General features: G+C 44.8%; 4 protein-coding genes and 2 long non-coding RNA genes across 18 annotated transcripts; all 6 read right to left on the minus strand.

Moving 5' to 3' along the window:
* Positions 1-9980: 9980 nt before the first annotated feature.
* Positions 9981-16429, minus strand: LOC117040234. The gene is made up of 3 exons (XR_004425832.1): positions 16385-16429; positions 14595-14648; positions 9981-10084 (listed from the first exon to the last, which is right to left on the minus strand). It is a non-coding gene; the product is annotated as an uncharacterized LOC117040234 (long non-coding RNA).
* A 19125-nt stretch (positions 16430-35554) lies between these two features.
* Positions 35555-39528, minus strand: LOC117039812. Its single transcript, XR_004425800.1, has 3 exons — positions 39416-39528; positions 37468-37506; positions 35555-35642 (listed from the first exon to the last, which is right to left on the minus strand). It is a non-coding gene; the product is annotated as an uncharacterized LOC117039812 (long non-coding RNA).
* Positions 39529-41650: 2122 nt separating this feature from the next.
* Positions 41651-44621, minus strand: LOC117040433. Its single transcript, XM_033138212.1, has 3 exons — positions 43800-44621; positions 41969-42013; positions 41651-41701 (listed from the first exon to the last, which is right to left on the minus strand). The coding sequence occupies exons 1-3, from the start codon at positions 44565-44567 to the stop codon at positions 41651-41653; spliced, it is 864 nt and encodes a 287-aa protein (XP_032994103.1). The 5' UTR covers positions 44568-44621.
* Positions 44622-62812: 18191 nt separating this feature from the next.
* LOC117040435 (collagen alpha-2(XI) chain-like) lies at positions 62813-69665 on the minus strand. Its single transcript, XM_033138213.1, has 4 exons — positions 69623-69665; positions 69176-69334; positions 65791-65986; positions 62813-63043 (listed from the first exon to the last, which is right to left on the minus strand). The coding sequence occupies exons 1-4, from the start codon at positions 69631-69633 to the stop codon at positions 62813-62815; spliced, it is 597 nt and encodes a 198-aa protein (XP_032994104.1). The 5' UTR covers positions 69634-69665.
* Positions 69666-116615: 46950 nt separating this feature from the next.
* On the minus strand, positions 116616-424327 carry CACNA1B (calcium voltage-gated channel subunit alpha1 B). 11 transcript variants are annotated; one of them, XM_033137256.1, is made up of 47 exons: positions 423332-424327; positions 419835-419940; positions 406970-407109; positions 317924-318015; positions 313312-313464; positions 310598-310785; positions 296424-296527; positions 274319-274434; positions 268137-268193; positions 260119-260208; positions 257515-257724; positions 246960-247072; positions 242583-242695; positions 242307-242438; positions 239896-239968; positions 233973-234090; positions 231209-231276; positions 223344-223450; positions 208217-209044; positions 200851-201068; positions 199915-200044; positions 197899-198028; positions 196882-196941; positions 195317-195423; positions 184965-185061; positions 183812-183972; positions 174533-174670; positions 174168-174369; positions 173334-173498; positions 172505-172615; positions 171162-171245; positions 163516-163521; positions 158964-159080; positions 156231-156296; positions 154727-154818; positions 150155-150305; positions 148341-148468; positions 140389-140485; positions 131243-131351; positions 129833-129937; positions 128468-128580; positions 127512-127633; positions 125765-125906; positions 124534-124644; positions 119927-120128; positions 118318-118517; positions 116616-117159 (listed from the first exon to the last, which is right to left on the minus strand). In XM_033137256.1, exons 1-47 carry the CDS (start codon positions 423631-423633, stop codon positions 116620-116622), a joined length of 7014 nt encoding a protein of 2337 aa, XP_032993147.1. In that variant the 5' UTR covers positions 423634-424327; the 3' UTR covers positions 116616-116619. The 11 variants fall into 11 exon arrangements, with proteins under 11 accessions (XP_032993147.1, XP_032993146.1, XP_032993143.1 ...); XM_033137255.1 differs by lacking the exons at positions 268137-268193; positions 274319-274434; positions 296424-296527; ... (4 more) ...; positions 419835-419940; positions 423332-424327 and adding exons at positions 188969-188980; positions 217874-217936; positions 266733-266825 and having other exon boundaries at positions 124495-124644; XM_033137252.1 differs by lacking the exons at positions 268137-268193; positions 274319-274434; positions 296424-296527; ... (4 more) ...; positions 419835-419940; positions 423332-424327 and adding exons at positions 188969-188980; positions 217874-217936; positions 266733-266824.
* A 37694-nt stretch (positions 424328-462021) lies between these two features.
* On the minus strand, positions 462022-532873 carry EHMT1 (euchromatic histone lysine methyltransferase 1). 3 transcript variants are annotated; one of them, XM_033138125.1, is made up of 27 exons: positions 532786-532873; positions 529232-529773; positions 521690-521843; positions 519082-519218; positions 517732-517914; positions 513541-513621; positions 513156-513302; positions 508103-508223; positions 505933-506064; positions 502299-502444; positions 498772-498915; positions 496616-496842; positions 494582-494749; positions 493303-493385; positions 492122-492228; positions 491069-491191; positions 486650-486751; positions 485837-485941; positions 483281-483435; positions 479756-479923; positions 478805-478949; positions 477528-477605; positions 476176-476291; positions 471769-471855; positions 467480-467558; positions 465981-466156; positions 462022-462307 (listed from the first exon to the last, which is right to left on the minus strand). In XM_033138125.1, exons 1-27 carry the CDS (start codon positions 532862-532864, stop codon positions 462115-462117), a joined length of 3978 nt encoding a protein of 1325 aa, XP_032994016.1. In that variant the 5' UTR covers positions 532865-532873; the 3' UTR covers positions 462022-462114. The 3 variants fall into 3 exon arrangements, with proteins under 3 accessions (XP_032994016.1, XP_032994019.1, XP_032994017.1); XM_033138128.1 differs by lacking the exon at positions 513156-513302; XM_033138126.1 differs by lacking the exon at positions 485837-485941.
* Positions 532874-576716: the final 43843 nt, after the last annotated feature.

A 576716-nucleotide genomic window follows, 5' to 3' on the forward strand; every position in this document is an offset into this window, starting at 1 on the left:
TCCTATCTGGATACCTGGGACTTTCTGTATGCAAAGAGATGCTCTGCTACTAAGACGGCATGAAGACTTCGATTCCACATTCCGACCTACCACCCAAGGGCAGAAGCTATGCAGGGATGCTTAAGAACAGCAACAGCATTTTATATTTCATTTATTAATGGTTTCTCATGTGGCACCCCAAAGCAATTTAAAATGTACTGTAACTAGATGCAAGTTCCAAAATTACTTGGGGAAATGCACTGCTGCTACAGGTGTGAGCAGGAGGTAGGGAATCTTTTTCAGCCTGAAGGCTGCATTCCCTTATGGACAACCTTCCAAGGGTCATATGTTGGTGGCAGACAGGGCCAGAGGCAAAAAGTGGGTGGAGCTACTCTTACCATACAAAAATGCATATTTTGTGGGGGAAATGCTTTCTTAAAGCATTTGGTTACATTTGGTACTAGTCATAGTCAGAGTAGACCCACTGAAGTTAATGGGCACGACCAACTTAGGTGCATTAATTCAAATGGATTTACTACTTTGAGTAGACCTTGGTTGGGAAAAAAAACCCCAATGTAACTTTCTTTACTTTTTTTTTAAAAAAGTGCAGATTGATGCAGAAATAGAACAGAATGGACTTACGAATGAATACACATGGAATTGACTTGGGATGGATACAGACCATCCACCCTTATTCAAGCCAATGAACCCCAGATCCTGCCTAGCACAGCAAGGGCCAGATCAAGTCAAAAGGATAGCAAAGTAGGTAGTATAGAATGGGAACCTGTGTACCAGGCTTTCCTTCTGGACCATCAATCCCAGGAACGCCTCGTAAGCCCTGGAAGAAATGTATGGAAGGGAGCAGAGTATGCATAACAATATTACTTAAGTTTTGCAGAGTGCTTAAAGCAAATCAATCAATCAAATATTTATTTACAGCCAACCAACCAACCATTAAAGGGAAGTACAAAACACACACACACACACACACACACACACACACACAACAGACATATCAAATTGAGTAGCTAGAGGAATTGCTAAGAAAGGTAAACTTGATGTAATATGTTAGCCATTTGCATCATATGTTAACAAAGATGCACATTTACTACAACCTCCATCAAGCCATATAATGTTGGGGAGGAGTTATATACATACTAGTTAAAGATAACTGTTTATAATTTTACTCCACCCTGAAGTGTACCTGTGTTTTGTGATAGCTTGCATATTGCACATGCTGTCACTATAAGTACTATGTTATGTTACCAAATCAGTTCTGTTCCTTTTTTTTGTTTTACTTTACAAAATTTCAATTAAAAAAAAGTACTAAGAACAGACAAATAATCACTGTCTTAGATTAACAAAGGTGACAAGAGCTAACTGTTAGAAAAACACTGGGGCCTAATTTGAATAGTACAATGTCTGGCATCTGGTGGGTGGAGCTTGTGTATTATGCTCTGGAATTGGCCCCTCCCTTCGGGTGTTCAGTTAGAGAGATCAACTGTCACTCTTGCTTCATTCTTGCCTCATGATGCTGTTTTAGTTTCTCTCAGACAGTATGTGTTACAGTTTTCTTTTTTATTAAAGCTTTGTTTGACATATACCGGTACATGAATGAAAAGAACTCTGCTGAAGAATAGAGGAATATCCTAAACTATGTGAGTGAGGGGATATTGCCAGTCTGGCTGGAGGATTGATTTTTTTTTTAAATCACCCCACCCTTCACAACACTTCCAAACACTGCAAGTCTAAGAGATATTATGACAAACGAAGGTGCCAAAAGAAGGATAAATGATGGCACAAGGCAGTCCTCTATGGGGAGAGCATTCCACAAATGGGGAGCCACCACTGAAAAGGCTTTCTCTCTTGTCACTCACTGTTCTCTGAACCTCAGTAGCAAAGTTGGCATGATTGAGGCTAGTCACAATAGGAATCCTATTACTTACTGGGGGTCCTGGCATTCCAACAAGCCCATGCTGGCCCATCCGGCCCTGGAGAGAAACCAAAAGTGGTCTGAAGAAAGTCTTTTTCCTCATTAATCAGTCAACATACCCAGGGAGCTTCCGATTCCATGTGCTCTTGAGCCACCAATGCATTGCTGTTTGGGTATTAGTCAACACAAAATGTGCAACCAAACACAAGAATGCTGGTGTTGGTATTTGAATGTTATCTCAGTTTCTTTCTTTAGTGGGAACATCACATATCTGGAGTACTTTGTCGAGACATGGGCACCACATTTTTAAGAAGGACATTAACCATTGAGAGCATGTCAAGAGGAGGACAACCAGGATGGTGAAGGGTCTTGAAACTATGTCTAAAGAGGAATGGTTGAAAGAGCTGGCTATGTTTAGTCTGGGGAAGATTAAGGGGAGATGTCAATGGAGATGGGCTACATTTGACTCAATGGGACGCTGCCCCACCCATCTAATTCTGCCCAGAGTGCCTGCCTTAAAACCAGTCCTAGGGGTGGCATATCCTGTCAGCTCCCTCCTCTTCCATAGTCTCAGTGTTGACCCTCGTATTACACAGCAGGGGAGAGGATGAGGACCAAGCAGGCCTGCCTCTGGTTTTACCTAATGTTGCCTTAAAGCCTAATGGGCATTCTCTTTAAACGTCCAAAAGGGCTATCATGCAGGTAATGGAGCAGACTTATCTTTTGTTGCTCCAAAGGGCATGATAAGCACTAGCAAGTGGAAATGACACAAAAGTAAAAATTTGGCTGAGCATTAGGAGGAGTTTCTGTGCAATAGTGGAACAGATTGCCTCTGGAAGTGGTGGTCTCATCCTTCTTTGGAACGAGTTTAAAGTGATACCGGGACAGAGCTGTGCAAAATATGTCCTCCTATTTTTCAAATTTTCTTTCTCTGCAAAATAAGAGGCTTCCTTTTTTTCCCTACTGGGGATGGATTCTCCCAAGAAACCAAAGTTTGTTCTTGGTTTATCCAAGAACTGCAACATGTCACCCTTTCTCTAATAAGCCCTGGCATAGTTTTTGCGCTTTTCACAACTCAGTTTAAAACAGCCTTTTAAACAAAACAGATTGAGTAAGGACAGAGACTTGAGTTAGCGTTGGATCTTTCTCCTTGAAGATTCTTTGCTATCCCACTGAAACAATGAAGCACCAAAAGGATTTATATCCATAATATATTGGAAAGCAAAACACATAAGGTGTGGGGAACCTTTTTCTCAGCTTGAGGGCCATATTCCCTTCCGGGCAGCCTTCCAGGGGCCACATGCCAGGAGTATTTGTGGAAGAGGCAAAGTTGGGCAGGGGAAACGACTGTACAGTTTGTCTTTGTACAGTTGTCTATGTACCATCACACACCCCTCTCTGTCCTCCATCCAGGGAAGCAAGTGGCATGATGAGAGTAGTCCAAGAGCATATTCTAGTCAGAAATATAAACACTAAAGGAGGGTTCAAAGTAGGGCCGGTGTGGGGTGTTAACTAGGGAGAATCCTGAAAGCTACAAAGAGGCCTGGAGGACTGCAGTCAATCCCCTCCCACTGCCTGCACCAGGGCCAGTGGTGGAGCTTCATGCTCTAGCACCGGGGGCGGAGAGCAGGGGGGACGGGGCGCGCTGCCTGTGGGGGCGGGGTGCCTAGCGGGGGTGGGGGGAGCCGTGACGGAACCCCACCGGGATTGTGCTGCCAGGGGTGGGGCGCTCCCACTGCCCCCCTCTTCCTCTGCCACTGACCAGGGCCTCTGGGCCCCTCACCACTGCCATAAATTCTCAAGGTGGGAGAAAGCTTCTGTCCTATGTAGGGCACATTGCTTGTAAAACCAGAGTGAAAGCAATACCTGAAATCCCTTACATATTTCCAACATTTCCACTAGCCCTTTGTGTGAAACACTCCCCCACCCTGAGGAAAAATTAGGTGCTTCAGGCATGAGACCGAAAGAGTCCTTACATACCCGCTTTCCTCGTTGCCCTGGCCTTCCTTTTGCACCATCTGGACCCCGATTGCCCTGCAGATTGGAGAGAAAATTCCATTGTTTCATGCAAAGTTGAATTCCTTACAGCCACCCCCCCCCCCCGTTTTATTAAGTCAGGGCTAAATCACAGGTTGAGGGACCCAGGTGGCGCTGTGGGTTAAACCACAGAGTCTAGGGATTGCTGATCAGAAGGTCGGCGGTTCGAATCCCTGCCACGGGGTGAGCTCCCATTGCTCGGTCCCAGCTCCTGCCCACCTAGCAGTTCGAAAGCATGTCAAAGTGCAAGTAGATAAATAGGGACCACTCCAGCGGGAAGGTAAACGGCGTTTCTGTGCGCTGCTCTGGTTCGCCCAGAAGCGGCTTTGTCATGCTGGCCACATGACCCAGAAGCTGTCTGCGGACAAACGCTGGCTCCCTCGGCCTATAGAGCGAGATGAGCGCCGCAACCCCAGAGTCGGACCCGACTGGACCTGATGGTCAGGGGTCCCTTTACCTTTACCTTTTAAAGCACAGGTTAGAGCAGAAGATCAACACTCAGATCTCTCAATTTAAAAGATATATATTATTAGTATTAAAAAGGTGGTGGTGGGGTAGAAGAAATGGTGTTTAACACTTTCCTCCCCTGCTCCATTTCCTTTATACAAATCCAGCTGATACCACCTCCTTTGGGGATACAGCTACAGAATCTGTTACTGAATCATTTCCCTCATGGGGCCAATTACACCTGTGGGAGGAGTGTTAGGTTGAAAATATGGAACCGGGAGAGGGAAGGGTTAAAAAGAGGAGTTGGGGGGTGGGGCTTTTTCACATAAGCATGGGGCAACCTATTGTGTCCTAAGCTACATTTCAGCCATGTAAATGTCAGAGGTTCCTACACACATCTCTTTCCTTTCAAGCAAGCAAGAAGGACGATTGCAGTTCAAGGACAATTCGAGCTAAACAGAAGGACCCAAGGAAGGGATGGAGCAGGACCTGTAAATGCTGTGGCCTAGCAAGAAGGGGTATGGCCTGGGAGAGATTGGGGGGGGCTGCATTTTGCCCCTGGGCCTGAGGTTCCCTATTCCTGGGTTAAAACTAGCTCCTGCAGTACTATGGAATTAAAAACAAAATTAAACCCTTGTAGCTGATCCAAAGCCAAAAGAAACATTAGAAGGTCCAATCTCCCCACTCTCCCCTTCCAAGATGGACATTTCTCAGTATAACTCCCAATATATACCATGGATAGAGGGTGTAGCAACCATGGGGAAGCCTTCCTTTACCTGAAAATTACTGCAATGTGTTAAATGGGTGGAGGCTTCCTCTGAAGATGGTTCAGAAACTTCAGCTGTTGCAGAATTCAGTGGCCAGGTTTGAGCATATAGTGCCAACCTTGCCCCAAATAACACTAGCTGCCAACTAGTTTCTGGGTCCAATTCAAAGGGCTGACCTATATATAGTCCTATGTTGCTCAGGACTGCGATATTTCAAGGACCACCTCTCCCCATATGAACCAGCCTGGTGGTCCCTGAAATCACACCATCTGAGAACCTCCTTTGTGCAATGTCAGGACAGTGGCAACATAAGAATGGGCCTTTTCTGCCATGGATCCCAGTTTCTGGAATGCTTTCCCTGGGGTGGCTCATCTGACGTCACAGCAACCCTGTGGGGTACATTACCTCTATCCTCCTTTTGCTAATGGAAAACAGATCAAGGGTCAAACCTGCTCAAGACCACACACTTGAGTCCATGGCAAGGGTCCAATTCCAGCAAGCAGTCTCAGGAACCTGCTAAGGAATATAACTATTAAGCAAGGGCAAAGATAACAACAGAGACTTAGACTAACCTTTGCACCTTCTGTGCCATTTTGACCAGGGGGACCAAGTTGCCCTTCCTCTCCCTGGAATGGCAAAAAGATTCAGTCAACACTCATCACCGCAAACCATGTTGGAACAGCTTATTTGGACTGAATGGAAAGTAGCTCAGACTAAGGATGGGCAAACCTGCCCATTTTCATTTCTCCCCCTCCCCCCCCCCATCTTCAGTTGATTTGCATTAGGGAAAAAATGTCCCTAGGAAATTTCACCAGCCTTTGAGTGGAAAATTTCTCTCAAACATATTTTGGTATGAATTTTTACTAATAGACACATATACTAACTATAACACATTTTAATGCATGCTTTACACCAGGCACAGGCAAACTCGGCCCTTTTGTTGCAGGACACTCTTGTTCTTCCGGTTATGAATTTGTGAATATATTAATTTTGCAAATTGGGGACCAAACATTAGCTCAGGTATGTGGAAGCAGTAAGGCTGTGTGTGCGTGTGTGTGTGTGTGTGTGTGTGTGTGTGTGTCTATCTTGATTTCTTGAATCCCTTGAAAGTCACCAGTAGGGGGACCTCTTATGTCATTGTTATTCTCTGTGAAAATATGGGAGATGCATGGGAGAAAGCAGAGGATTGAACACCAGGTAGCAACTAAAACTGTTATCCTGACTCCACTTACCTGGAAGTAAGCACCACTTAAGTCCACTAGGACTTACCCTTGAGTTAAGATTGAGTTAGGATTATGCTGAAAGTAGGGATGAGTGAATCTGTCAATTTCAGTTTCTATCACTTTCTCATTTTTTCGAGTCTTAACTTTAGTTCTTCGTGTTTCTCCCTCAACCCTAGATGTAAGTTCGCATTAATAAACACTGATATTGCCACTCTGGCTAAATGGTCTCTAGTTCACGCAAGCTTCTGTGGCAAATAAATCCCTGGGAATCTTAAGCAGGTGTGGAGGAACCTATGGCGCTCCAGATGTTGCTGAACTACAACTCCCACCAGCACCAATCAGCATGGCTAATGGCTAGGGATCATGGGAGCTATAGTATAGCAGCGTCTGAAGGGCAAAAAAAGAAAAAAAAACCTTTAATGGTTCCACAATACTCTTGTCTGGTTTTGCTGCAAGCAGATGAGTATGGCTCCCCTTCCAGAACTTCTTAAATAGGTTTGGCTGTTACTGAATTGTTCCTTGCAATCTTGATTAGCTGTGGAGATATATTAGATTGCTTTTAAGCATGTTCAGTGTTTTTTAAATGCTTTTCTTGAAAAATAAAAATAAAATTATGTTGCTGCTTTGTTGTTCGCTGCCCTGGGAGGATTAAAAACTTAATAAAACAAAACAAAAAACCCTTCCTTACTTCAGGTCCCTGAGGTCCAGCTACTCCTTTGGGCCCTGGAAACCCTGGAAACCCTAAAGCACCTCGAACCCCTGGAAATCCCCTGGTCCCTTGGAGGCCAAACGTACCCTGAAAAAGAGGAAAATGGGATACCTAAATCATTTGTGGAGGTTTAGGAACAACAGACATCAGGATTATATCTAACTTATACAGTGCCAGATTTAGGGCAGTGTACCCACAGGGTGCTGAGCCGAGAGAATGCAAAATAATAGCAGCTGTACCAAAAGGAATTGTGGAAATAACAAATAGGGGAGGGAGGCAATTCTGTCCTTGCTCACGGTGCCATATTACCAAAGTCCACCTCTGAACTATACCAGTCCTTTGCTTCATCATACATGTATGGCTCATGTGCAAAACATCCATGCTGTATTCATAGAATCATAGAGTTGGAAGAGACCACAAGGGCCATCCAGTCCAACCAGCAGCAGCAGCAGCAGCAGCAGCAGCAATCATAATGCTGCCTTTGGAGGCATACCTAGGCTTCCTTGCACCCTTGGCAACAAACTGTATCAACACCAGTGAAGCCAGGAGAGACCATAGACCAGAAACTCAGAAAGTTAGCCTTTGTTGCCTTTTGCACTCCCACCAGTGACTTCCTCTGTGACCATCAGGGTTGGGTCTGCTCTGCTCCGTCTTCCTCTGGAGAGCCAGTGTGGTGTAGTGGTTAAGAGCGGTAGACTCGTAATCTGGGGAACCACGTTCGCTTCCCTGCTCCTCCACATGCAGCTGCTGGGTGACCTTGGGCTAGTCAAACTTCTCTGAAGTCTCTCAGCCCCACTCACAGAGTGTTTGTTGTGGGGGAGGAAGGGAAAGGAGAATGTTAGCCGCTTTGAGACTCCCTAGGGTAGTGATAAAGCGGGATATCAAATCCAAACTCCTCTTCCATATCCTCCAGCTCCTCCTCCTCTGTTGGTCCATCTGCCTGCCTATCTTCCTGCCTCCCTCACTCCACTCGCTGCTTTCCCTTCTGCCTCCCCGTTCCCTGCCTCCCCCCCTTTTCCCTCTTTCTGCAACTCTCAGCCACTCTCTCTGTCATTATTCCCTCTGAGCCCTGCTGGGCACTCTGCTTACACTTCTAATAGCACTGCCGGCCAACTAGGGAGGGCCTCTTGTTGTTGCAACAGCCCATGGCAGTAACCAGATTCCTCTGCTGAGGCACCCAGAGGATTCTGTGTGCCTTGACTGGCCACCCAGAGCAACAGAAGAGTGGCCTGGGGAGCACACATAGGGGTGGGTGGGCTACTAGCCACTCTGAACAAGGGGGAGAGATGTAATTTTTCTCTCCCCCCCCCCCCGGGCCTGCATCCTTGGGGGGGGGGGGCAAACTTACACAACCCCTAGGTATGTCCCTGCCTGCCTTACATCAGGTCATAAAAAATTTGTCTACCTAGCCCAGGATTGGAGACTCTTCAGTAGAGGCTGGCACAGCCCTACCACCCTCAGTCTGCTCTCACCTGCCTGCCATCTTACTTACAACTAGTGAAGCGGTGGTTCTGCCAATCATTGGCTCTGGCACCACCTACTGTTGGTCTCCCTGCCTTCCATGCTACCAGTCCCAATGGGCACCGGGGACCCAAAGAGAGGACTTTCTTCAGCTGGCTGAGGACAGGAATTGGATACTTTCTGCATACAATGCATTTGTTTCTTGCTCAGGGGAGTAGGCAGCATGCAACAATATCAAAAAGGGAACCTTGCACTGGAATAACTGCTACAAATCCCCAGGCATGAGATGTTACCATACCTGGCCACCTTTGGGTCCCGGGTCCCCTTTTAATCCCTTTGGTCCTTTGGTCCCCTGGAAGAGTAGAGGTTAAAATGAGAGGGTCATTGAGAACAGGCAATAGCATGACCTGGTCATCCCTTAGTGCAGGAGTGGGGAGCCCTTTTCCAACCCAAGGGCTCCGGCCCCTTGGGGGTAAACCTTCCAGCCAGTGGTGGAAGGAGCAAGAGTAAAAAAAAAATGGGCGGAATAACAAACGCAACTCATACTTTTGTACATCCCAGTCACAGAAAAGTCAGTATCATCTATGTGTGCGCACACCTGTCTCCAGGCTCCATCCAGGCAAGCAAGCAAGAGGCATCACCATAGTTCAAGAAAGCATTCCAGCTGACAGAGTGAAGCATCATGAAGGGTGTTGGGCAGATCTCATGGGGAGATGGGTGTGAAACATAGGGAGAGGCCTGAGGGCCAAGCTGAGAGGCCCCATTAATGCCTCGGCAAATCCAACTTTTGAATTGCACTCTCTTCTTTGTTTATTCCAGGCATGGGCAAACTCGGGCCTCTAGACATTTTGGGACTACAACTCCCATCACCCCTCACTAACAGGACCAGTGGTCAGGGATGATGGGAGTTGTAGTCCCAACATCTGGAGGGCCGAGTTTGCCTATGCCTGGTCTATTCCTCAGTGGGGCTGAATTTTCAACCAAGCCATTTCTTTGGGGTTGAGATGGAACTTCTCAAATACTGACAAAATTTAGTGTGTGTGTGTGTGGGGGGGGAACCACCAAATTACATACTGATGCTGAAATGTAGGAAGTTGAACTGAAGATTTGAAAAAGGGGGATCTGAGAAAAAATGTAATTGACATATTCCTGCATCCCTATCCCAGACGAATCAGAATGATACCATTGCTCCTTGGTTTCAAGAAAATGCATATTTTTGGATAAAATAATGTGTGTATAAATGCATATTTTAGGGACAATGTATACAAAAATTCATATCTTGTGATGGGTGGGGAAGTTGATAAAAGCTGATGCCGATTTTCATGCGTTTAAAAAAGAAGACTGAGGTGAAAACAGGACAGAGTGGATTTTGCATTGAACACATGTGACACTGACATCAACCAGAAACAGAGTGCTCTGTTCATTGCTATTACTTTCATCTCACTGAACATTTATTTCAGGTGGGGAAAGCAAAGCCACTTACATGGTCCCCAGGGGGTCCTTGAGGGCCCAGGCTCCCGGTCAACCCCTTAAATAGAGACAAAAGGTATTTTTTTATTTAAAAAAAGCCAAAGAAACTTTAAGACACATGGAATCTTGCCCTCACTTTCCCTCTACCCCCCTCTAGAACCCTACCCTTTCCACAATAAAACACACAAAAGCTCTAAGGCTGAGCTGGAAATTATTCAAGAAGTTTTCAATGCTCTGAAATTTGGGGAAAACCCCTCATCCTGTGACCATATATTTTGTTGGACACTGTGTTCTCTGGGGGTGGCAGCTTCCATTCCCCCTCCCCAAAGACACCTGAGAATGACCAATATCAGCTGCAAGCTGTGGAGAGAACAGTCTTGCCTCCCCATGAATAGTTCAGCAGGACCACAAAAATTGCTGAAATGATTACCCTCAGGAACGTTGCTACCTGCTAATGCATTGGTTCTCAAAAGGTGTGGTGTGCCATATTGTTGTGGCAGGAGAGGGTGGCAATCAAAGAAACATTTAAACATTTCAGAATAGTATAGTATAGTATAGTATAGTATAGTATAGTATAGTATAGTATAGTATAGTATAGTATAGTTTATTTTTTTGCAGAATATAGATAGATATCTTTTCAAAACCAAGCACTTCTAGGAGTTGCTTCTTTTTGCTTTCCAATGTATTTCTTATCAATAAAAAACTGGTGTGGCGTGAGTAAATTATTATTCTGAAAACATGGCCCAGAGAAAGAAGTTTGAGAGCTACTGCACTAATGGTACAGGAAAATTAATAGTATCTTAGAGTTAGAAGGGACCCCAAAGGTCTTCTACTCCAACCCCCTGCAGTACAGGAATCTCAGCTAAAGCATCCATGACAGATGGCCATGTGACCTCTACTTAAAAATCTCCAAGGAAGCAGAGTCCACCACCTCTCATGGGAGTCTGTTCCACTGCTGAACAGTTTTACTGTCAGAATCTCTCCCCCCCCCCCAATGTTTATTTGGAATCTCCTTTCTTGCAACTTGAAGCCATTGGTTCAAGTCCAACCATCCAGAGCATGTTCCCTCTTTCATGTGACAGCCATTAAGGTATTTAACTGGGGAAACATTTCGGCTCACCACTAGAAATCAGCACATACAAAATAGGCAGATCATCACCATCTCTCCATCTGCAGGAAAACTGGTGGGGTGTGTGACATGGGCATCGCCAGGATTTTTGCAAGGGGTGCAGGCTTTTGTTAGAGGGGGCAGAACCTCCGATTAGTATTGATTTGTATCAGCATCAGACTTTATTTTGGAATTTCAAGGTTGGTTATATATGGCTTCTGGGAGGTGAGGTATCTTTTGGTTTCACTGATTAAAAATTTCAGGGAACTGGCTAAATCTGCTTGGTGTTCTGTATCTTCCACGTGCTGTTTGGTGGTTTGTTTGTTTTTTGGCTTGTTAATACCCCATGTTGAGTAGAATCTGCAGGGTGAAGCCTAGAGTAGTTATTACGTTTATCACCGCACGTTTCCACGTCATTTGGAATCTGTCCTTAATAGTTAAGGGAGCAAGGCCACGCAGGAGGAACAATGGTCTCAGCCAGTAATTTAGTCTGGCGAACCATACTCTAGCCTCGATTCTTACGAATCCAGTTTCGAGACGTACGGTAACACTGGAGATGTGTTTAGGCACTTGTTCAGCTGATCTTAACAGTTTAGATTGTACCAGTTCTAATGGTGCGCAATTGGCAAAGGGGCCTAATCGGGCACCGTATGCAAGCTGCACAATGGATTTGGCCTCAAACAGTTTGAGGACTGCTAATATATATTGTCCAGCTTTAGTCCCGAGGTACCTGAGTATTGCATTTACGCTTCTCTGGACATTCCCTGCGACATAATCCCTGTGGGCTTTTCTGCTTCCCAAGGAGTGATGGGTTATACCCAAATATTTGAAGCAGGTGACCTGATCGATCTTATGGCCATCGATGAAACATGAGCGAGGTTTGGGACTTTTGGCAAAGACCATGATTTTGGTTTTCTGATAATTTAATTCTGGTTTGATCTCCTTGCAGTATGCTGCCAGTGTTTTCATAGCTCTTTTAAGGCCTATAGGAGTTATTGAGAAGGTGGCTGCATCATCTGCATAAAGCAGCACAGGAATATGCTTTCCTGATAGTTTTGGAGGGTGGAAGTTCATATTATGGAAGAGTTGTACCATATCATTTATATAGAAATTGAATAAAAATGGGGCCAATATACACCCTTCCTTGATGGCCTTTCTTGGCTTCGATTGTGTTAGATAGATGGCCCTGAGGGGTACATCGTACTTTTAGTGAGGTCCCATTATGTAGCGTGCATATTAAGTATAGCAGGCATCTGTCTAGTGTGGAGGTCTCCAATTTTTCCCATAGCTTAATTCTGGATATAGAGTTGAAGGCTGCTCTGAAGTCAATGAAGGTCACATAGAGGGAGGCAGTGTTACTAGATGAGTACTTGTCTATTAGGGGTTGAAGAACTAAACATTGGTCGATGGTTGAGTGGCCTTCTCTGAATCCTGCTTGCTCCTCTGCAAGTATACTTGCAGAGACTGATTGGTCTATAGTTGGTAGGATCCCCTTTCTTGCCTTTGTATATATATATATATTGGATGATAATTGAAAGTCCCCAGTCTTTGGGAATATAGGTGAAAATTAATGCTAGGGTAGGGGCACGGGAATCTAGGTTGTTTTTCATGACCTCTGTGGGTATTAAGTCTGCTCCTGGGGCTTTCCCCTGTTTCAGTTGAGCTACCAGGCTCTCCTGGTGCTACTTGAAGATGATGGGGACTGAACCTGTGGCCTTATGCACGCAGAGCAGATGCTAAACCACTGAGCTGCTGAACCACTGAGCTCCACGGCCCCTTCCCTGCAGGAGGAAATGCCTGGAGGGGATGTGAAGATGAATCGCCAGAAGGTCAGGAAAATTGTTACCACATTCAAGCTACCAGCTTGTGCAAGTGAGATGGGGCAGCCTCATTTCTCATTGTCAAGCATCTGTCACCTTGGGGCTTTGATCAGCTGATGGACAAGAGAAGAAGCAGAAACAGAAGAAGAAAGGGTGCAGAAACAGGGAACATTCCTGAGGAAACTGATCTGAGTTAGAACATCATCAGACCCAAGCTGGAAGGAAGGGTGGGTGAGGAATAACCCCCAAAATCTACACCTAATCAATCACACTTAAGTCTCCTGATGGTGATGCAAAACTCCCAAGGGAACTCATTTGTAGCCCGGGGGAGGGAGTCTAGCTAGAGGCAGAAAAAGGTCCCCCCCCCCCCAAAGTATATGCTCATAGCATACACACTCACAGGTAGGGCCAGATTTAGGTTTGATGAGGCCCTAAGCTACTGAAGGTAATGGGGCCTTTTATATGTCCAGCTGTCCTTTGTCAACAACAAATTGTCACTGTTTTTTGTGTTGAATATATGCTATATGGTAATTTATGGACCTAATGGGTACCTAAAGCCATTTGCACATAGCGAAATATGTATTTTATCATAAAATACGTATTTTATGTAGGCACCCTATATATAGAAATGAGCAAACCAGTGATATTTTAAGGAGCAGGCTAGCAGGCGGGGCCCATTACATCAAAGGAGCCTACACAACACAAAACACTGTTGGTGTATGCAGGTTTTAATTTATTTGTTTTTTATCTTATATTTCGTTTTTTTCTTTAATTTTTTTGGGGGGCCCCCAAGAGAGTGAGGCCCTAAGCTATAACTTGTTTAGCTTATACGTAAATCTGGCACTGCTCACAGGGACATAGGATGCTGTAAGACCACTGGCCCATCTGGCTCAGTAATGTCTGCATTGACTGCAGCAGCTCTCCAGGTTGTCAGATGTACCTAGGGATGGAGGGAATTGAACCCAGGATCCTCTGAAGGCAAAACATGTTGTGACAGATCCCCGATGGAACACTGCACTCAGCCACTTAGCAGAAGTTACAGCCACACCATACATGGCTTCCATGTAATGCACATGGCTCCCACCAAAGAATCCTGGGAACTGTAGTTTGTTAAGGGGTACAGGGAATTGTAGCTCTGTGACAGGCAAGCTGCAGCTTTCAGTATCCTTTCGCAGTGGCGGAGCTATGCTTCCTGGACATCACAGTCCAGGGGTAGAGGGGTAGGGAAGCTGCCGCCCACTCCCTTACTGCTATCCGCCCCTGGGTCAGGCCTGACCCAGTGGTGTAGCTGCTGTGGCTGGGTGCAAGGTGCACCACAGCCAAGGAGGGTGGGTGGCATCATTGCTACCCACTCTCCTGCTTTCCTCCCCTGGGTCAGCCCTGACCCAGGGGCACAGCCGTGGGAAGGCACGAGCACAGAAGTGCACTGCTCTGGTTTGCCAGAAGTGGCTTATTCATGTTGGCCACATGACCCGGAAGCTGAACGCCGGCTCCCTCGGCCAGTAAAGTGAGATGAGCACCACAACCCCAGAGTCATCCGCGACTGGACCTAAAGGTCAGGGGTCCCTTTACCTTTAAAAGGAGAACAGCTAGTACACTTGGAGAACACCATTTCCCTCTATGCAGATTTCAACACATACCATTAGGCCATCTCGTCCATGCACCCCTCTTAGGCCAGAAAGACCACCTTCTCCCTGAAACATGACAAAGGAAGCAAAATGTTAGGGATTGCAAGCATGGAGAAAACAGCACACACAAACACAAGAAGCTATCTTACGATGTCAGACCACTGACCTAAATAGTTCAGTTTTGTCTACACTGGAAGTTCCCCCGGTCTTTTCCATGCCTACACAAAGATGCCAGGGATTGAACCCAAGACCTCCTGCATGCAAAGCCCTCTGCATCAGCTGCACATCTGTTTTATTTCTCATTCCTTTGGCACTGGGATTTAATTATTTATACCAGGAGTGGAGAATCTGTGGCCTTCCAGATGTTGCTGGACTTCACCTCCCACCATCCCTGACTACTCACCATGCTTGGCAGGAGCTGGTGGGAATTATAGTCCAACCACATCTGGATGGCTACAGGTTCCCTACTGCTGATACATGCCTCTGGGTACCAGTTTCTGGGAATCGTGAGTGTGCTCTTGCATTTACACATGCCTTGCAGGCTTCTGGCAGGCACCTGGTAGGCCACTAGGAGATGTGGATACTGGACCAAATCTAGATGCAGTTACAGGTGGGTAGCCGTGTTGGTCCGCCATAGTCAAAACAAAACAAAAAATTCTCTCCAGTAGCACCTTAGAGACCAACTGAAGAAGTGTGCATGCACACGAAAGCTCATACCAAGAACAAACTTAGTTGGTCTCTAAGCTGCTACTGGAAAGAATTTTTTGTTTTGTCAAATCTAGATGGACTCTTACATTTTGGGCTTTAAGAAAACAACCATCCAAACTTGTTTTAAACACTTCTTTGAATCCTTGCGGGCTAATTAAGCTATGCAATTTACTCCCACAAGATGTAGTGACTGTGACTGATGTGGACCATCTTTAAAAGAGGATTAGACAAATTCATGGATAATATGGCTATCAAAGGGCTACTAGTTATGATAGCTATTGTTCTACCTCCACTGTCAGATGTGATATGCCTCCCAAAACCAGTTGCTGGAAATCAGGGGTGGGAGGGGGAGAGGACTGCTGTCACACTGAATCCAGCTTGTGGGCTTCCTATGGGGCGTCTGGTTGATCACTGTGAGAACAGAATGCTGTAATAGATGGGCTTTTCACCTGATCCAGCAGTGCCCTTTTTATGTGCTTAGGTTCTTATAAATTTAGCAAAAATAATAAAGGAACAGAAGGAGAGTCAGGCCATTGGTGAATCTAGTCCAATATCCTATTCTCACAGTAAAAAGGTAAAGGGACCCCTGACCATTAAGTCCAGTCACGGACGACTCTGGGGTTGCGGCGCTTATCTCGCTCTATAGGCTGAGGGAGCTGGCCTACAGCTTCCGGGTCATGTGGCCAGCATGACAAAGCCACTTCTGGCGAACCAGAGCAGCGCAGGGAAACACCGTTTACCTTCCCACCGGAGCAGTACCTATTTATGTACTTGCACTTTGATGTGCTTTCAAACTGCTAGGTTGGCAGGAGCTGGGACCGAGCAATGGGAGTTCACCCCGTTGCAGGGATTCGAACTGCCAACCTTCTCTTCAACATAAAGAAAAGTGGACAAAAAAGGTTCCAATAACATCTTTGTTAGGCAGAAGATACTGTGCCTCAGGGCAGTGGGGATGGACTATATTAAGAAAATTCTTTTCTTTCCTCACTGATGATTTTTGTGAAGATGGGAAAAACTGCCAATCAGTTATTGGGACAAAGAGCAACTCTTTGGTTGTTTAAAAGGAGAGGGGGTGGGGAAGATATTGTGCTTACTGGGTGTCCTTTGACTCCAGGGGGTCCATCTCTCCCAAAGGGACCCTAAAAAGAAAATTATTATATTACAGGATGAACAGATGGACAGTAAAAGTGGATCCTGCAAGCTGTTACAAAACCACATACTACCTGGCTGGAAGGATAAACACAGACCATACACTTTTCAGTGAAGTGCTTTCTACACTTGAACATGTAGCTTGTTATCATCGATCTGGTTTGCACGTCTGTTTGGATATAAGGACTGTTTATATTAATATATATGATTGAATTAGGCTGGATGGATTATCCTTATTGTTAATGTGAGCTGATGCTGCTTTAAAATTTCTATTATATTTGCAATAAAGAAAAAAAAGGGTTGTTTCAAAGGATCACCATTCAGCAAGACATCTGGAGGATTGTGTCCCACGTCTCTAAGGAAGGTATGGACCACTCACCTGTAATCCCCTGAGTCCTTTGGGCCCATGCCTCCCTTCCAAGCCTTGCGGGCCCTAAAGAGAGTGAAAGGAAGTCCCAGATGTGGTACAAGACCAGGTGAAGGGTATGCAAAAGGGTATGCCTGTAACTTTAGTGTTTTCTACCCAAATAACATTTTTTAAAAAATCAAATATTTAACTACTCCATCAGAGCCGCCAATTTCAGGCAGATTAGAAAGAGCAGTGCATAGGATTTGGAAGGAAAGCACACCTGTATCAGCAAAGAAAGAAAGTGTGCTGCACAAGGAGGATGAGGCTTCAGGAAGCAGGTTTTGGGAGGCCATTAAGTGAAAAGCAAATCATCAATGATTTAGTTCATGATTAAGTATTTTCTTTCTGAAGAAACAGAACAGAACACAAGGGGGCAGGGTGTATTTTGCTTTTTTCTGCCTCAGGAAACCCAACACCCCTTGGGCATCTCAGCTCTGTTGCCATAGCAACTCCAGAAATGAGTACATACCTGAGGGCCTGGCGGGCCTGGCAGGCCTGAAGGCCCTGTTTCTCCCTGAAGGGGACAAAAATAAAAATAAAATAAAATAATCAACAACAACTTTCTCTCACACACAGTCACATTATAATACATAGATACATATACTTTTAGGGTGAGTAACCTTCTCTTGGTGGGAGTGGTGTGTTCATCCTTTTTAAGAAAAATCTAAACCTTTAAAACTAGGGATGGGGATCCTGTGCCCCCTCCCCTATTGTTGATGGACTACCAAGTCACCCCTGGCCATCAGCCATGCTGACTGAGACTACTGGGTGTTGGGAGTCCAACCACAACTGAAGGGGCCACAGTTTCTGCACCCCACCCCTCTTCTTACATGGAAATATTTCAGAGCCCATTCCCTTTTTCAGAGGACAGCACAAGTTGTGTTGATGTTTTTCAACATTTGCAGAGTGCTGGTTGCTACTTTAGAACTGGTAAGCAGAGCTGAAAATATGTTTTGGTTTCATTGCTTTTAACAAAGAAATCTAGTCGTGGGTATTCAACATGTACAGAGGAACAGAGAAAGGGAGAGGAGTTGTGAATGTTTTTGCAATGCGTCAAAGGGCAGGCGAACTTAGGCAACTTAGGTTGCAGATCAGGAGTGGAGAACCTTAATGGTTTGTCAACACTTGTCAAAATGTGGAATTTTTAATTGGACGCAGTAATGCTTCTCAATACCAGTTTCTGCAAAGCACAGGAGGGGAGAGTGCTCTTGTGCTCAGGTCCTGTCTGCAAGTCTACCACTGAGGAATATGGTTGTGGTCTATGAGAACAGGATGTTGAACTAGACGACCCATTGGCCTGATCCGGCATGTTGTTCTTCTCTTAATCTTACATCAACTTATCCCTCCCCTGCCGACCTCCCGCCTGACTTCTGTTCAGATAATTTCTCTGAGGATGAAATTTTGCATTTGCACCCCTCAATATCCCCAGATAACTTACCTGGGAGCCATTAACTCCTTGCACTCCAGTCAGTCCCGGTTGCCCCAGCTCACCCTATAAACACCAACACAGATAAGGTGACTGAATTTGTTTTTGTGCAATTAAAAAAAATATTTATCGACAGGTGATATTTAACTGTAAATATCTCCTGAAGCAGAATCTGAGGCAAATTTGGAGGACTCTGCTAAAGGGAAACTTTGTGAGGAGCATTTTTTTTTTACATGCATGAAATGAAACAAAAAACAAAAAGCATTAACATACAGCTGTGATGAGCATTATTGTCATGTTCTGAAACAATGCTGGACCCCAGGATGAAAGTAGTGAAAGGCCTGAGGCAAGACTGGGCAAAGGTTAGTTTGACTGCAGCTAGCTCTGAGTGAGCAACTTGCTCCAACAAAGTTTAGGAGGAAACGGAACCTTTTGTGCCTCTGTCTCCATACTTCCTACCTGCTGCCTTGAGGGACATTTTTGGGAGAAGAGAAGGCTAAGGAGTAAATCCTATGCAAATCTAGAGTGCAGTCCCTAAGAGTCAAGGACTGGGCAGAGAAGAAATGGTGGAAACAGCTTCCCCATCCTGAGCCTTCCAGCGATGAGGAAGAGGAAGACAGCGTAGATTTACAACAGGGGTCTGAGGGAGGTAGCAGCTCAGAGGCAGATGAGGAGAAAAGTTAGGAAATCCTGGGAGAGCCAGAACAACACCCAGCTAACACATTGTCATTAGAAAGCATACCAGACCCTCCATCTCCCAGAACCCAGTGAGCCTTAAAAGTAGGAGAGCAAAGAGCTCAAAGACAGAAACTTTTCCTTGTTTCTATATTTTCCTGGGCAACCAGCTGGGAGCTGCTGACAGCATCCTGACACTAAGATGGTTGGTTGGCACCTTGTATGCCTCCTTTCGACACCTCCAGCAGCCGAGCTAATGCCAAATGTATTGCTCTGCTTTCCATTAGACCACATCAGTGAGACCAAGAGGGGGTCTTCTCATCTGGGCAGCCCAGGACCTCCATACACACTGCCCAGGCGTGCCACTTCGGTGCTGCGGAAGGCAGCAGTTATGAGTTACCGATGTCTGCCGCCACAGCATGCACTATGATTCTCTAATAGTTTGACATCATTGCTGGAGGCGCACTCCATTGTTTCTTGTGACAGAATGATGCCAGCAACTCCATACTCCCTTCTCCAAGCTCCACCCCCTTGAGAGATCTTCAGAGCCTTCAAGGGCACAACCCTCTGGCCTAAATATAGACATTCTTCCTGTATTCCACTGATTCTCAAAAGTGCTGGATTGGTGATGTGCAGTGGGAACTTTCCTCATAAGGGATCTTCTCTGTCCTCTTGATCATATGGGCCATCTTTTTATGGATCTTTTCCAATTCTACAGTATCCTTTTTGAAGTGAGGTGATTAGAACTATACACAGTGTAGTCCAACCATAGATTTGTATAAAGTATATCAGCAGTTTTATTTTCAATTCCTTTCCTAATGATCTCTAGCATGGGATTTGCTTATTTTACAGCTGCCCAAAGCTCTTAAGTTCTTTCCACACTTGCCCTATATAAACTGATGGGCAAGGAGAGTCATAGAATCATAGAATCATGGGGTTGGAAGAGACCACAAGGGCCATCCAGTCCAACCCCCTGCCAAACAGGAAACACCATCAAAGCATTCCTGACAGATGGCTGTCAAGCCTCCGCTTAAAGACCTCCAAAGAAGGAGACTCCACCACACTCCTTGGCAGCAAATTCCACTGTCAAACAGCTCTTACTGTCAGGAAGTTATTCCTAATGTTTAGGTGGAATCTTCTTTCTTGTAGTTTGAATCCATTGCTCCGTGTCCGCTTCTCTGGAGCAGCAGAAAACAACCTTTCTCCCTCCTCTATACGACATCCTTTTATATATTTGAACATGGCTATCATATCACCCCTTAGCCTTCTCTTCTCCATGCTAAACATACCCAGCTCCCTAAGCTGACCCTCATAAGGCATCGTTTCCAGGCCTTTGACCATTTTGGTTGCCCTCCTCTGGACACGTTCCAGCTTGTCAGTATCCTTCTTGAACTGTGGTGCCCAGAACTGGACACAGTACTCCAGGTGAGGTCTGACCAGAGCAGAATACAGTGGTACTATTACTTCCCTTGATCTAGATGCTATACTCCTATTGATGCAGTCCTAATGGAAGATCTGAACTACAGACTGATTACTATCATGGCTTCTCCCAAAGAATCCTAGAAACTGCTAGACAATATTTGTATCCTTCAAAAAATTACAGTTCCGAGAATTCCTCAAGGAGAGTAATATATTATCCAAACAGTACTTAAATCTGTATTATATACATTCCCGGAGTCTGGAAATTGGGTTAGATAATTTTTTCAACCCCCCCCTCATGACTCAACAGTCCCATCATCATTTTAATCACAAGAAACTTAAACTCATGCCAAACAAGGTACAAACTGATGTGGCCATCCTGAAGTCATGAGATTAACAAAGGAAGCTCTAACACTAATTGAACTAGAGAAGAAAGAGGAAGGATGTAGAACCTGAGAGAAAAACAACTAACAAGTAATTAGTCAAGAAGGAATCAGTGAGGGGGGAAAGCTTGCTGTTTTATCTATCACCCCCCACATGTTTGGGTAACTTATTGCAAGCATTGTTGCTTTATTTTGACATTTTACAGGTTAATGAAAAAGACTGGGGCCAGCTGGGGGCAGGATGAGCACAAGAGGCAATTTACAATTGACTAAAGAAAACGTGAAATTATTACCACAGGTCCTGCAGGTCCTGAACTGCCCATGGAGCCCGCATCTCCCTACAGCAGGATAAAATGTTTAAATTAGACACTACCTTCCTAAACAACAAACTTCCCTCTGAGCTTTGACTTCTTCGGTCTTATGAAGAACGTAGAAAGCTGCCTTATACAGAGTCAGAACATTGGTCCCTCAAGCTGAGTATTGTCTACACTGACTGGCAGAGGCTCTCTAGGATTCCAGGCAGGGAATATTTCCCAGCCCTACCCGGAGGCGCCAGGGATTGAACCTCGGACCGTCTGCGTGCAATGCAGATGTTCTGCTACTGAGTTACAGGCCTTCCCTCTGTAGCTTGAGCCAGCACAACCAATAGTGGGAGTTATAGTCCAGCAACATCTGGAGGGTCACAGCATTCTGTAGAGGGTGGACCCTTAGCCTGATATTTTTATAGTTAGCAAAAGCAAAACACATCATGCAGAATAAGAGTGACTATGCCTATACACATAAATCAATTTTTGCTAGTGCATAGTTTTGATTCCTTTAATATAGATTGTCTCTGATACATTATAAATTAAGTTGCATTTTGATGCAGGTTGATACATTTCTATGTTTTGTACATGTTTGGTTTTTGCTTTTCTCATGAGTGAAAAAAATATTAATGCACATTGTTTAGAGATATTTATTTACTCATTATCTTACTTAAGATGTGGAATGGTGATGATTAGTAGTTACTGGACTGTGAATAGGGAGTTTATTTGCTTATGTTGCCTTTTGCTGGGATTCAAAAACTAGCTAGAGATTTCTGTTGAGTTATGAAGGGGTACATAGATAAAATTAAAATAATACAATATGTTTAGAGTAAACACATCTCTAATCCCTATTAAGTATCTTGGCAGAAAGGCAGGTTAGAAAGCTTGAAAACAAATTAAAAACAAAAGAAATCCAAACTTCATCAAGCCATTGCAAGAGCAAACTCAGTCAGGGCTGCAGACTGCTGCGAAATTAAGCAATGTTCTTGTCAATGGAAAACCACTAACACTAAGGCCTGTACAACAGAAAGCCATGGTTGTGTAGTGGTTAGAGTGCTGGACTAGGACCTGGAAAAGCATGGTTCTAATCCCCACTCAGTCATGAAGCACACTGGGTGACTTTGGGCCAGCCCCAAACTCTGAGTCTAACCTACCTCACACACCAAAGGATAAATGGACATAAATCTGATATCAGGAATCACAAGACAGAGAAACCAGTAGGAGAACACTTCAGTCTCCCAGGACATTCTATACAAGATCTCAAAGTAGCTGTCTTACTACAAAGGAATTTCAGAAATAGACTAGAAAGAGATGTTGCTGAATTGCAACTCATTACCAAACTTAAAACCACGGAGAGACCTGGTCTGAACAAAGACATTAGATTCTTATCTCATTATACATGACAAAGCTATCTTCAGCCATCTCACGCCTTGCTTTTTCCTGTAAGACCAACTACATTCGTTAACAGTCGCCAACAGGTTTTCCACACCTATCAGCTGATCACCCCTTCCCACCACCCTTCTGAGTAATACCCCTCCCCACTCTCTCACTATATATAAGGGTCTGGTGACTTCTGTTCCAGTGTATCTGAAGAAGTGTGCATGCACACGAAAGCTCATACCAAGAACAAACTTAGTTGGTCTCTAAGGTGCTACTGGAAGGAATTTTTATTTTTATTTTTATTTTGTTTTGACTATGGCAGACCAACACGGCTACCTACCTGTAACTACCTCACAGGGTTGTTGTGAGAATAAAATAGAGAGGGGGGGAAGCATGGATACCACCTTGAGTTCCTTGAAGGCAAGGTGTGATATAAATCAAATCAAATAAAAAAAAATAAACCAGGAAAATGAGGGACAGTGATATCAGTACGTATTGCTTGGAATTAATAAGGACTGCAAAAAAGTATCATGCCTAGAACAGAGGAATAAAGGAACAGAACAGGAACTACTCACCTTTGGCCCAGGGAGACCTTGAAAACCATGAAGACCTTTAGGGCCCATCAAACCCTGTAAGACAAACCTCTATAATGTCATTTAATAATATTTGGAGGTGATGTTACTTATTGATGATAATGACACCGAAGGGAACCTTTTCGAACCTGAGAGTCACACTATCATCTGGACAAAAGCCCAGATCACTATCAGATTCAGGGATCTTGACAAAATGCATTTGCTTTGCTAAAGATTTAGGGAACCATGAGAAGTTGCCCATCCCTGCTGTGAAGATACCGGTAGATTAAATAGCCAAAGTGATATAGCCAAATTGCTTACCTGGAGCCCAACAGGTCCAGAAGGTCCGCATTCTCCTTTGACCCCCTGAAAAATGACATAAAATGAAGGTGCACAAATAACCCAGAGATGCATTTTAAATAAAAGCACACATTCTACCCATGTAAAAACACCAGGCAGGCCCCACAAATAACCCAGACATGCATTTTAAATAAAAAGACACATCCTACTAGTGTAAAAACATGCTGATTCCCTGACCATCTGCAGGCCAAATTTAGAAGGCAATTGGGCTGGATCCGGCCCCTGGGCCTTAGTTTGCCTACCCATGCGCTACACTCACCTTTGCCCCCTTTTCTCCTTTTTCGCCAGGAGGGCCGGGATCTCCCGGAAAACCCTGAAAGAGGCACATATATCTGATATTATTTGCCCTGCCCAACTTCAAAGTCTCCATAGCGATACATATACAAAAATGATAAAATTATTAAGACACCCTCCGTTATCTCTCTGGATACTGGATGCCGGAGTTCATTCACACACATGGGATGCACATTGCTCGGTATCTCAACAGTTAGGTCTGATCTACCACATGCAGAAGGATGAGGCAGTGGGGATTGGAAGTGGCTGTACAACTTCAGCCTTCTTGTAATATTGGGATCCCATCCTGTGATTCCCAGCAGCTGATATTCAGAAGTATTACTGCCTCTGACCATCAAGGAAGAGCATAGTCTTCATGACTAATAGTCATGAAGTCCAGAAATTTGTCCAATCCTCTTTTTAAGACATCCAAGTTGGTGGCCATCACTGCCTCATGGGGAAGTGAGTTCCATGGTTTAACTATGTACTGTTTGGAGGACTTCCGGTGGAGCTGCGGCCATCGTCGGATCGCGGAATAGCCCCTCTGGGTGTTCCGAGCGTACCTGGGGGAAAAGGGGCCACGCGAAGGCTAAGCGGGACCCGGGCACTTCAAGGGGGGTTACCTTGAAACTCAGTACACCCGGCGGCGTCATTTGCTGCACCCCAAAGCCCGAGGTTTGAATGCAAAATCCGGGAGAAAGGGTGAGAAGCGGACGCAAGACGGGGACATCGCACCCCCCCAGTAGCGCAAAGCCTCAAGATCCGGATAAAAGCAGCCCGCTTCCAAAACAGAAGGGGAGAAAACAAATAGAGGCTAGGACAACGAGAAAGACCAAGTTGTCCAGAAATTAGGAATTGGCAACGACAGAAATTCGGACGGGAGTAAGAGACGCAAAAAGGGAGTCCGTCTCTGCTCTGGTGAAAATGGCGCTGGGCATGACTGTACAAGACGACCTGGGCACAGCGTTCCTGTAAGTGAGTTAACTTTTCTTTGACTGGTCGCCCGGGGGTTGCTGATGGTGGAAGGGGCAGATCAGTGGAACATAAAAATAATAACACAGGATAAGAACTAAGCTGTATTAAAAACCAAGAAGATCCGGCGGGGGGGAAGAGAGAAGGGAAGAAAGACTCCTAGTTCGGCTGAGTATCGTGCTGGCAAACCAAAGAAAGAAATTGGAAAGGGGTTTTGCGTGGCGATACAGGAAAAGGTTACTTTGCTGATGAGAGACGCTTAAAAGACCTTATATAGCTGCAGATTGTGGGTGGCCGAAGTGACTGAGAGGGAGTCTTGTCCCCCTGCCCCCCCCCCCAGCGGGAGAAGACTAAGCCGGCGGGTGGCGAAAGGAAATAAAGGCGCTGATTATATGGACAAAACTTTAGAGGTATCGACCTCTTGGATTACAATCATCGATTGAACGGAGAAAGAGGAAGCTAGTAGGGGTCGACTGGAAGCGCTGCGGGAGAAAATGAAGATTGATGCAAACGTCGGACTGGGTTTTTGAGTACTGGGTGTGGGGGAGGGAAGAGGGGCTTGCTTTTTAGGTGGGACCTTCGTCGCTGCAGCAGACTTCGTGGATCTCCGGACTTTGTGGTCTTTTCTACGGACACGGACGGATACGGACTGAACAACACCTAGGTGATTTACTGTTTTCCTGAGTTAGAAAGTAACAGAAACGGAGAGGAGCTTGTAACAAAGAAATCGAAAGTAACTTTGGGACTCTGGTGAACAAAGAAATCGAAAGTAAGAGAAGGGACTAAGCAAAAGATAGACACTCTCCAACGCCACCTAAAGGCGAAAAATAGAATACAGGAAAAATTGTATAGAAATCATAACTGTAAAGGGTAGACTGGGCAACGCGCCCTCTGGTGGTTGGAAAAATAATAGCAGAAATTAGATTTAGGGTTAAAATGAAGGGGAACAAAGGGAGTGCAACGCCAGGAGATAGAAGGCCCTCAAAACAGGAGGAGGGAAAGGAATGGGAAGGTTTATTAGCAGAAATAAAAAAAGAAATAAGGCAGAGTGAACAGAATATAGAGAAGAAAATTGTAGATCTGAAAGAATCAATGGATGAGAAATTTGAAAAGGTGGTGGGAGAGTTGACAGAACAGTTGAAAGATCTATCTACTAAGTCTAAGACATTAGAAAGCTCAGTAAAGAAAGTCCAGAAGGAAGTGAGACAATCAAAGAAAGATACAGAAAAAGTGAAAGAGGAAATAGGGGATCTGAATAGGATCCAAGAAGAGATGTTGGACAATTTAGCCATGTTGGAACTAAGGAAAAAACAGCTGAACCTCAAATTCCGCGGGATACCAGTGGAAGCAAATGAGAACATAAGACAGAAACTGGTGTCTGAATTGGCTAGGTGGCTAAATACAAAACAAGAAATCGTGGAGTATTCCATTCTAAATGCTTTTAGAATAGGAGTAAAATCAGCGAAAGCGAGAGCCAAAAAATTGCCAGGCGATTGCCTGGTAATGTTTAATTCAATGGATATTCGGAACGAAATTTTGAAATTAGGCCATTCACAGAAATTGATAATTGGAGGTAGGGAAATTATCATACATAAAGAAATCCCAGCAAGATTTTTAAAAAAGAGAGAGCCATACCAGACACTGACAGGAATTTTGAGGAGAAAAGGAATAAGTTTTCGATGGGAATTTCCAGAAGGACTAACTTTCTATTTCAAAAACAAGAGATACAAGATCACAAATGTGCAAGAACTAAAGAAGTTCATCAGAAGATACCCGAAGGAGTTGGGATTGGAAGGAGATAAGAAGGAAAAGAATGTGAAAGAATTAGTAGAAGGAAAGACGGAGGAGGGAGCAGTAGGAGGAGTGGAAGAGGAGGAAGAGGAAGAAGAAGAGGGAGAAGGAGAAAGAAGTGAACAGGAAAGTGAAGAAGGAGAAGAGGAAGAGGAACAGGAAAAGGAAGACAGAGAAAACACTAAGTTGTAGAAAGACTCAACAAAGAAACCGGAGTTATGATTTTAAAACTTCAATCATGGAACATAAATGGTTTGAATAATAAATGTAAAAGGAATAAAGTTGAACATGTTTTAAATAAACAAAAATTAGACGTCGTATGTTTGCAAGAAACCCACATTGCCAAAAAACACAAAAGAATATTAATAAATAAAAGATTGGGCCTGGATTTTGTGTCGGCGGATAAAAAGAAAAAACGTGGGGTGGTTCTTTATGTAAAACAGAAGTTGGAACCCAAATTGATTTATAAAGATGAAGATGGGAGAATAGTAATCGTACAAATATTATGGCAAGGAGAGAAAATACAATTGGTAGGAATATATGCCCCGAATAATAAAAAAGCCAAGTTTTATAAAAAGCTTGAGGAAATCTTGCTGGAGTTTGCTGACGAAAAACAAATATTAATGGGTGACATGAATGGGGTGGTGAATCCCACAATAGATAGAACATCAAGAAGTTGGGGCTCCGAAGGTAAATTGCCAAAGGCCTTTTTTACATTGACAGAAAATTTGAGTTTAACAGATGCATGGAGGGCAAAACATCCGGAAATAAAACAATACACATACTTTTCGGAACCTAATAAAAGCTCAGGAAGAATAGATCACATTTGGGTTTCAAAAGGAATATTATTAAAAGTAAATAAAGTAGAGATTCAGCCAAGGACCTTATCGGACCACAATGCCGTATATATGGAACTAAAAGGAGAAGGTGTCAAAACCAGGTGGAGAATGAACGAAAGCTTATTTAATGATGAGAAAATAACAGAAAAGGCAAAAAAGGTTTTAAGTGATTATTTTGAACTGAACTTAAATAAAGAAACAGATATAAACGTGGTCTGGGACGCCAGTAAAGCGGTGTTAAGAGGGTTTTTGATATCGCAAGATATTGGAAAAAGGAAAGAAAGAGAGAAGAAGAAAGAAGAAATTTTAAAAGCGTTAGAAGAAAAAGAAAGGCAATTGATCTTAAATCCAAAAAACCAAGATTTAAAGCAGAGCATTAAGGGGCTAAAAAACCAATTTGAAATATTAACCAATCAGGAAATAGAATGGAAGCTAAAATGGTTAAAACAAAAGAATTTTGAGTATGCTAATAAATCGGGGAAGCTTCTTGCGTGGCAGCTGAAGAAGAGAAAGGAACAGAGTATAATAAATAAAATTAGAAAAAATGAAGTATTAATAGAAAACCCAAAGGATATTAAAAATGTTTTCCAGGAATTCTATAAGAACTTGTATCAGAAAGATCAAGAGAAAGAAGAAGAAATGGATATATACTTGGATAAGAACAAACCAAAAGGAATACTAAAAGAAGATCAAGAACAATTGAATATTCCAATATCAGAGGAAGAACTTAAGAATGCAATACAAAGGTTGAAAGGAGGGAAGGCACCAGGCCCCGATGGCTTATCAGCAAAATATTATAAGGAATTGGCACCGCAGTTAGTACCGAGAATGTTAGAGGTGATGAACAGAATTTTGATAAATGGGAAAGCTCCGGATTCATGGAAAGAGGCCTTTATTACCTTAATTCCAAAAGAGGGTACTGATTTACTAAATGTAAAAAATTACCGGCCGATCTCATTATTGAACTTGGATTATAAGTTATTTACGGATATTTTGGCAAGAAGATTGAAAAAGGCTTTAAATAAAATAATCCATAGGGATCAGGCTGGGTTTCTCCCAGGACGCCAGATGAAGAACAATATTAGAACAATTGTAGATTTAATTGAATATTTAGACCTGAAAATAGATAAGAAAGCGGCTTTAATTTTTATCGATGCCGAAAAGGCTTTCGACAATGTGTCGTGGTCATTTATGATGAAGATCCTAAAAAAGATGGAGGTGGGGGAACATTTTTTAAATGGGATTAAGGCAGTTTATAAAGAACAATCAGCCAAATTAGTGATCAATAGTATGTTAACAGATAAATTTGAAATCACAAAGGGCACAAGACAAGGTTGCCCGATATCACCATTGTTGTTTATCGCTGTATTGGAAGTTTTAGCGGATAAATTAAGAGCCACAAAGGATATTAAAGGAATTAAGATGGGGAAGAGAGAGTTCAAATTGAAGGCCTTTGCGGACGACATTGTAATGACATTAGAAGAACCAATGCAAAGTGTAGAAAAGATGCTGATAGTAATAGAAGAATTCGGAAAGTTAGCAGGGTTAAAGATAAATAAGGAAAAAACGAAAATGCTGGTTAAAAACTTAGACAAAAAAGAAATGGAAGAATTAGAAAATAAATACGGTATTGTGGTGGTAAAAAAGGTAAAATATCTAGGAATTTGGCTGTCACCCAAAAATATAAATTTGTTTAATGATAATTATGAACCTATATGGAAACAAATCAAAAGAGATTTAGAAATTTGGAGCAAATTAAATTTGTCGTTGTGGGGGAGGATCGCAAGTGTAAAAATGAGTGTACTACCAAAGATCTTGTTTCTTTTCCAAATGTTACCAGTAATCAAGGGAATAAGCCAGTTTAAAGAATGGCAGAAGAATCTGTCAAAATACATCTGGCAAGGCAAACGCCCAAGAATTAAACATAAGTTATTAATAGATAAAAAAGAGAGGGGAGGCTTTGGATTGCCAGATCTAAAAATTTATTATGAAGCATCATGTATGCTCTGGCTTAAAGAGTGGATGGTGCTGAAGGATAAGGAGTTGCTAGATTTGGAAGGTTTCAATAATAGGTACGGCTGGCACTCCTACCTTTGGCAAGAAAAAGTGAAGGTGCATAGGGAATTCCTAACACACGTATTCAGAAAACCTTTATATGAGGTGTGGTTAAGATACAAGGATTTGGTGGAGAGAAGAACACCTAGATGGCTCTCTCCCACAGAGATATTAACAATAAAGAAAATTAATACAGAAGAAGAAAATTGGATAACATATGAGGAATTGTTAATTGAGTCAGACAAAGGTTGGAAAATTAAAGCATATGATCAGGTAGCAGGGAAATTGACAGGATGGATTCAATACCATCAGATTTATAATTTATTTAACGAAGATAAAAGAAAGGGTAATTTCGACAGTAAAAAATCAAAATTCCAAATAGAAATTTTAGAAGGTAAAGAGAAATTGTTATCAAAAATGTACGATTATCTATTGGAGTGGCATACCAAAGACGAAGAAGTTAAAGAGGTAATGATAAAATGGGCAGTAGACGTCGGTCACAATATACAATTAGAAATGTGGGAAAACCTCTGGAAGAAACATATGAAATTTACAGCATGTATACTCCTAAAAGAAAACATCATGAAAATGATGTATCGATGGTACCTCACACCAGTAAGATTGGCAAAGATGTATAGAAAGTATGATAAGAAATGCTGGAAGTGTGAGAGAAAGGATGGTGAGTTCCACCACATGTGGTGGACATGTGAAAAAGTTAAGCCTTTTTGGGAAGCAATTTATAATGAATTAAAGAAAATTTTCAGGTATACATTCCCAAAAAAACAGGAAGCGTTTTTGATTGGATTGGTAGGGGAAGAGATTGAAAGGAAAGATCAAAACTTTTTCTTATATGCCACCACGGCAGCAAGAATATTATTGGCGCAAAAATGGAAAGTCAAAGAGGTACCAACGGTAAATGATTGGAGAAGAAAGGTATTGGAATTTTCAGAATTGGCGAAATTATCTGGGAAAATAAGAGAACAAAAGGATCGAAGGTTTCAAACGGAGTGGGGTAAATTTTTGGAATATATAAAAGATTACAAAGAGGTGTAAGCGCTTACGGGGTATAAAGAAATCTTGTAACAGGGAAAATTAGTAATGAAAATATTAAGATATCAAAACATGCGAAAGAAGAAAAAGAACAGAAGAGAAAGCGTAGGAGTGATGTAAAAATTAGAAAGCCAGAGATGAGAGGGAAGGAAGTCAATAAAAACTCGGCGGAGTTTGGTGATATTGTAAAACTTTATTTGATGTATACATTTGTGTTCTGTATAAAATTGGAAAATAAAAAAATACTTGCAAAAAAAAAAAAAGTCTCCATAGCGATACATATACAAAAATGATAAAATTATTAAGACACCCTCCGTTATCTCTCTGGATACTGGATGCCGGAGTTCATTCACACACATGGGATGCACATTGCTCGGTATCTCAACAGTTAGGTCTGATCTACCACATGCAGAAGGATGAGGCAGTGGGGATTGGAAGTGGCTGTACAACTTCAGCCTTCTTGTAATATTGGGATCCCATCCTGTGATTCCCAGCAGCTGATATTCAGAAGTATTACTGCCTCTGACCATCAAGGAAGAGCATAGTCTTCATGACTAATAGTCATGAAGTCCAGAAATTTGTCCAATCCTCTTTTTAAGACATCCAAGTTGGTGGCCATCACTGCCTCATGGGGAAGTGAGTTCCATGGTTTAACTATGTACTGTTTGGAGGACTTTCTTTTGTCTGCCCTGAATCCTCCAGCATTCAGTTTCATTGGATGTTAATGAATTCTAGCATTATGAGAGAGGGAGAAAAACTCTTCTCTGTCCACTTTCTTCATGTCATACATACTTTTATAAACTTATCATTTCACATTTTACACACATTTTCTGCAAATAAAAAAGCCCCAAATCCTGCTGCAACCTTTCCTCATAGGGGAGTTACTTCACCCCCTTGGTCATTTTCCAGCTCTACAATTTCCTTTTGGAGATGAGGTGGACAGAACTGTACATAGAGTATTTTTATTTTTATTTTTGGGACACATTGCAAAGTTAAAACTATGGAATTTGCGTCTAAAAGAGGTAGTGTTGGTCACCAACTTGGGATGGCTTCAAAAGAGGGTTAGACATACATACACACCGGAGGACAAGGCTTTTGGTGGTTCTGTTTTTCCTCTAGCGTTTGAGGCAGTCTGCCTTTGAATTCCAATGATTGGGAGAGAGCTGTTGCAGTCTGGTCCTCCTAGCAGGCTTCCTACTGAAGCATCTGGTTGGCCCCTGTGAGAACAGAATACTGGGCTACATGGGCCTTTGGCCTGAACCAGCAAGGCTCTTCTTAGACTACAGGTGAGTTGGGTTGGGAAACTCTGTTATTGAATGCTCCCCTTACACAAATTACCAGTCTATAAACCAGCTGCCCTGACTGCACTGAGCATCATCTGGATGGCTTGTCTACTGCTTGAATGACTTGCACTTGGCATGGTTCATAATCGCCTGCCACTGGTGAACCTGATCTCCACAAGTGTTTGCAGCACTGTGTTGAAAAATATGAATCTTAGATCACAAGATGGCTGTTGCACATGGTTAATTAGCTAATCAGCAAACAGGAGAGGGAAACAAGCAGTCCCCACCCCCCAGATTCTTGCAGAAACAACAAACTGGAGCTCAGTCAGTACATTAGGAATGCTCCAATGATGAAATCTCAGCTTAATGAACTGAAATAGTGATCAGCGTCAGTTCTCCACTAGTAGCCTCTCCAGTCCCCCACTTTGCATGAGCCAGGAAGCTGTTGCAAAATGTACCTTCCCGTTACATTTGTGGGACAGGAGCCACCCTGTCTTCCTGGGCTAGACCATGTCCAGTGCTCTGCTTTGTGATTTGTTCTGTGACGGAAGGATGCTTCAGGGGCGGGTTGTTCTTTATCAACTGCAAGGCAGTCAGAACAACCACTGATATCAACTGTAATTTTAAGAACCTGTAGTTGAGCTTGCTTTTTTTCCTCCTCCCTCCCATTCCCTTTTTTATTGTGTGTCATGCCTTATTGGATTTGTGAGCCCAAGGTGAGTCCACCACCATCCATGTCTCTTGGTCCTACATACACAGACCCTCTTAGTGTCCCTATTTTCCAGGGGCAGTCCCTGATTTAGAGAAGCCACCCCGGCTTCTGATTTGATACCAGAATGCCCCACTTTTCCTTAGGATGTCTCTATTTTCATTTTCATTGGAGAAATGTTGGAGGGTATGCATATAGTGTGAGGCAGAACTTTGGGCCTCCCTCTTAAGAGTCCTCCCCTGGTCACAAACTCCCAGCATCTGTAAGCAGCTAAGTAGAACTGCTGTTACCTGCTAACTCTGGGAGGCAGCTCTCCTGGCTTTACCAAACCCTTTCTTGTACCACAGTTTAAATCATGATTTGGTTGCCCAGATGCAGCTGATGGGACTGGCAGCTCCCGAACAAATTAATAGCAAGTGACTTTGGTAGTAAAACAAGATATCTTATTGGGTTCTTCAAGCCTGTGGTTCCAACTCACCTCATCTCCTCTGTCTCCAGCAGGCCCCCAGTCTCCCCTAAATCCTTGTGGACCCTGCAGGGTAAGGGGAAAGGCAGAGACATATAACTAAGCACAGAAAGTTTGGGAACTAGGCTTGGTTCCTGGAGGTACCCTTGACAGGGCTGGTTCTTTTTTTCCCCTGGGGGCCTGAGCATGATGATCTCAGTACACCCATCTCCTTCTTGCTGCTGCTGCTTGCTCATTTAACCTCTTCTTCTGGGTAAAGTGCACACAGCAGGAGAGTCCAAGACAAGAGATGGTAAAGATAAAGGGACCCCTGACCATTAGGTCCAGTCGTGTCCGACTCATCTCACTTTACTGGCCGAGGGAGCCGGCGTACAGCTTCCGGGTCATGTGGCCAGCATGACAAAGCCGCTTCTGGCGAACCAGAGCAGCGCACGGAAACGCCGTTTACCTTCCCACTGGAGCGGTACCTATTTATCTACTTGCACTTTGATGTGCTTTCGAACTGCTAGGTTGGCAGGAGCTGGGACTGAGCAATGGGAGCTCACCCAGTCACGGGGATTCGAACCGCCGACCTTCTGATCGGCAAGCCCTAGGCTCTGTGGTTTAACCCACAGTGCCACCAGCTGGAGGTAATGTCAAATTTCCACACTGATCATTACATGCACACTGGAGGGGTGGGGGGTAAATAAGTGGAGGTTGCAAGCCAGGAACGCAGAGGCTCTGAGAATCATCAGTAGCCCTAGTGCAAAGTGGTAGATCTTGCTCCCAGATAACACCAAACTCCGATGGCAGCCCAGGCTGCTGAAAAATGACCCAGTTGCAGCTTTTATGTCAGGATGTTAGCGCCAGGGTAAACAAGGTACTAACTTATCTCCAACCTTCCTTTCAGTGTCAGCACTAAGCAAAGCCATTTTTTTTAGTGCAAGGGTGGGGAAGGTTGACAGTGATTTGTTAAATCTGGGCTCCTACCTGTTCACCTTGGACACCAGGTTGTCCAGACTTTTGATCTGTGCCGGGAAGTCCATCTGAACCAGGAAACCCAGCATGACCTGGAAGGCCTGGTGGCCCTGGTTCACCCTTGAGAAAGAGGCAGCTTATCATTAAAACCATAATGAAGGACGATACGAGAAAGAAATAGGGAAAACTGCACTCTTTCCCACTTCCTATTTCAGCTCCATGTGCTTTTTTTCAGACTCAGGTTAACTCTACTGGATACAATTTTCCTTGAAAAAGCAGTGTTCATGTGTGTGGGTGTGCATACATCTTCAGCCTTTCTCTGTGTGGGCTGATCCAGGGAAAGCAGGAGAGTAACTGACTAGACAGGTGGGTGGGTGCACTGCACTATACTAGGAGATGGGAAACAGGTGTGGGTCTTACCGGGTATCCAATCCATCCTTTTACACCTGACTCCCCTGGGTGTCCAGGAGGTCCCTGCAGATAAAAGCTCAACATAAATACAGCCATCACAAAGGTAGAACCCTCTCCCCTCACCCACTGCCCCCCCCCCCAAAGCAAGGGTCACAATTCTGCATTGGGGGAAGAATATATCCCAAAGATATGGATTTTCTAACTGCCATGATCCTGGTGTCAAAATCCCCTTCTTCAGGGCATGAGGTTGGGTAAAGAGGGGAACTGCAGAGATGATCAGCCCCAGACACACTTCTGCAAGACGAGTCTCCAACGCCAGTGCCTCTCTGACCTGACAACAGGGCCGTCTTACCCATAGGCACAAGGGGTGTGGGGCACCGGGCTCTCAGGGGCGCCAGGCTGAGAGTCCAGGGACGAGATTTGGAGTCCGGGGATTGGGAAGAGCCGACAGCCATTGCTGAGTGGAAAAGAGGCCGTCGGAGCGCCACAGCTCTTCTGGTGCTGGCGAGTGAGGCGCTGCGGCAGCTGGCTGGCTCCGCCCTCCTGCATGCCTGGGATTGATGGGCCATTGAAAGGCCCACCCAGTGCATGCTGCTCACACAAGGTGCCCAGCTTTGCTCAGTCACAGCTGCCACCACCTCAGGCTCGACTGTTGTTGTGCTGGGCTCTGCTTGCCCACCCCCCTCCCAGGTGCCTGGCCCCAGCCTTGTACTGCGGCCACCACCACCTCGGGCTCCTCTGATGCTGATGAGGTGGCCGTCCAGGTCAGCTCTGCCCATGTGCGCCTTGCCGGCCCACCCTAAAAAGGGTCAACAACTGAACAACCGGGGGGGTGGGGGTGCTGGGTGGACCTTTGCACCCCGGCACTGCATATGCTTAAGGCGGCCCTGCCTGACAATTTTGAACTGCTGACCTTCAAGTCAGAGGACTACATCAGGGAAGCCCCAGAGAATCCCTGCTCCGTCGGAGTAAATGACCTATGGAGCAGGACTGGGCTTTTTTTATTTGAAGAGACATTTTCCAATGAACGAGGAGCTAGCAGTTCAGACGCACTTCCTGCTCCAATAAAGGGCTAAGTCTCAGGCTGATTGCTGCTGAAGCAATATCTGTCCTGGCTCCCACATATAGACTCAGTAGATCCTTGGCTCAATTGTTATGAAGGTTTTATTCTAGAATTCACTGCTTGGACATTTAGTTTTAAATAAATTTTTTTCTTGGGGGGGGGGGGTGTTTAACATTGTTTCCACCAGTGGATTTTTATGCACATTTCCCCCTACTATATACATGTTTACACACATTGTTTGGTTGGAGAAGTGCAAATTTCTAAGTGTCGTTGCATTTCAGTTCACATATAATTTTGAAATGTGTGGATTTAATATGAACCAAACATAATTTCTCTCCCACTGCTACTTACAGGGAATCCTGGCTTTCCTGGGTGTCCAGGTAGTCCAGGAGGTCCAGGCTGGCTCTAGATGGTATTCAATAAATAAAAAGCAACACATGAACCTGGCGAAACTTGGGGCCCATTCACACACACACTAAAATCAGACATTTATTTTCTCTCTCCTCTTCCTCCCCCACCCACCACAACTCCACTTCAGGCAAGCGTGTGAACAAGAAACACACAAAATCCCAAGTAAGCATGTTGTGATCTGGGGTCAGATGCTTCAGGGCATTTCCCTGTGGGTCAGGTAAAAAGGTAAAGGGGTTGCGGAGCTCATCTCACTCTATAGGCCGAGGGAGCCGGCGTTTGTCCGCAGACAGCTTCCAGATCATGTGGCCAGCATGACAAAGCCACTTCTGGTGAACCAGAACAGCACATGGAAACGCTGTTTACCTTCCCGCTGGAGTGGTCTCTATTTATCTACTTGCACTTTGATGTGCTTTCGAACTATTAGGTGGGCAGGAGCTGGGATCGAGCAACGGGAGCTCACCCCGTCGCAGGGATTCGAACCGCCGACCTGATCGGCAAGCCCTAGACTCTGTGGTTTAACCCACAGTGCCACCTGGGTCCTTGGGTTAGGTAGTGACACCCAATTCCACATGCCTCCTGGTGGTAAGAAGAGGGATTTACAGGCCAGCTTACTAGAATCCTATTGACCAGGGGTCAGCAAACTTTTTTCGCAGGGGTACGGTCCACAGTCCCTCAGACCCTATATATTTTGAAAAAATATACAGGGTTTGAAACTATATTTTTGGGGAGGGGAATCCCCCCCACTGACTCTCCCCTCCCTTCTCCACAGCACCAGACAAGCCCTGGTTCCTGCTTGACCACCTAATCCAACACCCTGTAATGCAGGAATATGCAGCTGTCCCCTATGGGGATCAAACCTGTGACCTTAGTGTTATCAGCACCATGCTTTAAAACTCCAAGATCTGCTGGGTTCCCTTATTCTGAACAGCTCATTGATGAGGGAGGTCATCTTTGTAATTCCAAACTGGAGTAAGAAGGTACTCAGGTAAGTAAGAAGGTAGGCAGGTGGGGGCAGACTGAGAGCAAACTGAACTTGGTGGAGCACCACCCCATCTGACCTAACAGAGCAGCAGTTGACACTTCTTGAACAGTTTGGGACCAGGTTATCTGAAGGACTATCTGTACATGTATGAGTCAGTCCAGATTTTAAGATCTGCACTGGAGGTCCCACTCTCTGGATGCACCTAAGTAATGTCCATCAAATTCAGTTGGTCTCCTCTGAGTAGAACTAAGATTGGATACAGCCCTGTGTCTGCTGACTTTTAATTTGCTTTGTAGATATGTGAGGTCTGGAGCTTTTAGGGTTAATAAGCTCAACAGTCTGTTCCACCCACAGGGAAGAATGTGTCATACATCCGGTATCTGCTGTATGCGAAGCCTGTGTGATTTGTGACGCACTGTTGTTTTTCTGTTCTGTTCTGGTTTCACTTTTGACCAGGCGAGATGTGTCCCGTAAGCCCTGGAAAGAATGTCCGTGATTTATGCTTGTAAATAAAGCTTGCTTGCTTAAAACAAGCTGGACTCTGTGGAATTTATATGCTGGCAAGAAAGGCACACACACCGTTGTGCAGGAGAAGTTTGAAAAACTCTGCAAAAGCACTGGAGAAGCAGAGGAAAAGGCAGCAATAAGCATTGCTGGATGCCATTGGTGTTTTCCAAGTGCTAAAATGTTTTTGAGGCTTTTCCAGTTAAAATTGCTGCTGCTGCTGCTAAAACATTAGAGGGGTTAGTGGGGTATTGTGTCTTCACGTTGTGTATCTTAAACCTTTGCAAACTTTATAACACTTTATAACAACCACCGGGGGGGGGGAATACTTACTGGCCAGCCTGCACGAAGAAGCTGATAAAATGAGGTTTGCTTTAAAAAAAGAAAAGAAAAAGGGAGGGAGGGTGAGGGACAAGGTAACAGAAATACATCGCTAATTTTGTTTTCCAAGAAAAACAAGCTAATAAGGTTTTTACAAGGTTAGCATCCTCTGGAACTTTTAAACCAGAAAAGACAGATTTCTTTTGAAAGGGAAAGGAGCAAAAATGTTTGCTATTTTACTGAATTTCTGAGATCAGAGAAATCGGAAACTTGATATGATTGCTCATTGTTCTAAATAGGGGAAGGGGGAAGTGGTTGAAGGGAGAATTGAGGGAAACTGAGCTCAGAAATCTCTTCTAGGAAAATAACCAAAGATCTTTCAACATATGGAAATATTTCTAATAAAAAAAAACCACACACACACACAGTGCCGCTCTTGGACAGTTGACAGATGGGCAAATTCAACTCAGGATCAAGAAGCAGCAGACCCCTTTGGCTCCTTTAAAGTTTATCCCAAATTGATTAATGTGAACAGAAACAGCAAAAAATAAAATAAAAAAACCCTGGCAATCTGTCAGGAGGGCTGAGAGACTGTTGAACCATATCCTACCCTTTTCCCCTGCCGTCTTCTCCCAGGCCACTTAAATATCTTTTTTCTCTCTCTGAAAACACTCATGTACATCAGGAGGAACTATAGATCTGGGAAATGTTTTATTCTAAAGCCATGATGGTAGAACTATGGGGGTGGCAGCATATTTTCAACAACAAACAAACAAACAAACAACAGAGGCAGGAGAAAAGGGCTGAGGGATCTTCACTTTAAAGCAGAATTTTTGCATCAAAAGGCAATATGGAAAAATAAGGGGAGTGGCAGATTGCTTTCTTCATTTTAAGCAGAAAAGAATGCAAGGATGTTAGAGAACTTAAGAAGAGCCCAAATGGATCAGGCCCATCTTGTCCAACATTCTGTTCTCACAGTGTCCAGTCCAGGGAAATCTGCAAACAAGACCGGAATGCAATAGCACTTCTTCCTACCTGAGACTCCTAGCAACTGGTATCCAGAATCATTGCTAGCTCCATCAGTGGGGGTAGAACACAGACATCTGGTTGAGTAGTCAATGAGAGCCTTCTCCAGGTGTTTGCCCAACCCCTTTCCAAGCCACCCAAATTAGTGGCCACTGTTGCCTCTTGGGGTGAATTCCATAGTTTACAGGGCTGATCCCATCATGAGCTAGGCAGCCCAGGTGGTAGATGGAGGGAGTGGGTTGCACTTCCCATCCATTGCCTGCAGTGCCAGCCAGGACTGATTGGCTAGACAGTCACTGTTCCTGTCTATCAGCCCACCCATTGCTGTCGCCGCCACTCCCTTTCTATACTTTTAAAGCTAATTTTAATTGCAATTATAGCAGCAGCACAGGCATTCCCTGGGTGAGTCTTCACTCAGACACACACTGCACCCACTTCCTCATTTTTACCCCAGAGTTCTAATTCAAGGCAGCCATGATAAAAGCTGAAACAGGGCAACCTCTTAATTCTGGGCCCTTTGCACTACACATTTAAAGAAGTACCATACTGCTTTGAAAGAGTCATGGATGCCCTCTCCCCAAATCTTGGGAGCTGTAGTTTGTTGAGGGTGCTGCGAAAGAGACTTCTATTCCCTTCATAGAGCTGTGACCCAGAGTGGGTTTAACAATCAATGCCTCTTCCTATGGAGCACTGGGAAATGTAGCTCTGTGAGGAAAATAGGGGTCTTCTAACAGATCTCTGCTCCCTCAACAAACTACACTTCCTGGTGTCCTTTGAGGGAAGCCATGACTCGTTTAATGATACTACTTTAAATGTATAGTGCAGCTGGGGGGCCAGGACTAGTTAATGGTGCACACTTTTGCTTCTGGCTATGCCCATTGCTGACCCTTGGCAGCCCCCCCCCCAAAGAAATGATCACCAATTCTTAACTTACAGTAAATGACAGCCAATCCTCCTTTGAGTTCCTCCAGAGAACAACCACTGGGACCCCAGGGACTCCGGGATGCCCTGGGTCGCCAGTAGGACCCGTTTGTCCAATTCCACCAGGGTATCCCTAAAGAAAGAAAAAATTGTGCCATCTTATTTCGGTTTTGGTAGAACAGCAGAGTTTTTGTTTGTTTCAATCTGCCACAAGTGAACATAAGAGCAGCCCTGCTGGATCAGGCCAAAGGCCCATCTAGTACAGCATCTTGTTCTCAGGATGCCCACAAACAGGACCTGAGCACAGTAGTGGCACTCTCCCTTCCTGGGACCCCCAGCAACTGGTATTCAGAGGCAAACTGCCTCCGACAATGGAGTTAGAACATAGCCATCATGGCTACAAGTCACCCATCAACACAATGTTGCAACACAGTATAGAACTGTTTGTTTACCATGTATCCTTATGTGGATTCACAGTGGTGTCAGAAGTAAGCAGGTGTTGTGGGTGGGTAAGGATCAGGCCTGATGTCAGCACCCAGCATCTGTCAGGGCTTTGGTCCCAAAGCCATAAGAGTCTATGAGTAGTAGCAGTTCATCTTGGCCCATCCTGAATCGAGCATCAGATTCCATACCTAGCTCCCCATTCCAAACCCCAATGATATATCTTTGCTTATGGAGTCTGAGGAATTGACTTCTGACTCCCTGGAGGACTGAGAAAATCCTGAAGAGCACCTGCAGACTAAGGGTTGTAACCAACTAAGTCATGTCCATATATTTCAACGGGGCTACTCTGAGTAGAACGAATATTGTATGCAGCCCGAAACATTATTGCTCAGGGGTCAATGGCTACCTCAAAGGACATTGTGGTCCTGAAACCCTTGCTTTTGAACTCTGATCTAGCACCCTTGGTGCTGTCCAGGGTCCTGACCTTATCACACCGCAAAGCTGGCTTAGGGAACCCATTTGTGCTGTCACTTCGTTGCGGTAACAGAGATGCCTCTGGATCAGGTCAGCAGCATTGGGGGTTAATGGGGGCTTGGCAGAGTTCGGTGACATTTGCCATAGGTCTTTGGTTTTGAGTTTATGAGCAGCAGGCAGCAATTTCTCGCAATGTCCCCAATGTAGCATCACTCTGGGCTGCTATGAGCAATTAGATTGTAGCAAAGCAACAAAGCCTACCAGAGAAATCTCTTTAAGACGTTTCAAGCCTTGACCCCACAGTTTCATAACATGAGGAATTTCAGTTACTGTGCAAGCTTTCCTTCCTTCCTTCCTAGAGCTGTTTCATGGGGAGGCCTTGTGCCTTCTTCAGGTGTGGCTAAGAAACAGCTTAGAGCAGAAGTGCACAACCTAGCTCACGTCCCATGCTGGTGTGCTCTGCCCCTAAGGGTCCCACTGACTCTTCATGGCCCACACAAAAATGAGCTACTGAGCCACAGGGTGTGCACCCTTGCCCTAAAATTGTAGTTATGTTAAACACCAATAAGGGAGCTTTTCCTTCTCCATGCCTGGAATAAAAATTATGCCTGGCTTAGAAGAAGGAAGGGAGAAACATTATAAGAAAAAATAAACAAAGTAAAGCTCTGATGGTTCAAATCAAAGGCCCAGCTAATCTTACATCCTGTTCTAACGGTGGCCAACCAGATGCCCCAATGGGAAGCCTGCAAGTACAACTGCACTCTTCTGCTGCTTGCGATTCCCAGCAACTGGTATTCCGGGGCATACAGTCATACCTAGGAAGTCGAACGGAATCTGTTATGGAAGTCTGTTCGACTTCCAAAACGTTCGAAAACCAAAGCCCCGTCAGACGACCGGGTTCCAAAAGAACATTCGCAAACTGGAACAATCCAAGTTCCAGGGCGTTCAGGATCCAAGGTATGACTGTACTGCCTTTGAAAGTAGAGGGAGACATTAGCACCATGGCTAGCAGCCATTGATAGTCTTACCCTTCATTAATTTGCTGAAGATGCAGGTCTTTACTCTGGCTTTTGACTTGAGTTCTATTTTTATTTTTATTTTTGTATCCAACTTATTTCTGGGGTTCTCAGTTGTTTTGGACTGATTTTAATACTGTATTAAAAACTTTCCCAGGGCTCTTAGGGTGAAGGACAGACAATTATGGAAGAGGAGGAGGAGAGCTTAATTAATTAAGTGGTCCATTGGAAAAAGTTCTTATTGTGCCCAAGTTTCAGATTAGGACATTGGACTGAACAATCTTCTTCAGGAGAGGTTGCCAGCATATGTGGATTTATGGAAGCACGACCAGTTTGGGCACACTGGGCACAGAGCCTTGAGGGCACTGCAAGTATGATGCAGAAAGTAAGGCAAGAGGCAGTGTGGCTCTCAACAGGATTAAGGAAAAAATGCCTGGTGTATGACATAGAAAACTATGCATTTTCCAATTCTCTATAAAATGACTTTGTCTCCAGCCTCAACTTATGAGCTCATAAGTTTTAATGGAGACAGCACACATGGTTGTAAATGAGAATTTAAAACAATAACTCATCTTTTTAATCTATACATTGACAGTGTTCACCTATTTTCAAGCACTTCCCAGTCATCTTACCTTCTCTCCCTTTGGTCCCATTGCTCCGCGTCTCCCTGGACAGCCCTGCAAAGCAACGTAGACACCACCAAGTTATTCAATGCTGGGATTCAACATTAAATGAGGAGATCAAACAGCTGAGTTGGCAATCTACAGTCTTAAATGCCTTCTGGATTACTTCTTATTCACAAAGCACACCAGGGGAGCTCCATTCACATCAATGGCCTTGAATGAGGGTGCATTGCAGGGTTGTTTGTTGAGTCCCCTGCTCTATACCCTCTATACGTATGACTGCACAGCCATCTATTCCATTAACAAAATCATCAAGTTTGCTGATGACACTACTGTGGTGGGGCTCATTTCAGGGGGGGATGAGTCCGCCTATCAGGACGAGGTGGAGTGGCCCTGTGTTTGGTGTGGAGAAAATAATCTGGCTCTTAATACTGCCAAGACCAAGGAACTGGTGGTGGATTACAGGGGAAAAGGCGGATATTCAGCCCCTGTATATCGGCGGGGACCGGGTAGAGAGGGTGGCTGTATTCAAGTTTTTGGGAGTGACTATCGAGCAGGGTATGACTTGGAGTGCAAATACTACCGCTCTGGTAAAGAAGGCCCAGCAGAGAATTTACTTCCTCAGACTTTTAAAGAAGAACAATCTGAGTGAGAGGCTGCTGGTGTCCTCCTACCGAGGCTCCATAGACAGCATTCTTACATATTGTATTTGTGCGTGGTTTTCCAGTTGCACAGCCATGGAGAGGAAGGTATCCCAGAAGGTCATAACCACAGCCTGAAAGATTATTGGTCACCCTCTCCTATCTTTGGAAGAACTCTACAGTTCCCACAGCCTTAAAAAAGTAAACAATATTTTACAGGATCCACCTCATCCGGGATACAGTCTTTTTGCACCACTGCCTTCAGGCAAGATATAGAACCATTAAAGCAAGAACAAATAGATTAAAAAAATAGTTTCTACCCCAGAGCTTAAATCTTAAATGCTGTAACCAGATAATATGACCTTGTAGAGTTGTGGTGGGTGTGTACGTATGTGCATGTGTGGCTGAAAATGTGTTTTTTGCTTTTTGTCTTGTTTTTATGGGATGGCATTCAATTTCATTGCACTTGTACAACGTTGTACTTGTATTTGTACAATGACAATAAAGAAATCTTATCTTATCTTATGCTGATCTGTGGGAAGGGAGCACTCAGTGGTAGATGCTTTTCCAAAGCAGAGGCAAAAATGTAGTTCCAGTAAACAGCAGGGGAAAGCTCCAGTAATATGCTAGAAATGGCTGGTCTTTTTTCAGTGGTGAAGGGAACCCAGCAGTGAAGGCTGATCCATTAGGGAAAACAGCACACTGCCCCACTGATGTCAATTCACCCTTGACCAGTCCCCACTCCCCAGGCCACCTACTTGCCTTCCTACCTGTTCAAGTGGTGCCCCTGGCTTGCTTCCTCTTAGGGTTGCTCTTGCAGAACTCAGCAGGGAGAGGGGGAAACTAGAATTAGTTGACTCACTGACTCTGGTTCTACCTCCTGTTGGGCTCCCTGCCTTCCATTTTATCAGACTCAATGAGCAACAACTCAGGGGCCATGGAAACAGAAAACACAATGTACATGTTCAGACTTTGATAAAACTACTCTACGGTCAGACTGACACATTGACCAAGTATTCCTCCTTCACTTCTCCCAAGGCACTGTGCTTGGCACCAAACAAAGAGCCGATAGCTCAACTTGACTGAGAAAGAAGAGCAACACCAGTTATTTTTTCCATGATACACCAGGATTCCCAGAAGCTGAACATGACTTCATGTGCCAATATCCACATAGATCCCAATCTGCACCTACTACTTACCGGCAAACCTGGCGGCCCAGGCAGCCCACGGGGTCCTGGTCTAAGGAGGATTTTTTGCTGCTCTATCAACTGCAAAGAGTGGGTGGGACCAAAGTTCTGAGTGGAAACCCCTTTCAACAGAGTCAAAGTCCTTTGTCTATGGACATGTCCCTTGACAATGCCAGAGGGAGTCTTCAGTGATTTTGTGACACCACCAGGTGCTGCAGAAACTCTGGAAGGGTGAAGTACAACTCCCCTATCCACAAAGATTGCACCCTTCACACTGGAGCTAGGAAGGAAGACTCTAGGTTTGTTTTCAGGCAATTCATTCCCATCCTCAGGGATTTTCAAGAGGGTGAGAGGGCTGTCAAGGTCTATGGTGGTGGTTGGGATCTGCTCCCAAGACCCAATATCCCCCTTCGGCTTTCCTTTAGTGTTCTTATCCAGTGCTCTTGTGATATCCACTTTCTTGATACCCAGTTGACTTTCTTTGGAAGGGCTTTGAAAAGGGATACCATTGTCACTAATCACATGAAGATCCTGGAGCTTAAAAGAGGGCCATGAGTTACTGTTGGCAATGGAGCCATCAGTATTTCCTTTCTTCTCTGAGCCAAGCATTCTAGATCTGGTCATTTTCTTGTAAGTGGTGCTTGGGGGCTCTTCTCTGGAAGTGAGAATCCCCTCCTGTTCTCCATCCTCCTTTGGTCTTTTGGAAGCCATGCCTGATGCTGTAGGGCTTCTACTGGGGAATGTACTGGGGTTCTTCTGAAGATCCCTTTGTTCAACCATAGGAGACTTTAAAGCCACATCAGAATCAGCAAGCTCTGAGCCCTATAAATAAGAGAGAAAACAAAGGTGTCTTTGTTGTCACTTGGCCGTAGATCAATAATAGAGCATGTACTTTGTATGCAGATAGACTGAGACTCATTCACTGGTCTACCCTGATAGGGCTGGAAAAACAACAACTATTGTATTAAACTCTGTGGAGCAGTTGCAAGTCAGGGTCTGAACTGGAGGTGATGGACCAGGAGTGAGACTTTGAGGTCAAAGTAGGTAGCCCCATGGGTATGTCAATCAAGTGTGCAGTGGCTGTGAAAAAGGCAAATTCTATAGTGGGGATTATTAGGAAAGGAATTGAAAATGAAACTGCCAATATCAGAATACCGTTATACAAATCTATGGTGCATATGCATTTGGACTACTGCGTACAGTTCTGGTTGCCACATCTCCAAAAAGATATTGCAGAGCTGAAAAAGGTTCAGAAAAGGGCCACCAAAATGATTGAGGGGAATAGAGTGACTCCCATATAAAGAAAGGTTGCAGCATTTGGGACTTTTTAGTTTAGAGAAAAGGTAAGTAAGAGGCAGCTTGATAGAAGTTTATAAAATTATGCACTGTATGGTGAAATTGGATCAGCAACCTGCCTAACTTTTCAACAGGCACCAATACCACATTGGTCTAAATAGGAGAGGAGAAAGGCATTGGGGGAGATCAAAACTGATAAATTTATGATGATTTGGTGTACTTTTATTCAATTTGTTAACAAAGGTGACTCAGTCTTCTCTTTCGATACCAGGTTCTGCCTTCCCTTACCCTCTCCTCTGATGAACCAGCCACACTAGAGGCAACCTAAACTTTTTTTCTTTTATTTATTCTGCTATTGTAAAGAACTGCACTGTTGATCTAAATTGATTGTTCTGATTTTTTTTTATTTTAAATGACAATCACCAGCATTTTTTTAGCAAGTTTCTCCGAATACACACATTTTTTTGTTCGCAGTTTTGACTAATACACACATTCTTGTAAAGCAATTCCCCCTAATATAAACAACATTACTGTACTCAAAAAAAATTTTTTTTCCTTCCAGTAGCACCTTAGAGACCAACTAAGTTTGTTCTTGGTATGAGCTTTTGTGTGCATGCACACTTCTTCAGACACGAAAGCTCATACCAAGAACAAACTTAGTTGGTCTCTAAGGTGCTACTGGAAGGATTTTTTAATTATTATTTTATTTTGTTTTGACTATGGCAGACCAACACGGCTACCTACCTGTAACTGGAACATTACTGTATGATATTTTCAGGGCTATATACATTCTGATGCACACTTTTACCCTAATATATGCATTTTGTACACATCTCTTGACTGGAAAAGCACACTGCTAAATGTGAAGTGCAAATCTGAAGGGGATAGCTGAGTTTTGTTTCATGTACTGTTTTTAAAAGCACAAATTAGGTTGCTTCACCTTTATATGTGGCCTGAATCAAATTTCTCCCCACCTGTAGCTATGTATAACAAATCTCCTGCAGAAATTTATCCACACTTTGCATTTCTAGGGTAAAGAATTACAGTCAAAGGCTGCAATCCAGTGCACGCTTAACTTGGAGTCAATTGTTACTAAGTGGGTTTTACTTCAGAGTAAAACATGCACAGAATAGGGTTGCAAATATTTTCAACTGCTACTGAGAAAAGATATCATACCAAGCCAAATCCCCAAAAAGCCGTTTTTCTAATTTTAGAAACTGGCTCACAAAGTAATTGGAGTGGGTGATCGCTCAAGCTGACTTAACCGTATCAAGTTTGCAAGAGGGAGACTGATGGCAGGATGATTTTCTCTAAGTAATGTGAATATGTGTACAACTAAAAGAGCCTAAATAGACACACACACACCCCACCCCAAAATTTAAAAAAGTTCAGGAGGAGTTAATTATCCTCTCAGTAACAAAATTTGTCATTATTTTCTTATAACAATGAGCGTATGATGATCACTGTTTAAAGATAATGGGAGATAATGGGCTCATTCTAAGTGTTACTCAGAGTAGACTCACTGGAATATTAGTCATGCCCATTCATTTCAGTGGGTTGAATCCAGTGCTAGTACTATTCATAGCAGATCCACTGAAATGAATGGTGATTTCAATGGGTCTACTGTGAGTGGAACTTAGTTGGCAACATCACAATGGCTCTACCAACTAACAAAAAGTCAGTTATGGGCAATATGAAGAACAACAAAATAGTAGTACTAAAACAGCAACAGCAACAATAATTCAGGGGATATACTAAGATTCACACCTACCTTGAAAGTGCTGGTGGCTGGTCCAAAACCCCACAAACCCATCCACAGAAAGCCCATGCAGAAGAGGTCCATGGTGCTCTGATCAAGCGCAGGGTGCTCAATGCAATGGACTAGCTCAGCATGGGCATTCAGGGTTTGGGGGGTGATGGACGGCCCTGCCCATTTGGCCACAGTTTAGAGTCCATTCCCCTTGTGGGATTTTGTCATACCATCAGGAGAAGAAACCACAAGGATGGCCTAGGTCCCAAGATGCCACAACTGCTGATTTGTATCAACATTCCAAGGGAAAAGGGAGAGTGGCAAGGATATTTCCTTCCCCTCTCCTCCTCCTCCTCCTCCTCCTCCTCCTCCTCCTCCTCCTCCTCCTCCTCCTCGCACCAGGACTCCCTGGCATCACTTTGTCCTTCCTGGCAATTTAGTGACTATGTTAGGAGTTTCCAAAAGCCAAGATCTCAGGATGTGTATGCATGCCATTTTAACTGAATTCATGGCACTCACCAAAACTTTGGTCAAACAAGTTGCTGCTGGAGGAGAAGTTCTTAAATAGACTCATAGAATCATAGAATCTTAGAACTGGAAGGTACCCAAGGATCATCTAGTCCAACCCACTGCAATGCAGGGATCTCAGCTAAAGAATCCATGACAGATGGTCATCCAACCTCTGTTTAAAAACCTCCAAGGAAAGCGAGTCCAACACCTCTTGTGGGAGTCTGTTCCACTGCTGAACAGTTTTTACTGTCAGAATTTCTCCCCGAATGTTTAGTTGGAATCTCCTTTATTGCAACTTGAAGCCATTGGTTCAAGTCCTACCCTCCAGAGCAGGAAAAAACAAGCATGCTCCCTCCTCCATGTGACAGCCCTTATAATATTTGAAGATGGCTATCATATCTCCTCTCACTCTCCTCTTTCCCAGGCTAAACACACTCAGCTCCTTCAAGCGCCCCTCATAAGGCTGTTTCCAAACCCTTGTTCATCTTGGTTGCCCTCCTCTGCACACTTTCTAGCTTGTCAACATCCTTCTTAAATTGTGGTGCCCAGAATTGGACACAGTATTGCAACTGTGGTCTAAGGCAGAATAGAGTGGGACTGTTACTTCCCTTGATCTGGATACTATACTTCTGTTGATGCCGCATAGAATAGCATTAGCTTTTTTTGCTGCTGCATCACACTGTTGACTCATGTTAAGCTTGTAGTCCACCAAGACCCCTAGATCCTTTTTCTCATGTACTGCTAGTAAGCCAGGTGTCCCCCATCCTATATTTATACATCTGGTGCTTCATGCCTAAGTGCAGAACCTTACATTTGTCCTTATTTTAATTCAGTTTGTTCGCTTGTGCCCAGTTCTCCAATCTGTTAAGGTCAATTTGAATTCTGATTCTGCCTTCTGCGGCATTAGCTACCCCTCCCAGTTTGGTGTCATCTGCAAATTTGATGAGCTTCCCCTCAATTCCTTCATCCAAATCATTTATAAAGATGTTGAACAACAACAGGCCCAGGACAGAACCCTGTGGCACCTCACTTGTCACTTTTTTTCCAGGATGATGAGGAACTATTAATGAGTAGTCTTTGGGTTTGGTCAGTCAACTAGCTACAAATCCACCTAACAGTTACCTTGTTCAACCTACATTTCACCAGCTTCCTTGCAAGAATATAATGGGAGACTTTGTCAAAAGCCTTACTGAAATCAAGATACACTATGCCCACAGCATTTCCATGACCCACCAAGTTTGTAATTCCATCCAAAAAAGAAATGAGATTGGTCTAGCATGACTTACTGGTATTTTTTTAGGAAACCTATGCTGTGTCTTAGTAATCACAGCATCTTTATCTAAATGCTGCCAGACTGACTGTTGAATTATCTGTTCTACGACCTTCCCTAGTATCAATGTCAAGCTCACCGGTCAGTAGTTACCTGGGTCCTTCCTCCCCACACCCTTTTGAAGATGGGGACGTTTGCCTGCCTCCAGTCTGTAGGGGCCTCACATGTTCTCCGAGAATTCTCAAAGATCATAGACAAAGGCTCTGAAATTACATCCGCAAGCTCCTTTGGTACCCTTGGATGCAGCTCATCATATCCTGGAGATCTGGATTCATTTTAAGTAGCTAGGTGTTCCCTTACTAACTCTTTTCCTATCTTGGGCTGCAGCTCCCTCCTTACATCATCTATTCTGTATCACCAGGTTGGGCATCGCTTTTCTTTTGGGTGAAGACAGAAATATAGTGACAATGGGGGAGAAAGGTGTATACATGGCAGGATCAGAGGACGCTGCTGCATTAGAGCAAAAGGTTGGGGAACAGGAGTTTCTTAACAATTCCCTTTTACAAATTGTAGGAATAAGGAGATCATAGAAAAATAGTTTGTGCTGAGTCAGACCGCTGGACCATCTAGTTCAGTACTGTCTACACTGACTGGCAGCAGCTCTCCAGGATTTCAGACAAAAAATAGTTTGTGCTGAGTCAGACTGCTGGACCATCTAGTTCAGTACTGTCTACACTGACTGGCAGCAGCTCTCCAGGATTTCAGACAGTCCTACCTGGAGATGCTGGGGATTTAACCTGGGACGTTTTGCATGCAAGGCAGATACTCTGCCACTGAGTCATGGCCCTCCCCACTTCCCAGGATTCTTCAGGGCGAGCCATGATATAAGAGTGCTTTAAATGTATGGTGCAAATGTTGCTTAAATTCTGCTCATTGCAATGGATGACATTAACCTTTATGTTGTTGTTGTTGTTAACATTTACTTCCCACCTTTGTCAAGGAGCTCTAAGAGCTGTAAACAGGTCTCCTCCCTGTGTTATCCTGACAACAATCCTGTGAGGTAATTTAGACTAAGAGTGAGTGACTGGCCCAAGGCCACCCAGTGAGCTTGATGGCTGAGTGGGGACTCAGACCTTGATCTCCCAGGTTCTGGTCCAACACTCTTAACTACTCTGCACGTCATCACCATCAATTTAATGGGCCAAGCGGGTCTTACACTGGATTCTACCCCCAGGTTTTGACACCAAACCTGTCACTACTGTGACATCTGTGCTACCAACAAATGGAGGTGTGTGTGAACATGCACACATGTGTTGAACAAGCACACACTACCCCTGGAATGAATTTCCTCAAGTTTTGCTGTGGTGACCCACCTCAGACAGTCAGTTGCGTCCTGGGGTGCGCAACGTGTGTCCGGGGACATGGTGTGCCACCCGTGGGGGTGTGGCGCCCAGTGCGGTGTGTGTGTGTGTGCAGTGTGTGCCGGGGGGCGGCCACGATGGTAACCCCCTCCTCAATGGTGCCGGGGTGATGCACTCCCCCCACCCCCTGTTCCTCCGCCAGTACAGAGGGTGCCCTTTATCTCACAGCTCTCAGCACAGATGCTTCCATTCTGCAGCAAGTGTGTTGCTCTCCCCAAGAGCTCCTTGTGAGGTAATTAGAGAGGAGCCTTCTCTACAGAACCACAGACAAAGGTCCACTTGCCAAGGCAACACCCAGAGGCATATAAATAGCCCCAAGGAAAGTTGAAGCTGGCCAGTTTTCTGGAAGATTCTATATAAAGAGCTTGCAGGCAAAACCACCCCCAAAATACTCCAAGCCACAAAAGGGGAAAGTGAGGTTGCCAGAGGTACAATAGAAAACAAGGCAACAGACTTGCAGGAGAGGAAATTTCACCAAGTGAATCGTAATTGGTGACCACTGATCGCCATACCACCACCACCACACACCTGAATTTGTCTAACCTTTGCTGGCTTCTGATTTCTGGGCACAATTCAAAGTGCTGGTTATGACCCATAAAGCCCTATATGGCTTGGACCAGTCTACCTGCAAGATCATCTCTCCCTTTATGAACCTACCTACAGTAGGTGTTAAGATCCTTGGATGAGCACCGTCCCTCAGTCCTTTCAATGTTAGAGGCTCAGCTGCTGCTGATTTAAGAGAATTTTCTGTGGCTGACCAGATTGTGGGATTCCCTCCCAAGAGAGGTTAGACTGGCTTCCTCTTTGTTATCCTTCCTCCAGCACGCCAAGGTCTTTCTTGGCCTTTGAAAACTAAGTACAGGCAATGCTGACCACTGGGCTGCTGTCAGAGTAAACTGGATTTTAATGCTCATTTTAAATACGTTTTGGTGTGTTTTTACTACTTTGTATAGTTAAAGCTATGGTTTTCCCAGTAGTGATGGATGGAAGTGAGAGCTGGACCATAAAGAAGACTGATCGCCGAAGAATTGATGCTTTTGAATTATGGTGCTGGAGGAGACTCTTGAGAGTCCCATGGACTGCAAGAAGATCAAACCTATCCATTCTTAAAGAAATCAGCCCTGAGTGCTCACTGGAAGGGCAGATCCTGAAGTTGAGGCTCCAGTACTTTGGCCACCTCATGAGAAGAGAAGACTCCCTAGAAAAGATCCTGATGTTGGGAAAGACGGAGGGCACAAGGAGAAGGGGACGACAGAGGATGAGATGGTTGGACAGTGTTCTTGAAGCGACTAGCATGAGTTTGGCCAAACTGCGGGAGGCAGAGGATAGGGGTGCCTGGCGTGCTCTGGTCCATGGGGTCACGAAGAGTCGAACACGACTGAACGACTGAACAACAACAACAAAATTATAATGATGTCTTTAAAAGGTTGTAAGCCACTTTGAATCCCAACTTGGAAGGAAGGTGGTATATAAAAACACAGTAGTAGAAGAAGAAAAAGAAGAACCATCTTTTAAAGCCATCTGTGTTGGCAGCCATCACCACATCTTGTGGCAGAGAGTTCCATAGTTTCTCTATGCACTGGGTGAAGAAGCCCTGTCTTCTGCCTGTCCTGAATCTTCCAACATTATGAGAGAGGGAAGAAAAAGCTGCTTGTAATCGGCCAGCATGTTGGTGGCAGCGGTAGAGGAGAACTATGTCACATCCGAGAGATGGGTCCCAAGTGCCATAATTAGCATCCACTGACTCATTCCTCCCCACTCTTTTCAAAAAACCACCCATCAGGAGCAAACAGGACAGCCAAACCACAGCAAGGAAGGCCTGCAAAGCTTCCACAGGCCTCTCTGCCATCTGTGTCCTACTTTCTGCTTCTTTATGCCACAGAGGGAAAATGCATTTATTCATTTATTTTATAGCCATTTCTCTTCCTCCCCACTCCTCCAAACACACACCTTGCACTGAAAAAACTTTCTATGAATTGCTGCATGCCCTCCAACATTTGTCCAATGAAAATGGGAGAAATGAATGCAACAACAGATGCAATGATAGTATATGCAAGGGACTAAAGAGAGACCCCTGGGAAAGGACAATGGCTAAACAAATTAATTGAATATGCAGAACTTGCCAGTATGACATCTCAAATAAGAAATCAAGATGACAAACAGACATGGAGTGAATGGGAGTATCTAGGGAAACATTTACAAAAAAACGACCACAAATAAAAATTCCAGGAAGGGATTACTTTGTGACCAACAATTGACAACATAAAAGATAAGAGAGTGTGGAAAATAAATTAAAGGGATTAATGTATATGCAGCTAAACAAGATGTAAAAAGAACTCCTGCATAAGAGCAGGAAATGGTGTAATTGTAAAACTGAAAATAAAAATAAAAATAATAGAAAATAGGGACATCATCATAGTAATCATAGTAATGTCCGGACGTACGGCAGCCCTACCTTTGCACAGTGGATTAGTTGGTATATGTTTAAACTATATGTTTAAAGTATGACAATACTACTTTAAACTATATGTTTAAAGTATGACAATACTACTTTAAACAGTGAGGCTTCCCCTGTCAGAAGAATCGTGGGAACTGTAGTTTTTTTTTTTTTAAAGGGTGCTAAGAGTTGTTAGGTGAATGTTGCTGCCTTCACAGAGCTAAAATTCCTAGAGTTCCCTAGGAAGAGGGATTGATCATTAACCACTGTGAGAATTGTAGCTCTGTGTCTTGGCTCCCACGGAAGGAAAAGCTTGAAGTTCAGTTTCTGCCAAAATCTTTAATGCTGAAATCAGTTTTGGTACAGGGTTGTCAATGGACAACACCTGCAGCTTCTCCCCCCCCCCCCCGCCCTGCTCCAACCAGCGCCATTACAATGTCTCCTCAGGCCTCATGATTTTCTCCTAACAACTCTCAGCACTCCCCTATCCTCTGCCCAGGAGCCATTCTTTTGATTTTTTTTTTATCTTTAAAGTGAATTTTAAAATAACCACTGAACCAAGTGATTGGTCAAGATCAACTACATTTAGTTCCTCCTCACCCTCAACTCTTTTGATGTGCAATGTTCATTATAAGAACTTGTAACTTTTAAGAACAAAAGATGAGATCAACTCTTCCAAGGCTTGTATTTCCACCGGGAGTTTAGAAACCATTCATTCTTGCTTTAAAAGACACATTTTAGCATGGCAGAAATACTCGTGGAAGGTGTGGCCTGTGGAGAGTCCTGAGGGCCAGTCAGAAAAGGCCTGGGGGGGGGTCCATATTCAATTATCCCAGCCTCATGTGTCCCATCCATGCTACAGATGAAGGAGACCTATGCCCACATAAAGCAAAGACTACACGACCATGTGAATGGTCTATCCCATCATGTCTCACTGGTCCTAAGGTGTGAGGAGGAAATGTAGACACTTTCAGAGAGCCTAAAACAATATACTGGTAAGCTGTACAGTGGTACCTCAGGTTACAGACGCTTCAGGTTACATCCGCTTCAGGTTACAGACTCCGCTAACCGAGAAATAACACTTCAGGTTAAGAACTTTGCTTCAGGATAAGAACAGAAATTGTGCTCTGGCGGCGCAGCAGCAGCGGGAGCTCCCATTAGCTAAAGTGGTGCTTTAGGTTAAGAACAGTTTCAGGTTAAGAATGGACCTCCGGAACGAATTAAGTTCTTAACCCGAGGTACCACTGTATAAGCAATTTTTTTAAAAAAAGAAGATGGTGCCAGGCCACATGGAGGATAAAAAAGCAACTGCACCAGTAAGGGAAACATGAATAAAACCTATTTTTGCAATTGGTGTACAAGAATAGAATTGGGAGCCTTTTCTTTAGAAGCAAAGCTAGGAGACAGAGGGAGAGCAAAAAGAGAAAATTTGGTGAGCAAACACATTAGGAACCCAACTCATTTTGCTATTCATTTTTGCAAGCCAATACAAAACCTTTGATTTGGAAAAAGCTATTTTTACTGCCACCGCTAAAATAAAATAGAAAAACACAGTATAATTTTAAAATACCACCAATAAAATAAAAATAAAAAGGAGGAAAGCAAGAATGAATGAATGTGTAGTTTAAGAGCTGCAAGGTGATACGGGGGGGGGGGGAGGTACAAATATAATGGAAAGCAGAAGCAGCTATAGCTCAGAATCTATTTAAACATAAACTCCAAATAGCATAATAAAATACAATTTTTAAAATAGAAAAAAATACGGGTAATCTCCAGACCAGGGGTCAAATGTGGCCCTCGAGGCACCTCGATTTGGTCCTTGGAACTTTCTCCCAACCAGAACCTTCACTGGGCCCAGTTATACTTTTGATATGCTTGTGTATTTTCTGCTGTGGCATAGTATTTTAATCTGGTCCTTTATTCTGAGACTCTCTGCTGTAGGAAGCAACTCACACATTCCATACACTAACCAAACTAAACAAGAACCTAGGGGTAAAATCTGTGCCAGTTCTCAATGTCTTGATAGGCGACTTGTGAAACATTTTTGTTGCTGTTGCTGAAGACAAGTGTAAGAACAGACTCCACAGCCATGTAGTGAGACAGCATCATCGGCAAACAGATTTCTCAATATTTTCCTGAATCCTAACTCTATGCAAGTATAATAATAATAATAATAATAAATTTTTATTTATAGCCCGCCCTTCCCCGCCAAACCAGGCTCAGGGCGGCTAACACCAATAAAATCACAACAAAAACATAAAACAGTTCATTAAAATACAGATTAAAATACAATTTAAAACTAAATCTAAACTGCAGCCTCATTTTTAAGTAGCCCACCAATCACCCCAAAAGAACGAAACATCAGGGTTAAACTGAAACCAACCCAAAGGCCAGGTGGAACAGCTCCGTCTTGCAGGCCCTGCGGAAAGATGCCAAATCCCGCAGGGCCCTGGTCTCTTGTGCCAGACTGTTCCACCAAGTTGGGGCCAGTACTGAGAAGGCCCTGGCCCTAGTTGAAGCCAACCTAGCATTCTTGTGGCTCGGGACCTCCAACAAATTATTATTTGAGGACTTTAAGGTCCTACCTGGGACATACCAGGAGAGGCGGTCCCTTAGGTATGAGGGTCCTAAGCCGCATAGGGCTTTAAAGGTCAAAACCAGCACCTTAAACCTGACCCTGTACTCCACCGGGAGCCAGTGCAGCTGGTAAAGCACTGGATGAATGTGGTCCTGTGGCAAAGACCCTGTGAGGAGCCTCGCCACGGCATTCTGCACCCGCTGGAGTTTCTGGGTCAGCTTCAGGGGCAGCCCCACGTAGAACGAGTTACAATAATCAAGTCTGGAGGTGACCGTCGCATGGATCACTGTGGCCAGATCAGGGCGAGAGAGGTAGGGGGCCAACTGCCTAATATGGCGGAGATGGAAAAATGCCACCTTTGCTGTAGCTGTAACCTGCGCCTCCATAGAAAGTGAGGCATCAAAGGTTACACCCAAACTCCTGACAGAAGGCACTGGCACTAATTGCACCCCTGCAAGAGATGGGAGTTGGCCTCCCAACCCCATGTCGTCTCGATCCAGCCAGAGGACCTCTGTCTTCGAGGGGTTTAACTTCAACCGGCTCCCACGCATCCATCCAGCCACAGCCTCCAAGCACCTGGTCAGTGTGTCCGGGACCGAGTCAGGGCGGCCTTCCATCAGTAGATAAAGCTGGGTGTCATCCGCATATTGCCCATTAGAGCATTAGTCCTGTTGGTCAGGCAAAGGGTCCATCTACTCCAGCCTCCTGTTCTCGCAATAGCCAGCTGGATGTCCCAATGGGAAGCCTGCAAACAGGACCTGAGGGCAACAGCAAATTTCCCACTTGCGACTTCTGGTAACTGGTATTCAGAGGCTTAACGGTAGAGGTAGCACATAAGAAGAGCCCTGCTGGATCAGGCCGAAGATCTGCCTACTCTAGCATCCTGTTGTTGCAGTGGCCAACTGGATGCTTGATTGGGAAGCCTGCAAGCAGGAGCTGAGCACAAGTGCTCTCCTCACTTCTGATTCCTAGCAACTAGTGCTCAGCGGAGGGAGAAAACAGCCATTGCAGTTAGTATCCACCAACAGCGTTATCCTCTATGAATTTGTCTAATCCTCTTTTAAAGCTATCCAAATTGGTCGCTATCACTACCATGAAGAAGGTGAGTGGGGAGTTGGCATGTGTGGTGGAAGGCCACATGTTGCCACAGGGTGGACAAATGCCCACTCCTTCCACAGCCACAGGCACTTCTGCATAGGCTAGGGCTTGCTAGAGGCTTCACAACAATTTGGATAGGACAAATGGTGCAGGGCCAGATTTAGGGTGGTGTGAGTTCCCCCGCACAGAGTTTAGAGTCTGAGGAGCGGGGTTTGCCTCAGGGGAACTGGGGCCCCCTAACAACTCTCAGAACACTTAAACTACAGCTCCAAGAATTCTTTGGGGGAAGCCATGACATTTTAAAGTGTCATCATAATGCTTTAAATGTATGGCGTGAATGTGGCTAAATAAAATGGCAGTGTCCTCTTTGAGGGTTGTCTGAATACCTCACACCTCAGGTGTGGGGAACCTTTTGCGCCCCGCCCCCATATTGCTGAACTACAACATTCGTCTTGCGAGGTACCACTGTACAGTAAATGGTTTAACTGTCCTGATTTGTTTCTTTGAGCAAAATAGAGAGGTGTGTGGATAATGGCATTCTGCAGCTCAGACACCAGGTGGCGCTTAACTTCATGCTACTGTATCTGGGTGGAGTCTTCTGCCTCAGTTCCTTTTCTTAAACTTTTCTGTTCCTGTTCCTGTTCCTTTTCTTAAAACTTTTTTTTTTTTACAGAGAACAACATACGTGGCCAAACATGCAACTTGTAGTACATTCATCATATCTGAAAACCCAACCATAAACGTGTTGTCCAACTTTAAATAAATATTTAAATCATTTTGCAAAATCTAGACAGGTGCAATTGATTAAAAAAAAAAAATTCATACACGAGTCCAGTAATTCCAAATTACACCTTTGTACCATATAACTGGCCAAAGAAGCCCATGTCTTTTCAAATTGCTCCCCACACTGTCTCTCAATATCACAGATTCTATACATTTTGATATCTTAGCAACATGCAGCACCTTGCTAAAAACCACTCCCCTTTCCAGTGGGAATTTGAGCAGAACACTATTTAATGGCAAGCAACATTTCTGGCTGCTCTTAAATAAATTTCCAACTACAGGAATATGAGTTGGACCTCCTTTCTCAAATATCTAAGCCATACTTGTATGGGATTTAATGGCATAACATAACCCACTTGTTCTGGTCTTTTATTTTATTTTTCAAAAAATAAAGGGAGACAATAAACTTATTGTCTAAGTTTCTGAGTGATGTGTCATCTAAGCCTCTCATGACAACTAGAAAGAAAAGAAGTGTGGGTGGGGAAATGAGTGTTTGTGGGTCAAGAGAGCTTGTGACCCTCCTGCTCACGCTTCATCCAGTAACCATATTTAAGAATCTCTCGTGTATTAAACTCCAGTAGCTAATGAAAACAATTGCTTACATAAATGGACTTTTCCACGATATTCTAATTTTTCGAGCTTCACCTGTAGTTCTTGAATGTTTTGGCTCCCGAATGCTGCAAACCCAGATGTGACTGTTCCGATTTGCGAACTATTTTTGGAAGCTGAACGTCCGACGGGGCTTCTGCGGCTTCCGATTCGCTGCAGGAGCTTCCTGCAGCCAATCGGAAGCTGTGCTTTGGTTTCCGAATGTTTTGGAAATCGAACAGACTTCCGGAACGGATTCCGTTCGACTTCCAAGGTACAACTGTGCAATGTAACCGCAAAGAAAAACCATGGAGCCGTTCTCTATCTACCTCTCTAGGTGCAAAAGGAGGAGAAGCTGCAGGAAAAAAGTTAATGTGCAGGGGAGTACCTCAGCTGTGTCTCATTATTTCTTAACCCATAACTCCAAAGCAGTGAATTCTTCCCCCCTATTTTTACAAGTCCAATTGAACCTCTAAAACACCCCAGGAGTTTTCTGTTTCTGATTAGGAGCTTGGGAGGGAGGGTGTGGGGAGTGACTTGTCCCAGTTCCAGAGTCTCATTACATTTCTCTCCAGGCCCATGAAACTCACAAGCACTCTTACTATGGCAGAAATGTAACTGAAACATAAATCAACTCTCAGAGGCAGAGGTGGTGGCAGCAGCCAACATTAGTAGGCAATGGAAACAAACAACAGCTTAAGGAAGAGGGGAGTCCAAAATTAGACTGGGATATTCTCAGGGTGCCCCCAAGCTCTCAGTATTTTGCAGAAGGGATTCAAGCACAGAAGAGCCAAAACTCAGAGGCAGAGCAACTGCTTTGCATGCAGAAGATCCCAGGTTCAACCCCCAGCATCTCTAGGTAGGGCTGTTGTAGAGGGGTGGGGTGATTAAAAAAAAAATCTAATCAATTCTCCAGCCAGACTGGCAATATCCCGTCATTCACACAGTTTAGGATATTCCTGCATTCTTCAGCAGAGGTTCTTTTCAATCAGCAAAGTAAGTGGCTCATGTATATGTCAAACAAAGCTTTAATAATAAAGAAAACTGTAGCAATATAACATACTCTCTGAGACAAACTAAAACAGCATCATGAGCAATAATGAAGCAAAAGTGACAGTTGGTCTCTCTAACTGAACACTCGAAGGGAGGGGCCGATTCCAGAGCACAGCACACAAGCCCCGTCCACCAGATGCCAGACATTCTACTAATCAAATTAGGCCCCAGTGTTTTTCTTACAAGGGCTGGGGGTGTTCCCTGCCTGAAACCTTGGACAACCACTGTTGATCATAGGTCAGTGGTTACCAAACAACTAAGAACTGTGGACCCTCTTTTTTTCAAAAGCCAATCTATGGACCCTCTGGGTGAGTTGGGGGTCTGTGGACCACCAATTGGGAACCATTGGTATAGACAATACAGTGTTCAATGGACCACTGATGTGACTTGGTGTAAGGCATTGTCAGTTACTCAGAATCATAAAATGTAAAAGATTAGGGAGTGAAGCAAATTAAAATTATGATGCAGGAGGAGAAATGCCCAAAAAAGATAGAAAATTCTTTTTGTATGCCACAACAGCTGTGAGAATACTGCTTGCCAAAAATTGGAAAACACAGGACATACCAAAGATAGAAGAATGGAAAATGAAGATGATGGAATATATGGAACTGGCCGAAATGACTGGACGAATCCGTGACCAGAAGGAGGAGAAGATAGAGCAAGATTGGAGCAATTTTAAAGTGTATTTTTTTAAAAAAAATATTGTAATATTTGTTAAAGAGGAAAGTTTTTGGAAGAAATTGAGGCTTAGGTGTGAATTTAGAATAGGAATTAATCAGAAGTTAGATTGCAAAGTTAGATAATGATAGAGAAAGAATGTAAATTAGAGGATTATAAATAAGAATGTTTAAAATGACTTGGAAGACTGCTAAAGATGTATTATAATGAAATCAGTAAAGAGGGATTTGAGGAAGTCATGAAACAAAGTGAGAAAGGAAAAGAAAGCTTTTGTACATGTTTTTTAGAAATAAGATGTATTTCTCTTGTTATAGAAAATAAGTTTTGTTTCAATATGTGAACATCAATAAAAATTTATTGAAAAAGTAATAATAATAATAATAATAATAATAATAATAATAATAATAATGCCATACCACTTTGTACATGACCCAGGTCCTTCATTACTGAGGATCACTAATTAAACTTTTTGTACTATACCTCTCTCCCCACCCAGACCCTTTTCTTCACACTTTTTGCCCTTGCAACTTTGTTCACTCACTGCACATTCCCATCAATTCCAGGGTGGTCAATATAAACCACTTAGGGAAAGACTGAATCCACTTTATTTTGGGAAGCTAACAAGTAAGGAGAGATAGAAAAAAATCTGTCTTCATGGAATGTTTCCAGAGGCCTTTTGACAGAGGTGATCATACAGTGTGACCAAAGCAGTTTCTGTGCCAAAACAGTCATTCCAGAAGGATTCCATGGTTGGTGGTATGAAAGACACTGAAGAGGTCAGGGAGAATGAACAAGGACACATTTCCCCTTACTTTTTTTTTAAGAAATGGCTTCAGGTTCATGGGTGTACCCGGGGGGGGGGCAGGGGGCAGCTGCCCCCCCTAGAAGCAAAAAAATTAATAAAAATTAAATGGTTATCGGCAGCCTAAAAAGAAAAAAAGCTCTCCTAAAAAAGCTCAACTACTGGTCTTTCTCCCCCTCCCAAAATCTCAATAACAATTGAGGTCTTGGCCGACACTATGTGTATGTGTGTGTGTTGCGCCGGCTGATCGTTGCAAGGGAGCTTTGGAAACCGAGTTCCCTTGCATGGTGAGTAGTTCCTTTGCGAGGGCTGAGGATCCCGGGAAACTGAGGTTTTCAGCCATTTGGGGCTTTGTGTTTGAGGGGGAAAGTTTTCCTGTTTTGTGAAGCTGTTTTTGTTTGCTGTTTACATAGTGTGGTCAGTAATCTAAAAACGAACCGAACCCCTAAAAAACGGGGCATTCCTCATCCCCCAAAAAGGTCAACTACTTTGAGCTGAACCCCCAAAAACGGGGGTAGATCACTGCTGAAAGTAAATCACTGTCTCTTGGGAGTTGGCCACCCCTGGTATAAGACATGTAACTAGAATAATTTTTTTAAAAAAATTCAAGCAAATAATTGTAATAACTACCGTAATAAAGCACTGCTATAATTATATATAATTTTCCTAAAAATTTGCTTTCATTCGCCTTTCCGTGCTGAAATGTCACAACCTGAATGACCATGGCTTGCCCCCCCCCCTAGTTTTGATCCTGGGTACGCCCCTGTTCAGGTTGTTGTTGTTTTTTAAATCAACAAAAAGGAAAGGAAGGAGAAAAGCAAAATGGGAATTTTTTTGGGGGGGGGAGTTGTAGCCCAAACAGCAAGTGTTCTGCAATTACTTCACACAGCTGAACATCCTCCAAATCTTGATTCCACGCTGTTAAAGTTTCTAGTCCTCATGGACGAACGCAGAAGTATAATCTCAGGGGCTGAAGGGTCTAAGGATTTTATTATTTTAGCAGAATGTGGGGAAGGGAGGGAAATGGGCAAAGAAGCAAATATATGGAAATTATCAAATTTACTTAATCCACACTGCCACATAAATTATACACTTGCAAAATTCAGCTGTTCACAACACATGCACACACTAGCACACTTCACAGCATCCACAACTTTGCTCGCTTCTCTGAAGTTGCTATTTTTATTCTTATTATCCAGAGCATCCAGAATAACCTCACCCATTATCAGATAAGAAATGCTGCCGTGTCTGGGTCTCCTGTTTTAATAAGGCAAACCAAAGAGTAGAGTCTGGACCCTGTGCAGTTTAGAAAAAGTTGTACCTTTGTGTTGGATTGGTGAACCTCATTGGTTACATTTGGCACCTAATGCAAACAGAGCAGATGCCAGATGAGAAAGAAGCCAATATTTTCATAGCTGGCAAATGTTTTACAGTCACCAGCTGATGACTCGAGCATCACTAAGCAGAAATATATATGGTTTTGGCATGGTTACAATCAACTGCATGCAAAGCATTGCTTACTGTTGCGTTGTGATTCATGAATTATCCCTGCATCAGGAGCATAAGTAGCTGCCTTCTTCTGTATCAGACCGTTGCTCCATCTAGCTCAGTACTGTCTACACTGACTGGCAGTAACACTCCAGGGTTTCCCAATCCTCCCTGGAGATGCTAGGAACTGAACCTGAGATCTTCTGCATGCCAAGCAGATGCTCTGACACTGAGCCACAGCAGCTTTCTAAACTCATTCCAACACAACTCTCTCTCTCTCTTTTTGGTTAAAGGGCGTTTTTTGGCTTTAAATTGGAGGTTTTGTGAATGCTAGTTTTTTGGGAGGTGGGGGTGGGGAACATTCCCACCTTACTTTTTTGCTGCTGCCACAATCAATTTCACTCTCCTCCTATAGCAGCGATCATTGGTTGGCACCATTTCTTTTTCTTCTTCACCTGAGGCTCAAGCATAAGGGCCATTGGTTTCACCGTAACAGGCCAGCTGCATCAGGCCCCCTCAGCCTTCAGCTATCCTTTGGGGGCAGCCGTTCCATCAGACTGCCCCAGAGGGAGAGATATGGAAGCTGAGCTCATTTCGCTAGTTTTGCTGGAGGTCCAGCGCCATCAGGAAACTCCTGTCTCTGAACTGGTAAGCCTCTAGGTAGGGGCTGTCAAATTTTGATTGTATGTTAGCCACTCCGGCTACCTTTTCAGAAGTAAAGTGGGTACAAATGCTCTAAGTAAATAAATAAAGGTGGTTTTAAAACTACCAGAACTCAAAATCAGAAGCTTTTGGGCTTGTGTGCAGCTGTGCCATATGGTGGCCTAGGTGATTTAACATGCTCATGGCATGGACTGACTCCACCCACTCAGAATAGCCTTTTGGATCTAATGGGACATGACAGAGCATTACACTGGCACCAACTCTAGCTGGGTGCCTGGGCCCCCACAATGTGTGTGTGTGTGTGTGTGTGTGTGTGTGTGTGTGTGTGTGTGTGGCTCAGCACCCACACTGCGGGGCTCCGATACGAATTCTAGTTTCTACCAGAAGTCGTGTCGGAGACCTGATGTCTGAGACCCTGCTAAGCCTCTGGTGTGACTTCCAGCAGAAAACCAGAAGTCGCGTCAGAGGTCTTGCGACCTCCAAGGCCCCTCATGGCCTTAGAAGTGATGTCTGAGGCCCTGTCAAGCCTCTGGCACAACCTCCGGTTGGAGAAAACATTTCAACTTGGTGCTAATTGCAACTACACTTGGTGGGAGTTCTTAGGCAGTAATCAAATCATCATTTGCTTTCCTCTTTCCAGCTTCCCACTTCGACCTTTCTTTTCCAACCCTTTACAAAGTTCCACCTGAGTCCAAGCTTGGGGAAACTTCTTCCAGAAGTGGGATCTGCCATGGTGAGCTCTTTTGTCCAGGAGGCTGCCACAGCTGATGTAAGAGGCTTGACACGAACGATCTGCAACTCTAGCATCTCCCATCCAGAAGCTCAGCTGTCCCAGCGCACCCTGGAAAGCAAGGTGGAGTTTGGGAAGGGTTAAAATATAATGAGCACCAAAAGTTTTTGGAATGCAAGTTTTATTACTGTATTATGTACTCATGCTTTGGGTTATAAAACAGTGAATAATAAAAAAGTAACAAGATGGTAGGGGAGTAAAGTTCCAAGACACATGAACTTAAGTCATTGCCTGTTGTTCACCCTTCTAGGTTTCTGAAATGTGGGTGTTAGGAAACTCATCTCAAGAAGGGTACTGCAAAGTGGGGAAAGATTCAAAAAGGACAACCAAAATGATCAAGAGGTTGGGGCAACTTTCTTATGAGGAAGGGTCACAACCAGTGCTTTTTATCTGGGGACACTCAAGGGTACCCAGTACCAGCACTGGTTTTTTCCTAGAAGAAAAGCACTGGTTACAACATTTCGGAGATGTTAAATTAAGAGATAAGGGAAGAAGGGATAAGATAGAGGTGTATACAAATATAGTTGTACCTCGGCTCCCTTGGGAGTCGAATGGTCTGGCTCCCGGACAATCGAAAACCGGAAGTGAGTGTTCCAGTTTTCGAATGTTCTTTTGGAAGCCGAACGTCCAACAGGGCTTCTGTGTTTTCCAATTGGATGCAGGAGCTTCTTGTAGCCAATCAGAAGCTGTGCTTTGGAAGTTGAAGTTGAACAGACTTCTGGAATGGATTCTGTTCGACCTCCGTGGTACCACTGAATGCATGGAGTGGTAAATGTGGATAACACTCTCTCATAGCACTCTCTCATAACACTATTATCACACAGCACAGAGTTAAAACTATGGAGTTCGCTCCAGCAAGAAGCAGTGATGGCCACCAACTTGGATGGATTTAAAAGGAAATTGGACAAATTCACAGGGGTTCAAGCTATCAATGGCTACTGTGTGATAATAGTGTTATGAGAGAGTGTTATCCACATTTACCACTCCATGCATACAGTGGTACCACAGATGTGGATAACACTCTCTCATAACACTATTATCACGCAGCACAGAGTTAAAACTATGGAGGTAGTTAAGAAAGCCCAACAGAGACTCCACTTCCTCAGAGTATTTTGAAAGAACAATGTCAACCAACATTTTAGATGCTGGTAAGAATATATGGGACCCAGGTGGCGCTGTGGGTTAAACCACAGAGCCTAGGGCTTGCTGATCAGAAGGTCGCTGGTTCGAATCCCTGCGACAGGGTGAGCTCCCGTTGCTTGGTCCCTGCTCCTGCCAATCTAGCAGTTCGAAAGCACATCAAAGTGCAAGTAGATAAATAGGTACCGCTCTGGCGGGAAGGTAAATGGCATTTCCGTGTGCTGCTCTGGTTCGCCAGAAGTGGCTTGTCATGCTGGCCACATGATCCGGAAGCTGTACGCCGGCTCCCTCGGCCAGTAATGCAAGATGAACGCTGCAACCCCAGAGTCGGAGACGACTGGAGCTGATGGTCAGGGGCCCCTTTACCTTTACCCTTTTAAAGAATATATATGTGCTTTAAGGGCATAAGAAGTGCCCTGCTAGAATCTACTCTCCCCTCCCTACCTCTCACTCAGGGGGAGTCTCTTCCTTTAAATTCCTAGGAAGGTGGGGAAGGGAGGGAAAACAGGTATTCATTGTATACATATGATTGTGTATCATCTGACTTAGCACAATATATTTGAAATGCACAGAGTTAAGGGACCTCACCAAAGGTAGTTGCATTTTAGCTTCAACATGGTGCTAAAATGCAACGATAGTGGACGCTCGGGTTGCGTTTGCAACCTGCAGAGTTCACAACCCGCAGCACCGTGTCTGTGCACGTGCAGGTCGTGATTTGGCTTTCTGCGCATGCGCGAGCGCCAAAACCCGGAAGTAACCCATCCAGGTACTTCCAGGTTCGGCGCGGTGTGCAACCCTAAAACGCGCAACCTGAAGCATCTGTAACCTGAGGTATGGCTGTACACTTGGAATGCAAGTTTTATTACTGTATTATGTACTCATGTTTTGGGTTATAAAACACAGGGTAAAGAACAGCTTCTATCTGTGGGCTGTTAGGCTACTGAATGGAATGATAACAACAGGGCAATTGACTTTCGGGTTAGGTGGGTGTGCATGAGTAAACGAGGGGAATTAAGACTAAGCGAGCTGAGTAAGGGGTGCTCGTGTAATCTCACTGTATACAAGTTGTACAAGTGACAATGAAGTATTTCAAATTTCAAATCTGGTTGGCCACTTTGAGAACAGGAGTCTGGGCTAGACAAGCACCCATTCCAGCAGCACATATACATTCTTACCAGCATCTGGATAAAAATGGACAGTATGTGTTAGGAAGAACTCATTATGGGCTGAGCTGTAGCTAGGGGGTGGTGAGGTGGGCCCCCACCAGGGCGCAGATGGGGGCCACAAAATCGGCTAAAATACGTCCATAAATATGTCTATAAATAAAAATATTGATTATTGTCTCATAAGGAAAGGTTTCTAATAGAGGGTGAATTGAATGGGTGGAGGGGGGGCTGGAGGAGAGGCGGAAAGAAGAATTAATTTGTCTGTGGCTATGGGGCGCAACCTGGACGGTTCTACCAGGGGCGCAAGATCACCTAGCTCCAGCTCTGATTATGGGAACCGTGGTTGCTAAACAGTTTCCTTGTGCGTTGTAATAGACAGCTTTTCTATTTGGGAACAGAGAAAGCTGCCTTATTCCCTATGAATTTTCATGCATGATAGTAGGCAGTGTCCTGAGAAGAATAATGCAGCTGCAAACCTATGCTGTTCCTCACCTCGAAAGGGACCTCAAAGGGCTCGATGAGACCTCCAATAACCACCAGGCCCTCCGTGGCAACCCCCATGCCAAAGTAACCAGACCAGCCAACGCTCTCCAGCAGGCAGCAGTCCACATACAGAGCCAACCTGTTCAAGGAGATGCTAAGGGCCACTCTGTGCCAGTGTCCATCTGCCAGGGAGGAAACTGGGAACCTGCAAGTGACAGGGCCAGAAAGAGCAATACATGAGTTAGGCAACACACAGCAACAGGGAGTCTGCTGGTAGAGGTGTGACAGATGGCAATGGATGGAAGATGCCCCACTCTGCCTAACACTAGAGCCAGCCCTCAAGACTCTTACCTTCAAAACCCAGCTGCCTCTGAACACAAGGTTGCCTTATAACAAGTCATGTTACTAAGGTATGCTAGAGATTGAAACCGGGACCTTCTGCATGCCAAGCAGAGGCTTGTCACTGAGCTATGGCCCTACCATTGTAGAAAACTCACCCCTAGGAGGCCATGCCCAGCACCCACTCTGATGAAATTTCAGCACTGGAGGATGATCTTTTAAATCTCCCATGCAAGCATATGCTGTGAGTTTCTGAGACCGGGCAATGCATTTTTAGCATTACATATTGTGACTATATATGGACATTAACTCTAAACCACTAGTGGCCAACATGATGCCCCCACAGATGTTGCTGTTCAGCTGCCACCACCCCTGACTATTAGCAGTGCTGGTTGGAGCTGATAGGAGCTGTAATCCAAGATTACCTGGTGGGCACCATGCCAGCTACCCCAGCTCTAAGCACAGGGTTGAGGAACCAGGGGCCACATTTCCTTCTGGGCAACTTACTAGGAGCCACATGCCAGTGGTGGGTGGGACCAGAGGCAAAAGTGGGCAGAGCAGCAATTGTAAATGTTTACCTTCATACAGTAGGCAAGTTTCAGCATGCCCTCACACAACACCCTCTCTGTCCTCCATCAAGGCAACCAAGGGGCATCATCAGAATTCATTGATAAATTCTGGACAGGCAAGAACACTCAGAGAGTGCAAAGCAGGGCTGGTGAGAGGCATGGACTGGACAGACTCCTGAGGTCAGATAGGATGTTCTTGCCTCTGGGTCTGAGGTTCCTTAACTCTGTGCGTTACAAGAACACGGTTGTGCAAGCCTCAGGTTCACGCATGACATATTCCCTTCCAATCTGGACCTCTGACCCCCCCCCCAATTCTTTTGATGCTGGCAATCCAATATATCTCCACTTTCATTGACATCTCCAGATATCTCTACCAATGGTCCAGGAAGGGGCTGGGGAAGCTTGTTCAGTTCAAGGGATGCATTCCCTTGTGAACAATCTTGCAAGGGCCAGGGGGGCATTGGTGAGTAGGGCCAGAGGCAAAAGTGGGTGGAGCAATGGACGTGTACACTAGGATATATTGCAACCACATAAAGTCAGAGGTTTCCAAACAGACATGCAGCATGCCTCTTATACACATATATCTCCAACCCCTATCCATCCATCCAAGCAAGCAAGCAAGCAAGCAAGCAAGCAAGATGCATTGTTAGAGGTCAAGGGCACATTCCAGCCAGGCAAAAGCACTCAAGCAGTTTGTAAGAGTCCCTAATTGTTGGGGTTTCCTTCGGAGGAAAGTTGCCCATGGGGTTGTAGGGTGGATGTCTTTCATGGATATGCCTCTCATATTCAGATTGAGGTGACCTCCCAGGATTGCTTCCCCTTTGGAGAAGGAGAGGAACTTGTTTAGTGTTTTCTGGATGAACTCTAGTTGTTTCAAGTTTGGGGCATATAGAGAGCTAATTGTCAGCTTCATTTTGCCATCTAGTATCCCTTTAGCGGGTGGCACTGTGGGTTAAACCACAGAGCCTAGGGCTTGCCGATCAGACGGTCGGCAGATCGAATCCCCGCAACGGGGTGAGCTCCCGTTGATCAGTCCCTGCTCCTGCGCACCTAGCAGTTCAAAAGCATGTCAAAGTGGAAGTAGATAAATAGGTACCGCTCTGGCGGGAAGGTAAACTGTGTTTCCATGCGCTGCTCTGGTTCACCAGAAGTGGCTTAGTCATGCTGGCCACATGACCCGGAAGCTGTACGCCGGCTCCCTCAGCCAATAAAGCGAGATGAGCGCCACAATCCCAGAATCGTCCGTGACTGGACCTAATGGTCAGGGGTCACTTTACTTTACTTTATCCCTTTAGCAAAAATGAATTTCTCTCTCTTGTCTGTTAGCACTGTTGTGGCTTTGAAGTTCAGGTCTCTACTGAGTATTATGGCTACTCCATGGGCCTTCCCATCTGGGTTGTCCTGACCCTCTCACCTTATATTGTCTATCAAACCTACTAAGTTTTGTTGACATAAAGTGTGATGGGTGGGGGAAGAGGGGGGTTAGAATTAGATTTGGGTTAAAAAGCGGGGGGGGGGGGGGTAGATTACAGAAAATAGCCTATATGTAGTTATATAGGTGTTTATTTGGGGTAACTTGGATCATCTGGCAAGGAAGGCCTTGTTTAAGAACAGGACATCTTCCCTGTCATTTGTGACAGGGAATGGTCAGTGAGATGGTGTTCAGACCTTTTGTGATGCCTGTGTTGGATATGAGGTTTATAAGCAATGTTCTCAATGTTATTAACAGCATTATTGGTTAGTTGGGGTGGGGATATGGGTATTGGAACGATCTGGTGCCAAAATTTTGCTGGTTGTTTGTCTGACTTAAGCCTGTTTGTTGATTATTTTATTGAGGTTGTGGGTATTGTTTTAGTTGGTATGGGTTTCTTCCTTTCTTTGTTTTTCTTTTATTTTACCAGCTTATTTTGTTTGTTTCCTTTTGTGCTGAAGGAAGAGGTGGAGAGGTTGGTGGGGGAGGGATCTATTTTTGTATGTGTGGTTCCTTTTGTGCTATGGGTAGAGTCCTTGGAGCAGGGATTGAGAGTGTGGGTTGTGGGTGGTTGTGGGTGGTTAGGAAGTGGGGAGGGTGATTTTGTGTTGTTTGGGTTGGTTTTGGGGTGGGGGTGGGACTGGGAGATCTCTATGGAGGGGTGGGTGGGGGGATAGTGGTGGTGCTGGCAATATTAATGGCATGGAGGAGGGGGGAATGGGAGGGATCGGGGCTTTTTTCCAGCTGGAACTCACCAGAACTCAGCTCCAGTATCTCTCAGGTGAGTGCCATTGCCATTATAAGAGAACAAGGGAAATGCTCATGGTGAGTTCTGGCACATCTTTTTTCTAGAAAAATAACACTAGGCAAAATTTTAATAGCCCAGAGGTTAGTCTGGAGGAGAACTGCCCCACTGATTCTGCTCCCTGGTCGAAGTTTAGCACAGGTAGGTTTGGCTTTCTGTTTGGGCAACAATGTGACGCAATAATGAAGAAAAATATGGCACTGAACTCACTCATAATGGTGCCCCTTTCTGGCGACAAATACCAAGGTGTGAGGGGTAATCCTGATCTGAAAGAGGATGTTGCTGTGAAGACCAATGATAGTCAAGAGACTGGTGTTCTCCTGCAAAGAGTACCTGAGCATCAGCAACAGACTCAGCTCATCTGCAAAGCTAAGAGAGAAGCACAGCATGAATAACAGAATAGCAGTGTTGAATAGTGGCTAGAGCTTTGTATTTTGACTAGAAAGATTGAATCCCTTACTCAGCTATGAAGCTTACTGGGTAACCTTGGGCTAGTAACTTTCTCTCTCTCTCTTAGCCTAGACTTTCTCGCAGAGTTGTTGTGAGGACAAATTGGGGTGGCCCTTATCCATGTACAGCAGTAGAGTGGTACAGAAATAAGGACGAGTGAATCTGTCAATTTGGTTTCTTATTTTTCCAGTCTTAAGAACTGCTCACCACATTTCCATATCAGTTTGGGGAGTAGGCCTACAGAAGGCTAACTAGAAAGAGGGTGGTACCTTACTATTATGATAATAGGCCCTGCCGTGGTCAGTAGGGTCCACTGCAAAGGGGTTGACACCAAAGGGGTTTTACACTTTGGGGAGCCACAGGGCATGGGTGTCCACTGCTGTCAGCCAGGATACAGAATTGTAGGCCAGATGCTGTGGAAGACAGGCCTGTGAACCTCAGTCATGGTGAGAAACTTCTGGTTGAGCAGCAGTTTAGTTTGGTGGGGTTCCCCCTGAGTGAGAGGCAGGGAGAGGAGAGTAGTTGTGGACTTAAGCATCTTTCTCCTGGTGGTGGGGGATGTGCATGCTATTGGGTCTTAATCTGGCCCTAATCTTCCAGTTGTATGTGGTGGTGGTGTTCAAATATGCCTAGGTGGGCATATAGCAGGGATTGTAAAAATGCTACCCCAATTCCAGTAATTGTGGGATGGGGAAGGTGCAGATAGAATGGAGGCGCTGACTACCATATGGAGCAGAGGCCTAGATGTTTGGTCTCTGTTCCTCATCCCAGTCCTCTCACTCCTCTAGAAGATACTGGTGGTCTATCCACTGATCTCTCTGGTTTGTTGGTGCTGTTACTGAATGCCAGATTAGTTCATAATAAAAACATGCTCATCCATGATCAAATCATGGATGAGAAGGCTGGTCTGGTGTGCGTTATTGAGACCTGGGTGAGTGAGTTGGATGGGCCTAGCCTTACCCAGCTGTGCCCACCAGGGTATGTGGTACAGCACCAGGCTAGATTGGGGAGTCAAGGGGGGGGGTTGTTGCTATTGTCCACAAAAGCATTATCTCCTTGACCAGAAAACCTCTTGATCTTTGGAAAGACTTTGAGTGCCTGCACCTGGTGCTGGGCCACAGAGATGGACTGGAGATGCTGCTGGTTTACTGACCACCCTGTTGCCCAACAGCATTCCTGATTAAGTTGCCTGAGGTAGTCTCTGGAGTATTGCTGGAGGACCACAGGACCACAGACCTGGGTGACTTCAATATTCATGTGGAGGCGGAGACAAAGGTGAAGATGCTGGGCACCTGACACTCACTTCTCCCCAAAGGCTTCTACAGAAGGGATGCTCAGCGTTGCATACTGTCCAACTTCCAAGATCCTGCAGTTAGCATCATCATAGCCATGTGAAAAATTGCCAAAGTCTGTGTTGTGGGAGGCCAGTATGTCCAGCAAGTTCACTTCAACTGTATTGAATGAGAGATGGTGGGAGGGAGAGAGAAAAGAAAATAGGTATTCATTAACATATTCTTTGACTGACTAGAGAAAACCCACTGCAGAAGGAATCAACCATCTAGAACAGGAGAGCAAAGCCTGAGACCCTCTAGATGCTGATGAACTACATCTCCCATCATCTCCCGCAAGCCAGGAGGATGGGCGTTGTAGTACAGCAGCATCTGGAGGGTCCCAGCTTCACCACACCTGTTCCAAAGGGAGTGTATGTATGTGTGCGGGGGAGGGCAGCTAAGCTCTCAATATGAAAGGTGGTGGTGGGGAGGAAAGGTCAGTGCACGACGGCATCAGGTTCAGTTCCTGGCATTTCCAGTTGAAGCAGGCCCCCAGACTGCATGCGGCGCTCGGTGCAATCTGATGTGGTTGTCAGATGCCCTGCAAACCATCAGTTCAGACCTCTGATTTTTTTAATTGATTATATTTCTATGCCACTTTTCATTCAAATGTGGCTTACAAACAGGAAATAACAATAACATAATAGAAAAAAAATACAGTACAAACAATATAGAACAAGTAAAAAACAACAACAAAAGCAATCCATGAAACGCCACCAACAAAACAACTAAAAAATAAGCTAAACAGCGCAATTAGAGCAAAAGTCACATTATAGGAATCACAAAGTACTAGAGCATCCATCATCTATAAAACAACACCATTAACAAGATAGCAACCAAAGAATAATCTCAGCACTGCCGAATGCATACACCCACTCTCCATACCCCCATGACTCATAATCTTCCACTCCATTCAGTTCATTAAAAGACAAATCAGTGGCAGCAACTCCTTTCTGAAGGTTCCTTGGGCTGAAAGTGAGACAGCACAGGTGAAACCAGCCATCCCATGATGACAAATTATCTGTCACATACCCTTCTGGGCAACCACAAGCCAGTAGCGGGTGGGACCAGAGGCAAAAGTGGGAGGAGCAAGGACTGAATTTTACCTCTATGGCAGGCTAGTTTCAACAGATACTCTCACACATCTCTCTCTGCCCAACATCGAGGCAAGCAAGAGGTGTTTTGGAGCTCCAGTACCTACCCAGGGGGGAAAAAACACTCAGGGAGGGGAAGAAGCTGGGATTGTGAGGTGTGTGACCAGGGGAGAGTCTCTAGGGACAGACAGAGAGGCCTGGAGGGCCTCATCCAGTCTTTGGGTCTGACATTCCCTATCCCTGGGCTAGAGCTTCATATGATCTCCCAAGTCAATTGTCTTCAGTCACATTAAGGCTACGTCTCACCTGACTTCTGCAGCAGCTATTGGCAGGTCCATCTGTCTATAGACCAGAATGGCTGGTGCAGACCTACCTTGTCTCCCTGTCACTCTCTGTTTTGGGCCGGAAATTGGACATTCAAGAAGGATCCAAAGCATAGCCAATTTTGCCCCCCCCCCGAGACAAGGCTTCCAACCCCAGAACAGACTGTATGTGGTCTGGTAGTGTACCACCCTAGTTTAAAGCAGTTTTTAGTGTTTTCTCCTGCCACTTACCTTTGCTTGCCCTTCCCATAAACTCCGCCAAGGCCCACATGCTCCCAATGATATGGAAATACCTCCTTCTAGCCAGAGGACTGGGATGACAATGAGCGCACACACTGCTCTGCTGCATCCAAGTCAGCATGAAGATGCTGGATCGTACAGAGCCAAACACACAGTTGGTAGTGTTGGAGGTGGTGCTGGGGACAGACTCTTACACCCTTGCTTGCCTCCAGCACCATCTGCCATCACTTGGGAAGTGTCCAGATCCTGCTTCTCTTAACTCCCACCAAAGATGAGACAAGGAAGTTGTTTCAGGGCAGATGAACAACCCCAGAGCACATTGGGAGCTGTCAGTACGCATCAGTGCACAGCAGGCAGGGTTTTGCCATTCAGTCGGATAATGAGTCAATTGAGCAGAAAGTGGCTCTAATCCAATGCACACAGGGTAGAGTAACTGTTCTGCCTTTGGCCTTCAAGGCAAGCAATGGTTGCTTGGACAGTTAAGATCTCCATGACAGAGACACGGCTTCTACTACTTAGCGCCTCAAGGGTCTTTATACAGCACCATGAGTATAGCTACTGTTGTTGCCAAGGAAGATCATTTCCCCAGGTGATAAATATATGACTCTTTACAGCTCATAATGCTCATCTCAAGGATGTGGAGAGTATAGTGTCCCCAGCAATTTTCTCCAGTGTGGTTTTTATTCTGAGTGGAGGGAATTCCACTCTCCTACATACTACCCAGTCCACAAAATCCTAGTCTTAATGCCAGTATCCCTTGAAAAACTGTTTTCCAGGGTCACATTGCACCCAGTGCAACAGAGCAGTAAACTCCCTACTCCCTAATGTTGAAGCGGCATTAGCAACCTCAGGCCTGGGGGGGGGGCAAATTTGGCCCCCAAGTCTCTCTACCCAGCCCCCAGGACTCTCCCCAAACCAAACCCCCTTCTGCGCCTTCTTTCCCTTGAGTGGTTTTGTCCAGCTGGGATGCATGCTTGAACTCCGATAGTGCCTCTTGCTCGACTGAATGCTCTGCCCATGTTTGTCTCTGCCCCCAATCACCACTGGGATGTGTCCTTCAGAAGCTTGTCCAGAATGGGATGCAGTCTCCAGGCAGAAAAAAGGTTCCCACCCGCCCACTTTATATGGCCAGGTAGAAACTAGCTGGCATCTTGCATCTCCCTACAGCTAGTGCTAGTACTTTGGCCACCTCATGAGAAGCTAGTACTTTGGCCACCTTATGAGAAGAGAAGACTCCCTGGAAAAGACCCTGGTGTTGGGAAAGATGGAGGGCACAAGGAGAAGGGGACAACAGAGGGTGAGATGGTTGGACAGTGTTCTCGAAGCAACTAGCATGAGTTTGGCCAAACTGTGGGAGGCAGTGGAGGACAGGGGTGCCTGGCGTGCTCTGGTCCATGGGGTCACGAAGAGTCGGACACGACTGAACGACTGAACAACAACACAGCTTGTGCATCACCAGGATGCAGTGACTCACTCTATCCAGCTACAGTGAGCAGTGGTTTGTTCTACTGAAATTGGATCTGATGTCCAGAAGTTCCCCTCTCTTCAGTTCAAGCTCCCTAGCCTACTGTACAAATGTAAAATTGCCATTCACTGCTCCACCCACTCTGGCTCCATCTGCCACTAGCACCTGCCCCTTGACATGTTGCCAAGAAGGGAATGTGGCCCTCAGACCATAAATTATTTCCACAAAATAGAAATTCCATCTGAGAAACATGTTCCTTTCAAACTTTTGATCCTTCTGGAAACAGCCCAGATAGACATCCACAGCCCTGATGTTTTGATTATTTTCCTATTGCCAAGTCTCTCTCTCGCTCCACCTTTCCAAATTTACAAACGACACAAAAATTTGGCAGTGCAATCAGTCAAGACTGATTTATGTTGTCTCCAGGGAAGCCTTACCATGTATGGTGGGAATATGCAATGGAGCACAGGAAAGAGGAATTATTCATTATTATTATTTATTGAATTTATATACTGCCCTATACCTGCAGGTCTCAGGATGGTTCACAGCATAAAATCACAATATACAGGTAAAACCACAAAACACATAATCAAAATAAAAACAGCAACAAGCCAATAACCCTCTCCAACACATTTTAAAAGGGCATAGGATGTCAATCAAATCAACCAAAGGCCTAGTTCAGGGGTCGACAAACTTACCAGGCCTCGGGCCGGTTCCTCCAGCGCCGGGGTGGGAGAGCACGCACCCATACGCATGCGTACACACTATTTCCAGCGCACTTCCGGGTCGGTGGAGCACCGGAAATAACTTGTGCGCATGCACAAGCGTAATTTCCGGTGCATTTCTGGGTTGTCAGAGTACCGGAAATAGCTTGTGCATGTGCGCACGGGCATCCTCAGACCTGGAAGTGCACCGGAAATGACGCTTGCGCATGCGCTCAAGCTATTTCCGGTGCTCCGCCAACCTGAAAGTGGGCAGCCGAGCCGGTAAGAACGGGTGGCAGCGGGGGGTGCAGCGGGCTGGATAACTGAGTCCCTCGGGCTGTATCCAGCCCACAGGCCTTAGTTTGGGGAGTCCTGGCCTAGTTAGAAAGGAAAATTTTTGCCTGGTGCCTAAATGTATATAATGAAGGCATCAGGCAAATTTCCCTGGGGGAGAGCATTACAGACCTACTGCAGAGAAGGCCGATTCTCGTGTTCTCACCCTCTGGACCTCTCCAGGAGTTGGAACATGAAGAAGGGCCTCAGAAGATGATCTCATGGAAAGAGGCGGTCCTTGAGGTATTGCGATCCTGAGCCATTTAAGGCTTTATAGGTCAAACCCAGCACTTTGAATTGGATCTGGAAACTAAATGGTAGCCAGTGCAGTCCCACAAGGAACGGTGTAATATGCTCAAACCGTCTTGCTCCAGTGAGCAACCTGGCTGCTGAATTCTGCACTAGCTAAAGTTTCCAAACCATCTGTGTATAACACATTGCAGTAATCCAACCTTGAGGTTACCAGAACACAGACAACAGTAGTTAGGCTATCCCTGTCCAGATAGGGGTGTAGCTGGGCCACCAGCCGAAGCTGATGGAAGGCACTCCGGGCCACTGAGGCCACCTGAGCCTCGAATGACAGCAAAAGATCCAGGAGTACCCCCAAGCTACAAACCTGCTCCTTCAGAGGAAGTGTAACCCCATCAAGAGCTGGAAACCTCCCATCCGTCTGGTCTAGGGAACCACCCACTAACAGTGCCTCAGTCTTATCTGGATTGAGTTTCAGTTTGTTGGCTCTCATCCAGTCCATTACCAAGGCAAGACACCAGTCTAGCACTTCCACTGCCTCACCTGCAGATAATAAGGAGAAATAGAGTTGAGTGTCATCATCATATTGGTGACAATGTACTCCAAACCTCCAGATAACTCTACCCAGTGGTTTCATGTAGATGTTAAACAACACAGGGGATAGGATTGAGTCCTGCAGAACCCCACAGTGCCACCCACCACCTAGCTTGGAGAGTCGCTCCAGAAGGATACCAAGGTCAGTGGTATTAAAAGTCGCTGAGAGATCAAGGAGAATAAACAGGGACATGTTTCCCTTGTCTCTCTCTCGACACAGGTCATCATACAGGGCAACCAAAGCAGTTTCTGTGCCCAAACCAGGCTGAAACTCCGACTGCAATGGATCCAGAAAATGAGTTTCTTCCAAAGGTGCCTGGATTTGGTCTGCAACCACTCACTCCAGAACCTTGCTCAGGAAAGGGAGATTAGCAATTGGCCGGAATGAAATGTCAGGGGGAGAGTAGGTAGGAGGAGGAGGAGGAAGAAGGGGATCCTCAAAAAAGCAAAAGTCACCACAGTCTTGCAGGATGGTTGGAAGCATTGCTGCTCGGGCTGCACACCAAAGCATCTGGTGAAGGAAATGATCCATTACTTGGCTTGGCAGGACTTAACAGATATTTCCCAACTGCAATTACTCCAGATCATCCTCTGGATGAAACAATGTGGTCCTAGTATGCATAGAGGTGTGAATGTAGAAACTGAGTAGCATTAAACAACAGACACTTGCACACTGCCATGAGGCTTCCCAATGTCGCTGAAACTAAATCAAGCCCGGGAGGAAAGGAGCCAGAAGACTGGCTTTGGTTTTGACGCTGACTGAAAACAGAGTTTAGAACAGGGCATATGTGCATTTTCTGTCACCATACAAAATGCAACTGCCAGGAGCAAATATTATGGTGTAAAAGCAAAATAAATTGGGTGGGAAATGGCTGAACAGAACCCCATGCCTTGGGATAGGGAAGAAATCAAATTCAGTTGCCAATTGAAGGAGAACCCACCTAATACACACTGGCTGAAACAATACGCAGAACAAAGCATGGCCATCCTTCAAAATTTGCACATCTCCAAGATTAGAGTTGGAATTTGAAGCCAAACCCACCGAAGTCTGACATCATATGTTGTGACATCATGTTTGGGGCATGGAAAGAGTCACCTGATTGGTGGTGCCTGTAAACCTCTGTTCGAAATTAATGAACTGAGCCCTACCAGAGCTCTTTGGTATGCAGAAAGTGCAGCATACAGCTTGTGAATCTGGTTAGAGAGTAGCATTCAGCTGTCGCAATCACTCAGAGAGAGATGTTGGTGGAGCAGTAGTATGTCACTTGCACAGAAAAGGGGTAATTCGTATATCCCCTCTGCGCTCAAGGTTTTTAATGCCAAAATTATCGCACAATTGCTCTATGGCATTCCAGTCTGGATCCCAGGGTTCACTCAGACAGTAGAACGAGTGCAATCAATCTTCCTCTACAAGATTTTTTCAGTCCCACGATGTGTACCATATGCAGTTTTATGCCTAGAGGGAGCACAACATAAGGTGGAGTCTGTTGCCTGGGTAAGATTTCTCTCATTCTGGCTAAATATCTGCCTTGACTCTGATAGAGACCCCCTCCTCCAGGCAATGTTATTGGACACCTTCCTCCCCTCGGGGTTACAACTCTTCAAAAGGAAGGTTCAACAACTGGGGCTATCAGTTGAATTTCTGCGCTCAATGCCCTTACTATCTGCTAAGGCCACAATAAAAACTAGGTTGTGGGACATTGAGCGCCAAGAACTCATAGAGGCAGCAGACAAAACATGTTCCCCTCTCTATTTTCATCTTCCGTGGGCACACGAAACAAATTGTAATTATCTTGTTTTTCTTCTGTACCCCCCAGAAAGAAGGGCTTTTTCGTTGGCCAGGTTCAACGCAAATCCATCGAACCTCCTATGGGGAAGGTTTTCAGGCAGGGTGGAGGACGAGAGGATTTGTCCATGCGGTGACCATCAGGTGGAAAGCCTCGTTCACATGGTTTTCCACTGCAAACTTTACGTCGATCTCCGCCACCAATTCCTGGACCAGCTCTGTATCCCTAAAAGGAGACCAGAGCGGGAAGTATTGCATTTCCTACTAAAGGGAACTGACCAGGAGCTTACCAAACTGGTAGCTAAATACCTACATCTGCTCTTTTTTCGTCGTAATGCTCTGCAGTCGTCTGAGTTATCAGGAGTCCCAGAGATGTGATCGTGGACAGTGGAGTCTTGTCTCTTTCCTCTTCTAATACAGTTTGCCCCACTGTGAATGTATTATTTCGCTACTGTTCTATATGTATGTATGTTTCTTTGCTTGATGCCAATAAAAGGTTGATGATGATGATGATGATGATTTTAGTTCTAAGCTACCTAACTAATCTGGAGAAAGCTGCCATGTCTGCTCCTTTGTTCTCAGAGGATAGATCCAAAGTGATCTCTCATCTTGAGGTTCAAGAGAGAAGTGTGAGGAGGAAGCTGCAAACAGGTTACAACCTAATACATATCAGTCTAAATTTAAAAGAGACCAGGAGGTCAGCAAAGAGATCAAAGGTACAGGGACAGTCTGGGAATCTGGAGGTTCCTTACTCTATCTGTTTTATCCCCATGTAATCCCTTCTCAGGTACATAGTTGAGCTGTACCCAAACTTCCAAAAAACAAACAAACCCAATGTGCACCTGAATTCACAAGCTCTGACAATCAGCTGATCATCAGCATTTACAGACTGCAGGGCACAAGGCTTCACAAGCCCTGATCACCAGCAGATTGTCGGAGCTTGCTAAGTGCTCCACACAGTTTGATCTCAAACCACACAGACAAAATCAGGCCTTCTGGTGTCACTGTGATATCAGGTAATTGACAGGTTGGTGGACTTTCTTACCCATCAAAATTGCCCAGTGGGAGATCAGAAAGCTAACCATTTGGCCTGCCAGTCACGTCCAATTCCCTGCCTCCCCCCAATAGTCACAACCTCCCTTTCAAAGCCACCCTAGACCAGTTTTGGCAGGGAGAAAACAATTCCTACTTTCCTGCCTGCAGCTCTGCAAAGTTAAAAATCATTCAGCAGAATTTCCCAGGCTTCAGACCCTCAGAGGGGAGGAAAAGCCAGGGTGGGGGGTGGGGTGAATGAAGGCGTATAAAGTTTTATAGTGTTTATATTACCTAATGTTCCAAAGCCTGCAGGAAAATCTGTTAAGCATCATGATCTATCCCAAACTGCGGCAAGGTTATGTGTGTGTGTCTGTTCCCTTTTGCTAGACATTAACCATCCCTAAAGCATGCAAGTCAATACAAGGCAGCTGGTCTTACATGAGACGGAAGGAAATGGGGAGGAGGTTGCTTATAGCCATTTGCTTCAGAGGCAGGACTCCCCCCCCTGCCCCCCCAGCTCCACAAAATTGATGTCTAAAGCATATGGAGTTGGTAAGTTATCAGAGAATGGAACTGCTACAGACAGATCAGGTTTTTACGAAGGGGCCCAAAGAATGTTTTATGGCTTTGGGGTGGTAAGCTAGATCTGATCTCCTCTCTCTCTCTCTCATTCTCCTGATTTATTTTTCCCAGCACTGTACTGTCTCTACATTTGGGAGACTGAGCTGAATATTTCTACATTTCAGTTTCAATGGCAGACTCTAAACCTAAGATTAAAGAAAACAGCCAATTCCCTCACTGCAGACACCAGAAACAGCCCAGAATTGTTTAAGGGGAGAGGAGTTATGAGTGCCTGCCTAGAATGTTTCTGATTGTTCCTGGATTTTGTTTTACTTTTTTAAACTAGGGGCTGCTGCCTCTGCTCATGGTTCCCTGTCAGCCCCGTCTACCCACACCTGCCAAGCCCCTCTCCCTTTACATCTTACCCAAACCTCTGTGTCCCTCCTCCCTGCTTTATTTGAATGTTTGTTGTTGTTTGAAACCACCTTCCAAAACCTCCCTTTTCTTTTGCTCCCCTCCTGACATCATGCAAATTCAGGATTGTGATGCAGCACTACAAATCCTCCAATGGGGAATGCATGATGGCAGCCTTACATGTTTATGTATATAGGGGGTGTGTGGGGTGGAATGCATGATTTGTCTGCATGTGCATTTCACACACCCCCCCCGCTGTGGTTATTCCTGCCCTCCTGAGGTGGCTACCCAGTAGCCTTCCAGACTTTGTGGGATTCCAATGCCAATCACCCCCCATCAGCATGGGCTAAAGTCAGGGTTGCTGGGTTCTGGAGTTAAAAAACAAAACCTGGAGGGCCATTCCTGTCCTAGAAGAACCATACAGAAATTACATGGCTGACCTCTTGTAAACACTGGGGGCAACTATGCTTTGATGATAAAATACCTTTTTTGCTTCTCCACCCTTTCCAACACCACCGGCTAAGAAAGCTCACCAGGGCCAACTAGAAGGAGACCACGAAAGGGCACATTTTGCTCAGGGTGCCCTTAAGCCTGGCATTGGCCCTGGCTCCAAGTATTGGGTCTAACTGGAAAGGCAGTAGAAAAGATCAGATTTCTCCAGTGCTACTCTCCTACTGTTCCTCTGCCTCACCCTGTCTCAAGATCATTGCTCTCCAATTCTAGTTTAAATTAGGAAAATTCTTTTTCTACTCCTGCAATCCTTTGGGCTCCCTCAAGCATGCCAAGTGCCTTCTTCTTGTGTGTGGTTAGGGCTGTTTTAGCTGCACAGTGATCCAACTGGGAGGCGGAGCTCCCTACAAGTATGAAGAGAAGGGACTGAGAACCTGCGGCCCTGCAGAAGATGTGAGATTCCAAGTCCCATCAGCCTCAGCCAGGCTGGCACAGGATATATTAAAATGATCAATACCCCACATTTTAAAAAGCTACAATTTTTAAAAAAATCAAAAAATCAACAGTTTAAAAAAGATTAAAATATGTCAACATCTATGTCTCTGCATAAAGGTAAAGGTAAAGGGACCCCTGACCGTTAGGTCCAGTCGCGGACGACTCTGGGGTTGCAGCACTCATCTCGCTTTATTGGCCGAAGGAGCTGGTGTACTGCTTCCAGGTCATGTGGCCAGCATGACTAAGCTGCTTCTGGCGAACCAGAGCAGTGCACAGAAACGCCGTTTACCTTCCCGCCAGAGCAGTACCTATTTATCTACTTGTACTTTGACGTGCTTTCGAACTGCTAGGTTGGCAGGAGCAGGGACCGAGCAACGGGAGCTCACCCCGTTGCGGGGATTTGAACCGCCGACCTTCTGATCGACAAGCCCTAGGCTCTGTGGTTTAACCCACAGCGCCACCCGCATCCATGTCTCTGCATAGGCTTGCCTAAACAAAAATGTTTTAAGCAGGTACTGCAAAGACTATGCTAAAGGTGCCTGCCTGGTGTCAATAGGTAGGGAGTTCTGAAATGTGGGGGCTGCCATGCTAAAAAATTGGTTTCTTCCAACTGCAGGGTATGTATTATGTGGCACCTATAACAGTGCCAATTCTGCAGCGAAGTGGCCACAAACTGCCATTTGTTAAGGGTGCTGAAAGTTCTGCAATACCATTTTAAAGGGCTATGAAACCACTTTGAACAGTCAGGCTCCCCCACAAATAGACCTGGAAACTGTAGTATCTTAAGCGTGCTGAGAGTGGTTAGGAGACCCTTATTCCCCTCATGGAGCAACAATTTCCGCAGTGGTTTTAACTATACTTCCAGGAAATTCTTGCTCTGTGGGGGTGGGGGGTGGGGGGGAGAGGGATCTCCTAGCAACTGTCAGCACCCATAACATGCTATGTTTCCTGGGATTCTTTGAGGGAACCCATGACAGGCTAAAAATATTTCTGCATTGCAGATTACATGATCCTTGTGGTCTCTTCCAACTCTACAACTGAATCATGGGATTCAATGATTCTATTATAGTCCTTTAAATGTATGGTGCAGATTTGGCCTTCAACAACCTAAGGAGCTTCATTCTTAGCAAAGGCTTTGAACAAGTGATTTACAAGTTTGATAGTGACAAGTTGGAGATGGGAGGTTGATGGAACTGGTGGCTCTGCAAATGATCAGTTCAGGCATAGGACTTAGTTAGACTAAGTCACAGAAGATGAAAGGGATGTCAAGTGCTATTGACAGCACTTAAAATTAAGGGGAAGTGGGGGAGGTGGGGGAGATGAAGAGTGAAAGCTGACCTTTGACCCTTGTGGTCTTTTTCATTTCCCTCCTAAAGTCAGCGCATAAGACTTTAGGATCTAGCAGATTTATTGCCAATAGTTATTTCAACCACTCATTCTAGGTCATTCTACTATTTTATTTATTTACCATAAGGCTGGTTATTACTTCTCTTATCTAAAAGTTGATTCAACGCAGAGGTCAGTCTATTTCCGGTCTGTAAGTTTTGCTTCCATACTATCACATGTCTGTCTTGCTTTCTGTGGCTGTGTTCTTTTTAATTGCATGAAAGTTTGCTTTTAAATAGTACACATTTCCCTCTAAAAGATTCAAACACACACACACACACACACACACACACACGAGAACTGCACAATCCAAAGGATAGCTGTGTTCTAAGCCATGCATTAGTTTGGGGAATGGAAATAAGGTTGGCTCGCTTACAAATGCAGATGAAACAAAATTTGCAAGCACATCCCTTATTCAAGGTTGTGTGCAATAGCATTAAAGCAAACAGCATTACAACTTCTATTTCCAGCAGGTTGTTGTTGTTGCTGTTGTTGTTGTTAAAACCAATAGTAATCATGAACATGGAACAAAGGGAACAACCTCTTTTAAAAAGTCATAAAATGCTGCTTTAAAGTATGTTGCCTAAATGGGGTGGCCAACTCCCAAGAGACTGCGATCTACTCACAGTTAAAAACTGGCAGTGATGTACCCCCTTTTTGGCGGGGTTCAGGTCAAAGTTGGTGAACTTTTTTTAGGAAGGAAAGCCCTGTTTTTAGAGGTCCAGGTCAATGTTGTTGAGCATTTTTAAAGGAGGCAGACAGCCACGTTTTTGGGTGGTGCGGGGCAGAAATGTTGAGCTTCCTTTAGGGGAGCCATACTTGTTGAGCTTCTTTGGGGGGAACCAGTGATCTACCGGTGATCTACCACAGACATCCAGTGATCTACCGGTAGATCACGATCTACCTGTTGGACTAAATGACTAAACAACAACAACAATAATCTGTTAAAGGTGCTGAGATTTATTAGGAGACTGCTACTGCCCTCACAGGACTATAATTCTCAGAGTGCCCCGGGAAGAGGGATTGATTATTATGATATTCTGCTCTGTGTGCTCACTCTTTCTAGTTCAGCGATGAGGACCAGCAGCTTTTTCAGATGTTTCTGGCCTCCAACTCCCATCAGCCCCAACTAGCTTAGCCATTGGGTCAGGGATGATGGAGTCCAACAGCTGGAGAGCCACAGTTTCCCCTTACACAGAGACTATATAGGCCCTCGCAGGACAATTGTAAATGCTACCTGAGTGGTGTATATGTCCAGTGATACTAATGCTCAACAGCGATGAATGCCAATTATTGTTTTCTTTTTAAAAATAATAATAATATTTTTATTAAGATTTTGTAACTGCAAATTCCAAATATCACATACCATTTTCCAGTGCTACCTTACCATTACATTTATAATCCTCTCCCTCTCCACCTGACTTCCCTCAACTCCCCCTTCTAGTTTGTTACATTATGTGTTGTAGTCTGCATGTATATATACTATTAAACGTTGTTACATTGTCATCTTCTACATTTAAATTCAATAAAGTTCTGAAAGTTTATTCAAATCCTGCCAGTAAATCCATCTCTTTTTGTTGTTTCTGCAAGTACCGGTAAGTTGTAAATGGTTCCCATTCCTTTTTAAAGTCACTGTTATCTTTTTCATGTAGTTTGTCTGTTAACTTTGCTAAGTCTGCATAGTCTATCAGTTTTTCTTGTCATTGTTCTTTTGTTGGTGTTTCTCCAGATTTCCAGTTTTGAGCTATTAAAGTTCTTGCCTCGGTTGCTGCATACATAAATAACTTGCATTTCCCCTTTGGTAATTCTTGACCTATAATACCTATAAAAAAGGCTTCTGGCTTTTTTACAAATGTCATTTAAAACATTTTTTTCAGTCATTGTATATCATTTCCCAATTTTTTAAAATAATTCTACAGCCAATTATTGTTTTCAACAGCCCTTGCATGATCATAATTACATGAAGGTGTGAATCCATCAATTTTGTATTCTATGCTCTTTTCATTTTTCTAGTGTGAAGTTCAGTTCTCTGCTGTTCCACACATATCAGCTTGTGAACTCTATTTTAAAAAGTCCGTCTGAACATTCACCAGGTTTTTTTTTTAGTGAGGATTCCCTTTAATACAGTGCTACTGTGAGCCATCAGCTGCCAGTTTGTGGTGAGTCCACCACAGTGCCAGGTGAGTTGGGATGCTTCAGGGACCAAATATGGTACCAGTCCTTGACATATTGGCGGGGGGGGGGGTTGCCTGCCCACCATATCTGAGAAGCACTGCTTCAATACACACTTTTATTGCAATTTACCCTAATAGAAAACATTTTGTATGTTATTTTCACTAATATTAGCACACTGGTGCACACTTTGCACAAATTTATGAATTACTGTACATGCTACATTGCTGAAGAACTGCACTGCAAAATTCAGAAAACGTGAATGTCAAAGGCTGATTGTGCTGCAGTTTGCTTATTGTTTCAGAAAGTGTGAAGTAGGCACCCGGACCTTTAAAAGTGAATCGAATTTCTCCTCCAAGTCTAGCAAACAGACACATTGCCACCCATCTGTGCAACTCCCAAGTGTTCTGCTCATGAGATACATATTGTGTTGGATACAACTCGAGGCATTAGCGGTTGGTGGAAAAAAACCCAAGTTAAACCAATATCTGCCAAGTGCAAGCCAGAGCTGTGGGATGAAAGACAGGGCCTATTACATGGCATCATGAGATTGCATTGGTGTCTGCTCATTTACAGAATTAAGGCTACGAAAATATCAACAGGCTAACAAGGTTGTACAGGCGACCTATCAAGGGTGGGCCTGTAATCTGCTTATTAAAAATAAGACCCACCAAAGATGCCCATTCAGTGTGACTTTGGCAGCTTAAAGGCTTAGTCTGCTAAGGGGGACAAAACACTAAGGACTCTAGGTTGGCCTCTTGTTTTGACAAATCCAGCTAATTGGCAGAGGATAACTTTCACTTCAGATAAATCTGAGAAGGACTGGGAGACAATGGCAGAGTCCAGCTTGCCTATGGTGTGGGGACACCTGGGTTCAAATCTTTACTCAAACATGAAGCTTGCAGGATTATCTTTAACATGCTAGTGTTAAACTAGTGAAGCCCCAAACAAAATGCTGCAGGACGGATCTCCTCTTCAGGAGCTAAGCCAACCACAGTGCCCAGTTCCTGAATACTCCATCCCAAGGGTCAGCAAACTTTTTTCAGGAGGGGGCTGGTCCACTGTCCCTCAGACCTTGTGGCAGGCTGGACTATATTTTGGAGGGGGGGAAATGAATTCCTATGTCCCACAAATAACCCAGAGATGCATTTTAAATAAAAGCACACATTCTACTCATGTAAAAACACGCTGATTCCCGGACCATCCACGGGCTGGATTTAGAAGGCAACTGGGCCGGATCCGGTATCTTGATACTCTTCAACTCAGAAAAGAAATCTGAACGCTTAACCATTAAAAATAAAAAGTTATGCTTTTAATGGTATCAGCACAGAATTTCTCAGTAGAATTTTTATTAGCAATGAAGACAGTTTGGTCCACCGCAAAAGGGAAATCAGCTTCTTGTATTAACTAAGCACAATCTTTGCTATCTAGAGTTCCTTCATCTAAATCAGTCCCAGGCCACCAGAACTGGACATTCTGGGGTAATGCATAAGAATTCCACTCACTCACTCACCTGCTTCCTTGGTATTTCCATCCTGAATAGATTAAATGGAAAGGAGGCATTCTAATTGATGTCAGATGCCTCAGCCCCCTTTCGTTCCCCTCTCCTTTCCACCCACACACCATAGGAGGAGGAGGAGGAGGAAGAACCACTCCAAGCAATGTGGTTTCACTGATCTAGAGACCAGTTCAGGCCACTAAGACTCAATTACACAGGTTCACAAGAGAGGTCAAAGTAAGGAGTGGCTTAAAAATGTCCCAGAGGTCAAGAACCCAAATGATGCTGCTTTAAAACTCCCCAGCGCAGAACCCATCAGCCCATCACCCTGCTTACTGCATCTGTAAAACCAATTACAGCACAAGCTTCATCTGTTTGCAATCAGATCCTCATTTACAGCAGTTTTGAGGACCTCTAGGTTCATCTCCACGGCTTTACAGGTTTTTCTGCTTGTGGGTGAGGTGTCTGCTGTTTTCCCACTCTGAGTCCTTTCATAAAGTAAAAGGACAGTACTCAAACTGACCATTAACCTAATTCTCATAGAAACTAATAAATCATTATGCTGCTTCTGTAGTAATTCAACCAGTTCTGGGTAAAGCTGGGAGAAACCGTCAATTTAGGCTTCTTTCAGTTTTTCAACCTTAAAAAATTACAGTCCTCCTTAAAATTCATCAGACATAAACATTTTTCTATGCAATTTCCCCCAATTGCAGATTTTTTTTTTTTGCAAGCAGATTCCCTAATATAAATGCATTTTTTACAACTGTAGGAATGGTTTTAGAATCTATTTTTATATATATGTTATCTTATTTTTATCTTCTTGCACACAACATTGAATTTTAAAGCCTCAAACTGTAAAGTGGTTTATAAGTTGGATTTGTTCGTTGTTCAGTAGTTCAGTCATGTCCGACTCTTCATGACCCCATGGACCAGAGCACGCCAGGCCCCCTATCCTCCACTGCCTCCCGCAGTTTGGCCAAACTCATGCTAGTCGCTTTGAGAACACTGTCCAAACATCTCATCCTCTGTCGTCCCCTTCTCCTTGTGCCCTCTATCTTTCCCAACATCAGGGTCTTTTCCAGGGAGTCTTCTCTTCTCATGAGGTGGCCAAAGTTGGATACAAAACCCCAATTTGTACTCAACCACTATTTTGTGTCTCAATCTTAATGAACCTCAGGATTCTAGGGAGAAAGAGAAAAGGGTCCCACAAATGCCATGTCTGTCCACTCTTGAGCTACAATACCGGAGCCAGTAATTCGTCACAAGATGAATAGAGGGAGCATACCTAAAGAGGACAAACCCGACCTCTACTTGACTTCAATTTAATAAATAGGCTGGCTCTTCCCCTGGGCTAAATTGATTTGACCTGTGCCCACAAACATATAAATTTTACTCGCTGCATATTTACCATAAGGACAAAAAATAATAACGACGCGCATCTGTTCAATAAGGCCATTAAACATGTCATGTCATTTCAGGTATGGGGTGATCAGCATTCCTGGCATGGTCCAAGTGAATGCTACCACTTACAAGTTTTAAAAAGCAATGGAAATATGTAACTCCAAAAAGTGAGGCGAGGCGGAGCCCTCAAAAGCCTTCACTAATATACAGTGGTACCTCGGTCTAAGAACAGTTCGGTTTAAGAACAATTTGGTTTACAAACTCCGCAAAACCGGAAATAGTGTCTTGGCTTGAGAACTTTACCTTGGTCTAAGAACGGAAGCCGAATGGTGGAAGGGCACTGGCGGCGGGAGGGAGGCCTCATTAGGGAAAGCGTGCCTCGGTTTAAGAATGGTTTTGGTTTAACAATGGACTTCCGGAACAGATTAAGTTCGAAAACCGAGGTACCACTGTATTTGCTTTCAAGACTGGTATCAGGTTTGAGGGGGCACTGAGGAAGTGTTCCCTGCTGAAACACCTCCTCAGTTAGTGAACGCTGCTTGAGACAGCTGTCAAAAGCACAGCTGTGCTGTGGGTGGCTAGATGTACCTGCCATTTTAATTTCCCACAGTGCCTTTATATCATAGATTATGGCCCTCATGATGCCATTGGGCCATACGAGGAATGGAGGAAGCCACTTGGGCGCCTGCGGCAGCATGCCCAGAGGCGGGGCAAGTCACCCATAGGGGCGGGGCACACTGTGGGGCCTCTGACGTCTGCCTGCCTCCTCCCACTCAACTGCCCTACAGCTGGGGGGGAGGCAGCGGGAGGAACATTTGGGCAGCATGGAGCCTGCGCATGCCCAAGCCACCGTGTCTCTCCTGGCTCAGGCATGCTGCAGGCCCCGCAGTGAGTGCTGCCTGGCATTTTGTCACCCCCCTCAGTAGTGACACCTGGGGAGGACCACACCCACCGCACCCCCCTTCCTCTGCCTCTGGGATGAAGCTCTGCCCTGCCACCAGCGGAGATGCTGGCTTTTGCCAAAATCTCACAAGATCTCATGGTGCATGCAATATTTTGCTGGAAGCTGCTGCTTCTGCTTCTTTGCAGGCTATGTCACACAACCCAGGTAAGGGAGGTGTCAGTGGGTGGAGAACACGGCAGCACATCCCCCCAAATGGGACATGTCAGCCCCTACTTCTTAGACTTGTCTTTAAACAAGATTTAGACCAGAGAGCCCTTCAAAGAGAGGACACCTTCAAAGAGGGGGCTGTCCTCTGTAAAGTAGGCCAGATGGCCACCCTATCTGTGAAGCTCTGAAGGATCTGCAGAACCTCAGGAGATACCATAGGAACAAAGACCAACAGATACAAAAAGGCAAATTAACAGCTGCAGAGGAGAATTTTGCTTCAGCTTCTGACCCTGCTCTGACGGTGACCCAGATATAATCACCTACTCGCTCATTTATTCATCCTACTTGAAAATGGCCAGCTAAAATATCCCCCAGGGAAGTGGCTCTCAACCCCTGCTGCCTAGGCACAAGAACTTCATGACCTCTAGCTTTGCAGAAATTCAGCTGCCTGCAGGCATTTAAAAAAGATGTAGCCAAAGTTCAATTCAAATAATTAGGCTTCTCTGTCATGAATCCAAGAGACATAGACAAGGCTGAGGCCTCAGCACCAATTTAGCATGAATGCCCATCTTCTGGCAGCAGGAAAACATAACAGTTGTGGTGTAGTGGTTAGAGTGCTCAACTAGGACCTGGGAGACCAGGGTTCAAATCCCCACTCTGCCATGAACTCACTTTCAGCATAACCACCCTCACATGGTTATTGTAAGGATAAAATAGAGTGGAGGGGAATTAATGTATGCCACCTTGAGCTCATTGAATAATAGAACTGAAAGGGACTCAAGGGTCATCTAGTGAAGTCCACACCCTGCAATGCAAGAATCTCAACTAAAGAATCCATGACAGATGGCCATCCAACATCTGCTTAAAAACCTCCAAGGAAGGACAGCCTACAACCTACCAAGGGAGACTATTCCACTGTCAAACAGCTCTTACTGTCAGAAGGTTTTCCCATATGTTTATTTGGAATCTCCTTTCTTGTAACTTGACATGCTTATTCTGTCTTCCATGTGACAGCACTTGAGATATTTGAAGATGGCGACCAACCATAGGTGGCACCAGAGCCAATGATACAGCCAGAGCCAATGATATGCTAAGCCAACTGTTACAAGGTTTGTCCCCATCCTTCTCCTCCCAGCTGAATTCTTTAAGGGGAACACTGATACTAAGGAGGAGGAGAAAGCTGACAGGTAGGATGACCTTCTGGGTTGTAAGTAGGAAGGCAGAAAGGTGGGGTCTGGGTGAAGGCAGATTGAGGTTGGTTTGCCTGGGCCCCATTCACCCTCATGGACCAGCCTCCACTGGAGGTATGCTCATAACAATTTTGCCATGTAAATTAGGTTGAGGGAGGCTGGCTGGCTGATGACCAGTGAGCTTCATTTTGTGTGTGTGTGTGTGAGAGAGAGAGAGAGAGAGAGGGAGGGAGTAGTTGAACTTTGATCTCCAATCTACCACACTGACTATGAGCTATGCATCCCTGCCCTGAGCTACACTTTCCTGGGGCAGAGGAACCAGCATTACAATCCTGCAAGTGCCACCACCAAAGCAATTTCCTTTTTAAGACAAAAAGAACCCGAAAGATTGGCACATGGCCAAGAGTGGACACAGCTGGCTCTGCAGGCTCTCACACACTTGTACAGAGAGATCTACTGGGAAGGACACTAGAACTGGGAAGGACACTAGAACAGCTCTAACACAGATTTCCTTGCACCCTTGGCAATGATAAATCTAAGCCACCAGCAGCCCCCCTCACCCTTTGTGACCTACCCATGCCATGAATCAAACAAGACCAGACATGAAAGTAAAAGGCGAAAAATTTATACGATCTGAAGAGAAACCAGAGAGGATTGCTTCCAGAAATGGCAAAAATATATTTCTAAATCTATTTGGCAAGGGGAAAAACCAAGGGGAAAAAATATAAAATATTGATAGATGCTAAAGAGAGAGGAGGTTTTTGCCTGCTGGATATGAGATTATATTATGAAGCTTCCTGTCTGTGATGGTTGAAGGAGTGGTTGTCATTGAAGAATCCACATATCGTAGACCTAGAAGATCATGATAATATACCTGGTTGGCATGCATATTTGTGCTATGAAAAGTTGAAAGTACATAAAGAATTTACATAAAGTAAATGTACATAAAGTACATAAATAAACCATATAATTAGGAAAAATTTGTATAGAGCATGGGATAAATATAAAAATTTATTGGAAAGAAAAACACCACTTTGGCTTTCACTAGTAGAAGCTATAGGGTTAAAACAAAATCGAAAATTCTTTCTAGTAGCACCTTAGAGACCAACTGAGTTTGTTCCTGGTATGAGCTTTCGTGTGCATGCACACTTCTTCAGATACACTGAAACAGAAGTCACCAGATCCTTAAATATAGTGGGGGAGTGGGGAGGGGTATTACTCAGAAGGGTGGTGGGAATGGGTGATAGGCTGATAAGTGTGGAAAACCTGTTGACGACTCTAAACGGCTGCAATTAGTCTTGCAGGGAAGGGGTGAGATGGCTAAAGATGGCTTTGTTATGTATAATGAGATAAGAATCCAATGTCTTTGTTCAAACCAGGTTTCTCCATGGTTTTAAGTTTGGTGATTAGTTGCAATTCAGCCACTTCTCTTTCCAGTCTATTTCTGAAATTTCTTTGTATTAAGACAGCTACTTTGAGATCTTTTATAGAATGTCCTGGGAGATTGAAGTGTTCTCCTACTGGTTTCTCTGTCTTGTGATTCCTGATATCAGATTTATGTCCATTTATCCTTTGGCGTAGGGTTTGGCCTGTTTGTCCAATATAGAGAGCTGAAGGGCACTGTTGGCATTTGATTGCATACACAATGTTGGAAGATGAGCAATTAAATAGTCCTGAGATGGTGTGTTTGATGTTGTTGGGACCAGTAATGGTGTTATCCGGGTTTATGTGGCAGCAAAGTTGGCATCTGGGTTTATTGCAGGCTCTGGTACCAGTGTCCATGTTGAGTCCTGTTTTTGTATTATTGTGGGTGAGGAGCTGTTTGAGATTGGGTGGCTGTTTGTATGCGATGAAGGGTCTTCCTCCCAGAGCTTGAGAAAGAGAACTGTCATTGTCTAGGAGAGGTTGTAGATCTCTGATGATGCGTTGTACTGTTTTGACTTGGGAGCTGTATGTGATGACTAGTGGTGTTCTGTTATTTTCTTTTTTGGGTCTGTCTTGCAGCAAGTTCTCTCTGGGTATCAGTCTGGCTCTGTCGATCTGTTGTTTAACTTCATCAGGTGGATATTTTAGTTCTAAAAAGGTTTGCTGTAGATCTCTTAGGTGAGAGTCTCTGTCTGTAGAGTTGGAACAGATGCGGCTGTAACGTAGGGCCTGGCTATATACAATGGATTGTTTGGTATGTTTGGGATGGTAGCTAGAAGCATGTAGATATGTTTGTCGGTCAGTTGGTTTGCGGTATAAGGTGGTGTCTATGTGTCCATCCTGTATTTTTATAGTAGTGTCCAAAAAGTGTATTTCTTGCATAGATTGGTTCATAGTTAGGTTGATGGTGGGGTGAAAGTCATTGAATGTCTTGTGGAAGGTGTCCAGGGTCTGTTGACCATGTGTCCAGATAATAAAAATATCATCAATGTAACGCAGGTACAAGAGAGGTTTGAGTGGGTAGGAGTTTAGGAAACGTTGTTCTAAATCTGCCATGAAGATGTTGGCATACTGTGGGGCCATGCGGGTGCCCATTGCTGTGCCGTTGATCTGAAGGAACAGGTCCTCACCAAATTTGAAGTTGTTGTGGGTAAGGACAAAATGACAGAGTTTCGTAGCAAAGTCTGCTGTGGTTTTATCTGAAATGGTGTTCCTTATAGCTTGTAAACCATCGTTGTGTGGGATGTTGGTATACAGAGATTCCACATCCATAGTGACTAGAATAGTATTGTTAGGAAGGTTATTCAAAGATTGTATTTTTCTCAGAAAATCTGTGGTGTCACGTACGTAGCTGGGAGCACTGATGGCATATGGTTTCAGAACAGAGTCCATATAACCGGAAACCCCCACTGTAATGGTGCCAATACCTGAGATGATGGGGCGTCCTGGATTTCCTGGTTTGTGTATTTTGGGTAGAAGATAGAAAGTTCCTGGTCGAGGTTCTGCTGGTGTGTTCATGAGGATCTGTTCTTGGATGTGTGGGGGTAGCTCCTTAACAATCTTGTTCAGTTCTTTTTTGTATTCTTCCGTGGGGTCTGAGTCCAATTTTATGTTAAAGGTGGTATTGGAAAGTTGTCTGTGAGCCTCCTGGATGTAATCAGTTTTGTTCATGATGACAACAGCTCCACCCTTGTCCGCCTCTTTTATTATAATGTCTGGGTTGTTCCTGAGATTATCTATGGCTCTCCTTTCAGCATGGTTTAGATTTTGTTGTAAGCGATGGTGTTTTCTGGTCACATCTGTTTGGATTCTGCGGCGGAAGCAATCGATGTACAGATCTAGTGTGGTATTGCGTCCATCAGGAGGGGTCCATGCGGAGTCCCTTTTAGTGTAACATTTTTTCGGTGGTGGTTGGTGGTCAATGTTCTGTTCATTAATGTGTTTGGAGGGTGGTGGATGTTCCCCAGTAGGTTGAGAGATGTTGTGTTGTGAAGATGTTGTTTGTTCTTTGTCTTGTTCTTGTGTGTGTTGGAAGTACTCCTTCAGGCGTAAACGGCGGAAAAATGCTTCCAAGTCCCCATAGAACTGAATCATCTGTGGGGATTTGGCAGGGCAGAATGATAGTCCACGTGAAAGGATAGATTCCTCAGCTGGGCTGAGAGTTTGCTGTGAGAGATTGACGATATTGTTGATCTTCTTGTTTTGATTGGTAGCCTGTAGGTTGGAAAGGTTAGAAAGTTTTTTGTTTTTCTGTTTTTTCAGTAACTCCAGTTGAGAATGATAAATGGTTTGCTTTTCCTTGTGGAACTCCTGCCAAGCTGGGTGGATCCTAATAGAGTTGTCCAGTACAGAGAGTTCCTCCTTTATTTTCTTCTGTTTGGAGTACAGAACGCTGATCAGATGTTTGAGCAGCTTCTTGGAGAGAGTGTGGCACAGTTTCTTGGAATGTTCAGTGGGATAAGTTGATTGCAGGGGGTTCTTAATTCTAAGACCCTTGGGTAGGATGTCCAGGTTTTTGCATTTGGTTAGAAAGGAGATGTCTGTCTGTATCTGTGCCAGTTTCTTTGTGAGATTTATGGACTTCCATTTCATGCGGCTCAATGTGGTGCCTTCCATAGTTCCAGTTACAGGTGGGTAGCCGTGTTGGTCTGCCATAGTCAAAACAAAATCGAAAATTCTTTCTAGTAGCACCTTAGAGACCAACTGAGTTTGTTCCTGGTATGAGCTTTCGTGTGCATGCACACTTCTTCAGATACACTGAAACAGAAGTCACCAGATCCTTAAATATAGTGGGGGAGTGGGGAGGGGTATTACTCAGAAGGGTGGTGGGAATGGGTGATAGGCTGATAAGTGTGGAAAACCTGTTGACGACTCTAAACGGCTGCAATTAGTCTTGCAGGGAAGGGGTGAGATGGCTAAAGATGGCTTTGTTATGTATAATGAGATAAGAATCCAATGTCTTTGTTCAAACCAGGTTTCTCCATGGTTTTAAGTTTGGTGATTAGTTGCAATTCAGCCACTTCTCTTTCCAGTCTATTTCTGAAATTTCTTTGTATTAAGACAGCTACTTTGAGATCTTTTATAGAATGTCCTGGGAGATTGAAGTGTTCTCCTACTGGTTTCTCTGTCTTGTGATTCCTGATATCAGATTTATGTCCATTTATCCTTTGGCGTAGGGTTTGGCCTGTTTGTCCAATATAGAGAGCTGAAGGGCACTGTTGGCATTTGATTGCATACACAATGTTGGAAGATGAGCAATTAAATAGTCCTGAGATGGTGTGTTTGATGTTGTTGGGACCAGTAATGGTGTTATCCGGGTTTATGTGGCAGCAAAGTTGGCATCTGGGTTTATTGCAGGCTCTGGTACCAGTGTCCATGTTGAGTCCTGTTTTTGTATTATTGTGGGTGAGGAGCTGTTTGAGATTGGGTGGCTGTTTGTATGCGATGAAGGGTCTTCCTCCCAGAGCTTGAGAAAGAGAACTGTCATTGTCTAGGAGAGGTTGTAGATCTCTGATGATGCGTTGTACTGTTTTGACTTGGGAGCTGTATGTGATGACTAGTGGTGTTCTGTTATTTTCTTTTTTGGGTCTGTCTTGCAGCAAGTTCTCTCTGGGTATCAGTCTGGCTCTGTCGATCTGTTGTTTAACTTCATCAGGTGGATATTTTAGTTCTAAAAAGGTTTGCTGTAGATCTCTTAGGTGAGAGTCTCTGTCTGTAGAGTTGGAACAGATGCGGCTGTAACGTAGGGCCTGGCTATATACAATGGATTGTTTGGTATGTTTGGGATGGTAGCTAGAAGCATGTAGATATGTTTGTCGGTCAGTTGGTTTGCGGTATAAGGTGGTGTCTATGTGTCCATCCTGTATTTTTATAGTAGTGTCCAAAAAGTGTATTTCTTGCATAGATTGGTTCATAGTTAGGTTGATGGTGGGGTGAAAGTCATTGAATGTCTTGTGGAAGGTGTCCAGGAACTATTGTGGAAGGTGTCTGGAACTATAGGGTTAAGAAGAAGAATATGACGGAAAACTGGGTAACACAGGAATTTGTTAATGGAGGAAGGTGGATAATTTAAATTAAAAGAGTTTAAGGACTTATCAAGAATGCTAACATGGATGCAATATCATCATTTAAAATAAGTATTTATAAAGAAATGGGGGTTTGTGGGACAAGTATCTCAATTAGAGAGATCTCTTAGACTGTAATGTTAAAGTGATGTCTAAAATGTATAAGTTACTACTAGAATGGGAGACAAAAGATGAACAAGTGAAATCATCAATGATACACTGGGCAATAGATATTGGTCACAATATAGAACTGGAGGCATGAGAACGATTGTGGAATATAGATATAAAATTTACAGCATGTTATGGTTTAAGAGAAAATTATATGAAAATGCTATATAGATGGTATCTAACACCTACCAGATTGGCAAAAATGTATAAACTGAAATCGAACGAGTGTTCGAAATGCAAAAAGAAGGAAGGTACCTTTTTCACATGTGGTGGTCTTGCAATAAAGCTAAAGCCTACAGGGAAATGATATATAATGAATTGAAAAAGATGTTTAAGATAACATTTGTTAAAAAACACACACCATAAAAACAACAACCAGAAGCTTTTCTTTTGGGGATTATGGGATCAAAGGTACCAATACAGTATGGAATTTTATTTATGTATGCAACCATGGCTGCAAGAATGATATTTGCCCAATGATGGAAAGAAGAAGTCCCAACAAGACAAGAATGGCTACAGAAATTAATGGACTATGCAGAAATGGTGAAATTTACTGGAAGAATTAGAAACCAAGACAACATACTCTTTAATAGAGAATGGAAATCTTTTATCAAATATTTACAAACAAATTGTAAACAAATTAAGAAGTTAGCAGAATTATTTTAAAAATGTGCAGTTGCTAAAACTTATATGAAATAGATGAGGAAAAAGTATAAATAAATTTAGTTGGGAAATTCTGGGGGAAAGAGAGTAAATTTAAGGAACCACAGAAAGAGGTGGATGGGAGGGGAGTCAAGGTTCAGCATGTAACTTTTTTTTTTTTTTACTCTATGATTATTATTATTTTTTGTTATAATTTAAGATAATAAATCATAATTTTATATATAAAAAGACCAGACAGGAAAGGCAAATCTTGGACTGACCTCAGCCATGGGTAATGGAAATCAAGCGGATGCCAGGGGCACTTTGACCCACCCTACACCCATCATCAAGATCTTTCAAAGAGAGAAAAGGCAACTCTTAACATCGTCCTGGGGAGAGAGGCAGAAATAAATATTACAGCTTCCAATTGCTGGGTGTTTCCCAAACTCTTGCTGAAGGCACTACAGCAGGGGTGGGCCAACTAGGGCATCCCAGGTGCTGGCCAAGACTGGTGGGAGCTGTAGTCCAACAACATCTGGGTGGCCAAAAGTTCCCCATTCCTGATTTACTGTGTTAAACAGCAGTGTGGAGCCTGCAATCCTCCAAATGCTGCTGGACTCCAGCTCGCATCATCCTATGCCATGTGCTGGATCAAATCAAGGGTTCCTCTCTTCCACCTTATGGGGAGGGGCAGCCCTTGAGGTATTACAGGTCTGACCTGGGCCTTTTAAAGCTTTATAGGTCAAACCCTGCACTTTGAACTGGGCCCAGAAACTAACTGGCAGCTCTATGTATAACTTGTTTCAGTAAACCACGGAAAATGGGTGGGTGAGTGGGCGGGCATCTTTTTGTATTAAGAACTGATTCAATGAAGTTGTGAAATAATTCTAAATTCTAAACTTGTTTGTAGATTAATTGCATGTTTGAAATGGATACTGTTTTGTGTTTGACTGACAATCCATGCAAGTTGGTCTGGGTTCTGGCTACTGCTTCTCCATATTCCACCTCCCCTCCCACTGTGCAAATCACTATTGTTGCTGTTCTTGCCTAACTTTTCTGTGTATTTTCTATTCTTTATTAACTAATAGTTTTTCATTACACAAATGATTTCCCCCTTTTGTGCAACAGGCTTGGGCTGATGAAACAATCTACGGCTTTTAAAATGTGTCAGGGTGTGTGTGTTGTTATGCTATATATTTTATGTTTTTCTTGTTGTGTGTTTTATGTTGCAGTTTTTGGCTGAAGGGAGGTATGTAAATTTAAATAGTAATAAAATAATAAGTTTTAAGGATTCAATGAGTAAGCCTCTGTCACTAGAGGCATGGGTGATTCTGTCAAGTTTCTCATCCTTCCAGTCTTGAATTCGATTCCCCGCACCTCTGCAGTAATTTGCAATTTCATTAGAATTCACCAGCACTTTAGTTGGAATTTCTTCTGACCAATTTTGGCCAGTTCTGACCAATTCTACTGCAAACAATGTCCCCTAATATAATACATTGTGCATCTTCTGCACTAATATATGCAGTTTTAAGTGCATTTCCCCACTAAGAGATGCATTTTTGGTACATTTTGTTTGGTAGAACAGCATTGCTAAATATGGAGTACTGCAAATGTCAAAGGACAGCTCTGTTTCACAGAATCGTAGAACTGTAGAGTTGGAAGGGGACCCCACGGGTCATCTAGTCCAACCCCCTGCAATGCAGGAATCACAGCTAAAGCATCCACGGCAGATAGCCATCCAACCTCCAGTGAAGGAGAGACCACCACCTTCCAAGCGAGTCCATTCCACTACTGTCAGAAAGTTTTCCCATATGTTTAGTTGGAATCTCCTTTCCTGTAACTTGAAGCCATTGGTTTCAGTCCATGTGGTTTCATTCCATGTGTTGATTCAAGAAGGGCAAATTAGATAGTTTCTCATTCAAACACAAAGTCTAATTTCCCCACCAGCCATATCTGTCACACACGGCCTAGTGCAGATGACATCAGTACCATGAGCTTTGTCCCAAGAGAGACTACAGGGCACACCTATATACAGAAATCAGTTTCTATGCCTTAGCATATTATGGAACAACATGACATCATTTGGCTCAGGTTTACAGTCATTCAGCTGCACCAGCAAGTGGGAAATCCACCAGCATTAGACCATCAACCAAAGTACCCCAGCTTCTGCAAGCTGGTTAAGAGAAGGAGGGAAACACCATGACCCAACACCACCCAGCACTATGCCCAATCCATCGAAATTGTCTGACTCACACAGTACTGTAATAGGAATGGTCTCCACTGAACCAGCCAAACCAGCAGAAGAACCCAGCACCTGACCTCAACTGCAGGAGAGTCAAGCTTTCTCCTAGCAAGCTTTGTGAGTTCTGCAAATAGCAGAAATGATGTAACAGCCCCCATCCAGGGAAAAGAAAAGACTTTGTCCCTCCTTCCAGCTGTGGTGACCTCTTATTTGTATGACCGCAGACACTGAACATAAAACCCATGTTAAATCTTATTAGCCTGCCAAATCCAGCACCCAATCACTAACATGATGTGCTAGAATGACAATACTCTTCACAGCTACCTACGGACAGGGAAAGGAAGGTTCCTTGTCCGAAACCCTTGAAACCTGCTGCCAGATGGTAGGCAGTGCTGTGTCACTGAGTAGCTCAATCCCTGGCTGCAACTCTGCACGTGCTTTTGAACTGTATGTGTGTGATGGGGAACCTGTTGTAGCCCAAAAGCCATGTACCTTTGGGGCAACATTCCCGGGGTCGGGGAACATGCAAACGTGGGGAGAGCAACACGGCCAATTTAACCTTTGTATAGCAGTCTACCGGTACTTTCTACACACTCCTCTTTGTCCTCCATCCAGGCAACAAAGAGTTCTATGGACACATTCTAGCCAGGCAAAAACACTGAGGTTCCAAAGGAGGGGGGGTGGGGGGGGGGTCAGTGAGGGGCATGGCCTGGGGACAATCCCAAGGGAGGTTCTAAAAGGTTGAGATCTTGCACACTGCTATGCAGAATGGTCCTGCATCAAAAACACAATTTGCCACCTCCACTTTAGACCAGGACAGCAGCTGCATAGCCTAAGGTACTGAATAATTTCCAGGATCACTTTAGACAACAGAGCTCTCAGGCCTTGGAGAGTAGACCCATGAGATTGGAAAAGGTATGTGGATCTTTCCTTGAACAAAGACATTTTGGGCAGCAAGTCAAGCCCAGCCCACGAAAAAAGAAAGAAAAGAAAGACAGACCCATCTCTCCCCTCCCCTGCAAAATACCATAACATAGCGTAGCCAGCAATTTGCAACAGAAGGTTAGCTGTCTGATGTCTGTCATTCATTAAGCACCCTAGCTTGACAGATGCTCTTTTTAAAAAAGAAAAAAGGAAAACAAAGAATTCTCCTGCAGGTTTCCCATTCACAAAAGAAAGACTTGTTTATGGTAATCTCTTTTTGTTGTTCAGAGCTGATCCTCAGTGACAGGCTGCAGGCATCCAACCAGTTGCATATAATTTAGGAAGGATGGTCCAGGCAGAGGCACAGAGTCATTTTTAGCCCAAGGGCCACATTTCCTTCTGGGCAGTCCTCTGGGGGCCACATGCCAGTAGTGGGCAGGGGCAGAAGTAGGTGGAACAATGAAGCAAATTTCATCCTCCTTCAGTTTCTACACGCGCACACCTCTTCAGCCTCCATCCAGGCAAGTAAGAAGAAAAATTTGGAGTTCAAAGGTGTATGCCAGACAGGCACAAACACTCGAGGAGGGTGTGAAGCAGAGACAGGAATTTGATTTGGGGAGAGTCCCAAGGACCAGAGAGGTCTGTAGGGCTGCATGTGGCCCCTGGGACTGAGGTTCCCCATCCCAGGGTTAAGATAATCAGGGTAAATGGATCCCAGGCTGGAATCTAAACGGATCAGCAAGGAAGCAACCATGCAACAATCCTCTGGGATAGCATGGTTGTTCTGTTGGGATTTTTAATATACTTCAACAGAGAAAATGAATGCTAGCTGAGCATGAGACTCTTAAAATCAGATCTGACAATACAACCAGACTTTGCAATTGGAAAGAGTAGGACAATTTCCCCCAAAACATAAATAAAGTGGAAGTATACAAAAACAAATATTGTTTTCCACCTTACTGTAGGTTTTGTTTCATTAAAAAAAATAACATTTTGTTTTACAGTTTATGGTTGTTTATATTCTGAATTAGATATATATGGGGACACCAAAATCTTTTAAGGGCTTAGGGCCTCTAAAGGTCTTGATCTGACCCTGGATGCAGTGAGAGGTTACTGGGCCAGATGGATACCTTGATCCCAGAATCGCCTGCTCTTAACAAAGAGTTGCAATCAGTGCTAGTCCTACTCAAGGTAGACCCACTGAAATTAACAGGCATGAGTTAGGTTTATTACTTTAAGTGGGTCTACTCTGAGTAGAACTTCGTGGGATGCTGAATCCTGCAGCACAGTTCTTGACAGGAGTGACACCCTGACAGCATGTAGCAGCCCTATGTTACATGCTTTCCTAGGAGTAAGTCCCGCTGAGGTCAATGGAGCGTGCTTCTGAAGACATGTGCAACAGGTTGCACCAATAGGGACAATGACTTTGAGGGCGCCTACCTGGGTGTAAGCAGACATCAGACACATGGGTCAGTCCTACTCAGAACAGACCCACTGCAATTAATGGGCACGATTAACAATGACAGGTCACTTCCTATCCAGGGAACTCCAGGGGATTAAATACTGTATAACCCAGGGGAATTTAGTCTCAAGTAACACTACCATCGTTAACCTCACTTTCCTGCGAGTAAGCCTCAGTGAATTCAAACTGGACTTACTTCTGAGTAGACACGGTGCGCAGTGTCAGGGCCACCACCATTCCACAAATGTTTCCGCGTCAATTCCCCCTCCCCCAAGAGCCACCTGCTCGTCTTCCGCTGACCAGGGGCGCCTCCCTCACCTGCAGGCAGCCCCGAGCCGCCGACGGCTACGGAGTCCCCTCCATTCCGCTCCAGGTGGCTTTGCCCGGCAGTCGCAGATCCCAAACTCCGGGGCCAGAGCAGAAGCAGCGGAAGGAGAAACATCACCGACGGCTCCTCTCGGACAAAGGGCGCTGCCAGAGAGCCTGAGGAGCACCGTTTCCCACCGGGCGAAGGAAAACGCTTGCGAGAGGCTGAGTGTCGGACGAGCCCGTGGACCCGGCTTAGAAAGGCTTCAGGGAAACTTCCCCACTCCCCTCACGGGGCGTGGCGCCGCCCCGCGCAGCCAAAGCCGCTAAGATACGCGGGCGGAGGGGGTGGGAGGAAGAGAGAGTGGCAGTTAAGGTGAAAGTAACTTTCTCTCAAAGTCTCAAACCTATCCATTCTGAAGCTGAGGCTCCAGTACTTTGGCCACCTCATGAGAAGAGAAGACTCCCTGGAAAAGACCCTGATGTTGGGAAAGATGGAGGGCACAAGGAGAAGGGGACGACAGAGGATGAGATGGTTGGACAGTGTTCTCGAAGCTACTAACATGAGTTTGGCCAAACTGCGGGAGGCAGTGGAAGACAGGAGTGCCTGGTGTGCTCTGGTCCACGGGGTCACGAAGAGTCGGGCACGACTAAACAACAACAAAATAACTTTCTTGAGAGTAACTCCTATTACATTGGAATAGGAATGAACGCTGGAGGGCGTTCGGAATAGACAGAAATCCAGGTAGATAAGAGGCGCGTGTTTCAAACAGCAAGATGAATTTTCCCACTTTTAAATAAATAAATAAAAATAGATACAAGATGTGTATCTTGTATAAAAGAATGGATTAAAAAACTTGAGAAGCCCAAAACAGTGAAAAGGTTAGGGTGCCCCCACCCGCTGTGCAATTCAAAATAACAATAGTAATAAACCGTAGAAGAAAATTTTATTTTTGGAAATGTATGCGAAACCTAAATGTATGCTAAAATTAAAAGAGCTTGTGTTTCCATATTTTCTGGTTGCGAAATTATTTCAAAAATAATTTTAACATTGGGTGAGGGGTCATGGGCATAGCCAGGATTTATGTTCGGGGGCAGGCTTCCTGTTGGGGGGGCAGAACCTCAGTTAAGCATTTTTATGGATTTGCTTGATTTCGGGAGGGGGGCAGCTGCCTCTCCCTGCCCCTCTTGGGTATGCCCTTGTGAGGGGTGCCCCTACTCTGCTGGTTACCTATGCATGTCCTTAGTTGGCTACTGGATAATCCAACACATGAATATTCATAATTTCAATGTATATTTGTACCCAATGTTAGATTTACTCAGAGCAGACCCACTGAAATTCATCAACTTGACACTATGTAAACTACACAGAGGTTTTCACTATTCAGTAATACACATGTTCTGTCAACTTTTTTTTTTTAAATAAACACTTGCTTACTGACAGGAACATAGGAAACTGTCTCCTATTGAGTCCATCAAACTTAGCATTGTCTGCACTGATTGGCAGCAGCTCTCTAGAGTTTCAGATTAGGAACATTCCAAACCCTACCTGGAAATGCCAGGGATTGAACCTGGCACCTTCTGCATGCAAAGCAGGTGGGAGGAATGTAAGAAGAGCTTGCTGGATCAGGCCACCTAGACTAGTCCGACATTCTGTTCTCTAAGTGGTTGACTTGAGCACAACAGCACTCTCCCCTCCTGTGGTTTCTGGCAACTGGTATTCAGAAGCATTACTGCCTGTGACAAGTGGAGGCAGGTCATAGCCATCATGATGAATAGCCACCAATAGCCTTATCCTCTGCTAACGTCTCTTAACCTTCTTTCTCTCCTTTAAAGCATCCTATGGGAGTGACTCCATGAGAGTCGCATGGACTGCAAAAAGATCAAACTTAAATAGCCATCCTTAAAGAAATTGGTCCTGAGTGCTCAGTGGAAGGGCAGATCCTGAAGTTGAGGCTCCAGTACTTTGGCCACCTCATGAGAAGAGAAGACTCCCTGGAAAAGACCCTGATGTTGGGAAAGATGGAGGGCACGAGGAGAAGGGGACGACAGATGGTTGGACAGTGTTCTCGAAGCGACTGGCATGAGTTTGGCCAAACTGCAGGAGGCAGTGGGGGATAGGGGTACCTGGCGTGCTCTGGTCCATGGGGTCACGAAGAGTCGGACACGACTGAACGACTGAACAACAACATGGGAGTGAGTTCCTTTTCTTAACTATGCTCTTCTACAATAGTGTGTGTACAACTTCAATTTATAAATAAAACAACTACTTTATTATTTTATTATTATTTATTATGCATATTAATTGCCTCATAGTGATGACTTTAGGTGAATTTAAAAACAGCAGCAGCAGCAGCAGCAACAACAACAACAAAAGCAACAACAGAAATGCAAATGTATAAAACTGCAGCTCCTGAAAACACAACAGAACAATTTTATTCTGGTAACATATCAGCAAAACATACTTCCATATTCTCTCTCTCTCTCTCTCTCTCTCTCTCTCTCTCACACACACACACACACACACACAATCCATTCCATCACCTCTGAGATGCTTGCTGTAAAAATGTGAAAAGCAGACTCTCCCCATTCCAAGAAGTAGCAGCAATTCATCATTCCAAAGCCTGGTGGGTGGGTGGCTGGGGTGGGCGGACACACACACACACACACACACACACATTGCCTGGCACCTGCATGCATTCAGGGTTGGTGCCAGATAGACCTGCCCTAGGGAAAGCATTCCATAGGCAAGGAGCCGCCACTGAAAAGGCCCCTCCTCTTGTCCAATCTTTCTTTGGCGGGGTCACCCAGAGTACAGTCCCTGATAATCTAAAATGAGAGTGGGAAACCTCAGGCATGAGGCTTGTCAGTCTGGTCTTGAGGACCCTCCTCACACCCTCTCTTCAGCTACACCCTCTCATCATGCTATTTTGGGTCGTCCCCATTAAAAAAACACCCTGCAATCCCTGTGACTCTTCCAAGCCCGCTGACATTCCCCTCTTTTACTACCTGCAATGATTAGGTTCACTGTTGAAGAAAGTATACCAGTTGCTTAATACCAGTTGCTTGGAACTGCAGGTTGGAAGAGGTGATGTTGCACTCAGGTAATTCTTGCCAGCTTCCCATTAGGAAATGTGGTTGGCCACTGTGAGAACAGGATGCTGGACTTGATGAGTTTTTGGCTTGATCCAGCAGGGCTCTCCTTGCATGCCACTTCAGATTGCAATTGGACAACACCATGTTTGTATGCTTTCTTGGTTCCTGTCTCCCTTAAATCTCCCAGCAAGCATCAGGAGAAAAACCTAAAAAACTTGTTTGCTTAGGCCTCCCTTGAGATGGTGGTTTCCCCTCCCATTGTGGGTGTCAATGAACACAGGAAAGCTAAGGTGAGTGTGTTATCAACATATACAGTATTATGAATGGTCATAGGCTTCTGCCCTGGACCCATTGTTGTTCAGAATCTTTAGGAAGGTATTGAGGAGACGCTAATCAAATTTGCAGATGACACCAAACTGTGAGGGATAGCTAATGCGGCTGAAGACATTAACAGGATTCAGTATGAACTTAGTAGACTGGAAAACTAGGTAAGGTTCTGCACTTCGGCAGGAAGAACCATGTGCACAAATATAAGATGGGGGACACCTGGCTAAGTAGCAGTACATGTGAGGTCTTAGTGAGCCACAAACTTAACATGAGTCAACAGCATGATGCAGCAGCAGAAAAAGCTAACACTAGTCTATGCTGCATCAACAGAAGTATAGGGAAGTAAAAGTACTGCTCTATTCTGTCAATGCAGGTGGCGCTGTGGGTTGAACCACAGAGCCTAGGGCTTGCTGATCAATAGGTCGGCGGTTCGAATCCCCGTGATGGGGTGAGCTCCCATTGCTTGGTCCCAGCTCCTGCCCACCTAGCAGTTTGAAAGCACGTCAAAGTGCAAGTAGATAAATAGGTACCACTCCGGCGGGAAGGTAAACGGCATTTCTGTGCGCTGCTCTGGTTCTCCAGAAGTGGCTTTGTCATGCTGGCCACATGACCCGGAAGCTGTACGCTGGCTCCTTCGGCCAATAAAGTGAGATGAGCGCTGCAACCCCAGAGTCAGACACGATTGGACCTAATGATCAGGGGTCCCTTTACCTTTTTATTTTGTCTTAGTCAAACCATACCTGGAGTCCTGTGCCCAGTTCTGGGCACCACAGTTTAAAGATAGTGACAAGCTGGAACATGTGCAGAGGAGGGTGACCAAGACTGATCAAGGATCAGGAAACCAAGCCTTGTGAGGAGTGGCTGAAGGAGCTGGGTATGTTTAGCCTGGAAAAGAGACTGAGAGGAGATACAATAGCCATCTTCAAATATCTGAAGGGCTGCCTCATGAAAGATGGAGCAAGCTTGTTTTCTCCTGCTCTGGAGGACCTGAGCCAATGACTTCAAGCTACAAGAAAGGAGATTCAGACTAAAGATAAGGAAGAACTTTCTGACAGTAAGAGCTGTTCAACAGTGGAAGGTCTCCCTTGGGAGGTGGTGGCCTGTCCTACCTTGGAGGTTTTAACTGAGGTTGGATGGCCATCTTCTTCCTTGGAAGTTTCTAAGCAGAGTTTAGGTGCATCTATCAGGGATGCTTTAGTAGAGATTTCGGCATTACAAGGGGTTGGACTAGATGACCCTTGGGGTTCCTTCCAGCTATACAATTTGATGATTCTAACCTTGTAAATATTTAAGCATTACACTAAATCATTAACAAACTGTCTCTTATATTTCACAGCAATTTTGCCACCCTTACGTTTTTATTTAGTCCATCATATCTATAAATGTATATACACTAGGGGTGAGGGGCCTTTTCAGCCTCAGGCCGCATTCCTTTGTGGGGAATCTTCCAGGGGCCACGTGGCATTTGTGGATGTGGCCAGAAGTAGGTATAGCAATGGATGTGACTTTTACCTTTGTGTAGTATAAATCAGATGCTGATAACACACATACACATGCACCCCTCTCCAGGCAAGCAAGAGGCACCATCCAAATTCAAGGACACATTTGAGCCAAAGAGTTCAAGGAATGTATGAGGGACATGGCCTAGGGAGTATCCCAAGGGCCAGAAAAAGAGGCCTGCAGGGCGCACTTGGCCCCTAGACCTGATGCTCCCTACCAGGCCTGGGCACAGCATGTTTGAAGCCCAGAGGCAGGAGTCATGTTAGAATAAAATTATAAACTCAAACAAAAAAGCAGCGGTCCCTGGCTGGCTTAGTCCTCTGAGGCCTGGGGCAAATGTACCCGGCTGCTTGCCCCTCGCCACCTGATGCACAGGCTTGCTCCCTGCTCCTGGTAGATACAGTCCACATAGAGAGGATGAGGAGGTGCTGGAATCTGTGTGGGTGGGTGACTGCCCCAAGTAGCAAACCACTGAATTGAAGACGATATCTTCTTAGGGGGAAAAGGTCAGAGGCAGGAAGGAGTATTATGGGGCTTCTTGTACCTACTGAGCTCTGCTTTAGCGACTTGTTCTTCCAGATCTCTGACATGTTCCTATACTTAGTTGTCCTTTGTGCCCACTTCATACCCCTCAATTCTACTTCCTGGTTTATCCGTTGGTTCTGACTTTAATCCTTCAGCCTGATGGCTGCATACCTCTCAACCATCCTGATTTGAATAGGACATCCTAGAATTACAGAAACCATGCTAGTTTCTGATCGGATCCCAGAATGTCCCAGGTTTTCTTTTGGTCCAGCACTCTTTCACAAGTCAGCTGGCTTGCTCCAGAGTACTGGTCCAAAATACATTTTTTTGGGGGGGTCTTGTGCTCTCACACAAATCAGCTGGCTTCCACAACAGCTCAGAACCAAAACACCGAGAATCCTGATTTTTATTAGCAGGATTCTGGTGGTTATGTGACTGGTTTGCTGCATGGTTCCTGGCCCATCTCTGGCTCTCTCTCTCTCTCCCTCTCTCTCTCTCTCTCTCTCTCTCTCTCTCTCTCTCTGTCTCTGAACTGATGAGAGATAGTGCACAAAATCTTAGACTGTAGTAAATATGTTGGTGTGTAGCCCTATATCAATTGAATTTGGTGTGACTTACCTCTGAGGAGCCTTCAGATTATTTCATCCTTCATTCCAACTCTCAAGTCCCTGCTGCCACATAACTCTGCCATCTCATTTAGTATTATTGGGCTTTAAAAAACAAGCAATTTCTAGCCCCCCTGCCCCCCGTAAAAATAAATAAATAGCATTTTCCTTTTCACAAGCCCAAACACAATTTTTTTTTAACCCCAAATCTCTGATGCAGTTGGAATGGTGCTTAGCAGGCAGGGGGCCTTGTGAAACACATTAAGAGCTCATGCATCCTGGGGAAATTACAGTGACACTCCTCCAGATTGTACAGCACAGTTCTGCAGCCAAGAAACATACTCAAAAGTGCATGTTACTACAGTAAAGTGTGCACTAAAATGCATATGTTAGTGGAAATATCATACAAAATGTATTATGGGGAAATGATTTGCAAAAATGTGTGAACTGGGCAAAACGGTATACAAAAATTTGTACTTGGAGAAATTTCCACTAAAATGCTGATGAATTTTCAAGAGGATCTTTTTTTCTTTTTAAATTACACTGATTTGTAAATGCGGAGAACTGAATTTACGATTGGAAAAATGAGATGAACCAAAATGGAAAGTTTTGTGTGTGTTTTTTTTTTTTTTAAATATAACACACTAAGTCGCCAGTTGCTGTCCCTCCTTAATAGAAAGTGGCAACTATAGCTTGCCAAGTCTCTTGTAAACTTAAGAAATCTAAGAATAGTTAATTGTGTCAATTATCTGAGATCCTCCTAGCTAATTATAGATCTATATTGCCCAATAATGTGGCCAGCAGCAGTTTCAGATGTTGTTTGGCCCAGAACATCGAAGCCTCTATTGAGAAGCAGTCTCCTATAAGGATGAAATTTAACTACAGTGGGCCTATCACATACTTTTAATACTAGAGTCTAGACTATTCACTTGGCTGGGACTGCTCACTGCTTTGGTTTAGGTTGAATCACAGCAGGGTATTGGATCACTCCTTTGTGTTTCCTGTAGTTCAGTGTTGATAAATAACTGGTCACAATGATGTCCTATGGCTAAACAGTTTTCTCAGTAAAATGTTATCAGGACTTTCTGCTCTGGATTCCACCAGCATTATTTAAGTGACATTGCTAATGGTTACAGCCCCTCTTCTAGATGTGGTGGGTCAAAGCAATGGGATTGTGAACTTGGCATACCCATACTTACCTTGGGTTGACCTCCCCACCACACACACACACACACACACACACAAAATCGTCCCAGTTTAGCTTGCTAGCTATTTTGTAATATAGTCATGACAGTGTCCAAGTTGCCAGGGAGGTATCTGCTGCAAGTGCCTAATCATCAGGGTTTTGTTTTTGTCTTTTCAGCCAAAACCCACCTCAGGTGGGTGCCATTGCCACTATAAGAGAACATGGTGAGTTGTGGCACCTCTTTTTGTAGAAAAATAGCACTGCTAGTCGCCAATCCAAGCCAGATAACTTTTCAAGGAAGTGCTATTTTTATCTGCAGTGGTGCTGGGCATGGTGGGCCAAACAAATTCAAACTCCATGCCAGTCAAAGAAGGAGAAGGAGAAGGAGAAGGAGAAGGAGAAGGAGAAGGAGAAGGAGAAGGAGAAGGAGAAGAAGTAGAGTTTGGATTTGATATCCCGCCTTATCACTACCCGAAGGAGTCTCAAAGCGGCTAACATTCTCCTTTCCCTTCCTCCCCCACAACAAACACTCTGTGAGATGAGTGAGGCTGAGAGACTTCAAAGTAGTGTGACTAGCCCAAGGTCACGCAGCAGCTGCATGTGGAGGAGCGGAGACGCGAACCTGGTTCACCAGATTACGAGTCTACCGCTCTTAACCACTACACCACACTGGCTCTCGTCAACATCACTAGTTCCAGGTGGCTACCTCCTTTAGACTTTCCTCATACAAAAAACAAAACAAACAAAAAACAAACAACCCCCCCACACATTTCAGCTACCATATGTTTCTCACTCCCATGGCTGTTTTTATTTTACTTGTAATCCACACGCCCTACTTTATATAAATGTGATTTCTGGATTCCTGGGTGGGGGAGAGGGATTAGCACAAAACAGCATAGAATGACCTCTTTGTGATTTGGCACACACCACATTCAGTTAGAACTCTTTTCCTAAGGTTTTATTATTTTAATTCAAGGACTTTGCTTCATACAAAATGTAATTGTAGAAACAACTGCAGAATCCAAAGTTTGGCTGATAAATATTACTCAGGCAGCAAACTATTCAATCACAGAATTCCCAGCCCTCCCCATCAAATCCCCAAGCAAAGTTCCAGTTGTGTTGCATGTTTGGAACTTTCCTTCAGTTTTTTTTTTAAACACTGTTTTTTTTAAAATATAAATTTTGCAACAAACCCCCCAATTCATATCAAATATAATTAAAAATTAACAACTGATGAATACATCGTATCAAAAAGTACGAAGATAAACATTTTTACCATGCACATACTTTATATATATATAGATTTATATATATGTATGTATATATTTATATAATATGTATATATTTTACATGCAAATGTTACTTATTCAAAGTACAGCCACCACTAGACTTATTCTGGATGCAGAAAATGGGTTGTTGCATTTCAAGTTTTGGCAATGCACAAAGGGGATTCTGGGAAATCCCTGACCTCTGCTCTAGCAAAAGTTAGCCCTGGCTACGTCCCATTGAAACCGACAGAATAAACCTGTTGCGGCTAACTTGGGTCTCATTGCTGATTTCTTCTTTTTTAAAAGCAGTGGGGGAATTGGGTACTTTTAAGTTTCTGGACTTAATGGGACCTTCTCCTCCTAGACAGTGATGTGTCTTCCTTCAAAAATGTGATATTCTCAGCCCCGAGCATTCTGCTGAAGACTCTAGACCTCTGCTCCCCAAACTCCAATGGCACCTCTTTTGTTTAGATGAGGCTTAGCCATGGCTAACTTCAACTGTATTGGAACCTTCATGTGCATTGAAAGCGAGACAACATTTAGGGCTGTTTGCAAATTGAAGGTTGGATATGTCAGCCACTGAGATAGGTATTTGCAGTGGCAACAATATATTCAAAAACCCACCATGCTCCTTTCTCCCAATACCCCACCCACCCACACTTCCTTCCCCCGAGGATTCCCAGCCTTAACCTTCTTCTAATGCAAGAATTTAATTATTCACATTTCACATGTAAGTTGCAGCTGTGAAGCGCCTCCGTTTTATTTGTGTGGGGCTCTCACTTCCAATTGATTCATATGGGGTTGGTGTGGGGGGTGCGTGGGAGAGAAAGAAAGAATAGAGGGGGGAGGATAACCCAAAATAAAAGTTAAAGCCGTTTATCTTCAGCTCTCAATATTTTGCATGCATGCTCAGAGAGGGCTATTCTCCTCCCATTTTATTTATTGGAGTATTCCCCCCCCCTTTAAAATTTCCAAGAAAGTTTTGTGCCTTTTCTATATGTAAAATGTAGAAAAATGTTTGGTCACGGTCATGCTGTAGCTTGAGACAAGGGAAGGTGTGTGGGTTGGGGGTGGGGGTTGTGGAACCCAACATATAAAAGCTGTGGAATGGATTATGTTTGGGTTTTTTATTTTTATTTTTTTTTAAAAAAAAAGTTTGCTCACCTCTTTTCCCATTTTTGATTTGATTTGTGAAAAGTGTCATCTTGTTGCATAGCCCTACAGTGTTTTTGTTTGTTTGCTTTAAAAAAAATCACATCTATGATCAATATTAACCATTCCTTTCTGTTCTGTTTTTTCTTTTCTTTTGGCTTATGAAGTTTCCGTATGCATAATTACATGTGGATTAATAAGAGAGAGAGAAAGAAAGTGAAAATGAGAGAGAAGAGTGTGTTGGAATATAATCCAGGGATGAGATTGGTCAAAAACCAGAAAACGAAACAAAGGTCAGAATTCTCTAGAAGTAAAGCCTTGAGGTGGCATTGGTGTGTGTGTGCGTGTGTGCGTCATGTTGAACTGCCTCTGGTCATTTCACTATTCCTCCATTTTCCCCTTTGGTCTTTTTTTGTCATCATCAGTAGGATGCCATGTTCTGTTTAACAATCCCAGCACGTTAAGCAAGCTGTCTTACAGAATCAGTCCTTTTCTTAAAATAAAACAGCCTGTCAAATAAGCAATCCTACCCAAATCCGGGCTTGCCCATGCTGTTGCTCATTCTGCATGGAGTTGGGACATTAAGGTGAAGTTAATCAATATCTGCAGTTACCTCTTTTTGTGGTTGGAATATATTGGGATATGATGCGGACTCTTGTTCTCAGTAGTCTCACCTCCTGTTTTGGCTGGTGTTTTAAAATATACTGCATCATAATGTTTGCTATACTTTTGATCTGTCACTAGATGTCACTTTGGTGAAATCTGCAGAAATATTGATACAGGAGGAAAATCTCTAACAATGCTACAGAAAGTTACAGGTGGGTAGCCGTGTTTGTCTGCCATAGTCGAAACAAAATAGGAAATTCTTTCCAGTAGCACCTTAGAGACCAACTGAGTTTGTTCTTGGTATGAGCTTTCGTGTGCATTTGGTATCTGAAGAAGTGTGCATGCACACGAAAGCTCATACCAAGAACAAACTCAGTTGGTCTCTAAGGTGCTACAGAAAGTTATCCCAAGTGTCTTGAGAGAACAAATTATCATTAGGAAAAAATAGGACAAAGGTACAGTGAAGTATTTATTTTTCCTTGGCCAATTGGTTTATCAGTGTTTATTTTTCTTTTTAGAAAATGTACAGGTGAAACTCGAAAAATTAGAATATCGTGGAAAAGTCCATTTATGTAAGCAATTGTTTTCATTAGCTACCGGAGTTTAATATATGAGATAGACTCATGACATGCAAAGCAAGATATGTCAGGCCTTTATTTGTTATAATTGTGATGATTATGGCGTACAGCTGATGAGAACCCCAAAGTTGAGATTGTGAATTTGGGGTTCTCATCAGCTGTACGCCATAATCATCACAATTATAACAAATAAAGGCTTGACATACCTCGCTTTGCATGTCATGAGTGTATCTCATATATTAGTTTCACCTTTTAAGTTGAATTACTGAAAGAAATTAACCTTTCCACAATATTCTAATTTTTTGAGTTTCACCTGTAGTGGTTGTGAGTAGAAACACTGTTGCAGTACAACGGTACCTCGTGTTAAGAACTTAATTTGTTCTGGAGGTCCGTTCTTAACCTGAAACTGTTCTTAACCTGAGGTACCACTTTAGCTAATGGGGCCTCCCGCTGCTGCCGCGCGATTTCTGTTCTCATCCTGAAGCAAGGTCCTTAACCCGAGGTACTATTTCTGGGTTACTGGAGTCTGTAACCTGAAGCGTCTGTAACCCGAGGTACCATGGTAATGGTTTGGGATAATTGCCTCCTATTTAAATGGTGGCGGCTTCCTCTTTTATAAAATGGTTGAGAATAGCTTTGAATTTGGAAGATGCTCTTTTTAAAGGGAAGAATGTTGTAGATAGCACTGTCATCACTCGTGACTGCATGTTAAGAAACACCTTTGACTCAATTTATAATTAGATTCCCCCCCCAAAGGCTATGGTGTTAGCGGTGCTCACCACCTGTGTGATATTAAAAATCTAATTATAAATTGAGCCAAATGGGTTTCTTAACATGCAGGCATGAGTAGATAGCAGCAGGATGCTGAAATAAGGTTGGGGCAATTTAAAAACAAACAAAACCAGCTTTCTCTAGCAAAATTTGGTATTTCCCTCTGGTTTCCCTTGCAGTTTTCCTGCTTCTGAATAACTCCACTTAACTGCACTTGTAGCAGCACCTAGTGACAATATAATGCATTAGTTCATAGAGATTAAAAGGGGGAATGCCTTCAAAAACAGCTCATATTTTACTTGCTCTTTCTGACAAGAAAAACCTCTCTAGCACAGTGGAATGGGAGGCACTGTGGTTAAGATCCGAAGATTCCCCTATGTGAGATCCTTGTAATGGAGGGGGCTGATTGTATGAGAGGAAGATTCATTTCCATTAACATATGGGTCCCTTTTGATCCAGTCCATTATTTTTAACACAAACCAGAAAGTAGAGGGGAGAGCTGAGCAACCATACAAGGTAGTCTCCTAAGGAACTTTCCAGGGAAGAGGCAAAACTGTGGAAAGACTCATTTGCAACCATGTGGATCTGAACACATTGGCTTCAAAAACAGACATTGGTTACAGATGAAGGAAACAAACCCATTTGAGGGAGGAAGGCAGCCTCTTCCCACATTTCTTTTCAACTTCCTCCCCCAAACCAGCCTTCCCAGCTGTCTCAAGGTACAGAAATCATAGAGAAATGTATCCCATGCAGAGTCCACAGTGACATTTCACTCCAAGGGTGGACTCCTGGGTCACCCTTCAGACGTTGTTGAGTGCTGGTCCCACTCACAAGTAGACCCACTGAAATGGATGGGCACAGCTTAGGCTCATTAACTTCAATGGGCTTACAATGAGTAGAGCTTGGTTGGAGCTCATCGTCCTAGCCAGAATGAGCAATTTCCTTGGATGATGGGCGTTTGGGATTCAACATCAGTAAGGCATATTGGCCTACTTTTATTTTAGTCCATGATACTGAATGAAGCAAAGATGCACGGATTCTTCTGCAGCTTTCATGACCGCATTGCTCACTTTCCTGGAGCTGCCCAATATCATGAAAATTGCAGTAACAAGTTTTATCCACAGGTTGTCCATCCCTTTGTCACATGACTGATCATATACCCTAGGACAGTGTTTCCCAACCTTGTGCCTCCAGATGTTTTCCGACTACAATTCCCACCATCCCTGACCACTGGTCTTGCTAGCTAGGGATGATGGGAGTTGTAGTCCAAAAACAGCTGGAGGCACAAGGTTGGGAAACACTGCCCTAGGACAGTGAGAGGAAAGTGACATTCACCCTACTTGAAAAATGCCATTTGTTTAAACCCAGGGCTTAGCCACACTTCCTCTTGCTCTGCTGCTTTCCCTTGGGGAAAGCACTTTTTAGCCCAATCTGAGAAAGCAGGGTTGTTGTTTTTATTAAGATTGCCCTTTGTCCTGGTCTATCTTTAAAAGCAGGTTTTCCCTGGGAAAGAAGTGGGACAATGGGAAACCGGCTCGGAAAGTGTGGGTAAAGCAGAAATTCACTCAGACCCATCCTTTCTAGGCATGGCACAAGCAGAAGTGTGAATGAGCCCTTGCCCTAAGGACAGGGAAACCACACATTCTATGCTAACCTGGATAAGAAAGCCCTGACAACAGTTTTTAAGTAGCGGGGAGATTTAGAGCAGAAATGTGGCAAGACGGGAGAAATAGGGAGGGACCCAGTTCAAACTCCCCTTTCCTTCGAGTTGTAACATTTCAGGGAACACAGAGAAAGAGTTAAATATCCACTTTCTCCAGCTGCTTCTCTGTTTGAAATACAGCCCCACCCTGCAGAAGTGGCTTTGCTCTTTACAGGTATGCAACAATGTCAATGGGGGGCAGCCATCACATCTTAAAGGAAAACAACTCCTGTCAGTCCTGACCACTGGCCATGCTGGCTGGGGCTGATGGGAGTCTGCAACATATCTAGGCCATCATGTTGACTACTACTCCCCTGTGCTCAATAACATGTGATGTGCAGCTTAGCATATGTATTTAAATGTGCATTTGCATTTAACATTTAACTCCTGCGAGTGTTTTTTTTTAAAAAATGCAAATAATGTCAAGGTTTGGTTTGAAAATCCACCAGGATCACAGCAGAAAGAAATTCCACTCCTGCTGTGGTCCTGCTGATAGCCCCTTCTCCAAAGGTGCTAATGGCAGGGCAAGTGGAGTCTCCTCCCAGTAAGGAGGCTGTAGCAAGGGAGGCAAGGGGTTAAACAAAGGCACATTTTAATGTCCTATGTAGTTCAGCCCTGAGAGGATTTTGCCCCCATTTTCCTCCCCCCCAGAGTTATTTCAGACATTAAGGGGGACAAAACCTGGATTTGCTCCCAAAGTGTTAAACCCTGGCAAGGAGACACAGGCAATGCCAGCTGCACAATTGTGCCTGTATGATGCAATGAAGCACATGATATTTTTAAGGTGCGGAAAGAGCATGTTGCCTCATTCGGTCCTGGTTCAGTCCCTGCCATCTCCAGGTAGGACTGGGAGAGAAACTTCCCTGCCGCCTGAAACACCAGAGAGCTGCTTCTAGTCAGTGTCACAATGCTGGTCTAAATGTACTTGTATATGACAGCTTCTTGTCTTGCTTGTAATGGGGGTCACTTTTTCCCTGCAAGTCTCTTTCCTTATCACTGTCTCTCTCCTCTGCTCACTCTCAAAGCATAGAATGGCGCCTTCTTCAGGTTGGGCTGGGTCTTTCAGCTTTGTTATGTGCAGGGTGTTTTATTTGTGTGTGTTTTTTTGAGTAACAATGTTTTAGCTTTTCATGAAAGTGCTCAAGCACACACACACACACACACACACACACACGCACAAGCACCTGATGCACAGAAACACATACACACAGACAGACAAAAAGAGCAGAAATCTCATCCCTGAGAATCAGAATTAGGGTTTTCCCTTGGGGCTTTCTTGTTTTATCCCCACAACCACCACAAAAAAGGACAATAATCACAAGTCTCTTCAATTGTCTTCAACACCCAACAATGTGCCACGAAGAGCAACCAGAGCTTCTGTAACCAAGTTAAGACTTAGATGTGTAGAGCAGTAGGGTCCTGCTTTTGGCAGAAGAACATTTGCCCCTGTTGCTAGATGCTTGTTGAAATCTCTCTAGTATCCCTGCACCCCCCCCACCCCACCCCACAAGATTTGTAAAAAGCACACACAGAATTTTGTACTTGACCACCTTCCAATCTATGTGGAAATATTGACTCAGCACTGGTCAAATGCTTGAAGCCTTCCAAACCCTCCTTGTGGGTCACCCTGCTCCACCACATGCATCCTTCCTGATGCATCGGGAGCAAGAGATTGCATCTTCACCATGAGAGATTCCTAAGATCAGGCACTTAGTAGTGAAGAATTGGCGCCTTCGATATGAAACAACAGTGGAGCTGGAATGACAATAGGACTAGTTCTCTACAGTGGAGGACTCTTGGTTTTGTTTGTTTGTTTGTTTGTTTGTTTGTTTCTTCTTCTTTTACTGTACAATTTACAAAAAAAAATGCACACAATGAAAAGTTAGTTTATCTAACAGCTCAATATAAAACCAAATGACACATTTTCATTTGCCAGACCCCACCCTTCTCTCTCTCTCTCTCTCTCTCTCTCTCTCTCTCTCTCTCTCTCTCGTGCTTTGATTGTAAACAAGACAAAATTATGAAAAGGGGCATATCACATCCAAAACAGAGGAACTGATTTTTAAGTTGCCAGCAGCACAGGAGCAGCAGCAGCAGCAGGCTAGGAGCCACTCTTGCCTGCCAAGCAGCTCTCCTCTCCCAAGTGAAGGGGATGCTTTCCAAAAAGTCAATGGGAAGTCAAACCAATCAAAGTAGTCGCAGACGGCAGCATGGCGGCTTCTGTCAGCTGAAAGGCCCCATTACTGGCTCCCTCGAAAAGGTTTCGCCTTGCCAAATGTCGGGTCCAATGCCGTCATGGGTGATTTTTGCCTCTTAAAGTGTGGACAAGAGAAATGATAGGTTCTTTTTGTAACTGTGACTGTCCATTCCTTCCCCTCTTACTATCCAAAACTGCACAATGCTCCAGTCCCAGAAAGTTCAACAGTTTTTGGTTTTCTCTCCGGGTCTTTTGCTCATCTTAACAGTTTTATTGTTGAGAAAGGAGAGGGTGATGTTAACTGCAATGCAGCAAGAGAGGAGCAAGATCTCCCTTGCCCTGTCCTTCCAAAGAACAGCAGTTCCTACTGATCCAGGGCCTTCTAAAGGACAGACAGGTTTCAGAATGAGAGAGAGGCGTCGTCTCTTGACAGCATTGTGCGCATGCACAGAGACAAGTCTTCATTGGGGGGGGGGATCCCATGAGGAGGCACTTCTTCCCTCCTCTTTATCCCTCCAGCCATGAAGCTGTGGGGCTGAACATATGTGTGCACACATAAACACAGAGCTTTATGGATAATATTAATCAGTTTTGTGTGCAAGAACAACTCCGGCTTTCCCCCCCTGCTAGCACCAGTCATCTTCATCTCGTTCATGGTAATAGCTACGTGCTCTGGTGCTGGTCCCAGGGCCGGCACTGAGGCCCAATGTATAATGGTATCCATTGGGGACTCTACGGATTTGGTGGGACTGGGATGTCAGGGAGGAGACGTAAGAAGTCCGGGATGACCGTCCTGAATTGGTGGCCACAGCCTCCTCAAAAGTGAGTGTGTCCTCAGGCACAGCATGGTATGGGCTGTCACTGTCTTCCCGGTGCCCCAGGTAAGGGTCTGAGCCAATCCGGGCCATTAGGGGCTGCGAGGGGCCCTGGGAGTCACCATGCAGCAAAGCGTTGTGCTCAGAGAGACCCCGGCTCAAGCGTCCCGGGGAGAAAGTTGGCAGGCCAGTCTGGAAACTGGAGAAGTGCACAGGCGACGAGTTGGCAGTCTTGTACGTGATGCTGGGGCGCGGGGTCAGTGGGGTCTGTGGCAGTTGCCTCCGGCCACGGGACGGGGTGCTTGCACCCGAAGTTGACAGCAAGGGGCTCTCATTAACTGAACCACTGCCCTACATGAAAATTGGAACAAAGCAAATGAACAAAAAAGGAAAGGAAAAAAAAGAACAACGAAGGGGAGGGGGGACGCAAGACAAACGCAGAGGTGTATGGCAGGGTAGGTGATATTAGGGGACCAAGAAACAGAAGATCAAGTGACATGGTAGGAAGGGTGGGGGGGAATATGTTACAAGATGAAAGAAAATGGAAAGAGAGAGTTTAGACGTGCAGTCGGGGAACGACTGTGTTAAGGAGCAATCTGGAACAGAGGTATAGACCCAGGAAATCAAAAGGGCTGGAGAAGGAAAGGATTCCAAATGGGGGGGGGGAACATCCAGTGGGTTAGTGTGACAACGTAGGAGAGCAGACAGTTCTGGGGCAAATGGGAATGGCAAGGTGACCAACAAAATCCTCCCACATGCCTCAAAAGCCCAGTAGATTTGCTTCACGACCAAAAGCATCACTGAACATTATGGGGCTTGTTTGCTCAGCCTTCTCAAATTTAACTCATGAACCACCTTTCAGATAAATTTCAATGTGATTCACAATACAAGGCACAATACAAGGAAACACTCAAGACATAAACGCAATTCCATGCCTCTCCACAATCCAGCTGGAAAAAAACTTGTCAAAACTAAAACACCTTCCTGCAATCAGCAGGGCTGAACTACTGATGGGCAGAGCCATAGCTTTAAATGGGCAGAGCCACCTTTCTTTCTGCCACCCTTTCTCCCTCTTTCTCCCTGCCCAGTCGGCTGCTGGTTGGGGGCAGATTGCTCTTGCTAGAGGTTTTAATTGCTCACTTGCAAGGACCTCAACCACGCCCTTTTATTGCTCCATCATTTTTTGCTTCCCCCACATTTTTTATTTTAATTTTTTTTTGTGGGGAGGGGGTAAATTACAACCCTCTTTCTTCCACCACAAAGGAGTTGCTTAAACTGAACCATAAATGTACAAGCAAACACGAGAGCAACAGTGATTCAACCATTACCTGCTGCCCAACCAGCCTTCTCCTCTCCCTTCAGGATGACTCCAACTACGTGAAGTTAAGACAAATGCCCAAAATTTGTACATGAGCTTCTGAAGCTCTGACAAAGGCCAAGGCATCTGTTGCTCAGCCATCTGTAGAAGTCACCCACCACCTTCTTCCCACCCTCCTCCTGGCTCCTCACCTGTTTCTGTGTTCCATGCTCTTGCCCTCCATTGGGCGATGTTGGCTGACTGCGCTCTGATAATTTGGGCTGTGAGTGGTCTCTGCTCCCATATCGGTCGCAGGAGTAAAAGCGCTGCTTTTCAGAGGATGAAGAGGAGTGAAGTTTCCGCTCCTGGGACCGGCCCCTCTCCTGCTTTTTGGTTTTGGATGTTGCCTCACCTACTCATCAAACAAAAAGGAACCCCAGTGGTGTCAGAGGCCCATCTGATAACATCTTGCTTTCCATAGAAACATGGGAACATACCTTAAATGTGGGCCTGACTGAGTACTGTCTGCCCTGACTGGCAGCAGTTCTCCAGCAGGGTTTTATAGTGGGGTCTCTGTAAACCCTGCCTGGAGATGCCATGGTTTGTACCTTCTGCAAAGCAGATGCCCTAACATTGAGCTTTCCCTAAATAAAAAGTGGCTGTCAGGCAGCTTTCTTAAGGGAATTCCATAAATGGGGCACCACCACCAAGAAAGCCCTGGCCATGACCCGAACTAAACTGAGATGACACAGAAATAACCAGGATGCCCAGTGTGTATGGTATATCCCTTGCTTACATAATTTTGCAGGAGGTGGAGTAGGTACAGAATCTGGGCTCTTGTACGTGTGACAGTGTACTAGCCCTGACAATAATCATAAGAACATCACCTGACAGCAGCCATCCTATCAGAGTATAGCAGAGGGAGGGAGAGAAGGGAAGGGAAGCAGAGCTACTCCATTGGCTCAGCTGAGAGATCAGGAATTGCATCCAATGTTAGTTCTACTCAGAGGAGACCCACTGAAAATAATGCAATTGACTAACAGGTGTACTAATTTCAATGGATCTATGCTGAGGAGGACAAACATTGGATTCAACACCAGCAACTTTTCACTCCTTCTCCACTTCAACTATTTCATACCAGCTGGCCACTGGAAGAACTTGCAACCTATCATTGGCGGAGGAAGATGAGTGAGGGGAAAGCGCACCACCCCCGGCAGCACGATCCTGGTGGGGTGCCATCGTGGCTGTCCCCCGCCCGCACTGGGCGCCATGCCCCCGCAGGTGGTGTGCCATGCCTCCGGGACATGCGCCATCCTCGCCACTGCAGCCTATAAACCTGTACCTGAGTTGTCTTATTTCCTCCTCCCTCCCAGTCCATTTTCTTTTTATATCCCGCCTTTATAAAATATGGTTGCTGTTGTTGTACTTGTAGTCATTGTTGTTATATTATTATTATTATTATTATTATTATTATTATTATTACTTCATCTGAAAACCCTGGGGAAGTTCACAACAGAAAAAATGTGAAATGAGGATGCAAAATACAAAAACAAACCATTAACCATCCCCTCACAAACACAGTTAAAAAGCCATAGAATGTTAATCACGCAAACACCTGGTTGAAGAGAAACATTTTCCCCTGGTGCCTAAAGATAGGTAACAAAGGCCGTGTGTTCAGTCTGTCTTGTTTTGTAGTGAAATGTAAGCAACCCCCCCCCCCATTTTTTTAGGTACTGAAAAGTGGGCGAAAAGAAACCACACTTCAAACAGATAGATAAACAAAGCTTAGAACTCCCCGTCCCCTCTGTGTACGACACTCACCTGCAGCCTCACCATCAGCCAGGTGGTTGGGTGGTTTGTCGATAGACTTCTGTTTCCTCTCTTTCCGCCTGTGGCAGCGGTGGTGGTGATGGTGGTGGGTGTGCTCCACTGGCCGGGAATGTTCGTAGAGGTGTGTGGCATGGGGACGCTGTGGGTTCAGTGTGGAGATGGAACGCTTCATGGGGCTTGTGTCTGGGATGGGCTGTGGACAAAGGCAAGGTGAGGAAGGGGGAAAAAGAGAGCGCAATGTAGCTGTTGGTTCAGTGTGTAGCCTCCCTCCTCCACAGTGCAGCACTCTCTTTCCATCCCTTAAAGGCAACAGCAGGGCAGCACATCGTTACCCTATCAAATTCACTTTTCACAAGATACGGCAGCTGCCACCAGCTTAAATGTCTTTTTAAAAGTACTGCGCAGATTCATGGAGGACAAGAAGGCTATGTTCGACCTCCACTGTTGGAGTCAGTATGCCTCTGAATATCACTTGCTGAAAAATCACATGTGGGGAGAAAGTGCTGTTGCACTTAGGCTCCACTTGTGGGCTTCCCACAATGGACATCTGGTCGGCTGCTGAAAGAAGAGAATGCTGGACTACAGGTAAATGGGCCATTGACCTCATCAAGAGAGGCTTTTCTTCTCATTTACTAGCTCTTTCAGGGAAGGGATGGAGAGACTCCCCCCCCCCCCGTATCACAGTGAGGAAGAGATCTGTGGCCCTCCATATGTTGCTGGACTAGATGAATTACAAATAATTTGGTCTGATTTGAGTTGGAGCCCAACAACATATGGAAGGCCACAGGTGTTCACCATCCTTTTTCAAAGCCAGCACTCCATGGGTATACTCTCATTCTGAGTCTCTCACAGCAGCTGTGTAAGGAGGGTCTGCCCAGGCCAAGACAAGAGCACCAAGCTGCAGTCTAATGTATTTTTACTTGCAAAGGAAACCCACCACATTCAATTCTTAATGTCAAAGGGGTGGGGGCATGGGATGGTGGGGAGGTCTTGCTCCCTTATTCCTGATGTGTGGGGGTTTTCTCTGCAGTTATTCAGTGGGACAGAGAATGCACTCTACTTCTCAGGGGCAACTTAATCTGCTCCTAGGGCCCTTCCAGGTATACTCTTTATGAAACTAGAACTCTGGTGTTTTTTTCTGCCCCCCCCCCCGCACTCTTCCACATGCCATCATTATAATTCCTTTGCTATTCCAGAATATTGCAGTGATCAAACCACTTTTTCTTCTATCACAAAAATAAATAATGAATGAATGAATGAATGAAATATTTTGTGAAAGAACTGAAATGTTTCTGTAAATGATACCACCTCCCACCACACAAACTTTTCTTTTTGACAACCATCGCTCTGAGGAATTGTGGGAAATTTAAACAGCAGCTAGATGCAACCTAGCTTGGAGCATGATCAGCACAATCAGGGGGCCCTTTAAATCTGGAGCTGGCTCTGCATGTGCATGCAGAACACACTTCATTATGATGGAAGATTGCCATCCCAAGGGGGGGGGAGCTAAAAGTAAGGGTTAACAGCCTGGGGTGCAAATGCAGACCTCTAAGCCTTTCTATCTGGCCCCTGTGATGCTCCCCAGGCCACACACCCTCACTCCTCCTGCTTCATACTCTCCTTGAGTGTGTTTTCCTGGCTGGAATGTGTATTTTAACTCCCACAATACTGCTTGCTTGGGGACAGAGGATGGAAAGAGCTGTGTGTAAAAACTCACCTATTGTATAAAGGAAGAATTCCCATTTATTGCTTGCCCTGAATTTTGCCTCTGGTCCCACACACCACTTGCATGTGGCCCCTGGGAGGTTGCCCCAAAGGAAAAAAAAACCTTCCCCACCCTTCATTGAACAGACTTTAGAGAGGATACGACTTTTAAGTTCAAGCAAGCTACATACTGCCAGGTAACGCCCCGGTGACCGCACTTTGCCTCTCTGCAAGAAATTCGGACAGAAAATATATTGGAAGCAGCCCCCACCAGCACAGCCATTGTCAGACATCACAGCAGGTGCGTGTAGCAGACGAGATGATGGAGAGGTGGGGGAGAAAGGGCGGGGACGAGGGGGCAACCAGAGAGGGGAGACAAACAGGTAAAGGGAAGGGGGGAATGAATAAGAGACAAGAGACAGAAATGGGTGTTAGTCAAGCGTTATCCATGGAACTTGGTGAGGAGTCAAGATTGGTGACTGGTTATTCAAATGGAACTTCCAATGGAAGAAAGTGAGGTTAGATCTCCTCAGACTTCTCTGATGCAGGGTTGTGGATACCCATGGCCATTCTAAGTGTTGATGGAACTACAGTTTACACACTCCAACTCAACCAGCACGGGACATGGTCTATAAATTGACATCCAACAGAGTGGCCCTTCTAGATGTTGGAGGGCTACACAGTATTTCCCATCACCCTACCTTTTCAAGCATGGAGCTGATGGGGGGCTGGAGTCCAGCAATGTCTGGAGAGCCATAGATTCCCATCCCTTCCCACCCAACTCGTGCAGAATATTAACAGAAGAAAAGTTTCTGAAACTCAGGTCTTAGGGCCAGGGGACAGCAATGTTGGTCACTTGCTAAGGTGCACCACAATGCACTGGGACGCACTGCTTAGTAAAGTCCCAGGAAAATGCTCAGTTGCAGAAGCTCCCCCTGCTCCTTCACATCACTGGTTTCCTATTTGGCTCAATCTGGGGGTGGTGGTGGGAAGGAGGTGGAGTACCAGCAGCTGCTCTTTAATCCCTTTTCTGCTCACTCTCTCCCATTATACATACAGCCCTCCAAACCTTACAGAGCTACAACTGGTCCTTCTTGCTGGGGTTGATGAGAGCTGGAGTCCACCAACACGGGACAGACTATAAGCTCCTCACCCATGCTCTAGCAACATGTAGGAAGGGAGAACAAGAATAAGGAAATCATGGCTTTGAGCATGAGATGGAGACCTCTTAAAATTTCTACCCTATGCACGGACACACAACCCGGGGGATGAGAAACAGCATAATGTTGTCTTGTTCCTTTGGAGAACACATGCATATGAGGTCAGAATGATGAGCTTTCCTCATTTTTAAGTGAGGAAATGCAAGTTTCAACGACATGTCTAATTCTAGCTGAAGGAACCCAGGGCAGTGACATCCTGTTGTCTAGGCTGGGAAGTGAAGTGGTACAAGAGCAGCTGGAGAATGATCACCAGCCATGTGTCAATGATGGAATGGTGTGTGAAATGAAAGACTAGACAATGCTCAGTCACACAGGTGATGATTGAGGCTGCATTATCTAAGCACAAGAGAAGGATTTAAAAAAAAAAATCTCCTGCAGATGAAATGTTTCTGGTGCTCTTGTTAAGGCAGATGATCCTTAGTAAGTAATTCAATTTGGGAAATGCAACTGAAATCAGGAGGGGGGAAAAAATCCTTCCAGCAGCACCTTAGAGACCAACTAAGTTTGTTCTTGGTATGAGATTCCGTGTGCATGCACACTTCTTCAGATTCGTGTCATGCCTCGCATTACCACTTAACCAATACTGAGAGCTCATCCATATTTCAGTCTGAGCATGCTTTCTAGGAACAGGTCTGTGACTTCTAGGTCCGTGTTTGAGCAGGAGGGTTTTGTTTTTTGTCCCATTGCTGAATTGGAAAATACAGCAACTAGGTTTACATGAATTGGTGTTTGTTATGATTCAGCAGTAACCTGTGAGTTTTCCTGGGGAAAGTTGGTGGGACAAAAACAAAGCCCTGCTTAGTCACGGACTTAGATAATGTGGCACAGATGAAGGTGTGGATGAGCCCTGAGTTACTGTAAGGGGATCCAACATGCAGTGGACTATGTACCCACCACTTCTAGCTAGCTGGAAAACTCTACCTTACTTACTGAACCTAATTATGCCACAGGATTCATGTGAATTCCATATGTATAGTTTTATATTGGGGTTGGGAGCATGTCTGCATTGCAATTTCAAAACAGTTTGAGGATGCCTTCAGCCATTGAATCTTCTTCTACAAAAACCATGAGAATGTGTAGTTCCAGGAAGTTACTGGGAATTCATGTTGGAAGAATGTCCCAGCCCCTTCCTGGAACTCATTGGCGGGGTGACTAAACAGGTTTGGAAACTGGTTTAGGTTTGTAAGTGTAGCTATATCTTAACTGTGGAAAAAGAGAAACTTGGCAAAAGAGGAGTGCTCTGTAGGCAGGCAGGCTCAGGGAAAATGTTGTGGTATGATTCCGTTTCTACTGAACAAAGCTGAGTCTGTAGAATGCCAGGGTTTTTGGTGATAGATATATGAAAATTTATGGATCCCTATATTAGATGCATACTTACATACACAAAACCAGCAAACAAAGTTGCCTAGTAAGTAGGATCTGGAGCCTGTTGCTTTTCTCTTGACTGCGGATGGATCTCAAAGAAGCTCTCTGTTATGGGGAAATGCTTGCTCCATATCACACCACAATTATTTATGTGATCGGTAAATGCACAATCAAATTGCCCACTGCAGCACTCACATTGTTAAACCTCCCAAAGGTCTTCCAGGTGACAAGACAAACAGACAGAAAGAAGGCGTTAAATCGCTGACTTACTGTAAGTCTTCCATTGCCAGTTAAGCCTCCTGCGCTCACCTGAGTTTCTGCTGCCAGGCGGGGCATGGAGGCAGCTCGCCCCTGGCTCTCCAGGCCAGGCTGGTGGTCACCATTGGCCATTGTTGAACTGATCTCTCGCATTTCTACTACCTGAGAGAAATAGGGGCAGAAGCACAGAAGTTAGCAGGGAGCTGGCAAACAAAGAAACAAATGTTCTCAGTAATCATGGTAAATGACTTGCTGTATCCTCAGAGGGAGAGGTGAGATATCAAGGGCCCCTCTGCTTGCTCAGCTGAGCTCAGTGGTGTTTGGTTCCTTGCCTACCTCCAAATATATTGGATATATCATCCAATGATGAAAGGTTGCTTCTTCTTTTTATACTCAAGACAATTCAATGGAGCTGTGGCTGGCGCCGTTGGGCTGTTGTGTGAGGAAGCTGTCTCCACAGCTCCCTTGCATGCCCCCCTCAAAACACGCACCCGGTGACACCCCCCCCACACACACACCCCATGCTACACCACTGATTCAGCAATGTAGTCCCAAGTGTAATGATACCAACTCCATTATACTGGCACACAGATAAAGCACAGGAGTGCTCCAGCCCCTCTGCCAGTTAATTTTTAATCTTCTTATGCAATGATATTGCATTATGTAATTTGGCAGTTCAATTTTCCTGTAAATCACTTTGGGGCACCTTTCACTTGTATAAAGCAATATAGCGCAATAAATTAAATTGCAATGGGGTGTTCCATGGAGTGTAATCAATGGAAAGTTGTTTTAGCATCTATATGGAATGTTTCTTTAGATTTCAAACTGAGATTGATTCAACAAAAATAAAATAAAATAAAATAAAATAATAAAATAAAATAAAATAAAATAAAATAAATAATGGAAGTTTCAGGCACACTGGATTCCACAGCTTCTTTGTAAGGAGGAACTGGCTAGTTTGGCTAGGGGCTGGTGATGTAATCAGGATAACGCATCAAGGCACATGCTGTGGGCATGTGTTGGAGTATCTTCCCTTTGGTCAGAAATTGTTTGCATTTTTTAAATTGCCTTTCCAAGCACTGGCTTCAGTACACAAGAATATGGGAAGGGGGAGAGGTCTTGTCCTTTGTCTTAGGGAGCAACGTTTCTTGGACCAGGCCTGCTGTTCTGTTCTGCCAGATGACAGCAGACTGGAAAGTACATTTCATTGGAGTAGCAGGGCTTTTGGGGATTAGCCCAGTGAAGGCCGCCTCCTGTACCAAACAGTACATTTAACCTTCACCTGTTTGCTTGTCTGCTCAATGGGAATTTCTTCTGAATGGCCACGCTCAAATGCTGGTGTCCTCGTTTCATAAAACACATCCTGTGTCCGCTGAGTTCCCCATGAAACAGACTCCTTGATTCCTCCTCCCTCTGGCGTTGGTCTGTCATGCAAGGGAGGGAGGGAGGGAAAGAGAGAGAGAGAGAGAGAGAGAGAGAGAGAGAGAGAGAGAGAGAGAGAGAGAGGAATTGCAAAGAATGCAATGCTGTATACCAAAATCTTGGTACATTGCCCCATCTCTGGTGGGACTTGTCCAAAAGCACAGAAATGGACCCAGGATTAGCTTTGCTCTCCTAACTCATAAGGTTGTAACAATGATCTGTCTTGTAAGAACCTTATAAACCACCTCCTTCTGGCAGCATGCATGAAGCTAGGGTAACATTGGAAAGATGCATAGGGCTTTTCTTGGCTAGAACTCCCTGGAACTTAGTTCTGGCACCTCTAAGGTGGGCGCCATTGCCATTCTAAGAGAATGAGGGACTTGTTCATGGCGAGTTCCAGTACCCCTGTAGATAAAGCAGGCTGGGGAAACCCTTCCTCGCAGGCAACAAACAAACTACAAAGTCAAGTAGTTAGCAGCCGCAGGTTAAGAAGGACCGCAGGTTAAGAAGGACCTAGTTATCACTGAGGTGGCAAACCTGTGCTCAAGCCATGCAACTTCAGACTGCAAGTGGGGACATACATGATGGAACGCTGCTTCATCTTGAAAAATGAAATCAATCTCAACACTTAGAAAACCAGCATTTCAGGGAGCAAGTTAGACAGAAAAGGAAATGAGGAAAGGTGTAACCCTCAATATGTTGTAGGACTCTTAATTCCTATCATTCTTGATCATTGACCACAGCCTATCCAGCCATGGGCTAAAAAAAATTGTGACGCTAGTTTTCTAAATGCAAGGAATTTTGGTGTGCAGAGACAAATTCCATCAGGTGAGCTCCTTCACCCCACCTACACTCTGAATAAGCACAGCTCCAGAGCCAGGGACGTAGCAAGGTAAATTGGTACCCGGGGGCAAAAAAAATTTGTCACCCCCCCCCCCCGAGGCATAGGAAGGTCAGGTGGTACCCGGTGTGAAAAATTTCTTGTCGCCACCCCCATTGATCCCCTCCTGCAAAAATGGTTTTACGTTATTTCATATTTTCTTACAAAGGAATGATAACAAGTAATAAAAAAAACAAACTTTCATTTATATCTCGCCCTCCCCGGCCGGTCGGGCTCAGGATGGCTAACATCAGATGCATAACATTGGTATAAAATCAAACAATAATTAAATTACCTCCTAAAAACATATCAAAATCAAATTAAAGTCTAATTAGATGGCTTTCCACAGGGTTAGGGTTGGGAACAGTAAGTGCTCCACTGAACTGAAATTTCAGCCCTCATGACATAGGAAAACAGCCAAGTAAACAGCTATTTTGGTGGAGGAGGGTCAAGATATTAACCGATATGCATGAAATTTCATATATATCTATATAATCCCTAGTATAGTAAGATAAGGCCTTTGGAGCAGGCATTTTCAAAACAATTTTTTTTAATGAACCACCCTAGTAGGGCAGTAATTGTTCCTTGATAATTTGTCACCCCCTCCATTATGGAACCTGGGGCGGACCGCCCCCTACACCCCCTTGCTACGCCCCTGTCCAGAGCCAGCTCTGCCAACTTCAGTGAGAATTTAGCCAGAAATAGTGAGAACTTTCTGGGTACTCACAAGGCACCTCCATTGTTGAGAGAAGCGGAGCTCTTTTGGCGCAGGAAAGCGTTGGGGAATACTGAAGGCTGGCTTTGTTCAAGCGCTGCTTTCAACGGGTGGAAAAGGGACACGGTTCCAGTCTGCAAGGTGGAAGGAAGGAAGGATTATCTGCTCCGGTAACAATTCATGCAGTGCTGCCACAGAGGTAGAGGTCGGCAGTTGTTCTTGACAGGGGTTCCTCCTTATCCCTGCTTGGCAAATCCCTCAGCAAACAAGCTGTACAAATCTTATCTGTTCCTTAGTAGGGAGCTGCAGCTTCAGGTGGGATACCTTTTTCACCCAGAGCACCAGTGGAGGGCGAGACCAGAGGCAAGAGCAAGAGCAACTATTGCAATTTTCTGATGTCTATGCTCTGGTAAAGGGACCCAGGTGGCACTGTGGGTTAAACCACAGAGCCTAGGGCTTGCTGATCAGAAGGTCAGCGGTTCGAATCCCTGCCACGGGGTGAGCTCCCGTTGCTCGGTCCCAGCTCCTGCCCACCTAGCAGTTCGAAAGCACGTCAAAGTGCAAGTAGATAAATAGGGACCGCTCCAGCGGGAAGGTAAACGGCGTTTCTGTGTGCTGCCCTGGTTTGCCAGAAGCGGCTTAGTCATGCTGGCCACATGACCCGGAAGCTGTCTGCGGACAAACGCCGGCTCCCTCGGCCTATAGAGCGAGATGAGCGCCGCAACCCCAGAGTCGGACACGACTGGACCTGATGGTCAGGGGTCCCTTTACCTTTACCTATGCTCTGGTAACCTCTAGGTTAGATGCGATTTGTTTTATGTTACCACAAGCCAATAACCATCAAGCCATGGTAAAACTAAGGCGCTTCTATTAGCTGATCGTACTGCCTCTACAGGTCAGTGAAGTTTGGCTCATTGTTTGTCTCCAGAGTGACATAATGGCAGAGAAGGGTGCAAAAGATCGTTTACCTGGCAAAGACCTCCAGGCGCTGGATGGGCGGGATCTCGAGTGTTCTTGTTCTGTTTGTAGAAGTCAAAGATCATCAGGGCTGCATAGACTTTCCCCACTGTCATGGCTTCAGCTGGACAAAGAACAAAAAATGAAAAACAAAATGAGAGGAAAAAAAGATGGTGTGAACAGAATTGATGATTAGCAAAAGGTGGAGGCAGTGAGAGGGGGAATGGAAATCTTAGATGCTGATGAGCTGGGGCGGGTGGGGAGCTATCCTAATTCTTTCTTTCCTTTTTTAAATATCATTTTTATTGTTTTTATATAAATACATTGAGAAAACTTTCACATTTATCTTTCCATTCATTTAACATTTTGGCCTTTTAGGGCTGCGACTTCCCTCAAACCCTCCACATGATTTTCTAATATCTGTTACTTTATACTATACTTCTTAACTCAATCATCGCTCTAATTCATCACATGCAGCTTAATCACTATAATTTCATATTTACAACGACATTTCCTCAATAATCTACAAAGCTTCTCACAATCCTAGTTATTTCTCAGACCAAACTCAGATGGCCTGGTACCTATTGTTTAAAATCAAAATGAGGCCACCACAAAATTATTCCTCCCATTTCCAATCTTGAATTTAGTTCTCCACATTTCTGTAGCAATCTGCATTTTCTATGTAGTGGTGGGGATCCTCATGAAAATCCACCAGCATTTTAGAGTATGATTTATCCAAATATACAGATTTTTGCAATCAATTTGCCCAAGTGTAATACATACTATACTAATGTAATGCTTTTCAAGCATGCCTTCCCCCAATATATGGATTTTTGTACCCATTGGCTGGGAAAGTGCATTGCAAAATTCAGAGATGTGTAGGAGAGACAATGTGGCGTAGTGGTTAGTGTCAGACTAGCTTGCCTCACAGAGTTGTTGTGAGGATAAGGTGGGGAGCAGGAGGTGCTATCTTGAACTCCTTGGAGGAAAGGTGGGATAGAGATGTAATAATAAATAAACACAGTCTTGGGGGGGGGGTTGGGAGGAGAAACATGTCCCCATCTCATTCCTGCCCCCCCCAAAGCACATGATTGTGTAGGGCTCCTGATCATCTGGATCTCCCCGAGTCAATTCAGAAGCACTGCAAAGTAACAGATTGACACCCTTGCACAGTCACCTATTTCCTACTCTCCATAACTTTCCATCTAGTATATAGCAATAAAGTACTGACAGCCAGGCCTGGGCCTAAGCCCTGTCCCTTTTCCTTGCTTTGTTGAAGTGTCCCCATAGCTTGCCTATCCCTGCTAAAACATTTCTCAGTGTAAACGTTAATCCTTATGCCGCCAATGTGGTACAAAGTGAAATATGGGACTTACGTTTATGAGGCGGTACTAGCAGATCCAAGGTCTTTGGGGAAAGATTGGGCCAAACTAGCGAGATCTCCTTCCTCAGCTCGATGTCACACTGGAGCTGCAGGACTCCTGCCACGCATGGGCCAAGTGATATAAAGGAAGAAAATGTTTCACTCACAGACCAGGCTCCATAGGAAGAGCCATGCTGGACCAGAGCAAAGGCTTATAAAGCAAAGTATGCCTTTTCTGCCCACCTAGCAGTTCAAAAGCACATCAAAAGTGCAAGTAGATAAATAGGTACTGCTCTGGCGGGAAGGTAAACGGCGTTTCCGTGCGCTGCTCTGGTTCACCAGAAGCGGCTTTGTCATGCCGGCCACATGACCCGGAAGCTGTACGCCGGCTCCCTCGGCCACTAACGAGAGATGAGCGCCGCGACCCCAAAGTCGGACATGACTACACCTAATGGTCAGGGGTCCCTTTACCTTTTACCTATGCCTTTTCTTGAAGTGATCAACTAGATGTCCCAATGGGAAGCCCACAGGAAGGACCACATGATTCCCAATATCTGACATTCAGATATGCCTCTGATACTAGAGGTAATATAGCCAGTTGTTATGACTAGCAGCCATTGATAAAACATATCCCCCATGAATTTGCATAAACGTCTTTTAAAGCCTTCTAGGTTGGTGGCCATCGTGAGATTTTGTGTGAACAAATCCTATAGCTTAACTATTATGTGAAGTACTTTCTTTTGCCTGCCCTGAATGTGCAAGTACCCAGCTTTCTTGGAAAGGCATTATTCCTACTCTGTGAGAAAGGTATTATTATGAGGAAGGGGATTATTCCTATGCTGCAGGAAGCTTGAAAAGGGAACAAGAGAGCATAGTAGAGAATAGCTCCTCTTCCATGGAGGAGGAGAAGACTGTGGGCAATTTCAACTCTCTTAGTTCTTCTCTGAAGAGAGAATCTCTTCCAGAATGCACCAAAGTACTGAATCAGATCACTGGTTGATTTAGCTCAGTCTGCACTGATTGGTAGCAGTTCTACAGGTTTCAGATGGGAGGTCTGTCCCTGAAGACATGGAGTATTGAACCAGGGACCTTCTACATACAAAGCAGATGTGCTACCACTGAGCTTAATGAAGCTAATGCAGGGCTATGGAACCTGTGATCCTCCAGATGTATCTTGACTCAAAAGTTCCAATGACCCTAGGCCAGCACGGCCAGTGATTCTGGGAAATATAGTCCAACAACATCTGGAGGTCCTGGTCTAGTAAAATGGAAATTTGCTCAGATATCTTGCTTTAAAATCTGAAATTTGCCCCATTTCCATACATCGATTTTGAAAATGTATGGGCCAAAGTCTCCATCCCCATTCCCCATTCATTCCTGTTCACACAATTATGATCTTTTAAGCCAGCTGCTGTTGTCTCACCTGATGCAAGTTTGATTTCCAGGGCAGTGCGGATCAAGGCCATCAGCGTAGATGTGAAGTGGACACTCAAGTCATCATTTGAGATTGGCATATTCATCCTTACCAAGCGCTGAGAGACAGACAGGCTTCTATCAATGCTGATCAACTTGTTTTCCCTCCCCAAACCTCATACTCACCCACCCCACTTTCTAGTACTCAGTTTCGTTCCTCCCCAGAGTAAGCTTGATTACCAAGAGCTGACATTCCACAATGCTAACTTTTCATATGCTGACGTAGGTAACAAGCCCAAGATGGGGAAAATAAATATCCACAATCTCCATAGGTTACAACATTCCAACATCAGGGGAGGGGTGTTTCCCCTTGACCCCAGAACTCTTATAAGAAGCTGCTGCAGGAAAAGGCACTGAGCAACATCATGGAAGGGGTGTTTCTAGGACTAAGGTGAAACTGTGAAGCTCCCTTGTTATTTTTGCTATGGGATGCAGCATGCTGGTTAAGTAATTTTGTTACATTTATAATATTGAAATATTCTTTTGTATATTATGTTTTTGTTTTGCTATGTTATTATGAAGTTGTTTTTTGTAATGTTTGTTTGAAATGCATCCCTGTTTATTGTAAGCTGCTTGGAGTATGATTTCTTTTTTGTGTGTGTGCAAAAGCAGCATACAAATTAAAATGAATGAATGAATGAATGCTGAGCTTCACTTATGTATTGGAAACTCTCAGCTATAACCTAAATCTGTCTTTCTATACCTTAAAACCATCACACCCTGCATTTCCCCCCATGGACAGAGTGACCAGCTCTTCTTTCTGTGTTTTAGTACTTCAAAAATGGCAGCATGGCAGCATTTAAAAAATAATAATCTCTGGCCTAAGAACGTAAAAAGAGTCCTGCAGGATCAGGCCAAAGACCCATCTTAGACCAGCTTTCTGCTTTCACAGTGGCCAGCCAGATGCCTCTGGGAAACCCATAAACAGGACTATTCCCTACTTGTGGTTTCCATCAACTGGTATCAAGAGACCTACTATCTCCAATAGTAGATGTAGAAAAAATAAGTATCATGGCTAGCAGCCATCAATAGTCTTATCATTTCTGCCAAACAGGGCACTTTTATGTAAGCTTTTATAGCCAATACCCCCAAACCCGAGTCCTGGGAATTGTAAATTACTGTATATTCTGGCGTATAAGACTACTTTTTAATCCAGGAAAATCTTCTCAAAAGTCAGGGGTCGTCTTATACACTGGGAGGAGAATCTGCGGTCGAGTATATCTCAAACTCTATGTTTTAACTGGAAAAGTTGGGGGGCCATCTTATACCCCCAGTCGTCTTATACGCCGGAAAATACGGTAGTATGGCGGCTTAACACCTTTTTAGCCAAACTGCATTGCCCAGGGCTTTCTGGGGATACGGAATAAATATTAAACAGAGGAGCTATTGCATGGGTGGGCACGGCCCCACTAGCTTCAGTCTGCCTTCAACCAGCCCCCAAATGCCTGCCTCTTTCCTTCCCTCCCATCTCTGATGCCCTCTCACATCTCTGCCTCCCAAAGGCTTGCACAGCTGTTTGTTTCAGCAGCCCTGGCTACAAGCTCTGTAGGTGAATGATGCCTTTAAGTCTACCCAGGGGGTGCTTCTAAGGCTCCTGTGGAGCAGTGGGAAGAGGCACCTCTCAGGGAGGGGGGGCAGCTCAGAGACCAGGGGTAGCAGCTCCAGCTGCCTGGAGCACTCCCAAGGAGAGGGGAGAAGAGAGGAAGCTGAGAGAACAATCCATAAGGGAGAGGGTTCGAAAGGGGGTGAGGGGCTGCCAGCTCTTCAGGTAAGGGGTGACATAACTGGGCTCCTGAGCCCCACAGGGGTGCCACAATAAAGTAATGTGGTTGGTCAAAGGAGCCGTGGACTCAGAAAGGTTGAAAACCTCTACATGAAACCATTGATAAACTATTGCCTGTACAAAGCATGTCCCCAAAGGTGCTCTCTGGAAACTAGCGAAGACTGACAGTGAGCTCTTGGGGAATAATTGCTGACAGAGAGGAAATAAGGCATGAAATGAGTGATAGTACTTCAGGAATAACAGCCACATCCTTAGTACATGAGAAACACACCTAGGTGCCAAAGCAATTCAGAACATGCTGGCTTGAACGCAAAGTAGCGCTAAATCTTTTGTAGTGCTAAGGATTTACGTTTGTACAACAGAACTTCCCCTGTGTGCCCCCTAAACCTGCGCTAGGATTTCCCTTACTCCTCAGAGCAGATTTAGAGAGGGCATAGGGTGGGCTTGGGGAAAGAAGAGAAAGTTCCATTTCATTAATGGAACGAGGGCATCAAATACCACCCGTTAAATTCCAATTAAGCTCCCCCCCCAACACAGATCTAATTTGCCACCCACTTTTTGCTGTCGTCAGCACAGAAAACGTTAGCAGCAGAATCCTACCTTCTTCAATGCAGCTCCATGGTCCAAACTTACTCAGACAGTCCCACTGAATCCATTGCAGTGAGTGACAGGGAAAAAGAAAGGGGAAAAGATGCTTGGAAGTGAAAGAAATTGTGTGTGTGTGTGTGTTTCTCTCAGGAGAGCTGTATCCTAATCCAGTTGGGGGGCTTGGAAATGAGCATCAATTAGCCATAAGGAAGCCTATACCCCCCCAAACCTCAGAAGACCTGGTTTTTGTGTTGTTAGTAATCTGAGGTTGTTATTCAGATCCAAGCAACTCCTGTCTGTGAGTTTATTTACACTTACTTTTTGCCCTGCTCTTTCCAGGCACAGGTTTGTGCTTTAAAGCTCTGGGTCCAAGCACTCATTTTACTTGCCCCAGAGCTTTCCTCACAAAAATCCAGTCTTTAAAGCTGAAGTGCCACAAACAGAATTTAGGGTTTTCTGCAGATTGTTGCTTGGACATGGAGTTTAAAAAGTGGGGACCTTGCCTGAAAAGTACAGAGGAAAGGTAAGTGTGGATAAGCCCTGTGAGAATGAGGAACTGCTGCATGTTTCACCCCATTGCCAGATTTTGTTTCTTATGGTAACTCACAAGAAGGAATGAAAAATGTGATCTGGGGAATCTTCTGCAACAGCTTTCTCTCTGTGTGTGATCAGAGCATTTTCTGAGATGGTTCAGATGGCAGTCAATGGAGCCCTAAACCTATAGCTGAAGTAGAAGCTGTTTTGCTTACATGTTGGGCTTTGAAAGGCAAGCAGGACAGAGGCTAACAAGTCAAATGTGTGTCTGCATAGGGAAAGCCCATTCATATTTCTACAATTAAAAAAAAGGTTGGTTCTCAGAGTGCAACCGAACTGCACATGAGAGAGAAAACTTTGTTCCAGTTAATGTTGTGAGCAAGGGTCAAAGACCGAGTTTCTCTGCTAAGGGAACTTACTATTAACTGTGCATAAACTACTTAAAAGGGGTGGGGAAACATCCGGGTCTGTTCTCTCAAACCACACAAGACAAGAAATCTGGTTACACCTGCAAGCATCTTGTGGCTTAAAACCTGTAGCTCTCCAAATGTTTCATTGGGCTCCAACTCCCATCATTCCTAAGCATTGGCCATGCTAGCTGGGGCTGATGAGAACTGAGAAACCATCTCTGCCATAAAATCAGGTAAGCCACAAGGTCTGGTGTGAAATATTCCACCCCTTTCTCTGTCTGTTCAGCTTTTATTAAAATAGAAGTAAGTTACCTGCCCTCTTACTGAAGATATAAGGAGAAGTGTGCAGGCAATAGTTTACCCAATGGATCACTAATAAACTTCTCGCATCAGTTCAAGGTTCTAGGTAAATGAAGGACAGTCTAGCTTCCCCATTTTCCATTTTATGTTTCCCATCACTCCACATTCCATGACTACTGAGGAATTTCAGTCATCATTGGGCTTGTGCTTGGGGGTGGTGTTTGCAGATGTGCCGTCTTAGGGTGTTTTCCTTTACTTCTTAAAGCCGTAGGGTTCCTCAAGCATGCTGATACCTCCACCATTGTCCCTCAGTGACCCTATTTTAGCTCTGATGAACATGTAAATTGCAGAAATCTTGCTCCTGTTTCCGATGGGATTCTCCAACATCCCTACCCCAGAACCCTTTTCATGCCTTTAACTGTACACATGGATGTTGAGTGGAGCGTGTGGCATGAGCCCACCCTCTTCTTAATGCAGTCAATACAGATTCTAATTTTAAAAACAGAACTGTGCTACAGTGAGAAAGAGCACCCCCTTTGGGAAGCCCCGGCACATCTCTGGGATGCAGCTCTCCTGTTACACCAAAGAACAAAGCTGTGAAGATATTACCACATGCACACCAAGGCAAGCAAGATAAAGTGTCATGCATGACGACTCTGCAGGGATTGGCTCTTGCCAGATGTAGGGAGAACATACAAGCACAGAGAGGGGTGGGGCAACAGAAGAAAGTATAAAGGGGGAGATTGTAGCTCTTAAGAAGGTCCTAGAAGATAAAAGACCACTTAGGCATAGGAATGTGGTTGCTACAGAAAAAGATAGGGAGGAACCAGGATGGGGGAGACAAAACTCTGGATTGCAGCATACTAGGTTTTACTCAGCACAGACCCATTGAAATTTATGGGCCTAAATTTGCCGTGCTTGTTCATTTCAATTGGTCTACTCTGAGTAAGACTAACACTGACTATAAACTTCTGTGCTTGCTATTGAGGATGGCTATTTGCACCTGCCTCACTTCATCCGACAGCCCCGACAGCCTTTATAAGACAACAGTTTCCCACAGAAATCTGGGCCAAGGTGTATATGATGGGTGGGGTACCGGTAGGTGCTACTGTTATTAGCTTTGGGCCTGCTTTTGGGTCAAGAGTCTTGGATATTTCTACTTGAAATTTTTGGTGAGATTTATCCTTGCTTTGTGCTCACATTTTAATGCAGGCTAAATGCATTGATTTTTGTGTATTATTTTGCAGTGCTATACTTTTTAAAATTATGTTCATTATGGTACTACTGTATTTTGACAGTTTTTTTTTAAGTGAACCACTTTTGATCACAGTTGTATCCTTTTTGACTCCACAGGCCAGATCTTTATCCGAATTCATCTTGTAGGACAAAATTGACAGGAAGGCATGGCTGCCCACCTGTCAGTCATCTGATGTCACAATGATGTTAGTTGATCAGGCACTTTGAATGAACACTGTGTAGTGCTTTAAAGTGCCTGAGGCTTCAGTATTACTACCAATCAGCTGATGAGCAGGACAGCTGAACTCTACTTTCTGCAAGTACCGCTGCACATGTTCTATTGGGACCTTGCTCATTCAGCTGATTCAGCAGGGTTTCAAATCTGGCCCATGAAACCATCCCCCCCCCAAACTCTGCCTGCTGACCCAGAAGCCTTAAAGGGCTTTGAGCTTTCAAGGTCATTTACATTACTCTGCTCCTCATCGTGTTGTGGCCCCAGGCCACAACAATTACTCAGAAGAGGATGAGGTCTAGGCTGCTCTATGTAGGTGCTGTTTTCTGCCATCGCCCTCCTGCAGCATCTCCATCTTCTCAATCTCTCAGAAGTCAATGGATGCAAAATTGGGCAAGGAATGATTAAAAAATTAAAAGAGTTGGCTTCCACTAGGGAAGCAGGACAAATTACAATTGACAGTCCACATGAGCTTTAGCTCTCTGCTGAGACAACATCCTGCTATAGCTACAATACAGCCAGTGGGGTCCACTGGGAGCTGTCCATGGTCATGAATTCACTGACTTCTGTTAAAAATTCACTAAGATTTTGCCTGACTTGACCTGAGTGTGTCTCCCAGAAGAAATTCAGCTTTCACTGTACCTGATTCCCCTGTGAGCCTAAGGCCCTGAACAGGGTACAGGTTATGAGCCTCTCAATGGTGTGATGTACTTAGATAGTGGCCATGGTAAGAAGCAGTTGCTGAATGAATGCAACTGGCATCCCACGCAACTGAATCTTGCTTATCCTGGGTTCATCAATGTAAATTCATCAGTGTCTTGCTTGCCTTCTCATTGTGTTCTTGACTGCAACATTGAGAGGCAAGAAACTATCATACATCTGAGCACAATCTAAATCCTTATCTGGAGCAAATTAAAATGCATTAGTGAGTTCACTGAGCTCAAGTGAGCCAATGATTCTATAGCATTTATTTCTTAAGAGTATATTTAAGGAAGCTTTTATGGTGTCACCTATGTTTAATTTACTCTCTCCTTCAGAACCACATCTTCTAATTAGATATGAGTTAATTAAGTTAAAACTCTACACTGATCCTTATCCAGAAATGTAAAATATTTGTCAGTTTCTTAAAATAGAATGCTGTGTCATATATTTTTTAAAGCTTCTATTCATTTTGGTTTATTATATAATTTCATTCAGATTTGCATAAATTTATTTTATATTAATATTTGTTAAAAGAGGGGCAATTGTAATTTATTATTATTATTATTTTAAAATTGTATACTGCCCTATACCCGCAGGTTTCAGGGTGGTTCACAACATAAAAACACAAAATAAAAACACAAAATACATAATAAAAACAAAATAAAAATAAAAATAACAACCCAGTAACCCCCCCTGACCAACACATTTTAAAACGGCATTGGATGTCAATCAACCAGAAGCTTGGTCAAATATGGACTTTGGCATTTTAAGTTTGTTTTTGTTGCATATAGTTGCATTTGGACTTGAGTTAAGTTTTATTTGTGTTACCTTGTGTTACTTCCATAATGTTAACCTTTTGTTTTGTGATGGTCTGGTGACTAAATACAAATAAATAAACCTGATCTGATCTGAATAGACTGTTGCAGAAAGGCAATGCAAAACTATGCAGCTGTTTTGTTAACATGGGAATCTTTTACTCTGCTTTCACTAGAACAAAGGAGAATCATTCTTTCTGTAGTTACTGGAGGATTGTTTTACATCCATACCCTCTAGGAACAAATTTTCTCTGCAGGAAATAATTTCTCTTTTATAAAGAGGATCATGTTCATTTAAGACAAAGATCCCCTTCTGTTTGGACTTAGGTCCTGCAGGGGAAGTGGTAGTAATCAGTAGAGTTTATTCCAGTCAATTCAGGACCCTGGGCATCTCCCAGTAGGCCTTCCTAGATGAGCTGTAAAATATGTTGTCCCAGCAAAGGGCCAGACACCTGAAGGTTTAAGTAGGTTTGCAGCACTTTTCTTTCTAGTGGCGCCATCCCCTGCAATAACTATCTACAACCCTTAAAGGATTTGTAGCTGAATCTTCAGTTCCATGCACCTGTGTGTTTGAAGAGCTGGAGAAGCTGCAGGGATGTCACTCCCAGAATCTGATGGGTGAACCACATCCTCAGGCAGGTATAATGTAGAATGGGTGTACCAGGGTTGAACACATCTACTGCTTTGACTTGAACATATTAATACAGAAAGTAGTGCCATGGAAAATCAGTTTTCAATCTACATAGTAGGGGTAGATGATCAAGTAATCTCCAGATGTTTTGGACTACAACTCCAGATACCATGCTGTCTTGGGCTGGTGGAAATGGTAGCCCAACACACCTGGAGGACACAGCTTGTCTATCCTTGCATTCCAGATGCAGTGCCTTTCCCCTGCATTCTGAAGTGGTACAGTCCTAGGAGAACTGTATCACATGCTTTTTCTGAAGAAACGTGTTGGCTTTCAGTGAAAACAAAGCTGGAGTCAATGCACCCTAAGGATTTGTTAACTCTAAGCACATGTTGCCATGAAGACAGCCTTGATTGGGAATTATTGGTCTCTTACTTGATGCAGAAAGAAAAGGAAGGGGTCAGGTAGAATCCGAAAAATGAACCAGGATATAAATATATTTATGGACAGGTAGAAACTCAGCTAGCTAGAAAGGTGTAATGGGCACCACAGCTGTAATGACTTAGTCAGAGATGCGGAATGTTTCAAACTAGAACAGGGGTGTCAAACTCAAATGGATTGAAATGGCTTCATTTCTTAACCCACAGGTGCCCAGAGACTCACCCATAAATTCCCCTTCCCATAAAATATTAAATTTACATTCTCTCTCTCTCCTTCCCATCTTGCATAAGAGGCACCAATAGAGGTGGACTTCCAGGTCTCTTAAAGGGAAGGTGACAGATTGATAGGAGAACACTGCGTCAAACCATGGGAAGATAGGAAGCTGCCTTGTACTCAGTGAGACCACTGGTTCAGATAACTCATTATTGTCTACACTGAACTGGCAGCTACTCTGTAGAGTTTCAAGCTTGGAGTCTCTCCCAGCCCTACCTGGAGACACAGTGGATTGAACACGGGGATTTCTGCATGCAAGGCAAATGCACTAACATTGGTCCATCTAGCTCAGAATTTTCTACCCTGATTGGCAATGAGTCTCTGGAATTTCAGATGGGAGTCTGTCTCAGACCTACCTGCAGGTGCCAGGGAGTGAACCTGGGATGTTCTGTATTGAAGAGAGATACCCTACCAATAAGCTATGCCCCCTCCACCAGTAACTCTTTGGTGGGGCATGAGCCCCTTTTAAATGTTCAGCCTTCGAGCACTTGGATATGAGTACACAAACTCTCCAAAGTCTCTACCTGAACTCTGCACGCCTATGGGGGCACTTAGAATCTGCCTGCTGCTTGAAGCCAAAGGACCAAGTAGGAGTTCCAACTATAGGACCCTGTGGGCACAGCTCTACATTTCTGAAAGCCGTGTGATGGCAGTGGAGGTTGCCCAATTAAGGCAAGTGAGGCAGTGCCACCAACTCAATCTGCCCTCAGATGGCCTCCACCTAACTGCCTTCATAATTACGATCAGCCCAAGGGGTGGCTATTACTGCCAGCTTCCACCCCCTCAGTCTCAGTTTTGCCCTTGTAGAATTCAGCAAAGAGGATGATGGGGGAAAGGCCACAATTAGTTGGCTATGCCTATTATTGACTCTGGCTCCACCAGCCATCTTCTCTGACTCTATCTGCCACTGATCTCACTGCCTTCCAACCTACCAGTCCCAATTAGCACCAGCCTCTGCTGCTGGTGTGTTTCCCGTCCCAGTAGCCTCTTTGTTGTACAGCTGCTATGGGCTGGGCCATGTGTTGGACACCCCTGAACTAGGGAGATTATGAAGCATCTGAAATAGCTTAGAAGACACCACAAATACTACAGGAAATGGAGGCAGTTCAGCCTTAGCAACAACAGAACATATGGCACTGGTTGTCTGGTCTAACCTTATAGGCAACGCGAGCTGGGCATTTCTTTCCCAGTCCAAGTGGTGGGGACATGTGTCTCAGCATCTCATACATGTCCGTGTAACTGATACGCCCACTTGGAACCAGAGAGATAGAAAGAGAGGGAGAGAGAGAAAGAAGCAGAAGCCAGAAGATGGGGAGGGATCACAGGTGGGGAAAGAACCAAGTTAGAGCCAAGTGTCAAACAGAGGGGAAGGGGACCAGGGATGAAGTGGAAAGCAGACAAGAGAGCAAGAGAGAAGGAGAGAGATCTGATTAATTAGATTGTTTTCAGGGAGAAGAAACAAAACAAAGGGAGGTTAATAACAAAGAGGAGGGTTAAATCAGATGGTTTCTTTTCCAATTTCATCTCTTTGAGCTGGGGTAGCCAACGTGGTGCCCTCTAGCCATTGTCAGACTACAGCTGCCATGAGCTGCAGCCAGCATGGCCAATGGGTAGGAACAATGGGAGTTGGAGTCCAGCATCAACTGGAGAGCAACACCTTGGCTATTCCTGTCATTGAGCATCTCTCTTTCCATGTGCTCATCGTCTTCTCTTTTTCTTTTTCTTTTTTTAAAAAAGAGGTTCAAATCCCTGCGGTAGCAGTACAGAATGATTGAGTGTGGGCAAAAGCAGGTGGGAAGGAAAGGGGTTTGAAACCATGGGTGGGGGGGGGCATTCCCATATATTCTCAAACAGGTGGTTGTGCAGGTGTCAAGGGGCTGTACTCATCATGCCGAGGAGAAGCGATACAGAGCATTATGGGACAGTCAGACATGGCTTTACTAAAATGGTTCTCCTTTCCTGGGCAGGCTTTTGTTGCTTAGATTGGAGGCGAGGCTAATAATGATGGGTAAAATGGAGGCAAAAACAAGGGAGATTTCCACTTTCAATAACACAAGGCTGGCATCAGACTTCAGAGGGCCCTTGGCATAGTGACAACAATGCCCTCACCTCCCAATGTCCCTGCCAACCAATGCAGGGACCAGCACTGTTTGTGGTGGTGGATGCCACATGCTTTCTCAGCCACCACACCTTGGACAACAACTGCACTCCTCACCTTCCACTGGATCCCCATATTTTTTTTCAGCCCCGTCTAGATTATAGAGCCAAGAAACAGATTTCAGAGATTGATAGGCCAGGACATTACATTTGGGGACACATAAATGGACAAGCAGCCTGCTTGGAGAACTCAGGTTGCCTTTTGTTCAAAAGCAACTCTGTCATCCATCACTGAAAAACATTTAGGTCCCTAGCAGGGAGGGTGGTGAATGGTTGGGTTGAGCTGGTGAGGGACCCAGCCGAGGGACCCTCAGTCAGTGCCTGACCTAGCTGACCCCCGGCATCAGGTCTGTACCTCCATGTCAGCAGCTGTAGTCAGACCAAGGCAGAATAGGGTGGTACTATGGCTTCCCTTGATCTGGACACTATTACTTCTCTTGATGCAGCCTAGAGTAGCATTAGCTTTTTTGCTGCTGCATCACACTGTTGGCTCATGTTAAACTTGTGGCCCCTAGATTCTTTTCACATGTACTGCTAGCAAACCAGGTGTCCTCCATCCTATATTTGGTTATTCCTGCCTAAGTATAGACCCATACCTTGGTCCCTGTTGAAATTCATTTTGTTACTTTTGGCCCTCGAATCTGTTAAGGTAAATCTTGTATCCACATTCCGTTTGCTAGCCCAGCCTGGCACCATCTGTAAATTTGATGAGCACCTCCTCAATAAATCAACTCAAAACTTTTGGAATGGGGTAGCCTGCCCCCCAACTGCTCCCACCCCCTGTTCTGGAGAAGGGAAGCTTTTCAAAGCTGACTGTCTCATAAAGCTGCCCATGTCCAGGCAAGTGCGCATCATTGTGTGTGAGGAGAGATGCTAGACGGGAAAGGGTAAGATCCAGGGGTGGGGGTGGGGTGGGGGGGCTTGTCAATCATTCTTGTTCAGGCAAAGGGGTTAGTCCAGTCCAGTTTATTCTTCTTTTTCTTTGCCTTTGCAATTCAGGTTTGTTTGTTTGTTTGTTTTTGTTTTAATCAAATTAAATTAAAGGTTCAAATTCAAGGCAAACAAATAGAGGAGAAATATACTGGAAGGGTTTCCCCCCCGCTGAAATGCCAAACCTTGTATGCCACCCTATGAGGGCATTTCCTTCCTAAGCCCAGAGGTGGAGCAATAGCTCGCAACAAACTGTACATCTCCTTATAATGTATCCGGCAACTGGAAAGGAAAAAAAAAATCATGAGTTATGACCAAAAGGGGGGGGGGGGAGAAATATATGGAAGAGAGATGGCTCTATTGCAGAGCGTCCTGATGTCAACCCCCCCTAAAAACATAAAAAGTAGAAGAAAGAATGGGAGAGTCATGTTCAATTTCAGAGTCCCCAGATTTCCTTGAAAACTAGCTGTGGAGGGAAATATTTCAGCAGCAGTGGATGATAGACGTAGGACTACACGATGCCATCCACTCAGAAGCAGCCCTATTGAATTAACCCAATCCCTAGAAGAATTTTTTTAAAAAACATCCTCAGTTGTAAATTAATCATTAAAACAATAAGGGGGAAAGTTTCCCCCCCCCCTAATGAATACAAAAAAAAGGCATGCTGGAACAGAGCAAGCTGCCTTGTACTGAGTCAGGCCTACTCTGACTGGCAGCGGCTCTCCAGGACTGCAGATAGGGATCTCTCGCAGCCCTACCCGGAGATGTCAGGGATGGAACCCAGCTTCCTCTGCAAGCAAAGCAAATGCACTACTATTGAGCAATGGCCCTTCAAACGGCCTGAGGCACAGGAAAGAGCCAATAATGGCAGGTAAATCAGGGACTGTAGCTTTCCCCCCCCATGCCTGCAAGTTTTGCAGTTCACTTCCATGATGGCTGTGTTCTGCCTGCACAGTCAGGGGCAGTTTGCTGCTGAATGCCTGCTGTTGGGAATCAGAAGGGTGCTGTTGCACTCATGTTCTACTCTGGGGCCTCTTATTTGTGCATCTGGTGGGTCCCTGTCAGTGGCGTAGGAAGGTGGGGGCATTGAGAGCGGCACACCCCCGGTACCAGCCGGTTCCAGCCTGGAGGAGGGGTGACACTCGCCGCCCCCCTGCGACTCCCAAGCCACCGCCCGGCACCACTTCCGTGTGGAGGCTTCTCACGCCCGGCTTCACTCCTTTCCAGGTAGCGGCGAGGCAGCAGCGGCGAGGTAGAGCTGCCTCCGCCGAGGGGCAGCACCCCACCTGCAGCCCGGATGGACTGCGCTCCGTAGCGCGTGTGCATTGTGATGTCACGACGCACGCACGCTACGGAGAGGCACTCTGGCCCCGGGGGGGGGGTGCCCCCCGCATTTGCCGCTCCAGGCGGCAAAGTGGCTCCATACGCCAGTGGTCTCTGTGATGGACAAGATGGGCCATTGGCCTGAACCATCAGCCAGGCTAATATGGTGTTCTTATGGCTTAAAGCAGTCAACAAAACATGAAAATGGAGTGATGTGAATGTTAGGGAAGTGCCCCCAAAAAAGAAGTGTCCCTGAGTTGTCAAAAAACTGACTTGCTAGGATAGAGGTGGGGAACCTCTGACCCCCCCCCAAAAGGACTACAATTCCCATCAACCTCAGCCAGCATGGCTAATGATCTGAGATGGTAGGAGTTGAAGTTTGGCAACACCTGTGGGTTCCCCATCTCTACAGCAAGAAATTGTAGTGAAGACTAACATTCATAAGGTGGCATCCAACAGGGCTCATGTTATATTCTTGTGAAGCTGTAAAGTAACTGTCATAAGCAAGAGCAACTCTTGGAATCACAGCAGGGAGGATTTGGATGGGGTCTTTGGGGTCATCTAGTTCATGCTCCCTGCTCAATTATGCAGGATCTGCAATGCAGGGTGAAGCTGTATTAACCCTGACAGATGACCACCCAGCCTCTGCTGAACCTCCATCTCATGCATGGGACTATTTTGGTATGTCTGTTGCTGTTTGGTTATACAACAGTGGCACTCTGACCCTGAAGACTGGAAATAAATGGAATAATGTTGTGTCTCTGGACTGTACCACTGCATTGTACAGGTGGGTGTTCATATGGCAGCGTGCATATCAGGGTAATGGTTATGCTACAATCTGTCATCCTAGTATCTATAGTTTTCTATGTGGATGGATATTTTGTGTGTGTGTGTGTGTGTGTGTGTGTGTGTGTGTGTGTGTACACATGCCCATGCAGTCAGGTGAGCCTCTACCTCCAATTTAAAATGGTATAGTCCAAGCACAGAACTCTTATGATTCCAAGGGTTGTTTGGGGGAGGCAGTGTAGTTTGAAATCTGTTTATAATTATGGTCAAAAGTCCTCATATGATACTGTCTGCATGGAAATGAACTGCAAAACACCCAATAATGGGAACATCCAATGTTAGCCCTACTCAGAGTAAACCCACTGACATTAATAAACTTGACTAGCTTAGGTCTATTAATTTCAATGGATCTACTCAAAGTCGTTGGATACAACCTAGTGGATTTTATACAATGCTAGTCCGACTCAGAGTAGACCCACTGAAATAAATGAACCTAAGTGGCCCTTGCCCACTAATTTCAGTGGGTCTATTGAGTACAATTAACATTGGCTACAACGCATAATAATTCCATCTGTGGATTGGGTTATCACCTGTGAGATGGGCAACTTCCCATGCCAGCTCAATAACCATCCAATTCACCTGGCAGCTGAGAAAATAATCAGCATGCATTTCTTTTCTTTTCTTTTTTTTAAAGGGGGGGGGGTATATCCTTTAACCCTAGTCATCTCCAACCTTGTGCCCTCCAGAGGTTTTGGATTACAATTCCCATCAGCCACAGTCAGCATGACTGGCAGTTGGGGATGATGAAAGTTATCATTCAGAATATCTGGAAGGTGCTCAGTAATATTCTGAAAGGGGAGGAGGGAGGGAGGAAGAAGCAGAGGGAAAGGGGGAGAGGGAGGCATGGAGGGAGGGAGGGAACCCAAGTAATAGCCTTATATTCTTCACAGAACAGAACAAGTTCAAATACAGTTCTTTTTAAGTCCAGAAACTGACAACCGGAAGATGGCATTATTAAAAGATCAAAATGTTATTAGATCAACCCACCTCACATAGAAAACATTTAAAGTAGAGGCAAAAAGGCATTTCATCACATTTCTAGAAATCATAAGCATCTTTCCTAAACACCATTAAGCTTGATTTCTCTTTGTTTTATTTCTTAAGTTTCTTTCCACATCAGCAGAAAGGAAGTTTGTGGATCTATGCATTGCTGTTATTCTCCCAGGTCCCATAAAATTGACTTCCAATGTCTACTTACCTCTCCATTGATTTCCACCTGTGAGTGGAGTCAGACAACCATATTATTCATGTGATCATTGCAAGTAGTGCAGCCTTGCAATTAACAACTCACCTGGGAGATTACCTGGAATTCTATCCAGAGGGAGCAAGCAGGCTGGTGGAGGAAGGAGAGACTGCCTTGACCCCTGCTTGCCAATCTCATTGGCTGCTATGCTGGACCCAGAGGAAATCATTAGCACCCTCCCACACTGAGCACAAAAATGTATCAATCTTCCTTTCCTCCATCAGTCTACTTGGTAGAAGACACATCCTGGCTACCAGGGAGGGGACTTCTGGGTGGTGGCAATGAAGACTATGAGCCTCTTAGATAGGGATGAACTTATTGGTCAATTTAAGTTTCCCTTTCATTTTTCTAATTTAAATTTGTTCTGCATTTCCACAGCATCTATCAATTATTTAGTTCTATTTTATTTTAAATCCTCTGGAAATTCATCAGCATTATAGTGCTAATTTTCTTACTAAAACTCATTTTTGTCTGCAGTTTCGACTTATTACATGCATTTTTGCAAGTAATGTCCCCTAACATAATGCATATTGTATGTTTTATTCACCAATATATGCATTTTCATGCACACTTTCCTGTAATATATACATTTTTGTGACACGTTGTTTTGTTAGGAAACTGCATTGCAAAGTTCAGAGAACTGCAATTTTTGGAAGAAGAGCTGTTTTGGTCCACGTGTTGCTTGAAGAGCTGCAAATATGGTAGTTTCTTATGAAGATACAAATTAAATTGAATTCCTCCACCAGCCCTATTATTAGGCTTAGAACAAATATGCTGACTTGTATAACTTCTGGGGCCTGATTTACAAGACTAAATTAGCAGGCAACAAGTTTGTTGCATTTTAAATATTTCATTGCATCAATATTCACACTGACATAGGTCAAATTATCATCAGTACTCAAATTATTGGGGTAGTGAGATAGAGATGCCCATAATGAAATCCACAAACTAATCCGCTAGTTCCTTCATGCCCACTGCATGCCCTCTATCATGGTTAGTTATGGCAGCCTTTTAAAAAAGGAACATAGGAAGAGCACTAATGGAACAGACCAGCAGCGCGTCCAGTGCATCATTCTGTTCTCACAGTGACTAACCAGGTGCCCCAATGGGAAGCCCACCAGCAGCACCTGAGTGCAACAGTGCTCTTCCTATCTGCATGTGGAATTCAGAAGCATTAAAAGAGTGTTCCCTCTGCTCATCCACCCCCCATAATATGAGCACTTCTTTTAATCTCTGAAAATGTCGATGGGGAGAGGACTGAGGGGGTGAGATGATCAATGGATGAACTCGAAATGCACAGATTTCCCTGATGTGTGAGAATAGATATATTTATCAAAATGCTGCTGTGATTACTAATACTCAGCATGGGTTTCTCAAAAATAAGTCATGCCCAACCAGTCTCATTTCTTTCTTTCTTTTTAATGAAGTTACAAGCTTGGTGGATCAAGGGAATGCTGTGGACATAGTGCATCTTGATTTCAGTAAGACATTTGACAAAGCACCTCATGATATTCTTGAAAGGAAGCTGGTAAAATGAGGTTAGGTGGATTTGTAGCTGGTTGGCTGACCGAACCCAAAAAGTACTTATTAATGGTTCCTCATCACCCTGGAAAAAAGTGACAAGTGGGGTGCCGCAGGGTTCTGTCCTGGGCCTGTTGTTGTTTAATGTCTTTATAAATGACTTGGATGAAGGAATTAAGGAGATTCTCATCAATTTTACAGATGACACCAAACTGGGAGCAGTAGTTAATGCCACAGAAGGCAAAATCAGAGTTCAAAATGATCTTATTGGATCTAACAAAATGAATTTCAGTACAGACAAAGATGAGGTTCTGCTCTTGGGCAGGAAGAACCAGATGCACAAATATAGGATAGGGGACATCTGGCTTACTAGCAGTACATGTGAAAAGGATCTAGGGGTCTTGGTAGACCACAAGCTTAACATGAGTCAACAGTGTGATGTAGTGGCAAAAAAACAAATGCTAATGCTATTCTAGGCTGCATCAACAGAAGTATGGTGTCCAGATCAAGGGAAATAATAGTACCACTTTGTTCTATCTTGGTCAGACGACACTGTGTGGAATACTGTGTCCAGCTTTGGGCACCACAATTTAGGAAGGATGTTGACAAGCTGGAATGTGTGCAGAGGAGGGCAACTAAGATGATCAAGGGTCTAGAAGCCTAACCTTATGAAGAACTGTTGAAGGATCTGGGTATGTTTAGCCTGGAAAAGAGGAGACTGGGAGGAGATATGATAGCCATCTTCAAATATCTTAAGGGTTGTCACATGGAAGAGGGAACAAATTTTCTCTTGCTCTGGAGGGTAGGACTTGAACCAATGGCTTTAAGTTACAAGAAAGGAGATTCTGACCAAACGTGAAGAAAAACTTTCTGACAGTAAGAGCAGTTCGACAGTGCAACAGTCTCCCTCAGGAGGTTGTGGACTCTCCTTCCTTGGAGGTTTTTAAGCAGAGGTTGGATGGCCATCTGCCATGGATGCTTTAGCTGAGATTCCTGCATTGCAGGGGGTTGGACAAGATGACTCTTAGGTCACTTCCAACTCTACTGTTCTATTATTTTAAGGTGCGCTTGCAAGAGCATACGTACCAGGCTGCAGGGTCGTACTCAGCCCAGACGCGGATAAACTCATCAAGATGGTGGGGTCCTAGGATGGAAGAGTCTCGTGTCAAGTACTCAAAGTTGTCCATAATTACAGCCACAAACAGGTTCAACATCTGCAAAGGGGAGGGAGAGGGAGATGAAATTTGGGGGTGGGAAGGAGGAAAGACATTAGCTTCTCTTACTAAGGAATCAATGCAAAAACAAAAGGATAACTCAAAAAGGAAGAGGAGTATAAATAAACTGTTGTTGTTGTTGTTGTTGTTGTTGTTGTTGTTGAAGAGAAAAAGGTGGAGTCTGAAGTGCCAAATGCAGAAATCTGTGTAAACTTTTGATCATACATTGAAAATGCTATGATATCACTTTAAACAGTCATGACTCATCCCACAATTTTTGGGGAGCTGTAGTTTGCTAGGGGTGCTGAGAGTTTTAAGGAGGCCCCAATTCCCCTCACAGAGGAACAATTCACAGAGTTCCCCGGGGAAAGGGGGGTTGAAATTATAGTGAATAGGGGCTTCCTAACACCCTTAACGAACTATAGTTCCCAGTATTCTTTGGGGGAGCCATGACTTTTAAAAGTGGTTCCATAGTGTTTTAAATGTATGGTGTGAATGTGGCCCATGTCTCCCTTCCATGCCCTTCTCATGCTTTTGCCCAACTGGGAAGCATCCTTGAACACATCCTTGAATACTGCTAAGCCCTCTTGCTTGCCTGGATGGTGAGAGAGATATGAGGTGTGCATAAACAGAAGCCTCTGAGTTTGTGTGGCTGGAATTCAGCCTACTGGTGGGTGGAAAGGTTGTCCTGTCCATTGCTGCACCCACTTCTTGCCTCTGACCTTCCCTGCCACTAGCATGTGACCCCTGGAAATCAGCAATCTGGCTGATAAAGGTTCTCCCTCTTCTGAGCCACAGTGAAAAGGGGGTTTCTCCAATTCCAATTCGTATTGTTTTATGGCTTTGCTGAATCTGCTCTACATCCTGCCCAGAGCCACACTGGGAACATTTTAAAGGTAAAGGTACCCCTGACCATTAGGTCCAGTCACGGATGACTCTGGGGTTGTGGCGCTCATCTCGCTTTACTGGCAGAGGGAGCCAGCGTACAGCTTCCGGGTCATGTGGCCAGCATGACTAAGCCGCTTCTGGCGAACCAGAGCAGCACACGGAAATACCGTTTACCTTCCCGCCGGAGCGGTACCTATTTATCTACTTGCACTTTGATGTGCTTTCAAACTGCTAAGTTGGCAGGGGCAGGGACCAAGCAACGGGAGCTCACCCCGTCGCGGGGATTTGAACTGCCGACCTTCTGGTTGGCAAGCCCTAGGCTCTGCAAAAAACAAACAAACAAAAACACACACAACTGTTTTGATACGACAGCATGTCTGGATGCATTGAAACATTCCTTAATCAGTGGCACTACCTGCACATTGGTGAATCATCGCACAAAAAGAAACTAGATAGTTTCTTTGTGATGTGCTGTTTCACCAATATGGCAGAGTCTCACTGATTAAAGGATGCAGTGATGCAGCCAGTGCTTTTCTTCTAGAAAAATAGGTGCCAGCACTCACCATGAAGTTGTTAGTGTAAGTGCCACACTTTTAAAAAACAAGAAAATCAGATGCTGGTACTGGGTACCATTGAGTACCCCCAGGAAAAACACACACTAGATGCAACCATAAATACTTATTTAGCCTGGCTTTTGATACTTAAGATGCATGTCTCTGGGGGACTGAGGACCTTGAATGTGGAGGGTAGTTGCAGCACAGGGATGGGCAAGCAAGATAAGCGGAATGACCAACTCACCAGAAAGGAGCAGAGGAAAATGAAGGAGACAAAGTAGAAGTAGGCAAAGTCACTGCCGCACTCATTTTTGCCAAGGTTGGAGAGCTTATCGCAGGCTTGGTTGCTGAGACATGCAAGCATGATTTCATGCCAAGCTTCTCCAGTGGCGCTCCTGAAAGCAGAAAAAAAGAAGCTGTCTCATTGAACTAAAAAGAAGTGTACAAAATTACGCATAGGGTGAAGAATGGAAAAGAGAAAACATTTCCTCCGTTTCTCACAAAGCACTAGAACTCACGGGTGCCCAATGGAGCTGAATGTTGGGAGATTCAGGACAGGCAAAAGGATGCAAAGTTCAAGTATGGAACTTGCTCCTGCAGGAGGCAGGGATGGTCACCAACCTGGATGGCTTTAACAGAGGATTAGGCAGATTCATGGAGTGTAAGTGGCCACTAAACTCAAATGGCTACGTTATACCTTCACTGATGACAGTAGTAATGCTTTTGAATACCAATTGATGGGAACTACAAAATGGGAGAATGCTGTTGAGATCAGGTTCTGCTTTCAGACAGCCCATAGGCATATGGTAGGACACTGTGAGAACAGGATGCTGGACTAGATGGGCCACTGGCCTGATCCAGCAGATCTCTTATGGTTGCTTATTGTACGTGTGTTGCATGAGTATGCCATCTGCCTGTGGTGTTCCTTAACATTCTTTAGTGGGTGGTAAAGAATGTGCAAGAGGGAGCAAACTAGAGAAGGCAACAGTCACATCTACAATAGCTCCCTCACTGTATAGTATATCAAAGGGGTTGGGAACCTTTTTCAGCCCAAGGGTGGTACTTCTTTAGGGGAGGGGAACATCCTGGAAATGCATGTAAGTGATGGTTGGGAAAAGAGGCAAAAATGGGTGGAATAATAATAATAATAATAATAATAATAATAATAATAATTTATTATTTATACCCCGCCCATCTGGCTGGGTTTCCCCAGCCAGTCTGGGCGGCTTCCAAGAGAATATTAAAATACAATAGTCTATTAAACATTAAAAACTTCCCTAAGTAGGGCTGCCTTCAGATGTCTTCTAAAAGTCTGGTAGTTGTATTTATCTTTGACATCTGGTGGGAGGGCGTTCCACAGGACGGGTGCCACTACTGAGAAGGCCCTCAGCCTGGTTCCCTGTAACTTGGCTTCTCGCAGTGAGGGAGCTGCCAAAGGGCCCTCGGCGCTGGACCTCAGTGTCCAGGCAGAACAATGGGTGTGAAGACACTCCTTCAGGTATACTGGACCGAGGCCGATTCTTAGCTTTTACCCTCCTGCCAACCTAGCAGTTTGAAAGCACATCAAAGTGCAAGTAGATAAATAGGTACCACTCCAGCGGGAAGGTAAACGGTGTTTCTGTGCACTGCTCTGGTTTCGCCAGAAGCGGCTTAGTCATGCTGGCCACATGACCCGGAAAAACTGTCTGTGGACAAACATCAGCTCCCTTGGCCAGTAAAGTGAGAGGAGCGCCGCAACCCCAGAGTCAGGGGTCCTTTACCTTTACCTTTTACATTTTACCCACATAGAAGTTAGAAGTTCCCCAACACACACACACACACACACACACACACACAGAGAGAGAGAGAGATAGAGAGAGAGAGAGAGAGATAGGAGAGAGAGAGACTCCTCCACCCCTCCATCCAGGAAGCAAGAAGCATTATCATAGTTCAAAAACACTTTCCAGCTAGGCAGAAACATTTAAGGAATGTGTGAAGGAGAGCTGGCGAAGGGTGTGGTATGGCCTAGAACGAGATTTGAGGTCCTGTCAGCGAGGCATGGAGAGCCACATAAGTCATGATAAAAGGACCACACAAGTGAGCTCTGCTGTGCTCCAATTGTCCACCAATTCGGAGCAGAAGTAAGGAACTTCTTGAAGTGGTAGAGCCCTCCCCCACTCCCACAGTTTAGAAGCCTGCATAATTGGGTTCTAAATCACCCAGGGGAGTGTCATGGGTACAGGGTGCTCCCTTTGTTAGACCTTTACCGTCTAATGTTTTTAATGCTGTGACTTGCCCTGGGACTTCCTGTTGGAGACTGGGAGATAGAGATAGAGATAGAGATAGAGATAGAGATAGAGATAGAGATAGAGATAGAGATAGAGATAGAGATAGAGATAGAGACAGAGACAGAGACAGAGATAGATAGATAGATAGATAGATAGATAGATAGATAGATAGATAGAAAGAACACAGAGACAGATTGCTTGAAGTGGACTTTTCTGTCAAAGAGACCTGTGTTTTCTGTCATATCGGGGAGTGGGGGAGAGAAATTAGATCTCACAAGCTTAGAAGCAGAGCGCCTAATCTCTTTATGGAAAATAAAAGACCCAATTAAATTAAGTTAGGATTTGTGCACATAAAGGATTTGTGTTCATTAACAGTTTGAATACCACAGGATTAATGCCAGGTAATGCTGAAGTGTTAATGAACACAAGCTGTCTGATGTAAACAATTAAGTTTGCATTAACTTCTGCTTTGGAGGAATTGAAAGATGCAGGGGGCAGGTAGAGGCAAGGCCCACTGCAGCTTTTATCAACATAATCTGAGCATGAGAACAGATTATGCTAACACCCATCACCCTTCCAGCTAAACAACTGGATATTTGCATACATAATCATTTAAGGACGATTTCATGCCATGCGTGACATTTTTACCACCAGCAAAATATCAAACAGAGGTGGGAAAATTTAGTCTGTCTGTGGGCCACATTCCCTTTTGGGAAACCTTTCAGGGGCCACATGCTAATTGTGGGCAGGGCCTTCTCTACCCACATTTCTACACACTTCCAAATCTTTTTGTTTCCTTGTGCCTTACAACTTGATTTCATTTCCCCTCCCCTCCAGCTTCTGTGGCTTTAATATGTGGCTGATTTGAATCTTTCAACTGGTTGGTAATCATTTTTAATGGGTGTTTGTCAGGAGTGCTGGAGTCCCAGCAAGAGGCTGAGAGGTAAGATGTAAGTATTTACATAAACATATGGTTAGGAGCCAGCTCTGCAGCTGCTAGTGAGATTGTCCAGCCAATTGGAAAAGAAGCGTCCACCTCCTAGCAGTGAAGTCAGCGCTGAGGAAAGTATGCAGCTGAAAAATAGAGAAGGAGCTGTCTGCATTTCCCCAGAGAGTCCCTAACTGAGGGCTTATCACTTACCTTTCCTCCGTGCTTCCCAGAGCTTTAAAGCTCTGTCTGAACCCATGAAAACCTACTCTTTAAACTGAATTGCTGCAAACAGAAAACCCAAACTGACATGTGCTCCAATTCAGTGGTGAAGAGCGAGGTGTTTTTTTCAGGGAAAGCTCCAGGGCAGCAAAAGAAAAAGAAAAAGAAAAGGTGCTTGGAGATGGAGCTTTAACATATGGACCTGTGCCTGCAAAATGTGGATAAGCCCTAAGAGAGAATGGAAGCAGGCAGACAGAGATCCTACCTCTGAGGGTGGGGAAGCCAGAAAGGTGGAAGATGGAGATACTATGAGAAAAAGAGACTGGGAGGAAGTAAAGCAGGGAACTGAAGATGTGAACAGAGGGGGGGGGCAGTGAGTTCCAGGGAGTTGAGAAGGTGTTCCACAAGGCAGGGAACCTATGCTGAAGGAAGGCCAGGGGAGGAAATAAAGCATACAGACAGACACAAAAACATCAGAAGAACCTGCTGGACCAGGCCAATGGCCTAAGTAGTGTCCTATTCTCACAGTGGACAACCAGATGCCCCAATGGGAAACCCACAAGTAGGAACCGAGCACAAGAACACTCTCCCCTCCTGGGGTTTCCAGCAACTGGTATTCAGAAGCATTACTGCCTCTGATTATGGAGGCAACACACAGCCATCATGGATAGTAGCCATGAATAGTTCTCTCCTCCATGAATCTGTCTAATCCTCTCTTAAAGCCATCCAAGTTGGTGACCATCACTGACTCCTGTGGGAGTGAGTTCCATGGTTTAACTATGTCCTCCATGATTAACTACTTTTTAATATATGGGATCAATAATAACATGAGGGCTCATCAGGTGAGCACTGGATGTAAGAGAGCCTGCTCCCAGTGTTCTGGTGTTCCTATGCACTGACAGATGAGGTGGGACCTTGCACAAACAACTTCAAGAAAGACCATCACACAAAACAAGCAGGCACTGGTGGGAACTTTGGTGTGTCATCGCTACTGTCAAATTGTTGCTGTGAATTGGTCCAAATATGCTGGTCCTGGCTGCCCCAGGCCTAGGAGTTGTTTCATTTTAAGTGAACACACAGATTATGATAGTTTGCTTATGAATGGCCTTATCTCCTCCCATTGACACCCACCCCAGAATGCACTGGCGGAGGAAGAGGGAGGCGGGGGGAGTGCACCACCCCCGGCAGCATGATCCCAGTGGCGTGCCATCACGGCTGCCCCCCACCAGAGCTGGGTGCCATGCCCCTGCAGGCGGCACGCCACACCCCCAGGATGCACACCATGCCTCCCGGGTTGCATGCCAGCCATGCCCCCGCCTGGTCTCCACCTCCCGGTGGAGCTCTGCTACTGCCAGAAGGGTCAATGAATTTGATTACAGAGAGATGGTTTCTTGTTTACCGGAAAAGCAGCATCAGGGCTTGCAAAAACGTTTGGAAATTGTTGTGTCGATTGATGGCAGTGTCGTCATTCAGTGCAATGTTTCCAAAGACCTGGGGGGGGGGGGCAAGAGGAAATGGTCAAAAGGCAAATTAAATGGAAATCCAATTGGAGGCAAAGTCATCAGAGAAGCAAGCAGCACTGACTGTGTTTCTAAACAGCAAGCATATTGCTTAGGGATGGGGAGATCTGTCAAATTCAGTTTCTCTCAATTTACCACCACCACCACCCCCCATCTTCATTTTGCCTGTTGCATTTTTTTCCTCCTTTTAAAATCTGCAGGGTGGAATTGAGGATCTAAACCAGCAGTGTATTAAATCTGTTTTATACCAATTCAATCATTGTGGTTTATTTAGCTTGGTGAGGGTACTAAGGTTTTTCTGTGAACAGATCCCCAACCTACATTATGCAATGGCACATTCTAAAACAGGAACTCTGCAGCTTTTCCTGTTTCTACCTTGAAATGAGAACTATATCAAAGAATTTAGAGAAATGCAAAATCCAGAACATAAGTAGATCCCAAAGTAGGTAATAATCAGGTCAGTTTGGAATGCACAGATATAAAATTCCTCAAGCATTCTTTAGATTTGAGTTGTATGCAGCCATGATCAGAGTTGTATTGGGTGCAAACGACTAACTTCAAAATGAACTTCAAGATCAGGGGGGAAGGAATCTGTCAATTTTGGTTTCTCTCTGTTTCCCCCTTTAATCTTTAATTCAATTGTCCATGTTTTCACAGGAATTTGCGTGTTGCTGGGTACTTTTTTTTAATCCTCATGAAAAATTTGTCAGCAGTTTTGTGCAAATTTCTCCAAATATGTATATGTAGTTTTGACTGTATGTCAGTGTATGTACAGTGTATGTACACATTCCTGCAAGCAATTTTCCCTAATATGATAATATAATAATATAATATAATATAATATAATATAATATAATATAATATAATATAATATAATATAATATAATATAATATAATATAATATAATATAATATAATATAATATAATATAATATAATATAATGTTATTTATTTCCTCTAAGATGTTGACACCAGGCAGGCACCTAAAAAACAATTTGTTTCTGCAAGCCTCTCAAGATGTGTTTTAAACTGTTTTACACACACACACACACACACACACACACACACTTGCAACAATCAATCAAGCGGCATATTAAATTCTGTTAAATAAAACAGTAAGATGTGCATTTTTATGCACACTTCTCTCTAATATATGCATTTTTTTGAAAGCAACAACAGCAACGGGATAACTAGATAGCATGTTGGTTGCATCACCAAGTTCATCACAAGATGTGAATCATGGAGGGTACCCGTGTTTCAGTTCACAGATTGGTTTGGAAAATGCAAATCAGGCAACTTTGCATTAAAATGCAGAGATTTGGAATTTCTCCCCCATTCCCTACTCCAGCCTGGTGCGTTTGGTATGACTACTGCTGCAATTTACCTGCATGCCAATAATGGCATAGATGAAGAAGAGCATGGCAATGAGAAGACATACATAAGGCAACGCCTGTGGGTGAAAAAAAAGGGGGGAGCATCAACACCTGCAATGATACATCTAAGAACAAGAATGTTTAGTATGTGGCCACCTGGATAAGGTTTCACATAGAGGCAGAGGTTTATTGATACCCCAGAAGAATTTAAAAATCCTAATGGGTTGGATCCAGGCTAAAGTTCAATTTTGCACTATACATTTAAAGTACAGTAGTAACATCATAGCATGTTAAACACTCATGGCTTCTACCAAAAAAATCCTGGGAATTGTGGTTTGTTAAGGGTGTTGAGAGTTGTTACGAGGCCCCTGTTTTCTCCCTTGCTGAGCTACAATTCCCAAAGTGGGTTTTTGGTTTTTTTTACAGCCAATCCCTTTTCCTAGAGAGCTCTGGTAACTACAGCTCTGAGAGGGAAATAGAAACCATTCTCACCACCCTTAACAAGTTACAGTTCTCAAGTTTCCTCACAAAACTCACGACTGTTTCCTAACAAAAATTAAATCTGGCTCTTGGTGCAAATTTTGCCTAACATACACATTATTGTATGCAATATGGCCTGTTATTCAAAATGTTTGCAAAGCAATTTTGTCTAGTATAATACCTCGTATGTTATTTTTACTAATACATGCATTTACAAACATTTTGAATGTACAGCGGTGCCTCGCAAGACGAAATTAATTCGTTCCGCGAGTGTTGGCGTATAGCGTAAATTTTGCCTTGCGAAGCATGGTCGGAGGAAGCGCAGTTTCACGGGGGGAATCGCAAAACGTTTTCGTTTTGCGAGTCATGGCCATAGGAAAATTCGTCTTGTGGGTCACCCTTTCGTTAGCGGACGCCTTTCGTCTAGCGAGTTTTTCGTCTAGCGAGGCATTCGCCTTGCGAGGTACCACTGTATTAGTATATTAGTAACTGTGTTTTCTGTATTTCTTCACACATGTAACTGGCTGGATAACCGCATTGTACAATTCGAAAGAACCACAAACTTCATTTTTTAATCATTTTAAAAATTAAATTTCCCAAAAAATTAACACATACATTTCAATACATAGTGAAACATTTTTCCTTTGGTTGTTTGTTGTTGTTGTTGACTTCCCACCCCCTTATCCATGGTGGTTTATTCTCTCCCTCTGCAGCACCATGTCTTCTGTCTCTTAACACTACTATGATCTTTTAAGTTCTTCTGTTGCTCATAGTTCAAATCCTGATCACATAATCACCATATTTCTTTAAATAGTATTAATAATAATAATAATAATAATAATAATAATAATAATAATAATAATAATTTTATTTATACCCTGCCCTTCCCCACCAAAGGGCGGCTAACACCAATAAAATCACAACAAAAACATAAAACAATTCATTAAAATACAATTTAAAATTTAATCTAGACTGCAGCCTCATTTTTAAGTAGCCCACCAACCACACCAAAAGAATGAAACATCAGGGCTTCCATTCTTCCACAGAAGCATGAATTTCAAAGCATAACTGTGATTTGGTTAACTTATTGTTTTTGGGAAGTATGTGTTAGTTAGGTTGGATTCACCATTAAAAAGTTCAAATTTATCCCAAATCCCTGACTACAATATGTCAGATAGATGGCCACCTACACTCTGTTAAAACCATAGGTGGGGAAGCTCAGGCCATCAGCCAAATTTTCCTTCCAGGCCCCTCTATCTGGAAGGAACTTATCCCAGGCCACGTTGCTTTGTCCCCTCCTTGAGTGATTTATGCCTGGCTGGGATGTGTCCTTGGACTCTGATAATGCCTCCTGCTTGCCTGGATGGAGGATAGATAGGGCTGTGTGAGTGTGGGTAGAAACCTCTCTCACCCTGATCTGGCCACAGTGATCCATGCGACGTTCATCTCCAGACTTGATTATTGTAACTCGCTCTACGCGGGGCTGCCCCTGAAGCTGACCCAGAAACTCCAGCGGGTGCAGAATGCCGCAGCGAGGCTCCTCACAGGGTCTTTGCCACGGGACCACATTCATCCGGTGCTCTACCAGCTGCACTGGCTCCCGGCGGAGTACAGGGTCAGGTTTAAGGTGCTGGTTTTGACCTTTAAAGCCCTTTGCGGCTTAGGACCCTCGTACCTAAGGGACCGCCTCTCCTGGTATGTCCCAGGTAGGACCATAAGGTCCTCAAATAATAATTTGTTGGAGGTCCCGAGCCACAAGGATGCTAGGTTGGCTTCAACTAGGGCCAGGGCCTTCTCAGTACTGGCCCCAACTTGGTGGAACGGTCTGTCACAAGAGACCAAGGCCCTGCGGGATTGGGCATCTTTCTGCAGGGCCTGCAAGACGGAGCTGTTCCACCTGGCCTTTGGGTTGGTTTCAGTTTAACCCTGATGTTACATTCTTTTGGTGTGATTGGTGGGCTACTTAAAAATGAGGCTGCAGTCTAAATTAATTTTTAAATTGTATTTTAATCTGTATTTTTAATGAATTGTTTTATGTTTTTGTTGCAGTTTACTGGTGTTAGCTGCCCTGAGCCCAGTTTGGCAGGGAAGGGCGGGGTATAAATAAAAATTTATTATTATTATTATTATTATTATTATTATTATTATTATTATTAAGGTCAAATTTACACCTGTTGCTCCACCCACTTTTCCCTCTGGTCCTGCCCACCACCCATGGCATTTGGCTCTTGGGAAGACTGCTGAGAGAGTGTCCTCTACCTCACCTTGAAAGACTGGACAAAGGTCCAGAGGAGGATCCGGATGGTGTAGCCCTGACGAAGAAGCTTGATGAGCCTGGCTGCCCGGAATAGGCGGAGGAAGCTGAGGTTGATGAAATTGTCCTGCGGAGAGGAAAGGGTTTTGTGCCCTTCAGACACAGATGGGATCGGAAGCCACGGCCCGCAAAAAAGAAAAGAAAATTACCAGCTTCGCGTTCTAAGCAGCAAATCGGCCACCAGAAAACCTTCCAAAAGAAACATTTGTCAGTGCAGGTCACTCCACATGCAGCATGTTTGAGAAAACTCCTCTCCACAAGAGTCCCTCCCTTGGCTATGGAGAAGGTAGCCAAAAAAAGAAAAAGGAAAGGAAAAGAAAGAGGGGAGAGATCCCTCTTATGGATTCCTGGGCTTTCAACCCTCCCACCCTACACGTTAAGGGAAAGTAATGGGAAGTATTATCAGCTGTGATTGTGTAGGCTGTGACTAGGGGGTGTCTAAAGCAGCCTGTGTCAACCAGGGACCCCTCATATGTGATTGGACTACTGCACCCACCCAACCTGACCACTGGGCCATGCTGGTTCGGGGCTGATGGGAGTTTAGAAGCCACCAAGCCAGGGAAGGCTCATATGAAATGAACCTACCTATGCCTAAAAACAATGTCACGAAAGGTCAGATGTGAGCCTCCTCCATGTTATAGGAAGGGAGAGGGCAACTTACTTTGAGGCAGTTCAAAACCATGTTAGCAGTTGAGCTTGGATTTTGTGTAAAATCTCTCCACCGCGCCAGTGGTGTTTATTGTTCGATTCTGCCTTGTTCTCTGATTAACAACAAATAAGTCCACTAACTATCCAATCCAACAAAAATTATTTTGGTGTATGAGAGCAGGGGACTTCCCATCTATTGATCAAATAGTCCCTGGGTTTGGTGTAAAGCCAATTAAATCAGAATGGGAATTTTTAGCAGCCTCATTTCAGTTTGTTTCCTTTCTATACATATAAAAGCCCACTTTGGGTTCCCTCAAGAATAGAGCAGGGAGAGGTACCAAAGTCAGACAGGGGCCTTGAAGGAAAGCTAAGCAGGTTAAAGACTTGGTCCCCCCCCCCACCACCACCCTTCATCTTTTACCATTTGTAGGGGTGGGGAACCTCGAGCCCAGGGCCCCTCAGGTCTTTCTGTTTGGCTCACAATGGCACTGTTCTGCGCCCTGAATGCTTTTGAGTGGTTGAAAAATGTCCTTCAATTCTGATCATTCGTTTTGCTTGTCTGGATGGAGGACCAAGACAGATGTATGTACAAACTTAACCATTGTCCAAAGGTCAAATCTTACACCCACTTTTGCCTCTGGCCCTGCCCACCACTGATAGGTGGCCCTTGGAATATTGCCCAAAAGAAGATGTGGCCCTTGGGCAGAAAAGGGTTCCCCACCCCTGTACTATTGGATGCCTTCCAGGATGAAAGCTGCCCCCCCAATCCCTCCCCACACACCGTGCTAATTTGAGTTCAAGAGACTCACAGGTTTATCCGGCTACTTATTCATATATGCCAGTCAGCTGATGGTTGCACCAGCAGTGCTACATTCCACCAGTTCTGTCAAGATTCAAGGGAAACAGCCGCTAAGCATGCATTTGGCTTGGCTGGCAGTTTTCTGTTTGTTTCTTTTTAAAGAGGTAAGCAGCTCAGAGTAGGGTGTCTACACCATACATGGGACTCAATCCTCAAATAAAGAGAAAAGAGGAAAGCAAAAAAAGAGAGAGATGCCCACCAAATGAGTAGACAACACTGAGCAAGCTCACAGCAAAGCAAAGCAAAGCAAGCAAGCAAGAATTCTCCTGGGCTGCTCGAGGTGGACAAATGGAAAGCCTAAGAAGTCTTAGTTTCAGTTGTGTTGTTTTTAAGCTGTTCATGTGTTTCCCACCCGCCCCTGCCCTCAAGTTAATATACCTGCCTTTATTTCCTGATGGAGGTTCAAGGTTTCTGACAGCATCAGAACAACATAAAAATTATACTTTTTAGCAAAAATATAAATTCAAATTGCCTTTATTTTCTTTTTAAATAGCTGTATAGAAGTATTAGTAGTTGTAGTAGCAGCTTCTAACCTGCATTTGAAGACTACAATTAGGAAAGAAAAGGAATATATATGCAGGGTTGAATTACACTTGCAATTCTGTCATTGTAAACTCAGTTTTGACGAATGAAATTTAAATTGTGACCATTATCAGTGGCCGATGCCCTGGCATCCCTTTGGTGTAACATCAGAGTGCAAGTAAAAATTTGGAGCTGCTCCAAAATAGTTTTAATAAAGCATTCTTCAATACAATACAACCAATTCATAATTTTTTCCCCAAAGACACTCCTCTAACTACTTTCTTTAAATGTGAGCTCCAGCTTCTGAGGCTAAAAGTGAGCTAGAGGAAGAATATCTTCTCTGTGACAAATCAATTAACAAACTTAAATTCTCAGGTATCAAATTAAAGACCACTATGTGGCCAGGATGCTAGACTGTTGAGTAAGTGGATGTGAAGCGGGTGGAATGTCCACATCATGTTAAATTGTTAGGGCAGCCAGTGGAAGATAATTTGAACCAAGGATCTCCACTTGGGGTTCTGTTGGACTTGGGGATTTGTGGCAGCTGCACTCCCAAACCTGCTGTTTGTTCCACATATTCAGCTCCTTTCCATAAACTGTTGTCTGCTGTTGAAGACTACATCAAAAACTGGGGATAAGTAGCAGCCCTGGAAAATTAGAGTTTATCAGCATTTATAAAGCTCTCACAGGACCATTCTCAGCATCAGTTTGCAGAGAACTCAGTGGCTCGAGCAACAAAAACAGCCAGCAGAACCCACTCCTGTCCAATAAGTCCAGGCAGTCAGCATGCACATAGAGAGAGGTAACTCAAGACATCTGTATTTCTAGTATCCAACAATATTGACTATAATGTCACTCAAGAGTGGCTCAAGACCCAGGGCTCATATGCCTGGTCTCAGATTGCCTATTCCTTCACTACATTTTTTAAAACTTTTTTTTTTTAATGCTTTGATTACAGCAGAGATTGTCAGTGTGATGCCTGTGAGAGAAAATATGCTCTTGGGGTCTTCCCATGGCACCCATGAAATGTCTGAGCCCCTCCAGAGTCCTTTTGGTCATGACATGGCAAGGATGGTTACCTTTTTCATCCCCAGAAATGCACTCAGATGTGAAGGAGGAAGTGAGAAGAACGATACTGTACTTAGATTGATACTAGATCTGCTGGATCTGGATCTGAGTAAAAGCCTTGGAATAGTGAGGTGGGTGAGGATGTGCTGGAGGCAAGAGAGAAGTGACTAGAGAGAGTGTTCATGGCACTTGCACAAAAATCCTTAAAGTGCAGTGCAAACCCCAGGTAACTGCTCCTATAATTTAAAGGTAAAGGTAAAGGGACCCCTGACCATTAGGTCCAGTCGCGGACGACTCTGGGGTTGCGGTGCTCATCTCGCTTTACTGGCCAAGGGAACCGGCGTACAGCTTCCGGGTCATGTGTTCAGCATGACTAAGCTGCTTCTGGTGAACCAGAGCAGCGCATGGAAACACCATTTCCCGTTGGAGTGGTACCTATTTATCTACTTGCACATTGACGTGCTTTCAAACTGCTAGGTAGGCAGGAGCAGGGACTGAGCAATGGGAGCTCACGCCGTCGTGGGGATTCGAACTGCCTACCTTCTGATCGGCAAGCCGTAGGCTCAGTGGTTTAACCCACAGTGCCACCTGTGCCCCTTTAATTTACCGGTAAATGGAGGTAAATAAACATTTAAGTTTTCATATGTAGACTATTAACATTTCTTGAAAATAGATAGAGGTTGGGGCAAAGGGCCCAGAAAATCTTGTTGGCACACCATAGCTCAGTCAGAGTTGGGGGTTTCCCCCCCACTGCTGTCTGAAAATCAGCCAAAATTTGCATATACATTAGCATATGCATATGTTATGGAAATGTGTTGCGGGCCTGTGCTCTGAGTCTTATAAGTACCCAGCAATTTCCATGTTGTCAGTTTCAATAAATCAGAACAGACCCATTGAAACCAATGGATCCATGGCAACCATGACTGTCTGAAGCCCAACGATTTCTATGTGTGCATTCTGCACACAGCCCAAACGATTAATGTAATTCAAATATAAAATGTTTAACACCAGAACTAGCCTTTTAAAACCAAGACCTCGGAAAAGACAAGGCAGTGAATGCAGTAATCAAAGCATAATAACGTTGTCAAGTGTGCAATGCAGATGTGAGTTACCCCTCTCATCAGTTACAGGAAGACAAGGAATGAAAAAAGAGTAAAATGACTACTGGTAAAATGGCAGATTCTGTCCAATTACCAAGTAGCCAATAGAAAGGTGATGATGCAAAGCAAAGCCCAGCCACGACCCACAATGCAGCTAGACAGACAGGGAAGCTTTATTTCCCCATCACCAGTGCAATCAGAAATCTCACAAACAAGGAAAGTGAAAGCGAAACAAATATAAAGGAAAAATCAAAAAGCAAGAAATTTAAATATTTTGTTTTAAAAAGAAATTCAATGCAACCAACCGTGTCCTATATTTGATGTTTTCATGGATGGATATTTTGCAAGGTTATTTACAAGTTTTTGAATTTAGATAATATTTTTTTGGGTTTGTTTGTTTGTTTGTTTTGTTTTGAGCGGCAGGGCAGGCAACATACAGACGGAGACATGGGTTTTTCGCATTGTATGTTGTTGATTGGATGGCGTGATTCAGCAGGAAGGGAAGGGAGAAATAAAACAGAAACAGAAAAAACAAAAGAGAAAATGAGTCATTGGGAACAAAAGCATAAACTTTGTACGGGAAAGGGGAGTGAAGGTGCTTATTTTTAAAAAAGTTACTTTTCTAAGAACAATAAAGCCCTGCAAGGAAACACAGTGCAATCAAACCATTTGCATTTTGTATCATAATGCAAATTAACACACATTTAACAAACACCTTTTTTGGGTGTCTATTTAATAGTATTATTATTATTCCCAGGCAAAGAGAGAGATGCCAGTTTCATAATTTGCATTCAGAGAGATCCTGTCACAAATGTTTCCACAGTTTCCTTATGTGGCTAAAGGCCAGTTCATACCACTGTGGGCGCTTCCCGGCTGTCACTATTTTGGAACAGGATCCAATCACATACTGGCAGATTCATGTTGCTCAGTTCTAGCTGATTAGGAGTTCTTGCACAACAAGCCTGTTCCCCACCCCCATGAACCTTTTATGATAAGGAAAGTGACAGGAAAATGCACTGGAAAGTATAATGCTTGCTCTATTGCAGGGGTCGGCAAGGCTTATCGGCAATGGGCCAGATCACTCCCGCGGAGATTGTCCATGGGCCACACTGGCGCAGTGCGACACCGGAAATCGTGTCTGCGTGTGTCTGTGGCGCCGGAAATCACTTCTGCCCATGCCCAGATGCCGAAAATCGCACCTGTGCAGAAGCAATTTCTGGCGTCTGGTCATACGCAGAAGTGATTTCTGGTATGTACGCATGCGCAGACACGATTTCTGGCACCGCTCGGCGAGTCCCTGTGGCACGCCGGTTTAGCGCAGTGCGTGGGGGAATCACCGAGCGGGCAGCTTGGTTTGGGGGCGGCTTGTGGGCCTAATCCTAAACAGTCTTCGTGGGCCTAATCCGGCCCATGGGCCGCACGTTGCAGACCCCTGCTCTAATGCAACATCATATAATCTCCCCACAAACAAATCAGATTTGACATTCATTTTAAAAAGCTAACATGGTGTAATCTTGCTGCAAACAAATCGAGAGGAATACTCAATGAACTGGTAGCTGGCAGCACCTGGTGTGTGCCCATTTACACTTACACATGTGGTGGGAAACACAATGCCATCCTACAGGATAGTTTGATTAAGTTGTAGGGGCACACCATGGGTACCAATCACTGTGCCCTGAGACTCTGCAGTTTCTCAAATGCCCTTCTTATATGGTGCTTGGGCTAAGAGGCAAGGAGAGCCAGAAACAGGAGGGCCATCAACAACTGCAGGGTCCACCCCCCATCATTTATTGATTAATCTTTTTTATTCTATTGGTAGCTTTCTGAGGACACTGAAAGAAATTCTCAACAAACATGGAATTGTACAGTTGGAAGGGATCCCCAAAGGTTGTCTAGTGCAATCCTTTGCAATGCAGAAATCACAGCTAAAGAAACACTGACAGAAGGCTATCCAATCTCTTTCTAAAAACCTCCAATAGAGTAGGGTCCACCACCTTAGGCGGTAGTCTGTTCTACTGTCAAACAGCTCTTGCTCTCAGAAACTTCTTCCTAACAACCAGAATCTCCTGGTTTGAGTAGTATTCTGGAGCAGCTTGCTCCATCTTCTATGTGACAGCCCTTCAGGTATTTAAAGATGACCTCTCAGTCCTCTCTTTCCCTATGCTAAACATGCATGCTTACATGCTAATCAAGCATAGCTACCACTAATTGTTAGCGGAACTATTTGTCATGAATATGTTCTTTCACTACCATTGGAGTCACACCCCAGAGCCTACACCAGACTGTGTCAGCATGGTTCCTCCAAATGTTGTTGGGACTACAACTCCCATCACCCCTCACTCTTGGCTATGCTGGCTGGTGCTGATGGGAGTTGGAGTCCGATACTTTCTACATTAAAATTTGCCAAATGCAGTTGACTCCTGCCCAAAAAGCAGTTAGTGGTGTAAATCAATTTGATCCTTTGCAGTCATCAAAGTTAAATTTAAAAGTCTTCCCTGTAAATCAGCTGTAAATCACTGAGTGCTGGCAGGGAAACTGACATACCCCCCTTTTATTTGCCTGCAGAGATAGATAGATAGATAGATAGATAGATAGATAGATAGATAGATAGAAGAAAGAAAGAAAGAAAGAAAGAAAGAAAGAAAGAAAGAAAGAAAGAAAGAAAGAATTCAAAGCACTCACAGAGGAAATTACAAATGACACAATAATGATGCTAAAAGAAAAACAAAATTGTGAACACATTTTTTTCCTCCTTTTATCTTTATGCCCTGGCACTTCTGCTGGTTGCTGAGCCACTCCTAGGGAAAAAAAGGGCAGCGGATAACCAGATGAGCTGGCATTCTTGGAGGAAGGTACTAGCTCTTGGGTAGCTGCCCTGGAATACAAGCTGAGTTCCATACCCCTGAAGCTTGCTGTTCTTCTCAGAAGTGGCCCTGTCCACATAGCAGTGAGCTGTGTGGTCAAACTAAAGTCATGCCCAGATTATCTCCCAAGATTTCCCATCTTTTTTTGTGAGAACACAGGGTATCCAATGTTAACTCTACTTAGAGATGACCCACTAAGTACAGTAACGGACCCACGCTGAGTAAAACTTAGTTGGCTGCAACCCATAGGTCCATGAAGCTCAGTTTTGTCTAGGTTTACTGGTCACAGCTCTCCAGGGTTTCAGAAAGGGATCACTCCTATGCTCTAACACTGAGGTACTGCTCTTCCACATGCCTAGATTTGACCATAGGAAATTGGCTTCTTCTAGGGCCAATCACGTTTTTCAACTATCTCAATATTTGTCTACTTTGAATGGTAGTGGCTTTCTAGGGTCTCAGACAGAATTCCTCTTCTCACTCCCCCCCCCCCCCAAAACCCTGTTCCATTTCAATTTCATTTCACTGAATTTCACCAACAGATTTTTTTTTTCTTCCTGGGGTGGGGTTTACTATTGTCAGTGAAAATAGCAAAACTTCCTTATATTTTCCTAAGGTCTTGGCAAGTGGCTATAGCAGATTTTATGTTGGCTGCCATTTTGAATAATTTGTGCTGCCCAAAATCTTTTTGTTGCTGCAAGATTTTGTGTGGTATATGTGTGGTGGAAAATATTCAGAGAAATCCTGCAAAGTGCACCACATTTTTTACGCATGAGGGGAAAGTGTGCAAAAGAGACAGAAAATTTCAGCAATTCTGTTTACTGAGAAATTTTAGCTCAGCTCTGAGTAAAATTCCTGAATGGATACATCAGGAAAATGGGGTCCGAACATTCCAAAATTGCTGAGCTTGGACAAAGCAACTGGGAGAGAGCAGAGAAGGTGGGAATGGATGCATACACAAATACCTCCTGCCTTCCTTCACTGTTCAGACACATAGTTTCATAAAAGACATGTTGACAGTAAAAGGTAAAGGGACCCCAACCATTAGGTCCAGTTGTGGACGACTCTGGGGTTGAGGAGCAAATCTCTGGCTGAGGGAGCCGGCATACAGCTTCTGGGTCATGTGGCCAGCATGGCTAAGCCGCTTCTGGCAAACCAGAGCAGTGCACGGAAACGCCATTTACCTTCCCGCCAGAGCGGTACCTATTTATCTACTTGCACGTTGTGCTTTCAAACTGCTAGGTTGGCAGGAGCAGGGATCGAGCAACGGGAGCTCACCCCGTCGTGGGGATTCGAACCGCCGACCTTCTGATCAGCAAGCCCTAGGCTCTGTGGTTTAGACCACAGCGCCACCCATGTACCCATGTTGACAGTAAAAGAATATAAATTACTGGCATTTTGACAGTAAACTACAGTAAACTAAATTCAAACCACAGGTGGTTGAAAAATACATCGTTGTAGCAGTGACCAAACCAATTCAAAATATACTCAGTACCGCCTCGGATAACCCTGTTGGAGGGTTTACAAAAGCATCATTTTACTCCTATACATCTATACAAGCAATTATTTATTGGCTGGGTGGCCAGCTCCAGAGGGGATGTGGCTTCCAAGACTAGCAGAGGGTATATAGCTCCCAAAAGTGGTTTGCTGGGTGGGTCAGAGCTGCAAGGCTAGCTTCCTGGCAGGTGGGTCACCATTTCTTACTGGTAGGGAGAGGAGTAAGGTGGCAGGCAGGTCAGCATGGTGCAAATGCACTGGCGAAGTGTATCTGGCACTGCTGTTGGTGCATTTGCCCTGTATGAATCTTCCTGCTGCCTTGACCTTCTCAGGGGCGTAGCAAGGGGGGCGGGGAGGGGCAGTCCGCCCCTGGTTCCATAATGGAGGGGGTGACAAATTTTATCAAGGAACAATTTTTTTTGAAAAAATTCTTTTGAATTTTTCTTTTTGAATTTTTCTTTTTGAAAATGCCTGCTCCGAAGGTCTTATCTTACTATACTAGGGAATATATATATATATATATATATATATATATATATATATATATATATATATGAAATTTCATGCATATTGGTTAATATCTTGACCCTCCTCCACCAAAATAGCTGTTCACTTGGCTGTTTTCCTATGTCGTGAAGGCTGAAATTTCAGTTCAGAGAACACTTACTGTTTCCAACCCTAACCCTGTGGAAAGCCATCTAATTAGACTTTAATTTGATTTTGAGATGTTTTGGGAGGTAATTTAATTATTGTTTGATTTTATACCAATGTTATGTATCTGATGTTAGCCACCCTCAGCCTGACTTCGGCCGGGGAGGGCGGGATATAAATAAAAGTTTATTATTATTATTACTTGTTATTATTCCTTTGTAAGAAAATATGAAATAATGTAAAACCATTTTGGGGGGATCAATGGGGGGGGGGGCTTACAAGAAATTTTCCACACCGGGTACCACCTGACCTTCCTATGCCTCGGGAGGGGGGGTGACAATATTTTTTTTTTTTTTGCCCCCGGGTACCAATTTACCTTGCTACGCCCCTGGCCCCTATCACTCATCAGTAAGTAACAGCGATCCATTTGCTGGGAAGCTGGCATAGAGTGGCACTTCCCCATACAGTGAGCTGGTTCTGGCTCTACCACAGTGCAAGGGATGCCTAAGAAGGCTGAGGGTGCTTCAGTTTCCACCAGTCATCTTCCTCTTGCAGATTAAGGGAGCACATTAAAAGTGCTCTGCTGGAGTCCCCATAGCTGCTGCCAATTCTAAAGCCAGCACTGTCTACAGTTCAGCCAATAAGATCTCTTTGTTTCCCACCCCATCCATTCTCCCAGGGTCTAACTAGCCTGTGGTACAATAACCACTCTTTTTTCTTTTTCTTTGTTATCAAGGTTTATTTTTAAGCCTCTTCCCAGCCGATGTCTCAGTAAAGAAACTGTCCTCTATTTAAATGCTTATAAAAATGCCTTTCATAAAAATGTAACAAGACTTTTTACACTACACAAAATTTACAGCAGCAATAAAACATCAATAAAAATCTCAATAAATACTGATTGATAAAAAGATAATTTACTATGTAGTGATTAGTATGGAAATAGGGGGGGGGAACCTTCCTATTGGTACCACTAGTGCTAATTACCATAAGGTTACTAGATTTTTTTTCAATGAATTCGGGGACACTTTTCAACTTCAATGGGTTTTGTATGGGGACTGATTTGTAAATCTGGGGGCTCTCCCTGGGAAACAGGGATGTCTGGTAACCTTAAATTACCAGGGTGTGTGTTCACCAAGAACTCAGCTGGGAAAGGAATGCTAAAATCTTCTCTCTTCGTGTGCTGTGGTGCTGATGATTATTCTCCTCTGCATCTGGAATTTTATTTATTTATTTAAAAAAACAGTGACAAGATTGCTTATCACATTGTTATTGTCAGGCATTCTGATTCTGTGTGTAATTTAAGAGAAGGATCTGGGACTGCAGGACCTGCTGGGGAATGACCAAAAATGTGCTGCCATAGACAGGGAGAAAGAGGTTAAGAAAGAGCAATTGAAATAAAAAGCATACATATATCAAAGACGCGCACAAAACCAATTGTTCCTAACAAAGCAGAAGGACATGGTCAAGGAGGAAGCAAATATGAGGGGTGAGGAGTTGGAGACCAGCAACAGCTGAGCCTTTACCAACCACAGGCCTCCAAGAGGCTGTTGATCCTCAACTCCCATCTACCCCAACCTGCATGGCCAACTTCTGGATGGGCAACGGGTTTTTGGAAAGGATGACCTGAACTATTTGGGAAGGGTTTACAAAATGGCATTGACTTCAAAGAAGATGCAGGGGGCTATTTAATACTATTTAATATGGCACCTTCCAGCATAAATTATGCAGATTAAATGGATTTGAAATTGGGTTCCTGGTCCATCAGAAGGATTGGGAAAGTGCTCTGAAGGGAACTAACTCTATACCTTGAGCACTAGGAACTCTACTAGCACAGCACTCCTCCTAGTTTCCTGAAATATTGTTCAAGCTTATCTTCATTTTCTTTGAGGATTAAAACGTTTTGGGGGGCAAATAAAACAAAAAGGTGCAATTCCCAGTGGGTTGTAGCCAACTAAGTTCTACTCAGTGTAGACCCACTTAAGTGAATGAACTTAAGTTAGTCATGACCATCAATTTTCTGTGTAAGACTACATTGGATACAACCCACGGTATTGAACTGTACACCCAAATACCAAATTCCATACTTGGGCTTACTTTTGTATGGAATCACAGAACACACCCAGTCCTCTTTCCATCTAAATTCCTCTGCTAAGTGACAGAAGAGCATTGCTTTTTTTTTTTTTAAATGAAGGTCAGTGCAGATGTAATTATGTAACACAGACCCTTAAGTTAGCACTAAGGGACTGGGACCAGGTTGGGAAATTACACACAGACCCTGTGCTCCAGACTCTCTTCTACTGTAGACGAATCCCTCCACCCCCTTTTGCAGACAAATTCCTGAACCAATCCCCTTTACTATGGTTGGAAGAGGAAACCAGGCAGTTTAAGACAAGACACCGTGGTCACTCTGCTGGAATCCTCATGGTCCTGGGAATTAGGTGATCCTGCAAAGGGGAATCCCATTCTCTGGAGGCCTTTGCACAGGAGACAAGAGAGGTTGACTTTAACCATGGTTAATACAAAACCAGAACTAATTATGGGACATAACATCTAGCCATGGAAGCATGGGAGAATCCCCTGCATGTGAGAGGAGAGAGGCTGAGAGGAAGGGGAAGAGGGCATGTGATTCCATAAGAGCTGCTCCTGTTTACTTACTCTAGTAACCATCTAACATTATATACCATTTACACCAGGAGTAAATAAATCCCCCCTTATGTAGCTTGTTCAAAAGCTCTTAATATTTATCCTAAATTTAATTGCAACTGTTGAATGTTGGCTTTGAAGCTCAGGCTCCTTCTATCATTTCTCCCAGTCTTCTGACAGACATCATTTCATAATGACCCACCAACAGACTGATGAGGAAGATCATTTGGCCTGCATTCCCCCGCCCCCGACACTATTTTGTTGGCTAAAGAAAGCAAGTTTGCACAGTCTGTACTCACCGCAATCTCTGTTACTAAAATATCAGTAATACTTCCCAAGACTGTGACAAAATCAAAGATGTTCCAGGCATCACGAAAATAATTCTGTAAGATTAAAAGCAACAACAAGCAGCATTACTCAGAAGTTTAAACTGCATGCTAGGCTACAATCCTCACCCCACTTACCTGACAGTAAACCCCATTTAATTCAATGGGAGTTACATCTGAGTAGACATGGGTAGACTTGCAACCTAAGTCAGTTCTCTCCAATCTGATGCCTTTCAGATGTTGATGGCTGGTTTTTCCTCTAGTGTTTTTATCTGTTTTATCTGTATTTTTAGTTGCAAGGGCCCGTTGACTACGTGAATAAAGTCTGATTTCTGACACAGATGTTAGTGGACTACAACTCCCATAATCTTTGACCATCAGCTATGCTGGCTGGGACAGTTTAAGTAGAAGCTGAACGACATCTGGAAAGCACCAGGTTAGTGATGGCTGATCTAAGTCATTTCTCTGGAAACTACAGACCTCAATAATTTGTTGTGCGCACCATTCAGTTTGATGGGAAGAGTGAGTTTCCTTTGTTACTTTTGTACCACCACCCCTGAATTGCAATTTAGCTAGGAGGATCTCTAAAACTAATTTGCAGAATTGCAGCAGCCTTATAAAGCCACAAATGCTACAAGCCTACAAAATATTTTACGTCATCTGCTAAGAGGCTAGCAGCCTAAATTTTGATGCTGGATGCAGAGAAGGGGAGGCATCCTTCTTAATTTGATCTATGGTCCTGACTAGGGTAGGAACAGAACATAAAAAGAGACCATCCAGACGAGCATAGTCTTCTCACAGGGGTCAACCAGGTGCTCCAATGGGAAGCCTTCAAGGAGGACCTGAGCACCTTGTGATTCCTGTCAACTTGTATTCAGAGGCCAACTAATTCTAGTTTCCTCCCCATTGCCATCCTCATTACTAACAGGCGGCGCTACTCTCTTGCACTGGTTTTAAGTAAGAAGCCAGGCAGATGGAGACTGGTTGGGAACAGAATGAGGTTGGTGGGGCAGTGTCCCATTCACCCTAATGCAGCAGCCTCCACTGATCAAGAGACATAATGGAGCAGCCTCCAGGCTTCCGATAGTGGAGGCAGAACATAGCCATTGTGAGGCAATGACTTTGGAAAGGCCACAGGTTTTCCCCACTCCTGCTTGACAAAATTCAGCAATGAAACAAAATAGAATGGTACACTTTTGAAACAAAACCAAATTACTGGGAGCAGCAAAAACCCAGGGAGAGATATGAAGAAGTGGAATTTCAGGAGCATTTCTGGTGCTGGATGAGAGAGGACAATGAAAAAAGCCAGCTCATACCAGGGCGCCAAAGGCAATGATCTTCAGCACACACTCCAGAGAAAACATGGATGTAAACACAATGTTGAGGCATTTCAGCATATCTTCATATGGCTGTGGGGCACCATAGAACTAAATCAAAGAGAAAGAAAACAGGTTACTGGAAAACATGGGTTGCAATCACTCATGCATTGCAGGGTGTTGGACTAGATGACCTTTGCAGCCCCAACCATACAATCCTATTATTCTTAAACTCATAAGTCACTTACTCACAGCAGCAAGAAACACCCTCCTACTTATTCTTTATTGTTGAAGTTTGTTAATGTTCATGCAGGAGCTGTATTGCCTTTGTTTCCATCATAGCAGGGATGTGGAAAAATGCGGCCCTCCAGATGTTGTGGAACTACAACTTCCATCACCCTTAATCATTGGCCATGGTGGCAGGGGTTGATGAGAGTTAGTCAAACAACACTTGGCTGGTCAGAGGTTCCCTGACCGTGCATTAAGAACATATGACGAGCCTGTTGCACCAGGCCAGTGTCTAATGCTAGGTCCAGCATCCTGTTCTTACAGTGGCCAACCAGATGCTTATAGGAAGTTTGAAAGCAGGACTGAGTGCAACATCACTCTCCCCTCCTGCAGGTTCTAGGGGCTGCTATATTCAGAAGCTTATGGCCTCCAAAAGTAGAGGGAGAACATAACCATCAAGGTCAGTAGCAGTTGATAACCCATTTCACTAACTACTCATTGAATTATCACACCACGGCTTGTCACTGCAACTCTTACAAGAACTGCTAGCTCCCCTGCCCCCTTCAAAAAAAAAAAAAAAAACGGCAAGGAAATCAACAACCTTCATCATCAGCACGATGGTGTTGAGTGCGATCATGACCATGATGAAATACTCGAAAGGAGGAGACACCACAAATTTCCACATCTTGTACTGGAACGACTGCTTGTTTTGAGGCATGTAGCGGGTCAGGGGTTTGGCACTTATGGCAAAGTCTATACAGGCCCTCTACAACAAAAGGAAGAGAATGGGGGGAAATCAACAGAGAAAACGACCTGCTCACAGTTTTCACCTGCATCCAGAGTTAAGGATAAGCTTCCAGATCCACAGTTGGCTCCTTTACATGCCTAGCCAGAAGTAAGCTGTGAGGAAGGGCCATAGCTCAGTGGTAGAGCATATGCTTCCCATGCAGAAGGTCCTAGGTTCAATCCCTGGCATTTGCAGGTAGGGGCGAGAGAAAACTCTGCCTGAAATTCTGGAGAGTCATGTGCCTGTCAAGGCAGAATGTACTGAGCTACCTGTTTGAAGTGTCTGACTCAGTATAGAACAGCTTCTTAATAGGGGAAGGGTCATAGCTCAGTGGTAAGAGCATCTGCTTTGCATGCTCCTAGTAGGGCTGGGAGAGACTCCCTGCCTGAAACCTTGCCAGCCAGTGTGGACAGTACCAAGCAAGATGGACCAATGGTCTGACTGTATCAGACAGCTTCCAATGTTAGCACAATAGGATGGGTTAAACTGCAGATGTCCTGGCATATAATGGAAATACTTTGATTTGCAAATTGATGTTGAGATATCTAATTTTGTCAGGGAGGCAAAAATCCCTCATGGCTGGATGCTTAGCAAACCCTGCAAATATGAAAAAAGAGCCTTTCTCCATCTGGTATCCTGAGAGAGTACCTCGTTTTTCTCAAGGCTGCATTCAGACATCACTTTGTCTCCCTGCTCCTGGAAGGTGATGATGATCAAAGCCACAAAGATGTTCACGAAGAAAAAGGGGAAGACGACAAAATACACCACATAGAAGATGGACATCTCCATCCGGTACCCAGGGCTTGGGCCTTGGTTCTCATATGTTGCATCAACAGAATGCTTTAAAACACTGTGAGAAGGAGGCAGAGAATGAACAGGCAGAGATTTGGATGAATGGCTGTAACTTTGCATCTACTTTGCAAGGACCCAGGGTTTGGGAAATACTCTTATCTTAACCCTCCACCCCACCCCCACCCCCCACCACAAGGCACTAAAGTGCCATAAAAACTTACGTTGGCCACCCCTCTCCTGTGGAGACAGTGAAGAGTGTCAACAGAGCCCAGAGGACATTGTCATAGTGGAATTCGTATTTCTTCCATTGCCTGGGCTGAGCTTGCACATCATCTTTTGCATAATCGAGATACTGGCCTCTGGAAGGAAGATGGGACACAGAATCAAAACAGGAGGATGTGGCGCTGGGCCTCACTTATGATCGGTGCTGACACCCTCCATGGGTCACCATCCCTCCAATATGCTGCCTCCATTAACCACCATTGTAATTATTTACTGCTCTTTTTCTTCCTCAGGATGTAAGTTTAGCATTGTCAGTATAGCGTCAAAGGTTGACTCTATATAAGGCAGAATCCTGTTTGCAACTGCATACAGTGGTGCCTTGCAAGATGAAATTAATTCGTTCCGCAAGTCATTTCGTTTTGCGGAAATTTCGTCTTGCAAAACACGGTTTCCCATAGGAATGTATTGAAGTTTAATTAATGCGTTCCTATGGGCAAAAGAAGTCGGGGCTTGTTGCCGCCGGCAGCAGCGGTGGCAGCAGCAGCAGCAGCAGCTGGAGGGAGGGAAGGGCGGTGGAGCTGTGCCTGAGGGGGAAGCAGACTCCCTCTGAGAGCCAAAGCAAAGACGAGGAGGTCCCTGCTCCGAGGTGACTGGTCCCTCCACCCGCTAACAAGCGCTCCTTGTCGCTGTCACCCTCTTGACCCAGATAAAGAGCGAGGCAAGGCCACACGGATCTCTTGCTTCGGCTCCCCACTTAAAGACCTCCAAAGAAGGAGACTCCACCACACTCCTTGGCAGCAAATTCCACTGCCGAACAGCTGTTACTGTCAGGAAGTTCTTCCTAATGTTTAGGTGGAATCTTCTTTCTTGTAGTTTGAATCCATTGCCCCGTGCCCGCTTCTCTGGAGCAGCAGAAAACAACCTTTCTCCCTCCTCCATATGACATCCTTTTATATATTTGAACATGGCTATCATATCACCCCTTAACCTTCTCTTCTCCAGGCTAAACATACCCAGTTCCCTAAGCCATTCCTCATAAGTGCTTGTTCACTCCCTCTGGGCATGAGGGAGAGGCTGGTGGTCTGTGTGGAGAACTAGCCCAATGCCAAGTAGGGGTTAATTTTTTCTGACAGTTAGAACCCTCAGGGGCGGGCTTAGCCTGGGTATAAAACACCCCTCCCAGTGGGCAGTGAGTCAGAGTTAGAGTTAGAGTTGGAGTTAAGTGTGGGCAGGAGGAGTTAGTTAAGTGCGGGGAGTTAGAGTTGGAGTTGAAGTGTGAGTCAAGAGATAGAGCTGGGAGTTTAGAGTCTTAGGTGGATGTTAGCAGAGAGGATAAAGAGATTGTGAAACGCGTTGTTATTGATATTTAGTTAACTATTAGCGGTATTAGGCCGGTAACATTTAGAGGTATTAGGCCGGTATAGGACAACTGTTATAAGCTTATTGAACAACCTTTTATTTATCAGCAACCACAAGCTTTGTACGCAATAAACATCTTTTAGTTCACAATATCCTCGTCTGTGGTGAATGAAGTAAGCAGGATCCAGCTAGTAGTCTGAAGGGCTGCAGCTGGGGACTGTTTGTCGTTGGTGCAGCACTCATAGACCTTAAAACGTCCGGGGGTGGGCTGTACAGGGCGAAGGGCCCGCGACATTAAAGTGGTGGCAGCGTCGGGACGAAAGATTGTCATAAAGTGGTGGTCACATTGAGATCAAAGATCTAAAGTGTTGGCAAGAAGTGCCAAGGTACAAGAAAGATTTAAGGGTGACGCATTGTGTGAAGTGTGAGGCTTAAAGAGGATTTAAGCAAACTTCTGTGAGACTCTACAATCTAGTCAGGAAGGGGGATCGCATACACCTGGAAAGGGAGAAGGGGAATTCAGAGAGGAATTACCTGGCCCTAGGGTGTGGTGTGATAGCGCCTAAGACTGTGAGATTGTGAGAGAGTTACAAAGATACTTTGCGTTGGAAACTATTTCAGGCAGAAAGGTTTATAGTGAGAGGTCGGAAAAGTACGCTGGATAAAGTGCACTGAGGTAACTTTAGGCGTGACTTTGGACCTAAACTGTGGAAACTGAGCCTGAAGAAATAGTTTAACTGAAACATCCTTGATTTAAGTACAGAAATAATACCACCAAATAAATAGAAAATGCCACCTAGAAAGACTAAAACAGCTCTTAGGGACTCACAAGTAGAAAGCTCTGAAGAAGAAAATGGGGTTTCCCAGATTGAGGAAACCAGTACTGAAACAGTTAACAAAAATCCTACTGAGGGGACGAGTGTTAAAGCCTCAGAGGAATTTGAAAAATGGAAACTTGAGAAGGAATTTAATTTGAAAATCGAACTAACAAAGCTAGATATTGAAAGAGAAAGAGAGAGATTAAATAGAGAAAGAGAAAGAGAGGCAAAAGAACTGAAAGAGAAAGAAATGACCTTAAATATTGAGAGAGAAAGAGAAAGGGAGGAAAGAGAATATTTATTAGAAATGAAAAGACTTGAATTATCAGCTGTAGATAATAGAAACAACAACAATAGTTCCACACAAAATCCTAGCAGGGTGGATTTAAAAAGATTCCCTGACTTCAGAGATAAAGACGATCCTGAAGCGTTTATCATTTCTTTTGAGAGGGCTTGCGAAGATTTTGAAGTAAAAGATGAGGAGAAAATGCAAATACTGAGAGCTCGTATTAGTGGAACATTAACAGAGATTTATTCTCAAATGCCATCTGATCAATCTAAAGATTTTGAAGCATTTAAACAGTTGGTTTATGTCAGATTCGGAATTACTGCAGAGCAACTGAGACAAAAGTTTAGAACAATAAAAAAGTGCGTGAGGAAACATTCGCTCAATTAGGAGCTAAAACTACAAATTATTTAAACAAGTGGCTAGAACAGGAGGGTGCTGATTCTGTGGCAAAAATAAAAGAGGTGATCGCATTGGAACAATTTTATGACACGATTAATAGTCATCTGAAGTATTTAATTAAAGAAAGACGCCCTAAAACCATCCTGGAAGCTGCTAATCTGGCAGATGAAATAAATGAAATCCGAGAACACGCTTATGATGCCCCAAAATATAAGGACAAACAGTGGGAAACAAATAAGTTTAAGAGAATGCAACAGCCCACAAAGTTTACCACAGAAACTGCCAAGAAAATTTTTCCCGCCAATGCAAATGTTCCCCATAACACGCCTATGACAACGGGGGGGGACTGAGGGAAAAGTAAATAAATATAGTGAGGGTAAAAGGCCTGAATTAATCTGTTGGCAATGTGGGAGAAAAGGCCATAGACAATTGGACTGTAGAACTGAACTCAGAACTAGGAGTGCAAATACTATCCCTCAGAAGCAGACATATTGTGTCCAAACTGTGGAGACAGAGCCAACTGCCAACATGGTTGCCACGGCAACCGAGGCCCAGTCTAGAGAACAGGCTGATGAGTTACCAGTGGCCCAAGTTGTGAGGTGCTATATAATTCAACAAGATGACATGCTATTACACAAAACAGGAGAAGAAATTTGGGTGAATGGTAAACAATATAAAGGCTTAAAGGACACAGGGTCTCAGATTAGTATTGTACATCCTGATTTATTAAAGCCAGAAGACTTTATTAAAGGCAAAACAATCAGTTTAAAAGGAATATCAAAACAGCCAGAAATCTTGCCAGTCGCATTAGTTAATCTGACATATAAACAATGGTCTGGAAAATGGCAAGTAGCAGTTTCACCAGAAATCCCAGCTCCAATGTTAATTGGGTGGGATCTACTTGACCATGTACAGAGTGCATTTGTGATTACTAGGGCACAAAAACTGCGACAGTTACCTCAGGAGGAAAGGCCTGATACAATTGTTGAACTGACACAAGATACAAGTTTAGTGCCAGTTACAAATAGTCAAGCAGCTAGTTTTGCAGCCAAGCAGAAACTAGATACAGATTTACAGAAATATTTTCAAGCCACAGCCTTGAATACAGTATTAACCCCGGAAAGCCCGGAGCGGTTTATAGTCAACAATGGGTTGCGGACTTCCGGCTGGCGACGCCATAGCGGGTGGTCGGGGCTGCTTCGGCTGCGAGGCGCCCGATCCATCCCGGGGGTTAGGAGCCCCGCAACCGCAAAGCGGGGCTCCGGTTGGGGTGCGGGAAGAGCGTCCCGCACCCTGGGCTCCCCGGCTGCGCCCACGGAGGCTCCGAACCCTTCCCTTGCCCCCCCTGTAAAGGGGGAGTGGGGGTGAAGGGACAACGGAGCCGGGCTTACGGGGATATGCCCCAACCGGGATGCAAATGCGGCGACAAAGCCCGCGGTGAGCGTCTTAGTTCTACCTTTGAAGAATGGAGCCAAAGGAACCCGGTGGTCGTGAGTAGCTAATTTGACCAGAAATCGAGCTTTTGGAACGATCCGGGGGGAAGGAGAAAGGCAGCCTGCCTTCTTCCCTTCGAGTTAAAGAAGCTAACCAATTTGAGCAACTGCTGCTACAGGACTGCTACAATGGGTTTAAAATCGATACATGAGACTGGTAAACTTTTTTATTGGGAAGTAAATTAGTGGAAAATATCTCCATTTAAAGTTGCGGTATCTGCGCTCCAGTTTAGGAAAATGGCGATGAACAGAGAGGCAGGAGTAGAAATTTGATACCCACTTCCTCCCCCTCTACCAGTATGCTGGGCTTCGTCCTTGAACTGGCACTGAACTCTGGACTAACGGACGAACAGAGGCTCACTGCTTTGAAGGTGGAACTGCTGTACAGGAAAGTCAAAGTCTTGTGTGGGGGTCTGAAAGAGAACCAATTGCCCACAGAGGAGGCTCTTCAAACTTTTGACACTTTGGAAGAAAGTCTTGCCAAAGAGCTGAGAGGATGTCTGGGAAGATGGAGAGAAATGAGTGAGCTACTTCGGAGAAGAAACTCGCCTTTTGGGGGTGGCAGTCCCAAGGCGACGGTAAGATTTGTTATATCCAGTCCCCGAGGTGTGAGCTCGGGGGCCAGGGACAGAGAATTATGGTTTTTACAAGAAGAAAAGGAATGCTACAAAGAACCGGAGAAGCTGAGAGACGACGAGATGGACATCCTGGAGCTCGTGGCAAGGAGAGTTTTGGACTGTGCCTGGATCTGTGGACGCTTGGAGAGGGAAGCCACAGGGAAATTCAGTGTTGATGCCACCAGGAGAAGAATAATGGACAGAGGGGGTGTGGGGTGAAACACTAAGCAAAATTTGAAGTAGCCTGTCATGGAATTTTGAAATCGGAGGGTGAATACTGTCAACAATCTTTCTGTTTTATTTTTTGTTTGAATATGAAAGGAGATATTTTGAGTTACTATGTTATTAGCAGCAGTTTAAAGGATAGAAGAGATAGATATGATATAAATGATTGGTGAAGATTTCAATGGAAGAAGAATTATGATGAGATATTACTACGAGGATGCATTGTTAGTTAAATGTTGAATATATAATTGTGTGTAATTATAAAATTGAATTTGAATTTCAGGAGAAATGGTTATAAAATAGATTAAGGATATGAACTCGAAGGAGAAAGGGCAGGGGAAGTCAATGGTCAAGATATGGAAATAGAAATTTTCTTTTTAAAGAAAAGATGCAATAAGAAAACTTGACACTGTTTGTATTTGGTTTATCAATGTATTCGTTTTGTACTTGTTTAATTGTAGGTGTGGGTGTGGGTCTATGTTGTTATAAGAAAAAGGTCAATAAATTCTTATAAAAAAAAACAATGGGTTGCTATACAGAGAGATTCTTTTAAAGCCTAATAGAGGGGGTAATGAAATCCACAGGCAACTGATAGTACCTACTGAATTTAGAACCAAGATAATACAACATGCACATGGCAGTATCTTTGGAGGTCACTTGGGAATCACCAGAACCAAACAAAGGGTGTCCCAAAATTTCTTTTGGCCTGGGATGGGCAAGCAAATAAAGTTATTTTGTCGAACGTGCCATACTTACCAGTTACAACTGACATGGGAAGGTCCTTGTAAGATCATTTCAAAAATGGATGATATAAACGATATAATTCAGCATGGTGAAGGGAGGCGGGTCATGCATAAGAATATGATAAACCCAACCCAGTCACTAAACCATGAACCCAATCTAGACTACAGTAGTCACGTTGTTGAAAAAGCCTGTGATATTGGTAAAGGAGTGTCTACCTGCAATATGACCAGTGACCTATCTGTGAGATCAGTTAAAACAACTAGTCCTAGTTACGATAAACCATTCATCAGTTGGAAAGATAGAAAGAAAGACGTACTGGAAGTTATAGCTGGCATGGGGTCCCATCGACTTTCTATGAAAGTGAAAGTGTTTCCTACACTAGAGATTGTGTGGTGGGAGGATGGGTACCCTGCTGCTCATGCAACACAAATAAATGTCCAAAATGAATGTAGTTACACAGCATTAACAGGGCTACCACGTCAAAGCCATACAAAAGTAATCTTAAAATTGCTCGAAGTGGGAACTAATAAATCACTACAGACCAAAGATGAACTGACAACAAGGGAGATTGCTATGAGCAATAAGCAATCAGAGCTTGTTAGCCTACTTTCATTAAGAGATCACGCTTGCCTAGAAAGCTTCAGCAAGCTGACTAAAACAGAAGGTATCCACAAACTTCTGCAAATAGTTCCCAGTGCATTTAAAAGCCAGACAACCAGTGTTTATGCAGCTTATGATGACCTGGAGATGTGTGTACAAGTCCGCGAGCTTAAACATTTAACAGAGATCCTGAAGGAGGGAGAGGTTGAACTAAGAGAGCTTTTGACCCTGAGAAACAAGGACTCTACCCAGCTTGGGATCCACAATCGTTACAGACGCCTCGAGTGCAGGGATCGGAATGGGACTGTGTCATCTGGCCGGGGAAGACAGCTTACATCCCATCACGTTTGGCAGAGAAAAGACTGGTGCCCCGAGAAAGATACTTCTTGCGACGGTTAAGGACGATAAGGAGCGTGAAAGGATCCTAAACATCATCGCAGACGCCTTATAATGAAGACCCAAAGACAAAGGTTAAAGGACAGTTACGGTTTTTCCTGCAATAAAGACCTTATGCTGCATGAACTATTGTATATAATGTTCACAACTATATGTACTTTTACTGAAGATGTAATATTATGCCATAGTTAGATAATATGGGTAAGAGTTATAAAATGTATTGTTTATGTTAATGTTTAAAAATGTTGTTTGTATCAGAGGGATACTTTGGCTAGTAACTCCTCTGATACAAACCTAAAAAGGAGGGAGGTATGTGGAGAACTAGCCCAATGCCAAGTAGGGGTTAATTTTTTCTGACAGTTAGAACCCTCAGGGGCGGGCTTAGCCTGGGTATAAAACACCCCTCCCAGTGGGCAGTGAGTCAGAGTTAGAGTTAGAGTTGGAGTTAAGTGTGGGCAGGAGGAGTTAGTTAAGTGCGGGGAGTTAGAGTTGGAGTTGAAGTGTGAGTCAAGAGATAGAGCTGGGAGTTTAGAGTCTTAGGTGGATGTTAGCAGAGAGGATAAAGAGATTGTGAAACGCGTTGTTATTGATATTTAGTTAACTATTAGCGGTATTAGGCCGGTAACATTTAGAGGTATTAGGCCGGTATAGGACAACTGTTATAAGCTTATTGAACAACCTTTTATTTATCAGCAACCACAAGCTTTGTACGCAATAAACATCTTTTAGTTCACAATATCCTCGTCTGTGGTGAATGAAGTAAGCAGGATCCAGCTAGTAGTCTGAAGGGCTGCAGCTGGGGACTGTTTGTCGTTGGTGCAGCACTCATAGACCGTAAAACGTCCGGGGGTGGGCTGTACAGGGCGAAGGGCCCGCAAATAGTAAAGAGATCCAGGAGGCTCTTGTCAGTGCCCCTCTTGTTCAGACCTTAGAAGAACTAGTTCAAGGATCTAATTCCAGTTCATATTTGTCCTTTTACAAACCAAACTAGTTCACGTTCAGTTCATAGTTCAACCAAATGATCATCCTCCCCCCCCACCAGCATTCAGAATATTACATACCACTGTGCTGAAGTATAAAAGGAGGTGAGAAAACATCAAAACACACATACAGAATGGAACATAAATTGTTTAATTTATTTCCCCAACAATTATTATTTTTAAGCTTAAAGACATTCTATAAGGAGCAGAAAACACACGTAAGAGAGCAAACATGGAGATGAACTGGAAATCATTCAAAGTTCTCCAAAAGTTAATTCACGTTCAGTTCACCCAGCAGTTATGAGAACTTTCAGCTGTAGTCCAGAGTTTTTGGCATTAGTTCGCTGAACTTCATTAATCTGAAGTAGTTCACTTCAAGCTCTGGCGTAAGAGCCATAGCTCAGTGATTGAGCATTGGTTTTGTATGCATATGGCCCCATGTTCAAGCCCTGGCAACTCTGCCAGAGACCCTCTGCCCCAAATAAATCCTGGAAAGTTTCTGCCAGTCAGTGTAGAGAAATTGAGCTAGATAGACCCAGTGGTCTGACTGTACAAGCTACCTATGCTTCCTGAGTTCACTGCTCTTGCTGGGGTACAGGACCTTAGCAGGAGCCCAACCATCCCAACCCTTCACACTGGAGCTGCTCTCCAGTTCTAAATTCCTGCATTAAATTCTTTACTTTATTTAATGAAGAGAGTCCTTCACACACTAAGTGCTTTACACTTCCAACATAGCTGTTACTCAAAACTCCGTCATATCCCTCCCCTTTTAGGGTATCTCCGTTTTCACCCGAATATCTTTACCATCCGCTATCGCTGCTTTCAGAGCTTGTTGTGAAGGAAATCTGGTCTCGGTAACATCTCAGAACTGGGCTCGCCACTGGTCGGAGAGAGGGTGCCGCATTCTGTGAGCTCACTGTGTCTCACTCGGCATCCGGACTCCACCCGCCACTGCGTTCCTGGAGTCCTCCCTGCCTTGCTTGCGCCCATGCTCCCAGTGCTGCCACCACTTGCCGCACCCCAGAGACACCCTCTCTAGGGTATGGGGGGGACACCTGGAACCCTGTCCCCTCCTAATTCTCCTGCAAACTGCCGCGTCTGCAGCTTCACAATCGGAGCTACCAGATCATGCGTCCGAAGATGGCAGAGACCAAACCAGAGGTCCCCAATTACAAGATTCTATGAAAAGGCACTTGACCACCTTCTAGTGATCAGGTCCCTGAGCTTCTCACATACCAGTCACAAGGAAGGACACAGCAAAGGAGATGCCCCCATCCCACCAGCCCCAGCTTAGTTCAGGTCTTATCAATCAGGTCCTACTGTGCATCAAAACATATTTATCTGTTTGATCTGGGCACCTGCAGTCTTTTTCCAGCTCCTTGGACTCGTCCGTGCAGTAGAAGAATCGCCCTTTGAAAAGCTGCACCGCTATGACTGCAAAGATGAACATGAAGAGCATGTAGACAATGAGGATGTTGAGGACATTCTTCAGAGAATTCACCACGCAGTCAAAGACTGCCTGCATATAAGAGGGGGGGGGGATTCAGAAACAGAATCCATGATGAAGTATAAATCAAAGCAATTTACAGCCATAAAAAACATAAAACCATACAATAAAAACCATTAAAGATGGACAGCAATTAGCCATTTTGGAAAGATGTATTCTTAATTGCCTGCATCAGCCTGGTGGAATAGAAAAGTTTTCAGCAGGTGTTTAAAAGTTGGTAGAGAAGTCGGCAGAGTATTCTTATAAAGCCACATTGGCTTGGATCCTGTGCTAGCCCTCTGCAAAGGGAAAAGCTCCTTCTGTCTGTGAAGTGGGATTCGGTGGATATGAAGATATATGGCACAGGTGATTGCAGAGGCAATCCAGGGATAAGGAATAGCAAGGGACTGGCGGCAGGGGGCAAGGGGAACAAATCAGCAGAGAGAGAGGGAGCAGCAGCAGCAACAGGAGAGGCCAAGATAATCATGAATGGATATGAAGAACAGAGATAGGCAACTCTATCAGTTTTCATTTCTCTTCATTTCTCATTTTACCTATCTTAAGAGCAGCTCCTCATCAGCTTTCCAGGAAAAAAAAAGGCTTCATGAAAATTCATCAGCATTTTAGTGTGGGTTCCCCCCCCCCCCCCACACACACAGTAGGCACATTTTTGTATACCAGTCTGCTCAGCATTTACATTTTCCCATAACCTGTTCGCTTTTGTATGTTCCTTCACTAATATGTGCATTTTCATGCATACTTTCCACTAATATTTTGTCCACATTATTTCCCCTATTTTTTGTCTGCATGATTTAGCTGAAGAACTGCACCGCAAAATTTGAACAATTTTGAAGAGTGTGCTTCGGTCCTTGTATTGTTTTGGAAAATGGCAAAGTAAGGTCAGTTTGCCTTGTTGAAATGTGAACCAAATCAAATCCCACCCCCCACCCCCACATGCATATTCAGAAATGAGATTATGCACTACCTCATCTGCCAAGGCAGATGGGTTGAGGATTACATCCTACCTTCAGCTTTGGCAAACGTTTGATGGTCTTCAGAGGCCGAAGGACTCTCAAAACTCTCAGGGACTTGATGGTGTTTATATCTTTGCCTTTGTTCCCTCTGCAAAGCAAGAGCAAACAAGAGACAAATGAAGACCGTTGATTCTTGCAAGATTCAGGCAAAAGCCTGGAAAATCCTCACCCCCAGGCTTGACACTGCTGCAAACCTAACCAGGTCCACTCAGAAGTGAGTCCTACTGTATGAAATGGGACTTAATTGTGTGTAAGTGGGCTTTGAAGCCCAACAGTGCAATCCTAACTGTGTCTCCTCAGGCATACATCCTGTTGAATCCAATGGGACTTACCTGCAGGCAAGTGGGGTTAGATTGCAGACTAAACCCTCCCCTCCCCCCCCCGAACTTGGCTCAAGCTCCTTTGGTGTGGCATAACAACATAGCAAAATGCAGGTAAACCTTCTTTTCTGCAAGGTTGAAAAAGAAGCAGAGGGCACAACATATGAGGATATGGTTATGGGAGCTCCTGCTGGGGACTTCTGCCCCAACCGCCCCCAATATATTCCAGCCTTATATTTGAATTTTCAGCTTTTTTTTTTCATTACCCCTACCCCAGAAAGTCCCTACGATACAGAAACTCCGAGGAAATACATGCAACTAGACATTCCACCCATTTGCTCCCACCCCTAATCTTTCAGCCAATGAATGCAAAGGCACTGGGATGATTGACAAGTACTTAGGCAATAACTACCTAAAAATAATTTGAGATTAAATTTTATTATATTAAAATTAATCCAATGAATCGGATCACTTTAATTTAAGAAGCATACCTCTTATATTGAGATGTTTGCTTTTTCATATAGATTAAAAATCCCCCTATTTATGCCCACCGTCTCACACTCCAGGCTCTTAAAATGTGCAACAGCCTATGTTTGTCAACCATGCCCAGGCATTTGATGAAGACCCTTTCACAAAATGTAGGGGAGGAGGAAAATCTATTTTCAAAGGGAAGGAGTCAGCAGAATTGTTATCCATGTCACCATCAGAGCAGGACTTCAGGGCAGACACCCATGGCCACCATCAGCAGGATGAGCAGGAGGGTGCACGAACTCAGCAGTTTGCATTGTTAAGTTACACACATTACCATCTGTAGAGTGGTGGAGGTGTAGGACCATTAAACCCTGAGTCTAAAATTACCCATCTGCACCACTGCCTACGATTCTTAATGGTGGCGGTGGAATCAGATACAACCTTTCCCTTTCAATTGGGGTGGGGAATCTTTTTGGCCCAGTGTGCCAGATCTTCATCTCCCCCCACCCCATAGGACAACTTGGGTAGGTGGGCAAGGACCACCCACCTATCAGTCAACTAGCATTATAATGAGATGCCTACCTGTGAGGAGGTTGTGACCAATCAGGACTGAACTCCACATGCATCATCTGATGCGTCAGAGGTTCAGTCTCACTTTCTGCAGGGATCAGCATTGTAAGCACCCAATCCAGCCATGTTTCTACATGTCAGGTGTAGGACAGATGGGCATGGTCTTTGGAAAACAGCCTTGCAGGCCAAATCAGCTCACAGGCTGGAGGTTCTCCACCCCCACTGCTTTAAATATATTACCCCTCACAGGGGGAACCTTTTGGTGACGTACAGCTACCCTGAAGGATACATCACAAGGAAATGCCTCTCTAGACCAGGGAACATGTTGCCACCTAGATGTTCTGGGACTCCATTATTCCTATTGACCATGCTGGTTAAGACTAGCAAGAGTTGGTCCAACAAAACTTGAAGGCTCATAAGTGTCTCATCCCTGCTCTAGGCAAACACAGAGAGAAAGAAGATCATGATGGTGAACCAAAGAAGAGCGCATGTCACTCAGTCTGGAAGACTCCATTGGTTTGCTTGCTTTTCCATCTCATGGGCCCTCCCTAGTTTCCTTTAAAGACGGCATGCCACTCAAACCATGCCAAGCCATGTAATATATGCACACATATTACATGCCTGTAGTGATAAGCGGTGGTAGCCTCTGAACTGTTCATGCACATGTGTGGGTTTTGAGAGGTGGTGGTGGTGGTAATGGTGGAGTTATAGCCAACAGAGGTTGGTGGCATTTCTTTCTTCTCACACGTGCAAAGTTGTTCGTTTTTAAGAGAAAGGTGCTCTTTGTCTCCATATCAGCATCTGGAATGGGAGGGGAAAGGTCCCCACTCCTAAAGTAGTGAGACAGGTCAATCTGCTTGGGAAAAGTAAATAAAGGTATTCAGAAGGGCTCTTTGTTAAGAAGCGGTGGAGGTAAGAATGGGAGACTCTGTCAAGTTTGGTTTCTCTCAGCTTCACGTTTTTCCAATCTAGGTCAGTTCTCTACATTTCAACATGTATGCTTTTTTTTTAAGTCGTTCAGAAAATTAATCAGTATTTTAGTGAGCATTTATCTGTATGCAATTCTTCCTAATATGCATGTTTTTACAAAGTAGTTTCTCCTGAGACAGTGCATTTTTGCACATCATATGCACACTTTACCCTGTTGTGTGAAATTTTGTACACATTACCTAGCTGGAGATCTGCACTGCAAAGTTCTGCAAAGTTCTAATTTTGAAGGCTGACTGTTTCACTTTGTGTATCGTTCTGTAAATTGTGAATTAGGTTGTTTGGGGTTTAAATGGTCTCTCACCATAATTTCTAATCTGAAGGTAGGCTTCAGCTGCAGCTAAGTCTAGAGTGAATTTCTTAACTGGCAAAAAGCCAGTTTGCTTGTTGTCATTTTTTGATGAAGTACAGTCAATTCATTCTCCAGGCAGACAGAGGAGACCAGCTGGTTTGGCCTCTTAAAAGGAGGCGATTCCATCCAGGGCAGGTGTGGGACATCTCTGGTTCTCCAGATGTTCCTGAACCCCAACTCCCACCACCCCTGGCCATTACTGGGGCTGATGGGTGTCACAGTTGAGCAACACGTGGAGGGCCAAAGGTCCCCCACACCTTGTCTAGGGATATCCACACCCAGGAGTTAAATAGAAAACAGACTTATCTGTAGCAAATTATAATACACACTCCTATACAAAACCTCATATACAAAACTTCTTTTGTTTCAATGGAGGGAGGCAAGATAAAATGGCCCACATTAAAATCAGAGTTAAAAAACCTTGGTGAACAGGAAGGTCTCTACCTTATGCTGAAAAATAAACTGCACAAATCAGGTAGGAGGTGAGGCTCTCTGGGGAGGATGTACCCTCCCTCTCTTCACCTGAGTCTCTTCTTTTGACTTCCATATTGCTTAATGAGATTGCTGTATTGTATGTTTTGTGAATGTTTGTATTTGAATGGATTTTAATGCTTGAGTCTACCTGTGAACTGCTTAGAAGCTTATTTTGACATTAAGTGGTGTACAAATTAAATAGCAGTACTGTTAATAACAACAGCAAAGGAGCCATTATCTGAAAAGCTCTAGGCTTGGTGACCATGTACCTCACTTCACTTAGCAGAGACCCCTGGATCACAGCCTCTAAAGAGGGCCTTCGGGGTGTGTGTGTGTGTGTGTGTGTGTGTGTGTGATATTTCAGGTAACTTTTTATGACTCCAAAGATTAAAGCCAGCTATTTAGGTTGGTTTGTATGTTAAAGCTAGCACTGGGAAAGATCCTGGGAGCCACTGTGGCAAGTAAAGCATTTGCATAATACAATTGGCATAATGTCCAGGCCCAATTAACAATCCAATTTTGGCCCTGCTACCAATTCCAGGCTTGATTTTAAAGGCACTGAAGTCATTGAAGTGGGAGGCTCCCAGAACAGCTAAGCTCTGGGGCAGCACAGAGGGCATGGCTGCAATATCATAAACCCAGCTGAAAGCTAACATGGGCAAAACATGAGCCCATTAGCTGAGGAAAGGCAATGTCACCAGATACTGAGGAAAAATGACAGGCAGTGATGGAATCAGCATGACACAGATTGCCGGGAGGGTGTGGCTGTGTGAATGTGCAGGCAATCAACAAGCTGGCAAGGGACAACAGTAATGCATTACCCCATGAAACTCCTACAGAGAAGATCCCAGCGAGAAGAAGAGAAAGAAAGAGCAGAGTGTCAGTGGTGGGGAAGAAACACACATCTATGCAACAACTCCAAAGCAATGACACAGAAGGTAACACCAAGGAAATTGGACCTCCACCCTCTCCATTTTCACAAAGCAAACGGGAAAGTGAAACAACCATGTGCTTGCATAGCTGGCCAAAGACATATTTTCAGTTTAGTGGCATGGATGGAAAGTCCTTTTCAGTCAAAGGGCCTTCCAGATCACCCAGCTCCCATTATTCCTGACCTCCCATCCGCTCTGACCATGGGCCATACTGACTGGGGTGGATGGGAGTTTGTGTCCAACATGGACTGCCAGGCCCCAAGTTGGACTTTGGGCTGGGGAGCCCCAGATGCAAATGTCTCTTCAGGCTGTGAAATTTATCAGGTGATTTTGAGCCAATCATTTTTTAACAGCCTAACTTACCTCCCAAGGTTGCTTTGCAGCTAAAGGGGAGATATCCCCAACCACATACACTACCTTGAGCACCTTTGAGGAAGGTTGGGTTAAACAAAATGTCAGCAATAATAATTCTATGCACTGATTGTAGGTTTTATGTTAGCAGGTATCCCACTGGAGTTAGCCTCTCCTCTCGTTTCCTCACCCATCCATTGCAGCTCATCACTTCTGGTTCAAGCCACGGAACAGCAGGCAAAGCATAAACTATATGAGAGCGAGGGAGCTTTGGTTTTCACTGTTAACAACAATTTCTGTCAAGTTTCTTATTTTTCTAATCGTAGTTTTAGTTCCACATAAGTTCGCTTTTCTTTTCTTTTCAAGTCCTCATGAAAATTCGCCACCATTTTAGTATGCATTTCTTTTTGAAGGATACCTTTTCGCAAGTGGCTTTGCAAAATATACGCATTTCTACAAGCAATTGCCCCTATTGCTAGGGTGCAGAACCTTCAGCCCTCCAGATGTTGCAGGACTACAATTCCCATCAGCCCTAGCAAGCACAACCAATGGCCAGGGATAATAGGAGGGTGTAGTTCAGCAACATATAGCAGGTCAAGGGTTCCCCATGTGCACCCTATTACCACCCATTTCCCACTAATACATTGCTATGCAAACTTTACCCTGACATGAGCGTTTTCAAACACTAAATTCAGAGAAGTATGCATTTTGAAGAGTGGCTGTGTTTTGATTCATATGAGAAGTGTGAATTGGGTAGGGTCATCTTGAAATCTGAACTGCACTGAATATCTCTTCCACCCCTAGTCAGGAAATCAGCTCTACCCACCTTCGCACATACACACAGGTTGCAATGCACTTATATGAAGGTAGATAATTATGCTCAAAGCTTGCTATACTCCATAGATTCAGATATCTGAACAGCTGGGATTTGCCCATTTCCTTACTTTTTCATGCTTTCCTGGTCAGTGGTAGCCACTTTTGGGCAAAAATCATGCAGGCAGGGAGGGAGAAAGCAAGATGGGAAAAATTAAGAGAGCAGGAGAGATGGGACAAATCAGTTTTTCTTTTGTCTCTCTTTTGCTGGTTGGCTGCAGCCATTTCAGGAAGAAACCATGGAGAGATGGGGTGGAGAGATTGGACAAATCCGGATCAGATTAAGTTCCCATAGGAATCAACTGAAATCAGGAATTTGTTATGTGAACACTCGCCTAAGGAACAGTTTCCAGGAGTTGCATTGCATTTGTAAAGTGGGACCTGTGTGTACAAGCCATCAAAGAAGAAAGCTTGATTTCTGGGATACAGACACTTGAATATGGAGAAATAATTTCCTTTCCATAATACAATTACAAATGCAAGCAGGCAGACCTGGAGTCTTGGGACCAACCTAGACGTTATGTCATGTATGCAGTTAAGCTATTGCATGAGCAGCTTTCAAAATGGAAACTGCCATCACAAAAGCCTGATATGGATCAGGCACCTGGTAAATGGTAGCAGGAAGGACAAAAGTCCCCTCTGTGTTGGGGTCCCAATCCCTATTGGGGGCTGTATACATATTTGCATTTTTGGGAGATAAAATCTATTAGCTCCAATGGGAACTTTAACCCAATGTAAACAACAGGCATGCCCTCCCCCATCCCAATACAGATCAGGACCACAGCAGGAGACAAAGGCCCCAACTCTCCATGGTGAGATTCCCACCCAGAATGGGTCCCCAACACCTGCAGATTTAATGGTAAGCACCACTGAACATCATTTCTTCTTAGCAAAAAGGCATTGATTTGTATGGTAAGGTTGCTCAATTTGATGCTGTTAACAGACTGTCAAGATGACATTCTCCTCTATTTTCATCATTGCAGATGAAGTATTGATCAGCATTTGGAAAATCTTTACTCTGAAATCTCTATAGCGCTGAAAGTATATTACTAGATAGGAGTATAATTGCTACAATATTACTAGTAGCGGTATAATCACAAATCCCACAAAAGTGTTTTCTTGTAGTCCAGACTGGAGAAAACAGAATGCAGTGCACTTGAACACCAAGTATCTGTCATCGATCTATTAAGACACAAACACAGAATGGAGTGGGATGGGGAAAGACAGAGGTGAGCATCCTTGGCTGCTCTTGATTCTGACAAAGGCAACGGTGAGACTAAGGAGGAGGAGGAAGAAACTGACAAGCACTACCGCCCCCTCGGCCACTTGTAAATAAGAAAGCAGACTGAGGTTGGCTTTTGCCCTGGTGTAGTAACCAGTTGAGTCAGGTTAACTTTCCACTTTTCTTCAGCTGCCATTCCAGCTATCTTGATATGAGGTAGGAAGCAGGAAATGCGTAACACTTTGCAAGAACAAAACTGTAAATAATAAATTTTACTGGCTGCCACGTACCTCCCCTCTCTTTCTCCTGCATGGCAGAGTGGACAACTTTGGAATCTTTCCTTTTTATTTTATTGAACCACAGCATTCCATTTTGTCCAAACGGAGGTTTAACACTAAGACTGGTTCGTTTCACCACAAACCATGGGTCAAGAAGCTGGCTTGTTTAAATGAACCATGGTTAGCATGAACCATGATCTCTGGTTTGATGGAAACGAGACACTGTGGTTAACTAAAACTGAAAGCTTCTGAAGTCCTCCTCTTAGCATTGTGGGAGGAGAAGAGAGGAAGTTATATATACATCAAGAACATGTCATACTAAGACTGCAGCACCCAGCATGTCTGATCACATCATCATCATTCAGAGCCAGTATGGTGAAGTGATCTGAGTGTCAGACTAAGACTTGGGGAAACCAAGGTTCAAATCCCCCTTCACACATGAAGCTCACCTCAGGCAAGGCATAATCTCTCAATGTAATCTACCTCACAGGGTTAGTGTGTGGATAAAATAGGGAGAGGGAGAAACATGCAAGGCACCTTGAGTTCCTTGGAAGAAAAGCAGGATATAAATATTTTAATTAATAAATACAGGTACTGTATACATAAATCCCATCCCATACTGGATGAAGCTAACAGGAGCTGAAATTCAGAAGGATGGCCACATTCTCTCCCCCCCCCCACACACACACACGCAAGGGCACAATTTACAGAGTCAGGGAGGTCAAGGAATTATTACCTTCTTCACTAGTGTTTTGTGGGCAACTGATATGAAAATAGCAGGCAGGAGACACGTATGCTTGGGTAAGAAACCCACCGAATTGCAGATGAACAGCTCCAGGGTCTTGTCCTGTTTTTGTGTGTGTTGGGCCCCTTTAAATTTGATTTATTCATATATATTTTTAGGGGGAGGGAATTAGAAGGGATCCGCATTCATCCCCTGTGGAGTTACGAGCAGCTATTCAGTGGTAGTGCCTGTATGCTAGGGCTTCCCATATGTCTGGACATTACCGGGATTTGAAAGGTGATTTTTTAAAAATAATAATTTTAATTAGTTTTACATAAATTTATACATTATAACTTTAACCATTTCAAAACATAAAAATTAAAAGGTTCTTTCGATCCATTGGACCTCCTCCCCACCCATCAAAGGTGGAATTGATGTCTGGGGTGGGCAGATGACTTCCGAAAAGCTCAACAATTTGGGGGGTGTCCTGGTATTTACTTTATGAAATATGGCAACCCTACTATGCAGAGCAATGGAAGTGCCTTGCTGAGCAGAGTAGGTTGAGAGTGATTGAGGAACAGGATCAGCCTTGCCAGTGCTAACCCAAAGTTACCCCATTACTGACATCTGGAGGGACACTCTCGCACTATTGCAAAGTGGAAGCAGGATAATGCGCCCCACCTGACCCGTGGGAACATTTCTGATATTAAAAGTTTTAGCAGGATGTGACAGGCATATGCACTGTTTGGAAACAAAACAGTTTATTTGTCCACAAACCTTTGTCGGCACAAAGAGTATTAAAAGGGGGGCCCCAATCAAATGCCCCATGTCGTTCTGAGTGCACAATAATGGGACACCAGGAATCACCCAACTTATATCACAACACTCCCAGTTTTCAAAGGTAGCATGCAGGGCTGTCTTCACCCAGGGATGCAAGGGGTGCAGGGCACCTGGGCGTTGAATTCTGGGGGGAGCCTGGCGCCCGCTGCTGAAGCCTCCTAAGCTCTTAACTATCTACCTGTTATGAAATAATAAATAACAAAATACATATATGCCTAGGTATTACCGAAATGTATACCTACACCCTTGTGCAAATTAATTGAAACAAAGCACGTTTTCTATCTTACTTGTAATCCTGTACTCCAAACAAACCCGAAAAGTCAGTTGATCATTATGGTGTCGGAAGCCTGCAGCCAATAGAAGGAATGATGCGCTCGCCACAATATATTGAGGTTCTACGAAAGAGAGTTATTCCAGAGCTGGAAAAGAGGTAGCCTGGTGGTACTGGGATATTGCAGCAGGACCTAGCCCCCTGTCACACATCGAAAGTGGTGAAGAAATTCATTACAGAGCAGCAAATACAGGTACTTGATTGGCCAGGGAATTCCCCGGATGTAAATCCCATTGAGAATTTGTAGGCTATATGCAAAAGTCGCCTCCATGCTGTAGACTGTACGACTATGCCAAAGCTCATTCAGGTGCTGATTCAAGTGTGGTACAGGGATCCGAAAATCAACAGTGACTGTTCAAAACTAGTAGACTCCATGCCAAACCGTGTTCAGGTGCTGCTTAAAAATAGTGGAAGTCATAACTGTTACTAATGTATGTATGTGTGAGTTTTGCACATGTATATGTGAGTTTTTGTACAATAAACTACTAAATTCATTGTTTGTTTCAATTAACTTGCACAAGGGTGTACTGCTTCACTAAAGGACTTTCAACTTTGTTCACTCATTTACCAAAGACACGCCGCACCAGCAGCGGCGCTTGTCATTCCCAATGGTGGCACTTGTTAGACAAGTCAACGATGGTGCTTGTCATTCTCAGTGGCACCGTGCACACAAAATTAACTCTTACAAAATATTGTATTGAGCTGCTATGAGGCTGCGGGGTCAGTGGCACCTTTGACATGACTGATCTCACGCTGCCTGCCTGCCGGCTGCATGCAAGCCATGCGAGATCAGTCATGTCAAAGGTGTCGCTGACCCTGAGTGAAAAATTGAAAATTGCATTTTAATTCCATCACTTACAGTTTGAATTCTTTTAGAGAAAGCGTTAAAAATAATAATGCTTTTTTCACTAATTGCCGGCATTTTCTCTAACTACTTAGTGCTCTACTACACATGTGCTGCAGCCCACGATTTTAGTTTTCCATTTCCGCAAAAACGTGCCCAGAGCATGCACACACTATGAATTCCGCGAGCTGCATTTTTCCTTCATTTTACGATGAATGCTAAAGTTAATTTGGGGGCTAAACTAAATTTGGCAGCGCTGGGTGGATCTTTGCACCCCGGCGGCACATATGCTAAATACGGCCCTGGTAGCATGGAATAATTTTAACACCCACCCCACCCACCTCCATGGCTATATGGCACTGTTTTCGGTGGCCTACTTCATATTTGATGTTTAGAATATTTTCAGGTACATTTGCCAAGACTGTTTATGAAAGTCTTAAGTTTTAAGACAATCCAATGCTGCAATAGCAATCGCTATACATTAAAAGCAGTATCATACCACTTTAAACAGTCATGGCTTCCCCCAAAGAATCCTGGGAACTGTAACTTGTTAAGGGGGCTAAAAGCAGTTTTACTTCCCTGAGTAAAACTTAATTGGATGCAGTCCATGACTCTAGAGTCTGCACATGTTTGGGGTCACCAAACCGAAATGGGAATTGCTTAACTTAACCACCCCAAAAAATAAGCTGTCACACTCATTGACATTTTCAGTTCAGTGTTACCCTGCTTCTTGATCCAGTAAACCCACAAAGTCCATAAGCGAAAACTACTTACGAAAAGGCGAAAGCTACCAGAGCCCCACTGACCACAATAAAATCCAGGATGTTCCAGAGGTCACGAAAATAGGCACCGGGATGAAGTATCAGGCCCAAGTCAATCATCTTCAGAGAAGAAAGCAAAGCAGAGCACAGCACAGCATGAGATATTCAAAGGTACAACAGATTGTGTGTGGCATGCAGAGATGGATAGAAAAAAGACACAGGCAGATATGGGGGATGGCCTTCCAGATCTTGCTGGACTACAACTTCCATAATCCTTGACCACTAACCATGTGGGCTGTTGGCTGATGGGAACTGGAATCTAGAGGGCCACAAGTTCTCCATCCCTGGACTAGAGAGTCACAAGCAAGATGTGCAATAAAATGAGTGGAAAATGCTCATTTTCATAAAAACATAAAAAGAACCCTGCAGCTGGATCAGGTCAATGGCCCATCTTATCCATCATCCTTTGCTCACAGTGACCAACTTGGTGCTCACAAGCAAGAGATGAGAGCAACAGCACTCTGCCCACCTGCGATTCTCTGCAACTGGTATTCAGTTGCACTGAACGTGGGAGAACGTGGCTATCATTGCTAGCAGTCATTGTTGCCTTATTCCACATTGCATTTCAGTCTCTCCCCCCCAAACAATCAAGTCCATGTCCAGTGAAAACTGGCCATTTATTTTGTACAAAGGCTATTACTTACAAACAATACAAATCTGTTAGGAGTATTAGCACATATGAGGAGTGGGGGACCTTTTTCAGCCTAGGGTGGCATTCCCTTCTGGGTGGGGCCAGAAGCAAAAGTGGGCAGAACAACACGTGTTAATTTTACCATTGTGTAACAGGTTAGTTTCTACACGCACTCACACACCCTTCTCTGTGCTCTGTAAGGACAAGCAAGAGGCACCATCAGTTCAAGGGAACATTTCATCCAGGCAAAACCACTCTAGCACCATGCATAGCAGGGCCAGTGATAAGCGTGGCTGAGGATCAAATGGAAAGATCTGGAGGGCTGCACCTGGCTCCACGGCCTGAGGTTCCTGGGAAGATTATCATAATCTTCATATGAAGGGAATCCGTCTTTCAGATACTCTGACCCCAAACCATTTAGGGATGTATAGCTAAGGAACCAGCACCTTGCATTGGGCCCAGAAATGAGCCAGAAGCCAGTGCAGTTGAACTAAGGCCAGTGTAACATGGAGAGCATCCAAGCTGTTGCATTTCTGCACCAACCTCCAAGCACTGCAGCAGTTTCACTTCCTCGAAGTCCAAATCTACCCTCCAGTGACCCTTTCATCAGCAAAGGAGTACCACCAAAAGCATTGGTGGGTCTGACAGCTGCTTAACCTCCAGTGAAATTTTGCTGAAAATGACTTCTGGTGGCGGCTTATAGTGAGGAGCACAAAAAGGGGGGTGCCATGCCATTCCAAAAAGAGCATGAGTGTGGTCTGAATACAGAATCAGCAGTCTTCTTGACTGCTACATTAGCCATGCAGCTCCCCTCCCAGCAACGGCCCAGCTTGCTTCCTGTTCCTCTGTGCAGACAGATCATAAGAGTACTGGAGAGATATTCTTACCTTTATCACCATCTCAAATGTAAAGACACCTGTAAATATGTAATCCAGGTACTTGAGAGCCTAAAATCAGAATGGGAAGTTTGACGTTAAAAAAAAGGGAGGCAACGAAAATGTAATCAGATGAGAAAATGTCATGCTTCTAAAGAGGCAGAACATTTTACTACTAGGATTCCATATGGGTTGCTTCAAGGCTTTAAAGGGTTTCCCCCCACTTCCTCCTAGAGTACTCAGAGAGTTACAGGTAGGTAGCCATGTTGGTCTGCCTTAGAGACCAACCAAGTTCTTGTTATGAGCTTTCGTGTGCATGCACACTTCTTCAGATACACTGAAACAGATGTCACCAGACCCTTATATATATTGAGAGGGTGGGGAGGGGTATTACTCAGAAGGATGGTGGGAATGGGTGGTTGGCTGATACGTGAGGTAAACCTGTTGACGACTGTTAACGACTGCAATTAGTCTTACAGGAGAAAGCAAGGGGTGAGAAGGCTAAAAATAGCTTTGCCATGTATAATGAGATAAGAATCCAATGTCTCTGTTCTGATCAGGTCTCTCCGTGGTTTTAAGTTTGGTAATGAGTTGCAATTCAGCAACTTCTCTTTCCATTCTATTTCTGAAATTCCTTTGTAATAAGACAGCTACTTTGAGATCTTGTATAGAATGTCCTGGGAGATTGAAGTGTTCTCAGAGAGTGATAGGATCTGCCTAGGCTAGAACTAGAAATCCTAAGCTCTCTGCACATGTGCCCCATGTGGTGAGCCAGGCTGGAGGATGTCCCTACGCCAGGGATGGGAAAATATTGGTGCTGCAGATATTGCTGAACTATAATTCCCATTAACCTTCAGCAACATGGCTGATGGGAGTTGCAGGTGCATGGTCCCTGTGAAAACATGTAGAAGACATGTGGGAGATTGTAGGGTTGCTTCCTATAAACATCCACCCCACCTACTCGCAAAACCTCAGAATGGCAAGTTTAGCAGCAACCTTGCGGAAATTTCTTAAGATGCTATTCCTTACCTCATTCCTTGGTGACTCAGCTTGGACAGGGTCTTCTGCTGCCAGGGCAATACTGCTGAGGGCTATGACAATGAGGATGACCATTTCAAAGTAACGCATGTTCACAATGTAATGGCACAGGCGCCGGATTCTGTAAGGGCCAGACCATTTATGTATACATATTTTAAGAGCACAACAAAGAACTGGTTTTGCCACACGCGACAGCTATATTTATTTTCATTTTCATTTACTTATTTGATTTCCTACCTGCCCTTCAACATAAAGTCCCCCCGTGTGGGCTACAATTATTGTTTTAAATACAGTGGTGCCCCACCAGACGAAAATAATTCATTCTACGAGTGTCTTCGTAGAGCGAATTTTTCGTCTAGCGAAGCGGCAATGCAGCACGGAGGTTTTCGCGCTAAAAAAAAAATCGTCTTGCAAGGCAGCCCCATTGACTTTTTTGTCTTGCAGGGCAGCTTCTGCTAGACGAATGCCATTCGTCTAGCGAGTTTTTCGTCTAGTGAGGCATTCATCTAGTGGGGCACCACTGTAGAAACACAATGCTAAAATCAGTTGAAACAAATCACAGTCAAAATAATAGGATTGGACCTAAATATTCATATTTCTGTATATGCAGGCGTGTGCTTGGCATTGCTCAGGAATTTCAAGGAACCAAAAAAATCTATGCAGTTTTCAAATTAATCAGAGGATTTTTTTAAAAAATTTTATTTAGATTTTCTGCCAGAAAATTCAAAAGAGAAAGAGAAATAATACATAACAGTAAAGAAACATTAAATCAATATACATTAAATCATTATTGTTGTTCAGTCGTTCAGTCGTGTCTGACTCTTCGTGACCCCATGGACCAGAGCACGCCAATATTGATAGGTTATTGTTTTGATGCATTTACATTCTTAGTCTAAGCAAACTAGCATGTCTTATTTAGAGCAGTATTTTGTCATATAGCCATCAAAGCATTGCCATTCATTTTTTTTAGTTTTTGATTTGACTGCTGTCGTATAGATGCTGTTAATTTAGCCAATTTTAAATATTCAATTAATTTGAGAATCCATTCCTCCTTGGTAGGTAGTTCTTTAGCTTTCAATTTAGATGCAATTACTATACTAGTTGCGGTGGTTGCATATAAGAAAAGTCTTTCTCTCTCTCTCTCCCCCCCCCACCAGATTTTGATATTTCTTTTCCTAATAAGCCCAGTAAGTAAGTCTCTGGTTTTTCCGTTAATGGGATTTTAAGTATTTTTTTTCAACTCCTCGTGTATTTCTCCCTAGAAGTACTTAATTGGGGTGCAGTGGAAACCTGTGCAGTTTTCAATGGTTCAGTCTGCCATCTTGATTCAGAATGGCACTCAACTGCATCAAAACATAGAGTGTCCTAATGCATAGTGAGTGTCTATCCAAAATATATAGTAGATATCCAAGGAGTCAAAGGTCAGAGTCAAAACGGGTGGCAGCCCAAGAGAGGCAAACCCTTATTTTGACATAGTGCAGTTTATTTGGTGGGAAAAAAACAGAGCACCCTCACCCAATGGCTGGGTACAATGCCACAATGACCATAAATCTGTCATTGGCTTATTGGGCTGTATACAACAGAGGGCTCATCCAGACTTTCTTTTGCGCTGCATTTTCCAAGCACAGGTTTGTGCTTTAAAGCTCTGTGTCCAAACCCTTTTTCACTCCTGTGTTTTCCCTGGGAAAACACAGGTTTTGCCACTGAATTGGAGCAAATGGCAATCTGCTGAAAATCCAGTTGCCATTTGTAAAATGTGGGTTTTCCCAAGGAAAGCGCCAAGATGAAAAAACAACTGCTTGGACACAGAGCTTTAGAGCGAAGTCCTGTGCCTAGAAACGCAGCAGAGAAGGAAGTCTGGATGAGCCCTCTGTTTTACACAGAGTAGATCATCACGTGTATTACTTTCAATGGGTATTACTTTCAATTGAGTAGGACTAACATTGACTGCAGCCCTTTAAAAATAGCTTAGACATACAATGCAGAAAAGCAGCTGTGAGGACTTACGGGTTTGTAGGACTTAAGATGAACATGGAGCTATATGGCAGGATAGGTTTTGGTCCTTTCTCTGTAAAGTCATCATCCACATCCATGTCTTTCTTCTCTTCTGTTTTAGTTTCAAATTCAATGTTGTTCACTGCAGTTGACAAACACATTGACAACAAGGCATCAAAATGGGGGCTTCCTAATTACTGAAACTAGCAGCAATCTGGACACTGAGTCAGAAGCATAGTTCAGTTGTAGAGCATCTATAGTAGCAGGGATGTGGGGAACATTTAGGATTTAGGAACATTTAGGACTCCAGATGTTGCTGAACTACAACTCCATCAGCCAATGGCCAATGCAATGGAGGAAAAGACCAATGTCAGAGATCTTGGAAAACCACTGCCAGTTTGAGTAGATAAAACTGAGCTGAACATTTTATATTCTGCCTTTCTCCCTGTAGGAGCCCAGGGTGAAAAACACAGCAATATTTTAAAATAGATATATATCTTAAAACATTCTCCAACCAATGGTTTTATGATAGGCAGAAACAGTATATTTCAGCCATCAAATGCCTCAGTAAACAGGAATGTTTTTAAAATCCCCCAAAAATTCACCCTCTGTGCCTAGCCCCTGGTTCTACGAAGGACGCAAGGCCGCTGCTGATTACAGAGTTTTAGGTACTTGGGTCCCAGGCCATTCCGAACTTTGAATGTTAATACTAACACCTTGAACTGGACCCATCAGCTCACTGGCAGCCAGTGAAACACTTTCAGAAACAGTGAGACACCACCCATCTGGCTACCCCGCTTACCAGCTCAGCTGCTGCATTCTGCACTAGCTGCAGCATCTGGATCATCTTCAGGGGAAGCCCCACATACAGCACATTACAACAGTCCAGATGGGAGGTCACCAAAGCATGAACAACGGATGGAATAATAGCCTGTTGGGGTAACTCACTTGGTATGATGGCGGCTTCCCCAGGAGGTGCCGTGACAGTGACAGGAATGTTCACAGTTGCAGATTTGTCCAGAGATGGCTGACCCATGCGGGTGACATTCTTCTGATTGTCAGCATCTTCTGGCTGTTCGAGCACCCTCTGCAGACAAGTGCTAGGCAAGGTGTGCAGAGGGGCAACAGTCACACTCCCGCTATCCTCTGTGTCACACTGACCTTCCCTGAGATTACAAGAACAGAGACAACAACAAAAACATCACCCTCAGTCAGGTCTTTGGGGCTGAAGGGCTTCCATAGCTTCTTCAGGCCAGGATCTACCTGCTGACTTCCTGGATGATTTGCAGGAGGTCAGAAAACTCCTTATATTTCATTGCATCAACAAAAAGCTTATAAAAATCCTACCTTGAACTGCATGTGGAGGTAGTAGGTAACTGACCTTTCCCCCTGGATCTGCATCTGGATCTGTGTCCCTCCCCACCCTATTTTGTACCTGGCTGTACAGTCGTGCAGGACCTGCTGCTCAGGATGCCTAGAGGCTGCTCTTGGGGTATTTTTTTTTTGGGGGGGGGGGTTTCCGAGTCAAGATATAATTATCAATCAATAAAATTTATTCGACCGTCAGTCAATATACAATCATTATCCATACAAAAATTAAAACGTCTAAACATCTCAAGGAGCTTAACACTAAAACATACAATGAGAAGTAGATTATACATTTAGACCCATGTCAATACTGTTGATTTTAACCAAAGGGCCAAAAAAAGAAGGAAAAGAAATTTGGCCACCAAGAAAGTTGTGGTACCAGTGAAATTGTTCAACAAAAACAAAACCTGTCTTTCTCTGTCTACTAGGCTAAATTGACCTAGGAGTAGAGCTATGTTTTTGTCTAAGATCTGCATAAAATGGGCAGGTCAAAAGGATATGTTCAGTTGACTCAACCGCTCCCTGGGCACAGGGACAGGATCTCTGGGCATATGGAACTCCCCTGTATCTTCCCCACAAAACCGCTGATTCCAGAACATTTAACCTAGCGGCTGTGAGGAGTCTGCGGTATTCCACATAGTGGATTTCCGCCAGATAAGGGGCTGGTGAAATCTGGAATATCTGATCCCAAAAAACATTCCAGGTTTCACAAGGGCAATATCCTCTTGTCTAGCAATGTCCCTCAGTCTTTGAGAAATCACAACTTTAGCTTGACTGAATGTCATAGACTCCAGGAAGAGATGTGACAGTCCGCAGGTCTGCACTTCGTTCAAAGTCTCTTTTCCCCATGATGATTGGAAGTCATCCCTCAGTATCAAGGGGGCCATGCTTAAGCCATAGCCAGAGTTTTGTCTTCAAGGCCACATATCGAAAAGCTTGCCAACCCACCTCTAGTCTCATGACTGCACCCGCTACAGACGGGATCCTGAGAACGGCTCTAAGAAATTGGGTTTGAACAGCTTCTAATCTAAGGAGATCCCTACATGCAACCAGGGATATGCCCACCAATAAGAGAGGAAGGACTTTCATTTGAAAGAGTCTCAAGGCAACTTTCACTGATTGGGCCTGCTTCTTAGCATATAGAATATATAATAATGGAGATACTTAGCTTTGCTGTTATCAGTATTGATTTTTTTTTTGTATCTTAATTGTGAGATCTTATTATAACCTATGAGGGGATTGCTTATTTTTGTTGTGTACTTACTTCAGCTGTTTTTATTTATTGCTTACGACTGCTTGTGGATTCATTCATTTATTTTTTATGATTGTGTAAATCTCGTCCACATTGTAAGCCACCTTGAATATGGTTTAACTATGGAAAGGCGGCATACAAACATATGGCAATGATGATCCAGTGTGAATATAATGATGGTAATCCAGTGTGGTGTAATGATTAGCGTTGGACTAGGACAGTGGTGGCGAACCTATGGCACGGGTGCCAGAGTGGGCACACAGAGCCCTCTCTGTTGGCACCCGGCATCACTCCAGCAGTGCCATTGTTTGGGGTTTTCAAATTGGGCAGCAGCTTCCCCCCATGCCTCCTCATGAGTAAACTGCTCCCACTCCGCCGGCAGCAGCTTAGAGGCAGTTTATCTCTGCAAAGCAGCTGTATTCCTGCCCCCCCCCAAGCAGGTGGGTTTGTGTTTTTTATGCAGCCAGCAGGGTGTAGTTTGTGTGATTGGTGGTTTTGTGAAGGGTTTTTGTTGATTGGTTGCTGCCTGCGATCCTTGAGACTATGTGTTGTTTCTGCTCCGTGCGCCAGAGGAAGCGTTTATAATGCGTATGAGCGTTTTCCTCCCCCCAAAAAACAACTGTGATCCAAGCCCCCCCCCCAAAGCTCTGCAAGTCTTGGCAATCCCCCCCCAAAAGACTCTGGGCAATGCCCCCCCAAAAGCTCAACAACGCAGGGCAGCCCCCCCCAGCTCATTTTATTATGGTATATTAATTATTATCCCATATTAAATTACCGTGTTGGCACTTTGCAATAAATTAGTAGGTTTTGGGTTGCAGTTTGGGCAGTCGGTCTCCAAAAGGTTCGCCACCACTGGACTAGGACCTGGAAGGCCACAGTTCAAATTCCCACTCAGCCACAAAGCTCATTTGATGACCGTGAGCCAGTTCTTGTGGGGATTAAATGAGGAGGGGGAGAACCATGAACAAAAGCTTGAGCTCTTCTGGAGGGAAGAGGGGTCTAAAAATGTAACGAACAACAAATCATGGTGATGGGTACCAGAACTCATGTGTTCTGAAAAACATGGAATGAAAGAAAAATCAGATCCTGCAGCCGAAGAGTCTTACTGTGGCTTCTTTAGGTGTAACAGGCTCCTGGGAAGAAGTGATTTGATTGAAGAACCCAGCTTGAGAGCACATAGAGAAACACCATTGCCACCATACCCCTTTCTCACTACATCTGAACTGTGAATCAATCATGGCAGAGACTTCTGATTTCTCAAGTCATGTTAGGAAGAGGGTTTGTTGTCATGCAAGATTCCCAGGCTTGATTCACGTTATGCATTTACGTGCCTTTGGGAAAGCTTCAAATAGTATGAAGAACAGAGCTGCCAGATTACTGACAGAGGCTGGCTGTCATGAGCTTATTCAATCTGCTTTGCTGTTTCCAGGCATCAGCTGGACTGGCCTGAAACATTTTTTTCCCCTTCCCGAAGTGAAGGGCAAGATGAGGGGCAGAGAACGTTTTTCATCCTGGGGGCTATATTCCTTTCTGGACAACCATCAGAGTCATAGACAAAAGTAGGTGGTTTCTACAACACACTCAGACACCTCTTGCCTATCCTCCATCCAGGCAAGCAAGAGTCATTCTTGAACTCTGAGAATGGGCATATTCCAGCCAGGGGAGGAAAAACCCAACAAAGGTATGGAGTCGGATGAGTGAGGGGTGTGGCTAGAAAGGACATGTGACGGGGACCTGGGTCACTAGTTCCAGATACAGAGGCCCAGAGGGCTGATGTTCCCCATCTCTTGGCATGATGGAACCCTCCATACCTGCACACATTCTACAGATAGAATCCTATTGGACTGACAGCCAAGTCTGGCTTCAGGTAATGGGGTAGCATCCTCATCTGCATGTAAGGGCAGCAGATAAGGACGGAGGAGGAATCTGCCCTACTCAGATTCCAAAGCAGACTAACCTGAGTTTGCCTGCCTAGCAGATTTAGGGGCTGCTATGTCTACCTGTCATTCATTTAACATCATAAAGGTAAAGCCACAGCAGTGAAGGGGGTTGTTCCTTTGCAGTGGGGATTACATTTTGCTATTTAGAGTTTTTGTGGTGTTGATGTTTTTATAAGACTTTGCTAAGTTGACAACTGCAGCTATTACCTCTTCCTCTAGTGTGGAAAATTGGGTTGGTGATGGTTCAGAAACCATCAGAAACCCCAGAAAGTCAATACTGGCCTTGTGCCCACTGGGACTGGTAGGGTGGAAGCCAGGGAGGGCAACAGTAGGTGGCGCCAGACATCTAATTCTGGTTTTCCCCATCTTCTCTTCACTGTTGAGTTCTTCCAGAACAAATCTGAGTCAAAGGAGGAGGTAGCTGATGGGCAGTGCCACTCCCTAGATTGGCTGTAAGTAAGAAAGCTGGCAAGTGGGAGCTGGCTGAGGTCAAACTCAGCTTGGTGGAGCAGTGTGCTATTGCTCAAATGAACCAGTCACTGCTGATCCAGAGACATAGAAAATATTCACTAGGAATAGGCTTTTGCTAAGGAAGTCTAGGTTCACAGCCCCAGAATGACAAGCGAAGGGGTGCCAAAACTGGCCCCAGGGACATCAGGGCAACCACACAGTCATCGTCTGGCAAAGTGCAGAAAAGGCTTTCTCAAGTCCTGCTGATTAATTGTCTGTGGCATGTAAATTGCTCTCAAGTGTATTATTATAGCTCAGGAACTGTTCCAAAAATCCAAAAATCTTTAAAAACAAGACCCCGCAAGGAGACTCCAGCAGCCAAAATCTATACCAGCCCTGCTTGTCCCTATGCAAGCAGCTAACAGCAACCCTGGGGGAGCCATTTATTCCTAATCAGAGTTTGTACCTTGCGGCAGTATCATTACATTGCAGTCCCTGCATGTGTTCCCCCTTTCCTCCAGAGCTAAGCTTTTCCTCCAAAGCTGAGCTGGCACCTTGGCCATGAAGCAATTCTCCCAAGTTATCATAAATGCTGGGGAAATCAGAAGTGTTGTGTGAGGAGATGGGATCTGCAGCGATCATTAAGCCTCTGATTGGAGCCACTTTATTCATTTATTGCATTTACATCCCACCTTTTTTCTCCAAAGAGCTTAACACAGCTCTCCTACTCCTCAGTAAACCTCTACAACAACCCTGTGAGGTAGGTTAGGCTGAGAGGTAGTGTCTGGCAGAAGATCACACCCAGTCATCTTCATGGCTGAGTGAGGATTTGAACCATGTACACCACCTTGAGATCCTTGGAGACAAAAGAGTGGGATGGAAATGCAATGAATGAATGAATGAATGAATGAATGAATGAATGAATGAATGAATGTGCAGGGCTGGAAAACCTCTTCCCAGTGGTCCAAACGTGGCCTCCACCCCTCTGTCTTTCTCTTTCTCTTTCCCCTGAGACTTGCTCCTGTCCATCAGCTCTTCCCTCTTCTCTCCTCAAAGCATTGGTCTGGCTGAAGTGTGTGCTTGAACTGTGGTAGTGGATGGATGATAGCCCCAACTCTGGGGAAAAACAATTGCCTACAATTGGTGGTGGCTGGGTCTGGCAGGAGAACAAGAGTCAAAGTTGAAGTGCAGAGCCTACCACTGTTTGGTTGTAAGAAAGAAGGCAATCATGTGGGGATTGGCTGAGGGCAGACTAAGTGTGGTGGGGTACAGCCTCATTGTCCCCAAATCAACCAGCTCCCACTGGCTCTCAGGTTCTGACTTTTAGCCTTATTGGTTGGTTGCAATTATATGAAGGATTACAAAGGTTATTGTTTAGTCTGTTAGTTTGGATGTATAAAGACAACGTAGGAAAGGAAACAAGAAATGTAGCAAACAGACTTATTTACCTCTCTAATAGCTAGCCTCTAATGCAGGGGTCCCCAAACTAAGGCCTGGGGGCCGGATGCGGCCCAATCACCCTCTAAATCCGGCCCATGGACAGTCCGGGAATCAGCATGTTTTTACATGAGTAGAATGTATGCTTTTATTTAAAATGCATTTATTGGTTATTTGTGGGGCATAGGAATTCGTTGGTATTTTTTTTTCAAAATATAGTCCGGCCCCCCACAAGGTCTGAGGGACAGTGGACCAGCCCCCTGCTGAAAATGTTTGCTGACCCCTGCTTTAATGGTTACTTCCTTTTGGCCACAGATGCAACCTGCCATCATTGTAGCCGACTAAGAATGTTAAGTACTTAAATAAAAATAAAATAAACATAAAAAAATCCTTCCAGTAACACCTTAGAGCAGTGTTTTTCAACCTTTTTTGGGCAAAGGCACACTTGTTTCATGAAAAAAATCACGAGGCACACCACCATTAGAAAATGTTAAAAAATTTAACTCTGTGCCTATATTGACTATGTATAAAGTAATTCTCTTGAATTTTTCAATTTTTCCCACGGCACACCAGGCAACATCTCGCGGCACACTAGTGGTTGAAAAACACTGCCTTAGAGACCAACTAAGTTTGTTCTTGGTGTGCATGCACACTTCTTCAGAAAGCTCATACCAAGAACAAACTTAGTTGGTCTCTAAGGTGCTACTGGAAGGAATTTTTTTATTTTTTTATTTTGTTTTGACTATGGCAGACCAACACGGCTACCTACCTGTAACTTAAATAAAAATGTAAGCAACATGGAACAGGAAGGCTTTATCCAGTATGTTCTATTCAAAGCAGACCCACTGAAGTTAATAGACCTAAGTTAGTCAAATCAATTATTTCTAATGTCTACATCTTTGGGACTGGGAACTGCTACCCTGTTTACACTCTTGCAAGAGTTTGCAAAGAGAATCTATTGTTTGTTTGTTTGTTTAACACCCCACATTTTCTTTAAGGAGCTCAAGGTGGCATAGACAGTTTTCTCCCCTCTCCTCATTTTATCCTCACAGCAACCCTGTGAGGTCAAGTAGGCTGAAAGCAGGTGGCAGGCCTAATGTCACCCAGTGAGCTTCATGACTAAGTGGGGATTTGAAACGTACTTTCTGTGGGATGTGAAACACAGAGCAGTCAAATACAACATTCCTAGAGAGGGATGTTTGTCCAGCCAGTAGATAAACTTCCTGTTTCCTCCTGGGCTGAGACAAACTTCCTCTACATGTGACCAGAGATGGGTGTGACCTTACCTGTGCAGGTAACAAAATAGCACAGGGCAGGCAGCCATCTCTCTCTCTGACTCCATTCCTCAAAGAAGCAACATCTCCTTAGCCTGAGATGCTCTCTTGGCCTCCAGCCAAGAGGGGACAAAGGAACTATCTCCTTATGGGATGGATTCCAAGTGTATATATTTTGTAACCTAAGTCTGCCTTCTGGGATCCATCTGTGAACAGAATGTATGAGTAAACTATTTTATACTTTTTATACAAGACTGTGTCATGTCTATTCATTTTAGGAGAGAATAAAGGGGAATTACCAGGAAACTTATTTTAGAGGCTTAAGCAAGCCTGGCAACAAGTTATCCGCTGTGTAAGTTTAAAAGGGCAATGTTACTCTGCTAAATTATAGAACTTGCTAACACAAGTTGGGAAGGATACTATTAAACAATATATCCTCTCCTGCCTCCCTGAACATTCCCACACTTTCTCAGTACACTGCACTGAACTGTGGGACTCAGCATGTTTCCTGAGCCCCAAGAATGGACCCAGCCCTTGAGATGACCTTCTTTCTGCACAGACCAAGCACTTCATTGGGACGGAACCTGACTCACCTTGGCTGGTGATTCCTCAGCTCCTTCTCTCCTGCCTCTCCCTCCTTTTCCCCGTTTGGCTTGTCCACTGAATCATATGTGGACAGGGCCTTATGCCGCATCTTGTGCCGTCTGTGGGGTTCTTCACCGCCTTCACCTTTTGAGCCAGGGTCGCCTTCCCGGTTCCCAGGCCTGGACCCTCCCCGGTGACGGGAACGACGCTCCGTCTTGGCTCCGTTGATGGTTCCATTGCCTTCTTTTGCTTGACGCTCGGCTGAGTGCCGGTGACCCCGATGGCGTCTGTGCTCTCTCTCGGCTCCTTCCTCCACTGACCCACGGCGGTGATGCCGCCTGCCTCCTTCCTGGCCCCTGCTGCGCTCACTTTTCCCTTCCTTCCCACTCCTCTCGCCTTCTTTACTGCGGCTCCTGTGTGTTCGATGACGCTCCTCTTTATGGTTTGGGCCAGATTCCCCATTCTCATCCTTCGGCACATTGCTCTTCTCCTGATCTCCCCCCTTGTCCTTATCTCGATGTCGGTGATGCTTCCGCTGCCCCTCAGTGCTCACAGCTGGTGGGGGCTTCACTTCCTCCGCGACCTCTTGCACATCAACGGGACTCAGCTTGTTGATGTTGTTGTTGCGGCTGTCACTCCTTGGCTCAACCACTAGGGGGCGGTCCAAGTGAGTTTTCATATCTGGGCGGATGTGAAGGTTGGTAGCATAGCGAACTCGGTCTTCTGGGTCCAGCTCGTTGTACAGAGCTTCGCAGCTCGTCCGGAAGTTGTGCATTCGGATCTGGCTGGTTCTCTGCTCCCACACGGATTTGGACTTGGAGGCATTCTGCTGCTTGCTATAGACAAGAGAGAGAGGCAGAGAGAAAGGAGCAATTGCAGGAAGGGGAAGATGGAGGAGAAGGAAGGGAAGCGGGGGGGGGGGAGGTGGTTACCATCTTATCCATAGCACCACAACAGCAAGTTCTGGGACTACAAGGTGAAGGAAAAATGAACATGGGGGTAATGACAAGATGGCTGGCAAAATACACAAGAAAAGGTAGAACCTTCCAGAAAACTGTAGATGTCCTCTTTGCTGCTGTTTGCTCCTGTCCTTACACAAGTCACTCAGGCAACCTTTCTGGCTGAAGATGCTGTAGGGATTGTGGAGCCACTCCCCTGTCAACCCTGGCTTGGCTTCCTACTAGTCTGGTGGTCCTAGGTGATTTTAACATCCATGCCAATGCAACCTTACAAGGAACCGCTCAGGACTTTGTGGAATACATGGCCTCCATGGGGCTGTCCCTGCATAAATGTGGCCCTTCTCATAGCCATGGATCTACCTCTGTTTACCTCTGTGGACATGGTTGGTTCTATTTATCCAATGGAATAAAAGAAGTGCCATGGTCAGATTACTTTCTGAGGCTACTAGACTTCTACCTAAGGGACAGCCTCTCCTGGTATGTCCCGTGTAGGACCTTAAGGTCCTCAAATAATAATATTTTGGAGGTCCCGAGCAACAAAGATGCTAGGTTGGCCTCAACTAGGGCCAGGGCTTTCTCGGTATTGGCACTGACTTGGTGGAACAGTCTATCACAAGAGACCAGGGCCCTGCGGGATTTGGCATCTTTCCGCAGGGCCTGCAAGACGGAGCTGTTCCACCTGGCCTTTGGGTTGGTTTCTGTTTGATAGTTATGCTTCATTCTTTTATTGGTGGGCTATTTGGAAATGAGACTGCAGTTTTAATTTTGAATTTTTAAATTTGTATTTTAATATGTATTTTAAATTGATTGTTTTTATGTTTTTGCTGTGAATTTAATTAGTGTTAGCCACCCTGAGCCCGGTTTTTGGCTGGGAAGGGCGGGGTATAAATAAAAAATTATTATTATTATTATTATTATTATTATTATTATTATTATTATTACTGCAGGCTACACCTACAAGAAAGAAAGGTGGGAGGCATCTAAGGAAACCGGTGGGGCTGCATAAGGAGCTTACCAATGAGCTGAGAGTTAAGAAGGGCATGTATAAGAAACGGAAGAAAGAGGAAATCACAAAGGAGTAGCCAACAGTTGCAGGGAAAAAGTCAGACTGGCTAAAGCTCGGAATGAGCTCGGGCTTGCAAGAGAATTTAAAAATAATTTAAAAAGGTGTCTTTGGCTATGTCCAAAGTAAGAGAAAAAAAACAAGCAAGTGGTAGGTCCTCTGTGCGGAGAAGACAGAAATGCTATTGGTGACAGAGAGAAGGTGGAATTACTAAACACCTACTTTGCCTCTGTCTTCACCCAAAAGGAAAGTGATGCCCAGTCTGGAAATATCACAATAAATTATGTAAGGAGGGAGCTGAAGCCCAATATAGGAAAAAAAGGTAGTAAGGGAACTACTTTCAATAAATTCAGATCTCCAGAGCCTAACAAGCAGCGTTCAAGGGTACTAAGGAGCTTGCGGGTGTAATTTCAGAGCCTTTGTCTATGAGCTGTGAGAATTCTTGGAGAACAGGTGAGGTCCCTACAGACTGGAGGTGGGAAAATGTTGTCCCCATCTTCAAAAGGGGGAAAAGGAAGATCCAGGTGAGCTTAACATTGATACCAGGGAAGGCCCTAGAACAGATAATTCAACAGTTGGTCTGTGAGCATTTAGAAAAGGATGCTGTGATTACTAAGACCCAGCATGGGTTTCCTAAAAAATAAGTCATGCCAGACCAATCTCATTTCTTTTTTTTTTATGGAATTACAAACCTAGTGGATCATACAAATGCTTTGGGCATAGCGTATCTTGATTTCAGTAAGGCTTCTGACAAAGTCCCCCATGATATTCTTGCGAGGGAGCTGGTAAAATGTGGGTTGAATGAGGTAACTGTTAGGTGGATTTGTAGCTAGTTGACTGACCAAACCCAAAGAGTACTCATTAATAGTTCCTGGGAAAAAGTGACAAGTGGGGTAACGTAGGGTTCTGTCCTTGGCCAATTGTCATTCGACGTCTTTATAAATGACTTGGATGAAGGAATTGAGGGAATGCTTATCAAATTTGCAGATGACACCAAACTGGGAGCAGTAGCTAATGCCACAGAAGACAGAATCAGAAATCAAATGACCTTAACGGGTTGGAGAACTGGGCGCAAGCTAACAAAATGAATTTCAATAAGGACAAATGTTAGGTTCTGCACTTAGGCAGGAAGAACCAGATGCACAAATATAGGACAGAGGACACCTGGCTTACTAGCAGTACATGTGAAAAGGATCTAAGGGTCTTGGTGGACCAGAAGCTTAACATGAGCCAACAGTGTGATGCAGCAGCAAAAAACAAAACAAAACAAAACAAAACCTAATGCTATTCTAGGCTGCATCAACAGAAGTATCAAGGGAAGTAATAGTACCACTCTATTCTGCCTTGGCCAGATGACACCTGGAATTTTGTGTCAGATTCTGGGCACCGCAATTTAAGAATGATGTTGACAAGTTGGAATGTTTGCAGAGAAGGGCAACCAAGATGATCAAGAGTCTAGAAACTAAGTCTTATGAGGAGTGCTTGAAGGAGCTGGGTATGCTTAGCCTGGGAAAGAGGAGTCAGAGAGGAGATATAATAGCCATTTTCAACTATCTTAAGGGGTGTCACCTGGAGAAGGGAGCATGCTTTTTTTCTCCTGCTCTGGAGGGTAGGACTCAAACCAATGGCTTCAAGTTGCAAGAAAGGAGATTCCAACTAAACATTCAGAAAAACTTTCTGAGAGTAAGAGCTTTTTCAGCAGTGGAACAGACTCCCACGAGAGGTGGTGGACTCTCCTTCCTTGGAGGTTTTTAAATCAGAGGTTTGATGGCCACCTGTCATGGCTGCTTTAGCTGAGATTCCTCCATTGCAGGAGTTGGACTAGATGACCCTTGGGTCCCTTCCAACTCTATAATTCTATAAAAAGTGATCGCCACTTAATGGATCCAAATGGCTTCCAGAGAATGGTAGTGGATGTATTATCTCTTTTGATGGCCTCTCAGCTGATAGCCTGGTGGCCTGCTGGAGTGAAGAGTTAACCAGGCCTATTGACAATCTGACTATGAGATGGCACGAGTGCCAGTGGAGAAAAACACACTCTGAATTGGACTGAACATGACTTAGAGCTCAACATTGAGCCTACCAAGTAGAGATAGTGAAGGTGAAGAAGATCTTCTTTGCTGCCTCTATTGCATCTGTGGAAAACAATTCCAGGATACTCTTTCAGGTGGTTTGTAGTCTAACAGAACCACCTTTGCCATCCTGGTCTGGTAAGGTCTCCCAAGATCTCCTGCAATGATTTTGCAGATAAAATTGCTCAGATTTGTAAAATGATAGACTCCATCATGGTAACAGGACTGGGTTGCGAGACTGCCAGCAGTATGTCTAGTCAAGTTGTATGGGATCAATTTCAACTTGTTACCTCCAAGGATGTGGACAGGCTGTTTGGACAAGTGAAACCACCTGTCTCATTGACCGTTGTCCATCCTGGCTTATAAAAGCAAGCCAGGAAGGGTTGGGCTGGGAGGGGGGGATGCTTCCCTCTGTGAGAGAGTCTTCTCAGGCCCCCTTAAAGAAGTAGTTATAACATTGCTTCTCAAAAAACCGTATTTGGACCTGGCCATCCTGGCCAATTATTGCCCAGTCTGATTGAGCAGGTGATTGCTGAACAACTCCAGGCATGTCTGGAGGATGCAGACCATTTAGATCCCTTCCAAATCAGGGTTCAGGTCCCACTATGGGACTCAAACCACCTTGATCACACTGGTCAATGACCTTTGGCAGGCTAGGAACAGAGGTGAAAGTTGTTTCCTGGTTCTGATGGATCTCTTAGTGGCTTTTGATACCATTGACCACAGTATCCTTCTGGACCATCTAGGAGGGTTGGGAGTTGGGGGCAAGGTTATGCATTGGTTTTGCTCCTTTCTCCTGGGCCATTTCCAGAAAGTGGTGTTAGGAGATGAGTGTTTGGACCCCTGGGCACTCACTTGTGGGTTGACTCAGGACTTCGTCGTCTCCCCCATGCTTTTTAACATGTATATGCTGAGAGAGATCACCAGGGGGTTTGGGCTGAGTATCCACCAACATGCAGATGATACCCAGCTCTACCTCTCATTTAAATTGGAACTAGTGAAGGTAGTGAACATCCTGTGTGAGTTTCTGGAGGTGGTTGGAGGATGGATGGTGATCAATGGATTGAGGTTGAATCCAGACAAGACAGAATTATTGTTTCTTGGAGACAGGGCATGGGCAGGTGTGGGGGACTCCCTGGTCCTGAATGGGATAACTGTGCCCCTGAAGTGCAACCTTGAGGTCATTTGGACTCACAGCTGTCCATGGAGGCACAGGTCAACTCTGTGTCCAGGGCAGCTGTCTACCAGCTCCATTTGGTACACCAGCAGAGACCCTACGTGCCTGTCCACTGTCTCACCAGAGAGGTATATATTTTGGTTATCTCCTGCTTGGACTACTGCAAAGCATTCTATGTGGGGCTACCTTTGAAGGTGACTCAGAAATGGCCAGGGGTGGGGTGGGGGAGGTGGCAGTATGGCGTACGGCTGAGTACCATCTCAAAAAAGCACTGACTACTACTACTACTACTACTACTACTAAAGCTGTTCCAGGGTATGGTACTGCCTACTAGCTTCAATGCTGCCATTGAACAGCACTAGAATGAGCTATCTGCCTGTTGTTGGCTATAGCTTCACCTACTATTGGGCTCCCTGCTTTCCACCCTACCAGTCCCCAATGGGCACCGGCTGAAGATGGGAGTAAAAAAACTTGAAAGGAAGGAAGGCTGGAAGTCTACAGGTTTAAAGGTAAAAGCAACCTTCTTATGACTGACAGATTATTTATTTATTTTTTATTTATTTCTCATTTGTTGAGTGAGTTGGGCAGGTACCAATAAGTCTGGGGCTGAGCTGGAAGCTCACACATGGGAATTGTTGGACCACTGCTTTTCCCCTGAGGTGATAGTGGTGGTGCCTCCCCTCTGGAAGAGGCCCCCCTTGGATCCAGAAGCCAGATGGGTGGGGTATTAATAATAATAATAATAATAATAATAATAATAATAATAATAATAATAATAATAATTACTACTACTACTACTACTAAAAAAAAACTACTGCTCAGTTGCCCAGTTTTTAATATGCTCCTCCTGGGCAAAGTGAATGAGAGGGCCAGCTTACTTCAGGTATAAGCCTGGAGCAAGCACATTATCTAGATCCATTACAGTCTGATCTCAATGACCACTTTTAGCAATGAAACAGCCACTGATTACTTTTATTGGGATAGTGATAGGAGGAGTGTGACTCTTATTGGTTCTACTTCAGCAGCTTTCAATACCACTGATCATGATTTCCTTCTGAAACATCTCAGGAGATTAAGAGTTGTGGAGCACGGATTATAGATGTTTCTGCATCTACCTGCAGCACCATTACCAGAGAGTAGTACCAGAAAGTAGGGGATTGTTGCTTGGTCCCAAAACTTTTGAACTTTGGCTTCCCCAGAACCTCCACAAAATGATGCTACATCAGGATAAAAGGTAAAGGTAAAGGTACCCCTGACTGTTAGGTCCAGTCACGGATGACTCTGGGGTTGCGTGCTCATCTCGCTCTATAGACCAAGGCAGCCGGCATACAGCTTCTGGGTCATGTGGCTAGCATGATTAAGCCGCTTCTGGTGAACCAGAGCAGTGCATGGAAACGCCGTTTACCTTCCCACCAGAGTGGTACCTATTTATCTACTTGCACTTTGACGTGCTTTCGAACTGCTAGGTTGGCAGGAGCTGGGAACGAGCAACGGGAGCTCACCCCGTCGCAGGGATTCGAACTGCCGACTTTCAGATTGGCAAGCCCTAGGTTCAGTGGTTTACACCACAGCGCCACCCGCGCACATCAGGATACATTATTGAAATTCGGATGATTCCAAACTTTTACTCAGGCAGTATGTGAAGGGACTTTATATGTGTGCAGGTTCCCCTGCCTTTGCCTGCAGGGATTCCACTTGCATACATGTCCCCTGCAAAAGACTTCACAATGTCACTTCTCCTGTTTCCCATTTGGAGTTTTCTTGCCCTATTAATGATTCAGTTTATCCCAAATTCTGGAAGGGTGTCGCTGCTCAAAACTAAAACATGCATTCTAAAAACAACAGTTAAGAAAGTCATAAAAGGTTGACAAAAGCAACTCCAACAAAATACAACTCCAACAAAAAGAAAAGGGGAAGAAGGAGCCCTGGAAGGCACAGAGAGAGCATATAAAAATGACATCTGGTGCACCAGATAGTTAAAACCTCTTAGTCTAGCCAATTCAGATTGCACTTCAACAATATATTAAAAAGGCTTAAAACAGCCATATTTGTTTTTCCTCACACAGGGGCTTTGCATTTGGACACATGGCAACCCTTAAAGAGGGGGGTTAACCTTGCCAAACTGCAGACAGGTAGCTTCAGGGTTTTTGTGCTAACTGCCTTTAAAGTTTGTATATATAGCACAGGGGGGGGGAGCCTTGCCTTAACCAACAGCGACTGTTTCAAGTTGGTTTTCACTCCTATTAAAGAACACACAGCAGCTACTTAAAAGGCAATTAACACAGAGTGGGTAAAGTGGCCTCCCTGGCATCTGGGCTTTGGAACTCTACAAATGGAACTCAACTCCCCCTAAGAATGCAGTAGGAAATTTACAGGAAGCGTAATCACTCAGATATTCAGATAATCACTGAATGTTCTTTGCAACCTCTTCAAGGACTGTGAGGCAACAGACTCCATGATTTTCTCTCTCTCTCTCTCTCTCTCTCTCTCTCTCTCTTTGCATGATAGGCCAATATTCTAGCCACACCAGCAGCACTGAGGGAGTAGCTGCCCACCTGAAACCTCTAGCTCCTCCCACCCCTATCCCATTTACACTTTTCAGTTTGCTGCTAGAAGAGCCAGTTCCCAGAATTCCCCTTCGCAGCTCTTTGAGGGGAATAGGCTAATAACTCTCAACACGGCGGTGTAGCTAGCCGCTTGGGTGCCTAGTGCGGGGGCGTGTCCTGCATCTGGGGGCGGGGCAATCTGCCCATGGGGGCGGGGCAAGCCTGTCCAACGCCTGGAGCCTCTCCGCCACCTCCCCCTCAGATGTAGGGAGGCTGAGGAAGAGGCAGTAGGCAGACACAAGTCTCACGCTGCCGTTTCAGGCGCCTGCAGGCACCTAAGCCAACACATCACTCCTAAAAAGTTTCATGAGCCCGATATTATTATTTTTAAAAAACTTATTTTGTCACACACCCCTCAGTGATGACACCCGGGGAGGACCGCACCACCACCCCACAAACACCCCCTTCCTCCACCACCGCCTCAACACCCTTAACAAACTACAGCTCCCAGGATCCTTTGGGGAAAACTGTGGCTGTTTAAAGTACTTGCTTGGCAGGGGGTTGGACTGGATGGCCCTTGTGGTCTCTTCCAACTCTATGATTCTGTGAAATGTAAGGATTGTGCAGCAATATGACAGTGTGATAAGCAGCTTCTATCTTTTGCTCTGCTGTTGTGGTTTTTAATTTTTAACTTCTGCTGCTGACCCGTTTTCACTGCTTTAGCTGTTTTATCTTCTATTTCCCCCCCCCCAATTTTCTCAAGGCTGAACTTCAGTACTTCCTTTATGTCTGTCCTGAATGTTTGAACATTCACCTTCATTTGACGTTCACAAGTTCTAGTACTATGAAAGAGGGAGGAAAGACATCTCCTTAAGAATACAAGCAAAGCTCATCTACTTGAGCATCCTGTTCTTACAGTGGCCAACCAGATGCCTCTGGGAAGCCCAAGGCAGTACCTTTGATACTGAGGGTTGATAACCTAATCATCTATGAAATGCAATTCCTTATCCATTTCCTCCTCAATGTGCTTAATTTTATCCACCTGTATCATGTTCCCTCTTACTTGCCTTTTTCCTAAAGTAAAAAGACCCCCAATGTTCCTATGTTTCCTCATAAAGAAGTTGCTTCAACCCCTTAACGTGAGAACATGGGAAGTGGCCTACTGGTTCAGATCAATGGCTGACGTAGTCCAGTGGTCCTATTTTCACAATGGCCATCCAGGTGCCTGTGGCAAACCTGCAGGCAGGATCCAAGCATTCTCCCCTCCTGTGGTCTTCAACAACTGGTATTTAGAAGCACCACTGCTTCTGACCATGGAGGCAGAATGTAGCCATGGATCTAGAACCCAATGGATCTTCCCACAAGGCCCCTTCCAGAAACCTGGAGCCACCACTGGTCATCACTTGCTGAATGGCTTCCCTTACAACTCAGCTCTGATCCCATCACCTGGTGGTAAAAACCAAAGTAAGAAGTGCATTAGATGGAGGAAGGGGGGAGGCGAGGGAGCAAGAGAAATAACTTGGAATCAAGACAGGCCACAACACACAAGGCCACAAGGGTCAAACGGGGAGAGGAAGACTAATGGAAGAGCACATCATATGCATGCAACCACATGTAGAAATGAAACAGAGAGAACGACATCACATGATGGAATTGCTCCAAAGCAACTCACAGGCATGATGAGGTGATGCTGTCCACCTTTTCCTCCAGCAGATTTTCCACAATGAAGTGAATGACTTAAGCAAAGGGGAGGGGAGGGGAGGGTGGAGAGTTCTACTTGTTGTATGTATATATAGTCATCATTCATCAAATCCATTTATGGAACATTGTATACAGAGAGCAACTCACGGTGAATTAACGCTGGAGACCGACGAGCTGCGTGATACAGTACCTCGTGTTTGCTTTACAAAACTGCACATGCAAGAAACAGAAGAACAAAAAAGTGAGAGGGAGGGAAAGGGAACAATTCCCAAGAGAATTTAGGAACATTAGAAACAGCAATATCAAGAGGGAGGCTTGGATAGGCTCCTCAGGTGCCCCATCAGGTTGCAAGCTGGAACGTGCATCTTAAGAAACAAAACAAAACAGAGCCCAGGCAAGCTCTGGGGGGGGGGGGGAGTGAGAGTAACAGAGACACCATCTCTGTGTTGAAAGGGGAGGGAGGAGAGAGAAACCAAACCAATGCAAAAAAACATCAAATCAAAACAACAATGGAAGCCATACAAAGGTGGACTTAGAAGCCAACCAAGAGATATTTTAAAAATAGTATGTTCCAATAGATAGCACTTGTGGACATTTAAGGCTATTTCCAATAAACCACATCACCATCACTGATCTTTGCAGGTGCAGCTGAAGTATACTGTATACTCTAGCAATTGTCAAGCAGGGAGTTTTTCACATTGTTACCTCCTTATGTTGATGGGCTACAATTCCCAACAGCCCTAGCTAGCATGGCCAATGAGGTTCTGGTTTGTGGTTTGATAACATCTGGAGGGTGCAGTGTTGGCAACACCTGTCCTAGGCCACAGTTACTGCATGGGTGAAAATCAAGAGGCACACTTCAGAAGGTGGGCTAGAAGTAGGAGCCCAGGGCCAGAGGACCTCCCCAGGCTGCACTGAAAGGGGCAGGCACTTTGACACACTCCAGATGTTGTTGCACTTAAAGGGCCATCAACCTTGACCATTAGCCCTGTTGGCTGGAGCAGATGGGAGTTAGGATTTCAGGAATAAATAATTTTATTTTTATATTTTGCTTACAGATGGTGGTTTGAACTTTTGTGTTGTTTTTGCTGCTGATGATGTTGCAAATAAAAAAAAAGTGATTAAAAATATATATCCAAAGGAGGAGTTATTTTGATGCCTAATGGATAGACTGTGGACTGGCACAGGTATCTCCCATGCCTCTGAGGTTTAGTCAGACTTTAACAGAGATCAAGCCTTTACCAGAGATTGAGACTTGTCTTTGGAACTCCTTGCCAATAGAACCTTGGCTGGTCGCCCCTGCTTTCTTTCGGATGTGCTTTGATACAGATCAAATACAGATGTCTGAACTGTACTGTCCAGAAGGCCTTTGGAACATGATTTCCCACCCTTAGCAACCAGTTTTTTTAATTAACTTTTAAATACCTGCTTTTGTAGCTGCATTTGGTTTTATTGTTACACCTTCTATGAAAGTGTGGTTAATAAATATTTGAGTTAATTATTTTATTTTTTAAAAATAAAGGATAAAATGGCTGGAAAAGTTCTCTTGCTCATTTCATTCATTACATTTGCTTATGGCTACCAGCTTAGATGCTTTAAAATTAGCATCAGGCAAATCAATGGAGGATGAGGTTGTCGGTGGATGCTGGTCACTATGTCTGTATACTATGTCTGTATACTACTACAAAGAGCTGAGGAATGAGATAATCACCCCGTTCCTACTAACCATCCCAGGGTGCTCAACCACGACCATAATGCCCTTCCTTCTATCAGACCAAAATGACCAGATAACAGCTAAGGTTGCTAGCTTCATAGCTGGGGCAATTAGAATAAGGGCCATTAACTGATTGATAATTTGGGCTTCTAATATGTGCTTTTATACCAAAAAAATTATGTATACGTTGTAACGTTTTATTGTTGCTATGGCCTTTGGCTAATGCGAATAAAGTTTATTTACTTACTTACTACTTTTACATCACTAGAATATGGCTATGAATAGCCAAATAACAGGTGCTGAGGGTCACAAGTGAGGACAGCGCTGTTGCACATAGACCCTGCTTGTGGGCTTCCCATACCCATCTGGCTAGTCGCTGTGAGCACAGGATGCTGGAACTAGTTGGACCAGTAGCTTGATCCAGCAGCGCTCTTGCTAGGTTCCTTCAGGATCAGAATGCCAGTTGCTGAGGGGGGAAAGCAGGACTGAGCTATTGCCACAATGCCCTGCTTCTTGAGTTCCCAAAAGCATTTGATTGGAGACTGAGAAATAGGATACCGCACTACACAGGCTTTTGGTCAGATCCAGTAGGGCTTGTCTTAGGTTCTTCTGGTCTCAGCTCATTTGCCAGCCCTGGCTCACTTACAAGTTTCTCCTCGTATTGTGCAGGTGGTGACTGGTCCAAGGTTAACCAGCAAACTACATGGATGAGTAGGGCTCTCCGCATGGGTCTATCTGAGTCCTAGGAACCACCTGCACAATACATTTAAAGCAGTATCATGCCACTTTAAATAGCCATGACTTCTCCCAAAGAACCCTGGGAATTGTAGTGTTTTATGGGTGCTGCAAGTTGTTAGGGCACGCCAATCCTCTCATGGAGCTACAGTTCCCAGAATTCCCTGAGAAGAGGGATTGATTGTTAAACCACTTTGAGTAGAACTTAATTCCTTACAATCCTATGAAATTATATATATATATATATATATAATTATATAATTATATAAATAATAGAATATAATAATAGAATATATAATTATATAAATAATTATACACAAAACTACACTTTTCCCCCCAAAACAAAAGAAAATAGTATCATAGCCCAGTGGCCAGTAGACCTTTCACCATACACCCTGCAGCACCTTCCCTACCACCTTGTCCTCTCCCTCCCAGTTAGCAACCATGACCCACCTACTAGGAGGCTCTGCACCTTCCCAATTACTGGCAAACTTCAGCTCCATTTGTCTATTATATCTGAGTCAGGTGCTGCTGTGGGGGTCCTGGATGCAGAGATGGCCTGGATAAGGGCCAATCAGAAGAAGCTACCTGATTGTGTCTACTTTTACAAACCTGCCTGGGTGCTAAATACCTCAGGTGAACACCTCCTCTCGGTCCCATAAACATCAAAAGCATGGGTGGTGGTGCATGAGGGAGAATCTTTTTTGTGGCTTGGTAGAAAAGTGGGATATGTATACATTAAATAGACAGACTGACAGATAAATAAATAAGCAAGCTGAATCCTAACAAGATGGAAATCCTGCAAGTGGGTGGTTGTTGGACCTGAGAATTTAGATGTTTGCTTACTTTGGACAGGGTCACTCTCCCCCTCAAAGGAGCAGCTGCATAGCCTGCGGGTGCCCCTGGAGTCATCTCTGTCCCTTAAGACCCAGGTGGCAGTAGTGACTAGGGGGCACCATTTGCCAGCCTTAGCTGGTATGCTAAATATGAATATTTCCTGGACTGGGATAGCCTTGCTGCTGTGATTCATGCACCGGTAACCTCAAGGCTGAACTACTGCAATGCACTTTATGTGGGACTGCTTTTAAGGGTGGTCCAGGGGCTCCACCAGTCAAGCTAGAGCACTGAGTCCTACTGTCCTCATGTTACACCACTCCCCAAAGCAGGTGCATTGGGCAACAATATACTATCAAGCCAGGATTAAGGTTTTGGTTTTCACCTTTAAATCCCCAAGTAGCTTGGGACCACTTAGCCAGGAGGAGCGTCTTTCTTCATGTCAACTTGCCCAGTAATAAAATTGTTGGGTGAGGCCCTACCAACCATGCTGTAATATGCAGCGAGGTTCTATTAGTTCTGACTAAAGGGAGGCACCTTTCCCTTGGAACAACTGAACTGAACCAAGTACCCACATTAATGAATTTTCAGCACAGAACTGGAAATACTTCTATTCTTGTATCATTTGCTAGCAGTTAACAACAGTTGATTTCTTGTAACTATCTGCCAGTAGTGCAAGCATGGGAAACCAGCAGCCCTCTAGGTGTCACTGGTTGTCAGCCCTCTAGGTGTCAACCCTCACTGTCCCTCACAACTGACAATGCTTGTTGATGATGATGGGAGTTGTAGTCTAACAACGTCTGGAGTGCTACGGGTTCTCCATCCTTGGCTGCAGTTTTATTCTGGATCTTTCCTTTCACTGTAGTTTGTTTTTCTAAACCATCTTGTTATGGATGGAAGATAGCAAAAAAAAAAAAGTTGCAATATAATATAGTAAAATAAAATAAAACCAACATGGACAAGAAAGACATTTCAACTGCACAAGAAGTCAATGGGTGGTTCCCCGTGATATAAATTTCTGAGAATCACCAGTATTATTTTCAGAGATTTTGTTTATTCTAGGGCAGGAGTGGGGGGCCTTAGGCCCATAGGCCAAATGTGGCCATCCAAGCCTCTCAATCTGGCCCTCAGGACTCTCCCAGGCCACACCCATGCCTCAGGCCACATGCTTCATTGGCCCTACTTTGCACCCTTCTTGAGTGTTTTTGCCTGGATGTGGAATGTTTCCTCAGTGTCTGTAATGCAGAGGGAAAACTTTTTTGACTTGATGGGGCAGATCCTTATCAGGAGTACAACAACATATCATTGACAGGTTGGTCAAAATCCCTCGCATGGATTTGCAATCCCCCTTTGATCCCCTGCTTTTAGAGGTTTAAAAGGGGAGAGCAGGGAGACTGGCAAAGTGGTAAAGCCTTTTGCAAAAGTGCACTTTGAAGCAGCCTACCTTTCTCCAGTGGCTGAAGCAGGAGTGCTGGGGCTGCTTTAAAGAACTTTGCAACAGCACTATTTGAAGCAACTCAAACTTCACCTTTAAGCAGGCAACTGGGTGGCAGTAGCAGCAGCAGTAGCAGTAGGGTGGGTGTGGGAGAATCCTCTCCCCCATCTTACCCTGGTCCCGCTACCCACCCACTTGTCCACTTAAAGGAAACATGTGAGCTGCTTCAAACAGTGCTTCTGCAAGGATTTTAATCACCGACATCAGTTGATATTGACAAGCTGGAATGTGTGCAGAGGGTTACCAAGACAATCAAGGGTCTGGAAACCAAGCCTTATGAGGAACGGTGGAAGGAGCTGGATATGGTTAGCCTGGAAAAGAGGAGCCTGAGAAGAGATAGGATAGCCATCTTCCAATATCTCAAGGGCTGTCATATGGAAGATGGAGCAAGCTTGTTTTTTCCTGCTCCAGAGGGTAGGACTCAAACCAATGGTTTCAAATTTCAAGAATGCAGCAGAATTTTGAGGGGTCCAGCCCCTCCTTGAACATTTGGGGGAGTTCACCTTCTCACATGGTGCCTCTGTCTGTGTGTAGAAACTAGCCTCCTGTCATTCACATTTGTTGCTCTGTCTGCTTTTTCTTTCGCCCCCACCTACGACTAGCATGTGCCAAGAAGGAAATGCAGCTCTGAGGCTGAAAAAAGAAAACCTGTCCTTCATTGTTCTAGGGCTTATATGCTTCTTCCACAAGATGCTGCAAGGGAGCCTGTTTGTGGAAGTGGGTGGGCACGGACTCTTTCTGGACCAGAACAAATAAGAAGTGAGTGGTAACCAGGGGACACAAAGAAGAAATAAAATGGCCATGACATTTCCAAAATAATAAGAAAAAGAAACCCTTACGCTGCTATGGAAATGTTAGCTGCTGACAGGGGACTAACATCAGCTACTTCCTTGGCCTTCTGCAGGGCAAGTTTCTGATTGGTGGCCTCTTCCATCTCCTCTTCGTCCTGTTTTGGAAGACAATGGCACAGGCAGGAATGCATTATTCTTGACAGGACATGTTTCTGAGTGGGTGTGTCTAGGACTATCCCATCTCCCTCCCCAATCTATACATGGAATTAAGTGACATATCTCACAATCCTGTTGCAGAAATCAATGTAAATATATGCACTCATAAATTCACCTCCTGTCTTTTGAGATGACTACAGATGCAATGAAACCAAAGGTAATGGAAAAGAGGAATCTAACTAAAAATAATGATGATAAAATACTTCTGAGGAAGGACTGTAGTTCAATGGTAGATCATCTCCTATGCACGCAAAAGGCTGCAGATTCAATCCACAGCATCTCCAGGTAGGCCTGGGGGTGGGGGTGGGGGCAGGGAGGGACGGAGGGACTCCCACCTAAGAGTCTGGTCTCAGTCAGGGAAGAGAATACTGAACTAATTGGACCAATTGTCTGACTCAGTATAAGGCAGCTTCCTGCGTCCTTTTGGGGAAGGGCCATGGCTCTGTGCTGCTCTGAATGCAAAAGATCCCCGGTTCAGTTCCTAGCATCTCCAGGTAGGTTTGGGGAGCCCTTTTGCCTGAAACACAGGTGAGCTGCTGCCAGTATGTGTTGGTAATCTTGTGCTAGATGAACCAGTGGTCTGACTCAGTACAAGGCAGCTCCCTGTGTCCTTTTGGGGATGGGTTGTAACAAAGTGGTAGTGCATCTGCTTTGCATGTAAAATGTCCTAGGTTCAATCCTTGGCATCTTCTGCTAGGGCTGGGAAAGACCCCTACTTGAAATCCTGGAGAGCCACTGCCAGTCAGTGCAGACAGTATTGACCTAGACCTGTGGATTCAAGTTACAAGAAAGAAAGATTCTGACTAAGCATCAGGAAGAACTTTCTGACAGCAAGAGCTGTTCGACAGAAGAACAATTTCCCTCTGGAGGTTGGAAACTCTCCTTCCATGGAGGTTTTAAAGCTGTGTTTGGGATGGCCATCTGTCACAGGTGCTTTAGCTGAGATTCCTGGATTGCACAGGGTTCGGACTAGATGACCCTTGGGGTGCCTTCCAACTCTATGATTCTATGACTCAGTATGAGGCAGCTTTCTTCAGTGATGTGCTGATATATTTGGCATTGTCAATCTCATCGACACTAAGTTCAGCTCTTCCCTTTTCAGGAAGAGGAAAACATCACTCAGATCAGAGCAGCGGAAGGGCTACTTTGCAATTAGGCTTTCAAACACTGCTGTTCCCTTTCACGAATGGGCTAGTGGGCACATAACGAGCTGATTCCTTGCTGCGGTTGATGAGGAAGTAATTCAAGCCAGACTAAGTGAAAAATAGACCATAAAATTATTGCACACAGTCAATTATTTCACAACTTTCAGTACAATACCATATTCTTCCGTGTATAAGATGTTTTTTGCTTTAAAAAAAATTGTCAAAAATTGGGTGTTGTCTTGTACATGGATGGTGAATGCTGAGGGGTAAACCCCCCCCCCACAAAAAACTCTACTTACCTTCCCACGGTTGCCTTGAAGAAGCTGCCGGAAGTGCCGGAGCCACTGTATCTCCTGGGCACCTGGCTTGGGCTATCTCTCTCTCTCAAAAAAAACCCAAAAAACTCAACAACTTTGGGTGCACGCACACACACACCCCACCACCTCAGGTGCCAGCGGGGGTTGCTATGCCAGTGCTAGAGCTTTGAATATTTAATAAAATATCAAAGTTGTTCTGTTTGGTGTTTAAAATATTGATTTCTTAATTTGGGGTTCAAAAAAAAATAAGGGTCCTCTTATACACGGAAAAATATGGTACAGTGGTGCCTCGCAAGACGAAAATAATTCGTTCTGCGAGTGCTGTCATATAGCGAATTTTTCGTCTTGCGAAGCACCAACGGGAAAATAGCGGTTTGACGGGGGGAATTTTTTTTCCTGCCTTGCGAGGCAAGCCCATTGACAAATTCGTCTTGCGAGACAGCCTTTCGCTACCGAATGCCTTTCGTCTAGTGAGTTTTTCATCTAGCGAGGCATTCGTCTAGCGGGGCACCACTGTATATCAGTGACTTGCGTGCCAATGGGCAAAATAGACTCTTGATGTCCCAGAGGAAGGGCTATAGTTCACTGGTAAAGCACCCACTGCATTCAGCAGGTCCTGTGTTCAATCCCCAGCAACTCCAGGTAGGGCTGAGAATACCCCTTGTCTGAAACCCTGGATAGTTGCTGCCAGTCAGTGTCAACAGCACTGAGCTGGATGGACTCATTACTGCTCTCATTACTGGACTCCAACTCCCATCAGCCCCAGCCAGCATGGCCAAGGATGATGGGAGCTATCCCCTATCCTGGAGGGTAGGGATGGGGGAATTTGAATTTAATGCAATTTTGCCCAATAAACTAACTGAAATGTAGCCATCTTCCAAGAGGCACACTTCTCTGAATGCTATGATGCAGTTCTCCACATACCCAGAATTTTTATAAAAGATACATGAAAGTGTGCATGAAAAAGTATATATTAATGCAAATAATAGCATGCATTGTATTCCATTTGGGGAAATTGCGTGCAATGTTGTGCCTATTAAGGGAAACATGCATGGTGAATTTTCATAAGGACTTCTCTCTTGTTTTTTTAATGCAAACTGATGAGGATATGGGGCAAACCATCCTTAAGGCTGCAAAAATTGAGAAACTGACCGAAAATGAAATTGACAGATCTGTTCATTCCTACTGGAAGACCAGAGGCTTGACACTGCATGAATGGAAGACGTGAATGGAAGATGATGGAGGGAGCAGTTAACAAAGAGTTTTGCAGAGGCCAGGTTACATTGCCCTTTTGGCCTTAAAAGAAGCTTGGGCCAATTCATGGAGAAGAGGGCTGTTGGTGGCTATTAGCCATGATGGCTATCCACGGCCTCCACTGTCAGAAGCAGCTTCCGAATACCCAGTGCTGGAACCTGTGAGAGGGGAGAATGCTGTTGCACTCAGGTTCTGCTTGCAGGTTTCCCACAAGCATTTGGTTGACCACTGCAAGAAATGGATGCTGGACTAGATGGGCCATTGGCCTGATCCAGCAGGCCCTTCTAACGTTCTTAATTTGCATGTGTTACATGTAATCATATTTACTCAGCTATAAAACCCCTTGTATCCTCCTAAGTACACCACATAATTGAAGCTCTTTGATGCCTCTTCACTCTCCACCTCTTTCCTCTTTCGAAAAACCCTAGTGATTTCCGGATCCATGGTCTGATTTAAACTGAGAGCATTTCAAAGGAAGCTGTGCAATTTATCAGTGCTTTTGATGCCATCAATATTTAATTGCCCTCCACCATAACACTAACAAAAGGCAGCTTTCTGGGCAAGCTATCGGATTTAGAACAATTCAAAGGGGAAATTTGAAAAGGAAGTGGTCTGAACTTCTTCTTTTTCAATGCCTAAAGGAGTCTCTCTTTGCCCCAAGCCAAAGTGTTCCTACAAATCTTTTGGGGCTCCTTGAATAGACAATAACAAATCCCCAAGAGGAAAAAAATCTCATCAAGTTTTTATAAAAAGCAGGAATAGGAGCTTAATTTCAGACAGGAGAAAATCGTTCTATTCAAGAAGGTTCGCTAAGAGGGGCAGAAGGACACAGCAGAGGCTCATAGTTCAAGATTCTGCCTGGGGGTGGCTATTGGCCTCCCTGCATAGCAGTATAGGTAGCTGTCATTCTGAGTCAGGCCAGTGAGTTAATCTTGCTCAGTGTTGTCTACACTGACTGGCAGTGGCCAGAATTTCAGTCGGGGGACATAACCAGCCCTACTTGAAGATGCTTGGGGTTGATCCTAGGATGCTCAACCGCTGACCCATGGTCCTTTCATCTAAAATATAAAGTAAGATCCCAGTTCTCATGGTCTACTATGCTAACTGGTAACAGCTTTCCGAGGTTTTGGACAGTGGGGTCTCTCCCAGCCCTACCTGGAGAAGAAGAAGAAGAAGAAGAAGAAGAAGAAGAAGAAGAAGAAGAAGAAGAAGATATTTATTTATTTACCCCTGGGCATCAGTGACGTAGCATGTGGGGGTGGCACAGAGACAGTTCCCCTGGGTACAAAATTGTTAAGGGGTGCAAAAATTCAGCACTCAGTGCTGCCTTACTATAGCTGCATGCTTCTGTAACTGGTCTCCACTGAAAAGTGCTTCTCCGTGCAAACCAAGAAGTGACTTCTTGTGAGGAAGCTGGTAACATGTGTTGAACAAGGTAACCATTAGGTGGATTTGTAGCTGGTTGACTGACTGAACCCAAAGAGTTCTCAGTAATGGTTCCTCATCATCCTGGGAAAAGGTGACAAGTGGGGTGCCTCAGGGTTCTGTCCTGGGCCTGTTGTTGTTCAACATCTTTATAAATGACTTGGATGAAGAAATTGAGGGAATGCTCATCAAATTTGCAGATGGCACCAAACTGGAAGGGGTAGCTAATGTCGCAGAAGACAGAATCGGAATTCAAAACGGCCTTAACAGATTGGAGAACTGGGTGCAAGCTAACAAGATGAATTTCAACAGGGACAAATGTAAGGTTCTGCACTTAGGCAGGAAGAACCAGATGCACAAATATAGGATGGGGGACACCTGGCTTACTAGCAGTACATTCTTCTTTCTATAATGGGAAAGCTCTACACATGATTCCTCTCTATTAAACTGACTCTTTTTAAAAAGGATAATAATATTATATCTGAAGCACAGGCCAGCTTTCTCGAGAACCTTTCAACATCACACAACTGTGTTGTGCTGTCCCACTTAGCAGGAAAATACACCAGCCCTCTGCAGGGAAAAAGATTTGTGGCCTTTATGGACTTTAAATCTGCTTTCGAATCTATTCCCAGATCGAAACTATGGACCAAATAACAGCCATTACTGCAGGATAAATGACTCTTCTTCCTTATTAAAGTTCTGTACAGTGATGGCAAATTGCAGGTCAGATGTGGATTGCAGGACCAACTTTCAGACTGTATTGAGGTGGCTAGGGGAGTGAGACAGGGCTTTATTTTGACGCCCACGTTGTTTAGCCTGGAAACAAAGCCTTATGAGGAGTGGTTGAAGAAGCTGGGTATGTTTAGCCTGGAAGAGAGGAGACTGGGAGGAGATATGATGTTGTTGTTCAGTCGTTCAGTCGTGTCCGACTCTTCGTGACCCCATGGACCAGAGTACGCAGCCATCTTCAAATATATTAAGGGCTGTCACATGGAAGAGGGAACAAGTTTTCTCCTGCTCTGGAGGGCAGGACTCGAACCAATGGCTTCAAGTTACAAGAAAGGAGATTCTGACTAAACATGAAAACTTTCTGAGAGTAAGAGCAGTTCGACAGTGGAATAGTCTCCCTCAGGAGGTTGTGGGCTCTCCTTCCTTGGAGGTTTTCAAACAGAGGTTTGACGGCCATCTGTCATGGATGCTTTAGCTGAAATTCCTGCACTGCGGGGGTTGGACTAGATGACCCTTGGGTCCCTTCGAACTCTAAGATTCTATGATTCTATGACAGATGCTGTTAGGCAGTTGAATTAGGGTTGCCATATGTCTGCAATTTCCTGGAAATAGCCAGAATACGTCAGTTGGAAGAAGTGTCCGGGTGGAAATCGCTGAAATGTCGGGGAAATCCAGATGTATGGCAGGCTGTGTTGGAAGTCTAAATTTTACCTTAAAAATAGCTGAAAAACTAACAGAGAAAAGAACCTCAACAACAATTGTGTCCAGACTTCGACTTTTTAAATACGGCGACCCTAATTTGAATGCTCATGCGTGCTCCACCTCTTTTCCTCTTGCTGCCCACCCTCTTCACATAGCCCTGGGTGATGGCAACCCATGCAATGCCACTTCTGGGGTTTGAAACTTGGGCCTTCTGCATGCAAAACACATGCTCAGCTAAAGCCCTTCCCCTACAGTAAAGGTAAAGGTAAAGGGACCCCTGACCGTTAGGTCCAGCTGTGGACGACTCTGGGGTTGCGGCACTCATCTCGCTTTACTGGCCGAGGGAGCCGGTGTACAGCTTCTGGGTCATGTGGCCAGCATGACTAAGCCACTTCTGGCGAACCAAAGCAGCGCACGGAAATGCTGTTTACCTTGCCACTGGAGCAGTACCTATTTATCTACTTGCACTTTGACGTTCTTTCGAACTGCTAGGTTGGCAGGAGCTGGGACCGAGCAACGGGAGCTCACCCCATCGCGGGGATTCGAACCGCCGACCTTCCGATCGGCAAGCCCTAGGCTCAGTGGTTTTAACCCACAGCGCCACCCGTGTCCCCTTTCCCTATAGTAGGGAGAGATTAATACTTTTCAGATTACAAACAATGTGCACACAGGTGTTCTCTCCCCATACCCCCGCCCTGGCTCTCATTTCAGATGCAGAGTAAGAGCCTCCTCTTTGTGGAAACCTCTGGGGTATGCTGAAATCTATGCAGAGTGGATTTGACTTGAGAGAAACAGTGCCACTTTCAAGCTGCCCCATGCCTGTGCAGATCAGCACCATGACCCCTCTTTGGCAAACTCACTGCACCCATTGTCAATACTCTCATGCCCTTTCCGCAAGTACTTGGCCACAAGTATATTGTCAGCAGCTCTGCAAATTCAGTTCAGAAAAGTGCAACCCAAACTTTCAGTGGGTTGGAAACCCTTTACTCATACCCCTGACAACTTTTGAGGCTTCTTAGTTTAGAGGAAAGGTGAGCATAAGTTCTGCCTATTGCAGGCTTCCTCAACCTCGGCCCTCCAGATCGTTTTTGGCCCACAACTCCCATGATCCCTCGCTAGCAGGACCAGTGGTCAGGGATGATAGGAATTGTAGTCTCAAAACACCTGGAGGGCCGAGGTTGAGGAAGCCTGCATTACAGAGGTGCAAACAGCAAAGCATGGCATGGAGAAAGCGGATGAAGAAAAGTTTTTCTCCCTTTCTTGCAACACTTAGAACTCATGGACACCCAGTGAAGCTGAATGTTGAAAGATTCAGGATAGACAAAGGGTGCGTACAGATGTGGAAAACGTTGTGCTAATTTTTCTGATTGCAATGCTAGCACATCTGTCCCATTTCCTAATGTTCCTTTCACACTGCAGTACTATTGAGTTATGGAACTGTGGTTTTTTACCAGGGTACCAGCAAGTTGCACTAAATTTCATTCATATGAGTAGGTCTGGACGATGTATTGATACATCGTCCAGGACCAGTATGAGGTGGCTTCACCTGGCAGTATGTTGTGGGTGAAACTGATGCCACTCCTGAGTCCTTCTGCTACCAGTGCCACTTTCAACATCGGGCTGCTGGTAGCAGAGGGACTCAGGGGCAGTGACAGTTTCACCTGCAATATACTGCCAGGTGAAGCGACCATCGCTCTGCCCCTCATACTGCAGAAAGAGAAACAAGGTGTAGCACCAGGCCAATACAGCTCATTCCTCTCTCGGCTTCTTTTCAGGATTCTTGTAGGCATCTGATTGGCCGCTGTGTGTGTGTGGGGGGGGGAATGACGGACTAGATGGGCCTTTGGTCTGATATAGCAGGCTCTTCTTATATTTAAACCAGTAGAGGGTGTACAGCAAGGATGTGGGACTTGTGACCAGCATGGCCAATGGTCAGGGATGATGGGAATTCAGCAATGCTTGGAAGACCACAACTTCCCCATCTGTACAAGAAGCCCAAAGCTCAATTGTATTTGAGGTAATAGGCAGCAACTTAAAAGAAAAAAAAGACAAACTATCCTTTCTTCCACCAGAGGATCAGTGGTGCCAACAGCTGCTGAGGGCCTTTGTGCATTCCCACACTCACCTTGGTCAACTCCTGTGCATTGGCAAGGTTGTCCACAGCAATGGCCAAGAAGACATTCAGGAGCGTGTCTGGTTAAGCTGCTAAGGATCTTTTTAAAGAAAACCCTGATCTCCCCACAAATCAAGATGAATGCTCAGTAAACAGCCTGGCATTGTCTAACTTCTCCATAATCAAATCAGGATGAATACTCAATGAACAGTCTTGAGTTGTCTAACTTCCCTGCAAGCAGATCAGGATGAATGCTCAATAAACAGGTCGTCATGAGGTGACCTATGTGCCTGACACAATTCTGATCATGAGTGATCACTGCAAAACTTTTTAAAAAGTGACAATTATTAAATGATTTTTGGAGCCAGATCTGGTTATAAGATCAGCCTGAATAAATCAGAACAGCTGAGCTATATAACATAAAGAAAATTGGGAAACATAATTTAAAGCATGTCCAATTACATGGTGGGACACTTCAATCTGTTGTTTCGGGGCTTGGATAACTGAACAGTGCAAAACCTGGTTAACTATAATCATAATAAATGATAAAAGTATATTTAAATGGCCCTTGATAGATTGTCATAAGTAAAGGTCCCCTGGGTAGGAAGAACATCAATTGTAAATATGAAGATGATACATTGCATGCTCTTCCTTTGCTTTTAAGTATAATTGGCTGTATTCAAGAAACGTCAAACTCAGAGTGGACACACTGACATAATGAACCTAAGTTACGTATGTTTATTAATTTCAGTGGGCCTACTTTGGCACTGGATACCATCTAATGTTATCAGCAGGCCATGGAACAACAAGTTGCATAAAACTAGTGGTGGGTTTGTATTGGCTAGCACGATAGCCAGAAATGTAACCAAAACATCATATAATTCAGGGCTGTGGAATCTGGGAGTCAGACAGAGAGGCATATAGGGCTGCATTCAGCATCTGGGTCTGAGGTTCTGGCTTTCCCCTAAAACAGACCATGATCAAATCCCTCAACTATTCCTAAATTCTGCACTGTGTATAGTCCTCTAAATGCTTTGTAGACAGTATTTGAGCTGTGCATGAAATTTATCAAGTCAGAAAATTGCCACCATTGCGCTCTTGCATATTTTCACCTCCAGCTACCTGCTCTGACTGTACTGCACGGATGTTTCCCCTTGCTTGACGCGGCCTAATTATTTCAAGTCGAAGTCTGTTTTGAACAGATAGGCTGAAGTCCCCCCCCCCTACACCTCTCTCAGCCGGCTAACTTTTACATATCTTTTTAGATGCTTCTATTAACTTTTCATTTGGCAGCTAATAAGGCTGGGAAGCGATGAGAAAGACAGCAGTGTGTCTTGAGCATTAGCGACTGTATTCAAATTGAGGCAGGTAGCTGGAATTTAGGGCAAAAAGCAATTCAGCACAAAGGCAACTTCTACAAAAAGGGTCCAAAGAGTTGGTCAGAGTTTGATTTTTCTTTTTTTTAAAAAAGGGGGGGGGACAAGCAAGGCCATTTAGGGCAACAAATGGTCCATCATGGGGAGTCTGTATATAGAGAGTCTTTGTCCCTGCATGCTGTTGGCCTACAATTCCCACCCTCTCTGTTGGTTGGGAATGGTTGGGGGTTGGAGTCTGACAGCATCTGGAAAATGAAGGTTGGGGAGAAGATGATTTAAAAGCTAAATGCGAAGAGTGGCTCTTTGTGCAGATCCACTTGTGATCTGAGCCGCACAATGGCAGCATGCTCTATAGAAATTCCAGTTCTGATTGTTAGAATTCATCTGCTCAGGAAAATAAATGACAAGCCTGGAGGAATATGGGGGGGGGGGGCTCTACTGACTGCTGCCGCCACTCAACTATGGAACTCACCTATCTTGCTTTTACCAGGTATATAAGGGCAGGGTTGTCAGAGGCAATGCCTTTGTATGGTGTGCAAAGCACAACATTTAGTATGCACTTAGCACTGCACTTGGAGTTACACACAGTCACTCCGGACAGTGAAAGATTGCAACAGAATGTTCTTGCCGTTTTAAAGGAAGGGGTGGCTTCTGTATAGTCTGGCTCACATGTAACACTAAGCCAGGTGAGGAATCTCAGGCCCAGGGAGCAAATGAGGCCCTCCAAACCTCTCTATCTAGCCCTTGGGAATCTCCACAAGCCAGACATCACATCCATCATTCGACCTGCTTTGTACCCTCCCTGAGATCATCCCCCACCCAGGTGGGAATGTGCCCTTGAGCTCTGATAATGCCTCTTGCTTATCTGGATGGATGCCCACTACTGACATATGCCAAAGGTTTCCCAGAAGGGAGTGTGGCTAAAAAAAGATTTCTCATCTCTTTGCTAAGTCATGGTTTGTTTGGTCCAAGTGTGGTTTGTTGGAGTATCCAATCCCAGCCCAGCAGACTAATCAAGGTTTGCTTTTTGTGAGATGAACAAACCAGCATTTATTTATTTTTTTTAAAAGTGTCTTAGTGTTATGTGTGCATGCCGGTTGAAAAAAATAATATATATGTATTCCTTTTTTTCAGGTGGGAGGAAGAATAACAACAGGAAACCTGCTCTGCATAAATGGGACTACCAAAGTTTAGGATTTCACCAGCTGGATGCTCCCCCAGCCCCCAAACAAATACACTGCACATAAACTACTACATTTCATAATAAATCAATATTTCTACTAATGGGTTTCCACCAGCTGCCCATTAGCACATGGCTGCTAAGGTTGAATATGCATTTTCTAGCAATGGAGCAGCACAAAATGCCATTAGCAAATCAGATTTTGGCAGAGCAAGGATACAGTTACCGAACAGTGTCAAGACAATGAAGTAGATGGAAGAGAACATTCCTGAGTGGACACCCCCTTGAGATTCTATCCCCTGGTACATCACTGCATTCCAGTCTTCTCCAGTCAGAATCTGCAAAGTTAATTAGAGTAAAAAAATAAGAAAGTGTGAGGGGAGGGGGGGAAAGATAATATAAACCTTTTTTCCAGATAGCTTGGCTTGTTTAGAGCAGTTCTGGAGAACCTCAGCCCTCTGGCTCCCTCTGCCAGGTCCTTGGGCCTGTCCCCAGGCCATATCTTTCACTGGTCTTACTCCACTCTCTCCTTAACTGCTCAGTTGTAACTATAGCCACATCCACACCAGACGTTTAAAGCACACCGGCTTCTTGCAGAGAACCCTGGCAGCTGCAGTATGCTAAGGGTGCTGGGAACTGTTGCTCTGTGAGGGGCAAGCTACAGTTTCCAAAGTTCTTTGCTGGAAGCTGTGACTGCCAAAGTGGTATAAATATGTTTTAAATGTGTGGTGTGGATGTGACCAATGCCTCTAGGTTGCCTATGTGTGAATATATGTGTGCATCTATTTCTGACTTTCGTGTTGCTACAATGTGGCCTTCAGTCATTTCCATTACTTCATCCACTGCCTCTGACTCTAGCATGTGGCCCCCAAAGGCTGCCCATGAGCAAACGCAGTCCTTGGGGTGAAAATGATCTAGAGTAAATGACTAGGGTCATTTCCCACCATTGTGGTGGTGTCTTCATTAAGAAGGCTCTGTGAATGGTGAAAAGGAGTGCCAGTCTGAACGACTGACAGACTCGAGCCCTGCAGAGATACGGGGGAAGCTCCGAGGTAAGGTGCACCCCCTAAAAAGCCCGCGGTTGACCCTGCGGACATGGCAGTATCGCAACTCCACGGGAGTGAAGCCTTAAACTCCTACCTGCAGCAGAGGTCTTCAGAAAACTACATTTAAGCTGATGGAAACGTAAAGAAGATTAATTATTGTATCTAATTAGGCTGAATTCGGCGCTAGACGGAGGAGTAAAAAAGAAGTCCATCCCCGTCTTCTGGGTAATTATCACTGCATGGAAACAATTTGCAAGTGAGAATGGTATTAATTTTACGTGACTCTATTAGATATATGTCTGCCGATGGGGAAGATGGATTAAAAGCAACTGAAACCCATTCTTTACTATCTTTTATTGGATTTATAATGGAGAATTGTGGAGAGGACCTAGCACGATTAAAGCCATAGGTGAATTCGAGCCCAGCAGAAAAAAAGCTTGAAACAAGACTAATGAAGGGGTGAGTGTATGGAGGCATCTATGGGCTTTGCAAGGCACATTTTGGTTGGAGTGGTTTAAAGAAGACTGAGCTTGCTTCTAAAGCTTTTGGGGTGGTGTTTTTGTTGTTGTTGTTGTCAAAAGATAAATTGGAACTACAAAGCTTAGATCTGGCTATAAAGGCTTAATATCGACAGGGAAGGCCGTGCCAGGAATCGGACAACACCTGAGAGCCCCTACGCCACCTTTCTAGAGCTGGAAGCCTGGTAAAGCTCTCTCTGGTTGTGGGAAGGAAAGAAGGGTGTTTGGACTCTTCCAGAAAAGAGGAATTATAATGATCTTCAACCGTCTGGAACTCTTTATCTTACTGCAAGACAATTTTAGAGAACTGGATCAGTGAGAATCTTTTAACTCTCCTCTGGATTATTAAGTTGTGATTTTGTGTGGGCAAATTGCTTTTCTTTTCTATTTAAAGTAGAAGTCTGTTTAATTTGAATGTTAATTTGAAATCTGGATTTTATTACAAATTGTATACGTGTACCGGGCAGTTGGGCTGGAGGGAGTGGAAAAGGACAAAAGATTGTGTTCCTTGGGAAAGTGTTAGTTGGTGGCCTTGACAAAACTGATAAGGTACAGCTGGGGAAATTGGCTGTTTTGAGAACAAGTGAAAGAGGAACTTGGCAAGGGCAGAGTGAATTGAGCAGAAGGAGTATTGGATATTTTCACTCTGTTTGGACCATTTTTTATTGTTTTAATAATAACTTATTGAACATGGCAATTAAAAAGCAACCAACTCCAAGTTCGGACAGAAGGACTTCTGTACAGGACACAGGGGATAAGCCTTATGGTGAATGGGTGGAATTCTTCCATGAACTAAGAAATGAGTTGATTAAGGAGATAAAGGAAAATTTGGATAAGACAGCAGATAAACTTATAGCCCAAATGGACAAAAATACTGAAATGGTGACAGAACTGATTATTAAGATAGAACCAGTGACAAACAAAACAGAAGCAGTGGAGGTCTTGATTCAAGGGCTGGAGGAATTTTTTTAGAAAAATGGAAACTGTGATTGATATGAAGAAATACCAGGAAGACACTCAGGGCAGATATGGATGGCATGGGTGGAAATATTTGGGAATGCATTGGTGGCTGAAATGAGGCAAAAATTACATCTTCTGAGACTAAGCGGAGACTGTGAGGAAGGTGAGCAGGATTTTAAATCTGACTTAACTGATAGTTGCCTTCCAGTGAAATTTAAATATGCCAAAGTTAGGAAAAAGAATGGGAAACACTTATTGTACATATGCAAAATAATGCAAATAAAATGATACACTGGCAGGCTCAGGCTACACACTTGCAATCAGCAGTGAAGTATGTGTAAGGAAATGCAGAAGAATTTTGTTAAAATTAGAAGAATAAGAATTGATGAAGTATGTGTATGGAAATGCAGAAGAATTTTGTTAATATAAGGAACGAGAAGAGGGAATGAAGGGAAGTCATGAGGTCTAAAGAACCTCAAAGGTTAGGTTTTGAAATGTTGTTGTGAATGGGGATGGAGGGATTTGTTTTTTGTAGTTAATTGTGGAAATTAATTGTGAAAAAACTAATAAAAATTATTTGAAGAAGAAGAAGAAGGAGAAGGAGAAGGAGAAGGAGAAGGAGAAGGAGAAGAAGAAGAAGAAGAAGAAGAAGAAGAAGGCTCTCCCAGGTAGTTCTGATGTCATCTTTTGGGAGCTGGTGAATATATTTTTAGCCTGTAAAGCTTTTGAAGAGATGGGCTCAATAAAGACATTTCCTTCTGCTTTTTATTCTTTTGTTGTTGTTGTTGTTGCTGCTGCTGCTGCTACTGTTGTGTTGTGTCTATAGAACTGTGTGTTTCCATGTTGCCTGTAGAGAAAGGAATGACCTCACCCTGTTCCCACCACCAGCATGTAATTTCTTCCACCTGCAGCTGGAAGCAGTAAAGTCCAAGGAGTCAACCACCTTGTTTCCCTAAATATGTAGATTAGTGCATAGTAAGAATCAGTCCATAGTCTTAATCTTGATTAAATTGTTGGGTTGTTGTTGTTTTTTTAATTGTCAGGCCTTATTTTGAACAATCACTGGACTGTTTCATTTTATTGCATATTTGTTAATAGAGCGTGTCTTTCATTAGCTGAGGTCTTGCAACAGCAAATGAATTATGTAAAGCATTTTGATGTTGTCAGAAGACTTGAGCCTGGTTTAGTGTGGAAAAGCAGCACACAAATAAGCAATGATGATGATGGCACGCTGCTTTGTAAGGTTATGCACACATGTAAGAGGTGCTGTGAGTAGCTGAAAAGGGGCTAATATGGATTTATTTTGGACTATCGTATCTTCTTTCCATTCCATCAGCATCAGAAGTACAGTTGGTGGCCCACCTAGTCCAGAATCCTGTTCTCACTGTGGCCAGCTAGATGTTCATTAAGGGAAGCCTGCAAGCAGGACCCAAGTGCAACAGCAAGTCTCCCCACTCACAATTCCCAGCAACTGGTATTCAGAGGCCAGAGAGGGTAAGCCTGGGATCGGAGAGGAAGCTCCTCTCCCTTTGTGGCATCGATTTCTGCATGACTTTAACAGGAAGTCCTCCTCCCATGTGCAAAGGCTGCCCAACCCTTGAGCTTCCAGAGAATAGAATATCTCTCATTTCCTCTTACCTCTCTGAGTAAGGGTTTGCCTTTTTTCATTTGCTTCCTGCCTGATTAGCATTCCTGTCCCCAATTATAATTCTCTACAGAAACCAGAATGTCAAATGCAACGGGTCCCACATTCCACTCTTTTCATTATTTCCTATGAACTCAGATCCGTCTCTCAGGCTATTGTCCTTGTTAATTTAGGGAGCTGATTGTGAAGACAGAAAAGCAGGTCACATCATCAGCTAACTAAGACTGCGCCACAGCAGACAAGGGCCACAGAGATGGATTCTGGTGACATGACAGGAAAGCCAAGGGCCATGGTTCTGTGTGCTGACAGAAATCACCACACTCTTGTCTAGTTACAGATGATATTGGCTGGAGGTTAGGGATGAAGAAATAAAATTCATGTCTTATATATTTGAGGGAAATGACATACCAAAAACGTGTTATATTAGGGGAAATTACTTGCAAAAAGGCAGTTTTGGGAAGAAATGCATACTGAAATGGCAATGATTTTTCTAGAGGATTTTGTTTTTAAAAAAGTAAACTGATGTGGAAATATGGCAAACTGAACTTAAGAGTGGAAAAACAAGAAACTGAAATTGAACAAATTCATCCACACCTATTGGACATTTGTTTTCTGAGAGTTCTGTGCTTTGAATCCTCCACCCAACTAAGTAGGGATAATGGCAAGGACACCATCATTGCACATTCATTTACATTTCAAGTTCCACTGCTTGACTACCCAGTGACTCCTATAAGAAACCCCACATCAATAGGAATATGAGATTAAAACCCCAATTCAAATCTCTCGTCTGCCAGAAGCCTGTCTCAGGGGTGAGTTACTTCCAGTCCCAGTTAAGCCTGCCAGATACCTTGTGCAGCCCTTGAGGCCATTTCAGCCTAAGCACATACACCTGCCCTATTTACAGGTAGGTAGACGTGTTGGTCTGCTGTAGTCGAAACAAAATAGAAAAAAAATATCCTTCCAGTAGCACCTTAGAGACCAGCTAAGTTTGTTCTTGGTATGAGCTTCCATGTGCATGCACACTTCTGTCATATATGGTGCCAGGTGTGGGGCAAGGAAAAACCTGGCTCAGCTGATAAGAGGGGCTTTAGGCCCTGCTGATCTGCTGCAAAGTCCAAAGCCCCTTCAAAGTGCTGTGCAAGATAGCATTTGTCATTATCCCCATGAGCTCAACTGGATCATGACTGGATTGGCACTTGCTGCCAAATAAGGAAGGTGAGGAGGAAGGTAAGAAGGATGCCCTCAATGGTGGACAGCCTGTGGAGTACAGGGAAGGGGAGGCACTCCTGCTGGCTCCCTGCCCTGCACCTTCCATGGAGCAGACAGATTTCCTAGCAACAGCGGTTGGCATTGACAAACCAGTCTTTGACATCAGATGACAGACAGTTGCCTGGCTTTTCCCACCTCTCAGACTTGGCCAACAAGAGGTGGGGGACTTAATCATCTGGCCACCTGGCCAGATCCAGTTCCCCATCTCTTGGCTTCAACCTCCGTTCCAAACTAATTGCAATATGGATGCAATACTATTGGCCTATTTGACAAGGCTGTGGCTGAGAGGCCTGGAGCTAAGGTTGAACGATGAGCTGAGGTTAAATAAGTTGGATATGTTTAGCCTAGGGGAGGAAAAGTGTGATTAAGAGGCAGTCTCATAGCCATCTTCAAATATATTCAAGGGGTTGTTCCATAGACAATGGCAGACATGTGTTTTCAGTTGCTTGAATCACTGTGTTCAGATTACAAGGGAATATGACTAAGTATTAGGGGAAACTTCCTGATGCCACAAGCTGTTTGACAGTGGGACAGTCTGCCTCAGAAAGCAGTGGGCTCTCCTTGATTAGAAGCTTTCAAGCAGAGGCTGGATGGCCCCCTATCAGACATGCAGAAGCAGCAGATTTCCTGCATCAGCAGTGGGGTGGACTATATGATCTCTGAGGACCCTTCAGCTCTTTTGCACCAAGTCAAGAGTGCCCTTACCTGAAACACAGTTAGAATAGCAGTGGGGAAAGTATCAAAGTTTGTGGTTGGTGTTTCGTCATTAAAATGAAACCTAGAAAGAGGCAGAAAATGAATATTAATGGCAGGGTAGAATGCTAATAATCTTTTAAGAGCTACCTTGCTGGATCAGACCAAAGGTCCATTTACTCCAGCATCTGGGCTCTTACAGTGGACAGCTATATGCCTTTGGGAAGCCTTCAAGGAGGGCACGAAGGCAAACGACAACCCCATGATTTGTGCCTCCCCCCCCCCAAGTGACTGGTATTCAGAGGTACAACTGGGACTTGCAATAAAATGTTGCAGCAGGGAGTGTGCCTGTTCAGGGTTCAAGCCAGCCAGCTATGCCCTTTTCCAGGATGCTCCATAACATTCTCCCTTCCACCAGTCTTCTGTCTGAGCATGCTCAGTCTCCAATAGTCTGTTTTTGGGGGTGGAGTGGGGGAATCCTGCTTCCTCCAAGAACACCCACTTGACACCATTATGACACCAGATGCTTGGCAGGTGGGTGGTCCTCCTAACTGTCAAAGGTGGCCTGTGGAGTGGAGGGGAAGATGGCAAAAAAAGCTAGTGCCTTATTTTCAGGAGTGGTGGCACATGGTCCCACCTTACTGCTCTGCTCAACAATTTGGTAAGCCACATTTTGCACCAACTGCAGTTTCCAGACAGTCTTCAAGGATAGCCACTCATTTAATGACCTATGGTGGATGGAAGGATGCAGCTTGTTTGTCTATGGATATATGGCTTAAAGAAGTTGTGTTTCTTGCCATTTCTGAAAAACTGCCATAAAATACATGTCACCAGGGATGACGTGGACCCCTCCAACTTTGCTTCTGCTTGGGGGCTGATTGACCAAACAATCTTCATGGTGGGCACATTCCCACTAAATATGAGCTTAATTGGCAACATTCATGAATATTTGGGATGTTTGGTGCAAGTGTGAATCTTGTGTTGTTGTTGTTGTTGTTGTTGTTACTGTTACTATTATTACTATTATTATTATTATTATTTATTAAATTTGTAGACTGCTCTTCATCCGAAGATCTCAGGGCAGTTAACAACAGAAAAATAAAAAATGAGAATAAAAACTACATTATAAAACAAAACCGAATCAATAACCACCTTCCCACAGACACATTTTAAAAGCCACAGAATGTTAATCAGCCCAATGCCTGGTTGAAGAGAAACATTTTTGCCAGGTGCCTAAAGATATGTAATGAAGGTGCCAGGCGAACCTCCCTGGGGAGAGCATTCCACAGACAGAAGGCCACCACAGAAAAGGCCTGTTCTTGTGTGGCCGCCCTCCGGATCTCTCATGAAGGAGATACATGAAGAAGGGCCTCACAGGGTGAATGCAGGGTCCAGATTGATTCATATAGCGAGGTGCAGTCCTTGAAGCATTGCGGTCCTGGGCCATTACGGGATTGTGTTCCACTAATGAATATATATTTAAGTCATTCATTCTTTTTTCCTATAATTATTATGATTATTATTTTATCATCTTGCCATTTTATTCTTCCTGTTTTCATGACAGCTAGAGTGAACCTAGAGAATCAGCAGCTTGCCACAACCAGCCCTTTGGAACTTTCTTCTCTATGAGGGCCACTTACTTTTAAGGAAAGAGCTGGTGCTTTGATGTTTTTATTGTAACAATCTGTATGTAATGTTTTATATGTATGTGCTGTATATTTGTATGCATATATTTTCATTCTACGAGTAAAGTTCTGCCTTGTTAATAACTGTCCATTCTGGGTTACTTCTTCAAATCTTGGAATCCCCTTCTTTTATCAAAAATTTTTAAGGGTAGCCCAATATAGAGTGCATCAAAACAGTCCAACCTGGAGGTTAGTGATCTCCAGCATGGATTATTGAGGCCAAGTAGCCTTCGTCTATCAGTGGCCATAACTAGTGCACCAGCCAGAGCTGGGCATAAATATTCCTTGTCATTGAAGACACTTGAGCTTCCAGTGAGAGATTTGAATCAAAGAGTACTCACAGACTATGCACCATAAGAACATAAGAACCCTACTGGTTCAGGCTGAAAGCCCATCTAGTCCATCTTACTGCTCTCATAATGGTCAACCAGATGCCTACAGAAATCTGAAATGCAGGACATGAAACAACCAAACAGAGCTATTTAAAAGTGGTGAACCAGCTGGTTCTATCCAGCTTGGAATAGGGGGAAACTAAGTCCGTCTGCAACCTGCTGTGAGAGATTAGCAAAGTATTCGGAGTGCAAAAATCTGAAACGGGAGCCAAAACTATCGCAAGTCCAGTAGGCAGCATGCCTATGAATACCAGTTGCTAGGAATCACAAGCGGGGAGAGTACTGTTCCTTGTAGCCAGACGCCCGTCAAAAGTTTATTGAGATTAATTTAGTGAATTCAACTTACTGTCCTCCAAAAAGCTGCATCCCCAGCAAAGCAAACACAACAATGAAGAGGAAGAGGAGGAACAGCAAGCTGATGATGGACTTCATTGAATTCAGCAAGGAGACCACCAAGTTCCTCAAGGAGTTCCAGTACCTGGGATTCCAAACCAAACCAAGCCAGTTAACGAATGCATCAGGATTTTTAAAAGTGGGTTTTCCAAGTGCATAAACTCCCCTTCACACATCCCACACTAAAAGAAAGAAAGAAAGAAAAGGGAAGAAGAAACTTAAAACATACTTGGTAACTTTGAAAATCCTCAGCAGCCTGAGAGCCCTCAACACGCTGATGCCGAAGGACGTCCCGGGCTTCACTGCAGCCCAAATGACTTCGAAGATGCTCCCCACAATCACCTGCAAGAAACAAAGGGGTGATGGGCTGATGTGGGTCTGATCATGGCCAGTGAGCAATTTCCCAAAAAGAAGGGGTTGGAACTAAGGTTAGTCCTACTCAAAGTAGATCCACTGAAATTAATGGACCCTAGTGATGTCCATTGATTTCAATGGGTCTCCTCTGAACAGGAATAATATTGGCACCAACCCAATGGCCTAATTCTGTAAGCTTCTTCAGTGTCTGCCTCAGGCAAGGACTGTATATTTCTATACAAGAGAGAGGCTTTCGAAAACAGAGGTAAAGTTGTTTTAATACCAAACAGCTGAAGAGAGTTTCTTTTTCAGGGGTGTATGTTAATGGTTCTAATGATATTTCATAGTTCCACTGCTCATTGTGATGCTTTATTTACAAACTACATTTTGCCTTTCTATATCTTATCACGCATCACCCTCGTCTCCCTTGGGAGGTAGGGTGATTTAGCAATGTAACTAATATATAAATAAACAATATAAATAAGAGAACATACATGTTTATCTGTATCTATCTAGTCCGTGATTTGGTGTTTATTTCCTGCTACAGTTATTGGTGCCCAGAAAAATCTCAGCTTTAAAAATGGTAACAGTTGAAGTTTCTACCTCTTTAAGACTGTAAAGGCGGGTTTGAAAGACTTCTGTAAATTATATATCCGATCCGGGAGCAAAGGATTGGGGGGGGGGGCGGGGAGAGAAGGACTTCATTCCACTAAATTCCTCCAAGGAGAGGAGAAATTGCCAACATCATTACGATTACTTTTTTAGGAGGAAGACAGGAGGCTCACCATCAATAGCCACACTGCTTCTTTCTCCCCTCCCTCCAGCCCCCTCCCCTCTTTGCTGCTATAAATGACAGCAGCAGCAGCAGCAGCAGCAACTGTGTTGGCAACCAGGCACTATTTTGCATCCTCCACAATCACACCCAGGCCTAGCACCATCCCAGGGGCATTGTGGCAAGGGTTGGGTAGGTGGTCACCACCATCAAAACCCCTGCAAAACGGTCTGCTTTCTGAAGGGCCAGGTGTGTGAGAGGGGAGGGAAATCTCAATAAAGCCTCTCAGAAAAACTTGCAAGCAGTAATGTGGATTAGAACTCCCATCGTCTTAAAGTCAAAGGAACAGGGCAGGTAATACAAACGCAGGGTGCACTATCCTTTACTTAGCCTTTTGAAGTGGGGATAAGTGCTGTGGCTCTGTGGCAGAGTATCTGCTTTGCATGCAGAAGGTACCAGGTTCAATCCCCAGCATTTCCAGTTAAGACTGGGAATATTCCTACCAGTGTAGACAATCCAAAGCTAGGTGGGCTAATGGTCTGACTCTGTAGAAGACACCTTCCTATGTTCGTATGTCCTTCCATAATGCTAAAAGTCTTCTTCTTCTTCTCCTCTAGCAATCACTTGTAGCCAGGTAAGATTGTCTTTCCATTCTTAAGTTGGGAATAGAGTAGTTGCTTTGGAAGATGATAATCAGGCATCCAAACAACATGACCAGTCCAACAAAGTTGATGTTGAATAATCACTGGTGATCTTAGCTTCTTCCAGTACACTAACATTAGTTTGTCTGTCTTGTCAAGTGGTATGTAAAAAAATTTTGGAGACACCATTGATGGAATCTTTTGAGGAGTTGGAAATGGCATTTATAAGTGGTCCATGTTTCACAAGAGTACAGTAAAGTTGGAAGTACAATAACTTTGTAAACAAGCATTTTGGTTTCCCTGCAAATGTCCTCAAACATTCTGTGCTTCAGTTGGGAGAAAGCTGTGCTTGCAGAGCTCAGTTGATGCTAGATTTCTGCATCAATGTTTGCCCTAATGGAAAGATAACTATCCAGGTAGGAAAAGCAATTGACACTTCCCAATGTTACATTATTAAGTTGGATTTGTGGTACTGCGGAGGGGTTGTTTTGTGCTTATTGATGCAGCACTTTGGTTTTTTGGATATTGAGCGATAGACCAAACTCTCCATAAGCTTCTGCAAAGATATTTAGGATGGTTTAGAGGTCATCCTCTGAGTGTGTACACGCTACGTCATCAGCATATTGAAGCTCTATGATGGAGGTTATGGTAACCTTACTCTTTGCTTTCAGCCTACTCAGGTTAAAGAGCTTTCCATCTGTTCGATATATGATTTCTACTCCAGTGGGGAGTTTCCCTTTGGCAATGTGTAGGATCATGATGATGAAAATAATAAATAGTTGGGACGATTATGTATCCCTGTTTAATGCCTGATCCCACTGTGAATGGTTCACTTTGAGAGCCAGAGTGGGCTCTGATTAAAAGTCAGAGTGGGACTGCCTGCAGTACCCCAGCTGAGAGGTGGGGTGGAGCACCTGAATGCGTGAAGGCTGAGTCTTGGTTCTGGAAACAGATCCATCTGGAATATGTGGATGCTTTGTATACTACCTTTTATTTCTGTTTTGAGAAATTCTCTTCTGGTAACTTTTATGGTGATAAATTAGGTTGGTTTATTTGTATTCTTTTATGCAAACTTGCATGGACTAATTTTTTGTATATTTATTTATTCATGTTGTGAGCCACTTTGGGCAAAATTTTGTGGGGAAGTGGAATACAAATTGAAGAAGAAGAAGAAGAAGAAGAAGAAGAAGAAGAAGAAGAAGAAGAAGAAGAAGAAGACCACCTCTTAGGAGGAGCATATCAATGCTCTTGCATTTCCACCTTGGAATGCTTTGTTGCATCATATCTCACTGGGTGCTCTTGTACATTTTCCATCATTTTGCTTTGTCAAACTGAACCAAACTACAAAATACTGCCAGCCCTCAAGAGGCTACAAGAAAGTAACAAATGGGAATGTATACAACTGGGGGATGGAAGGAGCTGGGGAAACATAATATGAGCAATGGGAATCACAGAGGGAGATAGTGCTTGATCCCAGTGGGATCAGAAAATGATGATGAATTAGCAAGTGATAAAATGTCTCTTCCCCACCCCATAGGAAGCCCAAGTTGGAGAGTTAATTACCAGCTCTGCATGCAGTGGAGCAAGACAGAAACAGCTGCACCCAAAGGAGCAACTCAGGATGCTCTAAATACTAGAATGTTTAAAACTCTATTGACTGGAGGTCCTTCCCCCATCTCTTTCTCTCCTGCCCCCCCCCCCTTGGCATTTCAATTAAGGCAGTGCTGGGGAACCCTGTGGCCTCCCAGATGCTACCAGACTCCAACTCCCATCAGCCCCAGTCAGCATGGCTGATGAGTAAGGGTGGTAGGAGATATAGTAAGGTGACTTCTGGGATGTCCGCAGGCATACCCCTCGACTGTCCTGGTAAAACTGGGACATCCCATTTTTTCCACACAAGAGCATGTGTGCCCATTTTGGGTACCATGATTTCACCCCAAATAAGCACTTTTTCAGGGCTGCAATCTCATGCAGCACCCCAAATGCTCACTGTGACTTGAAGGGGGGTGGGCGGATGTGGGGGGGGTGAAAAAAAATCCGCACCAGGTACCACTTGGGCTTGCTACGCCTCTGAGTCCCTCACTGGGGTATCCAAGGCCCAGGATCAATCTGAGGCATCTCCAGGACTGGCTGGGAGTGTCCCCTGCCTGAAATCCTGCAGAGCAGCTTCTGATCAGGGTAGACAAATCTGAGCTAGATGGACCAGTGGTATGGCTCAGTATAACACAACTTCCTATGCTGAGAATCAAGACTGACCCAGGAAGTAGAGTTACAGGTGGGTAGCCGTGTTGGTCTGCCATAGTCAAAACAAAATCGAAAATTCTTTCTAGTAGCACCTTAGAGACCAACTGAGTTAGTTGCTGGTATGAGCTTTCGTGTGCATGCACACTTCTTCAGATACACTGAAACAGAAGTCACCAGATCCTTAAATATAGTGGGGGAGTGGGGAGGGGTATTACTCAGAAGGGTGGTGGGAATGGGTGATAGGCTGATAAGTGTGGAAAACCTGATGACGACCCTGCAAGACCAATTGCAGCCGTTTAGAGTCGTCATCAGGTTTTCCACACTTATCAGCCTATCACCCATTCCCACCACCCTTCTGAGTAATACCCCTCCCCACTCCCCCACTATATTTAAGGATCTGGTGACTTCTGTTTCAGTGTATCTGAAGAAGTGTGCATGCACACGAAAGCTCATACCAGCAACTAACTCAGTTGGTCTCTAAGGTGCTACTAGAAAGAATTTTCGATTTTGTTTTGACCAGGAAGTAGAGTATGCAGAATATCAGGACTGCAAAGGGTTGACTTCAGCCCATCTGTTCTCACCCAAGATTTCTTACCCCAAAGTCAAAGCAGTTGAATGAAGAATGGAAATAGTTTCTTGGCCCCAGGCCATACATCTTCAGAGACATCTCTGTGAGGAATAGGCCGAGGAAGACAAATTCTGCAAAATCTGGAAGAAATAGCAGAAGGTGAAATCAATGATAAATATCTGCAGAATTATTTCCTGATATTAGGATGATACCTCTCCTAGACGTGGAGCAGATCCTGCCAGCAAAAAATAACTTTCTGCTACATGGGAAAGCAGATAATTAGTATATAATGGTGAAGTATTTTTTAGAGCTCCCAAATCTAGATGTGTTGAGTCTCCAAGAACCCATCCTGTCCAACTTATAATGGGGATAGACTGAGAATAGATGGAGAGCTGACCAGAAATGTCTACCAGCCATCCAAATTATGGGGGATGTTCAAATTACTGTACTCCATTAGAACAGGATGTTGCTGTTTCTGGTCAAAGATTTGAATCTGTTCAGTATTTAGCATAGCTCTACAACCATATCCAAGCCACACTGAGTTCCATACCAACTGAGGGGAGGGTGTTCCTTTGCTAACATAGAGTGTACCCCTCTGCTCAGTCTCCCCCTCTAAAGGTCAGCAGCCACCAGACTAGAGGGCAATAGTTTCTACAAAGCTGGCCTTATCAATCAGCCTCCAAGTTTCCCTGGGTTCCCTCTGAAGCCACCACAGTTAGGGTAGGTTAATGGCTTCCAGGTGTGATAGTGTTAAAGTGAGAACACACCAGTAAAGATTTTACCTGGTGGGGGGGGGGAGAGAGAGAGAGATGTGAAGATTAAGGAAAAGATACACAGTGCAATGACCGTTCCCCACATCAAATGGGGTGCACATTTTGTGTGGTCGCACGCAGCCTCCTTTGATCCCAGAGCAGCACCTGGCAGTTCAGACTGGCGCCACTTTCCCTGGCCGGATACCTGAGGTCTCCACCTCCCCAGTCAGCCACCCAATCCCGCCTGGGAAGTTGTCGCCAGGGGGATCGGCCAGGTAAGGGGAGGGACTACCCATCCCACACAATAGAGGGTGTAGCTTACCTGGAAAACAGCAGTTGGCTCCAAAGCTTCTCCCACCCTCCACTCCCTCAATTAATGCTTACTTTGCAGGTTAACCTATTTTCCACAGGCACGCAGTTGCTGCTATGACAAGGTCGCTGTTGAAGGGCCGGAAAGGAATTTCCCTGCATTGGCAGGTTTCGCCTTTCCCGTAGCAATTCATCACAACTTCGGCAGTTGCAGACCTTGGGCAGTCATCTTCCTAAATTGGGGGGCGGCGTTGATACCAGGGTTCCCGTTAAAGGGGTCTTGAGGGGAGGCATTGGCCATACGCCCAGAGGTTGTCATTGCCCTCCCCCTCCAGCGGTGGTGAATGGGGGGTGGTGGGCTATCTGCTTGAACATATGTTCTCCAGAGCCAGCCCAATCCCCACACATTCTGGATAACCCTGAAGTTACCCAGATCCCCTGCTGGGGGCTGGGAAGGATAAATGCCCAATGCCTGAGCCAAGGTCTCCCTACATCTGAATCTTAATAAAGTTGTGGCCAATTTTAATCCCATAGCACGTTGTCTTGTGTCATTATTCTGCTCAGGGGCTGCCTGGGGTTTGGGGGACTCCGTCTGACCACGCAAATGTCATTGAAACCCAGGATATTCCCTTTGGAGCAAAATAGGGGGAGGGGCAGTTTAAAATGTCGGATGGCATCAAAAACCAGTACAACTTGCCAGAATGTATAAAAGCAGGTCACCCATATGTTGGAGATGTAATAAAGAAAATGGGTCTTATTTATACATGTGGTGGAACTGTGTGAAAATTCGAGAATTTTGGAATAATATATATGAAGAATTTTTTTTTAAAAAAATATTTAAAGTAACATTTTTTAAAAAGACCAGAAATATTTCTTTTAAGTATATTGCCAACTGAAATAGGAAAATTGAAAAGACCATTGTTCATGTATGGGGTAACGGCGGCCAGAATTCTAGTGGCAAGAAATTGGAAAAAATACTGTACTAAAATACCTAATATAGCAGACTGGCAAACGTTAATTGTAGAATACTTGCAGCTAGCAAAGGTGACGGGAAGAGTTAGAGGCCAAACAAAACAAAAAAGTCCACAAGGAATGGAGAATATTTGAGGAATATTTGAAGAACCGTGGTATAAAGGGTAATCTCCCGGCAGACCTAGACTGAGCCTTGTAGTATATTAATTTATATAGTTTAATTTATATAATGTATTAATTTATATAATGTAGTATACTATTTATATAGAAATATGATTTAAAAATATAGAAGAAATAACTGTGCGGTAAAAGTGTATTTAACAGATAGTGTACAATGAGAATGTTTGGAAATATTTTTTAAAACCTCAACTACTTTTTCTTTTTCTTTCTTTTCTCTCCCCCCCCCCCAATAAATTGTAGTGTCGTGTGTATTGTGAGGTATACAAAGTATATTTGCTTCAGTTGCCATCATTTTCTTTTTTATTACAAACAAAAACAGAGAGTGTTGTATGAATGTTGAATAAATGTATATTTTTAAAAAATATTGATTAATTGCTTAAAAATAAATAAAATAAAATGTCAGCTGCTTTCTCTGGACTAAACTATCCCTAAACTCATCAGGCTTTCAGAAGGTTCTTACTCTCAAGGAACAGCCTTTCCTCCTTTGTTTGCCTCTTCCAGGCACACCAATATTATCTGTCATGCTGCGTTCCACCTTGAATTTCGGGCCTCCTAGTTGTCTATCCCTAGATATAGATTCCCCTTGTCAACCATAAGCTCCTCTCAGTAGACTACAGGAGGTCATGAAACCCCAGGCTGGGATGTGATTTTCCTCCCAACAACACTGGTCGTTTCAATGCCTTGATATTTGGAAGCTAGTCAGCCCTAGATTGTCCAATGAATAAAGAGGTGCTAACAAGAATCCCACCTAAAACACAACAGTCCATACAAGTAAGGTCCAATTCCTTCACAGATACACTGGAGAACAATCAGAGACATACTGTCTTATCTAAACATTCCCTTCCCTTCCCCAGCATGCAGCATCCCTGACCATTGGCCATGTTGGCTAGGACAGGTGGGAGGTGAGGTCCAATGACATTTGGGGAGCACCAGATTGGGGGAGTCTGTGGCATTCACATGCTGTTTTCACACTTGCCATGGTTGGTCATGGAAAGAATTGTATGCTAGACTAGATCAGTGTTTTTCAATCACTGTTCCGCGGCACACTAGTGTGCCGCGAGATGTTGCCTGGTGTGCCGTGGGAAAAATTGAAAAATTACTTTATATATAGTCAATATAGGCACAGAGTTAAAATTTTTAACATTTTCTAATGGTGGTGTGCCTCGTGATTTTTTTCATGAAACAAGTGTGCCTTTGCCCAAAAAAGGTTGAAAAACACTGGACTAGATGACTAGTTCAAGCAGGACTCTTCTCATGTCCTTAAAATTCTGCAGATTGGTATTCTTTCTCCAGGGGACTGAGAACATAAGAACAACCTGCTGGATCAGGCAAGTGGTCCATGTAATCCATCATCCTGTTGGCCAACCAGATGCTAATGGGAAACCCACAAGTAGGACCTGAGTGTAACAGCAAACTCCACACTTGTACTTCAGGGACATTCAGCCTCCATCAGTGGAAGCAGAATGTAGCCATTCAGAAAGAGAAAAATCTCAAAATTTTCTAGGGACATTTTGGTTTGCTCCTTTATGAAGGAGATTATTTTAAATCAAGGGAGCAAAGATTGGTTCCAGTGATCATCCATCTATTACTCCTGCCAATGGCTCCTATTTCTACCCTCTCCTTCAGTTGATGGGCCAGGATGAGGATTTGTATTGACATGGCCCTGGCCCATTTGATTGAAAAATGCAATTCTTGGTTGTTGGCTGCTTACTCTAGATTTAATTTAAGCTACCTTAAACAGAAGCATTTCATAAAACCATGGGGTGAGAAGAAGGGAGTGCATGGCAGAAGGCAGAGGAAAGATAAACAGTTTAACTTAATTTGGAAACCTGTGCTCCTGGCAAAGGCCATGCTGGTCAATTTCCTACCCAATATATTTGAATTAGGTAATTAGCATTGCACGCGTGTGTGCATGTGTGTCAATCAGATACAGACTAATTCTATTTTCATGCTGTCACATAGTCTAAGGTTGTTAGGATCAGATACAAGAGATGATACTACAGGTCTTTCCTGTCCCTCAAAGACGGTGAACACTTGTGCAGAGAAGAAGATCCATCAGCATCCAGTTTTTGGCTGACCCACTTCTTGAAATGACACCTAAAATATTCAGCAGACATAAATAAGCATGCTTGTTTCTGAAGCTTCCCTGTGCTCTGCATACTGATATCCACAGGGAACCAGGCTGAGACATCAAAGGCAAACACAAAATCGTCAAGAAACTAATTGCATGAATGTAGGCTCTGCACAGCTGAATGGGATGGGTTCTGGTCATAAGGTTTCTAGGGGGCAACCTATGGTCCTCCAGTGGTTGCTGGACTACAACTTCCATCATGCCTGACCTTGGGCCATGTTGGCTAGGGTTGATGGGAGCTGGAGTCCAATGCCATCATTAGGGCCACACTATTCACCATGGTTTGTGTGAAGGATCTGTCCAGAATCTCCAACTACGGTAATTGATTTCACTGGACAACACTAGGTATGCCACATTATTCATCCCAGTCTTCACTTCATAAAATTTATATACCTCAATGTGGTTTGCACAAAGAATAAGACAATGAAATTATCAGTAAAGACAACAACCGTGGAAAACTATTTAAATAGTTCAAAAGCAATTAAAACCAATGATGAGATAAAAAAACAGATTAAAACACACATCAGCATTCAATGTAGTTGGGTAGGTAAAAGGGTTTCAGCAGGCAGTGAAGGCTCCTGCCTAATGTCAATAGGCAAGGAGTTCCAAAGTGTAGGTGATGCCACAATAAAGTGTCATTTTCTTATCAATGCAGAATGGGTATTATGTGGCATCTGTAAGAGTACCAGTTCCATTGACTGAAGCAGTCAGGTGGGCATATGCGGGGTAAGGTGACTGTTAAATACTCTTTCTGAAAATGGTTAGCCTTCCTTCATAAGCGAAAACTTATGAAGAAGTGTGCATGCACACGAAAGCTCATACCAAGAACAAACTCAGTTGGTCTCTAAGGTGCTACTGGAAAGAATTTCCTATTTTGTTTCGACTATGGCAGACCAACACGGCTACCCACCTGTAACTTCATAAGCAAGACACTCAAGTGTCTTGAACCTTCAGTAAAGCATGCTTATAAACACCAGTGGAATCGGTGTTCTGCTACTGTGAAAACCCACACAATCAAAACATGTGCAAACCAGATTCTCTTTGGTGGGGTTAGCATGCTGGCTATAAAGAGATGAAACGAGACACATCCCATATTTTTCCTTTCCCCCATGCCCCCCCTTTTTTTTGCTAAGCACCTTTTCAGTTCCTTTTTCAAAATGCTTGGAAACAGTTGGAAATGTCAAGCTGAGAAAGTTAATCAGAGCGTTTCAACAAACAGAAAGTAGAAAGGAGGTAGAGACGGGGAGTTCTGAGGAAACACTGCAGACCCACAGGCTCTCAGCAGCATTGAAGTTGATTTGTAACATAATTAAATTCTCCCTAGAGGGAGAGACATGATTGAATTAGAGGTGCCCAAATCATGCTTACGGTGTTACCAATCCTCCCAGAGCAAACTCTGCTCCCTCCCTGGCTGAAGTTCACACATCTTGTCCAAAGTCCAATTACAATCACATTTCTAGAAAGCTGTCTAATTAGGAGGCACCCCTGCTCTTCCCATGTGCTGCCAGTGAGAAGCATTACGGGGCACTGATGCTAAAAGCTACTTGTGCAGAAATGTTCTCCCCTTGTTGGCTCCTAATAATTTATCAGATTTAATCCATTAGAAGATAAGAATATCCTTCTGAAGCAGACTATGGGTTGAATTCATGGTCTGAATCAGACTATGGCAAATCTGCGCACATCACTCTGAAGCTGTGCCTAAGCAAAAATTGTCCTAGGAAAACACATGTCTTTAACACTGCCAAGGCTAGCACATTTTTATATTTATTTTTGCATTCACTGCTAAGTCTCTGGAGAGCCTACCCTCACCATTCTGTTTATTTTCAAACAGAAGCAAATAATAATAATAATAATACTAAGAATAATTAAATAACAACAACCATTGCCAGTTGAAATTAACAATAAGCAATGCTGTGAAACATCATTCCTGTCAAGATATGAAAGGTACCCACTATCTGCACTTTCCAGAAACAACTGAAGACATTTCCCACCACCACCACCACCACCAATCTCCCCCAGCTGGTTGTATACATTTTTGCCACTGATGTCTACTCTTTGCCATTAAAAAATAAATAAATCCGCTGTTCTTTCCCCCCTGCTATTTTGTAACTGTTTTTAGCTGAGTTTCTCTATTATATTTTCTACATCACCATGAAACAAGTGTGTAGAAGGGAATTAAACATTATTGTTATTGTTGTTGTTGTTGTTTAATATTCCATCAAACCTGATTTAAGCATATCTATTAATAAAAGGAAGTCCAGATAGGTGTGTAAATGAAACTGCCAATCACAAGCCACATGTTTGAACAAAGAAAGGGCATTTCCAAGAGAGGTTCTTAGAACCTAGGTACTGGTAATTAAGAACCATCCTCATTTCAACTAATTTTCTCCATGCTGTAGACATTAGAGAGACCTGGATAAACCTTTTGGTTTTATTCAAATATATCAATATCAAAGAAAGCAGAAAAAGAACCCACAGAAGTGCTTTAAGATTAGATAAACAGAGCTGAGACCAATTTCAATGAGTTTTGATTCTCCTGTCAAAGAGTTTGTGTTTAGAAAATGAAAATATTTCACCAAAGAGCAGGGTGAATAGCACAAATGAAAGGGTGTCCCTCTGCTTGGGCCCAACTGAACATAAAAATAAGAAGGGCTCTAGCAGATCAGGCCAATGGCGCATCTATTCCAACATCCTGTTCTCACAGTGGCCAATTAGATGCTTGTATCAAACCCACAAAGAGGAAACAGAGCAGAAGAACACTCTCCCTCTCTTGTGGCTTCCAGCAACAACCTAAAGTTCAATCTGTGTAAGAGATCCCCAAAGACTGGTTTTGAAGGCTCTGCAAAACACAGCTAAGGGATCCTCCTAGGCTTTGGGGGCATGGAAGTCACACCAGCTGTGTCAATCCTGAACTTATCTAACCAAATCAGGAAGCTTTTCAACCCAACAGTGCTAAGACTTTAAATCCTTTTCATTTACCATATTTTTTTCCATGTATAACACGCTCCCGTGTATAGGATGACCCCTAGTTCTAGGGTTGGTGAGCTTTTGGGGGGGAGGATTGTCCAGAGTTGCAGAGCTTTTTTGGGAGGGGGTGATGCCGAAAATCACTAACCCGAATATAAAACGCTGACAGTCGCTCGCGTCGCCGAAGACAACAAGCGTCTGCCCGCTCGCCAACAGCAGCCGGCGATTGCACGCCCAATTGCTGCAGCAAGAGCATATCCACAGCAGCCCTTGCCACAGCAACCAATCACCCACCCAAATACTGCAGCAGCAGCCAATCCAAAGCAGCCCTTGCTGCACCACCAATCATCCACCAAATCACCGCTGACAAGCGACTGCTCACAGCTCCAACCAATCACCCGTTCCCCCCTATGCACTATCCGTGTATAAGACAACCCCAATTTCTTAACATTACTTTAAAGTAAAAAAAAACTCGGAAAAGTAAGGTATGTTATAGAATCCACCTGGAGAGCAGGTGACTGGTACTGTAGATAGGGATGGGTGACTCTCTCAATTTAGGTTTCTCTAAGTATCCCAGTCTTAAATTCAGTTTACCACATTTCCACATCTGTTCTTGGGGGGTGGGGTGGGAATGATTTTGTAGGTCCTCGTGAAAATTCATAAGCATTTTAGTGCAAATTTCTCCTAATGCATTCATCAGTATGGAATTTTGCCTAATATATCCATTTTTGCAAAGCAATTTCCCCTAATAAAAAAGTATTCATTGATTTTTACTAATACACTGTTATGCATTTTCATATATACTTTTCCCCAATTAGATGCATTTTTTCATACCAATTACTTGGTTTGAGAACTGCATGGGCATAATTTGAAGCAAAGCAAATTTCAGTTCGCATATTGTTTCAGAAAGTGTGGATTAGGTAAATTTGCCTTTAGAGGTAAACTGAATTCAAATTTCTCTACCATGCCAATTGGTGGGCAAATCATCTTTCAGCTGTTCTTGCTGCTGAGGAACACCAGCAGGGCTAACCTGTTGGTGGACAGACACCTCTCAGATGTTCCTTCTAAACTTGTACAGTCGTACCTCAGAAGTCAAACGGAATCCATTCCGGAAGTCCGTTCAACTTCTGAAAAGTTCAGAAACTAAGGTGCGGCCTCCTCCCTTTCGACTGTTGTCCATAGACTGGCCTTCACCAAAGCGAGGTTCAACGTTTTCCCCTCCAACATCCTGAGACATAGATTCTCAAAGGGCCAAGCCTCCGCCATGTGCGAATGTGATAAGGAGACACTGGAGTCTCTCCAGCACATTATGTTCGCTTGCCCCTTGTTCAATGGGCCACAGGCAAATTTGTTGGGATCAATCATACAGAAACTAGAGGGCACCCCACCAGAATTCCACCTCGCCCAAATCTTGCAGGATAAGGATACTCATACGACCCTGAAAGTGGCAAGGTTCCTGGTCGCTGTCCTTACCCAAAAGCGACGCCAAGGAGCACTACAAGCTAGCTAAGGCTTAGTATGGCATTCTATTTTATTGTATTTTATTGTTACTGTGGTGTTTTAGCGGCTGTTGTTCCCACTTGCACAAGTTGTTATCTACGTGGTTTTTTTTTACTTGTATGGGCCTATGGCCGTAAATAAAATTCTATTCTATTCTATTCTAAGGTGCGGGAGTTTCCTGCAGCCAATCAGAATGCACGGAACCTGCATTGGACATTGGACATTTGGGTTCCCAAGAATATACGCAAACCAGAACACTCACTCTCGGTTCTGCGGCATTCGGGAGCGAAAACGTTCGACTGTAGTTGGGAAGTCTGTTTTTGGGCAGTTGCTATTCTTTGGGCTTCTTCAACAAATGCACTTCACAGGGACATAGAAAGCTGCCTTATACCAAGTTAAACCTTTGGTTCATGTCTACAGTGATTGCAAGTGACTCTCCAAGGATTCACAGAGGGGTCTCTTCCAGTGCTACCTGGAGGTGCCAGGGATTGATCCTGGGACCTTCTGTATGAAGAACAGGTGCTCTATTGATGAGTTATGAGCTGGAATGTCCATGTTAGCTTCCTCCTCACTATACTGATCAAAGAACCTACAAACTTCCCCCATTAGCTCTTCTCCTTTAGCAATATCTGCTTTCAGTCATATCTAGCTGCTGAATTCCTTTTTTTCTTTTATCCGCTTTGAAAAAAAAAAAAAAGGCCCTTCTCCCCCTCCCGCCCCGTATGTCAGCCCGTCTAATTTTTCACTCAATTTGTAATTAACAAGAACATTCTTTCTGGCACCAGCTGGGAGATGAATACCAGCACATAAAAGTTACTTTAAAAAAAAACCAAGACAGAAAGCATTTCTCTACAAGCAAACTAATGGTTCCCCTTCTTTTGTGGGTGGGTGGGGTTGTAAAAGGATGGTAGTGCGCGCACACCCCACTTAGCCCCAAATGAAATAGGAAGCATATCATATCAAACTGTCTGGCCCCCACAGCCTTATTACTTCTGCTGTTTGATTCTGAGAAAGAACAGAAAGCTCATAAACTGAGAGAGTCTCTTCTCTAGAGACTTACAAAATCTTACAAAAGGGGTATCATTTTGAAGTTTGTTGTTGTTGTTGTTGTTGTTGTTGTTGTTCTTGTTGTTGTTCTTGTTGTTCTTGTTTTGCTTCACACATGTGCCTTGCTTTGACTTCAATGTCTCTAGCACCATATAGATGTAATTTCAATTTGCCCCACATGCATGGGTTGGTATTTGGGGACACTCACTGAGCACTTGGTTCCTGCCTCATCTTTTCCCTGCCCTTCTGTAAACTCTACAGTTGGAGGTAATACACACACACACACACACACACACACACATATCCAATGGCATGGGTAGGCAAACTAAGGCCCGGGGGCTGGATCCAGCCCAATCACCTTCTAAATCTGGCCTGCCAACGGTCCGGGAATCAGCGTGTTTTTGCATGAGTAGAATGTGTCCTTTTATTTAAAATGCATCTCTGGGTTATTTGTGGGGCACAGGAATGTGTTCATTCCCCGCCCCCCCCAAAAAAATAGTCCAGCCCCCCCCCACAAGGTCTGAGGGACAGTGGACCGGCCCCCTGCTGAAAAAGTTTGCTGACCCCTGTCCAATTGGTGGTGGTGGGATGGAAGGGCATCATACGATACCAGTGAGCCTGAATATTCTTTTTGAGAAATCCAAGCATAATTCCCCTGGGTCAGCTCCTCAATCCGAGATGATGTAAAGGTTCAGGGCCAAAGTAATCCCAGAGCTTTACTTACACAGAGCAGTAGTGAGCCCCTCTGGCTGGTCATAATGCACAATGGCAACGCACAGGGTGTTGAGAGCCACAACACAGAGGACCATCCAGTAGAAGCTCTGCGCTTTCACCATGCGCCGGATGAAGAAGCGGAACATCTTCTCTTTCCTACGGAAGTAGGAGGAACTCTCATTCTTGCCGCTCTTCAGGCTGGCCCGGGCAAATGGTGAACCTGTGAGCATTGGGGAGATACAAAGCTTAGAGCTGAGCTGAGAGACCTTTCTTTGGGCCACTAAGGCTGCACTACCCCAACCCATATACATAGGAACCTGCTCAACCACCTGTAACTGCTCAACTATCATTCTGGATATTCAGGCACCTGAAATGTACCCAGCCATTCTTCTCTGGAACACTGCACTGAAATGACTTCCATAGCATTTTTACATTGACAATTTTACTGAGCTGGTTACAAGGCTACGTAGAAAACTTTTATGTAATTACAAGTTTCTATGAAAATATGCTGACCAGCAGGGGTGTAAGCCTTTTGCTGGCTGTTAACCAGACACGTTGCTCAATAATTCCCTGTAAATTGTCTGCAAGGACCTCACAATCACTTTTTCAAAGCGTTTTGATAATTGACTCTTTTTTTAAAAAAAGTTGGTAACATGAGTGAAAAAAATGGCATGTACAGTGTCACCTTAAAAGCACACACACTACAGCTGCAATCTTAACACACATGCCTGGGAATAAACACCATTGAATTAAATGCAACTTATTTCTGAGCAGACACAGGAACATTAAAAGGTAAATATAAAGGTACCCCTGACCATTAGGTCCAGTCGCAAATGACTCTGGGGTTGCACACTCATCTCGCTCTATAGGCCAAGGGAGCCGGCATTTGTCCACAGACAGCTTCCAGGTCATGTGGCCAGCATGACTAAACCACTTCTGGCGAACCAGAGCAGCGCACGGAAACACCGTTAACCTTCCCGCTGGAGTGGTACCTATTTATCTACTTGCACTTTGAGGTGGTTTCAAACTGCTAGGTGGGCAGGAGCTGGGACTGAGCAACGGGAGCTCACCCCGTCGCGGGCATTCGAACTGCCGACCTTCTGATCGGCAAGCTCTAGGCTCTGTGATTTAGACCACAGCGCCACCCGCGTCCCTGCATAGGAACATTGACAGATGCCTTATTCCAAGCCAGACAACTCCTCCATATTGCTCAGTACTGTTTACTCTAACTTATTGTTGCCATATGTCTGGTTTTCTCCAGATATGTCTTCTTTTTAAAGTTCACAATTTCAGTCTGGGTGGATTTTTAAAATAATGCAAAATGTCCAGTTTTTGTTGTTGTTGTTGCCACCTGATTATGTCGGTTCCATGTGCTCCATGAGGCCGCTGGCCCTGCATGTTGGTAGCAGTGGCTGCTCCGGATGAAGAGGGGGCACCCGGCACCTGGCAGCAGCACTGCTGCTGCTTTAGAGAGCTGTGCAGTTTTATCGTAGGCAGGTGCTGAAGTTACCAGGGAAGCTCCAGCAGCTGAGGCAGCAGCTTGCAAGCTTGCAAGATGCAGATGCAGCGACGGCAGCAGCGGACAAGGCAACTTCAGCAGTATGGTGGGCTCTGCAGCAACCAGCTAATTGATTGCAGGGTTGGTGATCTGGGTGGGAGATCGGGCAGATCAGGGTGCAAACTGGACAGGATGGTGGAAAACAAAGGCTGGAGAGGGAGAGAGATGTGGCTCTTGCAGCAGCCAGGAGGCACTGGTAAAGTTGGGGTGTAAATTTCAACAATTTGTCATTGCCTGCTCCCTCTTAAAGGGAGACCTTCGCAGCCTCCACTTCCACACTAGAGCGCAAGGGAGGGGGCGGAGAGGGGAGAGAACTGCTGAAAAAGGAGAGGGGGAAGAAGAAAGCAGGATGGGGCAGGAGGTGAGCAAGGAGCTGGGAGGGGACGTTTGTGCAAGCCAGGGCAAGGAGGAAACCCACCAGATTGCCTCTGAATTATTTAAAGTCACAGTGTGCCCTGGATCCATAGGCATATGTTTTCTTTTTTGTTTTGTTTTGTTTTGTTTTTATCTTCAAAATATGGCAACCCTACACTAACTGGCAGCGGCTTTCCAGGTTTTTTTTAGAAAGATAGTCTCTCCCAGCCATGTCTGGAGATGCCAGAGATTGAACTTGCAACCTTCTGCATGCAATCAAGATGCTGTACTACCGGGACATTGGCATAGTTAGGATTCCACCCTTACAGTAATGTCAGCTGATTGGCAAATGTGTGTGGTTTGGGGGAAATGATCTGGTGAGCTCAATTTGATCCCTGGACAGGCCAAGATTGACCCATGGGCTGCAGATTCTGCATCCCTGCTCTAAGATGGTTACATTTTATGATGGAACTCAAAAGAAGCCTGCACAACACCCATCTTCCATTAACAAGGTGCAAAGCCAGTGGTCAATTCAGTAGCAAACTCTGCTCACTTATGAGACTAAGATGGTGGGTTGGGTTCGATCTGCTTCCTTGGTTCTCTTTAGGCTTCACCACATTCTCATGAGGTTACCTGGCTTTGTTGTTTCATGAGACAATCTATCCAATAATAATACCTTGGTATATTAAACCTTAAACTTACCAACAGAACAAACATCTGTGAAGTGGTCCTCCCCTTCTTCAGCATGGATTAGGTCGTTTTTGCTCTTCTTGATTGTGGCTCTTTTCAGCACTAATGCAAAAGGGGGAGGGAGGGAAAAAAAGATGAGGAAAAAGTGGTTAGCATCCGGCAACAGATAAACCCTCTCAACACACAAGCTTAGAGACCCAAATTGCCTCTCCACCTGAAGCCACACACCACTAAACCATTAGGAAATCAATCAGCCAACAGCTTCCTTCACAGATTCTTGTGCTGGGGGGGGGTCATAATTTAGTTAGCCTTTCAGCTATGCTCAGTCTCTTCCATCTGCCTATGAACATCTTAAAATGAAAAGAGGGGGGGGGAGAGGCAAGGAGAGGGTGGGCAGCATTGCAGATGCATCACACATTACCAGACATACAGGATCAGTGAAATGCCAGCTTAAACTATGGAATTTGCTCCCACAAGATGTAGCAATGACCACCAACTTGGATGCCTTTAAAAGAGTTGTTGTTGTTGTTGTTGTTGTTGTTGTTGTTGTTGTTGTTGTTAATCTTGCCCTTTCCTTTGACTGAACTCAAGGCAGCTTACAGATAAAACAAGAACCACTCAAAACATAGAAAAACCCATAATTCCTTAGGGACTTTCTGTGCAACAAGGAAAATGAACTTGTGATATCATAAGCTCAGAGTCGGACATGACTGGACCTAATGGTCAGCGATCCCTTTACCTTTATCTTTATAGAAATAAATGTGTGGGGAAAGTTGTGGGGGGAAATTATGTTATACTATGTTGTTGTTGTTCAGTCGTTCAGTCGTGTCCGACTCTTCGTGACCCCATTGACCAGAGCATGCCAGGCACACCTATCTTTCACTGCCTCCCACAGTTTGGCCAAACTCATGCTAGTCGCTTTGAGAACACTGATGTTATGCTATAGAAGAGAATTATATGAAAATGATGTATAGATGGTATTTAACAGCTAGTAAAATGGCTAAAACATATAATAAGGTTTCTAAAAACTGTTGGAAATGCAAAAAGGCAGAAGGATCCTTTTTTCATATGTAGTGGAATTGTAGGAAATAAAGGATATTTTGGGAGATGATATATAATGAGATTAAAAAGATGTTTAAAGTGATTATATCCCCCCCAAAAAAACCTGAAGCTTTCTTTTGGGTGGGATTAGAAGGACACAAGTCCCCCCAAAAATGATAGTTTATGTACACTATGACAGCAGCAAGGATTCTATATGCTCCTACAAGAAACTCCTACAAAAGAAGAATGGATAAGCAGAATTTATAAGAAGATGGACTATGCAGAAATGGCAAAGTTAAGAGAATTAATAGAACCTAATAATGGCAGCTTTGTGGAAGAACGGAAGCCTTTTTTGGACTATTTAAAGAAATATTATAGTATGATGAATTCACAAACAGGATTTGAGGCATGAGCAACAGAAAGAATTAGAACTTACTGTAATGTTGTTATAAGAGTGCAGCAAAGGGGAAGAAAATAAAACCACCATGGAAAACAGGATGGAAAGTATTAAATAAATGTATTGAGGATTATATGTAGATATGTTTCTTTTTCCTTGAAATTTAATTTTAAAAATGTTTAAGAGAGAGAGAGAGAAGGATGCAATACTTTATAAATAGGTATTACTAAGCCATGAAGCAGGTTCACTTCATATCTGTTGGGGGAAAATATATTTATTTGTATTGAAAGTTATAATAACAAATAGTGACTATAACCGAAAATCCAAGAGTGCAGTAGCAGAAGGGGGGGAAGAAAAGAAAAGAAAAGGAGGAGGAGGAGGAGGAGGAGGAGGAGGAGGAGGAGGAGGAGAAGAAGAAGAAGAAGAAGAAGAAGAAGAAGAAGAAGAAGAAGAAGAGGAAGAATCAAGATATACATACTTCCCTAGCTGGTGTGGATGGCGAAAGTTGGGCATCTAAATGTGAAGCATAAGAAATAAAATCTCACCAGATGACACAGAAGCATTCTTAGTCCTTCATTCCTCTGGGGACCTACAATATATTTGTTATTGTTTCTGCAACAGCCCAAACCCATAAGTTCTTATACCACAAAGACAAAGTCCTCCATGAGTAGACTATTGAAATCCTAGCTGCAACTTGCATCCATGTCAAAAGTTATTTAGAGGGACAAGCTTTCATGTTATTAGTCCACATATTTAGTAATGATAATTGTGGAGAAACCTGAACAGGTGATTTAAACATCTAATGTTCTTATAAAAGGCAGAAGTATTTTTGTTTATGTAGATGATGGCTATGCAGGGTACGCTTTGTGAAAAGAAAATGGAGAAAAGATATGTACAGTACTTCTACAACTCAGAGCGCATCATAGAACTACTGAATTGGAAGAGACGTCTTCAAGTTCAGCACTTCCATTCAATGTAGGATCTGCAATGCAGGGTGCAAATACTGCATTGCTGACTGATGATTGTGCAGACCTTGCTTAAAATGATGCAAACAAATGTGAGCCCACCACCTCCTGAGGCAGACTGTACCACTGTCAAACAGCTCATCCCATTAAAACATTTCTCTCCTAATTTTTAGCCATGGCCTACTTCCCTACAATTTTCATCCAAAAGTCTTGCTCTCCAGAACAACAGAACAACAATCCTGCTCATCTCCTACATGACATCTGAAGAGTGTTCTCTCGTGTATCTCCCCATAAGCTTTTCCCAGTGAAAATGACTGGCAGTAATTTCAGGACAAAACAAAGTGAATCCTTGGCGGTGAGACAGGTCAGGATTGGCATAGGGTGTGATTGTTCATTTGTGGTTGGCTGTGGTGATCTTTGGTTTCCTGTATGAGTGGAGTGGGTGGGTGTTTTGGATCAGGTTAGCCATATTGATTTGTATGCTGCTGGTAGAGTTTTGTCATTGTCTTGTTGGGCTGTGTGTGTGAGATGAAGGGGAACCATACGGGGCTGATTTGTAAAAATGTTACATGGAAAAATACGAGAGAGAGATTGCACACACTTTTGTAAATCAAGAAAATCTTTAATTAAAAAAAAACCAAAGTGAATCAAATGAACTCCTTCACAACGCAAAACAGATTTATGGAATTTGCTGTTGCAAAATATAGCAGTGGCCCATTGCTTTCAAGTGTCTTTTATCTTTACTCTCAGGTTGCTTTATGGGGAGATTCGACAACTTTATGAAGGAAGAGAAGTCTGTCAATGGCTGTTTGCCATGATCACTCTATAGACCCTCCATGGTCGGGCAGTATATCAGAAGCCTGCTACTGGGAGGCAACTATACAGAAACAATGTTGCATGCATGTCCTATTTGCGGGATTGCCAGAAGCATGTAGCTGGCCACTCTTGGAAACAGGATACGGGATGAGGTGGACCTTTTAATGTTCCCAATCAAGCGCATTTCTATTTTCAACTACAGAAGGGATGGGGAGCCTGTGGTTCCTCCAGATGGTTCTGGGCTCCAACTCCAATCCTCCCAAACCAATGTCCATGCTGTCTGGGGCTGCAGTCCAGTAACATCTGGAATGCCTGAGTTTTCCCCTTACCTGACCCTCCATAAGTGACTGGACTTCATAGAATCATAGAGTTGGAAGAGACCACAAGGGCCACCCAGTTCAACCCCCTCCCAAGCAGGAAACAGCCCCTGCTAGGAAGGCCAATGGGCAGGGGATGGTGGAAGTTGTAGTCCATTATCATATTGAAGGACACGGGGTTGGCAGCCCGGCTGTGGAGGCCACTGTGGTTAAGGCCTCACATACAATATTACCAAGCAACAGTAGAAGAAGCCATAGAAGCCAAGCCAAGCTAAGCCAAAGAAACATCAAACAATGAAAACTGATATGAGTCCAGTCCAAACATGATCCAGAGGCATGATCCTCTAAGGGGGGCTCTTCTGTTGGAACCCACCCCAAGGTCTCCTCAAGAGTATCCTATTGAGGCAGCCCTGGTGAAGGAGGACCCTGCCTGCTCCTCCAAGTCTTCATTACGTAGAAGGTCAGGTTGCCATCCAGCTCCAAGTTAGAGCCAGAGATAAAAAAAATCCAAGGCTTCTGAGATTCCATCTCTGATTCAGACCCCATTGAGATACCAGCAACCTTGCCCCAAAAGTAAGTACCAGATTTTCCCCCCCCCCAATGAATCCAGGAACACTTTTCAACTTCAATGGAATTTGTATGGGGACTGACTTGTAAATCCAGGGACTGTCCCCAGAAAATGGGGACATCTGGTAACCTTACCCAAAAGGCAACATGGGTCAGGCTTGCTCATCAAACTTACACACACACACACACACACTGCCAGCATGGGAGGCCCAATCCAGACTGGTAGGTACTTTCGTGTAGGACAGGGATAGAGAACCTGTGGTCTTCCAAATGTTGCTGGAATAGAGCTTCCCTTATTGCTGAACTCTGGCCACGCTGGTGGGATTTGCAGTCCAGCAAAATCTGTACTTCTGGATATATCTTTGTCACTAGAGGCTAGGAGTGCCTCTTACTAACTCTGGTTCAGCAGCTACAGCCATTCTTGGACTGGAATAGCCTGACCACTGTAGTCCTTCTTTTGGTAACTCTGAGGCAGGATAGCTGCAATGCACTCTACGTGGGGCACACCCCCGGGCCTGGCTTGGAAGCTCCAGCTGGTCCAGATGCCATGACAACACCCCTGATGTGGGCACCTGCCCAACAACAGGTGACACCATTATTAAAACATCTGCACTGCTTACCCATCTACTTCTGAGCCAGGTCCAGGGTCTTTCCAGTAATCTACAAAGTCCTGAATAACATGGGTCCAGCGACCTCCTGAACCCCCATATCCAACCTCAATCATTGAGATAAACTGCAGAAGCATCATTGGCTGTTCCCTGAGTTGGTGAGGCTCATTTGATAACAAGAAACTGATTCTTTAGTGTCATTGGCTCAGTACTAAGATTTAGCAGGCACCTTTTGTTTCAACTTTAACAGGGTAACAACACACACACAACGTAACAGGCTGTTTTTGACTATGTAACTTCTATTTCAAACACAATTCAACATGTAATATCTCACAAAGTCTAATTCCATAGACAAACACATGATGCAAACAGAACATATCAAGAGAAATTAAAGTTCAATGGATGGTCAGGAGATAAAGTCCATTTGGTTCTTAAATTGGCATATTGGCAATAACCACAATATGCTATGCTTATCTTATGATGTTCCACGTATCGCTGCTGTGAGGATTCTAATGTTCCTTGTATGCAGATATCAGAACAGGTGGAAAACCTGAAGGTATGGCACGACAAGGATTCTGAGATAATACCTTGTTTTGCCTAACTGTGCTTCGTCAGCTGTGCATAATCGTATTCTTGTATGACGGAAACATAGAACAAAATAAATTCAACTGATGGAACAAAATTTTCCATCTGATCCGATATCTGCATACAAGGAATGTTAGAATCCTCAAAGCAGCGATACGTGGAACATCATAAGATAAGCATACCATATTGTGGTTATTGCCAATATGCCAATTTAGGAACTGAATGGGCTTTATCTCCTGACCAAACATTGGACTTTGATTTCTCTTGATATGTTCTGTTTGCATCATGTCTTCGTCTATGGAATTACACTTTGTGAGATATTATATGTTGAATTGTGTTTGAGATAGGAGTTTGTTGTTGTTGTTCCGTCGTTCCGTCGTGTCCGACTCTTCGTGACCCCAATGGACCAGAGCACACGCCAGGCACGCCTATCCTTCACTGCCTCTTGCAGTTACATAGTCAAAAATAGCCTGTTACGTTGTGTGTGTTGTTACCAGGATTGTATTTACGTAACCTAAGGTTTAGTAGTGTTTTGCACAGTGGTGGAGCTTCATGCTCTGGCACCGAGGGCGGGAAGCAGGTGGGGGCAGGGCTGGCGCACGTTCTGGGGGCGGGGGCGCAACAAGATGGAACCCTATCGGGATCCCGCTGCCCAGGGCGCCCCGCCCCCTACGCCCCGCCCTTCCCTACACCAGTGGTTTTGCATCAACTTTAACATGCCCAATGAAAATGCTTTTATTCTGACATAGGCTTACGCAGGCCATTAAGAAGACATCTTCCCATTGTATTTAGCTGATTTCTGATTTTAACAATTTTATATAATTTTTCTTTATGATTTTTCACTCTGTTTCCCCCCCTCTGTTAATCGTAGTATAGAAATATTTTTATGAATAAATAAACAAACAAACATCTGGAGGGCCGCAGGTCCTCCATTCTTGCCTTACACTGAAGTACTAATCTTGATCGTTTCCACTCATTGGTTTCAATGGGAGTTTTGGGGGCAATGTAATTGCAGGTGATCCCAATCTAGATCAGGACCACAGTGGGGGAAATGGAATATTAAAGGACTATTACCCATCCCGGGGCCCTGACCACTCCACACTGGAAATTTGTGAACCATAACCCTGCATTGAAGGACAACACTGTGCTATCCAAGTCTCATGTAATTTGGCCCACAGTCATCCTCATTCAAGATGAACTCTTTGCTGATTCGTCACTGATCAGCCAGACCAATGAAGTTACTAGCTAGGTGTGAATGACCTATAGTGCTCAGGAGCTTAAAGCCACAACTGATGCCCTCTAGAACCCTGACAAGTTGCCGTCCACTCACTGTTATAGGTGCCTCCGCCGCTAATCTCCACCACTGCCATGCCTCGCAGGATTGGGCCTTCAGAAGTGGCCCTCCCTGACAGTGAACAGGAGGAGAAAAGGGGAGAAGGGAACAGCAACAGAGGAAAGGGAGACAGCAGGGAGGAGGAAGAGGAGACACGAGAGGAGGAAAGACAGTCAGAAAAGGAAGAGGGAAAAGTCTTTTAATGGAACTTTAGTGAATTCTAACATCTTATGAGCCAGACGCCAAGAGGAGCAAGGGGACAGAAGTTCCCAGTTATCTTGGAGGGCCTTCAGAAGCAAGAGAAGCACACAGATCTTGCTGGACTACATCCACAGCACTAAAGCCATCCACAGCACTAAAGCTTTGAAATTCTCTATCTTGGGGGAAATGGTAAAAGTAAATATGGCTTCCTGGGACTGCATAGGTCAGGGATGGGATAACTCCAAATGTATAGTGAGTGCTCTAAGTGCCTTGCAGGGGTTAGACTAGATGACCCTTGGGGTTCCTTCTAACTCTACAATTCTACACTTCTATGCTGTGGATGCGACCTATGCCTCTCCTACAGCTACACCAGAATTTCCCACAGCAAATGCACAAGTGTCTGCTTCTCAGTGCCTGAAGACATACATCAAAGAATCCTGAGATGGACTACAGATTCTGTGTCACTGACAGGTCCACATTATATTTAAATATTGTTATCTATCCTTCAAGCTTTCGGGGTTGGCAGTTGGGAACACCAGCATAGCAAGCCTGACCGCTGCTGCACCAAATGCCTCTTGGGACATCCAGCTTGGGATGCGAGGAGAAATCTGAGTTTGTTTTCATTTTAATGAGAAAGTGCCTAATTTGCACTTCACGAACCATTAAGTGAACTGAAACACAGCTGTCCTTCAAAATCTGCCCTTTCTCTAAACTTTGTAATGCAATTCTCTTATCAGGCAAAGTGAGCACAAATGCATTATCTTAGGGTAAAGTGTGCCTAAGGATGCATGTTTTCTTGAAAACAACATGCACTAAATGCATAGTGTGCCTAGGAATGCACACATTTGTGAAAACAGCATACAAAAAGTGCATTATATTTGGGGAAATTGCTTGTGAAAATTTGCTCATTTTGAGAAATTCACACTAAAATGCTGGGGGGGGGGGAGGGATTCTAATTTTTTTTAAAAAAAAATAAATTCACAAATTGCTGTGAAAATGTGGTGAATTGAATCTGTGATGGGGGGGGGGGTTGCTGAATGAGAAACAGAGAGAAACTGAAATGGACTGTTTTATCTATTCTCACTTCCAGGCAACAAATAAAGCATCCACCCTTTTTTGTTTCATGAAAAGCTACTGAGACACACAGAGAGCATACAAACCTTATGCAAAAGAAGCCAAAGGCACCACAGAGCAACCTACCATCAAGAGGTGATTTCTCTTCGGCGTTCTTGTCTTCTTCTGCTAACATCACCTCCTCTGGAAACAGAAAGAACAGTAAAAAAACAAAAGTGCACACACTTTAAATATATACATATACATATATATATACACACACACACACACACACATATATACCCTGCTTAGTCAGGAATATCTAAGTCAGCTCAACAACTATCACTCTTCCCCAATGGCAGGGATGTGGGAGCTGTGGTCCTCCAGATGTTGTTGGACTCCAACTTCCATCAGCCCCAGTCAGCATGGCCAATGGCCAGGGATAGGGGAGGAGGGAGATATTTGATTCCCAACTCATTTAAAGCTGAATCAAATTCACTCTTCTGCAAATGATATGTAAACTGAAACACAGCTTTGAAATTTCCATTGAATCATAGAATTGTAGAGTTACAAGGGACCTCAGGGGTCGTCTAGTCCAACCCCCTGCAATGCAGGAATCTTAACTAAACCATCCATTTTACAGTCATACCTCGGGTTACGGCCGCTTCAGTTTGCGCGATTTCAGGTTGCGCACTGCGCCGAACCCGGAAGTGCCAGGATGGGTTACTTCCGGGTTTCGGCACCCACGCATGCGCAGAAATACTAAATCGTGATTTGTGCATACGTAGAAACGCCGAATCGTGACCCTCGCGTGCACAGACACGACGCTGCGGGTTGCGAACGCAGCAGGTTGCAAATGTGCCTCACACACAGATCACGTTTGCAACCCGAGCGTCCACTGTACTATGCAGTTCACCAACCAAAGTTTTATGAAAATCCATATATTAGGGGAAAGTTTCCATAAGAACGAATATACTGGTGAAAATAGCACATAAAGATACAATGCATTGTGTGGAATGACTTGCTAAAATTTGCACAGTAGTCAAAACTGCATATAAAAATGTGCATATCTGGAGATATTTGCAGTAAAACACTGGCGAATTTTTATGACATGAGGATTTTTTTTATTAAAAAAAATGCCCCCCGAAATGTGGACAACCAAATTTAAGATAGGAAAAATGAGAAAACGTGAAAGACAAAACTGACAGATCTTTCCATCCGTGGTCAGGGATGATAAGAGCTGTGGTCCAGTAACATGTGGTGTTCCTTGGATTCTCCATGCCTGTCAAACGAGTGACATCATTTCTGTTCTCAGTGTGGCCAACAAGATCCATATGAGATACTCACAACCAAACTCTGATAGCAACAGCCTTCTCCCCAGTGGCATAGCGTGGGAGGCAGACGGGCGGTTGCCCCAGATGCAAAATTGCTAGGGGGCGTAAAATTTCAACACCTGGTGGTGCCTCCTTACAGCTGCACACTTTCGTTACTGGGCTCCATTGAAAACGGCATCTCCATGAGAACCAGGAAGTGACCTCTCCAGACAACGGAACAACTCTTTTTTGCTTATTTCTGTGGCTGTGATCTCATGGGTGACGCAGAAGCTGTTAGGCAGTTTAATGCATGTGAATACTCCGTTCGTTTCCTTCTCTCCCACCTAGCCCCTCAATGTGGCCCCAGGTGCTGGCAACCCACACTACACCACTGCCTCTCCCCACCCGTGATTCCTAGAACCTGGTCACCAGAGGCATAGTGTCGCCGACTGTGAATAGCCATCATGCCTACTAGCTATCGATAGTCTAACCCTCTAGCAATTTGTTCGATCCTGTTTTAAATCCACCCAGTTGAGCCTATGTGTTGCCTTCCCTTATCATCAAGTGCTACTGCTAGATGTACACAATGACATCTGAACATCAACCCCTTTTACCCTGAGCTCTGATTAATGCAAGATTATGGGTGTCTCTCAGGCCATAACTATGCTTATTCTGTACTTCTAGGGCTCGGTGTCCTTTTTCTTGAAGGAAGGATGTCGAGATTTCATCTCATTTGTTTGCATCTTTAAATTCTTAGAGATTGACTCAGCAGCAACATTTTAGATTAAATGTTGGGAACAAAGGACACTGAATGCCTGGGGAAAGATTGGACTAGTGGATTTCTCTCCCAACAAAACATCAGCAGTGTCATCAAAAAAAGCGGGGGGCATATGTGTCAAATGAAAAAGCTAAAACATAGCCAATGATTATTATTTTCTAAATCCATAGTAAATCTGGAGGTGGGGGGGGGGTGTAACAGAGCACATTCTGTCTTGCCTTACAGAGCAGAAGACTCTCTTTGAAGAGAAGGGTTGATACAGGCCAGTCTTTTGTTTGAAAGAGTCCTCTGTTTGAATGTCCAAGTGCAGTTTAAAGATAAAGAACCCTAAGACTGAAGACCAGGGCTGCATTCACACAGAAGCTTATTCCATTTCCCCAACATTTCCCTAACTGTTAATATCCACAGTCAGAGTCTTTATTCCTTCCTTATGATCCCTTGGGGCTGGGGCTGTCGCCAACTGGTCACACAACAGTACAGTAATTATTTATAATATTGCACATTGATGTAAATCCAAGGCTTTTCTTTGACGCCTTTCCTCTTTTTTCTGATGTGGCCTAAACAATTATCCTAGCTAACCAAGTATTCTGTATGCCTATCCAGTTATCTCTGGCTTGTTTTGGCTAAGTACCCCACATGAAGCATAGCCACTGATCCACACAGCCTTCAAGGTGAAGTGGTGTGCCACCGGCGCACGAGTGCCTGCCCGCCCATGGGGACGGGTTGGGGAGGGGGCGCCCGGTATGCCGGCGGGCTCGCGGGGGCGCTCCTGGGGGGCAGACGCCCTGGCGCGCCGCACCACCAGCCCCAATGGACGAGACGGGGCTGGCTAGCCCATCCCGCCCAAGCCTGGCCAGCGCCCCCTCCATTTTGGCACCCTAGGCAATTGCCTAGTTCACCTAAATGGACGCGCCGGCCCTGACTATGAGCACAGCATACTGGACTTGATGGGTATTTGGCCTGATCCAGCAGGGCTCATCTCATGACTCTATCTTACTTTATTTCAGTCTCACCCCCTCATCTCCAAAAGAGGGCTACCCGTAACCCACCTTGCAACCTGGCTGATCTAAGGACAAATCCAACCCAACCAAGACTAAAAATTACATTGCAATAAAAAACACAACACACACACACACACACACACACACACACAAACAAACCCCCCCATCCCAAACAGAAACCCCTCAAACACCACCATATAAATTATAAAGCACTTGTGGTAGTGGCTATTACTCTGAGCTGGAAACAGAGCCAGAGCTATCAACAAACCAAAGGTACATTTTATGAATGGTGAATATAAAATGAATGGCCCCTTTTTCCAGAATGCCTGGAAACTTAAGAGTTGTCATGCAGAGATAAACTGAGGTTTGCTGATTATAAGCAGTTCTCATTGAGCAACAGCAATCAGGAAGGCTGTCCAAAGTTGCCCATTTCCAACAACCACTTAAGATATAAACTGACATTTGCTCCAATAGCCCAACCATTCCATATGCACACACACTCCCACCTGCTTTTGATCTGAATGGAGCCAGACAGTCCCTTATATACAAATATACAGACACAACAATGGAAAGAAAGGGCAGAATTAATTGGGCTGTACAGCAGGGTTGGGTAATCTTATTCAGCCTGTGGGCCTTATTCTGTTATGGGAAGCCTACCGGGAACCACGTGGTAGTGTTGGGTAGAGCTAGAAGCAAAAGGGGGGTGGAGTGACAAATGTTAATTTACCTCTTTCTCTCCTCCATCCAGTTACAGGTAGGTAGCCGTGTTGGTCTGCCATAGTCAAAACAAAAAAAATTCCCTCCAGTAGCACCTTAGAGACCAACTAAGTTTGTTCTTGGTATGAGCTTTCATGTGCATGCACACTTCTTCAGATACACTGAAACAGAAGTCACCAGACCCGTTCCCACCCCCCCTTCTGAGTAATACCCCTCCCCACTCTCTCACTATATATAAGGGTCTGGTGACTTCTCGTACCAAGAACAAACTTAGTTGGTCTCTAAGGTGCTACTGGAAGGAATTTTCTCCTCCATCCAGACAGGCAAGAAGCATTATCAGTGTCCAAGGCCACATTCTAGCTAGACAGAAACACTCAAGGTGGTGGTAAGGTAGGGGTGGTGAGGGGCATGTCCTGGGAAGAAGGAGTGTGGATGTCATGGACTGGTTGGAAACAGGGGAATGGTGTGAGGAACCAGCTGAAGAACCCCCAAGGGAAGAAGGCTCAGAGCTCAGGGAGTGGTAATGGGAAAAGATGAGTGGTCAGAGGAAGAAGAAGGAGAAGACTAGGAGTAGGAGGTATCAGAAGCTGAAGAGGTAACAGAGCTAAGTGAGCTGGGAGAGTCAGTGTCACAGGTGTCTTCCCCCTCTTGTGGTGACAAGCTACCCAGAACCTTTGTCGCCCAGAACCAGAAGAGACATGAAAAGGGTGGAGGAGAGGTTGGCTTCAAACAAGTGCAGTGTCATGGATGGGCTGGATGCAGGGGAGTGGAAGGAGGCAGCAGCTGGGGGATTGGGAACCCAGGGGGTTGGTGGTGGGACGACAATGTGTGGTCAGAGGGAGAAGAGGAGTAGACTGGGAGGACTGGGAGGAGGTGTCAGAAGCTGAAGAAGCAACAGGGTTTAGTGAGCAGAAAGAGGATGAGGCAGAGAACGGTCCAGACTCAGAGGCAGGGAAGAGGGGGACCAGGAAACAGAGATGAGGCAGGTTGCTGAAGAATCCAGGGAGTCTTCCCCTCCTGCTGTGACCAGCTCCCCTCCCCCCTCGTCTCCCAGAACATGCAGAGAAATGAAGAGGGTAGAGGAACAAGAAACAACACAACAGAGTCTTAGGCTGCTGGAGAAGGAACTGGGGGGTGATCCTTAGAGAGTGGGAGGTGTGGACCTTCAGTTCTCACAACTGCCTCATTGGGGCAAGATCAACTGGGAAAGGGTTGCTGTGAGTTGTGTGGAGAAAACAAAAGGCTGACTGCTCTCAACAAGGCAGGAGAAAAAAACTGGAGATATGCCCACCCACTTCCCAGAAATCTCTGCTCCTGCCTCATCATGTGAGGCTGCATGACAGCAGAAATAAATTGAGATTTCCATGATAGTCAGGAGGCAGCTGGAAAACCAGCAATACCAAGCAACCATGGCTTTTTTTGTTGTTTGTGAGTGGGGGTGGAAAGCCCTGTCTCCCAGGCGAAAAGGTGAGGGTGCTGGACTCAATGGCTCCATCCAAGGATAGCCTTAGCAAGCTACCGTAGTGAGCTGTGCAAAGAGGCACCCCCCTCCCCCGGGAAAGATCCAAATCATCTGTTTGGAAAGAATGAAAGACACTAATTTCTGCCTTGCTTGAACGGTGAAAGGCAAGGGGTAGGCAATATTTTAAGTCATGCTTTTTCCTTGGGATCTGTGTACATCCCTAAAGCAATGGAATGTAAAGTCTTCGGGAAGAGTGGACATTGAAGACACCTCTTTGTGGTGGGTTTATTTTATAACTAAGGACTTTGCCTGAAAGGTGACAGGGAGTAACAACCTTGAGGGACTTTTGTGGAATTCTGACCACCCTTGGAACTTCGTATTGTGAAATAAAATTAGTAAAGAAAAAAGGATTGGTAACAACTGGATGGACTGTCTGTTACACACTCTGTAGAGAGTAAACTGTGGAGTTGGAGGTAATGGAACTGATCACTGACAGGATGGACTGCAGGGAGATTTATTAGTTTAGTGGGGAGGATGGAGTGGAGATATAGATTTTGTTGAGATTACATCACCCTACCCCTCTTTGAAGCTGGAAGCTGGAAATAAGAACAGTGAAAGGGACAGGATGGACCACAGCATGTAACATATTGATGGCTTCTGAGACTTTCAGACAGAGAAGAAGAGATATGGATTATGTTTATTTATTAATAGGGAGAAGGGATGATAGCTGCAAAAGTTATTTTATTCGGAGCAACAAAGGAGGGAGGGAAATAGAGGGGACATCGATGGGGGAGGTGAAGCCAACATTTAAATTCGTATCAAATTTGTATTAATTTGGGCTCGCTGGGTCAGACTGAGTTCTGAATTAGTGCACATCATCTAATTTACTGATAAATGAGACTTTGTTCATTTTATGATGTGGTTTTGTCAGTTTCCTTTATAAGCCGCACTTCAGGGGATTTTTAGGGGGAAGGACCCCCAGCATAGATGGGGAGGGTTGCTTTTGTTTATTTTCCCGCCTCCCAACACAAAACAGCCAGAGACCCTTGATTCCTTACCTGCCTTAAAGATCCACTCCAAATAGCCATTGAGTTCTCTTTCAATCTGCTGCTGCCTCCGGAGCTTCAGGAAGGCCCTCCTGTTCTCAACTCTCTCTCGTTCTTTGGCAAACTCACTGCAGGGAAGGAAATGGACAAAACAATACAACTCTTGCCCATCTTTGAGTTTCCCAGAAGACTATTCCCAAGGGACTATTCCAACAGATAGGCTCTGGATGGGGAGAGGCTATCAGCAGCACATCAGCCTAGCACTTAACAGCTTGCATTAGATGCCCATATATTACTGGGCAAAGTTCAAGGTTCTTGGACTTTATAAAGTCCACAATGACATGGAGTGCTTGATATCCCTGCCCAAACACAGATAATGCATGGAGAGCCTCCGTCAGTGCCCCCCCCCCCATGGCTGAGACACATGGCTGGCACGCACCAGCTTCCATGCACTTAGTCTCATGGGCCTAACTCTGTGGAAATGGAGCCAGCATGGTTCTATGGTTCTTCTTCCACTCTCAAAGGCAGTATGCCTCTGATTGCCAATTGCGGGAATCGCAAGTGGGGAGAGCGCTGTTGCACTCATGTTCTGCTGAAGAGTTTACCAGAGGCATCTGGCTGGCCACTGCAAGAACAGGATGTTGGAGTAGATAAGCCTTTGGCCTGATTCAGCAGGGTCTACTTATATTTTTAGCTGGAGGCTACAATGCAGAAGAAGGGGCGTGGGTGGCGCTGTGGTCTAAACCACTGAGCCTCTTGGGCTTGCTGATTGGTAGGTCGGTGGTTCAAATCCCCGCGACGGGGTGAGCTCCCGTTGCTCGGTCCCAGCTCCTTCCAACCTAGCAGTTCGAAGGTATGAAGTGCAAGTAGATAAATAGGTACCACTCCAGCGGGAAGGTAAATGGTGTTTCCGTGCACTGCTCTGGTTCTCCAGAAGTGGGTTAGTCATGCTGGCCACATGACCTGGAAGCTGTACGCCACAGTTGTTTGCAACTGGACTTAACTGTCAGGGGTCCTTTACCTTTTGTACAATGCAGAAGAGGCAGAAGGATCCCTGCTCACATATTTCCCATGTTGCATCCAGTCTGGCCAGATCCCACTCACAGGATAGTGCAATTGCTACACCACACATTCTGGAGGAAACTGCTTTCCAAATACCCACCCTAAAATCCCGACTCTTCTCATTAGCCCCTATTTTGCAGAGGCCAGTTGACAACCACTCTTTGTCATTCTTGCGGGTCCTGTCCTGAGCCTATGATCCAAACACATATACATGCATCCATTGTGTATGTGCAGGTGTGTGTGTGGGGGGGGGTGTTAATCATGGTCTTCCTTCTGCCTGTCAAAACTGTCGCTTCCATTTAGCCTGGATGATTTGCACCCGAGCAGCTCCAAAGTGCTTCCAAGTGACCCCACGGCACTCTGTTAATGGAAACCAGCACTTCCTGGCCCTGTGTTTACCTGTCTCCCACCTCCCATTTCCTTTAACCCCTGGCCCTCGGCTCAGGGTACAAGGCAGCATTGCCTCTTGAGCATTAAACACCCAACTTGGCATTCAGCAAGCATTTCTTTCTCTCATTCTCACTCTCTTAAAATGAATGCCCTCCCTTCTGGTTCAGTGCTTCAGATGGTGGCTCCATCACTCAGCTTTGATTTTTCGTTGAGAAGAGGAAAGGGACCTGACAGCTAGGAAGGAGCAAATGCCTGCATACTGAATTTGCCTCGTTAAGAGGGATATGTATTTCTTGTGCCAGTGACCTGCATTACCTGGCTATAAATCAGGTGGCGGGGACAGGACTGTGGCAGGTAGACAGGGAAAGGTCTATAGATGCACACCTCTCCAATAGGAATGGATGGACCCACTTAAACCACATTGTAAGTATTTATTATTACATTTCTATCCAAACTTTCCTGTAAAGAGCTTGAGGTGGTGCATGCAGCTCTACTTCCTCCCCATTTTATCCTCACAACAACCTTGTGAGGTAGGCAAGGCTGAGAGTAATTGGCCCTGGGTCACCCAGTGATCTTCATACTGGGAGGAGGGGTGGATATGAACCTGGGCCTCCCAGGTCCTAGTCCAGCATTCTAACCAGTATGCCAGATTCATTCATTTATCACCTTTTACCTGTATATCTCAAAGCAATATACAAACCTACCATAAAAATGCCTTAAACTGGTTTTCAAAAACAATACTCTTTTCAGAAGGGATGGGAGTAAATCAGTCCTGTCCCGTTTCCATTAAGGTCTGCTAATGGAAATCCAGAAACACACGTTTAAAAGCACTTAAGATGTGTTTCAAGAGTGGAACCTTGCCTCTTTTACCCCCTCCCCATAATTGTTTCCCCTTAGGGTTGGATGGCCATCTGTCAGAGATCCTTTAGCTGCAATTCCTGCATAGCAAGGGGCTGAACTAGATGACACCTGGGGTTCCTTCCAACTCTACAGTTCTATGATTCTATGACTCATTAGGAAAGAAATTGAAAATAAAACTTCAGCTATCATAACGCCATTATACAAATCTATGGTGCAACCACATTTGGAATACAGTCATACCTCGGGTTACGGCCGCTTCAGGTTCCGCATTTTCGGGTTGCGCACTGTGCCGAACCCAGAAGTACTGGAACGGGTTACTTCCGGGTTTGGCGCTTCGCGCATGCGCAGAAGCACCGAATCGCAACCCACGCATTCACAGAGGCGGCGCGGCGAGTTGCGAACGTGCCTCCCACGCGGATCGCGTTCGCAACCCGAGCATCCACTGTACTGTGTAGAGTTCTGGTCACCTAGCCTCAAAAATTATATTGTACAGCAGGAAAAGGTTCAGAAAAGGGCAGCCAACCTGATCGAGGGGACAGAGTGGCTGCACTATGAGGTTTACATAAAAGGTGATGAAGATGTAACATGATACAAGCAGTGGTTTTTTCCCCCAGGGGATACTCATGAGTAAACAGTACAGTGGTACCTCTGGTTGTGAACAGGATCCGTTCCGGAGGCCTGTTCGCAACATGAAAAGCCCGCAACCTGAAGTGCCGTATCTGCGCAGGTGCACGGCATGATTTGGTGCTTGTGCGCATGCGATTTAGCACTACTGCACATGCGCGAGCGGCGGAACCCGGACCACGGGACGCAACCTGAAAAAAGGTAACATGAAGCAAACGTAACATGAGGTATGACTGTACCAGCACTCTTTTTGTTGTTGTTGAAAAGGGTGTCGCTTACTGCAATGACTTCATGGTGAGAAACAGCACCTATTTTCGGGAGGGGGGGAGCACTGGATACAATGTATAAACTTATGCATGACATGGAGAAATCGCACAGCGAAAAGGTTTTTCTTCCCCTCTCATTAGCTCTAGAACTTGTGGACACCCAATGAAGCTGAATGTTGGAAGATTCGGGAGAGATCAAATACTGTCCTTCTTCACACAGAGCATAGTTAACCTACGAAATCCACTCCCACAGGAAGCGGTGATGGCCACCAACTGGGGTGGCTATAAAAGAGGGTTAGACAAAGGCATGGAGGAGGAGAGGGCTATCACTAAAAGCCAAGGTCCCTTGACCTGTGAAACATGGCTGGTGGTAACTGGGGCCAGGGCTTTTTATGTGGTGGCCCCATCCTGCAAAATGCCTAGCCAAGTGAGGTGTCTCTAAGGCCTGTCACTACATTGTTAAAGGTAAAGGGACCCCTGACCATTAGGTCCAGTCGTGTCCGACTCTGGGGTTGCGCCGCTCATCTTGCTTTACTGGCCGAGGGAGCCGGCGTACAGCTTCTGGGTCATGTGGCCAGCATGACAAACCCACTTCTGGCGAACCAGAGCAGCGCACGGAAACGCCGTTTACCTTCCTGCCGGAGCGGTACCTATTTATCTACTTGCACTTTGACGTGCTTTCGAACTGCTAGGTTGGCAGAAGCTGGGACCGAGCAACGGGAGCTCACCCCATCGCTTGGATTTGAACCGCTGACCTTCTGATCAGCAAGCCCTAGGCTCTGTGGTTTCACCCACAGCGCCACCCACGTCCCACTACATTGTTAGGTGGCTTTAAAAAAAAAGACTTTCTTTTTTCCACTGATTTCTGATGCAGGTGGTTATTTTCTTTAACGTCCATTTTCTGATTTTCCAACTGGGGCTAGAGAGGTGGATCTCGATATATTTTAATATTGTGTAACATTTGGATTTGTTAGTTGCCTTGGGTTTCTTTTGAAAATTTAAGCTTTTAATAAGCAGGAAGAGGCAGCAAGCTTGGGGGCTCAAGGGAAACACAGGCCAAAACAAATCCATTTCAGGTTGGCCTAGACTCTGGAGGGACTTGGGTCCAATATAAAATGGATTCTGGAAGGCAGGCTTGTAGAGTGTGGAGTCCAAATGTCCCTCATTTTCAGAGCAGGCCACATCATTCCTGAGCATGCCCATAGATTCCAAGCCAGAAAGTGTTGCCAAGTAAATATTTGGCTGCCTATCGCCAAGCAAATATTCCAAAGGGCAGGTAGTGGGGAACAGAGAAGTAGACCCAGACAGGAAGGCAGGTTGTCAGGCAGATAGACAGGCCCCAGGTATGATCCAAGGGGGTCAAACCTGAATTGTGTTTTGTGGGAGAAAACAGAAGACTAAGTCACCAGTACTTTGGCCACCTCATGAGAAGAGAAGACTCCCTAGAAAAGACCCTGATGTTAGGAAAGATGGAGGGCACAAGGAGAAGGGGACGACAGAGGATGAGATGGTTGGACAGTGTTCTCGAAGCAACTGGCATGAGTTTGGCCAAACTGCGGGAGGCAGTGGAGAATAGGGGTGCCTGGCGTGCTCTGGTCCATGGGGTCACAAAGAGTCGGACACGACTGAACGACTGAACAACAACAACAACAACAACAACAACAACAACAACAAGTCGCCATACCCTGCCCTCTAACAGCAAACTCAGGCAGTGAGTGCCCAAATGGGGCCACTGGGAGAGAGGTACTACCGCCATGCACGGAGTAACATAGGAAGATGCCTTATTCTGAACTAGACCATTGGGTCCTTCTGGTTCTGTATTGTCAACACCGACTGCAGTGGCTCTCCAGAGATTCAGGCAGGGGGCGATTCCAGCCCTATGTGGAGATGCCAAGGACAGGAACTGGGGCCTTCTGCATGCAAAGCAGATGCTCTGCCGCTGAGCTGCAACCATTCCCTAAATGCCAGGGATGCCCAGCATTTGCAGAAGCACAAGTTTAAAACAATCCCTATAGGGGATGAAAACTTGAAAGGGAACCTTGTAAAATAAAACCCTCCAATAAAAAAATAAAAGAAGGAGGAGAAAATGTTATGAAATGTTGAGTATCAGTTGGAAAAGAAAAATGGACAAGCGTGGGTGGGTGTGGAATGGAGTATCCAAGAAGAGGGAATGGGTGACTAGAACCCTGTCAGGTGTTGGGGAGAGTGCTATGTTTTGTAACAGGACTCACTTGTGGGTCTTTCGATGGTGGCTGCTGCCCACTGGACTGGTAGGGCAAGGAGCCCAAAGTTAGGTGACACCAGAGCCAGTGACAGATGGAGGCAACTAACTCCAGTTTTGTCCTCCATCCTCCTCCCTGATGAGTTCCAAAGGGGCAATGTTGAGACTAAAGAGGAAGAAGCTGACAGGCAGGGTTACCCTCTGGACTCGCTGTAAATGAGAAGGCAGACAGGTGGGGGAGGTGGCTGAATACGGCAGCCAGGGACTGATACGGCAGTGCCCCTTTTTGCCCTAATGGAGCAGCCTCCACTGGCATCTTTCCTTGCCAAACTGTTACTTGACCTGTGAATTGGCCCCAAAGGGAGAAGAGTACAAGGTGTCCCTGCCAGTAGCACAAATCCAGCAAGACTCATTTGCCAGATCTCCCCCCACCCCACCCGCCGCCGCCGCCCCTTGCTCATTCAGAACTGGCAAATGAAGCAGATGTTGAGCTGAAATAAATTCTCCAGGTGGGGACACTAAAGCAGGCCAAAAGAGATGGATGAGTTTTGCAAGAAGCTAAATTTGGAACCTATTGTTGCTGCCTGTAGAACGGTGTCCAAGAAGAGAGACATAGTTCTACTCTGCTGATATATGTTAATGAAACAACATCTCCCAATGGCACAGAGACAAGCATGGCAGGATGAAAGGGGTGTGTGTGAAATAAGGCAGGGGCGCTAGATAAAACACAAAGGGCTTAGAGCCCCAAATGGGGTTGCAGAGCCAGTGGGGGAGAGAATCCATAACCCCCTAACATTCCTCAGATGAAATTGGGACATTTCTCACTCTGCCCACAACTGACCCTCCTCAGCCTACCATTTTTGTGTGTGTCCTCCTATCAGAAGAAGGGCGATTGTCACCACTACTACAGCAATGGGACACAGCACACGCACGCACTCTGTCGTCCTGAGAAACCCCTTAATCCCAGTTTTGTTTTATTTTATTCTTTGGGAGATTTACAAAAAGAAAAACACACAGCAATAAATAAATTCTAGAAAGGGGCAAGATTAAACATGGATGCACAAAGCATTTTTTAAAAAATATGAAAACAACCAAGACTTCTTTGTGCTTCACTCCACTTCCCCATTCTTCTTGACCAAGGCTGCCGTCAGAGCCTGTATGTTATGTGGGGGCTGGGCATCATTGCTGACAGCCTCTCCTCCTCTTCACCCACTCTCCAGCAACCACTACAAGCTGCCTAAGGGAAGTGGCCATGGAAGTGCCGGCTCATCCTCCTCCCCAAACTCAGGAGCAATTGCACTGATGGGGAAAATGGGGGCATGCCCAGATCAAATCAGAAGTCAGGATGGCTTTCATAATTCCAGGACTGTCCCTGAAAAATCTGGAGGCTTGGAGGGTATGAACAATGGCGGAGGAAGAGGAGTGCAGGCGGAGGGCACCGCCCCCGGCAGCGTGATCCCAGTGGGGTGCCATTACAGCTGCCCCCACCCGCAGTGGGTGCCACGCGCCTGCAGGCGGCACACCATGCCCCCAGGACGTGTGTCACACGCGCTAGCCCTGCCCCCGCCTGCTCTCCGCCCCCCCCCCCCCCAGTGCCAGAGCATGAAGCTCCGCCACTGGGTATGAAATTAATTGGGTTCACATTTCATTGTGAATCTATCTGAACTGTACTTCTAAACCTTGCACAAACTGAAACACGGCCAACCCTTCAAAATCACCACTCTGCTCTGAATTTTGCAATGCAGTTCTCCAAAAACAAACAAGAAACACCCCCCCTACACACACACAAACAAAAAGCCGGAGGCTTACCTAGGGTCCCCTGAACCCTTCACAAGGAGATGTATCAGTAACCCACCCCCCTGGGAGAAAAAAAAAATCACTTTACCGCAATAGCCACATTTTACTCCACTCAAGTACTTGAAACTCTGCTATGCCTCGTAGACTTAAGCACAGGCTGGGTCCTTTGCTAACTGAACTATTTTGGCATGTGACTTCTTTATTTTTAGAAAGTAAATGTTAATCAGTCTCAGGGTCCCCCTGGCCTGGATGGCGCCAGATCCAGGGCAGAGGAAAAACCCTCTGCAGGCTTCTGCGCCGGGGCGTCTTAGCCATAGAGGCTAGTGGCATGGGGCACCGTGGTGCCAAGTTCTGGAGGGCACCTGGGAAGAGGCGGAGGCTGGAAGTAGTGACTACCGTCATCAGCTCACCGCCCTTGTCCACCTCCACCATGCCACGCCACACCCAGAGCCTCCTCCCTGCTGGAGGAGACTCCCTCCAGCCCCGGTGGCAGTGCCACCCTCGCCCGCCTCCGCCATGGCGCGCCGTGATGTGCCCGGAGCCTCTGTCCCGTCGGAGGAGCCGCCCTCCAACTGCTGCCCGCGTGGAGGGAAACGTGGGGGTGGGGTGGAGGCAACCAGATAACCTTAAGATGGCCCTGCTTCTGTGGGTGCTTGCTCTCTTTCTGCCTGGTCCTGCATTTCCTGTGCTGAGAGCAACAGTATCCTGTGAGTGGGGTGGGCCTTGAGAGAGGGCACCCCACCCAGAGTCAGCCACGATCCTGGTCAGCAGGTCAGCAGGAGCAGGGGGCACTCCTTCCTAGCATCTGCCCCCCACCTCCTCCTGAGATGCTTGTGGGGACAGAGGAAGTATTTGTTCTTTGGGCTCATTGTTGCCGGCAGCCTTTCCTGACCCATGACTGCTGACCTTTGCCAGCTCACTAGCTTTGATTGAAAGGTGGCAGGGACAGTGACAGGGGAGCGGGAGAGCAGTGGCACTTCCAGCTTCCTAGCAGGCGCAGGCTTGTGTTTTGAAAGTGCTCTCTCCCCTCTCCTCTCCCGCCAGGTCAAAAGGGTTCCTGCAACATCCAAAGGGGGGGGGGTCTAGTGTCACTTCCTCTCCCTGTCAATCTCCAATGGTGATTTTTGCGCGCGCACACCTCTGGAATCCTTGGCAGGGTCCAGTTTCACCCATCTCCAACTACGCCTCTGAATAAAGCATATATTGGCAGCACAGGCTGGTGCTCATTGGGACTAAGAGGGTGGAAGGCAGTGGAGGCCAACAGTACAGTAGAGCCAGAGCCAATGGCAGGCACAGCCACTTCATCCTCCTTTTATTCCCATCCTCCTCCTTGCTGCCCTGCAAAGGAGGAGGGGTCTGACATTCTATGCACAGACCTTTGAAATGGTCATAAGTAAGAAGTTAGGCTTGTGGAGCCAGACTGAGGGCAGACTGGGCTTGGTAGGCGATGTGCCGCGATGTGCCGCATTTGCCCTAATGGACCAGCCTTCATTTTAAATCAGAGGTATATTGCAGGCACGTCCAACAGGTAGATTGTGGTCTACCGGTAGATCACTGGTCGTCTGTGGAAGATCACTGGCTCCCCCCATAGAAGCTCAACAACTTTGGCTCCCTTAAAAAAGCTCAATTTTCTTGGCCTGCAAACCTCCACCCCAAAAATGGGGCTTTCCTTCTCCCTAAAAAAGCTCAACAACAACTTTGATCTGAATGCCTAAAAAACGGGCCTTTCTCTTCCCCAAAAAAGCTCAACAACTTTGACCTGAACCCCCAAAAGGGGGGTAGATCACTGCCAGTTTTTAACTCTGTAAGTAGATTGCAGTCTCTTGGGAGTTGGCCACCCCTGGTATATTTTATTTCGGCAAGCCTACCCAAAGATAACACTTTAGTCACCCATATTCTTTTTAAAAGTTTTTCTGATTTCATTTAACAAAATGTATACATCACTTACCAAAACAAAAGACTGCTAAGCCCGTGCAATAAATCGAGTGATATACATTTCCCCCCCACACACAAATAATTTCCTGAATAAAGTGTATTTTTGTATGTTATTTCCACAGACATGTGCATTTATATGCACATTTCCCCCTTTGTACACATTTTAGTACAGTGGTGCCTTGCTAGACAAAAATAATTTGTTCTGCGAGTATCTTCGCCTAGCAATTTTTTCGTCTAGCGAAGCACCAATGCAAGTAGCGGTTTTTGCGCGACGGGAAAAATTTTTTTACGTCTTGCGAGGCAGCCCCTTTGACAAATTCGTCTTGCGGGACAGCCTTCCACTAGCGAATGCCTTTCGTCTAGCGAGTTTTTCATCTAGCGAGGCATTCGTCTAGCAGGGCACCACTGTACCTGTTGTTTGGCTGGAGGAGTGCACTGCAAAAATCAGGGAAGTGATCATTTTTTAAGACTAGCCTACATTTTAAATCTCTCTCTCTCTCTCTCTCTCTCTCTCTCTCTCTCTCTCTGTGTGTGTGTGTGTGTGTGTGTGTTTGTAACAGTGGCATACCGTGGATTGGCAGCGCCCAGATCAAGGCATGTTTTACAGCCTCTACTCTAACCTATGGTGCACGCACACACAAAGCCGAGGTTGGTAGAAGGCCTTTCTGCCGATAGATACAGAAATCCGCTCACAGTCAACAAAACCAGCAACACCTGGAGCAGGGCTTGCAACTCCCCACCAGTGGCCGAGCACCCAGCCAACGTCCAGGGATAATCTCCCCACAATTCCTCTGGGGCCATACCCGAGCTGTCCACTCGCCCGAACCTTCTCTCTCTCCCTCTCTCTCCCTGATTCCTCACTTCCCGAGTTCCCTGGATCTTCCAGGAGTTGCTGCATGGTGGAGGTGGGGAAGTTAATGCATATGGCAAGAAGGGCTGGAGTGCAAGAGGAAGACCATGCTTGGCATGGGAGACGATCAGGGTGGGAATGGTGGCGGGGGCTGCAATAGTGTGGGGGCTATGTGCTGACTGCTCCTTTAGGAAGATTGCGCTGGAGTCAGAAAAAGGCATAGACTGTGGGGGAGGGAGCTTGCAGGCGGGTGGGCCAGGGGTGTGCTCCCCACTGGAGAGGAAGGAGAGAGGAAGGTGCCCCCCTGGGCCCACTGCACTGCTTCCTGAAGTGCCTTCTGGGCTCAGGTCACCTGTGCTCACTTGCTTTCCCGCGCTCCCCTCCTCCACCCAGTGGGTCCATTACACACCACCACACCTCCTGGCCCTCCTTCCACTGCACTATTTGCTATTCTGATAATGGGCTCAAGGTGCCAAATGCTATATAATCGCATTAGCATGGGAGGGTGGCAGCAAGGATGTGCTTTCCTAAGCAAGAGCCTCTCTGATGGCGCCTTCCACACACACTCAGCTTTGGGCTTTCTGTGGGCTCTCCTCACTACGGTGCTGCGCTTCTGAGCTGAGGAAGAAGAAAGGAAACCTGGTGTGCAGGATCAGACTCGCTCCAGCCCTCTAGAAGCTCCCAGATGCTCATCCACCAGATAGAGAGATCTTCAGCTTCCCTCTGCCCCATTTTAATGGCATTAAAAATCCAGGAAGCTGGAGAAGGGGGAAGCCACATACTGACCACTGTTCTCCCCAGCCTATATAGCACACCCTCTCCCCAGGGTTTTAAGCTGTCCCTTTGCTCACCAGAGCTCACCAGCAGCAAAAATGCAGCTGCAGTTGCAAAGCAGCACAGAGCAAATTGCAGGGCAGCCTGAGGATGTAACAATCATGCACCCTTCCAGCCATTCCAAATCAATCAGCTTGCAAAAAAAAAAAAAAGCCAAAACTGATGGCTCATCCACACTTCTGCTTGTTCCACAACTAGAAAGCATGGGTCTGAGGAGTGTTTAACAATAACAATAACAATAACAACAACAATAATTTTATTATTTATACCGCACCCATCTGGCTAGGTTTCCCCAGCCACTCTGGACGACTTTTACAGCATATATAGGTAAAGGTACCCCTGACTGTTAGGTCCAATTGTGGATGACTCTCGCTTTATTGGCCAAGGAAGCCGGTGTACAGCTTCTGGGTCATTTGGCCAGCAGGACTAAGTCGCTTCTGGCGAACCAGAGCAGCGCACGGAAACGCCGTTTACCTTCCCACCGGAGTGGTACCTATTTATCTACTTGCACTTTGACGTGCTTTCGAACTGCTAGGTGGGCAGGAGCTGGGACCGAGCAACAGGAGCTCACCCCGTCACAGGGATTCGAACTGCCGACCTTCTGATCGGCAAGCCCTAGGCTCATATCAAGCATTCAAAATTTCCCAATACAGAGTTGCCTTCAGATGTCTTCTGAAAGTTATGGAGTCATTGACATCTGAAGGGAGGGTGTTCCACAAGGAGGTCGCCACTACCAAGAAGGCGTTCTGCCTGGTGTTTTGCTTGACCCACTGCTTTCCTTGGGAAAAGCCACTATTTACCACTGAATTGGAGCAAACCTCAACCTGCAGAAAACCCGATTGACATTCGCTCTGATTCGGAAGTAAAGAGAAGGTTTCCCTGGGAAAGTGGTGGGACAAGTGGAAATGTGGATGAGCCCTGACACATCTCCCCATCCCTAAGAGCCAGCTGTTTCAATGGGAAGAGAGAAGCATTGGAGGAAATGGAGACTATAGACAGACAACCTGAGCTAAGGATGCGTGTACCTCCCCATTTCTGTTTCCCTCAATTTCTCATTTTTTTCCAGTCTCAGCTGCAGTGGTGCACATTTTATGAGCAATTGGTACATGTAACAAAAAAAAAATCAGCTTGAATCCATTCATGACCATTTCAGTGCAGATTTTTCCAAAAATACACCCTTTCATATGCGGTTTGAGTTATATACCTCTCTCTCTCTCTCTCTCTCTCTCTCTCTCTCTCTCTCTCTCTCTCTATCTCCCCCACCCTTCTTGCAATCAATTTTCTCTAGCAAAATGAATTGTTCTGTTATTTTCACTAATGTGCATTTGCGTACACACTTTCCCCAAATATATGCATTTTTGTACACATTGTTCGGTTAGCAGACTGCATCATAAAAAAAAAATCCAGAGGATTGTGAATTTCAAAGGATAACTTTGTTTTGGTATTGTGCCTTGGTTCGAGAAGTATGAATTGAGTAGCTCATCACTAAAATGCAAACCACATTGAATTTCTTCTCTGTCCCCTGCTTTACCCTGCTACCAGATCCTTTTAACTAGAGATGCCAGATATGCATGTGTTCGGCCACTGAGTTATAATCATAGGAAGAGCTCTGCAGGGCAGGGCAGTGGTCCATCTGTTCCAGAATTCTGTTTTCAGAGGGCCCAACCAGACGGTCAACGGGAACCCACATGCAGGACCTGAACACAACTGCCCTCTACCTTCCTGCAGTTTCCAGCACCTGCTATTCAGAAGCATTGCCACCTCTAACAGTGGGGGGTAGAGCATAGCTATCAGCATGGCATATTTTTTTTCAAGCTGGAACTCACCTCACTAGAACTCAGTTTTGGCATCTCTCAGTTGGGTACCATTGCTATTCTAAGAGAACAAGGGAGGCGTTCATGGTGAGTTCCGGCACCTATTTTTCTAGAAAAATAGCACTGGCTATCAGGCTCAATAGTCACTGATAGACTTATCCTCTCTGATCCTATTTTAAAGCTGTCCAAGTTGGTGGCCTTCACTGTACCTTGTGGGAGCCAATTCCAGAGTTCAATAATGCCGCCACCCCCTTTGTCCATTCTTTCTAACACAACACAGACTGGCATTTGCTGCAGACGACCATTGGAAGATGCTTGGCATTCTCCGGCACACACTGGATTGCTAAGCCATTCTGGCAGCCTCCCTGGCAAATGTAGATCAAAACAATTTCTTTTAAAATGCCCCTGGTGGTACAAACCCCACCCCCCACCCCCAGGAATTGGCCTGAGTTAATGCTCCCCTTGCTTTGCTTCAGCTCAAGCATTAACAGTTTGTCACATTCATGAAAAGAAAATCCTCCGTCTGGGCAGGAAGCGGGGGGGGGGGAGTATTCATTCTCAGGTTTCAGAGCCATACATTTCATCTTCCCCTAGCATAGGCCACCCTTTGTATTGTGCAATTCCTCCTGGGACTCCAGCAATGAGCAGACGCTTTGCAATTCCAGCTGTTTTGCTGCAACTGAAAGGGAATCTGGGCTCTATCTTCCACCCAATGCACCTGTGCTCTCTTTGCTTGGGAAAACTCAGGGCAAGATTTGGAGGGTATGGGAGGAGAGGAAGAGCTTGTTCCAACTGCATCCATCTGCATAGATCAATGGTGAGCAAATGTTTTCCGCTCAAGGCCCACATCCCCTCATAAGAAAATTTCTGCAGGCCAGAGGTGGTCAGGTACAGAGGCAAAAATAAAAATAAAAAATGGGTGGAGAAACAGGTGTGACACTGACCTCTGTACAGAAGGGTAGAATCCAGCCACACAAAAGACAAAGGTTTCTACACGCATGACTCTCTATCCAGGCAAGAAAGAGGCATTATTGCTTGTCAAGGACGCATTTTGGCAAAGTAAAAGCACATGAGAAGAGTGTGGAACAGGGCTGATGAGAGGTGTGGCCTGAGGAGGGTTTGGTTCTTGCTACTGTGGGTTCAGAAAAGGGTGACCAAAATTGACCAAGGGGCTGGAGCAACTCCCCTATGAGGAAAGGCTGCAGCATTTGCGACTTTTTACTTTAGAGAAAAGGTGAGTAAGCAGTGGCATGACATAAATGTATAAAATTATGCATGGCATGGAAAAAATTAATAGAGAAAAAGTGTTTTGTTTTTTTCCCCTTCTCTCTCATAACAGTAAAACTCATGGCCCTCCATTGATGCTGAATACTGGAAGATTCGGGGCATTCAAAGAGTATTTCTTCATGCAGCACATAGTTAAACTGTGGAACTCCCTCCCACTGGAAACAGTAATGGCCACCGCTCTGGAAGGCTTAAAAAGAGGATGGGACAAAATCATGGAGAAGGGGGCTATAAACAGCTACTAGCCATGATGGCTGTGCTCTGCGCCTCAAGAAATTATGCCTCTGAATACAAGTTCCTGGGAATCACAGGTGGGCAGAGTGCTCGTGTACAGCTTATGGGTTTTCCACAGGCATCTGGTTGGCCACTGTGACAGCAGGATAATGGGGGTAAGAAAGGTCAAGTTTGTCTCACATTTTTATGTGTTGGAAGAGGTCACACACATAAATCTAATGGATGGAAACCCAATTTGAAATACCCTCCCAAGACAGTGCCTAACCTTCAAGTCCATTTGGCTTTTGACTGGTGGATTTTTTCTGAAGTGAAAGCATCACTTGAAAACCAAATACAAGGTCCTGGTCCCCATGGAGTTCTCTCTCTCTCTCAATAAGACTGGATGATGAAAGAAACACATGTGCTTTGGCCACCCCACCTGAGGGTCCCCTTTTGAGGTGAGGGAAGCTGAAGCAACAGGTCATGTCAATTGCCATGAGGGACCCCTGCCTGGGCCTGCCTTCACAGTGCTCAGCAGGACAGCCCTGGCCCTGCCACCTTACGTACATCAGCCTTTGGGCATCTCACATGAAAGTCCTGCTGGGAGAACAAAGAACTGCTCTACAGCTGCTGAATTATTCATACTGGAGAAAAGGAGCAGGGAAATGCCTTTCTTCTCCAACACAAAAGCAGCTGCTGAGAAGGGACGGGTATGCCAGGAGAACACTTGGCTGGCAAAAAGAATAATGGTGAAGGTGAGAAATCAGCAGTTTGAACAGGCCGGAAGCTGGCAATGAAGTTCTCAGTGCCAGTGCTTCATATTGCCATTTCAAATGGACACATGGTGTTTGCAAATAGAGTTCTTTTAAAGCGCCGTATTACATTCCTTACACACATCCAGAGGAAAGTAGGAGATGCACAGAGGCTATCTCTGTGCATCTTCTTCTCCAGGCCCCTGGCTACCTACTAGCTACCCTTTTGACAAGCCTGTATTGTTTCAGGTACAACCTGAGGGCCATCTCAACCTGCTCTCACCGCACCATAGGTTGACCAGAATTAATATGAAACAGTTTGAGATTCACAGAATCAAAGAACTGTAGGATAGGAAGGAACACCAAGGGCTATCTACTCCAACTCTCTGCAATGCAGAGATCACAGCTAAAGAATCCCTGACAGGTGGCCATCCAACCTCTATTTAAAAACTGCCAATGGAGGAAAGTTCAATGCCTGCCAATGACAGGTGGAGCCAGTTAATTCTACTCCCCCCCCCCCATTCTTCTTCCTGCTGGGTTCTCCAAGGGACAGTGCCAAGATATGAAGGAAGAAGGCAACTCGATGGACAGGTTGTAAGCAGGAAGGAAGGCAAGTGATGGCTGGTTGAGGACAGGCTGAGGTTGGTGAGGCACTGCCCCATTTTCCCAAACAAACTAGCCTCCACTGCATGAAAGGCTAGGAAACACCTCTCTTCCAGTCCCAGAATGATGTAATCCAGTTGTTTTTATGTGAAGAGCAGCTGCAGTTTGGAGGTCTGTACAGAGATCGATACACAGAGAAAGACTGTCTCCCTGGAGACTTGATGTGGGAGTAATTAGGGATATGGGGGGATTAATTTTGTTCGTGTTTACATGCAAAGCTACCTAATTTATGCTTCCTGAACAAATACGTGAGGAGTGGGGAATCTTTTTTCAGCCTGAGGGCTGTATTTCCTACTAGGTAATCATATTGAGGGGAGGCACGTCCCAGTGGTGGGTGGGTCCAGAAGCAACACGGGGTGGAACCACAAATGTAAATTTATTCACACATCCTTCTCTATCCTCCATCCAGGCAAGGAAGAGGCATCGGCATAGTTCCAGGACACAAACCAGCCAGGCAAAAACTTTCAGGGGTGGTGAGAGATGTGGTCTGGAAAAGAGGAGAGCCCCAAGGGCCAGATAGAGAGGCATTTGGCCCCCAGGCTTGAGGTTTCATATGCAATATGCAAACCAACCCCCAACTATTCTTTGCAATTCAACCTTCTCTAAATCTGGTGATGCTGTTCCCCAGCAAGCCAAAAGCCGACAAATCACTGCTCGAAGTCAATAGCAGTACACATTTTTCAAACCAATTTCACCCCCTCACACACATCCCAAGAGGGCATTTCTAGCCACTAGCACAACCTCCTTTGGTGGTAAAGAAAAAAAAAGAGTATTGTAGGAAGTCACCAAGAGCGCACAAAATGTTTCCCCTCCTAGACATATACTTGCCACCTGTCCCACTTTGAGCAGGACATATCGGGTTCTGTTTCAAATCTCGGATGTCCCAACTATTCTGCCTTTGCTGCTGTGAGGCCTCCATTGAGGCCTGCTGCAGCTACAAACATACTCAAAGAAGCCGGGCCACACTTCTGGAAGTATGGAAGTGGCTGCGGTGGGCCTCGGTCTTGTCACGATGGAGGCAGCAGAGGAGAGCCAGCAAAGGTAAGGTGGTAGGCGGGCAGCGAACTTGCAGGTAGGTGGTGGTGAGGCCTGGGCACACCTGTGGGTGGCAGTGGGGGTGGGGTGGGGTGGGCAAAGGTGGCCTGGGATGGAGGCGGCCTGGGGGGAGTGTCCCCGATTTGGGTTGGGAAATGTTGGATGGTGTAGGACACTGAGAGAGGTACTGAGGATAGTATATGTTTGGGCTACGCATCAGATCTGGGCAGATTTGGATTGGTTTAGGGTTTGGCCAGATCAGGCTGAGAACAGCTCGGGATCATCGCAAATTGGGTTGGCCTTCCCAGAGTGATTCAGGGCTGGCACACAGGCAACAGGGGTGTGGGAGAAGAGGCAGGTGACAGCCTCTGCAAAGAGTACCATGAAACAGTGTGCAAAAGGGCTTTCAAACAGCCCTGCATTTCATTTCGGTTGCATATGCCTGTTTCCAGCCAGGCAACATGCATGCGTAGCCAAACTGAGAAGGACTGAATCCTCAACTCAGGTTATGTCCTGCTCTCTGTATTGCAGTCGGGCGAAGGTGAAGGGGAAACAGAATCTCCTTCTTCTCCCACCCATCCTGACCACATGTTTATCAATAGTGTTTAAAACCCTAATTGAGCATTAGGACTGGCCCCTGAATCAATTTGGGGCCCAGATCTAGGTTGGATCAGCCAATGTCAAATTGGGGCCAATCCAAACTGCCAGATTGGGTTCTCTGTCAGATCAGCGTATGGGGTGTGTGCACAACCCCAGTTTATATGGTTGCCAGCTTTTTTTACTAGCTGTGCTCCAGTGCCTTTAACAGCATCTTGGCACATAGACATTTGATAGGTGACACTTTGTCTGCATTCTCTATACTGCTGTCAGGAAAACTTTTCCATTATGCATTATTATTATTTTTCATGACAGACTGCTGCTAAAGGCAGAGGAGCAGAAGCAGTAAATTAGTTTGCAGCTCAAGTTCTCTGCCTAATGAGTTAGATGGCGAAAGTTTACTAAACAAAGCAGTAGGAACTGTATGTTTGTTTATGTTTATGTTTTTGTTTCACTTTATAAGATGTTTAATAAGATCTGTTGAACATTTGACAAATTTGAACAGAGCTCTTCAATAATAAGTTGCACTAAAAGATACATTACCAAAATACACAAATTTTGTTTTTCCAGAATGAGCATATTTGTACCCGGCCTTATAGTCTAGACTGAAAGTATTTGGGGATAGCAGTGTCACAGATACTTAAAAACATAGGTTAAGGTCACCTTTTCTCTCTCATTTGAGCCACATTTCCCCTCGTCCAATTTTACTTCTGCTTTTTGCTACTTTCTATCCTGCTCTTACCACTTCCACCACCCACTATCAGCATAACAAGGTCAAAGTGTCCTGTATCTCAGTACGATCAAAAGGAAGAACAGTGCCTTAGCCAGGATGGGTCAGTGGATGATGTTTGTTAGTTAGTAATTATGTTCCAGGAAACAGAGGGAGAAACATAGGTCTTGTTTATGATGTTGAAATGAATAGAGATGAGGGAGGTTAATTATAAATCTGTTTTAGGAACACTACAGACCCCAGTGCAGGATGCAAACATTATCTTAGGTCATTACTCATTTGTGAAGTTCAGAAAATAATGTAGGATGATCTGTTTGTGAAAATGATGCATAGTAAGAGTGGGGAACATTCTTCAGCTCAAGGGCTGCATTCGTTTCAGGATACCCTTTGGGGGAGAGGGCACATGCAGTGGTAGGACAGGGCCGGGAGTAAAAGTGAATGGAGCAATGAATGTAAACTTCAGCACTGTACAGTAGGCTAGTTTCTACATACACTCTCTTGCCACCCCTCCATCCTCCATCTAGGCAAGCAAGAGGCATTATCAGAGTTCAAGGACACATCTCAGTGAGTAGAAAGACTACAGGAGGGTGCGAAGTTGAGATACCATGACAGTTTTATCACTTCATGAAAAATAGCTGTGTACAAAAACGTGAACTGAAAAGCTGAGACTGGATGCAACCATACCACACCTGTGTCTTTGGGGCAGCTTCCCCAGGGATGAGGGACTTCTGGCCAGCCAAACCCATGTTGAGAAAAGAAGAGAAGGTCAGTTCAACCTCCTGGTTGCATCCAGACAGGGGCGTACGAAGTGGGGGTGGAGGGGGCAGGCCGCCCCGGTACCACTGGGGGGGGTGGCAAGGCAGCCCCTGCCTCCCCCCCCACTGCCGTAGAGCGGCTGAGGGCGTGCACAGTCCATATGGGCGCCACTCACACGGCATCTGTATGGGCTGCCGCTCTCACGCACCATCCATACGGGCATCTGTAAGGGTTGCCTCTCGCACGGCGATCGTACGGGCTGCTGCGCGTGTGCAGTCCATATGGGATGCCACTTGCACAACAGCCTGTATAGTCACTGGGCAAGAGGCAGCCAGTATGGACTGCACATGTACAGCATTTCGTACGGAGTGCACACGCGTGGGATGCCACACAAGCGCAGTCTGTATGGGCTGCCCTGCCCCGGGTGCCGGAGAGGGTTCCTCTGCAGCTGCATCCAGAAAGGAGAGGCCCTGCTAGCCAGGATGCTAGAACTCACTAATAGCTGGCATTTATCTAAGGAAGGACCAGGCCCTGGCTCAATCAATCAGGCACTTAGAGATTCTGCCACCATCACCACTAGAGATAGAAGATGAATTTGATTCAATTAGGATTTTAATGTGAATGTATCTAAGGCCCCTCTGCCACTATACATTTGAAGCAGCATCATTCTACTTTAAGCAGCCATGGCTTCCCCCAAAGAAACCTGGGAACTGTAGTTTGTTTTAAAAAAGTGTTCACCCATAGCTACAGTTCCCAGAATGGTTTAGCAATCAATCCCTAATTATCAGGAAATGCTGGGAATCGTGGGTCTCTGTGGGAGGAAATGGGGGTTTCCTAACAACCCTCAAGTGATGTATGGAAGTGAGAGCTGGATCATAAAGAAGTCTGATCGCCGAAGAATTGATGCTTTTGAATTATGGTGTTGGAGGAGACTCTTGAGAGTCCCATGGACTGCAAGAAGATCAAACCTATTCTGAAGGAAATCAGCCCTGAGTGCTCACTGGAAGGACAGATCCTGAAGCTGAAGCTCCAATACTTTGGCCACCTCATGAGAAGAGAAGACTCCCTGGAAAAGACCCTGATGTTGGGAAAGATGGAGGGCACAAGGAGAAGGATGACAGAGGATGAGATGGTTGGACAGTGTTCTCGAGGCTACCAACATGAGTTTGACCAAACTGCGGGAGGCAGTGGAAGACAGGAGTGCCTGGCGTGCTCTGGTCCATGGGGTCATGAAGAGTCGGACATGACTAAATGACTAAACAACAACAACAAACAACCCTCAACTGCCTTAGCAAACTACAGTTGCCCAGGATTTGGGGGTGCAAACCATGACTGTTCAAAATGGTATCATACTGTGTAAAATGGCTAGCACAGATGAATCATAGTATTGTAGAATTAGAAGGTACCCCAATGGTTGTCTAGTCCAACCCCCTGCAATGCAGGAATAGCAGTTGAACTATCCATGACAAATGACCATCCAACTTCTGCTTAAAAACCTCCAAGGAAGGGGAGTCCACCATCTCCTGGGGGAGCCTGTTCCACTGTCAAACAGCTCTTACTGTCAGAAAGCTTTTCCTAATGCTTAATCTGATTCTCCTTTCTTCTAACTTGAATCCATTGGTTCAGGTTCTACCCTCCAGAGCAGGAAAAACAAGCTTGCTCCATCTTCCATGGGACAGCCCTTTAGCTATTTGAAGACGGCTATCATGAAATCTCCAGATTTTGTGATGGTGTTCTCCAACCAAATAATGCATGCAAAAATGTTCATACCAGGGGAAAGCATGACTAAAGATACACACATTAACTTGGGGTGGGGGAACCTTTGGTCCTCCAGATGCTGCTGAACAACTCCCATGTGTTATGTGTCGGAGTTCCATTGGGATTGCAACCAGCACAAGTATACACACAGAGAGTTGTTCTCCTAGTCTTATTTCAGGAATATTTGGACTGTTTGGCTTTGAGATACTGAGTTGTGCATGTCATGATTATTTTGGCACTTGTATATATTATTAAAGATTTCATGTAAAAGAAGGTGTTGAAATGTCATACAATATTGTTAATGAATTTTTGTAAACCACATACAGAGTTGTTTAGTTTGTGATTGAACTCCAACTCCCATCAGCCCCAGCCATCACAGCCAATAGCCAAGGCTGATGGGAGCTGCAGTCCAGCAGCATCCAGAGGGTGAAAAGGCTTTCCCACCGCTTCATTAGTGAATGACAGATCAGAAATGCACCATATTAGACAAAATTGCTCACAAATCCCCAAAACTGGATTCAAAATTCTGTATATCAGGAAAAATTTGCACAAAAATGCTGATGAAACTTAAGAGCGTTTCATTTAATTGCAAAATGAGGCAGAAATGCAGTGAACCAAACTAAAAACCTGGAAAATCAAGAGACTGAGAGAAAGGGAAACAGGCAGATTCGTTCATCCCTATCTGCCACAAAACCTGGCTACTGAAGCACGGTGTGAACTCTTGAATTACAGAACAACACCAGCGGCCTTTTTCCTCCCACTCACAGTTCACTTGGATCATCCTCTGGTTTCTTTTCACAAATGAAGGCACATACAGACACAATTCATTGTCAACGAACGCTCAATGGATTAATCAACTGGGAATTATTCACTTGTCCGACATGCATTAAAAGGGGGGGATCCAAGCCCCCCTCTTGATTTTCCCAGCCTTATATCTTTTTCCTTCTCCACCCCCAGGCCAACTGGGTACTTGAGAGCTTTAATAATAATGCCTTCTCCTCCAAAGGCTTCACCCGGTTCCAAATATTTACCATGAAACTGGAAAGAGCTGTAGCGGAAATGGAATCCTGCATAACTGAGTTGGTGCCAGGTGTTTGCTTGATAGAGCACATCCTAAGGCCCCACACCCTAGAGCCCTTTAGAACTGCTCCTCTTAGGCACCACTGCAACCTTCCTGTTCACCTGCAACCAGAAAGAGCTGCAAACCACCCCTCCCTTTTTTTCAGGTGCCCTTTGAAAATATATTGTTTAGACAGCCCTTTGCAATATATTTTCTTTATTTCTCTTTTTTTTAACCAATCCGTTTTTATTGATGTTTTTATGCTGAATTTATTTTTATAAGTTGCACACCACCCTGATGTGTGCGGTGGTGTTGTTTTTTAAAAGGAAAGTGTGGATTACCAATAAGCAAATTAAAAATAAATGGACCAATGGTTTGACAGTATAATATAGCTTCCTACGTGTGAGCACAGAGGTAAAGCTTTTGCCTTGCATGGAGAAGCTTCCAGGTTCAGTCTCTGGCATATCCAAGCCAGGCTGCAAGAGACCCTGGAGAGCCACTGCCAGCCTTTGCTGGCAATATTGTGATAGATGGGCCTGGTGGTCTGACTTGATATAAGACATCTCCCTACTTTCTCCATCTTATCATTAGTGGGGGGGGGGACTGGATCCTTACCCTGATAGGACACCAAGGACCAAGTTGAGCATGAAGAAAGAGCCGATGATGATGAGGGGGATGAAGTAAAGCCAGTTCCACATATTCCCTGCAGCGTCGTTAGTCTGGAGAAAGACAGAGAAAAGGGGGAGAGGAGAAAGAGACTTTAATCCAAACCCACATGTCCAGCATACAACGAACCAAGCATTTCTTTTTTTACTCTTTTGTTTAATACTACACTTCAGCGGTGCTTTTTTCCCTAGAAAATGAGGTGCAGGAACTCTCAGGTTTGTGCTGGGTTTTTTTACAGAGCCAAAGCTGTTGAGCTTTATTTAGGGGGGAAACAACATTTTGGGGGGCAGGAACGCTTCTCCGCCCAATCGCCCCACCGCCAGCATCACTGCAGCCGCATTTCAACGTCGACTCCAACATTGCTGCCCCACAGCCTCCAACACAAAGCCATGAGCGACATGCAGCCCAAAGACTCTGACACGCAGCTCTGGGCATCTTGCCACTATACAGCTGTTGGTACACAACGAAGAGGTGTCGGAACTCAGTTCTGGTGAGTTCTGGCTGAAAAAAAAAATCCCTGCACTTCACTACTCGTTACATCAGGGGACTTCCCCTGTATATGAAGTCAGGCTCTCCCAGATTGGGCGGATGGGAGCAATAGTGGGTCCAGTGGTTAAGAAGGCAGTTTTTTGCACATGCTGTAGAGGGAAGCGAGAGGCAGATGGGGCTCATGAACCTGGGAGGGTAGCCCATCTAGGAGAAGGAAAACTAACACTGAACCTCCACTGCCTTGTGGGACATCTTTGAGAGAAGAAAAAGCTAAGGAGTAAACCAGGTGGCGTTATGGTGTAAACCACAGAGCCTTGGGCTTGCCGATTGGAATGTCGGCGGTTTGAATCCCTGTGACGGGGTGAGCTCCTGTTGTTCGGTCCCTACTCCTGCCAACCTAGCAGTTCAAAAGCACACCAGTGCAAGTAGATAAACAGGTACCGCTCCGGTGGGAAGGTAAACGGCGTTTCCGTGTGCTGCTCCGGTTCTCCAGAAGCAGCTTAGTCATGCTGGCCACATGACCCAGAAGCTGTACGCTGGCAGCCCAGGACCCCAGGACGCCTGGAGGTACACTCTATTGTCTCTTGAGACAGATGGGTGCCCACAGCATGGGTGAGCAAACTCAGGCTTCTCTATATAGCTCCTAGCTGGATCAGGTTATTTCCAAGGTCCTTCTCAAACGCTGTGGGTAGTAGTCCATGTTAGTCCTACTCAGAGTAGACCCATTGGAATTGATGGCCATGACTCACCGAGGGACATTTCAGTAGGTCAACCCTGAGCAGAACGTACTTGGTGGCAACCCTATGGTTCTAAGGACCAGCTTCCATCCCCACCCATTAGAGGGTGGTGGATAAGGGACCTTGTGCTGACTCCTGTCTCATTCACTAATGGCTGAGAGCCATGAAGCAAAATCAATTTTTATGCCTTCCCTTTAAATACTTTAATGGTTTAATGCTTGGGTGACTTGTTTATGTCACTCAACTCCCAACCCAACCACAGAACTAATCAGATACAATGGAGACAGAAAATGGAAATACTTTCAATGCTCTGATGCTGTTTCACATTGTAAAACACTTGGGAGGCTCCGGACATCTGCACTGCATGGGGAAAGGGGGTTTACATCATGCATTTAACAGTTACATACATCTCATTGATTTTACATATCGCCTTGCTGCTTAAGAACAAACATTCTATTAAGAAAAAAATAATTGCTGCACTGGAGCTCACTCAACGCTGGTCATCTAATTTCTTGCCATGACCCACACAATACCACCAGTCAAACACAATCCCTGTGATGGGCAAAAGCTGGCTCCACTATGAGGAGCTGAGTGCTCCTAGGTAAAATCAGGGATGGAGCAACTCTCCTATGAGGAGAGAAATGTCAGTAAGAGGTGAAATGGCAGGAGTCTGTAAAAGTATGCATGGCCTGGTGAAGGTTAAGAGAGAAATTCTTTTTTGAACAATGGAAAACAGAAGATATTACAGTTGAGAGGATTGGAAGCCCAGCACTGGGTGAGGCAAGGGGTAGTGGAGGTAAAGGGTGGGGGGGGGGTAAGGAAGCACACAAATATTGATTATAGTTATATCTGAATATTTTTCATTCAATGTATGAAGGAATGCACGAATGTATTTCTGTAAGCGTCTGTTTGTATATTTTAATATTTAAAAATTTCAATTAAAAAAAAAGTAAGAGAGAAATGTTTTTTGTCCCTCTGCCATAATACTAGAATACAGGGCCACCCACTGAAACCGAACATTGGAAGATTCAGGATGCAGAAAAGGAAGGACTTATTCACAGGCACATAAAATTTTTACCAATACAGGGCTGCCTTCAGATGTCTTCTAAAAGTCTGATAGTTGTTGTTCTCTTTGATATCTGGTGGGAGGGCATTCCACAGGGCGGGTGCCACTACCGAGAAGGCCCTCTGCCTGGTTCCCTGTAGCTTCACTTCTCACCGTGAGGGAACCAGCAGAAGACCCTCGGAGGAGGACCTCAGTGTCTGGGCTCAATGATGCGGGTAGAGATGCTCCTTTAGGTATACTGAACTGAGGATGTTTAGGGCTTTAAAGGTCAGCACCAACAATTTGAATTGTGCTCAGAAACATACAGTGAGCCACTGTAGATCCTTTAGGACTGGTGTTACATGGCTCTGGCAGCTGCTCACTGTCACCAGTTTGGCAGTTGCATTCTGGATTAGTTGGAGTTTCCAAGTCACCTTCAAAGGTAGCCCCACGTAGAGTGCATTGCAGGAGTCTAAGTGGAAGATAGCCAGAGCACATACCACTCTGGCAAGACAGTGCATGGGCAGGTAGTGTCTCACCTGGGCCTTTAGAGGCACAATTACCTCATTCAGGGCCAGGATGTCCCCTACACCTGTCCATCCTCTGCCTCCCAAAAACAGTACTTCTGTCTTGTTGGGAGTCAACCTCAATCCATTAATCGCCATCCATCCTTCAACTGCCTCCAGACACGCACACAGGATGTTCACCACCTCAGAGACAGCCATACAAGGCCCGTCTGAGGTAAACCCTGCCCTCCACAACATCATTTCCTGCTAGCTCTGTGACTGATGCAGTAGATCCTGTCCAATAACAGAAATCTGCTCCACCCTGGAACATCCAGAGAGCACTGAAAGATTCTCTGTTTAATGGTCACTGTTACATCAAATAATCTACTTGACCCAATGGTAATTTTTTGCTGTTTTTAAGATAGCCTCTGATTTAGAGAAAGCTAGACAAGGTTCTCTGAGGTTGTTCAGCTTTCCAGTGAACAGACAATTTACTTCATAGAATCATAGAATTGTAAAGTTGGAAGGAACCCCAAGGATCATCTAGTCCAACCCCTTGCAATGGAGGAGGACTGTAAGGGGATCAAACCCATGACCTTGATCAGCACCACTAGTTGCATCAGATGGATGGGGGGGGGAGTGAAAATCGTACCCCAAAGATTGGTGTATGCCTGTGAATACCAGGTGCTGGGAATCAAAAGTAGGAAGAGCTCTGTCCCACTTGTGAGCTTCAGAGATTTGCAGGTTTGTTTGCCACTTCTGCTAATTAGCTAAGCTATTTACACATTATTTATTTCAGCTTATTCCCACACATAGCTCTGGGGTACACACACACAGACCTGACATATACAAAGAAGTAACATCCCAGTTGAACTCCACACAGAAGTAAATCCAGAAATCACCATGCATGCTGGGAACTTCCCAGGTGTTAATTTTTTATTTATTTTTAAGTGCAAATAACAAGCAGCTGTTACTCCATCTGAGGTGAGGAATCAACACCCTTCTTTGTACTTAAGAATGTAAATACATAAGAAGTTGCCTGCAGGGTAGAACTAAAAGATCCTTACATTTTTTTTGTCTGGGGGTAGGGCACCTCAGGCCCAAGAACTGGGTGTGGCCCTGTAGCCCTCTCTTTCTGGCCCTCAGGACTCTGCCCAGGCCACACACTCTTCCCAACCAGATCTCTCAACTGCTCTGCTTTGCAAACACCTTCAGAGCTTTTGCCCAGCTGGAATAATGTGCCCTTGAACCTCTGGTCTTGCTACAAGCTTGCCTACACGGAGGGCAGAGAGGGAGGTGTCAATGAGTGTAGAAGCAGCCTATTGTAGAAAGGTACTATTTGCACGTGTTGTTTTGACACTTTTAGCCTGTGTCCCCACCCAACATGGGCATGTGGGTCCTAGAGGATTGCCCAGAAGGGAATGTGGCCACCAGGCTGCAAAAAGTTCCCCTGATAACCAGGAAGCCAAAGGACATGACATGAAGGCAACTACTCTCTCCTGCTGTTGCACCCAGAAACTGGTAGCCAGTAAGCAGCACACCTTTGATCTTTGATAATTCCATGTGGCTATCATGGTGCATAGCCATGAATATGTCTAGCCTAGCCTTCTCCGGGCTCTAGACCTTCCAGGTGGACTCCTGTCTTTGCCAGCCCTGGCCACCACAGCCAATGGTCAGAGAAGCAGGGTGCTGCAGCCCAACCTTTTCTGGTACTGCTTAAGAAATATCTTAAGAAAGGTAGTTAAAACTATGGAGTTCAGCTTGAATGGGTTAGAAGAAGGTTAGACAAACTCATGAAGGAGGAGAAAGCTATCAATGTCTCCTAGCCATGATGGCTATGTTCTGCCTCTACTGTCAGTGGCAGTATATCTCTGAATACCAGTTACCAAGAGTCATAAGTGGGAAGAGAGTGCTGTCATACTCAGACCCTACTTGCAGGCTTTCCAGAGGCATCTGGTTGGCCACTGTGAGTATTAGATGTTGGACTTGGTGGGCCTTTGATCTGATCTGGCAAAGCTCTTAAGATCTTAGTCATGTGATCTGAGGGATGGCAGATGCAACCGAGTGCCTAACCATCTACTCCTGAAGAGGTGTCGAGGGCATGAGAGAACTGTTGGGGCAGCCCCATCTGCAACTCCCCTGCAGCTGCTTAAGACCTGTCTGCCCTGAGAGAACACAGGAGCAGGGAGGCCCAGGCCACAGAACTTCTGCCATCACCTTCCAGTCAACCGGAGAGGGCACTTGCTACACCACATCTGAAATCACATATCTGTTTCCATACTTTAAAACTGTAAATCGCTTTGGGCTGCCTTGGTATAATGGACTCTGTAAGCACAATAAAGGAATGAATAAAAACATTCAGAGTGATGCAGATTGGGGGACAGTGGTCTAATCCCCTCTAAAATACATTTAAGCTAGTAGTTATTGCCACATATTTATTTGGAGAAAGCGCCACAGCTCACTGGTAGAGTCCCAGGCTCAGCCCCCGAAATCTTCACACAGTGCTAAGAGGAGGACTCCTGTTTGAAATCCTGAAGAGCTGCTGCCACTACTGAGCTGGATTGACCCAAGGCTTTGACATATAAGACAGCTTTTTTATGCTGTGGTGGCCAATTCCTTAAAATTAGTTCCCCCTAGCATGAGATGTACTTGAAGTAGGATGAGTACAGGTGCCGGGCAGGTCCCTGGCCCAGTAGTTATTATAGGCTTCTGGGTTGTTCCTTATGTTGATTCTACTTGGGGAATTGTTTCCCTTTTGGCACAGAGGCAAGTCTGTGTACAAAGCCTTTCATTACAGTATTTGTTCCTTGCTGTCTTTGTTCCCTAAAATTGGCCTGAGCAATAATCTGAGTGTTTCTTCCCCCTTGCTTGTTTTTTAATAGGGCTCCCAATAGCTAAGTCCACCGTGACATTTTTTACTAGAGGATAATTTCTGGCATCCGCCACTTAAAACTTTGGCAACTTCAGTGTTCAGAGAAAGAGCCAAGTTTTCTCTTTGCTGCCCTGATTTTTTCCCCCCCTTACCAATAAAGCTGCAAAGGATTTATCTATAGTCAAGATCTGGAGGCATTTTGTGGGCAACTGACTTTCTCAGCACAAATGCTCTGCTCAAAAGTGGTGACTTTTAAGTTTCACTGGTAAGTTACGATGAGTGCTTGTGGGGTTATTTCTAGTTACGGGGGGGGGGGGGGATCCAATTAAGAGTGAACCTAACTAAATTATGCTGTCTGAAACAACACAAGAAAACTTTCATCTTCCTCCTCCCACTAAGTCTCTTTTTTAAAATGTTGATATTTAAAGATATACAGAAATACATACCCATTACAAAGTATCTTTTTTACAATAAACTGATATAAAACAGATACTTAATCTAAAAAAGAGCCAAGTCAGAAGGAAGAAAATAGAAGAAAATGAGAAATCTAAAGGAGGGGAAAGCAAGAGAGAAGGATAAGAAAGGGGGGGGGAACTAAAGAAAGCTAGAGTAGAATAAAAGGACTTCTGGCTGTCTGCACCTACATATGATATTCATTCTTTAGAATTCAACCATTCTGTCTTCTATAAGGCAGTATTTTTTCAATCTTCAAATCCAGATATTACAAGTTCGTTTTCTCTTTCACGCAAAAAGTCCATAAGAAATTTCCAATCCTTAACAAATGTTAGTGATTATTTTTCTCTAATTAAATATGTTGGCTTAGCCATCTCAGCTAAGTTCAGTAATTTTATCAGCCATTCTTCTATAGTGGATAAGGCTGTGTCTTTCCATCTTTGAGCATAGAGCGGTCTCGCTACAGTAATCATATATTGGAGTAATCTTCCATAATCCTTTTCTAATTGTATGTCTATAAGCCCTAAAAGAAATAGTTCTGACTGAAATTGGATATTAACCTTTAAAATTTGCTGTATCAATGCACGTGTTTGCATCCAATATTTTTTAGCCATTTGCTGCTGCTGTTGTTGTTATTAATAAATCTGTATACACATGTCCATCAGGCATGATAAAATGTCCCTTCATATTCCACTCCCCTTGTCATTTCCAGTAAACATTTAAAACATTTTTATACATTCTAAATAGTTTGTCAAGAGTTTCACTGCTGCCTCTTACAGAACTCAATAGGGAGAAGGATGGTGACAAAACTAGAATTAGTTGGCTGCACCTGTTATTGGCTCTGGCTGAACCTGTCTTCTGTGCTAGCTAGTGCAACCTATTTGTTATGTACTGAGTTGAATAGGATCCAAACTGCAGCAGTCTGATTGGTCCTAGAACAATAGGATTGAGATTGCAGCAGTCTGATTGGTCTGCAGGAGTCACCCAATCCAGCTCCAGGTGGAAGTGAATCCGCACTCTGATTGGCATACAGGAGTATCCCGGAATTAGCCAATCACGTGGGGCCCATTGTGTAAATAGTGTATATAAAGCAAACGTTTTGGGGGAACTACATTCCTCACTACTATGAGCTGAATAAAAAGCATGAAAATCACACTGGACTCCAAGTATCTTTCACTATTGTTGGTCTCCCTGCCTTCCACCCTACCAGTTCCAATTGGCACAAGCCACCACCAAGAGCCAAAAGCTTGCTTGGGTAGATGGAGCCACTCCAGTCCCTGATACCATTTCCAATCTAAGCAAATGCTTCGCCTGTCATTTTCTCTATTCACGCTTCCTTCTATCCATCTTCTCTGGAAAGAGGAGGGTACTGAATAGGAACAAGGAAGAGCATGGCCTACAGAGAGAGCGCAGGGTGTTGAGAGGGCAGGTCCCCCCCCCACCCCCACCTTTCACATCTACAGAAGAAGCAAGAATATCAGGCACCCGGTGTCCAGTAACCATGCTCAGCAGCAAAAGGGACTTAGCCAAAGAGTACTGCAACAAATCACATTCAGAATGGATGCTGGAATAGAACGGGTCCCCTGGGACAGGTGAGCAATTGCCAGTCAGCCTGCAAGGTGGCTGAACTAATTGCATGTTCCTTCCATGTTTTTATTTATTCAAATAAATGGGAATTTTGAACTGCCAACCATTGAGGCTGTACTGAACTCTATTTTGTGGGCAACAACACTAAAAACAAACAAATCCATTCACTGATGTTAGTCCCTGAAAGATTTTACAATTAGAGGGAGTTCATTGTCAGTCTGGACTCTGTTAGCAAGGCCAGAATTCTGGCTCACAAACAAGGAAGTCTGGAGGAACTGGCAGGATGAAAATACATTGGTGTAGCATGGGTTACCGGCGCCCGGGGTGGGGGCAAATGTTGCACCCCGCTGGTTGACTGGGCAGCTGGAGTGGAGGCGTACACTTCCCCCCTCAGGCGCTTTCCTGCCTTCCTCCCACTTTGCAGGGTGGTGGTCTCATGGACTTGAGTGGCACCATCTACCCAAGCAAGTTTTTAGTTCAGTTTTTAGTAGAACATGAGACTTAATCTCAGGGTTCTGGGTTTGAGCCCCATGTTGGGCAAATGATTCCTGCATTGCAGGAGGTTGTAATAGATGGCCCCTGCAGCCCCTTCCAACTCTACAATTCTATGGTTCTCATTGGTGGCTAGTGCCTATTGGGACTTGTAGGCTGGGAGGCAGGGAGACCAACAGTAGCTGGTGCCAGAACCAAAGATAGGCTCAGCAAGAGCCAATGAAAGGTGGAGCCAGCTAATTCTAGTTTTGTCCCCATCTTCCCCTGCCGAGTTCTGTAGGGGCAACCCTGAGACTAAGGAGGATGAGGCTGACAGCCAGGGCCAAACCCTTAGACAGATTTGCAAATAAGGAAGCAGACAGGCGGGTGCTGGCTGAGAGCAGACTGATGTTAGTGGGATAGCATTTCATGTGTCCCAACAGACTAGCCTCCACTGTTGGTTCTCCTTAACGGGAAAAGGCTGTAAAAGCTTTCAGTTTAGGTCAAGAATTTGTCAGGCCAATAACAGTCTGCACTGGCTTTTAGCATGTTCTCCAGTTTTGACCTCCCAGTTCTAATCTTTGACTCAACTCCTGTTTTTCCACATCCTGAGTCTGCCCCCCCCTCTCCCCATAATTGCTGATGCCTCAATTCTAAGACAATTAAGCGACTGAGCTAATCATGATATGAGCAGCATCAGGGTTACTGGAGAAAGCTAGAATACCCCCCCACACACACACACACACACTGTCAAGCTCCTGAATTCTAACTGTACCAGCTCAATGGATAAAGCAAGGTTTTGCTCAACCAGGAATGTAGGGCACACAAGAAAGAGAGATAAGTCCTTCATCTGCAGCACAGCGGAGGTTATTCCAAACTCCCAGAGCAGCAACGATGGAAGTCCCATCTGCCATCCATGCAAGTAGCTGAAGATGAATTTGCTAATAGTGCTGTCAGAATTTATCATCTTGTAAACATGGCTAATGGGCAAAGACAAGCTCTATAAATTTCCAGACAAACACAAGTATTAAATCAGGTATTAAAGAAAAAAGAAAACAACCCACAACTATAAATACTAAATTAGGGCATGAGGTTGACACTGTCTGTCCTGAATCCATCCCGGCTAATGTGATTTAAGTTTTGCCAGCATGCCAGCTGCAGGGAGAGAAAGGAAGGATTCTTGACAAGAGGAACAACAAAGAGAGTGCCCAATGAAAATGCAGAAGGGGTGGGGAAATCCAGCCCCTGCACGATTGGTAAGCTTATTCCCATGCCTCCCCACAGGCTGACCAATCAGGTCACCCTGGGGGGCGTGTCTTAGTCCCTTTAAACTAGTGGCCAGCGGGAAGCTTGCCCTCTTTGTCCCACTTCCCAGCTGGTTAGGTTCACCCGCCCACCCTCCCTTTAGGTTTAGCATTGGCCTTGCTATGGACTTTGGCTGGTCGCCTTGGTTGGCCGGCGGGCCTGGTAGGACTTTTTCCCAACTGAACTAGCCAAGATGGGTTTTTTCACCTACCTCATAGCAATCATCACAACTCTTGGTTTGGCGGTTAGGCATTGGAAATTTCCATATGAAGGGGGGAGGGGAGGTAGCGTCATCAACTGCCCCTCAATTGAAGGGTATTCCGGTAAAGGTTTCTGGGGGCGTGGCCCTGTCCGAAGCCCGGGGAGCTGAGGGCCTAAGGCACGCCCCTTACGGTGATCACAGGGGGAATTCTGGGAGGTGTTCATCACTGGGGTTCCTTACTGGTGGTTAACCCTTCACTGACTCCCAACACACGGGTTGGGTCAGATATAGCTGACAGGGTCCAATGCCTAAGCCAATACCGCTCAACATCCATAACCAATAAAGTTGTGGCCTTTGCGCCCATTAAAATTGGCATGTGTCTGTGCCATTACTTCTATGGGGAGGGGAGGGACATAGCCACACAAGGTAGTTTTTACACAAGCACACACACACACAAAAAAAAAATAGTGAAGAGTACCGTGACAATTCTACAGGTGCAAATAGTATTCAATGCAGGATCACATAAAACCGCAGTTCACAAATTATCATGAATGCACGATAAAAGGGACATCTGGAAACCCAGAGTGAAAACTGCAACCATTAGGAGGTGTCAATACATTAATACACCCCTGCACTAACAAGGATGAATGATACAAAATTCATTCACCTTGGTGCTCCTGCAGACCTACTGAGTTGCTGTATTCATGAGACTGCCTCCTTGCCACTATTAAGCTTTAATTCACCATCAGGAATTATAGGCTGGCTAAGAACTGTTTCCTTTATCTTTCTCCCTCTCCTCCCACTGCCTTTTTTTTTAACCGCCTAACATGTTAATTAAGAATAAATTACTATCAAAGCAAACATCAGTTGCTGCTGGAGAAGGGTGGCATAAGAAGCGGGGGAGGTCCGCAGCTCAGTGGCAAAGCCTCTGCTTTACATGCAGAAGGCCCTCAGCACCTCCAGGCAAAGACTCATCTCTACAACTCCAGGGATGCAATGTGAGTTAGTGCAGAAACCATGGAGTGATCCAAAGGTCGATTTTTTTGAAATTTCACACCCTCGTAACTCAAAAACGGGATGAGATGAAAAATTAAAATTTTAGATTTGAACTTTGTTATGATCACTGAACAAGTGTAGAAAATATTAAGAAAATTAGATGAAACAAACCAAATAGAAAGGCACCTCATTGCTTACCCCCTGTATCTTTGGCCAAGTCTCCATAGGAGTCGGTAGTTCTTACCTACTCAACAGCAACAATTCATCTATGATGATAAAAGCTGCTCAACAGTGGAAGAGGCTCCCTGGAAAGGTGGTGGACTCTCCTTCACTGGAGTTTTTTAAACAGAGGTTGGATGGCCATCTGTCAAGGATCCTTTAGCTGCAGGGGATGGACTAGATGACCCTTGGGGTCCATTCCATCTCTACAGTTCTATGATTCTATCCACCTGCCTTAGTTCAGTAATGAACAGGGGCAAAAAACAGGAGTACTTTAAGGGCATTTACAAGGATGAAGCATGACCTGCCTGAAAATGAAGTGAAGGGGAGGAGGTTTTGGCAAAATAAGAAGAAGAAAGTATTATTCGCCCTGTGTGCAAAACAGAAATCAATCCAGCAAGTATGATCAGTCCACAAATGATACATGATTAACCACATTTATCTTCTCATATGAACTGAACAAAATGGGATGGAATAGCACAATGACAACACAACTTGCATAATTCGTTACGTAAATTATGAAAGTTGCACAGTTGGACCTGAGATTTAATAAATATGTTTCTGGCAGAAGAAGAAGGCCAGCATAACAGAAGCAGTGCTGCATGTCATGAACGCAGGGTGAAAAGAAAACTGATACCTTCTTACATTTCCAGCTGCTGCTGCTATATAGGGATCAGTCTCAGCATGGTGGTTGCTGTAACAACAGCAGAGAACTGCTCTCCTAAGCCACTGCATAATGCCCAGCCTTATGCCCGGTCCTGCCCTGCCCTGCATCCAGCATGAGCCTTGCTTTGTACCAGATGTTACCTCACCTGAGCTCAGCACTTGAGTCACAACAGTGGCCTTTGGAGCAAATCAATTCAAAGAAACTTCTTTTTAAAAAGCTAATCCACAATTAAGTGCTGCCACTTAACCCAACAAGAGCTTGCCAAGAAACAGAAGGTAGAACTGAAGAAATTCACTCGCAATTTGACAGCATTTGCACATCTTGGGAACAGCCAGATCTGTCATATGCCCCAAAATTATTTCTTGGCATACAAAACAACTTCCAGCAACTTCATTTCCAGAATAACTACTAAATTGGCCATTTCTTCTAAACCATACATTTAGGGACAAAACAAATAGCAACAGAATGCTTATAGCCAATATCTTTGTGAGTCTGTGATTTTTTAAATAAGACCCCCTTCTAGCTGTGTAAAAGTGCTTGTTGACAATATGTTGGTGTCACTGACAAGTGTAACTGCATTAAAAACAACAACGAAAACAACTAAGGTGCCAGAGCATATTATGGACTGGTTTCCAATAGCCCTTTATGGTAGTTTTTGGGGAGCACAATGCTAAATAAGTTCAGAGAGGAAAGGAAAGATTGTTCCATGATGCATTCCAAGTCTTGCTATTTTGCGCCAGCCATTGCAAACGCCATAACTCTGGGACATGGTATCCACTTTGCATTTTTGTACACATGTTGTGGTTGGAGAACTGCACCCCAAAATGCAAACTTCAAAGGATAGCTGTGTTCTGGTGAACATACAGTTTCAGAAAATGAGAATTGGGTAGTTTTGCAATAAAGTAAGAACCAAGTCAAGGTTCTCCCAAATCCCCTAGAATGTCAGAAAGTTAAAGCTTCAGGGTTGTATCTAACAAAGTTCTATCCACAATGGACCCAGTGAAATTAATGTACCTGTCATGGAGAAAGTGGATAGAGGAAAGTTTTTCTTTCTCCCTCGCTCATAACATTAGAACTTGTGGACATCTAATGAAGTTGAATGTTGGAATATTCTTCACATGGCACAAAGTTAAACTATGGAACTCACTACCACAGGAGGCAGTGATGGTCACCAACTTGGATGGCTTTAAAAAAGAGGGTTATACAAATTCATGGTGGATATAGCTATCAGTGCCTACTAGGCATCATGGCTATGCTCTGCTTCCACAGAGGCAGAAGGCTTCTGAAAAACAGCTGCAAACACACACACACAAGGAGAGAAGGTTCTTGTGCTCAAATCCTGTTTTGTTGGTTTCCTATAGATATCCGGTTGACCACTATGAGAGCAGGATACTGGGCCAGATGGGGCCTTGGCCTGATCCAGCAGCGCTCGTCCTATGTTTTTATTTGCCTTTTTGTGTGTTGATGCTGCTGCAAGAGAGTGGATGGGGTGTGTGTGTGATCATATATTGAAATAAGTGGACTGGACCCTTCAAGACACACTCCAGAATGCATCTCTCTAAAATCCTATGCCACTCTCTGGCTGCAAGCACAGAAGTTCTTGCAGGAATGTTTATCCCTACACACACACACACACACACACACCACTCATCACATCACCATTTCAAGAATGGGGTTCTCCACCCCAAGGTTTTTATTCTGAAAGCCCTTTTGCCTCATCAATCCTTCAATCTCTCTGCCTGCAGCATAAATCACGTCTCAGATAAAGTCTTGCTAGAAAGCTTTCTTCAGCTTTAATTTCTTCAGGCTGAGAGATAGTGACTGCCACAAGGTAATCCACCAACCTTCATGGCTGAGTGAAGATTTGAACCCCTGGTCTCTAAATTCATAGTTTCATATAATTGTAGAGTTAGAAGGTACACCAATGGTCATCTACTCCAACCCTCTGCAATCACAGCTAAAGAGATGGTCACCCAGCCTCTATTTAAAACCTCCAATGAAGGAGAATCCACCACCTTCAAAGAAGTCCATTCCACTGCCAAACAGCTCTTGTTGTCAGAAAGTTCTTCCTAATGTTTAGTTGGCATCTGCTTTCTTGTCGTTTGAATCCATTGGTTCAGATCCTACGCTCTCAAGCAGCGGAAAACAAAGTTGCTTCACTGGCCTGAACCAGTAAAACTCTCCTTATATCTTATCTTCATTGTCTTGATAATTATCTTAGGTATACTGGGAGGGAAGGAGGTTAAATGGTAAACAGTTTTGTGGATATTAGAATGTTTTATGATTAACTGGTCTATAAACCATTCTCAATGAAGAAATAAAGCACTGAATGCAAGTAGGTTATATTCAGAGTAAAATCAATGGATTTAAGTTAATTGTATCTACTAGGGTTGTATCCATCTAGGTCAGTCACACTCATCAATTTCAGTGGGTCTACATTTGATACAATTCAAAGTCTGGGCTGGACACCAGGCCAGGGAAGACTGTTCTGCAGTGCAACAGAGTAATGGAACCCCTGCAATAGCAACAACAATAGCAACAACAAGCTTCACCAACATGACTGGTGATACTTACATTGTAGAGAATGTCAGTCCAACCCTCCATCGTGATACACTGGAAGACAGTGAGCACAGCAAAGAGGATGTTGTCGAAGTTGGTGATTCCAAAGTTGGGGCCCTCCCAGTACTGCTTGCAAATTTCTCCTTCCTCACATTGCCTTGCAGGCCTCTCCTCTCCACAGGGGAAATCTCCCAGCCTCTCCCCTATAAAGAAGGAAGGGGAAAGAAGGGTGGTGGGTGAATAGAAGTAATCTAGAACAGAGGTGGAGAACACATCAGGTCCAAGGAGCAAAGTTTGGATAATGGGGTGGTGATGGGAGAACAAGGTCTGCCCAATGTGGGGTGCCTTCTATGTCAACATTTAAATGCCTGTCGAAAACTTTACTATTCTGCCAAGCTATTGCCCTTCAGAATACTGTTAGACCACTAGTCCATCTAGCTTTGTATTGCCTACACTGACTGGCAGCAGCTGTCCATGATTCCGGGAGACACTGGGAATTGAACCTGGAACCTTCTATGTGTAAAATAGATGCACCTCTTTCCCTCCCTCTTTGGGAAATCTCCATGGAGACACACAAACCTGTTCTTTTCACAAGTGAGCTCAGAGTCTAACTCCTCCCCATCCCTCACCCCTTCTCATTTCCTTAGGGATCCCTACAAAACCAGGAGGCCAATACCAATACCAAGCAGGTGTGAATTATGCACCTGTGTCTCAACGCCTTGCATCTGAAATCAATCCCATCTTCTAGTTCCCGATAGTCAGGGAGATCCCTTTGTTTGACAGCTCCCTCCCTGGCCTACTTCTGTTTTTAATATTTTGCTTTTAACTTTTTGTGATTTTACTGTATGGTTTTATGGTTTTATATTGCTATAAATCACTGTGATATATCTTTATGGCACAGCGGTACACAAATATTTTTATATAAATAAATAACTAAATAAGAGGACTACACTGACACTAAGGAGGAGGGGGAAGCTGACATTCAGTTGTAAGTAAGAAGGCAGGCAGGTGGGCAGACTGAGGTTGGTGGGGCAGTGCCCAACAGTCCTAATAGACTGTCAAAGCAGAGGCAGTGCAAGGAGGTTCAAGGAATGAATGAAGCACAGGTGGAGCTAAGAAAGGCACCTGCATGAAACCCTGGAGAGTCCCTGCTGACCAGTGTGGACAATACTGGGCTAGATTGAGCTCAGTCTGACCCATTATAAGGCAGCTTTCAAGGTCCCTATGTTTTAGAGGAAGAGCCATGCCTCAGTGGTGGAACATCTGCTTTGCACGCAGAAGGTCCAAGACAGAATCCCCAGCATCTCCTTGTAAGACACTGTGAGACTCCTGCCTGAATCCTGGAGAGCCACTGCTAGTAAGTGTATGGAGAACTCAACTAGGTGGATCAATGGTCTGAGTATAAAGCAATTCCCTATGTTCCTGTATTTGTATGCCCCACTCTGAAGAATAAACAGGAGGGGCCCCCAAATGCAACAAAGCTGGCTCACCACATTTTTAATTAAGTAGCAGAATATATTTTGGAGGAGAAGGGAGCAAGCCCAGAGTCTAAATTTACCTAACCGCACCAGTAATCAGAGTTATACAAAGCAGGGTGTGGGGAGTCTACAAGCATTTAACTCAAGTCTTGCAAAGGTTAAAGCTGAAGTCTGCAGCCTGTGTGCATTATGCAAATTTGCTTCGTTTCTCTTATTTTTGCAAAATCTATTGTGGTGTTTAGAAAATGATGTTCTACAGCAGATCATCTACTATGAAAATATTGATAGAAAAATGTTCCCATCTACATCCCCATATACATTGCATTCACTGGTTATGAAAAGGCCATCAATATTATTGAAACCTGGACTATACAACACGCATGATGAAACTGCAGAGTTGATAGCAGACAAAACTGCAAAGAAATAGCAAAGAAAGCAACAGCAACATATAATTTCCATATAAAGACCAACCCAATACCTTTGAAAAGAAGCATAAGAAAAAAGAGATAGCTTATCACCTAAGCCTCAAAAAGCTGGAATGGTCAGAAAAAAGGAATCAATGTTAGCAGAAGTTAGCTAAATAATCTATGATGTGCAGATGATACAGTTGTAATAGCTAGAAGTCAACAAAAACTGCAAGAAATGCTGGAAGAATTAAAAAATGTAGGACTGAAGATGAATCGAGCTAAGACTAAAGTAATGTTTAATGAAGACAATTATATAGAAGGTAAAGAAACCTAGCAAGCAACCTAAACACATCTATTTGGGACATAAAATCATACTGGGTTAAAAAAACAACCCAAAGAACATAAATAAAGATGAGAATAAAACAATTGTGTGTGGCTGTTGGAAAACTCAGCCCTGTAATGAAAAAAAAAAAAAAACATTTCATTAGATTTGAAAGATAAAGTGTTCAATATGTGCATATTGCCAGTATGCGTTATGGAGTGGAGAACTGGACCATGATGCAGAGAAACATGAACAGCTTAATAACAACACAACACAAAGATGGATGTGAAACGCTGCAGAATAAACTAAGAAGATTCTGCTGCTGATAGGCAAGGCAAGAGGCACAGAGCTATCCATGGTACTGAAGCTCTCTTACCCACAAAATGACTGGTTAACAGACTTGTTTTTAATTCTGCTTCCTGCTCCCATCCGATCCCCAAAAGCCATTGCCTTTTTTATTTTAGAAATAGCCTTCTGAGTCCCATCCCCGCCACACCCCTAGTGGACATTGATTAATCTCACCTGTTTCATTGTTGAAGCAGGTTTTGTGAAACTTCCCCATGTAGAACTCCAGCCCAATGATAGCAAACATCACAATGGCAAAGAAGAGGAGGAGCCCGATCTGCAGGAGAGGTACCATTGCCTTCATGATGGACTTGAGAACAACCTGCAAACCTGAACAAGAAGCAGAAAGCGATGTTAGCTATTTGGGGATATTTAGAAGGAGAGGATAGGTTGGAACTAGGGGAGTTGGTCTATTTATGGGCTGTGACATTTTTAAATATGTCCATTCTTAAGTTTCATCCACACCCTTTCCACATTAATCTACATTTTTTTTTAAATGACAACATGAAAATGTGTGTTTAAATATGTAATTAATAGCTGTGTGGACTAGCCACAAGACCTGGTTCATATCTGTCACTTCAGAAAGCAGCCTCATCTTCCAAGCCACTCTGTAGTCTATCCAAATCAAGCTATATTTCCACCATTCAATATAATGATAATTTTATGGGGGGAATTTGATGAAATTTGCAGCCATGGTCACATGAACCCAACCAATCCTCAGAAGGGCAATTGCAGTGGTTGTATCTCTGTAAAATTTTGGGATGGGGACAACAGGAATCACTTAACCTCTCCTAGTGTTTTGGGGGCAATCTGTCTGAAAGATGGTGACATGTGAGCTAGGTTGCCCCCAGGAAGCAAACCTGTCAAACTGCAGCCAAATATGTACAATCACAGTTTTTTGTGCTGGAAGTCTTGAAAACTGATTTGAATGAGGGAAGATATACCTAAATAATATTTTTTTTCATAAGATGAAATGGAATTATCACCCACCAGCCCTAAACTAAGGGATTGGGGATAACACTATGCTCTAAACCAGTCCTTCACAATTTTTGGTCCCCAGATTATCTTGATCTCCAGTTCCCATCATCCCTGACCACTAGTCATTCTGGCTAGGAATGGTGGGAGCTGTAGTCCAGCAACATCTGGGCCCAAAGTTGCAAAAAGGCAGCACAAGTAAATGCAAACTGGAGCTGAAAACAAGATATGAAGTTCTACTAAGAACAGACCCATTAAAATGAATGGGCCACAGTTAATTATGTCCATCAATTTCATTAAGTCCACCCTGAGTAGAGATAGCATCTGATGTAACCTATAACAATTAATGTAGATATTGGGGCACAAGGAGTTGTTGTCAATGGAAAGCAATTAGAAAGGCTGACCCAGAGCCCAATCAGACCACCAAAAATTTCCTGCTTTGGCATGGCAAAGCTTGCAAAAGAGCTACAGCAGGGGTCCCCAGACTAAGGCCTGAGGCCTGGATGCAGCTCAAGGGGCTCATTTATCCAGCCCCCAGCACCCCCCGCCACCCGCTGCCCGCTTTTGCCGGCACGGCGCAGCGTGGCACAGCATGGCGCGGCTGCCTACTTTTGGGTCAGCGGAGCAACGGAAATAGCTTGTGTGCATGCGCAAGCGTGATTTCTGGCACACTTCTGGGTCTGCGGAGGCCTGTGCACACGCACACAAGCTATTTCCAGTGTAGCGCCGACCTGAAAGTGCACTGGAAATAGCATGTGGGCGCGCGCTCCCCTGGACTCCGGCCCGCCACATGATCGGCACTGGAGGAAGTGGCCCAAGGTCTGGTAAGTCTGGAGACACCTGAGCTACAGTTTAAGCCGGCAAGTGAAACTACTTTCATCTGCTGCCGAAGTGCTGTGATTGGAGATCCCTGGTAAAATATTTCCCTCTTGATTAAAAGCTATATGTGTCCATCAAAACAAACCACCCCCACCCCTGCACTCCCCACTAGAGCTGCACCAGAGAATTCCCCCTACACAGGAACTTGGTTTTGCTTTTAACTGCAGCACCAAAAAAAAGTCTACAGAAATTTTATTTGGTGAACAAGTCGACAGAGCGACATGGGGCTTCAGAGGGATTGCCACACCAACTCAGGAGGCCTAACATTCCAATCTGAGTTGGGCAAGTTAAAAAAAGAAAAATGAAACACCTGAGGCGTCTTGTTTCAACCAGAAGCCTCAGATATCATATAGATCTGTTACATTCCTCTAGCATTTAGAGATGTACCTTATTACAAATGTACAATTTTTAAAAAATGTATTTTATCCTAAAATATGCAGTTTAAACACAACCTCGGTACACTTTTTTTCAGCTGAAAACTGTATCACATAATTGAAAGAAGTGCAGATTCTGAGGGGTGTATGCACTATGTATGCACTATATAATTGTGTGTGTACTATAATCCACACACAAGTCCAGAATCTGGTGCATCTGATTCAGAATTCACAGAATCAAATTCCATAAGCACCCCTGGTTTGTAGCTAGGGAATTATACAGGGACTCAGACTTCAGCATCATTAAGTTGCTGTGGTTTTAATTCAAAGAACATCGCAGTACAATAAGACCCACCGAATCTCTGGCTCAGATTTTAATTCAGCTCGTGCATAGGTGGGGAGACAAGGGTTTGGGAGGAGGCTGGATGAAACACACCCTTGAGAGCAGGTGTTAGCTAAACTGACAGGCAGTGGCTTTCTGTGGATTCAGGCAGGGGTCTGTTCTAACCTAGGACCTTTTGCATAAATACCCTTGCTGGATCAGGCCAAAGGCCCATCTAGTCCAGCATCCTCTTCTCACAGTAACCAACCAGATGCCCCATTGGGAAGCCCACAAAAAGGACCTGAGCACAACAGAACTCTGTCCACTGGTGATTTCCAACAACTGGTATTCAGAGGCATCCTGCCTCCATCAGTGAAGGTAGAACAGCCTTATCCTCAATGGGAAAGCGTCTTCTCTAGTACTGAGTGACACCCTCCCCTCTAAAAACAGAGCAAGGCTTCAAAACAGACCAGGAGCCAGGGAATGGCTCAAGGCAAATACATCCGATGTGAAGCATAAAGCTGCCACAGGGACAAAAGAAACTGAGGCTCCCTTCCCATCCTCTGAGCATGCAACTAGTTCTGCAGACCACAATCCCCATTTCCCCACTAATCAGCAATTATATGATGACCAGCAATTTAAGAGGGGGGAACATGGGTTAAGTCAAGGCCAGAGGTCCCCTTTTCAGCCCAAAGGCCACATTCCCTTTTAGGCAGCCTTCTGGGGGGAGGGTTGTCACATGACAGTGGTGGGTTGGGTCAAAGGCAAAAGTAGGTGGAGCAAAGATAAATTCCACACATTCAAGATAGAGTCATTAATGGAGCCCAAGGATACGTCTCAGTCAAGCCAAAAAAATAAAATAAAGGAGGAAGCAAAGCAAGGGTGGTGAGGGTTCTGGCTTTAGGAAAGAGGGTGTGGCCCAGGGGAGTTCTGAGGGCCAGAGAGAGACGGGTCTGGAGGCCATATTGGGTTCCAGGACTGAGGTCCCTGAATCCTGCAATAAGTTATGTTTGCCCCTCCCCATTTCATTGGTTCCTTTTGCTTGCCTATCCCTTGTACAGAACCAGGGCTGGCGCATCAATTTAGGCGAACTAGGCAGTTGCCTAGGGCGCCAAAATGGAGGAGGCGCTGGCCAGCCTGCCCCCCGCCCTCTACCGCCGCCCGGTGCCACTCCGCCAGTGGCAGAGTGGTGGGGGAGAGGGAGCAGCCCGAAATCGGGCTTCTCCGCTCCCTCCGCCAGCGGCAGAGTGACGGGGAGGGGGGAGCAGCCCAAAATCGGGCTTCTCCGCATGGCCGGTTCTAGGGATTGGCTGGGGGGGGGCGCCAGAAGGTGATCTCATCTAGGGCGCAAAAAACCCTAGCACCGGCCCTGTACAGAACTATCCCTAGACACACAAAGGGGAGACATAAACCTGCGGAGCTGTCACTCAACTCCCATGTCCTTCACCAAACAAAAAAAGACACTTTAAATTAAAGCACGGGAGATAAGAGATGAAGCCAAGGAGACGGCAGAGTCAGATAATTTTATGCAGACATTGCAGAATGAAACAAAGCTGCCTTCACAGCCAGCGGATAGGAGCTCCTTGGCTGCAAGGACCCCATTCGCGTGCCAGGAAACATTGATGAGACACTCAGGCTATAAAAACTCCAGGCACAGGCTTGAAATCCATAGGAACAATTTAGTTCTGAGCAAACTCTTTTCAACTTGACTTAAGCCATCATACATTTAAAGCACTGTGATACCACTTTAAACAATCATGGCTCCCCCAAAGCATGCTGGGAGGTGTAAGTTGTTAAGGGTGCTAAGAGTTAGGAAATCCCCCCCCCCATGCCCCTCATAGAGCTACAATTTCCAGAGTTCTCTGTGAAGAGGGATCAACTGTTAAACTACTGTGTGGAGGATAGGGGTCTCCAACAACTCTCAGCACCCTCAACAAGCTACTGCTCCCATAATTCCATGGTATCATATTGATGGAAGTTGCAGTTCAGCAATGTCTGGAGGGCCAGACATAAGCCCCAGCAAGCAAAGCTGATGGCCTGGGATGATGGGAGTTGTAGTTCAGCAGCATCTGGAGGACTAAAGATTCCCTAGCTCTTGGCAAAAGTCAGGGCTGAGAACCCCCCCCCCCCTTTTTTTTTTGCTCAAGAGCTGCACCCCCTTCTGAGCAACCTTGAGTGGGGCACACCCTGGTGGGGGGCCAGAGGCAAAAGTGGGACATGGAAGTCATATTGTACTCACTTGGGATTCCTGATACAAGCTTCAGCGGCCTCAGTACTCGGACAGCTCTCAGTGTCCGCAAGTCAAACTGAGCCCCAGCAGTAGCCAGAATCCTAATGGGAGGAGGAGAGAGAATGAAAGAAATTGTGTTAAGATGAGAGTTTTCATGGCTCTGAATAAAAGCCCTAAACCACTGGAGCCAACTGGCTCACCAAAGTTGCACACTTTGACTGTTAATTTCTGCCTCCACACAATGCAAAGGCTACCTTCAGAAATCTAGTGGAATATAATGGAAGTTCAGCACTCATTTCCACGTTAATCGTTTCGGGGGGGGGGGAATCCACTGGCAACCCCATAAACCCCAAAAGATTATGGGAGTAAAGTGACAAAATAAGGCTGGAAACCAAGCCTTATGAGGAGTGGTTGAAGGAGCTGGGTATGTTTAGCCTGGAAACGAGGAGACTGAGAGGAGGTGTGATAGCCGTCTTCCAAGGGCTGTCACATGGAAAATGGACCAAGCTTGTTTTCTCCTGCAGGTATTGCCTAAACTGACTGGCAGTGGCTTTCTGTTCTAACCTATGAGTTTTTGCTTAAAATACCCTTGCTGGTCAGACTATGATTCTATGAAAATTTGGGATGGTGGGATGACATGCAGTTCTTTCCTGATGTTTTCATGGGGGAATCATGGGGGAACAGAAGGTTGGGGGAATGGCAACATTGTCCAATGGCATTGGTTGTTGCATCACAAATTCCCCCCTCCCCTTTGTGAATGAAATTGAATGCAACATTCCAGTATTTCAGTCAAAAAGCCAGAATTCCATAATGCAACAGACACTGCAGTGTGAAGGGAGGGTTAGAAAACAGCACAGAAGTACTAGCATTATACAGCAATCAGGAAAACTAATGCAATATCCCTGTGCTCATCCATCATTTCAGAGATGAAAACTGAGGCAGCCTGGTATCACTCCAATTGTCAGGCCAAAGACTGCTACTCAGTCCCCAACTAATAATTGTTCTGCACTACTGAAGACTCTACTTCAGGGGTAGGAAAACTGGGTGCCCACCACTAAAGGCCTGATTCCAGCATTATGCAGAATGGACCTATTGATAGGATGATATCTGCCCTCTCCAGAAGAACACAGTGTTTCGTTGGGTATGTAAGTGATGAGCAATCTCTTAGGTGCCCTGGTCCCAAGCTATATAGGGCTTTGCTCACCAACATCAACACCTTGCTCACCAACATCAGTAGCTAATTAGAAACCAGTGCAAGTATTTCAGCAGCAGTATAATAAGATGCCAATATTCCTCCCCATGTTCATGCATGTTTCAGTGTGTGTGTGTTTCTCAAATATCTGACTTGTAGAGGCCAAAAGAGGAGAGTTGAACTCCACAGAATGAAAATTCCAGAACTTTTTAACAAAAAAAGAAAGTGGTGGGAGCGGAAACCGTGATGTACCCAGCAGGTAGGTGCCAGAAAATAGGGACAATTCCTGGTAAATATAGACCAGGGTCACCAACCCAATGCCCAAGGACACTGTGGCACCCATGAAGTCTTCCAATGGTTCTCCTAGAGAAAAAAAAGAGGGGCCAATTGTGTGCAGGGCCAGAAGTAAAAAATGGGCAGATCAATAAATGTAAATGTTACCTTGGCAATATAAGATTTCTACGGACATACACACCCCACTCTACCCACCATCCAGGCAAGGAAGAGACTTTACCAGAGTTCAAGGACACATCCCGCCAGGCAAAAACACATAAGGATGAGGTGAAGCAGGGCTGGTAAAGTTGGGAATCTGTGTGTCTGCGGGAAATTCTGAGGGCCACATTTGGTCCACAGGCCTGAGGTTCCTAACCCCTACTTTTGAACTTGAATAGAAAAGGTAGGTGTGAGCAGCCAAGCCCCTTGCAGCATGACACCCATCCCCAGCTGAGATGCTCAGTGTTTAGTTTTCCACTGGGATCAAATGCACACCATAAATGGAAGCAATTATATTTAGCAGGGGTGGGGAGGAACCTGGAAAGAATGAACAGGAAAGCGTGAGCTGCCAAAACACGAGCCCAAGCCACTGAAAGTCATTTGAACCAGTAACGATCACACTCTGACAGACATCTCATTCTGAGATTCTCACGCCAGCTCACTTGCTCACTTTCCTCCCTGCTTTTAATTGCTCATTTATAAAACATCGGTTGCCTGGCAGAAGCAAACACTTCACTGGAAAAGTTAATCATCAGATATTCTCACCAATGACAGAATTGGTCTCTGGTGGCTTTTGAGATGAAGTTGTGCTGTTCTCTGCCAGGGACCCAAACTTAGGAGCCAGTGAAGGAGGCTGATCAGCTCTCAAAGGTTAGATTTAACAGACAGAACTCCAGAGAAGCAAGAGCCAAATGGGGAAGGGCCATAGCTCAGTGGGAGAGCATCTGCTTGGCATGCAGAAAGTCTCAGGGGCCAGGAGAAAGACTTGTCTGAAAACCTGGAAAACTGTTGCTATTAAATGTGGGCAATATTGAGCTGGATAGACCAATGGTTTGATTCAGTATGAAGCATCTTACTACGTTTGAGGGAGCATAGCTAATGGTAGAGCATGTGCCTTGCAGAAGGTCCCTACTGTCTTCAGGTAGGGCTGGGAGTGTCCACTTTCTGAAACCCTGGTAAACTGCTGCCAATCAATATGGACAATGCAGACAATGCTGAGCAAGAGGAGCCAATGGGTCTGACTCAGTATAAGGCATATTCTTATGTTCCTGAGGGGCCTACAATGGAAACATGTTTGCAGCCAGATGTCACAGCCACAGAGTCCAACTTTCCATCCTCAGGCTACAAGGCTGTGGACTTGGTGGAAGAATCAGACAGCATGAGGAAATATGGTCATTATGGTTTGCATTGCCTTGGAAGCCCTAATCCAGGAGGGGGCCATTCTGTCAACACCTCTCTAGTCTGAAGAGGTCTCATTGCCATCTTCTGAGGACTTTAGTTGAGAAGCTCCAATGGAACAATTGTTTTCCCCCTATAGGGTAGGAGTCTATGGCTGCTGAAACAGGCAATATCCCTTCTACCCGGGGGGGGGGGGCAGAGCTGCAGCCTTATTGAATGCTCAGTTGCTCATCCTGGGGTTATCTGTTGCTGAAGCACAGTTCTAAAGTGTGGAGCTGTCCATCCTGGAGCTGTCCATCCTGAATGCTACACCTTCTCTTGACCAAAACACTGCATTAGAGCCATCACCTAGAGCAGAATATTGGCTTCCTTGCAGCTGGAAGTGGGGAGCTACTCCATGCACCAGAAAAATGGTGAAGTCAGCCCTGAATAATATTGGCCAGTGTTCATACCAGTGCTTCCTAAGTCACCTGTTGAATGTCTCAGTAAATATTCCCTTAAAAGTTCACAATCCATAATGACTCTGTTCTTCATGCTCAGATCCTGTGTGCATTAGCTCATTGGAAACAGGAGCTCTCTACTGTCTGCACTGACTGGGAGCAACACTCCAGGGTTTCAGACTGGGGGCAGTTCCTGTGCTTTCTGGAGATGCTGGAGATGGAAGCCAGGATCTCCTGCATGCAAAGCAAGTGCTCTACCACTGATTGAAAAAATGAGAAACTGATAGAAACAACAATGAGAGAACAATCTATCCATACTTTATGGTAAAGAGTGCACAACTTAAATGCAATTTTGGTGCTTTTTTAAAAAAAAAGTGCAGAATGGATCTAGAAACATAGGGAGCTGCCTTATACTAAGTCGTACCACTGGTGTATTGAAATCAATATTGCCTACCCCGACTGGAAGTTGATCTCTGGGGTTTCAGAAAGGGGACATTCCCAGCCCCCAGCCCAAAGATGCTGGAGACTGAACCTGGGATCTTTTGCATGCAAAGAAAATGCTCTGCCAGTAACCTTCACACACACACACACCCCACCGCCCCCTGCAGAAAAAGAATAGTGCAAAGCAGGAATTTGCTTTAAAACAAATCAGATCTTTGGACCATCTATCTCAGTATTGCCTACACTAATCTGCAGCAATACTCCTGGATTTCAGATTGAGGAAATTCCCAGTCCTGCCTGGAAAACCTGGGGACTGAATTAGGCACCTCTGCCTACAAAGCAAATGCTGTGCCACTAAGACCTTCCCAAACGAGAATGCATGCAATAACTGACAAGGAACAGGAATTGGCTGATCTGCCATTAGCCTCATCCACCCTACCTTTAAATGAAATGAGAGTAAGCACTTCTCTCTTTTTTTCAGAAAACATTTTGCAGATTATTACCAGGAGCTAATGCCATTACTCCTGCCAGACTGCATAACAAGAGGCAGCTCCTTCACAGCTAGCTCTCACTGGGATGCCGCTCTGAACTCCTTCACGGGAAAAATAATGCCAGTCCCCAAGGGAGAAGGGAGCAGTAATTAACCAAAAAGGGCTTCTGCTAACTCGGTAAAAATTCACATTCGAGCGCTGCCTTTCATTTGAGCATGCTTCCTTCTCCCCTACCCACCCCCAGTGATCCCATTGGAGCCTCTCCTTCGAGAAGCAAACATAGCTAGTGAACACACACACACACACATGCATGGGAGAGATCAAAGGAGCCAAATGACAAGAATGCTTGGAGGGCAGCAAATGTAAGAAAGAGCTCTCGAAAGCCCATTATGCAAGGAAGAACTAACCACTAAGAAGCCACTGGGGATCAAACAAGAAGACAACTAGGGAATGGAGAGGGTGGGAATCCAAAGACTGTGCCAGCATCTGGAATACTTGGATAGTGCTATGGCCCCAATGCCATAGCAGGGCCCACTGCTGAAGCAAACCCTTACCCTGCTTAAAGAAAAGAATATATATAGGGCCCTGAGGAGACACCATCAGGTAAGGGAGCTGTCCAGGTGAAGCGGGGGGGGGTTGCCCATAAACAAAGCAGACAGGTCAGGTTCAGGCTTCCCAGAAGAGTTTCTACTTGCTTGTTGGATCAACGTTTTAGCTTGCCCAGCCTTGCCTGCCACCTGTGGTGTCCTCTATCCTTGGTCTACTTTTATGATGCACCAATCTGAGGATTAAAGATTTGGATATTCAGTTCTGCAACCTGAGTTGAGTCCTTCATGCAGTAAAAGCCAAGATAACATAGCATGCTGAGCACTTGGATCTAGCTGCCGCTTCATTTTATTTATCATTATTGCATTTGGGTGTGTGAATCAAGCCTTACAAGGAACAGCTGAAGGAGTTTGATATGTTTAGCCTGGGCAAGAGAAGACTTGATACGATAGCTATCTTCAAGTATCTTAAGGTCTGCTGTCACATGAAAGATGGAGCAAAATGGAGCTGCTCAAGAGTGTAGGACCTGAACGAATGGATTCAAATGACAAAAAAAGGAAATTCTCACTAAACATTAGGAAGAACTTTCTGTCAGTAAGGGGCTCAGGAGTGCACCAGAGGGGTTCTTTTTCCAGTGCCCTCTCAAGGCTGGAGCTGTCTCTGTGGACCAGTCTCTGACATCACATGGGAAATCACCCAAACTCTACATATGCTGCTGACTAATCAGGGCCATGTATATAATCATGCATCCACAGAAGTATAGTGTCCAGATCAAGGAAAGTATAGTACTGCTCTATTCTGCCTTGGTCAGACGACACCTGGAATAACTGTGTCCAGTTCTGGGCACAGCAATTTAAGAAGAATGTTGACAAGCTGAAATGTGTGCAGAGGAGGGCAACCAAGATGATCAAGGGTCTGGAAACCAAGCTTTATGAGGAACAGTTGAAGGAGCAGGGTATATTTAGCCTAGAAAAGAAGACACTGAGAGGAGATATGATAGCCATCTTCAAATATCTCAAGGGCTATCACATGAAATATGGAGCAAGCTTGTTTTCTCCTGCTCTGGAGGGTAGGACCTGAACCAATGACTTCAAGAAAGGGGATTCCAGCTGAAGATCTGGAAGAACTTTTTTTAAAAAAAATTTATTCATTTTTTTGACAATAACAACAAACAAAAAAGGCCAAAAAAACCATACATCATTCATATACTTTTCCACTTATAAGCTCAATTTCTATCAATGAACAATAACAAGAAAAAGAAAATTATAGTAATAACATTTATGTCAAAATTATATCCAGTTCATTTTAGTCATTCCATTCATCACAGAAAAAGGAACTAAATTATATATGGGTATTTGACTTCCCTAGTCCAACTCTCCACTGATTCAATATTTTTAAAAAAAATGAAAAAAGAACTCATAACACTGAGACCCCTTATTGTACTTCTATTCATAAATCATGTAACCTCACAAATTATTTTAAAACTATTTCTTTTCAACTTATAGAAGAGTTATTCCAGCAAGCAAACCATGTTTAGGTTGCACCTCCTTTTTAAATAACACAAGAAACTATTCCATTCTTGAATAAATTTGCTTCTCGGGTTTCCTTTTATTTTCTCTGAAAGAAAGGCCAACTCAATGTATTCTACAGTTTTGTTCACCCATTCTTTTTTGCTAGGGATTTTATCACTCTTCCAGTGAGATGCCACCAGAATTCTTGCTGCCGCAGAGGTATATAAGAAAATGTTCTTTATTTTGTTGGGTAAGTCAGGAGTTGTAATCCCTAACATGTATGCTTCTGGTGTCTTAGAAAATTGGATTGATAGAATTACTTCCAACTGTGGATTTTGTTCCAGAATGTTTCAGTTTTTTTACATTTCCACCAGATATGGTATAGATCTCCCACGTCCTCACATCTCCAACAGGTGTTTCGCACATTCTTGTACATCTTAGAGAGCTTATGTGGAGTAATGTACCATCTATGAAACATTTTTATTAGGTTCTCTCTAATTGCACTGCAGGAGGTGAAATTCCAGCTTGTTCTCCAAAGATTTTCCCACCTTAGCATCAATATATTATGCCCTATATCTTGCGCCCAACGAGAGATCTGGAAGAACTTTCTGACAGTAAGAGCTCTTTGACAATGGAACGGTCTCCCTTGGGAGGTGGTGGACTCTCCTTCTTTGGAAGTTTTAAAGCAGAAGTTGGATGGATGCTTTAGCTGAGATTCCTGCATTGCAGGGGGTTGGACTAGATGACCCTTGGGTCCCTTCCAACTCTACAAGTCTATGATTCTACTGCTTCTAACCATAGAGGCAGAGCATAGCCATCATGGCTAGTAGCCACTGTTAGCCTTCTCCTTCATGAATTTATCTGGTTCCCCTTTAAAAGCCATCCAAGTTGGCAGCCATCCCTGACTCATGTAAGACCAAATTCCAAAATTTAACAATGCCACTGTATATCTCTCCTGATTTCCCACCATTTAACTCTTAGGTTCTAGTACTCTAGAGAGGGAGAAAACCCTTTCTCAGTCCTCTACAGCCTGCATAATTCTGTGAATATCTACTATGTTCCCCTTTTTCCAGGCTGGACGGAACCCTGGACAGTACCCAGCAGTATCTTGTGTTTTACTATTCTGCATCAACTTGTTGAATTCCTTTGGTTTCTGATAATTAAGCTGCCTGGATAGCTCAGTTGGTTAGAGTGTGGTGCTGCTAACACCTAGGTTGCATGTTTGATCACCGCATGGGACAGGTGTATATTCCTGCATCGCAGGGGGTTGGACTAGAGGATCCTCAGGGTCCCTTCCAACTCTACAATTCTATGATTTCAGCATTCACTGCCCATGCACTTTCAGATGCTGACTTTATTGCAGGCCCTCCAGATGTTGCTAAGCTACCATCTGTTCCCAGATGAACTGACCCAGATCTTCTTCATGCGCTCCCGCCATGAGAGGTCTGGAGGGTGACAACACAAGAATAGGTCTTTTCTGTGGCGGCTCTCCATTTGTGGAATGCTCTCCCCGGGGCAGCCTTGGCTGGTGCCTTCATTACATATCTTTAGGTGCCAGGTAAAAACATTCCTCTATAATCAGGTATTAGGCTGTTTAAACATTCTATGGCCTTTTAACTGTGTTTGTGTGAAAAGGTTATTTGTTCATTCTTGTTCTCGTTTTATAATGTATTTTGTGTTTTCATTTTGTATTTTTATGTTATGAACTGCCCTATGATCTACAAATGAAGGGTGGTATACAATGGGGCTTTCCTTCTCCCTAAAAAAAGCCCAACAACAACTTTGATCTGAATGTCTTAAAAACAGGCCATCCTCCTCCCCAAAAAAGCTCAACAACTTTGACCTGAACCCCCCAAAAGTGGGTAGATCACTGCCAGTTTTTAACTCTGTAAGTAGATCGCAGTCTCTTGGGAGTTGGCCACCCCTGGCCTAGAGTGTTTTCAAAACTTAAACAGGCCAATACCCCCACTTGACTGAGCTACAGTAAAAGCCCTTTACACTCTCAGATTCAGTTTCTTATTTTCAAAAATTGCTTCAGTCAGGCAAAATTACCTCTTGGTGGGTTACTGGGGGTTTTAGAGACAGCCTGCATTCTAATTTACCAGTTGCTTTGGTTTGTGCTGCCACATGCAAATTGACTTAGGAAGATGAATACCAATTTGCAGCAAAGCTACTTCAGCAAATGTATTGTGGCCATCCTGAATGGGCTCCATGGAGAGCTGTGCTGAAAAAACTCTACCTCATTCTGTGTTCATTTCCACATTGAAAAGCACCACCAATTTTCTACACTTGTGGCAAACTTATTTGTATTCTTGCACATTCAGCACTGTTCTTCACAATGCCATTTTCCCTACTTCTTCTCTGCCCTAACTCTATTCAGCTTCAAAAAAAAAATCCTTCCAGTAGCACCTTAGAGACCAACTAAGTTTGTTCTTGGTATGAGCTTTCGTGTGCACGCACACTTCTTCAGATACACTGAAACAGATGTCACCAGACCCTTATAAATACTTTCAGTGTATCTGAAGAAGTGTGCTCATACGAAGAACAGACTTAGTTGGTCTCTAAGGTGCTACTGGAAGTATTTTATTTTTTTAACTATGGCAGACCAACACGGCTACCTACCTGTAACTGTATCTATTCAGCTTCATTTGCCCAAAGACTCTTTCACTCTTGTTGTCTGAATTTACCCACAAGGTTTTCTTCACCCACAAGGTCTTGCCACAATTCAACACAATATCAATAGTAAGATTTAACATTTGCATAGCCTTTTCAAAGATCCAAAGTGCAAGCATTCATCCAAGGTTGTGGAACCAAATGGTGGGCAGAGCCAGGTGCAAAAGTGAGTGGAGCAATTAAGACACCTTTTAACTTTGTACACTGGACCACTTTCTACTACAGGTGAAACTCGAAAAATTAGAATATCGTGGAAAGGTCCATTTATGTAAGCAATTGTTTTCATTAGCTACTGGAGTTTAATATATGAGATAGACTCATGACATGCAAAGCTGAAATTTGAAATTGTTAATTTGAAATTGTTAATTTGAGGTTCTCATCAGCTGTACGCCATAATCATCACAATTATAGCAAATAAAGGCTTGACATATCTCGCTTTGCATGTCATGAGTCTATCTCATATATTGGTTTCACCTTTTAAGTTGAATTACTGAAAGAAGTGAACCTTTCCACGATATTCTAATTTTTCGAGTTTCACCTGTATATGGCCACCTCTATCCTCCACCCAGGCAAGCAAGAGGCACTATCAGAGTTTGAGGACACATTCCAGCTAAGTAAAAAACACTCTGGAGAATATCTAAAGACGAGAACAGACAAAAAAGTGGTTTTGATGTTTGTGGATGCCGAAAAAGCTTTCGATAATATATCCTAGAGCTATATGAAAAAAGCCCCAAAGAAAATAGGGGTTTGGGGAAGACTTTCAGTACTGGCATAGAGACACTATATCAAATACAGAGAGCGCAACTGATTATAAATAATGAAAAAACAGAAGGTTTTAAAATAATGAAAGGAACTAGACAAGGTTGCCCACTGTCACCTCTACTGTTTATTATGGTGGTAGAATCACTGGCAATTGCAATAAGAAAAGACCCAGAAATAAAAGGAATAGTAGTGGGAAGCAAATCTTACAAAATAAAGGCCTTCGTGGATGATCTTATAATAACTACCGAAAACCCGCCAGAAAGTTTACAAAAAATCTTAGAAAAAAAATATGAATTTGGGAAGGTGGTGGGATTTAAAATGAATATAAATAAAACCAAACTGTTGGCAAAAAATATGCAAGCACAAGAGAAAGAAGAATTGCAAATAATTTCGGGTCTGACAATAGTTAACAAGGTCAAATACCTGGGAATTTGGCTCACAAGTAAAAACAGTAATTTATTCAACAATAATGATACAAAGATATTGAAGGAAATTAAAAAGCATTTAGAAATATGAAACAGGCTGAACCTGTCGCTTTGGGGGAGAGTATCCACAGTAAAAATGAATGCCCCCCGCCAAAGATGATATTCATGTTTCAGATGATCCCAGTGATAGGGGGGATGGGATGCTTCAAGACATGGCAGAAAGCCTTATCGAGGTTTATCTGGCAGTGCACAAAACCTAGAATTAAACACAAATTATTAATAGCCAGTAAGGACAGAGGGGGATTTGCACTGCCAGACCTGAAACTTTATTATGAATCGGCTTGCTTATGTTGGCTAGAAGAACGGATGACATTGCAGAACTCAGATTTACTAGATTCGGAAGGTTTCAATCATCGCTTTGGGTGGCATGCCTACCTGGGATATGAACAAGTTAAAATTCATAGAGGCTTCCTGAATCATATCATAAGCAAGCCACTATATAAGATATATGAGAAGTATAAAGATTTATTGGAACAACAACAACAACAAACCCTGGTGGCTATTCCCTCTGCCATTGCAGTGAAAAGAAAAAAATATGGAAAAAAGCTGGACCACGTACAAAGACCTATTAGAAGAAGATAATCAATTGAAAGTGAAAAAAATCAAAGAAATCAGACATAACCTAACAGACTGGCTACAATATTACCAATTAAATGAGGTTTTAAAGACAGACAGGGGGGAAATGTTTTGCAACAGAAGAATCAAAATTAGATAAAGAATTAATACAAAATAAGAAAAGAGTAACATCTAGAATGTACAAGCTTCTTTTAGAGTGGGGGGTGAAAGATGAAGAGGTGAAAGAAGTAATGATTACGTAGGCAAAAGATTTTGGTAACAATATCCAATTGTTGGCATGGGAAAGATTATGGAATAAAGAATGGAAATTTACAGCCTGTTATACACTCAAGGAAAATTTCTTGAAGGTGTTCTATAGCTGGTATATAACTCCCAGCAAACTGGCCAAAATGTATAAAATGAGATCTAATACTTCCTGGAGGTGTAAACAGGCAGAAGGGACATTGTTTCATATGTGGTGGGGCTGCAAAAAATTGAGAATTTCTAGGATATTATTTATAAGAAATTGGGGGGAAAAACATTTAAGCAAATTTTTATAAAGAAACCAGAAGCCTTCCTCTTGGGCATTTTAGATTCAGATATTCCAAATGAAAAAAGGAGAATATTTCTATATGCTACAACAGCAGCAAGAATACTGATAGCCAAAAAATGGAAAGGAGAATCAGTGCCAACAAAAGAAGAATGGCAGGATAAATTATTGGAATATTTAGGAGACAGCCAAACCAAAAGTTCAAAAAGCAGTGGGAAACTTACAAAGAATATTAAAAAAAAAACATTGTCCCTCATTCAACACCTGGACATGCTTTGATCAAATTTCGCAAATTTCAAGACAGGTTATAAGTATAGCATATAGATAACAGAGGAAACAGGAAAATGACCAAAGAAGCAGATTAACAAAAAGATAAGACAGACCCTCACTGAGGAAGAAGGAAGTCTATTGGGAAAGCTAAGTAATTGAAAATTAAGAATATGGTGGCATAAGTTTTCTATTAAGAACTTGTAGATTTATGGACGTATGTATGTTCTTCCTATTTAATATTTTCCTATTTTTTAAAAAATAATTGTGTGTCTGTTATTTGTTAGTAAGAAGTGGAACAATTTGTAAAATGTAAGAAAACTAATAAAAAGTATTTTAAAAAAACACTCTGAACACCAAATTGGCCTGGGGAGATGGATATGCTTAGGGACAGTTCAAAGAGCTAGACAGAGAGGTCAGGAGGGCTGCATTCTTCTCCTGGGCCTGAAGTTCCCTACCACTACGTTCGCAGTGCTCCCTCTAAAACAGGGGTCGGCAACCTGCGGCCCACAGGGGTCATTTAACCGGCCCACGAGCCGCCCCTGAACCGAGTCACCCACTCAGTGAGTCCCCATGTGCTGTGCTAAACCAGCGTGGCGTGGCACGGGGACTTGCTTCTGCGGCACCGAAAATTGCAGATGCAGGCACCGGAAATTGCAGGCACACATGCGATCCGGCCCACAGAGGGATCTCTGCTGAAGTGAACCAGCCCAGGTGAAATAAACGTTGCTGACCCCTGCTCTAAAAGAACAGGGCTGGCCCACCCACGTGGCAAGGTGAGTGAGGCACCTTGGGTGGCAAGTTCCGCAAAGGCAGCAGATCCAGCCTCCAAGGAATGCACTGTCCTCTGCTGCTACTATGTTGGCTTCTGATGGTCCCAATGCAGCCTCTAGAGTGGCCTCTTGGCAAACAAGAGGCACTGCTGGTCTCCTCCCACCCTTGTTCCTGATGTAGATTGTTATTCCCCACTTGTTCCTGATGTAAATCTTCCCTCGCCCCTGGCCAGCGGTAAGTGCCATATTGTGGTTTATCTTAGGTGCCAAAATGCCTTGGACCCATCCTGTTTGGGGGATGTTCTTGGATCGACCTTTGTCACTGGAGGGGCCCCATGGCTTGGATGCACAGCTTAGATCCACCAGGAGCTGTGCATTCAGTATTGTAGGCCTGATTCTATGGTACTCCTTCCTGGTTGAAATCAAACAGTACCCCTCCCTGTTCAGCTATAAAGACTTGGTGAATACATCATCATCATCATCATCATTTCAGGCATTTTAAGTAAATTTTCAGATTTTATGGTTAATTTTAACTGATTTTATCTTAATTATATATTTTGTAATTTTCACTTGGGACACGGGTGGCGCTATGGTCTAAACCACAAAGCCTAGGGCTTGTCGATCAAAAGGTCGTAGGTTTGAATCCCTGCGACGGGGTGAGCTCCCGTTGCTCGGTCCCAGCTCCTGCCCACCTAGAAGTTCGAAAGCACATCAAAGTGCAAGTAGATAAATAGGTACTGCTTCGGCGGGAAGGTAAACAGTGTTTCCGTGCGCTGCTCTGGTTCACCAGAAGCGGCTTAGTCATGCTGGCCACATGACCTGGAAGTTGTACGCCAGCTCCCTCGGCCAGTAAAGCGGGTTGAGTGCCACAACCCCAGAGTCGTTCGCAACTAGACTTAACTGTCAGGGGTCCCTTTACCTTTACCTTTTTTAAATTTTCACTTAGGATGGTATTCTGTGTTAGTTCTACTCAGAGCTCAGAGTAGACACACTGAAATCAATGCACAAGGCTAACCCATTGCCTAGCATGTTCATATGCCCATTGAAGACTTCTTTGTTTTTTTGTTTAGGAAGGCTTTCTCTGAGGTATCACCTAATCATTTATGGAAAATTAATTTGATATCTGATTAAATCATTTCTCCTTCTTTAGAGGACAGGTTCTTTTTTTTAAGAGAGATTTATAAATTGCTTCGTTATAATAAAACCTCAAAGCAGTATGCAAAATAGAATAAAACAATAAAACCGTCAGTTTAAAAAAAGAAACCAGTTACAAACAACAACTTTAAAAGTTCTTTTTTTTAAAAAAAAAAAATCTTAATCAATGATAAGCTAAAAAAAAAACCCGATTAAAACACATGTCAACATTCTGCATGTCTAGAGAGGCTTGGCAAAACTTCAGCAGACTCCAAAAATAGTGCAGTGAAGGTGCTTGTTTGTTGTTAAGAGGCTGAGAGTTCCACACTAAAAGATCAAGCTCTTATTGATGCAGAATGTGTGGCACTTGCAACAGTGCCAGTTCCACAGAGAGGAGGAGGTCGAGTGGGCATATAGGGGGGTAAGGTGATCTCTTGTTCTAGAGTGTGTTGAATTGATTTTATTGTTCTTGGAGCTTCTCCTTCTCTTATTTATCTCTGTTTTTATCATGTACGCTGCTTCATTGCCTTTATGATGTGAGGCGGCCTATGAATTTGTTTAACAACGTCTTCAGTTCATTAATGATTCATTGTCATGAAGAATAAAAAAAAAATTGCAAACTGATGTGGAAATGTGGGGCATTTAAGATTAGAATAATGAGAAATGGAGATAAACTGAGATTGGCAGATTCACCCACCCCTAAACACAAACATCGGGTGCTTCCCAGCTCCACCTACCAACCATTCCAGATGAAGTATGCCATCTGCACCCTTTCCATGTACACACCACTTAAAACAGGCGAGCTAGCAAGCCCATGGCTATGTTACAGTTAAATACCTGCTGTTGGTGCATCCCAGGAAAGCAAAAAGCAGGCATTCAAATTTTCTTTCTCGGTGGGAACTGTTGAGAGATCTGCCCGTGATTCTGTAGATTTCAACACACAACTGCTGAACCTGCTCTCAGAGGATGGCATTTGTTCTGCAGCAAAGCTGTGATGACCAACAGAATCACTGAAGCAGGCAAGCCCACATGTTTGCTACAGTATTTTGTATACTGTTCCCCCAAGATCAGAGATCAAAAACATACAACAACCATTCATCTCACTCTGATGTGGTGGAACGGGGGGGGGGGTCTTCCACCCAACACGTTTCCTTCAGCAAAAATAAACTCTGCAGAAGTATAAAGATAGGGGGTTGTTGTTATTTTAGAAACACAGGGTTCCTCCATTGTTTGCAGGCCGAATTCAGTCATATACTGGAAATGTAGTTTTGTGCAATTAATGTGAATTAAAATGCTCTGTTTTAAAAACCCACTTTTAAAAAGAAACGGATGTATTTGTGGTGAGGGAAAATGATGGGGAAATGCACTGAAAAGTGTGGGGTGAACAAAATGAATAATGGGAAGATACAGAACAACCATGCAAGCAAATTGGGTTAATTCAGCTTTTTGCCATGTAAGCTACACACACAAACAAATCAGAACAAATGCTTATTAAAGAACATGCACAGTCCAACTGCCATGTAAATTTTGCATAAGCAAATTCTGGTAGAAAACAATTTCAAGAGTCCACACACACAAGTGCTCAAGCATGTGCAGCAACGGTTTTCAAACATTTTAGGCCCTGGGGGGGTTTGAACAAGTGCTGTGGGAGCCAGCCTATATGGACACTTTTCTCCCTCCACCCCCAAGTTAGCCTCCCACAGGCACAGAAAGATAAAGTGTGCACTCACATACTTCACTTTTTGAAGTGCCAAAAGTTAAATTAGGTAAAATTAATCATGAGTCTTGAAATGTATATAAAGCTGAAAAGTGTTTAAGGAAAGAGCGTCACTCTTCCCACTTCCTCCTTCAGTTCTGTGTACTCATCACTGCATGACCAAGGGAGGCCGTGGATGGAGATAGTTCAGAGGCCCATCCAGTGCCATATGAATATCTTAAGGGTACCACTGCACCTACAGACATCATGATGTGTGTGTGTTGTTTTCACTAGCTATCAGCCATTAAAAAATATTTGAGCAAGCATCTGCCAGCCATTCATTCCCGTGCATATTTTAACTCAATGTATGCATCTCTAAGGGACCCAGGTGGTGCTGCGGGTTAAACCACAGAGCCTAGGGCTTGCTGATCAGAAGGTCGGCGGTTCGAATCCCTGCGACGGGGTGAGCTCCCATTGCTCGGTGCCAGCTCCTGCCCACCTAGCAGTTCGAAAGCACGTCAAAGTGCAGGTAGATAAATAGGTACCGCTCCGGTGGGAAGGTAAACGGCATTTCCGTGCGCTGCTCTGGTTCGCCAGAAGCAGCTTCGTCATGCTGGCCACATGACCCGGAAGCTGTACGCCAGCTCCCTTGGCCAGTAACGCGAGATGAGCGCCGCAACCCCAGAGTCAGACACGACTGGACATAATGGTTGGGGGTCCCTTTACCTTTATGCATCTCTAAACATATTCCATCCCAAACTACACAGGGTTGTTCAATGCATTTTGGTGCAATCTGAAGGATAATTATATTCCAATTCATGTTATCAGGCAATACACAACCGATGTCACTTTGCTGAAAAATGCAGACCACATAAAATATACTGATGTAACAACAGGGACCACCAGAGGCCCCTTAGTGCAGGCAGGATCAAACATGGAGCTGGTCCTGGAGAGAGGAAATGTAAGCATTTACTTTTTAGCTGATGGCAATATCTTCCTGAAAAACCATTAGGCCATCTCTCCCACCAAGCTGAAGGTCCAGTGATAGTAATGTACCGGTAATTACCAGTGCTCTCCCAACGTTTCAGATGACAAATTCCAGTGACAAATTCCCATTGTGGCTGGCTTGGGGGCAGTGATGGACTTGTAAGCTTGATGAAGGGTGCCAGAAAGTTTTGCTTCATTTGTTTATTCACTTGTGTAGGTTTCGGTGGTTACTTTTGCTCTAAGCTCAGCACTTCCAGAGTGTATATAAATGAAAGCAAAATCTCAGCTTTCCAGCAGTGAACTCCATGGTAAAATAACAGCAGCAGCAGCAGCAGCAGCAGCAGCAGCAGCAGCAGCAGGTCAAGACCTACTACTCATCCTTTCCAGACTTTCTGCAGTAATCTCTTCCAGGCTATTAGGAATGAGCTAACCCTGTTGTAAGGTAACTGAGAGCTGCCAGGAAGAAGGCTATCTGGATACTTAAGGCTCTGGAGCTTGGAATGCTGCAAGACACACACACACACACACACACACTTGCATTTCCTCTCTCCAGGGCCAGCCCCACATTTCAGCCCTGCTTGCCCGAAGAGGCTACCGATGGTTCCTTCTCTTACATCAGTGAATTTTGTATGCACTTAGTACTTGGACCATATCTGAAGAAGTGTGCATGCACACGAAAGCTCATACCAAGAACAAAGTTGGTCTCTAAGGTGCTACTGGAAGGAATTATTATTATTATTATTATTATTATTATTATTATTATTATTATTATTTTGTTTTGACTATGGCAGACCAACACGGCTACCTACCTGTATTTGGACCGTGCCAATCAATCCAGTCAAAGGCCAGGTGCTGAACCATAACAGCCAAATTCAGACCAATCCAGGCTTCCAATGGATTTGGTTTAGACAGTCCCAGATCACTCCAAGTTGAGGTGGTTCACCTGGAGCGATGTAGGAATGTCAGAAGGTGGGTTGGCAGGGGCAGGGGGAAGGAGAGGAAGGCAATGTCAAATGGTGAGAAGAAGGGTCAGTTCTGCTCTCTGCAGGGATCTGCTTCATGATCCCCATAGATGGAAGCATGATCTCCAATGGTGAGGTAGCCCCCAGCAGAACTGAATGAAGTTCCTCCTTCTGCCCTCCCTCCCTCCTAAATGCATGTATTTTAAAGGTTTAAAACCCTGGTTAAACATGCAGGGGAAGAGATATATGGGCTGGGTTGGGGCTGAGCCAAAGTGTCAGATCAGGCGATGCAGAGCCCTATTTTGCACACATTCTTCCAACAAAATACAGATCTTTGTAAACTGTTATGAGTTTGTGGGTGCCAGGCTTTTATAACCCCTGGATCCAATAAGTGTTAGCATTCAATCATCACCTGTGGTGTTATGCTGAGTGCTAGACACTTCTAATCACTGGATTCAGCAAGTGTTGCCCCATTTCCTTGTTTGGGGTTCAGAAAAGGTCAACCAAAAGTGATCAAGTTATTGGAGCAACTTCCCCATCAGGGAATGTTACCACATTAGGGATTTATTTAGTTTAGAGATGTGACAAATAAGTGGGGGGGGGGCAGGGAGTGATAGAGGTATATAAAATTATGCTTGATGAGGAGAAAGTGGATAAGGAAAAGTTTTCTAGGAATCAGAGCAGAACCTTGGAAGAGTCAGCATATGCAATAACAAGTACTTCTTCACAGGGTGTGCAATTAAACTACAGGCAGTGACCATTTTGCACTGGGATTCTGTTTCCAGCCCCTCGCGCACCCTGCCCCATTCTGCCCTGCTACATCCCACCCTCTTTTGGGCCCAAAAGGATCTGTGCGTTGGCGATCATGCATCAATTGGACGTGCGTAAAACGGGTGGTGGCCTGTATGGACTTTGCTAACGAAAGAGGTAGTTACAGGTAGGTGGCCGTGTTGGTCTGCCATAGTCAAAACAAAATAAAATAAAAAAATTCCTTCCAGTAGCACCTTAGAGACCAACTAAGTTTGTTCTTGGTATGAGCTTTCGTGTGCATGCACACTTCTTCAGATACTTCAGAGGATTGGGCAAAAATGGGAAGGATAAAGCTCTCAATGGCTAATAGATTGCTCTGTTCTGCCCTCACTGTCAGAGGCTGCATGTCTCTCAATGCCAGTTGCTGGGAATCACACTCAGGTTCTGCTTGTGGACTTCCCATTGTGGCATCTGGTTGGGGAATGTGAGAAGAGAATACTTGACCAGATGGACCTTCGTCCTGATCCCCTTAAAGGGGAAGAGATCATTGGGGAACTTCATCCCAACTCTCACCAAAATCAGAGACTTTCGAGCATGATCCAAGGCTAACTGGAGATCCCTGCAGAACAGAGCATGGCTTTTGGAAATGGTACATTCCTGAGAGCATGAAGTGCATGCCTGGAGCAAGGTGGGGGGAACATCTCATTTCCACAGCAAGCAATTCTGACATTTGCTTTGTCATTTTGCTTTCCTCTCATTTTTCATTATCACAGAGATTTCTCCCTTCTGGTAACCCTTGGAAACAGCTGAAAAGGAGGAAGAAACTATCTCTCTCCAACATGCTCACACACGGAGGACACGGCCTGAACAATGTGGCCTGCTGGTGCTGTTCCATTAAGGCTCCACTGTGATCTCAGTCGGGGTGTTCTGGAGAAAACTGCTCCTTTGGTTGAAATGTCATGGACAAAGCAGGTGAAAATGCATTTATGCTTTAAGCAGAAGTCGCTTGGAGATCTTGGTAGAAATGACTAATATATATCTATATGGATTGGGCCCAGGCTACCTCCTTGGGTGCTGAGATCCATGGCTTAGCACCCACTCTGGCTTCCATCAACATCAGGAGCTTAGTTGATGGTGACACAAGAGAGAGAGTATTTTCTGCAGCTACTCCCAGATTGTTGAATTCCCTCACACAATAGGCTCCCTCTTTGCTATCCTTCCACAGGCAGTCTCCTACCTTCCTCTGCAGACAGGCTTTTGGCAGCTAAGGTGCAGGTGATGCCAACTGGGCTGCTATCAGGGCAAGATGTCTTTTAATTGCTGGTTCTAAATGTGTTCAGATACATTTTAATCACTGTTTTCCACTAGTTTGTTTTTCTGTATTTTATAATTGATGTTTTTAAATGTTGTAAGCCGCCTTGAATCACAACTTGGGTGGCCTATAAATACATTAAACAACAACATCAACAACAACACAGCAGCCCTCAATGTATTGTGCAGAAATTCTGGATAGACCAAAGGAAATACTTCATACACAACACATAGTTAAGCTATGGAACTCACTACCACAAGATGTGGTGATGACTACTGAATTCAAAGACCAGACAAATTAATGGAGAATAAGGCTATCAATGCCAACTAGCCATTGTTGTTGTTGTTCAGTCATTCAGTCATGTCCGACTCTTCATGACCCCATGGACCAGAGCACGCCAGGCATGCCTATCTATCACTGCCTCCCGCAGTTTGGCCAAACTCATGCTAGCCATAATGCTGGTATATTACCTTCTGCAGTAGAGGCAGCACCTGCCATTACCCTGAATCCAGCAGAAATCTGGACACAAAATCAGAGGCTGCAGAGGCACCAGCGAAAGAGTTGGATCAAGTTCAGGGCTCTGATCCAGCTGCTGGAGGTCAGGGGGCCACTACACTTGAGGCTGTCAGACAGAAGTCCCCTGAAGAACATCCCAGACAACCAGTCTGTAGGGCCAGAGGCCAAACACTTGTAGCTACCTTTCCCTGAGGAACCAGATGCTTCCCACTGTATTTCACCGGTCCATCAGAGCAGGGAGCACAACAGTAGGGAGGTAATAGAACTGAGGAGGAGTGCCTGCCTTCAGGCCAGAGGGCTGGCTCTTCAAGGCTCTGAAGTTCTCCACCAGCAGCTGGAACCTAGAAAAAGCAGTCTAGCGACAGAGGTTGAACGGGCTTCAGTTTGCTCCCACGTTTTGACTGAGCCAGTGCTTACTGGGAGCTTTCTGTAGTCCTGCAACTTCTGACCAGCCTTGCTCCAATGGGCACCAGCCCCACTGCCAAGATCTCCCTGCATCATTTAATAGAACCAAGACAGCTCTAATGCCCAGGGCCTTAGAGAGGCATGCCTATTCTACCATGCCTAAGTGATAAGCAACTGGAGAAATCTCATCCTGCTCAGTCAACTTTACTGGGGGAATTAGCTTAGTAGTGTTGAAACTGCCTGGCACTGGCTCTTCAGTTTTAAACAGGGAGCTTTTACCAGTTCTACCTAGAGATGCTGGGGACTGAAGCTGGGACCTCTTGCATGCAAAGCAGATGTTCTGCTGCCATGGAGCTATGGCCTCTCCTCCTCCAAAAGAAATGGAGTCCTGGGTGTCAAATTCAGAAGCAAGCCCAGATTCCATCCATCCAGTGTTGTTATTCTGGCAGCCTCGACAATTGCAGGCCTATTTATTTAATTGGCTTCCCACCATTGTGGCTTGAAGAAAGTCAACAATGAGGTATCCTCTTCCGTAATGTTTTTGCAGGTTGTTTCCTATGACGGATCTCTCTCAACCACAGAGAAGAGGGTTGGTTGCTCCAGGCAACTGATAACCTAGCAAATTTAAAATCTGGTCTGTTATTGGATTAACACCAGAAGTACATGCATTCGGAAATAAAAGGATCGCTGACCTGTCTGTAATTATATTAGAAAGGTAATTATCTGCTCTTTCCCCAGACGTTTGCGCTCTTCTCTCTGCAGACTAAGTTTCCAGATGACAGTCTCCAGCAATGAAGGAGCCTCTCCCACAAAACGAGTGGAAGTGCACACAAGCAAACAACAGATCTGAATTTAAGGGAAATTCAATATGGAACTTAAAATAGGAAAGAGATCTTCTAATTGTTAAGACTCCAACTCCCATCAGACCCAACCAGTGTGGGCAATAGTCAAGGATGATGGGAGTTGCTGTCCAGCAACATCTGGAGGGCTGAAAGTTCCCCACACCCATATTAGTTGGAAGTCTTTAGGCTTCTTTTCAACATAAGCAACAGAGCACAACAGGGGTGAGGCATTGAAGGCCCAGGGGCCAAATGCAACTCTCCAAGCTTCTCTATCTCACCCTCAAAAATTATGCCAGACCATTCTATTCGCAGGCTCTGGTTCACTCCTAGAGAGCAGCTTTTGCCTGGCTGGAATGTGTCCTTAACTCTGATCAGGAATTTTCCTTGCCTGGATGAAGGATAGAGAGGGGTGTTCAAGTGGGTGTAGAAGCTAGTCTTCTGTGCAAAAGCAAATATTACATTCATTGCTCCATCCACTTCCATCTCTGTTTCCACCCACTACAGTCATACCCCATGTTGCGTACGCTCCGTGTTGCGTATGTTCAGGATACGCACTCCCGCCCCCCGCCCCTGGAAGTGTTTTCCAGAGCGCGCACGACCGCCAGATGCACAGAATGCTTCTGCGCACTTCACGCATGCGCAGAAGTGCTCAAATCACGCGACTTCTGGTTTTTTAAAAAAAAATTACGCACGTTCGAGTTACGCACACCCGCATTACGCACGGCAACTCGGAATGGATCGCGTGCGTAACCCAGGTTTCCACTGTACTGCCATGTGGCTCTCAGAAGCCTGCACTGAAGGAAATGAGGCACTCAAGCTGAAAAAGCCATCCTCACCCCTAAACAACATAACCTTTTTTTCTGCCATAGGACAGTATGGTGGACCCAGTCAAATGATCCAAAGTAGAGAAAGGCTTGGCATACACACTGAATGGACTGCAATATGAGGGGAGCCAGGAACCAGAAAGCAGTGAGGCAAAAACACATCAGGACCAAAAGATAAAGCAGGAGGTGGAGTCAAGAAGGGCACTTCCTATGCTATTTGTGAGCAACTGTAAAAGAGGGTTGTGTATAAATTATTATGTTTGCATTGTATGGAAAACTATGCCCTCTTTTGGTGCTGCATTCCTCTGGGGAAAAGGACCTCAGAACATCAGAATATTCCTAGCACAAAGCTTTTGCTTTGGGGGGGGGGGAAAGGCCAGTTAATTTACAACTTTGAAATCTGGGGAGAAATTCAGAAGAGCTGAATTTTGGAAGCGTCCTTAGGTAGCATGCTGAAAAGGGGTGGACCATTTAATCCCCTCTGGGTCCCCAAAACAGGGAGAGGAGAGCAACATAATCATGAACCATTTATCTGGGACCAATGGTGCAAATTCAATTTCAAGATAGGACAGGCTGTCCCAATCAAGATAAGGAAATGCAGATTTACAGATGTTGCATTGATTGTTTAACAAATCCTTCCACATCCCCTGTGACTATTGTTCAAGGCAATTAATTATCATCAGAGGCAGTTAATTGTACTAATTATGTTCATTTTCGGAATGTGTAGCTTAATTGCCATCTTCTACCTCCAAGTAACTAGCTGTGTGATCTTCAGAGTGCTTATTTGATCCAGCCTCTCCTCTAACCCTCTGTTCTTCCTAGACTTGTCCATGTACAGCAATTTGCCACCTGCAGCTCTATAGATAATTATTATGGAGGGCTGGGTCTCTCTCCCCTAGGGTGAGAATGCACACACACGAACACCCAAAAAAAGAAAAACCACGAAGAAAGCTCCATGCTCAGGGAGAGTGCTTCTTTCATGCCACCCCTCTGGTGTAGCTGAAAATTCCCCACAGCAGAGCTGTATGCTTGCCTTAGACCTGGTATTTTACCTCTGTGCACATGGGTGGTCTGAAACTAAGTTCCTGTAGGACAAAAGAAGTGCCATGGTCAGATCACTTCCTGGTGCAACTAGACTTCTCCATGACTTTTTCCCTCTGCAGGGAGGTGGGAACAAATTGAATCGTCCACCCCTGCCACTTAACGGATCCAAATGGCTTCCAGAATGGGGTGTGTGTGTATTATCCCATGTTGATGGCCTCTCAGCTAATTCCCTGGTGGCCTGCTGGAATATAGAGCTAACTAGGGTTTTGGGTTTTTTTTAGTACCCCTGACCATTAGGTTCAGTTGTGGACAACTCTGGGGTTGCGGCGCTCATCTCACTCTACAGGCCGAGGGAGCCGGTGTTTGTCTGCAGACAGTTTTTTCCGGGTCATGTGGCCAGCATGACTAAGCCACTTCTGGCGAAACCAGAGCAGTGCACGGAAATGCCATTTACCTTCCCGCCAGAGCGGTACCTATTTGTCTACTTGCACTTTGATGTGCTTTTGAACTGCTAGGTGGGCAGGAGCTGGGACCGAACAATGGGTACAATGCCTAATAATAGTTATAACAAAAGATTTGACTATGGGAGGACAACGTGTAACAAGCACAGCAATCTCTAAGGGTTTGAAATTGACACAGAGTTTTCAACAATCCAAGTATTAATAGGTAAGTCAAACTTTCAGATTAGAAAGAAAACATCTCTCTGGGGGAAAATATTGAGGTTTAGGGACTTAGATCTCTCCCCCTCTCTTTCTCTCTCATTCCTCTTTGATTATTGTTCCACCACAGGGTGTCCTCTTACACGTCCTGAACCTCTGCCTCCCAGTTACTTCACTTTTTAATCATGCAACGCAACAGTGAGATTCTTCCACTGACATCCCAGTGTGTCTTATTAATGGAGCTTTAATGAACAGTAGCTGCTACACACCCATATTTCACTGCAATGCAGACACATGGTGAACAGGTCTAACACTTTGTCATAGGGTTGCCTTGTAAGAAGAAAGCAAACACTCACTGCTCTCCTCCCCCCTCACACCCCCCCAGTCAATTTATGTTGTCAGAACAATGGAGAATGGGATGCAGCCCCTCCCCACTCCAGAGCAGAAGACAGAAAAATGATACTCCAATCCCATCCATCAGGCCCTGGAGATTAAGCCAAGCACCAAGAATGCTGAAGGGAAGGGAGACAGATTGAACCTGTTCCCTCAGCTCATCCATCACAACTAATTCATGCTATAGGAAAGCACTAATTTCACCCAATCTGAACAGACACACGGGCTCCTTCTTCCCTCATGAGCTCTCACAGCGCAATATGGCTTGGGCCCAAGTTATCTTCCTTTATGAACCTGCCGAGGTCCTAAGATCCTTGGATGAGCACCTCATCTCGGTCTGATAAACACCAGAAGCATGGGTGGGCGCATGAGAGAGCATTTTCTGTGGCTGCTCCCATACTGTGGAATGCCCTCTCAAGAGATGTCAGTTTAGACCAGGGGTAGGCAACCTAAGGCCCGTGGGCCGGATGTTGCCCAATCACCTTCTCAATCCGGCCTGCGGACAGTCCGGGAATCAGCGTGTTTTTACATAAGTAGAATGTGTCCTTTTATTTAAAATTCATCTCTGGGTTATTTGTAGGGCATAGGAATTCGTTCATTTTATTTTTCAAAATATAGTCCGGCCCACCACATGGTCTGAGGGATGGTGGACCGGCCCATGGCTGAAAAAGGTTGCTGACCCCCGGTTTAGACCCCTCTTTGTTATCCTTCGGCCAATAGGCTAAGACCTTCATATTTAGAAAGGCCTTTGAAAACTAAAGTGCAGATGACGCTGATGACCAAGGCCAACTGGTATTCCACTGATAGCTCTAAATGTGTTTTACTGTATTTTAACCATCTTTAAAAAAACTAATTTGCTTTTCTTGCTTTGTATTTTATAGCGATGTTTAAAAATGTTGTAAACTGCCCTGAATCCCAGCTCTGGAGAAAGGTGGGCTCTAAATACAGTAAACAAATAAATAGATTAAATAACACAGCAGTTGCTTTGCATACAGAAGATCCCAGATTTAAACTCTAACACCACCAGGACGTGGGTGGCGCTGTGGTCTAAACCACAGAGCCTAGGGCTTGCCGATCAGAAGGTTGGCAGTTCAAATCCCCGTGGCGGGGTGAGCTCCAGTTGTTTGGTCCTAGCTCCTGCCCACCTAGCAGTTCGAAAGCACATCAAAGTGCAAGTAGATAAATAGGAACCGCTCCGGCGGGAAGGTAAACGGCGTTTCCGTGCACTGCTCTGGTTCGCCAGAAGTGGCTTAGTCATGCTGGCCACATGACCCGGAAGCCGTATACCGGCTCCCTCGGCCAGTAAAGCAAGATGTGCGCCGCAACCCCAGAGTCGGACACGACTGGACATAACAGTTAGGGGTACCTTTACCTTTACTATCACCAGGTAGGGCTTGGAGAGGCTTCCTGTCTGAAACCCTGGAGAGCTGCCAGTCTGTGAAAGCAATACTGAGCTAGATGGATCAATGTTCTGACTCAGTATGCAGTAGGTTCCTATGTTCCAATGGCAAGCTGCCTTTTCCAAGGCAAGTCTGCCTTCCCTCCTGTCAAAATTCCATCATCAACACACCCACCAGCCATTTTCACCCTTCTTGCTTTGAAGATCTCTGATGTCTCCACTTCTTTTCTAACCAAAGTGGGCGAAACGCCAGAGTGGGCTTTCCTCAGACTGATGAAAAGAAAAGGAGAAGGAAAACTCCTTTAAACATAAGGGAGGGAAGGAAGGAAGGAAGGAAGGAAGGAAGAAAGGAAGAAGGAAAGAAAGAAAGAAAGATTCTAACCACAAGTGTTTTGAAATGAGGGCCTTTTAGATCTGTTTCAGTGGGAGATAGAGTCTTTCTTTTCTTTCTCATCTTATGGCTGAATAGCCAACTCTTTTGTAATCATCTTGCTGAGGAAAGAAATCTTAGAAACTGAGTAGCAGTTTTCAAAAACATCTAGATCCAGGAAAGACTTCTTTAAAAGGGGGCGGGGGGCAAATCACCACCTTGTTCAAGGCAGTGGGAAAATCTCCATTCCTGAAGTGAGCCTCCATCAGTCAGCGTAAACAGTTCTGAGCTAAGTGGCCCAATGGTCTGACTCTGTTTAAGGCAGCTTCCTTTGTTGTTGTTGTTGATGATGATGATGATGATGATGTATTATTATTGTATTGTAATAATATACAGTACCTAGCAGTACTGTAATAATATACTGCCAACCTAGCAGTTCATAAGCACGTCAAAGTACAAGTAGATAAATAGGCACTGCTCCGGCGAGAAGGTAAACGGCATTTCCGTGCGCTGCTCTGGTTCGCCAGAAGCGGCTTTGTCATGCTGCCCACATGACCCAGAAGCTATCTGCAGACAAACGCCAGCTCCCTCGGCCTATAGAGCGAGATGAGCGCCGCAACCCCAGAGTCGTTTGCGACTGGTGCTTTACCTTTACCTTTAATAATATACAAGTAGTAATGCAATGGATTTGGCTTTAAAGAAGACAAGAAATAACAAGCAAGTCAGACAAGCTGCAGTTGCAACTGGTTTGAGGTTTCCAAAGACCTTTCAGCAATCTAAGTATTGGCAGATAAACTTTCAGATTGGGCAGCGGACAGTGGGTTGGGAGTCATCTCTCTAGACAAAATCTGTACTTGAACAAGTTTAGCATCTTCCACCATGGCTCTTTACAAGTGAGAAGTGGGTGGAAGAGCCCCAAAACTTCCACTAAATGGGTCAGGCTTGCAGCTAAAAATTGATGTACCTCTGAACTCATCTTCAGCTTGCTGCCTGCCCTGTGGAGTCAGTCTAGCTGCCTGCTGTCAGAATTTCCAATTAGCTTCCCAGCCTGCCCTAGGAACACCAGCAATTAGGACAAGGAGGAAACACAGTGCATGGCTCTGGCTTGAAATCCATGTCATGGATCAGACAGATTTAGGCCCCATCTGCACTATACATTTAAAGCAGTATTGTAGCCCTTTAAACAGACATGACTTCCCCGCAAAGAATTCAAGGAGCTGTACCTTAAGAGTTGTTAGGAGACACCCCCCCCCCCATTCCCCTCACAGAGCTACAGTTCCCACGGACTGATTGTTAAACCACTCTGTGAATTGTAGATCTGGTAGGAAAATCAGAATCTAACCATTTCCAACTCACAAGTAACTCAGGCAGGCAGGCAGCAGCTACTGCAGCAGGGCTCTTCCTAGCACTGAACCACCTGTACCCATCTCTTGGGACACCCCCCCACACACACACACCATGGGTTGTTGCAATGTAGCTGTACATCTGTTTCACTGGTGAAATGTTTTATGCCAGAGAAACATTGTTAAGATAATGCACAAGCAGGTAGCTGGTAAATTTTCTAGGAAACAGATTGCACACTCTGTTGTGCAACTGTTGCACTAGATTCCTCTGTCACACAAAACTAAAATTCACCTTTCCACTAACACAAGATCCCTTGCACTAGCAGACAGAGAAGGTTGGATATGCTCCTAAGGCTCCAGTTCTCATGAGGAATGCTGCATCTACCTCCTATGGTTCAGAGTTGGAATTCTGCACATTTTGCCTCCTCCGGGGGAATTCCAATTATGGATCTATTCAGAGTTACCAGCTAATCCTACAATAACTAGAGCTATCTTGCCAGTATCAATAGATCCTCACATTCCAGGGCTCACACAAACCAAGGACACTTAATCAGCAATGCTCTCAAAGCTAAAAGGCAAGGTAACTTTAAAAAAAAAGCAAACTGCACTCAGAAGTCTATATGGAGAAGCAGAGGAGAGAAATGCTGCTTAGATTTTTTTTTTTTAAGCACTTAACGGATTCACTGTGTTTGTTCACAGAACACCACCAACATGGCAAACGGCGTGTCCGCCCAAGCAATCAAGGCCCAAGTGATGCAAAGTGACAGCAACTGACTGTTTACAATGCCACACTCCAAACAGGAGAGGCCCAATCCACGCCAGGAACTGGGTGGCGGAAGAGAAGAAGCACTGTAGAATAGGCAACAAAAACTGGAGGAGCACCCAGATTAAAATAAATAGCCAAGGAACACACCCTCCCCTCAAAATAAAATAAAACAAAAACTCCACGGTTGTTAATTTTACTGTTCTTGCGCCTAGAAGCCGATTGCACGAGTTGCAGTAAAGCACCCTGTTTTTCAAGAAGTGTTAGCTTTGTAGGTGAAGTGGGTCAGCTACAACAGAGGCAAAGGCAAATCCCTATCTATTATTTATAGAGCACTATCTATGTGCACGACACTTTGTGAAGAAAGGTCCTTATCCCCCAAAGGGCTTAATCCCAAGGGCTGTAGCTCAGTGTGATTTCTTAGATTTGGTAGAGCATCTGTTTTGCATGCAGAATGTCCAAGCTTCAATTCCCAGCCTCTGCAGGTGAGGGCTGGGAGAGACTCCCTGTCTGAAACACTGGAGACACCTGCCAGCCAGAGCAGACAGTACTGAGCTAGGCACAGGGAGGCAGCAGAAGGGCAGAAATGATAGCATGGGTAGGAAGGGCGAGATGACGCAATTTCCTGCAATGCACATCATTTGGCTTAGTTATAACACAGCAGCTATGGGGAAGCTTTGGTCGTCCAGATGCTGCTGGACTACAACTCCCATCAGCACCAGAATGCATGGCCAGTGAACAGGGATGGTGGGAGTTCTAGTTCAGGAACATCTGAAGGGCCAAAGGTTCCCCACACCTGCATTAGCAATTAGGATGATCTCTCTCTCTCTCTCTCTCTCTCTAACACACACACACACACACACACACACGGCCCAGAACAAAATGCTGTGATCTAATCTCATCTTGTAGCAGGAGTATTCTTGCCTGGGGTTTCTACCAGCCAGTCAGCCATGACCTCCTGCAGGAGGCTCCATTCCACTCCTCCTTTTCCTATGCCCCCCAACTGATACTCAACACTTCATAGCTACTCGGCATGTCTTGTTCTCAATCTGCTTTCTTCATCTTCTTCTTTTTTTTTTTTTTTTGAGGAGGCCATTACTCTTTAGGGTTTTTAAAAAAAACAATCCAAAAACAAACAAACAGTAATTCTGCAAAACTCAGTGTCCCCCTGGGGGAGGGGGAGTGACAGCAGAGAGGAGCCTTGGTGCTAATCCTATGGCTAAAGCAATGGCCATAAGCAGGCACAGGCAAACTCAGCCCTCCAGATGTTTTGGGACTATAGCTCCCATCATCCCTAGCTAACAGGACCAGTGGTCAGGGATGATGGGAACTGTAGTCCCAAAACACCTGGAGGGCCGAGTTTGCCTATTCCTGGCCATAAGGATGTCAGATGAAAAACCAGACAGACATAATGCATCTTTAATTGTCATTACTTTTTTAAAGTATTAATCACTTGCTACCAAGGTCTCCAAGCCACTTCCATTAAAAATACAAATGCATTATATCATTAAAACATCATATAACATTCTCATACACACACTTACGATTCATGTACACACACACACACACACACACACACACACACACATGCAAACCCCGCCCCCGCCCCCATAACAGTCTCTGTAAACTTTGAGATCGCAACTAAACATTAGGAAGAACTTTCTGGTGGTAAGAGCTGTTTAGCTTTACCTCAGAAGTTGGTGGACTCTCATTCATTGGAGGTTTTTAAACAGAGATTCTATGGCCATTTGTCGGGGATTCTTTAGTTGTGATCTCTGTATTGCAGGGAGTTAGACTAGCTGACCCTTGGTGCCCCTTCCAACTCTACAATTATTCAATTATATGATCCAATTTTGTCTCTGACCCTGCCACTCCACTAGGAGTGCACCTTTGGGGATGAGGTCAAACTGCTGGACAGTTGCAGCAACTGCTGTGGTTGTAAAGACCGATGTTGGAGAGACAAGTTTTGTTACAGCTGGGGCAGAGGAAGGTGTCTGGTTGTGCTGCTGCAGACGCACCATGGCGTTTCTTTTCTCTGCGCTCTTCCCAGCCGTCATTCCTTCTCTGGTCACTGCTAGGGATACATGACTTGACTGCCTGTCTCCAGGCACTGCAGTCATCTTCAAGGAATTCCCAAACAGCACGGTTGATGTTGCCAGACTTCCTCTCACATTTGCAGACGTCTTTGTAACATGGAGTTGGTCTGCCAACAGGCCTGGTGCACGTCCTTGGGAATCTGCCACCTTCCACTCTGTGGACATGACCAAGCCAGTGTAGACGTGACTGAGGCAGAAGTGTGAACATGCTGGGATTGTGGGCTTGGAAGCCACATCTTTGTTTGAGACACTTTCCTTCCATGTAAATGCCCAAAGTCTTCCTGACGCAACAGGTGTGGAAGGCATTGAGGTGTCGCTCCTGGCAGGTGTAAGTTGCTTGTATCTCACATCCATAAAACAGCATGCTCAGCACGCAAGCCTGATAGACCTTCATCTGGGTACTGGACATTATCATCACATTCTCCCATATCCTTTTGGAGAGGGGAGCCATTGCTGTAGCTGCCTTGCTAAGATGCTTGTCCAGATAATTGTTGATGGAAAGGTTGCTAGTTATGGCAGAGTCCATGTAGACAACCTCATCTACCACCTCAAGCATATGGTCAGCAATGCTGATGTGTGAAGTGCTAGCCCTTGTTGTTGTTTAGTCGTTTAGTCATGTCCGACTCTTCATGACCCCATGGACCAGAACACACCAGGCATTCCTGTCTTCCACTGCCTCCCGCAGTTTGGTCAAACTATGTTGGTAGCTTTGAGAACACTGTCCAACCATCTCGTCCTTCTCTTTGTGCCTTTTCCAGGGAGTCTTCTTTTCTCATGAGGTGGCCAAAGTATTGGAGCCTCAGCTTCAGGATCTGTCCTTCCAGTGAGCACTCAGGGCTGATTTCCTTCGGAATGGATAGGTTTGATCTTCTTGCAGTCCATGGGACTCTCAAGAGTCTCCTCCAGCACCATAATTCAAAAGCATCAATTCTTTGGCGATCAGCCTTCTTTATGGTCCAGCTCTCACTTTCATACATCACTACTGGGAAAACCATAGCTTTAACTATACGGACCTTTGTCGACAAGGAGATATCTCTGCTTTTTAAGATGCTGTCTAGGTTTGTCATCACTAGCCCTAAGACCTCATAAAAATATGTGGTTTTGGATTTTAGCTTAGGTTTAAATCACCAATCAAGAGGTAAACAGAATGGAATGAAGATTAATCAGAAGTATAAGAAACACCAACTGGAAACTAACAGAACCTGGGGTCTTTTACATTAAAGGCATGTGCTCTCCTCCTGAGCTATTTTATCTCAAGTGCCTCTGCAGTGCTTTATCTTCTGCTGCCTTTCCTAGCTCCACAAACACTTCCAGTCTGGTCAAGGTTCTAAGATGGAAACAGGGCAAGTGTAGTCAACGTGGTGCCCTGCAGCTGTTGCTAGATAGCAGGATACTTGTGAGAGAAACAGCGACATACACCATCTCGGTCACATCCACACTATATACCATACATTTAAAACACAAGGCTTCCCACCCACAAAGAATTACTGAATCCGTGTTTTTGTATACTTTTGTATTACTGTTTTACTGATTTTATATTATGTCTGTTTGAATGATATCAGGTTGTCTCCAACTAATTTCAACTCAAAGTAAACCCATGGAAATTAACAGGAGGAATTCCACACTGTGCTGTGTTGGTGGTTCGGTCGGGGCAAGCATTCAGCTTGCCAGAGAGAATAATTGCCCCTCTCTCCTCTCCCCACCCCCATGCACTGTTTTGGGGGTTCTCCTGACACACGCACCTGAATCAATCTCAGGGGGAGCGCAGGAAGAAAGGGGGAAGCCCCATTGCATAAGCTGAAGTCCCTGCATGAGATTCTGCTGACAGGGTTCATTCGTTGAGTCCAACCCAATGAACCAAAGGTAGTAATGCCCATGAATCTCTGTGTGTTTACTCTGAGTAGAACCAGGGCATTTTTTCCCCAGACAGAACTCACCAGAACTGAGTTCCAGCACCTCTCAGGTGGGTGCCATTGCCATTCTAAAGGAGTCGTTCATGGCGAACTCTGAAACCACTTTTTCTGGAAAGAGAAGTTGCTGAATTGCAACTAATTGCCAAACTTAAAACCATGGAGAGACCTGGTCTGAACAAAGACATTGGATTCTTATCTCATTATACATGACAAAGCTATCTTTAGCCACCTCACCCATTGCCTTTTCCTGTAAGACCAATTGCAGTCGTTAACACTCGTCAACAGGTTTTCCACACCTATCAGCCAATCACCCATTCCCACCACCCTTCTGAGTAATACCCCTCCCCACTCTCTCACTATATGTAAGGGTCTGGTGACTTCTTTTCAGTGTATCTGAAGAAGTGTGCATGCACACAAGAACAAACTTAGTTGGTCTCTAAGGTGCTACTGGAAGGAATTTTATTTTTTATTTTGTTTTGACCACTTTTTCTATAATATTAGCACTGAGTAGTACTAACAATGGATCCAACTGATTGTATATGGTTTTTAAAAAAAATATATGTTGAAAACCACTTAGAGATTTTTAATTTAAAAAAGCCCAGCATATTAAGAAGTTTATCAAAGCCTTTTTAACAAAACCATTTCACTTCCCTCCATCACCGCTCCCTGCCCTATTTCAGTCACTGGCTCAGACACGTGTGGGGTCCTTTGGCTCTATGCATCACAGTTTTATTCCCAGGATTGACATCATTACTCATGAGTGCGATGCGTAGCATTCTCCTGCATGAATGAAAGTATTTTCTTTAAAAAGGGGGGGGGGGAATAAAACAGGGATGAAACAAATTACACCACCCACAAGTGCATGCTATAAAAATATTATCCACAGGGGGTGTCTGCAGAGGCACACTGGAGATGTCAGCAGCTTTTAGCCACATTGGGGGGTGGAATCCTGCATCTGTTAAGAAGGGAAAATACACATTATTAACTGTTTCACTTAGCAAAGCACAACCGAAGCCCACACTCCTTACATAATTCCTATCGGCTACACCTCCCCACAAACAGCACTGCTTTAACAGTGTGTGATTTTGAAAGAGTGACTCACATCTACGTCTAGAAAAGTCTAGACTTTCACAGGAGATCTCAAACTTTACTTCCTGACTGCGAATGTTTTTAATTGCTTTCAGGCTTTTTATAGTTATTGTGTATGGAATCTTTTAATAGTTGGAGGCTATGGAGTCATGTGTGACTGACACACACACACACACACACCCCAAGCCAAGCAGATAAGTAACTATACAACCTTTAGGCAGACCTGTATAGGGAAGTTTTTTTATTGTTTTATTCTGTTTTTATGTATGTTGAAAGCCACCTAGAATTGCTCGATCAACCCAGTCAGACAGGTAGGGTATAAATAATAAAATTATTGCTGCTGTTAAATAGGACACCCCTATTTTCATTGGAGAAATGTTGGAGGGTATTTAATAATAATAATAATAATAATAATAATAATAATAATAATAATAGTTGTAGTAGTAGTAGTAGAAGTAGTAAAGCTTTGAGGGTTGCATTCATCCCATGGGGCTGAGATTCACTAACGCTGCCTTAAAGTCGGTGGGGGAGAAGAACACAGCAGGGTATCACTACTTTGTAGATGGAGTCAATTCTAGAATCTTCTTTGCAATGAAGAATTTGTTTCACAGCACTCCCTGCTTCTCACAAATATCCAGAATGTTTCTCTCAAGAAATAATCTATTAACATGCAATGCACCACTTGGCCATCAATAGCCAGAGGCAGCTTAACAACTGTAGTAATTGATTGTGCATTATCCTCCTATTTCCAGTACTTCCGATGTGAGTTATATTGCTTATCTAGCTAAAATAGCACTCCTCTCTCTCTCTCTCTCTCTTAACACACACACACCAGCAGGCTGGGGGGGGGGGATGAATGGGCATGGCTGACTTAGGTTCATTAACTTCAGTGTATAACTTAGTTGGATACACAACCCTGAGGGTGGGGGGCACCAGTCCCCGAACAGCCCAAGGCAGAGCGAGCATGCTCAGTGGTAAAAGAAGGCTGAGTGACAGTTGAGTGGGGAGAGTTGGAAACCTGGAGAGGAGGAATGGAACTGAGTGGAGTGGCTGGAATTATGAACAGGAAACCTTCCGCACCGCAGCATTTTGCTGTGTGGCGTTGTTCTCTCACCACCTACCAAATGTATGGGGGCATCCTTCAGCGGAAGGGCCATAGCTCTATGGCATTGTATCTGCGTTGCATGTAGAAGGTTCCAGGTGCAATATCCAGCATCTCAAGGTAGTGCTGGAGGGTTCTCCAATTTGAAAACCTGCCAGTCATACTGAGCTAGATTGACCAATGGTCTGACACTATAAAGTAGCTTCCTGTGTTCCTCACCTCTACTTCCATTTCTGCCCAGTACAGTAGCCTAATGTACTCCAGGCATTATATTTTGGGAAGCTCTTCTTGCCAGATATGTGGATCATCTTCTAGGCATCTGGTTGGCCACTGTGGGAACACAGTGCCAGACTAGATGGGCTTTTGGTCTCATCCAGCAAGGCTCTTCCCATATTCCAGGAGAGAACTATCACAGAGCCTTTGGCTATACTCACACCACACATTTGAATTGCTGTTGTACCACTTTGAACAGCCATGGCTTCCAACAAATAATTCTGGGAGTTGCTGTTTGTTCAGGGTGCTGAGAGTTGTTAGGAGACCCCGCCCACCCACCCATTCCACTCCCAGAGCTACACTTCTCAGTGCTCCCTGCGAAGAGGCATTGACACTTAAACCACAATATGGAATTGCATCACATCTACATCTAGAAAAGTCCAGACTACCACAGAAGCTCTAGAGCTTTGCTTTCTGGTTGAAAAGAGGAGTGAGGGAGGGAGGGAGGAAGGGAGGGAGGGAGAACAGAGGGGAAGGATCCGTATGAAGATGATAGATCAAACATTTGCCATTCCACCTACTCACTCGCTCCTGCTTTGACGTCAGCACCCGAATGCATTAACTATATTTGTCATCCCTGGCCTAAAAATATCCACGCCATAAATTTAAAAAGAGGGAGAGAATGAAGAAAGAAACAGGGACAGTGCTGCAGGTCCGGTGGAAGTTCAAAGCATCCTCGGCACCCACCAACCCCCTTAGAAAGGCTGTTGGATGCTCATTCAAGCAGGCACCTTGAATATCAAATATGAGATCTTAAATATCAAATATGGTGGCACAGAAAAAGAAAATAATCCTGGCCAAAAAGAAAATAATCCCGAGACTATGTCATCCTTCTCTCAAAGGGCTACTTTAGGCTGTTTTCAAGGAGACTGCAGATAAGAACACATCTTACCTGCTGGTTCACACGGAATGTCCATTTAATCCACTATTGTGCTCTCACAGTGGCCAACCAGTTGCCTACAGGAAGCCTGCATGCATGAGCTGAGCACAAAAGCACTCCTCTCCCCTGCAGTTTCCAACAACTGGCATTCAGAGGCATACCTGTACTGCGAAACCCAAAATTCTAGTGTTATGGGAGAGGGAGAAACATTTTCTGCCTATCCACCTCCTCCAAACAATGCATAATCTTAAACACATATTGTTGCCTCTTACTTACTTCTTCTCCAATCTAAAGGGCCTCTAATGATGTTATTGAAGAGAGCTGGTTCTTCCTGATTTGAGACTGTGAATTAGTGTTTGTTTTAACGATGCTTGGTCCACATCTACTGGGTGACTTTGTGTACTGTAATCTATCACCTTTCACACTGCTATAGTGCAATTCTTTGCTAAAAATGTTTTGCGGTTTCGGGGGGAAATAGGTTTAATAATACATATCTAAATGCAAATTTTATGTGAATTTAAAACAAAAACAAAATTGCAAAACAGGATGGAACAGAGGTATGTAAAAGTGATGCAGACCGGAAATACTATCATTTGTCCCCCACTGGTGTGCGCATATTGCATGTTATATATATAACCTATACAGTGGAGTCCAATGCTTCACTAAGAAGATCATTCCATCAGTGCAAGCATTTCTCCTTTCCAGATAGAACGGTCTCCCTGATTTCACCCCGCCCCCTGCAAACCCCAACAGATTGGGGAAGTACATGGTGGAAAGCTGCACTAGCAGAACTAATCATGCTGGACAAAGAAGAGAAAACCTCACAGATGGAGTTTGGACAATAAACCTATTGAACAATAATAAGTACCTGGGCTTGGGTTTTAATTCAAAACTGTCCTGGAAGCCACACCTACTAGCAGCTAAATTGAAATCCTCTCACTCTATCCACTCTTTATTATGGTTTTCCAGAGTCCCGGGGCGGGGGGGAGAGAGTTTAGTTTCCCCCCCCCCACAGTTGAGGTATTTCAAAAGAAAATTGTGCCACAATTATTGTACTGTGCAGAGATTTGGGGATATATAGTAATGTCCTCCCGTTAGAAGTGGTGCAGAACTCCTTCCTGAAATCACTGTTGATTGTCCCCAAAGGTACACCCACCCCCTTTTTAAGAGCTAAAACAGGGCTAATCTTACAAACCAATGTACATGTAGCACTAGCCCTATACCGGCTGAAGCTGGCTAGCATGAGTAATATTAGGCTCCCTAAAAAAAATGCTTCCTAAAGCAATTGCAGTTTATGCCCCGAAGCTCTTGGGCAAACTCAGTCAGTAAAATTCTCCATTATTATGGGGTTAATGTGGACTCCCTAACAAATTTTGCCTCTAACAGTGTTAAACAACTCATCAAAGAAAAAAATTATTTGGACTCTAAATTATTTGGACTCACTTTCCCAGATGGCATACTCATCCTGGTATCGAATATATAAAACATCTTTTGGGCTGGAGCAGTACTTTATTAATTTCATGATGGCACCACTTTTTTTATTAATTTCATGATGGCACCATTTACAGCTTTGCGTCTTCAGTGTATGCCCTCCGCATATCGAATGGGAAGATTCAATAACCCCCCTGTGTACCAAAAACTCTGCACCTGTGAGTCGGGAGACGTGGGAGACATTCAACACCATTTCTTACGATGCCATGTTTATATACATCCCTAGGCCTAGACAAAATCCCCTCGATTACATCCTTTGCTCTCTTTCCAACCAAACTCCACCTCTAGCAAATCTCCATTTTGCTGGCTGGCAATAATGGGTTGCAAAATTTGCCTTGGCTGCAAGTAAGTTGAGAGCTAGGCACCAAGACAAGTATCATAAGGGGGAGTGTGAGATGTGGAGTGCTTAACTTAAGCAAGAGTGATTTTTGCGTTTGTGTATGTTTGCTTTGCTGCTGCTGCTGTTCAGTTTTAAATCAATTATTTGTATCCTACGCATTATGAGCAATTGTGACGGCTTATAGCTTTTAGCAATAAAGATTCATTCATTCAAATCATGCTGGATTCTGCTAGCAAAACAACTTAAATGAATCTAGTTCACAGACATAATAATATAGATCATGGGTTGTAACCAATGTTAATCCTACTCAGGGCTCATCCACACTTGTCCTACACCCAGAAAACATGGATCTGAGTGGTTTTCCACTTGTCCCATGCTCTCTAGGCCCAGGTTCAAGTAGTTTTGCATTTGACCCACAGCTTTCCCCTGGAAAGCACACTCTTTACAGCTTAATGGGAACAAATGACAATATGTGCAAAACCTGATAGCTGTTTGGTCTGATTCAGTGGTAAACCACAGGTTTTCTCAGGGGAAAGCTGAAGGGCAAGCGGCAATGCGGATGAGCCCTTAGAGTAGATCCATTGAAATAGATGAGCATGACTGTATTAGGGCTATTAATTTAAGTGGTTCTACTCTGGGTAGAACTTAGACAAAATCTCTCCCTTCCCACCCCCCTCACATGCACAGAGTGAAGCGCACCCTCACCCTCATATATATCATGCAAAATGCAATATTTCATACCATGAATTGTCCAAGTTGGAGGCTCTTGTCCCCATTTTCACTGTGGTACACTACAAATGCACCCCTCTAAATGGCAATGATTCGGTAACATTAGGGAAGTAGAACTAATAATCATAAAAAGAGGCCTGTCTAGTCCAGGATCGTGTTCTTACACAGTCCAACCAGATGTATAATGAGATAAGATACACATTGTGTATGCAATCAAATGCCAACAGTGCCCTTCAGCTCTCTATATTGGACAAACAGGCCAAACCCTACGCCAAAGGATAAATCGACATAAATCTGATATCAGGAATCACGACAGAGAAACCAGTAGGAGAACACTTCAATCTCCCAGGACATTCTATACAAGATCTCAAAGTAGCTGTCTTAATACAAAGGAATTTCAGGAATAGACTGGAAAGAGAAGTTGCTGAATTGCAACTCATTACCAAACTCAAAACCACGGAGAGACCTGGTCTGAACAAAGACATTGGATTCTTATCTCATTATACATGACAAAGCTATCTTTAGCCATCTCACCCCTTGCTTTTTCCTTTAGGACCAACTGCAGTCGTTAACGGTCGTCAACAGGTTTTCCACACCTATCAGCCAACCACCCATTCCCACCACCCTTCTGAGTAATACCCCTCCCCACCCTCTCACTATATATAAGGGTCTGGTGACTTCTGTTTCAGTGTATCTGAAGAAGTGTGCATGCACACGAAAGCTCATACCAAGAACAAACTTAGTTGTTCTCTAGGGTGCTAATGGAAGGAATTTTTTTATTTTTTATTTTGTTTTGACTATGGCAGACCAACACGGCTACCTACCTGTAACTGGTATTCAGAGATGCAGCAAAACATTCCCTAAGAACCCCAGAAGAAGAGCAGGAACCAGAGAGTGTCAATCTAGGAAATTCAGAAAGGGCAACAGCAGCGAAACATCAAAGGTGCATGGAGGGAAGGGGGGGGGGAGGAAACAGCCCCTAAGAACACACATCAGAACTCAACTTGAAGAAAATGGCCTTGCATTTTTCATCCTCAGCAAAGAACCAGCTTTGTAGATCAAACACACTCCCTACATTAATGCTCAGCTTTCATGAAGTCAAGCTGCTCCTTTGAAAATATATTATGAGAAGGGACTGTGGGTAGCAGCACCCAGCCATCCAGGCAACCTGTTAAGGCTGCAATCCAAATCATGCCTACTGAGGTTTTCCACTGGGGGCTTACTCCCAGGTAAGTACTGTTTGAATTGCAGGACTGTTAACATAAGAAGCAACAGATGCTACCATTGGAGCAAAGAAGACACAGTCATTGAAGTTCCAGCAATGTCATGGCAAACCATAACAAAGCTATGCCCCTAAAATAATCGATGCAAAAGATGTGAGGATAACACAATATTTCCCCCCTTCTTACATGTCATTCCAATATGTAAGGTTTCTTTTTTAAAAAATTGCAAGGGCGACCTCTATGAAACATATGATAAAAGCAATATGGCCAGTGCTCTTCTGTTAAAAGTAGCCTGACAATGTTTTTAGTAATGTTAACTACTACAGATAAACCAGTTTGTATTAATCATATCATTTATCTGGCTTATCACAGAGAAAATTATTACCTGAGGTTACAAATTTGTTTCAGAGAAGCCACCTAAGAGAACCTTGTTTTATTTTTGTTGCAGCAAAATAGAAAGAATTTCAGAATTTTTATTTATTTATTTTATTAGATTTCTGACCTGCCCTTAACCAGAAGGTCCCAGGGTGCGTTGTGACAATTTAGAGACACAGAACAAATCCAACCATTAAACTCGCAAACAAAGAAAAATGTAAGAACATTTAGAAGCATTTCCATATTCAAAATGATTAAAAACAACTATGTATGGAAAAATGTATTAAAAAATCCACATATAAAACCAGGGGGGGAAACCAGTTAATTTTCCTGGTTAATTTCCTAATCCTGGAGAGCTGCTGATAGTTAGTGTAGACCAGTGTTTTTCAACCACTGTTCCGCGGCACACTAGTGTGCCGCGAGATGTTGCCTGGTGTGCCGTGGGAAAAATTGAAAAATTCAAGAGAATTACTTTATATATAGTCAATATAGGTACAGAGTTAAATTTTTTAACATTTTCTAATGGTGGTGTGCCTCGTGATTTTTTTCATGAAACAAGTGTGCCTTTGCCCAAAAAAGGTTGAAAAACACTGGTGTAGACAATATTGAACTAGATGGACAGTTGGCCCAACTCAGTATAAAACAGCTTTTTATGCTCCATTATTATTTTTTTGATGTGTGTAGAGCTTTATGTAATTAAGCAGTATATAAATATTTTTAAAATAATTCTATAATTCTAAACTATGTCCCATATAAAAGGAGGGCTGTGCTATTTAGTTTAAAAATTAAAGATGTAGAAAGCAGCCCGTCGACTGCAGATTCTGAGACCTAACTCACTGCTAGAGAAAACAGTCAGATTCCTTATACAACTTGAGTCTTTTCTCAAGAAATCCCAAGTAAGTCAACTCCTGAATTAAAACCAATGTTAGTCCTATTTAGAGGAGCCCTACTGAAATCAATGGGCACAATACAGTTAGGTACATTAATTTCAGGGGGTCTCCTTCTGGGTAGAAGTGCTACTGGAAGGAATTTTATTTTTTATTTTTTATTTTGTTTTGACTATGGCGGACCAACACGGCTACCTACCTGTAACTGGGTAGAAGTTAGTTAGACTCATCCAGAGAACCTCCCCTAACCCATGAAGACAGAAATTAATCTCCAACTCCTGCTGCAAAATGACTAGGAATTTTGAGTGGCTCAGACACAAATGGAAACCAGATTAGCCATATGAATCTCTGGCTCCCCCTAGCACCTGAACCATGAACTGCGGTGTGTGCTGGCAAGAGATGACTCACTGCCTGGGGCGGATCTGCCTCTGAGGAAAAATCTCATGGGATAGGCCTCTTCAGACTAAACAAAGAAGAGGTACTTAATTGCAAATGCAGAGCACCTGCTTTCCATGCAGAAGGTCCCAGGCTCAATCTCTAGCATCTCCAAGAAGGGCTGGGAGAGACTCCTGCCTAGAAAATACTGAGCAAGGTGGACCAATGATCTGACTCAGCATAACGCAGCTTCCTGTGTTTTCCTATTTAAATCAGTCCTTTATTCAGAACGATGAGGGCAGGAATCCTAGTTTATTTTTAGGGGAAGGGTCACAGTTCAGTGGCAGTTACAGGTGGGTAGCCGTGTTGGTCTGCCATAGTCAAAACAAAATAAAATAAAAAAAATTCCTTCCAGTAGCACCTTACAGACCAACTAAGTTTGTTCTTGGTATGAGCTTTCGTGTGCATGCACACTTCTTCAGATACCAAGTGTGCAAGTGTGCATGCACACAAAAGCTCATACCAAGAACAAACTTAGTTGGTCTCTAAGGTGCTACTGGAAGGAATTTTTTATTTTAGTTCAGTGGCAGAGTGCCTGCTTTCCATGCAGAACGTCCCAGGTTCAATTCCCCGGTATCTCCGGGTCCTTTTGTGTTTGTTAAAAGCCACCAACCACTCTGCTCTATCCTTGTATCGAAGCCCCTGTGGAAAGACAGGGTGAGGTGTGCAGAGCCACAGAGAGCCCTGAAAGCAAGCAGCTTCCTCCAACAATGGTTAAACACAAAGAGAACCAAGAGCGGGTGGGACTACAGATGTAAATGTCACATTTTATGGGGTACACGAGTTGCTAAATAAACTCACACATGCCCCCCTCTCTCTCCTCCATGCAGACTGAATAACAGGCAGTCACCCAAAAACACTTGGGGTGTGTAGTGGGGTCTGTGAGGGCTGGGGGCTGGGATGAGGAGGTGTGGCCTGGGAACAGTTCCAAAGACCAGACCAAGAAGCCAGGAGGCCACAACTGGCTCCTAAGCCTCAGGTCATCATCCTTGATCTGCCTTCTTGTAGAAAACTGAGGTTCTTAAAGGACCAACCTTCTGGTCTAGGGCAGACCACCTCATACACTCCTACACCCCATGGCCTCACTCTCAGCATGCTCCCTGGACTAGTGAGGTCCTCTGCTTCCTCGGGGGAAGGGTCCTTAGTCTGGCTCTATGGGCCCTGGTGCTATGACTGGTCCTTCTGTGGTCTCCTCCTGTCTGTCACTCTAAGAGCCCTGAACTTGGTCCAGCTCCTTAGGCAGGGACTTTACCACCTTCTGAGCTGTACTGTGGTGCTGCTAGACTCTGGGTTCATAGCATAGTCAGAGCACATTAAACTAATCCTACATCTACTGTGCCAGTTATCAAATTTGTTTCTGGGCTAATTTAAAGTGCTGGCAATAGCTTTTGAAAGCCCAAAGCAACCTGTGGCCAGATTACCATAAGGCAAGAATGGGGGCCCTTTGTCATCCAAAGGGACACGTTCCCTTTCAAAGCAGCCTCCTTGGGACCAGAAGCAAAAGTAGTGGATGGGGCAATGGTTGCAAATTATAGTATTTTCCCTGCCCTTTCCCTTCATTGGCACATGGCCCCCAGAATTAGGGCTGCCGTGTGTCTGAGATTTCCCAGACATTGTTGGGATTCGTCCAATGGAAATGACATCCAGGCAAAAACCTGGATGTAGGGCAACCCATGTTGGAAGTATTGATTTTTTGCCGAATTTCCTTAAAAACAGCTTTAAAACTTAATTGTTTTGGAGATTTAGCAAAGCTCAACAACTTTTGTGTACGGATTTTCCAGAATGATGTCAAAAAGGGAATGCAGTCCCTGAGATAAATACATTCCCCACCCTTGAAACAGAGGATGCCTTCAAAAAGCAGAGTACACAGCCATCCTATAATCACTTCAGCATTCCTACCCCACGGAGTTTGAAAACTACTGCCCTCAGTAAAGGCTTGCCTTTAAAAATAAAATTTAAAAATTCATACAAAACAAGGGCATATAACAGTGAACATTGTAATGTTTCTATCTCTGCTTGTGCTTTGCTTGGCTCTCTCTCTTTCTCTGCTCCTTCCCTTCGCAAATGGGGGGGGGGTGAAATGCCCCCATGAAAGTTTTGCATCATTAGCCAAAAATCCCATTGGCTAATCATACCCTGAGGGCAACCCAGGTCTGCAGCTAAACAGAGCTAAGCAACCTTGGAAGACAGCCAGGCCCTGGCAGGGCACAAAAATAGAGCTGAAATGAAATTCGCAGGAGAAACAATCTTAAAACATTTTCTTGTTTCAGCTCCTCCCTCAACCACTGGAGAATTTTAATTGGCCACCCCCACCCCACCAACTTGAAGAATGTTAGGTGATGCCGCCGTCACGTTTCTGCAACCTTTGCATTGCATGGAGGCTGCCAGACAAAACTCTGGTTCCAGTTTTAATATTGCTTAATGTTATTTTAATTCTGTGGAAGGCAGGGGCGTGCTTAGAACGCTGCTCCTTCCTGCCTTTCTCTCTCAGCATGTTGCTTCCTTCATCCACTGGCCAGTGCTGTCAAGTATCCCATTTTCCCCGGGATTCTCCCTTATTTTAAGCAGTTTCCTGCTGCTCTCCCTTATTTTTTATTTCCCTTAAATTTCCCGTTTTTAATGGAAGCAGCTCCTCCCCTGCTGGCCAGGGCCTGGGTGGGAAGACCTCGCCTACTTGGAGAGAAAAGCCTCAGCCCTCAAAGCAAGTGGGAGCCGTTTCCCATGCTTACAGGGGGGTGTATTCCTCCCCCTGCATCAGCCCCTATCCGTTGCCGCTGAGCCCCTCAGCCGGCCAATAGGGTTAGCTGGCGGGCGGAGCCTGGCTGCTGCTTCCTGTCCTGTTTTGATGGGATCAGACAAGAAGACGATGGGGCTTCATTGCGCGGAGCACATGGCTGCCCTCCTCTTTGCTCCGCTCCGAGCTCGCTTGGAGTTTACATTGCTGCTCCGCCCACTTTTGCTTCTGACTCCGCCCACCACTGACATGTGACTGTCCCCGGGATAGGTGAGACTGCTGATCCCTTATTTTCAAATCTGAAACTTGACAGCTATGCCACTGGCATCAGGGCCAGCCCTGCCAGTCGGCAAAAGGAGATGCCTCAGGTACTAGATACTGGGGCATAGCAAGTAATGACAAGGCATTAAAGCACAGCTTCTGTGGGGAACCTCAGGCCGGGGGGGGGGAGGGTGGCAATAGGTCCCGTCCAACCTTCTCTGTCCGGCCTTTGAGGCTCTCCCCAGGCCATAGCACTATCCTGAGCTGCACCGTTAACTGGCCCTGTTTTGCATCATCCTTGAGTGTTTTTCTGGCTAGATTGTATCCTTGAACCTCAATAAATGCCTCTTGCTTGGCTGTATAGAGAAGAAGCACATTATAATGATTATTTATAATTTATTACCTGGCCTTCACTCTTAGGTTCCAGCAGGACAGCAGAGCTGGCCCACAGATGAGGAGTGGTGAATCAGCTGCTTCAGAGAGCAGAAGTGTAAGGGGTGGTGCCTTGAGTTTCGGCAAGAGTGGGACATTCCAGTGCCCTGCTTTCCTCTGGAGGCCAGTGGGAAAGCTTGCTGCCATGTTGGAGGGAGACTAGGCAAGGGCTTCTCTTTAAGGAGAAGCCTTCCTGAAGGAGTTCCCCTCAAAGAAATCCCGTTGCAAAGCCTTGCCACAACACTGGCAAGGCTTTGCAAAGGGATTTCTTTAAGGGAAGTCCTTGCAGAGCCTCACACACAGGCGCACACAATTGCACGGGCAGCAGTGAAACATTTCACTTTGGGCGCCACAACACCTACAGGGCAGGTTAGCAAAAAAAAAAAAAATTTAAAGCATTATAAATATTAAAACACAATGTAAAATAACAGTATAAACAGCTTAGAATTATATCAACAAGAAAAGTGGGTCCTGAAAATATGTGTCTCAAATGTCAAAAACCAGGGTAGAGGGGTATGTTCCTTCCCACCCAGAAAAAGTTATCCACAGCCAAAGGAATGAAGTTTTAAACGTGGGTCTTTGGTAAAACACTGAAATCCCAACAGCATTGCTTGCATTTGACAAAGTCCACCTGGCAACAGTGCTTCAGTCAAGCGCTCAGCGAAGCACAACGGAGGGAGCCCCCCTTCACTGCTCACTTTGAATCAGAATTTCATCGTGCTTGAGAAGCAGTGAAAGCTATACTGTACAACTAATTACAATGCCAAGGACAGAATTGCTAACGAAGTATCTCAGGACATCTTAATATGAAGCAGAGAGAGTGTGGAGAGGCAGAAGGAAAGCTGAAGCAGCCATATTGACAACTGGGGTGGAACAGTCTAAGGTTCCTCATGTTATATCAATGGGTGGCCCCTAAAGCTACAGGCAGTGAGGCTCTTTCAAGTCAAAGGGCTGCATCCCTTCTGGGCAACTGAAAGATACTCGGAGTCCAGTGTGATTTTCATGCTCTTTATTCAGCTCATAGTAGTGAGGAATGCAGTTCCCCCAAAATGTTTGCTTTATATACACTATTTACACAATGGGCCCCACGTGATTGGCTAATTCCGGGATACTCCTGTATGCCAATCGGAATGCGGATTCACTTCCACCTGGAGCTGGATTGGGTGGCTCCTGCAGACCAATCAGACAGCTGCAATCTCAATCCTATTGTTCTGGGACCAGTCAGCCTGCTGCAGTTTGGATCCTATTCAACTCAGTACATAACAGCAACCTTCTAGGGGCCGCATGCCAGTGGTGGGTGGAACCAGAGGCAAAACTGGGTGCAGCAATGAATGCCAATTTAACTCTGCACGCATAGTAGGCCAGCTCCTAAAGAAACTCACCCAACCCTCCTCTAGCCTCAATCCAGACAAGCAAGAGGCATTATCAGAGTTCAAGGATACATTGTAGCCAGGTATAAACACTCAGGTAAAGGTAAAGGGACCCCTGACCATCAGGTCCAGTCGTGGACGACTCTGGGGTTGCAGCGCTCATCTCACTCTATAGGCCGAGGGAGCCGGCGTTTGTCCACAGACAGCTTCCGGGTCATGTGGCCAGCATGACAAAGCATGCTTCTGGCAAACCAGAGCAGCGCACGGAAACACCATTTACCTTCCCACCAGAGCGGTCCCTATTTATCTACTTGCACTTTGATGTGCTTTCAAACTGCTAGGTGGGCAGGAGCTGGGACCGAGCAACTGGAACTCACCCCGTGGCAGGGATTCGAACCGCCGACCTTCTGATCAGCAAGCCCTAGACTCTGTGGTTTAACCCACAGCGCCACCTGGGTCCCTTATAAACACTCAAGTAAGGTACAAATCAGGAGCAGTAGGGGGTGAGGCTGGGAAGAGCCCTGGGGGCCATTTACAGAAGCTTGGGGGGCCTCATTGGGACCTCTGGCATGAGGTTTCCCACCCCTTGACTAAGCCTACAGTCTCTCAAGGAACATGAAGCAGCATTCTAGGTGAAGCTAAGCAGGTATGGTCAGTGCCTGGATGGAAGACTGGTTTGGGAACCCTGTTTATGTGTGAGGTGTTATCAGAGGTGAATGATTCCTTTCCAGCCAGGCAAAAACATTTGGGGTATGGATAGTACCAGATTAAACGCCCTAGGCAGTCGAAATCTTGCCTCCCTCCTGCAAATTATCTCCTAATGTGTTTTTCTGCCTTTTTTGGTAATCTGACACTGGGTGTGAAGCAAAGCTGGTGAGGGGCATGGCCTCTAGAGTGAGAGGGTATGGCCTGGAGTGAGTCCTGAGGGCCAAACAGAGAGCTCCTGAGGGTTGCATTTTGGGCTCTAGGCTGAAAATCCCAATTGAAATTGAAATCAACCACTATTAACCACAATGGCTATTCTTCCTTTCCACTGTTGGAGGCAATATGCCTCTGAATACCAGCTGCTGGGACTCACAGATAGCCAGTGCTGTTGTACTCGGCTTCTGTTTGCAGGCCACCTGGGCGTCTGGTCAGCCACTGTGAGAACAGGATGGACCCTTGGCCTGATCCAGAAGGGCTCCTCTTTTATTCTTACTCATGCAGGAAAAACCAGGTTTGCTATACTAATGAAAATTCTGGAAGGCAGTCAAGTTTTCCTGGAAATGTAGAGAGACACTGTGCTACCCGCCCTAGCCAGGAGACACCCTGGCATTTGCTGTCTCCTTAGGCACGGGAATGTCTTCCATCTTCAGATTCCTTTTATTGCCTCACCACTCTGCCACTAACCAGCATTTGTCTCTTCCCATCCTCCATCATGCATGAACACTGCTCTCCCTTTTACATTTTTAGTTCTGAATTATTTATTTTGTGCTAAGGCTGCTGAATGAACAAAAAGAAAAAAAGGATAGAGAGAGTGAGGAACTGAAGAAGAAAGATCCAGCTTAAATAGGTAAAAAAAAAAAACCAAAAAAAAAACCTGGACCTCTTGTTCAAGAGCTGTTTTGCCATCATTCATGCAAGCTAGAAAGAAGCCCTCTCTAGTAATATGTGGCCTGAGACCTGAAAAATACTGGCCCAGCCACTGAAAAAAAATGGAAGGGCGGGAACCATTCTCAATATATACAATCAAGGGGCTGAGCCTAAGCGACAGAGGCAGCTCTATAAGAGACATAAAATATGAATGCCCCCCACCCATCAATGTGGCACATGGACAGCTTTTATACAGCTTCCAACCCCCTTAAGTCACTGAACATCAAAGAAGAAGAAGAGGAGGAGGAGGAGGGAGGAGGAGGAGTTTGGATTTGATATCCTGCTTTATCACTACTCAAAGGAGTCTGAAAGAGGCTAACATTCTCCTTTCCCTCCCTCCCCCACAACAAACACTCTGTGAGGTGAGTGGGGCTGAGAGACTTCAAGGAAGTGTGACTAGCCCAAGGTCACCCAGCAGCTGCATGTGGAGGAGCGGAGACGCGAACCCAGTTCCCCAGATTACGAGTCTACCGCTCTTAACCACTAAACCTCACTGGCTCCCTGTGAGCCTGCGGATAATGCTACATGTGCATAAAAGGGAAATAATTCTTGGGAGAGGGGCAGCAACTTCTCTGCAGGGCTACCTTCCTATTTGCCTAGAGGGAGTCATGCAATAACCATGGGTGACCCCATTATGCTTTTCAGCAGGTTCAAAAGGCTCAGAATTACACTGCTGTCTTATAGAAACAGGGCGAAATGGGAAGATTTTTCAGCCAGAGGGCCACATTGCCTAATGAGTAGCCTGTCAGGGGCCACATGCCAGAAGCAAAAGGTGGGCAGAGCAACAGATTCAATTCTTCTCTTTGTACAGTGGATGATACTGTAGCCATGCAAAATCCAGAGGTTCCTGCACTATCACTGTCACCTGTACAACTCCCCATCCAGGCAAGCAAGAGGCATTACCACAGTTTAAGGATGCAGGCCAGCCTGGCAAAAGCACTTATCATAGAATCGTAGAATTGTAGATTTGGAAGGAACCCTGAGAGTCATCTGGTCCAATGTGCTGCAATGCAGAAATCTCAAATCCCTGACAGATGGCCATCCAAACTCTGCTTAAAAACCTCAAAGAAAGCAGAGTCCACAACTTCCCAAGGGAGTCTGTTCCACTGTCAAACAAAACAAAATAAAAAATAAAATCCCTTCCAGTAGCACCTTAGAGACCAACTAAGTTTGTTCTTGGTATGAGCTTTTGTGTGCATGCACACTTCTCCAGATACACTGAAACAGAAGTCACCAGACCCTTATACCGGTATATAGTGAGAGGGTGGGGAGGGATGATTGCCTGATACGTGTGGAAAATCTGTTGGCAACTGTTAACGACTGCAATTGGTCTTAGAGGAAAAGGCAAGGGGTGAGATGGCTAAAGATATCTTTGTCATGTATAATGAGATAAGAATCCAATGTCTTTGTTCAGACCAGGTCTCTCCATGGTTTTAAGTTTGGTAATGAGTTGCAATTCAGCAACTTCTCTTTCCAATCTATTTTTGAATTTGAATTTCGTCAACAGGTTTTCCACACCTATCAGCCAATCACCCATTCCCACCACCCATCTGAGTAATACCCCTCCCCACCCTCTCACTATATATAAGAGTCTGGTGACTTCTGTTTCAGTGTGTCTGAAGAAGTGTGCATGCACACAAAAGCTCATACCAAGAACAAACTTAGTTGGTCTCTGAGGTGCTACTGGAAGGAAATTTATTTATTTATTTATTTTGTTTTGACTATGGCAGACCAACACGGCTACCTACCTGCCACTGTCAAACAGTTCTTATTGTTAGAAGGTTCTTCCTAATGTTTGGTCAGAATCTCCTTTCTTGTAACTTGAGTCCATTGGTTCAGGTCTTACCATCTGGAGCAGGAGAAAACAAGCTTGCTCCATGTTCCATGTGACAGCCCTTTAAATATCTGAAAATGGCTCTCATATCTCCTCTCATTCTCTTCTTTTCCAGGCTAAATATACTCAGTTCCTTCAACCGTTCCTCAAAAGGTTTGATTTCCAGACCCTTGATCATCTTGACCGCCCCCTTTGCACACATTCCAGTTTGTCAATATCCTTTTTAAACTGTGGCACCCAGAACTGGACACCAAGGCAGAACAGAGCTGGATTAAAAACAGAATACAGCTGGATTAAAGGCAGAATAGATATGGATTATTACTTCCCTTGATCTGGACACTATACTTCTATTGATGCAGCCTAGAACAGCATTAGCTTTTTTTGCTACTGCATCACACTGTTGACTTATGTTAACTTGTGGTTTATTAAGACCCCTAAATCCTTTTCACATGTACTACTGGCAAGTACCGGTAATATTTGTGCAGCTGAGTCTTCCTGCCTAATTGTAGAACCTGACATTTGTACTTATTGAAATTCATTTTGTTAGTTTGAGTTCAGTTTTCCAATCTGCTAAGGTCATCTTGAACTCCAAATCTGTTTCCTATGGTGTTAGCTAACCCTCCCAGTTTGGTGTCATCTGCAAATTCGATGAGCATCCCCTCAATTCCTTCCTCCATCTCATTTATAAATAGCAAAGGGCCCAGGAGGGCCCACTTGATGAGGGTACAGAGCCGGTCTAGGAAGGGGTGTGGCCTGGGGAGAGTCCTAGAGGCCAGAAAGAGAGGACTGGGGGGCTGCATTCAGCCCTCATGCCTGAAATTCCCACCCCACCACAGAATCTACAGCAATGCTAGCCAACATAGCGACTCTCTCATATATTGCTGGACTCCAGTTCCCATTAGCCCCAGCAAGCATGGTCAGTGATGGACAATGAGAGTTGTAGTGGAGTACCCTACTGGATGATCTCATGCTGCTTCTAAGCAGGTTTGGAAATTACTGCATTATCCAATATATCATGTGTATCCAACAACTTCTGGAGGACACCACAGTGGGTACCTCAGATACACCAGAGTGTGCTGCTAATTCTAAAGAAACTTCCAGCCTTCCTCAGTCAGAAGTACAGTGGGATCATCCAGACTTCAGGATTGTGAGATCTACTTTGGGCTGTTGCTGTTCTTACCAGAAACCTGAAATCAGGAGTGAGGAACCCTTTTCAACCAGAGACCCATATTGTCTTTTCACTGCAATTATGAGTTAAATTGGGCTGCAGAGTTGCATTTTCAGTTATTAGATTGTATGCCGAATTTATCAGCATAAATTAGGCTGGTGGACTAATTTTGTGTGCTGACTTCTTACGTAGGGCTGTTTATGAGCTTCCCTGATCTGGTATTGGGGGGGGGGGGGGTCTGTAGAACAGAAGAACAGATAACCTGGGGCTTCCTCAATTTGATGTGGCTGAATCCTGGGTCAATCCAAATTGTCCTGTATAGGCTCCAGATTGAGGATGCTGCACATAGCCGTACTCATCAAGATTTTAATTGGCATTTATATTGGTTGTTTTTATTTTATTGTACATTGCTGGGGGTGGGTCATAAAAAGTAGTCTATCACTTTATCAAACTGAAACTTAAGCTTCTTTCAACCTGCAAATTCCATATCAAAACTCCCAAATTCATTATTTTTCCCAAATTTGGTTATTAATCTTCCATGGCTTTTAAAAAAAAATAAAAAAATAAAAAACAAAACAAACAAAACAAAACCCTGATGTATAAACCAGGTGTGCTCAGAAAGAGAAATTTTGGGGGACATAATTTGAAGTGCTATCTCTACAGTTTTGGATGTGGGAGGGAAATGGGCTCAGAACCCATTTATTGAAATGACACCACATCTACAGTCAAAGCATGGGATTAATACTGAATGGGCAATTTAACATCGCTCCTGAATGACAGTTCCAATGAAAGATATTTTGGCACTGAGAAAATTAACATAAATGATCAAATTGCTAATCTTGTTATCCCAGTCAGTGTGCCATGTTAAAAATAGGAAGCTTTAGATATACTGGGAGAAGGCACTCTTCTATGTCCTTCCAGATAAGTTCTCCCTCAAAATGAAACATCGCTTACTTCTTTTCTCAAAACCCAGCAATTAAGAAAGAGTGGAGAGGCAGAAAGATGCTGAAATATATTGGAAGTATTCAGTGAAAGGGAACTTAACACTTGCTTTCCTCTGTACGGTATTAGCAAAATCCTAGGCACTGGGTGTTTGAATCAGGGATAAAATCTGCACATTGGCCTACTGGGCAGCTAAACCCTAAGTAATGATAATGACCATAGGCTATAACCAGGGCCATCTGACCCATAGGGGTGCAGGGAACCTGAGCGCCAGGCTCTCAGGGGCACCAGGCTGAGAGTCCAGGGCCCAAGAGTTGAGTCTGGGGAAGAGCCCATCTGTCAGTCAGAGCGCGAGGCAGGCTCTTCTGCTGGAATGCGAGTTTGGGGGCGATCGAGCCACTGAGGTGGCCAGTCGGCTCTGCCCTCTTGCACACCTGGGACTGGGCAACCGGGGGAGGGTGCCAGGCAGGTCTTTGCACCCCGGCGCCACATATGCTTAAGACAGCCCTGGCTATAACTCCATGTTGGAGTCCTAAGGCCTGGGGGCTGAATGTGGCCCTCCAAGCCTCTCTATCTGGCCCTCAAGGCTCTCCTCAGGCGACACCTCTTACTGGCCCTGCTTCATACTCTTCACCTGCCTGCAGAGTGTTCTTGTACTCCAATAAGTCTTTTCGCTTATCTGGATGGAGGATAGAGAGCCTAGAGTTTTGTTTTTTATCACTGCCCACAAATGGCAAGTGGTCAGTGGAAGGTTGCCAATAAGGTAATGTGGACCGTGAATTTAAAAGATTAAAAGGTTTTTTTTCTCCACATGTAGCTTAAAAAAATCATACATCAGTGAACAAAGCTTCGTTCTGATATTAGAACCAAGTTGCGTCTTGCACACATTTAGTATATGGGGTTTCAATCACACAGATCCACTCTAGCCTTTTTCTTCTACCTGAGTCTCTCTGTGCTTGCCTGCCTCCCTCTCCCTTCCACCTCCCCATGTGACTTTCCAACAAAGGAAAAGGCAAATTTGACTACATGTGATTTTTGCAACTCTTGGAACCAAGTCCCTACATATGATGTGACTGTATCAAATGTGTGTGGGAGGATGCCAAACTGGGTCTTTGACTCGGGTAAAATAAGGTCTAGTTTTGCCCCTGCTGAAGGTTGTGGTGTAGTGCCCCATTAGCCCCAGTGGACCAGTCTACATTCAATTTCATCTTAAATCAGTAAAAGGTAAAGGTAAAGGGACCCCTGACCATTAGGTCCAGTCGTGTCCGACTCCGAGGTTGCGGCACTCATCTCACGTTACTGGCCGAGGGAGCTGGCGTACAGCTTCCGGGTCATGTGGCCAGCATGACTAAGCCACTTCTAGTGAACCAGAGCAGCACACGGAAACGCCGTTTACCTTCCCACTGGAGCGGTACCTATTTATCTACTTGCACTTTGACGTGCTTTCAAACTGCTAGGTGGGCAGGAGCTGGAACCGAGCAACAGGAGCTCACGCCGTCGCAGGGATTCAAACCACCGACCTTCTGATTAGCAAGCCCTAGGCTCTGTGGTTTAACCCACAACGCCACCTGGGTCCCTTAAATCAGTGACCACGCTCAAATCTCACATACAAACTTTGCACTGCACGAAGCAGTCCTTTGTTATGTCTCTCTGGATCTACCAACTGCCACTTTCACTGGTTGATCCAATGGACTAGAATTATGATAGGTGATAGGCACCTTCTCTTCTGCACAGCTTCAAAATAAACATATCTTAGACACAGTTGCATTTTGTTGTTGTTGTTGTTGTTGTTGAAGTCCTGGGAGAGACTTGAGCATATGTGGGAGCAAGTCTAATGGATTGTTTCCACATATGAAAACAGTTTTAAAATAGTTCCATTACAGATACAGACTGGGATAAAGACCTTCATTTAAAAGGCTGAATGAAAGAGGAAGGTATTCTGTAGGCACCAGTAAGAAAAAAGAGATGGCACCTGTCTAATATGTAATGGGCAGAGATTCCAAAGGCTAGGTGCCACCACACTAAAGGCCCAGTTCCTATTTCGTATGGAGGACACTTCCTGATAACCAAGAGAAGCAATAGGACTTGTTGATGAGGACTGCCATGTCGGGAATCAACATTTGTTATTGAATTTCTACACATGGACCCAAGCAAAGAGCTGTAACTCAGGTATAGAGCACCTGCTTTGCATGCAGAATGCCTGAAGTTCAACCCCTGGCATCTCCAAGTAGGGCTGGGAGAAAGTCTGAACCTTAAGCCCTAGAGAGCTGCTGCCAGTCAGTGTAAGCAATGCTGAGCTAGATGGGCCAAGGGACTGATTCAATAGAAGGCAGCTTCCTACGTTCCATCTGGACTCAAATGTATGACCAGGAGCAAGAGGCAGAGCAGCAGGAAAGAAACCTTTGCCATTCTCCTAGCATACTGTATATGCACACACTCACCATGCTTAATTAGGCTGCTTCTGTGAGGCTTCTCTTCAGTGCCATATCATGCATTTTGCAAAGCTATGTTTTTACCAGCACATTTTAAAGAGCTCTGTTGGTCCCTTAAGTACCTTGTCTGAGGGAAGGAATGGTAAGCCTTTTTAAAATACAGTTATTAATAAGGACAGCTTCTCATTGGACAGAAATCTAGTTGTTTCTAAGCAGTAGCCCCAACAGCTACATCTGTTTGGCCCTTTCCCCCCAAACTAATATGGTGTCTATGTGTTCTCCTTCAAAAAGGCAGCCCTCTATTTCAAGGATAGAGGGACCCTTTTTTCCAGCCCAAGGGCCACATGAACTTTTAGGCAACTTGCCAGAGGTCACATGTCTGGCAGTGGGTGGGGACAGAGGCAAAAGTCGGCAGAGCAGCCAACGCGCATTTTACCTTTGTAAACACGCTCTCTATTCTTCATTCAGACAAGCATTATCAGAGTTCTGTGATGCGTTCCAGCTGCCTGGGTGCAAAGCAGGGCCTGGGAACTATGTGGCCCTGAGAAAAGTTATGAGAATTGAGAGAGGCTTGGGGGGCCACAATCAACCCCTGGGTCAGAGGTTTCTCTGTTTGAAAGTTTCTTACATACCTAAGGTCCTGTTTAAAGAACCCTAAGAAGCAGGGGAGGATGTAAATTTCCCCTAAACACTTAACACCTCCTGGACAGCAGACAGATCAGGCACCTAGTGCACCTTCAGTGAGATGTATTTCTGTTAAAAATTGTAGTAATAGTTTCTACATTTGCATCTACAGGTACAAATTTGCAGGTACACATTTCATACGAGTCTGCGTCCTCTCTTTTTTTGCCAAGACACTGGTGCCCCCCCTCCTCCTCCAACTACCTTTCGCTGACACCTTCACAGTAACTCTTCTGCTGATGTGAGTTCCCACAGGAAGTGCTTGAGGCAATATTCTCTCATTAATACACATTTATAGCTCATACAGAAGAAGGCAGCTGGAAGCTATAAGAGTCTCTGTTTCTTGCAAAGGACTGCAGGGCAGGAATCAAAGAATATGCTGATCCCATCTGCCTGTGTGGTTACATTGATTTGTTTTTAAGTGGGTGCATAGCCCACAATTTTGGCTGAAGAAAGGGCCCTTGTGGATACGTCGTGAGCCCCTCCACTCTTGTCAGGATCTGGCATGGTTTGATCATGGTAGCTTCCTTCCACCTGAACTACTAATTTCCCCTACAGTGCAGATTTTATGCCTGTAATGTGCATCTGTTCAAGACTACACATTGTTTTTGCTCATGATTCTGAAGACTCTGTGCTTCTTTACAATATTGTATTCCACAATATTGTGCCAGGTGCATCGAGGGCACTTTGAGAAAATTGCTATATATATATATTGCAGGGAGAGGAGAGAGACATATATTGAACATTTTCCCATTAAGAAAGGTGAGAGTGGAAAGATGCACTGCAAAATGGGGAGGGGGTTAGCAATTGCTTGATGCAACTCTTTCTAACCTCACTGTGAGCAAATAAGAATGGATGCTCAGTAAATACTCAACCCATCTAACCTTCCTGAAAACTTTGTGCAAAAACAATCAGGATAAATGCTCAATAAACAGGTCATCAGAAATGTATGAGAGACGTTAATATATCTCATCTCAGTGCTTATGATGCCTTGTTCCGGTAGAGCTGTGCCCCAAAATATTTTTATAAATACTTTAAATAAATAAAAACAAATAAATAAGGAGAGTTGGAGCACACACAAGCTTTCTGTGCCAATAGTTATGTCGATTTAAAAAACAACAACAACTCAGTCCAGGACTTTCCTCCTTAAGTAAACTGGGAGAAGGGGCTGTTAGAGAATACACTATGTTTCCTTCCTAGACCTTGCAGGTAATTATCTTATGCCCTGGAGCATGAGATTTGATTATGGCTCATGGGCTGTCTATTTGCCAAGCTTAAAAAAAGAAAAGAAAGAAAAATCCCTTAGAAATAAATAAATAACAAGGGATTCAAGTCAAGGCTGTCAGAATCTACTATGAAATCTTTCTGCTACTGCAGAAGATGAGCCTGGCTGCTGGATCAGACCAAGGGCCCATCTAGCCCAGCATCCTGTTCTCACAGTGGCCAACCAGATGCTCCAATGAGAAGTCCAAAAGCAAGACCTGAGTGAAGCAGCAACAATCCCCACTTGTGATTCCCAGCAACTGGTATTCAGGGGCAAACTGAGGCAGAACATAGTCATTGCAGCCAGTAGCCACCAAGACCGTTTTCATCCATGAATTTGTCTAATCCTCTTTTAAAACCATCCAAGTTAATGACCTCTTGTGGGAGCAAAGTCAATAGTATTATTTATTTATTTATTTATTTATTTATTTATTTATTTATTTATTTATTTATTTATTTATTAAATCCTGTCCTGAACCATCCAGCACTTATCTTCATTGGATGGCCCCCAAGTTCTAATATTATGTGAGGCAGAGGAAAATCCTTTCTCGATCCACTTTCTCTACACCATGCATAATAATGTTGTGACCCATCCAGGGACATCATGGTGGTGGACAGGGGACATAGCAACAACAACAACAGGGTTCCCTTCAGGTTTGAACCCACCTGTCAAAGTGACCCTTTGGGAGTAGGGGAGGTTAGGATATTTAATCCCCCACCCAGACGAAGTTTACAGGTGCAGGGAGGAAAGGAACATGTTTCTTTTTCCAGCTTAGATGCAACACCTTTCACGAGACTCCCTCTGCTAGGCACTCAAAAGATGCTGCTGATACAACCTGATTTTTCTGTCTCAGCTGCAAGGCTGTTGGCCATGGTCCTGAACCAGTACCCTGTTCCTTGTCCAAGGTCCTGATCTTGCTTTGCCTTAGCTTTCCAGCTGTTCTGGGCCCACTGGTCTCTATCCTTGCTTGAGCCATCGTTTTTCCCTTGATGATGGGCAATACAGCTATGGATCAGGAGGGTGCAGGGGATGATGACTCACTGATAGGTGCCACATCCATATCCATGTGTTCCTCTGAGTCCCGGTGTGTGTGTGGGTGGGTGTGGGTGGGTGGATGGGTGTGGGTGGGTGAGAGAGAGAGAGAGAGAGAGAGAGAGAATCAAAGCCTGACACTCTTCTGTTGCCATTCAGTAAAGGCTTTCCTGTTTGCCAGGGCTGCTTAATTGATTTCTCTGCTGCTCTTGCCATTTGTATGATTCTTGTCTGCTCTTTAATCTTATTTGCTTTTGCTCTCGCTGTAAATGATTGTGTTTTATTTTGCATGCTACTGTGGGCAATTTGTCAGGAAGGCAGCAAAGAAATTTCTGTGACACAAATATGTTGCCAGGGCTATGGGGGGAAAAATGAATCAAAGTTGGGGGCACTCAGCATATATTCCAGTGGTGTCACTTTCTTCCTTCTTTCTTTTTAAATTATTTTTATTAAGATTTTACAACAAGTTTTAACATAATCAAAAATTTAAATTACATTTTACATTTTCAGTTAAGCAACCCTACCCCCGACTCCCCCCAACTTCCCTATCTGGCTTATAACATATTTATTTCTTCTGCTTCTGATTTTATATGCCTTATGTACTAAAATTAAAGTTGTACCTCGTCAATCTGTTCTTAACATTTCAACCTCATTTTTTCTATTTTCTATTTATATTGGTCCATTGTAAGTGTACTACTCGAATCCGGCCAGGGAGTTCATTTCAATGCACTGTTTCTGTATATACATCATAAAGGGTTCCCAATCATTTTTGAAGTCATTGTTGTCCTTATCTTTGAGTATCTCAATTAACTTCGCCATTTCAGTGATGTCACTTTCTAGTGAATCAGATCATTGATCCATCTCACCCCGGGAGAGGGGAACCTGTTTCAACCCAAGAGCCACATTCCCTTCTGAATAACCTTGCAGAGGCCACATGCCAGGGCCAGGGGTGAAAGTGAGTGGAGCAATGGTGCAAATTTCATCTTTGTACAGTGAATTAGTCTTTACACACACACACACACACACACACACACACACAACTCTATCCTCCATCCATGCAACCAGGCACCATCACTAGCCAGGCAAAACATGCAAGCAGGGTGCAAACCTTCACTGTAGTCTTTTTGGTGCCTGCTAGAAACATTCCTATTAATCTGTTTTAGTATTTTAACTTCTTATTCTTCTTTTTCTTCTTCCTGTTGTTGTTGTTGTTGTTGTTGTGACAAGGTAATAATAATAAATAAATAAAAATAAAAATGTGCACCCCACCCCCAAGACCATTCCATTGTAACTATCCAACCTCCCGAAATTTCAACACCTCTTGCAATGCTTTTCTGTTTTAACAGCACAAATTCTACAAATACCTTCCGTATCTCCTCAAAATCACTTCTCCTGCATACTCCCCATATTACATTAACAGCACGTGTTAATTTGTCATCAATAGCTGTATCCCACAGTTTTAAAGTAGGATTGTGGTTCTTTCCCCCCTCCCCCACCTTGATTTTAATGTTTTATCTTTTGTAAACCACTTCAAGGTTTTTCACAATCATGTGGTGCATAAATTTTATGAAGTAAATAAAATAAAGCAGGACTAGCAAGAGGGGGTGTACCACAAAAATCTGTATACTTAAAGCTATGGTTTTCCCAGTAGTGATGTATGGAAGTGGGAGCTGGATCATCAAGTAGGCTGATCACTGAAGAATTGATGCTTTTGAATTATGGTGGTGGAGAAGACTCTTGAGAGTCCCATGGACTGCAAGAAGATCAAACATATCCATTCTGAAGGAAATCAGCCCTGGGTGCTCACTGGAAGGACAGGTCCTGAAGCTGAGGCTCCAATACTTTGGCCACTTCATGAGAAGAGAAGACTCCCTGGAAAAGACCCTGATGTTGGGAAAGATTGAGGGCACAAGGAGAAGGAGACGACAGAGGACAAGATGGTTGGACAGTGTTCTCGAAGCTACCAACATGAGTCTGACCAAACTGTGGGAGGCTGTGGAAGACAGGAGTGCCTGGTGTGCTCTGGTCCATGGGGTCACGAAGAGTCGAACATGACTAAATGACTAAACAACAACAACAGCAACAGCAAGAGGGGGTGTGCCAGGGGAGGACATGAGGAGAGTGCTGAGACCCACCCCTTTTTCTAGTCCACCACCATCATATCCTCTGACTGGCAGCTTCTGCCAGGCATTCTTTTCCCACCTTACTATTTGAAATTATTTTCATGGGAGAGGCCAGACATGCTTAAGTGTCTGCATGAAAAGCCAAACCCTATACCTGAGCTACAATAAGAACATGAGAAGAGCCCATCGAGTCCAGTTCTTGTTCATACTGTGGCCAACCAGATGCCTGGGGGAATCCTACAAGTGCACCTGAGCACAATAATGGTCTTCTCTCTTGCAGTTTCCAGCAACTGGTATTCAGAACCATTATTGCCTCCAGCTGTGGTGGTAGGGAATAGCCACAACAGTTAGTAGCTAACAGCAACCTTCTTCTCCATAGGATCCACCTCATTCACAAGCTCTCTACTCTGACTGGCAGCAACTTTCCAAGAGCTCATGCCAGGGCTTTCAATAGCCTGAAATCCTTTTGCTGGAAATCCTAGGGGACTTTATTCATTGGGGGGGGGAGAGAGAATGCACTCTGACCATGAGTGATGGGAGCTGACATCCAGAAATAATTTTTGCCAGACCCAGAGCCTGCATCTGACGTGCTGGATAATTGCCAGGACCCACACACCCCAGTAGGACTCATATACGCCATCCACTGCCTCCTGGCCCCTCAAGTGACATTGCAGCTGCAGCTGTTAGCCTCCCTCTCACCAAGTGCAGGGCTTTACCTGGTGCTGTTGGCAGCAGCACTCTAATAAACTGGAAGTCAAGTAGTCTCGCTTTACTCAAAGTTAGAGTCAAGGAACCTTTAACACTCTGAGAGCCACATTCCCTTCTGGGCAGCCTTCCAAGGGCCACATGCCGGTGTTGGGTGGGGCCAAAGGCAAAAGCAGAGCAATGAATGTAAATGTTACCTTTGTATGGGTTGTTTCTACTACACACCCCTCTCAATCCTCCATGCAGAGATGCAAGAGTCATCGTCAGAGCTCAAGGGCACAAGATACACACAAAGGAAGGTGTGAAAAGGGGCTGGTCAGAAGTGTAGCGTTATTAGCCCCGCTTTCCCCCTACCCCTTCTCTAGCAAGCAGGGGGAATTGCGGGGTTTTTCCCTTTTTACTTTTACTTTTGCCTGTGCCCAGCCCTCCGGCCGGGTCACAGGAGGTCTCTTGCTGCCACCACCCCCTGGGTTCGGGACCTGGCTGTCGCTACAGGCCAAAGCGCGGGGGCCGCTTTCCCTGTGCTCCCGCAGACAGCCTCCCCCCGGCTCAGCCAGAGCCACAGATAGTACTTCTAACGGTAGAGTAGCCGATTGGTCAGGACTGGAATAGCCAAGCAAACAATGGAGCAAACAAAACACGAGAACAGAAGTTCTCCCAAAGGTCTTTATTTCCTGAACCAAAGATTCGGTATTTCACTACAAGAAGTGTGGCCTGGAAGCCTGGTGGGATGCATTTGGCCCCTGGGCCTGAGCTTCCCAGTCCCTGCACTACATGGGGGCAAGTGCAGGCAAGGGAGAGGCTGCTCAGGGTGCTCCCAAAACTAGAGCCAAAATTTCGTGGGCACAACTCCTGAACCACAGGGTGCCCCATCACACCTACTGAACACATTTCACAAACATTGATCTTACTCGCAATTTCAGAGCTGTAACAGAGTGGCAGAGTTGCAGGTAGGTAGCCGTGTTGGTCTGCCATAGTCAAAACAAAATAAAAAATAATTCCTTCCAGTAGCACCTTAGAGACCAACTTGGTAAGTTTGTTCTTGGTATGAGCTTTCGTGTGCATGCACACTTCTTCAGATACGAGTTGTTTAAGATTGGGTGGCTGTCTGTAGGCGATGAAAGGTATCTGAAGAAGTGTGCATGCACACGAAAGCTCATACCAAGAACAAACTTAGTTGGTCTCTAAGGTGCTACTGGAAGGAATTTATTTTTTATTTTTTGTTTTGTTTTGAGAGTGGCAGAGGACCAGCTTTGCATGAGGAAAATCCCAGGTTCGATCCTGGGCATCTCCAGGTAGGGCTGGGTGGTTCTCCTGCCTGAAACCCCAGAGAGCTGCTGCCAGTCATTGTTGACAGTGATACTCAGTTACATGGAACAAGAGGCAGCTTCCCAAGTTCCTTGTTTTTCTTTGGGGTGGCAGCCCAGGATTGGCACATCACATATTGCCTATTTAAATTGCACCCCATTCTCCATTTCCTATCACTATCTTCTGCCCCCACCCACCCATACATTCAGGTGCTGTCACTCATGCATTCTTCCCAAAGCCATTGGCAGGACCAGTCTTCTAGCATACAAACATCACCCGGTCACACTGCAACAGTCAAAAATATTATTCTGCAAGAGGAAATGCAGGCAGTCGCCAAGCTGGTGTGAAATGCACCCCCTGTGGGATGTGGTTGTTTGGAGGGCCCGTACTTGAGTAGATACACAGAAATGAAAAGACAACACAGGAAAGAGAACAGATACAAAACACACCGCTTGGAAGCATCCGTGCTGCAAACTCCCAAGCTAAGTGGAAGATCACCATAGAAACTAGGCAATGGTGATGTTCCTCTTCCAGCAAAAGCAAGTAAGAAAGGCTGATTCAATAGATTTAGGGTGGGGCATTCCAAGACATCTGGGAGCCTCTAAGAGATGCAGGAAAACCAGAAGGCTGAATTTTATTTTCACAAAAGATTCCCCCTTCCCCCCCAAAAAATGTTTTCACTTATTTATATAAGGAGAAGCAACCAAGAGTGAACATTCCCACCCACCCCTAGCAGAGTCACCAAATGTCTATTTAATTGCATTTAACTCTTACATCATTTAAGTTTTTAAACAAAGATATTGGATGTCAGATGTCTATAACCAGTGCTTTTTTTCTTTAAAAAAAATGTTTAGGGGGTGCTCTCATTTTGACTCAAGAAAATCACAATTTTATAGTTCAAATCAGGAAAAATAAATACCTAAATTCTAGGACACGTTTATTTCATAGAATCCTAGAATTGTAGAGTTGGAATGGATCCCGAGGGCCTTCTAGCCCAACCCGGTGCGATGCAGGAATCTCAACTAATAATAATAATAATAATACTCCAGCCATCTGACTGGGTTGCTAAAGCATCCATGACAGATTGCCATCCAACCTCTGCTTTTATAACCCATCTTTTTTCTCTCAGGTGGCACACATGGTTATACTCCTCTTCATTTAATCCCCACAACAACCCTGTGGGGTAGGTTGGGCTGAGAGGCAGTCCCTGGCCCAAGGTCACCCACTGAGGTTCATAGTTGAACAGGAGAATTTGAGCTCTGGTCACCCAGGTCCAACACTCTAAGCACAGTGCCACACTGATTGAGTCCAACACTCTAAGCACAGTGGTATCTGAAGAAGTGTGCATGCACACGAAAGCTCATACCAAGAACAAACTCAGTTGGTCTCTAAGGTGCTACTGGAAAGAATTTCCTATTTTGTTTCCTATTTTGTTTCGACTCTAAGCACAGTGCCACACTGGATATCTGACCTGCATATCTGAATCCCCACAAAAGACTGACAGTCTGGAAGTGATATAAGATGCTTACAGAGCACAAACTCACCCTCTCTTACAAAAACTGTGCTTCCTTCTGACACCCAGGCTTGTCAGTGGCATCATTACCACCAGGGATCAGAGTGGGAGCCCTGCTCTCCCTTCAGGCATTTCTTATCATTTCCTCTAGCAAAAGGAATACCCTTTGAACAAGCAGCAAATGCACCTTGGAGGGTGGGGTGGAGCAGAAAGGGTAGGCTCTTGCCACCACTGCCAGTTGCTGGAGCAGGGTGGGAGAAGCTCAAGGTTGGTACCACCTGACTGCATGCCGGACCAGAAGGCAAAGCTTTAGCCAACACCACCACCACTGGGGAAGGGCACTGCTGCAGGCACGCCCTAGAAGCACCTTGGCTGCTGCAGTGGGCCCCAACAGAGGCCCCAGCCAAGTTGCTGCCACAGTGATGGAGAGCCAGTGGAGGTAAGGGGCAGAGGCAGCAGAGGCCAAGCAGCATGTGTGCATGTGATGTGACAGCGGGGGGGGGGGGGGAACCACACTGGGAATGAAACAGGGTCAGAGAGCAGTGCAGCCTGAGGAGTGGAGTGTGTGGCTTTGGGAGAATTCAGAGGATTGGATGGTGAATTCTGGAAAGCCTCTGTCAGGGAACTGTCCCCGGCGCAATGCAAGGTGGTGGAAGGGCTCTCGGGATGCTACAGAGAGCCCCGGTCCCACCTGACCAGCAGCACCTCTTCTGGCAGCGGAGGGAGCAGCGAGGCTTCCAGCGGGGAGGGGCATGCGTTTCAGGGAATGGAGGGGAGTGGCTCTGAGGATGCTGGAAAGACCCTGTATTCCTCTAGTCCAAGGGGCGATGAAAGAGACACGCAACTTCCGTTGCCCCAAAGGCGTCGAGGAGTGAAATGAAAAGATGGGAGGTGGGGTTTTCGTATACTGAAGCTCTTTTGTTGGGGTCAGAACCAGAAGGGGCCATTCCCGGATTCTGCCGACGCTTGATACAGACATGAACTCATTAGCTCTGCACTGTACATAATTTGCACAATAAAAATATTAAAGGAAACTCGGAGTTTTGCCTGCTTACTCATGAGCAACTAACCGAGGACCTTACAGCCTCATTCCACCCCTCCCCAGGGCCTGAAATTCCCTGCTTCTGATGCGGAGACATCACTGTGTGCTCTATTTCTAGAGAGTCCTGTCCCCTCCACCTTCCTTTCAAAAGTGGCTTAGCAAATGAAACAGAGAAGAGTCCTTGAGGCAGCATCCCCTTTATTTGAAGGGTGTCCTCTCCTGTCCTTCAGGAGAATCACACTTGTTTTCCCTTGATACTGTGCTTTCCTTTCAGCAACAAAAGGAAAATGATCCAAGCAGTCGAGGTTGAGGGGAAAGGAGGAGAGAGATACATCACTCTGCTATGGTTTGCCAACCTCTTGGGTGAAGTGGGAGGAACTAAGGCCTGTTAGCATTAACCACCCTCTCCAACATCTCCTACTTCACACTTCTCCAAATCAAAACTGTTGACACACTCAAAAGGCCCCGAAGCAGATGAAGGGTGACACTTAGCTTACAGTTTTTGGTTATTCTTTTCTTTTTCCACAGGGGATGCTCCAGAGCAGATTTTGGGCATATTCAAACTATACATTTAAAGCAGAATGGTGCCATTTTAAATAGCCATGGCTCCCCACCAAAAAAAAATTGGGAGTTCTAATTTGTTAAGAGTGCTGAGAGTGGCTAGGAAACCCCTTATTTCCTTCACAGAACTACAAATCGCAAAGTGGTTTAACAGTCAAGCCCTCTTCCCAGGAAACTCTGAGAATGATAGCTCTGAATAAGGGGTATCCTAACAACTCTCAGCACCCATGTACAAACTACATCTCCCATAACTCTTTAGGAGAAGCTGTGGCTGTTCAAAGTGGCATCATGGCACTTTAAATGTAGGGTGTGAAGGTGGCCTTGGGAGGCAGTATGAGGGTGCAATGGGGAAAGTGTATTGTTGAAAAACTGTTTCCACTGCACATGAAAGCTCATACCAAGAACAAACTCAGTTGGTCTCTAAGGTGCTACTGGAAATAATTTTCTATTTTGTTTCGTCTCTGTCAATGGATTAGTCTTTCGACTAATTTTATTGTTGGCAGTTTAAATATATATAACATCATTTACTTTTGACGCCAGTACTTTGGTGTTTCACTGTGTTACCAAGCAGTGGTTGTATTTTGTTATAGCCTTTGGAAACTGTCTGTTGCTGCGCATGGGTGTGTGTGTGTGTGTGTGTGTGTGATTATTTTTTTTAAAGGATATTGTCATTGTTTTTCAACCGATCCAGATCTGAGAGCCACCTCTGACTCCCTAGCTGCAACATAGGACCCACTCTCGCATTTTCACTTTTGATTTACACTACACTTAATGGTGCTAATAACACACATTATTAACCCTAGAATGGCAATTCACAGAGCAGTAGACATAGTGTTGCCTCAGTGTTACTATTAGATGAAAACTAGTTCTGCAACGTGGCAGGAGAAAACCACAAGCACTGGTTTGCCAGAAATGTGTGTCTCTTGTTTCTTAAAATGGTTCGTGCCTTTCTCCTAAGACATTGCAACACTCACAGAAATTGATGGCATGAACATCTCATAGGAAGAATGTGCCCAAGTACAGCCTAAGCTGGAATCCAACATGGCAGCAACAGCCCTTCCGTGACCTACCCAGTGATCTGCCTGTGATCCGCCTGTGGGTCCTGACCTACGGGCTGAAGACCTATGGATTATATGATATGGTTTTATTATTAAGTTGTACACCACTCCAGGTACTTTTGATAGAACAGGATATAAATAGCTAATTGTTGACCTCACCAGCAACATTTACATGCTCTTCTCAAGTAGAATAAACCTTTCAAGGCTTCTTAAAAGAATATTTTAAACAAAGGGGAGAAAATGGAGTAGCAGATGCCAAAGTTGGTGGAGCAACAGACGAGGCCCTCACATTTGCAAAGTAGGGCTACATTCCACTCACACAGAAGTCAGAAGCTTCTACACAAACACACTCAGGATGCTGGTGGCTCTGTGGTCTAAACCAATGAGCCTCTTGGGCTTGCTGATCGGAAGGTCGGTGGTTCGAATCCCCCTAACGGGGTGAGCTCCCACTGCTCTGTCCCAGCTCCTGCCAACCTAGCAGTTCGAAAGCATGCCAGTGAAAATAGATAAATAGGTACCGCTGTGGTGGGAAGGTAAATGGTGTTTCCAAGCTCTCTGGCTTCCGCCAGAAGCGGTTTAGTCATGCTGGCCACATGACCCAGAAAGCTGTCTGTGGACAAAGGCCAGCTCCCTGAGCCTGAAAGCAAGATGAGCACAACACCCCAAAGTCACATTTGACTGGACTTAACCATCCAGGGGTCCTTTACCTTTACACAAACACACAGACATCTCCATCCAGGTAAGCCTACTCTGACTGGCAGAGGGTTTCCGGCAGGGGTCTCTCCCTCCTGTACCTGGAGATGCTATTGAATCTACAGGCAAGGGAGAATTTTTCAGAAACACCATAAGAAGTTTCGACGAACACCTGCCAGAAACCTTGATAAGCTTCCCAGATTGTACCAGGTCTATATCCTGATGCTACTTTCTAGAATTGCTGTTACATACCCATCCTGCGATGTGTTATATACAGTATGTGAAATTATAAAATGTGTGTGAGAAGCTTTCAATCCTTGTCCCACACAACTGTGGTGCACTAAAGAAAGCTAACCAGCTACTCAGCATTGGGTTAAAGCACTATAGAGTCGTGGTGGTTAGGGTTTTGAACTAGGACTTAGGAGACCAGAGTTTGAAATCTCACTCAGCCATGAAGCTCACTGGGCAACCCTTAATCTACCTCGCAGGGTCATTCTGAGAATGAAGTGGGGGAAGGGAGAGAACAATAGGTGCTGCTTTGAGCTTCTTTGTTGTTGTTCAGTCGTTCAGTCGTGTCCGACTCTTCGTGACCCCATGGACCAGAGCACGCCAGGCACGCCTATCCTTCACTGCCTCCCGCAGTTTGGCCAAACTCATGCCAGTCACTTCGAGAACACTGTCCAACCATCTCATCCTCTGTCGTCCCCTTCTCCTTGTGCCCTCCATCTTTCCCAACATCAGGGTCTTTTCCAGGGAGTCTTCTCTTCTCATGAGGTGGCCAAAGTACTGGAGCCTCAACTTCAAGATCTGTCCTTCTAGTGAGCACTCAGGGCCGATTTCCTTGAGAATGGATAGGTTTGATCTTCTTGCAGTCCATGGGACTCTCAAGAGTCTCCTCCAGCACCATAATTCAAAAGCATCAATTCTTCGGCGATCAGCCTAAGAATCTTCTTAGGGGAAATAAAAGAAAGACAGTAGGTTTCTCCACTGTTAACTCCACTCAGAGTAGACCCACTGAAATTGATGGACATGACTAACCCAGGTCCATTAATTTCAATGATTCTACCTTGAGTAAAGCTCAGTAGACAACTAATCGCTTGCCAAAGAGCTTTTGTGACATACCTATCAGTTCCAACATCTTTCGGCCTTGTAAGGGGATGCCTCTCCCATCTCAATTGGGATCAGTGGGGAAATGGAAAGGAAGATTCCAAAGTAAGCTTCTTCTTCTTCTTCTTCTTCTTCTTCTTCTTCTTCTTCTTCTTTGACGATCACTCGAAACCGAGTAAGATTGTCTTCCATAAACACAGTTTTAACAATGAGTGACTGGGGAGGCCAATTCTGGACCCACACACCCTTCCACAGTGGGGACATTGGTTCCCGGGCGGGAGTTGATCACGGTGTGGATTTGCCAACCGTGCCTTCCTCTTAGCATGCTTCTCCTTTGCGTCCTGAGTTCGAGTGTCTTCAAAGCCCATGACACCTTTGGTAAAGGCTGTTCTCCAACAGGAGCGCTCGCAGGCCAGTGTTTCCCTTTTGTCAGTGTTTATACTACATTTTCTTAGATTTGCCTTGAGACACTCTTTAAACCTTTTTTGCTGACCACCAGCATTACGCTTTCCATTTTTAAGTTCGGAATAGATAGGCCCCTGAAGTGAAAATAATCAAGGCATTCTACAGGCAAGAGATAGGCCCATCTTGTGCTGCTGTTGCATCTTCAGCATAAAAATTACACTTCCCTTGGCCACTATTTTCTGAATAAAACACATGCCAAGGCTGCTTTTAAAAACAGAAAAGGAAGTATCAGCCCTGTGTGTTTCCATGGCCAGGAGGCAGCTCATCCTGTCTGAATGTGCAATGACTGTAAAGCTAAAATAAATTCCTTTCCCGCCCAACACTGAAGTCTCCATTTCTTTAACTTCAGATTTGGATAATCAGAAGTCATTCACCAGTGAGTTCAGGGCTTTCTTGATGAAAACCAGAAGATGCTCGCACACACCTCACTCCCCATCCAGCTATCAGGCAGCTTTTTAAAAAAGCCATAATTGATTTTTGTGCAAAACTGAACTTGCTGAAGTGAAACTCTGAAAACTGTTCTGCTTGCCCCACTTCTCCTCATGCAGGGAACATGTCATATGCAGCAAATTTAAAATCCTTCAAATCAGCAACGGAAAATCTGTGGCCTTTCAGATTCTGTTGGGCTCCAACTCGCATCATCCCTGGACACTGGCAATGCTTCATCCAGCTTCATTAGGGAAAGACTCCTGTCTGAAATCCCAGAGAGCTGCTGCCAATCTGTGCAGACAATACTGAGCTAGATGCACCAATAGTGTGCCTCAGTCTAAAGGCAGTTCCTATATTAGTTCCTGGCTTTGAAAACCATCTGGCACACAAACCATTTTAGCAGCAACTGTGTCCTTAATGCTACCCAAAGGAATTTTTTCCTCTGTTCTCTTTTTTAGACTTTGGCTTGACAAACCCATAATAGTTGCCAACGTAATCATATTAAGATGGCCAGAACCGTAAAAAGGACATCTAATGAGAATATAATATCTGGTGGTGGAATGTTTCACCTTTTGTTGACATCTCAGAGGCATTCTTGGAAGTCAAACAAATAAGACTGCAAAATCAACAAACGCTGGACACATTGAATTCTGCGAGACACACTTCATAACAGAAATGCATAGGATTTGCACCATAAGGCACCATGTTTTCGAAAAAGACAAAGAGGATAGTGCAGGTGTTGCAAAACTTAGAAATTGTGGACTAGTTTGTCATGGACTAACAGGGGTCAGCAAACTTTTTCAACAGAGGGCCGGTGCACTGTCCCTCAGACCTTGTGGGGGACCGGACTATATTTGGGGGCGGGGCTGGGGAATGAACGAATTCCTATGCCCCACAAATAACCCAGAGATGCATTTTAAATAAAAGCACACATTCTACTCATGTAAAAACACGCTGATTCCCGGACTGTCCGTGGGCCGGACTGAGAAGGCGATTGGGTCCCCCGGGCCTTAGTTTGCCTACCCATGGACTAACACATCTCCCAGGGTTGTTGTGAGGATGAAACAGGGAGGGAAGAGCTATGCACATCACCTTGAACTCCTTAGAGGAAAGGTGGGATAGAGATGTGATTTAAAAATAAATAAATAAATAAATAAATAAATAAATATTATTGCACCCACCATATCCCACAAATATCTACCATTTCAGTATATAATTTTATTCACTATATAATTTTAACAATAAAAAATAAGCAGTGAAGGAGTGTCATTTCCACAATAACTAATGGTTGTTTGCTGCTCATATTGGAAATAATACTGTGCTGAAAATTGGAGTAGCTGCCATCTAGGTTTTATTCGGAGTAGACACATTGAGATTAATAGATTAATCTGAGATTAATCTGAGTAGGACTAGAATTTGGGATTATAGGGCGAAGGACAAGTAATAAACAGCAACAACCCTTTATGTGTGCTTTCTCCCTAGCATTTGCCATCACTTAATGATGAAATAAAAAATTAAAATTAAGAGTGAGAGAAGATACAACAACTTCATCTAGAAATTTAGGTTATTTATTTTGTGTTGGGACAATTAAGTGCAGGACATAGCCAATCTGTACTCTTTTAATGTTGTTTAATTAACTAACAATGGGGAGAACAGACCAGGCTGTATAATTTTTTTAGAAGTAAGAATAAAGCTGCTGTTATCCTTAACAACTTTAAATCCCACAACTTCTCCTAAAGGAGTCCAAATACACAAACAATTAAACAATTAAAATATGTTTTAAAAAAATTCAACAACAAATGCAGGTTAGAGGGAACATGATTAGTAATATATTCAAGCAGAAACAGTAAAAGTATATATCTGGTTGGTGTAGATTGAAATATATATATAGTCTATATATTTTAACTTTTTTATTAAAAAAAGTTTTTATGAGTGAAGAATTGGCCATTTGGAGGACAAGTTTCAGCACAGCACTAACTGAAAATTCAGCACCTCACCAATTTAAAATTCAGTAATGCTACTAATACTAATACTAATACTAATAATTTATTTAAACCCCTCCCATCTGGCTGGGTTCACCCAGCCACTCTGGGCAGCTTCCAACAGAATGTTAAAATACAATAATCTATTAAACATTAAAAGCTTCCCTAAACCGGGCTGCCTTCAGATGTCTTCTAAGAGTCTGGTAGTTCTTTTTCTCTTTGACATCTGGCGGGAGGGCATTCCACAGGGCTGGTGCCACTACCAAGAAGGCCCTTTGCCTGGTTCCCTATAACTTGGCTTCTGCAGATTTTGTGTGCTTGTGCAGAATCTTGGAACCAGCAAAAGGGCTCACTGCTGTATCCCAAAAAAACAATTATATATGAGTAAGAGGCAATGGATTATGGTGTAATATTATTATTACAACTGGTACTATGGAGAGGGGGGGAATTCCATCCTGCCCTGGGAATGAAGTATGACTCTTGCGTCCCTCCAGTGTAGTAGCAGTAATAGCAACAACAACAGTAATCATTATAACCTTGATTGAGTGAGAAAATGAGCAAGTATGACTAAGATGCCAAAAGCAAGGGAAGAGTGAGAGAGAACACGAGAAAGAGGGTGAATGTGCTGCAGTATCAAGGGGCCAATTCTGCAAAGTTGCTTGCTTTTGACCAGAGCCACGCTTAGCACAATTCCAACCGAGCCCCATTAATGTAATTGACTTTTAACGGTGTCTTCAAAGTGATGATGTTAATGTTTTAACAGGGATCTCTGAAATGAAGCCTCACCCTGCTGCCTTCCTTGGTGCTCCACTGAGACAGGAGCTTTATACAACAGCTGCAGAGCAAGGGATCGCTCCTTTATTAACCTTGCACCAGAACTGCCATTTCATCCTAATCTGAGATTAACAAGGTGCTCCTTCCTAGTTGCAGAGCTGATATTGGCCTTGTAGTCTAGTCAACGTCACACTCTAGATTTTTTCTGGCTATATACACATTTTTCCCCCTCCAGAAAGAATCCTGGAAACAGTGGTCGACTAAAGGTGCTGGGAATCATGGTTTTGTTAGGCGTAAACTACGACTCCTGGGACTGGGGGTGTGCTTTAAATGTATGGCACATAGGCAGTCTAAGTTTCTTAAGCAACTTTACTGCCCATTTTTTTAAAAGGTATATTGACTTCCCAGAAGCACCTGCTTGGCTGCTCCAAGGTGGGTGGGTTGGAGTCAGAAATTAGATAGACCTTTGGTCTGATCCAACAGAAGGCCACCCTAAGAAACTAAGCTCATACCAAGAACAAACTTAGTTGATCTCTAAGGTGCTAATGGAAGAATTTTATTTTATTTTATTGCATTTCTTCACACATTGCACAGTTGCTCTGTGAAACTCCATCCCACAATATATAGTGATGGACACTTACTTTAAGAGCTTCAGAAGGTGATTAGAGAAATTTGTGGAGATAAAGCATCCAGTGAGTTTGCTCCAGGATCAAAGGCAGCATACCAGTTGTGGGAGAGAACCTATTGTCCCCATGGCTGGCTTGTGGGCTTCCTAAACAGGCATCTGGCTAGCTACTGTGGAAAACAGGAAGCTGGATCAGAGAGACCAGGGCTGGAGAACATCAGGCCTGGGGGTCCAGGCCTCTCTATCTGGCCCTCAGAACTCTTCCCAGGACACACCCCTCACCAGCCGTGCCTCACATCTTCCTTGAGTGATTTTTGTTTGCCTCTTGTGTCCCTGGATGGTAGAAACTAGCATGCTGTACACAGGTAAATGTACGTTTTTTGCTCTGCTCACTGTTGGAAGAGGGAATGCTGCCATCGGGCTGAAAAGGGATTCTGCACACAGCAGGATTTCTCATTTTCTTTATTTGTAGCCCACCCTTCACCAGTTAGTCAGAAGGGAACTTTCACACAACTCAGTGCCATTAAAGCATGCCGTGCATAAGCATTCAATGGAAGGGATAATTTGATCTCACCCTTCACCCTTAAAGCCTGAGCAAAAAGGTACATCTTGACAGATGATCAAAATGGATACCATGATGAAGCCAGATGCATCAGATGGAAGGGTATCCTACAACTTGGGGCCACCACAATGCAAGCCCCTCTCATGAAATGCTGTCCCATGATATGCAGAGGGCAACAGCCCTGCCAGGGAGGGGGATCCCCTGAGCATCTTCTCTTCTTACATCTTCCTCTGGGCCAAGGGATGGGGAACCTCAGGCCCTCTAGTGGTTACTGAACTACAAGTCCCACTAACCCTGACCATTGGCCTGGGGCTGATGGGAACGGTAGTCTGGGAGCACTGACTGCCAGTTAGCTACCCGGCTAAATCCAAAGTGCTGGTACTGGTGTACAAAGCTCTGTCTAGTTTCAGAGTAACTAAAAGATCATATCATCCCATATATACACAGACAATCTCTGTGACCTGCAGGAGAGGACCTCTTACAGATACCATCTTATCAGTAAGATATAGGAATAATGTATTGATGAGGTAGCACCAACCCTTTGCATAACAGACAGGTGCTGCTACCTGTCTTTTTGGTGCCTACTGAAGCCTTTCTCTTTCAATGAGCCTTTTGAGTGCTTTTTATCCCATGGATCTGTATTAGATTTGAATCCAGGGGTGTAGCATTGGGGGAGGGGGACTGGGCACATTTTTTGAGGGGGCATGACCAAGCACCCCAACAAAAGGCTCTCTCATTAAGGGGTAAAGGGACCCCTGACTGTTAAGTCCAGTCACGGACGACTCTGGGGTTGTGGCGCTCATCTCGCTTTACTGGCCAAGGGAGCCGGCGTACTGCTTCCGGGTCACGTGGCCAGCATGACTAAGCCACTTCTGGTGAACCAGAGCAGCGCACGGAAACGCCGTTTACCTTCCCGCCAGAGCAGTACCTATTTATCTACTTGCACTTTGGCGTGCTTTCAAACTGCTAGGTTGGCAGGAGCAGGGAGCTCACCCCGTCGCGGGGATTCGAACTGCCGACCTTCTGATCAACAAGCCCTAGGCTCTGTGGTTTAACCCACAGTGCCACTCTCTCAGCTTCCTTGTGACAGCCCAATGCTGCCAGCAGCAGTTCCATCCCTGAGTCAAGCCTGAACCAGGGACAGAGAGAGGCTGCAGCACACAAGGAAGCTGTTTCTTCCTCACACCAGGCCCAACAGCTCTGATAGAGAGGGGAGAGTGGGCGGCAACGCTGCCACCCGCTCTCCTGGAATGTGACACGCAAGCGCCGCAGCAGACTCCCTCCATGCCCCGCCCCCCTCAGGGATACACCCACATGCCCCCAACCTATACAGCATATGCTCAATCACTGTTTGAATCAGTTATATTTATATGAAATTGTTTTAGCTGTCTTTATAAATGACTTTATGATACACATTTATTTATTTATTTATTTATTGTACAGTATTGTGAAGTTGCTTTGAGATGCTTCCCAGGAAGAAACTCCTAAATTAGCATTGCATCTTCCACCAACAGCTGGAGGGCCACAGATCTCCTGCCCCCAGCCAGGGCAGTGTTGTGAATTTGATTCAAAAGGGGATGGTGGAGCAAATAGACAACAGGCATAATGAGCAGGGTGGGATCCCCAAGCCACTGGCGGAGGAAGAGGGGGGCAGGGGAGCGCAGCATCCCCGGCACCATGATCTTGGTGGGGTGCCATCACGGCTGCCCCCCGCTGGGCTCTACCAGGGACACGCACTAGCCACACACCCATCTGCTCTCCACCCCTGGTGCCAGAGCATTAAGCTCCGTCACTGGCCCAACCTCCCTGCAACCGCTGCAAAAAAAAAAAAAAAAAATGAGCAGTCACTTCTGTGAACTAAGTAGCCCAGAATAGCTGCTAATTCCCTTCCCCCAGCCTCCACTATGAATAGCACCGAATCATGCAAGACAAATGCCTTGACTAATGAGCCCATTTTGGGTTACCACCTTTGTGGAAGGAGCCTGCCACTAAGAGGAAATTGGTTTCCCATCCAATTCTCTCTCTCCTTTTTTACAGGCAGTTTACAAACACTGGCGGAGGAAGAGGGGAGCGGGGACAGCACACCGCCCCTGGCAGTGCGATCCTGGTGGGGTGCAATCGTGGCTGCCCCCCCCCGCCTGCACTGGGTGCCAGGCTCCTGCGGGCATCATGCCATGCCCCCAGGACACTCACCATGCCCTGGGAAGCTCTCCACCCCCATCCCCCGTGCCGGAGCATGAAGCTCCGTCACTGTTTACAAACTCTCTCCAATAATATCACTGGTGAAACGCCAACAACTTTTTCTTTCTAGAATTAAAGAAAAAGGAAGGAAGGTGGTCCAGAAGGTGCCAAGAGGAGCCAAACAGTCTTGTGCAACCAGAAAAGGAAGTCTTCCATTTCATGCAATCTCTGTGTGGGTCCTGCCTGGATTGGAAGTCTAGAATCTACAAGTGATTCGATGACTAACTCCCTTACAGCATTGAAACAGGTAACTTTCCTATGTTTTATTGCTGTTCAGGAATAAGATTTCTTTTCCACCTTTCTGCAAAGCAAATAAATAAATAAATAAATAAATGCAGTAAAACAGAAAACAAAACAAAAAATAAACAGAAAATAAAACCAGGGAACCCAACAGGGGGAATGATTGCATCAGGTTCCTCTCCCCTTGCTGAGGAAGCAGCTCTTCCTTCGTCCTTCACTGAATAATGACCATTTATTTATCCTCTCCCCACTTAGAGCGACACAACATCTTTAAACCTCTGGTAATAGAATGGAAAACACAACACGAATGATGAGAACATGCTGAGTGCTGCAGACTCTTTGCTATTCAAGCTCAATATGCATTTCTTGTTGCTAGATCACAGCAGGCAGGGAGACAGGAATGAAATAAATGGTGAAGGAAAAGGAATAAAAATCACTCACTTCCCTCTCCTGTGTTTTTTGCTCAGTATAGCATTATGTACAGAGGCTCCTTGCACACAGGAAGAATTGAGTTTTCATTAAGGATGGGCCAAGCTGCCCATTTCAGTTTCACATTCCCGCCAAAGATTCCTCATTTATAAAATCACCTGCATGTTTCCACATCCAGTTTGGGATTATGATTTTTTTTTTTTAAGGTGCCATGAAAATCTGTCAGCGTTTTCATGCAAATTTATCCTAATGTACACTTTTCTTTTCTTTTTGTAGGCAGCTTTGACTAAAACACATTTTTGGCAACCAATTTCATCCCACCGGTGGAAAAAAATGGGAAGCAGAGCTCATTCCATCAGCTCTGCTGTGACAGACCAGCTTCATAAGTCACATCCTACCCCTAAATTAGTCAACCTGGTCATTGAAAGAACAACTCATGCCTGAGTTTGATTTTTCCCCTCCTCACCCCTTTTCCCTTGTTTGTTCTGATTTTATATTATAAGGCGACAGTCAGGGACTGTCTTAGCTTAATTGATTGTATGTAAGCAGCTATGGGGGGGACAAGGGTGGCGCTGTGGGTTAAACCACAGAGCCTAGAGCTTGCTGATCAGAAGGTCGGCATTTCGAATCCCTGCGACGGGGTGAGCTCCCATTGCTCAGTCCCAGCTCCTTCCCACCTAGCGGTTCAAAAACACGTCAAAAGTGCAAGTAGATAAATAGGTACCGCTCCGGCAAGAAGGTAAACGGCGTTTCCATGCTCTGCTCTGATTAGCCAGAAGTGGCTTTGTTGTGCTGACCACATGACCCGGAAGCTGAACACCGGCTCCCTCGCCCAGTAATGTGAGATGAGCGCCACAACCCCAGAGTCGGACACGACTGGACCTAATGGTCAGGGGTCCCTTTACCTTTACATTTTAAGCAGCTTTGGGAGCATTTTTGGCAAAAGAGTGGAGAAAACCAAGTAACAATTAAATTTACCTACAAAAATGCATTGCTATGTGTTATTTTCACTAATATATGCATTCTTACACACACTTTACACTAGTGTTTGTATTTTTGGGGGTGGTGTACATATTACTTGACAAGAACTGCATTCCAAAATAAGGAGAAATGCACTTTTTGAACGAGGTCTGCCTTTTGATCTGTGTCCTATTTAGAGAAGCACAAATTAGATAAGGTTTTCCGTCAGATGCAAACTGAACCAAATTTGTCCCCCATCCATAATGGTCATTCATTTATTTCAACTTCACCTTGCAATCTGCTTTGCAAGGAGCCTGGCTGTTTTTCCTGCCTTAGAGAGGACAGTCCTCTTATGTGAAAAGTTGTCCTGTCCAAGTCTGGTTTAAGGAAGAGAGAGCAGAAGAGGGGGGCCTTGAAGCTGCCTGTCCACAGTGAGCACATTGACAGCAGACTGAGCAGGCACATGAATCATCTATCTGCAGTCAACTATGGTGGGAAATGCATGATTAGTGTTGCACACTACTCCAACCTCTAGGCAGTGTGAGGTTCCAGGGGTTCCAGGCATTTAGCCAGGGTTCAGTTTCCTTGGAGGGACAGTAGAAACTCTGGTGTCTTTGTGATACATGGTTTATTTGCACATATATACAATCTGAGCCTGTGATGGGTATACTCATAGCATTAACACCCCAGAAGGTCTTGTTTCTCCCATAGCCATGATTCAAGAAGAAGAAGAAGAAGAAGAAGAAGAAGAAGAAGAAGAAGAAGAAGAGTTTGGATTTGATATCCCGCTTTTCACTACCCGAAGGAGTCTCAAAGCGGCTAACATTCTCCTTTCCCTTCCTCCCCCACAACAAACACTCTGTGAGGTGAGTGGGGCTGAGAGACTTCAAAGAAGTGTGACTAGCCCAAGGTCACCCAGCAGCTGCATGTGGAGGAGAGGAGACACGAACCCGGTTCCCCAGATTACGAGTCTACCACTCTTAACCACTACACCACACTGGCTCTCCAAGCAGAAACCAAGCATGGCTCTCACTCTCAGATTTCTGCCTGCAGCCTACTTCTAGCCCAGATCTCTCTCTCTCTCTCTCTCTCTCTCTCTCTCACACACACACACACACACACAGAGGATTTTGTCCTTCTAACTTCCAGCCTGGTGAGGGAGAGGGCTCACTCATTTGCCCTCTAGCACAAAGCAACTTCTTTTCTTATACTAATGACCCATACTTAGGGCCCATTAACTAGAAGCTGGGCTGGCTAATTCAACAATTGAATTTTCCATTAATGCCTCCAGGATCTAGGGAACCCCCTGCCTCCAAACTCACAATATCGTTGTTATGTTCTTTGAAGGGGGGGGGTCACTTTGGATATCTGCAAGTTCCTTCCAGGCCTGTGATTCTGTAACCAGTGAGGTTTAGAATCTAGTAGAAGAAAATGTTGAACCAGTCAGGCCATTTTTTTTGCAAGGTAATAGACTTAGCTGACCCTTAAGTACTTCCATTTATATGTCCAAAGAGGTTGTCGTTGCCATAGAGACAAATAGATAGGCCTTTTCCAATTCACCTGGCAGGATGCCGCATCATCCTAGGATATAAAACAATAGGTGAAGGAGGGCTGAGATTTGGCTGATGCTGGAAGCGGCTTGCAAAAAAAAAAAAAATAGAGCACAAAGGAGAGCAAATTACAATGTAAACCATACCACAAACGATTTTTTAAAACCCAGTGAAACAGCCACAGAAACATACAGCCAGTAAACAGTGACATCACCATAATCCATTAGGTGCCTGAGGGAAGCTTTTAACAGGTGCCAAAAAAAAAAAAAAACAGCCTTCACTGGGGAAAGCATTCCACAAGTGAGAGCCACCACCGAAAATAACCTCTTCCTTGTCACCACCATCCAAGTTTTCCCCAGAGGAAGTGCCCGGAGGAAAGTCTCAGATGAAGACTGTGGTGGAGAGCAGAGCCAGGCCAGAGGCTGGTGACATTCCTCTAGACAAATGCTGAAACTCCACACGGTGACCTGCTCAGGGAAGTCATTCCTGTCTGTTTAAATAGGCAGGATTGGGCTGGCCTGAGACATTTTTCTACCTGAGAAAGAACAGTGGTATAGCAATCAATTCTTCTTCCCAGAGGACTCTGGGAAGCATATCACTGGGAAAGGAATAGGGGGTCCCCAAACAAACTAGGATTATTTGGGGTTAAAGTGGTATAAGCATGCTTTAAATGATGCTTAAGATTCCTGCATTGCAGGGCGTTGTACTAGAATGACCCTCAGGGTCCCTTCCAACTCTACAATTCAATGCTACTATGAAAGCCTATAGATAAAAGATGAATTCTTTTTTAAATGCCTCAAATATGTGTCGAGAAAAGATGTAACCCTAGTGATTGGAAGAACTCGTCTGAATATGATACATGTGTGTGTGAATGAATTGGCATTAGCAGTTATATGGAACAGGATGTTGGAGGCAAAACTCTGTTAGGAAACAGAATATATTGCTATCTCCACCTCTTTCTTTCTTTCTTTGGCTGGGTTTCCACATTTACTGACAAGCAGAAATCCAGCAGGTGGGGAGGGAGGATGTGAGTCATTGAAATTAATGTGCTTTGCTAACTTAGATCCATAAATTCCATTGGGTCTACTCTATTAGTATGACCAGCATTGGAAACAACTCGTTGTAATGGATTGCTTTGAAGCCATTTCTGCACCAGGTAAAGTAAGGTTTAGTCCCCCAATCCCCCCCCCACACACACTTGTCCCTTACTTTGCCTGACCAAAGGTGGCAACCCTAGTGGAGCAGCACTTTGGGAGGGAGAATAAAAGGAGCAGTTTCTGAGAGATAGGCACTGCCATTCTAAGAGAACAAGGGAGGTGTTCATTGTGAATTCCAGCACCTCTTTTTTCTAGAAAAAAAGCACTGAATGGGAGATAAGGATTAGGATAGGATCTGACAGAAGGAAAACTGGTTCTGATTTGAGCTGAACATCCACACTGAGCAGAAAATCGATAGCTAGAGGCAGTGGCAGAGTGAGCCGCTCTGTCACCCGGGGCGGCAAACCCGGGGACCCAGCTGGCAAAAAGTGACCCTTTGCTTGTGAAGCAAAATAATAAACTGCGTTAAAAGCATTGGCTTGGAGTACCTGACCGAACAAAGCATAAGGAACTAGAAAGGAGTAACAGAAACTGAAGTGAAATAACTGATTTTGAGTAAAGGGAGTTTGTGAGCAGGTGTGATTGCAATACTGTGTTTAAGCCTGTGACATCCTTATATTTAGTTGGGCTGCATCCAACTAAGTTCTACTAAAAACAGAACTGTTTGAAATTAATGGATCTAAGTTAGCCTTCTCCATCAATTTCAATGGGTGTGCTCTGAATATGACTAACATTCAATACCCTCCATTGTGTTTTTATTTACATGACAGATATTTTATAAGCTTGAATCCATGCACGTGCACATTTTATGCTAATCTGTGTTCTATTTTTGTACTTTTTATTTTGGCAATGCCCAACTACCCTATTTGCAGACAAACACAAATAATAATCTGAGAGGTTTGGATGGAACCAAGATTGGATGAATTGTAGTGTGGAAACAGAAGAATTGGGTGTATCAGCCTGGCTTCCTGTTCACACTGGCATTACAGCTGATCCCGACAACCTTCCCCTACCCTGGCCAATAGCAATTCAACTATTTTATTTTGCCCAGCAGAAAGCTTGCTGGTGTCCAACAGCAGGGTTGGGGGGGGGGGGAATTCAGACTCCAATTTTATTTCTCCCTCGGCTCACAAGTACAAGCCCCACCACTACCTATCTCTCTCTACCTTAGAACGTATCTATACCATCAGGTGCCACAGAAAGGCATTAGACATATCAAGAGACCCATCGCACCCTGGTCACCGTTTCTTTGAGCTTCTGCCATCAGGACGGAGACACAGAACAATGAAGGCGAGAACGAGCCGTCTCAAGAACAGTTTCTTTCCTAGAGCAATTTTGGTCTTAAATGGAAACTCTAGACTCTGAAGTCATCTTCTTTTATTTGTTATATTGTCCTGTATTGTAGTGTGTTTATTAGTATTTTTAAATTATGTGGAGTGCCTTATTTGAGTTGATATAGCAACCGAGGAATTTCGTTGTTTCCTGCAAGGGGACAATGACAATAAAGATCTATTCTATTCTATTCTACTCTTTCTGACACCCTGTTGCATACTTGAATTTTCAGGGTACAACATGAACCAAGGGTGGAGGACCTGCTTTACATGCAGAAGGCCCTGGGGTTAATCCCAAACATCTCCAGGCGGGGTTAGGAGACAACCCCTGTCTGAAACCCTAAAGAGCCACTGTCAGCCCGTGCAGACCATACTGAGCTAGGTGGGCCAAAGTTCTGACTCAGTACCCTATGCTCCTATGAGTTGGTCCACCCAAATCCCAAGATGTAGAAATATATGTGTCTATCATTTACTTATCTCATAAAAATTCATGTGCCACTTGATTGTAAAAAAGAAAAAGAACAACAACAACCCAAAAACCTCAAAGCAGTTTACATGTAAATCGAACAGACACTAAATTAATAACCCCCTGACATTCTCCTCCACCTGGAAGTTGCCTTCCCCAGGGTGAGCCATTGCCTTGGTGCACAGCTGCCCCAAAGGAATTTTAAAAGGCACATTTGATGGAAAGATAATCTGTCAAGAGGAGAGAAGCCTATATCCCTCATGCTGTTATTAACAGAAAATCGCCAGGTTTCCCAGGAAGTGGAGAAGAGAGCAGCACAAAAAAGTCTTTTGCTCTAAGACACCAAGCAAATACTTTCTGGAACAAGCCGCTTTCAGCTGCAATGTATTAGGTTCCTGTTCAGCTTGATGCTATATTGATCCTGGCAGAAGATACTAGAACTCTTGATTTATTTTTTCTAATTAACAAGTTCCAATGTCTGAGATTGACAGACCAAATAAAAAATAAAAAAATAAACCCACTGATCATTATGTTGCAATGGCCAAAGCAAACATTTTAAGATTCCAACTGGGGGTTCAGGGGAGATGAAGAGAGATAGGGGGCATTTGGGAGGGGAGCAGTTTTGGAATCAAGTGCTATGCACTGATGAGGGCAGAGAGGTGCCCAAATAAAACTTCCTCCTATCTCTCCACACACACACACACACACAGTAAAAGGGGATATAGCTTGGCGTATTCCAAACTAATTTTGTGGAGAACCATGGGAGGGTTTATTTTATTTATTACAAACTTCTCCTAATAAGCACACTTTTGTGTGCAGTTTTGACTAGTATCCACGTTTTAGCACACAATTTTCTCCACTACAGATGCATTTTTACCAATTGAGTTTTCCTTCCACAGCATTTACTCTTTGGTTTTCAACAACCTGGACTAGGCAGGGGGCTGACTGCCTAGACCACAAAGAATTTTCCATTGAGACAAAGCAGATTCTCAACACCCCAGGATCAGTGATAACTGGTGTTTTATACAAATATACTTAGTTGCAAGATAAATGGAAATGAGTGGCATTGATAGTCACACCAACCATTATTTAAGTTGGTAACAGACAAAGCCCCAGTAACACAGGTTCAATCCCTGGTCTCTCCATGTATAGCAGGGGAAAGTTCCTGTATGAAATCCTGGAGAGATGCTGACAGACAGTGTAGACAAGATAGAGCTAGATAGACCAATGTATGGACTGTGGTATAAAGCAGGCTGGATTATGGTGCTGGAGGAGACTCTTGAGAGTCCCATGGACTGCAAGAAGATCAAACCTATCCATTCTGAAGGAAATCAGCCCTGAGTGCTCACTAGAAGGACAGATCCTGAAGCTGACGCTCCAATACTTTGGCCACCTCATGGGAAGAGAAGACTCCCTGGAATAGACCCTGATGTTGGGAAAGATGGAGGGCACAAGGAGAAGGGGACGACAGAGGATGAGATGGTTGGACAGTGTTCTCGAAGCTACCAACATGAGTCTGACCAAACTGCGGGAGGCAGTGGAAGAAGGGAGTGCCTGGCGTGCTCTGGTCCATGGGGTCACGAAGAGTCGGACACGACTAAAGGACTAAACAACAAAAATAAAGCAGGCAGACTGTGTATAAAGCAGCTCCCTACACTCTTTTGGAGAAGAGCCTTAGCTCAGTGGTAGAGAATTCGCTTTGCATGCAGAAGGTCCCAGGTCCAATCAAGCAACTTACTGCTGAGGACTGCTAAAAACAAGGTTTTCCCCACCCCCACCTTTATTTCAACAGCTGTTGAGACAAAGGAGGGTGGGACACACAGAGCAAGCAGAATCACCCTTCCTTCACAGCTGCCAATACAAGAGGAGGGGTGACTATTCCAGGGTCTATTCCAGGGAGTCTTCTCTTCCCATGAGGTGGCCAAAGTATTGGAGCGTCAGCTTCAGGATCTGTCCTCCTAGTGAGCACTCAGGGCTGATTTCTTTGAGAATGGATAGGTTTGATCTTCTTGCAGTCCATGGGACTCTCAAGAGTCTCCTCCAGCACCATAATTCAAAAGCATCAATTCTTCAGCAATCAGCCTTCTTTATGGTCCAGCTCTCACTTCCATACATCACTACTGGGAAAACCATAGTTTTAACTATACGGACCTTTGTCGGTAAGGTGATGTCTCTGCTTTTTAAGATGCTGTCTAGGTTTGTCATTGCTTTTCTCCCAAGAAGCAGGCATCTTCTAATTTACTATATGAACCTTTTACCTTACTCAAAATAAGTTAGCTTCCTGTGTTCTATTGTCATGCAAAGAGGCCATTGCAGGTTCATCATGTCAGAATGATGTCTGTTCCAAGACAATGCACTTTATTTACACAACAGCCTGAGTTCCCAGCTTATCATGGTTTCACATGCACCAGCACTTACTTCCTTGCTACTGCTTGGATTTCCATTATATATGACTCTGATATGGTGGCTTGTTTCTCCTTAACAAGCCATAATTCCTAAGCTAAAAACACCACCATGGTTTACTGAAGTCTGGTTTGTGATTCCAGCTGGCTTGGGAGAAGGAAACTGCCATTCTAGGCTTAGCTGTAATGGGAAGCCAAGTTTCATTGTGGATTTTTGTTAGTTTCTCTTTCTTGTGACCAAGGAAGAGCAATCAGGCAGAATGTAATTGCTTGCTGCTTGCACACAATAAGCCATGGTAAACCAGAAAACCTGGCTTATCATGATATTTTGGGCTCCATCAAACACTATTTATTGAGCCTTCATCCAGATGTGCTTGCGCAGAGGTTAGACTTCTTCGCTGAGCATTCATTCCAATTTATTTACAGGCATGTTACAGTAAGCCTTCATCTCTTCATTGGGTGTTTATGCATCTGCCCAGCAATAATCATTCCTAGTCATTGGCCAAACTTGCTGGGGCTGATAGAAACAGGGATCCTGCAACAATTGTAGAGCTACAGGACATACCTGCAATCAACTGCTTTTTAAGTGGAGTTGTTGCGCCACGGCAAGCACTTTAAAACACTTCAATAGTGCAAATGTAAACTTCTGCTATGGTCTTGGATTCCTCCTGGAAAATGCTAACCATCTAGTGGCAACCTTTGATGATCATAGAATCACAGACTTGGAGAGTTCAACCCCCTGTAATGCAGGAATCACAGCTAAATAATCCCTGACAGATGGCCACACAACCTCTGTATGAAAACCTACAATGAAGGAGAGTTCACCACCTTCCCAAACCCTCCAACATTTCTCCGATAATAGGAACGTCCCATTCCATATTGATAATTTTACTGTTTATACCCCACACAACTTACTGAGTTGTCCCAGCCACTCTGGGCAGCTTCCAACATATATACAAACATAATAAAGCATTAAATGTTTTTTTTAAAAAAACTTCCCTATACAGGATTGCCTTCAGACAGCTCTGGGGTCAGATAACTCTATACCCTCCAACATTTCTCAAATGAAAACAGGGTCATCCTAAGGAAAAGTGGAACATTCCAGTCGGTGTCAAATCAGAAACTGGGATGGCTTCTCTAAATCAGAGATGTCCCTGGAAAATAGGGACACTTGGAGGGTCTGCCTTTCTAGGGAATTATGAAGTGCACTCCCCTACCAAAGGAATGAATGGGGCAGAAAGTTTATTGTCAAGATGACCCTTACAATCATTTCTATGGCACACCTGTCTAGTGTATAGGCAGCTATTCCCCAGTCTGTGCTCTATGGAGCATTTGCAACAATTGGGGGGCACTCTCCCTATTTAAAGGTAAAGGTACCCCTGACCATTAGGTTCAGTCGTGTCCGACTCTGGGGTTGTGGCGCTCATCTCGCGTTAATGGCCGAGGGAGCCAGCATACAGCTTCTGGCTCATGTGGCCAGCATGACAAAGCCACTTCTGGCGAACCAGAGCAGCGCACGGAAACACCATTTACCCTCCCGCTGGAGTGGTACCTTTTTATCTTCTTGCACTTTGATGTGCTTTCGAACTGCTAGGTGGGCAGGAGCTGGGACCGAGCAACGGGAGCTCATTCCATCATGGGGATTCAAACCGCCGACCTTCTGAGAAGCAGGCCCTAGGCTCTGTGGTTTAACCCACAGCGCCACACGCATCCCATACTCTCCCTCTTTACCTCCCCCCAATGGGCAATACACACACACACAGCTGGAGGCTTTGCCTGCATGGAAGCTGCCTATGCTCTTCCCACTTCAATCCTCTCCTGGTTCTGGGAGACAGTGGTGCAAGAAAGGGTGGAGGAGCATCTGGCCCTTCACTTGCCTGGCCTGCCTATTCCTCCTCTTTTTCCAACCCATCCTATGCTCCACCCTCCAGCCCTGGAGCTTCTCCTGCCTCTGACTCTTGCCTCCTGCCTGGTATAGGTCCTGAAAAATCACTGCCCCCCTCTCCCAAGTCACTTCTCCTGGTGCACACTCATCATCACCCTGCCAGTCAGTGTCCTGACAGGAGTCCATTCCACTGTCAAACAGCTCTTACTGTCAGAAGGTTCTTCCTAATGTTTAGTCAGAATCTCCTTCCTTGTCATTTGAAACTATTGGCTTGGGTCTAGACTAGAGCAGCAGAAAACAAGCTTCCTCCATCTTATATGTGGCAGCCCTCTAGATATTTGAAGATAATGACTCCTGCCCACTATTTAGGTAATGATCATTCACTGAACCAGTTATAAATTTCTAGATGTTTCAGTAATATGTGGTGGTGTTGAAAAAAAGCTGTGGAGGGGTGTTTGTTTGGTTTTTGCTCTTGGTCTTGCAAGTTGAAATGGCAGGCATTACGGTTAATGTAGCAACCTCTTCCCCGCAGAGAGCCTCTCTGCGAAGAAATGTCACCAACTACATACACAAAGTCCTCTCCCTGCTGCCCGCCTGGTAGGAAGCCCCATGTACAAGACACTTTCAATACATCCCAGCTAGGATCAGCAGGAGAAGCCAGAAGCCTTGACATTAACACTCTTGCACTTCAAAAGAATGCATGTGTTTGATGAGAGCAACAAGGCTTCTTATTACAGCTGTCTAATCAAACTTGCTATTGTGCAATTATATTCAAAGATCAAACAGCACTTAAAACTACTTGCAATAATGATAGCAAAAAAAGGCTGGCAATTTTTTTCCTAAAACTAATCATTTACATCGTGTGTGCATATGTCACATCACATCTTTGTTTATGATCCTATGACTAAGACAGCATCCATCAGCAGCACCCCAGAAAATAATTAACATCTTTCAAGAAATGGGACAGAAAATACCCTCGCCCCACACGTCACCAGCCTCCTTTCTCTTAGAGTCCCCTATGCAATATAAGTGTTGTATCCAACTAAGTTTTACTCAGAGCAGACCTGCTAATATTAACCCAAATCAGACCATTGGTCCATCTAGCTGAATACTGTCAACACTGACTAGCAACGACTCTGGAGTTTCAGGCTGAGATATTCGCAGCCCTACTTGGGGGATACCTGGGATTGAAGCTGGGGCCTTCTGCACTCAAAGCAGATGCTCTAGCACTGAGCTATGGCCCCTCCCCCAAGGTAAGGATGCTAACTAGTGGGTTCAAATCGCAAGAGGAAAGAGATTTAGATGAAATAGGAAGAACTCCCTGGTGGTCCTTCAAAAGCCCTACTTGGAGATGGCAGAGATTGAACCTGAGATCTTCTGCATGCAAAGCAGATGCTCCAAACATAGAGCAAGTGTCCTTCCCAAGTCAGTCATGCCCATCAATTTTAATGAGTCTACTGATGCAGGTCAAGCTATGAAGACACACAACCTACTATAATATTTAGGAGGGTTTTCCAATAGATCCCATTACTCATGATTTTTCCACAAAGTAGAGCAACTGCCATATTTTCCCTCTATAAGATGCTCCCATGTATAAGACGCCCCCTATTTTGGAGGACTCAGATTCAAGAAAATGGGGGGGTGATGGCCCCATGTATAAGACGCCCCCTAATTTTTGACACTGTTTTTAAGGGGGGAAACCTAGTCTTCTACATGGAAAAATACGGTATTTTAAGTTTTATGCCACATACATGAAGGCATAATTCAGAACAGAAAATCAATCTGGAACAACTCAAACATAACCAAGCTGTTCTCATTGTCATAGACACAGATCAGAATCCTATTTTACATATAGGTATATATTTGAAAGAATGGGGAGGGGAACCACCTTGATTATGAACTATAATATACTGGCTTGGAGCACTGAAGAGAAACGTATTGGCATTAAGCAGTCTTGAGTTTGAGCCATTGAACATTCAGTTGAAATTTACTAGCTTCAGTTAACCCTCAGAAAGCTCTACTCTGAGTTAAGTCTGGGCTGCAATCCAAAGAAAATAAACCTTAAAATGGCAACCGTAACTGAACTTTCTTGGAAGTAAGTCCACTCAAACTCAATGAGTCTTGCAAACGGAAATATCCTCGAATAAAAGCACCATGAACTACATATGGTTTAGGGGGGGGGGGAATTATTGTAGTAAAGATTCTTTTAGTAATTTACAATGCCCCTTGCACTGTGAGTCTTGGAAATCTTAGGGACTACCCAATCCCGTATTTCCATGCCTGATCACTATGATTTTTGGAGGAATCTCTGTTGGTGGTCTACCATGGCTCAGATGGCTGGCTTGTAACCACTAGAAAAGGTGCATTTGAACTCCTTCCCAACTGAGATTAAACAGGCACACACACACACACACACACACACACACACACCAGTGAACCTCAGGCACATGGCAAAGACTTTCTTGTTCCAGCAGACATTTTAAGGAAGTGTTTTGTTTTCTTATAATTTTTGATTATTTAATTGTCCCCATTTCTGTGGATTGTATTCATGTACGCTGCTTAGAAATGTGAATAATTAAGCAGCATAGAAATGTCTTAAATAAAGTGATGCTGCTCTCCAGATTTTGTAGGACTCCCACCTCCCAACCAAACGGCATAATTGTTAGCAACAACAGAAACTGTAGTTCAGCAACATTTGAAGGGTCACCAGTTTCCTCCACTAAGCTGTAAATGGAAATTTATTACCATTGAGAAAGACCTGTTTGGGTTAATATGTTTTTCATTCTTAGATGTTTTTATATAAACACGATGAGGTTATTATTGACATTTTTAGAATCACGGAACTGTAGAGTTGGAAGGGACCCCAAGGGTCAGCTAGTCTGACCCCCTGCAATACATGAATCTCAACTAAATCATCCATGACGGATGGCCATCCAACCTCTGCTTAAAAACCTCCAAGGAAGGAGAGTCCACTAACTTCCAAGAGAGTCTGTTCCACTGAAAGTTGTCTGAAAGTTATTCCTTGTATTTAGTAAGAATCTCCTTTCTTGTAAACTGAGGTCCTAGCCTCCAGAGCAAGAGAAATCAAGCTTGTTCCCTCTTCCATGTGACAGCCCTTTAGATATTTGAAGAATGTGATCCTGTCTCAGTCACCTTGTTACTAGGCTAAACATACCCAGTTCCCTCAACAGTTCCTCATAAGGCTTGATTTCCAGACCCATGGTCAACTTGATTGTCCTCCTCTGCACACGTTCTAGCTTATCGATATCTTTCATAAATTGTGGTGCCCAGAGCTGGATACAGTACTCCAGGTGTGGTCTGACCAAGGGGGAATAGATTGGTAATATTACTTACCTTGATCATGATAATATATGTCTGTTGGTGCAGCCTAGAATAGCATTAGCACCACACTGCTGACTCCTGTTAAGCTTGCGATCTACTAAGTTTCCTAGATCCTTCTCAAATGTACTACTGGCAAGCCAGGTGCCCGCCATCTTAGATTTGGGCAGCTGGTTCTTCCTACCCAAGTGTAGAACCTGACATTTGTCCCTATTGAAATTCATTTTTGTCAGTTTTCCAATCTGTTGAGATCATATTAAATCCTGATTCTCTCTTCTGCAGCACTGGCATCCCCTTCCAGCCATCTGCAAATCTGATGAGGATGCCCTCCAAACATTCATCCAAGTCACTTTTAAAGTTGTTGAACAACAACAGGTCCAGGACAGAACCCTGTGGCACCCCAACTGTCACTTTTTTCCAGGATGATTAGGAACTGTTAGAGAGCACTCTTTGGGTTCGGACAGTCAACCACCTACAAATCCGCATAACAGTTACCTTGTCCAGCCCACATATCTCCACAAGAATATCATGGGGGACTTCTTCAAAAACCTACTGACATCAAGATAAGCTATGTCCACAGCACTCCCCTGATCCAAGCAGGCCATTGTTAGGCATTTCTGGTTTAGTGTGCTTATTTTAATTACATTAAGAATTAAGGTTTGTAACCATTGTTCATCCCAACTCAAAGCAGACACACTGAAATGGATGGGCACGACTCATTTGTGTACTGCTCTGAGTAGAACTTGGCTAGATACAATAGCTTCCTTAACTGAACATGAATGCTAATCTTACTTTGGAGCGAGCATGCTTAAGACTGAACCGTCTGAACATATGAGTTTAACTGATTAGCCATGTTGAATCAATTTGCATGTGAATAAAACAATTATTATGAAGAGCCAGGTGTACACTTCATTTAAGTTTCAGTGCAATGGCACATGTTACAGCAGACAAACTTGTAGACCTGTCCATGAGTAAAGGGGGAATACCTCTAAGCCAGTGTGCCATCTATATAAATACTTGGGGCTGCAGCCCCTGCTTATGTTGCTTGCCAACCCTACTTAGGACTACCCCATTCCCCTTGCTGCCAACCCCAACCCCAACCCCTTTACCCAATCCCCCAAATGACCCAGAGATGCCAGTTGGGTATTTCAGCTCAGCAACACACCTGAGGTACTTCTCAGCTTACACCAGTCAAGAACTATAAAGGTGCAAGGGGGGGAAATGGACACACACTCCTTATTATACTATATCCAGAAGCTCAAAATAGGGCATGACTAGATGTTTTATAACGGAAGAGCAAATCACCATCTTTCCAAAATATCCAGCTTATTGATAATTTTTAATCAGTATTCTGCTACTTCGTGGCTCCTACCCGTTTGCTTTCTTCTTGGTCTCAAAGGCCAAGTGAACCTCCTTTTGTTCACATATTGTCCGATCTAATCCTCCTCTAAAACATTTCCTGCTTTTAAATCTGTTCTGTAGTTTTCAGAAGATGATTTGGCATTAAAAAGAAGAAGAAAGAAATGAAAAGGATTGCCTTCAGAGTTAAGATCTGCCAACTATCTATCATTTTTTAAGTGTGTTCATAAACTTGGGCTTGCCCAAATTCACCTCCACAGCAGCTCCTCTGTAAGTCTTCAAGTATAGCTTCACTATAGAATCTTAATGGCATCATACTCTCTTCCTCACCTTGCTGATGATGATAATAATAAGCATCAAAGCAACTCAATCTCAGCATAATTTCTAAGAATTGTAGAGACAGGCGAGAGGGAGCAGGGAGAGGGGCAGATCACTTACCCTGTAAGGACGACAACAAAATCCATCACGTTCCAGCCGTTTCGGAGATAAGAGCCTTTGTGGAAAGCAAAACCCAGTGCGATGATCTTAATGCCAGCTTCAAAGCAAAATATTCCAATAAAATATGGCTCAGTGTCATCCTAAAAAGAAGAGGGGGGGAGGGGAAAGCAGCAATGTCAGGCAAAGAGCTACAATTCTACAAGTGCTGAGATAGTCAATTCACGTTTTATTTCTTGCTATCAAGAGTCAACTGTTTTTTGGTTTGTTTGTTCTACATTGTACAGACTGTAAACTTCACCCTCAGCCATCCTGCCCTGCATTTCCTCTCCTGCAAGTCACCTCAAACACATGTTTGTGTTTTAGGTTCAAACTTATGAAATAATGAAGCAAATAAAGATTGAAAAGAAAGGCGGAAGAGTGCATTATCCTCCAAGCCTATGTTACCGTACAGTCATCCAATGTCTTCTGCATATAATTTGAGGCCTTTTTATGAGTTGAGACTGGAATCACTACCTTTTGTCCCATTTCCCGAATTCCTTCCTGATTTCCTACTTTCCTCATTGATTCTGCCCCCTTTGCAGAGTGAATCTACACAATCACTCTCCATGTTTTTAGCCAAAATTGAGTTCAGCTAAGAAGCAAAGAGGGAATATTGTTAGCAGCTTTACAGGGAAAAAAAGCAGGTGGATCTTGCTGCACTGCAGCTCCCATCAGAGCAGAAGGCAACACAGCCAATGGTCAGGGATGCTGGGAGTCACCAGTCTAGCTGCTGCTTTCTGGATTAGTTGTAGTTCCCAAGTCACCTTCAAAGGTAGCCCCACATAGAGCGCAATGCAGTAGTCCAAGCAGGAGATAACTAGAGCATGCACCACTCCGGCAAGACAGTCTGTGGGCAGGTAGGGGCTCAGTCTGCATACCAGATGGAGCTGGTGGACAGCTGCCTTGAACACAGTCAAAGGTTTGCTTCCAGTATTTTTCTCTCTCTTCCTGTGTCGTGACGTTCAATAGGAAGGAGTAATTTAAATTTTAAAAAAAACACCCATGCCTGAAGGCCCTTCAACTTCCTGCCCAGTCTCATAGTCCCTTGCTATACAGCGAAGGCTGTTTGTGGAGAACTATTTGTACCCACATGAACCAGAAGAAGAAGAGTTTGGATCTGATATCCCGCTTTATCACTACCTGAAGGAGTCTCAAAGCGGCTAACATTCTCCTTTCCCTTCCTCCCCCACAACAAACACTCTGTGAGGTGGGTGGGGCTGAGAGACTTCAAAGAAGTGTGACTAGCCCAAGGTCACCCAGCAGCTGCATGTGGAGGAGTGGGGACGCGAACCCGGTTCACCAGATTACGAGTCTACCGCTCTTAACCACTACACCACACTGGGTCTAGGAAGGGGTTGGGGTCAGTGGGCTTCATAAGACTTAGCAGCTTCCCTGTCATATCATGAATCTTTGTGCCTGGAAGACAGCACACCTCCTGGGACATCCTGTTACCTCCACACACTGCTGCCTCTGCCCCCCTCAGCAGGGAGTCACCTACCACCACCACTTGTCTCCTCCTCCTCTCAGGAGTGGCAGAAATGGTTCTGTATACTGAGCCTTCCACAGACATTTTGGTGTATTCTGAGGTTGGCAACTGCTGTCCTTGCTCCTCTGGCCCAGAATCAGTGTCCAAGGTGAGGGCATGGAATCAACCTTGCAGCTCCAGTAATACGCAGCATGGCTCCTGCCAGCCTCGCACCCGCGTGTCGTGTTCCTCCAGGGGTTTGTCTCCTGCATGGGGTGATCTTCCACCTCCCTAGGGGGACCTCATCTGCACCACTGTTCCAGGACAGTCCACTCTGCTCTATCAAGGGATTCCTCCTCTTGGCCAGTAGCTCAAAGTGTGGCTAAGTGAGCTCAGGTTGCTGTGCCTTCTCTTTCAGCAAGGCAATCGAGTGCAGTTTTGCACCGTCTCGGGCCAGAAGACAAACATGGCACAGGTGCTGGTGGTCACTGCAGCAGCTCCCTCCCCACCCATGTCTCTTGGTCCTTCCCCTCAAACCACCCTCACAAATGCCCCTGTTTACAAGTCCTGATTATGAGCTCCCGGAGGCTGCAATCAATCTTACACAATCATAATATCATACAATCATGATACAATACCATACTATCATAATATAAAATCATAATATCACATAACTGTGACATCAAAATATATCATACTATCATACAGGATAAAAACAAGTGCAGGGTATTGTTGTTTTGTTTATTGTGCTATGTATTTTCTGTTTTTATATTGTAAACTGCCCTGTGATCCTCTGAAGAAGGGCAATAAGAAATACTGGGTTATATTTAGTATTTTTTCTACTCAGAGTAGACCCATTTATTAATGGCCATGACTAAGCCCATTAACCTGAGTAGGTCTACTCCATGTAAAAACAGCAAACAAAGGATACCTAAAGTGCTAATCCAAAATTATATGACAAAAGAGCAATGCCTACCCATCTTACTTAAGGATGAACAACTCGAAGTTTAGAGTCCTACAGAGAGTCTTCCAGAGCCTTAAAGACTAACAGATCTGTTATGGCATAAGCTTTCCTGTAGTCCACAAAAGCTGATGTCATATTATATTTGTCAGTCTTTATGGCACCACTTCTTTTGCTGCAAGACACAAACACAGTTATCCCCCCCCCCCCAAGAAAAAACAAAAGTCTCAATGGAGGTGTTCTTTGCAGGAAAGCAATGCAGCCTAGAATAAATCTCATTAGCATCCCTCACAACCTATTCCCAGAGCAGGCTCCCCGGGCCCCTAAAGAGACCATCCCAAAGGGCTTAGGTGTGCCATGCAAAAGAAAAGACTTCCTCTTTTCAACAGAGGTTAATATGATTGGCTCATGCCTCGCTGCTTTTATAGAGCCTGTGGTTAGGATACAGAACAAGGCCCATTAGCCGAGTGAAAAGGCTGTCATGTTAAATAAGGGAGAAAGCTGCTATGCCCTGCCTCTATGTCAGAACCAACAAGCAGCACATCCCGGGTAAATGAGAAGCCTTCTGCATGGATTAGTTACAATGAGGACCATGTGCTCCAATCTTTTCTCTGGTGCAGAGGGGATGGGCAGCAAGCACAAGCAAGCAGGATGCCACTGGGAGTAGGGATGGAGGAGAAATTTCCATACCGTCTGCATTTTAAAGGGGAAGGAATCAATTCCCACTTTGTGAACCAATACACAAAGCCACCCTTTGAAATCTACAGTTTTGTGGTTTTAGTTGTGCATATCTTCCAAGCAAAGAACATGGGCCAAAATTAAGGGGAAGCATGCATATCATTTTAGGGGAAACTACTTTGCAAATAATAATAATAATATGTGTATATTAGTCAAAACCACAGGTGAAACTTAGGACGAAGTTGACGCTAAAAGGCTTACAAGTTTTTGTTAAGATCCCCACCCACCCAACAAATGCAAGACGCTAAAGAAGTGTGAGGAACTGGATTTCAAAATTGGGAGTGGGGATCAGAAAACAATTTTGGCAGATTAATCCATTCCCTTCCTGGGAGATGATTCTAGCAAGAGTTACTGCAGGACAAGGGTGAATGGAACTACCAATCAACAGGGCAGCATCAGAACTGGACCAAAGACATTTTGCTGACAGAAGAGGAAAACCCAAATTGAAAATTACTCCCACTCCATGAATTCAATACCATACAAAAATGCATCCATACTGCAGAAAATTGCGTGTAAAACATGGATATTAGTCAAAATTGTGTGTAAAGCATGGATATTAGTCAAAGCTGCACGCAATAGTGTGCTCATTAGGAGAAGTTTGAACTAAAGTGCTGAAAAATAAGGACTTTTCAAAATTGCTGTGAAAATGTGGAGAACTGAACTTAAGGTTTGGAAGGAGAGGAACAGAGAACCCAAAAAAACGACAGCTCCTTCTATCCCTAATGCCACCATATACAGATGGCAGAATTCCTAAGCACACTGAAAATATGCTATGCTTGTATCAGCGGTTCAAGAGGCAGATTTGGTCTTACTTCAAACCAAAAGTCATGATAAAAAAGGTCATTTCCTCACACAACTCCCCTCTTTAAACCTTTATCAATAAAGGTTTTGCAGAAGTTGCTACTGAACAACTGTTTTGGTCTCACCCGGTAGTGTAGCTAGCCAGGAGTGGTCTGCACCAGGCCAGTGGTAGGGCAGGTCATAGGGTGCCTGGGGGGGTCTGTACTGCAACACATTGGCTGCTGTGCATTGGGGAGTTGGATTCTGGGTGGCAGGGAAGCTTGAGGGATCACAGCAGTTGCTTAGCATTTGGGAGCTGCAGGGGGTTGCTACACTGCTGGTCTCACCTGGGTACAAATTGGCACTTTCAAATCCTGGTATACTCACTAATAACCTAGTTACAGGTAGGTAGCCTTGTTGGTCTGCCATAGTCAAAACAAAATAAAATAAAATATTCCTCCAGTATGAGCTTTCGTGTGCATGCACACTTCTTCAGATACCAAGAACAAACTTAGTTGGTCTCTAAGGTGCTACTGGAAGGAATATTTTATTTTATTTTGTTTTGACTATGGCAGACCAACACGCCTACCTACCTGTAACTGGAACTATGGAAGGCACCACATTGAGCCGCATGAAATGGAAGTCCATCAACCTCACCAAGAAACTTGCATATGTACAGACCGACATCTTCTTTCTGACTAAATGCAAGAACCTGGACTGGTATCTGAAGAGGTGTGCATGCACACGAAAGCTCATACCAAGAACAAACTTAGTTGGTCTCTAAGGTGCTACTGGAAGGAATTTTTTATTTTATTTTGTTTTCACTAATGACCTGACCACCTGATTTATGACTAAGCTATGCAATCAAGATATCATGACACAGGCTTCCTGAGATATGATTTCCTCCAAGCTTAAGGTGGAAGAGAAAATTGCACACATAATATGACAAAAGGGGGGAATTTAAAGCTCCTTATTTGTGGAAAACTAGTCTCAGAGCAGCTGGCCATCATTAAAATAAGAAAAAATATCAACAGGTATCTAACCATAATACACAGTGCACATAGCTGAAACAGCATCTAAACAATTCAACAGCCGTTGAGTTGTTTAAACATTGAGCATCTAAGGCAGGCACGGCCAAACTTGGCCTTCCAGCTGTTTTGGGACTACAATTCCCATCATTCCTGACCACTGGTCCTGTTAGCTAGGGATGATGGGAGTTGTAGTCCCAAAACAGCTGGAAGGCCAAGTTTGGCCATGCCTGATCTAAGGCCACAACACTGTATTTGCTTACTCAAGTGTAAACACCACTAATGTCAACAGGTATTAACCAACTTAGGTCCATTCAGAGTTTCCCCTGTGAAGTTAATGGGTAGTACCCAATGTTAGTTCTATTCGGTGAAATTAAAGGGCATAAATAGCTTAGACCCATCTATTTCAGTGTCTACCCTTCTCAGAGTAGAATTTAGCTGAATGCAATCCAAGGCACCTAACTTAAGTCCTCTGCATCAATTTCTACAGCTCTACTCCAAGTAGGACTAGCATTGCATACAGTGGGGCTTACTTTTGAATACACACGGAAGAGTGAACTGTAAGCTGTGTATATAATGGTTAGATAATGTTGTGTTTATTTCAAAGTGTTATACTGATGGTTGGTTATTGGATTTGCTTTTTACAGCAAGTTTATTCTAAGAACATAAGAAGAGCGTGCTGGATCAGGCCAATGGCCCATCTAGTCCAGCATCCTGTTTTCACAATGGCCAAACAGATGGTGCCTGTACGAAACTGACAAGAAGGACCCAGGAATAAGCACACTTTCCAGCAACTGATAGTCAGAGGCATATTGACTCTGTGAAGCCAGAGTATAGCCATCATGACAGGAAGCCCCTGATAGTCTTGCCCTCCATGAATTTGTCTCATGCTCTTGTAAAGTTGTCCAAATTGGTGGCCACGGCTGCCTTCTTTTGCTAAAGGGTCTCACTGAAATGCATTTGCAACCATCTACATCTCCAAAGCTCTATAGCCTCCTTTTGTGATTCTCTTTATATGCTAATTGAAGTCATTTCCTACTCTCTTTCTGTGCCAAATAGTGGATCATCTGGATTTAAGAAGGGCTGGAACCTTCAGGGCTCTCCCAGATGACTTACTTTTTGAGCATTCATCCTGATCTGTTGCACAAAGCTCACATGCAGGTTAGATTATATCTGCTGGCCTTTACTGAGCACTCATTCTGTTAACAGGATCGTTATGTGACAACAAGCATTCATCCCTATTTGCTCGTGCAGTGTTTAAAATGCCTTCATCCCAAGATTTTCATTGCAGATCCCTTTTTCTTGGCGGTTTCCCCCCCCCCCTTGTGCTAGTGCAGGCAGAGTGCTTTACTTTAATGGTGCAAATTAGAAGCTTCAATGACGCTCTTGAATGCATCTCACAAAATAGTGACATGTTGGATACAGTGATGCCCCGCTAGACGAATGCCTCGCTAGACGAAAAACTCGCTAGACGAACGGCATTCGCTAGCGGAAGGCTGCCCCACAAGACGAAAAAGTCAATGGGGCTGCCTCGCAAGATGAATTTTTTTTCAGCGCAAAAAACTCCGCGCTCTATTGCCGCTTCGCTAGACGAAAAATGCGCTCTACGAAGACACTCGTAGAACGAATTATTTTTGTCTAGCGGGCCACCACTGTACACTTATTTTTGTTCCTTCTGTTATAAGTTTTCACCTGCTCTTTGTTTTGTTGCTTGTTATGTGCATTTGTTCAAAATATATCATATTTATATGCTTGAATTATTTTCACACTTTCATCTTCTAGTGAAAGGTGATTGAGATATGTATAGGTATTTAATAATGTTAATTAATTATCATCATAATCACGATTTTATATTATCATTACTTCAGGCAGCCAAATAAGATGGCAAATCAAGGCTTTCAATATGGTTTTCCTCATCCAAATTATTGTAAAAATTGACAATATTCTGTATCCAATACATATGCAACAGTCATTCCAGGCTTTCTCTGGTGCGTAATCCAACCCTGTTGCTCCATTAATCTGACCTACTGATTTGTGACATGTTCGGTATTTCTTTCATGAATGTAATTCACAAGCCACTCTAATTATGCTCAAAACAAAATAAAAAACAAAAAAATACCTTCCAGTAGCACCTTAGAGACCAACTAAGTTTGTTCTTGGTATGAGCTTTCGTGTGCATGCACACTTCTTCAGATACACTGAAACAGAAGTCACCAGACCCTTATATATAGTGAGAGAGTGGGGAGGGGTATTACTCAGCAGGGTGGTGGGAATGGGTGGTTGGCTGATGGGTGTGGAAAACCTGTTGACGACTGCAATTGGTCTTAGAGGAAAAGGCAAGGGGTGAGATGGCTAAAGATAGCTTTGTCATGTATAATGAGATAAGAATCCAATGTCTTTGTTCAGAACAGGTCTCTCCCTGGTTTTGAGTTTGGTAATGAGTTGCAATTCAGCAACTTCTCTTTCCAGTCTATTTTTGAAATTCCTTTGTAGTAAGACAGCTACTTTGAGATCTTGTATAGAATGTCCTGGGAGACATTCTAATTATGCTGTGAACCACCCTGAGATCTTCAGATGAAGGGCATTATACAAATTTTATAAATAACAAAACTAATAATAATTTTAATGTTGATTTCCCATTAACCACCATGATATATATTTTTCTTATTTTGGGCAGGGTAGTATTTTTTACAAATAACAAAAATAATCTTGTGAATGAGGGTAAAGGGGGGTTTACCGTATATAGTTATCAGTTTACTACTGAAAACTAATAATTGTTTGAATAGCAACATGCTTCTTTCTAATGATTATTAATCATTAGAAAATTTTCACCATAATTTAGGGAACTATGTTAAGGCAGCCATGGCAACGTGTCTCAAACCAAGAAATAACCAATCTAGCAGTCACATTTTATTTTTTTTTAAACAGAATTTATTGACATTTTCACATTTTAAGATGCTTGTAGATTTCTATATTTCTTGCCTCTATATTTTGTATGATTGTGTGTTTTAAATGCTAGGTACTTTATTTCATCCCCACCCCTTTAACTTTTTTTTATTGCACTGTGATTTCAAATTGTTAGTAACTTCCCTAAGTGGCAGCAGATGGGTGAGAAAGACATCTTTATATAAAATTAATAAATTCATAAAGAAGACAGATGACTGGCTAAACATACATCCTCAATTAATTTGGCAACACTTCAAAAAAATGTATAGAGTTGCATCCAACTCTATACATGGACTGCAAAAAGATCAAACTTATCCATCCTTAAATAAATCAGCCCTGAGTGCTCACTAGAAGGGCAGATCCTGAAGCTGAGGCTCCAGTACTTTGGCCACCTCATGAGAAGAGAAGACTCCTTGGAAAAGACCCTGATGTTGGGAAAGATGGAGGGCACAAGGAGAAGGGGACGACAGAGGATGAGATGGTCGGACAGTGTTCTCGAAGCGACTGGCATGAGTTTGGCCAAACTGCGAGAGGCAGTAAAAGATAGGGGTGCCTGTCGTGCTCTGGTCCATGGGGTCACGAAGAGTCGGACACGACTGAATGACTGAACAACAACAATGTTTTACCCAGAGTAGACCCACTGAAATTAATTCACCTAAGTTAGTCGTGTCTGATATTTTAATGGCTCTACTTTGAGTAAGATTAACTTTGAATACAACCCAGATATATATACACTTGGAAAAGGCATATTTTCTTATGTCTCTCACACACGGAAGAATGACTTTTCTAAGATCACAGGGAGGAGATGCTTCTTCTGAGATGTTACCTGCTACAACATATCTTAATGCCCACCATCTAAAAGTATGATATTCCACTTCAAAACATTGTTCTAATGATATGCGCATTTATACAAATATAATCAACTAACTGATGGAAACTCATATACTCAATTAAGGGTTCTGGATTTTTTTTTAAAGCCCTGGATTCCACCTTTAATACATTCTCCAAGAGATAAATTTATGGAACCACGTGGTTTTAAATTTCACACTAGGCAAGTGAATCAGTTTACTTTTAAAGAAGTGGTCCATGTGCAGACCTCCAGATCAGTATCTACCGGTAAATGTGAAGGAGCCCTTGTATGGGCCACAGAACACAGCAATGTAGGAAAGTACCTCATTTTGAATTAGACGGTTGCGAATTTTGGCCACCTGGTCTACCCATTGCGACCAATGGGCTGTAGACCAGGGCTCCAGTAGGGCCTTGCATAAATGTCCGTCCAGGTGTAACTGGTCCAATGACCTGGTCTACCCATGGGGGGAAAGGTAAGGTAAAGTGCAAATAGATAAATAGGTACCGCTGTGATGGGAAGGTAAATGGCATTTCCATGCGCTCTGGCACTCGCCACAATCCTCCAGGCACCAGAAGCAGTTTAGTCCTGCTGGCTACGGAAAGCTGTCTGCGGACAAACGCCAACTCTCTTGGCCTGAAGCAAGATGAGCACTGCAACCCCATAGTCGCCTATGACAGGACTTAACCATCCAGGGGTTCTTTGCCTTTACCTTTTACCCATGGGAAGAGTGGGCCCTCACCCATGGCAGTCTGGATACACTCTCACATAAGGAGTGCTTCCACCCCTTTACAATAGTAGATGAAATCCAGGAACTGTTATCTTAACTGACTTGCGGAATATGGAATGGACCATCTAAAAACAGGCAAAGGGAATTGCCTAAAACCATAAGCTTTTCACTTCATTCCCCAATATTCTTTTTTTAGGTTTAACATGTTTCAAAGGAGGGAGGTTTCAAGGTTTCATCTCCCTGTGCTAGGAGCAGCGATACCCACTCAGGTTGAGCTTCAGAAACATTCCAAAGCAGCCTTTTTTTAAAAAAAAAAAAACACCAAGGGAAATGTCTACCCCTGGCTGCCTGTTTCTCTCCACCACCCCCTCCCTGCCAGCTGATAAAGAATGAAGAGATTATCCCAAAAATCATTCTGCTTTGCATTTGAAATATTATAATTGCCTCATTACCATAAAGCCTGCTGGTAAGTTATTTTCTTTGTGAGTGGGCTGCTCCCAGTGTTGTTTTCTCTTAAAGGGAATATGGCAAATCCATCAAATTTCATCTTCAGAAGAAGACCCCACCTCCTCCCTTCTTCTCTCCTTCACATGAGCAGCTCAAAACTATCAAATGCCTCAATCAGACCCTGTTTGAGAAAACGGAATTGGTACCACCTGATTCACGGATAGCCAACCTGATGCCCTTCACTTCCTTCAACCACAGACCCACCCCTCCCTGGGCAGAGGAAGGGGGTGCGGTGGGTGCAGGCCACCCCGGGTGTCACCACTGGGGGGGTGACAAAATGCCGGGTGGCAGTCCCTGCGGGGTCTGCAGCGCACCCAAGACACACGTTTCACCTGGGAGAGACGCAGTGGCTTGGGCGTGTGCAAGCTCCCTGCTGACCGAACAGTACGCCAGCTGCCTCCCCCCCCCCAGCTGTAGGGCGGCTGAGCAGGAGGAGGCAGGCAGACTCCAGAGGTGCCATGATGAGCCCCACCCTATGGGCGGCTTGCCCTGCCCCTGGGTGCGCCACTCCAGGCGCCCGAGCAGCTTCCTCCGCCACTGCCCTGGACCACACCACTTGCCTCAGCCTCAGCCAGCCAATGGCCTTGGTATAGGGATGACAAAGAATGACATTCCATTCATATCAGAGAGTGAACCTATTAAATTCGCATTTTCCAAAACGGTCCAGGAACCAAAACACTGAGACATCCTTTGAAATCCACACGTCTCTGAACTTCACAATGCAGCTCTCCCCAACTAACGTTTACCCAAAAAACACATATATTTGGGAAATGGTGTGCATAAAAATAAACATATCCAATCATGCATTATATTTAGGGAAATGGTGGTGCAAAAATTTGTACGTGCAAAAGTACATACATTAGGATAAATTCACACTAAAATGCTGGTTGGTTTTCAGGAGGATTAAAAATTATTATTTTTTTTTGCAAAATTGCTATAGAAATGTGGAGAACTGAATTTAAGTTTGGAAAAATAAGAGAACAAATACCGATAGATGCTACCACATCTGCACTATGGATTTAAAGCAGCATCATGTGTTTCAGGTAACACAGACCTGGGGGAAAGCTGAGATGGGGGAGGGTTGTGTTTTCAGAGACAGAGAAATCTGCCATTGTAAGTTCATCCTTCCCAAGAGCCTAAGTTAGTGCAACCTAGAACCTTTGCCTAAAACATAGAAAGCCTCATTCTCATGTCTACTGACTCCTCCTGCATTCCATCTTAGGACTCTTTCTCCCCAGATGCTTATTATGATGCATAGCTATCAACTTTTCCCTCCTTCTTGTGAGGAATCCTATTCGGAATGAGGGAATTTCCCTTTAAAAAGGGAAAAGTTGACAGCTATGTTCTGATGGCTTCATCACCAGCGAGTTGCTCATTCCCCCACAGTACTTTGCTTACTCTCTGTAGACTAATAAAGAGTTAAAACATAAGAAGAGCTCTGCTGGATCAGTCAAAAGGGCAATCTAGTCCAGTATCCTGTTTTCCCAGATGTCCCATTGGGAAACGAGCAAACAGGTCAACAGTGCTCTCCCAACTGCAGTTCACAGCAACTAGTATTCAAAAACATACTGCCTCCACCAGTGGATGTAGAACATAGCCTTATCCTCCATTACCTAAGGCTATCCATTGAATAAGAGGGACATGGGTGACGTTGTGGGTTAAACCACAGAGCCTAGGGCTTGCCGATCAGAAGGTCAGCAGTTCAAATCCCCGTGACGGGTGAGCTCCCATAAATAGGCACCGCTCTGGAGGGAAGTTAAACGGCATTTCTGTGCGCTGCTCTGGTTCGCCAGAAGTGGCTTAGTCATGCTGGCCACATGACCTGGAAGCTATATGCCGGCTTCCTCAGCCAATAAAGCGAGATGAGCGCCACAACCCCAGAGTCATCCACGAATGGACCTAATGGTCAGGGGCCCCTTTATGTTTTACCTTTTATCCATTGGATAAGGCTGTCCATTGACCTGCTTAAGAAATAAGATGAGCCCTGCTGGATCAGACCAAAGGGGGCCCATCTAGTCCAGCATCCTGTTGTCACAGGGCCAACCAGATTTCTCTGAGAAGCCCATAAGCAGGACCTAAGCACAACACCATGCTCCCCACTTGTGATTCACAGCAATTGGCTCCCAGAGGCATACTGCATCCGATGGTGATGGCAGAACATAGCCATCTGATAACAGTATCCCCCATGAATCAAGACACCATCTCATCAGGAGGTCCACTGTGCACATTGGTGCCAATTCCCTGGGGCCCTGGGTGCCCAAACACCCACAAAATTCCCCATGAATGGGCAAAGCAACCACTAATTTTGGTTCCAGGGCCATGTACACCGCATGGCACCCAAGGACCCAGGCACCCACAGTTGTGGGCCAAATTGGCACTCCTGATTCTGCATGATGCTGGACTTTGAGTGTAGTGGGCACCTATCCTTTAGAACTGCCTCCCATTACACATCAAGTATGGCGCCTTTTGAAGACCTTCATTTTTTCCAATGAATCATTTAAGTGGAGATTTTTATCTTAGTCTACATGTATACAGGACTGGGAAATTATTGTTTTTTACATATGAAATTGCTTTAAATCCTTTTTATATATGGGATTGTTCTTGTTATGTAGATAAATAATAATAATAATAATAATAATAATAATAATAATAATAATAATAATAATTCTTATGGCTGAAGCTTTTACTGACAGACAGATGCCAACAACAGAAACAGATTTTACAGGAAGTGCTTCATAAATGGAATCAGATAAATACAATTAAGCAAGAGGGTAAGAATGACAACATTGCCCCTCCCCCAACAAATACCGTAAATTGTACTCACCAGCCTCTCTGACATGGGCGTCTTGTCGTCAACTGGTAAGTGTTGCTCCAAGGCCAAGACGATGCAATTAGCAATGATTGTAGCCAAGATCATATATTCAAAAGGAGTGGAAGCAAGAGTTAAAGAAAATAAACTGGTCAACAGAAGTATGCAAGAGAAAATCAGCAATAAACTGGACTAATGTGTATGTTTTTCCAATGCTTTCAAATGCCATTTTCACAGAGTTGTAGAATTGGAAGGGACCCCGAGGGTCATCTAGACCAACCCCCTGCAAACGCAGGAATCTCAACTAAAGCATTCGTGACAGGTGGCCATCCAACCTCTGCTTAAAAACCCCCAAGGAAGGAAAGTCCACCACCTCCCAAGGGAGTCCATTCTGCTGACGAACAGCTTTAAAAGTAACTCATTGGCCTAATCCTGGCACAAACCGTGTAAGGTAGCCTGGCATTATTCTTATCCTCCCTGGGAAAGAGCTGAAGTTAAGAGCAGACAGCTTGTCCAAAAAGGTCACACAACAAGTTCTGTGTTTTGCTGAAATGTGAACCAGGACATATCATGTTTTGAATCACTACACAACAACAGCCTTGCCAAGCCAGTATAGAAAGCAAAATCTGTGCTGCCTTGTAGCAAAAGGGCTTGACTAAAAGAAAAAGAAGAAGAAAAACCATAGAGAATGGATCTTAATTCATTTCCAAGCAAAGATTTATGTCAGAGTAGCCTTGTGCCTTTATAGCAAGCTCCCTCCCTTCTCTGCAGCGTGTGCATCACTGGATCCATGCCCAATTCTAGGCCAAGGCCCAGATGGCAGGGAAGTGTTTCAGCAGCACAGCGAGCTCCCCTGGGTACCAGAGACGGTTTGATTTAAACCTTGCACCAGTCACCGCCGAAGGCACACCAGCACACTAGCACACACCCAGCCCTCCTAGATGCTTGTGCTGGAACAGACTTACCCAGCCCCAACCAAAACACTCCAAATGAAGCTTGCCTTACAATCACCATGCATGACTAGAGAGCTTCTGAAGTTCCCAGTAAGCTTCTGCACCCCACCTCCACCACCAGTGCAATGAAAGGATCTAGCCTTGCAGAAATGCAACACTTGAATTGCCACAAGGTTTTTCTTTGAGGTACATTTATCCCAAGCTTGGCTGCAGCACAGATGCCTTCTAACTTGCCTCTTCCAGCAATCTGGGGGATTCTGTTTGCCCTGTCAATACTTCCCCTGCATGCACACAGTTTCAACTGGGAAGGGGAACAGCTTGCCATGTTGCTAAGGGCAGGTCTGGTTGCTGTTCTGCAAGCATTATTAGCTATATGATTTCAGATAAAAAGAAAACAACAGGACCCCCCTGGGAATGCTGGCATGAAAGCACACTCCTGACACTAGTGCAGATCTGCCAATACATATTTGGACACACACAGAGAGAGGGAGGGAGGAGGGATTACTTAGCAACCTAACCCTAAGCTCAGGATGGAATAGCCTCCTTTTTGCTCATTCTGCACTACCATGGCCACAATTGCTTACAACATGAAAGGAAGAAAGGAACAGGGAAGGGCCATAGTTCAATGGGTACAGCATCTGCTTCACATGCAGAAGGTCCAATGTTCAACACCCAGCATCTCCAGGTATAGCAGGGAGAGCATCCCAGTCTTAAACCCTGGAGAGACACTGCACTGAGTATAGACAACAATGAGCCAGATGAACTGACAGTCTGACTTGTTCCTAGGACAGGACTCCTCTGGAGTCAGGTCAAGTGGAGAGAGAGGAAATGTGCACAGATTGTGGCCCTTTCAGCTACAAAGAAGTCAGACATGGATACACCTGATCTACAAAACTGAGCAGGCTTCTGAAATAGCAAATAGGGCTATTTACTTCTGCAGAAGGTTCAGATGGTGTAAAAACTGTGATATTTTGTTTGCCAAAAGTGCTGACATGGCACACATCAGGTTGTATCCAGTGTTTCAACATACTCAGAGCAGATCCATTGAAATTAATGGACATGACTAATTTAGGTCCATTATTTCCAATGGATCTGCTCTTAGTAAAATTTACAGTAATTGGCTGTAGCATAATGTGTGTGTGTGTGTGTGTGTGCAGAAGATTTTGCTCTGTCCATATACAATTGTGTACACACACATTTACATAGTAGAAGGCAGGCACACTTGTGTAGCTTCCTTCAATTAGGGATTTTGGCTTGATGTAAGTTTTGCCAAAATGCATCCCCTTCAGACATCAATAACATGTCAACAATTTACAACTCATGATTGGTGACAATATACTGAAACATGCACAATTCTTAAAAAAGAAAAGAAAATTGATCCAATACAATTACCAGAATTGGTTTTAAAAGAAATCAATGGTGATATTCTTAGCCAGAGAGGTGGTCACCCTGTAGAGTCTTCCATAGCCCAACTATCAAGACAAGAATCTAAGTACTTTGCCAGCACTGGTGAGTTTATCCTGACATAGAACACAAATGAAAAGAACAAGCTAAAACTAACAAGAGCATGCAGGAATTCTGAAGAAAGGTACTGCTTCTACAATGCCACAGTGAAATGTGCAAAACTGAAGTAGAGCCACACCACATAATATAAAAACACATATTGTACACTCCACAGCAAAATCAACAGCTACACCAGTCTTCGAACTGCATTGTCCCAAATGCAGATATTGTTTGTGTGACACACAGTTTACTAGAAACAGTGGCTTATTAAGAGACATGAACCAACTTCTTTAAATCCTAATAAATGTATGCTATAAGGAACAGACTTATTTTGGGTGGTGACAACTTAAGGCTTTGAACTGAAGGGAAGATAGGGAGGTTTCATCAGCCTTATTGATCCAAAGGGAGACAACAATAAACCAGCACCCCACCCTGAGATTTCTGCCACCCACCCACACCCACACCAACAGCTGGATAGAGGGATGAGGAAGGAAAGTGAATCAAGTCGTTTAGGGAGGTTAACCTGTCGCTTCAGGTGACGGAAAATACTCCAGAGATTGAGAGGAGAGCACGCTGTACCGAAACCTCTTAGTGCTCCCTAGGGGAGAGGAAGACCCCATTCATGTTTCCTCAGGTGTCCCAGAGAATCTATACAGACACACACCGGGGGGGGGGCTTATCTAGTCTAAGAAGAGTTTCATCTAAAGTTGGGGGGCGGGGGAGAGGAGTCCGGCCTTGGCTCACCCAGAGGACCAGGAACGCCTAACCACGACATGAAATGCGACTCTGGGCCTCGCCAATACAACCACGCCTGAAAGAACACCCGCAACTGTCCCTGAACCCCCATTCCCTCGACTCGCGCAAAATAATAATAATAATAATAATAATGACACGTGAGCGGTCCAAATTCATCAGAAGGCACCCTCAGCCTGCCCTGTGCTCGGGCCAGGGGGGCGGGAGGAGGAGGACAGTCCCCACGCGTTGCTGGAGTCCCGGACCCCAACCGCCTCCCTCCAAACTCTCCCCGCCCCCCACCGTCCGCCAAGCAAAGGATATGGCCACTCCGTGATCCTCTTGGCATACTTGCGGATCACGTTGTCCTCGCTGAAGATGAAGAGGGAGCGGTTGACAGTGAAGCAGTTCTGCTTGACCGGGATGGGGTTGTAAATTGCCATGGTCCGGGCCCGCTGGGCCTTAGATTGTTTGTACACCTGGGGTCGCTGGCCGGGCTGGCCCGGGGGTCCTTGGCGGCTACTGCCGCGGCCTCCGCCGCCCACCACCGGCCCGCCGCCACCGCCGCCGCCACCCCCGCCGCCACCTCCATAGCGGCTGGGTAGGTCGTCTCCGAAGCGAGCCATAGTGCTCCAAGCGCGTCGCAGCACTCCAAGCTGGCAGCCGAGCCGAGAGGAGGAAGACGCATCCCAGCGCCAGAGGAGGAGGGAGGGAGCGAGGCTCACTGGGTTGCCGCCGCTGCTGCTGCTGCTGCGATCCTGGCGAAGGTTGGCTGGCTGCGGCTGGAGCTTGAAGGCAGCAAAAGGAGAAGGAGGAGGCTAAGCAGCTGCTGCTGCCGCCGCTGCCGCCGCTGCCACGCAGGGGCGAGGCTCGACGAGAAGGAAGGAGAGGAGGAGAAGGAAAAGGGAGGGAGCCGTCAAGCGATGGAGGTGAGGGCGAGGCTCAGTCCTTGGAGGAAGGGCTCAACTTCCCGCAACAGCCCTTTTCAGGTCTCGCCCATGGCTTTTCGTAGCCGGATCCGGCGGCGCCCTGGGGTTATTGATTCTCTGTTTCTTTCTTTTTTGCACCGGCAGGGTGAAGGAGGAGAAAATCTTGTGCTTCTGGGGCTTCTCCCCTTTTTTTGCTGGATAGAGAAAAGGGGGATGAGGCAGAGACGGGGCAGCAGCTGCGGCTGCCCCGCTCCTCCTGCTCCTCCAGGGCTTCCTCCGTCCAAGATCTCCAGCCTTGGAGAAAACGAAATGGAAGCGTCAAGAGCAACCGGTTTGTGAACCTCGCCCCTCCACACACACACTCACACACGCGAGCGCACAAAAAGCCCAGGCAGCTGACTGCCGGGTAGCCAATCACCGGCGCCTACTCCACCCAGCGCTACAAGGATTCCCAGCCAAGCCCCGTATCAATCAGCAGGGAGGGGGAGAGGAGGGGAGACGCCCCTTCCCAAGGGCTTGGTGTCCAGAAAAGGGGCGGATTGGGCTGGCTGGCGGGAGTGGGTTGCTAACGCTTACGAGCAAAGCGCCAGGCTTCTAGGCATTTTCAGCCTAAGCAGAAAAGGTGGTTGATGAGCTCTATTGATCGTAGAAGAGAAAGTGTGGGGCGGGCGGGCGCGCGCGCGCGAACGTATCAGGTTCCTGGCTTGCTTGTTAGACCGGGCGCCAGGGAGGCGTCCCGCCAACGTCGGTGGCGGCGAAGTTCATGGTGCGAGAAAAGAAAGGAAGGCAGCGAGGCGGTCGCGTTCCTCTTGCGGTAGGAACTGTCCAGGTGCTGAAATCAGTGTTGGGGGCGCAAGCCAGCTCTGTAGGGTAGGCTACCTTAAACAAGAGTGGGATATCGACTCAGTTTGGGCCAATGCTGTCTGCGATTTCGATTAGTAACTACTCCCCAGAGTCTCTCAAGATGAGGGTCGCCGTCCCAGTGGAGGCTGGGCTTGAGGGAGAATGGGGCGCTGCACGACCAACCTCAGCCTGCCCTCACCTGCCTGCCTTATTACAACCATCAGAGACTGGCTCTGCCTCTCATTGACTCCTGCTCCACCTTCTGTTGGCCTCCCTGACTGAAGCCCCACCATTCCCGATAGGCACAGCCACCCTCCCTTCCTCGTCCTGCCTAGGCAAGCTCTGGAGCTATTTCAGTGGCCCACTTGAGATTCTCAGCTTAAAGGTCTGCAGGCAACTTTGTCCTGCACAGAGGAGACCCACTTTAATTAATTGCCATAAGTTAGTCGTACTCAGTGGATCTATTCTGAGTTGGACTAGTGTTGGAGACAACACAATGATAGCCAGATATTGTTGGACTCCAACTCCCATCATCCCTGACCGCTGCTCATGATGACAATTGGAAGGCACTGAGTGGGCTACCTTTGGGCCAAGGGGTTGTCTGGCAAGCAACAAGAGACCCACCTTCCACACATGCAAACAGAACAATGTCCTTCTGTTTCAAGCTGCTGGAATAAATTTCCTTTCCTCCTGCTTGGACCACATTCTGAATTGTGCATAGGGCAAAGAGATAAGATACAGTCCAAGTTAGTTAGTTATTTTAGAATTATTGAATGATGAGTTTTTAAATTAATAGCAACTGTATAGCTGCAAGTGTAGTTGCAGGATCCATGCAAGATTCCCTTCACAAAGCTACAATTCCCAAGAAACTCAGAAAATTAAAGCTGGGTGTGAGAGGGCAACAGGGGTCTCCTGGCAACTCTCAGCATCTTTGACAAACTACACTTCCCAGGGGTCTGTGTGGGAAGCAATGACTGCTTACAGTGCTATCATAGTGCAGATGGGCCCCAAGAATTCAATCCTATACATCTGAGAGTGAGCCCCATTGAACTCTGTGGAATTTACTTTTAAGTAGATATGTATAGGACTGTGCTTTCATGCTGCAATCCTTTGTGCACTTAAGTGAGAGTACAAAATGTCCCATTTAACTTGGTGAGGCTTCTGAGTAATCACGGATCAGCTTGCACTGTTGATTGTATAAGATTCATTGATTTATGGCTGCAATCCTAACTCCACTTACCTGGGAGCAGGCCCCATTGAATTTGACAGGAAAGCAATTAAAAGGGCTTTTATGGGTACCGGTATGTCCGAAGCAAAAGGAAGAACAAGGAAACAGTGGGGTCACTTAGAGAACAAGATGGTGAAATGAGAACAGGGGACAGAGAAAGGGCAGAACTCCTCAATGCCTTCTTTGCCTCAGTCTTCTCCAAAAAAGAAAACAATGCCCAACCTGGAGAATATGGAGCAGATGATTCAGCAGGTAAAACACAGCTCAGAATAAGTAAGGAGGTAGTACAAGAATTCTTGGCTAGTTTAGATGTATTCAAGTCTCCAGGGCCAGATGAACTACATCCAAGAGTATTAAAAGAACTGGCAGAGGTGATTTCAGAACCACTGGCAGTAATCTTTGAGAATTCCTGGCGAACAGGCGAAGTCCCAGCAGACTGGAGGAGGCAAATGTTGTCCCTATTTTCAAAAAGGGGGAAAGAGAGGACCCAAACAATTACCGCCCAGTCAGCCTGACATCAATACCAGGAAAGATTCTAGAGCAGATCATTAAGCAAACGGTTTGTGAGCACCTAGAAAGGAATGCTGTGATTACTAAAAGTCAGCATGGGTTTCTGAAAAATAAATCATGTCAGACTAATCTGATCTCATTTTTTGACAGAATTACAAGCCTGGTAGATGAAGGGAATGCTGTGGATGTAGCCTATCTTGATTTCAGCAAGGCCTTTGACAAGGTGCCCCATGATATTCTTGTAAAGAAGCTGGTAAAATGTGGGCTAGACAATGCTACTATTCAGTGGATTTGTAACTGGCTGACTGACCGAACCCAAAGGCATCAATGGCTCCTCTTCATCCTGGAGAGAAGTGACTAGTGGGTGCCACAGGGTTCTGTCTTGGGCCCAGTCTTATTCAACATCTTTATCAATGACTTGGATGACGGGCTTGAGGGCATCCTGATCAAGTTTGCAGATGACACCAAATTGGGAGGGGTGGCTAATACCACAGAGGACAGGATTACACTTCAAAATGACCTTAACAGATTAGAGAACTGGGCCAAAGCAAACAAGATGAATTTTAACAGGGAGAAATGTAAAATACTACACTTGGGCAAAAAAAGTGAAAGGCACAAACACAGGATGGGTGACACCTGGCTTGAGAGCAGTACATGTGAAAAGGATCTAGGAGTCTTGGTAGACCACAAACTTGACATGAGTCAACCGTGTGATGCAGCAGCTAAAAAAGCCAATGCAATTCTGGGCTGCATCAATAGGAGTATAGCATCTAGATCAAGGGAAGTAATAGTACAACTGTATTCCGCTCTGGCCAGACCTCACCTGGAGGACTGTGTCCAGTTCTGGGCGCCACAGTTCAAAAAGGATACAGACAAGCTGGAAGGTGTCCAGAAGAGGGCAACCAAAATGGTCAAAGGCCTGGAAACGATGCCTTATGAGGAAAAGCTTAGGGAGCTGGGTATGCTTAGCCTGGAGAAGAGAAGGTTAAGGGGTGATATGATAGCCATGTTCAAATATATAAAAGGATGTCATCTAGAGGAGGGAGAAAGGTTGTTTTCTGCTGCTCCAGAGAAGCAGACATGGAGCAATGGATTCAAACTACATTGATTCTATGGTTCTATGATTCTAAGTCCTGTCATAGAATCATAGAATCATAGAGTTGGAAGAGACCACAAGGGCCATCTAGTCCAACCCCCTGTCAAGCAGGAAACACCATCAAAGTATTCCTGAAAGATGGCTGTCAAGCCTCTGCTTAAAGACCTCCAAAGAAGGAGACTCCGCCACACTCCTGGGCAGCAAATCCACTGTCAAACAGCTCTTACTGTCAGGAAGTTCTTCCTAATGTTTAGGTGGAATCTTCTTTCTTGTAGTTTGAATCCATTGCTCCGTGTCCGCTTCTCTGGAGCAGCAGAAAACAACCTTTCTCTCCTGCTTCACATTCTCCTTGAGTGTTTTTGCCTGACTGGAGTGTGTTCTTGCCTGGATGGAGGGCAGATAGCTTCTTGTGGGTGCATAGAAACCAGCCTACTGTATGAAAACAGTATGAAAATTTGCCTCCATTGCTCAACCTACTTTTGCCTCTGCCCCCACCCACCAGTGACATGTGGCCCTTGGAATGTTGCCTAGAAGAGAATATGGCCCTCGAGGTAAAAGGGGTTCCCAGAACTGCCATAGGCAAAGGCAAAAGTCAAAACAATTGAATTGAATTTTATCCTTCCAAAAGGGATATTTTCACCTAATTCTTCAATACTTGGTAATTATGTGTTTGGCTCCTCCTCTTCCCCCCCCCCCTCGATTTTAAGGATTTCATTTTTCTGTGTTTGAAGATTTGTTTGTTCTCAATCCATTGTGTTTGCTGTTGGTTCATGTTTTTGTGATTAGTCATTAACCTTTGAGCAAGGGGTATAGCTTTTCAGCATAGATTATTGTCTTTCGCGTACATCTATATTTTTAATTATTTTCCTCCTGTGAGAAGGCTGATTGCTAGCACGCTAAATACATTCATTAAGCCAGCATCTAACCCTGGGGCAGCCATTCGTCACCTAACAAGCCGATTCAGAGTGTGCTTCAGTAGCTCAGAATGATCTTGCTCAACCTCTGGAGCCCAAAATGCCACATAACAGCACCTAGAACAAAATAGAAAGTAAAGTGTCGATCTATTGTTCCTTAATTCCCAAATTACCCCACCTAGCTACAAAACTAAAGATTAAGTCACTCATTAATTTATAGCAAGGGTGAGGAACTGGCACTCAGGTTTCTCCCCAGACCGCACCCTTCTTCAGCCATACTCCACATATACTTGAGTGTTTTTGCCTGGCAAGAATACACCTTTGGACTCTGATGACAACTCTTGCTTGCCTGCAGGAATGACAGAGAGGTGTGTGTAGAACTAGTCTATTCTACAAAGGCAAAATAAGTATTCATTGTCCCATAAACTTTTGCCCCTGGCCATGCCCCCCACTGGTATGTGGCCCCCTAGAAGGTTGCTCAGAAGTGAATGTGGCCCTTGAAATGAAAAAGGTTCCCCACTCTTGATTCATTAAGGCCAGTATAATGAACTCAGTTGCTAATACTAATACCGGGATGCGGGTGGCGCTGTGGTCTAAACCACAGAGCCTAGGGCTTGCCGATCAGAAGGTCGGCAGTTCGAATCCCCATGCTCGGTCCCTGCTCCTGCCAACCTAGCAGTTCAAAAACACATCAAAGTACAAGTAGATAAATAGGTACCGCTCCGGTGGGAAGGTAAACACCATTTCCATGCGCTGCTCTGGTTTGCCAGAAGCGGCTTAGTCATGCTGGCCACATGACCCGGAAGCTGTACGCCGGCTCCCTTGGCCAGTAAACCGAGATGAGCACTGCAACCCCAGAGCCATCTGCGACTGAACCAAAGGGTCAGGGGTCCCTTTACGTTTACCATACTAATACTACACATCATCATCCCTATCCCTCAGGGCCAGCCCACCCATGAGACAAGGTGAGGTGACCCCCTTAAGCAGTAGATTCCACAGGAATGGCAGATCCAGCCTCCAATGAATGCCAAGTTGCCCACTGCTGCTGTTGCCATGGTGCCAGTGTCAGCTACAACACATTCCTTTATTATTATTATTGTTATTATTATTAAACTTTATTATTTTAAAAACACTCACACAATTCACACAATTCACATATTCAATAAATATAATCTCAAAATTAACATACTATAGAGAAAAAAGAAAACTAAGAAAGAAAGAGAATAGAGAAAAACAAAAACATAACAAAAAAAGAAAAAATACAAAAATTACAAAAAAGGGGGAAAGGGGGGGGAGAAAACAAAACAAAACAAAACTAGACAACACAAAAATTAACATATTTTCCAAAATTTAAAACCTTCTTGTTGTGAAACAAAAAGACTCCCAATTAGTATCACTGTATACGGTATATAATTTTTACCCAAATTTTCCGCACAGTTATAAACTTATTATTCCCTTCTTTTTATCTCTTGACCCTCAAGGAATGGAAAGCTTCAACACATCCCTTGAGGGCCAGATCTGCTGCCTCCTTGGCAGCCCCTGCTCTCAATACCACCTCTACAGTGACATCTTGGTGGATAGGAGGCAATGCTGGTCTCCTACCACCCCGTTTCCACATGCTTATCTTTATTTATTTATTCCCCCCCCCCATGTTCCTGATGTACGTCATCGCTCCCCTCTTCTTCACTGGTGAGGGGTGGTTGCCCTACACGTGCCCTCGGCTTTAAAGGTGTACAATGCAAAAGTTATTACCACTCTTACTTATGCCGCTCCGCTTTGGGCAGCTCTGGTAAATCTGGCCCCGCTGGAGGTGCTGCAAAATCAGTTTCTTCGCCGGCTTTTAAAACTCCCTACGTGTTAGTAATGCAGCTATACGACTAGAATTGAAGATTCCATCACTAGAGACTCTCTTATGGAAACGAATTTTCATCTACTGGTTAACTCTTTGGCATAGATTACCTAGCCATTATCTCGTCCAATGTCTTTGGCGTGATGAATTTGCAAACCCTTGGACTGGGAAAATCCACGCCAAACTTCTGTCTTTTGGAATCTCTCCTTTAGACTCGCTTAACTTAGACCCTGCTTCGGCAAAAAGATTAATCAAACAAAGACTGGACGATTTGGAGCTACAGCGTAATCATATGCTGGGTGGGGGTGTCTGCTCGCCTCGGAATTTTGGAGTTGTTCCATTACATCATGTCCTTCTATACCTATCCTCCCTCTCCACTGCTGGGCACCGATTCGCTTTCACCAAAGCAAGGTTTAAGGTTTTTCCTTCTAATGTCCTGAGACATAGATTTTCCAAGGGCTTAGTTTCCGCCTTTTGTGATTGCGATAAAAAGTCGACGGAATCTCTCCATCATATAATCTTTATTTGTCCCCTGCATAGTGAGGCTTGGGCAAAGTTACTAAGGCCAATAACTCAGAAACTTACAGGTGCACCAGCTGAGTCACACCTTGCCTTATGCCTGCAAGACAATGATTCCTATACAACCTTGCAGGTGGCAAGGTTTTTAAACTCTGTCATATCTAAAAAAGGCGCTGTGGCCAACTACATGACCACTAATACTTTTGTTTTCTGCTCCTTGGTTGCAATTTTAAAACTTGCATTTGTGCTGTGGTTTGATTCCCTATGGCTCTAAGGTCTATGGTATGCTGTAACTTTATGTTATATATTCCATATTTTATGTTTTTATGGGCTTATAGCCGCAATAAATTTGAAATTTGAATTTGAACACCATTTTGTGGTTTGACTCGGGTGCCAAACTGTCTGGCCCTGCCATCCCTTCTATTTCCAATGTTCAGGTTTTGAGTGCCAGTGATTTTGTAGAAATGGCACCGCACATCCTTTTTGTAAACAGCTTTGAGGGTTGTTCTTCTTTTTTTAATCAAGCAGCATAAAAATCTTTTTTTTTAAATCATCTCTTACTTAATATGGTTTTTAAAATTAATTTATTATTTATTTTGCAGTACATTTTAGATTACATTTTATACATTTATAACAATCTTATCAATATAACACAATAATCCGTATAAAACATATCTATATACTGGTACATATTCATATACATATACATGGTATGTTAATAAATTATCAATTTTGCTTTTCTTATATATTTTATTTTCCATTTCCTTTCCCCGTATTCATTTCTTTCCCCGTGTCTTCCCTCCACCCGTGACTTCCTTATTGATTTTATATGATTTTCATATGGAGATTATGTTTCTATATCTTAATTAACAACCATTCGTTTTTATATAATTTCATAGTGTAACTTGGTCTATCTTAACTTTATGAGCTCAATCTATACATATCAATAAATCAAGCAGTATCTTATGCAATAAATAAATGGGTGAGCACCAACTGTGCAGCCCCCAAAACATAGAATCAGCAGATTTTCAGGAATACCAGTGTTCAGAGAACTAAACAAAATAAATAGGGGGAAAGCCCTAAGCAGTGGGGTGACTATGTCTGCAATGCACCTGATTTCAATAAAGGAGCAGAGCATATAGAGGTCACCGAATGCTTTGGGCTAGTGATAATTGGTTCCATTTCTATTCCACTCCCGTATCCAAGAAGTTCATGGAGTTCTTATTTTACTTAAGCTAGGCTGAGAAGAGTGACCTGCCTCACATCACCCAGATTTCCCCATTCCAAATTTAGCAATGATTCAGGAGCTACTGTCATCTGGAACTCTAGATCTACCACATTTTTGTACACCTTACTTTGCTGCCAAGATAGACCCACATTGTGGCTTACAATTAAAATCCAAACAAGGGTACAATGTTATTGGGGATATGTACGTAGGTGGGTATGGAGGCTTTCTGGTGCCAGGCAATTGGTGATGCAGTCCGAGTCCCAGTTCTTCCCTTTAGATCGGGAGTGGGAAACCTGTGTCCCTCCAGATGTTGTTGAACTCAAGCTCCCATCACAGCAGTATACAACATGCCCAATGATTAGGGATTCTGGGAGTTGCCAATTAGCAACACCTGGAGGGCCACAGCCTCCTCACCCCTGCTCTAAGAAGCAGAACTCCCTACTGTATGGAAGAGATAAAGGAATGTCTAGAAGATTAATTCTCTCTGGAGAGAGAGGGGGATGCTTCTTAGAAGGGGGATGGGGAACCTGGTTCCTTCCAGATACTTTTGGACTCCAACTCCCATCAACCCCAGCCAGCATGGCCAAAACTCAGAAATGCTGTGAGTTGTAGTCCAGGAACATCTGGAGGACTATAGGTTCCTCATCCCTATTGTACAGCATTGGCACTGCAAAAAAAACCTAAATGATTCCAAAGCCTGCTGGGTATCAGACTCAACCAACCAGGAAAGAGGGACATTCAATCAGTTGGCCATTTCCTCTTCCCAGGTCACACAATCCACTGATCCTGTTCCATGTCCTCCTCCCATGTTTCTGTTTGGCTGGAATGTTTCGTTGAACCATGATAATGTCTCTTGCTTGCCTGGATGGAGATATGTGCTTATATGGCAATGAGGGGGAATTATGGCCCTCTAGATATTGCTGGACTCCAACTGCCATCAGCCCCAGCCAGCATGGCCAATGGTGTGGGATGATGGGAGTTGCAGCATCTCAGGGTTCCCAACTCACAAGGGAGATCACCTCACCCCTTAGATGCCCAATTGATCACTACGCTCTGTGGGTGAGGCCTCCTACAGATGTCATCTTATCAGGAGGTCAGTCCTGCACAATATAGAAATGGCATGTTTAATGTTGTGGCATCTGCTGTTTGGAATTCCCTTCCATTAAATATTAAACAAACACTCTACCTTTTGTCTTTTCGGCACTTACTGAAGACCTTCATTTCCTTTTTTTAAAATAAAAATTTATTAATTTTCCACACACACAAAAACAAATACAACTACAAAGCAACATATAATAATAACAATCATTCAAAGAAAGACCAAACACTACATGCAACATCAACAAAATAAAAGAAAACAAATACATACCTTACACTCAAAAATACACCAACTATTGATTATAATCTTATTCCATATCTTATTGGGGGGGACTTCCACCGTTCTCTCTCCTGCATTCAATTCTAATTTATTTTAGTAACTTTTCTAATTATTTTAACTATTCATTCACTATCATTCTTATTCTTCATCTCAACATATTATATCATTTAACTTCCAAATAAAAAATACCACATCATATTACAAATCTTAACTTCTTATTACCTTTTCTTTCTCTTAATTCCATAAAACTGCTGATATTATTATTTCTAATTCATAAGCTATAAACAATTAAACCAGTACAATATCATAAAAACCTAAGTATTTCTTCTCAAATCCAGATCAATTTTTACTCTCTGATGTCGGGGTACCATGATAAGCCTTCCTAATTAAACATATATATTCTTTCACCCTACCCCCCTTCTTGCCATTTTCTCTCCTCTCATCACAGTCACCCACCAGGCTTCTCCCCAACCTTTTCCCAAACCATTGTCCAGAATGTCATCTTTCCCTTGAAATCCAAAAACCAAAATATTGTCCCAAGACATCTTTGCCGAACTCTTCAAAGGAAAAAATACATCACCACAGAGCATCTCCACTTCAGTCTTCAAATCAAATTGTAATTGTAATTTCCAAAATTGTTGTTCCTGCATTTCTGGGCTCCCACCCCAGAAAGCCGTTATAACGTCACGATGATCAGCCCTGGACCTCTCACATCGACAGGACTTTTCTTCTTCTTGGAGTTGCATCTTCTCCACTTCAGATAGAATCACTACACATCGCTCTCTAATTGTTTCTTTGAGTTCCTTGGCAAAGTTCTTAAAAGCATTTCCAATCTCAGAAAATCTTTCGGTGACACTCTGTTGTAGAAGTTCTAATTTCTGAAGAATCTTCCTTTGTCATTGCTGGGTCTGGAGGCGTCGTAAAAAACGAAACCGAAAAAGGCAGAAGTAGGCAGGAAATAACAATGTTCAGTACTTTTCCATCTTCAAATCTCAAATTACAGCCGCCATTTCCCCCTGATCAGAGTGCAAAAATATTTTCACCTTGTAATCCACAGTCTCACAGAGGAAATACCTCAGAGTTCTCAAACCACCCCTGACAGGGGTTTCTTAATAAATCAAGCACAAAATCCACAAAAAACATTGTATCAGCCAAAAGTAGCAACAGCCAGAGCCTGTGTTACTGGTCTCTTATCACAAGGGAGAGAAATGGACTTCCTCTTTAGCGTTTCTCCCCTAAAGCCAATTAGACAAATTAGACAAATTTTGACATCCAATTAAAGTCCGTACTCACAGCTTACGGGTTTATTCTTATTTTAGCCCGAATGAAGAAGAACAGGGCGCTCAAATGCCGGCGGCCGCCGCTTAGTTTTCCCGATTGGGGACAGCCTCCACAGCCCCGTGCCGCTACCCATTCACTCGCGCTCCCCTTTTACAAGGGGAGCCCGAGAATGGGGCGACGCAATGGGGCCCGCCGGAGTGCCCAAACCACGGGACGCTCCTCCCGCAGCTTACCGGAGCACGCTGCGCGGTTGCGGGACTCCTGGCCCTCGGGAAAACCGGAGCTGCCGAGACAGCTCCCAACCGCCGGCAATGGCGCCTCGCCGGAAGTCCCTTCATTTCCAACAAGACTTTTAAGTTGAGATCTTTCACAGTCTGGATTTGTACTGGGTGTGTGTGTGTGTGTGTGTGTGTGTGTGTGTGTAAAATATTTAAAGCAATTCCAATACACACACACACACACACACACACACATATAAACACCATATTTATGCAAATGCTAATAACACATTGGAGATGTAAGTTAGCAAAAGCAGATACAACCCACATTATTTTGGTTCTGTCCCAAGATAAAGACATTTTGGAAGGAGCTGGAAAATGAGATTGAAATGATAACCGGTTACAGACTACCACTAGATCCCCTAATTATACCCTTTGGCTTTGAAAAAGACTTGGTGCTGCCCAGGGCCGTCTCATTCATAGGGGCTAGTGGCGCGGCGCGCCAGGGCGCCGGGCCCCCCAGGGGCGCCCCCGCGAGCCCGCCGGCATACCGAGCGCCCCCCTCCCCAACCCGGCCCCGCCCCCACGGGCGAGCTGTCGACCGGGCGCTCGCGCGCCGGCGGTGCAGCCGCTGCCGCCCATGCCGCTCCCGGGAGCACCGGAAGGGCGCGCAGAGCCCCGCGCCGCTCCAGCGCAACACCCCTCATCCCCCACTTGCCCACCCCTCCGAGAGGCGGCAAGCGCGGGAGGCGGCACCCCCAGAGGAGGGCTCGCTCCAGAGATCCTGGTGGCAAACTCATCTGGGAACGGCGCCTCCCAACTCGGGGCCACTTTTCCGCGGGGAGTGAAAGGCGGCACAGTAAAAACAATGGCTCACGGGGAAGGCAGCCGCGCGCTGCTCGTCCCTTAGGGGAACCTAAGAGCTGGCCGCCCTCGCCTCACATCCCGGGAGCACTGGAAGGGCGCTCGCCGCTCCAGCGCCACCCCCCTCATCCCCCGCTCGCCCACCCCCCTCCCAAGGGCCTCCTTAAGATGGCTATGGGTGGTGGCGGTGGGGAGAGGCGAGATAAGAGAAGAGGCACGATGTTGTGCCGGGGTTATTTGTCTTCGCTGGAGAGGCTGGCGGTGGGAGTGAAACGGGAATCACGTGGGGGGGGGAGAGGAGATCACGACTGTTTTCCAACAACCCAAGAAGAAAGTGTGTGTGTGATTTTTGGTTTCTCTCTCTTCCCCCCGCCCCACGGGTGATCTCTTCCTTTCGCCTGCGCGCTTCCTCCTCTCTGTCTTTTACCCTGATGGAGAGTGGGTCGCTGAGAAGGTCTCCCTGGTGGCCGTAGTTTCCCCCCCTCCCTTCCTGAAACCAAGGCGATTTTGAGGGTGAGCGGGAAAGGTGGTTTGAGGCAGATCCGGCCAAGGCGAGGCGGCCGTGCTGAGCTTTCAGCTGCCCGAGCAGCTAGCCAGGGAGGTCAGCTCGCCGTTTTCTGGTTTTGCCCTGCTTTTTGGGTGTGTGCTAGATCTTCCCCACTGCACCTTACGAGAAGGCTGTTTACCAATGGGGGAAAGGGGGGGAGCTGCACCTGGCGAGCTGCTGCCTGCTTTGCAGCAGATGAAGATGCAGGAGCTCAGTGAAGGGTCCGTGAGTGAAAATGGAAGTCCCAAGCTTGGGGGGGGGGGCGCCGGAGGGATCGTTGAACCATGGCGCGGGATAGGCTTAAGACGGCCCTGGTGCTGCCAGTAGGTATACAACTACATATTTTAACAGCTGCTGATGTTAATGATAGCAGGACCTCAGTGATGGAGGAATAGGTTATGAAACTTTGGGATATAGTATATATGCTTAAATTAGTAAGGGGTTAGATATGATAGGAGAGAAAAAACAATTTGTTTATGGAGAAGTGGAGCAAACCTTACATGTTTTTAGGTTTATTGGAAGATTTATTACAACAGCTGCAGCTATCCTTTTTGTTTCTGGATATCTAAGGACATCAGTTACGGACAGATCCTGAAGTTGAGGCTCCAGTACTTTGGCCACCTCATGAGAAGAGAAGACTCCCTAGAAAAGACCCTGGTCTTGGGAAAGATGGAGGGCACAAGGAGAAGGGGACGACAGAGGATGAGATGGTTGGACAGTGTTCTCAAAGCGACTGGCATGAGTTTGGCCAAACTGCGGGAGGCAGTGGAGGATAGGGGTGCCTGGCGTGCTCTGGTCCATGGGGTCACGAAGAGTCGGACTGAACAAATGAACAACAAGGACAAGGACATCAGAAGAGCCTTTGTGGATCAGGCCAATGGCTCATCCACTCCAGCACCCTATTCTCACAGTGGTCACCCAGACGTCCCAGTGGGAAGCCTGCAGGGAGGACCTGAGCACAAAAGCCCTCTCCCCACCTGTGATTTCCAGCAACTGGTATTCAGAAGCATTACTATTTCCGAGGGCCTTTGAGACAGAGCATAGCCATAGAGGCCCTCTCCTCCATGCAGTTGTCCAATCTCTTAAGCTATTCACATGCATGTTGCCTTAATAAAGATTGGAATAATAATAACAGTAATACTTTTCTTCTTTTGTAACTTGTTGTTTTCTGCCCTGAGCTCCTTTGGGAGGAAAGACAGGACATAAATTTAATAGCTAAACAAACAAACAAATGATGTGATTTCCTATTCTATAAGCAGGTGGTCAAAAAGTTCCTCTTCACCTTTCCTGCCTCTGAAGCGCCTGTCTACACGAGTCCAGAATCTAAATAAAAACCCAGGAGGTGAAGTTCGGAGGCAGAGCCGTAGCAGCGCATTTCACAATCCTCAGCCCCCTCACCTTCCAGCTGCCGCGACAATTTCATTGTCCTCTAGTGCCCTCTATGTCAGCACGAAGAGCATAAACATGCTCTTCCCCTTTTCCCCTCCATTCAGGCGCTGGCTCAGCTCACAAAGCAGGCAGCTGCTTGTTCTTTCCCCTGCTCCGGAAGAGCCGCCATGGAGCAGAAAGGAGACGAGGGCTTTCAATGGCTTAATGAGGAGCAGGCGAGACCCAGTCAGAGGCGAGGCTCATGCTGGAGGCACAGTTCTGGGATGGCTGGGGAAAGAAAAGCGAAAATCAATGGATCTTGTTCTCTCACCATTGAAGCGATGTGCAAAACAAGTGGCGTTTATCTCATGCCTGTATTAACCAGTTGCATATTTATGGCCCTCGACTTCCGGGTCATGTGGCCAGCATAACTAAGCCGCTTCTGGTGAACCAGAGCAGCGCACGGAAACGTCGTTTACCTTCCCGTCGGAGCGGTACCTATTTAGCTACTTGCACTTTGACGTGCTTTCAAACTGCTAGGTGGGCAGGAGCTGGGACCGAGCAATGGGAGCTCACCCCGTCATGGGGATTTGAACCGCCGACCTTCTGATCGGCAAGCCCTAGGCTCTGTGGTTTAACCCACAGCGCCACACGCATATATTTGTATATTTACCTGGAAGTTAATCCCACTGAATTGCCTTGTAAACAGATTCCCCCCCTTCCCCCCTTTCCCTTCTGGGCAATCTTCTGGGGGCCACATGCCAATGGTAGGTGGAACCAGAGAAAAAAAGTGGGAGGAGCAACAAATGTAAATGCTACTTTTGTGCAGCAGGCTCATTTCTACTACATACCCTCTCACACACCCCTCTTAACCCTCCATCCGGGCAAGCAAGAGGAGGGTTTGAACCAGGATCGATAGGGGGTGTGGCCCAGTGGGAAGAGTTGGTGTGGCTGAGAATATGGCATAACCTGAGGAGAGTTCTGAGGGCCGGACGGAGAGGCCTGGAGGGCTGCATTCAGCTCTCAGGCCTGAGTTTCCCAAACTCCGCTGCAAAGCTTCCTGTGATATCAGGATTTATTTCCCCTTGCCAGCAACCACATCTGTGCCAGGGTATAAAACGTCCCTAAATTGAATTCCTCCCATTTAAGCAGCACCAATGCCCCATTGAAACCTAAACAGCTCATCCCAGCTGGCAAAGGTGCTTACGGATGGAGTAGCCTTTAATGAGGCTACCTGCTGCCCCCCCCCCATTCTTCTTCTGGGAAAATTGCTACAAGCGAAACCCGCCTGTCTGTGCGATAAGACAATTTTGCTTCTGGGGGCTGAATTCATGGTCCAGTGGCAGACAATGAGATCACACAGACGGCAGAAGCCACAATTCATCTGGGAGGAGAGTTGCAGAAAATGAGGAACTTCCCCTGGGCACCAAATCCATTTCAGCTGATGTTTATTGCTTCACATGCTCCTGAGCCAGAGAGAGAGAAAGAGAGAGAGAGAGAGAGAGAGAGAGAGAGAAGAGGGGAGCTGACGTTTAATCAAACAAGAGGCCTCTCCTTCCTTAAGCTTTCCCACTTGTGATTATCAGTGTCTAGAACAAAAATACAGACAACTCTTTTAACCCGCCCCCGCCCCCGCCCCCGGCAGTCCATCTAATGGCTTATTCCCCTAAACAGGGCCAGCCCAAGCATAAGACAATCTGAAGTGCATGGCTCAGACTGGATCATTTGGTCCACACAGCCGTCCTCAATCAACCACACCACCTATCACTCATCCAATGTCATATGCCCAAAAGTGGCCAAAGGTCCCTTTCAAAGCATAAGTAACCTCAAGGTTAGATTACTGCAATGGTGTTATACATGGAGCTACCTTTGAAGGTGGTTTAGAAACTTCAGCTGGTGCAAAATTCAGCCACCAGGATGCTCAAAGGGGCAATATGATGATGATGGTGATGATGCTGATTATCATCATTATTTCTATGCTATCCTTTATCCAAAAATCAAAGGGTGGTTTACAATATAAAAACACAAAAAATATACCAAAATAACAAACAATAATAATTCCAATAATTTATATTGGAAGCATCAGCATCTCTCTGTGTTGCCTGCTGTGGGAGGTTTCATTCATGAAATCAGTGGTCTTGCCTGCTACTACCCCAGAGTGGCTGCTAGAGGCGCTGTGGCACAACTTACATTTGACAGCAGAGGTGTTGACAGTTTGTCCCTTTAAACCAGGGGTCAGCAAACTTTTTCAGCAGGGGGCCGATCCACTGTCCTTCAGACCTTGTGGGGGGCCAGACTATATTTTTTTTGGGGGGGGAAACAATTAACGAATTCTTATGCCCCACAAATAACCCGGAGATGCATTTTAAATAAAAGGACACATTCTACTCATGTCAAAACACCAGGCAGGCCCCATAAATAACCCAGAGATGCATTTTAAATAAAAGGACACATTCTACTCATGTCAAAACACCAGGCAGGCCCTACAAATAACCCAGAGATGCATTTTAAATAAATGGACACATTCTACTCATGTAAAAACACCAGGAAGGCCCCACAAATAACCCAGAGATGCATTTTAAATAAAAGGACACATTCTACTTGTGTAAAAACATGCTGATTCCCGGACTGTCCGCGGGCCAGACTGAGAAGGCGATTGGGCCACATCCGGCCCCTGGGCCTTAGGTTGTCTACCCCTGCTTTAAATACCTTGTGGGCATGAGTCTTTATGGAAATGGCTTGGGTTTCTCCAGGGTTCTTTCAGGGTGTGAGCACTGGATGTAGTGCTTTGAGGAGACATATTGATGCATTTATATGCACGGATTGGTAACTGCACGTGGGGGCTGGTACTTATGATCTCACTCACACATCCCAACACTCTTGGAAGAAGCGGAAATGGGAAACAGGAAAGGAAGATATGGACCTGGGTGTGAATTAATGAATATACAAGAAGTGTATCTATGGAATACTGTTTTAATATATGACCAAAGTGAAGAGACTCCTGTGGAAATAATGATCAAAGATTTGTTGTTTCTCAATATTGGAGGTAAAGTTGTTATGTTGGGCTTTAGGGAGACTATTGTTAACATTTATTGGTAACAGTAATTGGAGAGGAGCCTCTTAGACTTTTTGTTTGGAAGGAGAAAATGAATGAATTTGAGATCTCTGGATTTGAAGACTCGAAAAAGGTTGCCTAGCAGGAGTAACAGCTAGATACCACCCTGGAGTAAATGCTTTGAATATTTTGAATCATTTTTTTATATAGGCCTACAACTGACAGATTATTTCTATATTTCTGTTGCTTTTCTTTCCCTTCTTTCCCTTGCTCTTGTTTCTGGGGATTTTCTTCTTTTTTATGTCCTCTATTCTGGGTCAATGAAGGGATTGTATACAGATGAAGTTGATGGATGGTTGGTGAAGGACCCTGAGTGAGGGGCAGGGAAGATCTCCCAGGGTAAGAGACTGGGAGAAGAAAGGAAAGCTCCCAGGTGAGAGGTGAGAAGCTCCACCCTCTTCAGTGTGAAACAAGGGTTAAGATCTACCTCTAACAGAAGGCTTTGTATTCTTCTTTCTCTTCTTCTCTTTTTGTTTTTGTTAAGATTAGTTTGTATTTTTTATTGTATTGTATTGTATTATAAAGTAAAATAAAATCTTTTTTTTAAAAAAAGAAAGAAAATGAGACACAAAGGAAACTGTGGTGACTTTGTGATATACAGTGGTACCTTGGGTTACAGGCGCTTCAGGTTACAGACTCCGCTAACCCAGAAATAGTACCTCGGGTTAAGGACTTTGCTTCAGGATGAGAACAGAAATCGCGCGGCAGCAGCGGGAGGCCCCTTTAGCTAAAGTGGTAGCTCAGGTTAAGAACAGTTTCAGGTTAAGAACGGACCTCCAGAACGAATGAAGTTCTTAACCCAAGGTAGCACTGTATTGTTTATTTACATATAAATGCAACCTGACCCTAGAATGGAAGGGTTCCCAGCCGCAGCCTAGGATTCAAACAGAAAATCAAACATGCTCCAAAACATGCCTCTGACCGTCTCTGCAGCTTGCTGACTTTAACCAACTGCAACCTTTTTCTTTCTAGCTCACATCATAGCAAAAACTCCAAAATGCTACGTCAATGGCTTTTGCCTTTCTAACTAATTCTTAGTTGAGGGAAGGGTCCCTCCCATTTGCCTGCTGCCAATCTCTTTGTCTGTTCTTGAAGCTACTAACATGAGTTTGGCCAAACTGCGGGAGGCAGTGAAGGATAGGCGTGCCTGGCGTGCTCTGGTCCATGGGGTCACGAAGAGTCAGACACGACTGAACAACAACAACAACAATCTCTTTGTCACCCTAATGACTCACCTTTAGAGGGCCATTACCAGGCTGGCCTGGCTTTTCCAGAAATTGAATCTGTGCTGGATCCAGGAATTAGAAGGGAGGCCAGGCCTTCAGCCTAACTAACCCATTCCCTGAGTGATTTTAACATGCTAAATCCAGTACCTGGCACCCAAAAATTAGAAGCGGGTTCAAGGCACTCCACAAACTCATAACAATATGTATGTTTAATTAGCCAAAAGCCAGGGAGAAGAGCAATGTTTTCACCTGGCGCGGAAAGTTGCAGAATCATAGAGTTGTAGAAAGGGAAGAAAATCTGAGGGTAATGTAGTCCAATGCCCTGCTTGATATAATATAATCAGAATATCATATTATACAATTATATCATACCATACAATCATACTATAATATATGATCATTCATAAAATCACAATATAATCATAATCTCATAACATCATACAGTCATAACATAATATGATACAAGGACACAATGATTCATAACATCATATCACCAAATCATAATATCACACTATCAAAATACCATACCACACAATCATATCATACAATCATCTAAACATAATATAGCACACAGTCATATCATATCAGACAATAATAACGCACATTCATAATCATATCATGTCAATCATTTATTACATGTTAATGAAGAAAATTACTCCTTCCTATATCCAGCTACCCCAGCAAATGTTGCTGATGACCAGCATAAAATGGGAGAGGCTTCCTTTCCCACTCCTTGAAACTAACTTTGCATTGAACAGCCGGGGTATGTAGGCTGTGTGTGGCATGTCCTTCAGGATATTTGGTGTTGATAATATATTATTGTGTGATAGGATATAATGATTATATGAAGTTATGATTGTGTGATATTGTCATGTAATTGTGTAATTGTAGGGTGTTATCTTTTATGATTATATGATATTACAATTCTATGATATTGTGATATGATTGTAGAATACAGATGAAACTCGAAAAATTTGAATACCGTGGAAAGGTTCATTTCTTTCAGTAATTCAACTTAAAAGGTGAAACTAATATATGAGATAGACTCATGACATGCAAAGCGAGATATGTCAAGCCTTTATTTCTTATAATTGTGATGTTTATGGCGTACAGCTGATGAGAACCCCAAATCAACAATTTCAACTTTGGGGTTTTCATCAGCTGCACGCCATAATCATCACAATTATAACAAGCAAAGGCTTGACATATCTTTCTTTGCATGTCATGAGCCTATCTCATATATTAAACTCCAGTAGTTAATTAGAACAATTGCTTACATATATGGACTTTTCCACAATATTCTAATTTTTCGGGTTTCACCTGTATTGTGATATTACTAAGGAAGTCACTAATGGTTCTTCATCATCCTGGAAAAAGTGACAAGTGGGGCGCTACAGATTTCTGTCCTTGGCCCCATTTTTGTTCATCATCTTTATAAATAACTTGAATGAAGGAATTGAGGGGATGTTCATCAAATTTGCAGATGACACCAAACTGGGAGGGGTAGCCAATGCCATGATTGCATTGTATTACATGACTGTATGATATAATTGTATTTCAGGATTGCATTATTGCATGTGGTCAGGATTGAACAATATTATAAAATCATGACCATATGATATGACAGCACAATTTCATGTATCATGGTTATATTATATCATATGATGATTGCATATTATACTATAATTGTACAATATTGTGACTGATGATTGTATGATATGATTGTATGGTCCTCTTTGTGCCCCTTTATAACAATACACTTCACACCTTAATGCTGGCTTCTACAAAGATTCACTGACCTTGCTAACAATGCCACACCGGAAGCTGAACAAGCTTGACAAAATAACGTGCTCTCTCATTTCTTTTGCAGTGGCTATGTGAAGTACTGCCAACATTCACACATAAATGCCTACTTTGTTTTGTCCCTTAAAATAAAGCTGAAGAACAGGATTTAATGATTTAACAAGCCATTTTCAAATATATTTTAGCTTCTTTCTTTCTATTAAAATTGCAATCTGCAAAATAATGCATAATTCCGCTCTCCGACAGAAAGAACGCCCTGTTCCAGGTTCCAGTTATCCCCTTCAGAAGGAAGTGACAAAGTGACATTCTGAACTCATTCAAAGAGAATACAGTACCAGCAAGTGAAGATCAACCAGGCCCAAACCGGATGTAAATACATGCTTATGCTGACCACAAGGACAAATCTATTTCCAGGGCCGTCTTAAAGGGATCGGCCGCCGTGGTGCAACGATCCCTCGGCGCCCCCAGCATGCCGCCTCTCCGCTCACCTCCCTCCCGCGCTGGCCGCCCCTCGGGATGGGGGGTGGGCGAGCGGGGAATGAGGGGCGTGGCGTTGGAGCGGCGCGGGGCTTTGCGCACCCTTCCCAGCGCTCCAGCTGAGGCTCCAGAGGGCGACCGGCTTGCAGCTTGCCCACCAGCGTGCAAGCGCCCGCCTGCCCACCCGTGGGGGCGAGGGTGGGTTGGGGAGGGGGCGCCCGGTATGCCGGCGGGCTTGCGGGGGCGCCCGGCGCCCTGGCGCGGTGCGCCACCCAGCCCCTATGACGAGACGGCCCTGTCTATTTCCTCCCATCTCGAGCATGGGTAGGCAAACTAAGGCCCAGGGGCCGGATCCGTCCCAATGGCCTTCTAAATCTGGCCCACGGATGGTCCGGGATTCAGCAAGTTTTTACATGAGTAGAATGTGTGCTTTTATTTAAAATGCATTTCTGGGTTATTTGTGGGGCATTGGAATTCATTCAACCCCCCCCCCAATATAGTCTGGCCCCCCACATGGTCTGAGGGACAGTGGACCAGCCCCCTGCTGAAAAGGTTTGCTGACCCCTGTCCTAGAGCTTCTTCTTTCTTTCTTTCTCTTTGGGACAATAATTGTTTTATCCCAAAGTGTGATAAAAATTAAGTAAATGTAACCATTTTACTAATCCCCACTCATCCAAACTCATCCAAAATTTGGTGCAAACCAGTTCCTCCCTGCATACTATTTTTCCAGCTTTTTCAAGAGTAAAAATTGAAAATTTTGAAGAACTCTGATGAATTTTCTCTGTTTTGGAATGACTGAATGTAGAATGTTTAGCATGAAGATATTTGAAGCAATCTGCAATTACAATTCCTCTATGCAACTGACTCTCACCTTATGTGGGGGTTATGTTCCGGGGATCATGTGTAAAGCCAAAATCATATATACATTGGGTTCAGTGTCAGGTGGGATTGCCAATATTATTTTCACCAGAAACTCACCCCCCTTCCTTCCTTCCTTCCTTCGCACAAAAATCTGAATGCGCACACGTTAAAGCTGTGAGTGACCTATATAGACATGTACAACACCAGGAGCATCAATTCCTAGGCACCAATAGATTTTTAGGGTAGGGGCTGGGCCCCCCAATGTTAAAAAAACATGGAGGCAAAGTTCAGAGCCAACTACTGCATGGCTGCATTGGCCAGCCCCTTCCCCTCCTCCTCCTGCTGCAGAAGGAAAGGACTCGAAACAGTCTCCCACTGGTGGTGGCACTAAGAGGAGGTACAGGAGCAGCTGCCGGCCATTGGAGTAGCACAATTGCCATGTTTGGCTCTGCCCCTGGTCCTTCCCAAGATCTTGACATCATACACATGATGTTGTGACGTCGCATGCACAATGTTATCATCCTCACAAATTGGCGCCTGTGTACACACTTAGATCCACGGTGCATTTCTGCACTTGAACAACGTTCCATCTCCATGAGAAAAGTGCACTAGGCCTTCTCATCCTTTGTCCTTGTCTGGTGACCTTACGTCTAGTTTTGATATACTAGAAGCAGCTATCCTGTGTCTGCTATCATTCTGACATGGTCCCTCATTTGGGGTTGGCGTTTTCATCTTTCATCAACCAACTGTGACACACATATCCTGATACAAAACTAAGACATTAATACTTTTGAGGCTGCATTCCTATGTGCACTTACTTGGGAAAACATACTGGTACATGCATTGGGTTATGCTGTAAATTTCATCAAGATGCCAGAAAGTATCCACCAATGAGTTCTTATAAAACTATCCTGTGGAACTGCAGAGCTTCCATTTGAAATATTTCCTCCAGATTTACAAGTTTCATATAAACTTTATGGTTACTGTGTTTAACAGTTTGGTTTTTGTTTTATAGTTACTTTATGGGTCTGTTAAAATAGACTGCTGCGATAAAAGTGGCAAATACATTTAGAAGATGAATAAATATCTGTGAGGGCAATCTCAATAGCAAATGAGCAATGTACAACAATTAGAGACTGTGTCTGCCAAACTGGGCCATCAAAGAGCCAGACAAGAAACTACTGCTTCCATCATAATTTTGGACCAAGACACGGAGCTAGCAGCTGACATCCTCTGCAGAGAGGCAGAATTAGATGAAAATAATCTTGTGAGGATATTAAATTATAATTTGGGATTCTGGCTCACTCAAGAAAATGCAGACAAGAAAAGCTAGACCTACTTCCACTTCACTGCTGGAAATCATTTCAGTTATACTGTAGTTTGGATCCAATGGTTAATACATTGGGGAAATGGAAGGCATGTCTTTATGCAAGCGAGGTCTTTATGCATTTCAGAGATCCCTCCTCTTGCTGCAGCCCCTGGACCCCAATGCCATTCTATTCCAGATGGCCTCCCTACAATAATCAGATTTTTAGAGGCAAGGGTTTGGGGGTGAGAAAAATTCTGTTTCGTTCAGAAGCTAAGGCTGAAGCTAAAATGGTTTCTTTAAATTATATTGTTGCAGAATAAGGCTTGTTCGTTGTACCACCCTGCTTTAATTAATCCCACCCCCACCCCCCGATAGTTGTCCTGGGCCATTGGCAGCCAGTGTAGTCGGGCCAGGATCAGCATGAGATGTTCAACCCGCCTTCCCCCAGTGAGCAACCCTGGCTGCTGAATTCTGCACCAGTTTACAAACTGCCTTCAGAGGTAGCTCTACGTTTGAGCATATGACACCAGTCCTGGTGATCCTGCGCTGGCCTGACAATTACCGTACACACACACACCCCAACATCCCCCCACCCCCCTCAGAGCATTTCCTATCAGGATAAGGGCAAGCGCCGCCAACCACTACACCAATGGGACACAGCACACACACCCTCCAATCCTGAGAAAACCCCTTAATCCCAATTTTATAAATAATTTTTTTTAAGGGACAAGATTACAGGTGCACAAAGTATTATTATTTTAAAAGCAAGACTCGTTGCACTCTGCTCTGCTCCCCATTTTTTTCCTGCCCAGGGTGGCCCTGCCCTCTGCCCTTTGCCTGTGCCTCAGAGGTAGTGCATTACACGGGGATGGGACTGTTGTAAGAATTTTAAGGTCTTTCATATATATATGTGTGTGTGTGTGTGTGTGTGTGTGTGTGTGTGTGTGTTATTAATGTACCAAACAAACAAGGCCACATGTCTGAAAACAGCACAGGAAGACAGGCCTCACTCCATTTTGACTCCTAGCTGGCCAAGTGTTTTCATCTGCAGGGATGAGGTGAAAATTCTCTGCCTGAGTGCCAGATGATGGGCCATTTCCCTCACAAAGGACAGCCATTAGCCCTACCGGCCAGGGCTGGAAACCTTTTGTTTTGCAGGAATATGAGTCTGGGAGGGGTCAAGGAGAGATGGCACAGGTGTGGAAAATTCCCAAGTTGCCTCCTCTGACGCTCCCCATTTTGTGATGTAGCTCTGATGTATCTGGGGGCGGGGGTTGGTCTTGGGTTACACCTCTTCTGTGATGGGATGATGTTTCTGGGGGTGGGCTAGACTCCAGGAGGGATTTTGAAATGTCTTTATAAGAGCATGCCTGCATTGTTCTGGGTCTTTTCCCCTGAAAAACACTGCTGTTGCAACAGCTTCAATAAAGATCAAGTTTACTAGCTGCTTTGCTTCTGAAACTTCTCTGGCTGGTCTCTGTTTTTTTACTCCTACCAATGGAGAACCTGCAAAGGACTTTGCAAGGGCTCTTGTGTACCCCATAAGGGAATAAGGGCAGATTTTTGCTTATTACAGGACTCAGCAATGGCACCCTCTCCTCCTCCTCATCTGTTCTTCAGCAGCTGCTATGAGCTGCCCAATGGAGGAGGTCTGCAGAACTAACTATGAAGAGGCCACGGAGAAGGAACGGGGTGCTCCCTCACCGCTGCCACAGCAGCCGCCACCACTCAGGATAACTGCCAGCTCATCCTCCTCCCCGAGTTCTGTGCTAGCGGTGCTGGCAGGGGGAACAGGGACATTCTAGGATCAAATCAGAATATGGGGTGGATTTCATAATTCTGGGACTGTCCTTGGAAAACAGGGACACTTGGACGGTATGAAGTTAGTTTCTGGACCCAATTCCAAGTGCTGGTTTTGATCTATGAAGTCTTAAATGGCTCAGGACCACAAAACCTCAAGGATCGCCTCTACCCATATGAACTGCCCCAGACCCAGCACTCATCCTCTGAGGCCCTTCTTTATGTGCCTTTTCCACCAGAGGTCCAGGGGGTAGCAACATGAGAACTTTCCTGCAGTGGCTCCCCATTTGTGAAATGTTCGCCTAGGGAAATTTGCCTGGCTCCTTCATTAGATGCCAGGTGGAAAAGTTTATTTATAACAAGGCCTTTGACTGATTAAACATTCTATGGCCATTTTAAATGTGTTTGTGGGAGGGCGGATTATTGGTTTGTTTTTGTTTTATTATGTGTTTTGTGTTCTCGTTTTGTATTTTTATTTTGTGCTCTGTTTATCTTCTTTTACCTTTCTGGCCCCGTTTTTGGCAGGTAGGTGGCAGGTGGCCCACAGAGATGTAAGGCAGATATTGACAAAGCAATATGGGAACCCCCTGCTCATCACCCATATCTCTACCTGTCCCACATCTGTTGCCTCATATGACAACGAGTGCGGAGCAGGTGAATGCAGGTTTTAGAAAACAGCATCATAGGTTAAATTCGGCTCATGTGCCAGAGGTTTCCGGCCCCTTTGTGTCTTCTGCCCATGTTGAATCTCTTTTCCTTCTTAATATCCCATCTTCCTTAGTTATAAGTTACTTGATATAAGAAACACACACACACACACACACACACACACCGGCCATGGGTCTTCCTTTCCTTTCACCCCTCCAGGTACAGTGGTACCTTGGGTTAAGAACTTAATTCGTTCTGGAGGTATGTTCTTAACCTGAAACTGTTCTTAACCTGAGGTACCACTTTAGCTAATGGGGCCTCCCGCTGCCACCGCGCCACCAGAGCACGATTTCTGTTCTCATCCTGAAGCAAAGTTCTTAACCCAAGGTACTATTTCTGGGTTAGCGGAGTCTGTAACCTGAAGCGTCTGTAACCTGAAGCATCTGTAACCCGAGGTACCACTGTATTGTTTGCCTACAAAGAATGCTTCCATGCCTAACAGCAGCGGTGGTAATAAACTATCACAGTACACAAAGTTTTGCAAGAAATTTATGTTTGCAATAATGTTCCAGACTGAGAACTCACAAGATGGAAACAGTTGCCCTCAGTGCTGTGGGGAGAGCAATGGAGGTAAACCAAGACAAAGGGTGGAAAGCCTGGTTTTTACAAATAAAAAAGATGGTAACCTTCCTTTCTACCCAAACTATCACACGAAACTATCCAATTCCGTTGCACTTGTACAACGTTGTACTTAATACTTGTACAATGACAATAAAGAAATCTTATCTTATCTTGCTTAAAGGCAGCTCACATGTAAATAAAAGAAATACATAAGAACAGTGGCAGGAATCTTGTTTTGTTTTTTTTAAAACCAGTTTAATCAAACTTTTAAGAGCACAATCCTATACACGCATACCTGAGAGGGAGCACAACTGAATACAATTGGATTAGCTTTGAAGTTATAACTGGCAGGATTTGGTAGCATCGCTTAGGCCATATCCACACCATACAAGACTGACTTTAAACAGTCATGGCTTCCCCCAAAGAATCATGGGGAGTGTTGTTTGTCAGGCGGCTGAGAGTTCTTAGGAGACCCCCTGTTGCCCGATCTCCAGAGTTCTTAGGGAAGAGGGATTGATTCTTAAACGTACTTTGAGAATTGCAAACGTACTTTGAGGGAAATACTGTAAGGGGTCTCCTAGCAACTTTCAGAACCCTTAACAAACTACAGCTCCCAGAATTCTTTCGGGAAGCCATGACTGTTTAAAGTAGCATTGTTTCTTTTTCGTTTTTTTAATGTATGGCATGAATCATAGGTGCCAGGCAAGGTGAGGTGACCACCTCAGGCAGCAGGTTCCATGGGGGCAACAGACCCAGCCTCTTCAGCAGCCCCCTGCTGGTCTCCTCCCACCCCTAGGGAAGAAATGGCAGGGGCTGCCCACTGGGGTCCACCCCCCTCCACCTCTGGTTCCCAATGTAGATCTTTATTCCCCCCCACCCTGTTCCAGATGCAGATCTTCATCTGTTCTTCCCTGGTGGTGGTGGGGTGCCATTTTGTGCTTCACCTCAGGTGCCAAAATGTCTTGGGGCTGGCCCTGCTCAGTGAGCTTCATGGCTAAGTGGGGGGGGGGTCTAAACCCTAGTCTTCCAGGTCCTAGTCCAGCGTTCTAACCACTACATCACACTGCCTGCTAGCTTTTCTATGGCCACAGACTCACATCAGATTGCCACCTGCAGCCAAGCCCTGACCTATGAAAATTCTAGGAGAAGGGGAGCCGCCTTCCTTGAATTTCACCCGGTGCTCGGCAAACCATCTTCAAAACAAGGATCACAACCATTTTTCGGAGCAGATGACTGGATGGCAAGGGAAGCTACTGTTGCCTCTAGTGCGGGGCCTTCATTTTCTGATAAAAGATAACAACCCCCAGAGTTTTACTTACCCAGCCGAGACAATGTGCACGCACTATCATGAAAGGAAATTAAAAAGTTGATAGCCAGTCTCTCGGGGTGGGGGGTGGGGTGGAGATGGAATATGAGCTACTAGGCGGAGGGTGGGGGTAAGATGAGCTAATATTTCTCAAGGAGCCCTGCAAAGCCTCTTGTGTGAGGAAATGGCTCACATTTGTATAGGCAGAACCATCCTCACCTGCCAATTGCACAGGCAGCTGTCCTATCGCCCCCTCCCCATCAGCTTTCTCATAATATGTCAGCCTGAGAGAGATAAGGATCCTCCAGCAACACTTCCGCTTGGATATGTGCTTGAAATCAGCATAGCTCATAAGGCAGCCTGGGATCAAATACATTTTCACAGGCATTGCTTGCACACACACACACACAGAGAGAGAGAGAGAGAGAGAGAGAGAGAGAGAGAGAGAGAGAGAACTAAAGCAACTGCTTTTAATTTCCAAAAAACTCTTTGAAGCCTCTGTCTACATGCGAAATGAACAGAGGTATCAAAGTAGTCCTCTACTTTGTGACTGGGAGAGGAAAGGGGTGGGGGTGGGGGGTAGAATACATTTCAAGGATGCAAGAATGGTGGACCTTCGAACTTCCAGAGCCCTGGAGCGATGGCTGTAGCTCTGGTTAGACCATTTGCTTCGCATTCAGAAGGTTGCAGGTTCAAGCACACTGGCATCTCCAGGTAGGGCTAGGAGAGACTCTGCCTGAAACGCTGGGGAGCTGCCCCTGGTCAGCGTTGGCAATATTGAACTAGATGGGCCAATGGTCTCCGAGTACAAGGCAGCTTCCTATGTCCTTAAGGGAAAGGCTGCAGAAAGGAAGGGTGGAGCATCTGCTTTGCAAATAGAACAGGCACATCCCACTCCCAACAGAATGCGATCTACTCCCACTATTTAAAAAAAAACCCTGTTACAGGTGGGTAGCCGTGTTGGTCTGCCATAGTCAAAACAAAATAGAAAATTCTTTCCAGTAGCACCTTGGAGACCAACTGAGTTTGTTCTTGGTATGAGCTTTCGTGTGCATGCACACTTCTTCAGATACGAAGAAGTGTGCATGCACACGAAAGCTCATACCAAGAACAAACTCAGTTGGTCTCTAAGGTGCTACTGGAAAAAAAGCCCTGGCAGTGATCTACCCATTGGATTGACCAAAGTTGAGCTTTTTTGGGGGGGGGGGAATTGATCAGAGTTGTTGAGCTTTCTTGGGGGAGCCTTCACCAAAGTTGTAGAGCTTTTTGGGGGGGAGGAAGATCCAAAGTTGTTGAGCTTCTTTTGGGGAGGAAGACCCAAAGTTGTTGTTGTTGTTGTGGAGGAAGACCCAAAGTTGTTGTTGTTGTTGTTGTTGTTTAGGGTGATCAATCAGGATCATGCAATCGGCCAGGATCGGCCAGGGATGTCTCGCGATCAACCAGCGTATCGTGACCGATCGGTTGGACATGCCTGACATAGAAGACCCCAAGTTCAGCCCCTGGAATTGCCAGGTAGGCCTTGGACTATCCCCTATCTGAAACCCTGCATAGCTGCTTCCTGTCAGTGTCAACAGTACTGAGTTAGGTGGACCAGTGGCCTGACTCAGTGTAGGGCAGATTCCTATATTTATGGGGAAGGATGATAGCCACACGCAGTCGGTGTAGAAAATAATAATTCCCACCAATCCCAGGGAGCCCCATGGTCAACAATGCTTAAGAGTCCAACATCATACATCAGTAAGGATGCAATTTCCCCATCTCTGGAATAACAATATAAAAATCCTTACACTTCTAAATAAGACAAGGGTATGGCCATGCATGAAACTTAAAAGCCTGCTCCAATGTATGTTGCTCACTCTAGTCCCATAAAGCTGGGGGGTGTGGGAGAGAGTTACTGTGAAACAGGGATGGGGTATCTGGCCCTCTGGACGCAGGTGAACAGCAGCTTCCATCAACCCCAGCCAGGATAGTCAGGGAAGATGTGAGTTGTTGTTCAGCAACATCTGGAGCACCAACATCTGGAGAGCCCCATTGTGAGCTGTACCCACACTTTTCTGTCCACAGAATATGAATCTGAGCACACACACACACACACACACACACACACACACACACTACCCTGCCACTTGCCTGTCTTCTTATGTGTAAGCAGTCCGAGGGGGGAACTGTCAGCTCCCTCTTCCTTCATCTCAGGCTGCACACCCACAGCATTTTATTCTGGAGTAAATGGCAATAGAGTACTTGTTTTTCCCCCATGTGTACACCCACTATCTAAATCTATCTATCTTGTTGCAAATCAATTCTGCATTACCCCACAGTGTGTCTATTAGAAAACAGATACATGTGGTCCTGGCAATGGAGGGGGGAGGGTGTTGTACCTACACCTGCCCATGACATTGTGGGTGAGTGTAGACCGAGACTGCAATCATCATTTCTTTCCTCTTCATTCACCTGGGGGAACTCGCAGGTAGGAAAAGGCACGGGTAACCTAATCAAGGGCGGTTTTACCAAATGTGTCTTAAGCAACCTGTTTGGTGACTATAACCTCTGCTGGAGTCATTTTCTTTCAGTAATTTCTTGCAAATGTCTTGCATGGTCACTGTTCCCAATGCCCCATTGAGGTCTAAATCCCTCTCTTACATAGTGAAGACTGGTCCATGAAGGCAAATGGGTCACCATCCCCACCTTTCCCAGTGCAGGGGATAGTCGTGGCTGTCACCATCCTCTCCTTGGTTCCCTGTAGAACTTGGCAGGGAGGAAGAATGGGGGCAAAACTAGGAGTTGCCTTTGCCTGTCATTGGTGCCACCTACTGCTGGGCTGCTTGCCTCCCTACCAGTCCCAGAGTGCTCTGGCCATGACTGTTGTAATGCACCCCTCACAGGGCAGGGACACCTGGAAGTTTATGAGCCTAGGCGGTCACCTGTTCCCCAAAGCCCACTGTTTAAACAGCAGCATAAACTTGGAGAGGGCAATAGAAATGATCATCTGCTGGCAGAGCACACAAGTGGTCTTCCCTCCCCAGGGGTACAGAGGAGTAGGTTGACTCCCACATATCTTCAGTTTACCCAAAGACTCAGCTTGCTCCCATGAAGGCTACCCTTCCTCCTCCCTGCTCCTCAAGGTGAAGAGCTGATCTTGCCAATCCAACCACAACTTTCTCCCCAAAGGAAGGGAAGCTTTGTAGAGTTCACCGAACCTCCTTTCTGCTAACTCCCCAAAGTGCTGAAGAGGATAATTAAGGAGACAAAAAGGCCAGAGTACGTTTTAATCTAAACCAGGAAATCAATTAACAAGACACCAGTTCCAAAAAAAAGGGGGGGAAGCAAGTGTTGGATCGCAGCCTTCCCAAGGGAAGAGTGCAGCTTGATCAACACCAGCAAGAGAAGAAAGAGGAGAAGTGGCAGGAAGATATGTTCATTTCATTTTTCCTATGGCCATAGCAAGGCAAAAACAAAAAACCTGTTTGAAGTCAGCTGACAGTGGTCAACCAGCTTTTCGGCATCAATCTGTCAGGGGGAAGCTTTCTGCTATAGAATTCTCGTTTTTCATGCAATTAAAGCAGTGGGGAGCATGGGTTTATCTAGGATTTTTGTTGGGGGCAGGCATTTTGTGGGGCAGGCAGAACCTCAGTTTGCTGTGTCTTTTTGATTTTTATTGATGGGGGCAGCTGCCCCCCCGGCTATGTCCATGGTGGGAGGACCCTTTTCTTTTTTTCCCCTATGAAAGGGCCCCTGACCAGGGGCCCTCAGCCAATAGTGGATGAATCCACAGCTGGTGGTGGGCAGTGCTGGAGTCATATCTGAGTATGCTTGACAGCAGGGTTAAGTGTCATGACGCCTGAATCTAGCAGTGATCTGGACACAGTCCAAAGATGCAGAGGTAGCAGACGGGTCAGGTCCAGGGCTCAGAGCCAGCTGCGGAAGATAGGGAGAAAATTGTGCCAAAGGATACTAGACAGCTGGAGAACCTTCCCATGGTCTGTGGGGCTAAAGCCCTAGACCCTCATGGGCACCAAATGCCTCCCACTGCAAATCACTGGTCTGGCAGTGCAGGGAGCACAATAGGAATAAAAGAGGAGTTCCTGTCTTTGGGCCACAAGGTTGGACCTATAAGGCTCTGAAGTTCTCTTAATGGGGTGCAGCCTGGAGGAGGAAGTCTAGAGACAGAAGGCCTCAGTCTGCTCCCAGCCTTACCCAGAGCAAATTGCTCACTTCAAGATGGCTGTGGTTCAGCAGCCTTTGACTAGCCTTGCCTCCAGTGTTGCAGTTTTTTTCCCCATGGGATTCGACCTCAGACCAGAACATGACAGTGGGGAACTTCATGCCCAGAGACTGATTTCAGCCCCTCTGTCGGGACCTTGGAACAATCCCAAACTACACACTCCTCACCAGCCCTGCTTTGCACCATTTCCAAGTGCTTTCTGTCTGTCTGGAATATGTCGTTGAACTCTGCCGTATCTTGAAGAGCAAAAAAGAGGACAGTCCAAGCTGCTGCCAGCCCGAGCAGGGGAAAGAGGCACACGGGTGCAGGTGTGTGGGGTGGCCACTGCGCCCATGCACCTTTCCCCCCAGGTTGGGCTGGCAGCGGCTGTGGCATGCAGAGCAGCCTATGCCCAAGCTAATAAAAGTAGTAGTAATAGTAGTAGTAATAGTAATCTCCCCCAAACCCAGACATTTCCTTTAAAATTTTAAAATCCCCCAGATGGGCATGTTGGCCCCCCAAAAGAGAGCATGTCCCTGATTTCCCGGACATATGGCAACCCTAGTTGATGCCTGTTGGTTGCCACAATGCTAATTCAGCTCTTGTGGTGGGGCAGCAATCCAAGCCTGGAGTAAATAGCAGTTGTGTGTTGGTGACATGGGTTCCAGGGTAGTCCCAGACAGACAAGGAGGAAGAGGAAGAAACAGACATGGGGGTGAAAGGCTGGCACTCATGGATGTTGATGTCCTCCCCTTGCTGCGTTAGATGTCAGAGAGGGAGAAGCAGAGTGTCATGAACTGGCAAGACAAGGGGAAGGAGGAAGAGCATTCTGGGGACAGCTGTAGCTGCGACTGGTACACACCACGGCAAGCTGGGGATGGAGAAGTTGGGGGCATAGAAAGTACCCATGGGGCAACAGAAGGGATGGGGAACCAGAGCCAGTGGGGCCCCCGTCTCCATGAACACAGTGGGCTCTGAGGCGCAGGGAGCAACAGGAGGTATGCTCTAGGTGGCTGAGGCAGGCAAGGGCCCACAGCCCAACTCCCTAGCTGGCCAGGTGGGGCTTGTTGGCTCAGGGTGGTGGTGTGCGATTCCTCAGCTGGAGTAGGCTCAGAACAGGTGAGGGTCACATCTCATCAAGCCCAGATGCTCGAAACAGGAATGAGGTACTGTGTCTGCACAACTTCCCATGTTAATAGGCCATGGCCTGGGTGCCCAAGAGCTCCACAGGACCATGTATTTCAGAACTGAACTCCAGGTTCCCTGCCCCTGGACTGGCTGCAGACGCAGGACCTGACCTGACTGTTGGGACTTTTGATTTGGGTTTGCTGTATTGAACCTTGACTATTGTTTCCTGACTGCTGGAGTGCCAGACTACTTGCTAGCATTTGCCTTTGGGACTATATACACCAATGGCATTGGTCACTAAGTACACCGGGAGCTACCATCAGGGAGGATCTGGACCAGCCAGGGGGAGGGGATGAACAGGTGGTGGGGCTGGAGGCAGAGAGGCAGACATAAGTTTGGTTGCCAAGGATCAGGCACTGCTTTATAAGTGGGAGCATTAGCTCCATCTACCCAGGGCACAAGTGTGCATGCACAACAGACTTGTAGGGCGAGAGAGTCCAGCAAGTGAGCTCACTGCATCTTGTCTTTAAAAGCTTGGTAGGAAGGGTATGCCAACTGTTGGGACAACTTCATAACTTCCATTTGGTTATGAACATCTTGCCTTGCTCATACCTTGGGATCTTAGCTTCTGGCCTTTTGCTCAGGACTGAATCTATACTATTAGCAGTAAAGATTACTTAAGAAGTAACAGTCTCTGTCATGTTTTGGGACGGGAGGCTGACAGCCCTATTATCAACAATGAATTGCTGCCACTAACTGTTAATTGAATCAGTTTAATTAAACTCCATGGCAGTCGGCTACCAGAAATATCACCAGGTGGGGTTGGGCCAGGGGACAATTTCACAAACACGGCTTGTCAAAATCCAGTCTGAAGCCTGGTTTGCAGAACAGCCAGGATCAAATCCCCGAGGCTCATGCTGTGGCCTTGAGCATATTCTTAACTTTACCTAACAGAGTTATTGTGAGGATGAAAACCACAATTTTAAGAAAGCAGCAACCATCTTGTACTGAAAACAATGGAGAAAAAAAGCAAGTTGCTGTTAATTGCAGGTACAGGGGGATCCTGCCTCAGCGTGTATCACTTATAATTCAAATATCATTTTCAGAGTGCATTTATCAATTCCATCTCATCTACTATAATACCTGGAAAGGAAAGGAGGGGAGGAAGGAAGGAAGGAAGGAAGGAAGGAAGGAAGGAAGGAAGGATGATCCTCTAACTGGTTTCCCTCTCCATTCTTCCCAATTGGTTCATGGCTTGCACAGCAGCCTCTGGCACATGGCTGAGAGCCTCAGGCATTTGTGCTCTTTTCTGCCTTCAGCCAAGAGTCCTTTTGCTCTCAAGACCCTTAGGTTCGTGCCTCCAGCCAAGTCATAGACTTACATATGTGTGGAGTGGGAGGTAGAGGAGTAGAATTGTAGAGCTACAATTCCCAGGTTATTATTTTTTGTGGGGGGCGGGGTAGGAATCATTGTCAACATTTGTGGATTTGGTTCTTTCATTAAGTGTCCCTCCTCCCCCTACAACCAAAGGGTTGAAGCAAAGCCAATCCTACCCCGTGAAATTAATGAACATGACTAGCCTAGGTCCATTCATGTCAATGGGTTGACTTGGAGTTATATGCAATCCTAAATTTCCTTTTAAACTTAAGACAGGCTGGCATTTAAAGCCTTGCTTCAAATTATGGGGATGTTGAATTGGGAATGAGATCTGCAACGGGCTTTGTATGAGCAGTTTATTTGGCCTTGCTGTTGTTATTCCATAAAATGGGACCTGCCTCCTAGTGGAAGAGGATGCCTGCATTCCAGTCTTTAGATCAGGGGTTGGTAACCTCAGGCCCAGGGGCTCAATGTGGCCCTCCAGGCCTCCCTTATCTGACCCTTGGAACTCTCCCCACACCACACCCCTTCCTTGGCCACATTCTTTTCCCAGACCACTCACATCACCGCCTTCTTTTTCCTTGAGTGTTCTTCCAAGCCTGGAACGTGGACTTTGAACTGTAATAATGACTCTTACTTGCTTGTATCTTAGAGGTGTGCACATGTATAGAAACTAGCCTACTGCACAAGGATAACAACTCCGGTTGCTTTTGCATCCATTTTCCCTTGCATCTGGCCCCACCCACCACTGGTGCATGGCCCCTGGAAGACGGCCCAGAGGAAAACACGGCCCTAAGGTGGGAAACGATTCACCACCCCAAGTTGGCAGCAGTAGCAAAGTGAGAACGGCAACAAAAGGCTGATCCTTCAGGCAGATCTTGCTACTGTTTTGCTTATAGAACACAGGGTGTTGTTGTTTTTTTAAAGTTGAGTTGCAGGATATTTATTCCTTTGTGCCTTGTCCCACACGGACAGCAGTTGCCAAAAAGCAGTGCAAGAATCCAACTCGCTGTAATTCAGATGCACTTTCTTCTATCTTAAGGTAAACAAGCATGGAATGCGGCTGCGCAGGAGGGCAGTCAGCTGTGAATAGCCTGCGGCCTCCTCAAACCCGAGCTTTGCCAACGGGAAGAGGCTGCTACTCCTAAGGGAAGACATCACAGACTGGCGGGGCCTCCGCCTCCACTGTCACCCCAGAGCATCACCATTTGGTGTGTGAAAATGCTTTTTGCCAATGACATTTGCAGAGCAGCAGTCTGGTCTCCCACCAGCCTCAGATTCACTCTGATATATTTAAGTTTTGGGAAATGGTGGTAGGAAAACCAGCAGATAGGAACCACCCATTGGCAAACTGGAACCTGTACTACTTAGTCTGCAAAGCATCATGACAGAGGCAGACCACAGGGACCAGTTTAGCTCAATATTATTCACATGCCAGGATAGGTAGGGAATCAATTCAGCCTGAGGGCCACATTCCCTTTCTGGGCAGGCTTCTGAGGGCCACAAATGTTACTTTTTTTTTTAACTACAGCAGGCTAGTTTCTATACACAACCCTCCCAATCCTTCATCCAGGGAAGCAAGAGGCATTATCAGAGTTCAAGGACAGATTCCAGGCATGCAAAGGACACTCAAGTAGCGTTGGTTGTGGGTGTGGCGTGGGAAGAATGGGTGTGGCTGAGGTGGTGGTGATTGCTCAAAGGGCCAGAAAGGTCGGGGGGGCACATTCAGCCTTCAGGCCTGAGCTTACCCACCCCTGCTGCAAAGCTTTCTATTACTAGGTTTTCCCCTTCATTGCCAGCAACCACATAGTGCCAGAGTATAAAATCTCCCTAAATTCAGTTACTTCCACTTAAGTAGCACCAATACCCCCACTGAAACTTAAGCAGCTCATTCCAGCTGTCCAAGGTGCATATGGATGAGTAGCCTTTAATGAGGCTATTTTTATATATATTTTTAAAAAATAAATAAATCCCGTATGATCCACGCATTATAGCCAAGACAAGAATTATACAAATGGCAGAAATAGAGAATCCTATATGGGTAATAGGGAGGTTCGGGTAAACAGAAGGAAGGCAAACAAACCACCTGGGAAAATGTGCATCAGGTGCAGCTTTTGGGAACATAGAAATATGCCTCATATTTAGCAAGACTGTTGATACATCCAGTTTAGTACTGTCTACGCTGACTGGCAGCAGGGTTTCAGGCACGGGTCTGTCCCAGTCCTACTTGCAGATACCAGGGACTGGACTTGGTACCTTCTGCATGCAAAACAGATGCTGCGCCACTGAGCTACAGTCCATGCCAGTTGTTACATGTAGATTATGATGCACTGAGTTATGGTTTGGAGAAGGCAATGAATGGAGAAGGTAAATAACAGTCAACAAAAGCTTTATGCCCTTTTCAGAGGCACAGAAAAAGTAAACATTTTGTTAACGGTTTGGGGCTTTGCCTGTCTCTCTCTTATAAGGACGCATACGTGTGCACACCCACCCGCAACTCTCTCCACTTTCTAATTTAGACTTGGAATCCCACTTGCAGGAGGTGGTGTCTGACAAGCCTCTTCAGCCTCAGATTTAGAGGATAGCCAGGAGGAGTGACTTGCCTTTCAGGATTCTTGTTGGGAACGCAATACAAAAACGTGACGCACCTAAGAAATGTTCAAATGCCAATTGTTATTGCCTGCTTTTTGAGCCGATTATAAACATGTGGTATAGCTGCACAGTGAACCCTGCTCTGAGGATGATATTGCTCCTGGATTAATTAAACTAGAATAAAAGTGTGCACAGTAGGGAGCGCAAGGGAAAGTACTGCAAAAATTGAGTAAAGACTAAAGAAGCCAAAGGGGAGGGGTGAGTTTAATGCACTTTTTATTGATTTCATTGAAAACAGAACAAGGAAATGACAGGAGCCCAAAGGTGGGAACCTTTGAAACTCAAAAAAATAAACAAAACAAAACAAAACAAAACAAAAACATTTAACAGAAAGGAAAAGGGGGGGGAGACCACCCAGCAATATGAACGGTTTTAGAAGAGATGCACCCCTCCCCCCTCCAAAAAAGAAAAATTAACCCCACAAAAAAACAAAAACAAAACAGTCCCCAAAACTGGTACTGCACTAATTACAGTATTTAAGAGATAAATGGGGGGGGGGGAATGATCTGCTTTACCACCGCACAAAAGGTGGTGACAGATTTTATTCCCACTACAATACTAACAAAAGGTCTTGTGGGTTTTGTCGTCCCTGCATTTTATACTAAGATCACTTTGTTCTTTTCTTTTCCCCCCTCTTTTTATTATACAATTGAAAAAATCATTTTACGTAGTAGTAGTGAGAAAAAAATCACACCAAAATCAGCACCGTTGAGTTGCTCGGGTGAGTTGCTTTTCTGTTCAGCTCCCCCCCAGTATGGTACAAGAGAAATCAGTTCAATCCAACTGTCAACGTCACAATGTGTAGCTTTACATGGGGAGTCATGGAGAAGAAATAAATGAACTTGGGGGGAAACAGCGATGGCATAGATAGACCTTCTTTGCCACCATGTTCTCAGGGGTGCCCAGATTGAGCATTTGCTTCAGGAAATGCCTGGAAGAGGGTCTCTCTGTAAGTGCCAGTTTCTCCGTATTGAAAAACAAACAAACAAAAATCCTCAATTCATTTTCCAGAGTTAGTGTTATATAAGACATATTCCTTCCAAGCTCCCATTGCATGATAGGGGTGTATGCACTGAAACACTGGGGGGGGGGGGAGAGAAAACTCTGTAATGGAGAAGCCCTGTGAGGCTTGGACAAATAATTAAGAGGTTGTGACGGAGAACAGCAAATACGCTGGCTTAGGTCAGACAGGCACCTTGTTCGAAAGAAGTTCCATTTCAATCCTCGGACGATGAGCGAGAAAGGAAGGTCTGCCTGCAAAGGTAAGCTGGCCCCGGTGCTTGTACCAAGGAGGTGGGTTTGGCTTCAAGAAATCATAATCATCATCACATTTCATCAAGTATTCAGAGTTTTACTACAACTGGAGAGATGCAACATCAGCAGTTCATTCAAAATTTTGTCCTTTCAGGTGGGGGAATCAGGGTGGTGGGCGGAAGACCTCTTCCTTGGCTCGGAGAACAGGGATCACATTAAGAGAGGCCTCTAACGGGTCTCTCAGCACGGAAGGATGAGAACAGCTGCCCCTGGCCAGCTACTTCCTGGTCTGCTGCGGGTGCAAGAAGAAAGCGGTGCGGACCTGCGCCATCTGTGATGAGCACAAGGTGCCTGGCTCCTTCCTCCAGTAACACTCAATAGCAGTGCCTCAATGCTTGACTGCCGAAGGGCTGTGGGGTGGGGTGGTATTTTGTGTTGTTGTTTGTTTTTTACGGGAGGGGGGGGGGAAGTCTCCTTTCTTGAAAATATATAAAAAAAGAAATATCTTACAATCTGTGGTGGTGTTTCTTTTTTCTTTCTATGTGTGTAGAAAGCCCTCAAAATGAGGTTGTTGCCACTGCTATTGTAGAGCTCGTGTCAGGGAGCCTGTTCTCCAATGCCTCCTGGGATGAGGAAGTGCTGGCCTGCCTCTGAGCCAGAATGGCGCTGGAGTACCTGCACTTAGGAGAGCTGCACAGGCAACTGAAGAACTTGCCCTTGACTTGCCAGAACCTTTCGCCATAGTCAAACCTGAGAGAGAGAGAGAGAGAGAGAGAGAGAGAGAGAGAGAGAGAGACAGAGTTGTACTTCTGGGCAAATATACACAGGAGGAAGTCGCACAGTTGTTTCCACCACCACCGTCACTACACCCAAAAACAGCACAGTTGGCTCCCCCACCAACAGACTGAGGCCCCCACTCCCTTCTAAGCAGTCTCCCAAGGGCTACATGTAGGAAGTGGGTGGGGCCAAAAGCCAAAGTGGGGGTGAATGCCTGAAGAAGGGTTTAGTAGTTCAGCTTGGGTGGAAACACTAGACCTTGGTATAGACTTTAACCCCTGGGGGAAAATTTGGAAAAGTTATATGAAGTTCGCTGCATGTTAATTCTTCGAAGGAGAACTACATGAAAATGATTTACAGGTGGCATTTAGCTCCGAGTAGACTTGTTAAGATGTATAAGACTTAATCAGATAAGTGCTGGAGATTACAAGGAGGTTGAGGGAACATTTTTTCACATGTGGTGGACTTGTAAAAGGGTACTGGGAAATGATCCATAATGAATTGAAAAACATGTTTAAAAATACCTTCCCCCAAAAAGCCAGAGTCCTTTTTGTTGGGGATAATTCAGATGGAATTTCCCAGGTGTCAAAAAAGGTTACAGTCATACCTCTGGTTACGTCCGCTGTGGGTTGCGTTTTTGCGGGATGCGAATGCAGCAAACCCGGAAGTGTTTACTTCCGGGTTTCGCCGCGCTCGCACGTGCAGCAGTGCTCTGCACATTCTGTGCAGTTCGCACATGCGCAGAAGCGCGATATCGCTGCTCGGGGTGCGGACTTTTCGGGGTGCGAATGACACCCTAGAACGGATTGTGTCCACAACCTGAGGTACCACTGTATTTATGTATGCCACTACTGTGGCCCGTGTTTTGCTGGCCCCAAAATGGAAAATGAGCGAAATTCCAACTAAAGAAGAATGGCAACTTAAGCTGATGGAATATGCACAGCTTGAAGACTACACCAGACAGTGTAGGCCAGGCATGGCCAAACTTGGCCCTCCAGCTGTTTTGGGAATACAATTCCCATCATCCCTGACTACTGGTCCTGTTAGCTAGGGATGATGGGAGTTGTAGTCCCAAAACAGCTGGAGGGCCAAGTTTGGCCATGCCTGGTGTAGACAATAATCAGCTGGGTGGACCAATGTTCTGAATCAGTAATTAGGCAGCTTTGTCTGTTCCTATAATACTGACTTTTAAAAGAAAAACTTTCCAAGTTGGGTTCCAATATAAACAAGGAATACAGTGATTTAAAAAAGGGAAGTGCAAAATACATTTAAAAAATGAAACAGAATCTTAAGAGCCAGCAGAAAGCTAGGAATGCTTAATCAAGTTCAGTTCAAGCTTATTAATGATCTCCACACCTTCAAAATTCACCCCCCCCCACTAAGCCCGTAGCCCCACCACAAAAAAAAAAGGTTGCCAGCAATTGAACAAGCGACCATCTGCATTTACTGAGTCATGGCCCCTTATAATGCGAACATTGGCCCATCAACCTCAGTACTGTCTACACTGACTGGCGGCATCTCCTTAAGGTTTCAGATTGGGAGCCTCTCCCAGTCCTACCTGGAGATACCAGGGGTTTGAACCTCGGACCAGTGTTAGAAACTGGGATAGGAAAGCTAGGAGCCATGTGGGAACTAGGTTGTGGGCACCAAAACAAAATGTCTAGGCACTTTCTTCTTCTTCTTCCACATTACCAGACCAGATGATTCGCCTGGCAGTGCGGTGATGGCAAAGAAATTATTTTTTTAAAATTTTTTGATGCTGGGCAAATCAGTTGTTCTGCAGGGTAGCAGTAAAAAAGAAAAGAAAAAAGACACGTCATTTGCTGCTGTGCTGCCAGGTGAATCAGGTGTTTTGTGGGGTAGTCCAGCAGCAAAAAGGCGTGCATCTTTTGCTGCAGCCAGGCAAGTAGTGATGCTAGGTGCCATGGGTGGTACCCAGACATCTCCATTCAGTCACAAAAGGCCAGTTGCTGGTCACAAAGTGCAAATGGCACCCAGCTAATTTCGAACGGTGCCTGTGACCTTCTGAATGCATAGCCAATCGTCTGCTACTGTGGCGCAATGGGTTCCCATGAGCAGGAAGTTATGGACACCTCCTTATTTGGATTGATTGGTTTGCTTTTTAGTGTTATTTATCAGCATTTGTTTCATGGCTTCTGTGCGCATAAGCTGGGGCAAGGGGTGAGGGTGTGAACACACATGTGCAGATCTGAAGGAGGCCAACACATGCAGCGGAAAGCAGAGAGCAGGAGGAGCGCTTGAAAGCAGATCCAGAAAATCAAACAAGCAGCTACCACAGGAGTGGGCTGCAGCCCCTCAACCTAATTTCCAAAGCCCCTTGAAAGCCATCAGTGCAGAGTGCTGCCAAAAGAAACCTGTCCCTTAGAAATGGAGAAATGGTTTTTTTATGGGTGGGGGGTTGTATCTGAAGTTAGCATGAGCACACCAATTGAGAATGATAGGTTCCCCCACCCCACCCCAAGAGCAGCAATCCCCAGCTCTTTTAACAAATTACAGTTCCCAGGATTCTTAGGGAGAAGCCATGAGCTTTGATATAGCTCGGTCAATAGAGCACGAGACTCTTAATCTTGGGGTTGTGGGTTCAAGGGGGTTGGACTAATGACTCTTGTGGTTTTTCTTCCAACTCCGCAGTTCCATGATTCAATGAAATGCACACTGATTGTATGGTCTGAGTGTGACCTTGTTTTGTTGAATACAACCCAAAGAGAAGGAGCCTGCAGAACAGGGAGATGGAAATGGGTAGGCCACGGGTAGGCAAAATAAGGTCTGTGGGCCGGATCAGGGCCAATCACCTTCTAAATCCGGCCCACGGACGGTCCGGGAATCAGCGTGTTTTTACATGAGTAGAATGTGTCCTTTTTTTTAAAAAAAAAAATGCATCTCTGGGTTATTTGTGGGGCCTGCCTGGTGTTTTTACATGAGTAGAGTGTGTCCTTTTATTTAAAATGCATCTCTGGGTTATTTGTGGGGCCTGCCTGTTGTTTTTACATGAGTAGAATGTGTGCTTTTATTTAAAATGCATTTGTGGGGCATAAGAATTCGTTAATTGTTGTTTTTTTCCAAAATATAGTCTGGCCCCCCACAAGGTCTGGAGGACAGTGGACCGGCCCCCTGCTGAAAAAGTTTGCTGACCCCTGGGGTAGGCTCTGACCCAGATCTCTATTAGTTTCAGACTTCACCACTGCTAGCATGTGACCCATGGGCGTCCATGGAGATGGGGCAGGCGGTCAAGGGGGAGCAATTCCCCTCTCCTTGAACTGATGAACCATATAATCCCAATTCCCAGTACTTGTCTGCTTCCTTCCCCCAAAGAGTAAGTTTCTAGCACTTGGAGATTAGACATGATGTACAGGCACCATTCGTCTCAACTTCTGTGAGGCATTAACTGCTCATTCCTCTTTGCTCTCTTAATTTGAACACCCCCCCCCCAAAAAAGAGAGAGAATTCCCACAAATGCCCAAAATCTGATTCCCCACCACACAAATATTATCCCTGAAGGAATGGCTGTCCCTGACAGACCGAGGGCTGCCTCTACCCCCTGTGCTTAAGCAACCATTCTTCCTCCCTCCTCCTCCTCCTCCTCCTTTCCATTCCTGCCATTTCTTTCTCCTCCTCTTACACATACCCAATTTCTTCTCCCGCTTGGATATTCCTGGTACTGAAGAATGCAATTCTGGGGAAGCGCAGGTCCTGGTGGGACATGAACACTCGTACGGCGATCAGGTTGGGCTCGCAGAAATGGTTGATGAAGCGGCTGATGTTGCCGTAAAAGCGGGCATCTATGCAGTACACGTCTTTGTTCTGAGGAAGTTGGGGTGGGGACAGAGAGAACCTCTGATTACACTTGAGTTTTTGTTCCATGTAAAACCAGTCTCTGCTGGAGCTGGAGGAAATTATTTGAACAATTATCCTGCGCAAGTATTTCAGCCACTCACTTAGTCCCCATATGCACCGTGTACAGGTCCTTAAAGCAATTCTTATACCACTTTGAAAGTCATGGTTTCCACTGAAGAATTATGAGAACTGTTGTTTGTTAAGGGTGCAGAGTACTGCTAGAAGAACACCCCCCCCACACACACACATTCTTCCTCACCGAGCTACTGTTCCTAGAGTTGGGTTACAGGATCAAATATGTCTCAATTTCCATTCTCCCCCCCCCCCGCCCCGAATACTTTTCATTCAATAGAGATCGAGGTCCCATTTGCACTATACATTAAAAGCATATTTATACCACTTCACCCAAAGAATCCTGAGAACCATAGTTTGTTAAGGCTGCAGAATACTGCTAGGAGAACTCCCTATTCCCATCACAGAGGTACAATCCCCAGAGTACCCTGTGAGGAGGGGGGGGGGAATGCATTTGCACTATGTTGACCCCCTCTTCCTCTACAGTTCCCAGAATTCCTTGGGAAGAAGGATTGACTGTTAAAACACTTTGGGAATTGTAGCTCTGTGAGTGGGAGTACGTGTCTCTAGCAGCTCTCAGCATCCTTAACACCTTCAGTTCACCGGATTCTTTGGTGGAAGCCAGGACTGTTTAAAAGTGGTGTCACACTGCTTTAAATGCATAGTGTACATATGGCCTTGAGAACAAGCAAAACAACTGAATTAAAAGTTATTAAGAGGCAGCATCCAACTAATGCCCCATGGTGGAAGTGGGTCTGCATGAGGCATTTGCCTTTCAGGGTTGTACCCAACTAAGTTCTACTCAGAGTAGGCCCACTGAGATTACTGGATCCAAGTTAAGTAGTGTCTGTTATTCTTCAGTGAGGCTACTCTGAACATGACTAGCGTTGGATACAATCCTTGGTAACTAATCTTTGTTCCCTTCCTCACCCCCCCCCCAATCACCTTTGGGCAAAGAGTCGTGCTCAGCAGAGGCTGTTTATGAACTGGTGGCCCAGAGGAAGACGTCCCAGTTTCCCGCCCATCAACTGTCCCCTGAGTCTCTCAGCCCTCTCCCCTTCCCAACTCCACAGGATGTTTTGCTTTTCCTAAAAGGCGAGAAGAGCTTCCTGTCACACCAACTTACAGATGGTGAAATGGGGCGGGGGGGGGGCGGGGGAAGAGGCAGAATTTGTTTTAGCACTTCTGCTTGTCCTGCAAGCCCTTCAAATTTACTACCTTGTTGCCAAGTTCAAAAAGGTAGCAGTCTTCTTCCCGTACATTTGCCTCTGAATCAGAAATTAGCTCTCCAACGTACCTGCGGGAGAAATGAGAAACCAGAATTGGAGACTAATGACCTTTTTTTTCGCAGGAGATTTGGACATATGGTAGTTGATGCATTCAAAAGAACCTCCTTCCAAGAGAACCTCTTCCTTAACATCCCAAAACCCGGTCCTCTCCATTTTCCAAGTTTTGGGTGACCTGAATGACTGCTCCTCTCAGGAGGTCAGCTTGCACTCTAGTTCCCAGAAGGAAAAAGCCACAGCCTGGCATGTTACTCCAGAGCAGTGGCCTTTAATGAACTGGTAGCTCGGGGCCCATTCGTGGGTTGCAGCCTGACCTAAGCTGGGTCACAGGAGGAGCTAGACTACATGGTAAGAGATCAATAAATGGGTCCCCAAATGCATATTTGGGTTAAAATAGGGTCCTGGGTCCGAAAAGGCTGTAGTCACTTGCTGGAGCCCGTTGGGACTGGTAGGGCAGATGGCAGGGAGACCAACAGTAGGTGGGGCCAGAGGCAATGATAAGTGATGCCAACATGTTGTCCTGTTCTGCCCTGCTGAGTTCTACATCAGGCAACACTGAGACTAAAGAACAGGAAGCTTACAGGCAAGGCCAGCACATCATGGGCTGGTTCTAAGTAGGATGGCAGACATGTTATGGCTGGCTGAGGGCAGACTAACGTTGCTTAGCCTGGGGTCCATTTCCTCAGCAGAGCAGCCTACATTACTCTATACCAAGCAGCCTGTTAGAGATGTTCCCAAAGCATTTTAAGTCTGACAAAGTCACTCAATAATGTGAAGCCGGACCAGTGAGGGGTGTGGCCTAGGGAGAGACCAGAGGTTCTCCCTGCTCCTGCTCTGGCTGAAGGCTCCACCTCTTCCATCTGCAGCTTTTCCAAGACACAGCAAGATCACTTCACATGAGTTGCCTCCTAGCATCCTTTAAAGCTGGGGTGGGGGTCCTGTGGCCCTCAAGGTGCTGCTGCTGGACTACAACTCCCATCATCCTTGACCATTTGCTATGGTGGCCAGGGCTGATGGGAGTCAGGAGCCTTCTACTCTGGAGTGTCCCTCCTGCATCACAATCTCTTCCAGATTCATTGCTGAGTGTGGTTAAAAGGTGGGCCTCCTAAACACATGGGCACACTTAAGGGTGAAATTGTTTCCACCCACCTTCTCCTAAACAATGCTAATGTGTCATTCCAGGTTAATTAGAAAGTAATAATCTGGTTTTGAGCAACTCTAACAAGATGTGCTAGGAATAACATTTTTAATTGTTATTACTTTAAGAACATTTTTAACTGCAATTGCTTTTAGATCTTTTTTCACTGTAATTGTTTTTAGAATGTGTTAATCTGTTTTAGAATGTTTCTGTTTTTAAATTGCATATCTGTTTGCCACTCTGGGCTCCTCTGCGGAGGAAGGACTGCATATAAATTCAGTAAGTATATGAAATCAACAGACACGCACTTTAAAGGTTGCTAGCTAGGCTGCCTTTACGCTGCATACCTCCTTTCTCAGGTCTTCTGAGCCTCTGACTTTGCATCTTATCAAGCAGTTCTGTAGCATTGCAGAGGCTGTAAAAAATTCACCTGGGCTGCTGAGGAAAAGTCGCATCCATCAGGCTTGCTCTGGAGGTTCAAACTGCCTTGGGCTGTTCAAAGGTTATTAAGAAATGTACGAGACCTAAGGGACACTCTTGCCTGGCAACTGTGCTCCTCTGACGGGGTACTCCTGCGAGTGCCACGTATCCCAAAGGTTCATTTAGTTATGTACTAGTAACCAGGCTTTTAGTGTTGCACCTCCAGCCCTCTGGAATCAATTAGGGATGTTTAGGTGGCCATTTTTGTTTTGTTTTAAAGAATGCTTTTTCAAGCCGGCTTTCTCTGTAGCTATCATGACTTCTCTGCATTTTATCTCTTTGCTCCAAGTGAGAGCTTGACTGTACACCTGAAAAGGGTACAGGAAAGGGGCAACTAAAATGATTGAGGGGCTGCAGAAACTAACCCTTTGAGGAGACACCTTATGTGCCCTTTGTTTTAGTTTAGAAAAGGGATGGGGAACCTGTGCTCCTCCAGATGTTGATGGACTGAAAACTATCATTATTCCTGACCATTGGCCATGCTGGTTAGACCATGGCAGGAGATGGGAGTCCAGCAACATCTGGAGAGCCACAGGTTCCCCCCACCTGATTTGGGGGGGGGGGCAATGGCAGAAGCATATGGCACCATGCATGGTGTGGAGAAAGCAGAAAATGACCATTTCTCTCTTTCTCATTATACTAGAACCTGAGACCACCCAATGAAGCTGAATGTTGGAAGCTAATATAATTCACTGCCACCAAGTCGGGTGGCTTTAAAAGGGGTAAAACAAATTCATGGCTGTCAAACTGCTACTAGCTGCCGTGGGTAAGCTCTACCTCTACTGCCTCTGACTGCCAATTGCTGAGAGAGTACTGCTGTTGTGCTGAGGTCCTGCTTGCAGGCTTTCCACTGGGGCATCTGCTTGGCCACTGTGAAAACAGATGTGGATCCAACAGGGCTCTTGTTATGTTCTTATTCATAAAACAGGACAGAAGGAAGCAAACCGTCTTCCTTAACTCCACAAAGTATCGTGTGTACAAAGTTCACATGTATGAGCTCACAGCCAGTTGTCCCCTTCTGTCATTGAAGGCCCACACTGTGCTTCCTTTCTTTTCCACGGAACTAGGTGTGATGTCATACAGAGGATTATTACATCAAATGCGGGAGAGCGATTAGCCGCTAAACCAAAGGCGCCCTGCACTGATGTGAAGGGCAGAACCAGGGAGGCTCATTAATCACCAGAGCAGGCAGGCTCCAGACATCAACGTGATTAATCTCCTCTCCACTTAAGATAGTCCAAGGGAAACAAATGATTGCCAGGAAGGGCTTTCTGAAGCTCCCAGGGTAAAAACATGGCCAATTTCTAATCCAGCAAATCTTCCTAAGGCTGTGCTGAAGAACCAGGTTTCACTTGATATTTCTTTTTAATTGTGGGGAAGGAGGCTCTGGAAGCAAGGCTGTATGAAGACAGGGTTAGGGAATGTTTTTCAGCCTAAGGGCCACATCCCCTCGTGGGCAGTCTTCTTGAGGGCCACAAACCAGAAGTGGTATGCCTTTATGAATCAGGCCATATTCAAAGCCATGCAGTTTCCCACTCTTGTATACCTCTCCATGCAGGGAAAGAGGCATTATCACAGTCCACAGGACATGGCCAGAAGGGGTGTAGCCTGGAGAGAGTCTCAAAGGCCAGACAGAGAAGTGTGATGGGTTGCACTTGGCCCCAAGGCCTGAGGTACCCCACAAGCACTTGCCCTACTTGGAGAGAGCAGCTGAACAGAAAGGAACAAGGACAATTAGGAGCATGGTTAGCAGTGGACCAGGGTGGGGGTGGTTCAGCATGTGGCCTAGCCCTGTTTTAAGCCCATGGGCAACTGGTGGAAGTGAACCGGGAGGTGAGTGAGTGAGTGAGTGCGCACGTGCATCACTACCCACCACACAAGGTGTTTGTAACTGTCACATACTAGGTAGTGCAACAGATCACATAAGTTGCTGGTGAATGGCACTTGGCAACCTTGCAGAATTTATTTATTTATTTATTTCAACAGCATTCCTATTTATTGCTTTATCGTTAGGAGAGGGGAGAGAACAACTGCACAAAACAGTTCTTATGGGGACTGAATTTTTGCCTGGGATATTTCCAAGTCCATACGACACAATCTCAACTGGATAAAACCTGAGCCCAAGCTGAATATGAGGCCTTGAACCCACATCCCATGGCCTCTTCCAAGAGATGAGCTTAATGGCACATAGGCTAAAACTCAAGGGTCCACATATGGAAAGGTCAGAGACTGAGTAAGCAAGGGGGGGGTGGCACTGCAAGATTAAGCCCTTGTGACACAAGCTTTAAGGGGAGATCTCTCTTCCCACTGTGTTGAAAGAAGAGGAGTTTGGATTTGATATCCCGCTTTATCACTACCCCAAGGAATCTCCTTTCCCTTCCTCCCCCACAACAAACACTCTGTGAGGTGAGTGGGGCTGAGAGACTTCAGAGAAGTGTGACTAGCCCAAGGTCACCCAGCAGCTGCATGTGGAGGAGTGGGGAAGCGAACCCGGTTCACCAGATGACGAGTACACCGCTCTTAACCACTACACCACACTGGTTCTCACACCACAATGGCTCATGCTTGCAACAGTTTTGTTTTCCTAAAGGCAAGGCACTCACTCGCAAACAAAGGTCCCCTGTGGAATGTTCTGCATTGTCCGCACGCCCCAGCTCATCTTCTGCGTCCGAAAAAGCTGTAATCGAGTCCTAGAAGGCAAAGATCAACCCTGTGAGAATTTGCACTCAATTTTTAAAGAATGCATTTGTTGTTTTAACAGAACCAGTGCCCTGCTTAGTTGCAAACAAAACCTCTGAGGGTTCAAAGTTGTGTCCAACTAAGTTCTACTTAAAGAGCAGATGCCCCAAAATTAATGGATGTAAGTTAGTTGTGCCCATTATTTTCAACAGGTCTATTCTGAAAAGGCCTAGCATTGGATGCAACGTAAAGAATGTAAAATTTATATGAAAAATTGTAAAATAGAAGTCAACATGTTTAAAAACTGGAATATCAGAAAAATCAACTGTTTTAAAAACTATCCCACATGCTAAAATTGCACCATAAAGTAATGTCAGCTTTACATGGAACACAGGGGATGTGTGTCACAGAAACAGCCATATTAATTTCTATGGACTTTTGTTTCCAGCTGAAAGTAACTAGAATGTTTGATGCAGAAACCAATAATTTTCAGTTTATTTTGTACTGCATCCAATACTAGTCCTACTCAGAGAAGGCCCACTGAAAATAATGAACACGACTTGCTTAGATCTATTCATTTTAGCAGGTCTACTCTGAGCTGAACTCAGTTGGACTCTTCTTCTTCAACGTGTCTTGAAACTGTTTGCCAGCCTGCAGCCCACAGGACCCCTTTCAGAAGACTGGTTTACTCTCCCAGCCAAACGCTCAAAACAGAATCCGCTCTCTGCTACCGATCAGAATTCAGGTGAGACATGTAGGCTGCCTTCAAGGAATAATTCTTGATGTGCCACCTACACAATCCTTCTCTTGGTTTTATCTCTGCCCCCCCCCCGCCCCGCTTGAAACTCTTCAAATATTTGCAGATCATTGCAGGAAGCAGATATGGCTTCCCTAGCATCAATGCCTTCAGAATCCACTTCTATGGTGTGTCCCTGTAAAAAAACAAACAATGGGGCCTAATTTGAATAGTAGAGTGCCTAGTATCTGGTGGGCGGGGCTTGCGTGCTTTGCTCCAGAAACAACCCCTCCCTTCAGGGTGTGTTCAGTTAAGAGTGTCAGTTATGAGGGACCAACTGCCTCTTCTTGTTTCTTGCCTCAGACTTGCCTCATGTTTTATTTGGCTTCTTTCATCATGTTATTTTGTTGTAGTTTTCTTTATTACCAAAGCTTAGTTTACATTTACATGAAAGACTTATTTTTCTCAAAGATGTATGTAACAATAGAAAAGAAAGTGAATAAAAAATTAATAGAAAAAGAAAAAGAAATTCTGCTGAGGAAAGGTGCGGCATGTCCTAAACTGTGCAACTGAGGCGATATTCCCAGTTTGCCAGGAGGATTGATTTTGTTAATCACCCCCTCACATCGTCTTTGGAGAGCTCAGCATGGAGGAGTAGGAATTTGGGGGCAAAACTAAACTGAGTTGGCTCTGCCTCTCATTGACTAATTATGGGGCCGTCTATTGTTGGGATCCCTGCCTTCTGCCCTGGTAATCCAAATGGGCAAGACCCACCACTGATGACAGCTATATAGGCAAAACAGGGCGAATGAGAAAGAACAAGACAGTATCAGCATGTGGGGGGACCCCCATGTTAGCAGAAGTAGAAAGAATATGGAGAGGGGAATGCCTAATGAAACACACAGACACACACACGGGGGGGGGGGAGTCCAATGTGGGCTGAGTTTGCTCAGTGGCCACCAAATGCAAAACTGAGCATGGGTGGGTGGGGTTGGAATAGAGAATCCCGGAAGAACAGGCTGGCTGGTAACCTTACACTGTAACATTTTGTTGTAGGTTCCCTTGTACATCAAGGCCACAATCCTATGCAATAAACTCAGTGGGACTCACTTCCAAGTAAACAGGCAACATTTACAATCTGATAAAAGGGAAGAGTAAGAATAAAAGCAGGAATAACCAGCTGCACAAATGCAGGAAGGGGGAAACCCGGCTCATCAGGTAGTACAGTGGTACCTCGGGTTACATACGCTTCAGTTTACAGATTCCGCTAACCCAGAAATAGTACCTCGGGTAAAGAACTTTGCTTCAGGATGAGAACAGAAATTGCGCGGCAGAGGCGCAGCAGCAGCGGGAGGCCCCATTAGCTAAAGTGGTGCTTCAGTTTCAGGTTAAGAACGGACCTCCGGAACGAATTAAGTACTTAACCAGAGGTACCACTGTACGTGTGAAAAGGATCTAGAGGTCTTTTTAGACCACAAAGTTTAACATGTGATGCAGCAGCAAAAAAAGGGGTGGGTGGGGAGCTAATGCTATTCTAGACAGTATCAGCAGAAGTATTATGTCCTGGAGTCCTGCATCCAGTTCTGGGCACCACAATTTAAGGAGGATATTGACAAACTGGCAGAGGATGGAAAACCGAGATTGTGAAGGATCTGGAAACCAAGCCTTATGAGGAACTGTTGAAAGAGCTTGGTATGTTTAGCCTGGAAAACGGGCGAGAGGAGATACAATAGCCGTCTTCCAATGTCTCAGGGAAGATGCAGCAAGCTTCTTTTCTCCTGCTCTGGAGGGTAGGACTCAAATCAAAGGCTTCAAGTTACAAGAAAGGAGACTTCGACTAAACATCAGGAAGAACTTCCTGATGATGGTAAGGAACGGACTTCCTTGGGAGGCTGTGGACTATTTCCTTGGAGGTTTTTAAGCAAAGGTTGGATGGCCATCTGTCATGGATGCATTAGTTGAGATTCCTGCATTGCACTAGATGAACCTTGGGACCCCATTCCAACTCTATGAAGATGATTGTTTTGAGAAGGGTGTCAAACCATCAGTCCATAGCAGTCTAGTGTGCTGGCTTAAAACAAACCACACTATCAAGAAGACGGCTGGAACTTGGAACAGAATGCTGTGGAATGACCTGCTTCAAAGCTACATTTTTATAACTGGAGAAAGGAGCAGAGGGATGAAGGGGAAATACCGATGCATTTTAAACTATTCTGCTGGATTTGTAGAAATCCCAAGAAGACCTTAGAATACACCTTCAGCATCAGCCTAACTGGAAGTCCCCCCTCCTCCCCCGCCAGCACCTCAATTTAAGCATTCCTACACCAAAGCCCTGAAAATGCCTCCAAAATACATTAAAAGGAAGGCCCAGGGCATTTCTCGAACCAACACAGGAAATGAAGATGACAAAAGTACAGCTAAAAGCCTCATACGAAGGGCTTCAAAACCTGCCAACGAAGGTCAGGATGAGATAAGCAACTAGTAGAGGCTGGAGATGCTGGAATTGCAACAGCTTCTGATCTCAACCCGGCTACAAAGCTTACTGGGTGATTCTTGGGATGGTCGCTCTACCTCCCTCTGCCTAATTCGAACAGGTAGGAGAAATAATAATTAAACAAATAATTAAAATACCCGTGATAGAACAGTTCCATTTAAAAGCACCCAAGAACCCCCTCCTTTAAAAAAAAAGCAAGGGAAATCATATACACCAGGGAGGTGATAAAGCACACATTCAATCGGGTGATCAAAATACAGTAATGATCATAGCATGCTCTTCCGATTAGATATAGTAATACTGAGGGCATCCATCCAGCTGACAGAGGCAAGTATCAAAAGAACAGTGAGCAAAAGGTTACAAATTCCACCACAGACTCAGATGGAATGAAAGTGTATCTTTCAAATATACCATAAAAGTACCACCATTGCAATTATTTTTGTTAATTGTTATGGCACTGTCAGGGGAAATGGCTAAGTTGGGTCAGGATAAGGCATGACAAGAATACCCCAGCGGCTCTAACAATACGCTCATTTCCTCATCCTAGTCAACCTTTGGAATTTGCTTCGGTTCACAACAGTGGTCCAAGGCATCTGGGCTTCCTGGTCCCCATTTCCTTCCCATTTCAAAAACTCTCCTTGGGTTTTAGGTAATTAATTCAATTTATATCCTTCAAGGATACAACTCAGGATGGTGCACATGATTCTTCCCTCACGATAAGCAATTTTCTCTAAATCCCAAGGCTGAGAGATGTGTCCATTCAAGTTCTACTCAAGAGTAGACCCATTGATATTGAAGCATTCAAGCGAGTGATGTCCATCTGTTTCAATGTGTCTACTATCCCCAGCGCACCATTTGAGCTTGGGTCTCCCTGGTCCTAGTCCAGCACTGTAAACCAGCAGTCACAAATATTTGCTGGACTACAGCTCCCATCATTCCTGATCATTGGGTCACACTGCCTGGGGCTGAAAGGAGGTGGGAGTCCAGTGATATCTGGAGGACTGCAGGCCCTCCTGCTCTTACCACTACACCCCACTGCCTCTCAATCACAGAACAGGGTGAGCAGCCCCCCCCAAAAAACCCCACAGTTAACTGTCTTACCGGAGCCCATTTTGCACCACACGATTCCGGCAATTCCTCCAACACGAGCAGGCATGGTTGCACTCAAAGATCAAAGGTGGATCGGCTATGTTGAATTCCGGCAGGAGCCGGCCATCCTGCAGAGAGGGCAAGTGGACGAGGGATACATTAGGTGCACATCTGTGCACAGGAAGAATAGCAATGTTTAATGAGGAATGAGGACTTATGCCACAGCTCTGGTCTATCCTAGTCCAGGGCATCCAGCCTGCTACTCAAGTAAACACAGGAATTAATCTAATATAGAGTCACTAGTCCACCTAGCTCAGAAGACTACACTGACTGGCAGCAGCTCTGCAGCATTTGACTAGAGTCACTCTGAGCTCTACCTTGAGATGCCGTGCACTGAACCTGTGACCTTGAGCCAGTGTGGTGTAGTGGTTAAGAGCGGTGGACTCAACTGGATTCGCTTCCCCGTTCCTCCACATGCAGCTGCTGGGTGACTTTTGGCTAGTCACACTTCTCTGAAGTCTCTCAGCCTCACTCACCCCACAGAGTGTTTGTTGTGGGGGAAGAAGGGAAAGGAGATTGTCAGCTGCTTTGAGACTCCTTAAGGGGAGTGAAAGGCAGGATATCAAGTCCAAACTCTTCCTCCTCCTCTTCCTCATGCAGGGCAGATGTCCTACCACTGATCTACATCCCTTCCCTTAAGTCAAAGGGTACTTACGGACATAGGAGCACACAAGGCTGTCTTATGCTGACTCAGGCCATTGGTCAATCTAGCTCAGTACTGTCCACACTGACTGGTAGTCACTCTACAAGGCTTCAGAGGTGGGGTACTTTTCTAGCCCAACCTGGACCTGCTGCTGGGGACTGAACCTGGGGCCTTCCTCAGGCAAAGCAGAAGCACAGACACTGAGCTACAGCCCTGCCTCTGGAAAAGCTTCTGCTCCCCTTCCCCCAAAGAGCTACAGTGCTGCTGTTGCTCCCCAACTTCTCACCTGTATCTCTCCCTCCTTCCCCCTCAATACTGCCCACAAGTATTTTCATAGATTCTTCTGCAGAAGCAATGAATCCAAATCAAGCCTCAAACCCTCTGTGACTGGATGTCCATCTCCACTAGGAAATGAAACTATGCATTTCAAGAGAAAAGGATTATGTATTTCAGCTGACCCTGTACATTGTGCTAGGCAGGGTGGAACTTGGAGGGGTAAGAGCAACTTAAATCGCAAGTGGGAGAGATAACCCATCGGAGGATCCCCTTCTCTTAACAGGGAAGAGGAGCTCCCCCTAGGCCTGAGCAGTGGTGATACCCCAGTCCCACCACCCACACCCTCCAAATCCACAAAGCTGAGAAAGCAGGCAAACGTCCTCACCTTGTCATACCAGCAGCGCATACTCAGCTGTCCACACATGCAGTTGCTGGAGGAGCAGTCGTCTATGCACACACAGTACTGCAAGCAAAACAGCAAGAAGCAGCAAGTCACACATGTGTGTGTGTGCGCACATATAATCCAAAGGTTTGCATGATGCAAGGAGCTGACCCACCATAGGGCTTGTGAGGCCCAGCTAGTTGATCTACGAAGAAGCATCATGTAGGCTTTGCATGTCACTAGTGTGTAGTGCTAGATAAAAGGATATTAAAAAGGAGGAGGGATCCTGCTGTGAAAGCCAACAAAGGTTCTGGAGCTCAAACTCTCTGTCAGAGAGGGAATTACCAAATATCTGGGGCCCCGTTAGTGGGGTGAGGGTTTTAGGAAGGCAATGGACATTCGGCAGGATGGACACCTGTATTCGGCAATCTTATTCTAGATCAGGACTGAGGGGCTGGATTCCAAGTGGTAGTGGATCCTGACCTCCTTCACCCGCTGCAGCCCAAGTCTGAAAGGCAGGTGGTGACATTGCAATGGCATAAGAGGACTAGTCTCTGCCTGTTCATCAGAGGGCTGTAAGGGCACAGCACTCCACAATCCCCAATGATCAGCCGATTGCCAGCATTTCCAAAGTGCTGTGCGCAGAGTTATGCAGCTGCCACTAACCCTCTGAATGTCTACAAGCCCCGTTTTGCTCCAGTCCCATTCTTAACCTGCTCTACAGCTTCAGCCATAATAGACATTGGGAGTAGGGTAGGTGGAACTGGCTATTCTATATTCGCATTCCAAGATGAGCTCCTAAGTTCCAAAAGGAGATGACAGAGGAAGAAAAACTAAGTGCATCAGTTCCCACACGAACTGCAAAGGAGTAAAGGGAGTAGACAAGGAGATTGAACAGCCTGCTCAGGTGTGAGCTGAGCAGAGAGCACCCTCTTTCACGACAAGCGAGGAGAAAGGGGAGAAATTTCAGGTGTTAGGTCCAAACAGTTTTTATTTCAGGAGGGCTTTTGCACCACGAATGCTGCTCTGGGGTTTTCAATCTATGTTTTAAACTCTGGACATTGTACTGTATATCGTATTGTTGTTGATTTATTGCTATGGCCAATGGCTGACGCAAATAAAGATTCATTCATTCATTCATTCTGGGCATTGTATGCCTTCCTTTCTTTTCTTCATAAGCCACCTCAAGAAACTTGTGCAAAGTGGGCTATCATATAAATAGCAGGAGAGAGAAAAGAACAGGGAAGATCAAAAAGGTAGCTGCAAGCAGCCTGTCTAACCTGCAAATGAGTGATGTTCCTATCAATGTGCATTGGGGACGTCACACAATTCTGCGAAACGTATTTGTAGTCGCTAGGACAGGGCTCGGCGTCGACAGAATTGATGCAAGGAATCGGGATATGTTCATAACCCCGGGCAATGTCCCTGTCACAGCAGGGAGAAGAAAATAATCACTTTTAAACAACAAGAATAAAAGATACACAAAGCGAGAGCACTCCCCTGTGTATTTGTAAAGCAGACAATTGTCTCCAGTGCTAGTCCTGCTCAGAGTAGACCCACTGAAACCAATGGATGCAACTAACACAAATCCATTCATTCCAATGGTTCTACTCGAATAGAACTTAGCTGGGTACAACCCAGAGTCATCCTAAAGCAGGCATAGGCAAACTTAGTCCTCCAGATGTTTTGGGACTACAATTCCCATCATCCCTGACCACTGGTCCTGCTAGCTAGGAATCATGGGAGTTGTAGGCCAAAAACATCTGGAGGGCCGAGTTTGCCTATGCCTGTCCTAAAGCAACATGAAACAGTGCAACATTGCTTTTAATTGCTGAAGAAGAGCCCTACTGGACCAGGCCAATGGCCCATCTAGTCTAGCATCTTCTCATAGTGGCTGCCTAGATGCCTGTGGGAAACCCGCAAGCAGGACCAGAGCAGAAGAGCACCCCCCCACACACACACACACACTACTGTGGTTTCCAGCAACTGATATTCAGAAGCATCGCTGTCTCTGAGTGGGGAGGCAGAGCACACTGACATTTCATCTTGGTGTTTGCAAATTCAAAAATCTGCATCCAAGACTCTCTGAATGACCCTTTGCTGCCAGAGATCCCTGTTTTTTTTTGAATTACATATTTGGTTGCCCAACATTAAGCTCGTCACTAGGGCACTCCAGAGTTGCATCGGCAGAGGGCAGTAGCCTATGGGTGAGGCAGGCAAACCTCTCACACCTGCTCAGTATCTTCTCCACCTGGACGGGCTTGTCAGGAATCGAATCCTTGAGGGTCTTGTTCAGTTGCAGAGCAACCCAGACTTGAGAGTTGCGGCTCGAACACTGCAGGGGAGTTTCGCCCTCTTTGTTTTTCAGGGTAATATCCGAACCACGTGAAAGAAAGAGGCTGCAAGATGGGGGGAAAAGCGGTGAGAGCCAAAAAGATGTGAAACTAATGTAGCCCTAAGTCATCTAGCAGCTATTTGATATATGACTTTTAGAAGAGATCTCAAGGCAGCCCTGTATAGGGAAGTTTTAATGTTTGATATCTTACTGTGTTTTTATACTTTGTTGGAAGCTGCCCAGAGTGGCTGGGGCAACTCAGTCAGATAGATGGGGTACAAATAAAATTAACATCAACATCATCACCACCACCATAGCTCAGTGGTTAGAACATCTACTTTGCACACAGAAAGTCCCAGTTTCAATCTCTGGCCTCTGGGGTGGTCTCCCTGTCTGAAATCCTGGAGAGCTGTCAGCTTAGTTAATGCCAAGCTAGATGGAGCAATGGTCTTACTAAGTATAAGACAGCTTAAAAATGGAATGACGCAGAGAGCGTTCCAGTGGTCAGACAGAGAGGCCTGGAGTGAGGTCCCTCTACTCTGAATTGTGCAGTCAGAAGGAATCACCACTGAATTCAATGGAGCATATACCCAAGATTGTGCAGATTTGCTGTATATTATACACAATGCAGCCTATCAATGTATCTAATGGATCAATACAGCTGCCTGCCTAACTCTCCTTGGGTGGCTAGAGGAGCAGTCATCAAGAGGCACTGGACTTCAAAATGTACACCACCTTTCCCCAACCTGGTGCTCTCTAAGTGCTGCTCGACTGCAGCTCCCATCAGCGCCAGTAGCCAGGAATGATGGGAGAGGGGCTGCATTCCAACGTCCGGAAGACACCAGATTGAGGGAGGCTGCACTAAGCCCCTTGAACCTGGGGGACCTTTTTCTGCATCCCAAGCATGTGTTCCACCACTGTGCTCCAGCCATTCCCCTTCACACAGTTGAAATGGACCTGTCTAAGAGGAAGCCCTTTCCATGTTTTAGGTGCCCAACTGCTCTATGACAGGGGAGGCTCTCTGAAAGTTATTGGACGCCTGACTCCCATGAACCACAGTCAGCATGGCCTACGGCAGAGGTTTTCAACCCTTCTGAGTCCATGGCTCCCTTGCCCAACTACATTATTTCTGTTGCCCCCCTGTGAAGTAAAACACACAAGCCTCAGGAGCCCAGTTATGTTGCCCCTTGCCTGCAGAGCCAGCAGCCTCCTGCCCCTTTTGGGACACCCTCCCTTGTGGAGGGTTCCCTCAGCTTTGCCTCTTCTCCTCTCCCCTCCTTGGGAGTACTTGCAGCAGTGGTGGTGGTTGCTGCTGCCACTACACCAGCAGCCCCTGGTCTCTAAGGCACCCCCTTCGTCCCCTAAGAGAGGCACTTCCTCACGCCACCTCACAGGGACCTGGGAAGTGGATGCCTCCGGCCAAAGGCAGCTGAATGTGAGGCCAGCAACTTACTCATCTCGGGAGGCAGCAATGGCACCATTCACTTGGGGAGCTTGTAGCCAGGGCCACTACAATGAACAGCCTTGCGAGCTTCTGGGAGGCAGAGACACAAGGGGGCATCAGAAGAGGGAGGGAGGGAAGGAAGGAGGGATGGAGGCTGGTGCTGCCTGCAGAACACCCGACTATCATTCAAGGCACACCAGGGTGCTTACGAGCACTGGTTGACAACCACTGCTCTATGGTTAGGGATGATGACAGTTGTAGTCCAACAGCATTTGGGGGGCAGAGGGAGGATAAGCTCCCCATCCCTAAAGGGTCAGACAGTCTGACCTGATACATGGAGCATTAACACTGGCATCTGGAGGTTTGCCTGCTTTGATAAACACTTAGGGGGCAACCTAAGGCTGCTTTGCCCTCCAGTGGCAGAAATCACAGCACCATTGGTTGTAACTGTTTGCAGAATGGCAGTCAAATGCACTGCTCCGATGCCAGTGTTTTTTTTTACAAAAGCAAATAGCAAAGCACTGCTCTCTTTCTGACATTTGACATTTTTAAGAACATAAGAAGAGCCCTGCCAGATCAGTCCAGAGGTCCCTCTGGTCCTGCATCTTGGTCTCACAGTGGCCAAACAGATGCCTCAATGGGAAGCCTGCAAGCAGGACTTGGGTGCAACAACACTCTCCCCGCTTGTGATTCCCAGCAACTGGTATTCATGGGCATACTGGCTCTGACAGTGAAAGCAGTATATATTGCATAAATACCCTCGTTTCATGCTCAGATTCAAGTAGCTTGCCTGAGGCCACCCACTTGGCCTTTGAATGCACAATTCTCAGACTGAGATCTAATGTCTGAATCAGGGCCGTCTTAAAGGGATCGGGCACCCTGGTGCGATGATCCCTCGGCGCCCCTGGTGGGCCGCCTCTCCGCCCACGTCGCTCCCGCACTGGCCGCCCCGCCCCTCGGGAAGGGGGGTGGCCGAGCAGGGGATGAGGGGCGTGGCGCTACAAGCCAGCCGCCCTCCGGAGCCCCAGCTGGAGCGCTGGGAAGGGCGCGCAAAGCCCCGCGCCGCTCCAGCGCCACGCCCCTCATCCCCCGAGGGGCGGCCAGCGCGGGAGGGAGGTGGGCGAGCGGGGGATGAGGGGCGTGGCGCTGGAGCGGCGCGGGGCTTTGCGCGCCCTTCCCAGTGCTCCAGCTGGGGCTCCGGAGGGCAGGCGGCTTGCAGCTCGCCCACCCGCCCATGGGGGCGGGCGCGGGTTGGGGAGGGGGCGCCCGGTATGCTGGCGGGCTCGCGGGGGCGCCCCTGGGGGGCCTGGCACCCTGGTGCACCGCGCCACCCAGCCCCTATGATGAGACAGCCCTTGTCTGAATGACTGCCCTATGTGCAATCATTTAATAAATAAGATTGACAACAAGCTCACAAGCAGGACCTGAGCGCAACAGTGGTTTCTCAACTTGCAATTTTCGGGTACACTGCCTCTGACGGTGGAGGGAGAACATAGCCATTGTGGCTAGCAGCCACTGACATGATTCTCCTCTATGGATTTGTCTAACCCTTTCCCAAAGCCATCCAAACTGGTGGTCATCACTACCTATTGTGGAAGCGAATTACAATTATGTGCTGTGTCATCCCCCAACTTCTTTTAAAGCAACAATAAGCAAGAAATTAAAAGGAGTTTTGGTTTGGCCGTGAAAGAAATAGAGAAGTACAGTAGGTGTGGCACGATAAAAACTGTTCCTTCAATGCTCAGCTTTTCCGGTGTTGTGAGACGAAGAAAAACTTTTTGGTGTATAAAATTATGCATTTGGGGAAAGCTTCTATACACCTCTATCATGTTCAGCAGAGGCCAAGTGGGAGACATGGAAAGGCACCACAAGGCATCACCTTTCCCCTTGCCCGTCCATCCCGGGAGCCTCCCCCCCGCCCACGAGGAGGGCAACGAAGGGAGAGGGGGGGACTCCTGGGGGATGGGGCGTACTTACACCACACACTCGTAGCGGTTCTCTCGGGCCGCGATGTGCAGTGGGGAATCTCCGTGGATATTCACCGCGTGCAGGTCACACTTAGCAGCCAGCAAAATCTCCGCAATGTCGACACACCCCGAAAAAGCAGCCCAGTGTAAACAAATGTTCTCCTCCTGGAAATTTGGGGGGGGGAGGAGGACAGAAAGTTTAGTGTGCTCATCCTTGGCACCAGGGGAGGGGGGACAGGACTACCCTGCCCTTAAGCTCTTGTTCCCTGCAGTACGTGGGCTGCCTTTTCTAGGCTGCTCAAGCTGTGCTTTCAGGCATGTGAGGCAGGGAGCTCCCAGCAACAGCCGCCTCCGAGTTCACTGAGGATGGTGGGGGAGGGGGAAGCTTGAAGCAAGGGCTGCCCTCCTTGCCTTATAAGGACAGATGAGTCATTTGTCTGCAGGTTGCAGCATGATCTGGACAAACCCATGGGGAGACGCCGCCACAGACACGAAGGTATTAGCAGAGGAACTGTGTGACCCAGACATGTAGGACACCCGTGGAAGTCTCGAAAAGACAAGTCCCCCTAGGGGGGGCCAGCAGCTGGCAAATCTGAAGAGGGATGGAGGGAGGCAGCAGTGCCTCCACCATCCTCAGTCAGAGGCTGCCTCTGGGCAACCCTTGATTGCTCCTGGCTGCAGTTAGCCTCCAGATCTGGAAAGATTTGAATACTGATTGGCCTGGTGCAGAAAAGAGTTTTTTTATCATTTGAGCCTGTGGATTTTTCTACTGTTGCTCAGCTCTGGAGAGCATCCTGGAACCCCTCCTGGGCTATTATTAAGGGATCTACTAAGGCAAATCTTTCACAGGGTGGGGGTGGAGGAACAGAAACAAGACCAAATCTCTTCTTCCCTATCATGTCATAGGCCAAAGCTGTTAGCAGCTGCCCTGGAGCAAGAGGGTGTTTTCCTTGAGGGCTCTGCTCCCCCATCTCAGTGAGACTCAGCAAATGAGCCTCATCCTGCAGAGGTGTGCAATGGCAACAGAAGTGGTTGTGTCTGCTCTGTGCTGCCTCTGCCAGCCTGGTGCTCAAGGCGTAACCTTGTTGATACTGAAATACAGGCTTTCCAGACAAATGCTCTTGTGGACATGGGAGAAGTAGGACCTTGGCAGTGACCAGGGCCCCTTGACACACCTGTGTGTCACCACCACCTTACTACCTGTCTGTTTGGCATTAGCCTAAAGAGAGACCTAAAGGTAAAGGTACCCCTGACCATTATGTCTAGTCATGGACGACTCTGGAGTTGCGGCACTCATCTCGCTTTATTGGCCGAGGGAGCCGGCATACAGCTTCCGGGTCATGTGGCCAGCATGACAGCCACTTCTGGTGAACCAGAGCAGCGCACGGAAATGCCCTTTACCTTCCCGCCAGAGCAGTACCTATTTTTCTACTTGCACTTGATGTGCTTTTGAACTGCTAGGTGGGCAGGAGCTGGGACTGAACAACGGGAGCTCACCCCGTCGCAGGGATTCGAACTGCCGACCTTCCGATCGGCAAGCCCTAGGCTCTGTGGTTTAGACCACAGCACCACCCGCATCCCCAAAGAGAGACCTATGCACAGACAAATGCATATGTATAGGCCATGGGTGAGGAACTTGAAGTCCAGGGGCCTTGTTGGACTCTTGCTTGTTTGCATGGAAGACAGAGAAGGAGTGTATGAGTTGTGTGGAATCTAGCCTCTTGTGCAAAGGGAAAATGTGCATTTGTTCCTCCACCTACTTTTGCATCTGGCCCCACTCACCACTTGTGTATATACTTCCAGAAATGCTGCCCAGAAGGAATGTGGACCTCTGGCTGAGATAAAAAAAAAATCCCCACCCTTGAATCAGAGCCAAATGCCAACTCATTGTTCCACCTGAAGGATTTTTGCAAACCTATAGCCTTTGCTGGGGAGTAAACCTCACCAAACATGGCAAAAGTTACTCCTGAGTAAACAGGCTCTGAGTTGCTCTTGTTATCCTCCCCAAATGCCCAACATTGCTCTTGTGCTGAAAAACATTCCCCTCTTCCCTGAACCACAATCCCTGGGCCAATCCTGGTTCTCAATACAAGGAAGAGTGTTAATTGGGAAGAGTCCCCCCCCCCCAAGGAAATGTGTCCAGCCTATAACTCCCAGCAGCCAGTGATGACGAGAACTATAGTCCAGCAACACCTGGAGCAGTATTCTTGAATTCTGGGTCCCCAGGTGTTGCACTGCAACTCCCATAATCCCTCATCATTAGCTAAACTAGGTGGAGATTGAGGGAATGGTAAACACTGACCTAGGGGATCACAGGTTTCCCACCCTGGCTCTAAGGAGCATCATTCTATACTGCATGCAAGGTATGGAGAATGTCTCTATTTAGTAAATGCATTTCCTCCTGAGGACGGGCTCTTAAAGAGTATGGATGGGGAACCTGGCGCCCTCCAAATGTTGCTAGACTCCAACCCCCACCATCCCCAGCAACGATGGAAACTGCAGTCTGATCAGGCCTGACAATTTAAACTGCTACCAAATACTAAGCAGAGCAGAGCCCAAGACTTACATTGTCCCGGATGTTGATGTCTGACCCTTTGGCCAGCAGCAGCTTCACCAGCTCAACGTGTTTGTACTCAGTGGCCCATATCATTGGTGTCCAGCCTCCATCATCCTGGGAATGTAGGAAGAACCCAGCTCGATCAGACCCCAAGCTCCATATGGTGGCAGCCCAGGTGTGGGGAACCTCAGGCCTGAAAACCTCAGGCTGTTGCACTAATCACTCCAAACAAGTGTGCTCCAGTACTGCATTAAGACAGTCCAGGAGTGGAGAATGTTGGTCATGCAGAACATCTCCAGGTTATATTACTACTAATGGGCTGCAGTCCACAGACATGTTGCACTTCCACCAGCAGCAGAATGTGGTATTACCATACCTATCTTGTGCAGCTCCAGACCCCAGAGCAGGGAATGGGATCCTCAGGCCCTGCCCCATGGGACTCTCCCCCAGGCTACACCCTTCACCAGCCCTGCCTTGCATCCTCCTTGAGTGTTTTAGCCTGGCTGGAACACGTTCTTGAATTCTAATAGTGCCTCTTGCTTGTTGGAGGACAGAGAGGTTGTTTGTGTATAAACTAGTCTACTGTGCTAAGGTAAAACCAACATTAGTAGCTCCACTCACTTTTGCCTCCGGCTCTGCCCACCAGTGGCACATGGCCCTTGGAAGGTTGCCCAGAAGGGAGTGTGGCCCTAAAGTTGAAAGGGTCCCCCATCCCAGCAGATGGGAATCTAAGGAAGGGGCATTTTTCTGATTGTGCAAGTGTCTGCCACACATGGCTCATTGTCCTGATGCTTTGGAAGGACTGCACGGGCAGCAACTTACCTGGCAGTTGACATCCACCTGCTCGTTGCACAGGAGGTACTGCACCACATCGTAATGGCCCTTCTTGGCTGCCAGGTGCAAACAGGTGGAACCTTCCGCATCCTGAACAAGAACACACAAAAGCAGGAATATGTATCACTTCAAGTCACTGGTATGTTTTCAGTGTGGATTTCTGTAAGAAAGCACGCTGGACGCCAGAGCCTAAATAATATGACCCATCAAGCTGAATGCAGGCCCTCAACCCAATACGTCTGCAGTAGCAACTGAAGAGGGCTGCCCTGTACTAAGTCAAGCCACTGGTCCATCTAGTTCTGTATTGTCTACACTGACTAGCAGAAGCTCTCTGGGATTTCAGGCAGGGAACAGCCCCAGACTTATGTGGAGATGCCAGGGATTGAATCTGGGACCTTCTGGATGCAAAGCAGATGCTCTAACACTGAGCTAGAGCCCCTTCCCAAAGAGGGCATAGGAAGCTGCCCAATACAGTCCCAGGCCACTGGTGCATCAAGCTCAGTATTGTCAACACTGACTAGCAGCAGCGCTCCAGGATTTCAGACTCCGATTTCTCTACTGATGCCAGGGATTGAAACCCTCTTGCAATCAGGGGCAAAACTTAATTTTTTGCAAATTTATTCAGGGAGGGGTCTTGTTTTGGGGTGTGAGGTATTTTAATACAGTGGTACCTCGGGTTAACTACGCTTCAGGTTAAGAACTCTGCTTAAGAACAGAAATCGTGCTCTGGCGGCGCAGCAGCAGCAGGAGGTCCCATTAGCTAAAGTGGTGCTTCAGGTTAATTACGCATCAGGTTAAGAACGGACCTCCAGAACGAATTAAGTACTTAACCCGAGGTACCACTGTATTTTATTTTGATGATTGGACAACATTTAGCTTGGTAAGTCTACGTTTGATGAAGGAACACAAACTGCTTTCAGAAAACCAAAGAATTGTAATGTTATCTTCTGAGAATATCAGGTAATGCTTAATCATCATCATCATCACCACCACCATCATCATCATCACTGCACATACTTGGCAATCATTTTAAATGATTTCTATGCAATTTTACACGTTTTCAGCAGCGTAGCGAGCCGCTTTACCGCCCGGGGCGGCAAACGTGAAGGCACCCCCCGGGGGCGGGGCGCCGCTCCGTAGTGTGCGTGCCCTGACGTCACGATGCATGCACAACCTCCTGGGTGGACTGCGCATGTGTGGACATGCACATGTCCACCCAAGATGGCGGGTGCAATCGGCCGGCACCCCTTCCATGCGGTGCGGCAACTTTTAAGGCTGCAACGCGCGAACAGCAGCACAGACGCTGTTCTGCTGTTCGTGCGATGCAGCCTTTTAAAAGTTGCCGCGCTGCCGGTGTCAATCGCGGGGGTGGGGCCCGCCCCCAGAGTGTCACACACACCCCCAGTGCGGTGCCCAGGGCGAACCACCCCCTTGCTCTGCCCCTGCATGTTTTACTTACCAAGCAAAACTAAGCTATATTAATTTAACTAAAATACATTTTGAACTCCCGGGTCATGTTACAACCCTTTAGCATCCCTCATTTGGGGAATTTGAAAGCTTAAAAATTTGCCGCGCCCTATTCCTGAATGCAAAGCGGATGCTCCACCACTGGTCACACTTCATTTTTTGGTCAGAGCAAATATAAATACAGCAAGGAGGTGGGGCTGCTGACTGTATTGTCTTGATAATCGCTTTGCTAAAGAAGTATAGAGGGACATCCTCCAGGAAAGGAGAAGAAACAAAGGCAACAGAATGAGCAGGTAGAAAGCTAAGATGGCAAGAAGTGCCACTGTGCACCAGTGTTTTAGTTTCTTTTCCTTTTTTTCTACTACAAAAGTAGTACAGTATATCAAGAAAAAAAGTTCTAGGCCAGTCTCCCCTTGCTGCACTGGTTTAAAGGTAGGGTGGTGAAGGTTATTTAAGCAGAGGCTGGATGGTCATCCATTGAGAATGCTGTAGATGCATCTCGCGTTGAGAAGAGGGTTGGAGTAGAGGACCCCTAAGGCCACTTTCCAAATCTACGAGCCTAAGATCACACATCTAAAAATGTGATTTCCCCCACTTCTTAGCCTGAAGTGACATGAGACTATTCTACCACCTCAGTAGCACAGCCCCCCATGCCCACCTCATTCCGGTAGCCATGGATACAGCACTGATCCACTGATCGCCAGGGAACTTAAGCCCAATCCCTCAGAGGCTCACCTCCACCTGCAGGGCATGGCATGCTGCCCCTGTCTGAAATCTATTATCTCTGGCTCTCCTATAACTACTGCTCATTAGCAATTAAAGTAAAATGGGCTGCTTTTTTTGCAGGGTGTGTGTGTGTGATCGGAGCACCATGCAAGGATGATTAATAGGCTACAGGGGTTATACATGAATAAACCAGTCTTGATTCAAGTTTTGTTATATAGCAGGGGTGGGAAGATTTGCCGGCCAGGTGGCCATGCTCCTCTCTAGGCAACTTTCTAGGAGCCACATGCAAGAGGTGGGCAGGGCCAGAAGTAAAAGTGGTGAGGGTAACAGATGCTGATTTCCCCACACTTTCCTTGTTATCCTCCATCCAGGTGAGCAAGATAGCCTGGTGTCTGTCAGAGGCCCTCCCCTGCAGAGAACACTGACTGGTTGGGTATATAAGGGGTGAGAGCAGCACCTTGAATTTAGCCTGGTGGCTAAATGGCAGCCAGTGCTCCCAAACCACAGCTTCCACCAGTCACAACTAGCATGGCCAATGGTCAGGGTTAATGGGCTCATAGTTTAGTAATGGCTAGATGTTTCCCACTCAGAGGAAGAGGGAGGTCCTGCTAGTAGGTCTGCTGTCCTGTGAGACATTTTCTTTAGTGGCCCCTATGGTGCAGAATGCCCTCCCATCCGGGAGGTGTGTCTGGCCTCATTGTTGTATCCATTTTCATGTCCTGCCAAGGCAGACCTTTCTGCTCAGACTGAGGTGGTGGAGGGTGAGATCAGGCTATCCTTCAGTAGCTAATTGACAGCCAGTGCAATTCTAGCAGCAGCAGCAGCAGCGTAACATGGTGGAATGTGCAGGTGTCTGTCCTTAGCATTTACCATGGCCCCAGGTGCACCCCACACACTAAATCACAAAATCTTGAGGCTGGAGGGAATGGCTAGGCGATCCGCCTGCGAGCACAAACTGCCCTGTTGTCATCCATGCTACAGCTTGACACAAGCGAAAAGGAAGAATCAGCAAAGGGGGAAATGAGTTGTGTGTTTGATATGTTGTCCATGCTCTGAGACCTCTAGGTTAGATTACTGCAATGTGTTAAATGGGGGGGGGGGGGCTGCCTCTGATGATGGTTTGGAAACTTCAGCTGGTTCAGAATTCAGCAGCCAGGTTACTCACCAGGGCAAGATGGTTTCAGCATATAAGGCCAATCCTGGCCCAACTGCACTGGCTGCCAATTGGTTTCTGGGCCCAATTCAAAGTGCTGGTTTTGACCTATAAAGCCTGAAATGGCTCAGGACTGTAAAACCGCAAGGCAAAACCCTCCCCAAATGAACTGATTCAGACCCTTCTTAGTATGCTCCCTCTGTGCAAGGACTGAAGGGTAGCAACGTGAGAATGGACCTTTTCTGTGGTGGTTCCCCACCTGTGGAATGTTCTCCCCTGGGAGTCTTGCCTGACATCTTCTTTACATATCTTTAGGTACCAGGCGAAAACACTCCACCTCTCTCTGGTTGTTTAACCTATGGCCTTTTAAACCTGGGGGGGGGAGAGCATATTGTTTTCTTTGCTATTATGTTATTTTTGTGTTTTTATACTGTAAACCAACCTGTGATCCTTAGATGAAGGGCGGTATAGAAACTGAATCAATCAATCAGCCAAAACACCCCCCTGGAACTGCTTTAAAATTCTCTGTCCTAGGACATTTTTTAAAAAATAAAAATGATTGCAAACAACCTGCAATCTTGTGACAAATAGTTCATTGCAAATAAGGGCAGAACACCACACCAAGTCCTGGTTTGCACGTCACACTAAGCCAATTCGTTTCTCAGCACGAACACACAAGTGTGTGGCCTCTCAGAAAGGAGATTGCATCTGCTTTCCTCCTCCCAGTCACTGCTGACAAAAGATAAGGTTCGGTTTAGCGTGTCATCAGAGCCAAGGATTGTGCTTTAGCTCTTCCAGACAGACCACAAGCTGCAAAACATATGACATACCTTGGTTATGGGTTGTGGTTAGTCTGGAGAAATCTAAACCATGAACCCAGGTTATGACGACATAGCAAAGTCACTGCTTAGCTCAGCAGCAAAACAACCAGAGCAGCAAAGTGTCCGCTCTCTCCTCTCAGAGCCTGCGTTGCCTGTGCATTTGCACTGAGTCATGATTTGACATGCCAATGAGACCATTGCCACCTTAACCGATATAAAAAATCCAGAAGCCATCAGTACCTTGGGATCCACTAATGCTCCAGCCTTGATGAGGTATTTCACAGTCTCCAGGTGGTTATTCTCCGCTGCTTCCATAAGGGGGGTCCTCTGGTCGTGAGAGCAGGTGTCTATATTAGCGCCAGCCTGTGCCAAGACAGATACACATGGTAACAGTTACTGCAGGGAGTCACACAGCTGGGCTCATGGCCAATTAACGACTTATCCTGTGCCACTAAGAAATATGCAGCTTCCTGTTCCCTTGAGCCTATGGCTTGGGCCACTGCAACCCGAAAGCAGAGAAGTTCATCAACGCAAAATGGAGTAAGTCACATTGTCATTCATCTAGTGCACTGGGGAGTATGCAGGGGTGGCTAACCTGTGGCCCTCCATATTTGCGATTTGTGGGATTCTCTGCCTGGGGAGACTCGCCTGGAGCCTTTGTTACCTATTATCAGGCACCAGACAAAAACATTCCTCTTTACCTTTGGCTGATTAAGCATTCTTTGACTTTTTGTATGTGTCAGGGAGTGGGTGCGTTTGTTGTTGTTACGTTGTGCTTTTTTGTGTTTTTATACTGTAAACTGCACTATAATATTTGGATGAAGGGTGTTGTATAAAACAAACAAACAAATGAACAAACAGACACGGCCTTAGGGCCGGATGAGGATTCGAACCTGGGTGTCTCAGGTCCTAGTCTGGCACTCTAACCTACACCACGCAGGCTGAAAGGTTAATTAACTCTCTCTTTTAAAAGGGCAGCCAAAACACCCTGTGAAAACCTCAGAGGGGTCCTTAACATCCTATCAATTCACACTTAACTACAGTCCCAGATCAGCATGACTCATCCCTAGCAGGATCTCGCAATATGTTCTCTTTCTAAACTAGAACAGGCTCAGCATCTGTTTAAGTGGAAGAATAGAAAACCTGAAACCACTGGTTGATTGGACAGGGACAGGGCTTCTGTCGTGGGAGTTGGCAAAGGGATGCACTGGCAAGAGCAGTGACAAGGAAACACACCCACCCTCTTGACACCCCACCCCCCCAAAAAAAAGCACCCCAAAAACTGGGATAAACCTGGATCAGCATGTGGCAAACGTCCATGTGTCCTGACTCTGCTGCTGCATGGAGAGGAGTCCTTTTGTTCTGGTGTTCCATCTTGAAGTTCGGATCGAGCCCATCCACTAAAAAACAAACACAGGCCCACAGTGTAAAGTCAAAGGGAACAGAGTCAAAGGAGGGCTGTTTCTGATGGGGCACCTGGAGCAAGATTGTATCCGATTCCTTGATAATCTTGGCTATCTAGAGGGGATTACCAGGAAGCCTCCAAAGGCAAACAGAATTGCACACAGCTGGGGATACCAAATAGTCTCATGACCTACAGGAGATGGTCCCGATGACAGCAAATACTTTTTCTCGCTTGGGATTCTGCCATGGTTGTGAGGCAGCCTCCCACTAAAGGAACAGATCACACCTGGGATCATCACACCTTGGCTTAATAAGCAGAGATACGAATTACTCTTTTGGCCACACACACAAGTAAATCAACCAATCAACCTGTCCTCCAAGGAGCTGAAGGTGGCACAAAAACTTCTCCCCCTCCCTGTTTTATCCTCATAAGAACCCTGGGAAGTAGGTTAGGCAACTGGTCCAAGAAGTTTCATGGCTGAGTGGGGAGGTGAGCCCTCATCTCCCAGGTACCAAGTCCAACACTCTAACCACTACACCACTATGGTTACCCATGCTGTTCAAATTTGCTAAGTTATGGTTTGCAAGAAGACAAACCTGTAGCTTGAAGCTGGCTAAACTTCCTGGCTTCTTCCAACATGGTTAACTGTAGGTTTCCCAGTTCAGGTGAAATGCAAAGAAGCTACGGCTATGAAAGGTTTCAGTTCAGCCTTTTCGCTGCTGGAGCAACTACAGAGCTCGGGGTTCCCCAGAGCACAACCAGAACACTGGCCTAGCCTACCTGAACCCCACTTTTATTCTACACCCTGGTTGAGCCTTGCTCCACCACAAGGCAGAAAAAAATATATCCGCTTATTTAGCCCTGATATAATTGCCTGACATAACTGAATACTTTGGGAGGGGGTTCAATTGAGGTTTCTTTCTATAAGCCTTCTGGTGAAGTTTTGGTGCAAATACTGTCTTCTTCCTTCTCCAAAGCTGTAGCATCAATCAAGGCTGCATTCTCAGCAGGAGCATGTGATGGGAGTTATCCATCAGTTAAGAAAAACATGGGGGGGGGGGTCACTTACGCAGCATGAGAAGAACCTTTTGCAGCTCCCCTTGCCTGGCAGAGAAGTACAGCTGCTTTGAGTGAAACCGTAATTTCTTGGGTCTGTCAAAAGGAAACAGTTATTACTAGTATTATTGAAGAGCTTTTAACATCTCCTCCCGCCCCCAGCTTTTTAAAAAACCCTCACAACAATTCTATGAGGTAGGGGTGCTGAGGAGACAGTGAGTGGCCCCAAGTAACCCAGTGAGCTCAGTGGTGGCCGAATGGAGATTTGAACTCGGCTCTCCCATTTTCTTGTCCACACCACACTGGCATGAATCCAATGTATAGGACTGGTGTATTGCCCTGACAGAGGACCACGGTCACCCAGTTGGCTGAGGTCTACTTGTATGGTCAACTAATTTTTTTCCTGCTTCTTTTAACTATTTGTTCATTATGCTTATTATCCTGCTTCTAAATAGACTGATCAGTTCCACACCCATGTAACATCAACAAATCAACCAAGGCTATTTCTGTTTGCTTATTTCTTGTTAAAAGAGCAAATAACTCTGTTAGTTGATATTTTTTAAGCTAAGCTCAGTTACTGGGTTTCTTAATTGCCTGATAAATTAACAGAATTTGGTGACAAGAATTTAGGCAAGTATGGTCCTACATACAAAAGGCCTGTTGTTGTTGTTGTTGTTGTTGTTGTTGTTGTTGTTGTTGTTGTTGTTGTTGTTGTTGTTAACAACACTGATTTATTAATCATCTTCTAAACTATTGTCTCAAGGAGATACACACACACACACACACACACACACAATTAAAAACAATTAAAAGTACACACAAAAATGCATTTAAAGACAAGACTAAAACACTAACGAGCAGGTGCTTCTGGCAACGACCCCATTTATTCAGCTGGAAAAGCCTACTGGAACAAAAATGTCTTCAATTCTTTCTGGTAAGTGCAGGTAGCATGCACCTGTAATATCTCAACAGGAATGCTTTGCCACAGAAACTCTACCCTCCCCCCGCACCTCTGGATACCACGGTCTTACATTGAACATAACCAAAATATTTTATAATCTGAACAAGAAAGAGAGATTGTGCGATCTTTCGTAGTTCATGAAAATCTTGTAATAAAAAATATTTTTAAAAGAAAAGAAAAAAAGAACAGGAGAAGCCACACCAAAAGCCTTTCTCTGAGTTACTGCTGAATATGCCCTGGCTTCCAAGAGACTGATTGGGCCCACACCCAGGCAACACCCACAAAAACTACCAAGACAATTCCCATGGGCCCACAGCCAGCTGATTCTTACTTTTCAGAATCTAGGGCGATCAAGGCGCTTTCCAAGGTTTCTTTCATTGGTCCCTGGGAGAGACAGGCTGGGGTAGATTTGGGAAAGGCAGATGTCCCGGCCAAGTCAAATCCCTCAGCAGACGAAGTCTCAGACCGGACTTCTTCAGACAGCTGTGCTCCAGTCCCACTGTGACCAAAAAAAGAGAGGAAGGGCTAAGGGAGGGCAACAGCTCAGGGATAGAGCATTTGCTTTGCATGATGTGGGTAGCCCACATGTGCCCACCTGACTGCTTTGATTGGTGGAACTGGCACAACTACAGGTGCCGCAGAACACCTGTTCCACATTTGTAAGCACTTGATTGCTTAGTATAGCAGCACCTCCACTCTGGAACTCCCTGCCTGTTGAGATCAAGCAGGTCCCTTCACTGTTCTCTTTCTGGCACCTGCTAAAAACATTCCTGCTTATACAAGCCTACCCAGGTGGCTTAGAAAGCTCAGGTGATTTTATCTGTTTCAATACTTTAACCTTTGCGTGTTTTAAAGCATGGTTGTGAGCTTTTCTTGGTTTTACTGTTTTGTCTTTTGAAAACCACTTTGAGATTTTTCAGAGTCAAGTGGTGTATAAATTTTATGAAATAAATGAATGAATGACTGACTGAATGAATGAATGCAGAAGGTCTCAGGGTCAATCCCAGGCAGCTCCACGTGGGGCTGGGAAACACTTCCTGTCCAAAAACCCTAGAGAGCCACTGCCAGTCAGTATACTGAGCTATGTGCACCAATGGTTTGACTTAGAATAAGGCACCTCCTTGTGTATTTTAAGGGAGCACTAAAGGCCACTTTCCTGCATTGTGTGGAACGGACTTTCTGATAAGATGGTATCTGCAGAAGAAAATAACATGAAGACAGCAGGAATCAATTTGGTAAATATAAGGGGCAAGACAAGCATCTGCTTTGTATTCAGAAGGTCCCTCGCTCAATCCCTGGTTCCATCCCTAGAAACCAGGAAGGCTGCTGTCAGTCAGTGTGGGCAATCCTGAGCTGGATGGACCAGTGATGACTCAGTATAAGGATGCTTTCTCTGTTAAATGCATACGGTACCTCACAAACCACTAATAACACTCTCGCATTTTGCATCAAGCAAGGAAAAAGATGTAGGCTTTAAAGGCAAATAGTTTGCAAATACTCAGTAGCATCACACCATTATTTTGTAACCGCTCTACCTAATCCTTCTCTCCATTTACTGTGTGGACCATCTCTTTTTAGCAGAAAGGTAGAGTATATGGACAGTACAACTCCCACTGGACTGCTTCCCTTCAGGCTGCAGGTGGGAGGAGCAGCGTACCTAGATCCATCCCTAACAATTAAAAAATAATAACTCTCACTGCAGAAAAGTTAACATATGAGGCAGAAGCCTCTGCACATAGGTCTTCTCCCGGTGTCTTGCCAAGCTTGAGTTCTTAATGTAGGGACAAAACATTCAAACATGCAACCCACTTTCCTACAGGATGAAGTGGTGCATTCCAAGAGAGCCAAGTGCATAGTGCATCTTAGACTTAATGGCCAGAGAGGGCTGGCATTTGAGGTCACAGCTTTGCAAGTGGATTATGTGGATAGCTGCCAGCTGCTGCAACCTTGGCTGTGAGCAGCAAGGCTAGGCATACCAAACAGGGTAGCAGTTCACAAAGCAGACTTGGGGTGAGGAACCTTCTCCACCCAAAAGGGCCACATTCCTACCTGGGCAACCTTCCAGGGGCCATGTGCCAGAGGGGCAGGGGGCAAAATTGGTCTGAGCAAAAAAAAAACCACACTCTTCTCTCTCTTCCATTCGGACAGAGCTCAAGTACACATTCCAGCAAGGGAAGAAACACTCATGGAAGGTGTACAGTAGGGCTGGTGAGGGTGTGAGTCGTGGAGCAGGTACCAGGGAATATTTTGCCCTAGACCTGAGATCCCCTACCCCTCTCATTAAGGAACAACAATGCTGAGCATGGCTGGGGAGGTGAGCAATGGACCCCAACACATGCTCAGCACCGCCACCCTCTGGACTCGCCTTCCAGTTGTCGTGTCTGCCCTCCCCTCAGAAGTCCCAGGTTTCTTCAGCTCATAGCTCAGCGAAAGCGTGGAGGTTGTGTCCGCCTTTGCTATAGTCACTTCTTTGGCCTTCGAGGCCTCTTCCCCACAGTGTGGGCAGTAGCTTGTGCCATTGACCTGGGAGGCACAATCACTGTGGAACCGGTGGGAGATGCTGCTTTCTGGCTGGCATTCCATGAAAGTGCCCTGGTTAAAGAGAAGAGACACAATGAAAAGGAGGAATGTCCGTGAGTTACACATCTTCAAGTGGTGCTTCGCCCTTTGGCTGAGGTTTTTCAACCTCTACCTGCTGGAAAGTATCAACCTTTGATTGCAGTTTTTACAGAAGACCTTAAGAAGAGCCCTGCTGGTTGAAACCAAAGGCCAACCAAATTCACAGTGGCCAACCAGATGCCCCAATGGGAAGCCTGCAAGCAAGACCCGAGCGCAACAGCACTCCCTACTTAGCCTCCCTAGCAACTGGCATCCAGAGCCATAGTACCTGCTATAGCAGAGGTAGAATATAAGAAGGGCCCAGCTGGATCAGGCCAAAGACCCATCAAGTTCTGTTCCCACAGTGGCTCACTTAGAAGAGTTATTCCCTTCTGAGAGAGGGAGCTGCCTCGTCAGAGCAGAGATGGAGAACCTGGTGCCCTCCAGGTGTCGCTGGACTCCAACACCCATGGGCCATAGTCAGCTTGGCCAATAGTCAGGGGTGGTGGGAGCCAGAGTCTCTTAATAATATACAGAGGGACACAAGTTTCCTATCCCTGCAACAGAGACAACTAGATGCCCTATTCCTTGTCATGAAGTGGTCAGTGCCACAAATCAAAGCCTTTATCCTACACAAAAGTTTTGGCTTTCATCCAATGGCAAGTCCTACTCAGAGCTGATACGCTGGTATTTATTGGCATGACTAACACAGGCTCATTATTTTCAATGAATTGACAAGTATCACTGGATGCCACCCTTTCGATTTCAGTAAGGCAGTAAATGTCCTCCAGGCATTTCTGGACTCCAATGAACTCCAACCATCCCCAGCCAGCATGGCCAATTATCAGGGATGGTGAGAGTTGTTGGCCCACAGCTTCCTGCATCTCTTATGGCAGTGGTGAAAAATTCACCCTGAGCCAGAAAGAAATATTGTGTGGGCTGTAGATTGAAAGCTAGAAAAGAGTCATATGATACAATAGAGGCAGTGCTTCTAGTCAAATCTCCCTGTGGATGCAGGCAATCCAAAGATTTAGACCATCCCCAAACAGGTGGCTTCTCATGCTCTGCATGTAGTTCTACAGTGAGCTGAGGGACAGCCCACCATCACTCAAAGGTCAAGGATAGGTAAGGTCTAGACTTCCAGATGCTACTGGACTCCCAGCCAGCATGGTCAATAGTCAGGGATGGTGACAGCTGCAGTCCAGCAACAGGTTCTCCAAACCTGCATTAGTGTGTGCCCCTCCTGCCACCACAATCCCACCACCACATTAAAGAATGCTGCAACCTCAGAGTGCAACGATCTCCTACAACTAGGGGAGGTTTTGAACCTTTTAAAAAAAAATTGCTCATACGTAATATGAAATCCTGGAAAGTCACTGCCAGATCAGAAGCAGCATGTAGTAACCTCCAGATGTTGCTAAACTACAACTCCCATCGGTCCCAGTCATCACAGGCAATGCTCAGGTATAATCAGAGTTGTAGTCCAACAGTATCTGTGACGCACCATAATGGCTATCCCTGCTGTAGGCAATACTGAGCTAGACTGACTTTTGGTTTGACTGAGTCCTACGTTCCTACAATAGTGTTTGCAAATCCATACCACAGAGAAGGGATGGGGAGCCTGTGACCCTCCACACACCATTAGACTTCAGCTCCCATCATGCCTGACCATTGGCCATGCTGGCTGGGGCTGGTGGCCCTCCAGCTGCACCTGGAGGGCCATAGGCTCTCCACAACTGCCACATAGCTTTATACCTTGCCTGCATTTCAATAATTCTTTTTGTCCTCTTTAAAGAATGCAACGAAAGCGGGGAGCAAAGTAGCAAGTGCCCTTTCCTACAAAGGCCGCTGTCATTCTTCTCCTGCCAGCCCAGCACAAACACCCCTGGCCCGCCCACCCTCTGTCCCAAAAGAGAAACTTACCGCAGTGCAAAAGAAGCCACAACCTGGGCAGCACTGGTGCTTCACCATCCTCCCTCTGTGGTCCTCACAAAGTACCAAGAACTGGACTTTGTTAGAAGGGCGCATCAGGTCATATTTCAGCACGGGGTTTGTGCACCGGCTTAGCTGAAGGAGGAAAAGACGTCATTCTTGGAGAGTGCACCAGAGAGAGAGAGGGACAAACTCCTCTTCTCTGCTATGCTGTGCTGTGCATTGAGAGTTCACACACTGACTGAACTGAAAGCCCCAATTCACGTCAATTTCAAAGACATGCACACCAAGCAGCTTAATACTTAATATCAACACAAGAAACATTCCACTTTGCTCTTTGACACATGGTTGTAGGACAGGGACTAAACACAGTTCCAGAATCACCAAAGGCAAGCAACGTCTTCCACTTCTTGTTCAGTCCAGTTTAAAGAAGAGTTGTGTTGCACCAAGACTCGCCAAAGCAGCACCTGCAGGCACAACTGTGTCTGCCAGTACCTCCTTATGGCAACTGCAAAAGGCCTCACTATTTCTCTCCCCCATTTGCTCTTTCTATTCAGTTCCTGTTTTCATTGGCCCTGCCTTTCCTGAACTGAACATTCCGTTAAACACGCCCACATTTCACTGGGTGCCAAGACTGGGCACACATCCTCCCTCCCATTCTAAACAAGGGAAAGGAGCAAAGAGCTTCTCTCTGTAAGTGAGTGCAGTGGTGACTGGTGTAGCTGCCTTTTTCCTAATTGATGGGAGTGGATTTCAGGCGGGGTGGAACGCCATCCCCATTTTGTGGCCCGATCTCTTTTTCTGCACTTCCAACCTTCTCGTTCATTGGATATGCTATGAGAGAGGGAGAAAAACTCTCCTCTATCCATGCCACACACAGTTTTATAAACTTCCACCATGTCACCTCTTACTCGCCTTTAATCAAAATTTAAAAGTCCCCTTTCACTCCATTCCCTTGATCACTTTGTTTGCCCTTTCCTGAACATTTCCCAACTCTACAGTATCTTCTTTGAGTTGAGGCGATCAGGACTGTACACTGTACATCACTTCATTTCTCTATATTTTATATCTGGCTCCTGAACATGTGAGCTCAAATTCAAAGCCGTCTGTTATAGCCTAATTGCTCATGCAAGTCATCATTTGGTGCCAGGAACACAGGAAGCTTATGTAGATTCAAGTCTATGCTGGCCAGTAACTGCTCTCCAGGGTTTCAGACAGTAATCTCTCATAGTCCTACCTGGAGATGCCTGGTCCTACCCTCTGGAACATAGGATGTTTCCTCATACAGAGCCAGAGCTTTCACCCATCTACTGCAAACAGCAGCTCTTCAGGGTTCTAGGCAGGGGTCTCTCCCAGACATACCTGGGATCAGACCCTGTAGGCAAAGCAGATTCTCTACCACTGAATCGCAGCCCTTCCCTTAAGAGCAGTTTTCTCTTGTACCTGTTGCAGTCATCAAGTGATGACTGTGCGCACCTGAACCAGCTCTTGCACTTCCTTCCTGAACATTAATATGCCTGAAATCGCACAAGGAGGGCACCTGCACTTGGGCTTCCAAAATCCCCCTGTCTTTTCCTGTCCACTCTGTTTGAACATATCGTGCCCCTTGGAAACACCCTGTTTTAAGGTGGGAAGTTACTGCTAATAAAATATGGGGGAAAATGAAAAGATGTAACTTGCATTCCTAATAACGTAATAATCCTTTATTCTTCACTCCTCCTAAGTATACAAAAGCCATAAGAATCTGGACGTCATCAGGGATTAGAATTGGAATTCCTTAAGGCTGTTAAGAAGAGAAAGATCCATGTAGCCCAGCGTCCTGTTTTTACAATGGAAAACTGGATGCCTATAGGAAGCCCCCCAAAAGGACCACAACAACACTCTCTACACTTGCGCTCCGTAGCAACTGGCATTCAGATGCACCCTCTCTCTAACGGTAGAGGTAGAACACAGCCACCCTTCTTCCCAAACATAGAAGCCACCAATCTGAGAAAGCACCCAGCCTGACTCTTTGGCCCTGTTTATCATTCCTGAGGAGATGCCATCCAAGCCGTAGTAGCAGGAGAAGAATCTGCCAGTTATCTCCTGACCACAGGCACTCATTAGATCTTGGCTCGCCCAGCAGTGGCTAATTGAGAAACTACGGGGTGGCGGCTGCTGGCATGCAGTCTGCAGCAGCATCAGAGAACTTTACTGGGCTACAGAACAGCCAGTGGTAGCGGACTAAATGGAGGGAGCTCATCAGAGACAGCACTAGAAAGGGAAAGAGTGGAGAGGCAAGGTAGGAAACACATGCAGAGGACATATGCAACATCTGGGGGTTGGGGAGACAATCGCTGTGCAAACCACAATTATTCCACCTGGAACTCTGTGAAAAGTGTAAGATATTGACGTACTTCATGGGCTGCACAATTTAGAAGAAACCAAGGCATCCACATTCCACCCCAACTTAATTTGTTGTGCTTTGGTTATGCACCCATGGACAAAACATGAGAGGTATTATTATTATTATTATTATTATTATTAGGCAAAACAAAACAGCAAATTTCAGCAAAGAGGCGTGTCTCGTGCTCTTAAGAGTGAGCTAAAGCATTAGCTACCTCTGTGCAGGAAGTTTCTGTTCTCAACACACTAGTAAAATCAATGACTCAGGGGAGGTCAGTGGAAGACCAACGCTTTGTATGCAAAAAGTCCCGGGTTCAATCTGACATCTCCAGGTAGGCTTGGGAATGATTCCCTGTCTGAATCCTGGAAAGCAGTTGGTATTCATTGTAGACCAGGCATAGGCAAACTCGGCCCTCCAGATGTTTTGGGACTACAACTCCCATCATCCCTAACTAACAGGACCAGTGGTCAAGGATGATGGGAGTTGTAGTCCCAAAACATCTGGGGGGCCGAGTTTGCCTATGCTTGGTGTAGACGATACTCAGCTAAATGGATCAATAATCTGATAATATAAGGCAGATTTCTCTGTCCCTGTGTAATACCTACACTGCTGGAGGTGCCTCTGAATGGTTTATTGGGGACTGCAGGTGGAGAAAGTGCTGTTGCACTCAAGTCCTGCTTGCAAGGCTTTCCATCTGGGGCATCTGGTTGGCCAGAACAGGATGCTGGACTAGAAGGCACTTTGGCCAGCTCTGGCAGGGCTTATCTTGGGATATTATGGACTGTTTCCATCCCCAATAACAGTTACCTCTCTTCCACATCCTATGCCAAACCCCACTCACTGGAACCAGACTTCAATGCCCTTTCCGCCTGGGATCCCACCCACCCTGGTCCTTGCAGATGAGCTGCACACTTCAGAACCTGAGCCAGGGAAGAAGCCCCACGTATGGACTGTTTTCAAGTCTGTGTGTAGCAAGCACCAGTTATTTTGAGGAACTGAAGAGGACAAGCATGTGACTTTATAGGACATGCCAACCAGGTCCCTTGCCAAGCAGAGATGACGCTTCAATGGAGGGTGCCAAGTGCCAACTACAATGATCAACAGAAAAAGAGAGAGAGAAGGGTGACATCACCTCCTTGTCCACACTCTCGGTTGCCATGCACTGGTTATTGGCTAGTGTGGTGATCTCCCGGCTTTTGGGAGTTTCCATTCGACAGCTACAGAGAGGCGCTTCCTGAAGGCTGTCTGTTTCCATTGCTTCAGGGCCATTGGAAAGACCTGCAGGAAAAAAGCAACACACACAAAGAATAAGTAAACCACCCAACTCTCCTGCAATTCACATAAGGAGACTGAGAAGGTAGAGAAACCGTAGCACAATGGTAACACAGGTTGTAAACAGTCACTAGCTGGTAACTTCATTTTTATAAAATAATAATTAAAAAAAATTGTTCAAGGCTGTGTAAGAATGTCTGACATTCTGAAGGCCCAATATAGGCAAGACACCCCAAGTGCTTTGCAATTCTTTCAATCTGCATCTTCACAAAGGCAGGCTGGCAGTCCTTCCCGGACCTAAAGGATGGAAAGGATATATAAAACTAAGTGAGGGAAGAGTGCAGTGCAAATGCACCAGGCAGAGATAATCTGGAGCTTTTGTTGGTGAACCTGCACAACACCAACCTTCTTGCCGTCTCTCCCTTGTGATAAGCAACAGTGGCCCACCTGTGGGGAGCCTAGCACAAGCAGCTCTGACCTACACAGGTGTATGGGTGTACATAATCTGCCTCCCTCAGTGTGGATTCATACTCACTTCTTTTGGATTAGGTGTATAAGCTCCCTAAGAAAAAAGTCAAGTTTTGGTAGGACCCAAACAAATGGCATCATGCTGCAGAAAGGAGACTGTGACTAAAGATCAGGAAGAACTTTCTGGCGGCAAGAGCCGTTCCACAGTGGAATGGATTCCCTCAGAAGGTGGTGGACTCTCCTTCCTTTGACTGAGGCTTTTAAGCAGAGATTAGATGGCCATCTGTCATGTATGCATTAGTTGATATTCTGGCACTGCAGGGGGCTGGACTAGATGGCCCTTGGGACCCCCCTCCAACACCACAATTCTATGGTTCTACTTAAGTCTCTACAGTTTTTCAAACTCTAGCCTATTTCAATCAAAGTCTGGATACCTGAAGCAACCCAGTGGGGAAAACTATTCTCCTTCAATATTCACCATTGAACTGAATTTCCTGCAAGATTCAGTGATGGCCACCTGCCAAGACTGCTTAAAAGGGAAGTTGGAAAAACACATGAAGCATGAGGCTTGTCAAGGGCCTTGACAATCATGATACCTGCATACTACACTCATTATCATAGGCAGTATGTCCCTGCATACTAGTTGTTAAGGGAGCAAAAACCAGGTCCTGCTTGCTGGCTCAGGAAGAACATTAGAAGTTGCCTTATATTATACAGTGGCCTTATACCAAGACAGAACCATTGGTGCATATAGCTCAGCTCTCCAGGGTTTCAGACAACCAATATTCCCAGTGCTGAGGATGCTGAGGATTCGACCTGGGCCTTCCTGCATGCAAAGCAGATGAGCTATGATTCACTGAGCTACAGCTTTACCCGCAGGCAACACACCTACACTATAAAAATAGGCCTGATGACTCAATCTCATGCTCTGCAGAATGCCTACAGCCATGCAAAGTTTCCAGTGCCAGCATGAGATAACTCAGGTCCTGCTTATGGGTTTCCCAGAGACATCAGGTTGGCCAGTGAGACAACAGGATGTTGGCCCTTTGGCCTGCTCCAGCAAGGCTATTTCTTATGTTCTTATACAACCTTTCTTTCCCCTTTTATTTCTTTTTTTTCTAATCCGAACAATGCTCAAAACTAGATTTGTTTTTGAGGACTCTTTACGTTTGCAGTTAGATGATACAGAAATCAAGGCCATTAAATAAATAAATTGTTAAACCGATCCATCATTCCCTGGATCAACAGCTGCCACTTGAAATCAATGTACTGGTCGCAGTGTTGGTGCCAGCACCTCTCTTGAAATCAATGTTATTTGTCTCATCAAGCTCCTCTCCAGAGGTAACAACCGCAGGAAGGAGGAGGAGGGGGGAGGAGAGGAGAGGGAAGATTCTTCTGAATCACTTTTCTTAAGCATAAAAGCATTGTGGAGCATGCATCGTTAAGAGTCTGCTCAGCCTACTGCAGCTTAACTGGGTGAACTGGTTACAAGCAAGTGCCATGAACAACAATAGAACATGGGAAACATATGGGTGAAGGTCCAAATGGAATTCTGCACCCATCCTAAGTTTTTATGAACATAGGAAGCTGCCTTATAAACAAGTCAGACTCCTGGGTCCACCTCTTGTTTACATTGACTGGCAGCAGCTCTCCAGGATTTCAGACAGGGTTCTCTTCCTGCCCAACCTGGAGGTACTGGGGATTGAACTGGGAACGTTCTTGCATGGTCTGCAGATGTTCTACTCACTGAGTTATTGTACAGTAGTACCCCGGGTTACGCACACCCCGTGTTGCGGACGTTCGAGTTGCAAACGCCTGCAACCCGGAAGTGTTTCTGGAGCACGTGCAACCCCCAGATGCGCAGAAGCGTTCTGCGCACTTCGCGCATGCGCAGAAGCGCTCAAATTGTGCTACTTCCGGGGGGTTTTGTTTTCTTTCCGTGCATTCGTGATACACACACACACACGTTGCGTACCGTGACCCGGTAACCCGGGGTAACACTGCACTTCTCCAAACAAACCCAGTAAGATTTACCTTTTGTCCATCTTGTTTTTGTCTACACTGACTGACAGCAGCTCACCAGGATTTCAGATGGGCTGCTTCCTAGCCCTGCTGGGAACTAAATCCAGGACCTTTGGCATGCAAAACAGATGCTCTACTGCAGCACTACGGCCTTTTTGTGGGACACAAGCAAGTGCATTCCTTTCTACGGAGCTGTGAACTTGTAATTTGAGCCTGTTGACTCAGGTCCTGCAATTTAGGACATGGGAAACTGCTTCCTACAGAGTCAGCCCACTGGTCCAGAAGCAGGTGCTGTATCACAGAGCCACGGACCTTCTTAAATGCAAAAGGTGGCACCCAGCCAATACTATGCGGGAACGGCACAGCTCCTGCCCAGATGAAAAGGCTGGATTGCCAGACTGCCTTGAGCAGTGGCTCAGTGACGCCCCAGCCAGACTGCCAGGAATCTCCCATCTGCTCTACAAAGCGGTCCTCTGGCATGCGTCAGCTGCGTGCCACCTTCTACTTGTCTGAAGGAGCCCTTCTGGAATTTTGTCACATGCCTCTTGCCTGAGAACAGGGAGCAGCACTGGAGGAAACTGGAAGGGGAGAACAGCTCTTCTTCTTTTCTTGGCAAGGGGAAAATAGAAAGCAAAAAAAACGAAAGCATGACCAAGTGGACAAAGCCACAGGGACTAGTCAAATTGTCTTAGATCACAACTGCACCCAGAAGTGTTCTAAAGCCTTAATGCTCCCCAGGATATTCCCACCAGGCCAATGCAGCATTATTTCATGCAGCATCCACACAATTACACACACACACTGCTGGGTCAAAGGTGATCCACTAGCTGCTCTCCCTTGCTCTAGTCTCACTCTCCATTTGATCCATTGATATGCCTTTTTGGCCTCTTCTCCTTCTCCTATTAGCAGCCACCAGGGGGCATCATCTTAATACAGAGAAATGAAATCCAAGGAAACAAAGAACCAAAATGGTACATGGCCATATTTAGAACGCTGACACTCACCTTCTGATTGCGAAGATAGAATTCCCTTCACTCGGAGATCCAAGGAATCCAGGGAGACTTCCATGTACTCCATGTTATTCTCCACCCCAGTTCCTTCTCCACTCTCTAAGGAAGACTTGTAGGTTTCCGAACCTGGGTTTAAAATATACACATATTTATATAGCAAAGAAAAGAACTATGCATGTATGTGTGTGTGTCTCTCCCTCTCTCTCTTAAAGGCCACATTCATCTCTAGCAGACTGTATGCAGGCTACAGGCTGATGGATCTCTAGCAAATACAGATGCTAATAGAATAATTAAAATGCAACAACTGGGCCAGTTGATCTTTTCAGCCCTCCTTCCTACTCTCTCTGCCTGAACAAGGCAGATATCACCCCACCCTTGCACTGTTTTTTGGGAGAGGAAAAAAAAAGGTGCCAGCTACCAGGAGGAGAGGTCCTCCCTTTCAGACACATCTGTCTGCTGCTGCACTGCATTAGCAGCAGAAACGTAGATGAGAAAGAGGAAGGGAGAAGGACCTGGGCTTGCCTTGACTCACCCTACACACCCTGATGTAAAAGGACTTTAGATTTCAGCAATACTTAAAAAGACACCCAATGGTGTAGAAAACAAGATGAAGGGGACAGGAGACATCTGGCTCAAGGCAAAAAAAAAAAAAAAAGGAGTGTTCAGAGCCAATTGTGCAGCCTCTCAATGAGCAAAGCAGGGTTTGCTAATGAAAACGAATGTGAGAACCTCTAGCAGGGATTTAGTTCATGCCTTTCCCCCCATTTGCTCCTTCCAAGAGACAAGTGTGTGCGCACACACTCCCCTCCTCACCCCAAAATAATTTTGCCCTCCTCCCTCCAACAAAGCACAATGCCAGCCTAGTCAGTCTGGAGATCTAGAGCCAGACATTAACCCTGCAGGGTGTTTTTTTTTGTTTTTGTTTTTTTTAAAGCTTCTTCCTTCTCCTAAAATTGTCCAAGAGCCAGTATGAGGAGGGAAGAAATGCTCTGAGCTACTTGAGGGTAACCGATCAGATACTGAACAACCAAAGTGGTTTTTACCAAGCATTGGTGCAAGGATAAGAGACAGACTGAGGAGGGCCTGCAGAACTTTTCCCTTAAGCCCTGTAAGATCTTGAGCCTCTTGGGAGAAGAGTATTGCCCTCACCCGTGGAGGATACTACCTCTTCCAATCATTTCTCTATAAGCAAAGGTTTGCCGGACACACCAGTTGCCCTTCTCAGCCCAGGAGAGGAAAGTCAAAGCAACACTATTTGGGAAGCAAAAGCCTTAGCTCAGTGGAACAGCCTCTGCTTTGCACACAGAAGGTCTCAGGTTCAATCCCTGGCATGTCTAGTTAGGACTAGGAGACACTCCCTGCATCAAATTCTGTACAGCCACTGCCAGTCTATGTAGGCAACAATACCAAGTTTGATGGACCATTGGTCTGACTCAGTACAAGGCAGCTTCCTATGTTCCTTAAAAAGAATGAAAAAGTAGACCCCATGGCTCGTAAGCACAAGTCCCAGAGCAGCAACTACTTTGCTTAGAAAGCCACCTTTGAAGTTTTGGGGACAGGAGAAATGGCAAATGGGAAGGGCTGAGTCTCATCTCATCTTCCCAAATTGGACCCCTACTCCTTCTGAACATTACTACTCTAGCATCTTAGCTGGAAACTGAGGAGTCAGGCGGTATTCCTCATGTGGTCTCACGTTTTGGATCCCCTATCCTAAGCCAAGTGAAGAAACAATCTGCTTGTGTTCCCATTGCAAAGGAAATGAAGGAGGAAAGAACTTGCTCAGCCCACCTGTGCTATACATTTATAGCCACATCACATCACTTTAAACAGTCATGGCTTCCCACAAAGAATCCTGGGAGTTGTAGTTTGTTAAGGGGGCAGAGAGTTGTTCCCACCACAGAGCTACAATTCCTAGTTACCCGGGAAGAGGAATGGATTGTTAAAACTGCTCTTTGGTGGGAATATGGGGTCTCCTAACAACTCCCAGCACCCTTAATAACAACTCCCAGCACCCAGTTCAAAGGATAATTTTGGGGGAGAAGCCATGGTTGTTTAAAGTGGTATGGTGCTACTTTAAATGTATAGTATGACTGGGGCCTCAGTCTCCACTGAACAAAAACTATTGGGGTGAAGGGATAGAAAATAAGACATTTGATCCTGTTACCCAATGCACCAGCTTGTTTCTTTTTACTCCTCCGCCTCCTCTTCCGGGTGGGTTTCAGCCAGGGACTGTCCATCTTGCCTTTCCTCTTCATCACCTTCTTCTTGAGGCTGGACTCCGAACTCTGCAAAAACCACAGGAGGCATCTGCTTCAGGAAAGCAGTGGCCTGACTGATCCTAAGCTATGCCCTTTGCCTTTCTTTGTGATTAGAAGGCAACAGGAGAGAGGCAAGGCTCTCAAAAGTACCTGAGGTTTTAAAAAGCCCAACGTATTTCAGAAATACAATCCTCTACTCTCCCCCCTAGCCACCAGGGGCTATCCGAAAGCTTGAGCTTCTTGACTCTTGGCTAGATCAGGGGTTCCTAAGCTGTGGCCCAAGGACCACACAGTGGCCTTGGAGCTTCGTCCAGCTGGTCCTTGGCCTGACTGTATTCAATATTATTATTATTATTATTATTATTATTATTATTAAACTTGCCTCTCCCTTCACCATTTTTAGGTCAGCTACAGAGACTGGCACGTCTTGTGTTGCATAATATAGCACCTTCCATGAAAATACCACAGAACTGCCACCACATGCCAAGGTAGTACAAGTAAATCCGCAAGCTTGGAAAGAAATCACTAGTCTCAGACTCATTCCTGTATTCTGCTTCCTCTGTAGCCAAACTTGGCTACCAGCCATGACATCTATGTTCTACCTCCACTGTCAGAGGTGGTATGCTTCTTCATACCAGCTGCCAGAAACCACAGGAGGGGGAAGTCTGGTTGGCCACTGTGAGAACAAGATGGTGGACTAGGTAGGCCTTTGGCCTGATTTAGCAGGGCTTTTCTTAAGTTCTAAAACTGCTTTCTGTGGCGTCTTGAGGTCCTTCAGAATCTTATCAGGGACTTCTTGATTAGAAGATCAGCTCCACCTGTCAGGGACACTATGAAGACTCCACTATACACATCCCACATCTCTTGGAACTTTATGATTGTTCAGATTTTTGATTGCAAGGTGGTTTGGGAGAATATCTACCTGGGCTGAGAAGTGGATGGTGATGGATCCGGAGAAGTAAGGCTCACGTGGGCTTACCAGAGGCATCTGGCTGGTCACTTTTGAGAACAGGATGCTGGACTAGATGGGCCACTGGCCTGATCCATATGATGTGATGTAGGCAACTTTGCCCAACCTCACTTATTTTGCATTTTATTATATCATGTAATCTTTACTATTCAGGGCAGGCACTTGGTATAAAAGCATTTTACTTCTGGTTTCTAGCCACATATTTGTTTCTTTAAAAGTATTTTTGCCCCACTCTTCTGCTGAAAAAGAACTTTATAAAGCACCTAACAATCGAAAGTAATCACAGATAGATGATAGATATAATCATTACAAATAAAATGCCGATCAGCAAAGCACAAGAAAGGAGCAAAACCAAAGAGCAACAAATCCAGACATTCTGTCTTATTCTGTTCATTATTTAGCAAAATGTGCAAGAGCAGGAATAAGGCACAGTGAGCCTCCAGAAAATTCAGATGCACATACTTTTGGTGAACCCCAGCTTGCCGTGACAATGATTAACCCAGAACTGTGATTAACATTAATTTTTTTTTTAGATTGGTTAATTTCCAAAAGCTTGCTTCAGAAACCATGGTTTGAAACTGGCTTGTTTTAAACTCGCCACAGTAAATGTTAACCACAATTTGTCAAACGAAACAATACAACAAACAGCAGTTAACCAAAAGCAGAAAAGAAAGATTCTGAACTGCTCCCCTTGTATGTGTGTGGGAGTAAAGGAGAGTAAGCCCAGGAGTCACTGTGGCTCATTTGTGTCTGTGCATAGCGCATACACACAAAGCTATGGTTTAGCATGATGTGTTAACCAGGCCATACTGGGTTGCACCATGGTTTATTCACTTACCTCTTATCACCTTCAGCATTTAGATCCATGTCTCCTTTAACTGCTGTTCTCAATTAAGTCTTGATACCCAAAACTGTGGTTTAATGTTGATTCACCTAAAGGGTATGTATCTGAAGAAGTGTGCATGCACACGAAAGCTCATACCAATAACAAACTTAGCTGGCCTCTAAGGTGCTACTGTAAGAAATTTTTTTATTTTTTATTTTGTTTCAACTACGGCAGACCAACACGGCTACCTACCTGCACCTAAAGGGATCTTTTATCCTGGTAAGCCACCATTAAACCACAGATCCCTGGTTTTAATGCAACAAGGAAATGAAGTTTAAGCAGGATCCCAGCACTAAAGCCAGTGAGCAAGAGAGGAGTGCATAGGCCCCTATTAATTCCCAACCACAGTTTGAGAAGCCAGGATCATCATGTCGGGAACAGGCCAGATGGTTTCCACCCAGGCAAAAAGAACACTGAAATAACAATCTCTTAAAATGTAAGAGGAGTACCTCTTGTTGTTATTGTACAGCAGATCACCCAGCTATTTTCCAGCAGATCCTAATCTATGCTCTGCTTATCCCTGCCCGTATTTATGAGCACAGGCTGGGCTTTGTCCTGAAAAGGAAGACTACAGCTGCAGCCTGATCATCAGTACAGCAGGGATTCAATACTGGACAGTCTGGCTCAACTTACTAATAGGCAAAACTCGCCCTTCCAGAGAAATTCAAGCTTGAGGTTCTGTAACAAGGGCAAGGGACTCTGCTCCATTGGAACAAAAATTTGCAAATAGGACATTTATCTCTTTTCTACATTTATGTTATTTTTTAAATAATAATTTTTATTAAATATTTTATGAGTTACAAAAGAATGTGCAATGTTTCTCTTTTTTTGATCAGATTATAAAGCATTTTGGTTACATTCAATGTAAGACAATATGGTATCCAGAGGTATCCTATCTGCATTTATAACCGTGACTGATAGGAGGTTTAAAACAAGGCTAAACCAAAAAAAGAAAACCCTTAACTATCTGTCAGCTAACTCCTGGGAACAAGGTGTTATCCTGCTGCACAATTATATGCACTTAAGTCCCACTGAATAGTTTTTTGTTTTTTAAAAAAGAAAGCCCAGGTCTGTGCAGGATTGAAGCAGAAATATTTTGGGGTGGGCTGACTACAACTTCTTTTGATTCTTAAATGAAGAGTGGCAAATCTTAGGCCTGGGGTTTGAAATGTGTCCCTCCAAGCCTCTTCATCTGGCCCTTGAGAATCTCCCCAGGGCACATCTCCTTTTCAACCACACCCCTCTGGTTCTGCTTCTCTCTGATCCTTTCAGGTTCCCATGTCATGTTGAGCCAAGCCATGGTTTGGCTAAGGTCTCTGGCTTGCTAATCATGAGCTGCAGCCAAGTTTTGTTCTTGAGAGGAGAGCGTTTAACCACAAACCCCAGGTTCAGGAGACATGTTAAGCCAAACCTTGGATTAGCTCAGCAAAGTACAATAGAAAGGTCCAGAGAGGAGCAAAGTGGCTGAAAACTGCATTCTGGGAGCCCTCATACTTGTGCATCTCACTAAGCCAGGAAGGCTGAAGGAGTTCACTGATTAAAATCAACAAGGCTGATCAGCAAGACTTTTAATACCAGGTGAAAATCCACCCCACCACTCAATTAATCAGCACATTCAACACAGAGAGAGAGAAAAGGTAAAAAAAAACTCCTGGAGATCATTCAGCTGTGGTTAGGAGGACAAGAAACAAGCCCTGTGTCTGTGTGCCTCATTCCTCCCATCACTTACTCAGCTTAATTAATAATTTAAGGATTTGATCACACCATAGTTTACAGTTACACCAGAACCTGTAAAGTCTGCTTTCCATGAGTCCTCTAAACTCTGGCTTGCCATTTTGGTTTGGAGGGCTTGTTTAAACTATTCAGTAAGCCAAGATTGGTCTCAGGTCTGATCCTTCAAACCATGGAACTGGAAATGTTAAGCTAGTGGATTAGATTCTGGTAACATAATACCAGTTCAATGCGAGAACATTTTAACAGTTCAACTTGTTTGCAACTAATGGAAACAAATGCCGTTTCATTTTTAATATCCTACTGCAAAACGAAAGTATTTATTGCTTTCCAAATTAATATATTTAGGATCAAATTTTTAGGAGGTCACAAATTAATAATTTTTAAAACCAGCTTACTGATTCACCAAGAATTCTTGAATCAGTTGTCAGATCTCAGATCTGTTACAAACACTGAGTAGCAAATGCCTTTTGTGCCTGAATTAACACTACATCAAACAAAGAAATTAACTGAAAAAACAACGCTGCAAGCTTGTGCACGCTTTCCTAAGAGTAAGCCCCAAGGAATACAATGGAATTTACTTCTGAGGGAGCACGCGTAAGATTGCACTGTGGAAATCATATCCAGAAGTTCATTCTCAGTATTTTGTTGGAGACATACATCCATACCCAAACCACAGTTGACTGGTTCAGATATACTGGTAGCTGCAAACTATGGCTTGAGGCAAGCAGGACAATATTCATCTTTGCAATAAATCTACCAATATGCCTTACCACTGATTTTATCAAGGTACAGCAACATGCCCAATGCAAGCCAAACAGGCTCTGTGTCAGAGCAAGCATTCAAACCTGGGACCCCCTGTATTCAAACCCAACAAAAGTCTTTATGCTTGCAGGTTCCAGTGCAGCTCCCATCGCTTGAAATCAGCAAAGAAGGCGAAGAAAGGGAAAACGGCTGAATCAAAGGCCAAGGCAGAATTTGAAACACAAGTAAGAAAAGCACATGGGGAAAGTGTGCATAAGTATGGGGTGTGGTGCGGTATAGTGCAGTGCCTGTGATGTGGCACGTTTGTGTCTTGAATTGCAGCACCCAGTCGTAGGGAACCAGAGCCTTACCTCCTGCATCCCTAGTGCTATGCCTCTCCTACAAACTTGTCTAAGTGCCACAGTACAAGGGTACTACCCCCTAGGCTGCAGTAAGCATCAGCTGATCATCTACAGGCCAATTCTGGCTCTCTGAGGCCAATAAAAGCCATCCCTCATCAGTTTGAGCAATTTGGGTCACTATGAGGAGCAGCAGTAGCAGCAGCAGCAGCAGCAGCAGCAGCAGCAACAGCAACAACAACAGTAGCAGCAGATTCCCGGTGCCTTGCCTTGCCTCCCGTGAAAGATGGCCCTGGATAGTCCCTGTTTGGACTACGCCCCTGCTTCTGTCCTGCTTGCTCCAGCCTCGACCATGCCTGTCTGGACCACGCCCTTGTCTTGGCATCTGGCAAGCAAGGGCAGACCCCTGCTGAGGCCTGACAAGAAATCAATAAACTTTTATTGTAACACAGAACTGTTTAGAAGGTGAAAATCAGCAGCTTGTTTGAAACCCATAAAAGCAGGGAGAGCAATTGGGTAATATATATATATATTATTATTATTTTTAAATGTTATTATCAGGAAGAACACTGAGCCTTGCATGGGTGCTTCTCACCATCACGCTTGCTGCATACATAAACTGAGGTGGGAAGGCATACAGGAGGAACAGCTCACCAAGTCAGACTCGTCACCATCTTCCTCATCTTCCCCGGAGTCTGCAGAGTCCTGCTCCTCCTCCGACTCACCATGGACAATCTGTGGTGGCCAAAGGAAAGTGAACAAGAAAGTGTATCAGACGAGTAAAGCTGTCACCCACTTAAAGAACCAAGGCTGCTAGCTTATGCTAGGTCAGATTATTTGTTCACCTAGCACAGAATTGTCCACTTTTGACTCAGAAGCAGCTTGCTGGATGCAGCAAGCCAACAGCTGTATCCAATATTATGAAAAACACACCTTAATATAGTTACATTTTATACTAATTAAGTAAAGTGTTTTATTTTTTAAAATGTGTTTTAACATGTTACAATAGGAATATGTTGTCATTTTATTAGTCTTAATTATTACTTTTATTAAGCTCTACTTTTAAATAGTGAATAGAGTTGTTTTTTTAAGTTTATGTAAATTCTGTTACCTGGTTTAAATTTTGTAACCTTGCTTGAAAAACACATTTACTAAGAAACCAGAGGCCTTTCTGCTGGGCATGACCAATCATGAGATCCCCAACAAAGATAGAACATTTTTAATGTATGCCACAACAGCTGCTAGGATTTTAATTGCAAAAAACTGGAAAACTGAAGAACTACCAACAGTGGAAGACTGGCAGATGAAGTTAATTGAGTATATGGAACTCGCAGAACTGACCGCGAAACACCGAGACCAGAGGTTGGAGAAGGTGCAAGAAGACTGGAAGAAATTTAAAGAAAATTTGAAACAACGTGAAAAGTTAGATATCTGAAATTGAAATAAGTGGATATTATAGGCGATAGTATTAAAATGTTAGTTTAAAATAGAATATAAGAAGTTAGATTTGTGATTGTTTCTAGTTTTCTATTTTTAGTATTTCTGTTAAGAATAAGGTGATAGATATAAGTTTATAGATAAGGATTAAGATTAGTTGTAAAAGAAGAGTTAAAGAGGTTACAAAGTTACTACAGTATATTTGAAATGAACGCAGAAGAGAGGGCGTGAGGAAGTCCCCCAAGTAAGATTATAAACAAGATTAAAATAGTAAAATAGGTGTTTGAATGTAAGGTTTGTTTTTTGGTGTTGTTTTAGTAGTGCTTTTATGTATTGTATTAGTTTTTTATGTTTTGTATTCTGCAGTTTGTATGTTGTGTGTATTTTGTTTTTGTTTTTTGTTGTTGTTGTTCAGTCGTTTTGCTTTTGTATTTTGTTGAAATACCAATAAATCCCTTTAAAAAATAAAATTGTAACCTTGCTTTGTTCTGCTTTGGTTGAAAGACAAACGCAATAGAAGTTACTTGTGTTTGTGTTTAGTCCTGATCAGAGAAGACTCACTGAAATTCATGCATTTGACTAACGTAGATCCACTAAGTTCCACTGAGTCTTCATAGAGCTTAGTTGGCTACAAGCCTAAACTGCACATGTGAAAATACATGCTCATGGTCCCTGGTTCTGATCCCTAGGTATTTATTTTTTTCATTTTGTTCACCCTCCCTGTGGAATGCCCTCCCATCAGGTATCAAGGAGATAAAAAACTACACTATAACTACACTATAAAGAATTTTGAGAAGGCAGCCCTGTATTGGGAAGTTTTTAACATTTGACGTTTTATTATGTATGTGCAATATGTAGCCCAGAGTGGCTGGGGCAACCCAGCCAGATGAGTGGGCCGTAAATAATAAAATTATTAAACAATAATAGCAGCAGCACACAGCTTGGAATGTGCCTTCAGGGTTATGTGGCATGTGGCATCCACGAATTATCTACACTGCTGCTCTAATTGGGGGGGCTGCTTTCCTCCCTTTATCTGTAGTTTACACCAGAAACCAAACCGCAGATACTCCCAAGGCAGAGATTCCATTCCAGGGAAGACGCCAGAGTAACTCCTACACAGAAGCACCAAGCCTCAAAGCTCACTCCTGCTGGCAGAAGCTTTTATCTCAGCAACAGGTTAGTAGTATTGATGTGGTCTTTACGCTTAATTCCCATCTGCAAAATAAGCCATGTTGCATTTTTGCGGGCAGCTGTGTTTTTGCATTGTATGCTGGTCTTCAGAGATTAGATAATGGAGCCAGAAAAGCCCAGAGGCCAGAGCTGCTACAGAATGCCACGGACCGGGTAGCAAGTTGTGCCCCTTACTGGGCACATCTGTCACACATTTAACGGTATTTGGAAACTCATTTTTATAAACTCTGTATTAGGTTAAAAGTAGGTTAACTACAGTAACAAACCTGTAATGTTTTATGAGCTTTGTTTTGTTTTCGTTTTGGTATTGCATGTGAGTATATGGGTGTCATTTTTCCTCCCTTCCCCCTAACAAAACCAGGGGAAGGAATCGGCACTGAGCCTTCTGCCCCTTTCACCTCCATCGTAGATGTTGTGGTGCATGGAATGAATGATCATTTTGGGTGTTGCAGTGGTTAAGAATGGATGTTCCTTTGGGAGGCTGTATTGGCTAGAGTGCTGGAATTTGATCTGGGTTGGCTAGGATTGAAATATCCACTCAAGTGTGAAGCTCACTCAGCCTTACCTACTTCAAAGGGGTGTTGTGAGGATAAAAAACAAGGAGGTTGAGAACAGTGTATACCATGTTTAGCTCCTTGGAATGGAAAGGTGGGATATAAATGCAATAAACGAGTACAGTGGTACCTCAGGTTACGTACTTAATTGGTTCCAGGGTGCCGTTCACACCCCGAAAAGTACGTAACCTAAAGTGGCGATATCGTGCATGCACGGAAGTGCGATATCGCGCTTTGCACACACGCGAACTGCACAGACCACTTCTGCGCATGCACGGACCATGCACGCAGAGAAAAACACTTCTAGGTTTGCGGTGTATGCAACCCGAAAATACGTAACCCGAAGCAGACGTAACCCGAGGTATGACTGTAAATAAATTTGGGTCCAACTGAACCAATAATCACCAATGCATCTCTCTTTACTGCTTTATGCTTCAAATTTTAAAAAGACCCAACTGAAGGTGGCTAGGGGAGAAAGAGAGAAAGAGAGACAGATCAAATCTGCCATTAACTTTTTACCTCCTGATTAAAAGAAGCCTTTTCTCAATTTATTGTACAGGTTTTCGCTGATTAAATCTGCATATGTTTGCATGCAAATTGGAAATTCTGAAAGGTGGGGAGTGGAATCATTCAGCTTCTACAGTGGTACCTCTGGATGAGAACGAGATCCGTTCCGGAGCCCCGTTCGCATCATGAGCAGTCTGCAACCCGAAGCACTGCTTCTGCGCATGCACGGGTCGCGATTCAGCGCTTCTGCGCATGACATCATTTGATGCGTCCGCGCATGCGCAAACTGCCAAACCCGGAAGTAACCCATTCCGGTACTTCCTGATTCAGTGCGTTCGTAACCCGCGCCGTTCTCAACCTGCAGCAAACACAACATGAGGTACGACTGTAATTTATTTATTTTTTTAAGATAATGCCCCCACATATTGCAGTTGGAATTCTCAGAGAAGAATCGCTGCCTCCTGTATAAGAGCTTCTTTTTTAAGGTAGAAACAAATTTCTGGCATTTTATTTAAATTTCTTTAAAGCCACCCAGGGAAAACTTTTGCTTTCTCCTCGAGGGACAGAATACATTGTGAAAACGAAGCAATGTGAAGATGGACAGCTGCCATCTACAAAGATGATTTACAAATGTGCATTTGTTTTGGAAACATTTAAGGGCTATTAGATTGGTTTTTGTCATTTATGACCCTGTGAATCTCTAGGACTTTAAGCTAATCAGACTGGTGACGACTATACAGAGGAGTAAGTGATGGCATGAAGGGGGGGGGTGAGAAATGCAGCTTGCAAAGCTAATATATATCTTTAATAAAACATTGTTTTTTTTAACGTGGCAATTAAAACAAATATTTAAAAATAACAAGCCTGTGCTCCAATTTATCCAAGATTTTAAAAAAAGAATGAACAAAGTATTTTAACTGACCCATCAACCCAATTAACTGACATAATATTGCAGCTCCCATTTCCTCCTTGAAACATCTGGATATAACAACAGCTGGAAAACACTCAGGCACCTGAGCCCTTCAGGATGGTGGTGGAAAACATCTTTGTGCTACACCACAAACTCTTGCTTCACCTTGTCACTTCCTTTACTCCCACCTATATTTATCGAAGTTAAAAGTTGTCCTGAAGCATCTCAAACAAGCATTCAAATCACCTTTCTGGCACGGCTGCCATCAACAACTCCCTCCTTAGCCATTCTGTTCTCCTCTGCAGGGAAGGCAGCCTGCTGCTCAGTTCCACGTTCATTGTCTTCTTCCAGTTCATCTGAGTCCTCTTCTTCAGAATCCGCATCTAAGCTCTCCCCGTTCACATGAGGGCTAGCATCACCCTTTTCAACCTGAATGCACCCATGTGGACAAACAATTAAATCAAAAGGGGAAGTAAACACATTTTTTTCAGGCTGAGGGCCACATTCACTGCTGGGAACCTTCTGAGGGCCACGGTGAAGACGCAGTGGCTTCAAACAGCAAAACAGAATGCGACACCCCTGCACACAGTTCTCCATGCAGGAAGCAAGAGGCCTTACCACAGTTCAAGGACACATTCCAGCCAGGCAAAAGTACTTGAGGAAGGCATGGAGCAGAGCTGGTGAGGACTATGTCTTGCAGAGAGCCCTGGCTGCCAGGCAGAAAAGTCAGGAGGGCTCAATTTGCCCACCAGGGTAAAGGTTTCCCTCCCCTGCTACAAATATATGCAGATTCCACTTTGCATTAAACCAGGGACAGGGAGCCTTTAGTCCTCCATATGTTGTTTGGCTCCAATTCCCTTCAGCCCCAGCTAGCAAGGGATGATAGGAACTGGAGTACAACCACATCTGGAGGACTAAAGGTTTCCCACTCCTTGTTTGCTTATTTCAGGCTGCATTCCTGTAAACCAGAGGCAGGGAATGTCAGTGGGCCCTCATCACACCTCACCACTGCCCACATAACTGATGCTGATGGGGAGTTGGAGCCTAATGACAAGCAGAGGGCCACAGAGGTCCCCCTACCCTGTCTGTATTGAACAAATGAAGTCGGGACGGGGCCCGCACACACTGTCCTGAGCAAACTGGAGAAAGGGTAAGCTTAAAATGCAATAGCAAAGTAATTAAAAATGAAGAGGTCTATAACTAGGCTTACTGAATAAATAATCATTTTATGGGTTGACCATGGGTGCTCCCCTGTCTCCTCTTCTCCACAAATATCTGCAGGGGCTGTTAACCCTCACAAACCACATGCAAGCTTCCCATTGGGGCATCACTGTGAGATGGAAGGATGATGGCCTAGATGGGCCTTTGGTCCAATCCAGCAGAACCAATGCATTCTTAAGAAAGAAGCAGACCCATAAACAGTCTGTCACCTGTTGCGATATGTCACATTTCTTCTAAAACACAAAATTCCCTGGATTATACAGCTACACTGCACAAAGAGAAGTTCCTTGCTGATCTGTAACCACCATCTCCGGCTGCAAGAGTGGCTGACACCACCTTCCATTCATCCACTTCGCTCTCTTCCACAGCCCTCACCTTGCCACCTGAAGTGGAATGGGCAAGGCTCCTGAACATCTCAATCATAGTCCTCTGTTTCAAAACTTTGGTCTTTTTCTTGGGAACCAGGCTGTACGTTCCCATTCTTCGCTTCTTCTTCCTAGATACTGAAGCAGCTGGACGGGAGGGACAAAAGAGAAAATAATCAGGGGGCAGAAAGTAGGGTGCAGAAACACAAGAAGGTATAAGAGCCTTCCTGAGGGTGGGTGGATCAGATGCAGCATCCAACAGTTAATTCAGTAAACAGTTAATTAAGTACAAAGGAACACACAATCAAACACAAAGTCCCCTTTTCACTCCCCCTGTTTTATTTATAAGCAGAAGCAGAGCGCTTGGTGGAGCTGCACTGCTCACCTGGCCTCTGTTTGGTTGCACTGCAGCTGCTTACCAGGAGACTGGGGGGCAAGTGGGGAGGTCAGGAGCCCTGCATTGTTTCCACCACATAATTTGCATTATACTGATCTTGCCATTCCCCCTCTACAATTCTCAGAATCCCTTTGGAAGAGGAAAAGACCATTCAACCACTCTGGGAATTGTAGCTCTGTGAGATACAACAACTCTCAGCTCCTTTAAGAAACTACAGTTCCCAGAAATCTGTGGGGGAAGTAATGACTGCTTAAAAGTGATCTCGCAATGCCTTAAATGCACTCTTATGTAAATAGGGCCTTGAGGACAAGCAAAGCAACTGATTAAAGGCTATTAAAAGGCAACATCCAACTAATGCAAATCTGCACTATACATTCAAAGTGCTGTTGGCATCCATCTGCCTTGGCAGACAATGGAGGAGTGCACCTTTGGGGGTGAGGTCAAGCATCTTCAGGCTAAAGATGCAGGCTGTGTCCGATGGCAGTTTCACTCCTCCCACACCACCAAAAAGTTTCCCCAATGCAGAATAGCAATTAGGCTGTGATGCAAAGACTTTGCTGCCTCCCCAAATCCAGAGATTCCCTGATGCAGCTCTCCTCTCAAGATTTTCAAAGCATAGATGGTGTTTCTCAAACTTGGATCACCAGCTGTTGTTGGACTACAACTCTCATCATTCCTGACCACTGGTCCTGCTAGCTAGTCTGAGAAACACTGGCATAAGGAATCTTTGGATTTAGGGAGGAGAAAGAGTGGAACAGCAGAAGTTGGAGTAAAGGTAAAGGGCCCTTGGACAGCTGTCTCGTAGAATTTAACTACGGGGTATGGCACTTATCTCTGCATTCAGACCAAAGGAGCCAGCGTTTGTCCACAGACAGCTTTCCAGGTCATGTGGCCAGCATGAATAAACCGCTTCTGGTGCAACAGGAGGCCGTGACAGAAGCCAGAGCGCACGGAAATGCCGTTTACCTTCTCACCGCAGTGGTATCTATTTATCTGCTCCTGCTGGTATGCTTTCAAACTGCTAGGCTGGCAGAAACTGGGACAAAGCAGTGGGAGCTCACCCAGTCACATGGATTCGAACTGCCAACCTTACAATCAGCAAGCCCAAGAGTCTCGGTGGTTTATAGACCACTGAATTCCTTCCAAGAAGTTGGAGGAGAATGCCCCATGTACAAGAGGCAATTAAAGGAGACACAAAAGCTTCACAGTCCACATTAATGTGAGGTATGTATGGGCCCTTAGAATCCAGGGCTGTATCTGCATCATACTTTTAAAGCACTAATATACAACTCAAACAGCAATGGCTTCCCCCTAAGAATCCTGGGAGCTGTAGTTTGTTAAGGGTTCTGAGAATTGCTGGGGCACCTCTGCCACTTGCATAAAGGAAAGGGGAAACTGATTGTCTCCTGGGGAAACACACATGTAAGAGTTGGTGGAGGAGTAAAAAGAAACAAGCATTATGTAACAGGATTAGATGTGCCTTGTTTTTCACCCCTCCTCCAATGCCAGCTGCTGAGAACTGCAAGTGTGAAGAGAGTACTGTTGCAGTCAGTTCTGCTTGCAAGCTTCCCAAAGGTATCTGGCTGGCCACTGTTTGAAGAGGATGCTGGACTAAAGGGGCTTTGGGCTTCATCCCGCAGGTCTCTGCTTCTTTTCCTATGGCAGTTCTTATTTATCAGCATCTCAGCTGGGGAGGGAAGGGTTTACGCTTCCCCTTCTTGCATGCTATGGTTCATTTGAAAATACACAGACACACACACTGTTAAATTTAAGACCTTCTGATTATTGGTGTGTTAAGCCAAATTTGTCCCTCATTTAAGCTTCAGCTCCACCTCCACAATGTTATCTAAGTTTCTCCTTAAATTGCAAGGGCTGGTAATACAATCAAAGGGGGCAGATGGCAGTAGTGGAATTGGCCACAACAGTGGTTCCCCCACCCCACCTGAAAATTGCTGAGGGTCTTGACAGACCACTTGCATTTCCCCCACCCCACCCCCGTTTTAGCAATTATAATGCCCTGTGCTAGATGTGGTCTGATTTTTAATTTTATTTTTATGGACACCCTGTGGACCACCTGGTGAAGCTCATGGGCCACTGGTGGTCTGGAAACCACAATTTGGGAAACCCTGGGTTACAGAAAGGGCCAGCAGACTCCAAATTAACCTTTTGCCTCCACACAAAAATAAAATAAAAAGGGGGATGTACACTGTTAAATTTTTACCTGTTTGTGATTTTGATGCTGCCACATAGCTCTGGTTCTGAGGTAGAGATGAATGAAGGCCAGGAACAGGGGGCAAAGAGAGGGGCTTCCCAAATTCCAAAATCTCCCTTCTTCCATCTTCCTTGGGTGTTTCTTTGGGGTCTTTACTTGTGTGCTGGGGAAGAGAAATAAAAAATAACCCTTTATATTTGAAAGGCCCTTTATATATATGATAACCCTTTATATATGAAAGGCAACTAGCTTAAGAAAACATTGCGGAAGGAAGGAAGGAAGGAAGGAAGGAAGGAAGGAAGGAAGGAAGGAAGGAAGGAAGGAAACATGTTTAATCCTCATTTATAAAAGCACATATTCTTGTAATCTCCACCTGGCTCCCAAACCTTTCTCTTGCACAAAGAGAGATGGAATCCCCACCCCCATCCAAAGCAAAACACTTGAGCACAGCCGGTGAGTAAAGACACCTAAAGTCCCCAACTTTTCTTTCAGGCACATAAGGTGCCCTTCTTTCTTTTTAATTTTTTTAAAACAAAAAAAATGTATGAAGGTTCAAAGTGAAATTACAGGAGGCAGTTAAGAGGCACTCATCCAAAAGCAGCCATCAATAATGAAAAGTGCCTGGTGATGGTTCTACTGGCAGAGGTTTAGGTACTCAGTATGTCTGCTTAATGGAACACACGTGTACTGGGATAGGAAATGATACGCTTCAGACTTATTTTACTTAAAACACCCCTCCATTAGAAAATAGTCCTAGGCAGTGAATACTGGGACAAACATTTCTTACTGCACCATATGAATAGAACTTATGACCCTGCACTGTGTTTTGATATTGAAGGGTACAGGGCACAGGTGATCAGGCAGAATTTCCACTGCCAGCACAAGAGAAGGCATGTCCTGCTTGTGGTCGTTCCGTCATGGTGTGTTGTTGGCCACTTTTAAGAACAGGATGCTGGACTAGATGGGCCTCTGGACCTTTCTCCCAGCCACCCACGCCTGATCCACGCACTCTTTTTACCACCTTTGTTCTCGATCTGTGTGTTCTTTTTCCTGCGTCCCCCCCCCCCCGGCAAGATCTGCACACTCTTTCTGTCACACCAGCCTCATCCCTGAGCTCTTCTCACCCTCTTGCACTTGCATGGTTATAGCAGTGCCCAGTTTGAAGATGGAAACGGCTGTGGCCAAAAGAGCTGCTGTCAATGCGGGGCTGGAACCGCAAGGCCGTCCTGTGCCAGCGCTGCAACTCCTACACGCTTCTGCCTGGCACCACCACCTTCACCTACCGAGAGGTAGGCAGCAGGAGAGAGGTTTGTGGGGTGCCCTCGGCCCACCTCCAGGTACGGTAAGACCAGCTTGCTGCCCAGCAAGGGCCTGCTTCTACACCTCTCTTTCAAATCAGAAACCAGTGAAGGCGGTGAAGGTCCTGTGTGAGTGCCTGGAGGCGGTTGGAGGATGGATGGCGGCTAACAGATTGAGGTTGAATCCTGACAGGACAGAAGTACTGTTTTGGGGGGACAGGGGGCGGGCGGGTGTGGGGGACTCCCTGGCCCTGAATGGGGTAACAGTGCCCCTGAAGGACCATGTGTGCAGCCTGGGAGTCATTTTGGACTCACAGCTGTCCATAGAGGCGCAGGTTAATTCTGTGTCCAGGGCGGCTGTCTACCAGTTCCATCTGGTACGCAGGCTGAGACCCTACCTGCCCGCAGACTGTTTTCGCCAGAGTGTTACATGCTCTAGTTATCTCCTGCTTGGACTACTGCAATGCGCTCTATGTGGGGCTACCTTTGAACGTGACCCGGAAACTGCAATTAATCCAGAATGCAGCAGCTAGACTGGTGACTGGGAGTGGCCGCCGGGACCACATAACACCGGTCCTGAGAGATCTACATTGGCTCCCAGTACGTTTCCGAGCACAGTTCAAAGTGTTGGTGCTCACCTTTAAAGCCCTAAACAGCCTTGGTCCTGTATACCTCAAGGAGCGTCTCCACCCCCATCATTCAGCCCAGACACTGAGATCCAGCGCCAAGGGCCTTCTCGCAGTGAGGGAACTGCGAGAAGCAAAGCTACAGGGAACCAGGCGGAGGGCCTTCTCAGTACTGGCACCCGCCCTGTGGAATGCCCTCCCAGCAGTGGTCAAAGAGATAAACAACTACCTGACATTCAGAAAATACCTGAAGGCAGGCCTGTTTAGGGAAGTTTTTAATCTGGGATATTTTAATGTATTTTAATATTTGTTGGAAGCCGCCCAGAGTGGCTGGGGAGACCCAGCCAGATGGGCGGGGTACAATTAATTAATTAATTAATTAATTAATTAATTATTACTACTACTACTACTACTACACCGGCAGGCAAGCAGCACTCCCGGGCACCACTCGCAAATGTGATATCAGTGGCCTTCGCGGCCGGGGGCAAGCGTTGGGGAATAGGGCAATGATGAAAGGAGGCCCCCACACAGCTGCAGCCTCTGAGCAACATTTAAAAGGGGTACGGAGAGGCCTTCCCTCCTTCTCCCGCTTCATGCCAGCTGCTTGTAGAGGATCGGGGGGGGGGGCAGGACCATGGGGCAGAGCCCTCCCGTGACGGAAGCAAGTACAATGGTACCTCGTGTTAAGAACTTAATTCGTTCCGGAGGTCCGTTCTTAACCTGAAACCGTTCTTAACCTGAGGTACCACTTTAGCTAATGGGGCCTCCCGCTGCCGCCACGCGATTTCTGTTCTCATCCTGAGGTAAAGTTCTTAACCTGAAGTGTTATTTCTGGGTTATTTCTGTAACCTGAAGCGTCTGTAACCCGAGGTACCACTGTACCACGGTGGCTCGTTTGTGTGTGAGGGCAGAGGAGAGAACTCTAACCCAACCCCACTCCCCAAGATTGCCACCACCCCCAAAACTCTCTCACACATGGCTGAGCCCCACAAGCCTGCTGTTGTTGCTTCTGCAGTCTGGACCACCCTTGGGTTTGAATTTTATGCCTATTTTTTATTTTTATTTTCCCTTGACCTTTGATCTTTAACATTAATTCGACCTTATAATTCTCTATTTTGTTTTTTTAAAAACTTTTGATTTTTGACATCGATTGGACCCTACAATTCGATTTCATTCAGATATATGTTATTTATATATACAAAAACACACCCTTCCCCCTACCCCCTTTTTTCTTTTTCTTTATTCTACAAATATATATTGGGTTATTATTATTATTATTATCATCATCATCATCATCGTTGTTGTTGTTGCTGTTATTTTCATTATTATTAAAAACAATAATTCCATTTTATTATTTCTAGTTTTAATTCTTTCTCTTTGGGGGGGCAACACTTTTCTTTTAGCTATATCTTCTTTTTGCTCTTACTCTACTTTCACTGGTATCTCATAAATGCCACTCCTCCCCCCATTTTTATTTTTTATTTTAATTATCAAATGTGTCCTCTTTTTTGCTCTTTAAAATATGGCAACCCTAACTTAGAGACCTTTTTGCATAACAAGTGACCAATTTATATTATATTATATTATATTATATTATATTATATTATATTATATTATAAACAACAAAATCAACAACAGAGCTGTCTTCCACCAGCATTGCAATAGCCTGGGACAAGACTGGGTCACTCACCCATGTCAGTCTCTTATATGAAATGATTAAACAAAGTCCCTGGAGTGCTTTCCTGGAGTCTTGCTCTCAACTAAGAGTTTCAAATTGGCTGCCAGTTCAGAGCCGAAACAGTGACAACAACAATTCCAATGGAAGGAGACTTATATTTTGCAGGAAGAAGTAAATGCAAGAGATGCCAAAGGGACTAAAAAATCCCAGATTGAAAACAAAAAGATAGTCCTTATATAACAGAAAGGAAGTAAACCTGCAAGATCATGACCGCCTGTCGTGGATGCTTTAGTTGAGATTCCTGCATTGCACGGGGTTTGACTAGATGACCCTAAGGGTCCCTTTTCCAACACTACAATTCTAGGACCATATTCTTTATTGGCAACTTTCCAAAGGCTGCATGCCAGGGGTAGGTAGGGCCAGAGACAAAAGTGGCTGGAGCAATTTTACATATAGTAGAGTAGCTTCTGCACACACTGCTCTCCTAAACCTCATCCAGATATGTTCAAGGGTACATTCCAGGTAAGCAAAACACACTCAGGGCGTGAGCAGTGTCAGTAAGTGGTGTGGCCTGGGGGAAATTCCAAGGGCCAGATAGAGGGTTCAAGGAGATGGATTTGGCCCCCAGGCCTGAGTTTCCCCATCTGTGTTTTAAGGCAATTTGCTTGCCGGTAAAATAAACATCCAAGGAAACCCTTCAAGATAACAGAGGAAAGTTGTCAAAAGCAGAAAAGTAAGGGGTGAAAATAATGAATTAACTACCCTACTTTTTCAGGCACCAAAAATTAAGTAGCAACCCTGCCAGATTGGCGGTGTATAAATAATAATAATTCCATTATCAGCTAATTTGGCTCAGAAATCAAATGCGGTAGAAGAAAAAGATCACGCATAATATTTTGGCCATAACCAGACAATCTGATGCCTCATTTGTTTCCAGCCTAATTCACAGTTCAAGTATTAAACCCGCAGGATGAAGGAACCAGAAAACTTCTTGATAACCAGATAAATCCCTTGCTCTGTTCATTTCCACCTACTGGAGACGTGTTGCGTGTTTTTAACACAGTGAGAACTTAAAAAATCTGATCCGCACCTGCGAAACTGAAACAGTACAGTTCATTCTAGGAAGATAATAAAGTGTTTTAATAGCAAATCAAACCATCTAACTGCCGGTCTACGCTGACTGGCAATGGCTCTCCAGGGTTTCAGTCAGGGTTTTTCCTCCCATCCCTCTTTACCATCAGAAATCTGCGGCTGAAAATATAAATGTGAAACTCTTCTCAGGTTCAGTGTTAACCTCCAATGATGACAGTGGCCGAAGACAGAAGCTTTAGCTGCAGAAAGCACATTATCCCTGTTCTTCTACAAGATGTGAAAGAATAAGACAATCCACAGCTGGGTCAGACACTTCTAAAAGCACATTTATTTCAGTAGGTCTAATCTGAAGCTAATGAACATTTTGATACAACCCTTTGTTTACACACAGTGCCTTTGCTTCAAAAGGCAGCCTAAAAATACTTGAACGGGCGATTCTTATGAAAACCAACAGGCTTTCGACACATGTAACTCAAAACAGGCTGCAGACTCACAAGTTGCTGGTGAAGGGGATATACCCAAAAACTCAGATACGGTGGTACCTCTGGTTGCAAACAGGATCCGTTCCGGAGCCCAGTTCGCAACCTGAAGCGCCGAATCTGCGCACGCACGCGGCTCGATTTGGCGCTTCTGCGCATGCGCCGAAACCCGGGAGTAACCCGTTCCGGAACTTCCGAGTTCAGCACGTTCGTAACCTGTGCCGAACGCAACTCGCAGCGAACGCAACCCGAGGTATGGCTCTACATAATAAGCTATGTACCAAATGATGTTTCAGTGATGTGTTTATGATGTTTCCAGGTCACTTCCAGGTTCAGTGAGATTCACATATACATGGTCGTGCGTGTACTGAATGCGCATAAATGGGGTGCGGGGCTGTCTGTAACTGTTCCAGGGAAGAGAAAAATCACAAATCCCTAGCTGCCACTATTTTCAGCTAACAAGGCAGTGGGGCGATTTTGGCAGCTGTCCAAACACTGCATTCCATCCTGGAGTTCCCTTTTTCAGCTGAGGTCCATATGCCAGTGGTGGGCAGGGCATGAATGTAAATTTGTTCCTTCGTACAGTAAGCTAATTTCTACACACATCCCTCTCTACCCTCCATCCAGGCAAGCAGGAGACATGATGAGAGTTCAAGGAGACATTCCAGATAAACGAAAACACTGGAGGTGCAAGTAGTATCAGCGAGGGGTGTGGCCTGGGGAGAGTTCTGGAGGCCAGAAAGAGAGGCTTCAAGGGCCTCCAGCCCTGAGGTTCTCTACCTCTGGACTAACATCTACAATATATAGCCTTTCTCCATTCTAAACCTTGGCTCAATGCTGGTGAGTTTCTCTGCTTACCCTCATACAAGAATAAAGGCATCTTCAGCAGCCTTTTACCTGAATGACTTATATTTTTAAAAAGCCCTCTGACTATACAACTTCAAGCAATTCCTTCTTGCAGCTTAAATACACCTGCCAGGCATCAGGTGAGAAAAAGGCTTTTGGAACCACATATTTCTGAAAGGTAAACCACTCCACCACAGTCCTAGGTCGCTGTTAACACCACACAAGTGCAAGTGCAGGAGCCTTTAAAAATCAATCCCAGATGGAAGAATTATAGAGCTGTTTATGCACACTGAGCAAAGCTTCCCTGAACACAATGCCAGATATCTTCAGTCTGCCCCAGGGCAGCTGCTCTGGAAAAATGTGGAAGGATTGCTGATGAGCCAATAAATCCAAGAACCAAGAATCTACTGGCAAGCTTAAAGAAGACCTGAGCTTCATGCAAGAATCACACATGTGTAATTGTGGAAATGTTTATCAATTAATGTCTTGGGTGCCTGGCAGTGTAAAGCTCAGCCACAGGATCTTCTAGAGATAGATAGATAGATAGATATTTGTATATAAAAAATACAAATAGAGATACAATTACACCAGAGCAGATCTTAAAGGCATGAAGCCACCAAGCCAGTTCCTTGTGCATTGTCTGCAAGCAATGGGAGAAACACGGGTATCATCCCCTTCCCAAGCAGGAGGGAGAGATCTTGTCACAGGATGAAAACACAATGTTCGAGGTATACAAGCTAATGAAGGAAATGAATGGGTGAATGCAAAAAAAAAAAAAAAAACCACCCCGAGGGACACTTGCTGGTCAAGGTGTTCCTACAACAGGGGTTGTCAACCTTTGCAACATCTGTTGGCACATTTGGATTTTTTGAGGGAAAACCACAGATATTACTCTTCTGATCGTCTGTCTCGCTGACCCCGAATCAGCAGCTGCTCCTCTAACAATAGGCAGAGAGAGAGAGAGAAACGTGCACGCGTGCACGCGCGCACGCGCGCACACACACACACACACACACACTTCCTTTTCCAAGGGTACCTGTTAACACGAGCCTTGAAAAGCACATAGAGCTCGAAGAGGAAGTGGGAAGGAGTGCCCCTCTTCTAACTTCCCCCTTCAGCTCTATGCACTTTTCAACTAAGGAAAGAAGTAACCACCTCACCTCGTCATGACCAAGGGGACAGTGTATGTGTGTGTTCAGAGAATGGGAACCGGGGCAGGACCTGAAGGCTGCTGCTGTGTTCACTGGCACCACATTGGCAACTCCTGTCCTAGAAGATCACAAAATCTTTTTCTAATTAATCAAAGTTACAGATAAAGCAACTCTAGACTGGGCTTGCCTCAGAAGTCATTCTTATCAGGAGTTGGGAACCCCCATAATTCTACAGAGACATTCAAGTTTGACAGGCACCTGGGGGGAGAGAATAAGTGCTGCACAACACCCTCAAGCTCACACTGGCCCACACACACACCCAACTTGTACACACCCACCTCGCCCCAGGATTCCTTAGCAGCTACTTTATGTATACTTTACCAGGCTAGAGGAGGGCTTGGGCATCGTCTTTCGAGCTCTGTGGATCTTGATGGCGGCAGGCACCGCTGTTGATTTCTTAGCCTCCATTTCATTCCCACCCTCCCCAGACTTAGCTGGCAGAGCAGCCTGTGCCTGGGAGAAGGGGCTCATCGCCTTCGCCTTGCCTCCTCCTGCGGGAAGTGTTTTCGTGGCAAAAGCCCCGCCAGAAGTCCGTTTGGGCGGCCCCTTAGCCATCTGCTTCGGTAAAATGTAGCCATTGCTCCCCATGACCGAAGTATGCATGAAATCGTTTGCTTTTATGTGGTTCTGCTTTCCAGAGTCACCGTCTCTCTCAGAAATGCCATTCTCCGCTACTCTGCTCAGTTTCGCAGTGGAGTCCCCTTGGCTCACTTTTACACTGTCCTGAGTGTTCTTAGCTGCATTTGGGTGGCTCTTGGCTTCGTTGCTTTCATAGGAGCCATTGGTTTCGCCTTCGGGGGCCATCTTTGGCTCCCCAACTTGCTTCTCTATGGCATTTTCATCTGCTGCCATAGCATTAAATCCTGGAGGCAGAAAAAGAGGGGGGTAGATGGAGTGAAGGCTGAAAGGAACATACGGGCCACAGCTCAGTGGCAGAGCACTTGCTTTCTATGCATAAAGTTTCAGATTCAATCCCCAGCAACTCCTGGTACAATCCCATCGGCCAGTCAGTGTATAAAATACTGAGCTAGATGCGCCACTGATCCGACTCAATACACAGTGACTTCCTATGTTTTTCAAAGCATAAGGAAACCATTGGCTAGTTGAGGCCAAAAACACATCTAGTCCACCATCCAATTCTCAAAGAAAGTAATCAGATGACTCTTGGAAGTCTGAAAGCAGCACCTGGTGCAACAGCACTTTCCCCATTTATGACACCCAGCTACTGGTTTCCAACAGCATACTGGAGGAGATGGCTCCTACTCTTTGTAACTCCCTTTCATTTAATGTCAGACAGGCGCTGTCTCTATCAGTGCCTACCAGAGACCTTCCTCTTTCACCCAGCCTCTTATAAGTGACCTTTATATTCCAATCTGGATCTAAATTGGAAATATTTTAAATATACACTTCCCCAAAGTGTGCCCCAGTCATTTATGCAACAACTCAGATATACATCTGAAGAATTTATTTTATTATTCTTAGAATTTGTAGAGGCAGTGCTTTTGTATTTAGAGTTTGCTAAAATGATTGTGTTATTTTTATAAATTTTGTGTTATTCTGTTTTATCTTTGGTGGCCTTAGGCTATGAAGTGCTATGAAGAAGAGGAAGGAGGAGGAGGAAGAAGAAGAGGAAGAGGAGATCAACAGCTGTAACAACAATGCCCCAACTAGTTCAGAATCCTGGTATCAAAATATAAAATGCCTGTATATGGACTAGTTTTGAATTGTTTTACATATGGAACGGCTTTTAATTATTTGTTGTTGTTGTTGGTGGTGGTGGTGGTAATAAATCAATTATGTGCAGGTCCCACTATCCAAGAGCTCACTTTATGAAAATTCATTTATCCAAACACAAGGAATTAGTAACCAAATCAGACTATACACACAGGAAATTAAGATATCCAAATCTGCATGTAGTACTTTAAAAATAAATTTTACTGGTCTGCAGCAGCTGTTCACCAGAAACCAGGGGGTGGGAGGTAGGGAAAGACTGGACAAATAGAGAGCATTTCCCACCCCCTTCCTTATTTGACTTTTGCAGGGTTTTCCCAATGGATATCAATGGAATCAATGAAAATTGTTAACTCATTATGCAAACACTCACCTAACAAACAACTTCCCAAGAATGCATTGTGTTCAGATAGCAAGACCTGTGTGTAAATACCGCCTCCAGAAGTAGAGTAAAGCTTTGCGAGCCACAAATCTATCCATACGTTACAATAATTTAGAAAGTATTATAACAACTCCAAGTTTTAACACAGAGGTTCTGCCTCATTCTGTGTTCTGCCTTTTGCAAATCTGGTCATAGTTTCCACTTGCTTATTCTTTTAACCCACCAACTAGTTGGCTCCTTTGATAACTATACCAATTTATGGGGAAACTTGTCTAGGCACCCACTGAAGATATTTTTATTCAAGAACAGCTTCCCACAATATGGATTACTTATTGTATACAGTATTCGCAGATATTGTTTTAATCAACTTTTTTATTTTATTTGTTCTACAAAACAAAGTTCATAAAGCAACTCATTATTTTAATAAACATAGTATTACTTTTCTACTGCAATACACACACTCTCTCTATTTCTCTGTGTGTGTGTGTGTGTGTGTGTGTGCGCGCGCGCTTATGTATACAGGGGGTGTGCACGCGCACACACGCACACACACACACACACACACCTTCTGCACTAGAATCCTCATTTTCATTAAAAAACAACAACAGTGCAGTATTACAAAAATTATGGCCCGTACTCCAGGGTCTTGTTAGCCTGTTTTATCACCAGGTGCTGCTCATAACTATATTGATCTTCATTGTGTTTGTGTGTGTATATTTGTGTGTGGGGGGGTGTCAATGAAGTACAAGGATGAGCACAAATATTCTCAACAATTTCACACCTTTTCTACAGACACTATTTCTGCAGATGACCAGAAACTAGCTCAACCAAAATCTCCCACATTCAAAGCCAACACTCTTGTCCACCTTACAGCATGGGAGTTCTTATGCTTATAAGAAAGGACATTTCTCAAATTGCCCCTCAAGATTAATCTCAGGCAAGTCTACCCTCCCACAACAGGGTCATGAGGATATAAAATGAGCTAATTCCACACATGCTGCCTCAAATTTAAGACAGGAGGCAACTGTAAGTAGACAAACAAGGTGGGCATTCCCAACAGAAAACTAACATTCTGGTGGTTTCTTCAAATTCACATTTCATTGGGGAACTCTGATAGATATCTGTGTCACTGAACTGCAAGAGTATTGCAGCTATTAAATAAACACTATAAACATTTCAAGTTGTGTGTATACCTGTGGTAGTTTATATTCATTTTTTAAAATGGTTTTCCCTTGACGAAGAGCACTGTAAGACTCAGAGGTTGAACACCCCTGCTAAAGGAATTTTTGCTACAATTAAAAATCTAAGATCTACATTCGCTTTGTCCTCTCTTAGGGACTTGACCAGTGCAGATCCAAAACTTTTTTTTTAACCAATGAGATTCAGAAAGGAAATAAAATGTGTATTTTAAACCCATTCCAAAGCTCCAAGACCTAGATCGCAATCCTACCTGCTTGGGAATAAGCATCACTGAACTCAATAGGACTTGCTCCTGGGTTGACCCGCTTAGGATTGTGTTGTTGATTACATTTATTTGGGATGCTTTCTCCCCACTGCCTGAATATATGCCGAGAACGAATTCACCCAGTCAAATATCATGGTTGTTTGCCTGCATTCTTGCTTTAATGCAAGGTTTTCCTCCCTTAAACACCAGGCACCCTAAGGTTTACAAGAGGGCCCAGAAGTGCAAGTGTCCTGGCCTGAAAAGGGTGCCCATTAAGGGCAGCCTCAAGGGTAGCCCCACGCAGAATGCATTGCTTACCTTCTTCCTTGCTGTTGGTGATATCTTTCAACAGCTCAGTCTTCATACAGATCTCTCTTCTGGTCTCTCCTTTACTCATTAGACCTCACTAAAAGGAATAGAAGGGAGGAGAGGAAATTAAGATTCTTATATGCTTATAAATTAGCAAGAGGCACTGCTGAGTAGGACATGCTTTCTTCCCTAAACCAGAGCTGAGTTCCACAGGCAAAAATAAAATAAAATGTACTCCCAAGTAACTGTAAGAAGAAACTGCCAGAAAGTTACAAGGAAGTGTAGTGGTTATATACTTGACCAGATGATCATTGGAGAATGGATACAGGCAACAGCAACCAGCTGATTGTTGACATTTACAAATACCAACTGTGCAAAACCCACAACTCCCATCAACCCTGACATCATATATGAGCATGGCTTGGCCACATGGAGAAGCTTGGTGGGACTAATTAGGTAAGTTAGTTGGTGGTTTCCCACTGCTGGGTTAAGAGAGCTGAGTCTGGAGTAGAATAAAACTTTGATTCAAATTATTATCACCGTTATTAGTTGCCTTCTATGCTATTGTCTGAAGGTGATGCAAAATAAAAGCAACAAACAAACAGTTAAAAGTACACAAAAGCAGCCGACACATTTAAAACAAAACAAAAGCAATATAAACTAGTTACATGTGGCAAAGATCCATTTATCCAGCTGGGGAAACAGAAAGAAGCAAAACTGTTTTTGCAAAGTGAAGATTAGGAATGCTAATCTACACAATGGGGGCAGCCACTTCAAAAGCTCTGCTCCAAATTACTGCAGAGAGTGGGGCTTCTGAGATCTTTGGAATTTGCAGGAGAAACTCACCTGCAGACCACTGGTTATATAAAGGTTCAGAAAAACTGGTCTGAGGAGGCTCCCACGGGTGAGGCAGAGAGTCCTAGAGAGCCACATTTGGCCTCTGGGTCTGTGGTTTCCTACCCCCCGGATGTAAACAGAATCTCTGCTAAGAAGTCTGGGGTCTTCAAAAGCTGCTCCCACAAGGAGCAGATAGTTTTGGGCTATGTAAACCAATTATCTAACCCAGAAATAAACAAATAAAGCAGCTTCACGTTTCCATACGTATAACTTTCCCCCCGGTCTATGTACTTAGGAATACAGGCAATAATAGGCTGAATATAGGAACATAAAAATGAAATGAAGTATCCAGTGGGGGTGGGGTGGGGGACAAAAAATATTCCCCTCCCCAAAAAAGCAAGACTAAGCTAACAGTAAAAATAATCACTTAAGTCCTATAGTGCAGCAGAGTAAATGTTCGTATTTTTCCTTCCTGGCGATCTAAACAAGTTAGATCACTATTATTTAAAAATACTAGTTACAGGTAGGTAGCCATGTTGGTCTGCCATAGTCAAAACAAAATAAAAAATAAAAAATTCCTTCCAGTAGCACCTTAGATACCAACTAAGTTTGTTCTTGGTATGAGCTTTGAAGAAGTGTGCATGCACACGAAAGCTCATACCAAGAACAAACTTAGTTGGTTTCTAAGGTGCTACTGGAAGGAATTTTTTTTTCTTTTTTCTTTTATTTAAAAATACTGTAACATATGCAACTCAAAACCTCCAAGTAATTACTGTTAAGAAGAGCCATGCTCAATCAGGTTGATGGCACATCTAGTAGAGCATCACATTCTCAAAGAGGCCAACCAAATGCCTGTGTGAACCCTTAAAGTAGAACCTCAGCACAAGAGCCCACCCACCCTGTCCTGTGGTTTCCAGCAACTAGCATTCAGAAGCATCCCTACCTCCAACCACAGAACACAGCCTCCATCATGGCTAGCAGCCGCTGGTCAACCTTATTCTCCATTAATCTGTGCAACCCAAGTTAGTGGCCATCACTTCCTCCTGCCAGAGAAGGTTCCACGTGCTGTGTAAAAAAAAAGTACTTTCCTTTGTCTGTACTGAATCCTCCAACGCCCAGCTTCATTGGGTGTCCGCTAGTTCCAGTGTTATGAGAGAGGGACAAAAGCTTTTCTCTATCCACTTTCTCCATGGCCTGCAAAGTTTCATAAACTTCTACCATGTCACTTCTTACTTGTCTTTCCTCTAAGCCACAAAGTCCCAGGCACTGCAGCCTTTTCCTTAAGAGGTGAACTGCAGAGTAAACTCCATGCCCTTTATCGTTTTTTGATGGACAGGCAGACAATCTGGTTCCTCTTCGGAACCTGTTGCTCCACTCCTCCCAAAGCAACACAGAAGCAACTGATTCCTTTCTTCGAAGGTGAAAAAGAAGTCTAGACGAACAACTATGAAAGGTCTTTGCTGCCTGGACATGCACTGCTTCTGCATTCAGTGCAGCAAAAGCCAGCCATTTCTTTTATTGAGTTTGTATTGAATTGCACTGTTTACTTCATTCACTTTCTGCCTTATTTATATCCTATTGTGTTTATGACATGGTTGTGGGCTATTGTAATGCTGGCTAATTTTAATGTCACTGCTATTACTGTGAGCTGCTTTGAGCTGAAGATTGTCACTGGAAAAACAAAATGCAACTATTAACCAAATTCAAAAGCTAACGCGTTTTGTTTTGCAGAACCCCCTCTTCTGCTTGAATTTGTATTGTTCCATTCCATTTGTGTGTTTTATAATTGCAATTGTTTCATTTGCTTTTGTAATTGTACATTCCATTGCTGCAAACCGACTCGGGACCTTATGGCAAAGAGACGTTACGAAGAAATAAATAATGTAAGTAATGCTCCCCGAGATCTGGGGGAATGGCTATAACCCAGTGGTGGTGAATACGATACGCTTTGCATGCAGAAAAACCCAAGTTCCATCCCTGGCATCAACCAGTTTTTTTGTGTGTTTATACAAAAAAATATTTTTTAAAAATAGGATGAAGTAGCAAAATGTGGGAAATGAACCTGTCTCCACTCAAGACCCCCAAGAGCTGCTGCCAGCCCAAGTTGACAATACAGTGGTGCCCCGCTAGACAAAAATAATTCGTTCTACGAGTGTCTTCGTAGAGCGAATTTTTCGTCTGGCGAAGCGGCAATGCAGCGCGGAGGTTTTCACACCAAAAAAAAAAAAAAATCCCGTCTTGCGAGGCAGCCCCATTGACTTTTTCGTCTTGCGGGGCAGCCTTGTGCTAGCGAATTCCGTTCGTCTAGCGAGTTTTTCGTCTAGCGAGGCATTCGTCTAGCGGGGCACCACTGTACTGGGCTAAGACTGACAAATGGTCTGACTCTGTATAACGCTGCTTCATAGGTTACTGGAAAAGCCCACAGCTCAGTGCTGGAGCATCTGCTTAGCCTGCAGAAAGGCCCAGGTTCAATACCAGGCAGTCACAAGTAGGGCTGGGCGAGGTCAGAGCTAGGTGGGCCAATGGGTCCACCTGGCAAAAGCCAGCTTCTTATGCTCCTTACAGAGTAAAATGCTTGGCTGTGCTCAGAAGCAAGTGCACTGTGTTAAATGAATTCTTGCAGACAAGAAGGTATGTTTCCTTTTGCACCCCAGATCCTTCCTGCCACAGTCAGTGAGCATTTCGCCTTTCCCTCTCACTATTTCTGCACCAGCCAATCCACAGCTTCCGTCCCAAGCGAAGCTCAGCCTTGATAAGAACGTTAAGAAGAGCTCTGCTGGTTCAGGCAAAGGGCTGCGTCTAATCCAGCACCCTGTTCTCGCAGTGGCCAACCAGATGTGCCAATAGGAAGCCTGCAAGCAGGACCTCAGCACGACAGCACTTTCTTCTCTCTTGCGACTCCCAGTAACTGACACTCAGAGGCATGAAGCCTCCGCCAGCGGAAGGGGAACACAGTCAATGTCTCCAGTAGTCGCAGCTACCCTTGTCCTCCGTGAATTTGCCTTCCAAGATGACAAGAGCCCCCCCCCCCTTTTGCCAGTCCCAGTGTCAGTCTGGGACACACTGAGCAGGCGCAGCATCAGGAGGTGAGCAAACATGAATCAGGTTTGCAACATATACTGAAGCAGCTCCCTTTCAAGGGAAACCCAGAATCCTAGAAACTAAGCCAATGTTTCATCTGTTAAGAGGTGTTCTTCAGGGTTGCGAACAAAGTGCAAGCCGCAAAAAAGAAAAAAGAAAAACCAGGACACTCAATGTTAGTATAAAAATAGGGAACACGGGAAGCCACCTTATACTGAGCCAGACTCATTGGTATTGAATAGACACTGACTGGCAGAGGCACTCCAAGGTTTCAGGCAGGTAAAATGTTCAGCTCCAAATGGATATGTGCCAGGGATTGAACCTGGGGCGATCAGCATGCTGAGCTCTAACACGGGGCTATGGCCCTTTTGCATTTATGCTCACGAAAAGCAATTTCTCTCACTACCCCAGCCCCATAATAAAAGCTGGCAGGCGGGCATTTCATTTGTGTGCTTCAATTCCAGCAAAATGCCACAGGGTTCAAGGTGGTTGGTTTGACTGCTATACTTGAGTATCTTTGAAACAGACACCCCTATCAAACAAGGTAGGTATTGTTTAGGGACAGGGAGGAAATTCAGAGTTCTCTGAAGAAGTACCTGGGAAACCAGAACACACTGTAGAGCAGCCTTCACCAAACTTGTGCTCTCCAGGTATTTTGTACCACAATTCCCGTCAGCTCCAGCCAACAGAGTTGGCAAAGGCTTCTGCAGGTAGTCAACAGAGCAGGCTATGAAGACAGAGCGAAGCCATAACCAACAGTTTGAACACTTCCACAAAGTTCATGCAACAATGCTTTTCAAAGACAATGCACAATGTGCTCACGTTCCCTACCTCCAGGACTACAAAAACAGCTATCCCATTAGACACTTTTTACCAGCCTTGTATGCACTGAGCACCATTTGCAGCCATTCTTCCAAAGCCTCCCTTATTTTCTTTTAAAGTTAAGTTTCACTCCACCAAAAGACAACATCCCAAATCCAACAGTGGTGTTTAAATGAGCACTATTTTATCTCTTTGTCTTGTAGGGAGAAGGGGGGAGGACGACAGGTTTTGAAGTGTATTACTAACCAAAGGAGGCACTTGCTTCAACTCCATGAAAATGCCAAGGATGCAGGGCTCCCTCCACCTTGATCAAATCATAAATATGAACTGCAATCAATGTTTGCAAGCCTGAATGGTATTTCTCACAAAGCAGAGCCATGGAGAACTCTACACCCTGCCCCAAAGACGACACTCGAGCCACACACTGCTCCCCACAAATCAGCCACAGACTGCAATGCCCAACCAGCTCCTTCCAAACACCCACCAAAGCCCACCCCAACATGTTTCCCCCAACAACTGTGACAGTACCTCCATTTCTCCTCCCACACCCACTTAAATGCAAAGCAAACTTCCCTTCTGCTCACACTCCACCATGCCCCAATCTGTCGGCTCCTGATTGGCAGAGAAATCTTATACCCAACCCTCCCATGCAGAGAAATGTCTGCTCTAACAGCACTCCCAAACAAAAGCCAACGGCCAAGCAAAGACTGCTTCAGAATAAGAGTCTCCTAATCATTCTCCTCCCTCCCTTTTCCTACAGCTGTCTTCCTCCATTCTCCCTGCCCACAACAGAGTGATTATTAATCTTCGGCTGCTGGAGATTCATCACAAAGGTTAGGCATACATATGCATTTATATGACATGCACACACACAGAGAAACATAGTGGAAAATCATTGCATCTTAAAGCCTAGAGCTGGTGAGGCCCGTTTGTAAGGGCTTTTTTGTTTTTGTTTTTAAAGAAAGGGAGTGGGGGATATGGCAATCCAAAGAGCTCAAGCTAGGGATGGTTTTCCATTCCATTTCTGAAACCTGTTCTCTGCTGCTACCTTGGAATGACAGAGGGTGCATGAATGCTCTTGAAGACCCCAAACCCCAAAGATGAGCATCTTTTCCAAACACTGTGCCAGATCCATTAAGAGCAAAGCCTCAATACCCTTATCCTGGAGCAACTTGCATCTATCTAATGAGAACGTACTAAAAGGCACCACTACACATGCATTTTCAACAGCACAGCACAGCTTTCTTCGGCCTTCACTCCTCCTACTCTTCCCCCACACCCTTCCTCACACAGAGGAAGTGTTCAATATGCTAAGGTGCCATCCTTAACTGGGCTTCTCTTGGTCTGTGGTTTCATTGATTTATGTTGCTTTAAAATTATCACTTGGAAGCACACACACACACACACACACACACACACAAACAAACACAAAAGGGAAACCCAGAAGCAACGCCTTCTTATTTCAACTGAAATAGGTCAACCCACAGAAGACATGCAGGAAACAAATCAAGGGGAGGCTAACATCTAGCCATGCTAGTACTGTATAAAAATACTGTACCCAGCCAGAGCAAAATCTGCATGCAGGAAATTGGGACACACACACCCCCAAAAAACAACAACAACCAGAAGAATGGTTCTGAAAGGCCTATGAAGCACAGATGCACGGAGCAAAATAATTCAGGAGAGCTGGGCTGCCCTTCCCATCTCTTGCAACACAGCCTCACATCCCACCCAACACAAGGGTCTAATGCTTTCTAGAGTCACATCTCCATCTCTAGTAAAAAGAAACCCCACACAAACACAAAAACCCACCGCATTCTAATCACGTACTCCAGGATTTTGTTTCGCCAAAGAAACTATTCACGTACTGTGGAAAAATAGCCTAAGCATGCAATATGTACAAGAGGCAAAACTGATAGGCGAAAGCCCTTAATAATGCAATTCCCAACAACTAGAGATTGAAACAATGCAGCATCCTTTATACCTTGATGATTATTATTTAACTGGCCTCCTTAACACTGGCAGGGCAGGAAGAGAAACAAGGAAGCAAGGTGTTTCCGTTGCCAATTATTAACCAGTATTAACCAGTATTTATTTTACTGATTTATTTTTTAAAATAATTAAAATGAAGGTGCAGTTCCAGAGGAGGATATTTTGAAAAGCATTTTATAGGTGTGATTTTTTGATATCCCAAGCACACCAAAGATGCCCATAAATAATACTGCACATTGCTGAATAAGATGAAAAAAATGGCGGATGCAAAAAAGGGGGGGGGGAGGTTGTTTGTTTACATCATCATCATTTTCCCCCAATGCCTCTTTGCAGGTTGAGGCCCTTTGCAGGGGAGGGGCACAGCAATCAAACAAAGAAATCTCCCTCCCTATTGTTCTCAGGTGTGCCTCTTAATATTCAAAACCATTTCATAAGGCCAGCTCACCAAGACAATACCTCTCGTCTAGCACAGCTATTAAATCTCCCCCCACACACACACACACACAAAAGGAAAGAAATCACAGAAGCCCTTTGAGCTATTAAGCATTAATTGCAAGGGTCAATGCAGAACTCCATGCCCAAACACACAGTAGGGAGAATGTCTCTTTGCTCAGGCTGTCATTGCCACCCTCCCCCACAAAAAAATACTGCAGTATTATCCTGACCTTCTGGTCTCATAACCCTAAGGGTAGGGGAAAGACACATCAGGAAGGGAGGAGGGACATGAAAGAAGAGCATTTAAGGTGCTATCCTAAGCACACTTACCTGGAAGTAAGTCTCAAGGATATAAAATTGGACTTACTTAAGGGTAAACATGCTTAGGATCTGTCTCGCAAACTAGGACCTTCTTGATGGCAGGAAACAGTCCATTTCGAAAACCTCAGGCCACTAGAAGACCTACAAGAGTAACAAGAATAAAGCATTATTAAAAAGGGAGAGAAGAGGCAATGCAAACCCAACTAGGATTGTTGGCCCATAGAAATAGAAATGATGAATATGAGAATATATCGTGTGATAGAGAGATAGATGACAGAGATCACACACACACACACACACACACACACACAGTATTCACTTGCCAGAAGTTACCATTTTGAATAAAGGTTGCCCCCCTTCACCCCCCAAATAATCAGAACTGCCCTTATCCTTCCCTTCCCCTGTACCTGACTGATTCGAAATTTCAGAAGATTCGATGGTGAAAATTCAGACACAGGTATGAGATAAAACACAATCATGGGTGCCCATCCCCATTGTCCCCAAACATGTGCTTGTGAAATGGAGTGTGAAAGGCCTTCCCACCAAGGAGTGGAAAAAATGTCCAAAATGACTCTCAGCCAGTGGAGGAAAAGGCCACAGTAAACCATGCACTCTAGCTAAAGGGGGGTGGGGGTGGGGAGGGTTTCAGCATGAGGAACAGAGAGAGAAAAGCGGTGGGGGGACGACCAAGAGGAAGGAACTACTGTACACCCAAAGGTCTATATCCCCACTAAGCCCAGATAAAGTCATCAGCTAAGACTTGGTCCCTTTTGGAAAAGCACTTAAACAAGCAAACAAAACCCAAGGAAAAAACAAGGCATGTTCACCACCCAGTAGCCAAGACCCCAGCAAGAGCAGCAGACCCCTTTAAAGCTCCCAGACACAGCCTACAAGGCCCTACTCCCAGAACTCTCGTTTCTGCTCTGTCATGGGGGATGGAGCCTGGCCTTTCCCTTCAATCCCCAAAATTGCTCTGAATTAGATCATCTCCTCTCAGATCACCTCCCCCTACAGGCTGCTCTGTGAGCATGCTCCGGCTCAGCTGAGGACTGCCATTTCATAACTGCATTGTTTACAGACATACAACAACCTACCATTTTCCCCCCTTCTCTTTCTTTCTTTTTTGCCAGAAGCAGCTAGTGTTTGCAACGTGAGAAGAGCCTCTCTCTCTCTCTCTCCTCTCTCTCTCTCTCTGTTCAACACCCCCAGCCCAATTTAGAAAGGCACCTCTCTCTGAAAAAGCAGAGAAGATCCTGGTCTGAGTTGGTGGTTTGTTTGTTTGTTTGTTTGTTTGTTTGATATATACACCAGCTCAGAAACAACAGGGTGGGTTCCACGTTTTCAGGTCTAATGCCACTTGGGCTCTTAAAAAAAAAGAAGAAAAGGGAATGCAAGAATCCAGCCCAGTAGAAAACATGTCCTGCAGGAACTGCCCTTGAAATGGGATGCAAGATTTCCAAGTGGCATTTTCCTTTGTGACTGAATGCCAATCCTCCCTGATGCCTTCCAGTGGAGGGTTTCTTTGGGGGGGTAGGGGGGGAGTAGAGAGAGGAAGAAAGGGTTGCCTATGTGTTAGTTCCCTTCGACAAATGGAGTTGCTGAATCCCAGCGAAATAGCTACTTCCATCTTCAAATTCAAGCCCACACACGTCTGCAAGAGGCACTGGCAAACAAAAGAGGGCATCCCCAATGTGGATGGTGCAAAAAAAGCCCTACAAGGATAGCCAAGAGCCATCTCCTCTGGGCTCAGGTAACCCACCTGCCTACCAAGTATTACCTTAAACTAAAGCCCCAAACGAAAGGGAGGAACGCACAGATCCCCTCAAAAGTGGAAAAAAAGATACAGTAAGATGCATTGGGGGGGGGGGTTTCCCATTTAATTCCCTCTTAGCACCACTCTGGTTCCTCTTTCTGGGCATTAATAATTTGGACATCAGCAGCACTGTCTGCAATAGGAGAAAGTTGAGGACGCCTCCAAGCAAGCAAATTTTCAGGGCATATATAGTTTGTGCAAATGATTTCTTCTTCTTTTTCTTTTTTAAAGCACATTCGTGCAGGCATATACTGTGCAGTTAGATCAGGGGGATTTACCAGATTATCGTATGTTCTGGAGACTGTTAGGCACAGTGAATCTGCCACCCTCTTAAAGCAATCCAAACACAGCGATTAGCGGCAACCAAATCTGTACAAATGAAATTTCAAAATTGCTAGCGTGTGTAACACACACACAAGTTCTTCACACAGGGTTACCCGTCTCCCATAAGCTTCTTCAGGATTCCTCTTTGATGCACTCCCTGAGGTGTGTGGATTTCAGGCAGCCAGTGTACCTGCGCAGGTGCCAGCTTCAGCAAATAGAGGTTTGGCACGAGGAAACGAATAGGGTAACACTCCTTGGATGAAGACAACCTTGCCGCCTCTCTGACATGTGCAGCAATGTAAAGAAAAACAACTTGAAATATAGTGGGGGGGGGGAATAAATCTCACAGCGTTTCCAGTTGCTAATATGTACATAGCCTCACTGGATGTGGATCTCCATGGTCTCAGGCAAACATAAGTCTTTTACATCACCTGCTGCCCAATCCTTATAACTGAAGATGTCAGGGACCAAACCTGGAACTTTCTGCTTAACAAAACATGGATTCCACCACTGAGTTATATCCCTTGCCCTAACACAGAGTTCGTCAACCATGGGTTCCAAATGCGGTGGTACCTCAGGTTACAGGCGCTTCAGGTTACAGACTCCGCTAACCCAGAAATAGTACCTTGGGTTAAGAACTTTGCTTCAGGATGAGAACAGAAATCGCGCAGCGGGAGGCCCCATTAGCTAAAGTGGTATAATTTTTTAAAACAACTTGTGAATTTTTTATGGCCTCTGGGTCATCCATAAACTTCCCTTCTTCCAGTTTCTCTATAATCCATTCTTTTCGTTTCTTTTTTAATTGCCATGCAAGCAGAATGGGAAAAACCAGAGATCTGTTCAAGAAAATTGGAGATATGAAAGGAACATTTTGTCCAAATATTACCATAATAATAAAAGTGGGAAGGACCTAACAGAAGCAGAAGACATCAAGAGGTGGCAAGAATACACAGAGGAATTATACCAGAAAGATATGGAGGTCTCGTACACCCTAGGTAGTGTGGTTGCTGACCTTGAGCCAGACATCCTGGAAAGTGAAGTCAAATGGGCCTTAGAAAGCCTTACTAACAACAAGGCCAGTGGAAGTGATGATATTCCAGCTGAATTATATAAAATTTTAAAGGAGATGCTTTTAAGGTGCTACACTCAATATGCCAGCAAGTTTGGAAAACTCAGCAGTGGCCAGAGGACTGGAGAAGATCAGTCTACATCCCAATCCCAAAGAAGGGCAGTGCCAAAGAATGCTCCAACTACCGCACAACTGCGCTCATTTCACACGCTAGCAAAGTTATGCTTAAAATTCTACAAGGCAGGCTTAAGCAGTATGTGGACCGAGAACTCCCAGAAGTGCAAGCTGGATTTCAAAGGGGCAGAGGAACCAGAGACCAAATTGCGAACATGTGCTGGATTATGGAGAAAGCTAGAGAGTTCCAGGTTTTTTTTTTACTTCTGCTTCATTGACTACGCAAAAGCATTTGACTGTGTTGACCACAGCAAACTATGGTAAGTTCTTAAAGAAATGGGAGTGCCAGATCACCATGTCTCCTGAGAAATCTCTATGTGGGAAAAGAAGCTACAGTTAGAACTGGATATGGAACAACTGATTGGTTCAAAATTGGGAAAGGAGTACAACAAGGCTGTATATTGTCTCCCTGCTTATTTAACTTATATGCAGAATTCATCATGCGAAAGGCTGGACTGGATGAATCCCAAGCCGGAATTAAGATTGCCGGAAGAAATATCAACAACCTCAGATATGCTGATGATACAACCTTGATGGCAGAAAGTGAGGAGGAATTGAAGAACCTTTTAATGAGGGTGAAAGAGGAAAGCGCAAAATATGGTCTGAAGCTCAACATCAAAAAACCTAAGATCATGGCCACTGGTCCCATCACCTCCTGGCAAATAGAAGGGGAAGAAATGGAGGCAGTGAGAGATTTTCCTTTCTTGGGCTCCATGATCACTGCAGATGGTGACAGCAGTCACGAAATTAGAAGACGCCTGCTTCTTGGGAGAAAAGCAATGACAAACCTAGACAGCATCTTAAAAAGCAGAGACATCACCTTGCCGACAAAGGTCTGTATAGTTAAAGCTATGGTTTTCCCAGTAGTAATGTATGGAAGTGAGAGCTGGACCATAAAGTAGACTGATTGCCAAAGAATTGATGCTTTTGAATTATGGTGCTGGAGGAGACTCTTGAGAGTCCAATGGACTGCAAGAAGATCAAACTTATCCATTCTTAAAGAAATCAGCCCTGAGTGCTCACTAGAAGGACAGATCCTGAAGTTGAGGCTCCAGTACTTTGGCCACCTCATGAGAAGAGAAGACTCCCTAGAAAAGACCCTGATGTTGGGAAAGATGGAGGGCACAGGGAGAAGGGGACAGAGGATGAGATGGTTGGACAGTGTTCTTGAAGCAACTAGCATGAGTTTGGCCAAACTGCGGGAGGCAGTGGAGGATAGGGGTGCCTGACATGCTCTGGTCCATGGGGTCACGAAGAGTCAGACACGACTGAACAACAACAAGCAATCTTCCGTGTTTGTTGGCAAATTCAAACTTTTTTTGTTTTAGTAACTTAAGCTTTTTGTCAATTTCTTGATTTATGAGTATAGAAAGTTGCATTCGTAGTATTTTGATGTTTTGTTTTGCCATCTTATTTTTTGGATTTTTTATAATTCTTTGTTATTAGTACTACAGTGGAGCCCCAGGTTACGTACCCCCCGTGTTGCGGACGTTCGAGTTGCGAACGGCCGCCCCCCGGAAGTGTTTCTGGAGTGCGCGCGACCCCTGGATGTGCAGAAGCGTTCTGCACACTTCGCGCATGCGCAGAAGCGCTCAAATCGCACTTCTTCCGGGTTTTTTGGGGCGTTCGTGATATGCCCGCCCACGTTATGTACCATGACCAGGAACGGATCGCTTACGTAACCTGGGGTATCACTGTACAGTAATCGCTTTCTTAATTTGCTCCATTTTCTTTTTTTTTATTTTCCTCTGAATAAAGTTTTGTTGTATACAAAAACCCCTCATTACTGCCTTTCCTGCATCCCACACTGTAGTTATATCCATTTCTTCACTTATACATAGCTTTCAACTTTTCCCCTTTTTTTAAGGGAAATTCCCTTATTTCGAATAGGATTCCTCGCAAGAAAAGGGAAAAGTTGACAGCTATGCTTATATTAATTTCAAAAAACCATTTTAGGGTGTTTTGCGCTTTTTTCCAGTATCTCTTCATCATGCAGGATGTTTTCGTTCATTCCCCATCTTTGTCTTATTTTCCTTCTACCTCTCAATTCCAAAGTAACCGGATTGTGATATGAGATTAATCTCGGTAGAATTTCTGGTTGGTTTTGTTTTTCAAAATTAGGCTGCTAGACACCCATATCGCATCAATTCTCCGCGTGGATTTCTTTGGATCTGAATAATGCGTAAATTCTTTCTTCTTGGGGTGTAAGTTCCTCCAAATATCCTGTAAGTCAAAATTTTCTACTAATTGAAAAAAAAGGTTGTTGGAAGTTTTCCTTCTTTGGTCTTTTTTCTCTCTGGTTGTTACTCTAATGAGGGTACTCCATTCAGATCTCCCAATAATACTATTTTTTTCCTTAAGTGTTTTGTAAAATTCTGCTCTCTTTTCGTTTGGAGCATACAGTGGTGCCCCGCTAGACGAATGCCTCGCTAGACGAAAAACTTGCTAGACGAACGGCATTCGCTAGCGGAAGGCTGCCCCGCAAGACAAAAAAGTCAATGGGGCTGCCTCATTTTAGCGAAAACTAGCGGTTTGCATTGGTGCTTCGCAAGACGAAAAAATCGCTCTACGAAGACACTCTCAGAACGAATTATTTTCATCTAGCGAGGCACCACTGTATATACCTATAACAACTATTTTTTCTCCCTGAGCTATTAGCTGAACTGCTACAATTCTTCCTTCATCATCTTTAAATACTATCATCATTTAATTATAAATTATTTCAATATTTCTTTCAATACACGAACATACCAAAAAATGCAAAGAAAAAAGGCAGATACCTTCCTGAACAGTAAACCCTTGACCTTAAATTCTCTTATTCAATCCTCTTGAGGTCCTGTTGAGTCTACTCTTCCCTTCCCTTTGTCTTGTGTAATTTCCCCACCCAACTCTTTTCCAATACTTTCGCCAAAATTTATCAGCCCCGTCCACTGTTTTGAATCTCCTTCTTTTTTCCTTAAACAAAAAAGAAATCCCCTCTGGGAATTCCCATTTATAGACAATGGATTTTTTTCTTAATGCATCCAGTAGGAACTTGTAGTTATTTCTCTTCCTCAACAGTCGCACAGGGATCTCTCTCAATATGATATTTCTTTCTTCTATTCTGAGTCTTTGTTGATTACTTTTTTATGATCGTATCTCTCAGTAATCTGGATTTAAGGAGTACCAAGCAATCTCCAAGCCATTTATCTGCCTTGGCTCGGTTCGACTTAACCCTAAATATTTTCTCCAAGTTCAATGTGATATCCTCCTCTTGTAATTCTAGCCATTTAGCCAATTCTTCTATAATTTTATCTTTGATATTCTCGTCTGGATGTTCTGGCAAGTCTCTAAATCTCAATGTCAGATCTCGTTGTTGCATTTCCAAAATTGTGAGAGCACCCCAGGTTGCTTCCTGAGTTTTTTAAAATTCTGTGATTTCATCTTTTACTTTTTCTTGATTTTTTTTTCATTTCTCTATAATCACTTTGGACTTTCTTCACTGTTTCATCCTGTTTAGCGGTTTTTGTTTTTAAGTTCTTGCATTGATTTGTCTAGTTCTTTACTTTTCATAGATAAGTCTGACATATCTACTATTAGCCTGGTGTTCTGTTCTATTTTATTGGCCATTGCATCCAATTTTTCATCTAACACTTTAATATTATCATTCAAATCTCTTTTCATCCCCAAGATCAAATCTCTAATGTCTACATTCGGGTCAAGGTCAATTGCTGGTGCTCTTCTTGCTTGAGTCCCTGCTGTCAGAGTTGAGCTTGTTGTCTTTTTTGTTGTCATCTTGTATGAACTACCAACTCTATATTTGACCTCTATATTTTCAATTTGTTCAATCTCTTAATTCCTCTCGTTTTCTACTCAATATTAGGGGTTGTTCCTTAACCAATATCGTTTAGAGGAGGCTTAATTTTCCTTTCAGTTCCTACCCTCTCACCCCTTCCCTTCCCTTCCCTATATTCACTCCTTTTAAATTTATTCCTTAATTAATTTCCCCAATTCTCCACTTATTCCTTTTTCTTCCCTCCCTATTTCTTTTATCTATTCTTTTTCACTGATTTACTCTTTCCCTTCCACCCCTCCCCTTTTTAATTTCCTCCTGCTCTTATTTCCCTTTCTCTCGTTTAAAATCTAACAGTTTAAAATCCCCAAAATACAATAATTATCAAAAATAAGTTATTTCTTCAAACAACACAAAGGAGATTCAAGAGCAGTAAGAAAAAGGGGGAAGAGAGAAGTAAAAGGGATTTTTTTCTTTTTTACATGCAATTACTTATTTCCCCCATTAGTTTGCTCTCAGTGACAGCTGATCTTTTTATGCATTCTTATTCTTCCTTGACACGTCTCTGCTGTATGGTTCTTTCTTTTCCTTTTCTTCTCTCCTCCTCTATCTGGTTTAATCAGTGTCACCGGTCACCGGTCTCCGGAAGTGGGGAGGGGGGGTTGAATTACAGTACAAACTCCATCTTTATGCACTGTCTCTTCACTCCTCTCCCATCTTTCTTATTTTAATGCTCCTGTTCGCCACAAACCCCTTATCAAGTAATCAATTCACTGCTCCATCAAAGTTACACATATAAATTCCAAGCTTGCCTGACCAGCCCCCCTCCCCCGACCTCTTGTCTGGTCTAGTCCACTGTGTTATTTCTCTTCATCGCCACTTCTGGTTTTCCCAGTGAAACACAGGTAAAAGACTGTCCCTCAAGTCAGTTAACTTTTTTACATGCAATTACTTATTTCCCCCATCAAGAAAGAAGATTCTACCTAAACATTAGGAAGAACTTCCTGAAAGTAAGAGCTGGTTGACAGTGGAATTTGCTGCCAAGGAGTGTGGTGGAGTCTCCTTCTTTGGAGGTCTTTAAGCAGAGGTTTGACAGCCATCTGTCAGGAATGCTTTGATGGTGTTTCCTGCTTGGCAGGGGGTTGGACCGGATGGCCCTTGTGCTCTCTTCCAACTCTATGATTCTATGATTCTACTTGTTTACCTTACCCAGACTGCGGGGGAAGTTAACAGTCTCAACTGAAGATGTTTTGTAAATAATAAATTATGTTTCAAATGTTTCTTACATATGCCTTAAGCCTCTAATACTTTGAATTTATCTTTTTGCAACATTCTTTCGGCAGACACATTTCCGCGCGCGTTGAAGGTGACCTCGTTATCTTCTTCCCCCACGCCAGTTTTTAGAGTCCCAATTTAATGCTGTTCTCTTTACATACTTCCTTTAAAAATCTTTTTGCTTTTTTGTTTCACAGCAAAGTTGTTAATTTTAAGTCCTGATTCCAGAGAGGCTTATCGTTCACTAGCTTCGGTTTCGAGGCATCACGCAGTCAGGGAAGACATTACTTTGCTCAGTGCTGGAGCGCTTGGGAAGCCCGTTTTTGTGCCGCACAGATCTGCCGTTTTAATCCAGCCCGTGCTTAAGACCCCCTCTTAAGCTTTTTTAGGGATTTGCGTCTCCTTCGCTTGTCCTTTACTCGCTTTTCTGCGCTCTCGTCCGCTCAACCAAACGAACGCTCACCCCAACGCTTAGCGCGCTAAGCCGGAAGTCCTCGCTACTTTAAATGATTTCAAATCTCCAGAGCCTGATAAGCTATACCCAAGGGTACTAAAGGAGCTTGCGGGTGTGATTTCAGAGCCTCTGTCTATAATCTTTGAGAAATCTTGAACAGGTGAGGTATCTGAGTACTGGAGGTAGCCAAATGTAGCCCCCATCTTTAAAGGGGGGGGGAGAACGACCCAGATAACTACCAATAGGTGAGCTTGAAGTCAATACCAGGAAACAGATAATTCAGCAGTCAGGGTGTGAGCACTTTTCTAAGGATACTGTTGATTACTAAGACCCAGCTTGGGTTTCTCAAAAACAAGTCATGCTAGACAAATCTCATTTCTTTCTCTCTTTTTTTTTATAAGAGTTACAAGTTTGATGGCAGTGTTAGAAACTGGGATAGAAAAGGCTAGGTTGTGGGCGCCAAAATAGAATGTCTAGGAGCATGGCGGGGGGGTGGGGGGTCCTGCAACACTATTATTATTTTTGGATAAGCATGAACAAATATATAATTCACATAAGTGACACATTTTTAATAGAATACCAGTTTAATTTTGTGTTCAAAATATAAAAAATATTGGTACTATACTTGTGTTTTCTCTTTATTATTAAGATCCTTAATGTATTGTCTATCCCTAACATATACTTCGAGGTTTCAAAGCACATACATTTCAGTAATCCTTGTGATAGCCAAGGAAGGCACACCAGTATCATGGTGGTTGTTAATACTGATGTTATTGTTTTTGTATTGTATTTTTTCAGCTATGTAATCAACCATGAGCAACCTATGCCTCAAAAGGTGGTCTATACAAGATTTTCTTGATAATTAAATACCAATGGCCATGTTTACACTTCTGTGGCAGTGATCCATGCTCTTTGCCAAGAAAAGGTGGATTTGAAACTGCTTGGTAGCCATAGGCAGGAGCAAGGAGTTACACAGAGCAATGTGACCCTGCTCACTACAATTTCTATTAAGTGCCCTCCTTGCTTGCTTTAGAGGTTTCACAATCCATTACATACATACACACACACCACATAAGCAGCTGAGAAACTAGATTAGAAACTTGTTTTTAAAAGTTAAGTGCATTATTTGCTATACACTGAAATATATATTTTCTTCTATACTTGTGCAGCTCACACACTGCTGCCAAAACCAATGGAAAGTAGCATAAAGATAACTAACTACACCTTTTAACTGTGCAATTAACAGTAAATGCATTATTTCTAATTGTGGTTATTCAACATTCTCCATTCAGTTCTGCAAAATGAAATAATTTGTCCATTGGAAGTCACTGGGAATGGACTTTTTTAAATATGACCAAATCAAATTTTCTACAAGAGTCATCAGTAATAAAGCTCATTTCATGAAAAGCATTACAAACATCAAATGCATCTGCAGGTATGGTCCTAGGCCAGGACCAGCAACCAGCTAAGAAAAAAAAATCATATTCAAGGGCAATTTACTTATGCTGAAGTTCTTTTCCATTCCAAACTGTATTTCACATAGCTCTTAAATTCTTCTGGTTGACAATTTAAAAAAAACAACCAACTGCTTCCCTTGCTGGATGACAAGAGGTTCAAAATTATAAAGATAGGTAAAATTACGGCAATAAAGATGAAAGCATTGCCAAAAATGTTTTTATTCCAGACAATACTGGTTATAAATTGTACAATATGCTTTCAAAAATGCTTTCAATATCTCAAAATTCACCTGGAAAGGGAAGAAACCAAGGGTAAAATACAAAATACATGCAGACAATAGAGATAGAAGAGGATTCTCCCTTCCAGATTTTAAACTTTATTATGAAGCGTCCTGTGTTACTTGGATCCGGGATTGGATCAAATTAGAGAATACAGATTTGTTAGATCTGGAAGGACATGATAACAGATTTGGATGGCCTGTGTATTTATGGTATAATAAAGAGAAGGTTCATAAAGGGTTTTACAATTATATAATTAGGAAGTTACTTTTAAAGGTATGGGAAAAATACAAAGAACAAAAGACTCCATGGTGGGTATCTCCATTATAAGTAATCTCAATTCAAAAAATAAATAGGGAAAGAGAATGACCCATATATAGGGATCTACTAGATGAGAGAGAAGGGAAATAAAAGCTTAAGGAGTTTAAAAGATTGTTTATGATTAGTTGCAATATCGTCAAATAAACGAGGTTTTTAAAGAAGACATAAGAAAGGCTTTAGTTACACCATATCTAGATTTCAAAGAGAAATAATAGATGAGAATACCAAACTTCTAAAGAAAATGTTTAATTTCTTATTAGAATGGGAAACCAAAGATGAGGAGGTAAAAAGTGTAATGATTAAGCGGTCCTTTATGATCTTAACAGATGGGAGAACTTGGCTAAGACTAACAGAATATAATTCAACAGGGACAAATCTCAGGTTCTACACCAGGCAAACTTGGCCCTCCAGATGTTTTGGGACTACAACTCCCATCATCCCTAGCTAACAGGACCAGTGGTCAGGGAGGATGGGAACTGTAGTCCCAAAACATCTGGAGGGCAGAGTTTGGGGATGCCTGTTCTAGACTTAGGAAGCATACCTGTGCCTGATGTGGAAAAGATCTAGAGTCTTAGCACACCACAAACATAACATCAGTCAGCAATGTGATGCAGCAGCAGCAAAAAAAATGCTATTCTAGGCTACATCAACAGAAGTATATCGTGATGTCTGAAATAAGGATGGAGCAATGTAGAGGTATTGGCCTGGCTTCAGTTTTTCCTGCATTGTGGTTTTGGCAATGCATGAAAACACACACACACGTCATGATTCGTGATATATTTCCAGGTCAAAAATTATGAAACTGATATAATATGGACTTCAAACCGGTTTTGGACTGTATATCAAGATATTGCCCAGCCTTAGTCAAGTTACAAGAAAGGAGATTTCAACTAAATATCAGGAAGAGCTTTTTGACAGTAAGAGCTGTTTAAGAAGAGACTCCCACAAGAGGTGGTGGACAACTCCTTCCTTGGAGGTTTTTAAGCAGAGGCTCGATGGCCAAATGTAATGCATGATCTAGCTGAGATTCCTGCATTGCAGGGGATTGGACTAAATGGTGCCCAGGGTCCCTTCCGACTCCACGATTCTATGATTCTAAGTCCTGCTTCCACTAAAGTAAATTGGAGTGTCACTTTAGTTTTAACAATGGCAAAGTTGGGGGTGGGTGGGGAGCTGGGAACCCTACCTCACCACTAAGCAGCACCAGCTTAAATTTCCAAAACCCAAAGCCTTTAGACTACTCCCAGTCATACAAGAACAGCTGGGAAGTTTGCATTTCTCTTCCATTTTGTGAGCTGGAAAGAAAATCCAGTTTGCTGAAAATAACTTTCAATGACATGCAACGGCCACCAACTTATGGTTTTAAAAAAATTAGACAAATTCATGCAGGAGAAGGCTGTCAACTGCTACTGGCCAAGATGGCTATGTTTTACCTCCCATTTCAGAAACAATATGCATAAACCACCTAAATGCAGCTCAAGTTCCTCTGGTGATCCACAGACCACAGTTTGGGAATCTCTGTTGGGCAAAATGTAGTCTTGGCTCTGAAAATGAGGCTTGTTTTCACATCAACATTAAAGAAGATGTGACCGGAAAGTTTGGTGAATAGTCACAGAAATCGGACAGCAAGAAATATTCAAACATACACACCTTACATAGGCCTTCAAAGTAGGTCCCCTCTAATACAAATGCACCGTTGACAACATTCATAGAACTGTTGGAAGCTTCTGGAGAAGTCCTCTTTTCGTACTGCTTTCAGTTCCCTCGCCACAGCAGCTTGGATGTGTGAAATGTTGGAAAATCTATGCCCTTTCAGTGCAGCTTTCAGTTTTGGAAAAAGAAAGAAATCCGGTGGGGCCAGATCAGAAGAATATGGCGGGTGGGACAACTCAGCAACCTCAGTAACGATTTCACGCGGAATATGCAATTCTTCCACCACCAATCTGACGGACAAACGCCGATCCGACATCAAGAACTCACAAACTCTGTCGACATTTGCCGCCGTTCTGCTCGTTGACGGTCTGCCAGATTGAGGGTCATCTTCGATGGTTTGCCACCCTTCACAGAAACACTTAAACCACTCATACACTGTCTTTCGAGTTACAGCTTCATCTCCATACACAATTGTGAGCATTTCGTGGGTTTCCAATGCCGACTGTATGTTCGAATATTTCTCGCTGTCCGATTTCTGTGACCATTCACTGAACTTTCTGGTCACACCTTGTACATAGCTCTCTATGCTTGGGCCTTTCACCTTGAATAGAGATATCACGCCACCTGCCCCAGAGAAGGCAAGCCCCACTGATACCCAGCTTGCTCTTTCTCAAAGCAAAGGCACCAGGTCTACATCACGCTGTTCTGAACACACAACTGTGGGTATTCTTGACACAAAGAAATGTTATTTCTTTTTTTAACACTTCACATCAGGCAAGTGAAAACCAAACTACTGGCCATTTTCCCTGCCCCAGCCCTCCAAGAGACTCAAACCTCCCATTATCTTCATGTGTGTGTGTGTATTAAAGTGTTTGAGGGCAAAACTGCCCATCCCAGTGAAAAACAACATGCTTAAGGAATAGTTTATAACTTCCTGTTAACTGACCCCTTCCCAACCCTCTCCCCCACAAATGTACATTAAATGAGGCAGGGAAACGTAAAATCGCAATCATTTACGGAATTTCAGCACAACCGTTCTAAAACTGGCACTTTTTCACTGAACCATAAATACCATTCTACTGAACAGCAGCAGCAGCAACAAAAGTCCAGCAGGTAATTTTACTATGATACTCTCCAGACACCCCATCCTCTTTAACCCCCAAACCCAAGTCCCAGACACCATTAAAATATCCTGCGCCGATTTGCAAGAGGCAGCATTCTGCTCTGCTGTTTCATTTCTTGAGTAGGGGAACGGACAGTACAAAAATACAGCAACTAAATCCAGCCATGATCATCTTTTAAATCTTGCGTTCTTTTAGCAGCTGGCAGTATCCCTGCAAGAGGAATGAATCTACTACTGATGGCACACAAGGAAAGGGTTGAAGTGACAAGATACTGTACCTGTCAACACAGCAAATGTCTTCTTTATTTTGAGGAAGACTCAACCAGATCCCTCATTCAGTTGCTGCTCATGTGATTAAAGCTCCCTCTACAGAGTGAGCATGCTCAGTGGAGAACCATTTCACCCTCCAAAGCTCCAGCCATTTCAAAGAGAAACTTGCAGGCTTCTTGGGAGCTGCTGTTATTTCAGGCAGCACAGATACTGTACAAGGACACTGCCCTTCTCTCTAGATATGATATGCGGTTAACCGAGATAACCGGCACACGTTCAAGCACTATGCCAAACTCGAGGCAGATTTCACTCGCCTAGAAGGAACGTACAGTTAAAAGGTTTTATGGAGAAGCTCTTTATGCCCAACTGCAACAGGCAAAATGGTGGAGGAGCTGGGGATTTAAGATTCCCAACCTGAGAATAAATGCAAAAAAAGGGCATTTGCAAACTCCACCTTGAAGTGTATTTTAGCTGCATCAAGTCATATGGCTACAGTTGTTCTCAGTTTGAATTTTTTGTTTCACCAACAGGTTCGAAAACATATACTTTTTAAAATGAGGACACACGAGCAGAACTCGATATAAATGTAAACAAGCTACAGAATGCTTCAGCAACTCACAAAATTCAACCAAACAAACTGCAAGTTGTAAGCAATTCAGAAAGTCTCCCTTCCTTACTGAAAGAGTCCCATGGCACCTTAAACACCCAACACTTTTTTATTTCGGCATCAGCTGTGGTGAACTAGAGCCCACTTTGTCAGGTGCTTTGGGTGTTGAAAGCACGGTCAATTCACAAAGTCGAAATGCGGAGTATTTGCTCCAGAGCAGTCCTGGAAAGATTTAGGGTGTTTTGCTAGCTCCAAGCCCTGCCATTCAGTCGCTACTGCCCTAAACCCAAAGCTTTAATGTGCACAATTGACAGGAGAGGGGTTAAAAAAACAAACAAAAAAACACCAGCCCTCATTCGGTGTAGCACTGCAAGCAGGACTTACTACAATGATCTGTTGCATTACCCAGAAGTGAAGCTCATCGCTAGTTTTTACATTCAGCTCGAGTTTAGCTGTGTCTTCCTGAACATGGCCCAAATGTTCTTGCGTTCATTGTCCGGCGCCCAGGACAAAGGCTGTTTGTAAGCAGAACAGGAATACATGAGCAAACAGACATAGCTAAGGCCACACAGGGCAGGGCTCCCTCTACAGGGCTTTGCACCAAAGTGAGTTTGCCCAGAAGAGATCCATTTCCCTTCCAACATTCCTTGTTGCTGAAACAAACCATGCTCTTAAAACAAATAGTCTCCAAGCCACTTCAATGATCACCCATCGCACACAAGGAGGTAGGGTGGTGGGAGACCACTGGCATTTTAGGAAAGAAGGTTGAGTAGGTTTTAACTATTCAATCTGCTTTGTAACTTTGTGAACTCATTCCTGCCCTCCTTCTCCCGGAGAGAGAAAAACAACTCTCCCCCTTCAAGAGGGATGAAATTAGTTTGGATGTACTGGCTAAACAATAGTGTTAAGCGAGTTGGCCTTAGAAACTAGTCACTAAGATATCCCCTAGGTCAGGCACCCCCAAACTCGGCCCCCCAGATGTTTTGGGACTACAACTCCCATCATCCCTGACCACTGGGGATGATGGGAGTTGTAGTCCCAAAACATCTGGAGGGCCGAGTTATAGGTTCTGTTCTGAGTTGAAGACAGCCTATTTTAGAAGCCTCTAAAGCAGAGCTTTCCAAACTTTTCAAGCTGGTGACACACTTTCTAGACATGCATCATTTCACGACACAGTAGTTCCATTTTACTAGCAAGCCAGAGGTTAAACTACGGTAACCCCTTTCCAGCCCTGGGAGGAGTGCAGGGAACGTTCACTTGACTCAACCTACACACTGCAGCCAACACACTAATGTGTTGCAACGCACAGTTTGGAAAGCTCTGCTCTAGAGCCCCAACACCTCCAAAATAGGCCATCCTTCAAGTAAGAATGGGGACTAATGCGCGACAATTTTATTAAGTCTTTCAAGTGCCACAAGATTCTTTGGCGACACACACACACCAAAAATTTAAAGCTCGTCTCCCCATCCCACCCACGAGAAAACCCTGGGAAAAGTGATTTGTTAGGTTGCTGAGGAATGTAGCTCTGTGAGGGGCAGCAACAAGTTTCCAGGATTCTTTGGGGCCGTGTGATTTAAATATATGGTGTGTATGCAACCTAAGTTGCTTTTGCTGAAACCAGAGAAAAAGGGCAACCTCCCTGGAAGTTGCAGCTGTCAAGGGAAAGTTTCAGTTCAAGAAAAGCAATTACAGCTTCTTTTCATAATGTGTTCTGCAAGCGGCCATATAGGTATCAAACTCCTTTAGAATCCGAAAACTGGTGCATGAAATTCTTCTCTTTTTCTTTCCCCCCACCCCCTTTCTCTTTCTTCCTTTCAAGACCTCCCATTTTCAGAAAGAAAGGAAAAAACAAGAACATTCCTTTCCAAAAAGGACAAGTTCTTCCTTAAGGGCTTTTGGTTAATTACATCATAATAATACGTAATTTTCAGAGATTCCTTCCTGGCAGGTATAAAAGGGGAAAGGTCCCAAATGCAGCCTTCTGCGCACACCCTACTCAAACCTCTCAGTTCGCTCTTGACCTTATCTCTTCCAAGACTTTGCAAGTCTTAAGTGAAATTATAATGTAACACAACATACCGGTACAGTACATAAAGAGACTGCAACAAACAAAGGACTCCCAAGGGGAGAAAATATATTTTTTCCTGCATTTTTCCCATTAAAAGCTACTCGGCCCATGCCACAGAAACCTCATTTTCCTCTGTATACTCTTGGGGGGGGGGTAGATGACCACCCCTGCAAAAAAACCTGAGTGCCATTGTTTACTACCATTGAAATAACTCTCAGGAGGAGATGGGTATTCTAACCCTACAAGGCTCCACCAATGGTTTTGAGAGGTAAGTGTTGTAGCTGCCTGAAACCCTAGAGAGGTGGGGTCTCCTGACCGAAACCCTAGAGAGCCAGTGCCTCTAATTGTGGACAATAATGAGCTACTTAACTGTAGATGGGCCAGTGGTCTGACTCAGTTTAAGACAGCTTTCCTATGTTCCTATTCAGCTTTTGAGACTGAGGAACCAAACTTCTGCCCCATTATAAGGCCCACCCATCTTTACAGGTGAAGTCAAAGCTCGGCAAGACCTGCATTTGCTTAATTCTTCAATCCACCAGAAACGTAAATGTTGGGAGGGCAAAGGAAGATGGGGAAGTTATCAGGGTCACTGCTAAGGAAACTTATGTCCTATACATTTCAGTAGTTTTAAGCAATGCTTTTGCTCTGTACACAGCTTGCATTTAAAAGTACATTTAAAGCACATGACTTCCTCGAAAGAATATCGGGAATTGCTGTTGTTTACCCCTGCCACAGAGCTACAATTCCCAGACTCCTTAACAAACGACAGTTCACAGGATTCTTTGGGAAGAAGTAACGTGCCTTAAATGAATGGTACACGTAGACCTTAAGACTTCAATACTTAATTAGGTAAGATTAATTTTCTTTATATAATTTTCTCTATATATCTCATATATTTGTTTATATAATTTTTAGATAACTTTGGACTGTTGTGGCGATAATTTACATAGGGTCTCTTGTGGGAATATGTTTTGTAGGTGCCCTTGCACCTGGTTATTTATGTTTATTTATGCTTGTTTATGTTTACTTGGTAATATCCTTCCGCCTTGGAAGGAAGGGTAAAAAAGGGATCCGACGGGCAGTTCACTGCATGGATCCCTCCGCTGGTAAAAAAGGTGCTCTAACTTTAAATAAGGTAACGGTCGTTAGTCTTCTTCCCGCCTAAACTTAGCACGGTAACAGGACTGTAATTGGTTGTTATGCTTGTTATGACGTTGGTTGACCCTTTAATAAATAGCGGCCGCTCCCTGTTTGTGGTGTGGAGAAAGCGCGAGGCAAGCCGAGTAAGAACATCGTTGCGTGGCAAGCACAGATAGAAAGAGAAACTGAAACCAACCACGCAGGGTAGCGGTATGCTTCTTCACCAGACTGCAGTCTCCGTTGTATTTATTTCATTTTCGTTTTTACTTTAAAACCTTTTATTTGGCCGTTTAGTTTTGGCCGTCGTTTAGGTTAGTTCATTTTCTTTTCCGGAACCTTTTGGAACACACAGACGCTCGCAGAAACTTCTGAGGCATCAACACTACGAACTCACAAGCGTAACCTTCAGATTCTAGCCAGCGGACCCCTTTTTCACAGCGCGGTGGGAGCGGGACTCCAGGATTACCAGCCGTCCCATCCGCAGGCTGACCCCACAGTCGGTTGCAGCTGAAGAAGGAAGAATTTCCGAAACAGGGCCTTGCCCTGGTGCTCTGTTTCCACTTGACACACAAATACTAAGAAATAAATTTACAAAAGACTCGTAAAACTGAAATTAATCAAACCATTACTGTGGCCTGAGTTCCTGTTACTCCATTAAATGAATGGTGTGCACACAACACACTCTTAAAACATCCATAATAAATAGCCGCTGGTTTACAACGCTCTTGTTCTGATATGACAAAAAGCAAGTTGAGAATCACCAACTCAATGAAACCTAATCAGATCAATATAGAACTGCTATACTGTACAGTATCTGAAAAACTATGGGCAAAACCTGTGAGCTTCAGAAAACAATTCCCAAATTAAATACAGTACTTTATAATGGTACTCTCTTGTCTTCATTAAGCCCCATTGCATGTAGTAGTAGCAGCAGCAGCAGACGCATAAACCATAAATTGCTTGAGTGAAAAGGAAGGAATATCTGAATCACACACACACTCTTTGTAACTTCCAAGAATGTGCTTCAAGAATACTGCTTTAAATCAATGGGACTGCATCCAGCCAAGGGAACTCGTTTCTCTACTACCTAAGGAGGAGGAGACAGATGGAAATGATCAGAGGTGTTGTACAGTGAGATAAAGGCATAGCCATGTTGGATGTGATCTTAACTCTGACAGTGAGAGGGAGACAAAATGGCTTCCTCCATGCTGCTTTGTACAGAAACACTGCAGATAACAGGGAGTAGCAGGTCAGCTTCCAATTCTCTTGGGCTCTAAAGTGTCTCCCCCGCCCCACATCACTTCCCATCCTATCTCAACTGCCTAAATTTTGTACACTTGTGCTCTTTGCACAAAACCCTGGGTTTTTTTGGGCAACCCGCCCCCCCCCCCAAAAAAAAACTTCACAATTGTCTGCTGACACTGCAGTTGGCTTGAGTGGCGTTGATTCTGTTAGTCAACCACACAATGCATTTTCCCGGGAAAAGGTGAGGCCTCTACTCCAAATAATGAGCAGAAAAACACCCATGGGTGGGGGCTGCACCTCACCCTTGCAACTTCCAAAAATAAAAGTAATGAAGTAATTGCAAGGAGGTAGTGTGAACCAGTGAAAGCCTAGTTCACTTTTTTTCCCCCATGCAAAAGCAACCAGCAAAAATGGTTTCATAAGATTTTAACATCAAGCATCTTGTAAAGTCCTCTCTCCATGAAGGCAAACGTACAGGAAAACGTGGGCGGAAACTATTTTGAAGGCAAAGTAATAAAAAGCCGATGACCTGAGTAAAGAATAGATCTTTGTACACAAGCAAAGTCTCGCCTCCTGCATTGACTTCAAATCTAGCTTCTGCTCACAGACCCTTATGCTTAGCATTATTTTCACAGTTCAAAATACATTTATGAATGACTGTGCCATTTCCTGACTTACAACAATTATCAGTGTAAGCGAGTGTCACCTCATACATAGCTTGAGACTTTGAGACATCTATATACACTGCCCCACATAGATTAATCCAGGTAACTCTACCCTGTTTCTCCTAAAATAAGACATGGCCATAAAATAAGCCATAGCAGGATTTCTATGCATTTGCGAAATATAAGCCGTTCCCCGAAAATAAGCCATACCCCGAAAATAAGCCACAGTGGTGCGGCACCTCCCATTAAAACAGCCTGGAGAGGCGTGGCTATGCAGCGTACTGATGCGATGCGGTTAAAATAAGACATCCCCTGAAAATAAGCCATACTGTGTTTTGTTGAGGAAAAAAATATATAAGACGGTGTCTTATTTTAGGAGAAACACGGTACTGATTAGCCTATCATGAAAGGCTTAGCCACACAAGGCAGTTGTGTCATGCTGGCTACGGCTGATAACAGCTGTTGTCCAAAAACACCTGCAGGGCACCACAATGGGCAAAGGATGGTCTGAGCCCTAGGGATGGCCTAGGGCTGCCAACTTTTCCAGACAGCTCTTGCGACTCTTTTACCATTTATATAAGAGAGAGTAAATTAGGTCAATTATGTCCCAAACTCTGTCCAGCCAAGTCTGCAGAAACTGCTCTTCCATTCCAGATTCAGCTGGTGAACCTTTTCCCTGTGAAGGTTGCAGTGGCTCTGCCAGAAACAGGCTTTGTTTCAAGACAAACCTCTTTGAACCATGACGTCTGACTTAGGTTAGGTAGGCGCTGTCTAGAAACTGAAAGATTTTCATGTCTTGTCCTTTTCAAATCCCCTCCTGCGCTTGCATTTCCGAATGCACGGCAAATTGAAAAGCTTTGCTGATCTACACACAAGCAACATTTCCAAGCAGCAGGCGCAATCTTGGGAATCAAACACAAAGCAACATTTAAACCACTAACCCAAGTTAAGGCCCCTTTTTCAGTGAAGAGGGTTTTTGTTTTGTTTGTTTTTTCACTGCCTGGAAGGTTGATTGCTTGGGAAGCCACACAGGACCTGTGTCAATCTTTGCTAATCCAAAACCCTACGCCAGAATCAAAATAATCCAAAAGAACAACTGTGGAGCAACAAGCCTAGAGTCATGGACCTCTCTTTTTAGGATAAACTTCCCTTTCCAGTTTAGTGCAACAGCAGAAACCCAGCCATGACAGAAACCACCTTTTGGCAAAGCCTTGGAGTGACAAAGCTGTTCTTTCCCCTTGAACTGACATGCCAATCAGAGCGAAACAATGCATCGACCCAAGGCCACATGCACCACACACAAATATACCACCCCATGTCTCTGCAATGCTGGGAAGGCTCTTTTTCGTTCGCCTGCCTGCTTGCTTTGCCATGGTGTACAATGTTACTGACCACATCATGAAAAGCAAAACAAATGCCAAAATAAATAAATAAGTCAGTAAATCGTATAAATCCTCTGCAGAAGGAAAGGACATTATTGCGGATGGCATTCCGTAGCTTCACAACAGTCAGCAGATTTTGGTGTGAAACTTAAGAATTGCTCTCGTGCCTTTGACCACGAAGGCTTCCCATGTGAGATGGAGAGGCCCAGCTCAGAAACACATCATAAGCCATCTCTGCCAGTTCCTTCCCTCTCCTAGTTTACCAGCCCACGCTCCAAAACACTGGAAAAGCAGGTCCTTGCTCTGCGCTGGTTGAACAGGCCAGCAAAACTACATATATTTGTGTTCAAGTCCTCCACACACACACACACACACATATATCAGCAGGAAGCAGTCTGAAGCCATCTCATGTCAACTGTTCGGCTGTGCTGCTTTCAAAACCGATTCCAGCTCCTTCAAAAGAAGCAATTAGAGCCCCATAGTCAGCTGAAGCCCCCTTGGCAAGAGAATGAAGCTGCCTTATAACCCCCTACCTCTGGTTCTGTCTGGAGAAAGCTGCGAAATCTCCTTCCAGGCCTCTAATTCCTTCGTTCACAATTCCATCTCCCTCTATGGGTGCAGTTTCCACAACAGAGCATGCTCAGTAGAAGCTGATCTTCAGCCATTTCAGAGCTTTAATGAAACGTAAGCAGAAGGAAGTGCCATTAAGCTCAGAAAGATTCAGGGATTCAGCCAACCTCGCCCTCGTTACATCCACAGCCCCTATCAAGGTGAGTTGTTCAGGCATATAAAAATGCAGGATTCAGCTCCCCACTTGTGACAGGCAGAAGGCAACAAAAAGCATTCGTGCATCTCCAGCAGAACGAGTGCAAGAACTTGTGTTCAAAAGAATGCACATCCATTAGAAGAAAATGTTTGAAACCCTAGGCCAGAAGTTTCATCAGATGCCATTTAAAGAATGTTCCAGCTGATACAAACATTTCAAGATGCAAAGAGTGAGAAAGGTTCCCCGTGTTAACCCTAAACATGGAATCTTTCACACACTGCCTAGAAACCCATCGCGGGCCAATTCATGTTCATATTTCAGAGGGACACACACATACAATGTACAGAAGCACAAAAAGAACTGCTAAATAAAGATCCAGCCCATGATTTGTTAATTGAGCTATTGCTAGCGACCATCTTTATAACAGAGGAGGGGGGTTGCACAATACAATTACTTCTTCATTTCTAATTTGTATTCCACATGCCTTCTCAGAATGCCAAAAAGCAAATCAAGGAACCTGAGCGTCAAAAGATAATGCACATGTGCGTGCGTGCACACACACACACGCAAAACAATTCCCACAGTAAAATGCTAGACAACTTTCCAGTTTACATGAGTAGCTGTTTAGAATCAATGGCGCTACTCACATGAGCAAACCGCAGGAGAATTAAGAATCAAAGCGTTTTACTGTGATCAACTCTCTAGAATGCAACTTGCCACCCTCCTCCCTTTGCCTCTTCCAGGTTCTACTGGGCAATCAGAAATATCCATCCAATACTTGTTTATGTTCTGCCCCTTTCTGTCTACTACTCCTTTCTCCTATTAGGTAACAAAACATTTCAGGTGCTGGTGGGGAAGATCATCAGTATGCAATGCAAAGACACACTAGGGCTTGCTTCCTCGACCTAGGCCCTCCAGATGTTCTGAGACTACAATTCCCATCATCCCTGACTACTGGTCCTGCTAGCTGGGGATCATGGGAGTTGTAGGCCAAAAACATCTGGCTGAGGTTGAGGAAGCCTACACTATACAGGCAACTCCTGTTTGCACAGGGGTTGCATTCTGCTGGGTGCACATAAACCCCATCCCACCCCCTTCCAGGGCCAAAAACAGTGTGCATTGGAGGTGATGCACATGTCAGATGCACGCAAGCAGGAAGTTAGTTACACTATGAGAATATTTCTTTACTCAATCTAAATCATGGGTAGGCAAACTAAGGCCCGGGGCCCAGATCCAGCCCAATCATCTTCTAAATTCGGCCCGTGGACGTTCCGGGAATCAGCGTGTTTTTACATAAGTAGAATGTGTCCTTTTATTTAAAATGCATCTCTGGGTTATTTGTGGGGCTTGCATGGTGTTTTTACATGAGTAGAATGTGTCCTTTTATTTAAAATGCATCTCTGGGTTATTTGTGGAGTATAGGAATTCGTTCTTCTTCTTTTTCAAAATATAGTCCAGCCCCCCCACAAGGTCTGAGGGACAGTGGACTGGCCCCCTGCTGAGAAAAGTCTGCTGACCCCTGTTCTAAATGCTTTAAATTGAAGCACATGTGATAAGACTGGGCTGACCACGTTCCACTTCATTTCAAGCCAGGCCAACCATTGCTCAATTTTAATTTCGTTTTCTAAAGGCAAAACTAACCGAAAGAGCAAAATTCAGTCCTGGCCAGAGGCAGCTACTCTGCATCCCCCAACTGACCCCAAGTATCCTACACTAAAACTGGCTCCTCTTTCTGAAAGCCGTTCATTACATATCACACTCCTGATCAGAGGAAAATGTCAAGGCCAAGGCTGTAAACCTTTACCAGGGATCTTCAGATCTTGTACTTTGTCAAGCGCTCTTGAAAAGGCACGGCACACCTGGAAGGGCAACCATAACGGTATTTAAAATGTGCACTTTGTGGGGCCTCTTATTTCTCCAAAAGAGGCTCGTTTATCCTGTTCACAACCCCAAGGCCTTGAGGCAGTCATTTGGGTCTTATGAAACCACCTCTCCTGGGAAGGTTCATCTACTTCCAAATTCAGGATTTGGGCATATGCTTTCTCTTGGGCAAAATATATAGTTTGCCAGCCTAAATCTTCCCACATGATATAGTGATGGCCACTGAACTGGGTGACTTTAAGGGAGGGTTAGACAAATTCATGGAGGATAAGTCTACCTCCGGCTACTAGACAAGATGGCTATCGTTCTGCCTCCGCTGTCAGAAGCAATATGTCACTAAGTCCCAGGTGCTGGTAATAGCAATTGGGGGTCAGAGCTGTTACAATCAGGTCCTGCTTGTGGGCCACTGTGACATGTGGGCTTGATGGGCCTTTGGTCTAATCCAGTAGAGCCGTTCTTATGTTAAACCTCATTAAGTCCTGCTTACAAGGACCACCGCAAAACTAGCAATCTCCTTTTTCAATCCTAAAATATCATATTAAATATATTTGGATCCCATAAGAATATGGCACATCTGATGATCATATCTTCATCTAGCTCAAGCATTTCCAGCTTGTTTCCTTGGAAACCAGGGAGGGGGACTCTTGCAAATCTTGCAAGTAGGGCTTCTTTTTTAATGGTTACGTAATGAAAATAAGCCTTCAACTCTTGCCTTTTCAGGATGAGCCTTTTCAGAAAACCAGCCAAGTACCAACAGAATTACAGTGGTACCTTGGGTTAAGAACTTAATTCGTTCCAGAGGTCCGTTCTTACCCTGAAACTGTTCTTAACCTGAAGCACCACTTTAGCTAATGGGGCCTCCCGCTGCCGCTGCACCACCAGAGTACGATTTCTGTTCTTATCCTGAAGCAACGTTCTTAACCTGAAGCGTTATTTCTGGGTTAGCGGAGTATGTAACCTGAAGCGTATGTAACCCGAAATGCCACTGTATTATTAAAATATATAGATTGAAGCAGCAAGCCAGCTGATTAAGACTACCTCTTTCTGAAGATATGTGCCCAAAAGTGTTTTCTTCTGTAGTATTTGAGGATGAGGTAGGAAGCATGCAAGTCAAGATTCTGTTGCTTATAACAGAGCAGGAACTCTGCTTCCAGTGGATGAGCAATTTAAGTAGAAAACCATGTAAAGGCCTTTTAACATCAAAGGTTACACATTAGCACACCGTTTTTTGAAAAACAGATTTGCCTGAACTGCAGAGTGAAGAAAGGATGCACCAAGAACAAAAAGAGAATTTTTCCCCGTTTCCCAGGTGGGTTTTGCTAAAAGGTCAGGTTCCAGAGTCTAAGGCTGCCTCTGCAGGAACTTGATAATCTCAAGAGTCAACTACAGTACTGCAATGTGCTCTATGTGGGGCTACCCTTCGGCCTGGTTTGGAGACTCCAGCTGCAGCAAAACTGTGGACAGCAACAGGCTGCCATCAGCACATAACTCGAGTGCTCAAAGTTTGCACTGGTTGCCCCTACACTACCGGGTCAGGTTGAAAATCTTATTATTTTGCAAACTCCTTAACAATAGCCGCTCCTCTACTGATGCCCTTTCCCCGCCCAGGAAGTTATTCCACAATATACTGCTTCTGAACATAGGAGGCCCCATTTAGGTATCATGGCCAATGCCATTTGTCTAATTTCACTTGAAAGCCATCTGAAGCGGTCACCATCATCACACTCTGGGGCAGCAAATTCCATAAATTATTTTTTGCATTGCACAGAAGCACATGTTTTGGTCTGTTCTGGACATCCAGCCACCCTCCTCTATTCAGTGACCACCCCCCACTACAAGTGCCAGCCCTATAAAAAGGAAAACATCATATCTCTATTCACTTTCTTCCTACCATATATAATTTTATTAGCCTTTCCCACAAGCAGTCTTTATTTTAAAAAATAAAATAAAGCTAAATAGCCCCAAATACTTCAGCCTTTCCTCATTGGGAAGGTGTCCAATCCCTTTTATGACAAAGCCAAAGGACCTAAAGGACCTAAACAAAACAAAACAAAAATCCCTTCTTACAATTATCATCACCTGGTGTTCAAAGGCATGCTGCCTCTGACCCTGGAGATAGCTGGCTAGCAGCCACAGGTGGTCTTACCATCCATTAATTCGTCTAAATTGGCAGTCACTACATCTTGCAAAGAAGACCAGAGTGCAACAATCCTCCCTCCATTTGCGATACACAGCAGTTGTTACTCAAGAGGCATTCTGTGAAGGGAGAACATAGTCATTGTGTCCCCACAGCCATTGGTAGCCTTCTCCTCCGTGAATTGTCTAATCCTCTCTTAAAGCGATTCATGTTGGTGGCCATCTTCCCGTCTTGTGGAAGTCAGTCCCATAGTTTAACTAGGCACTGAGCGAAGAACTCATTTCCTTTTGTCTTTTTGGAAACTTCTAATATTCAGCTTTAGTGGATGAGCTCAGATTCTCGCATTATAGAAGGAGGTGAAAAGCATCTCTTTGTCCACTTTCTCCACAGCGTACATTATTTTATAAACATCCCATTTCTCACTTTTTTTTTTCTAAGGTAAAGCATGCAAAACATTGTGCTCTCGTGGGGGAATTTCTCCAGCAACCTCTCTGCACATTTTCCAGATCTGCAATATTCTTTTTGAGATTGAGTGATCAGAAATGCACACAGTATTCAAAGTGTGGTCACGGCATTGATTGCTATAAAGGCCCTATGTCATTAGCAGTTTTATTTTCCATTCCTTTCACAATGACCCTTAGCACACAATTTGCCTTTTCATAGCCTTTGGGGTCAATGTCTTCATTTAACTATCCACAATCCCAAGGTAGAAAAAGTTTTCCTGGTTAGTCACTCACATTCAGAAAGCATTAGTGCTCCTTTCTGCCCATCCATCCAATTTGAAGAGAGACCTTTGGAGATTCCACACAATTCCTTTTTGTTTTTAGCCACCTACGGTGTTCGAAATTAGCCAGGCAGCAGGTGCATTTTGCACCTGACTATCGACCACTTGTGACCAAGTGAAGGAGCATGGGCACCAGGATGGCACCTGACATCTCCACCATCTGGCTGGCTGGTGCACAGCATCATTTTTTTGCTGCCATGCTATGGCGCGAGTCAGATCTTAGCTGGAGCTGGCAATACACGCAATTTATTTTCAGCTTTATGGGGCCATATGGCAAATAGTTTTTATAGCTCAGTTTCTAACACTGCCCACAAACCAGGTTACCTTACTGCTTGCCCCAACTGAGTCATAAATGAACAAGCAAAGAAGGCATTATAGAGCCTTGAGGAACCCTGTTTCTTCTATCTCTTGACTGGGAGAACTGTCCATTATACTTTCTGCTTCCTGTTCTTTAGCCAGTTTTTAATCCATAAGAGGGCTGGTCCTCTTCTCCCATGACAGCTGTCTTTACTCATGAGCTTCAGGTGAGAGGCTTTGCAAATAGTTCTTCGAAAGTCCAAATACATTATGTCTACCAGATCACACCTCATCCATATGCCTATTAGCACTCACAAAATAGCGAGTTGGAACTTACCTTCGCAGAAGCCATGCTGATTCTTCTTCAGCAAGACTTGTTCTATACACTTGATTTTTAAAAATATGTGTTTTCTACCATTTCAAGCTAACCAGCATATAAATTTCTCTGATTTCTTTCTTAAAATTACATTGGCTTCTTTCCAGTCCTCTGTTACAGAGGCTGATCTGAGGGATAAGATGTGTGTTTCTGTTCAAAGTTAAGCAATTTCACATTTCAGTCAAAGCCAAATGACACTCTTCTTCAGCTATTGTGCAACCTTCATTGCAAGGTCTCCCTGAGTTCAGTTATATAAATCCATAATAATAATAATAATAATAATAATAATAATAATAATAATAATAATAATAATAATAATAACATGCTAGTTAGCTTTCCACAAAAGCAGAACCAGCCCTTCATGAGAATGCTGTATAGTCAGTTGATTTGTTCAATATCAGCCTACAGGCTTTTTACCCATTTATTCTGTTGTCTTCAGAAGAAGATTAGATTTAGCAAGCAGGCAAAGGCTGCTCTCACACACCCCATAAGTGCAGATATTCATTTAAATAAGCAAAGGCTTTAACCAAAAGGTATACTAATAATCAAAATAACTTAGTTCCTACAGTTGGCAGCATAAAACAGACAAATATGGAAGTGAAGAAGCATACAGAGTTGGAACACAGCTGTAGCATGTTCACTGAAGTCCCACACACCATACTGACCCAGATAATACCAAGGTCCAGGTATTGGTTTATAAAGCCCTATAAGCTTAGAACCAGAAAGACTGTCTCACCCTTTACAGACCCAGTCAATCCCTGTGCTCTGCAGGAGAGGACTTGCTGCAGGTGCCATCTTATAAGGAGGTCAATTCCATGTGATATAGGAATTAGACCTTTAGTGTGGCAGCACCTGCTCCTATACTACACAATAGGTGTTATCTCTGTTATCTTTTCAGCATCTGTTGGGAAACCTTCCTTATCCAACCAGCCTAATGAGCAGAGTTCTTTTATCCCCATCTGGTTCTGCTCTGGAACTATTTTTTTTTTAATGTGGAACTGTTTTAAATTCTTTTTACACTTGTTTTGTGGCTGAACTATTTGATTTGAAGAAACGAGAATGCTGAACTCCTTCAAAGGCCTGCATAATAGTTCTGAGCCTACGTGCCATTCACCCAAAGAAGCTGCTTTAAAGTCGGAGCAGGCAGATGTCAGGCTTGTGGGGTCTACTTTGGGTTTTTTTAACTGAAAACTCAAGATCCACCAAGTGTAGAAAGCTGAAAAAGGCATGCTTAGAACCAAATCCTTCTGAAGCCAGGACTTTGTTTTTGAATTGAGCCAGCATTTCTCCCCCCCAAACACAAATCCACTCCTGGTAATACCCCACTCCATTTTCTTCAGTTCAGTACTATAATGTGGGGTCAGTGTCATTTTAGTTTATTCGTTTTATTTAAAAGCATTTCTAAAACATTTAGTGTTTTTCAAAACAAAAACAAAAAACCATTATCTAAACAGGTGTGAACTGCAAAGCAATGTAAAAGCAACATCCATTGAAACAAAAATGCAACCTAAAACCAAGATATAAAAGCAAATGAAACAGAGTTCATACACACAACCTGGGTCCTGTATTGAGAGCCAGGGAAAGCCTGGGCAAACAGATAAGATCTTTGCAAGACATCTGAAGCAACTGGTGGACACTGCATCACATGTGACAGGGAGAAGGACATTCCACAGTACAGGGACAAAAGCAGACAGTATCCTTTTGGGGGTCAACAACCTATTATATTCTACAGGATTGCACAAGTAGAATATCTCCAGAACATTTTGTTATTGCCTTCACAGTATCAGGATTCTGGCATCTTTGCCAATCTACTTCAAATCACAAGAGATCTATCAGTATGCCAAGAACCAATACTCTACCAAGGATGGCCAACATGCTTCTTTTCTTGCTTCTGATGACTGTCACCAAATGGCACCAATAAGGTCACTCTTATGCAGGGGCAGAGCAAGGGGCGGGCCGCCCTGGGTATCGCCCTGGGGGGGTGACACTCGGGGCGGCGCCCCACCCCCGCGATCGGTGCCACCGGCGCACGGCAAGTTTTAAGGCTGCAGCGTGTGAACAGTAGCACAGCGTCTGTGCTGCTGTCCGCGCACTGCAGCCTTAAAACTTGCCGCGCGGTCGGGATGAGTGCCGACCATTCGCGCCCGCCATCTTGGATGGACTGTGCATGTCCGCACATGCGCAGTCCACCCGGGATGCTGCGCATGCGCTATGATGTGCATGCGCGGTAGGGAGCAGCACCCCGCCCCCAAGAAGGGTGCCCCGGGTGGCAAAGCGGCTCCCTACGCCCCTGCTCTTATGACCTTGGGTGGGGCTTATTGCAGCCTTAATCTACGCATGAAACACAGAGATGATTCATACTTTTGATCAAATTGAGCATTACATAACCTTACTGCAAAGTGCCCATAGAATCAAGCTAATCAATGGAACATCAACACTCTTATCAGCAAAAAAACCTTTAAAAAGTTGCATGCATTTCTGCAATGCATTTCTCGCAGTGGACGCAGACTAAAATATGATATACACTTGTGCGGGGCCTTGCAGAGAGGTCCCCGTGAAACAGGTTGACTAAGCAGCATGAGCAAAAATGCAACCACGCAGCAGGACTTTCTGTCAAAGGAAAGTAGTGTGAGATTTTCTCAACTTGAGATAAAAATAAGGAAGCCTCAACTTGAGTGCAAAAAGCTGACAACTTTACTAGCTCACATAATTACAGTGGGAAAAGATTCTGACATCCCCTTGGACGCTGGTATGAAACCAAGGAGGAGAAAAAAATTACAGGTCAATAAACCTTGTGCTCAACCTTTTTTCTATTTTTATCCCTTTGAAAGGTTGATTTAGCAGGAAAAACTAAAAGGGGGCAAAGTTTTGGTACTTTTCTTCAATGCTCAAGAAAACAAAGGACTGTGAAGTTCGTCAAATCACTGAAGTTATCTAATTATACCCATCCCATTCCAAACTAGTTTGCATTCCATATTTGGTAATGCGAAACTGATCACAAAGTGTATGTCATTGAAACTATTCTTTATGAAGTACCATGCACAGATGGCGCTATAGAAATAATAAATAACAACACAAATCTTATTCATGTGCATAATTCACATGCACTAATCTGTAAATGAAAAGAGCTCTGGCTAAATCCCCCAAAGCATAGTGATTCAACCTATCTTGGAGTCTGCACTTACATTTGTAGCATATCTGCAGCCTATTTCTGCCGTTTCCTTTCTACTGATCTGACAAAAATGCAGGAAAGAGTCAGTCTCCTGACTGAGGACTCCTGAGTACTACAAACAAATAAAAACCAAAAACGAACAAAAACAATAGTCTTCCTCCTCCAGCTTCAAAGGCCACAGAATGCTTAATCAGCCAAAGGCCTAGTTATAGAGGAACCTTTTTGTCTGGTGCCTAAAGATATGTAACAAAGGCACCAGGCAAGCCACCTTGGGGAGAGATTTCCACCACAGAAAAGACCAGTTATCATTTTGCCACCTTCCAGACCTCTGATGGAGGGGGCACACAAAGAAGGACCTCAGGTGGTGATCACAGGATCCAGGTTGGTTCCTATGGGGAGAAGCGGTCCTTGATGTATTGTGGTCCTGGGCCATTTAAGGCTTTATAGCACTTCGAACTGGGACCAGACACTAACTGGCAGCCAGTGCAGTTGGGCTCGGATCAGTGTAATATGCTCAAACTGGTGAGCAACCTGGCCAATGAATTCTGCACCAGCTGAAGTTTCCAAACTGTATTCAAAGGCAGCCCTGTGTATAATTGATTGTAGAGATTACCAGAGCATAGACAATAGTAGTTAGACTATCCCTGTCTAGATAGGGAAGCAGCTGCATCACCAGCCAAAGCTGATGGAAAGTGATCTGCACCACTGAAGCCACCTGAGCCTCAAGTGGCAGCAAAGGATCCAGGAGTACCCCTAAACTATTTACCTGCTCCTTCACAGGGAGTGTAATCCCATCAAGAGCAGGCAACCTCCCTTCCATCTGACCTAGAGAACCACTTGTGAATAGTGCCTCAGACTTATCTGGATTGAGCTTCTGTTTGTTGGCTCTCATCCAGATCATTACCAAGGCAAGACAACAATGCAGTACATCCAGTGCAATGCCTGCAGATGTAAAAGAGAAGTAGAGTTGTGCATCATCAGCATATTGCTGACAACCAGCGTTTTTTATATTAAAAAGCTGCCAGTAGTCACCATGAAGTTATTACAGTAAGTGCCACACTTTTAACATGGGGGGGGTGAGAAAGGTGCCAGTACTGTGCACCCTTGAGTACCCGCAGAAAAAAAGCACTGCAGTGAAAATGTTCTCCAAAACTCCAGATGACTCCACTCAGTGGTTTAATATAATGTTAAATAGTATGGGGCATAAGATTGAATCTCGAAGAACACCGCATTGAAGGATCCATGGGGCTGAAGAGAACTTCCCCAGCATCACCCTCTGGAAACGACCATCCAAGTAGGACCAGAACCAATGCAAAGCAAGATAGCTGCCCACCTGTAACTTGGACAGCCACTCCAGGATACCATAGTCAATTGCATCAGAAGCCACTGAGAGGTCAAGGAGAATTAACAGGGACACATTTCCACTGTCTCTCTCCTGGTAGATGTCAACATACCATGTGACCAAGGCAGTTTCTGTGCCAAATCTGGACCTAAAGCCTGACTGAAATAGATCTAGAAAATCCAATTCCCTCCAAGAATGCCGAATCTGGTCCACACCTGGATCTGGATTAAATTAACTAAAAACACAAACAGGTACTCTGTTCTGATACTCCTAATCATTCAGAAAAGATGAACGCACACCCACTGTCCAACTACTGTAAAAATCATTGTGCCACAAACTATCCACAAATCCAGATCTCCTACTGCTGTGTATCACAATGGCAGTTATTAATGGAAACACCAGAGCACCTCTTGAGACAGATAAAAGCAGACTGTGACACTGTGCTAATTAGCACAGAAGCTCAAAAGATGGACTTCCAGGTCACAAGCAGCTTTCAGTTCAGTCGATTTTCAATTTTAGAATTGAGGAAATTTTACTTGAGGGCTAGTCGGTGCCTCTCAATCTACCTTACAGGGTTGTGGGGAGGATAAAAATGGGGAGGATGAGAACTACATATACCACCTTGAATTCCTTGGAGTAAAGATGTCAATGCAATAAGCAAATAAGAACCTCCATGGTCATCTTCCTTTATGTGCATTGCTAGAGATCCTGAATACCAACACAACATTCAGCAAAACAAAATAAATAAATAAAAATTCCTTCCAGTAGCACCTTAGAGACCAACTAAGTTTGTTCTTGGTATGAGCTTTTGTGTGCATGCACACTTCTTCAGACATGAAAGCTCATACCAAGAACAAACGTGGTTGGTCTCTAAGGTGCTACTGGAAGGAATTTTTTTATTTTTTATTTTGTTTTGACTATGGCAGACCAACACAGCTACCTACCTTTAACTACAACATTCAGCATTATTGCAAAAATGTCTCCTCTCTCTCTCTCTCTCTCTCTCTCTCTCTGCTGTACATGTTCAAATTCCCCTTATTCCTTCAAATACTGTCACCACCATCTCTACTTTGATTTTCGCTAAGCATCCTGAGCGTTGTGACTTACTAGAATTCCATATTCCCTGAAGTCTGTTGCATTTTGCTGCTTTTATCTCCTTTTCATTTTCCCTAATAGTTTGCTCCTTCTGAAATAAGGGTTGTATGTAGCTCAGTGGTATAGCATCTGTTCTGCATGCAAATAGTCCTATGTCTGTATTGTAACCTTCAGTTTTGCCACTTAAAAGACTCTTCCGCCTCATTCTGCTGTATGTGGTTACAATTTCAAAGTTCAGAGTATGAGGAAGGATAATAGTTCAATGACCAGGGATGATGGGAGTTCAGCAACAAATGGAGGGCTGAAGGGGTTGTACTATTATTATAAGTTCAAGGTGCTGGTTTGGGTGGTTTAGTTTGGGTATATAAGGCCCCAGAGAGCGTGGGACCAGGATACATGAAAGATAGGTTTACCCTTTGTAACACTAATCGGCACCTACCCTTTAGAATTCCCTCCCATTAAATATTAAGACAGGTGCCATCTCAGTTGCCCTTTCAGCACCTACTAAAGACCTTTATCTTCTATCAAGCCTTTTAAGAAGAAATATTTCCTAGTCTATAATGAAATTGTTCTTAGATCTTTTAAATGCATATCATTTATGTGTTTTGCTAGCCTAGGCTCCTTTGAGAGAATGAAATCAATCAATAATTTTTGCATTAATGTGCTATTCACTGCTGTATGGGCTTTTGTGCCCAAAATCAGCATAGAATTGTTGTTGTTGTTGTTGTTGTTGTTGTTGTTGTTGTCTTCGTCATCGAGATAGTTAATGTTCTCAATTCTGACCATGGTCCTCTCCAGATGTCAGGTCCTATCACAATAGTCAAGACCACTTTTGTGGCTAACAAGTTATCAAATGGGAGGTTTTAATATATGTTTGTTTTGAATATGACTGTATTAAGTCTATATGCTTTCAATCAAGACTATGGATTTCAGCTGTGGTTTATCTCCAATCTTATTTGCACACTGTTTGGGGAGCTTTTTTGATTAAGAGGTTTATAGGTCTTCTGAATAAGAGAATAAATATCTGACAGCATTGTACTCCAGTGCGTATGCACTATGAGGAAGAGGGGATTGTGTTATTTTGCAGAAGACTGATGCTTGCATGAGCTGAAGGGAGTTTTAGTCTGAAACATCAGGAGGGCACTGGGTTGGCAAAGCCTGTACTACACTATTCCAAACCCAAACCTAGAGAAGGAGTGGATTTATAGACACAATAGTTTTCTGTTATATAAGGCAGGCAGTATTTTTTTTAATGGATTTTGTATGTACAGCAGTATATACTGATTTTGTAAGTCTGTTCATTTTGTCTCTTCTTCCACCACTCCCCCCGGGGCTCCTCTAATTCATGCATGTATACCTGTTATAAGCTAAAGGGTGAAGAATGCAACACAGCAGGCAAATTCTGCCTAGGAAGTTAAAACAGAAGCAAGCTCCAGCACTCAGGCTGTTTTTTCCAAGATGGATGCCAGAGGCTGAGGCCTATTTCAACAAGGAACAAAATGAAAGCACAGTTGCTTCTATTTCACCTTATTGTTGTAACAGCAGTATGTTATCCAAAGGTGATTGACCTGATAATGGTGGCGGGCACCTGGGAGACTCATGAAAGTAAAACAAAAGGCTGAAACCAAACACTTCAAATGCTGGATTTGTGAATGGACAGCAACTCACAAGTGCCTGGCCAGTGCTAGTGAATTTCCCTCCTTATTTTGCGCTTTCCCAGCAGTGTTGCACAGAAAACCATTAACCCAGATGATCCAGAGGAGCACGTAGGTTTTTAAAAGTGCCAGTTTCACCTGGGCCTGACAGCCTAAAATAGCATCAATTTTAAGTGTGTCTGAAATACAATCAACTGTGAACACTATAAAAGGCACAGATGACTTGGTGGCAACATCGCTCAGCTCTAAACTAGGTCCTCTTTGACTTCAAAGCCAGGTACATTTAGAATTGTTTTCTAAACGTAAGAGATTCCAACTTCAAGTGTACCACACTTCTATCAATACAATCAGGAAATCAAAGCCAAGACAGGCCCATTAAAAGTATTGTACACACAATTTACCTTTCCCCTTCCCCCCTTTACGCGAGGAAAACTATTTACAATACAAAAGAAAGTAGCCTTGCAAACCTCATCCAGGATAATAAACCAACTTCAAATAAAAATGTTTGGCACCATAAGAGCTTGCTACTCCATCTCCAATACTGGTCATATTTGGAATTATTGTTTGAGTGAAACAGAAGACCAGTTATACTTTCAAAATTAATACACAGAAGCCATTTTGAAAGGATAAGGTCCAGTTAAAGCAATTATTTGAAAACCCTGCATTAAAAAGCAACATACCCAATAAAGTAGCCACAAAATCCCCTAGAGCCCTGGTTTGTTTGTTTGTCTGTCTGATTGGTTTTAGTTACCTTGTGCTACATATTACTCTTTGGAGCTCTCAAAATACATTCTTGCTGCCCCTTACACAAAAGGTTGAGACAATGTAATTTGCAATGGACAAGGAAAAGGTTATGGCAGAGAATGAGAAACCGCTGGGCAGACAGAACAGCAGCAGCAACCAACTTGCTGCTTTGAGCATGGCTTTGCCTGCTTTGAGGCATGACTCCATAAGCGTTTGAAAGAGCAGCTTGCCTTCAAGTAAAAAAGCAGCATGCCTCCTAATTCAGAGCCAGCTCTACCATTCAGTGCAAATGGAAAAGGTTCCAGGCTACAAGGATCCCCCTTCCAGCAGAGTAGATAAAAGGATCTGATAACAGAAAGGCACTGCTTTGCTGCTGGAGTTATTTCAGTTTACAGAGGCATTTCCTTCCGAAATATCCTCCCAAGCACAAGGGTGGGGGGGGGAGAGAGGGGAAGAAACCAGCCCTTTAAAATATAACTTGGAAGTGCTCATACCTCAAGTCTGTCTGTGCAGGCCTTTTGGGATTCTTGTCAAGGCGTATCAGAGGCCTAATCTACTCCCTCCACGCGTTCCAACCAAAGCCACAGTAGGTACTCTCCCGGAGCATGCTCCGTAGTGTAATCTCACAATGCCCCCAGAGGCCCAATGATTGCATTACCAGTCAGAAGGGGAAAAAAGGAGGAAGGAAATTGAAGGAATAGGAGAGACAGTATTCCTTGCAAAGAGTTGGGAGGGGGAGTTTTATACACTATATCATAGAGTTTTTGGTTCTCATACCCCCCCCACACACCCCTGTTGTGGCCAAATATGCATTTAAAAAAGAAGCAGAAGACGACCAAAACCGTGAGGCACACTTTTATAATCACAGACAGAGACAAAGCTTGTCAAGAAACAAAACCCATTCAAGTTAATTATACAATATGCATTCCTCCCCGAGGAAGGCGAAAACAAATGAAGTCCACCATGCTCTTTCTCCCTGAACCGAATCAAGGGTATTTCTGGAGCTTAAAATGAAAATGGAAATGCTCGGACATTTGAGGACAAGGGCAACTGCCCAACAATATGTGAATAAATATTCTTCCTAATTCAGGTGTTTCAATCAACCTCTGTAG

The sequence above is a fragment of the Lacerta agilis genome, chromosome Z, assembly GCF_009819535.1.
Source record: "Lacerta agilis isolate rLacAgi1 chromosome Z, rLacAgi1.pri, whole genome shotgun sequence".
Taxonomy (NCBI): Eukaryota; Metazoa; Chordata; class Lepidosauria; order Squamata; family Lacertidae; genus Lacerta; species Lacerta agilis.

Bases quoted from the DNA above. Each gene is read 5' to 3' on its own strand.
- LOC117040433 (XM_033138212.1), bottom strand. From the start codon at position 44,567: ATGGTTGAACAAAGGGATCTTCAGAAGAACCCCAGTACATTCCCCAGT. The intron at 42,014-43,799 runs GTAAGTAGTAGG...GTTGCTTTGCAG, and splicing joins CTGGGCCGCCAGGTTTGCCG to GGCTGTCCAGGGAGACGCGG. The intron at 41,702-41,968 runs GTAAGATGACTG...TCATACTTGCAG, and splicing joins TGGGACCAAAGGGAGAGAAG to TGCCCTCAAGGCTCTGTGCC.
- LOC117040435 (XM_033138213.1), bottom strand. The intron at 65,987-69,175 runs GTGAGTTCAGTG...TGTCACTTGCAG, and splicing joins AGAAAGGGGCACCATTATGA to GTTCCCAGTTTCCTCCCTGG. The intron at 63,044-65,790 runs GTGAGGAACAGC...CTTGCTTTCCAG, and splicing joins CCTTTGAGGTCCCTTTCGAG to GGTGCGCTGGGACAGCTGAG.
- CACNA1B (XM_033137256.1), bottom strand. From the start codon at position 423,633: ATGGCTCGCTTCGGAGACGACCTACCCAGCCGCTATGGAGGTGGCGGC. The intron at 247,073-257,514 runs GTAAGTAAAGCT...TATTTCTTCCAG, and splicing joins GGGGCTCACTACTGCTCTGT to ATTTTGCAGAATTTGTCTTC. The intron at 242,696-246,959 runs GTAAGAAATCTT...TGTTTCTTGCAG, and splicing joins TCAACTGCTTTGACTTTGGG to GTGATTGTGGGGAGCATCTT.
- EHMT1 (XM_033138125.1), bottom strand. From the start codon at position 532,864: ATGAGTAAAGGAGAGACCAGAAGAGAGATCTGTATGAAGACTGAGCTG. The intron at 513,303-513,540 runs GTGAGCTGTTCC...ATTTCTTGTCAG, and splicing joins ATGGTGACGAGTCTGACTTG to GCCTCAGCAGGGGTCTGCCC. The intron at 485,942-486,649 runs GTAAGTTGCTGC...CTACATTCCCAG, and splicing joins AGGTGGATGTCAACTGCCAG to GATGATGGAGGCTGGACACC.